The sequence below is a fragment of the Sceloporus occidentalis genome, unplaced genomic scaffold (assembly GCF_023333645.1).
Source record: "Sceloporus occidentalis isolate IW3139 unplaced genomic scaffold, rSceOcc1.0.p SCAF_1, whole genome shotgun sequence".
NCBI lineage: Eukaryota > Metazoa > Chordata > Lepidosauria > Squamata > Phrynosomatidae > Sceloporus > Sceloporus occidentalis.
The window spans coordinates 172,092,720-172,569,518 of record NW_028316981.1 but is presented as its reverse complement, the minus strand read 5'-3'; the positions used below and the strand labels follow the sequence as shown (position 1 = coordinate 172,569,518).

Below are 476,799 nucleotides of genomic sequence, written 5' to 3'. Positions count from 1 at the left end.
GTGAATCTCAAATGAAATATTACAACACTATAAAAATAAGCACGTCATGCTTTTCTATGATACCAGCAAGTTTGCCCTTGCATGTGGTTATGGCTGACACACTTTAAATTTCCAGAGTGTTTGGAGCTACTTTTTTAAAATTTAAAGTTAAACATGGAGAGAAGAGGCTTAAAAATTCATGTTTTAAGTTATAATTTATCATGTCGGGGTTGTTTATTTGGCTTTTTATACCACCTTGAAATCCAAATAGGATAATGTATGGATGTGCTTGTGCCTTCAAGTTGCCTGTTGATTTATGGTGACCCCAAGAATTTCATAGGGTTTTCTTAGGCAAGGAGTACTCACAGGTTATTTTGTCAGTTCCTTCCTCGGAAATATAGCCTACAGCATCTGGTATTTATTGACAATCTCCCATCCAAGTAATAACCAGGGCTGACTCTGCATAGCTTCCAAAATCAGACAGGATCTGGTGCCTAGAGTATTTAGGATAAAGACTTTAATGTAAAGATTTTAATGTAAAGTCTCTGTAAAGGGCATGGGGCCACATAGTACATACAAGTGCATACATATATGTCGCTATAGCATCTATCAGGGGCTTAAAAAAACTAGGTGGGAAGTGAGCTAATGTGATTATGTTATTTCCAGTAGGTCTTGAATTCCCATTGCTATGAGCCGTGCCAGAAATTAAAATGACAGCTTCCATATCCAGCTTTCTGGCACTGATCAGAGCATCACTGATGCTGCTGCCACCACCAAATAGGCCACAGACATCAGAGGGGCACATTATCCTAAGGACACTTGGCTGAAGGCCCCCCTTGAATTTGGAGTCAGTCCTTTTGGGTGGAAAGCCACTAGGTATAATGTGTGTGTGTGTCCCTGCTCTCTCTGATTGGCTGAAAACTGTGAGTGTGTGACACTCCAAAGGATTGGTTGCTCTCTCTGTAGCCAGCCTCGCTCTCAGAGTCAGGGCTGGAGCTGAAATGGACAAAAGTCACCAAAAATGCACTGAAATAGAGCCAGGCACCAAAATCACACGGAAAGCTCTGAAAAGTCCCCGTTTTCGTGTGAAACTGTGTTTCTTCCTCTGTGTGTGTGTGTGAGAGAGAGAGAGAGAGAGAGGGGGAGCATTTTAATTCCCATGACTCCATGCTATGGAATTCTGGGAATTGTAGTTTTGTGAGACATTTAGCCTTCTCTCTTAGAGTGCTCTGGTGCTACAACAAGCTATAGTTCCTAGAATTCCATAGCACTGAGCCAGTTAAAGTGTTGTCAAACTGGATTATTTCTGCAGTGCAGATGTAGCCAGACACAGAGAGAAAAAGAGAGAGAGAGAGAACCACACAAAGAGATAGAATATTATTGTATATACTCATGTATATGTCTGGATATTTTAGTCAAAAAATTGGCCTCCCAAAACAGAGATGACTTATCCAGGGTCAATGTAAGTACTGTACTTTAATTCTTATATAAAAAAGGAACCATCCTCTGTAAAAGGCAAGAATATAATCTGTCCTGAAAGCATTAACCCCCCTCTGCTCTCTTATCCATCCCAGCTTTAGTGTGAGCAAAAACAGTTATGCCCGATGGAATTTTGTAAGACGTTTGGCATCATTTTCCTTTGCTTCATCATTTAAATCTTTTATTTCATGTCCCTAAATTTTACCCCCGACTTATCCATATAGGTCACTCATCAAAATCCCCAATTTTGCCCCCCAAATCTGTCCTCGATTTATATATGAAGTCAACTTATAGTTGAGTATATACTGTTGTTGTTGTTGTTGCTGTGTTTCCAACTTATAATGACCCTAAGGGTATCATGGAGTTTTCTTGGCAAAATTTGTTCAGAGGAGGTTTGCCATTGCCTTTCCCTGTGGCTGAGAAGTGTGACTTGCCCATGGTCACCCAGTGGGTTTCATGGATGAGCAGGGAATTGAACCCTGGTCTCCAGATTTGTAGTCCTCAACACTCAAACCACTATGCCACACTTGACCATCCCAACTTTAACTGCCATGGCTCCATGGTATGGAATCCTGGGAATTGTAGTTTGTTGTGGCACCAGAGCTCTCTGACAGAGAAGGCTAAATTTCTCACAAATGTCCGTTGCCACCCACAGCTGGGGCAGGAGGGCTCAAGCTTCACCCCCTAGTTATGGGTCCACATCTGAGATGGCTTTTAAGATAGGCTGAAAAATAATGCAAACATACATATATTGTAAAACACATGCCACATATTAAAAACACCCTAATAAAACCCTGCTATAGGGTCACCTTAGGGTCTCCATAAATCAGAAATGACTTGAAGGCACACAACAACAACAACAACAACAAATATAATTAGCAGCTACACTGATCAGAGCAGAAACAAAAGAAGAAACTCAACAGAGCAAGTAAAAAGCCCTCTCAGAGAAAGACAAAGCCAGGAAGGAAGGAAGGAAGTATGTATGTATATCTATACTGTTTGATGATACAGAGAAAAGGCCCTACATGTCTCACTCCACCCCCCCCCCCCCATATTTCAAATTCACATCTATCTGAATTTATGTGGATCCGCATTTATGTGGATTTATATAAACCAGGATCAAGATGGAAGAAATCCTTAAAATATTTTAGAGACAATAGTGTTTGTTACATATTGCAAGGCTTTGTGGACAGTCCTTCAGCATTGCTACTCTTTAGAGCAGCTGACAAGACTATTATGTTTACATCATTAATGCAACATAAAAACTGCACATACTGAAAATATAAAAGGCTCCAGGTCAGTTGGCTATCAATATTTTTTTTAAAAAAATAATAATTAATAATAAATACTATTTCCCAATATATTTCTTTTCCATTTCCCCTTATCTAAAGGTGTAAATCTTCATTACATAAGCCTGTGGAGTTTGAAGAAAGAATTATCGGATAAAGGAGTGTCACAAAAATAAGGAAATATAAAAAGAATAAGAAATTAATTGGAGTATGGTTGGTCAAAGGAAGCAGAATGTGAGGATTGGGTATGAAAATAGTATTGTTGTTATTGTTGTTTGCAGCTGATCTTTTTCCCAGACTGGGCCATAAAAGAAAATATATATGAATATGACCCAAGACAAAAGACTTCTATGTACATAAATTGCTCACTGCTGTTGTGTGCCTTCAAGTTGTGGCCACTCTAACACGGGGCTTTCTTGGCAAGATTTGTTCAGAGGACTTTTGTCATTGCCTTCCCCTGAGGCTGAGAGAATGTGACTTGCCTAAAGTCACGCAGCGGGTTTCATGGCCAAGCTGGTAATCGAACATTGGTCCCCAGAGTTATAGTCCAACACTCAAACCACTATGCCACACTGGCTCTCATATTAATTTAAGTGTCTAACTGTACCTTTAGAAATAATTGCTAATTTTTAATTTGAACTATAACATATCTCACCATATCTGGGGAGACTGTGACCAGTAGGCAACAAGTGCTCTTATTGGCATTTTCAGGGCAACTTCAAGGCTCTTCTTGTTCTCTCTTTTCAGGGTTATCTTTAAAATAGGGCTTGGACAGGCAGTCCTTCAAAGAGAGGAAACTTTCAAATACAGGACTATCTTCTGAAAACTGGACACATGGTCACTCCATCCTTCAGATAACCAAGATCCAGGCCATAGCAGTTTGGAGGTAAGTATCAGCCCTTATAGCTAAAAACTATTTAATATTTTTGTCAGAACTAGTGAACTGTGTGATCCTAGCTGGAGAAATAACCAGTTAGCTTCAAATGCCAGAACTAGTATTTCAGATTGGGATACACAAGAGCCAATTAAGTTGCTGCAAAATTGGAATTTTATCCTATATGTGTCCAGTTAGCATCCTGGCAGGGTTTTTTTTTTTTAATAAACTGCCATTTCTGAACACCTGTGAGAAACATCTTCACAAAGAATGCATTACAATATCAGTATTCAGTGAATTACCATAGCCAGCTAATTCCTTGCCAGGAAAATTTCATTGATGTTAAACCAGCTTAAGCTAAGAAAATGCTCAAGGGGTATTGGTGTCATCGGTACATCCAGGTATAGTGCCAAATCTAGGAATGTTCTCATAATGTGTTTCTGAACTTCCCAAAACAACATAGTCCCATCACACATATGTCAGGCATATTTCCAACCAGAACAACAGTCTCCTAAGTTCAACCAGTTCAAAACGTTTTGCTGTGATGAAATTTTATGACCTAATTAAGCACCATTATGTATGATTTCCTCCAGCTCCTTAGGATTTGATGGAGAGATAGAATTAAGTTTCATAAACAAAAAGATGGGTTCAAACAGGTTCGTACATAAATGAGAGTCAGCATGGTGTAGCAGTTTGAGCATTGGACTACAACTCTGGAAATCAGATTGAAATGCTCTAGGACTGAAATGCTAGACAGTGAATTTGAGAGTAGGTACTACTGAAGAAAGTCAAGGAAGAAAGTGCAAAGGTAGCTTTACAGCTGAACATTAAGAAAACAAAAATAATGACCACAGGTGGTTTACATAACTTCAGATGATGAAGATACTGAAATAGTTCAAGATTTTCCATACCTTCATTCAGTCATTAATCAGAATGGAAACTGCAGCCAAAAGGACTAGGATTTGGATGGGCAGCTATAAAGGAACCAGACAAAATCCTGAAGTTTAAAGATATATAATTGAATACTAAAGTTAGAATTGTCCATAACATTGTATTTCCCATTTCTATGTATAGTTGTGAAAGCTGGACAGTGAAGGAAGACGACAGGAATAAAATCAACTCATTTAAAATGTGGTGCTGGAGGAGAGTTCTGTGAATATCCTGCGAGAAAGACAAATAAATGGGTCTTAGAGCAAATCAAGCCTGAATTCTCCCTAGAAACCAAGATGACTAAGGATTTTATCACACAATCTTTGTTCTTGCCACAGTCATGTTAATGAAAGGAAGTGCATACATGCCGTTTAGGGAGCACTCTGTACAGCACATCCCTTCATTAGCATGACCAGGTGGTTGGTTGCCCCTCATGCTCTCTTCCACCCTCTTCCTTAAGCCCACCTCACTGCCCTATGCCCTATTCAGCATGCCTTTTGTGTGCATGCATGTGTGTGTACACACATGTGTGCTATAAACATAATGCAGGAGTTATACTAAAGTGGTTTGACCAAAAAAGTAGGAAAAAAGCTGTTCTGGAATAGTGAAGAGAAGGGGGTCACAGGAGAGGAGGACACAATGGCACCGTGTGACTGTGCAATCCTAGAACTTCAACAGGAATAATTTACTGCATCTGAGGACTAGCGCTATACCAGTGTGATTGGGAGCTTATTGGTGGGTTTTTCCATCAATGGCAAGGTGCAGGCTAATCACACTTCCAAGACAAGGCAGTGATGGAAGGGAGACAGTGTTGTGCAATAGGTATTGCCAAAGGCACCATTACCAACTTCCATGGAAGTTTAAAAGCTGCATGTGATAAAGTCCTAAGTTGAGACTGGACATATCTTGAGAAGACATGACTCATTAGAAGGGACAATGATGCTCAGCAAGGTAGAAGGCAGCAGGAAAAGAGGAAGACCACATTCTAAATGGATAGAGCCAATCACGTTTGCAAGGCATGAGCAGGAATGTTGATGACAGGATGACTTAGAGGACTCTCATTCATAGGGTTGCCATAAGTCAAAGTCAGTGTGACAGCAGTTAACAACAAAAAAACATGTAAAGTATTGATTCCCCCAGTAGACACTTGAATGAACACTGAGTAGGCTTGCAGTTGTTTATGTACTTTAAAATATTATACTTAATAATTATAACATTAAAAAGACTAAAGCAACACAATCAGAAAAGCACTTGGACAAATGTAAGTTTGAAAGGTATCTGTCACAACAAGAGTATAGAACATGTACCCTCCAGAGGTTGTTCAACTGAAATTTCCATAAACTGCCAGCATGATGAATATTAAGGTCACTGGAAACCAACAAGATATGAAGGGTCACATGTTTCCCATCCTTGCTTTTTAATATCCAGGGTCAGCACAATCCAGTACAACAATTGCATTAAAACAACAGAAGTAGATGCATGTTTCCTGTTATTTTCTATTGATGAGAATAGTTGTGTAACCTCTAACATTCCACAAACCCACAATATTGTGCAAGATATGTGCCAAGCAAGCTAATCTCACCCTCCTAGATCTCAAGCAAGATGTTATTTTCAATAAACCAATTCACATGCCAAGGTATAATTAATAGCTGTTTAATGAGTGGAATTAGTTTTGCTCGCCAGCTTTGGGAAGCCAATATTCTTGCTGAAACTAAAAAACAGGGACAGAGCTTGGAAAGGTTACTTTTTTGGATGACAGCTCCCAAGATCCTTAGTTGGCAATAAGGATTGCAGGGAGTTGTAGTCCCATAAATTATTTTTCCAAGCTCTGCACTAGCAGAGCAATCCTATGGGGTCACATGAGGAGAAAATATGTGATGGAACAACCACTACTATACAAATCTTTTTGTATACAAAACTTTTGTTTTGCCATTTCATATCAGCCCATTTCTGGGTAGAACGTGAATGTTTATCTTCCCAATCTTTGGGCTGTAAGGATTGTTCACAAAAAATGAGAGGTTTCCAAGAGCATGTGTATGCTGTCCCTCTGTTAGATTCCACATTACAGGAGTCCAGTTTAGTAGTGCATGAACATCCATGTATCTCACAGATTTTTGCAAAGCAGTGTTGAAATGAAGAAAAATCTCTAACCAAAAGGAAGCTTCCACAGAAGGAGATAAGGTTTAAGCTTCTTTATTTCTCAGCCTCCCTATTTCTCAGCCTCCCTATTTCAGATCATTCTCATTTATCAGTGCTTCATATTTGTCTGCATCTATGAGAGAGGGGAGGGGAGGTTGTGGAGTAAATAATGCAAAGTGGAGAAGTGTAACCATCTGTTGTGAGGCAATATGTGTTACACACTATTTTCTTCTTGCCCAAATGCTGTCTAGAATTGTTGCTGACTATGTATCTTCAGTTGATGTAATGCTGAAAGGTATTCAAGTTCATTCCTTCAGAAAGCAACTGTATACTCAGATTCAACCAGCAGTTAATAAACTCTTAAGCTGCTTGGGCCAATATCTACAAGATCATGCTAACCATGGCAAAGCTATATGTTTTTGGTTCTTGGCACATTAATCGCTTGTTTATGATAACTAATAGAGTGGTAACTGAGTGCATCTGTGGGTCTTTCTGACAACATGCTTTTTTGTTGTTAACTGCCCTCGAGTCAATCTCGACCTATGGAAGAGCCATCTCCAAGACCCCCTTTCCTCTAGTGCTCTGCATAATTCCTGCAAGCCCATACCTGTGGCCTCTTTAATAGAGTCCATCCATCTAGCATGCAGCCTTCCTCTCTTTCTACTTCCCTACACCTTTCCGAGCATTATTGTTTTTTCCAATGAGTCCTTCTCATCATGTGTCCGAAGTAAGACAGCCTCAGTTTTGTCATCTAGGCTTCAAAGGAGATTTCTGGCTTGATCTGCTCTAGGACATATTAGTTTGTCCCTTTTGCTCCTCAACACTCTTCTCCAGCACAACAGCTCAAATGCATTACTTTTCTTCCTACCTTCTTTCTTAACTGTCCAGCTCTCATATCCCTACATGGTAACAGGGAATACTGTACAATGGCTTATATGATTCAAACTTTTGTGCTCAGTTGTATATCTTTGCATTTTAGAATCCTTTCTAGTTCTTTCATAGATTCCCCATTATTAATCTTCCTCTGATTTCCTGACTGCAGTCCCCATTACTATCAATGTTTGATCCCAGGTATGGGAATTCCTTTACTATTTCTATTTCTTCATTGTCTAAGCTGAACTTGTACAGGAGTCCTTTCCACATGCCTTCAGGTCTGTGTGAGAAGTCAGAATGTCACTTAAGGGTCCTTTGACCTTTCCAGGTTCATGCTCATTGTCCCTCTGCAACTGCTATTATAATAAAATATAACAAAATATTTGGAGACCAAAATAATGCAGGGTGTGGTAACAGAACAGTGTGCCTTATATAAAAAGCAGTAGATGAAAATAGTAGTGGCACTACAGGAACAATGATACTTGAGTGGTAAGGGGAGATAATAATATAGTTATTATAAGTAGTAGTAGTAGTTTCGGATTCAAGGCAGCTTTCATCTGATAAAAAACACACTGTTAAAGTCACGGAATAAAAATGTTACAAGATAATTAAACTACAAAATTAAAACCAGTTAAAACAAAGGCCTTTCCAGGGGAAAAACATACACACTCACACACACACACACACCCAAACAGCAGAAAGTCCAGTACATTGTTTAGATGAGAATGGACCTGTACAGTCAGTCCTCAAAAGCCTGGGGAAAAAGTCTTTACCTGTCTGCAGGATGAAAGTAGAGGTGGTGTCAGTCTAACTTCTCTGGGAAAGGAGTTCCAGAGCTTAGGGGCGGCCACTAATAAGTCCCTTTTTCATGTTCCCACCAAATGTACTTGGTGGGACAGAGCAGAGCAAATCTCAAAACACAGGCAAGTTCATAAGAGAGAATTTTTGTTGTTTTGTGTCTTCAAGTCTTCCAACTTATAGGGACCCTAAGGCAAACCTATCATATATTTTCTTGGCAAGTTTCCTAAGAAGGATTTTGCCATTGCCATCCCTTGAGGCTGCGAGAGCATGAATTGCCCAAGGTCACCCAGTGGGCTTCCATGGCCGAGCTGGAATTTGAACCCTGGTCTCCCAGCGTCCTAGCCCAACATTCAAACTACTACACCATGATGGCATGTAAGGGAGATTACAATCCTTCAAATTACCTGGACCTGAGCAAAATAGGGCTTTACAGAAAAGAGCCTATGCTGCTCCTCAGAAGCTTCCTGGAAGCCTACCTTTGGATCATGAGAGGTTCTATATGAAAGACAGGGGTGTATCAGAAAATTACAGTCAGCCTTCCACATTTGCAAATTTGGCACGCATGGTTTTGTTTATTCACGAGGCCATGGCTGCATGTGCATGAACTACTCCTCTTCCTGCCTCCTGGGCTTCCCCCATCCTTTTAACTGGCTTCTGCATGGGGTGTTATTTGTGGTCTTTCCACATTTGCAGGGGTCTTGTTCCCCTAACCCCCGCAAATGTTTAGGGCTGACTGTAATTCCCTTTGCCCTTCTCACAGAACCGGTCTCTCAAGGCTCACAGCCAGGCTTCCAGAAAGGTTTCAAATGACAGAGCCAACAGCAAAACTGTGAGGCACTTCAGTTGTTTTTGCCTTGCTGTTGCTGCTCCTGTTCCCTGCCTCCCCTTTTCCAAACTGTCTAATTAAAAATAATAATTGAAAGCCGCTCTGATAGCCTTTAGGGCTGAAGAGCAGGGTATAGATACCATAATAAATAAATAAATAAATAAACAAACAAACAAACAAACAAACCTAAGCCAGAAGTGTTCAATTCAGGTTTGCATTCATTGATTCAGTATGTTAAGAATGAAAATTGAGAGAATTTCAGTTATATATTTATCTATGACTCAAGATTAAAAAATAAAAACAGAGCAGAAGGGTTATTGTAAATGCAGTCTGAAAGGGAATTATTAATTTAGGCCCCATACAGACAGGCCAAAATAAAGCTGCTTCAGGTCACTTTGGAGGTATGCTGTTTAAATGACACATCCTTCTTAAGAGGCCAGAAGCTGTGCCAAAGCTGCACTCATGTCCTTAGGACTGAAGCGTGGCTTTGGCGTGGCTTCCGGACTCTTAGGACACATGCGTCATTTATGTAAACAGCATACCTCCAAAGTGACCTGAAGCAGCTTTGTTTTGTCCTGTCTGTATTGGGCCTTGGATATTCTAAATATTCCCATCATTTGCTATGATGATGTTATAATTAGTCAGTCATTACGGTTGGCATCACCCAGTACAGTAACTTATAGTATCACCCCCTTCATTGACCTTCTCCCATACTACACTATGTAGAATTCTTAGTAAATTTTTTTGTACTAATGTTACTCATAAATCATAATCAGTATAAGTGAATGTAATGGCAATAGCTGTGACATAAACATCTAGCAAAATTAAAATCATACCTTTACATTACAATATCATATGCACAGCCTAAATGTGTTTAAATGTATGCTATTTCAGGTTGTTAAAGTGAAAATTTGGTATGGTGTGATGTTTTTAAAGATTTTTAAAATTAAATTTTTATATATATTTTTGTAAAAAATGAAATTGTTCATTTTAATAAACAATTTCAATTTTTACAATATATATATATATATATATATATATATAATTTTTAAAAAATAAAGTTTAAAATTTAATTTTTTTAAAACCTAGAGGGCTCTCTTTTTTCTTCCTACCGAGCCTCATCCCACTAACTCACACCATCTCTTCAGCATTTTAAATGGGCACAAGTGAGTGTCAAAAGTGTTTGGGGAGCAGTAATGTCACCTGGTGTGGTTCACACTCCATGCATCCCTCTAGTGATGCCCTTGTACAGTAATGAGAATTATGGTAAGAGGCTTGAAAAAGAATTAATTTATGGGAAGTGAGAGACTCTATTGTTGAATTAAATGCTCAGCTGGTAGGAAAGGGTCTTATTTTCATTTGAAATAATGTCTTAACATTTAATAAATAAAGCTCTTTTTTCTTAAAGCCAAACTGGAGATGACATCTCAATACCTGCAGTGAGTGATCATGCTGCCACCTCCCACCAAACATAGCAGAATGTCAGTCCAGGTTGAGGATATACCTGAATTAACCATGTACAAAAGAAAACAGCCCCTGCACTGAGACAACAGAATCAAACTATGGTATATCCATATTACATGTTTATAACAGTTTGACAGAACCTACCTGGGACTGGTAGTTTGGTGAGGTACTTAGAATTCTCTAATGCAACCCTCTGAACAGCAGCACAGACGTCTCTCAGGCAGAGAATGCTGCCTCCCCAAACTATAAATCCCAGAATTCCATAGGATGGAGCCATGGTAGCTAAAGTGGTGTCAAACTGTTATAATTGGGTACGCTGGGTATATCCTATATCTTCACTCTACGCTGTCATTTGCAAAACACAACCTGCCCAACTGAAACATGTGTCTACATCCATTCCACTGTATATCCCTTTGTGGTACATCAGTGATAGAGACAGTTATTTTTAGACTTTAATTTTAGTCCAGTTAAAGCAGTACTTCTTTTTTTTCTTTCTTTCTTTTTAGAATATCTTTATTGATTTTTAGAATGTACAATATCACTTTCAAAGTGTGACCACAACAAATAAACAAATTCCTTATACACTGTATCTTTGGTGATGTCTTCTTCCATTTTTTACCTCCTCTCTTCTTAAAAGAATAAACAATCCTGGCGTTGCTTTTCTGATTTTCATTGATTCTTGCCTATAGATAATACACAATTTAAACCAATACCAAATAAGTAAACCCAGCCTGTATAAAGACACAAAAATTCCAATAAAGAAACGCTAACTGAAATTGTATATTGCTTTTTTTTTTCCTTCACAGATATCTGACCACCTAACCGTGTTTAAATCCTAGAGATCCCTTATCTTTATTCACAATTCCATGAAGCCTTATTTTTACATTTAAATAGTCCAATTTAGCAGATTTGTGTCTAAATCCCACCTTGCTTGCAGGAATACCATCACTTGTGTCCATTCCTTATCCATTTTTTCTTTCCTTTTATTATCCAACTTATATGAAAGCAAGTCCATTTGCCTAATATTCATTAATTTACCTAGCCATTCCTCAATTTGTATCTTACTTTCGTCTTTCCAATGTTTAGCTACTACTGTTCTCGCCAGTGTAACCATATACAGTAAAATTTTCCACACCCTTCTTTCATCCTCCGTATTTAAAAAATAGGTCATATTCAAAAGATAAATTTCTGGTTTTTTCTTAAAACTAATTCCTAATATTTTTTGTATCACATCATGCACTTCATTCCAGTATTCCTTAATTTTCCCACATTTCCACCACATATGAACTGTCGTACCTTTCTCTTTATGGCATCTCCAGCAGCTATCCGACTCTTTATTAAACATCTTCTTGAGTCTGGCTGGGGTGTAATACCACCTGTTACTAACTTTCAAGAAATTCTCTTTTAAATTCTGGCTACAGGTAAACGATTTTGTTCTCTTCCAAGCTAATTCCCAAGCGTCCAGTGGTATTCCTCTACCGAAATCCTTCGCCCACTCTACCATAAATTGTTTGATCGGTTCTTTTTCATACTCCAGTTCTCTGAATAGGTTATAATATTTAGAAATCTTCCCGCTACTGTCATCAAAGATTATTTTGTCTAACTCAGTTGGCTTTAGTTCCAAACCTGGATTTTTACTATCTTCTAGAAATCTTCTCTTTATCTGATAGTATGTATACCAGTTTACATTTATACCCTCATCTATCATTTCCTCTCTAGTTTTTATTCGCAGGTTTTTAGTTTGCGTGGTTTTTATTAACTCCTCATATCTTATCCATTCTGTTCCTACATCCCACCTATTCGCATACGCTTCTTGCGTAGACACCCAGCCAGGAATCCTGAGATAAAATTTATCACGTACAATCTTCCAAACTACCAATAAAGCTTTCCTGATGGGGTTATTTGCGAAAGCTTTATGCACATCTGCTTTCCTGTACCATAGGTAGCCGTGCCAGCCGTACCTTAGATCTTCCCCTTCTATATTTAATATATATCTGTCCTTTAATTTTATCCAATCTTCCACCCACGTCATTATGCAAGCCCATCTGTATGTTTTGAAATCTGGTAATGCACAACCTCCCCTTAGCTTACTTTCTTTTAAATTATTCCATCTGATTCTTGCCTTGCCCCCTTTCCATACAAATTTCCTCATATCCCTATTCCACTGTTCCATTATTTTATTACCAATATTTATTGGGAGATTAGAGAATAAAAATATTAGCTTCGGAAGAATGGACATCTTAACCACATTTATTATGCCAAGAAGGGATATTTTTAAATTAGCCCAGTTTTCCATCTTCTTTTTCAGATTATTCCAAGTCATTTTATAATTATTCTAATAAAGATTCGTGTTGTTATTAGAAATAATTATACCCAGGTATTTCACTTTATTTATTACTTCGCAGCCCGTTTTTCCTTTCAAAGCCTCCTTTTCCTCCTTCCTTAAATTTTTAGGAATAATTACCGATTTCCCTTTATTTATTTTAAAGCCTGACATCTTCCCAAACATATTCAATTCAGCCCATACTGCTTCAATGTTGTTTATTGGGTCCTCCACTATTAATACCAGGTCATCGGCATATGCTTGTAGTTTATACTCTATTCCTTTCACTTTAAGGCCTTTGATTTTCGGATTCTTTCTAACATTATTTAACAGAAATTGTAATAAAAATATAAACAACAATGGGGACAGCGGGCAGCCTTGTCTTGTTCCCCTTGCTATCTCAAATTCTTGTGTTAACTCTCCATTTATGACTATTCGGGCCGATTGTCTCTTATATATTTCCTGTATGCTTTTAGCAAATTTTTCCCCTGTATCCATTATCCCAAGTAGTTTTAACATAAAATTCCAACTAACACAATCAAAGGCTTTTTCCGCATCAACAAAAATTATTGCAGCCTTCCTCTCATTGTGTCTATTATAGTAATCTAGTACATTTATTATATTTCTAATATTATTTTTTATTTTCCTTCCAGGCAGAAGGCCGTTTTGGTCCTTTTTTGTTATTTCCACTAGGATTTCCTTTAATCTTTTAGCCATAATATGTGCATATATTTTATAATCATTATTCATCAGTGCAATTGGTCTGTAATTACTCCTGAGTTGTTCATCTTTGCCCTCCTTAGGAATCAGGGTAAGGATTGTCCTACCCCATGACTCAGGCTTCCCTTCCATGTGAATTAAATTAAATACCTTATGTAAAGCACCCAGCAGTTCTGTTATAAATGTTTTATAATATTTAGCTGTCAGTCCATCTTCCCCTGGGGCTTTCAAATTTTTGAGGTTCCCAATGGCCTCCCTTATTTCTTCAGTTGTGATCTCCGCATTTAGCTTTCCTTTTTGTTCCGTGTTTAATTTAATTTCTCAAATAGTGGGGCACGCCCCCCAGGGGGGGCGCGAGGCTCCATAAAGGGGGGCTCGTTTGACCTCGGCAAATACTATTTACAGTCGCATGGGGGGCACAAAATGTTTTCTTCTTCCTAGGGGGGGCATGACAGAAAATAATTGAGAAGCACTGAGTTAAAGAGTTTGTTGAAGATAGAAAACATCTCAGAGAGTCAAGTCCTAGTCATTTGGTTCCCTCTTGTTTAAGGTTCCCCTGTTGCAGCTAAAATGGGTATGGTTTTTTGTGAGTTTTTCGGGCAGAGGACAGGATCAAGATTCAAAATGACCTGAACAGACTAGAAAACTGGGCCAAAGCTAACAAAATGAAATTCAACACGGAGAAATGTAAGGTACTGCACTTAGGGTGGAAAAACGAAAAGCACAGATATAGGATGGAGGACACCTGGCTGAATGAAACTACGTGTGAAAGGGATCTAGGAGTCCAAGTAGACCATAAATTGAACATGAGTCAAGAATGCGATGTGGCAGCTAACAAGGCCAATGCGATTTTAGGCTGCATCAATAGAAGTATAGTATCTAGATCAAGGGAAGTCATAGTGCCACTATATTCTGCTCTGGTCAGGCCCCACCTGGAATATTGTGTCCAGTTCTGGGCACCACAATTAAAAAAGGACACTGAGAAACTAGAGCGTGTCCAAAGGAGAGTAACTAAAATGGTGAAACATCTGGAAACCATGCCCTACAAGGAACGACTTAGAGAGCTGGGAATGTTTAGCCTGGAGAAGAGAAGGTTAAGAGGTGATATGATAGCCCTGTTTAAGTATTTGAAGGGATGTCATATTGAGGAGGGACCAAGCTTGTTTTCTGCTGCTCCAGAGACTAGGACCCGTAGCAATGGATGCAAACTGCAGGAAAAGAGATTCCACTTCAACATTAGGAGGAACTTCCTGACAGTAAGGGCTGTTCGACAGTGGAACAAACTCCCTCAAAGTGTAGTGGAGTCTCCTTCCTTGGAGGTCTTCAAGCAGAGGCTGGATGGCCATCTGTCGGGGATGCTTTGATTGTGATTTCCTGCATGGCAGGGAGTTGGACTGGATGGCCCTTGGGGTCTCTTCCAACTCTATGATTCTATGATTCTATGATTCTATGTGGCCATGTTCTAGAAGATTTTCTTCCTGATGTTAAAATGGGTATCTTCAAATCTACTAAACATATTTAGGAGTAGCCATGTTAGCCATGCAACAAAATACAGCTAAATACAAAAGCCACAAAGCAATTAAACCTGTATTTGGCCAACTCTACAGCATAAAATATATTAGGTAGCTGAATCTCAAAGGAAGTTACTTTTCTGTTGCTAATGGAGTTGAAATTTTATCACCTGTATTTTATTGCCCTTTGGGCTTAGTCCTCACATGGGCAAGAAGGGAAGAATGAAGCTTCAAAAACTTGTGTATTTTATGATATGGATGGAGTTGGCTAAATAAAGATATTGCAGCTTGTAGAATCTGGCTTTTGTTGTATTTTGCTGCATAGCCAACATGGCTACCCCTGAATAGTTTTACAGGCCAATGCTGTCCTTCTGGCTCCTGCTTTTTGACATGTTCAAACCATCAGTACAATGTCCTGCTTGCCAGTAATTATGTCCATGAGCTGTTTAGTGCTAGATTTGTACTCCTGGGGTCACATGGTTTCAGGAGCATCTTTTTGATCACTCCCAATACTACCCTTTCTTCAGGTAAACTATCTGCAATAGTCTGGCTGATGAAAAAGAGACTTTAAGTGGATTGGTGCTGTTTTTTTTCAGGGAGGAAAAAACTGTTTAACTAGGTGTTAGTGCAACTATCTTTTAATCCATTAATTTTCTGATCACACTTGGGCACTATAGCTTTTTGTCTTTATCTGCTTTTTGCTGTTCCATAAGCCAGTTTGAATCCCAGTTCTGGGAGAAAGGTGGAGCATAAGCCGAAAGGAGGAATTAATCAATAAGTAACATTAAACTCTCCAGTAAGCAAGACTGAATATACTCTTGTGACCTTTAATAGCTTAGATTCCACTTTCTCATTACACAGTTTGTTGGATACTAATGCAGATTCATGTAAATATTTATAGTATTTCTTTCAATTTATTTGTTCTGTTTATATCCTATATTTCTCACACAAAATGGGACTCGTTTAAACAGTCCAAATATAGTTGAAAACATACAAAAATAAATAAATGAAAGCATTAAAAATCAAAATATAATTTTAAAAACCTCCTGCCTTTCTGCAGCACATGATGTAAATTGCCAAGGCCTGTTTGAATAGGTCTTTGCCTCTGTCAGAAACACCAAAGAGAGAGAGCCAAGCTAGGCCCTGTCTGCTTGGGCTAAATAAAATAACCACCCCCTATTCCCATGGAAAAGAGTCCTGAAGATGCAGAGGATAATCTCCGGTTCTGGTGCAAACAGACTGGACAATGTCTAGCCATTTTAGTACCAAACTCCCATATAACAGTCTAAAATCGATTTTAAAAATCTCACCTTTTGCTCCAGATCTTCCTGGAAGAGCCATAGCTCTCAATTGCAATGTAAAGCATCTGTTTGCAATGATCCCACTGTGCCATCTGGCACCACTGCCATTGCTCTGTGTTGCTCACTTTGAGGTCCGAATGAGGCATCCAGCCATGTGATTGATGCTGGGCACCTTGTTCTGACCTCAGAGCAAGCGACGTGTGGTAGTGATACTGCCGGTGAGTAAAAAAGCAGAACTCATGTGCAAACTTCCACCCAGCACCACAATGAAGTGCTTATGTAACAGGATGTTGTGACAGCTGCAAGGCCAGAATACCAGGCTGCTCCTGGAGTTTTCTGGCCAGTGCAGACACTACTTTAGATTATCACATGGAGGATAAGGAACGGAACGAAGCGGATCGCTTCCATCCTTATGCCAACCTTATCTCACGATTGTGTGGAAGATTATCACACACTTCACGCTTATCCTATCATTATCCCATCAACGAAGTAGAATTGTCCCATCATTTTTCAATAATGTAGGTTTCTGTTTATGAAAAATGATGGGGCAATTCTACTTCATTGACAGGATAATGACAGGATAAGCGTGATGTATGTCATAATCTTCTGTGCAATTGTGTGATAAGGACAGCATAAAGATGGGAGCAATCCACTTTGCTCCCATCCTTATCCTCTGTGTGATAATCCCCATTGTTTCCTGCAGCAGAACATGCCAGAACCTAGATGCAGCTCCAAGAAGCTGTCACATGAAATTGCCCATTATTCTGAATTATTTAAACTAATGTTACCTCTTCTTTTGGCAGTATGATCTGCAGGTTATAGCAGTGTTGAAGACCAATGTTATCGTAAAATAATGGATAACAAAACAGAAGCCACAGGCAAAGGACAAATTTGTGTAGCAAAAATTAAAAAGATAGATCTTATTAAATGCCAGATAAAGGGGACAGGTAACAGTTTTTATTTGAAATCCACATGCTAGGTACCTAGTGAGCAGATATCAGCTCCACTTTCAGTATTGTACCACTGTGCAGCATCGATTTTATTTCCCTGTTCTCTAGTCTTTGCATAACATGAGTAAGGATAACAAAAAAAAGAAGATATCCACCAATGAAAGAGAACACAAAAGACAAAAAGTAGACAAGTGTGCCTAAAATTTGTATGTGCTAATTTATATGTATAATTTTATGTATAATTTATAATTTATATGTATCGGTAGAAGTGTAGAAATAATTACTAGCATTTCAAATTTCACAGATGGGAAGCATATTTATTTCCCATCCAATAAATTGTTCAATTTATTTACACCATACCTGTCCACAAAGGCATCACTAGAGGATGCAGTGGGTGGGTGCGGGCTGCACCAGGTGACATCTCTAGGGTACAGTGAAACCACTGTGTTACCCAAAATACTGAGGTCCCGAGAGGGCACCCACAAATTAATATGTTTATAGGGAAATTTTAATAATAGCTAAAATGAAATAATAATCTGGCCAGGGCAACAGCAGCCTTAGGAACCAACCCAACTATACCAGGTTTGAATCACTCAGGCCTCCAGAAGTAAATCCAAATAGGTTTTTGTATCTTTATTAGGGGGATAATCAACACACATGCACACAACACATACACTCACATGCACACACAAAGAAAGATAAACACACATCACATTATTCCTAGTGGCTTCCCACCTGGAAGAATTGTCTTTAGCTTCAAGGGGGGCTTCAGCCAAGTATCCTTAGGAGAGGTGGATTAGTTTAAGGCCTTGTTAATGAAGATATAAATAAATAAATAAATAAATAAATAAATAAATAAATAAATAAATCTTTATTTATATACCGCTTTTCCAAAATGATCAAAGCGGTTCACAACAAATATCAAATAGCCATTACAAAACAGAATGAAATAGAATAACATAGACATATTTAAAAACATCATATAAAAAGTCCTGAGTATCTTAATCAAATATACAGTTGGCCCTCCTTATCCATGGATTTTTTATCTACGGATTCAAGCATCTACGGTTTGAAAATATTCAAAAAATTATGAATTATAAATAGCAAATTCTGATTTTGCCATTTTATAAAAGGGACACCATTTTGCTATGTCACTGTATTTAATGGTATTTGAATATCCATGGATTTTGTTATCCACGGGGGGTCCTGGAACCAAACCCCAACAGATAACAAGGGTCTACTGTATTACCAACTGTAGATCATGGTTCGAATCAATGGTAGTCCAGAACAGAGGAAAGCTCAATAGCCGTCACAGCAAGTGGGGGTGGCAAGCATATCGAGGAACCTAGTCTAGTCAAACTGGCAGAGTGCCAGTCTGCTTGTAAATTAGACCAGAGAACTGCTGATTCACTACCTGTATTTATACTCAGAACCTTGTCTTGGGGGCAGAAAAGCAAGGCATGAAAGGATTAGATTCTTGCAAACTGGTTTCCCAGGAAAAAGGATGATCTGGAGTAGAAGCAGATGGTCGGGTGATTGGTGTGAATGTGTAGGACAAAAGAATTTGCATACCTTGCTGGAAAGTTCCTGTCCCAGGTAATCACAATCCCTCACCTTCTTTGGCCAGAATCCCCTCCCCACTTTCTAGAGACAAAAGGGTGATGCTGGGGCTTTGGGAAATCCCATCATGGTGGGTGCCTTCCTTGCTCTCTTGCCAGCTCAAGCTGGTTTTCCAACTGTAAAGATGTCAGGCGTCCACCTACCCTGGCATCTCTTTTAATATTTTCTTAAATAGGTATGGTGATCAGGAGCCTGGTCTTGGGTAACAATTGCTCCCCAAACATCTGATTTTGGGGAGAAATGAGCTGTGGTGCTTTCCTGTGTTCCCTTAAAATGCTGAAGAAATGGTGTGAGTTGGGCAAAGCTCAGTGGGAAGAGAAAGGAGAGGCCCCAAGTTTTTTTTTAATTCATTAAAAAAAATATTTCATTCTTTTAAATTTTTCTATAAAAACATCAGATCTTACCAAATTTTCACTTTAACTACATGAAACTATGTACATTTAGGCTGGGCGCATGCTATTGTAATTTAAATGTATAATTTTAATTTTGCTAGTGGTTTATATCACAAGTATTGCTATTACAGTCAGTGATATACAGGAAGTACTATTTATGAGTAACATCAGTACAAAAATATTACTAAGGTATCTGTATGGTGTGATATGGGAGGAGGTCAATGTGGGGGTGGCACCATGAGTTACCATACCAGGTGACGCCAACCCTAGTGACGCCACTGCTTGTCCAAATCAGTTCTTCTTCAGTTTACTCCCAATTAATTTCCCATTCAGATCATGCTCTAAAGCCAGTTCTTCACTTAATTACCTCCATTCATCAATTATAATTACTCCATCTAAATTTATATTAAAAATAAATCGAGTGTGTAATTCTGTTTCATGTGCATTCATGAACCAAGGAACCCAGGCAGCCATTATTTTTCTGTACAATGTCCCAGGGACAGGCATATCAGTTTATCATCATTTACTGTCATGGATCAGCCAAGGTCAACTGAGAGGGTTTGGTTTCAATAGGCAAACAACCTAAACTGCAGGCTTCCCTTTAGATTAATTCCACAAGAAAAAACAAAAATAAGAAAGATAAATTCTGAAATACTAAACTATCTGGCACTATTGAGAACAACAGGCAATCCTGTATCATCTGCTACGTTTCCTTTAAATAGCAACACCTCTGCAGGCGACTATGGCCCATGTTTTCCTCCACTGTTTTCATTTAGGTTTCTGATTCTGTATTTGCTGAAAGACAATGTACAAAATTGTGAGTTTTGCAAATGCAAAGAACCAAACGCATACAACAATAAAACAGAAAAATAGCCATTGTCCTAAGTTTCAGTTTTCTCAGAACTGCCTTCCTCTGCAGACAAACTGACAGTATATTGGGCTGAAGCTCGTGGACAATTCGGCCTCCAACTTTAAATCTTAACATTGATTTTTTTGTATATAACGCTACATACAAAATCTAATTAACTCTTCAAGGTTGAGGGAAGATAATTGAAATGAAGATAATTCAATAAGAACCCTCTGTTTCCCCTATGTTGTCACAAGTTCTGTCTGAAGCATTCCCAAAACTTTATTTGCAAAACAATCTAACAAACAGCTAACTTAACTCTAATAGTGCTTGAATTATCTGATTTTCCATCACATTTGCCATATGCTCCCTGAGAAGTTTTTGTTTGTTTTTAGTTTTTATTACCGTATCTTTTGTTATAGAGTCTAACACTCTAACCACTACACCATGCTGACTCTCTTGTTGTCTCTGCTAATCAAAATATCCTAGTGTTTCAGCCTTGTGAGTCACACAGCCCATCGCCCACACTTCCCCACCTCCACCCTTAACAGATTGGTAACAAATTACTGTATATTACAAGATAAAAGCTCCCTAAAATAACATTATTTTTTAAAAAAAACCTTCACGGGCATCTTTGCTCACAGCTGGGTTTTTAAAAACTCATTTGTGTCTGTTCTTAGCATGTTTAGGATCATGACACATTAAAGGAAGCAACTCTTTTTTTGGCAGTGGGTTGGCAGAGGGAGAAGTGGTTGATTTTCCTGATTCTCTCTCTACTAGCCAGTTAGATGTCAGTCAACACTCGAGTTATCTGAGATTCTACATGCCATTATACAGTACTTCAAGACTCACTCCGCCTTTACTTCCAGTTATGGAATTGACCAACTGACATCTCTTTCACAAGGCTCAGTGAGAGAGGGGGGCAGCAACAGTGCTATCACCAGTCTGGACAAAATGGGGTGGGGGGGTGGGGTTGGGGACAAAGAAATCCTCCACAAAGTTTTGAAAACCTCACCAAGCTCATGGAGATTGTAGCGACTGACCACAACTGAAGGTGTGGGGAGTGCAAGACATTTTCCACCAGCTCTTCCTGCTGCATTCAAGTCTTTATGGACACCAAGGGTGCATCTATACTATGGAAATGCAGCGTGCATGCACCATACATGGACTTGCTGTACGTGGATTTGAATTTATGCATATGGCAAGCCCGGGATGACAAAATGACAAGCATGTCTCCATAGAAACCAATGAGATTTCAGTGTACATGTTCTTTCCAATATGTGGGGTGGGGTGGGTCCAGAATGGATCCCCCGTGTATAGGATACATAATGCAGGTTGACACCACTTTAACTGCCATGGCTCCATCTTACAAAATCCTGGGATGTGTAGTTTGTGAGGCACCAGCACTCTGGAAGAGAAGGCTTTGCACACAAAAAAAAAAAAAAAAAAACCACGTTGTAAAACTACAACTTCTAAGTCCATAGGATGGAGCTACAGAACTTGAAGTGGTGTCAAATTGCATTATTTCTTCAGTGTATAAGCACCCTAAGTCAGCAACCATACCTTCTCTTTAAAACTATCATTGTAACAATAATGAGATTTGTGGGATGAAAAGAAACCTTTGATCAAGTGAGTTGTCATCAATGCTTGGATGAGTGCTTTGCCTTTCATATTATTGGATGAGGGCTTGAGGATTACTGCTAAAAAGTTTTAAGACTGTAGAATTAAGTCAGAAACTTTAATACATTTATGAATAAGAAGAAAATATATTTTGTGGATAGAGCACATAGTAACATAGAATTATCAACTAAAGTTGGACTATTGGTGGGTTTTACAAATACCTTATAAGTAAAAATGGACTTTAAAAGTTAGGCTGGTTTATTTTGAGAAAACAGAATTGTTTTGGCTGGAAGGGGCTCCTCACTGAAAACAGCCTAAGTAACATGATGGCCTATTCATAGGGCTGTGTTGCAGTTACATTATATCAAAGCAGTTGCTATAGAGAGAAAGAGCGATGCTTCACATGCTTCAAAAGCTGGTTTAATAGAAGAAGTAGCAGAACAGAAGAATAGAACCTCAGGAAGAAAATCCTGATTCAGTTATATGGCATGAGATTTTCAGGAACATAAACTGATTATAATTGTAAGAAATATACAATGAGATTTAGACTGAAATTTGATTGGAAGAGAAGACCAATGATGGGGAAACAGAATTTTCAAAGGACGAAATAAATAAATCAAAGAGCCTTGGAACAGAAGAACAATGGGGAATCATAGTTTTTTGTGGGTTTTTCGGGCTATGTGGCCATGTCCTAGAAGAGTTTCTTCCTGACGTTTTGCCAGCAACATGGCCACATAGCCCGAACCCCCCCCCAAAAAAAAAAACAAAAAAAAAACCTATGGATGCCAGCTATGAAAGCCTTCATGGGGAATCAGCTTGGAATGTGAGAGAAATCATTGTGGCCAAAGCAGAGTCATTAATCGTAGCCAGTCCAAAGATCAGGAAAACATGAATGCCAAAATACTTCCAGTCAACAGGAAAGGATGGTTGCAAGCAACAGAGATGTTACAGATCTGCTGGGAGATTTATGGGCAGCTGTCTCAAAAACACCAGGTGCCTAATCAATCAGCATCTCTTATTTAAATGAGAATAGCAATCTCTCCCTATCTTTTCATCATTCCACAAAGTATGCTGGCATGTCCTCAATATCTTCCACCTCTGGCTGGTGAGCAGGGCCCCCCACTGCCTCAGCATTCAGCGCCCCTGAGTCAGAGAGACCACCATCGTCAGGAACTGTAAATTCCTGGATATCTGTCTCCTCCTAGATCGTCTGACTCCAGAGAGAGTGTTCTAACAAGGGTCTCCACTCAGTGGGATTGTTGTTTGGATTTCTTTGATCCCATAGTCTAGCAACAACATGCTGAATTGGAAGTGCAGGAAGTTAGCAGTATGACTGTGGCCCTTCCTAGCCTGAACTCAGTGTCTATGCCCCATAGATCTACAAGTGGTATGATGTGCATACATGCAAAGCTTTTACTTACACAGGCAACTCTCTCAACTTCACTGGAGGTAATCTGAATACTTTCAACAAAATGGAAATTCATAGACTGTTAGAGCTGGAAGGGATCACAAGGGCCAACTAGTCCCCTCACCATTCAGAAATACACAACTAAAGTGCTCCTGAAAGATGCCCATCCAACCTCTATTTAAATGTCTCCAAAGAAGAAGAATTTACCACCCTTCAAGCCAATCCATTCCACTACCAAAAAGCACTTACAGTCACGAAGAACAGGTTGCTCACCTGTAACTGTGTTTCTTCGAGTGGTCATCTGCGAATTCACACAAATGGGTTTATTCTGCGCCTGCGCAGCAATCCTCGGAAACTTCTAGAATCTCCAGGCAGAAAGCAATGTATCTTTTTGCAACTTTTTGGCGGTAGCCCCGCCCACCCATATATAAGGCCCCTAGTGGCCCGCTCATCTTCAGTTCCGAATGAGCCGCTAATCAGCGCAGCAACAAGCATTGTCAAATGAGCAGACACTGAGGGGATGGATGGGCGGGTTTGTGTGAATTCGCAGATGACCACTCGAAGAAACACAGTTACAGGTGAGCAACCTGTTCTTCTTCTTCGTGGTCTCTGCGAATCACACAAATGGGTTTAGACTAGCGAGCTGTAGTCTGTGGAGGAGGGAGTGTCAATAGTAAACAGTCAAATGACAATAAATATATAAACCAAGTACCTGAGTGATTTATTTACAGTACACAGGTTAGTGCATGGCAGACAGTAACACTGCCCTCCCAAAGGCTGCATCATGCCTGGCCCTTGCATCCAGCCTGTAATGTCTAATAAATGTCAATGGCTGGGACCAGACAGCTGCCTTACACACATCCTCAAGGGGAATCCCCGTCAAAAAGGCTGAGGATGCGGCTACCGCCCTAGTTGCATGGGCTCTAACCCGACCTGGTAGAGGCTTCCCGGCCAGTTCATAGCAGAGGTGGATGGTGTTGGCCACCCACTTGGAGAACCTCTGCGGTGACACCGGCAGCCCCTTTTTGGCTTCGGAGTAACATACAAAAAGTCTCTCCGAACGCCTGGAAACAGCAGTCCTGTCCAAATAGAACGCCAGCGCCCTGCGGACATCCAGGGCATGGAGCTGGCGCTCAGAGTCCGTGGTCGGATTGGGAGCCAGAGTCGGCAAAACAATGTCCTGGTTGATATGAAAGGCAGACACCACCTTAGGCAAGAAAGTGATGTCTGTCCGGAGCACCACCTTGTCCTTATGGAAACGGAGGAAGGGTTGGTCCATCCTCAGGGCACACAGTTCACCAGCTCGGCGGGCTGATGTGATAGCTACCAAGAAGGCTGTCTTCCAAGTCAGGAGTCTCAGGTCCGTGGTAGCTAAGGGCTCAAAGGGCTTGGATACCAAATGTGCCAGGACGGTGTCTAGACTCCACTGCGGTGTAGGGTCTAGAATAGGTGGATGCAAATTGTTGAATCCCTTAAGGAACCTCTTTATGAGAGGATCCCCAAACAGAGAAGGTTTGTCCCGAAACAGGTAGTGAGATGAAATGGCTGACAGGTAGCACTTGATAGAACTCAAGGAGAGACCTGCGCTTAATAAAGTCATGAGGAATTCCAGGACTACAGGGATGGAGACACGGGATGGTGGAATGTCCTTTGCTTGTAGAAAGGTTAGGAACCTATCCCATTTGTAGGCATAGGACCTCTGTGTGGACGGTCTTTGTGCTGCCTTAATGATGTCCTGTACACCGGATGGAAGTGTCCTCAGGATCGAATCCTCCATGCTACCAATGGGAGAAATTGCATCTCGGGATGGTGGACTTGCCCGTCGTGGAGAGATAGCAGGTCGGGCCGGTATTCCAAACGGAGATGGTCTTGCGCTCGTTGTAGGAGCGGAGCAAACCAAGGCTGCCTGGGCCACCACGGGGTTATCAGGATTGCGTCCGTGTGGTCTGCCAACATTTTCAAGAGAACCCGTGTGATCAGAGGAAACGGGGGGAAGGCATACAAGAGGCCCTGAGTCCAGTTGAGCTGGAAGGCGTCCCCTTCTGACCTTGGCTCTCTGTACCGTGAACAAAATCTTGCAGTGTGGGCGTTCAGCCGGGAGGCGAACAGGTCGAGGAGGGGGGTTCCCCAACGATTGAAGAGTCGGGACACCACCTCTGGATGCAGTCTCCACTCGTGGCAAGTGGAGGGTGACCTGCTGAGATGGTCTGCAAGGTCGTTCTGGTCGCCGGGCAGATGGATGCATTGCAGCAGAATCTTGTGTGCTATGCACCATTCCCAAATGCAGATGGTGACTGACAGCAGCGTCCTCGACCTTGTACCGCCTTGCTTGTTGAGGTAGTACATGACGGTGGTGTTGTCGGTGAGAAGAAGTACCACCTTGGTCGCGAGGACCGACTGAAAGGCTCTGAGTGCTTTCTCCACGGCAAGCATTTCCAGGACGTTGATGTGGAGAGTAGCTTCCGCTGGTGACCATTTGTCCTTTATTGTAAGGTCCAGTGTGTGGGCGCCCCATCCTTGCAGGGAGGAGTCCGTAGTCAGGGAGAGATCTGGTTGAGGGGGTAGAAATGGCATCCCCACACAGACGTTGTCGGACTGGAGCCACCATCGCAGAGACCTTTGTACAGTCCTCGGGATGGTGAGTAACTTGGTAGCTGTGTCTCGGACGGGGTCGAACACGGAAAGGAACCAAGATTGAATGGGTCTGAGGCGCAGTCTGGCCCACGGTGTGACGAAAGTGGTGGAGGCTAGGTGTCCCATGGCGACTTGTACTGCACGGGCCTGAAGCCGCCTTCGGCGGAGGCAAGGCTGCAGTGATGCACAGAGGGTTTGGAACCTTGTCTCTGGAAGGAATGCCCTCATCTGTACAGAGTCCAGTGTTGTTCCTATAAAGTCTATTCGATTGGTAGGAGTCAAGTTGGACTTGTCGAAGTTGACTTGTAGTCCCAGTGCTTGCAGCAGGGATAGGGTGAATTCGAGTTGCTCGAGCAGGGTGTCCTTGGAGGGCGCTGTGAAGAGCCAGTCGTCCAGGTATGGGAAAACTGTGATCCCTCTTTGACGTAGGTACGCCACCACAGGTGCCATGCATTTGGTGAAGACCCTGGGAGCTGTGGAAAGGCCGAAGGGAAGGACTCGGTACCGGTAGGCCTGCTGGCCGACGGCGAAGGCGAGGAACCTTCGGTGGTCCTCCAGGATCGCAATGTGGAAATAGGCGTCCCTCAAGTCCAAAGTCACGAACCAGTAGTCTTCCTGCAGGAGTGGTAAAATAGAAGCAAGGGTTACCATCCTGAACCTTTTGTAAATAATGAATTTATTAAGGGCCCGTAGATCCATTATTGGTCTGAGGCCAGAGTCCCTCTTCGGTACGGTGAAGCATCTAGAGAAAAAACAGCGCTTGAAATCAGAGGGGGAGACAGGTTCAATAGCGCCTTTGTCCAAAAGAGTGCGCACTTCGTCAAGAAGGGTGTCCGAGGGGAGGGTGGAAACAAAAGCTCCAGTTGGTGGGAGCTGGGAAAACTCTAGGGCATAGCCCCTGCGGACGATGTTAAGTGCCCAAGAGTCACTGGTAATGGCGGCCCAGGTGTCAAAGAAGGGGCTCAGCCTATTGGAGGTGACGAGGTGCCCCGGAACCCATCAGAATCTCTTCTTGCCCCGGACGTCCTTCTTCCTATAGCCCTGTTGGTATCTGGGCTGGGAAGATTGACGCCTGTCTGTTGGAGGAGCAGGTGATCGGGAGGATCGGCCTTGAGGCTGGGTGTCCTGATGGTAGGGACGGTCCTGTGGTTGGAAGCGGTAGTGGCCGCCTGGATGCCAGGGGCGCTGACTAGTGTACCTCTGTCGGGGGGACTTGGATGTGGAGGATGACATACCGTGCTTTTTGGCGGCAGTCTTCATCCTATAACGGAAACTGAGTTTCTCATCCGTGTCCCGGTGAAACAAGCCCGAGTTGTCAAAGGGCATGTCTTCTATGGCTGCCTTCGCTTGTGGAGTGAGGTCTGAAGACCGGAGCCACGCGTAGCGCCGGAGGGCTATAGAGCCGGAGAGGACCTTAGACGCACAGTCCATCGAGTGCCTCGCGGAAATGATCTGCTGTCCGCCTTTCAGGTGGATCTCATTCCTCAGTGCAGACATCATCCACCTCCTATCATCCGGCAGGGGCGATGGTGGGGTCCATCTTTTCTACGAGGTACTGCACGTAGGCTCCCATGCAGGCCGTGTAGTTAGCCACCTTCAAATCCAGGGCCGCTGAGGCGTAAAACCTTTTAGCTAGCCCATCCAGTTTTTTGCTGTCCTTGTCAACTGGAGAAGACGAGGACTTTGGGACGAAGATGGATTGGGCTCCTTCCACGATAGCCGAATTGAGCTTGGGGTGGTTGGAGAGCCAAGAAGGCGCCGAAGGAGTGACCCGATAGAGGTTTTCAATCCTACGGGACGTCGACGGGATGGTGGCCGGTGCGTCCCAGGAGCGCTTGGCAATTTTCTCTAATGATGGGAGATATGCCAAGGCTGGTGGAGCTGGGGCAGAACCGTGGATCCTCCTCTCCACCGGGTTGAGGGCGTCGTCCTCTGGATGGGCGACTTCCAATTTAAGGGCATCCGCCATCCGGATAACCCTGTCAGCAAAGGACCTGACGTCGTCCATGGAGACGGGACCGCAGGTCCCTCCGGGACGAATGGAGCCTCATCATCGTCGGAGGGTGACGCAGAGCGTGGGGATCTCGATCTGGATCTTGATGGAGATCTGCTACGGTGCCTGGGCGACAAGTCGGTAGTGGCCAAGTCATCAGTGTGGCGACGGTCCTGTGAGTAGTCCCGGATGTTGCGCCGTAGGCGGGATGGATCTACCGGGATAAGATATTGCCCGGTACGGTGGTCGAAGACGAGATCCGGGAAGGCATCAAACAGATCCTGGTCTCGTTCCATGGAGTCTGGACGGTCCGGATCCAAGGCGGCATCCGCCTCAGCCCCTAGTGCGGCCCGATCCTTCCTCGGGGGGGAGCGGGGACGCTCTCTGTCCCGTATGGCGGGACGTGGTCTTACCACAGGAGAGGGAGAACGGGGTCTGGCTCTCTGTGGGGATAGGGGAGCATCGGAGTCGTGGAGCTCCCCTTCAGACTCAGAACCCAAGTCCACGATCTGCAGGGCGTCCGCCGGTGCAGAGAGGTGGCTTGCAAGGAGGACCCTGGGCTCCAAGGGTACAATCTGGGAAGACGCCGGTACCGGAGTTGGGGTCTTCGCCGGCTCGGCTACTGGGGATGTAGACGGTGCTGGCCTCGACTCAGGTGGAGGCACTGAGACCGTACTTGGAGGGCCCTTGCGACGGCTCTTGGCTGGCGGAGATGAAGAACGGGCCCGTTTCTTCTCGTGGTCGGAGCGTTTGTCCCCTCTCCTCTTAGAGGCTCTGGGAGCGTCCACATCTCCAGAGGCTCCAGAACCACTGGGCTGGCTCAAAACCTTCTCGTAGAGCGCAGCCTTAAGTGTCCGGTCCCTGTTCTTCAGGGCCTGGGCCGACATAGCTTTACAGTGGGGGCAGTTGCCAGGAATGTGGGACTCCCCCAGACAAAGGACACATTTTTCATGGCCATCGGCATTAGGGATTTTCACCCCGCACTTAGTGCACTGCTTGAACGAGGCCATGGTAATCAAGTCCGTTACCGGTCCGAGGTCAAGCTGTAAGATCACGTAGAAGACAGGCCGATAGGGAAAGTCCGAAGAATGGTCAAGTGAAAGTCCGAAGGTCAAATGCCAGAGATTCAAATCGAAAGAACAACAAGATGCAAGCGAAGTTCCTCGAGCTGCTTAGCGCGGCGGAATGAAGGAACTGAAGAGGAGCGGGCCACTAGGGGCTACCGCCAAAAAGTTGCAAAAAGATACATTGCTTTCTGCCTGGAGATTCTAGAAGTTTCCGAGGATTGCTGCGCAGGCGCAGAATAAACCCATTTGTGTGATTTGCAGAGACCACGAAGAAGAAGTTCTTATTAATATTTAGATGGATCTCTTTTGAATTCAGTGGTATTTGTTCCATTCTGTGGAGCAACAGAATACAAACTCATTCCATCTGCTATATGCCATCCCTACAGATATTTAAAGATCGCTATTATGTCCTCTCTCACCATTCTCTTCTCCATGCTAAACATACCCACTCCCTAATTTGTTCCTCATAAGACTGTGTTTCTAGGCCTTTGACAATCTTGGCTTTCCTTCTCTAAACATGTTCCAGCTTGACAACGTCCTTCTGGAATTGTGGTGCCCTGAAATGGGCACAAAATTCTAGGTGAAGCCTGATGAAAGCAGAATAGAATAGCACAAATACTTCTTTTGATTCTGGACAGTATACTCTTTTTGATGCAGCTATTTGGTTGCTTTTTTTAATGCTACATTATTAATAATAATATTTATTTATCCCACCTCTCCAATTGGATCGAGGCAGCTTACAACAGTAAACCAGCATTAAAATGCATTAAAACATTACATTCATGTTTAGCCTATGGTCTGTTAAGATCCCCTTAATCTTTTTAACATGTACTGTTTTCAAGCTAAGTATCACCCATTCTATATTTATGCATTTCATTTTTCCTGCCAAGATGCAATTATTCCTGTTGGCATTCATTGTGTTCATTTGGCTCATCTTTCCAATCTGTCAAGGTTATTTTGAATTCTGATTTTATCTTCTGGAGTATCAGTAAGCTCACCTCCTCCAACTTGGTATCAACTGCAAATCTGATAAACATGTCTTCTATTCCATCATCTAAGTCATTTATAAAAATGTTGAACAACACTAGGTCCAGGACAGATCCCTGAGACAAATCTCTGATTCAGTGGTTCACAAACAGTTGGGCAGAACCCACAGGGGGGTGCGAGTGTTGCTCAAGGGGGTTTGTGTGCAAGACTTGGAGGCCCTGATCCCTCCTCCTCTTCCTTCTCCTGCTCCTCCCTTTCCCAAACATTTTATTTGTAGAATTTATGCATGCTTTGAGTTAAATAGTGAATGTACTTAAATAAAATGGTTCTAGTTTGAACAATGTTATTTCTTTATAAAATGTTAAAATATGACTATACATGAAGGTGCAAATGAAAATATTCACACTAAAGAAACAATATAGTTTGATTCATATACTGCATCAAGTGGAGGAGCGTGATTTCCACATGTAAATGTAAAGGGGGTAAAAAGTCTGAGTACCACTTCTCTAATAACATCTCACCAGGATTTATTTATTTATTTAGAGTATTTATACCCTGCTCTTCAGCCAAAAGGCTATCAGAGCAGCTTACATTTTTAAAAATTAGATATTTCCCTGCCCTCAGGCTTACAATCTAAAGAGACAAGACACAAAAGGAGAAGGGAATGGCAGTGGGGAAGGGGGAAAGTCCAGCGGATCTTCTCTCCCTCTGATGCTTGGACGGCAGATAGACTGGAGAGAGGGCCCTTCTTCTTTTTCAGGTGAGCAGTCTCTGCATTTGGTCAATGAACTAATTACAAATTCACCTAAAAGTAGCACAGCCTAGGTCACAGTTTGCCACATTGCCTGCAAGAATATAATGGAAGACAGTGGTTAAAGCTTTCCTGAAATCAAGGTATACTACATCCACATTATCCCTCTAATCTACCATGCTTGTAACTGTATATAAAAAGGGTATAATATTAATTTGGCATGACGTCTTTTTGAGAAACCTGTGTTGGCTCTTAGTAAGCACAGCATTCTTTTCTAAGAAGTAGAGTTCTTGAATGGAAAGGCAGCTCATGCAAGTGTGGGAGCTTGGCCTTTAATGCGGGTGGTTCAAGCCAGGTGTTGTATGTACAGCAAACTACCATCACACTTTATTAGCTCTGGATAACTGGCATAATTCCACTGGCACCTGTTATCAGCACTTGATCATTGACAGAATTTCTACAGGCCTAGTAAAGGTTTGCCTTCCTTTTCTTGATTATACTTCATCATAACACAATGACAAAGTGAGCTTTCTCACTGGGCAGGGTTTTTCCTTTCCACTTTTACTTTCTAGTCTTGCAAAGAGAAATAACCTGGATCTGAGCCATACAAAATTAAATGATATTTCCCATCTCGCTAAGTAAGTGAGAAGGAATAATTCCCTCATTTCACCCTGATCCTCCTAGAGGACCTGAGTGCACGGGGAGGATTATATGGAAGGAGGCGGTCCCAAAGATAGGTTGGATCCAAGCCATCTAGGGCTTTAAAGGTGATAACCAACATCTTGTATTGCGCCCAGAAACTAATGAGAAGCCAGTGGAGTGAACTTAAGATTGGTGTTGTATGGTCTCTTCTGGATGTGACAGAAACTAATCTGGCTGCCATGTTCTGTACCAAACTGAAGTTTCCAGAGCAAGCACAAGGGTAGCCCCATGTAGACTGCATTACAGAAATCCAGACGGGAGGTTACCAGGGCATGTATCACGGTCTCAAGGTCCTTGACTTCCAGGAAAGGGCAGAGCTGGCGTATCAGCTGAAGCTGATAACAAGCACTCTTGACTGTCGCATTTACCTGATTCATCATCAGGAGCAACAGATCCAGGAGCACCCCCAGACTGTGAACACAGTCCTTGGATGAGAGTGTGACACCATCTATGACTGGGGGTTGTATCCCAATACCTGGGCTTGGGGCCACAACCGTGAGTACCTCCATTTTCCCTGGGTTCAGCTTCAATTTGTTTTCCCTCATCCAGTCCACTGCTTTAAGACAATCAGTGAGAAGAGAAACAGCATCTGAAGTCAGAGCTGAAGACCGAGACACAGAGAAATATACAGTATCTGGGTGTACTGATAATACCCCACCCCATGCCTCCAGATGATCTCTCCCAGCGGCTTCATATATATATTTAATAGCATCGGGGACAGGATGGTGCCTTGTGAGATGCCACAATTAAGCTCTTTCCTTGCCAAGCAACTGTCCCTGAGCATCATCCTCTGAGATCTGCTCAAGAAGAAGGAGCGGAACCACTGTAACGCAGTGCCTCCAATTCCTAACCTTCTCAGGCAATCCAAGAGGATGCCATAATCTATTGTGTCAAAAGCTGCTGAGAGGTCCAGTAGTACCAACAGGGTCACACTACCCGTCGATGCCCAGACTACATATGACTACATATGCTTCTATATAGTATCACATGCAGAGATGACGTAAGTACAGGAGGCACCTCACTGCAGACATTGGCGGAATACAGACCGATGGAGCCCCAGCGGACAAACTGCACGGCTTTGTCGCAGATCCAAAAGAACCTGCGAAAAGCGAGTTCTTCTTGTGGCGCCTTTGTGACACCGCAATGTGCCAACGGCGCACATGCAGTGTCACAAAGGCGCCGGGACATGCAGACACTAAGTGTCAGTCGTGTCAAAATGGCAGCGCCCCTGTGTACAGGGCGCTGCCATTTTGACGTCCCCGTCACGTGCTAGAGGCGAGGCCAATATGGACGGTGCATCCTCAGCCAACCCCTAGCACGTGACGGGGGTGCCGCAAAGGCCCGTATAAATTGGGCCATTATTTCTTCAGTTCATGGAGCGCTATGCAGCTGGGGACAGCAGAAACTGTGAGGATGTGAATCTGGCCCAGGTTCTAGTCTTTTAACCTAAAGAATGTGTCTAAGATGATGAAAAATATCCCGAAAATTTGATTGCCACTTTGGGTAGCTCCTTTAAATTTTGAACTAAACCCCAGAATTCATCACTCTACTGCCAATGGAGCCACCAGGTACTGCTGGTTAGTGATAGTAATGCAGTTGAGAAGATGCAGTTTAACTAGCAGTGGTTCTCAACTTCAGGTCCCCAGATGTTATTGGATGAGAAATCCTAGCCAGCATGGTCCATGGTTAGGGATTCTGGACAATGTAGTCTAGCTACATCTGGTATCCACAAGTTTTGGACCCACTATGTTAGGATACTGGTCCTTGCATGATTCTACCTACCAGAGTTCCAGTCCATAGCAACAGCACTGACCACTTATGCATAGAGATGGTCTCTATGGGACGGATTCTGTTCTAGCACAGACCCTGTATTTCTGAAAGATCCTAGCTCAGGAATTTGGTATGTGTAGCCCTGGAGAGTGTTTGGCCCACAGGACCCATCAGCCCTAGGCAACATGGAGGAGTATGGAAGCTATACTCAGAACAATACCTGGAAGTTTGAAAATACCACATCCCTTTCTTAGAAGGATAGTTGTGTAACAAATGCAGCTGTATTACATCGGATGCAGGGAAAGGTAAACCTGTTATTCTGCATCTTATAGGTGAATTTTAAAGGCAGGGGAGCTCATCTAGGATCATTAAGTTGGCAGTGCTTTCCACCCTCACTCCATCACTAATGTTGTTCAGTAAAAACTTCAACTATTTCAGCTCTGTCTTCGTGGTTAGTTAGCAGATAGGGAAGTTCCCCTTGCTCTGCGTATGACTCAACTTCAGGAAGGAAATCTGAAAATGAATAGGGGGCATTGTGGCATGTTTGCAGGTTCCCTCAGGGATTCTGTAAACACACTGCCTCACCCCACCACATTTCAGGGTGTGCAGACTTGAGCACTGGCAAAAGTGAGCTAGAGAGTCCTCACTACTCTTATTCTTTTTCCTTTCTCCTCAGTGGGATGATGTAGGCAGTTGTACTGCATGGCAGGACCCAGAAAGTTAACTCAGGGACTGTGCACACCAGCATCTTTGGCTGGTTTGGGGGCAGAGTCAGGGTGTAGCATCTACATGACACACTCCTGGCTCTGTCCCCAGGTTGGTGTCTGCATGACCAGCACCAAACGAGCACCGTAAAGCTGAGCCCACACAATGCGGCACCAAAGGAGCACTGTAAAGCCATGGCGCCGCGGCTATCGTACCTTTTGCAGAGAGCAAAAAGGAGCAGCTTTTTGCAGCTCCTTTTTGAGCCTTTCAAAGGCCATATTGGGGCAACTGCGTGTGGTTGCCACAAGCTCAATCTGGTTGTAAAAGGGGTGGCTCAATTAACCAAGTGCACATGGGCGTGGGTGGCCAGTCCCAATGGCGTCATTAGGTTTAGTGTCACCCAGTACAGTGACTCATAGTGTCAGACACCCCATTGACCTCCACCCATAGTACACCATACAGAATACGTAGTAATTTCTTTTGTACTAATGTTACTCATCAGTCATTATCCCTGTATATTACTGAGTCCAATGGTAATAGTTGTGGCATTAACAACTAGCGAAATTAAATTACAATATCATATTTACAGTGTAAATGCATTTACATATACATAGTTTCATGTGGCTGCAATGAAAATTTGGTAAAATGCAATGTTTTTTAAAAAAAAGTTTTTTAAAATTTTAATATTTTTTTAAATTAAAAATTAAAAAACTGGGGCTTCTTTCTCCTCCCACTGAGCCTCACTCCATTCACACCATCTCTTCAGCATTAGGGAGACAGGCGAAAGCCACAACCTGTTTCTGCCAGAATACAAACATCTGACGGCCACTGGTGTCACCCCTTTTAGGGTGTCACCTGCTGAGGTCCGCACCCCACTAGTGAGTTTGAAAAGCAATTAGCTATACGGCATAATTGCCACACCAATTTTGTTAATTGTTATTACCATTAAATTGGAAATACTTTGCTTTTTTGTTTCTCAGAAACAACTATAATAATTATTTTGACTTATTTTTTAATAAACAGCACCTCAGTGAGTGCTACAGTGCACTGGCCTATGGTACAAAACACACACTCCTTCACTCTCATCATCCCAGCACCCATAACAGACTACAAGGCACCAGTGATAAGGCATAGCACCCGCAAGCACCTAGACTACCCTTCACCATTTAATGATGCTAACTTCCTGTTAACTATAAAAGTAACTAAAAAGTTATCTATACTGTAAAAAAAAAAAGAAATGTTATCGCTTGTTAAGTTGCATTCCAATGTCATGTAGGACTTTATCACACGGAGGCAAATTGCTTGAATCCCGTGCAGAAACAGAATTTTAAAATTCGGAAAACACCTGCAAATGCAAAATGTTTTCAGACACATTTGCCTGAAAGAGAAATAATGTGAAAATAACCCTAATGGAAAGTCGACAAAAACTACTCCTTTTTACTTTTGGAATTTCCTGAAAGTAAAAAGGACTCATTTTTGTCGAATTTCCGTTCAGGTTATTTTTGTGTTATTTCTCTTTTGGGCAAACATTGTTTGAAAAACATCCCACATTTGCAGTTTTTTTCCCCTACTTTTAAATCTAGTTTTTGCCTGGGATTCGTCCCGTGTGATAAAGTCCTTAGTTAAGTTTTTATAATAGCACGGGTGCAAATAGGTTGTTGTTGTTGTGCACCGTCAACTCAATTTATGGCAACCCCAAGATGAACCCATCACAGAGTTTTCTTGGCAACATTTACTCAGGGATAAATGTTTGCCATTGCCTTCCTTGGAGGCTGAGAGAGTGTGACTTGCTGGATGTTGCCAAGTAGGTTTTCACGGATGAGTAGGGATTCTAATCTCAGCCTCCCCGACTCTTAAGCCACTGCATCACATCACTCTCCCTTGAATAGAAGGAGGAATATTTTTGGAACTGTGCTAGGGCTCCAGCCACTTTGATCCATCCTTGTTGGAGGGGTGGAATGTTGCCCTTTGCCTAATGCAGCAAATTGTCCTGGGGATGGTCCTGGGAAAAGTGGACAAATGTCTCAGGGTATCTGATATTCTTCTGAATTCCTTTTTAGGCTAAGGACAGGACAAAATAAGAAAAACAAATTCAGAAACTGCTATTCCTAATCTTGGCCTGTTTTCTTTGGTACCAAGTGTTTCTTTAAGGCATTTTTTTTTAAAGGGGGAGAAAAATAAGGTACAATAACACCACCATTCAAAAGCCCCTTGTTTGGTTGTTTGTATAGCCCAGCCCTCTCCAATTTAATGTCCTCCAGATATTTTGGACTATTAATCTCATCAGGCCCAGCCTGCAAAGCCAATGGTTTGGTGCGATGACAGTAGAAATGCAGACCAAGGGGAACTGATGGTACAGATTGTGGATTATGATTTACATCTTAATTGAGAATGCTTGGCTTGTTTGCACCTTCGCTGAAAAGTGTTTGCACCTTCTCTGAAAAGTCTGCTTTTGGTTGAGATATGGCAATTATATGATCAGGAGCCATTTGCAACTGTCTTTCTCCATCTTTGTTGTTGTTGTTGTTGTTGCACACCAAGTTGTATTATGTTTTAACTATAGGGAGAGGGGGATGCAAAATGAAGGCCTTGCCTCGCCAATAAGTGTTATATCATCCCTGAAATTTTCCTCTGGTACCCAAATTTCTAGTGTTTCAATAGCCTGAAATGTCACTTTAGCCTTTAGAAATCCAGTTTAGACATCCAAAGAAAAGGGGGAGGCAAAGTTAACCCAGGCAATGTGAAAACAGCACATGTAAGAATTCTAGGTGTGAAAAGTGTTCAGTGTCTCATTCTGCAGTATTAGGAATTAAAGAAATTCAAGGAAAATTTCATAGAGGAAAGGAATTCTTATGGAGGGGGGGTCCTCGTTTTGCCCCAACCCTAGTTACGCCCCTGATGTATTCTATTTAACATGTTATTTTCAAATGTCTGAAGAATTTCTGGTTTTGTTTTTATAGGAGAAATGGAGCTTCTCCACCTTCTACTTTTAATTAGTCTTGGCCTGGATTGGTCCCAATTGTAGGTCTAATTATGTCTGCAGGCTGAATGTTCCCCTCTTAAGACAGAGAACTGATATACCTTCAAATGGTGGGCTGCATGTTCTAAAATAAGATATATGGCCACAATAAGAAGAGTGTAACCACCTAGAAGAACTTCTCTCTCGTTACTACTTGTCTACCCCATTTCATGCTTACAGTGGCGGTTTACAAATACAAATATGATACGGATTCAGATACCCAGTTACATTCTACTCCATGCTACTGTAGGAGTTCAACTTGTACCTAAATCTTGTAGAAATAAACCATAATATGATGTTTCCTATGGATATATATGTATATATAGGTTTTGTTTTGTTACTGGATTTTATTGTGGTTTTTCCTTCCTGGAGTTGTAATGGCTTTTGGAATTTCTGAATTTCTGGGCCTAGGTAATGTCTATTTACTTAGACCATCCATAGTGGAATTGAGTTGTATTTAGACTCCAAATGAATACATTTTTCAGTTGAAGAAAGCACACCCTCCAACATTTCACAGGACAATGTGGTCAGGTCAAATTCTTAATTAGGAAGAACACAAAAATTAGGAAAAGCTGCAGCAATTTGCTTTTGCTTGAGTCTATGGGGAAGGGCAAGATTTCACCTGTGCTCTGCTGGCCTCCTCCTGATTTAACTGAGTGCAAATGACTTTTGCACTTTGAACTCAGTTTATTGCAGCTGAAGTATACTGAGGACAAAGTAAGAGGAGAATTGGGACTATTTCGGTCTAATTCGGACACTGGGGTAGGTGGGTGTAAGAATGACATGGAGATAGCACACTCTCCTCCAAGAGCTCCATGATGCCTGGAGCCATGCACCAACTCCCAGCTAGATGATCAGCATAGGCCCACTGAGAGACAAAGGAAAATTAACCTTCAAACCAAAGATCTGATCCTTCAAGGCCTCCCATTTTATGATATTGCCATATACTTTCAAACTGACATGCTACTGCAATCAGGTACCAAAAGTCTGTGTTTGTGCATCGTTCCTTTAGCATCCTACCAATGTAGATGTTGCTAAAAAAATATCCAGCGAGACAGAGAACAAAGAAACAAAGGGTATTTGGGCAAGTGTAAAAACACTTCGTAAAAAAGGAGTTTAATTATCAGAGGTTTTGTTAACTAAGTTATGCCTTCATAGGCTACAGCACCTGGCATTCTAGCACCTGTCTGGATCCGGTTGAGCTTCTGAGATCAGGTAGGGTCTAGTGTGTTCACTGTATTTAGGCTGAGCTAGGAACTGTCATAGCCAAGAAGCATAAAAGGCTTCAGATACTCTCAGTTAGAATGGTTCCTAATTTATTAGACTGGTTGGAGCAGAGCAGTGGTTCTCAGACTGTGAAGCGAGACCCATGACAGGGGGATAATAGCTGGTCAAGGGCAAGTGCAAAAAAGTGAGCCTGCAAGTACAGCAATGTGAAAAACAAGGGCAAGCCTCTGTGTGTGTGAGTGTGCATTGGTGAGGACTGAATGATCCCCACAAAGGTGAGGCTGAGCATCTCCCACCCCCACCCCTTACACCTTGATCCCACCTCGGACATAGCAAAATTCAGCTTTCCTTTTTTATGCTTTTCCCGCTCTGCTTTTCTGATGTTTCCTTTCTTTCATTGGCACAGTAGGCACATGCCCCTTAGCAACCATGAGGTAAGCAAAAGTCAGCCTGCACAGTTTGAGGGAGAAGGAAGGAGAAAAACAAGGCTGCCGAAAAGGCCTTACAGCCACCTCTCCACATTCCCCCATTATGCCTTTCTCCAACCTCAGATGTAGCAAAAATCAGGTTATTTTTTACACAATTCCCACTCAACTTCTCTATACGTTTTGTCCTTGGTGCAGCAGATGCAAGCTCCTTACCGACCAGAAGACAGTTTCTTTGGTGTGAGGGAGGGAAGTGGAGAGAGTAGGTCACACAGTAGTTAAATGCCTACTGCAGCTATAAGGTTGTGAGTTTGATCCCAGGCAGGGCTCCAGGGTCCACTCAGCCTTCCATCCTTTCGTATGTTGGTAAAATGAGTACCCAGCTTTTGGGGGGCAATTGACTTACATATTGTAAACCATTTAGGGAGTGCTGCTTCACTGATAAATAATATAGAAATGTACTTGCTATTGCTACTTGCTGGTAGGTAGAGAGCACAAGAGATTAGTGTTAAGGCAGAGGGCACAGAGAGTACATGAGGCCTGTGTGAAAGAGAGAGATGTTAATGATAGAATGCTATTTGTGAAGTGAACAAAAATATGGACACTATGCAAACAAAATATTTTTATACATATACTACATCAGGGGGTGGGGCGGGTTGAAGTCTGCAGAAAATTGGAAAAGGGGTTACCAGGGTTAAAAAAAATCTGTGAACCACTGGAGTAGAGGGTTTAGTAAGTATTCTTACAGGACCTGATCTGAGGGCTCCCACTGCTGGCCTGAATGTTGCAGCACTCATAAGAGGAAAGTCTGCCTGTCCCTCGCTAACAATAACTCATGATTTAATGAGGCTTTTAAAAGCCCATTTTGATTTGAGACTTTATAAATCTTGTTATTTCACTGATCAGACAAAAGAGAATTTCACCAAGTTAGCTGATAAGCCAGAAGGGAATTTCTTGTGGCCTGCATCTAGCTCATGGGTCAGAGGTTCTTTATCTCTGCAATATAGTGCAGTAGATATTTATAAATATGTAACAAAACTAGAGTTTAGATGAATTTTAGCACTTGAGGCAATGACTCTGAAGACAGAAACTGACTCTTTGAGACAAAAAGTAAGTAAGCTAGTTATCCAACCCTCCTTAGCAATACCTCCATGCTAAAGTTATTTTCATATGAGCCTTAAAAACAGCTTTTGCTTCACTTCAGATGTTAATATGAATAACATGAGAAGGTTAAGGCAGTTTAAACCTCACCCCTGGAAAAATATCTAAGGCAGGAGCTCTAGATGTGCTTATCTTGGTGGAGCGCATAATAAATCTTGTCTCTTTGAGTCTAGGCCAGAGGACATTGGCTGGTTGGAAAGAAGCAATCAAAATATTTTGCAAATTGCTAGGGAGATTACAATATGAGACATAACGATAAAAACTAAAACACTGGAAGAGAGAGGAGCTTCAACAATTATGATGTTAGAAGAAAACTATTTGTATTTACTACCCTGATAATATAGTCACCTAGAGCAAAAGGATCCTATGTACATGAAGTAAAAAATTAAATAAGTTTACATGTATTGCTTTGGAACAGGGACCAATCAGGGACGTAGCCAGGATTTTAGGAAGGGGGGGGGGTCCAGACTAGGCTTGCCATATCCCACCTGGGGGCGGGACTTTCCCGGTTTGGGGCGGGGCCACACAGTCCTGCCCCAGTTTAGCCCCTCCCCCAGGACCTCCCCCCCAGCAAGGCCCTGGAGGCAGCTCCACCCCTCCCCATGGCTGTGTGCCACCCTCCCCGCCTCCCTGCCTGACTTAGCCTAGAGAGCAGGTCTTCAAGACATCTGCCACTCAGAGCTATTGCCAGCCCACTTGGTATATATACCCTGCAAGAGGCATTACTTTCAGGTTACAGTGAGCAAAGAAAAAAAGGCCATCAATCGTTCCTGTTTCACTGGGAGTCTAAATGCCTCATCTTTTAAATGTCTACCGCGTCAGTATTCTTGTAATTCTTTGTCACAGGATCATTTTTGAGGCCCTAAACACCTTTACTTGTAATATGGACATTTCTCCCAAAGCTGACCAATGAGAAAGAAGCAATCAGCCCTCCACTTGGGTTGGTTTTCAATGGCTTGGTGAAGGAAGAGATTTTGCCTTGCTGGTAAATAGGAAGGGCTTTGGGGTAGCAAAAGGCTGCAGAAATAGTTTGACCCCCCCTTAAACATCCATGGCTCAGTGCTATGGGATTCTGGGAATTGTAGTTTCTTGTGGCACCAGAGCTCTTTTGACAAAAGGAAGCTGAATGGTCCACAGAGGAGGCGGGGGCAGAGCCTCTTGCCAGCAGTCTTCGGTGGAAGAGAGGAGGCTGATGGTCCTGGCCACTTCCCTTGGCTCCCTCCCTCCTCCTCCTCCTCCTCCTCCTCTCAGAGTAGTCACAGCCAAGATGAGCTTCTCATTCACTCTCCCTGGCTTTTCTCTCCCCCCCCTGCACTTTGAGACCCCTTTCACTGCCAAAGCTCAATGCCACAATAAACTACAATTCCCAGGATTCCATAGCACTGAGCCCTGGCAGTCCAAGCAGTGTGTTTTGGACACAGAGATCCTCCAAATGAATCCAGTCCCTAGCTTTTATATCTCTCACACACACTGCAGGAATAATAACCCACTTTCAGACTGCTTTAACTCAGTGCTAGGGAATCCTGGGAATGCTAGTGTTTGGGAGACATTGAGACTTCTCTGTCAGTGATGGCTCTGAGGCCACAATAGACTACAATTCCCAGGATTCCCCAGCACTGAGCAGTCTCAAACTGGACCATTTCCTCAGTGTGGATGCACCTGGGGAGGAATTCTGGGCACTGCAGTTCAACTACGTTTGGAGGGTTATGGGACTCCCTGTCAGAGATAGCTCTGGGGCCACAATGTACTACAATTCCCAGCATTCCCCAGCACTAACCCAGGACAGTTAAGTCACTCTCGAAATGGATTATTTCCTCAGTGTGGATGCAGCTTTGGTGAGGAACTCTGGGCATTTCAGTCCAGCATTGTTTTATTTCTGCAGTGTATTTTGGACCAGAGACAAGGTGACCAGGCATCCTCCTCCTTTTCCAGGACATGTCCTCTTCTGTCAAATTTCAAAATGTCCTCCATTTGGATCATGGCTAAGAAGCATGGATTTATAATTACATGGGTGTTTTTAGCTTTTATTTTTGGCCATGTCCTACATTTTTTTGCTTGGGTGCCCTACATTTTGGGGTGAGGGCATTGGTCACCTTGGTCAGAGAGCTTTCCAGGGGTTAACTGCCATTCTGCTGTGGTCCTGGAACAAACCACCATTCCCAGAATTCCATAGCATTCAGGTAAGACAGTTAAAGTGGTCTCAAACCAGATTATTTCTCCAGTGTAGATGCAGCCCAAGCCTTTTGCCTCTCTTATGCCTGAGATTTCAAAGCCCAGCCTTGGCACCACAACAAACTACAAATCCCAGGATTCCATAGGATGGAGTGATGAGAGTGAAAGCAGTGTGGCAGCAGCCTAAATGTGCTTAATGCAGTTCTTAACATGGTGCACCTCTTGCCTACAGAGTCTCACAAGACTTTTTTGTTGAACAACTTGTACCCATTAACTCCATTTCATGTCTCCTTTATTTAGTGGGGAGGAATACGGACAAAACAAGTCAAAATGAAGAAAAACCAAAGTCCCTTGACCAAAGGGTTTGTTTGTGGAATAAGCCTCTGAAATATGCAAGAGGCAATGTTAAAAGAAAGCCATGTTCAATGCTCAAATGTGCTGTTTGGAATGGGGAGAGGGGGGTGGCCAGAAAGGGAAGTACATTTCCGTGATCTGTCTACGAATAATGTCAAAATGTCCTCCATTTTGATCATGCCTAAGAAACATGCATTTATATGAACATTTCTAAAAAAGCCTCATTTTTTTTGCGTGTCCTCCATTTTTATAAAATGTGTCCTACATTTGAAAATGTTGTCCTGCATTTGTCCTACATTTGTCCCGATTTGGAGGTCCTCACTTATGGCAACCCTAGTCCAGACTAAGTGCCACCATTATAATGGGGCTTGGGTGCGGCAGTGCAGCAGCACACACCATTCATTTTTCTAATGGAAGGGGGGGGGGGTCTAGCTACGTCCCTGAACAATGTAATGCTTATGTCAGAGTTATTATTATATATTAAAACATAAAACTAAGTTAGCCTCTCATTGACCAGTTGACAAACCAGTATATTTTATTACACTATAGATTTACAATTTCTTGTAATTGTGAGTACAGTAATAAAAGACTTCAAAAGATTAAAATATAATTCTTCCACTACAAATAATTTTATTTCTATATGCCAATTTGATAACTTTAACTTCTTTTCCTATAATGAAGTTGTGATACATTTAATGTGCTTACCTCTTTTAGTTTGCTGTCGGAACTTATTTTCTTTCTGATCACAAACACATCCATCTTGAACACTCAATATAAAAACTGTTAAACTATTTTAATATCACATAGCTCAGAAAAACATACGATGTGGTTATGCAACAAACATGGCAGGTCAGCAATAATGCACTGGATATCATTAAAACATAAACTAGACAGTCCAACAGGCCAAGGGATGAAGAGGGGAAAGATGTATGTCCTCCAGTGGAATTCCTGGCTGCAGTGTATGTTTGTACCATACAGTTCCCAGAATTCCCTAGCACTGAGCCAGGGCAGTCTGAAAGCAGTCTCAAATTAGATTATTGCTGCAGGTTGGCTTAATAAAGTTACTGCAAAAGTATGGGTTTTGGAATTTGTCATGTAAGACCCACAAGGTAAAAATTTGTTGTAGTGGTTTGAGTGTTGGACTATGACTCTGAAGTCTGGAGACCAGGGTTTGATTTCTAGCTCAGCCATGAAACCCAAGAGTTTATCGCATAGGGGTTAAACCGTTCCCCAGCGCGTTCTAACGGGGGCGAGCGGGGGCGCGCACGGAACGCGATGGGCACCGGATGGGGCCCAAAACGCGACTTTATCGCACGGGGGGCCGCCGCCGCGCGTTCCCATCGCGTCCCAATTCGGTTCCAGAGGGTGCCGTTTCTGGGGACGCTTTGAAACAGTTCCCAGAAATGGCGCCCTCTGGAACCGAATTGGGACGCGATGGGAACGCGCGGCGGCGGCAGCCCCCCGTGCGATAAAGTCGCGTTTTGGGCCCCATCCGGTGCCCATCGCGTTCCGTGCGCGCCCCCGCTCGCTCCCGTTAGAACGCGCTGGGGAGCAGTTTAACCCCCATGCGATAAACTTACCAGTGTGTGACCTTGAGGAGTAAGTCACACTCTCTGAGCTTCAGAGGAAGGCAATGGCACAACTCTTCTGAACAAATCTTGCCAAGAAAACCCCAGGATAGGTTCATCTTAGGGTTGCCATAAGTTGGAAAGGGCTTGAAGGCACAAACAACAACAACAACAACCACCCAGATCACAATGCACTGTAATGGAACTATATTCTGTTTTAACTTTAGCAGTGGCAACACTGTGAGCAACTACACTGTAGACATAATGCAGTTTGACGCCACTTTTAACTTCCATGGCTACAAAAAAAACAACAACCCAAACCCCTGGGATTTGTAGTTTTATGAGGCACCAGCACTCTTTTACAAAGAAAAAAAATGCTTGTAAAAATACAAATCCCAGGATTCCACAGAATTGAGCTACAATACTTAAAGTGGTGTCAAAGTGTATTATATCAACAGTGTAGATTCCCCCATGCTATAGAATTCTGGGCTTTGCAGTTTGGTGAGAGGGGCATTTGGAAAGCTCAGCCAGAGATAGAGAGATGGGGGAGGTCACTGAACTACAGCACCCATAATCCCACAGCACGTTGCCATGGCAATCACTCAATAACAGTGTGATAAACTACTCAAGTTGTAGTGAGTGGCTATTGATGAAGGAAAGGGGTGACCTTTGCCAAGCGCAGCCTTTTCATTGGTGCTTTCCTTCCTCGCACTGACGGGCGCTCTGTCCAATCACAGGCAGGAGCGCAAGGGACTCAGGCAGGTAGGCATTTCCATAAGAAACTGACTGCCGTCACTCTCTTCTCATATCCAAACAGAGCCCCTGCCAGAGCCATCCTCTTTTAAAGTGCCTTGATTCACACACACGCCCTCCCTCCCTCCCTTCCTCCCCTTTTCCCTCTAGTCTCCATCGGAGTCTGTGCTTTTGATGGAGGGGAGGAGGAGGGGGAGGAAGGAGCTTGAAAATCCCCAGTCCTGATGGGGGGGTCTGGACCCCCAAAACCCCTCCCTTGACTACGTCCTTGGACCAATGTATAAAGGGTTAATTGTGAAGAGGAAAAAATGTATGCCCTGATAATTTAAATCAATAGTCAGATGCTTTATGACCAGAAGGGGAACACATTGCAAGATTAAGTACAAATAAAAAGGCAATGGAAATAATATACTGAAGAGCTATATAAAAGAGATGAATGAATGATAGAATCATTCAAGGAAGAAGCATTTAAAGCTGCACTCACAGTTTTTAAAAGTGAAGTGGAAGCTCCACTCAAAGCACCCCAAACACCAGGAATAGATGGCATACCAATAAAGCTGTTTCAAGCAACTGAGACAGAATCCACTCAAATTCTGGCAACAAATATGGAAAACAAAATATTGTCCCATAGATTGGAAAGGCTCAAAATACATTCCAGTCCCCAAGAAAGGGGACAGCAGGGAGTGCAGTGACCACCAAACCATTAATCTCCCAGCAAAACAAAGTGCTGTTTAAAATTTTGCCATATATGCAGAAAGAAATGCTAAATATCCAAGATGTATTCAGGAGAGGAAGAGGCACTAGGGATCATATTACAAGCATAGATAATGGATAATGAAGCATACAAAAAGACCCAGAAAAAAAATCGGTCTGTGGTTCATAGATTATTGGAAAACCTTTGACTGTATAGATTATTAAATGTTAAATAGATGTGCCACACCATTAGATTCTCCCATTATGTAATCTATACTTTGGATGAGAGTTTCCCATCAGGACTCTCATCCAAGGGAGAAACTGAATGGTTTCCAATTGGTAGGGGTGTCATGGTTTCCATTTGGCAAGAGTATGTTTTATCACCCTCTCTTTTTAATTTGTACACTGAATGTATCATAGGAGTTTATTACATGGGACAGATTCTTTGCAGAAACTGAATTTAAACTGGAAAAAACCCACAAAAGCTGATAGATTTTCAGACAACGTTGGGAGTTAACCCGAACAGAAAGTGGACAAAATCCACAAAAGCAGGTTGATTTTCACATGATGTAAGGGTTAATGAGCATTAACATGACATTAACCCAAATGGAAAGTAGAGAAAACCCACTCCTTTTTACTTTCAGAAAATCCCAAAAGTAAAAAGGAGCAGGCTTTGTCGACCTTCTGTTCCAGTTAATGCCACATTATTGCTTATTAACCCTGACAGTTCTGAAAATCAACCTGCTTTTGCAAGTTTTCCCCTGATTTTTAAATCCCGTTTCTGCACGGGATCTGTCCTGTGTGATCAGCTACATACATAAAGTAGGATTAGACTCAAAGGAAGGAGACATGAACATTTTAAGATACACAGATGACACCATACTACTGGCAGAAACTAGCAAAGACTTGCAGTGATTAGTAAAGAACATCAAGGAAGAAAGGGCAAATGCAGATTTACAGTTCAAAATTAACAAAACAAAACGACCACAGATGATTTACATAAATTGAAATTAAATGATGAAGACATTGAACTACTGTACTTCAAGATTTTTCATACTTGGTTCAGTCATTAATCAGATTGAATACTGCAGTCAAAAAATCATTAGAAGACCAGGACTTATAAGTGCAACAATGAATGAACCAGACAAAATCCTGAAGTGTCAAGATATATTATTGAATACTAAAGTTAGGACTGTCCATACCATCATATTTTGCATTTCTATACACTATATGGTTTTGAAATCTGGATAGCAAAGAAAGCTGATAGGAAGAAAATCAGCTCATTTAAAATTTGGTGCTAGAGAAGAGTTCTATGGATATGTTGAACTGCTAAAAAGACCAATAAATGGATCCAACCCTCTCTGAACATATCTTGCCAAGACAAAAAGGGGGAAATGCCAGAAGTAAACATATTACTACTACAGTACTAGCAAGCAGACATGGTCCCAAATGTCTACAGGCTAGTCCAGAAATGGTTGTGAGTGTGGTATTGCATCTAGCAAACTACTGCAACAACACCAAAATTTATTCTCTTTTTAGTCTTCTTCCTTGCCTGCTTTTATCTGCAGCTGCCATCACTCCAATAACTGGCTGGGACTGATGGGAGTACAACATCTAGAGAGCCAAAGGTTCCCCATTCCTACCATAAAGAGTGGTGGAAACAGGAAAACCAAATAAAATAGTGTCAGGAGAAACAACTATGTTAATCTATTTCAGCCAACATAATATCCTCTATCATTTTACAATCTAAGGCTGTGCTCCTTGTGTTACTGATCAGCAGTCGTGAAATTGTCCATCTTTCTTTCCTGAACAGGTTTGCTTGGGTAATAGCAAAGGCAGGAAAATAATGCGGGAAAACAATTTATGCAATTTATGATTAAGGCAAATTGTTCAATAAATCCTCATTAGGAAGCAGCCTAGCACATTTATAACAGCATACACTTTTGTAAATTAGTGCTCTTTTACTCAAATGCAAATTGTCTTATCTTCACTTGGTGGATATATAAATGGGTGTAACAAGGAAACAAATCGTAGTGACAAATGCAAAACGCACAAGTTGACAATTGATGATCAGTCCCTTGTGAATGGTTGCTGTTTTTTTAGTTATTTTTCCTTCATTGGCTAAATTTTCTTTGGCTTCCAGTACCTCTGTGACTGCCAATTTGCAACTGTTCTGATACGAGCAAAATCCAATTCCTGGAGGAACTCCTAGACCTTTCTTCTTCTTCCCCCTCTTCCTCCCCCTCCTCACCAGAAGAAAGAAATGTCACCTGGAACTGGTTCCATAGGGTTTCTGCAGCCCCTAAGAGCCAATTTTGGAGGCACATGTGAGATTGTAGAGAGGTAAGGACATTATCGTCACTGATTCCATTCATTTCCACTGTTCATCCAATTGAAATTCATCACTCGATCCTGCTCTATGTATTTATACCTTTTTATATGTTATAAAGTTTTAAACTATAAATTGTTTTGCATTCGTTTTTAAAGGCAAAGTACTCGTGAGTAAAGGGGAGGTCTACTCGTGAGTAAGGGGGAATCCACTTGCAGGTAAGAGAGAGTGTCTGCTTCCACATAAAGGAGGGGATCTCATTGTGACTAAGGGGGAGGCTGCTATGCTGCCTCTTGTGCAATCCTGAGAAGTGCAGTTCAGGGAAGGGCATTCAGAATTTTCAGCCAAAGAGCTCTTAGGTCTCACTAAGGACCACATTCATAAGCAGAGCAGTGGAGGTTAGGGTGTCTTGGAGATGTCTCATCCACAGGGTCGCCATGAGTTGAGATCGACTCAAGAGCAGTTAACAACAACAACAACCATAACAGTAAAAGTGGAATATTAGTGCTACAACCGTGTAGTGCGGAAGTAAGACATCAGACTACTGGAAATCCTGTTCTGGCTCTTTTGATCTTTACCCCACCACATTTAACTTTGTACTCTCTTCTGGCCCTAGACAAGGCCTACCTACCTACAGTCATTATTACTTTTATCTACTCATTCTTGACTACGGCATCAATCAACAAATTTCCACTTGTTCCTGGACGTTCAATGGAATTTCTGTTTGGTGTCTTTATACTGCCACATCGTGGTATCATCATGGATCTGCATCTTAGCTTGTAGTGTAGAACATTGGAGACAACTTCAAAATATATAACATTGCTAAGGAAAAAAGTGACTACAGGTTGAGCAAAAGTAACAAGCACACACTCAAACACAGGCAATTTATGTGAGACATTATTCTGTTGTATTGGCAATAAGCAAAGCAGATGAACCTGTCCCATGCAAATTCCAGCTTCATGTGAAAAATGATGGAAGGTTACTACAAAGAGACCAAGACCACAGCTAAGAAAAAGCTTGTACTGTATAAATGCAACCTTCTTTGAGTGTGCACTTCTGACTCTCAGAACATGTTACTTGTATTTTCCATTTGTGATTGATTTTGTATTTGTATTGGTAATTATTGAGAGATTTTTTAAAATATATTTGTTTTCTCATGACAGGAACATCCAGAGGAAGCTTAACAGTACAATTGCACTATCCTGCTCCCTGCTCATTGATTTTTATTGCCGGGGGGGGGGGGGGGGAGTAGCCACACAACATGTTCCTACCACTTCTTTGGTTTTGTGTCACCAGTGTTGAAGTTAGGGGTCAAGCAGAATAGCAGCCTCTGTCTGCTCCAGCCCTAGTCACTCGTCATTCAGCATGAGACTACCGTGACCAGACACCACAGTTCCAAATGGACAGCTGGCAAGGAGCACTTCATGTGTGTGTGTTCCGTTTGCCTTTGGTCCCAGGGGCCGCCTTAGGCAGCCGCGGTGCAACTTTGCCCCAATTTGGGGGCATGCATAATCTGAACGCCACACCCCCAGATTGGCCTGAGGCTGTGCATTTAGCCCATGTGTTTCAGTCCTAAGGTTAAGAGGCCAATTCAATCTGGCTTCTGTATTTGGAATGGGTGTGTGTGTGAGAGAGAGAGAGAGGATTCCATCTTGTCTGTTTTCTCAAGTAGCAAAACGTCTTGGAACAACTGCATCACATCCTTATTTTCTCTCTGCTCCTCAGCTTTTCTCATAACTTACTTTCCTTAAATCCTTGGTACCCAAAGTGGGCAGTATGCCTCCCCCCCCCCCCCGGAAGGGGGCAACAAGGAGAAAGAATGTCAGGGGGTTTTCAGTCAAAGTATTGGTGCACAAGAAAGACAAGGAGAATCAACAGCTTTTAGGACCATGGGTGAGGATGAGGAATTAGAGCAGATGTTAGCAGGGAAGAAGCAGCAGCAAAAAGGACTATTTCATATCTGGGACTGTGCTTTAGCTGTGTGAGTTTTGCTAGGTCTTGGCTAGTAGGTTGGAGCTGCACTGAGGCTCCTGCTTTCTTTCATCAGACAGGCTGTGAGAAGAGGTAATAGAAGAAACAATGTTTTTCTACCAAAAAAAAAAGAGTTTAATTGTGGTATCCCTCAAAATGCCATCCTATCCCCGATGCTATTCAATATATACATGAAGCTGCTGGGAGAGATTATCTGGAGGCATGGGGCGAGGTGTTATCAGTATGCTGATGACACCCAGATATACTTCTCCATGTCTCAGTCTTCAGCTTTGGCTTCAGATGGCGTCTCTCCTCTCAATGATTGTCTTAAAGCAGTAATGGACTGGATGAGGGAAAACAGATTAAAACTGAATCCAGACAAAACGGAGCTACTTAAAGTAGAGGCCCCAAACCCAGATATTGGGATACAACCTATAGTCCTGGATGGGGTCACACACTCCTCAAAGGACTGTGTTCACAGTCTAGGGGTGCTCCTAGATCCATTGCTCCAGATGACAAATCAGGTAAATGTGACGGTCAGAAGCGCCTGTTAATCAGCTCCAACTGATACGCCAGTTGCACCCTTTCCTGGACGCTAGGGACTTGAAATTGTGGTGCATATGCTTGTAACCTCCTGTCTTGATTTCTGCAATGAGTTCTACATAGGGCTACCCTTATACTTAGTTTGGAAACTTCAATTAGTACAGAAGATAGCAGCCAGGTTGGTCTCAGGTACAACCAGAAGAGACCATATAACACTTAATTGGCTGCCCATTAGTTTCCAGGTCCAATACAAGGTGTTGGTTAGTACCTTGGTTATTACCGGGTCCGTCCTATCTTCGGGACTGCCTCATTCCGTATAATCTGCGTCAAGCGCTCAGGTCTTCTGGAAGAATTTGCTGCAACCCATAAAACTAGGTTGTCTGCTACCACCCAGAGGACCTTTTCAGCAACCGCTCCCAGATTATGGAATGGCCTGCCAGATGAGATTTGTCACATTACCACCTTAAACAGCTTCAAAAAAGCTGTTAAGATGGATCTCTTCCAGCAGATCTTTCCTGAATAGATACTCAGTCACCAACAAAGCCTAACCTGCTATACCCGGCCAGACCCTGACTTCTGCTGTTGTTATTATTGTTCTGTTACTATTATTTTGTTTATTATTCTTTAAGTTATGTTTTAAATTGTAAACAGTTTAGTTCTATTTTAAGGGGGGGCGGGACTCTGGAATGTGGGGATGTATGCTTTAATGCTGTAAGCCGCCCCAATTGTGCTTGGAACAGCAATTGCCATTTTCTTCTGTACTGGTGCGGCCATGTGGATTTTGGCATCTGTGGGGGGGGGGGTCCAGAACTGAGGGCCTACTGTAATGAAAATTTAAAAAAATTTAAAAACTCTCTACTGTCTCATGTCCATTTTTCCATATTGTCTGTGTGAATTGCTATTATATATCTGTGATTGCATTCTGCATATAAAACCCTCTTAATTCACTTCAAAACCTGTAGTTCTCCTTAGTCATTACTGATATAAACAGTTGCAAATGCTCCTAAGGTTACCTCTTTGCAAAAGCTAATTTCCCTGACACTTAAAATTTCCCTGACATAGTTGCAGGGGGGGGGGGGGGGAACGGGACTCCCAGTCGCCCACCTTTCTTTGAGTAATGACCCTAGATCCCAGGAAGGTTTATTTTACTGCTGCAATGCAGTTTAAATTTTACTGTCCTTTGTCTAAGTCCCCAATGGTCAAGAGAGTCATTGCCTCTGCCTACATTGAGATCCCACCACAGCGGAGACAACATCTATACAGAATGTAGGCATGTGGCTCCAACAATGTCACTTTTCTTTCTCCTGTATAATTTTTCAGCGTCTTTCGCCTGATGAAGAAGCCAGTGGAGTTTCAAAAGCTTGATTATGAACTTTATCACACACAGCTTTTAAACTACAATTAAATTTAGAAAACCGCATCTTTGGCAACACTTTATTACATGACATCGCCCCCAACACATCACTGCTGTGCCTCCGAAGCATAGTTAGAGTGCACATTTTCACTGATGGGGAAAACAGTCAATGAGCTCCTAATTGCTCTGCGTGCCATTAGTCCTCAAGTGTGATACGTTCCTCCCACAACAGTTCCAAGATTATGCCATCAAATGGTGTCAGTATCTTCCTTTCTTCCTCCTACCTCCCCCTTGCTATTTCCAAACAAGCTAGTTTTCTTTATTTATTTTCACTTTTCTTTCATCTTTGCTTCACTGAGATACAAAACACACTGAAGAAATAATCCGCTTTGAGACCGTATTAACTGCCCTGGCTCAATGCTAGGGACTTCTCAGAACTGTACTTTTGTGAGACATTTAGCCTTCTCTCTCAGAGAGCTCTAATGCCACAATAAACTGCAGTTCCCAAGATTCCTTAGCACTGATCCAGAGCAGTTAAAGCAGTCTCAGACTGCATTATTTCTGCAGTATGTTTTGGACCTAAATCATCTTGTCATAATTCCAGAATTGCATTACAAATAAATATAAGCCCTGCAAGGCATGCTGGGTAGAGCATAGGGCAGGGAGAAATAGTTAATGGGGAGTGGGTAACACAATGCAAGGGACTGTCAATGGCAGAAACAGCCCCTGTTGCGCTGGTGAAGGGATATGCAATAAGGAAAGCTCCCAAACCAGTTAGTATCCATTTCTTTTCACTAATGCTATGGCAGTGAAAACAAGGCTTGTGTGATAAAGTCCTGTGTGTTTGGTGCATTTGGGCTGGCCAATATAAGTTATCATTCCTTTGTGGATTTTTAATTAACTACTCGGTGATAGAAAAAAATATTCTCTGTCTTTACTCAAGGGCCCTTTATTCCTACTCTGTCTGTAGCAAGGTTTAAGACCTGTCATTGGAACTGAATGTCAGAGGCTTGGTCCGGATTAATCCCTATTCTGATATCCCTTTATCCCCATCACCTATCTGCCAGTACCATCTCTGCCATCTCTAAATCTGGAGTAAGGTTTCTTTCAGGCCTCCCTTTCCTCTTGCCCTTTTCTTTTCTTAGTGCTATGTCTAGATCTCCTAGATCTAAGGGCCTGGCCTCTCCCCTCTGGGCATAGGGTAATGGGGGAAATCACAAGATGAAATAGCAGTCTTGAAAATAAATTTGTAGTTAAAAATTAAAAATAAAAGCTGCAAGCAGCTTCAAAGTGGCTGCAGAAGACTCTGAAAATTGTTCCATCTGTCCAGCTCCTTCCTCACCTCTGCCCTCTTCCAAAGTTTTATTAATTGCAGCCACCATCAGAGCTCAGCCAAAAGCAGCAGCCAGTGTAGGGAGATACTGAGCTACCAAAGTATTCAATGCCTGAGGAATTGCTGGATATGGTACTGTAGGATTGCTGCTTTGTGGCTTTCTCTTTCTTATTGTTAGTCCCTACCTATATGTTTGAAGCCACAGTAAAAACTCCAGACTGGGCCAGGAAGTACATGCATTGTTTCACTGTTAGCAAAAAGTGTGGTGTGAATGTCTTCTGCTGTTTGGGGACTTGTTTCTGCTCTCTGATAATTCTTGATTTTATTTGTCTTTTTCCCTTGCCCACTAAACCCTGACTAAATGTCTTCTCCTTTCCTTTTTTCTTGTCCTCTTACTTCTTCTATCCCACTCCCACAACTCCTGCTTATATTCATCTTTTCCTTTGTTTCCCATTTCCCCTCTATCTTGTCCCCTTTCTCTCCACCTTACTCCTGACTAAATATCTTCTCCCTTCCATCTCCATCTCTTTCTTCTTTTCCCATTCCTCGCATCTTCTAGATGAACTTGTCCTCACATCTCCTAGATGCACTAGCCTCCTCCCACTTTTCTTATTCCTAGAGAATCTTAAGAGTTGAAAGATGCTCCAAGGGCCATCTACTTCATCCCTCTAGCATGCAGGAATACACAACTGAAGCATTCCTGAAAGATACTCCTCCAACCTCTGTTTAAAGCCCTCCAGAGATGGACAGTTCAACCCCCACCCCCCCATGCAGTCTTTTCCACTGTCAAATAGTTTTTACATGAAAGAAGTTCTTCCTAATGATTAGATGAAATCTCTTTTTGTGTTCTAGTCTCTAGAGCAGCAGAAAACAAGCTTTTCTACCACTTCTGCATGACATTCCTTCAGATATTTGAAGTTGGCTATCATGTCACCATTCAGTTTTCTCTTCTCCAGGCTAAACGTATCCAGCTCCCTAGGTCATTCTTCATAAGACTTGGTTTCTAAACCTTTGATCATCTTGCTCACTCTTCTCTGGGCACATTCCAACTTGTCAATATCCTTCTTGAACTGTAGTGTCTAGAATGGGACACAATATTCAAGGTGAGACTAGAGTGACACTAATACTTTCCTTGAATGGACATTATTCTCCTGTTGATGCAGTTACTCTGCTAATTTAAAGCTAGACCCTAACAGGCTTGGCTTTGATATTTTTGATGTTTAAAATATTTTTGTTTCCTTATCAAAGGCTGAAGTCTTAGGAAACATAAATTACCCTACATGTTCTTTATATCTTTTGTCATATGCCCCTAAGTTTTACCCCCAGTTTATCCATGGGTCATATCAAAATCCATATTTTTGGCCCCAAAAGATGCCTTTGATTTATACACAAGTATATATGGTATGTTTTACTTGTGGTCTATGCAGACTCCCTAGATCCTTTTCACGTTGCATAGGGAGGAGCTGGGCAATCCTGGTTTGTACCAGCCAATTATAGCTCAGGGAATGCTGTGAAGAGGGGCCTGCAGGAAATAAATTATGAAAAACATAGGACATTATCACACAAGGACAACTGGAAGTATAAATAGTGATTATCCCACAAAAATGATGCATTCACGATTAAGATTTTCACACGACATCGCAATTAAAGTGCCATTATCCCAGGAATATCCCATGAAAATTGCACAATAGCGATAAAGGTTTTCACATGACGTTGCGACTAAAAGCCATTAAAGTGCCATTATCCTGGGAATAACCAGGCAATAAACAACAACAAATAATTCACAGGAAAATCCCATGAATGATTTGTTGCTGTTTATTACCTGGTTATTCCCAGGATAATGGCACTTTAATCATGATGTCGTGTGAAAATCTTAATTGTGTTTTTATTGCGATTGCACAATTTTCACTGAAAAATCACAGTTTAAACTACCAATTTTCTCCTGTGTGATAAAATCCTAAGGCTTGTCCCTGATAGAAGGCAGATAGGGCAAAGATGGCATAAAGACAGGGGAAAGATGTAATAAAGATAGGACAGTCAGCAGGGGTGGTGAGTTGGAAAACTAAATATGGTTCAGGGGTTAGTGTGTTATCTAAATGTGTCTTAAATAAACTTTTTTTTTACAACTCTGTCTGTTCATGTTACGAAGTGTGAATATTCTGGTCTTACTTGCCATAGAACTTGAGGGGAAGGGTGACAAAGTGCGTGACAGGAGCCCAAGGGTTGGAATTACAGTGCACCCTTGCTATCCTCAGGGGATCCATTCTGGACTGTGGACAGTAAAGAATGCAGGACTTTAAGTCCTGTTCTTCTCAATGGGTGCGTGCCCCTGCTTTGCGGTGCCATGTGCACACGCACCCATTCAGAAAGCTGGGGGTTGCTCAAACCATGGCTAGCAAGCCTGTGCTTGGTGCAGAAGCATTGTATGTGGCCAGCCTGGAGAGGAGATCCTCTCACACATTTACTGCTTTTAAGCCAGGTGTCACCCATCCTATATTTGTGCATTTCATTTTTTCTGCTAAGATGTCATATCTTACATTTCTCCCTGCTGAAATTACTCTTGTTGATTTTGACTTAACTCTCCAATTTGTCAAGGTTATTTTGAATTCTGATTCTGTCCTCTTCAGTATCCACTACCCTGCCCGAGTTTATTGTCATTTGCAAATTTGATAAGTAAGCCTACTATTCCACCACCAACTATTCCAAGATGTTGAATAGTGCTGGGCCCAGGACAGAACCCTATGACACCCCACTAGTCACTTCTCCTTAGGTTAAAAAGGAGGCCTTGCTGAGCACTCTCTCTGGGTTTGGTTGGTCAAACCAATTGCAAATCCACCTAACAGTATCACTGTCTGTCACAGTTAAACAGCTTGCCTGCAAAAACATAATGCAAGACCTCATCAACAGCCTTTCTGAACTTGATATACTAAATCCACTGCATTTCCTTGCTCTACCAAGCTTATAACTCTATCCAAAAAAGATATAAGATCAGTTTGGCATGACTTGCTGTTAAGAAACAAAACAATATACCCATTCTCTTTCCTTCCTATAGTCATCATTAAAGAATCATAACAAATTAGTTACTATGATCATATTATATTTATTTATATCTCACTTTTTTCAGCCCTGAGTGTCAAGGAAGTTTAGAAAAAATAGAATATATACAGGTAAAAGATCACATTGGTTAAACATGCAAAAATTAAAATCTAATTATCAATACGTATAGTTGAAGCTACTGAAAAGCACATCCATCAAAAAGCAACCATTTCAGACAATATAGCACAAAACCCTTTTTGCCAAAAAAAGTAATCCCTTTCTCCTTCTCTCCCCAGCCACTGAAAACATTTGAACTATGATGGGGATGTGTTAGGATTTTGCATCTTAAAGTTTTAATCACATTAAATTTAATAGAGTTTACTAGGAGCCTTGGATGCCTCTGATTTGGCAGCCCTAGCCACGTCTTCCCTTTGTTCTTTGTCATATTGCTTATCATTTCTCTCTCTCTCTCTCTCTCTCTCTCTCTCTCTCTCTCTCTCTCTCTCTGTATTTGAATGAGTGTGTGCATTTGTGTGAGATTGGGATCATGTATGGCTCTTGTAAGAACCAGCCCAGACATGGCATCTTAAACACACGGAACACAATAACTAGTGTTTGGATTCTGTTGAATTGCTCCTACTTAGATCATAAATATTTTCCTTTAGCACTTGAGATTAGTAGCCATATTTTAAAAAAAAAAGTGGGAAGTAAGTGTCAATTGATACATCACCCATGTACCCATGGGAGATGGGACATTTATCCAAGGATGGCTAAATGAAAGGCAGAAGGAAGGTTTTATATCCAAGGATGCAAAAAATCCCAGGTTCTATTCATAACAACACCTATTAAAAGTGCTATGCAGCAAGTGCTGGAAAAGACCTCTGCTGGAGCAAGACTCAGTCAGGTCTCTGCTCAACACCAGGTGACAGAGGATGGGAAGGAACAAACTCTTTCTACATGATGAAGGAAAGATATTAATGATTTGGTGGGAGGGAAACTGACGGCACTGTAGAGAGCCTGACTGAGTATGGGAAGCATCTGGATCAGGTCTCCAAACTAGGGCAGTGTCAAGCTGTGGAGAGCTGTGCTAACAGTTTTCCAGCTGCAACAGAGAAATGGTCAGCATGCAGCTCTCTTGATTTGGCCATTCCCCAAATACCTTGCTTGTAGGAGTCTGTCTTTCTCACCATTTCATCTTCATTCTAGGAAAACAACTGAACCATCTTAATTTCTATGTATCAAGCTGCTGTTGGGGGTAGGGGGTTAGGAGCAGATCCTAGCTTTCAAAAAAGAGAAAAAGAAAAATTACAGTCCTAATCACAATGGCTGAATGCACCTTTAATGTCCATTTTTTCAGGTACCAACGGCAGTCCGTCCAGTGCTATGAAAATGCTATAACCTTGCAACAGAATTTCAGCCTCAAGGGAAGTCATCTGGGCTTGTCTGCTGCAAAAAGGGGAACAGCTGCACCTTAACTACACTAAATAGTGATAATAATTTGTGTGGTAAATTGGCTGAAATCCAATTAATGGGTGTACCAGACTGTAAAATCAACTCCACCCACAACCTTACTGCCATCTTTGTAGTGACCATCAGAGGGTGCCAGTGTTGTATTTTCTTTGTAGTCATTATTCTTCTAGGATATAAATTACTCTTCGTTCTCACTTTTCTCTTTACAGAGACCCAGAGGATCTTAATAAACCCTTTGTGTATATGTACAGCAGAATAGATCTATATTGGCTAAAGTGAGCAGATTGGTTTTAAGAGTGTTCTTGTTACTATACTGCTGTGGAGAAGCCAGATCTATAATAAACAAGACTGTAGGAAGTTGCTTTACACCAAATCGGATTACCCAGTGTGGTGCAGTGGTCTGAACTAGGGACTCATTCACACTATGAAATAACCCGGGGTGGAGCCCGAGTTATTTTGTTGGAGTTCATATAGACACTGACTGCAATCGATGGAGTTTGCAGGGGGTGCAAAAATACCCATTTAACATCGTTCATTTGGCACTGGTCCCTCACCTTTTCCTTTTTTTGGTCCCACAGTGATCCGGATCTTTGGAAGTGAGAATACATTATCGATTGATGTGGATCATGTGAACCATTTCCTCCTCCTCCTTCTCCCAGTTGCCTCTGACTGCCACTGCTTCTGCCATTACCCCCCTCTTCTGCCTCCCTCTGGTCTTCCTCCTTCAAAAAGACAGCATGGTGCAGTGGTTTGAATGTCGTCGAGCTATGACTCTGGAGACCAGGGTTGAATCCTGGCTTGGCCATGTAAACCCAGTGGGTGGATGATCTTGTGCAAGTCAGAAAGACAGTGTGGTGCAATGGTTTGAATGTCGAGCTGTGACTCTGGAGATCAGGGTTTGAATCTCTGCTCAACCATGGAAACCCACCGGGTGACCTTGTGCAAGTCATACTCTCTCAGCTTCAGAGGAAGGCAAAGGCAACCCTCCTCTAAACACATCTTGCCAATAAAACCTCTTGATAGAGTCACCATAAGTCAGAAATGACTTGAAGATACACAACAACAACAACAACAAGCCCACTATTGACTGTAATACTGAGTGGGCAACATCCAGCCTTAAATCCACAGAAACCACACCATGCCACATTTGGGGATTTGGTTTCTGATATTTGGAAGTACATCAGTTAAAAAATAATTTTGTGTGCCTCCAAGTTGTTTCTGGCTTATGGCAACCCTAAGGTGACCCTTAAAAGTGCCATGTTGTGCGGTGCTACTTTGCATGCCCTGCTTAGAAGTAGATATTCACTCCCAGAATAACCCAGCCACTTCCAATGCAGAAATGTTGCAATTGTGCCTGAGTCATTGTTGCAGGACACAACTTCTTCCAAGCACATGCAGAAGAGCAGAAGAATTACCCAATCCCTGTTGCCTCTTTGTGTGAGTCACAGATATGGGTGCGTATGAGTGTATGTGCCTCCAGAGTAATATCACCTTCTGAAACACAAGGTCTCTGAAGGTAAGTAATTCTTAAGTCTTGTTGTTGTGTACCTTCAAGTCATTTCTTAGTTATGGTGACCCTAACATGACCCTATCTTGGAGTTTTTTGGAGCTGAGTGTGTGCAACTCGCCCAAAGTCACCCAGAGGGTTTCCATGGCTAAGCAGAGAACTGAACCCTGATCTCCAGAGCCTAGTCTAACAATTGCTCAAACCACTACACCACGGTGGCTCTCAGTTCTTAATCTTAGTCATTTTTAACTTTTGGGTACAGCTTCTATTACTGATTGGAGTGGAGAGTATACCTCTCCTATAAGAATTGTGGGAAACATCCAAGCCTTAGTTCCATTGTTTTGAGTCTGAGTTCTCCAAACCCCCAGCTAACATGGACACTAGCCATGCTGGCTGGAAAACTCTGGGAGCTACCATTAAAAAAGTGAATTTTTCAAGACCTGTAAATGGTTACCATTGAGCCTCCCTCTTTTTCTTTTCTGAAAAAAGGGTCAAGAAGAGACTCAAGGCAATTGGACTTGATGTAGGAGGGGAAAGATGAAAGCAAGTATAGATCTTTTTAGTAAATTATTTCAAAAGGAATTGTGCAAGAGGCAAAACAGAATTTAAGAGGCCCAGACAGAATATACAAATCAAGTCCAGCTATGCTCCTGCACCACCCTCACCCCGACTACCGCCCAAAGAAAATAATGGCAATCTTCATTTTTCAGCTTAGATTGCATGAAATGAAGTGCCTGGGTGGGGAGGATTGGCAAGGGGAGTCCAGGCCCCAGCCATGCACTGCATTCCTTTCGTTGCACTTCACACATTTAACAGCCAGCGTTAATCACTCTCTGGCTTTATGAGAAGCAGATGTGTCTCTGCAACTGAAAGCAGAGTCTCTGCACTCCCTGCCCCTTCTCTGGGCTTCCCTCTTCTTTGTTCCATGATTCTGTTTGGAGGACAAATCTCTGGCATGGACAAAATCCCACAGCCTACCCTTACTGACCCTCCAGCTGCAGCAGAGCCACCAAGGGCCAAATTCTGGGCATAATCCACATTTTAATCAGTGTATGCTGAGAATTCTCTACAGGCTCTTCAGCTGACCCTTCAGCATCCCAGCATGCTTGATTTTTATTTTCATTGTACTTTATTATAGGTATTCCTGCTTTCTCCCAAGGGGCCTTCCAGCTCATATTAAAACAAAAACAGACAAAAATGGTATGCTAACTCTGAACATTGTTTTAAAAAATAAACAATTTGAAACAGTATTAATTCAAAACAGTTTAAAGTAATTTAACACATAACAATGACGATAAAGCACAGCACACAGACCCCGTTAAAAAGCTCTTCTGTCATGACCAGTAAGGAGGATAGAGACAGTGCCTACCTAGCCTTCTGCCAGAGAGATTTTTCAATCTTGGGAGCAGCTACCAAGAAGCCCCTCTCACATGACTTTACCAAATGTGCCTGTGATCAACCCATCATCAAAGATCTGACTTACTCCAGGTGTTTCTTCACTTCAAGTATTGATTTTCAAAAACACCTGAATAGCACTGACTATCCCTGTCTCCAAAACCTTCAGGAAAAAAGTGACTCTGCTGCTGCATCCGCACTGAAGAAATAATCCAGGTTGACACCCCTTTAAATGCCATGGCTCAATGCTATAGAATCCCAGGGTTTGTAATTTGTTGTGGCACCAGAGCTCTCTGACAAGAGAAAGTTAAATGTCTTACAAAACTACAATTTCCAGAATTCCAAAGTATTGAGACATGGCAAGTTCAAGGGGTGTCAACCTGGATTATTTTTGCAGTGATGATGCAGTGTGCCTTGTGTGAGAAATACATACAAACAAGAACTGAACAAGCCTTCCAGAGGAAAGTAAAAATAAGTTATCTCTCCGTATGGGCAGGTCCATGTATGGGGAAGCAATCCTGCTAGTTGCCTGCCCCATAGCAATGTAAGGCTTTAAAGCAAGGATAGCACAAGTACTTTGAAACATAGGCGCCAGACGTGGTGGTGCAGTGTGGGCACTTCAAAAGAAGCAGGATATGTTCTCTTCAGTTGGTCTCAGTTAGAAATGGTTATATTTGGGAACAAGCTGAATTATCTAAGCAATTTTCAAAAAGCAGGCTCTAGCTGTTTAGCACTTTGCAGAAATTTATTCCTGGGCTCCTCTTCAGAGGAGTCCTGTATTTTAAAGTGTAACTATCATTCAAGGAAGAAACATGATAGCATGTGGCTTTTAGGCCCTATTAGTGTGATAAGATTTTCCCCATCATACACAATGGAGGGGGCAGGATGTTCACTTTGCTGAGTTTCTTCCTCAATAGAAAAGAAAAACAAACAAGCAAACATCTACTCAAGTTGATTTAATGGAAGACAGTTTCTACAGCTACCAGTCCAAAAAAAAAAGGTATCATATTTTTCCCTTCGAAAACAGAAGAAGGAAGGAAGGAAGGTGTTTGCCACAGGTAAGCAGGTCAACCTCTCCAGGTAAAGACAGTAGTCTAAGATCAATCATAAAGGCTCTTTCCATCCCTGAGTAAGAAACAATCTCCAGGGTTCAAGGTACTCTTTTAGCAATCCTCAAACAAGTTCTTCTTAACTGAAGTACTGTTACCTAAAATGCCAGGGTCTCAAGAGGGCACCCAAAATCAATATTTAATAGAGGAATTTTATTAGCTCAATTACAGCAGCCAAGGACTTGGCCAGCTGAAAGCATGGATCAAGGCTGTGTATGCCAGTTCTGAGAAACAGAACTCCAGAATGCAAGGTCCAAAGGTAGTTCTACAATGAGGCCTCTTTATCTGTGGACTTGCCACCCGTGGATTTGAGCATCTGTGGATGGCCAGCCCCCAGTTGTCCCCAATGGCTGTGCGGGCACACAGCTGCGCCACCACTAGGGACAGCCCCTGTTGTCCTGTGATGGCAGGCACATGCAGCCACGCCACCATTGGGGACAGTGGGACTTGAGCATCCATGGATTTTGGTTTCTGCAGAGGGATCAGAGATGGATCCCCCATGGATTCCAAGTTCTCACTATATTTGTAAAACTGAATCACCATTCACACTCACAGAAAAGCATGCTCACACACACCCTCACAAGAACTAACAATATATAGTGGGACCTTGTTATCCGCTGGGGTTTGGTTCCAGGATCCCCCGTGGATAGCAAAATCCATGGCTGCTCAAGTCCCATTAAATATAATGGCAGAGCAAAATGTTGTCCCTTATATAAAATGGAAAATCAAGGTTTGCTATTTGGAATTTATACTTATTTAAAAAAATATTTTCAAGCTGTGGATGCTTGAATCTGTGGATTAAAAAATCCGTGAATAAGGAGGGTCGACTGTGAAAGGTGGTAACAGATAGCAACTTTAAGCATTGCAGAAGGCAATACTGTACTGGTTCCAAAACCTAAGTTTCCAGTTGGGGGATTTTGTGAAATTAAATAGTTTGGCAGGTGCTAGCAGTGCTGAGGGGTCAAGCGTGATACTGACAGAGTGTCTATCTAAATCCCAGCAAGAGCGAACTGCGAATGCCTTAGCAGGCATATTTACAGGGCAAAATGTATCCTGGGGCACATTTTGGGATTAAAATGAAGTTTCCAGGAAAGAAGAATGAGAAGGGAATTTGTAAACGACTGGACAATCAGTGCAGATGTCACTAGACAATGTAGTATCTCCTCAGTATCCTTGGATTTATGTTCATTTGTTAGCACAAGGTCTATCACCCACCATCACTCATATCAGTGAAGGGATTATGCAGATTCTGATCTTGATTGATTTATTCTGGCCATGTGTTCTTGAGTTTCCCCCATGCTGAACCAGTTGAATCTCCTCATATGGTCATAGATGTCCTTATGTGGAATGGCTAGTTTCCTGCCCTGGGAGTGCCTTCTCAGATACATGCCTAAGACATCCCTTTTGTTATGATCCTTTCACCTTGAGGTGTCAGGGCTTGAATTTGGGATATTCTGCATAGTATCGTCCTTCCTAGGAAAGCAATTCCATGCACATTTTAACTCAGAAATAAGTGTTAGTCTTAACTTTTAAAATATTAGGATTACCATATATACCCATCCATAAATCTAAAAAATTATGCTAATTTTACGGGTCACTGTGGAAATATGATAGCAGCTCTTTCAGATTTCCCCATGTGGTGCAGAGTGGAGTTTAGCAAGAATGAGCCAAGTAGAAAGAATCCTCGGTGACTGATTGATATTGCTGTTTATGTAATAGTCCCTCTCCCACCAATGCATTTGGCTGAAATGAAAGCTGAAACGAGGAAGAAAAGGCTTAATGAGAGTCTCTTGCCATACGCACACATACACACACTGAAGGAGCCTCCAATTTTTAGCCTCAACCTATCCACAGATCATGGCAAAATCTGTAATTTTGGCCCCAAAACCTGACCTCCAACTTATACATGAGGTCAACTTATAGTGGAGTATATATAGTAGGTTGCTAGAAGGAGAATCACTTCCCATATTTACCTACCCACATCCTATGGGAATAATCTGAAACTGTCCTGTAAGTGCTCTGTGTGTGTGTGTGTGTGTGTGTGTGTGTGTGTGTGTGTGTGAGAGTGCAAATTTATATCCCACTTTTCTCCTAATGTGGGACCCAAAGTGACTCACAACAAAGTTTAAAACATAATACAGCTAAAAACAAAACAAAACTATAATTATAATTAAAGTAGGTTAAAAAATCAATTAAATATGCTGTCCTGTTTAAAAAAAAATAAAGAACAGTGTAAAAGCAGTTAAAGCACAACAATGAGAATATAATCACAGCACTCACATTAAATTAACCTTCTGTAACAGCAATCAATAGCTAAAACCCTATCAAAACAAATAGGTGTTTGCCGGCTAATGGAAGGAGAGCACAAAGGGGTAGTTTCCTGTGGAACAGAATTCCAGGGTTAGAGAGCAGCTATCAAGGAGGACCTCTCTCATATATCTCTACCAAATGTGCTTGCGATGGTCATGGGACCAAGGGTCATGGGACCCTTCCCTGAAGAATTTACCAAAAAACCCAAAACCCCAACAACATTTATTTCTTACCAGCCTTTTCCCATGGATAAAGCGGGGCACAACAACAATTAACAGATACACCACATCAGTTAATACACATCAATTAAAATACATATCAATTGAAAAGGATATGCATACCATTTAAAAGTACAAGATATACACATATTAAAACAGGCCAGCAAGTCATCCTCTTAACAAATAGCCCTTCTCAGGTCTTGCAAACTCAGGGCCATGGACTTCCTTGATTAAGGAGCAAAACAGACTGCCCCAAAGTGGCAGCTTTAAGTTGCCTTTCCGAAGGCGGACTGGGGCTGTGGCAACCACATGCTGAAGCCCCAGTCTGCCTTTTTGCCAGCTCCTTTTTGTGGTGGCAAAAAGCCTGCTTTTCCTCCCTGCTGTGGCCAGAAGCTGGCTTTAAGGCGCTCTGGCGGCATGCGGCTTATAAACACCGTGCTGCTAGAGTGCCTGTAAGCCAGCCCATGTCTGGACAGCCAGCTGGCTTGAAGCCGGCTTCTGAGCATCTTGGAAACATGTGTCATTTGTTCACCATGCCCCCAAGCTGGTTGGAAGCCAGCTTTTTATGCCGGTCTGTTCCAGCCCAAAGTCTATCCATCTGTAATAGAGGCACATTACAGACCGCCTGAAAGCGGCGGTCTGCCTCCGCCGCCATTAGCGGCACTGAGGAGCCCCAGCAGCCAAACCGCGAGGCTCCCCAGAGCCACACTAATGACGCATACCAATGGCACACTTGCGATGTCATTAGCGCCATGTGACGTGTGGACGCTAAGTGTCCACTATGTCAAGATGGCGGCGCCCGTGTAGAACGGGCTCTGCCATTTTGTACATCTCCAGGACGTACTAGGGTTAGGGGCGTGCGTAAAGCATGCCCTTTCCTAACCCTAGTACATCCTGGGGGCGTACTTTACGCCTGTGCAGAATGGGCCAGAGTTTCCCTCTTTTGTTACTGCCTTCCACTTTGCTAGGCATAACTGTCTTTTATAGTATGTCATGTCTTCTCATGATACATCCAAAGTACCACAGTTTCTACGGACAGTTCAGAACTGATTTGTTCTAGGCCCATTTATTTGTCATTTTGCAACTCCATCAGCAGAACTCTCCTTCCGCAGCCACTTTTCAGATGAGTTGATTCTCTTCCTTTCAGCTGTCTTCACTGTCCAGATTTCATGGCCATACATAGAAATCAGAAGTATGATGGCAATGGACAATACTGACTTTAGTATTCAGTTATATATCTTTACACTTGAGGATCTTGCTTCATAGGTGCCCTTCCAAGTCCTACTCTTTCTCCCGACTTCCTGGTTACTGTCTCCACTCTGATTTATGACTGAGCTAAGGTATGGAAAATCTTTAACTCAGTGTCTTCATGGTCAATTTTAAAATTATGTAAATAACCTATAGCCATTATCTTTGTTTTCTTAATGTTCAACTATAACCCTCCCTTTTTTCACCTTCTTCCTTAACTTTCTTCAATTGTAGTGCCATGTCAGGGAACCTACAACACCACACCTATTCTTGTGAACTTGACAGCTTCAGACTCTTCAAACCGCCCTTTCTCTGGATAGAAAAGTGCAAAAGATAGAGGCAACTAAGCTTTTAAATATGTTGCAGGCCCCCCTTCACAGTATAACATAAAATTTACATTTTTTTCTGAACCAGAAAAGGGCTTGCAGACACTACAGACAGAGAGTTTTTACTGTTCATTCAGCAATGAGTGTCTCCCAAGGCAGAAATTAGGTTCCTAGTCCCCATTACAGTTGTCCATGCCTGTTGTAGGGCAATGGCCCAGAGCCTGGAAATTTTATTTTTAAGACCTGAACTCCTCAAAGCTTCAGCATCTGTAGAACAATTTTTTTAAAACAAAATTGGTGTGCTGTATTTTTTTACTGTCATTATTTTGTTTGAATGCCCTATATTATTATAAATGAATGCTTTTAATCTCATTGTTTAACTGTTTTTCAACTTTGTATAATGCCTTGTTCTAACTGTAGTCTATTTTAACTCAAATTGTGAGGCATCGTGGGGGCCCATATTGGGGGACAGACAGGATATAATTAAATAAAATAATAAATAGAAATAAATATAATATTTGAAACCTCTGCAATGGATGGGGCATTGGACGGGAGTCCCTTAGGATGACTTTCTGAATCCTTCCTTTCTAAGAAAGGCTGAAGCTACCCTAATGCCATGTCCCCAAGATCCATCCTTCTGAGCCAATCCAGATGCATACCATCATCATCAACAATCTATGAAACTGTGGACTGAGCATCCAGGAGAACCAGTAGGGATGTGCTCTGCCTGTCCAGTTCTCAGTAGAGACATTTCAGTTCCAAAACCAGACCTAAGGCAGGATTTAATGAATCTAGACCAGCCTTTCCCCACCTTTTTACCATGGATGAACCCTCAACATAATTTTCAGATCTCAGGGAAAGCCTGCATGAAAACAATTATATCTACATTTATTTATTTTTTCCAGTTATGATCTCTCATGGAAACCTGGTTATGAAATCCTGATCCGGACATTCTGTTTCGTTCTGAAAAACCTGACTCTGTGAACCAACTGTGTGCTCAGGCATCTTACCCAGGGATGGAATATTAGAGACAGACCAGAAATTCTGCAGTAGAGAGGGGCAAAGGGCCATTTCAGACATGTGGAAATTTACTCACAAAGTGCCTTGGTAATTGGTCACAGTGGGCTACCAAGCAGTTATGTCACCGACAGTTAGCAGCTTATTCTTTACTTTGTCATCCAAGCGTTCAGTCCAAATCAGTGAACACCCAAAAAGTGATTGATGGCTTCTCTACAATGGTTCAAATGAGAACATCTTACAAAGTATTAGAACAGCTTATCTAGATGTTACACATACAGATATGTATTTAAAGTCTGACAGCTGATTTTCAGAAGGCAAAGTTGATTCAGGAAGAGGCTAGTTTTCAGCAGACGTGAAGCAAGGAGTGCTTAATTATTTCCCTACTAGATTTTTGTTCTGCTGCAATTCCCAGGGCCTGCGCTACAGCAAGATAAAGGAACCAGCAAGATAAAGACACCAGGACTGGTGTCTCAACAGTGTGACAAGTCTTTTAAAAGTGTTGGATACCTGACATGATAGGGAAGCTGCTGCCACTTGGATGGCATTTTCAGCCACAAGATGTTTTGGAGCAAAACGGTAAACTACCTTGGCAAAGCTGTTTCCTGTTTCCAGTATATTGTTCACACATCTCACAAGGATATGACAGGAAACCTAGGAGTGAAAATCAGCCGTGAGACTGGGTTTAAATAATAAAAAAGCCAGGGAGAAAGAATGAGCATATCTTTGCACTCAATACACATGCAAATCACTCCTGCATTCCCAGGCTCACATAGTGTGTATACACACACACACACACACACACACAAAACTTTTTCCAGGCAACCATTCTCTGAAGATGCCAGCCACAGATGCTGGTGAAATGTCAGGAAGAAACTCTTCTAGAACATGGCTACATAGGCTGAAAAACCCACAAAAAACTATGGATGCTGGCCATGAAAGCCTTCGACTTCACATTGCACTCAATTACTTGTAACTCAAGAAAGGGGAAAGGAGTGGAGGGGGCAGAATCATGCTCATCTCAGTAAACTGCTGCAGTCTCTCTTAGCTTGTCTGTTCTTCCTCTTTCATAACTTTTGATATCTCCACCACATTCTGATGTTGCTTTGGCACATGTGTTCCAGTTTTCATTTATTAAATGTCAGAGGGTATGTGTTTTGAACTGGACATCTTTATTACCTGAACATGTGTAAACAATGTTGTTCCTTTGTTTTGAATTATTGGAATGGAGTGGGTTAAAAACAGACACTGATGCATGCATAAAAAAAAATATTGGCCATATACCAGGAAAGCAAGCTTATGATCAACCCTGATGTCAAGAGAAAGAGGATGGAGGAATTACCTTTCCATGGTGAAACACTATGATCCTTATATAATATTGGCTATGTTTAACACCAAAAAAAGGGACAAATCTTGTCAAAGATTAACTTAGACAGTTAAAATGGATGTTCTGGGGGTATATTTACTTTTCTGTGGGCTTATTCTCCCTGACAGTGCTCAGGGTATAGTTTCACCAGCCATCAGTCTGTATGTGGAAACTCCTTTGTGACTGCAGTTACTCCATCCTGTTCTAGAGCTATTGCAGAAGGAGCAGTGAGTTCTGTTCCTCCATGTTTTCATCACACAGGTTGTCTATGGTCACCTACACATGACAGATATAAACCTGTTATTTATTTGTTTTGTTAGACTCTTTGGATCCAACTTGGGTCAGGGGCTATCTGATCCCTTCAGCACTCTACCCACTGCTTCTAAGCAACAGTTACATGTAGTATGACCATCTGTATTTACTTTGAGAATTGGAAATAAAGATTTTCTTTAGAGCAATATTAAAAGTTTTTTGCCATCTTCTTTTTAATGATGAGGATTTTTAAGGCAACAAGTAATGCAAAAAAAAAAAAAATTCCTTTAAAAAAATCTGCAATGTTAACCATAGCATGTAAGTTTGTTGTTGTGTGCCTTCAAGTTGTTTCTGAATTACGACAACCCTGAGGTGAGCCTGTCATAGGGTTTTCTTGGCAAGATTTGTTCAGAGGGTGGTTGCCTTTGCCTTCCTCTGAGGCTGAGAGTATGTGACTTGCCCAAGGTAACACAGTACGTTTCCTTAGCCAAGGAGGATTTGAATCTTGGTCTCCAGGGTCACAGTCAAATGCTCAAATCACTACACCACACTGGCTCTTAATACATATTACTTTAGGATACAACAAATTTCAAAATCCACACAAAAGTGATACCTTCTTCAGGACAACTAAAAAGCACGAAACACACCTTGCAAGCTTTCGAAGCTCCACTGGCTTCTTCAGCAGGAAAAGGTATAAAAATTATACAGGAGAAGACACAAAATGATGTTTGAGTCACAGGCCTACATCTTGTCTAAAGATGTTGCTTTTTTGTCAGTTAAGACGCTCTGCAGGGATATCAATGTAGGCAGCAGCCACTTTCCTATTTGGCTCTGTAGGAACTGGGAAGTAAAGAGCCATACAATTGATATAGATTGTATATTATTTATATATAGTTGTTAATGTTTTTAACTTTTGAAATTGTCAGTTTTTTTAAAAAAACTTTATATTTACACATTTTAATGCTTTTGTACTGTTTTAAATTTGTTGGAAGGCACCTTTATTTCCTATCAAAGGTGAAATATAAATAAATATAATAATTAAAAATAATAAAAACACCAACAAAAACAGCAATAACATCTAAGCAATAAAATTTTGACTTTATCAGACACGGAAAAAAGTAACGTCCCTTGAGATCCAGGCTGTTTCTGTGTTGTGTGAGGCTGTCCACCCCTTTCTAAGGCAGAGACTATTGCATTTCTCAAGAAGCATCTGATTGTTGCATCTGGAAAAATGCTTAGTTGCTGTATCGGTAAAACTTGCCAAATGTAGCCCCAGTGAAAAAGATTTACCTTTCTTGGAGGCAGAAATCTTGAAGGGTTATATCCCTGTTGTGGCTAGATTCAGTATCCTCAAATCCAGAAAACATATTCAAGGAGAGTTGTGTAGGTAAAATACAGCAAAATACAACAAATTTCAAAATCCACAAAACAGCAGTATCTTTATTGGGTCAACTAAAAAGCATGAAATACATCATTTTGAAGCTTACTGGCTTTTTAGCGAGAAGGTGATAGTTATGAGTGATATTTGAATAGTAACTTTCTAAGCTCTAAATCTAGTGACTCCTTTCAGTATAATTCACTGCACTGTAAACAAACAGAAATAAAACAAACACGGAACTTATCCTTTGCAGTATCTGTAGCCCTAATACTACTCACATTTACTACTGACAAAGACAGGACAACAGCTGAACAAATAATAATTGCCAGAAAGGTCTTATATAAAATATTCATAGTTACTTCAAGGGGATAAATAAAATTTATTAGGAGAATAAAACTGAAAGGATAGATAAACACTAGGCTTGGGAAGGAATGTATTTATCACTGTCGTTGTCCACCCTTTCTCCAAAGAGTCCAGAGAAACACATACAAACCTCTCTGAGGTGGCAGAGCCAACCCTACCATTCGAAAGGGTGAGGTGGCCACCTTAGGCAACAACTTTGGGGTGTCACAGAAAAAACAGCAAATTATTTGTTATTTAATTTGTTATTATTGTTTTCCTAGGGTGAAGAGAGATGTTTGCTTGGGTTTTCTAGTTCACATGCGTAACATAATATGGGTGGCTTTGTGTCCATAGCAATTTGACTGTGTGTGTGTTGTTGTTGTTGTTAACTACCTTTGAGTTGACTTTGATTTATGGCAAGCCCATGAGTGAAACCCCTCCAAGACCCTCAACTGCTCTGCCCAGGTCCTGGAGACTCAAGGCCTTGGCCTCCTTGATTGAACCTATCCATCTGGCATGTGGTCTTCTTCTCTTCCCACTGCTCTCCACCTTTCCTAGCATTATTGTCTTTTCTAGTAAGTCATGCCTTGGCGTGTTGTGGCTGAAGTACAGCAACCTCAGTGAAGAGCTCAGGCTTGATCTGTTCTAGAACCCATTTGTTTGTCTTCTTGGCCATCCATAATATCCTCGGCAATTTTCTCCAGCACCTCCTCTCAAATCAGCTGATTTTCTATCAGCTTTCTTCACTGTACATCTCTACACATGGTGACTGGAAATACTATGGCTCGGATTATCCTGACTTTAGTGTTCAGTTTTACATCTTTGCACCTAAGGATCTTGTCTAGTTCTTTCGTAGCTGCCCTCCCCATTCCTAGTCTTCTTCTGATTTCTTAACTGCAGTCCTCGATCTCATCAGTTATTGATTCAGAGTATGAGAAGACTTGAACTATTTCAATATCCTCATCCTCTAGATGGAATTCATGCAGATACTATGTTTTTGTTTTTTTAACATTCAACAGTAAACCTGCCTTAGAACTTTCTTCTTTGGCTTTCTTTAGCTATTGTTCCAAGTCTCTGTGTGGGTGGGTGAAGAGGACACAGTTTGTGAAGTCGAAGGCTTTCATGGCCGGCATCCATAGTTTTTTGTGGTTTTTTGGACTATGTGGCCATGTTCTAGAAGAGTTTCTTCTCTGAAGATGCCAGCCACAGATGCTGGTGAAACGTCAGGAAGAAACTCTGCTAGAACATGTTCACATAGCCTGAAAAACCCACAAAAAACTAAAGACAGTTTGTTGCTCTGCCTCAGGCAGCAAAATCTCTTTAACTGGCTGTGTGAGATGGGTTCAGTTAAGAACATTTGAATTGCCTGAGGTTATCCAGTGATGTGTGAGACTAAAGAGAGTGAGCTGAATTCTCATTATCAAAAGTAAGGACTACATTCTGTCCCTTATATCAAAATACGTCTAAGAAACTGACAATAAAGAAAGGCTGTTCAAGGCATAATGCAGTTAATAGGCTATTCATCAGTAAAACACCGGTTCCTCTCATTAGGAAGCACTGAAAAGGTACAAGGGTTCTTTTTTTAAAACTAATACAACTACAAATAATTGGACGTACTTGTGATTAAAGATTGGGAAAGGATCCTGACTATGGAATGGAGTATTACTGTATAATGTTATAGAACACGGTGTTCTAATTATGCTGCTAAAATACTCTTGGTAGAAACAGCCACAGAATCAGTTTACTAATATGGCCTACTTCAGAAGACAGTTCACAACAGAGGAAATAATCAGAGTGCAACAAGATAAGAATATTCAGTGATGGGTGAGTATGGTGTGATGGTGTTCATTATGTGAAAATTGGCTTGCAAATACGTATCAGTTTAATTCCCACCACCACCTGTGTAATGTTGAAGGGCATGTGCTTATTAGGAAGTTATTCCCATTTAACCTCTGTCCAACAATAGGACTCACATCTGAGTAAAACCATGCATGTACATCAGATACTGCTGAATCTGACGGAAGGCACAGGCACCAGTGTGGCACAGAGATTAGAGTGGACCAGGGAGAAATGAATTAAAATCCCCACTCAGTTCAGTGAGAGGCCTTGACCAAATAAGTGACTCCACGGATGATTTATATCATGTATGGGTTATGAGGTAGAAACATAGCTCTGGAGCTTTAGCACTAAAGGTGACATCCTCACATAGGCATTACTTTTTTTCAAAGAAAAAACGGAGTGGATACAGGGAGACCTCAGCAAAACTTAAGTGGGGAAAGCTGGGGTAACATTTTGCGTTTTCTCTGAAGTTCTCTTTCTTTCCCCCTTCACAATTGATCACTACTATCCTGTCTGAAAGAAGAATGGGACATAAGACTCCTTGTATTTTTCATACTTCCATTGGTCTGAGCATAATACAGTTTTAGGACATGAGCCCTGAAACAGAAGACTGGCCGTGTGGGGATGAGGATGAGAAAGACTTTTCCTTTGGTGACAAACCATTTTTGACCTAATAATTTGTATATTTATTACTTAATTTGAGATCTAAAGGGCTGTTACATTTCCACCTTTAATATTACCATAGGTACGTTGGATTAAGCATAATACATCCTGCTGTGATTAGCATCTATAGATCTTTTGCGTTTCAACAGTTTATTATTAGTCTACTGGCTACTTGTATTAAAGCTGCAACTTTGAGCACAGTGAGCTAGGAGTAAACTCCATTGCACACAATGCGGTTTACTTCTGGAATCACATGGATAGTATTAGTTTGTATGTGAAGACAAAGTCATTCACGGCTGGCATCCATACATTTTGGGGAAGTTATGTGGCCATGTTCTGGAAGAGTTTCTTCCTGACGTTTTGCCAGCATTTGTAGTGAAGATGACAGCCACAGCTGATGGCAAAATCTTAGGCATAAACTCTTCCAGAACACAGCCACATAGCCCGAAAAACCCACAAAAAACTATTTGTTTGTATGTTACTAAAACAATATTTGCATTTCTATTGAGAAGTAATTATATCTTCCAGTAGAGTGGAATCCAACTGAAAAAGTTCTGTGTAACCTGCACACATTTTAATTATAAGCCAGTGACCTGTTAAAAGGCATCTTCTCATTCACCTTTTTAGAATACAAAAGCTACAGCTCTGTATGCTATGATGGGTTATATAGGATAGAGAAGAGTGGTTCTTACCCTTTTCTTCACCAAGGAAACCCTTTAAATACCACTTGTTGCCACAGACCCGAGGGGGGACAGGATGGGACAACCTCATGTAGATGCAAAGGGGGGTCCGAAGGGTATAATGTTTGTGTACTACTGAATTAGACCATTTGTTAAACCTTGCCTCAGTGGTGCTAGAAGGGGAAGGAAGACTTTTCTCCTGCTTCTTCCTACAAGCAGACTGAATGGCAACAGCCAAGCGCAACCAAAGAGGTGGGATGAGCAGCCTTCAAGCCTTCATGAACCCCACACCTGTGAGAACATTGTGCCCTCCTTGGGGTACACAGACCACACAGGTTAAGAACCAGTGGGCTAGAACATCTGGCTGACTAAGCATCTCCCTCACCTGATATGCAAGCAAATGAATCTAGCAAAAAGGGCAAGAAAAGATATTGGTGATACTGATGATTTATTTTGCTTGAATGCACCAACTCTAAAGCTCACCAGCCCCTACTGTTCATAGCACGGCTCTATCTTAACAGATACAGAGTCAATTGTGTTCCATCCAGTCCCACTCACTTCCCCAGAATCAATGCCTGGCGTTGTGCTATAGTTACCTACATCCCACTCCTCCCACGAAGTGAAGGCAGCTGTAGCTTGTGAGTCAGTGCAATGTGTTTCTAGACAACCAAAGCCTTTCCAAGCCACCAGTTATTGATGCTCACTGTGAATATTCCTGAGCATGTGTTTCTTTCTCTCTTTCTTCCTCGTGCTGATGCGAGCGCATACCTAGAATGAACATCTGGCCCCCCATTTCGAACATCTGGCACGTTTTAATCCTCAGAGAAGTAATCACCCTTTGATGCTGTTTGCATTTCAGAGTTAATCAGCCTCTCATTCACAATTTGCCTGCTTTGTGAGCCTCCTACTCACTGCAGGATTTCCTTTTTGCCTCACAGAAGCTGTGATGCCATTGTGCCTAGACCTGCACTATCAGGATTTGATGTCAGAAGAAATTATGCCATACCATTCCTTTAATTTCTGCAGCAGCTCTGTATGTGTGTACATTTCATATGTTATGTATGTATACAAATAATCCCAAATTTCTGTTTATAGAAACAGATATGCCTTTGTCCATATTGAACATAATTGTCTGATCTAGTATATTTAGAGCAATTAGTGAGCATATACGATGTTTGCATGCAAGACAGGCTTTCAAAAAGATTGCAAAGTCCTTGCTATTAGAAGGCCTGATCACTCTCTTTGACTCCTCTGCCATCCATGATTTCTCTGTTTGACCTCTCTTCTCTCTGTCATACACACCTCCTCCTCTGCACAGAAGCTGGCTGCCAGGTAGGCAGCCAGGCAGAATGATGCTGGCTTGTGAGCATCACAGGGGTGTGCGTCATGCGTACGCCAGGTCCCCAAGCTGGCCTTTTATGCTGGTCTGTACTCCCACTTTGTCAACTTGTAGGTCCTTTTTTTTAACAAAACACAGAATGCATGTGTAGCATTAAAAGAACAAGGTCTGCAAATTGAAACTGGAGACAGTTTGACTACCATGAATAACAACTGCAAAATAATGAATAAATATTATGCAAAGGAAAAATTAAAAAAGTACAATTGCTGTATCAACAAAGAAGAAAAATATGAAAGACCCTATTAAGTGAATGGATATGTACCTTTAACAGGTCTCCTATCACAACAGCCCTCCACTTCATTACTTTAAAAGTTAAAGCTGTGGAGATATGTTGACGTTATAAGATGGCTCTCAAGTTTTTGTGGTGTGCCTTCAAGGTGTTTCTAATTATTTTTATTTTATTATTAATTTATTTTTCTTTTCTTTTTCTTTTTAGTTTCATTTTTAATTTTTATTGTTATTTTTCCTATTTTTATTTTAATTTTTATTTTATTTTTGTTTTTATTCTTATATACAATTTGAATTTAATATCATTTCTATTTTCTTTTTCTTTTAATTTTCTTTTTATATTTATTTTCAATGTAATTTTAATATTTCTTATTTTTATTTTATTGTTAATTTATTTCTATTTTTATAAATAATTATTTTTATTTTTATTTTTATTCTTATATTTTATTTTTATTTTTATATTTAATTTTTATTTCTATTATTGTCATCATTTATTTTTTAATTTTAATCTTAAGGATAATTTAATTTTAAATTAAAAAAACTATTCTTATTTTTATTTTTACTTTTATATTATTTTTAATTTAGGTTTAATTTTAAGTATTATTTTGGTTTTTATTTTAATTAAATTTTAATTATATTGCATTTTAAAGTTAAAGTATTTTTATTTTTTAATTTTATTTTTATCCTTATGTACAATTTATTTTAATTTTCTTTTCATTTTCATTTTCATTTTAAACACATTCTTATTTTATTTTACTTTTACATTCTATTGTATTTTTATTTTTTTCTATTTTAAACTTTTTATTTTTTCTATTTTCTATTTTCATTTCATTTAATTTTATTTTTATCATAAATTTTAATTTTAATTTCATTTGATTTATACTTTTATTTTATTTATTATTTTTATTTTATTTAAATATTTTATTTTAAATTTTTGAAATTTTTATTATTTTTTCCTTTCCTTTCCTTTTTCCTTTTCCTTTTTATGTTATTTTTATGTTTTTTATTTATTTTAACTTTTTATTGTTATTGTTATTTCTATCTATTGTTATTATTTATTTTTATTTTTATTCTTATTTTCAAATTAATTTTAATTTAAATTTTGAATTTCAATTTTTACTTTTACTTTTGCAGTTTCACATTAAAATTAATTTTCATCTTAATTTCCTTTCCTTTCGTTTTTCTTTTTATTCTTATTCTTAATTTTATTTATTTTCATTTTCTTTTTCTTTTCCTTTTTAATGTATTTTTCTTTTTATTTATTTATTATTTTTAATTTATCTTTATTTTTATTTTTATCTTTAATTTAATTTTTAATTTTTAATTTTAATTTTTACTTTATTTTTAGTTTTAAGTTTAACTTTAATCTTATTTATTTATATTTTAATTTGAATTAATTTTAATTTTGATTTAATTTATTTTCAATTTAAATTATAATTATATTTTTATTTTATTATTACTGTCATCATTATTATTATATTTATTTATACCCTGCTCATTCTCCAAAATTTATTTATATCCCCCCCTTTCCCCAAAACTGGGACTCAGGGTTCACAACATTTAAAAAAACAAAAAACAGTACAATTAAAAGCATACAAAAATAATATATTGAAATAGGATTAAATTATTCTAATTTTATAACAAATTGCATATTAAAAGAATAAAATACATTAAAAAAGATAAAGGGCTGGGTATGGACCAGGATGAGGCGTCCAGTGACTCCGCCGATGTAGTCATACTGGATCAGCTCCAATCTGTGAGTACTGATGACGTGGACAAGCTGCTTGGTAAGATGAGGAAGACAACTTGCCCTCTTGACCCTTGCCCATCATGGCTGGCCGTCCAGGGGGGTGATGCATTGATGAGATTCCTCACGGATATCATCGGTGCATCCTTCAGGGAAGGACATGTTCCATCTTGTTTAAAGGAAGCGGCAGTTAGGCCGCTCCTGAAAAAACCTTCCCTGGACCCCCTGGATATGAAGAATTATAGGCCGGTGTCATTGCTGCCATTTTTGAGCAAGGTGATCGAGAGGGCGGTTGCCCTTCAGCTCCAAGCTGTCTTGGATAAAGCCGATTATCTAGACCCATTTCAAACTGGCTTTAGGACAGGCTTTGGGGTTGAGACTGCCATGGTTGCCTTGACTGACGATCTGCGTCTGAGCATTGACAGGGGGAGTGTGACCCTGTTGGTGCTCTTAGACCTCTCAGCGGCTTTTGATACTATAGATCACGGCATCCTCTTGGACCGCCTGAAGGGGTTAGGTATCGGGGGCACTGCTTTGCAGTGGTTCCGGTCCTTCCTCTCGGGCAGGTCTCAGAAGGTGCTACTCGGGGACTGTAGCTCCAGTAAGAGGTACCTCACTTGTGGGGTTCCTCAGGGGGCTATTTTGTCCCCGATGTTATTTAACATCTATATGAAGCCGCTGGGTGAGATAATACGGAGTTATGGTGCTGGGTGTTATCAGTACGCTGATGACACCCAGATCTATTTCTCCGTATCTCGTTCGTCGGCCTCGAATTCCGATGGCATCTCTTCTCTCAATGAATGTCTTCAGGCGGTAATGGGCTGGATGAGGAAAAACAGATTGAAACTGAATCCAGACAAGACGGAGGTGCTCATGGTAGCGGCCCCGAAACCAAGAATTGGGTTGCAACCTCCAGTCTTGGATGGGGTCACACTCTTCTCCAGCGACTGTGTTCGCAGTCTGGGGGTGCTCCTTGACTCGCCGCTCCTGATGACAAATCAGGTAAATGCGACGGTCAGGAGTGCCTGTTATCAGCTTCGGCTGATACGCCAGCTGCGCCCTTTTCTGGAAGTAAGGGATCTCGAGACGGTTGTGCACGCGCTGGTAACCTCACGCCTTGACTTCTGTAATGCACTCTACATGGGGCTACCCCTGTGCTTGACTCGGAAATTACAGCTGGTTCAAAACATGGCAGCCAGGCTTGTGTCAGGTACATCTAGGAGGGACCACATTACTCCGGTTTTGAGGTCCCTCCACTGGCTGCCTATCAGCTTCCGGGCCCAGTACAAGGTGTTGGTTATCACCTTTAAAGCCCTAAATGGCTTGGGTCCAAGCTATCTTAGGGACCGCCTCCTCCCGTACAATCCTCCCCGCGCTCTCCGCTCCTCTGGGAGGAACTTACTGCAGCCTCTAAAATCTAGGCTTGCAGCGACCTCCCAGAGGGCGTTCTCTGCTGTCGCCCCCAAACTCTGGAACGACCTGCCAGATGAGATCCGTCAGATAACATCATTAGACAGCTTTAAAAAAGCAGTCAAGACGGATCTCTTCCGGCAGGCCTTTCCAGATTAACCATCCCGGCCCAGGTTCCCAGGTTCCCTGATTCCCTCATTCCTCCCGTGGCCCCATCTTAGTGATGGTTGAGGATCAACAGAGGGATATCAGGGTTTTTAGTTTTAATTGCTGTTTTTATGCTTGATATTGTGTTTTTAATATGTTATACTATTTAATACTGTCTTAAGGGGGGGAGGGATAAAGGGTTTTTAATTGTCATATTTTATATTTTACTGTTGTTAACCGCCCGGATTGGTTTGCCAGAGGGCGGTATACAAATAATAATAATAATAATAATAATAATAATAATAATAATAATAATTATGAAAAGACACATGCCCCTATGATGCTCAGAAGCTAGCTTGTTGTTGCCCAGCTGCCTAACTTTCATGTTCTTTCTCAGTCATAACTTTTGCCATCTTACCCACACTCTTGATCTTGTTTGGCCACAGATATCCCACTTTTCATCTGTGAAATGTTACAGGGTATGCTCTTTAGCAGGGACTGAGCACCTCCAATGGCATCACTAGGGTTGGCGTCACCCAGTGTAGTAACTCATTGGCCTCCTCCTATTTCACACCATACAGAATCCTTGGTAATACTTTTTTTGCACTAATGTTACTCATAAATCATAATTTCCATATACCACTGAATATAATGCTAATACTGTAGACCTGCCCCTTATGCAAGGGATCTGTTCCAGACCCTCCCACGTAAGGAGAATTGAGCATATGCTCAAATCCCATTCAGAATAATGAGGGGACTCCTGCTTTTGTTTTGATTAGGGCTTGCCTTCCGCATAAGCTCAAGTCTGCGGAAGGCAAGCCCGCGTAATGGGCAGGCCAGCTGTAGTTGTGACATAAACAACTAGCAAAATTAAAATTATAACTTCAAATTACAATATCATATGCAGAACCTACATGTATTTACATATACATGGTGAAGACTTGGTTAAAATGTGATGTTTTTAATTAAAAAAAAATGAATGAATTTTAATTTTGGGGCCTCTCTTTTCCCATCCCACTTAGCTTTACCCCACTCCCACCATCTCTTAAAGCATTTTAAAGGGAAGCAGATGAATGCCATAGCCTGTTTCTGTTAAAAGGTAGGTATTTGAGGAACAGTGGTGTCACCTCTGGATGTAGAATCATAGAATCATAGAGCTGGAAGAGACCACAAGGGCCATCCAGTCCAACCCCCTGCCGTGCAGGAACTCTCAATCAAAGCATCCCTGACAGATGGCCATCCAGCCTCTGTTTAAAAGCCTACAAGGAGGGAGACTCCACTACACTCCGAGGGAGTGTGTTCCACTGTCGAACAGCCCTCACTGTCAGGAAGTTCCTCCTAATGTTGAGGTGGAATCTCTTTTCCTGCAGTTTACATCCATTGTTCCACGTGCTGGTCTCTGGAACAGCAGAAAACAAGCTTGCTCCCTCCTCAATATGACATCCCTTCAAGTATTTAAACAGGGCTATCATATCACCTCTTAATCTTCTTTTCTTCAGGCTAAACATCCCCAGCTCCCCAAGTCATTCCTCATAGGACATAGTTTCCAGACCCTTCCCCATTTTAGTCACCCGCCTTTGGACACGCTCCAGTTTCTCAATGTCCTTTTTGAATTGTGGTGTCCAGAACTGGACACAATATTCCAGGTGGGGCCTGACCAAAGCAGAATAGAGTGGCACTATTACTTCCCTTGATCTAGACACTATACTTTTATTGATGCAACCTCAAGTTGCATTGGCCTTTTTAGTTCATTCTGTTTATTTCCCATGCTCTGTGCATTAGGGTAGAGACATCTTAAACCATGGGTCCCCCCTACTTGCTGCCTGTGCAAGTTCTTTTGCCTCCCACTGTTGGGTCCTTGCACTGTTTGCCTTGTTCCCTCTGTGTCTGTTTGACTATTATCTCCAGCCCCTTTGCTCCCTTCCCCACATAACTCAGTTTAAAGCCCTCCTGATCAAATTTTTGAGACTGTTGGCAAAAATGTTTTTGCCAACTGGCGTGAGATGCAACCCATCCCTTGCCAGAAGTCCCTCTTCATGGAACCGCAGCCCATCGTCCAAGAATCCAAACTGTTCTTGTCGGCACCATCTTGGTGCAGCCTGCATCCCCCATACCCCCCTAGTGATGCCACTGAGTCCCCCCAGCCTAGCCTAGGATGGCTTAAGCCCACGATCCCCACCTTCCAGGATGGATGTCTGCTCACACTTGCCCTGATGGCTGGAGATGGGTGGGGGGAAATCACATTTTGCATAAGGTTGGAATGGGACACTGCAACTTTGTGGTTTCTTTTGCTTGTTAGATTTTTTTCTCAAGGGAAAAAAATGCAGCTGTTTTAAAGTTAGGATGTTTACAGGATGATATGTCGAGAAGAATCTGGAATCCTTTAGAGTTCTCATCCTTTGTGTTAACAATTTTTTCCTGTACATGGTCAGGAAATGTTCCTGGTTTTTATGAATGGTTACTTGGTGAAGCATCGCAAGGGTTGATCTGTAATGTCTCCAGATTCCTGTTACTGATTTCATGGGTGTGACCCACAGTCCTTGGAGGAAAGATAGCCATTCTGCTATAAACATGACATCAGCATCCTTAGCACTGCTGCAAGAACTGAAACAGCTGCCCCCTGGAAAGTGGAAGATTTAACTCTTGAAAAATGGTGGACTAGAGATTAGAATACATGGTTACTTGAAAAACTGTCCAACGCCATCAGTTCTTATAATGGACCAAAGAAATTCCATGCCTTTCATGAGGACTGGTCAACTCTTATTATGTTACTGCTACCTCCCATTTGTTCAAACCACTGCCAGGAACTGTCCCTTTGGGATTGAACCCAAACCCATCATGAAAGGCTCCCAGTGAACGTTTATGTTCATCCTAATAGTGCCACACCATCTAGATAACTAGCCTAAAGGAATTGTCTGTTAAGCATCCTTTATATGTGTTTTTCTGTTAACATTTGAATATTTTGTTGTTGAGTTAGTATTCTTTGTGAACTAGAAATATAAATCAAGGGTATAAAGCCCATGATTCCATAGGATGCAACCATGGCCATTACAGTACGATCATAGCGCTACAACTGTTCAGTGAGAAAGGTCCTCAAGCAGATAAACAGTGACAAGAGTTTGGAGATGCAGGGGATTAGGGGAATCTTCCGCCTGTCTTCTGCTGTCCCTCTGGATTGTTGTATGGTTTAGGCCTAGAGGGAGGAAAGGACAAAAACTGGAAAGCACGTATTCACAGTGGAAGAGATAAAGGAAACACCGTGCTATTGATGGTCCACAAACTTTATTATCTTAAAAAGTCCCTGAAGAAGGCCAATTTGTGACAAGGCTGAAACACATTAGGCTTTTAAAGATAATAAAGTTTGTAGACCATTAATAGCACGTGGGACTTCGTTTCCTTTATATCTTCCACTAGAGGGAGGAAAGCAAATAGGTAGGTGTAATTTTGTTGCAGGGACCAAGTGTTCAGACTATCTTGTTGACAGGCCCTGCTCCTTGAAAAATAACTCCACCCAGTAATGGAGTCAGTGTCATGTGTATGTATAATCACAAGTTGTGTGTGTATATATTTATATGTGTGTGTGTGTTTTATAAACATGGAACAACTTCTTATCTCACTACCAGGTTACTTTATACAGTTGAGTTTCTGAGTAAACAAGATGCTCCAGTAGCAGGTGTGTAACTTACTTCCTACAAAGTTTCCAAAATACAGCACTTAGGAAAGTTCAGGTTTTTGGACTAAAAATCCTACAATTTCTCAGCCATGGTGGCCACTGATCATGTTGGCTGCGGGATTCTGGGAGCTGCAGTTCCAAAACAAGAGCAGCTTTTGAGAGCTCTGCCCAAGTCATAGAAACTTGAACCTCTAATCTGACAAAATACAGATAGGAACCCTGCAGGCATCTATCCCTGGTGCCGTTTCTCTATTCCTTCAAATGCCTGATGAATACATGTGGCCTTCACCTATAAAATCCTGGACTTCCAGACAGAATGAATTTTCTGGGTATGGACTGTATATTTTAATTTTGTAAGCTGCCTCGATTGCATTTTGTAGAGAGGCGGGATATAAATAAATTTTATTATTATTATTATTATTATTATTATTATTAATATCAGGGGCAGAATATGGGATCATTACATTTTGGATTACGGTTTGCCAGCAAGGGAGATGTAATCTAAAATATAACTTTTCCAAGCCCCAATCAAGTGTTACATTTAGAAAACAGGAAAGCATCAGCAATTACATTTACAAATACATCTGTCTAATCCTGCATGTTTAAATAATATTTCTATCATCTATATGTCAGGATGATTTAAGATAAAATTATACCCTTCTTTCATATTTAAACAGCACATGTTGTTTGCTTACCTTAGTTCTTCTATGCACAAGCTGTTTTATTTTCTCCACATTTTTTATCCTGGCTGTAAGTACAAGAACTTATCCCATGGCTTCCTGTAGTTATTCTTCTCTACTCTCCAAGGAATTGTTTATTTTCTGACAAGAGTCCCCTAAATTAAGCCCATCAGATTATGATCTTTTATAAATCTTGTCCACGAGGAGAAATGCAGGCAGCTCTGAGAGCACCGAACATCTTCATTCAGGGCAATGCAATGATGGAATTATTTCCTCTGAGAAGGAACAGAGTGCACAGGATTTTCCTTTGCATTTTGTCTACTCCTGCATGTTTAAATGATATTTCTATCATCTATATGTCAGGATGTAAGAAGTCTGCCATCTTGGAATGCTTTACAACACGAATGGCTAAACTAATGGAGGATGGGGCCACCCATGGCTACTAGTCACAATGGCTACATATCACCTCCCATTTTAGAGGTTGTATGCCTTTGTGTATCAGAAGTCGGGGAATGTGAGAATGTGTGTATGTGTACGTATTCAGTGTCCAAATTAAGTTAATAAATACTGTATTTTTAAATTATCAAATGTATAAACAACAATGAAAACTAACAGGATAAGTAAGTTTTCAAATTTTCTATTCATTCATTCATGTTTGCATCCTGTCTTTCTAGTAAAAGGACCAATGTGGCATTCATAATTCTCTCCCTGTCCTATTTTATTCTCCCAGTAACCCTGCAAAGAAGGTCCGGCTGAGTAATTGCAACTGGTCCAAAGCAATGTAATGAGTGGCTGAGGATCTGAAACTGTCCCTTCCCACTCTTAGTCCAATATACATAGTGAGAAATAATGCAGTTCTTTTCTCCTGATCATGGAAAGTGTGGCTCCTAATTTTGAATCTCCAGATGATGTTAGATTACTGCTCCCTTCATCCCCAGCCAGAAAAACCAGTGCCCAAGGATGACCAGAGTCATCAGTTACAGTTCAGTAATATTGGAGACCTAAGGTTGAGACACCATGGTGTATGGTTTGAACATTGGATTATGACTCTGGAGAGCAGGGTTCAAATTCCAGCTCGGCCATGTACACCGACTGGGTGACCTTGGGCAAGTCACACTCTCTCAGCCTCAGGGGATGGCAATGGCAAACCCGCTTTGAAGAAACTTGCAAAGGAAATCCCATGATAGGTTTGCTTTAGGGTTGCCATAAGTCAGAAATGACTTGAAAGTACACAACAGCAAGAAAGTTGAGAATCACCACCTAATGGGAAGAATATGTGACTGGGCTTGTTATACCTGCAGGGAATTTGCAGACTGATTGAAAGGTTCCAGATTTTGTTCCTGTTCTTATTTTATAATAGTTTAAAATACATCAACCTGGGAACTGGTATAAAAAAAAATTGACTGACAGAAAATATTCTGGGATTAACAAATCTCTAAACTAAAATGAGAAAGAACAGTAACATAATCTGGAGCTTTCTAATCTTTTTAATCAGTCTGGATTCACCCTATAAAGTAGATGGGCAGAAGGAAGAGGTACACAGTATATACACAACAATAAATTGACCTCATATATAAGTCAAGGGCAGTTTTTGGGGCAAAACTGATGGCTTTTAATATGATCCGTGAATAAGTCGAGGCTACCTAGGGACCTGTAACAAAGGATCTAAAGGATGAAGCAATGGAAAACAATGCCAAAGAACTTGCAAACTTTTACAATGCATAACTGTATATATTTATACTAAAGGCTGGATGGATGATAAAAGAGAGGGTCAGTGTTTCAGGACAGATTACACTCTTGCCTTTTACCAGAGGATGGTTCCTTTTTTAAAACAAAAGTACAGTACTTACATTAACCTGTGGATAAATTGACTTAGGTTTCTTGGGTCAATTTTTTGACTAAAATTTCTAGACTTATACATGAGTACATACAGTATATTGAAAGAATAACTTTTGAGAAGCCAGAGCAAGCAGGGGCTAGGATCCATAAGGGGATGACATTAGTGTCTGAAGTGAAAAGTAAAATGAACCCTGGCCCTAACATAAGGCAGTGCAAAGAGGTTAACTTAGGCAGCTGATTTCAGTTACCATGAAATGTCAGGAAATCATTAGCTATTAAATTTATTATTACATTTTCTCTTGATGAGGGGAAGAGACACTTTGGGGGTTTGCTGACTCCGTTTACAAATAGTAAGCAGCCCCAAGTATTGTACATCAAGTTTTGGGGGTGTGGGCAGCCAGAATTTATTGTTTGACCTCAGGAAGCAAAATCCCTTGCACTGTCCCTTTCTCCAGTTTTTAAGAGCACATAGATGGTGTGTAGCGGCAGGAGAAAATATAATAATAACAACAACAACAACAATAATAATATCCCATCCCCCCCTCCAGAACTGAGACTCAGTTCTGCACTAACACACACCCTTGGAAATTTGCCATCTGATGTGACATTCATTTCACTTCATGGCTAGGAACAGGACAGAAATACCACTAACACTTTCGTTTCTGGGTTATGGAGCAGAGGGGTCAACTGTTAATTATTAATCTAAGACAGACCTCTATTGGCAAACTCCTTGGGATTTATCGGAACTCATCGAAGAAGCTTGTTTTCAACATCAGGCTCAATAGTGAAACATGCCAGATGACGCTAATGGATGATCGTAATAAGAATGTTTTTCCTTCACCAAGGGGAGGGTGAAGCACATGGTTATTTAAAAAGTCATGCGTTTAATTCCCAGCATCTCCAGTTTGGATTGGGAAAGATCTCTGTCACAGCCATTCACTGCAGAACAGGGATGGACAACTTGAAGCATTCCAGTTCTTGCTGTTCCCATCAGTCCAAGGTAGCACAGCCAGTGCTAAAGAATCATGACAGCTGCAGTACAGCAACAAATCTGATGCACTGTTCACCATTGCTTTAGATAATACTGTATATTTGCCCTTGGTATCTCCTGTGGTCTGGTTCCAGGACCCGCCATGGATGCCAAAATCCATGGATGCTCAAGTCCCATTATATACAATGGGGTAGTAAAATGGTGTCTCTTATATGAAATAACAAAATCAAAGTTTGCTTTTTGGAATTATTGTTTTTGGAATATTTTCAAGCCATGGACGGTAATCCATGGATGCAGAATGAGTGGATCTGTGAAAGCCCACCAGGCGAGTCACACTCCCTCAGCCTCAGAAGATGGCAGTGGCAAACTGCCTCGGAAGAAACTTGCCAAGAAAACCCCTTCATAGGTTCTCTTTAAAGTCAGCATAAGTCAGAAACAACTTGAAGGTAAACACAACCTCCAACACCAAGGGAGTCCTTGGCAAGATATGTTCAGAGGGGGATTTGCCACTGACTTTGGTTGAAAAGACACTGCAAAAATAATCCAGCTTTCACTGCCCTGGCTCAATGCTCGTGGATTTTGGGAACTGTAGTTTTGTGAGACATTTAGCCTTCTCTGTCTGAGAAGTCTAGTGCTTAGGAAAAGCATTCAATAGGAAGATGCTGTTGTAAAGGAATATCTCCAGAGAACACCTGGAAGACAAGAGGGACATCACAGGGTCAACTGTAGTAGAAGCCTCCCATTGTCTCAGAAATGGAGCTGGAGCTGATTTTCATAGTCTGGTGGGACCCAGGTGGTTCTTTCTTTGGCATCTAATAAGAGCAGTGGCTCCCGGCCTTTCCTGTGCTGCACACCTCTAGGAAATGTTTGATTAATGTTTGCATCGCCTACAAAAGTAATATCACATTTGAAGATGAAAACGTTGACTTTCTAATTTTTCAGGCACAAATTGAACCACATACAATCCATTTCTGTTGTCAGAGGTGGCTCCTTTTGCTAGAACAGGTGACCTTTTCAACGCCCCACACCCTTTCCTTCTTCTTCTTTTTCAAAATTGGGGGGATGGGAAGCTTGTAGGTGTGTAAGGAAGGCAGATCTTCCCCAACACAGGCAGCCAGGTCAGGTCTTTGGAAATGCATTAGGCGGCTGCCTTACTGAGAGTCTCAATTTTGGAAGAGGAGTGGCTGCATCCACATGCAGCGTATTGCAATTGAGACCCCCCTCCCCGGCTGCAAGTGCATGTCTTTCCCTTTGTGCAAGAGGAAGGAGATGCTCCTTGCCATTTGGATAATGCAGCCCTTGGTTTTAATTCTGATGGGTTTTGTGCCTTTGGAACAGGAATCTCAAGGGATAGAGGAGTTGGCAAGCCAGACACCCCTTTGACCCTATTAATCTACAGTTATCTTGTTTCTTTTCTTCTTGGTATTATTATAGGGTGGCTTGAGGTCCTCCTTTTCCCAAGACATGTCCTCCATTCCAGCCTTCTGTCCAGGAAGAATCCCAAAGGGTCCTGCATTTTGAGCATGACAAGCTTTGAGAATATGTTACATTTTTCTTGAATGTTCCCCAATTCAAGGTACTTGTCCTCCACTGCGGTGAAAACAGGGCAACCCTGGGTCCTCCTTTTTCTAGGACATGTCCTCCATTTCAACCTTCTGTCCAGGAGGAATTTGAAAATGTCCTCCATGTTGGGCATGACTTAATAAGCATACATTTATATTGAGTGTTCATAGCTTTGATTTGGCAATGTCCTATATTTTCCTGAATGTCCTACATTTAGTGGTGCCTTGCCTGCCTTTGCGATTAGGACATCTGGTCACCCAGGGCCAGAGGTCCTCCTTTTCCAGGACATATCCTATGTTTCAGCCTTCTGTCCAGGAGGAGTCCCAAAATGTCCTCCCCTTTTGAGCAGGACTAAGAAGCGTGCATTGATATTTCTATGGCTGTGCTGAGTTTTTCCTTTGGTCATGTCCTCAATTTTTCTTGAATACCCTACATTTCCCCCTGCCTTGTCCTCTTTTGTGGTGAGGATCTCTGGTCACCCTGCGCGATGGAGGAGTCACACAAGAATTACGACACTGTTGCAAAATAGAAGCTCAGAGCAATCATAGAAAGGTAAATGCATGCTTCTCAGTCATACTCTAAATGGAAGGCACTTTGAAATTCCTCCTGGACAGAAGGTGGATATGTCCTGGCAAAAGAGGACCTCAGGTTTAAATGTCCTGGGAAAGGAGGACATTTGGTTAAAATGTCCTGGAAAAGGAGGACCTCTGGTTGAAATGTCCTGGAAAAGGAGGACCTCTAATGAAATGTCCTGGAAAAAGAGGACCTCTGGTTGAATTGTCCTGGAAAAGGAGGACCTCTAATGAAATGTCCTGGAAAAAGAGGACCTCTGGTTGAAATGTCCTGGAAAAGGAGGACCTCTGGTTGAAAAGTCCTGGAAAAGGAGGACCTCTAATGAAATGTCCTGGAAAAAGAGGACCTCTGGTTGAAATGTCCTGGAAAAGGAGGACCTCTGGTTAAGATGTCCTGGAAAAGGAGGACTTCTGGTTGAAATGTCCTGGAAAAGGAGGACCTTTTGTCCCCCCTGGTTGAGATGTCCTGGAAAAGGAGGACGTCTAGTCAGCCCTGGTAAGCATGCAAGAGAGAGAGAGAGAGAGAGAGAGAGAGAGAGAAAAAGAACCCTGCTGCTCTCCCAAGGTAGATGCAAGAGGGTCCCCGCGCATGCGCTCTCTCTCCCTTGCCGCGGCGCCCCCTCCCTCCTCCTTCCCTGCCTTTCCCTGGGAGCCCATGACGTCAGACCAGGCAGGAGGCGGCGCGAGCTCCACCAGGCGGCCGAGGCTTTTTCTGCTGCTGCTGCTTTCTGCATGCAGACTAGGGAGGCAAGCAGGCAGGCAGGGGAGCCCACTCTTGCACAAAGCGCATCCTCTCCGCTGCACCACCTGGGAGGGAGGGGGGTGAAAAACAGAATAGCTGGGGCTGCTCCCTTCCCTCTCTTCTTTTCTTCTTCCTTTCTTCCTTTGGATCCATAAGAAGCCCTCTTTCTTTCCTTCTTCCCTGCTGTCCCTCCCCTCCATGCACCATCATCCTTCATGGCCATGAGCCTTCTTGCAAGGACCCTGGCTTCTCTCTAATCCCTTGCACCAAGGGCTGGGGAAGGGGGGGTGTTCCTCTTGCTGCTACGCCCCCATCTCTCTCCTCTTTCCCCCTTTTCCTCCCTTTCTTCTCTCCTCCTGCATGCAAGCTCCTTTTCTGGCTCTCTCTCTTTCTCCCCTCCCCAGCCCCTTTTTCCTTTTTCCCTTTTAGAGAGGAGGAGGAGGAGGAGGAGGAGGGAAGAGAGGGGCTTTTCCTCCCCCCCTCCAAGCCCTCTTTCTGTGGATGGGGAAAGGATTGAGAAGGAAGGAGTGAAGGAGAAGGAGGTGCTGCTGGTGGAAGAGGAGGACAAGGCAGCTGTGCCTGCTGCACCTCTTTGCCTAGAGAGAGATCTGCTCTTTTCCCTTCATTTTTCCATTTTTGCACAAGCCATGGTGGCCCCCAGGGCAGGCAGGAGGGGGGCCTTGCTGCTCTTGGTAGGATTTCTGCACACAGTAGTAAGGATCGCCCCTGGTTTTGCCCTTGAAGGTGAGTTATTGGAAACCTTTTCTCTCTTCTCTCTCTTTCCCCCCTTCCTTTCCCTTCCATGCCTCCTTCTCCTCTCATGGAATTATAGTAGAGATCAGCCTGATGGTCAGGTTGTCTTCTTGCAGCTCTCCCTCTATGGTTTTTTTCCTCTCTTTCTTTGGTGGCTTGCAGCAAAAGGAAAAGAAAAAAAGGGGGGAATGGTGTATGTGTGTGTTTTGGTGGGGAGATGAATCCATCAGATGCTGAGCAGTTTGGAAACAAAGCTGCATTAAAATATTCCAGAGCCACAGGGAGGAGGAGGAGGAGGAGTGCATAGAGAGAGATGGGAGTGTTGCATATTTTGCATTTACTCCCCTGCATGGTGTATTATTATTATTGTTGTTGTTTACTGCCTGCTCATGCCAAGAAAATGCTATATGCATTTTTTTTTGTTCCCTTTGCCCAAGAGAGAATGGTGTGTGAATGTGAAGATGTTTGTGTAAAGGATCAGTGTGGTCAGTTGTTTTGGATGGGTGGGGATCCAGGCTGTAAAATCACTGTCAGGTTCTGAAAAGGAAATCTGGAATGAGAAAGCTGGGTGCAACAGTCAATGGAGGGGACATTGTGGAAGTCTGCCAGCCACAATGTGCCTTAAAAACATAGCTGCATCCACAATGCAATCCTATACATGTCTGCTTAGAGGAAAGCCGGGTTGAGTTTAGTGGGACTTGCTCCCAGGTAAGTGTGTCTATAGGATTGCAATAGCCACAGTCCAATCCTATACATGTTTACTTGGAAGAAAGCCCAGTTGAATTCAATGGGACTTACTTCCAGGGAAGTGTGTCTATGGGATTGAGCAGCCACAATGCAATCCTATACATATTTACTTAGAAGAAAGCCGAGTTGAGTTTAGTGGGACTTGCTCCCAGGTAAGTGTGTCTATAGGATTGCAATAGCCACAGTCCAATCCTATACATGTTTACTTGGAAGAAAGCCCAGTTGACTTCAGTGGGACTTATTCCCAGCTAAGTGTGTCTATAGGATTGCAGCAGTCACAATGCAATCCTGTACATATTTACTTAGAAGAAAGCCCAGTTGAGTTCAGTGGGTCTTGCTCCCAGGTAAGTGGGTCTATGGGATTCCAGCTTATGGAAGTCTTGAAGATCGTCATGGTTTCTCCAGACCTTCTAGGTTTTTGGTTTTTTGAGATTTTCTTTTTTAAAAATGCATCTCCTGATTTTACGTGGGCACTTTTCACATTTCCCTGTGTTGCCATGGTGTGCCAAGCAGTGGAAGTAGTTGCTCCTGTTGCACCCAGCTTCCTTTTCCTTTCCGGTTCCAATCAATAAATCATTTGTTCAGGTTTCTCGGCTCCCAGCCTGCTTCCTTGACAATGATGGTTGTGGCCTTCCCAACCACATTCCCCCAAGGAGACCCCTACCTCTCGCTGGCAAGAGACCAAAAGCCATCAAAGGAGGGATTGCAAACCCTCTAAGAAATGAAATATGTGAATTTCTGAAATATGTAGATTTCTGGGATTGGGGGTGCGATGACAAGGTGGGCAAGAATTCATGTTTCATCTACCATCCTAGAGCTGGAGACGTCTAGCTTGAGGTGTGAAGCAATTTAAAGGCTGTGGGATCTGAGCTGTAAAGTGCTTCTGTAAGACAAATGGGCCCCAGTGCCGCCTCATTCCCTCCCCACCAGTCAAAAGGAGAGGCTGCACTGCGCCCTGGATGCCATGACGTAGCAGAGACCAGAGACAGCAAGGTAGAGTTCAGAGGTATTTTTTTGCAAGATGAAAAGATCATGCATCCGAACAACCTCCCCCCCTTTGTTTTTGAGGATGAGGAAGAGTCCGTGGAGGTGTGAGGAATCTTTTAGTTATTGCAGCAAGAACAACAACCACAGCAAAAAGCTTGTGGATTATCAGCGGGGGTTGAGGAATGTGCATATTTACTCTGCTGATGACATGTGGAACTTAAGCATGAAGAAAGGGAGAACAGGCACAGAGTATGCCTGTCCTGTATTAAACTGGAGTGATGTCTACCAACTGGATTTTGGGTGTATTTTTTTTGTACCCAGTCCTACACAACAATATTGGGCAAGGAGAGGGTTCATGTTCATTTTTTTTCTCTGATAAACCTATACACACACTTTACATCACCACTGGATTTTCCCCTGTTTGCCACTGACTGTTAAAAGCTGTCAGGATGTCACTGTACCTGAATGGGCTCTTGTGACATTGGCAATTAAACCCCTCTTCCCAAAAATTAAAAAAATGAGAGAAAGAGAAGCTTTCCTTCAGAGTGTTTGCTAGGATTTCTCACTTTTTTATGCGTGAGTCATAAGGTATTTCTTCCAGGCTCTGTTTTTTGAGGCATGGAGCGTTCCACTTTGGCCCTGGATGCCTGTGTTGAAGAACAGGAGTTGCTTGCTTTCTTTAAAAGAGTAGGACATATGCCCTTTACATGGTTTTCTCTGTACTGTTTGGATGTAAATGTTTTGAAGTAGTGACTCCCTAGAGATTAATCAGAGTTAGCTCATTTCACTGAAGAGGAGACAGTTGACTTCTGAAATGCGTAAGCATTGTGGAACAGTGGTGGGAATAACAGGTCTGTGGGAAAGGGGTGGAAAAGGTGATACTGCACAGTGACTTGCACAGAGCATGAAGGCATTTATACAAACTTCAGGGCAACTTGTGAATGAGCCATGATTGAGTAATCTATCATTACTGCATGGATTCTAAAACTCAGCAGTTTTATTTTAAAGTCTGTTTGCTCCTTGGTTTCCTCCTTTGCTTGCAAAGATCAGCATTTCTTCCTTACCATCATCACTCCTTCAGGTCTTCTGTAAACTGGTGGCCTACTCTGCCTTTGGGTGGTATCCATCGTTAGTTTAGGCCTTAATTTTGCAAAGCAGTTAGTCCTGGCACTAATGTTTCTCATCTCTGGCTGTCGCAGACCTCAGTTATGCAGCATATCAGACATGTTCTGAGGAAGCAACAGATGTGCAGAGATTATGACAGAGGGCCATGAGGCCAGAAAGAGTGCAACTCCCAGACATATTTGAGTGCTCCCTTACTTTAGAAATTAACCACTGTAGTCAGTTTCCCCTTTTGGGAAGGGCTCTTTCAAATGTTTGCAAATTTATGGTCATTGTCCTGCCTTCCACAATCCAAGCATACATCTTACTCTTGGCTTTCAAGTGCTGGTCATCCAGGAACCCTTTCTTGCGGCTTTGGCTCTTTTTCACACCCTTCTGGTTTAATCTTAACAGGCCTGCAGCATTTAGATTTCTGCCCTTCCTCATTTTGCCTTCAGTGCTGTTCTGTTTTCCCAGATTTTGTTCGCTGGGATCTCAGCTTATCTGTGTGTAGTTTTTCACTTGTCCTATTTGCCTGGCTGCTTTCAAGAAGGACTCTGTGCTTCCTTTTTGGCTTGCTTTTTAGCTTTCCTTGCTCTGTGGCTGATGGATTGAGACACTGCTTCGCCAGTATGTCCATAAGAGTATCTGTTCCTGAATAAGGCAGAACGTCTTGTAGCTATGCACAAAACATTCCTGTTACAGAGGAAGATCCAGAATTGAAATGAATGTGTAATATAATAGAACCATAATGAGCAGCCATTGTGCAGCGCAGGAAATGGCAAAGTGGCACAGGAATACAGTGGGGTTATGACTTGTAAGAAGGCTCAGATGTTACTGACTACAGGCTTTTACGTCTTAGCTAGCTACTGGGGACGTGAAAAGCATATATCTAGGGTGGGGAGAACTGGTTTAAAGATATCTGGCTAAGATTCATTGTGGGATGGTAGCAGAAACTGCTTTGGAAAGTAGGGCAACCATATGTATGTAAAGGGCTCTTGTAGCACCTTTGAGACTAACTGAAAGAGAGAAGTTGATAGCATGAGCTCTCTTAGACTTGGGTTTACTTCTTCAGATTCGTGGGTTAGAATGGAAAGTACAGGGGCAGACCTGTTTAGCAGTCTCTCTGTGAGAATGTCCACAGGAATGCAAAATTTGTGCATGTCAGGATGAAGTGTTAAGTTCAGTTTTAATTATGGTCCTTGGGTGAAAAGGCAGGAGGAAGGATGTTATCTAAAGCTAAGGTTAGTAGATAACCATATGAATGAGTATTGGGATGTAGTGGGGGGGGGCATCAAGTAGTTACTAACCTCCTGGCAAAAGTTCAGTGCCATACCTAGTGTTAACAACAGCCACCATAGTTTAGTGGGAGCTTCTCCTGCACAAGCTGCATTGATACAAATGGGGCTGCACCAACAGAGGCTCTGTTCTCTTTCAGTGTGGCTTATGAAAGGGGTGGAAAAGGTGGTATTGGATGGTGCCTTCCACAGAGCATGAAGGCATTTATAGAATAAACCTGTTGGTCCCCCCCCCCCCCCCACTGGATTGAAAACCTACATGTCATCATTGCCTTTCTATTTGTTAGTTTATTTTTTATAATATGGCAAATAAATAAATAAATAAATAAATAGCGGTGACTCTGTACTGAATCAGGCCAGTGATTCATCCAGTTTGGTGAGGGCTGCTTTTGAAGGCAGCAGCTGTCCAGGGTATCAGTCAGGTTTTTCCCAGTTCTAAAATTTGAGACCCTTTAACATGAACCATACCTGGGATTTTATAGATGGAGAGCATGTGTCATCTTGAAACTGGGTTGGCATTTTTCATTGGCTTGTGCAACCTCACAAACAAGCAGCTGATCTCTTTTCGTTTCTCCTCTTCTGGCTCCGCCATCGGGTAAGCTTTTATAATTGCTTTGTAGACAGTGCCTAAGATTCATTCATATAAAAATACCCACAACAGATCCATCAGTGTTGAGCAAAGCACTGGGTCATGAGGTATATAATGTTGTGCCACTGTTGCTCAGGCATTAATTAGGCTGAAACTTCTGGAGCCCTTTGTAAAAAGTTGCTGAATCGACATGTTCTGGAAACAGAAAAGGAGAACCTGAGTTTCTTAGAATTCAGATATGGAAGCTGGAGCCTTAAGTCACACAGGTCCAAAATGCACTGAAGAAATAATCCAGTTTGAGACAGCTTTAACTGCCCTGGCTCAGCGCTAGGAAATCCTGGGAATTACATTTTATTGTGGCACCAGAGCTCTCTTAACAGAGAAAGCTAAATGTCTCACAAACTATAGTTCCCAGAATTACCTAGCACTGAACAGGGGAATTAAAGTGGTCTCAACCTGGATTATTTCTGCAGTGTGCTTTGGACCAGAAATGACATACAGTGCATCTTTAGTAGCCCAAAGCAGACAATCCTTAACTTAGCCCAGCTTTGAAAAGGTGTGAGACTGATCCCAAGCACATCAACATGTTTGTTTGTTTCAGAGTCATTTACTTGCAAGCAAGCTTTATAAAGCTGAAGTCTTAAGGGCTACCTTGTCACCTAAAAATCCAGTGTATGGTTTCTCACAGTTCAAATTGGAGAGTTCCAGAATCCCTCAGCTAGTGTGGATGGTGGGTTGACAGTCTGGATGGTTCAGGAAGTAGCTGATTGCATTCTTACGAAATTACTATTGAGCAGTGGTTTCCAGCTTTTGCTTGTCCATTTGTTTTGGACTTCAGATCCCAGAAGCCACAGCCAATTTGGCCAACAGTCAGGAAAAATGGGAGCTGAACTCTAAAATATATGGAGGACCAAAGACTGGAAACCACTGCCATAGAGTGTATACCATGCTCCTTTCTAGCATAAGGTAGGCAGTTTTTCCAATGGGGTTTATTTTATATTTTGAAAGGGGAAAAAAAGCCAGAAGACTTTATTTGCAAGATGATTTATTTGTTGAGCTGTTGCTTTAAGCCTTTGGTTTATGCTCTTTAGACTTCATTGCTACAGACTCAAGAATGGAATTGCACTTGACTGGAAGCCAGAAGAAAAGAGAGCCTTCTGTGAATACTCAGGCCTAGTTTAAAAGTATATTTCTGTCCTCCTTTCCTTTTTCTTCAGCTGAAGAAGTATAAACTAGTCTGACGGCTGGTTATAGTTGCTGCCGCCCTAAATCTTATATAACATGACTGGGTAGGTGTGAGGGGGTGTGTGGATTATTATATATGTGAACCAGGCAACATTATGGTGTGCTGCGTGTAAGTACTTGCCAGTCTTCCATGACTGTGTCTCTACACTGTAGAAGAGGGCAGAACTGGCTTGTTGATCTATACCATACAAGCCATGTAAAGTAACCAAATTAAAGTCATCAGAATGCTTTCTTTAAATTAGGCTTTTCTGGTCACTATCGAAAAATAATTGGCACAGATTTTGGGGAGGAATGCCTGGGTTCCCCCATGAGCTGAAATTTGTTCATGTGGCTCATATGCTACTTGTTGTACGCCCCTGATCAATAGGAATATTTTAAGACAAATACAGCATGCCTGTGCCATATGCAGGCACACCATACGCAGCTTTCAGCTTATGCTGAAAGCTGCATGCCGGAGGAGGCAATGGTGTGTGCACCGCACCGTGAGCACAAACCCCATCAATGGGGCTCCAGCATATGCGGTATTTCCCTTACACAGGGGGGGGGAGAGCACTCTGGAATGGATCCCTGCATAAGGGAAGGGCGCACTGTATACTGAACTGGTGGTCTGAAACCTTGCATGGTTCGGTACTGACTCTTCCACAATTTATGTAGCTCTTATATTAGGGATAGACATTTAATAATATTAACTGACAACAAAAAATCATCCTAAATAACCAGAAAATTGAAATAAGTCAAAGAGTTCCTAAACCTTGGTTCAAATATTAATTAGAATGGCGATTGCAGTCAAGAAATCAGAAGGAGACTAGGAATGGGAAGGAGAGCTATGAAAGAACTGGACAAGATCCTGAAGTGTAAAGATATTTAGAATTGTCTTAAATTGTCGTATTCCCCATCACCATGTACGGGTGTGAGAGCTGGACAGTGAAGAAGGCTGATGGAAAGAAAATCAACTTGTGAGAAGTGCTGCTCAAAAAGAGTACTGAGGATACTGTGGGTGGCTAAGAAGATGAACAAAGCAGTCTCAGAACAGATTAAGCCTGAATTCTCCCTGGAGGCCAAGATGATCAAATTGAAGCTATTGTACTTTGGCCACACAACGAGAAGAAACTAATCATTAGAAAAAAGACAGTAGTGTTAGGAATGGTAGAAGACAGTAGAATGAGAGGAGGACCCTGTGTCAGATGGTTAGACTTGATCAGGGAGGCCACAGACCTGAGCCTGAAGGACTTGAGCAGAGCAGTGGAGGACAGGGGTCTTGGAGATGCCTCATATAGGGTCGCCATGAGTCAAAGTCAATGAGTTCAGTTAGTAACAACACTTAACAGCAGGGAGGCTCAAACAGTTTCTGGGCCCTTCCTGTCTGGGAACTGAGCATAGGTTTTGATCTCTGGGATCTCCATCTCCTCAGCATGTGAAGCATCTCAGTGGCTTGGCGAAAGAAACACCAGAGGTAGTGATAATCCTTTTTCCTGGATGCACCACCTCAGACTCTGGGCAGGGGCAAGGGTGGCATGCCTCCTTGCTCCCCACCTTTTCTTTCTTTGTTTCTTTCTTCCCTTCTTTTTGTGTGACATATAGTTCCCACCACCATCACATTCAGTGAAACAGTCCAGGAGAAGGTTTATCATTTTGTCTGCTGTATGTGTGAAATTAGGTCTGAGGCAGGCAAACACTTTACCTTTCAGCTACCTTGCTCTCTGTTGTTATCCACTAGAACGTGTGTGTCCATGCATGCATTCCAGTCACTTGTTGACCTTTGTGATCCCATGAATTTCATAGTGTTTTCTTAGGCAAGGAATACTCAGAAGTGGTTTACTATTGTCTTTTTCTGAAATATAGCCTACAGTACCTCGTCTCCTTTGATGATATCCTATCCAGGTACTAACCAGGGCAGACTGCTTTGGTTCCAAAATTAGATGGTGCCCTCAGGATATTTAGGTCCTAGGTACTACTACAGATGCTGTATCTGTATCAGAATGTATTTATTATATTGTTTTAATGGCTTTCCTCCAAGGAGTGAAAGGCAACATGTATGCTGGTCTTTTCCCTTTTTATTTCCAAAACCCTTGAAGTACAGGAGGCTGCCAAAGAGACTGACTGGTCACTCATTAGCTTTGTGGCTAAGGAAGGATTCAGCATTGGCCCAGTTGGATTCTGATGCTGACTGCTACTTTCTTTTCCCTGTATCTACTCACACTAATGGGTAGTTAAGGTGAATGGGGAAGAATTCTTCCAGAAACCCTGTTGCTGTTTGTGTTGATAGGAAAGAAGCTAAAGAACAATTGGCTCATGTTTCAATTGAAGTATGAGCGACATATTGGATGGAACCAAAGTTGTTGGTCCTGTAGACCTTGCTGAGTTCCAAATATGGGTCTTGTAAAAATGAATTGTTGAGAGTGATGGCGAGCATCTGACCTTCCAAATGTCATTGGACTTTAGTTCCTCTCATGATTCATCTTTGGTTATGGTGTTTAGGAAGTTGATTGGAGTGGAAGTCCAGCAACATCAGAAGAACCACAGTTTCACTGTTCCTGGATTACAGTTCTACATGGTCCATTTAAGAATGCTGGATCCAGTTGCCTTGCTTTGCTCTGTGATCCACTGTGGTACATTGGTTAGTAATGGTCACTTCAGAGGAAAGAAATAGGAATAAAGAAACCTTAAAGTTTAATTATTGATTCCTTAAATATTTTTCTTTCTGCACTATTATTCGCTTCCGGGCGCAATATAAGGTGTTGGTGATGACCTATAAAGCCCTAAATGGCTTGGGCCCAGGATACCTGAAGGACCGCTTCTCCCCGTACATTCCGCCCCGCACCCTCAGAACATCTGGGCAGCAACTACTTAGGGTTCCCGGGGCGAGGTTTGTCTCCACTACCAGGAGGACATTTTCCATCGCCGCCCCGGCCCTTTGGAACACGCTGCCCACAGAGCTCCGCTCAGCTACCTCCCTGGCCCAATTCAGATGGGATCTTAAGACCTTCCTGTTCAGGACTGCATTCCCTGAATAAGGTCCTATAGGCCTCCCCCGCCGCACTGGCAACGGGACTGGCTAACCTGGGGCCTTTTGTTTTTATGTTTTCTGTAATATTGTAATTGTTGTATGGTGTATGATTTTAATGTTTATTCTCTATTGTATTTTAACTACTGTAAACCGCCCTGATCTGATGGAAGGGCGGTATATAAATAAAAATTTTATTATTTTATTATTATTATTTATTATGGCATTCCACCACCTCTTCTTGTTGCTTTTGCTCTTGGATACAGAGTTGTTGTGTACCTCTGAGTTGTTTCTGACCTATGGCAACCCTAAGGTGTTGAACCCTAGTTTCCCAGAGTCCCTAGTCCAACACAAGACCTTAGAGTAAGACACAGTGTTAGAGGCTGAGGTGTTTTAGCAAGAAGGGCAGACAGTTAACTATGTGTGCCATTTGAAGTAGGAATAAAATGTGTGCATGTTGCTTTTTGTTCTTTCCTCTCCCCTTTTGGAGGGATCCCATTAGGGATCTGGAGCATAATAATCCTCTACAGCTTTAGGCGGTTAGGTTATGTGACTTCAATGTTGGGACTGCAACTCCCACCAGCCCTAGCCAAGGGGTAGTAGTCCAACAACTCATGAAGGCCCATTGACCATTTTTTAAAAAAATAAGTAAGGATGGTAAAATTGTGTTTTGGGTGTCATACACTGGCACACCAGTATATTTGTTCAGGTACTAAAATTGGATGGCTTGTGGCAGCCTGTTCTGAATGCTCTTGGTATTTGACAGTGAGTCTTCTCCTTCTCCCAGCATTGTGCTTTGAGAATTGTTGTATATTTAATAGATTCCCAGATGAGGTGGTATTAGCTGGGTTGACTCATCCCACATACCCATATAACTGCTGCCATGTGGAATGTGTTTATCTGGTTAGACTAGGTGATGAGCCCTCTCCTCCTGTAATTCTGGCATTGAGAGAAGGCATTTTAAACTAACTAGTGTCTGTCCAAATGGACATCCAGACTTGGCTTTTGAATACTCAGTTGAGACAAATGGACATGCTTAATTTAATCAGTGAACTGCATGATGCCCACACCTTTTCTTATTCCCTTTGCAAATTGCTTCAAACCTAATATAAAAACATTGTTCAAATAGATACCTTTTGTGATCCTTGATCAGTTGTATTTTTAACCTATTTTACTAAGCTTTCATGAGAATTTTAGGTTTTTCGTCTTTTTAATTCAGGTATTTTCTGGTGGTGGGATTGCTAATAAAAATAACTTGGGTACTGATGTGTGTAAATGTATTTTTAGCTTTGCATTGACTTTCTCCTTTTAAAATAAAATAGTGTATGCTGTGTGCCTTCAAGTTGTTTCCAACTTATGGTGACCTTACCATTGTTTTTTTTTTTGCAAGATTTGTTCATATATATGAAACATCAGTGAATTTCGTGTTCAGACTTGGGTCCCATCTTCAAGATATCTCATTATTTATTTGCAGATATTCCAATATCCAAAAACAAAACAATAGAAAATACCTCTGGTCCCAAGCATTTCGGATGAGGGGTACACAACCTGTATTTGTCAAGTAGCAATGAATTATTATCCAGAAAAAAGGAAATAAAAGTAATTTAGCCCTTATGATTTTCTTTTGTAATATCTTCAGTAAGCTTAAATGCAGTGTCCCAAAATGCCCTCCCCTTTGGGCAATTTATCCACATGTGAATTAGCGTACCTTGCTCTCTGCATCTTCTCCAGCAAATCTTTCATCTCTCCACAAAAGGGAAAGTTTGGAAGGTCAGTAGTGCTACCTATATATAATCTTACAAACACTTTGCTTCATCTTTGTGGCTATTGAACAAAATGGTGGGTTAGTCCATAGCTTTGCTCAAATCTCAAACTGGATAACTACATTTAGATCTATGCCCCAGGAATTCTTATCTGGAGTCATACCCATTTTACCTTCTTTAACTAATGAATTATAAGTTCAAACCCCTCATTGCTAGTTGGGGAATTGTACAGTTCAACTGAAATTCTGATAATTTCTTCGGAGGTCCCTGAAATTTGGACCAGTCATTTGTTTTTTAAGGGAAGAAGTACTGGTAACCCCTGTAACATTCGACCCTGTAACATTTTCCTCAAAAAAGCTTGACCTCAATTGGAAGATTACGGCCTGAACATTTTGCTGGAATTTCACAGTCAATCTTTAGCGGAAACTAGCCTGCCTGGCTTTTAGAATGCAATCATGAGTTGAACGGCTTAAAAGAAAAGCATGTTTTATTTCATTTTCTCTGAATTGTACTATTAATTAATAAGTAACAGCCTTCTGCACACTAAACAGTGTTCGTTGATTATGTGAATGAGCTACCAGTTCCAGGATTTCAATGCTCCAGTTGCCCTCGTATGTGGAATAGTTGTTTATGTTTTTGCAAAATGCAGGAAAGGAAACTGGAAGCTTACTGGAAATTGAAAACAGGTTATATATATATATATATATATATATAGAGAGAGAGAGAGAGAGAGAGAGAGAGAGAGAGTGCAGTAAAAGGTACTGCTTGTGTATTTGTCCTTATCTTTTTCAGAGACTGTGCAAGACATTACAATGCCTGAGAGCCAGAATCCAAACATTGGCCCCTATGGTAGTAAACATTTAATAATAGGTTAAACAATTGATAATTGGCTGCCTTTTAATTGTATCCCTAGATCTGCCTACTGAGAATATTTACTTCACCTCTGCTTAATAGCAGAGCCTGGCCTATTCTCTGTAAATAAAAGGATTAGTCTTAATAATAATAAATACTAGTGAAAATGAAAAAAGGCAGGGAAGTATCAGGAATATGTGTAGAGGAGGTTGTATGGATATTTTAGGATTATAATTTAAGCCCTAATTTTGGAGAAAGAGTGGGATGTGAATAAAGCTTAGTACAGCCATGAAGGAAGAATAACCTCTGAACTTGTTTAGAAATGGTAAGATACTACATCTGCTTAGGCATGATAGAAGTGTGAAATATTTTGTAACGGTACAAACATAAATCAGATAATGAGATGTGAGGACACATGAGTTCAGTGTTTCTTCAGGCTATAGTTTCCTGCGTATGTTGTGAGATCTGTGAATGAAAGTACTGGTAGATGTTCATTGCAGGATCATCCTGCAAGACTGAACGTTAGTGTGAATGTGTGTACCTGTGTCATGTTGATGTTAGCTTAAAGGGTGAGCAAACTTTGTTGTTGTTGTGTGCTTTCAAGTCATTTCTGACTTGTGGTGACCCTAAAGCGAGTCCTATCATGGGCTTTTCTTGGCAGAATTTGTTCAGAGGGGGTTTGCCTTTGCCTTTTTCTGAGGCTAAGAGAGTGTGACTTGTCCAAGGTCACCTGGTGGACTTGACCCATGGAGATTGGAATCCTGGTCTCCAGAGTTGTAGTCCAACACTCAACCAAACCAGCTCACCACCCCCCAAAATCCAGAAGCCCTTCAAATTTGAAGGCCTTTGGTGCAATCTGTTTAGCCTAAGGCCTTAGCATTGAAACTGGAAGCATATTTACACTGCAAATACATAAAGGTTTGATATGGCTTCTCCCAAACACTCTTGAGTTGTGGTTTTGGTGAAGATTCTGAGGATCTTTGCTCCCCTTTCCCTTATAAACTTCAATCCCCAGGATTCCCACGGAAGAGCAAATAACTATGAAATGAGTAAGCCGGTAAAGAGTTCTGATGGCCTTGGATTGCTCTGCTCCTGCTTGCTAACTGACACACAAGCATGCACATCCTTCTTCCCTGCAATGAAATCTTTCTCTAATTGAAAGCCTTCTTTTCTCATGCAGGAAGCTTTCATTTGCTGCAGAAAGATGGCTGGATTCATTCCCTGCTTAGGCTGCCTTATACTGCTTGGGGTGGGTAGATGGTTAGCACAGAGCTGAGAGACAGGTAAAAAAAGACTGCTTCCTCATGAAAGAGAAATCTCTTTCCTCATCCTAATTGAATGTTTGTGCTACATGCACAAGATTGCACAGTCATGCTACATAGAAATTCATCTGAAACAACAATTGTCTCCTGATTTCAGATTAGAATTCCTCTATTAGCCTGCATTCGGTTATTCCCCCCCCCCCCTTCCCCCAGCTTTTAGAGCCTTATCACACAAGAAAACAAAGCAGAAACAGAGCTGGAGAGTAGTGGCTTTCTCTGTATCCTCCTGATGACATTAAAATAAAAGCATGTTGTTTTTTGTCGAAAATGTAGAAAAAAGATGTTTTTTTGCAACTGTCTCCTGCAGGAAGAGAACTGAAGTGCTACAACATCATGCAATAAGGCACTGAGAAAGCCACTATTCTCTGGCTCTGTTTTGACTTTGTTTTTCGTGCCAAAAGGTTTCGTCTTTCTCTCCTTTTCAGCATAAAATGGGGTCTTAAGATGGAAACAGCTTACGTTCAGTATCCTGGAGCATATACCCCTAGAAACACATCCCCAGCATCATTTTCGCATTGCCATGGAATGTTTCACTAGGAGACAGGGATCTATAGTTATTTCGTAGTGCCTCAAGATGGTGGTCCTGGAAGCTATGGTCAAAAGACTAAGATTGGTAGTATTTTCTCCCAGCACCGCATGAGAGATTCACTTTAGGGTTGTCATAGGTTGGAAACAACTTGAAAACATGCAACAATAACACAGCGTCATGGTCTGGGCTCAAGTGACCAGTGGATACCATCTATGATTCAAAGTCCATCCCGGTTTTCTTCGTGAGCAAAGTGGTTCCCAATAAATGTCAGGTATCAAAGTACAGAGGTTTAATTGAAACATTTACAAAAATCCCAACATAGTTAAAAAGGCAACATTTTAATGATTGTAGCATACTGTATATACTGTCTGATGGAATCATTGCTGTCCACACTTCCATAACCTCTGACACAAACGAAAGACCAAAACAGTTGGTAGCCTAGCCCTTGCTTCTGTTCTTGCTACTATTACAATCACTGTTACTCATGCTGTACTTCAAGGAGACCCAGCAGCCTAGTCTAACTACAGTGTTGGATCCTCATAAAATAGGAATGATTTAGGCTAGGTGGTTCACGGCTGAATAGCTCCCCCATCTCCTTCAGGAGAGGATCTGGCAGCCTCAAAGGGGAGATGCTTGGGACATGGAAATAATAGGAAATTCTCCTCTTTGATATACTAGATTTTGTGTCTTCTTGCTCCAGGCTTAAATAAAGTTCTGAGGCAGAGATTTCTCTAGATAAATGGATTAGAGTACAACTATACTACTAAAAAGCCTGAATCTTCATTGGGTATTAAAAAAAACTGTTGTTGTATTTCAATCTGTTGTCAAGAAATAATAATGATGATAATAACACCACCACCAGTACCAACAATAATAATGTGCCTTCAAGTCTAAGGTGAACCTATCACAAGATTTTCTTGGCAAAATTTGTTCAGACAGCATTTGCAATTGTCTTCCTCTGAAGCTGAGAAAGTGTGATTTGTCCAAGGCTACCCAGTGGGTTTCCTGGACTAAGTAATGATTTTGAGCCCTGGTCTCCTGGAGCTCTAGGCTAGTACTCAAACCACTATACCACTCTGGCTTTAGTGGAATTACTGTTAAATATGTGGTTTCCAGGAGTGTCTCACTTTCTTTGTCTCATTTATTCTCTCAAAAGCTCCATGAGGTCAGTCACTACTTTTTATAGTTACACCAACGGTGCTAACTTTCCAGAGTCAGTACCTAGCTAGGTAATTCTTAGGCCTCCAGTGGGAAAATATAACTTCAGGCTTGAATGATCTGTTGGTCTTTTTGAAAACAAATACAAAAACTTGAGTTCTAACACTGGAACCAGGTGTGAATAAGTGGCTCAGGTGAGAAGCCATATGCTGCAAAGTAAGTAACTGGCTGGCACTTCTGAGCAGACAGGCAGCCCAGGAACGTGTTAGTAGTACCAGAGCCAACCTCACAAGACCATTCATACACAGTTCCAATCCTGGTTCTTCCTCCCCACAAGCATTCTTTTTCAGCTGTCTAATTCAGAGGTGTGTCTGGGGAGTTTTAAAGTTGCGGCTGTCAGATGACCGATAAGAAGCCTGTGGTTATTTACTGCAGTCTGCTAGGAGTTACCCAGTCTATGTTTTGCCCACCCCTGAAGTACGGTGGGCCCTTGTTTTCTGCTGGGCTTTGGTTCCAGGACCCCCAAGGATAACCAGATCTGTGGATGCTCAAGACCCATTAAATATAATGGCATAGTAAAATAATGTCCCTAGGGCGCTGTAGAGACGGGCCCTATGGGGCGCCGTCGTTACGTGTGAGGGGCGGCGCTTCCAGACGCGACTCGCCCCTCGCACGTGATGAGGGCGTCAAAATGGCGGCGCCCTGTACATATGGGTGCCACCATTTTTACATGACAGACACATAGTATCCACACATCCTGGCGCCTTTGTGACACCGCAAGCCCACCATTGGCGCTTTGCGGTGTCACAAAGGCGCCCCAAGAAGAACCCGCTTTTTGTGGGTTCTTTTTACTCTATGACGGAGCCGCGTGGTTTGTCCACTGTGGCTCCCTTGCTGAGCAAACCAGGGCAGCGGGAGACCACCTTTTTTGGGTGGCCTGTATCCCGCCTTAGATAAAATGGCAAAATGAAGTTTTCCTTTTTGGAATTTATTCATTTTAAAAAAATATTTTAAAACTGTGGATACTGATAGTACAGTCAGCCCTTCTTATACACGGATTTTTTATACATGGATTCAAGCATACACGGTTTGAAAATGTTCCAAAAAAGTATAAATTTACCTTGATTTTCCACTTTTTATAAGGGACACCATTTTGCTATGTCATTATAGTTAATGGGACTTGAGCATACACGGATTTTGTTATACACGGGGGATCTTGGAACCAAACCCCAGCGTATAAGAAGGGTCCACTGTATTCTATTTCTTTGAAAGTGAGCTGCCTTTGGCTCTTCTGATGTTACTGAACTGCAGCTCCCATTATGCCTCACTTTTTTCTGTCCTGTATACCACTGATGAGAATTTCAGTCCCAACAACTTTTGGAATTGCTTATAGGTAGTTCTCTCCTGAATAAGTTGCCCACCCTTGTGTTTGCTGGTCAGGTGGAGAGCAAAAGGCTCTTACTTAATATTGCTGGAAAGGAGTGTTCCAAAGGGAAATGTGTTCCTTTTATGTAATGGTCTGCTGCTGCCCCTTATTCATATCCTGGAAAAGAGGTGTATTTTATAATGGACGTTACACAACATGGAGACTTAGATGTTCCTCTGTCTGTCTGTCTGTCTGTCTGTCTGTCTGTCTGTCTGTCTGTCTCTCTCTCTCTCTCTCTCTCTATATTGGTAGAAAGATAGATGATAGATTAGATATCTACCAAACAGTACAAATTAATAACAATTCAAAAGCTTTAAAAAGTGTAAATATATGCAATGGAAGTCATGCTTGCTTGTGTTTCTGCCAACTTCATTCAAGCCAGAATACATTGTTTGGTCTGAGGTTCTTGTCTTGATGAATTTGAGGGGGAGAATAGTATCAGCAGGAAGAACTTCATTCTATGGTAATTCAGGATGCAGTGTATAGATTTCTGGCACAAATGTCTGGGTTTAAGGGGTGAAATTCCTTTTAAAGAATTTCCCATATCTCTGGGCTTCACATGGAACAATTTGGACCAAATATATTTGAGGAGACCTTTAATTTTAAGAAGGCATGTGCTGTGCCAAAGTGTGCATCTGAAATAAAATGACGTGCCATGTTTTATTGTTGGGGAGGTACTATGACTTTGGAATAGTGCTGCCATTCAGTAAAACAATAGGCAGTTTTATTACTGATTTTTTGACAGGAGACATGGCAAAAGATTTTGAACCATTTCTAGCAGAAAGTTATCAAACTTTTTGTAGCAGTAGCTGTATGTGGGAGGATTTGCTTTCCCTTTAGTAACCCCTTTGCTTCTGCATTATAACATGTTTGCAGATACCATGCATAGGGGAGTTTGCAGATGCCATGCTGGAAAACAATTGGTCCATTTTATGACCAGATAGCATATGCAACAAATGCTGGATCCTGCATACCCTCAGGTTCGTTTAACATTATGTACAAGATAGAATCTATTATACTTGCCACATCACACTGGAGACTCATGTTCAATTTGTGGTGTACTAGATCTCCTAGATCTCTTTCACCTGTATTGTTGTCAAGCCAGGTGTCCCACATCCTATGTTTGTGCATTTCATTTTTCTCCCTAAGTGTCATACTGTACATTTCTCCTTACTTCATGGTATTACTCAATGGGCCTCTCATCCATGCTCAAAATGGAGGATGTTTTTAAATTCCTCCTAGACAGAAGGTTGAAATGTAGGGCATGTCCTGGACAAAGAAGACATCTGGTCACCCTGGGAACAGCAAAACAGCAGACCCAATTCTATCCATGCCTCCACCCAAACAACATATAGAGGACTATCATGCTTCCATTTCATGTGTATGGCTCAGGTCCAGGCCATTTGAAAGACTGTATGTCCCATTATGAGCCCATTACAGCTCAAACATCTGGAGATCCTCTATCCAACCAGCTCATTTTATGGAAACTCAAGCTCATTTTATGGAAACAAGTGAAAGGACATGTCTTGGTAGTTGCTTCCATACTTTGGAACTCCCTCCATAAAGAGACTAGGAGGACTCTTGCTCTCCTTCCTCCAACAAGAAAATATGTAATTTTTTTAAAAAAAATATTTTATATTTATAATATAAAAAGTAAAGTTCTGCCAGTTTTTAAGCCCTTTCTCACTATTATTGCTTATGTCATGCATTAAGCAAGGCACAGGGAGGCTGCAGTTCTGCTGAGCACGATGACCTGCTGTTTCTGTATTCCCGAATACTAATTCAAAATATGTATTTTGAAGCAATTAACAAACAGGATTGGAAAAATATATCATAAACAAAGTTTTTGACCTCTGCCTTCTTCAGTTCCTAAGATGCACATTAGGGATGCATCTGTACTATAGAAAAAAAGCAGTCTGAAACCACTCCAACCTCCATGGCACAGTGCCATGGAATTTAATTTGTAGTTTGGTGGGGCACCAGAGCTTTGTGACAGGGAAAGATAAATATCTCACAAAACTACAAATCTCGGAAATCCATAGCACAGAGTCATGGCAGCCAACGTGTTGTCAAATTGCTTTATTTTTGCAATGTGGATACGCTCTAGGTAACAATGTAGATCACTATGTTCCCACCATTGTTTAATGGGCAATGACAGTCCTGTTTTGTGGTAGAATTCACAAAGACCTATAACATTGTCACCTGGACCTTTGGAAAGAATGAACTGTCATGTTGGTGTGCTATGCTGGCTGAGGAGGAAGAAGCCTGTGAGCACAGGGGACATGGGGAAAGTCAGGCACTGGAGAAACGGACCGCACACAGCCAGCAGATTTGGCCTGCCTTTCCACAGCACCACTGTGTGATACTGGAAAAAGTGCAGCTGCTAGCATCGTACACCAAAATGTCTTTGGTCACTGTCTCCACATCTACTTGGAGCTACTTGCCATGCATAGTTTTCCTCCCTATAAGCAAAAAACAGCTGGGATTCAAATTGGCCCAAGGAAACAACTTTTTTGGGATTTTAAAAACTTTTTTTCTTTGTTCCAGACTGCACAGTATTGAGACAAAGATGGTCTTTTGTAGTTTTTTTGTCGGGGCAGGCCAAGGGGGAAGGACAAACTAATACAGTGAAAATGAAATGATGTGTTCAGATTGTCAGTAGGTTGGCCCCATTCAGAGGAAATTGAATCCATTCGTGGAAACTTTGGAATTCATTGCAATCAGGCAATTCAACTGTACAAAAAGTCTCTATTCTGCTTTATTTTTTATTTTTTTCTGATGATAATATTACTTCTGTTTTACCTTGTGTTTTCTGAGGCTGGCTGTTTAGATGGAAAAGACTTGTTTTTGCACAAACGCTTCTTTGTCCATTTTTATACTTCGCAATACTTGGAATTCTAACTGGAGTTACAGAAGGGAGAAACAGACTTTTACAGTGCAAGTTGTTTATCCTGGCCCTTAAGGGTTAATGTGCAATGATTGTTCTATAATACACAGTCACCATTATTTTGCAACCACAGGTAGGTTGATCAAATAATGGCAGAAAGAGTATTGAACCCTGAGTTGGCCTTCAGAGTTAATTTTTGTTTTGTTAAATAGCTTTATTACAGTTATAGTCCAGCCTCTATGGTTGAAAAGTAAAGAATTGCACAGTGAGCAGATACAATAAACAGGTGCCTTTATAGAAAGAGTATGGGTATGTGCGGAAAAACTTGGAATTCTAAAATGGCAAAGGGTTAACCCCCCTTTGTATACCAGACACCATGGAGTGGGCCAGTCCGCCATCACCCTGCCATATATTTTTCTTTAATAACTCATGGATGGTCAGACTATGAAATGTCTCTCTGTTGTACTGATTTCAATTTTGAATACCTTTCTGATTAGAAAGGCAAGATAGTGAGTAAATCAAAAAATAAAGTTTATCTATTGAACTTTGTGGCTGTGTGCAGATTTGAACCTAGGTGTCTTCCTTAAGCCAGTGTTGTACACTGGCTTTGAAAATGTTAAGCATAAAATGCAGTTTGACGCCTAGATATCAGGGACTTAACTGTCAAGATCCTGTAACACTGTGATTTTTGAAGGATGTTGTGTTTGAAAACTCATGCCCTCCTTCCTTTGGAAATTCTCACAAAATTCAACCATTCTTCACACACCTTGTTAAATGAACATGACACTGGATGAAACGATCATTGATCAGATCCAGCAGAGCTTTTCTTAGGCTAGGATTCTTAACTGTAGTTATGTAAAGGGGAGAATGCTACAGATATATATGGGAGTGTTTTGGACAACGCAGATAAAATAATTGAATACCATTTTTTAACAGTCATGGTGCCATTCTACAGAATCATGGTTGAGACAGAGTACACTATAATTCTCTGCAGCAGAGAATTTAAAAACCTCGCCAAGCTACAAATCCCAGTATTTCTTTCTTCCAACTTTTCTATATGTTGGGATTTTGATACTACGGAGGGCCACTCCATCAAGGGATTTATCCCTGTGTGCAATCTGAACTGTACGATCCAGGCATTACTTGATTTAGTATCTCTTTTTAGTGGCACTCAGGTCACAGAAACTCTGAACCTGAAGCCACAGCTTTGGAAATATTGCCTCAGTCATAAAACCCCTTTTCCTGTGATTTTAACTGTTCTACCCTGAATGTACTGACTTGTTAAAGGAACAGAACAAATTGTGCAAGGAAGCAAAAAGAATAATTCCACAGCTAGTAACTGGGTTGTAATAGTGAATCCCTTTCCCCCACTCCTTTTTGGGATGACTTAGCTAAATTTCAACCTTTTCCCAGAGATAACAGTCATTATTTTAAAAAACCACAGTAAGAGATTGCAAAAGAATCTGAATTGTTACCCATTTGTCTGTTTAAAAGAGACAATGATTTTGAACAATAATAAAGGCACGTTAAAGACCGCCCCTTTGGGGCGGCCTGTAGGCGCTCCTTTCCCCGGTGTATTGGGGCCTCAGCTGCCACAACGGCAGCCTCCGAGGCCCCGATCCGCTGCTTTCCGGGCCGTGAGGAAGGGGCAAAGGGCTGCTTCCCCGTGGCCTGTAAAGGGGTGGCCCCGAGGACACCTGATGGCGGTGGGGAGGAGAAGAAAGGGGCCCCTTTCTCCTCTGCGAAACGGAGCTCCTTCCGGGGCCGCGGAAAGGGTGCACTAAGTGTCCTCGCGCGGCCCCACTACGTAACAACAGCACCGCCTCGTTTGGAGGCGGCGTGGTCGTGACGTAGTCACGGCAGTGGCCATGTGGAACAGTTGCCGCCATTTTGTATGTACTGAGCATGTACTAGGGTTGGGGGGGTGCGGAAGTGCCGCCGCTTCCTAACCCTAGTACGTGCTCAGCACGTACTTTAAGGCCCGTCTGTAATGGGCCAAAGTTTCCCAGTGGGGTTTTTTTTTTTTTTGAGTGGGTGAAAGAGACAACTTTTTCTGGCCTAAAATGTTGGCATCTTTACTTCTTCTTGTATGGATCAGTACTCCCTGCTCAGTGTATCTCTTATCTTCTACGCCTCTATTTATGTAGGTCTAGTAGGAGTCCTTTAGGATTATATTATCTGTTCCTCTGGATTTTAACTTTTTATCTTGATACTCCATGGGCAGAGATATATTGTCTACTAATCTCATTTTGAGCATCAATAAAACACACGCCATCAAGAAAACTCATTTGGCCGACAGTGAACTAACAGCATCTTGTGGCATATTCAGGAACAATAGGTTTATTAAGCATAAACCTTAATTGAAATTAGCCCTAAAAACTCATTATATAGTAAATGATTAGCACATAAATCCTGTTTGTGTCTGTTCAAAAATAAATCCCATTGAGTTCAATGGCACTTATTCTCAAGTGAGTGCATGTAACATAATGGAAGTTAGTTAAATTGGACTTGTAAAAAGCTATCTGTCTTTGGCAAGGAAGAAATGCTTCTAGACAACCAAAAAAGGAAGCCTGCTGTTCCTTCCACCACAGTTTAGTCGTTGATGAGCCACAGATAACAAATAAGGATATAGAATCATAGAATGTTTAGAGTTGGGAGAAAGCTTGAGGCCATGTAGTCCAACTCTCGACTCATTTGCAAGAATCTGACTCATTTTTCACCTGCAATGGAGAAGAGCCCACCACTTCTGGGTCTATCTATTCCATTGTCAGACAGCTTTTACTGTGAGGACCACTTGGGTAGGGTTGCCAGAGTGGAAACTGGAGAAAGGTCCTGTAATTTTAATGATTGCTTACTTGTACATATAGAGAACCAGTGTGGTGTAGTGGTTTGAGTTATGGGCTTATGGCTCAGGAAACCAGGGTTCGAATCCCTGCTCAACCATGGAAACCCACTGGGTGACCTTGGGTAAGTCATGCTCTCTCAACCTCAGAAGGAGGAAAGGCAAACCACCTCTTGAACATACCTTGCTAAGCAAATCTTGTCATAGGTTTTCCTTAGGGTCACCATAAGTCTTGCACAACATAAAGGCACACAACAGTTGTGACAAGAAACATTTGCTATTTTAGGGGAGGGTAGGAACTATTGGGATATGAGGTTTTTGTATGTATTCTTTTAACTGTAAGCTGCCTTGATTTTCATGGACCGAGAGGTGGGATATAAATAAAGCTTTAATTATTATTATTATTATTATTATTATTATTATTGCTGAAATGCCCTCTTTTACACAACTGTTAAAGATACGGGAGTCCTGTCCCTTATTTCACTGGGCAACCCTACCCACAGGTGTTCCAAAACCGGTAAGTAATTTCCCATAATTAACTAGCTAATACATTTTAAAATTACTTATTTATTGGCACTGATTGAAAAGTCACAAAGAAGTGAGCAAGCTTTTGAACTCATCAGAGCTCTTAATCAGGCAATATCATTTATTGAGTGGAAAGGCAAAATGTATTGTGGTCAGATAGGAGAGAGAAACCAATTCCACGCGCCCTCAAATGCAGACTTTAATGGTCTTTATTTACAGTATTTATACCTCACCCTTCAGCCCTAAAAAAGGCTTTGAGAGCGGCTTACAATTATTATTATTTTTAATTAGACAGTTCCCTACCCTCAGGCTTTGGTTACACTGAACTAGATGCTAAAACAAATGTCAAATTAGACACAGAGTTAGAGGAAGAGAAGAAATTGACATCTTCCTTTTGAGAAGTCAAAATAAATAACTATGGAGGGAGTTACTAGAAAATAGTGTAATGCTGGATGGGCACCAGGAAGGAGATGCAATAAACTAGGCAAAAGAGGCCTCATCAGGCTGGGTATAACCTAGTATTATAACTTGTGTCAACAGCTGAAGGTATTTTGTGGTGCTACAATGCTTAACCCATAAATTGCTTGGGTGAATTGGTTGGAACACTTCTGAGCTACTGAAATGGTATATCTTTAATGCAAGTGCTTACTGGAAATTGCAGAGGACAAGTGCTGTTTTTGTGCATGGATTCCGCCTCTTGGCAAACAATTATGGGAGGGATAACCTCTTTTGAGACGCCTGCTAAAGTCCCTATCTTCAACTCGACCCCCGAAGGAAACAAATGATGCACTGATGTATTTGCTTTGCTTCATAACTATTGTTTTCACTTTCATACAGAAATGTAATCAGTTTTAGTCAATTTATCAACAGATTTGTTCTCTTAATGGCAGCCCACATTTACATATACCCTGTACATAAATTCATCCAATGTCCACAGTATATTTCAATTATATCTCTTAACAGCAATTGTAATGATGATGATGATGATAACATCCCTCTCAGTTGCATCAGTTACAGTACAATAGTTACAATAATACAATACAGACAGTTACAACAACAACAATACATCCCGCTTACATATTTCTTACTGGAATAACATTCTATTTTATCTTCTCATAATTGTTTGTTTCCTTTACCTTCTGTTCTATACTCTACCCCTTTATCGTCTATCTTCTTTCCCTTTCTCTTCATATCCTCCTATATAGTTTCTCTCACCCTCTCACTTACTTCACTATCCATATCTTACGTTCTTGATATCCTGCAAGATGAATGTAGAGCTGATAAAGATTCCTAGACAAAAGTAAGTGGACATAAACTAGGATGGACAGAATGCTTTAGTCAGTAAAACAATCCTGTATTGATAAGCACAAGAAGACTATCTACGCTGATCAATAGCCTCCTTCTCTCTCTTGCTACTATAGATCCCTTGTAAGAAGGGGAGTACTTCTTGCAACAAGATGAGAGATCAGCCTGTCTTCCATAGTCCTGCTGTTTGCTGGCTCAAATGACATCCTGTTTATCTTAGTATTTCCTGTTGTATCTACTCAAATACTGGAGTCTGGAGCGGATGGGAATGGGAAATAAACCATAAGGGACTGGGGGATTGCTTGCAAATTTTAAAATGTTATTTCCTAATGCTTGTTCTTTTTTTTTCTTTTTCTTTTAGTAATGTAAAAATACAGTAACAGAAAAACCTACTTAGCTGCGGAAAATGCAAAGCAATTGCAATTAACCAATGGGGCTGGACTGTGATTTTTCTTCTTTGTACAGTTTTCAAACGATTAGCTGCTAAATTAAGAGGTTGTGTTGTGTATCATAGGAACAGGTTGGGTGATGTGTGATAGAGGGCCTTTCCACCTTTTATTAAACAAAATGTAAGCAGGGAGTAATTGTGTAGATTCTGAGCACCATGAGACTTCAATTCTGTTTTAGAAGCACTGCACTTCCCCCATAGTTGAATAAAAAAATTGGTTGTTGGAAAATGTCATTCTTCTTGTGTCTAGTGAATCAGTTGTTATTGTGAGTGCTGTGTAAAATGTGGGTTGTGCAAGTTTGCAAATAACCACTCAAAGAAGAGCTAGTCTGTGGTGAATAAGATATCTGTTCCAAGTAGGGTTGCCATATCCCGCCCCCCGGCGGGACAATCCCGGTTTGGGCGGTGCCATCCCGGTCCCGGTCCGGTTTGGCGCCCAAACCGGGACGGCCCCGCCCACCGCGGCCACCTCCGCCGCGGCGGCGGCTCCAAGGCCTTTCTGAGGCCTGGGACGGAAAAGGAGGGCAGCGAGGCCTGAGGCGGAGGAGGCTGCAGGGAGGCGGCGCCTCTTGGGCGCAGCCGCGCCAACCTCCCCGCCTCCCTGCAGCCTCCTCCCTCCTTCCTGGCCTCCGCGGGGGCCAAGAAGGAGGCGAAGCCCCGGCCATCACCGCCGGCCTCCTCCCCTCCTTGCTGGTCCCTGCGGGGGCCAAGAAGGAGGCGAGGCCGGGGCGATCGCCGCCGGCCTCCTCCCCTCCTTCTTGGTCCCTGCGGGGGCCAAGAAGGAGGCGAGGCCGGGGCGATCGCCGCCGGCCTCCTCCCCTCCTTCCTGGTCCCTGAGGGTCCCAGGAACGAGGCGAGGCCCCGATCCTGGCCTCCACTCGTGGCGGGGCCCAGGCGGGGAGGGAAAGCCTCCTTAAGTGGAGGCTTTCCCTTGCCACTTGGCCTCCGCTCCCCGCTGCGATCGCGGTAAAATGTAGGACAGAATTTTCAAATGTAGGACACACTTTTTGTGTGTCCTACATTTGAAAATTTTGTCCTACATTTTCCCCCGCTTTCGAGGTCCGGCACTATGGCAACCCTAGTTCCAAGTGACTAGCAATAATGTTCCTGTCATTTAGAAGATACACAGTTACTCATTAGAAACATCCATGTACATGCATACCTCAGTTAACAGTTTTGCATTTTTGTTGTTGTTGAAAACAAGTTGAACTGTTCTTCTAATTTTTTTTAATAGGAACTATGAATTTTCCATGTTATTTCTGCCTTTGGTACCAAATCTTTTAAGAAGCAGACGTATTACTTTATTTGTTTACTAATAGTTATTGCTATTAATACTAAGGAACAGACCTGCTTTGTTAACGGAGGTGTACTGTAAGTTTGCAAAAGTCGCATTTGCTCTTTACACTGGGGTGGGCAAAGGTTGGCCCTCCTGATGTTGCTGGACTGCATTTCCCAACATTCTTCACCACTGGCTATGCTGGCAGGGGCTGATGGGAGTTGCAGACTATCAGTATCTGGAGAACTGCATTTTGTCCACAAAGTTTGCATACCTCCAAAATTTTGTTCTGTTCCATATTTGTGCAAATCATTGTGGCTCTTGAATTGTTTAAAAAACTAAGGATGAGACTAATAGTAGTAGCAGAAATCCTCTTACTACAGGTGCCATTCAGAATTCTGATTTAACTAATTCTTGGAACTGCAGTTTTGTGAGACACTTAGGCCCGTTACAGACCGCCCAAAAGGGGCGGTCTTGGGCCGCTGCCGGTTGCAGCGTGGAGGAGTTGCAGCAGCCAAACCGTGCAACTCCTCCGCGCTGCAAAGAAGGAGCGTGAAAATCGCGCTCCTTCCGGCAACCCGGAAGAGATGCCGCAAGTGCCAAAGCGCACACTCGCGGTGTCACTTCTGGGCCGCGACATGCGGACGCAGAGTGTCTGCTACGTCAAAATGGCGGCGGCCGTGTGGAACGGCTGCCGCCATTTGTTATGGACTCTGTCTGGAAGAGATGCCCCTTTTTCAAAATGGGACGTCTTAAGGACGTCCCTTATCTCGGTGTGTAACGCGCCTTAGTCTTCTCTGTCAGAGAGCTCCAGTGCCTTAATAAACTACAGTTCCCAGGATTCGCTAGCACTGAGCCAGGGCAGTTAAAGCAGTCCCAAAGTGGATTATTTCTGCAGTGTGTTTTGGCCCTAATTTGATTTAATGGAGTTCTAAAGCACCGCAAATGAAAGTTTAAAATATTATTTATTGGTACTTTCAAAATGATTTATTTATATCTGGTCATTCTCCCAATATGGGTCCCAGGGTGTTTCACAATTTGAGTAGATTTAAAATACGGTTGAAAATAATAGACAGTAAATTTTTAAAAATCTCAGTGAAAGAGATGATCATATTAAAAATATTAATTTAAAACAGTTTTCAAAAGGCTGTTAAAATACAGCTAATGATAAAAAACACATACAACAAATCCCAATTAAAAGGATGTCTGCAACAGTTAACATCTTAAAAGACCTAGTTAAACAAATACAGTACAGCTTTTAAAAAGGGGGGTGTTTGTGCTGTCTCTTGGGCTGTTGGCTGGTTCTTAAAATAGGTGTGCCCACTGCTAAAATCTTGCCCTGAGCTGAGCTTGACAGAAGCCTGAATATATGTGTGGGTTCAGCAGTGTTACAGCCCATGTCTTCTCTATGCTGATCTTCAGCATTGGTATTAAGAAATGCACAGTCCCATTATGTACTACAGAAACGAGTAACTTTCCATACAAAATGAGAAGCATTCTCTTTTTTAAAAAAAAAAAAATTGGCAAAACTAACACCTTTTTTGTTTTGATGGATATTGAGAACTATGAATTGGGAAGGCAACTGCCAGAACAGTAAGGAGGTGAGGAAGAGGAAGTTGAGAACCTTGTTTTGGTTCTTGGGAATCCATTAAGAAATAGGCAGCTAAAAACTTACATTTGTACTTGTATTGCGCCTGTGCATAGGGGAAGAAAAGTTACTTTTTGGATTGTAACTGCCATATCCTCCCACAGTCGGAGTGGGAGTGGGAACCCTTCCCAGCAATGGAGGAAATAAAATACTTTTCTTGCTGGGAATCCTTCCTAACTTATTCCAGGAAGATCCGCAGACAAGAACTGGAAAGAAAAGTTTCTTCCTTTCTCGACTTCAGTCGCTGAACAAACCTATAGAACCAAATCCATTGGGAAGGGAGAACCTCCTTAAATCTGTGCTTACATAAATGCAGTCTTCCTGGCAGTCCTGAAATGTCCAGAAGCATGCTTGCTTAAGCTGCATTTATTAATCTTTCTCCAAAAGCACTAAGAGGGGAGAGAAATGTTCTCTGTCCTCCCTTTCCTACAAATTAAGCAGTATTTTCCAGCCTTCAAAGCTTGAGCCTGGTGCCCCGTCATAAGCCAATACTTGTTACCAGCTGTGTAAAAACAAAGCTCCACCCTAACAGGAATGTGATTTTGGCTTCTCTGTATACGTTCTTCCCCTTTCCAGCTCATGTTCTCTCTCTCTTTCTCTCATATTCTCTTCTTAAACTCTGATGGTGCTGGGCTAGAAATGCCCGCTCTCTTTTGTGTTTAACTACTCCAGTCTTGTTGCTTTGTGGTATGGCCTTGTGACTAGGGGTGCAGTTTGCTGAACCCCTTAACCTCTTGTGATCCTGCTAAAATAATAGTAATACAAAGAGTATCATAGGATCGTTCCTCTTTCTGCTCTCCCTTCTCAGTTTCCCATGTGGAACTGCTGCACATGATGGGTAGAGTTGAGAAAGTTACTGTTTTGCATTGAAATGCAACAAAATGCTCAGGTGCTGGCAAAATGTTGGAGAGTGTGTTAAGGAAGATCAAAGAAGAAAGTGCAAAGGTAGGCTTACTGTTGAACATAAAGAAAACAAAAATAATGACCATGGAGGACTTACACAAATTCAAAGACAATGAGGAAATAGAAATAGTAAAAGAGTTCTCATATCTGGGATCAAACATTGATAGGAACGGGGACTGCGGTGAGGAAATGAGAAGAAGGTTAAGAATGGGGAGAACACCTGTAAACTAGAAAAGGTCCTGAAATGCAAAGATATACAACTCAGCACAAAAGTTAGAATCATACAAGCCATAGTTTCCCCTGTTACTATGTATGGATGTGAGAGCTGGATAGTTAAGAAAAAAGATAGGAGGAAGAGCAACTCATTTGTGATGTGCTGGAGGATGCTGTGGACAACCAAAAAGACAAACAAATGGGTCCTAGAGCAGATTAAGCCAGAAATCTCCCTGGAAGCCAAGATGACTAAACTAAGGCTGTCATACTTTGGAGACATCATGAGAAGGCATGAATCAGTGGAAAAAACAATAATGCTAGGAAAGGTCGAGGCAAGTAGAAAGAGAGGAAGGCTGTATGCTAGATGGATCATGAGTATGAGTTTGCAGGAGTTGGGCAAAGCAGTGTAGGACAGGGAGTCTTAGAGATGTCTCATTAGCATGTTTGCCATGGGTCAAAGATCGATGCGAAGGCAGTTTACAACAAATATTATGGCTCATACGAAAGAGAGTTGGGAAGTAGAATCCAGAATATCCCTCAGCCCCTTCAGTTCACTTTGGACTTTGTGTGTCTTTTATTGAAGAAAGCTATTTTGGTTTTCCTTTGGAGCACTAGGCTCAGGGGTATCAAATTGTGGCTACAGGATTTTTATGCAGCTCTGACTTTCCTAGAAACTTTCAGGAGCAGTGGTTCTCCTTTTAAATAGATGGACGTGTGAAAAGGAGTTCAACTTGCCTTACTTGTCTTTTAACTTTAAACCACTGCTTTTATTCATGGTTTTTGTGTTACTGCACCTTTAGGAAAACGTGAACTGTGAAAAGGGCGAGAAAAGACTGAACTCAGAGTACTGGGTTTTTCTGAAAAATGTGGCGGCTCTCATAGGCCTCTGCTGAGATGTTGGGTGTGTTGTTCTTGATAAAGTTGGATTTTCATGAATACTTATAGACTCTAGCGTAACATTACTCCTCACTCCTCCCTGCACTGTTTTAACATTTAAAACAAAACAAAACAAAACCAACCCTTGTTCTTTAAACTAGAAGTTGACTGGAATTTTTTAAAAACATTTTTGGAAGTTTGTGTAGTCCTTGGAAATCAACCAGAGTTGCACCCCCAACTGATCTAAGCCTGTCTCTTTTTCTGAGCCCATAACAGTGACAGCTAATATTCAGTTTCCAAGGGATGTCCCTGAGGAAATTAACATTGTGGTATGGCAGTTGAAAACAGTGTTGGAAGCAAAGATTTTCCTGTCCATTCCCTACCTGGTTGCAGCAATAGCAGTTTTTGGGGAGTTGGCTGTATAAAAGCCACAACTATGTTTATGATCGTGGAGGAAGATGGGAAGACACTCTGTGTGTGTCTCTTTCAGATTTTGGAAAGGTAACACTTGTGGATTACAAAGCGAATTCCCTCAGAACCACTGGCTGGCTATGCTGGCTGGGAGGATGGTCCTGTAAACTGTACTCCAAAAATTAACTTTTTAAAGGTCTGTCCTGTTCTGTACAGAGTGACCATGCCTAGCACACATTTTTGAGTATAACCCACTGTCCACTTCAAGGTTTACTGAGTGTCTAGATTAACAACCACAGCAACTATTCGTTCTGTTCTGAACATAACATTAATTCTATTATGTACAGTACTGTAGTCAAAATCAGTCTAGACATGGTGCAGTCAGAAGGAAACGTATCCTCATGAATCAACTTGAGGAGAGAAGATGTTCTGTTCTGCACTGGCTCATCCGCATTTTGGATAATGACTGTATGCAGTATACAGTGGGCGTTTGGTATCTGTTGGGGTTTGGGTCCAGGACCCCCCACCAGTGGATACCAACATTTGTGGATGCTCAAGTCCCATTATATACAGTGGGGTAGTAAAATTGTGTCCCTTATATAAGATGACAAAATCAAGATTTGCTTTTTGCTCTCTCTCTCTTTTTTTAAAAATTGTAAACCATGGATGGTTGTCTCAATGGATGCAAAATTTGTGGATACGGAGGGCAGACTGTACTGTGTTTCTCAGGCTTTCTGATACGAGGGACCAGCAATTGATTTTTTAAAAATCACCATGCCAGGCATTGGCACTAGATTTGTGTTCATTGGGTAAAATAGTTTCTTTGCCCTGAAACTTGCCAGTGGTTGGCAGTGGTCTGGGGTGCATCACTTTTAGTAGCAATGCAGTAAGGAAGCAGTGAGGAAGAAGGAGTGTGCAGTTTGAGCCTCCCTTAATATGGAATTCAAAAATTCAAAGTATTCCAAAATCCAGAATTGTCCACATGAGTGGCTGAGATAGTGACACCTTTGTTTTCTAATGATTCACTGTTTACAAACTTTGTTTCATGAACAAAATTATTTAAAAATATTGTGTATAAAATTACCTTCAGACTATGTGTATAAGGTGTATAGGAAACATAAAGGAATTTTATTTTTAGACTTGGGCCCCATATCCAAGATATCTCTTTATGTAGGGTTGCCCCTCCTAACTCGCGGATCTCACATCAGCAACCTTGATTATGCATGGAGGGGTGACCACCCTTAATTCTAATGGCATGTGCGCCTGGGCCACGCACACATGTTTGCACCCTATTCAAGCCTATGAGGCTTGAATATGTGTGAGCCTCCGTTTTCACAGGGTGTGTTTGTCCAAAATGGATCCCCATGCAAATGGAGGGCCAACTGTACATGTAAATATTCTGAAATCCAAAAAAAAGCTGAAATCCAAAACACTTCAGGTCTAAAGCATTTCAGATAAGAGAAACTAAATTTGTACCTTCCCCTTTTCTCTTCAGTCCTGGCTCCTTCTGGCAGAGAAAGGGACTCCTACATAAGTGTGCAGGAGAAAAGCTGAACCTCACAGACCTGCTATCAGAGGTCTAACATAATGCCCCACTGTGCAGTGGCTTCTTGTATCTTTTGCATTTTGAGTAGGGAGAGAATTGAACATTGTGAGTGGAGGAACATCTTCATGACAGGACTTCTTTCTGCTCCCTGCAACATCCTATAGCCATGCCAGAGTCTGCTTCAAAGAATCTCTCAGCCCTTGAGAGCAGATTTTGAAATTGCTAAGTGCGGATGGGGATTGTGAGGGTTGCATGTGGGAGGAAGAATCACCCTTACACAGTTCTGCTTGATCAAAGCAGCTGTCAAGTGGAAAGGCCTCAGTGGATTCCACTCATCATCCTGAACTCATGCGAATAAACCCTTAAATTAATTGATCGATCAGAAATGATGAGCCAGATGAATAACCCCTGAAATTAGCCAGGAGCTAGGCACATTGCCTTGATGATTTAAAGTGGGCAAGGGTTATATACACTATGCAAATATAGCACTATGATTTCAGTTTTAACTGTCATAGCAACATCCTAACAAGGAAGGGCCTTTACAGTTCTCTAGAAGCACGGGAACGTCTCTAGTGTCTCTGGTCAAACTACAAACTCCAGCATCCCATAGGATTGAACCATTGCAGTTAAAATGGAAAAAATGGAGTTCTAACTGTGAATAGACCCCAGGGAATCAGGATTCCAGGGTTTTACTTCTGAGGGTGCTTCCAGATGTCAAAAGACACTGCACAGCTTTTCCATGTTTTCTACCACTTATTTGTATAAGGAGAGGAAGAAGCTGGAAGAAGCTGGGGAGGGGGCTCAGCGAGGTGACACATGGAAGATATTATTATCTGGACCCCTGATCAGATTCTGTGAATGAGGCAGGATAGGTAATTGCAGAGTAAAAGTCTTCTAATCTTCTCTGTATCGTTCCAGTTTTAGTATATGTGCTGCCGAAGCGAGCCGTACTAAAAGTGCACTTATTTCATCTCTTGTTTCGCAGAAAGTGCAAGCCTAGTTAAATCTCCTTCCTCTAGAATCTATGTGAACCATGTGGGGTTGCTTGGCATGCTGTTCAGTGTGCAGCATGGAGGACATGTACATAATGCTTCTAAGCAAGAAAAGTACAGAGCTGTTTATTTGCTCTTCTCAACCTCTGCCTTTCCCTCTCCTGGCTTCTAAAATGGCTGTCTTGAGCTCTGACAAATATGAAGAAACCATACTGGGAAAGAAAGATATGAAGATTTCTTTAAGACAGGAATTGCCAACTAGCAGCCTGTGAACCAGATCATAATGTCTGTACCAAATTATCCTCCCACCCCCTGAGCTCTAAGGTGCCGAAAGATTCAGTCCTTTAATGTTATAGCCTTCATTTGAAATTTGTATGCTGTGTTTATGCAAAAGGTATGTTGCTTGTTTAATTTACAAAGTCCCCAATCTCTCTTTTTAAATTTTACCAAGTCCTCTTTTGTTTGTTGTTGTGTCCCTTTAAGTCGTTTCCGACTTGTGACAACACTGTCATGGTGTTTTCTTGGCAAGTTTCTTTAGGGGAAGTTTGCCATTGCCATCTTCTGAGGCTGGGAGAGTGTGACTTGCCCAAGGCCACCCAGTGGGTTTAGCAGAGCAATATGTATCAATATACAGCCTTCCCTTTGTTCTTGCAGTTTTTAAACTTGCACCCCTCACTTATGCGTGAGGGACGAACGGAGGGGGAAACCGGCACACACCAGTGCACTCCTGCGGCCGTGTACCTATATTCAAGCCAATGGGGCTTGAATATAAGTGCACGGGTATGGGAGTACGTGGGCATGCGCCTCGGGCAGGTGCCCCATTGTTTCCCCCTCCATTTGTCTCTTATGCATAAGCGAGGGATGTGAGTTTAAAAACCAATGAGGTTTGAATATAAGTGAAATTCTGTTTTTGCAAGGGGGTCCAGAACAGATCCCTGCGAAAAAGGAGGGACAACTGTATATTAAGATCAGCCAAAATAGCATCATCAAAAAGAGTGCAAATTCTGGAGAACTAATTTTGATTGATGCTTATCATGTATGTGTTGCACTATTATGGATTTATTTTTCATTTCATTGATCTGGTTTTCATCTCATGGCTATCTTGTTTGTTTTTGTTTTAATTTGAGTTTTATTTAATAATTAGTTCGGCCATTTCCTGTAGAAAAAAATTCTGCCATGTCAAAGTATATTTTTCCTTTACGCAGTTGTTCGTGTGTGTGTGTGGGTTTTGGAGGTTGTTCACATAATCATGCTTTCCCCACCTCACAAGCTTTTTGGACTTGCTAATGTTTATTACAAATTTCTAGAATTCTCCAATTTATTGTATGCAATTCCCCCCCCCTCTAACTTTTATGAGAGGCACTTTGTAGACCCCCAAAGTGCTGATAAATTAGTTTATAAACAAATAAAATAATGCCGACTGTGAGTATTTTCAGTGAGTCAGGATACTCACATGGAGTTTCTGTTCATTTTTGTTTTTCATGGCAGGGAGTAAGGGTTATATGTTTAGCAACTGATGAACAACTTACCAAGCCCTGGAGGCAGAATGTTCACTCTAAATGTTGTGAAACCGCCTTAATTACATTTAAAACCATCTCTCATGCCAGTTTTTGCATCCTCTGAAGCCAATAAGCCAAATTAACATGGTGCTTATTCTTTCCTTTCATGCACTGAGAGTGCTTTAAGGTTGGGATTTTTATCCTTACAGTTGCCCATTCGAATGAGCTAGATAGTGTTGCCTTCCATTTGTAACCCTCCCATCTTTTCCTGCTGCCTCTTCAGCCTTTTTTTAATCATCAGAGAAAATCTGTTTAAAAAGAAAAGACAGGAAAATTGTACAATGCTTTTTGATTTGTAATGCTACCAGGGCTGGAATTACTCTATGTTCCTTTTTCATTTTTGACATATTAACTTCAGGGTGTATCCACACTACACAATTATGGTGCTTCGATACCATTCTAAATTGCCATGGCTTCATCCTATAGTTTCCTCAGTATTGGAGTTTGGTGAGATCCAGTAAATTTTCTGCTAAGGAATCCAGTGTACTGCTTTTTAAGATATATAATGTAGGAGATTGGCAATTCCCCTCCCTACCCATGTGCCAGGGACCAGTACCCTATCTGTGCCCATTGGTTACAATTATTCCTTTCATTCCTGGAGGTTCTCTAGGGACTGGCAGCTGATGGCTCATGGAGGGGAAGTAGTTCATGCACTTTCACTTTGAATAACATTGCTTTAGTGTACTCCCCCTGAACTTCTCCTTGAGAGCTTTCCAGCAGGAAATTCTGTATACCTTCCCAGACTACAGATCCCAGGATTTCACACGATAGAACTGTGGCAGTTAAAGTGTTTTGGAACTGCTATAAACTGGTAGTCAGAATGCACTCTAGCTAAGGTTTGCTTTCCAAAAAAGGGATTTCCTGTGTAATAGTCATAGAGTGTTTGCTCTCATTTTATAGGAGGGCTACACAAAGGGTGCTTTTAGATAAGGCTTCTGATGTATGATGACACTGTTCGTGGAAGTTCATTGGATGCCTAGATGCCACTATCTTCAATATAGGGCCTTGTGGCTTGATGTAGAATAGGAGTAGACCTACATCTCAGTGCAAGGTACTATGTGGCTGCAAATGGGAAAATAAAATTTTATTCCCTTCTTTTGCTGTTTTTGTTCCCAGTTATCTCATAGTGATTTTGGGAAGTAGACACTGATCTTTCTGTCTCCATCACTCACCCCCCCAGGTCTATAACATCTCAAGCAAGCAAGAGACAAAAATGATGACTAACAATGTGACTTTTCTTCCCTCTTCTTTGCCTGATTAAGAGATCCAGTGGACTTTGAAAGCTGGCATAGAGGAATCAAAACAATGTGTACAGTACTAAGTTCTATCTCTCTCTCAGCTATGCTCTAAACCTTACAGCTAAATAGTTTTTTTTTCCCCTTGCAACTGCATTTCTTAATTCTGCTTCTATCAGACTTGTACCTGGCTGCATCCTGCAGTTTATTACTATTACAAGTGAAAAAAGCACCTGCTCCCCCGCTCCCCCAACTCAGTCTGCTTATTGTTATTTGGCTGCATTGTTGGAAGATGAGTTAATTTTCCCCACAATCCACTGAAAGATGGATACAGAGTCATTTGCAGACCAGATGTATGATTCTTGCCTCTACTGTCTGAGTTGCCTTTTACAGCTATTTATATCTAATACACCTTGGCAGAGCACTCAGTGCAATGGCAAATATTTTCTGCATTACAGTTCAGCCAAACATCTTGTTTTTGTTCCATTCTACCTTTGAAAAAATATATATATAAAGAAGCGAGGGAACAAATTGATGAACCTGATTCCCAGTGTCTTTTTTCACTGAATAAGGAGTTGTTTTCCAATGTTCTTGGCTATTCCTATTCTAAATATAGAATACAATCTAATTCTACTTCTTTCTTTTTTTTTTGTTTGCAAACTCAAGAGCAGTAGCAGATAGGTTGCCATTTTGCAAACACTCGTATCATTTAAAAACCCGGAAGTCATATGCTTTAACTGGTTAAAATGTTTGGAGGCATAGGCATTTCCGTAGTGGATGTCCCAGTTTAAGTCTCTGGGATCTCTAGGTAAGACTGAGAACTACCTCTTCCTGAAATCCTGGAGAGCACTGTGAGTCTAAGGGTTGACAACCTCACTTTAAGCAACATTTGGAAAAGTTGCCAAAGAGTATCTCTGTTTGGCTTGGCACTTGATGGAGATCGAGGCTGTTTTGACCAAGGCCAGAATCATCCCTGTTCTAGCCTACAGCGCTTGGTTTTCATGAGACCATGCTGGAGTGATCTACTACTAATATTTCTCTTCAAATGTGTCTGTTAAACTGGAACACTTTTCAGATGTCCAGCCTAGACCTATGCTTTGATCATTAAATGGTTCACCAAGGCACATTCTCATATACCAACATAACACACACAGAATTTTTAAGTGTTGTATGGAAAAGAAGGTTGGAGAACTGCTGGTGTAGACAGTGCTGAGCTAAATAGAGCAAGGGGATATAAGTGGCTTCCTGTGGTCCTCCATTTCTGTCTTTTATTTGGTTCAAGGGTTGTGTGCAGCCAAAGGGGAAGCTAGTTGAGTTGAAAGTTGACTTTCCCAGACAAATCAATTAGTGCAGCTAAGTGATGCCACTGTTACAATTAAACAAAAGTGACAACTTCTATGCCCAATTATTATTCTCTCGATCAGATAAGATTTGTTGGAAAGCCTACATGCATGCTGTGGTTAAGTAGTTGTTCATTTAAAAGACATGCTCCTTGGGGCCAGTGTGGGAGGCCCCAGAGGCAGTTATCCTTAGGTATTTGTACCTCCATGCTAATATTAAATTTTTTTGGAAGAAAAGTGCTTATGTGCATGTTAAGGTCCACTGTGAATGTTTTGTCCACTCATTTTCCTGGTGGGTGATAATAAAGGAACCAAAGAATTGAGTTACTGTATATACTTGGCTACAGGTGACTTCTTGTATATGTTAAGAGCAGGTTTTGGGGCCAGAATTATGGATTTTGATACGACTTGTGGATAAGTTGAATGTAAAACATAGGGAAACATAAAAAGGTTTTAAAGGGTGAAGCATAGGAAAACAATACCAAAAAAACTTGCAAAATTCCAGCAGGCGTGCATACTAAAGGCTGCTTAGCTGACAAAATAGAGAGGGATCAGTGCTTCCAGGACAGATTACACTCTTGCCTTTCACCACTTTATTTTGTATATAAGAGTTAAAGTACTTATATTGTCCCATGGATAAGTTAACTTAGCTTTTTTGGGTCAATTTTTGACTAAAATTTCTAGACTTAGATATGAGTAAATATAGTAACTAACAGGGCTGCAGTTCTAATGCACATTTACATGGAAATAAGTTCCCATTGAACACATTTGCATTTCTTTCTGAATATATATATACACACACACACACTCGTCTCTCCACATTCGCTGGGGTTAGGGGCACAGGACCCCCAAGAATGTGGAAAAACCGCTCTCCAGGAATCTCTAGGTCCTTCAGTGCAAATCTGTGGTCAACATCTGCCAGACGTTGACCATAGAAATGCATTGGAGGAGCTACAAATGCCTGTGGAGTGTTCTCTCTAGGAATCTCTAGGTCCTTAAGTGTGATGTTTGGTTAAAGTTGATGCTAGAGTTGCTCTGGCGGACCTAGATATTCCTAAAGAGAACATATTAATAAGATCCACAAATAATCAAATCCGCAAAAGTCAAAACTGCAAATGTAGAGGGACGAGTATTCTTAGAATTGTACTGTAAGTATGTGGAATTTCTCACACTGATAATGTGGACGTTGTGATGAGGGAATATGATCACTGTGTGATTGTGACTTGTGTGGGTCTGAGGAAGGTACTAGATTTAGCCCTTCAGATGGTTTGGCTTACAACTCACGTCAGCCCCATCCAGTATGCCCAGTGGTAATAGACTGTGGGAGTCATAGTCCAAAAAACCTGAAGGGCCAAAGGTTTCTTACCTTTGTTATAGTGTACCTTCAAGTCATTTCCAACTTATGGCAGCGTTAAGGAGAACTTATCCTGGGGTTTTCTGAGGCTGAGAGTGTGTGACTCACCCAAGGTCACCCAGTGGCTTCCCATGGCTGAGCAGGGAATCGAATCTTGGTCTCCAGAGTCCAGGCCTAAACCACTACAACACACTAGTTTCTTGGTGTAGGGTTAATGTTGCTGACTAGAAAATGCTTGCCTTGAAAGGTAAACGTTATTGCCTTTATGGAGAACCAACTTCTTTCTCTGGACTAAAAAATCTGGGTGAGAGAAGAGTATGAGGGAGCTAGTATGACTTCGTAAAAACTCCACTGAGCTATAAGGTTCACTGAGTGACTCTGAGCAACTCCAAATCTCTTAGCATAACCTGCTCGACAGGGTTGTTGATAGAGTGGTGCCTGATTTGTGGGAGGGGAGGAGCACTATTGATGCAATCTTATGTTCCTTGGAGGAAAGGTGGCATATGAGCACAGAACTCTGTGTGTGCACCCCAGTGATGTATTCACGTCTTTTAGGTCAAGTTTCAAACACCTATCTTCAAGTCTCAGGTCTTGCAAGATACTTTCAAGTCTACCTCATGTTGAGTCTCAAGTCTGGGAGTCAAATTATAACAGGAAAAGAAAAAAGGAGAGGTGCATTTCTTGGAGGGAACAGCAAATTCATTAGGCACTGGGCTCAAAGAGGGGCTTGAGATCTGCCTGGCAGCCTATGGATATCAGAGGAGCTTTCTAAAGCCTTACAAAAGGATCCCTCTGCCTCAAGCTCATTGCCTAATGCATTTGCTGTTTTCTTCTGAGAAATGCACACCACACTGTGGGGGCAGGTTTGCCTACTGCTCAAAGTCAGACACTAAAAATATACCAGTCTCAAGTCAAGTCAAGTCAGCGTACCATTTTTGCCATGTCAAATCCAAGTCAAGTCATTGAAGCGACTTGAGTCTGACCTGAGCTCAAGTCAATTGACTTGCGTCTACATCACTGGTGCACCCAAGGGCACACAGCATTCATTGCTTAACGTGGTGGATTCCTTTCTGTGAGGCAATGAGCAGAATTATCCATTCCTTTTAGTTTGGGAGGTTACCTTGAATACAGTAAGGCTGACAAATGTACCAGCCTGCTAAGTCAACTTTATTTAAAAGGAATTCTACTGGTGTAGGGAAACAGCAGTAGATGAAATTTGTCTAAAACATACTGAATAGCAGCAGCTCTGGCTTTTGCACGCTACACACTTTTGTTTTTCCGTGCTAGATTTGGGCTCCCTTGTTTTGTTATGGCCTGCTAGGAAAATTGTTGTTTTTAATGTGTCCAAGAGCTTTTTGAAATCCATCAATCTAGTCCATTTACTTAATACCATGCAGAGCTTTGTTCCCTTAGTGCCATTTTAGACATCTGAGATTGGCGGAGTGAATAACGAGTTTGGATAATGGATTTGAACAGCAGCTTATTGTGTCTGGTAGAACAGTCAAACAAGTGTATCTTTTGCCGCTTTTCATTTGGTGCAACAATTCTCTCTTATGATTAGCAGTGCCTAATGAAGCTCTACTGATTATAAAGATGAATAAATCAAAGTCAGGGCTCCTGTGCCTCTGAAGAACTACTCCATTTTGTGGTTGTTATTCTAGCTGCATGTTTTCCTGTGCATATAGCCAAGGCTTTAAAAAGTACTAGGCTTCCAGGGAACTCGATTGATTGGTACTTTAGGTTCTTTGATGGGTTACTCAACAAAAATAGATATAGATGTGGAGATATTCTCTTTTCCTTGTGTTGGTTTAAAAGAGAACGAGATGAATGTGAAGAGTATGTTTGAGTTAAATGTTCAGTCAAAAGCTTCAGCATTACTTCAAGCTTTATTGGTTACATGAGAATCCTAGAGGATATTAGCTGGTTTTTGGCTATCTTGAGAAAAGTCTGGTTTAAGTCTATTGAGAGGCCATTGTTAGCCTGTACCTGCCATTGGTTACAGCTAGAAGTAGCCGCTATTAATATATCTGGAAGAAGGTATCTTGGTGAATACAAAAATGTAATGGCAGCAGCAGTGGGCTTGTTTTCTGTCACTGAATTGGAAGTCTTGATGTGGCTTGCCATAGTCTCTGTTGTGTTTTGCACAGTTTTAGAAGGGGATCAGATAGTGACACATATCCAGTTGACCCTTCGTATGCACAGATTCTGCATCCACTGATTTAACCATCCATGGCTTGAAAATATATATATTTTAAAAAAGCAAAAAAGCAAACCTTGATTTTGCCTTTGCCTATCAGGGACACCATTTTACTGTGCCATTGTATATAATGGCACTTGAGCATCCACAGATTTTGGTATGCATGGGGGGTCCTGCAACCAAACCCCAGTAGATACCAAGGACTCTGTATATATTCCTTTCAGTAGTAGAGACAGCATGCCTTGCTGCATACTGATTGCTCAAGATCATGAGTGTGAGGGTGCTGTTGCACTCATGTCCTGCTGGTGGGCATCCCATAACCACCTGGGATTGGTCACTCTGGGAACAGAATGATAGACTAGACATGTAGGCTTTTGGTCTGATCCGGCTGAACTCTTCTTATGCTACCTGACATCTCAGTGTGGTGTAGTTAGGGTTGCTATAACTGTCTACTATTACCAGGGACAAAATGTAGGACAAATTCAAGACCAAACTCCATTTTTCTTAAATGTCCTACATTTTGGGCTAAGTTTTGTCCTGCAGTTGTCCTACAGTTTGGTCTAGAACAGGGGTAGGCAACCTTTTTGAGCCGGGGGCCGGGTTGCTGTCCCTCAGACAACTGGGGGGCCGAAGACGGGGGGTGGAGCTTCCACCCCCAGGGGCAGAGCTTCCACCCCCAGGGACCAGGCCACCTCCTCTTTGCCGGCCCCTGATGGGGCCCCAGGCCCTGTCAGAGGCCGTGAAAGAGCCGGTGGGGACTGCCAGCGCTGGAGGCCTCCTCGTCTTTGCTGGCCCCTGACGCCAGGGGCCCACTGCCGCTGTTGGAGCCCTCCTGGAGGGCCCCTGCAACGGCAACTGGCCTCCCAGGGGCCCGCTGCTGCCGTCGGAGCCCTCCTGGAGGCCCCAGCGAAGGCAACGGGCCTCCCAGGGGCCCGCTGCCGCCGTCAGACCCCTCCTGGAGGACCCCACGAAGGCAGTGGGCCTCTGGGAGGCCCGCTGCCACCGTCAAAGCCCTCCTGGAGGGCCCAGCGACGGCAACTGGCCTCCCAGGGGCCCGCTGCCGCCGTCGGAGCCCTCCTGGAGGGCCCCAGCGACAGCAGCGGGCCTCCCACAGCTCTGGTGCGGCTCCTGGAGCCCCGTTTTAGGGCTCTGGCTGCCGCAGCGGGCCTCCCAGAGGCCCGGTGTGGCTGCTGGAGCCCCGTTTCAGGGTTCCGGAGGCTGCAGCGGGCCTCCCAGAGGCCCGGTGCGGCTGCTGGAGCCCCGTTTCAGGGCTCCGGAGGCCGCAGCGGGCCTCTTCGTGGCCGCCGCCATTTTGAAGGACAAAATGGCAGCCGAAGCCGCCGAAATCGGCGCCGATTTCGGCGGCAGGAGGGACCAGGGGCCGGCGGAAAGGCACCCGCGGGCCGGATCTGGCCTGCGGGCCGGAGGTTGCCGACCCCTGGTCTAGAATTTGTTCCACATTTTGTCCCTGGTAATAGTGGACAATTATGGCAACCCTACGGTGTAGTACTTTTGAGTGTTGGATTAGGGCTCTAGGAGACCTGGATTTGAATCCCTGCTCAGCCATGGAAAGGGTGACTTTGGACAAGTCACGTTCTCTCAGCCTCAGAAGAAGGCAAAGGCAAACCTGCTCTGAACAAATCTTGCCAAGAAAACTCCATAATAGGTTCCCATTAGGGCTTGCAGGCACACAGCAAGAACAACCTTGTATCTTAAGTCAGGCCTTAAATGTACTGGATTAAATCACTTGAAGTAGCAGAAGCACTCAAGAGTTCTCTAACCCTCCTCCACCTCCCAGATTCTTCCTGCCTTTCTGATAGTATTTGAGGTCTCGGTGGTCAAGAGCTTTTGTAATGTTAAAGAGAACATCTTACCTTCCTCCCCCCCCCTCCCCATATGGCAAAGGTGTCCATGCTGAGTAACAGAGAGCAGCAAACAAGGCAGCTGAGCTCTCTGCTAGGAAAATGGCTATCTCCTTAGCACCTGCCCTTTCCATTAAGAGCTTTGAACCAGAGCAGTGGGCTTGCAATGGAGTAGAGCATACCATTTGCAATGTTTTCTTTAAAGTGACTTTTAAGAGTAGAAGAGAGAGGCAGGAGGCTAGAGAGCATTTTTATGGAGTGGTAAATATGCTTGTTAAACTCAATAGGAAATGAAAAGAGCTAATTCTCTCACCCTGTTGTAGCAATAGTAGTTTGTTACTACATTTTGTGCTAAAACTCAGTATGCTTTACAAAATTCTCTATGTGTAACTTTGGACTTGTGGAAAAACATGTAGGTAACACTGGGCTTCTGCAAACAGTTAAAGAAAAACAAATGTTGACTTTTGGACTCCTGTCAGTTTGGAAACACCTCCCTCAATTCAATATTCTTTTTCCTTTTGGACAGAACTCCTGCCTTGGGAACCCTACCCAGTGGCTCCCAGTATCATGCAAACTCATTTTCTTTTGTTTTGCCTTACTTTTTATTGTTTGGAAAAGGAAGTGTTCTCTTTTAAATTGTTTCCTGAGGTGATGGCTATTCCAAAGGTTTTGTGATCCTGCTGCAGGATGCGAAACTTGTGAAGTGCTTCCTTATTGGAGGCAGGCACCTCCATCCCACTTACCTCCCATGCTATCTTGTATGGCAAACTGTTAACAGTTGTATTATTGTTCTCACCATCTGCTTTGATGGCAGCCTGTTATTTCTTATGACTTGGGTGTGGTTAAAATCTCTTCTTGTGTTTCTTGTACCCTCATAGCTTAGAGGTGTATGCCTCGAGAGTGTGATCTCACTTAGTAAGTTTCACTTTTTTGGAGGGAGGTGTGTCCAAATCAGAGCCCGAAACCTGTTCCATTTTCCCCTTCTAAGACATGCAGCAACTTCATGGGGGAATTTAAATAGCAGAAAAAGGTCTGGAAGGGAAAAAAACCCCACACCATCTAGGGCTATGGCACTCATTTGAATGTCTCCTTCTGCTCTCCCAATAAATGCTCTACAGTTTCTAAAATTGCAGAAGATTCTGCTTATGAATATTCTGCATTATATCTATCCTTAGTCACCTCTCCAGGGTGGACTGCTGTGGCCATCCTGGTGTTTTTGAACTATAGTTCCCATGTTCCCTTACTGTTGGCTGTGCTGCTTGGGACTAGAGTGGGTTTAAACCCCCAAACATATGGAGGGCCACAGTGGACCATCCTTGCCTTTGTGTGTATGTGTGTGTCTGCCTTTATGTCATGTGTCAAATTTATGGCGACCCCATGAATTTCCTAGTGTTTTCTTAGCCAACTGGTTTTGCCGTTCCTTCTTCTGAAATGTAGTGGAATAATTTATTTGAGCCTACTTTGTCTATTTTTGTATGTGGGATGCAGTTTTCAGCTGTAGAGCTAAACATTTCTTGAACATCTGAAGGTCCCTTGTATGGGCTTGGGACCATTGGGCAATCTGTCCCAATACTGTATTTTGACTGCCAGCAGTTTATCCCGGGTTTCAAAGAGGAAGCATTCCCAGAATACTTGGAAATGGTAGGGATTGAGTGTGAGGCCTTCTGCATGCATAGCATGTGATCTACCATTGATCTGTGATCCCTCCATGAATGCTTACTGTGCTGTGTACGTTATCTAAAGCATTTCATGCTTCTATCTTAATCCCCACTTTCTCTGTGACTTAATCCCCACTTTCCGTGTGATTTAGGACATCTGTGGTACAGAGTGGTCATCTTTTGTTGTATATTATATCCCTATCTCAGTTCTGATTTACACTGTGTAATGGACAAGTATTATGTGGCTACAGAAAGTTGTTGGGTTTTGGGTTGGGGTTTTTTTGTGTGTGTGGAGAGTATTCTGGTGTTTTTCTTTAAAAATTTGAAAAGTTGCTTTAAAAAGTAATCAACTATAGTTTCAATCCACCCCAAGAATAGTAAGTTACCTTTTTAGTTATGTTTGAAAAATGGCTGTTTACTTTCCAGTTTTTTAAAAATAACTGAAGTAGTGACTTTTTAGCTAATGCATTTCTAAAATATGAGTGCTACAAGTGGTAGCCTGTGATACAAAACATATACTCTTCCTGTCCTCCCAGTCATCATCTCACTACCTATAGCAGAACCTGAGACAGTGACATCAGAGCAAGCACTTAAACTGTGTTGTATTCTTTTTTTAAACCACTGAACGAAGGTACACTTCTGTAAATATAAAACTAATGTAAATTTGACCATTACATTGTAAAAGGACTGAAGTCACAGTCACAATCTTTGTTAATGGTGAGTGTGATGTAGAACTTAATTCCCAGTAATTTAACTTCTTCCAAAGCCTTGTCCCCCACCCCATAGTACATGTTAGTGAAGCAGCAATTCTGCATAGTCACTGGAACCCTTTGCCTTAAGGGTCAGCAGCCTGGTCTCCAGATGTTTGAGTCTACATTGTCCATTATCCCTGATCACTGGCTATGTTGTTTGGGGGTTCATGTCATTCAGAACATCTATAGGGCTTCTCTAGATTGCCTTCTATGGTTACCTACCCGTCTCCTTTTCCCTTCCTCTTTTTTGCATTTGCCTCAGTTAAAAACAAAACTTATAACAATTTTTCCTTGAAACAATTCTGATCCATGGAATCCTACTTGTTCCTATTCAGTGCTTCAGACTTCTGTGATTGGTCTATTATGCATGCCATTGCATGAAATTTGTAACAGAGAATAAATACAAACTAAACAAGCAAACTTCCTGCACTAAGATCAAATTTAAGCCTAGGTTTCTCCAGTAAGCTGTTCTATTTTGGTCAAGCAGGTAATTGGTCTCCCAGCAAAACAGAGCTAGCATGAATGCCAAGAAGGATAGGGTAATGTCTGACTTCTGTGTTCCAGACCAGACATAACTGTACCAGATCTCTCTTTAATCATTTTTACCAGTTATAAGTGGATGGGACACTTCATGGTGCCAACTTTTTTCCCCCAAATGGCTGCTAAATGGAGTTTTGGAACAAAATAGAAGTTTATTTTCCCCACTCAGTGCCTTGCTCCTTGTTTATGGAAACAAGATGACTTTGCTGGTGTTTTTTTTTTTTTTAATTGATGCATCAAGCTTCATTCCTCTGGATACTTTTGGACATGCTCAAGTCTTCACAAGATAAACTTACAGGTCAGGTTCATCTGGCACACATTTCTTATAAATCAAGAACTGAGGCTGACACTTAAGTGAAAAGCCTTTGAAGTGGTGGGCTAGATAGAGGGCAAATAGAGAGAAATGTACTTCTTTTAAACATTAGTCTGTTCCACTCTCGTAGACTCAGTCTATGAAATCTTATGCTACTACTCTCTTCAGTTAGTCTCAAAAGTGATAAAAGATCCTGTTGCATACAGATTTTCTAGACCAACATGGCTAGGTCTTTGCATTTTATATCCATGTTATGTATCCTGTTGTAAGTAAATAGTTATTTAAGATTTGGAGGATTTCTGTAGGCCAATGAAGGCCTGCCTCCCAGAGCTTGTGAGAGGGTTGAGTTATTCCCCCAGACTGGTTGCAGCTTTATGCTTTTGAGTGGTTTCAGCTGGGGACTGTATTTGATACTAACGTGGATGGTACTACAGGGCCACAAAACTAGATGCCAATTGTGTCCCCATATCTTTTCTGGGAACAATATTGCAGCGGCCAATAACATTACCCGCAATATCAGAGGAACATTTACTTGTTCTTCTTTCAGTGTGATGTATGCCAGCAATGCCACTCTACACAATCCCCTGGCTTAGAGAACATTTTCTTTGTGAACGAAGACTGGCCAGGTAATTGGTTCAATACACCTTAGCTGGGTGACCTTTTTGCTCCTTAGATGAGACCTGAGACTTGAAATCCACATTTCAAGACATGTGCCTGTCACCAACACATTTTATGGTGTGGGGTGGTGGTGGTTAAAATGGCTGACATAGTAATCGGCTACAGAAGCTGGGAACCTATTTCCCTTGGAACAGATAGATACATTTGATTGTTATGCTTATTTTGGGCGAGGTTCCATCTGTTTGATTGTAGGGTTGTTGTGGGGGCAGTCAGAGGAAGGTGACTGAAGTTATAAAAAGTTTGGAATGCAAGAACAATGAATAAAGAAGAAGAAATGTGTGGGCATGTTCATACCTGAGAAGAGAACTGAGAGAGTGAGAGAGAAAGAGAGAGAGGCAGGGAGCAGGGTCCTCCCCCCCCCCCTTTCAAATGGGCTTAGTCTACAGGAAGGAAGATTGAAGTTAAGTATTAGGGGAAGCCTTTTTGACTATGAGATTATGCATGGGAGCATGTTCCCAAGGTTGGTTTTAAAGGCTTTAACAATTGAAGGGTTTAAAGAGAAGCTGGAGAAATATCTGCCTGGGATGATTAAGGTATTGCTAATCCATCCTTAGTGCAGCAGGAGCAAGCAACTAGAATGCAGGTTTCCAGACATTGCCCTAGTCAGAACCTAGACAGAGCCGTGTCATTAAAAATTAATGACACAAGGGTGAGCCTTCCAAGATTTCAAGAAAGACAGAACGATCAGTTGCTGACACTTTCTCTTCATCCATGTTCGGTGAATTGGTAGGCCAAACCTCTTGTTCACATAATGTAGGCTGCACGATTTGAAAGTGACTTTCTTTGGAAGCTGTGTAGTCTGACAAGGTGAAGCCAGCCATGTTGAAGTGCACTTGCATGTCAGACTGTCAGATAGACATTGAGAGATGGTTCCTGTCCTGTGTCTTCAATATACCTCGGTATAACAGGAACTTTTGATACAGGGGTATCCTGCAAGAATGAGAAAAACTGAGTTGGCTGAAATTCCCTTCCACAGCTATCAAAGAAGAGTGTGGAAATGTTTCATTTTTAATGGCCTCAATTTTAATTGGAAGTAACAGTGAGAATGGAGCATTTGAATCAGTTGTTGAATGTTGAGTCAACATTAATGCAAATCCCATTGATGCAGTGAATCTACTCTAGTTGGGACTAACAGTAGGAGTCAGGCCTGATACTTTCTGGGAGCTCTAGTCATCAAAGGTACTGCACACAAACGGTATGATAGTTATAGAGGGCCTAGCCTGCACTGCATATAGTTCTCCTGTGTGCAAGTATTGTGTACATTTATGGTGTATGTAATGAATTTCACATCTCCCAAATAGGTAAAATGTCCTAAAGCCCTCAATCATTCCTCTTGGTTTTGATGCCTAACAATACAAAACAATGTTTTGGCATAGATGAATCTTTGCAGGTGGCAAGAATTCAGTGAGATTTTTTTTGCAAGAAAATGATATAGTTGTATCTGTAAAATCAAAGCAGAAGTATGTCGAGATCAGTAGTCCACTGAACTGATGAAAAAAGGCTTTGGAGACAATACCATGTACAGCCAGAGGGAATCTGAAAAACAGGATAGTTCGTCCTTTTAAAAAAGACAAGGTCCTTTTTACTTTGATGCATTTTGGGGAAATTTTCATAGCTGTGTTGGTATTACTTCGTTATTCCACACATCCGGGGTGCCTGACCGATTTCAACTTTATGGATACATAGCCTGACATAAGGTTTCTAATTAAGAAGAAAAATGATTCTGAAGGGAGTTGGGTAAGGTGGGGGAAAGAGCACAACAAGAAAAAGTGACCCTATTATTTCTTCAGTAGAAGACTCCATCAAAGCAAAACCTCCCAATTCCCCGCGTGCGGAGTGGGTGCTGCAGCCTAGACCTACACCGCCCAAAGGGAGAGACCCGAACGCTTGGAACCGGCTGAAGGACCAGTCTTTTGGTAGGAAAAAAACAACATATTTTGCACGGATGACCAGTTATGGTCAACAGAGCAGAATGACTGCCACATTGTGTTCTTTCTGTTTCTTTTCTCTCTTTCTCCTGTCTCCCACTTCCACAACGGATTACCCTTACTGTGTATGTGTGTAGGGAGAAAGTGTCACTTTGTGCTGTGAAGAACAAGATGGGTAAGGGCTTGAGAACTAAGATCATTCTGCCCAGCTTTGTGTTACTTAACACAATGTATAATTGTCTTCATATGCAGTGACTCCATTTCTTTCCACCTTCCTGTTTATGTGAGTAGTTATGGGGGGGGGGGTGTGGCAGGTGAGGGTTACCCCTGCAGATACTTTGGAGGTCTTGTGGGATATATATATATATATATATATATATATATATATATATATTTTCCATCTTCCTACAATGATGATGGAGTGTCTCTGGTGGCTTGGGGATTTTGGACATTATAGTCAAAAACAGTGACTTTCTCAGGCTCTCTCTAAACCTATGAAGCCTTGCTGTGTATGGAGATGAAAGCGCAGTGAAAAGACTTAGAGACACTTATTTTTCATTCTCAAAAGAGAAAGAGGGAGAGCATTTGTTATTCTCCTTCATCCCCTGCTCTGGATGCACAGCCCCTCTGAGAGAGAGCTTTATTAATCAGAAATGCCTACCACTTCCTTGCTTTCTCACTTTGCTGCTGCCAGAAGCTGGTGGCGTTGGAGCACAGTGACTGAGCTTTTCAAAAAGCTGTGTCTGGGTTTATTCAGTTTGTAAATGGGAGAGTTGTTCTAAATGCTAGAGCATTTTGGTCCTTGTCCCCCCCCCCCCCTCGTCTCCATGGCAGAGCATAAGATCTAGAAGGGTTAGCCAGCATTTGAAAAAAAAAATCCATAAAAAATATGCAACAGCCACACAAAATTTCTTTAAAGGAAAACTATGGATTTTTTTGGGGTTGTGCTTATTGATCATTTGTTTTTTAATTTTTTTTTTAAATAAATGGTTCCTCTCTTGTGGTTTGTTTTGTCATATTTCTTCTGAATCCAGCTCTGGCGGAACTGTAATGTTATTATTATTCCATGTAATAAGTTACCTGTCTTCTACATGTGTCAAGATGTCTTTGAATCTGTACCAGATATGTTTTTTTAAACTGTGTAATATATAGTGACCCTGTTCAGTACTGATGCTGTGATGAGGAGATGCGTTCCCTTTTTTTTGAGAAAGCCAGCAAGAAAATATTATGACTTGAGCCTTAATTCAGACCACTTTAGAAAGCTCTGGAGAGCTACAAGTGGAATAGCTGGCTTAATTTTTAACTCTGCTTCCACAGTCCACCTTTACACACTCAGATAAAGTGACAAGACTGAGTGAAGTTGTTATGGTTCTTAAGTATGACAGTTCTCTGCTTTTACAGAGCAGGGTTTGGTGTGATTTTCCATAATGTGCTGTGAAACCAGAGGCTGTTTCTCATCTTGCCTTGAAGTATATAGGTATGTTTTCAGGAGCCCTTAGAAGAGGAAAAGTGATGCTGTCTTCTGGATGTTGTCTTGGTATAGTCATCTTTTCCCCAAGCAACTCCTTCCCCGCATAAAAGCTGCTGAAGGTTAGGGTTCCACTCTTGATCTTTGACAACATTTAACTCAGGACAGGGAGACTCATGGCCAGCTCTAGATCTTCATCATTACACTAATAGTCATAAGCCAAGCTGCCATCTTTCTTAGAGCCCATTCACACTGTAGTTCAAAGTACACAATTAGATCATTATGATCCCAGTTTAACTGCTGTGGTTGCATTCTGTGGAATCCTGGGGTGCCTCTGTCTTGGATCCTAGACATGGTAGAGCTGTGCCTGTGTCTTCTCTCCCCTTCAGGCCAGAGTGGTAGCAGTTAAAGTGAAGGGAGAGCCTTTCATCTGCCTCTGGGCTAGGCATGGTGGAGCTTCAGAGTCATACCCGTGTTAGTCTGGAAAATCAGTATGCAAAGGGGTCTTGTAACACCTTTGAGACTGAAAGAAAGACGTTGGCAGCATGTATTTTGATAGACTTGAGTATATTTCCTCAGTTGCAGGTCATGCATCTGAGAAAGTAGACATGTCTGCAAAAGTTCATGCTACCAGTGTCTTTCTTTCAGTTAGTCTCAAAGGTGCTACAAGATCTCTTTGCATATTGTTATAACTGTGTAGTTTGAAGGGGTTCCTTGTCTCAGTTCCCTGGATGTTGTGAGGGGAATAGCAGTGACCAGCGGTATAATTGTAAGGGGTAAAATAAGGCAAAGGAATAGTAGTAGTCTTCCTGATACAGTCAAGAATGGAAGTAAGAAAAGCCCTCCCATTTGGCAACATCAGATATAGGTAACTGTAGATAGAATAATCTTCTTTTACTTAATTGAGTCTACTTGTATCTGCACAAATGACAGAATTCCTGTGTTGACAGTAAAAGGTTTCAAGTAAGAGAGTTCATCAGAGTTTAGGCATATACTAAAGATTAGAAAACAAAGAATGTCCTTCTTTTAAGATGCGACTCTGGGGATGGGGTAGTGGGAATCCTCCCCTTTCACCCTGAGCACTCTGGTTCATAGTATTCTCTTAGCTTTCTAGAGCAACCTGCCTTTGCTTCAAACCAGGGCATATGAACCTGGCATAACATAAGATGATCCCCATTGGCTTGACAGTGTTTGATGCAAACCAGCCATAATGGTCTCTGTTTGTTCTGACTTTGAATGAAGCTGTGTAAAGTGTTCAGATGAAGTAGCAATTTGTTCCAGAGCCACATGCATGTGTGTTTGTGGCCAAAGAAACATGGTCAATGCATGGCTTTGGTAAAAAAATGTGCAGCCACCTGTTTTGGGGTAAACCAAATCCACTTTTGGAGTGAATACTTTGTGGTCAAGGCCACTGAGGAAATATTAAAGTCTAGCGGAGAGAGAGAAGCTTCTAACTACTGAGTGGCATCCATACTTCTTCTTAGCATCTTGGCATCCCATTCAGCTGTTCTTCCTCTATCCGAATTGATCTGGGTTGCAGAGACCATCTTCGTTTTATTATGCAATTGGTGTAGCGGATGAGGCCAGATCTGCTTCAGCAGCAGCAACAAACCATGGCATTGTGCAGCAGTCCTCAGACACATAATAATTCCTCCTTCCTCTCTATTGCAGGACTTTGCAGTTTGGGTGGCAGTTTTGGCTTTTATACACTGTTGGTCTGTTTACCAGGCTTTCTTGGCCCCATGATTTTATCCCAAGTGTCAGCCTTTGCATCTGAAATACCTAACTCTGCTTCAGCTGCTGCATAAGAATGACCCTCTCATGGTCTGCTCTTGGATAAAGAGACATTGAACCAGGGACAATTTATGTGGCTTGAAAACAGAAACAGTGGTAGAATTTAAAATGTAGGAAGCCACAGCATGAGACATGGGAGGGAGGATACCCTGAGAGATCTTAAGTGGAACACTTTCTCTGTTTCAGATGTTGTTGGCATCCAGTCAGAGCAGCAGACGAGATTCATAGTTCAACTTCAGATTTTGTTTATACTGAAGAAATATGGACTGTTTGGTCATCCTAATTTCTTCTTCTTTCAGCCCCCATTTTGTGCAGATGCCATGTTAGTACTCTTTACTAGAGACTGCCATAAAGAGACCAGCTTCTCAGTTTAGCAGTGCCCTATACCCTCAGTACTCTTTTTATGATGGCTTAGGTAGAATTTATTGTAATGGTTTTCCATGTTTATGTAGGATTCTTCTTCTTCTTTAGATTTATATCCCACCTTTCTGCCAAAAAAAAGCACTCCAGGAAGCTAACATGAGTAAAATTCAGAGGAAAGCAAATACAATTAAAATATAGTGCCTAAAGGCCTTAGCCAGGATATGCCTAGAGTTCTGCAAACATCTTATAAATTATAGCCCCGTTCCAAGTGGCGTAGCTACTTTTGGAGAGGAACCGTTATGTTATTTAGTAGGGAAGGCACTCATTTCTTTGTCTTTCCATTCTCCCATCTCCATTATTGGAGCAGAGAGAAATATAGATCAGAATACGGACCCTTCTGTATGCTTAATGACTGTAACTATAACAATTTATATTAACGTATATACTCATGTACAAGTTGTCCTCATATATATGTTGAGGGCAGGTTTTGGGGAGAATATTATGGATTTTGATATGACCCTTGGCTAACTTGAGAGTAAAACCTAGGGACATGTAACAAAGGATTATTATTATTATCATTATTATTATTATTATCATCATCATCATCATCATCATTATTAACCTTTATTTATAAAGGTTTACACAGCGCTGTACATACAATCTTTTAATTAGGCGGTTCCCTGCCCTTAGGCTTACAATCTAAAAAGACAAGACACAAAAGGAGAAGGGAGTGGTGGAGGGGAAGGGGATGAGGACCAGCAGTTCTTCTCTACCTCCGAGGCCTGGATCAGGGGAGATGGACTGGAGGGAGAGCTTGGCTTCTTAATGGATGGTTAATCTTCTTCCAGGGAGGCTTGTTGGAGTTAGCCTGCCTCTCTAGTAGGATAATACCTATAAAATACATAGCAATACAGGAAATGATTCAATAAAACAGACAACAAAAGAACATCAAATAGCAAGTGACAATTATGCAATGCCTGGGAACGCTTCTCTGAACAGGATGGTCTTCAGCTCCGTTTTGAAGCTGGTTAAAGAAGTGATGGCTCTTGCTCGTGGGAGAAGAAGGTTCCAGGAGTGAGGGGCAGCAAGTGAAAAGGGGCGAATCCGAGATGGGGCAGAGGAAATCCTGGGCTGGGACAGCAGACCTTGACTACCAGAACGGAGGGCCCTAGTGGGAAGGTGAGGAGAAATAAGGTCTGATAAGTAAGGAGGGGCCAGCCCATGGAGGGCTTTAAGCGTCGACAGCAGGAGCTTATACTGAATGTGGAAAGGGAGGGGGAGCCAGTGAAGGGATGCCAACACAGGAGAGATGTGGTCAGAGCGGTGGGTGGATGTGATGTAAAGATGTAAAGATGAAGCAAAAAAAAAAGGTACCAAACAACTTACAAAATACTGGCCGGCATAACTGTTTGTGCTCACTCTAAAGGCTGGATGGATGAGGAGAGAACTATGGTAAATAGTGTCTGTATGAAATGTGGGGAAAGTGACCAGGTGCGAATGGGCCCCAAAAATGAACACATGTTAAAAAGGATGAAAATTCAAAACAAAGAAAATGGCGACTACATTACCAGTAATTACAGCCTTTAATGTGACAACACTTTGCCTGATTTTAACCCAGAAAAGCTGACAAACATGTACAAATATCTTACTCAAATCTTTCAAAACCCGATTCTTCATTGTTGGAACAACATCATTGGAATCCCATTCTCTGAGCAGAGTAGTGAAAAGCAAGATCTTAGTTCACCCTGGGAGATCCCCTCTACTCTCTTGGTGCTCCTTTGAGGAGAAGTGCCAAGGAACCATCGCTGCTGCCATATTCCCACCCAGGCATTTGTAAAGGCCAGAAGCAGCACTGCAGTGGAGAGAATAGATTGTCAGTGTTTCTTTTAGGTGCTTCCAGGACAGACTGAGCTCTTGCCTTTTGCCACTCTACTTAGAGAAAGGGATGGTTCCATTATTATTATTATTATTATTATTATTATTATTAGAGTTAAGGGACAGTACTTAAATTGAACTGTGGACAAGTTGACCCAGTTTTTTTTTGTGTTGATCTTTGACTATAAAATTGCTAGACTTATACATGAATAAAAACAGTATATAAAACTATTACACACATGCTCTATGGATACAATATATATCATACTTATTTTATGTTACAATAGCAATGGCAAGTACATTTCTATACTGCTTATCAGTGAACTAGCACTGCCTAAACGGTTTACAATGTGAAAGCCAATTGCCCTCAACAAGCTGAGTACTCATTTTACTGATTTGCGAAAGGAGAGAAGGCTGACTGGACCTTGGAGCCCTCCTCTAGGATTGAATTTACAAGGTTGTGGCTGCAGTTTCAGTATTTAACCACTGCACCACCAAGGCTTCTTATAATACTATATTATATATAATAATATGGTAATATAATATATCCTCATCAAACTGCCTTAATTCCCAAGAAATTGGCTGTAGTGCTAACCCGTGTGTGTGTGTGTGTGTGTGTGAGTGAGTGAGTGAGGTTGTGGCTAGCTTTAACTTTAGCTACCACATTTTGGAAGTTGCTTTTAAGAAGAATAAATATAATCTGCTGAAACTGTCCATAACTGAGCAGTAATGGGAGGATGATCTGGGATCCAGCCTCTTTTTTTGATAGCTTTGGCATATCTGTATTAATTTTTCTCAAGAGTAATGCAGTGAAAGGAAGATGTTTTGGGGCCCAAAGGATATTGTTCTCTCTGCTTATTTAGGCATGGCCTCAGCATGTGAGTCCCATACAGAATAATGGCATGCACCCATGACGCATGCACCCATTTTAAAGATAGCAGCTCGTACCTCCTGTGAAAAGCAGACTCCAAGTCAGCACATATGGAGGGATGACTGTATACTTATGAAGGAGTAAATCAGATGAGATGGAATCCTTTCAGAAGTGGAAAAGAAGGCTTCCCTTCTTGATATCCAGCATTTCCAGTCAGCTGTGTTGGTTCTAGGCATACTCCTGGAATTGTGCAGTCCTCACATGTTGTTGGGCTTTAATTTCCATCATCTCTAGTTGGCATAGCCAAAGTAAGGAATACTACGAGTTACAGATGAACAGCATCTTGAGAGGCACACAATCCTCCATCCCAGGAGATAATACAGTCAGCTCTCCGTTTTTGTGGAGGATCCATTCCAGACACACACACCCCTGCGAAAACAAAAACTCAACAATATTCAAGGCCCATTGGCTTGAATGGTGGCCCTTGAGCATGCATGGTCACGCACCGTGGGCACACACCCCATTTAGTCCCCCTCCATTTGCCCCCCGTGGATACGCAAGGGATGCTGATTTCAAATCCCTGAAAACAGAAGGGCTACTGTAATAGTGAAATGATGACAACACTGGTGTCAAGCACTCAGTATTTGATGCCTAAGAATGACCTTGTTCTTTTTCTCACTGTGAATAGTAGGAAAGTTGTTTGTTTTTTTAAAGTCAGTTTTCCAGGAAGAGGATTAAGAAGCCTGGTCAGTCATTATAAAGCAGTTTAAAGAAAGTCTTGACAAGGCGTAAGCAGAAATGTGAAAGTTGAAGAAGTATTTTCTAGTCCAGGAGCCACTATGATAAAGTGGCTGGATAGACTGGGTGGATTAGAATTAAGGAATCATTTCTCATAAATCAATGATTAAGGGCAAGATTTGATTCTAGATCATTAAGAGTCTGTTAATCAAGATTAGCAACTAGCAGTAAGAGGCAGCGGTACAGTAGAGGGAGGCCCAGGAATGCAACTCCTTTTCTGTGTGTGTGTGTGTGTTTGTGGAAACAGTGCGTTCTGGGTAATGTAGTCAGTGGTAGCAATCTTCACTCCCATTTTGCAGTGTGTTCTCCACTGACTACATTACCCAGAGTGTACTGCAAAATGAGAGTGAGGATCGCTACCACTGACTACATTATCCAGTGAACCGCTTCCACACATACAAACAAAAGGAGCTGTGTTCTTGGGCCTCTGTCTCTACTGCACTGGGGTTTTGTCCGCGTGCCCTCAGAGATGGCTTTGTGTGCCAGAGATAGCACACATGCCACAGGTTGGTTCTAGGTTCTCCAGCACATCTCTATAGTCATCTTCTGGCAGAGTTGTGCAGGAGGACTAGAGATTGCTAGAGAGAACATATTAGTCAAAACTCCAAATGTGTAGGGCCCAACTGTATAGCAAGTTGAAAATTTACTAAAGGGAAGGGCTGTGGGTCAGGGGCAAAGCACTGCTCAAGGTGTCAGTTTGCATAGTTGCAATAAATATATAGCAAGTAGGAAATTTACTAAAGGGAAGGGCTGTAGGTCAGTGGCAAAGCACTGGCTTTGCATGGAGGTTAATTTTTGGTGTCTCCAGGAGCAAGCCTGAGGAAGAGCTTTGTCTTAAACTTTGGAGAGTACCTGCCAGTCCCTGTCGACTTTACTGAGCTAGATGGAGCAGTGGCTTGGAACAGTTTAAGACAGATTCCTATGTCCCTGTACATAAACTTGAGAACTAGTTAAGTGTCACCTTTCTCACCAGAGTGACAGAATATTGTAATTTTAAGAGGGATCTAGGGACCTCTGTCAGCATTCTGCAAACCAGGGAGCCCTGGGAATGTATGTTCTGAAAGTGGTGAAAAACTGGTTCAGACATCATGACTGCCTTGCAGTGTTGCTACATTTCAGGATCAAGACAATCTGACAGTACATTTGGATTGAGATGGGAGGAGCACACATGCAGTGAAAAGGCAGGTAAATGATCCTGCTTAAACCCCACCTGGAGAGGGAAGGTTCTGAACAGTTTAATATTCTCCATGCTGGTATTTTGCAAATTAAGTTGGCCATTTCATGTTTTTCCTCAGTTTTCCTCCTCATCTCACGCCACCCCACCTTTTTACTTATGACGTTGCAACAGCACCTTGTTCTAGTATTGGGTTGTGAACTCACAGAATATAATAGGTTGTTGTTTATTGAACTGGATTCTTTAACTCAAACCAACAATGACTCCCTGGGGTTTCAGATGGGTCTTTGTGAACACTATCTGAAAATGTTGGGAATTGGATTTGGGGCCTCTGTGTGCAGAGAACGTGTTCTGCCATTGATCTATGTCTGCATGTATAGACTGCAAGAAATGGTCCCTTGCCTTGATGAGTTGGGCAGGGTTGGAGATTAAAAAGATAAAGCCAGAGAAATGCTGCTACCTTCCTTTCACTGATGGAACTGAATTTGAAAGTCTCGATGGCAGAAAAAGAGATAAAGTGACAAACTGCAGATTAAACAAAACCTTTGCTGCAGCGTACTAAAGATTTAAACCTTGATGTTTTGCATTTTTAAAAGACAGTTCTCAATGTGCTCTCATAGTTTTGGCTTACCTTCTCCATGGATGGGGAAACCAGTTTCACTTTCCTGCCCTAGCACATGCTTTGTATTATTATTATTATTATTATTATTATTATTATTAAGCTTTATTTATAAAGCGCTGTAAATTTACACAGCGCTGTACTGTACATACAATCTTATTAATTGGACGGTTCCCTGCCCTCAGGCTTACAATCTAAAAAGACACGACACAGAAGGAGAAGGGAGTGGTGGTGGGGAAGGGACTTGTCTAGTAAGATAATACATATATTTGTATCAATTATAGTGCTGCAGCAAAACTTCCATCAGGTTCATCATGCAAAGTAAAGTATGAGGTTTTAGAGGTAGCTATATTGTCTCCAAATATTTGTTTCCATCCTTCCATTCATGAAACTGGTTGGGTTCCATTTCCTTCATTTTTGGACTTAACCAGATTTCAAGATTGCCTAATCCTATTACACTTTAGCTTCCACTTTTCCCTCTCTTCTTGTGAAATGTCCTGTGTGACCTTGGAGCGGTTGCTTGCTTAGTTTCAGCCTCTGCACCCTCCAATTCCTGTTCAGAACAAGTAGCCTTTTCTGTTCTTTCTTAAGGCATTTTGCTACAAACTCATAAGGCTATTAGAATTAAAATGAAGAGGGTTGGGAGAAGACTGAGCTATACATTAGCTCTTTCTGAATCTGTGATGCTATCTGGATGCAGAACTGGGAAGAATTAGGAAAAGGGGTAGGCAGGGGAATAAAGCTTAATGTAACAACTACTTATAGATGTTAATTTGGGCTGGAATTCAGTATGGGACTTACATCTTCATAAGTGGACTTAGGTATGTGGGAAACAGAATTGAGCAGGCTTGCAGGTTCAGGTTAATTAGGCCTGTGTGGTTCTGTAGGCCAGTGATGGCGAACCTTTTAGAGACCGAGTGCCCAAACTGCAACCCCAAACCCACTTATTTATGGCAAAGTGCCACGTACCTCTGGCTTTCTAGTAATGAACTCTGGCGAACGCAACGGCACGAGTGCCCACCGAAAGGGCTCTGAGTGCCCTCTTTAGCATGCATGCCATAGGTTCACTACCACTGCTGTAGGCCATACAGTAGGCCCTTCATATCTGCAGGCTTCAGATCTGACAATTTGACTGCCCGCAGATCACCATAGCCCATATTATTCAATGGCAGAAACATGAAGTGCATGTTCATGTTGCTGTCATTGACTAATATGGGACATGATTGTCTGTGTTTTTTGGTTGTCTGTGGGGTGGCCCAGAACCAAACACCTGCCGATACTGAGGGCCCAGGGCCCATTGTATTTCAGAGGCAGGAACTAGCAAAGCCACCTGTGAGGTTTCCTTGCTTAAGAAAACCCTATGAAATTCATGAGGTTGTAACAAGTTGACAGGTGACGTGAAGGCATGTGTACACATATGTGCATGCGCGCGCGCACACACACACAGACAGATAATGACAGGCCAACCCCAATTTCCAGTATCAGGAAATTCAGTCAAAATTTTGGCCGCGTTAATGTTTGGCAGAGCTGGGTGTGTGTGGAGAGAGCTGTGAGAGTGGCAATATAATTTTGATATTGATGGCATTGTAGTTTAGTAGTGCTAGGCTGCTTATCTTGCAATTATAAAATTCAGGCTGATTAAGAATACGAAATATCTTTTACTTGCCTATAGGCAAATCCAAAGCTTCAGTAACACTGATCTGTCTGTCAGTCCGTGTATCTCTCTATCTCTATTTATTTATCTAAGTCATTGCAAGATCCAGCTCTGCCAAGTCATTGGCTCAGCAAAGTCACTGAACGTCCTTGAGCAAATCACTGTTTTCAGTCCTTACTGATGAAATAAAAATGCTCTCAATCTTATCTAGCACACATGAATATTAATACGTTAGGAACGTATGTTGCTTTATACATATTTACTGATTCAAAATAAATGCTCCCTATTAATTCCTCCTGGTTACAGAAGAAAGCTATTAAGAAGGCTGTCAATTGGTCTTTTTATCCGTGTCCTTTGGCTGTGGACTTCAGCCCACTGTTTTCTTCAGCAAACAAAAAACCTTGAAAGAAGTCTTATGGTTGTGTGTGTGCATGAGCGTGTGTGTGAGAGAGAAAGAGCACAGAGGGGGAGGAAAGAAGAGGAAGTGAAGGCATGCATACATGTGGAGGAGATGTTGGTTTTATCAGGATTTGTATTCTCTTGGGGATAGAGAGAGTAGAGCACAGTGTTCTTTTTGGGATAAATTACAAAGGGCTTCCTCACCACATTCCTCCCAGATTTGTAACCTTTTAAAGGAAGAAAGGAACAGTGTTGGGTGGGGGGGGGCATCAGACCCAAACTATGCAAGATGCTTACGGGCACTTTTCTTACATACCGTCAGTCAGTAGGATGTCCTACCCAGAGTGAAAACTTTGGACTCTTAACACTTTGGAGAGGGCTACTTTGTATTCAGTACTGCCTTCTATTGAAGCATCCAGGGCATGGGAACTTGGGAATAGGTGGAAAGGTTAAAAAAACACACCTTTCTCCAACTGGCGCCCTTCAGATATATTTTATTATAGCTCCCACAGTCCCCTCACCATTAGCTATGTTTTCTGTTGCTGGTTGGAGTTGTCATCTGCAGGATTTCACATTGGAGAATATGGCTCAATGAGCTTCATTAGTTTAGTTCAGTTCATGACTGCTTGCCCCTCTTTTCCTTTAATTCTATAATTCATGGCTTCCTAAACTAGTGTTTCCTGTGTTGTCCATATGAAGAAATTGTTTTGAGCGGATCACTTAAAACCAGGATTTTAAGGTTCGAATATTACAGAAAACTGCCATTTTAAGAAGCCATTTTAGTGAAGCATTAAGTCATGAAAGAGATGGAAAGAGGCACATAGTAGGTTCCCTGTTAAATAAACATAAGATTTGGGCTGACAGTCTATTCAGAAGTCTGAAGCAGGCTTCTTGGTCATGCAGCTCCTGTGCTGTTCCATAGCTTAAGACTTGGGAGATTCATGTTCTTGACATCTCCGTTTTAGCCATCTCTCATACACATATGCACAAACCATTTTTTTGGTTTTTGTTTGGCAACCTTAGTGATATATAACCAGTGTTGTACATCTGTGTGGCTGTGCAGCTAAGACCACAACAGAAATCATAATACTAGATTAGTTAGCAAGTACCTTCAGATGTTGGGCACCTCCCAGAATGCAGAAACATTACTTTTGGGGGGCTATGTTAACTGGGGCTTTCAGGGAGTTGTGGTCCAAAGAGGTAGCTTTTCCCAACTTTCTGGACACCTCCTACCCATTTTGGCTTTCTTTTTCTAGCTTATTTTTGATGAGTTTCCAATCATTATGGAATCAAGTGGTTTAAGTTTGTTGAAGAAACTGATGTGTATGTACAACTGCATATTGCAAGGCCAAGAGTACTCAGATGGATATTTTGGAAGTGAGAGTATAGGATAGTCAAATATTTATTTATTCGTTTGGCTGTTTTATTTTCTTTGAAATAACATTTGCCAAAGACAATGTATGACTACCTGGCTCTTTATCTTTTCTTTGGTGTTTTCATTACCTTCACAAAGGTGGCAGATACAGTGGAATGCTATAGAACTGAATAACTTACTGCTCTAACTCTGGGGCACATGCTGCCCTAGTATGAGCCATGCCGGCTCATTTTACAAGGCTGCCAAATCAGCTTTCCTGCCAGATGCTGAGCAGAAGAAAGTTGTTTGTGTTAAAAATCAGAGTTACAGCAGACCTATATTTAACATTTTTGATGGATTTTTCACTGGGAGTTGCTGCCTCTCCCATTGTACTTCCTAGCAGCAAGATTTCTCCTTTTTTCCTGGTGGAAAGTAGACAAGTTAACAGGATAATTCAATGTGCATGTGAAATTAGAGCTTGGAACAATGACTCTTTTTTAGATTGTAGCTCTTAGAATCCCTCCAGCCAGCATGACCAGTGTAGTTCTGGGTATTGTAGTCCAAAAATAACATTTCCAATCCAAACTGTACTGATGGAATCCTGTGTTATTTCACAAGCCTCCAAAATCTCTCTCTCTCTCTCTCTATCCCCTAACCCTGATGAAGACACAGTACATCTTTTTTTTTTACATGTATGACTAGATTAAGAGTAGTTGCGATGACTATACATTACTGTATCAGAAGTAATACACCTCTGTCTACATGAACAGCAGGGTGCTGTTGCAATAGTTCTGAGAGTTTCCTGTTTGTCACTGTGAGTTTTTGGTCTAATGTAGGAAAATTGTCAAGTTCTTATGGGTTTTCAACACTATGGCTGCCCCAAGGGATCAGAAGTGTGCTTGGTTGTAGATCAGCCCTTCTCAACCTGGTAGTTTCCAGATGCGTTGGACTGCTACTTCTTCCCCACTCAGCCAGCATAACAAGAAATTGTTTTGGGATGATGGGAGTTGTAGTCCATTATATCTGCAGGGGTTGGGGTAGGCTGTTGTTGACAATCTTATCTTATGGGTGAGGAGTTGCCAATGTGGATATTTGTGTGCTTGGAATGTGCAAATGTTCCCAAGTATTACTTCTGAGGATCCAGGCAATGTTTTAAAGATTAGTGGCTCCTTTGCTCTCAGACCAACTTTTCCAAACCAGACTCTGAAAATGCATTGCTCACAAGACGGTTCCTCTTCCTGCCCTCCCCATCTCTCTTCCATTTATGAAGGGACTTGTGGATTGTGGCTTTGGGCAAACAGAGCATGAGATAATAACTGTTTTGGATTACAATCCCCAGAATTGGAGCTCACTGTGTTGGCGAAGGGGGTTTGAGGAATTGTAGTCCAAAAAGTAACTTTTCTGTTATGGCTTTGTTTTTGGGAGTGTCAGGGGCATCTCTTTTGGGTTGATGCCTGCAGAGTTCCTAACAATTCATTGTATATCTGTCCTTCAGTGAAACTTTGGCATCTCCCAAAGGTCTCCCTCCTTTTTTACAAAAAGTATTTACTTTGAGAGACCTCTTTAATAAAAATAGTGTTTTAATTGTTTTTAAAATTTACTGTTTGATTGTGGTTTTTTTTAAAAAAATATTGTTTTTGAGCCATCTTGGCTCTAGTTTGGGAGAAAGACGTCGTATAAATAAAATAAATAATAAAAAAGGCCCTCTCCTAAACTCCAAATCCCAGGATACCATGAGAAGCGTGGTGGCAGTCATAGTGCTAAAATAGTGTAGTGTGAAAGGGCCCTTGATTTCACTGGCATAACTGTTCTTTCCTGTTCTTCTTTGTCATTGAACTGCTCCTTACTCTTTACACATCCAGACTGTGGAGAATGGTCAAGACTTTGGGACAATGAAAGGAGGGAAAGGTCTGATTCTTGCTCTTGGGGAAAAATATGTACAGAAGGCAGCACCAAGATAATTGGTGCAACAGCAAATATCTAGCTCTGCTGAATGATAGCTTTAACATTCAAGATGTGATCTGATGGCGCAAAAGGGACAGCCCCCAAAAACAGTTCAGGGAGCTGTGAGTGCAGAGAGAGATTGTGAGGTATAACTATGTGGCTGGCATAGTGTGGCTTGTTTCAATGCAGAAAGTGGCCCTATCATCATTGTTGCTGTCAACATCACCATTAGATGTCTAATACTTGAATGAAGTGAAATACTTGAATGAAGTGAATGGGGGCTTTGCTTGGAGCTGTTCCAAAAAGCAATGGCAGCTATGTGAAACTGGTGTGTATTGGTGACACATATCTATTTGCAGTGGGGTATCTTTTTGTTGTCTACGGATGTGGAAATTCCTTCCCTCCTCTATGAATCTACTTGTTGTATCCTTTGAACCACCTTTCCCCAACCTGATGCCATCTAGGTGTGCTGGATTGCCACTTCCATCATCCCCAGCCAGCATAATTATTGCCAGCCAGCCTAGCTTGGGATGATGGGAGTTGGGGCCTTAGACAAGTGGAGAATACTGTATTTGCAGCGACTCATGTTAACTTCTCTCTTTCCAGAGTCTTAAGAACTCCACCTTGTTCAAATAGTGGACTTGTTTGTAATGATGGGATTTTCTGCCAAGGGCCCTAGCCTCGGTCTCTAGCCATCGGTCCTTTAATCAGTTCTTGCTATGGGGCTGGTCTCCCCACCCTCCAGTTAATCAGGTTTGCTCCCAAGGGCCAGCATCAGTTCCCTGACTGCATCCTCGAGCCCTGCCCAGTGACTCAGCCGCTGTGAGATGAATTGCCTATTAATCCACAGCGTTGAAATTGCTTTATTGCATGATGCAAGCATGTCCCCGGAGGAAGCTTAATCTGCGTCTGGACTGTGAGCCATAAATAATAGGAGGCTGGTGCAGTAAAGTATGGCGTGTGAGTTTGCTTTTAACTGCTGATACACTATAAATGTTGCTTCCTATTGCTGCTCTAAAGACCCACAGCCCTGTCTGATAAGGTCTAAGGAGACAGACAGAGCATGCTTATCTTTTTGTATAAACTTGAATTAGTTCCTTTCCCCCTTTCCTCTACTTCTTGTTGGAGTAATACTTGACTTCTCAGTTGTGAGATCAGGATGCCAGAATAATATTGATGTGGGCCAAAATCACAATGTAAACTATTTATTTATTTATTTCATTTATATGCCGCCTTTCTCCCCAGAGAACTGATAAAGCCTTAGCATCACCACCACTTCATTGTGGGTTGGTTTATTAAGATTGGTCAATAGGGTACAGATGGCATGGAGTATCGGAGAACCATTGCTGTATAGAGTCCATGACATGTTACAAAGAGTGGGCTTTTCAAGCTGAGAGTGATCATAGTGGCTGAGGATTCTGGGAGTTTTATTTCCAAAAAGCAACCTCTCCAAGTTGTCTTGTTTAGTCATAGGAACATAGGAAGCTACTTTATACTAGTGGCCTTTTGACACAATACAATTTTTATTGCTGATTCCACTTCTTCTTTTAGAACTTCTTTTTCTAGAATGCTTGCAAACAAGCTACTAAAATGTAGGCTAGACAATGCAACTGTTAGGTGGATTTGTAATTGGCTGACCGGCCAAACCCAGAGGGTCCTTAGCAATGGCTCCTCTTCATGCTAGAGAGAAGTGACCAGTGGGGTCTGAAAGGGTTCTGTCTTGGGCCCAGTGCTATTCAACATCTTTAACAATGACTTGCATGAAGGAATAGAGGGCATGCTTATTAAATTTGCAGATGACACCAAATTAGGAGGAGTAGCTAATACCCCAGAGGACAGGATCAAAATTTGAAATGACCTTAAATTGGTTAGAAAATTGGGCCAAAACTAACAAAATGAACTTCAACAGGAAGAAATGTAAGATACTGCACTTAGGTAGAAAAAAATGAAATGCATAGATATAGGCTGGGGGATACCTGGCCTAAGGAGACTATCTGTGAAAGGGATCTAGGAGTCCTAGTAGAGCATAAGTTGAACATGAATCAACAGTGTGATGCGGCAGCTAAAAAGGCCAATGCTATTTTAGGCTGCATCAATTGAAGTATAGTGTCTAGATCAAGGGAAGTAATAGTGCCTCTCTATTCTGCCTTGGTGAGGTCTCACCTGGAATATTGTGTCCAGTTCTGGGCACCACAATTCAAAAAGGTTGTTGACAAACTGGAGCGTGTCTAATGGTGAAGGGCCTGAAAACTATGCCTTATGAGGAAGGACTTAGGGAGCTGGCTATGTTTAGCCTAGAAAAGAGATGCTTAAGAGGTGATATAATAGCCCTGTTTAAGCATTTGAAGGGATGCCATATTGAGGAGGGGGCAGGCTTGTTTTCTGTTGCTCCAGAGAACATGACCCGGAACAATGGATGCAAGCTACAGGAAAAAGATTCCACCTTAACATTAGGAGGAACTTCCTGAAAGTAAGAGATGTTTGACAGTGAAATACACTCCCTCGGAGAGTGGTGGAGTCTCCTTCTTTGGATGTCGTTAAACAGAGGCTGAATCTGTTGGGGATAATTTGACTGCATAGCAGGGGGTTGGACTGGATGGCCCTTGTGGTCTCTTCCAGTTCTATGATTTTTTGATTCTAACTGCTTTGACAAGAAATGGCTCTCTACCATCTCAGGCAAAGGTTTTGCCTGATAGCCTAGCTAGTTCTCTTTCTCCAAACCTCACTTTACAGGGAGTTGCTTGGGACTGAACCTGGGAGTGGTGAGCTCTGATCATCTTCTTCTGGGCAACAGAATAAGACTCTATGAGAAGAAGATTCCTGGATTGAGATGGAAGAATGCAGAAATGGCAAAATGCATGGTATTGTTTCAGATGACACATAGGGATATTTCCCCCATTGAGGCACTAGTACCATATATGTGCCATGTTAGTACCATTTTTGCATGGTTTTCTGGAAACTCAGCATGGATCAGCAGCTGACAGTTTACAGAGACCCACAATATTTGAGTAGCACTCAAAAACAAAGCAAAACAGCCTCAAAGTTCTGGAAATAACATGACAGCCATCTTATAAATATCTGAAGGGTGGTCATATAGATGATGGAAAAAGCATGTTTTTTATGCTCCAGAGAATAGGACACAAACCAATAGATTTAAATGACAATTTCCCCTAAACAATAGGAAGACCTGACAGTGGAATACGGACTGCCTGTCGTGTGTGTGTGCGGACTCTCCATCTTTGGAGGTCTTTAAGCAAAGGTTGGATGAGCATATTCCAGGAATGCTATAGTGGTGTATTCGTGCATGGCAGAAGTGGTTTGGATTAGATGGTCCTTGTGGTCCCTTCCAACTCTAGGAGTCTATGCATCACTTACCTGAGTCACATTCTCTTGTCCCAAAAACTCACCAAAGAGGATTCAAAAGCCGAACTCTCCTCCTTGTTTCCAAAACCTACACACAAGGACTTGCTAAACCATCCTACCTTATTTTCCTGCTTTTTCCTGCTTTGATTGTAATGGAAAACTCTGGTTTAATCCAAATCAGGATTGTCATGCTGAATCTGGCCTGTGATGTTGGGGGAGGGAGGGGGGAGGGGAGGATGGAAAGAAGGGGTGGGTGAGTATCCATGGCAGATGGCTATGCGTCTGTTTATAAATTTTTGGACAATTGTCCTAGTGCAACTGTATATCCACCATTATGTGCAATTTCTTAGCCAAATAACTAGTCAGATGTTACATGTATTTATCCGTGATCTGCATACTTAAGCTCCACTGGTTTTATCTTACAGGAAGAGTTGGGTAAGCCCCACTAGTTTTATCTTACAGGAAGAGTTGGGGTTTAGTGGGCTAACTTTGTCCTATTGTATTGAGCTAGATAAGTTCAAGCAGGTATCTGGTGGTGAAGAAGGGTTCAGTGACCTTCTGACATTTTCAGTGCTGGTCTCTTCTCCTTTGCTATCACTTCACTCTGTGTTCCAGAGTTGAGCCTTGGCATTGGAAACCAGCTCTGTTGCTAAGATCAGTTGAGCCTTGGCTCAAACAGAACCTTGATGATAGCGCTCGCCTTGGGCTCTTTGGTTTGGGTGGAAAAGCAATCTGTGTCAGCTTTGCAGATAACTACAGATTAAGTCCATAAATAGCTGCATCTTCATCATTCAGTCAACTGATAAGCTGTAAGCAAAAGGAACTGGAATATTCATTGCAAGCAAACTGACACTCTTCACTACTGATTAAATGTTGACGTGCTTTTTCTTTCAAAGAGGGAAGGATATATATCTTCTAGAACAGCCTTCTATAACCTGGCACTGTCCAAGCAAGGACAGTTATAATGCCTGTTATTCCCAGCAAACAACAGCCAGCTTGCTGAGTGGAGATGATGGGACTTGTGGTCTTAACATGACTTGGGGTGCCTAGGGGGTGGTGGTCGGGAAATCTGTTCAAGAAGTTTGGGCTTGGAAGAACCATCTCTTAGATTCTATTCTTCAATTGGTAGTTTTGAGCATTTTAAAGCATTTTGCATAATTTAGTTTAGTAATCCTTAAAATGTAACGTTAAGACAGGTTACCTATGGCTGTTTCCATGGATGCAGATTGGGAGGACAGAGGCTGAGGCATGAGGGTGGTGGTAGTGGGGTGTTGTGCAAAGGCCAAAAAGTAAGCAAAGGTCAGATTTGGACTGTGGACCACTTGTCCACATAGCCATTAAATTTCTTTACTTCATTTAATTTGGTGAAAAGACTGATTGCCGCAGTGAAAAATTCATCTTTGAACGTCATTAGGCTTTTAATACATCTGTCCTTCAGGAGTGCATCTTCTCATTATGTGTCTCTTTTAAACTCTCTCTTTTTTTCTATGTGCATTTTTCATCTGTTAGGACAATGGATCTAGAAATAGAATCCAGGAGTTTGCTCCTGCTGTTATTCGCTGAAGCTCTATAGAAAGGACTACCTGAATAGTGACTGGCTACAGAAAGAAAAAAAAGAATCCTGTGATTCTGGTTCCTAGTTGGCTTTGCTCTAATTTGCTACTCCAAGAAATATATATATATATATTTTGTAGTAGGTGTCTATGCTTCTCCGGCTAGGAAAAGCTAGGAATCGACATGACAGACCTGTGTGTGTTTATTCAGGAAAAAGTCCTATGGATTAAAATGGCCCATGGAAGTGCATCTTAATTTCACTTTAAACTCTTGAAACTTCCCATTTTTGCTCCAGCTGGTAGCCTCCTATCTTCTTCCAGAACTGTAAAGCCCTCTGAAGAGGCTTCCAGTCCTCATTGTTTCAAGCTTGTTAACTGACTATATCATTCATATCCTTGGTGAATCAATAATATTTCATCTGGCACTCTTGCTTCACTTCAGAGACAGTGGTAATAATGACTGATTAATGGAGGCATTCTAGAAGAACGACTGATTGTACCTGTGACGGCTGAATTTCTGTTTCAGGGGTGAAGAGAGCCAAAATGGACTGGAACACTTTGTAGGGAGTTTTCTAATTTATTATTTTTTATTTTTAACTAGTTAGCGTTCAAGAACAGATAAAACTAAATTACTCATCTGGTGCATGGTAGCATGGGGATAGAAGAAAGGGCAACCCTTAGTCTTTTGGATTTATTTAATTTGCAAATGAGCTGTAAAATGTATGCTTGCTTATGGAATGCCTTTTGGCTAGATGTAGCCTCTGCTATGCTGGCTGTGCGATGGCATTCTCCTTGCAGCTTCTCCAGTCTGCGCTGACAAGGCAGCAGTAGTTTCCTATGGCTGTTCCCCCTCCCACCCATCCTTCCCAAGAGCCATCTGGCAGAGGAGTTGGTCTGGACACTGCTGGGTTGGAATTTTCTCTCTCCTCTTGCTGCTGCCTCCTCTCCACTGGGATATTTCTTTAGAGCATTGATTCCAGTTTGAAAATGCAAGTTTGATGTGTTCAGTACAGCACTGAAGCAGGAGGAGGTGAACATGGGCACATTCCTCTCAGAGTAGGTCCAGACTTCCTGGTGGGTATTAGTCTCTGAATTGCCTCCTGTGAGGAAGTCAGATGGCTGCAGATGTCTCTTCTATCTGGAGATGAAAGAAATGCTGAGAAGCACCATCTTGATTTCCCACCCTTACACTATGGTGCTTGGGCAGAGGCAATCCCCTTTGCACCTCTCCTTCTGCCTACTAAATGACATGAAGGGCAAACCTTACAAAAACACTGCTGTAGGTCTCTTTTGCGGTGGCCCTACTTATGTATTGTCTATATGCCTGTCATTCTGCAACTCTCATCATCCTTAGCCAGTAGAGCTAGTGCTGAAGGATGATGGGAGCTGCAGTCCAACATCGCGAGCCACAAATTGACCATCCCTGCATAGTGGTGGTGGTTTCAGAACTGTCTTCCCATGAGCTCATCCAGTAGTGCTTTTCTGGAATCATTTAGGCAGAGGCCAGGAGGCATGTAAGTGGGCATCAGCTGAATGAGTATTTCTTATGTAACTGCTGCCCAGCCAGCATTGAGGTAATGATCTGACTGGAAGAACCCACGCACTTTCCACACCAAAAGGCCATAGAAGCAAACTAGGAAAATATGGGCTTCATTACTTCTAGCGCAGCATGTAAAGCAGAGCTGGGCAGTGTATTACCCTCCAGATGTTGTTGGACAGCATTTCCCAGCAGCAGTAGCCAAGATAGGTCATGGTGATGGCTGGAAGTTGCACACTAACAATATATCTATGGGGCTACATAGTTCCCCATCTTGAAATGTATCTGGGTGATAACTGGTAATAGGCAATCCATGTGTGCCTGGAAGCTGTAATGGAATGGATGAGGGCGAACAATTTGAAGCTTAATCCAGACAAGACAGAGGCATTCCTGGGTAGCCATAAAACAGATTATGGAAACAAGAATTCAGCCTATGTTGAATGATGTTAAACTCCCCCTTAAGGCACAAGTCTCCAGTTGGGGTGTACTCCTGGATTCAGCTCTGATCTTCGATGCTTAGGTTTCTGCAGTGGCCAGCAGTGCATTTGCACAGTTAAAGCCTGTACACCAGTTGGGCCCGTTTGCTAAACATCTGACTTGCCTGCAGCAACACATGCCTTGACTGCATCCTGATTGGATTACTGTAACACACTCTATGTGGGGCTGCCTTTGAAGAATGTTCAGAAACTTCAGTTGCTCCAAAGGACTGCAACCAGTTGGTTAACTGGAGTAGGTTAGAGGGAGCACACCACTCCCATGTTGCAACAGCTTCACTGGCTGCCAGTATGTTTTCAAATGCTGGTTTTGACCTATAAAGCCCAGTATGGCTCAGACCCAGGCCATTTGGGAGACCTTATCTTCCCATGTGAGCCAGCCTGAACTTCTCTCTGTCGCACCACCTTCACATACAAGGTTGATAGGAACCTGGGAGAAGGTATCTGGATGGTCCCACATTTTGGAACCCGCTCCCTAAGAGAGTTAGGATGGCTCCTTTATTTTCATTTCAGTGACAGGTGGAGACCTTTCTCTTCCTGCAAGCTTTTGGATACTGATGGAACCCTCTGTTTTTAATCTGTTTTGAAGTAAGATTTTAATTGGTTTTAATTCTGTTATTTAATCTTGATTTTGTATGTTTCTTTAAACCAGTGGTTCCCAACCTGTGGGTCTGGACCCCTTTGGTGGTTGAATGACCCTTTTACAGGGGTCGCCAAAGACCATCAGAAAACACATATTTCCGATGTTAGCAATGAAAATAATTGTATGGTTGGGGGTCACCACAACATGAGGAACTGTATTAAAGGGTCACGGCATTGAGAAGGTTGGGGACCACTGCTTTAAACTATATGTGGTTTCTTGAATTCTGGCTTTTTGTAAGCCAACTTTTTACCCAGTCTGGAAGAAAGAGATGGATGGATCCTAAATAAACTTTTTCTAGCATGGTGCTGACTGACAATCCTTCTCACCTGATTACCCTACACAGCCTATTACTATCTTGCTTCCAGGTTCCATGTATGGTGTGAGCAATGACATGGGCAGAAGGCTTCAGGTCTGCTTCAAAATGTCAAGAGATTCCTCTACTTCCTGTCCCATTTGCTCCCAAATTGGACAGAGGAATTCCTTGACTGCATCCATACTGCAGAAATACTCTGGTTTGACATGGCTTTCACTGCCATGGCTCAGTGCCATGGAATTCTGGAAACTGTAGTTTGTTGTGGCACAACTGGAGTGTGTTTAGTATGAATGTTTAGACTGTGCCTTGGATTTAAAAGTAATCCTGAGCTACACCAGGTTGGTTGAGAACAGCTTTGTTAGATGTCTGAGTGAAGGTGGCACCTCTCCAATGTGAACTGAATGTGAGTATTTCTGAGCAATTTGGTTTCATAGGCATACAAAGACATAAGACAGTGGGCCTTCAAAAAGAGACAGATTTCTCCCTGACCTCTGCAAGTAAGAAAAACGCTAGGCTAGAGAGACAGAGAGTGCAGGGTGTCGAGTTTGTGGCAGAGAATTGCAATACCAGTGCTCCTTAGTTCCTGGACTTTGGAGGAAGAACGTTTACGTAATATATTGCAAGTCTGATCCACTGGGCAGTGATTTTATTTTTGTTTTGTTTTTTGTGCCCCCCCCCCCCCCCCCCAGCTGTGTCTGCAATGAGCAGGATTGTTTAAACTGGTGAAGTCCATAGGACCTGGGGGAGAGTGGATATTGTGTACTTGCTTGAAATATGAGGGTGTTTTTTATTTCTGTATTTGAATTACATCTTGCCTTTCTGCTAAAAACTGGGACCCAGGGTTTTCTGTCTCGGTGACTGCCTATTTCATACAGATAAGCCACCCTTTATGGTGTTGCATATCCCGGGTTTTCGTGCCATCTACAGCCACACTTTCTCATTACTCATAACTCACTCACCCATTGAAGTAGGCTTCTGAAAGCTGGTATGTTTTTTGCCTTAGGAGTAACCTGTGACCCATACCCTTTTTGTATACATTATACTCCCCTTTGGGTATGATACGTGGAATGTATCAAATACTCCTCTTCCCCATTTAGAACACACCATATCTTTGTGCTTATCCTTTTGAAAGTCTGCAAGTTTCCTAATGCTTCCCCTCCACCATTCCAGCAGAGGGGATATCTCTGTTCTGCATGTTATTTTCATTACAGTTGGTCACAAAAATCTTAGAGGGATGGACATGTCCTTTATTCTAGAGGGCTAAACATATCTCAAACTGTGAAGCCTGATGCTTCATAAACTTGTTGTGTCTATTGTTATGAAAACTGATGGGCTTGATTCCTCCCAGAAGGCAAAGGTATCTTGGCAGATTTCATCCAGTTCTGCCAAGAAATAATAATAATAATTGAAAAAACACTGTAAGTTCCTTAAAAAAAATTCCATTCCAAAGGCATGCGGCACACACCCCATTCATGCTTCTTCAATCATTTACAGATGTAATTACCTCCTGTTGTTATGTGCTGTTAAGTCAACTCTGATTCACAGTGACCCTATCGTAGAGTTTTCTTGGCAAAAAGTAACTTTTCCAAGCTCTAGTCATATGAGAGGCATTCAAAGGAAGGAAAATGTACATGAAAAGAATTCACAATAGGACGTACAAGTTAAAACACCAGGGCCATCTATCTGTTGTTGTTGTTAACAGCCCTCAAGTCGACCCTGTATAAGAGACAACTCCAAGACCCCCTATCCTCCACTGCTCTGCTTAGGTCCTGCAAATTAAGGCCTGTGGTCTTCCTGATTGAGTCTATCCATCTGGTGTGCAGTCTTCCTCTCTTTCTGTTACCTTCTATCTTTCCTAGCATTGTCATCTTTTCTAGTGAGTTATGCATTCTCATGATGTGGCCAAAGTACAACAGCCTCAATTTGATCATCATGGCCCGTTACAAACAGGCCAGAAAGTACGCGCGGAGTGCGTACTAGGGTTAGAAAGGGGCGGTTCTTCTGCACCCCCCTAACCCTAGTGTGCGCTCTGCGTGCACAAAATGGCGGCGGCCGTTCCACACGGCCGCCGCCATGACAACGTCACGACCGTGCCGCCTCTATACGGGCGCTTAGTGCACCCTTAGCACGGAGCAGGAAGGAGCTCCGTTTCGGAGCTCCTTCCTGGTTTGGTCCGCTGGGCACAGCCTTCACACGGCTGCGCCCAGCGGACCAAATGAGAAAGGGGCCAAGTGGCTGCTTTCTCCTCCTCCCCGCCGCCGCGGGGTGTCCTTGGGGCTTGAAGCCCCAAGGACACCCCTTTCCAGGCTGCGGGGAAGCAGCCTTTTGCCGCTTCCCCACAGCCCGGAAAGCGGCGGATCGGGGCCTCAGCATCTGCTGGTCTGGCCGCTGAGGCCCCGATACCCTGGGGAAAGGGGCGGGTACAGGCCGCCGCTTTTCGGCGGTCTGTAACCCGCCCTTGCCTTCTAGGAAAAGTTCAGGTGTGATCTGTTCAGCGACCTTTTTGTTTGTTTTTGGCTGTCCATGGTATCCTCAGGAATATTTTCCACCACCAGATCTCAAGTGAGTTGATTTTCTCTCGAGCCACTTTTTTTACTGTTCACCTCTCACATCTGTACATGATGATGGGAAATACAAAATTTTGGATGATTCTAACTTTAGTGCTCTATTGTATATCTTTACATTTTAGAATCTTATCTAGTATTTTTGTAGCTGCTCTTTCCATTCCTAGTCTTCTTCTGATTTCTTGACCCTCCTTAGCAGGCTGACCTTGCTTAGCTTCTAAGATTGGATGGGATCTGGTGCCTTTAGGGTATGTAGGCCCTAAGAGCCTAAATAAAAAGGATCTTTGGATCTGGTAGAAGAAACATAAGAGATCATACTCTGTTACTGCATTTATGTATGGTTCTTTTTAACATAGCCATATAGATTTCCAGCATTTTGGCAAAGTAGTAGCTGTAGAATGGACATTCTGCTAGAGTTATTTCCATTGTGACTTGAGCTTTTTTGCAATTGGATGTGTACCAGCTTGTGATACAAAAATGTTAACACAGCTTACTGCTAAAGTGGTGTCAGTTTGGTTTTCTTGTCTTGGGGACAAATGGCTCAGTCTAGCCGGTAACTGGTCTACTCCATTAATTGACAGTTAGACTCCAGTGAGAACGCACTGCCGCCAGCTCACAGAATATTATAGTGTAGGAATTTGAGTGGATTGGATGGATGCCATGTGAAGTGGACTCACAGCACACTTCTGCCTCCATTAATTGACTGTGCTGGGTTGAATTTAAAAGGCCCTGACATTTTGTCTTGCTCCCTGTCTTCCCACAGGGCAAAGTCCCAAGAAATAGCACTCCAGGTTGCTACCACCAGGCAAGCCATATTTGTGATTGCCCATCAAGAAGAGCTACGTGAATCACGAGGGGTTTACTGCTTGGACTACTGGGTCTGAGAGCCCTACCACCAGCGCCCCGTCTGCATTGCAGTTGTGGCTGTAATCATGCTGCAGTTACAGCTTGTTCACTGCTATTTTTCAGGGAAATGCTTGCTTGATCAGCATTTCAGTGGGATCAAGAGCAGGGCTGGGGGAAATTAACAGCCCTTCTGATGCTGTTGGACTGTAAATCTCATCCTCCTCCCCCACAATTAGCTATACTGCTTAGACTGACTAGTGGGATTGTAGGGCAGAAATTTCTGGAGGGTCAAATGTCCCCCAGCCCTGGCATAAAGATATGCCAGATGGGTAGACTCAATCAGAGGGTTAAGGGCATAAATCTACAGGAATTTCACAGAGTAGTGGAGGCTAGGGGGCTTGGAGATGTCTCAATCAACAGGATCACCATGAGTTGGGGTTGACTCAAGTGCAGTTAACAACAACAAACATAAGGCCTGTAAAAGATTTAAACACTATGAAGGAACCAAGTCCTGTCTGATTTTGGAAGTTAAGTAGGATCAGGTCTGGTTTATACTTGGATGGGGGACCTCTAATATCAGGTGCTGTGGGTTATAGTTCAGAGGAAGGAACCGGCAAGACCCCCTCTTGAGTATCCAATTCATGGGGTCAACGTAACTGAACAGGGGAATTGAGTGCCTACACATCTATAAAGGAGTTGATGCCCTTTTTGCTGACAAAAGACTGGCTGAAAAATTGTGGGTTTCCTAAGGCTATATAGTGAATTCATGACAGAGCTAGGTGGGCATTTAAGTTGAAGATTTCTTGATTCATAGCCAGTGTGGTTTTGTGATTTGAGTGTTGGACTGCAACTCTGGGGCTCAAAGTTCGGAACCTGGTTTGGTCATGAAACCCACTGGGTGGCCTTGGGCAAGTCACACCCTCTCAGCCTTGGGGAAGGCAATGGCAAAGCTTCTCTGAACAAATCTTGCCAAGAAACCTCCATGATAGGTTCTACTTAGGGTTGCCATAAGTAGGAAATGACTTGAAGGATCACAACATCAACAACAAAAGCTGTGGACTGTGACTCTGGAGACCAGGGTTCAAATTCTTGCTCAGATATGGAAACCTACTTGGCGACCTTGGGCAAGTCACACTCCTTCAGCCTCAAAGGAGGGCAAAGGAACTTTGCCAAGAAAACCCTGTGGCAGGATCGCCATAAGTAAGAAATGACTTGAAGACATGCGACAACAAAGAAAAGAGGGTAGTGGCGTGAAAAGGATATGTTTGGATATTTGTGGTTCTAGCCTCTTTCTTAGCAGGCACCAGCCTTGTCCTGCTAATCAGCTCATCCTCCAGTTACCTAAAAGGGGATGTAGCACTTGACCGAAAACAGTTGACTATTTTGGTTTAGTTGCTGCAGTGCCATTGACTGAAAAACCCTAAAGAGTGAGTGCAAATGGATCCTCCTTGTTCACTCACAGAGCTTGGGAGAAGTTACTTTTTTGTGACTAGAGCTCCAAAAATCTCCCAGGCAGCCTGGCTTTTCTCTTTCATTCAGCACTCTGGGTCAAAGGAAGGAAAAGAAATTTGTGGTTTAGGCTTGCTGGAGGCAGAGAAAGAAGGAGCAGGCTCCAGAAGGGAGAGAGGGGGAGTTTCTCATCTGTGAATAACACATTTTAAAACTTGTAATTGGGAATTAGAGAAGGGAATCACTAATATGATTTGCCCACTCTGAAGTTCTCACCAACCATGGCGTCTTCCTGACTGGTCCTCCCCACTCTCCCTGAGCTCGACTTGCACACCAGCTTCCTCCTTTGCCCACTGTGGCGGGATGTCTGTGTTTATGTTTAGGCTCTATGTTGGTTGCAACTGCAGTACGCAGGGTGTAATTTTTTAAAAAGCAGCCTTTTCTGTGTTCTTTTTTTATACAAGAGGTTGAAGACTGGTTTCTGATACTTTAAGTTGGAAGTATCAGCACTTTTTGTTGTGCCCTAAAAAAAAGAAGAGGAAATAAAAAATGGCATTTAAAAATAGGATTTGTAAGAATCTCTTGTGGTTTTCAAAGAATGCTGTTGGTAAATGTATGTTCTGAGTCAAACTGACTTTTAGAAAGTGTATTTTTGTTACAGTAGAAACAGTTAAAAAAAGATGATAGTTTGCATTCAAAGAAAGAAGGTACAGGAAATGTAATTCTTACATTAATCATTGAAGACAAGCATAGAAGATTGAAAACACCTTTGACACAACTTGGTGAGTTCAAGGGTGCTCTTCAGTCACAAAGGGGTGGAACAGACGGGAAGGAAAAAGTGGCTTGATTCTGCTTTTTCCAAAAGTGGGTCGAAACCCTGCTGCCTGCACAGTCCGCTCACAAGGCAGGCTGAATATGCACTGTATTAAGCTGTGCTGCTGGGTGATTTTTTTTGTTGCCTTCCCATCATATGTGCGCACCATTGCACAAACACACCACCTGTGACATCCAGTTGTTCCCATGTTTGCCCAGATACCATTCCATTGGATGCCCGCTCCTTTGATCAGCTACACAGTCACATGTACAATGCTCCACTGGTACACGGCATCTGTGCATCGGTGTGCGAGTGATACAGTTGCAAAGCACAATCATGGAGAATCCCCTGTATATGTCCCCTTCATCCCCTCACCCCATTCCCACTGTTGGATTGTCTGGTTTATTTATATTGTACTTACATCCATTCAAGTTGTCACACTTTCATTTCTTTGCTTTGCCCCGCACTCATGTCAGAGTATTTATAAGCAGCTGCAAAGACACCCATTTTCTTCCTTGAGTCAGGCTATTCAGACTTGTGTTTTGCTCTAGTTTTTAGCTGCAGAGCGTGACGTCAGGCTGGTTTCCAGCTGCTTTCGAGGTGAGCATTGTCTAAATGCTTTGCATTCAAAGTGGCTTGAAACCGCTTTATTTAGCCCATCTTTTTCATTTATTGGGAGGAGGGTTCAGCCATAGTCAGCTCCACTTGTAACTCCCTCCCTTTCTTCCATATTTTTTTCTTTGCACAGAGATTTGCTGAAGAGAGAAAGAGAGAACAGACGCAAAATACTTTCAGATTGGTAGTGACAGGAGCCCTTTGGCTAGAAGCATCCTCAGGAGTGTGATTAGTGTAATTGTTGGTGGGGTGGAGTTTAGAACCAAGGGACATAAATGGTCTCTGAGAAATGTATTTGAAGGTCTGGCTTCAAGAACCTTTTGAATTAGGATTTTTATACCTGCCTGTGGAAGTCTTTGTTGCGGCTTCGTTTTGTGCTCCCAGTGGGACAGTTGGCAACCAGGAACAAGGTCTTTTCAGTCGTGGTGCCCCTGAAAGTGACACTACTTCCCCAGAGCTGTTTCCCTGATATTCATCCTTCATTTTGCAGAATTTCTTTTCTCCGTTAAGCTTTTGCTGATGAACACCGTGTCTGCACTGCGTAAGTAATCCAGGTTGACAACACTTTAACTGCCATGATTCAGTGATATGGAGTTCTGGGATTTGAAGTATGTTGGGGCACCAGAGCTCTCTTGACTGAGAAGGCTAAATATTTCACAAAATGACATTTCCCAGAATTCCCTAGCGTTGAGCCATGGCAGTTAAAATGGTGTCAACTTGGATTATTTCTGAAATTGGGAATGCAGACAAAGTTGCATAAATTCTAAGTCTTAGGTTGTTCCTTCACTCATGTTTTATTTTAACTTGATTCAAATTTGATATCTCAACCATTTGCTGGTGGTATTTTTATTGTTTTGAGCTTTTTTTTCTTAAGAGGCTTATGTACTGGGATGGCATGCAGAAAATAATCAAATATGGAAGTTATTTAATATGGAAGCTTGGAGCATGGCGGTTTTGTTTAAAAGAACGAGTGTAAGAGTTTAGAGCAGTGTGTGTGTAAATGTATGAATGTGGAAGAGAGAAACAGGGAATATAACACAGATTCCAATATTAACCTAAAATGTACACGGTGGATTTTTGCAGGCTGAGCATGGTGTATTTTTGCAGGCTTCTCAAGATATGTCACTCATTCTACGTTTTTTCCTATCTAGATCCTATTATAAAACAGGTTCATACTGTCTTCCTTTGCTACCTGTTGTTTTTTTTACCCAGAGATAACCAAGACTTCTTTAATTGGGATTTTAATTTCTTTCCCTTCTCCCCTTTTTATTTCTACAGCATTAGCTGAGGAGGTTGATCTCTATGTTGCACCACTTCCAAAGATTGGGGAACAAGCCCTGGAGAGCTCTACCTCACAAATATTGTGTAAGATTCTTGCTACTGCCCTTCTTTTTCTCAGGTTTATGCCCCTTAATTCAAGTGATGTGACAGTATTGTTTGGTTCTGTTAGTTCTTAAGTTGTTTGATGATCACCTTGATCTTAAGATGGTGAGGTTGTGCTACAGCTTATATTACAGACTATTCCTGAGTAGTTTTATATGGAAATAGGCCAAAAGTGAGATGGCATAACCTTTAGCAAAGGGTGAAATCTTTGGTGTTTGCCTTGGATTCACTTGGAATTTTTTTGAAATCCTTTGTAAGAAAATACACAGAAAAGAAAAACCCCAGAGAGCTTTTTCCAAGCTCACCTGAGGATTTGGAAACTTTGAGTGTATCCATGCAACAGAATTATAGCTGCTTAATCCCATTTTAGGTTACATTTTGTGGAAACATATTACAGTATTTGGAGTTCGGAGGAGGAAGTTAGAATTCCCTCCTAAAGAGTGCCTTTAGTACACATGTACCTGAACTACGGTGCTACAGATCTTTTAAAAGAGAATTCTACATACCCTTCACTCAGTTACAACTCCCTGTAGAAATAATCTGTTTCGACACCAATTTAACGGCCATTGCTATTGCATTCTGGGCAAAAAACTACAGTTCCCAGAATTCCATAGCATTCAGCTATGGCCGTTAACGTGGTGTAGATGCAGTCCCAGGTTCCATAGGAGGGAACCATGACATTTAAAGTGGAATGAAAGTGTTAGAATTATGTAGTGTGTCAGGCCCCAGAGTGACATCTCAGAGGGCAGGGTAGCGATGAGCAAAGGAGGAGAGACACTCCCACTTCACCCCTTGACATAGTCCCCCAATCTTGCTACTCCAGCTACTAGTTACTGGTAAGGAAAGAGGGAGAATCTGCTTGTAGAGAGAGGACTGGAGGTGATGGTAATGTTAGATTTTGGGGCAGGGCAGGCAGCAGAGATGAGCATTTGAGGAGTTGGGATTTTCTCCAGTTTGGATTTTGATTTGAGCACGATATGACCTTGGAGGCTTGTGAAGCTCATCTCTTGTTTTGAGATGGCTTTTGTGAGCTCTTGAGTTATGTTTCCAGGTCTAGGCTTCTTCACTGGCATCTCTAGTGTGAATGCACCTCTACTGCAAGGAACCCTAAATCTTCATATTCTTTATTCACTGTGTATGACTGCTTCACTTACAGTTTAAAATATTCCTGGTGTGTTATGGATCAGACAGTGGTCTTGACAAAATCTGAAATCCTTCTACTTTTACAATACTTTTGCTGAGTTTATAAATGCTGCTTTCGTAAGATACATTTTAAATAGGTTCTGTTTCAAAACGGGAAAAAATATTTGGGGCTGAATGTTTTCCCAGTAGTGCCAAGATATTTTAGTAAAATAATAGAAAGAACTAGACCACCAATAAATAGATAGATCTTGCCATGCAGTTGATCTGCATTGATAACAGTGGTTTTAAAAACCTGTTCAGAAACAATCTGGTTTGAGGGGTGAGCTGTGAAGTAATTGATGGCAGCATTTTATTTAGGTGTGTTAGAACAACCACAACAATACAAGGTTGCAAAGAGTTTGTTTAAAAAAAAGAGTTTGAAAAAAAAAAAGCCGCTGCAAACTCAGGAAATGGAATATGAAATGTCAAGGTCTGTGTAATCTTTGGTAAAGTGATGCATACTGGGACTAGAACTGTCCAACTTCACATATGCTGGTGAGATCTGAACAGCTGGTGCTGTTACTGATCAGGAAAGAGATGGTGGGGTTGTGGTGGACAGCTTAATGGAAATGTCAGCCTACTGTGCAGCTGCTATGTAGGGAAAATCCATGCTGGCCATAACTAGAAGAGGGGAATTGAAAATAAAATTGCCACTATCAAACCTTATGGGAATGTGTTGGGTGACCACAAATGGGTTAATGTGTACAGTTGCGGTTATCATAGCTGAAATATTGTAGAGCAGGCACAGATTCACAGAAAGTCAACCAAACTGGACCAGTTCCCATATGAGGGAAGGCTACAATGTTTGCAGGTATTTAAATTAGGTAAAGGGAAGATAAGAAATGTTAGATGAAAATAAAACAGGATGGGAAACTGCACACCATGTTTGCCCTCTAGATCCCTCTTGTAGTCACAGAGGCCAAAAATGTTACAGATGGTACAACTACCCCCCAGACTGGAAGTGGCCAAAAGACATAGAATCAAAGTGGGAAGGGATCCCAAGAGCCATGTAGTCCAACCCTTTGCCATGTAGAAAACTGTTGCTAAGGCACCTAATACAGGCCTGCATAACATATGGCCCAGGGGCTGCATGTGGCCCGCCAAAGGACTTCCGGTGGCCTGTGAGGATGAGGAACAGCTTTAGTGCTCATTCACTACTTGGCCTCCTGAGGAGAGGATCAGGTGGAGGAGAAGGAGGAAGAGCAAATATTCACCCTGCAAGGCTTCTCCGATGCTCGATGCTCGGCTTTCTCCAGAGAGAAGGCTGGGTGAAGGAGGAGGAGGATGGACAAGCACTTGCTCTGCGAGTCTCCTCCACTGCCTGGTTTTCCCTTAAGGAGAAGGCCACGCGGCGGTGGCGGCAGAGGACAGGGGAACACTTGCCCAGCATGGCTCCTCTGCTGTTCAGCTTTCTCCTAAGGAGAAGGCTGAGGGGAAGAGGAGGATGGGCAGACATTCATCCTGCAAAGCTCCTCTTCTACCTGGCTTTCTCCTGAGAAGGCCAGAGAATGTAAGAGGAAGAAATTCGATCATTCACCCCTCAAATCTCCTCCATCTGAGGAGAAGGATGGGCAAGTCTCCCGCACTGCTTGGCTTTTTCCTGAGGAGAGAGCCAGGCATGGGAGGAGGAAGAGGAGGACAGAATTAATAGTTATTATTTATTAATTAATATTTAATTTTTAAAACCTACCCGAAGAAGTTTCGACTATTTTAATTGGCCCCTACCTGCTGCCAAGTTCTGCAAGTCTGGCATAATAGGTCTGACATAAGGTCTGAACTTCCTGACAGTAAGGGCTGTTTGACAGTGGAACACGTTGTAGTGGAGTCTCCTTCCCTGGAGATCTTTAAGCAGAGGCTTGATGGCCATCTGTCAGGGATGCTTTGATTGAGAGTTCATGCATGGCAGGGGATTGGACTGGATGGCCCTTGTGGTCTCTTCCAGCTCTATGATTCTAATAGGTGGCCATCTAATCTCTATTTTAAAAACTTCCATGAAGGAGAATCTTCCACCTTCCAAGGTCATCTATTGTACTATTGAACATCTCTTACCACTAGGAAGATCCTTCTAATATTTAGTTGGAATCTCCCCGTTCCCAGTTTTGAAAATCTCCAGTTTCCAGTTTTGGATTTGAAAGAAACACTTTGTTGTTGTTATTTTGGTTTTTGGTTAAATAGTGCAGGAGCACCCAGCAGTTTCTTTAAAGCCTGGATTGCCACCTCTGGGAGCATTAAGGAAAATAGTTCACCTTTTTGATTATCTGGGGCACTTGAATGGGTTGGGAAAAAGAACATTCTTGGGGGCAGCTTGTGGCCTCATAGACTTACTTTGCCCAAGCCTGGTGCAAAATGGTGCATGGTAGAGAGGCCTTTGTTCTCCTTATGTTCTTAAGTGATGGTATATATGATGCCCTTGCTTTGCACTTGCCTGCAGTCTCTATTTTCACTATGTCCCAGGGGAGTTCATCTCTGGTTTTCTGCCTGAAAAGGGTTGTCTTTGATGCATTGCTACTACCCTCTGTGTGCAGGAAAGTTGTTGAGGCTACTGTCTTTGCTCTCCTGATACTATTTGTCCTAATTCTGTGTGAGCCCTCCACATTTGCTGAAGTTAGGGCACAGCACCCCCATGAAAGTGGAAAAACTGCAATAATAATAATAATAATAATAATAATAATAATAATAATAATACTATTACTTCCATCGGAAGTTGATCATAGAATCATGCTGGAGGACCTACAAATGGCTAGAGAAGTATTCTCTCTAGAAATCTCTTGGTTTTCAGCATGGCTCTGTGGTCAACTTCTACCAGAGGTTGACCATAGAGTCATGCTGGAGGACCTAGAGATTCCTAGAGAGAACGTATTCATCAAAACTGTGAATAATCAAATCCTCAAAAGTCAAAGCTGCAAATGTTGAGGGCTGACTGTCTGTGAACCAGGAACCGCTTAGACACTGCTTAGGTGGTATGAAGCGGTATATAAATGAAGCTTGGGTTTTTTTTTTTTTTTTTTTTGGAAAAGATAGTAATGTGAATAGCAAACCATGGATGAAGATTTTGGCTTGTCTGGTGATAAACATGCTAGAGTCACTGGTTCACACAAAATGATAAACCAAGGTCTGTAGTTTGTTGAACTATTCCTGCTTTCATGGGGAGGCAGGTGGGAGCACTAGGGCAGCATGCTTGAGCACAGTAAGCCAAGGTTCCCTGTATATGCATCCAAAGAAGGCCAGTAGGTTTTGACAAGCCTATTACATTATTGTATGTCTCCCCCCCCCCCTTTTTTTTTAAAGGTATAGTAATGTTTTAAAATTGTTTCATGAAGAATAATGACATCTATAATTTTTTTTCTATAGATCTCATACATCATAGAGTATTTTTAAAACCCTGGCTTTTGGGTTGTTTGTCCATCACTGGTGTTTCTTCTGAGTTTGTATATACGATCATCTGTTTTGATTGGCCTTTGGATGGTGAAGATCAGCAAATGTCACCCAAGTTAAGTTGGGTGTTGACTGGGAAAATTGAAATTGAGAGCTGTAAGAACATGTGACATATCTATGGTTATGAATAAATATTTTGAACTGGTAGTTTTTTGGGTTTTTTTTTAAAGTACTGGTGCAGTGGTATGCAACTGGTCCTCTCCACCCTTCATGCTAGTGGACTGAAACTTCCATAATCCCTCAGTATTGACTGTGCTGGCTGGGGCTGTTGGGAGCTGCAATGTAACAATGGCTGGTGAGCCAGACAGACTTTCTCATTTCTATATTGGTGTTCAGGCTTGCTGCTTAATCTCTGATTCATAATGTGTGCAGCTGACCGGCATTACTAGGCAGAGATTTTTATGCCGTGTTTCAGGATGTGGTTTAAAGGACTAATTCAGCACTTTTAAACGACAAAACAGGAAGTGCTGGAAGATTCTTTGCAAAAAAAGAAGGTCCTACCAGTGCAAAAAGGAGGAAGAACAGCATGATTAGAATTTGGTCTCATCATATTGAGCAGATGCATATATATAGAGAGAGATCCTTGCAAGCCATTCCCTTTTCCCACAGGATACCTCCTTAGTCATATGAATTAAGTTAAAATGAAATTTCAGTTTTTGTAGCGATACCGCATTGTGCTTTATCAAGGGATGACGACTGATAATAACTCTTCATTCAGGAGGAGCAAAGTAGTATTCTCTTTCCTCCTAGAGTATCTCTGGAAAGCAGATGAGTGCTTCCTCCATAAGAAGCATCTTCTGATGGCAGCTGCCTCTTGTGAATGTAATGTGTGTGTAAATGCAGTGAGGGTTGGTGAGGAATTGCAAGAAATCTTGGCAGAAATCAATTCATGATTGCCATATATGACTCCACAGAACTCAATTTCCTTATGGGAAAAAGAAGGCAACTTAATGACCTACATAAAGTGTAATGCTTCTTTGATCATAGCAGTGCCATAATTCTGGAGTTGGTGTTGGATTAATTGCTAGGGAAGTATCAGATAATTGAACAGTTCATACATTCAACATGATTTGAGTTATTAGAATCTAGGCTCAGGCTTGGCTGTTTCTCCGTTCTCCTTTTCTCATTCTACTGTTCTCATTGTCTCTTTTGTAAAGAGAAGGTAGCTTTTACTGCAGAACATATAGCTGTTTGAATGAGTTGACATTCCCCCCCCCCCCCCAATAGTACTATCAGGCAGTACATAATTCAGCAGCGACACAGAGCATGTGTGAAAAGAGCCAAAAAACCCCTTCCTTTCTTGTAAGGTTCTTGGCTGGATAGAGGCTTCTAGTGTGGTGCTGATTAAGAAGATGAGAGCATCTTTACTGGATGAACCCAGAGACTTAATAAGTCCAGGATCTTCTTTTCTATGGTGGCCAACCAAATGTCTCTGGGAAACTGCCAAGCAGGGTGTGGAGAACCACACTGCTCCTGATGCCTGAGTAAATATGTATCCATCCTGACTAGAATCCATTGATGACTAGAATCCATCCTCCCTAAGTGTACTTCATCCACTTTTAAAGTCGTCCATGTTGAAGCCAAGTACAATAGCATTCCATGCATTTCAGCCAAAGCGTAAGAATTTCCTCTTAGGAAATTAATCAGCTTCCAGAGGATTACTGTAGCATCCAGGATTGTGATATCCATATTGAGTCTTTAAACCATGTTGTCCTCTGGGTGGGGCCACCATCTCTGTTGATAAGAAATTTCAGCCGTTTCCCATGTTCATGATTAGCTGGATTGGGAGAATATTGCACTTTTTTAAGGTACTGTCAGAATCAGATTTTATAGATCAGTGTAGTCAACCTGGTGCTTTCAAGATATTTAATCTGTAGTTTCCATACACTCTAGCTAGTGTGGCCAGTGGTTGGATCATGGGAGTTACAGTCCAAAGCATCTATCTGACTGTTTGATATACAGGCAGAATCTCCCTTATCCAAAATACTGGGGACCACACATATTTGGTTTTAGGATTTTTTCAGATTTAAGAATATTTGCATATACATAATGAGGTATCTTGGAGATGAGATCCAAGTCTACACATGAAATTTGTTTTATGTTTTATATGCACTTTATAAACATAGCCTGATGGTAATTTTATACATAAGATTTTTAATAGTTTGTGTACATTTAACCACCAGAAACCAAAAGTGCCACTATCTCAGCCACCTATGTGGACAGTTTTGGGTTTTGGGTATTTTAGATTTCAGAAGCCCAGATAACGGATACTCAACCTGTTTCCTCAATCTGTATACTCAACCGGCTGTATACTCAACCTTACCTAAAATTGGTCTTAAAGCAGCTTCATACATCTGGAGAGCACAGGATTGCCTCACTCTATTCTAGGTGCTAACCCTTTAGAGGTATTCAGAGAAAGTCAGCCCAATTCCATAGCACCTCTCCTGTGGTTCCAGTTTCACATTAGCTACATCTGTGCACTTTGTTTAGCATGGGATGTCTCATTAAACAGTTAAGCACTACAGTTGGCATAATTTGGTGCATAAACATTTACAGAAGGATAAGAATTAAGTGTGTTTCCAGAGATACGATTAAATCTGGATTGGAAAAATCTGGCCCCTTGGATGTTTGAATAGAACTCCTGTCATCCCTGACAGTTGTCCATGGGATTGATGGGAGTTGGAGTCTAACAGTAGCTGGAGAGCCACAGATTTCCCTTTCCAGGTGTAAGTAGATACCCCTATCCTTTTCCTTTTCAGCTCACATTATTGAAAATGACTAACATTATCTTGCCTTCAGTAGCTCTATTTCATGAACACATTGATTTATTTATCTGCAGTTATATGTAGTGCTTTACCTTCTGCTTTCAATATTTTATGCAGAACAATTTCTTGTTTTCAGTACTTTTGGCACTGCATAGAGTTGTGGTGGCTTAGAAGCACTAGAATAACTGGAATGCTTGCTGGGGAGTAGTGTGAATGTTGCGGGGGAGAGTAGAGATGGAGAAGGTATATATTTTATAAAAAGATAAATATTTACTTTGTAAGTGACCCTCTCCTCCCTCCACCCTTCACCAAACTGAAATAAATTATGCACACCAAATACCTGTGGTATTTGCAACTGGATCTAAAACAGAGTAGCTGACAGACATGCCCTTCATGAAACCAGAAACCCAGATTGGAGCAATACTCCTTTAAAGCATTCTGTAGTAGAAAGCGCAAGCACTGAAAGGATTGCAAAAACACGATTGAGCAATTAGAAACCTCTATCATCACATCTTAAAAAAGAGTTCCCTTTTCATAGTTGTACTTTTTTTTAAAATGTAGCTTGCAGATTTGTAGGCTTTCATTTTTGCTTTTTTCATCTTTCTGAGATGCTACATTCAGGAAGAGAAAGAAAAATCCTGTGGTAGGTTTGCCTCAGGGTCACCATAAGTTGGAAATGACTTGAAAGCACACACACAATAATAATAATAATAATAATAATAATAATAATAATAATAATAATAGGTTTTATTTATATACCGCCCAATCACTGGGAATCCGAACGGTTTACAATAGAGGGGATAACAGACAGTTCCCTGCCCACAGGCTTACAATCTAAAAGACACGACACAAAAGGAGAAGGGAATGGTGAGGGGGGGAGGGAATCAGGTCCAGCATTCTTCTCTCCCTCTGAGGCCTGGACCAAGGCAGGTGGACAATAACAACAACAACATACAGTATAAAAAGAGGCAGACAGCTAAGTCCAGTGTTGGTCACAGCTAGAATAGATACGTTGAAATGAAGGGGACTTGCTAGTCACCACTTATGCAACCCTATTGATTCCAGTGGCTCTGCAGTTGTTTGGATAAACATTGAATGTTGTCCATAATTTGAAATTGTGAAGAAAACCTGGCTAAATAGTGTAGGACACTTTGCCCTGTACTCATATGGAAATTCTCCATAAATTGCCTTGCACAAATATTCACACACACACGTTTCCACATTTTTTATATTTTGTTTTAACCTGGAATTGAAATTGATTTAATTGGCATTGTCACCACTTCATGTACACCATCAAGATCTTAGTTTTATTGGGGCAAAACAATTGAACGAATTTAGCAAATTGGTTGCATAGGTATTTATCGCCCCCTGAGTATTAATACCTGGTAGAAGTATCTTTGGCTTCAAGACTTCCTGGATAAGTGATGACGTTTTACATCTGAATACCGGTATATTTATTCTATTTATGTATATTATTGTCGTCAGGTAAGGCAAGGTGAACATTGCAATCCTTCACTTGCATTGATAGTGTTCTCAGGGCAATGAATACTGTTGGCTTTGCTCACAAATAATGTTTTATGGCAAGGTCAAAAAGTTTAATTTTTATTTCATCAGGCAAGAGAACCTTTTCATGCATATTTGCTGTGCTTTCCATTTGCAAACTCCAAATGAGCTTTCTTTCTGTTGCTCTTCCATAAAGCCCAGCTTTGTGGAGGCTCTCGGTGTCCCATGAATCTCAGCTGCAGATCTCTCCAGCTCTTTCCAATTTATCATTGGCTTCTTGGTTGCTTTTCTGACAAGTGTTCCTCTTAGCATTCACTGAATTTTGATGGATGGCCTTCTTTAGGCAGAGTCAGGATTGAACCATATTTTTTTTTCATTTTGCAATAATATATTTAATGGAGCTTCAGGGGGATGTTCATAGTTCAAGATATTTTTTAATAATCCAACTTTCATTGGCGCTTCTGCACAACTTTATCCCACACTTGCTTGGATAGTTCCATTATAGTTCCATGATGCTGTTGGCTTAGACATGCTTTTCAAAAAATGTTGGAACCTTCTAGTAACAGGGGTATGTAATCTCAGCTCATGTGACATGCAAGAATTATACACAGCTGGATTCCATTCATCTGCTATGTGATTTCTGGAAGCAGTGGGTTGCACCAGAGTTTCGTTAACATGTGTGTGTGCCTTTAACTCGCCTGTTGACATATGGCGACCGTGTGAGTTAGGCAAGAAATAATGTGAGGTGTTTTTTTTGCCAGTTTCCTTCTTTGAAATGTAGCCTACAGCCCCTGATATTCTGTCTGACTTTATAAGCTAAGCAGGATCAGCTCTGGTTAGTATTGGATGGGAGACCACCAACAAATACCAGGTGCTTTAACACCATACAGCAAGAAAGGGTGATTACTTTGGCAACCAGGAGGTGCCACTTTGATTTTGTTTACTTCATTTTTGTGATCCAGGAAAACTATTTTCCACCATCACAGTGTTAAATATCTTGTATATATCAAATGGTAACAATGACAGTTAAACCCATTTCAGTTCCAGTTTGTAGCACAAATGCTCAAAAAGTCAAAAGAGATAAATACTTCTGCAAGGCATTTTATGCAGGTTGAGTCTCTCTTATCTGAAATGCTTGGGACCAGAAGTGTTTTGGAGTTCAGATTTGTTTGGACTTTGGAATATTTGCATAATATATTGGGCTATATCTTAGCGATAAGATCCAGGTCTAAATGTTGGCCTCACCTTCAGTTTTATCATAGTAACAGTATACTGTAGCTGTTAGTACTTAGAGAGCCATGATATAGTACTGTAAAGGAGAAATATGATTCCCAATCTCTAGGCTAAAGTGGTTTGGTTCCAGGATGGATGTAACATAATTGTTCTGAATATATACTTGGGTTCTCACTTAAATAAATGGGTTGTGTTGCCTGAATTTGCTGACACTTTGGGTACTAGAAGCTGCTTTGGAAAATGGACAATGTTGGCAGTGCAACTTCAGGACTTGGATATGTTTGTTTGTTTGTTTGAATTAAGGTTCTGGTTTCCAAGTCTCAGCTTGGGTTTGCAGAACCCAGCCTGTTGAGACAGAATGGAGGGAGTGATGATGGGAGAAAGAAAGGGATGTGCAGTAGCTCCAAACAACTGTGTGCGATTTTTGGACTCGATTCCTTTCTCTATAGCAAAATGTGGAAGCACATTTTAGGATACTTCCAGGCTCTGACTATTCAGTCCCTCTCTGTCATGCATAGATTTTTATGGGGTGTTCCTATACATCATTTTTCTCCACTGCTTTTTCTGATTTATCTTATTAGGGGAAAAAGCTTTTGTTGAAACTGTGGAAGGAGGAAAAAGTAGAATTGGTTCATAACTGTTTTGTGATTGGGAGTGTCAGAAACTGTCTGTCTGGAAGCATCCTTTGTCATTCCGGTTTCTTAGTAGTAAAATGATAATTTAATATCTTTGTCCTGAATTGTGAAGATCAGTCTCAAAGTGATAAGGGTATGACAGTAGAGAAGATGTAGCAGTAAAACTGAATTTATTTTCCTGTTTCAAGGTTAGAAATGGAGTTATATTCCTCCTCCTACAGGTTCAGTTATAACCTACAAATGAACTAGAATAGAAGAAAAATCCATGAAATAATAAAAAATGCCTACAGTGTTTTCTGACACTAAACTAAAGAAGCAGTAGTTTATGGAATTGCACAGAATGGTAGTTAGGCTTCTCATTTGAAGATCAAGAGGCTTGAATCCATGAGTATTTAAAAGCTATTAAGAGGCGGATTTGAGAAAAATAAATAGAGGAATCTCATCTCCAGCTTCAGCCATACCTAGAGTCGGTTAAACTGCCTCTGCATCTTTCTGGCTTTCATACCCGTGAGACGTGACTGCAATAATACTGATTTTCCTTAGCAGTTCAGTCACATTTCCACTTGATGTGCATTTCAGCTGGTCTCTTGAAAAGCACAGATACAATTATTATAAAGGCTAACCCAGAAGTGTACAGGTACTTTAATTCAACCATTTAATATTTTTCCAGTAATATTTGTCAGTACTTCTTCCTAGACTTCTTATATCACTATCTACATTAATTTATTCATTCCATCTCCCCAAAGCTTGGAGCCTTTGGTTTTTACTGTCTTCCGCCAGCTCTGGCAATCATGTTGTCTAAACAAGAATGGTGGGGGTTGTTGTCTAGTCATATCTGAAAAGCACCAGGTTGGGAAAGGCTGACTTTTATTTTCCTAGATACAGATGGCCTAGTCCTTTGGCATGGGGTGGATCAGTGTCTGCAACAAAAATTAGGTATGGATATGAAAAATGACATAACACTGAACCTTGTATTTCAACCAAAAGAAGTCCCATCCGCCTGCCTCCTTTTGTGCTTAAATTCAACAGCCTTCTAAGACAATTGTTAGTATAACTCCCTACATCTGACATACACAAAGAAACTTCCAACATTTGTTTGGACACTTAGTTCAAATTTCTGCTTAATTGTAAAGCTTGTTAAGGTGAACTTGGCACATTATCTTAAAGCCCAGGGTTGTTGTGAATATCACATTATGCATCATGCTCCTTAGAAAGAAGACTAGACAAATATAAATGGGGGGAAGAGGGAGAATAGGAAAAGGAAGACAGTGGATGGCTTTATGGACTAATTATTCCTTCATATATATTATGTCAGGAAGATATTAAATCCAACTGTTAGTCCTATAGATCCCTAGGATATATAACTCAGATGGAGCAGATGTTATAATTTCACAACCTTGTGTTCTGATGGGGGTTATTCGTCTTAACAATCCTACCTGTTTAGAATCATGGATGCCTTTTCTGCAACCCCCAGTTGATGGGATTGTAAAATAAAAGCACAGTGTAAAATAAAAAACCAGAAAGATCAAAGATATTTCCACTCTGGCATAGTGTACAGCCTATAATTGCTGCTATTTGTTAATTCACATTGTCAACTTTTTGTTAAGTTGACAATACATAATCAATTTTTACTTATACTATCCTAACATTTCCATCCCCTACCCATTGCGTTCCATTTTTTGGAAGGAACAGAACAGCAGATACAATCTATGCTGCTTGGTTGCTTTAAGGTATAGTTTTGGCATGGGCTATGACATTTGAAGCCCTTAATATCACACCTCATGTTTGATCTACTGCTTTTTGTTCTCTATCATTTTTGCATAATCCATTTTAAAAATTCTTTGTTTTCTTTAGGGGTTGGCAAAACCTCTTGTTAGCCAGAATTAAGCCATTTGGGAGCATTTTGTTCAAAATTAGCATGCTTTTTGGATTCCTGCTGGAATTGTCTCTCCATTGAATTGTCTGCTTTTAGCAATGGTACAGAAAGGGCTGCCAAATCTCCTCACCCCAAAGCACTGCTGACCAAGGAGGGCACCACAGTGGATGCTCTTCAATGCCCTGCTAAAACCTCCTTGCATGGCAAATGCATGAGGTATAGGTAGCGGGGTAACAAAGGCACTAAGGGTGGTAGCAAGAGTCCTCCTGCTTAAGGTAGAATAACTTGTGTCTTGGCTTAGTGCTGTTTTTACAGACATTTCACAATTAGTGAAATGAAGCTTGATAGTTGCAAAGGAAAGGGCAATGTCAGAAGAATGATGACCACTCTAGGTAAAGTTTCATTCTTGCCACTCAATGCTATGACCACCTTGTGTGGGCTGCCTGAAAATGCCCAAGCCCTGTGTGACGTGTCAGATATGGCTGGGCTAATAAGATGTACACTCATCTGAGCTTCCTTCCAGCCCTCTCCTCTTATAGTGCCAATACTCTTAAGAAAGCAAGAAAGGATCGATAATGGCAATACATTCTTGTACTTAAAAAGGAGTGATCCTTGATGGAAAAAAGGATCTCAGAGCCCACTGCAGATTGAAAATATTACTGTTATGAATGTGTAGAATGTCCTTAATCTTTCTGGCACTTCATGGAATACAGGAAGACAGGTGCCTGCCCCTAGAAGCTTTCAGTGTAATGCGAGTCAAGGGGAAGACAACAGAGGAAGGGAGGCGAAGTTGAGGCCAGTATAAACGTGCAGTTGTTTCAGTTATATGTATGAGAGCTTAGCTATAGGATTAGCATACTTTACTTGGCCGAGCTCATCATAGAATGCAATGGTGCATTGACTTCTGAAAGAAATATTAGCATTTTCCTGTTGGGGAATAGGCAGTTCTACCAAATCTCCTGGAAAAGTATTAGGGTGGGAGTGTTCAAGAAAATAAGAGGTATTATGGCACAGGTGTTGTGGGAGGCATTTCCAGCCAAAGGAAGACTTACATTGTTTTAACATATGAGTGGCCACATTAATTCTTTGGCCTGCTCAGTGGGCTGACATGGATAGATTTGCAGGTTCAGTTCACTATTACTTTATTGTGTTCCCATAATGTGTGCCAGCAATTATCAATACAGATGGACTTTTTAAAAGCTACCGTGACAATGAGAGGTGTGTAAACACAAAATACAGTAATCCCTTTCTATCTGTGTGCTGATATAAACCGTATAAATGGAAATTAGCAAAATGGTAATTGACAGAAGCAAAGATATTTGAGGTCTGCTGCCCCATTATTCATTTTCAGCAACTAGAAGTTTAGGATGGGCTGGGAGAATATGAGAAACCTAAGGTTTTCATTTTGCCCACTAAAGAATTGAAAATATTTCAGTGCTGGTGAATGCTAATGCCCAGAAATTAAATATTGGTTGCTAAAATGTTGGTGCTTGGTTTAGGATTTTGAAATGTTATTCCAGACTTAGCTAAACTACCCCTCCACCAGACTTTTACACAAACCCATTTGGGCCCCATCCCTGATAAACAGAGCATTTGTCATTTCCTGCATAATTCAGATGACAGAAACACTCTTAGACTGATGTAGTTTTCAGTTCATTTTTCTGTAAACTTGGATAGAAGTTGGTATAAGATCTAAGCCTTTGCTATTTGAGAAAGGCATTTCTGGAGGGCTTTGTTTTTTAAGCAGGGTCATATGAACTCACATAATAAGAAAAAGAGAGGGGGAGTGGAGGGACTCCATAATTAATACCGTATGGATTTATTCTTCTCTAGGAACATCTGTTTTGCAAATCAACCTCATTCCTATCCATATTTATTACCAGTGCTGTTTCCTCTGCAAAAAACGCATTTCCCCGCCCTCTGGCAGGGGCACCCCTTTAAGCCTGGCATGTGCAGCAGAGGGAAGGGGAGATAAAAGCAGTTGATGTGACGCTTACTTCTGTATCTGCATGACTGGGGGTTTGGTGTCATTTGGCTGTGTCACCTTCAGGGATAGCCTCTTCCTCTTAGACAGCCCATCCGATGCTAGCTGCCTGTTAGGATGGGGAGGAGAGTGAGACAGGGATAGACTGGAGCATAGACATCTTGGCTTTTCTGCTATGCTCTGCCTTTAGGGAACACTAAAGAAGGGTAAGATCCAGGAAAATGTGCTGCTTTCGTGCTGCTTCTGGGAACATCTGTTCTGCAAATCAACCTCATTCCTATCCCAGTATATTGCCAGGGCTGTTTCCTTTGCAAAAGTCAGAGCCAAACATCTTCCCTTGACTTTCTGTCAAAGGAAGGTGAGAGGGAGAGACTGAAAGAGAAATTGGAACCAGACAAATCAGTTACTTGGTTCCTTATCTGATCTTACAAAAGCTTCTATCTGAAGTTGGTCCCATCGATGGGGGAGAATACATGCCATGTCTGTACTATTTAGGCCCTGAATATCTCAGCTGGGTACCCTTCAAACACATAAGCACTTGTTTTCATAATATCTGACTGTTTAAGGCAATTTACTGTCTGCTTGAGGTGAGACTGCTCATTCCTTGTGGTGCCGTTTTAAAATTTCAAGCATCACTCTAAATGCTTAGGGCAGGAAATGAGGCAGCATTTTTTTTTAAAAAATGTTTACACTGGAATTTCCCATGTGTTCTAATGAAGTGAAACACATACCTCCAAATCACAACTCTTTAAAAGATTCTCCCCATATGCCTGAATTGCATCGTAAACATGCAGAAAAATGTATCTTGGGTAGATGCACTGTATTTATTTTCCTATGATGTGTTGGCTGGACAAGGTACAAATGTAGTAACCTGAAGAAAGCATCCCAGTTACAACTATGCAACTGTTACCTTCTTTTATGGGTTGGAGTAGCATTAAAAACCCCACACCTGCTATAGCTCTCCTGTTTGGGGACCCCTGTAGTCTCCTATACACCGGATTAATCAGCCTAATGTTTTCTTACCTTTAGCTACATCAAAGTGCTCCAAATTGTTCCTTGGTCCCCAAAGAGCCCTTTAAGAAAACGCTCTGTTCCCATATCATGGTCTGTTCAGGTTCTATGGAAATCCTGAATTACTTTGTATGAGCACTGTGTTAGACACTGGGTCCATAACAAGCTTAGTCTGTGGTTCATTTAACATGGTGTTCAAACCTAGCAACAGTCTTCTGGTTTCTTCCCCAGTAAGCCACAAAAACAATTGAGTTTGGCTTGTTTCTCTGGCTCATTTGAGGGGGCAAAGGAAAGAACAAGCCAAAGTGCCAGCTGCTGCCAGATCCACATATCATGGTTAACAAACCATGGACCAGTGATCTGGCTGGCAACATAGTGAGTTCCTCATTTGTGTCATGGAAGCCATGGCTTAATTGCAGATCAGCCATTATTCTGGCTCCCCGTCAGTCCTGCTTTGAAGCAAGAGCAACTGTACCCAGTGGTAACAGTTTTTGGTCTACCAGATGTTTTGAACCAGTTCTCAGGAGCCCCAGTAAGCATGGCTCAACAGTAAAGGATTGTGGTAGTTATAGTCTCAAACATTTGGAGGACTATAGATTGAGAGCCACTGGGCTAAACAAAGTTTTGTTTATTGTAATGGCAGAACACTTAAGTGTGGCTCCTGCTGGCACTAGGAAGTCCTGGCTTTTTGGATATACAGTAATTATAGATTCCGGTTCCTTCTGCACTGACATTTCTTCCTTCTTTAGAGCAGTACTTGAAAACATGCACCAGTGCCTTTTCTGGTGCATGTGTATGATGGCAAGCCAAGGCAAGTTTTGAACAATTGTTTGGTGACTGTGGTTATAATGGGATGGGAGGAGGGGGCAAACATGGAGATGAAAGCAGTGCTCAGTTGATAACTCAACAGATATGGTGAGTTATTCTAAACTCAACAGATACACTTTTCAGAGATAACTCAAAAATTTAAAAAACACAACAGATTTAATTTCATGCATTATTAAAAATAATCTATTTAATAATGATTGCCCCGACCGCAAGAACACAGATGGATAATATAGGCAATCTACTAACATACAGTATGTATAGTAAATGTTAGTACACAGTAAAGTTTGCATCTCGCTTCCACTGGAGGTTATTGATCTGTTACCTCTGGAGATTCTCAGTAGCAATGCAGCACTTCTCCAAGGTATTTTGTTTGTTTAGAATATTTCTGTCCTCTTGCTCTACCAAGAGCATTCAATGAAGCTAACAAAACAATATATTAAAAATATGGCAGTCAGTGGGGCCCAAAGCAGTGTGGAAGGCCATGAAGTGAAATGGGGATGGTGGTTGTGGTAATTTTTCTGCTGCTTCTTCAAAAAATCAACCATCTTGAACCAGATTGAGACATATGTGTGTTTCTGGAGGGGGAGCTTTGCTGAACTGACCAGGTCCTTATGACAGCCTGACAGATCTTGTGTTGTGGAATCTATTCCCTCTCCCAGGCTGAGGGCATTAGTTAAGAAGTGACCTCTGTCCTTCCCCAGAACAGCCTGTATTCTGACTGATTCATGATAGATTTATGCCAGTAGAGTATTCTGTAGACAGATAGGAGATTGGAGTGGACAGGCCCCTCCTCAATAGAATTCCTTACTGATACTGGAGGTGAAAACCCCATTTTATTTTAACCTTTCTACATGGCTGTTTGAGGTTGCTAAGATTGTTCTGCAAAATGCTAGATGAAACCATAGCAGAGCCAGGTCCTAAAAAGGTCCATTGTATGCTGTCTTTCCCACAAATTCTTGGCCAAATAAAAATTTGCCACCAAGTGGAGACAGGGAAAGGCTTCAAGTCAAACATGTGTCAAAGGCTGGTCCTGGGAAATACCAGAGTTCCTGGCCTGAGTTGATCGGACATCAGGCCCATGCAGCCAACTAATCATACAGAAGAAAGTTTTCCATTTGGACTGCAGGGCTATTCAGAGTCTATAGAAAGTGAATTGTGGGGAACCATGGAATCTATGACACTTGACCATCTTATGATCATGTTTGGGCCCAATCTATAAAACTTGGTAGGTAAGTGGCTGGAGGATGAGTTAAATCACTGCTTTAGCCATACAGGTAAGGCAGTAGTTTCCTCATGAGCCTGAGCAAAAGGAAAAAATGATCCAGTTTGCCCAATTTTCTCTCATGGCGGGGAATGAGAAATGCAGTTGTAGATATACCGTATGTTCAAAGAGCGAGTTCAGACAATACATCAGCTGTCATGCTCATGCAAACATTTGCTTCTGTGAGTGGTCCACTTGTGTGAATAAATTGGAGAGAGGGCCTTGCATGAGATTATTATTCCTGTTCAGTTATTGGGAAACTCTGAGACCAACTAAGTAAGCCGTCTATGGGATTTTGAGAGCTGTAGTCCAAAAATAATAAAAAAAATGTCCATGCTCTGGAGAGCAAAGGTAAGCTGCAAATCAAGGTAAATAAATCAAGATAAATCATCAGGCAAGATGATCCTTAATCCTTTCCCTTTGGTAGTCCTCACCCCCCACTCCCCAGTTCAAGCATTCCTTCCACAAGCGAAGTTTCTAGAAATTATTTGTAGAAGACTGTCTATATAAAAAAAGATGTAAGGGTATTTGTATCTTTTCTCCCAGGGATGAAGAAAATAGCCTGGGGAGGGTATATTTGAGCTGGAAAACTTCCAGATAAGAAATGGTTAAGCTGTCCATCCTTCCTTTGCCCCAACACTTAGCCTGTCCAGCCTAATTCAACTTGCAAAAACAAAAAAAGTAGAGAGGTCACAGAAGGAGAAAAACTTTATGTAGCCTAAACCTTGGAATATTGAGACCATGAAGAAGAAATTATATTTCTAAAACTAAAAGAGGAGCTGCCTCCAAGGAGACCAGTTTTGTACGTAAATTATTTTGTGAGTGAGCTGGCTATGATGTTGTCTGAAGCAGCCTCTAAAATCTGCTGGATCAAAGGCACAAGGTATCATTTTTCCAATGCTTACCAATTCATGCCCCATCTGCCAGTACATAACAAACATCCTGTTCTGTTTTTCTTGGTTTGATTTGTTTGCATCGCTTCAGAAACTCATGACCAGTAGGTTTATGAAAATTGACTTTGTGGCCAGATCCCAGGGGCCACATAACCCAAAGCTCCACAAGGAGCTGCTTTGAAAAGACCTCAGCACATTCTTTGGGGCAGCATGCTTCCATCTTTTTCAAGTCTGCATCTCAGACAACTGTGGTTGCGTACGGTTCATATTTTGGCTGCATTTTTGGGGTGATCTCACAAGCCTGGTTCCTCAGCAACATAGTGGTGTTATGTTTTTAAAGAAGGGCAGCAAGACATTTTTGAACCTACGCCAGATCAATGGATGCCCTGTTTACACATGCACTAACATCTGTCTTCTTCCAGTGCTTGAATGCTTTACCTGAAGTCTTCTGGAATCAGACTTGCTGCTAAGATGATCTGCCCCTGCTGTTTGCTTCAGGCTTTTGGCACATTATTTTATTTTATTTTGTGGAAAGGAAAAGAGGAATTCAGGACCCTTGGGTTCATCTAACAGTGCTTTTGAGTTTTCTCATTGGAAGTGGTCTTCTCTGCAGCCTGAAAAAAACAACAAACACAAAACAGACTGTGCTCATAACTTGGCTCAAAGAGAGAGAGAGAGAGAGAGAGAGAGAGAAAATCTTTTCTGTCAAAATAGCTGCCTGGTTGTTGTTGTTTTTTTTTAGCAAGTTGGCACTTGAACTTCCCGAATACTGAAGAAGGGAGCATTTGCACAAGGAAGGCTTTGCAGCTGTATCATTCCCTGGCGACCTGAAGTGGACTTTATATCCAGAATGAAGGGCTCTTTCTTCCCAAAGTGAGAAATCTTCTAATTCTGCAGAGTGGACTGCTTTGCCTGGTGCATCTGTGTTCACTTAAACTTTAAAAAAGCAGCAAAAGAAAAAAAAAAAGACCCGTCCAAACTCTTGTTTTTAAAAACCACAGATCCCTATTTCTCAACATCTTGGGAAATTTGACACAGTGTATTGTTACTTTATATTTATCTGGAGTCTTGCATAATTTGTGAAAAAGTAAATCTGTTTGTCTCAATCATCCCAGCAAGCCACAAGGGATGGAATTGAAATGGCTGGAAGAGCATCTAGGAAGTGTATTTCAAATTCCAAAGGGCCAATCTAAATTTTTTATGAGTCCAAGTTACATTTCTAAAGAAAAATCCCTAACCGAAATGAATATTTCAAATCCTTAGGCACTGCAACAAATTTATTGACCCCAGAGAATTTTCCAGTCATAAGAATAGCCCCTGGCCTGTGTTCAGTTCATTGGAGCTTGAATGAAGAAGAGCCACCTCTGCATCTGAGAAAGCAGACCAAATCTAAAAAAGCTCCTGCCACAATGTAGTTGCAGAGGTGCTGCAGGTGCCCTTTGAGTACTGGGCTAGATGGACAAATGGTCAAATGTAGTATAGGGTAGTATCCAATGTTTCTGAGGATTTAGTTATTAGGAAAAGCAGCTTGCTTTTGAAACCTTCGGTGAGCCCAGAACTGATGCTGAATCTGCATTCAGTCTGCTAGTCTGTATCTCTCTGCCATCGAAATGGTGAAACTGGAGGATAGAGAGGTTCACATCACATATGAAGGACTTACTGTGATTTCTCTATTTTACATTTTCTTTATCCTTGTTCTGCTGAGCCTTCCAGAACTTGGAAACACAGGAGACAATGTTGTGGTGTAAAATATCAGTTCCTGGGATTGGCAGGCAATATGCCTTTGGATAAACCAGACTTGGAGTAAATACATTTAGCCTGGTGTTCTGCTCTGCCTGTTTAACAAAATAGTATTTCATGCTTACTTCAGGCTGGGGAATGTGTGGTCCTCCAGATGCTGTTTAACTGCAGCTTTTTCATTGGCTGATTCTCTGATAAGAGGTGATGGGGACTACAGTCAAAAAACATTGGGAGAGCCACATGTTTCCCAGCGCTGGTCTTGTGCACCTCAGGTACAACAGTTGGCTTTAGGGACCCTGGATTGGAGATCACATACTCTGGGTTGGGGAATCCCATGGACCTAGGGGGATCTATGGCACATTATCTAGATAGTTGTGAAAATACACTATGGGAGTGGTAGATCTCAGATGATGTAAGAGAAGAGTAAACATAATATGAAAAGGAACATCAGAGTGCTTCATTGTCTATAGATTGCTTCCTCTCAAATTTGAGGATAAGTTTCTGCAGATATTTATGAGAGGTCATTGTGCAGTGATGATCTGTGGACTGGGAAGAGTAAGGTTTTTCAGGCCAGTTGATGTGCTACAGAAACAGTAATGTGGTACAGGTCTCCTGGTACTTTGCCACTTCATAGTGCAGGTGCAGGGTTGGCTGGGTTGTCCCATAAGATATCTGTTTATTCTCCTAATAAATTTCTGATAAAAGCAAGTTGTATTACTCCGACCATTTTCTTCCTTTTGTTCTTACTCATATTCACACGCGCGCACGCACACACACACACACACACACACACAATCCCCCCCCCCCCCATATTTTAACCCTCAGAAAAGTAAAACCATACAGTTCCATGGTCTGGCTTCTAATCATCATTGCCTTTCTTAGCATGATCAGGTTGGGGAGTAATTGTAGGGTATGATTGGAACAAATTTCATCTAGGATCTGGGGCTTTCTTTGCCACAGCACTTATCTTTGAAATGACAGCTGTAGTACAAGGAATCCTAGAGGCCGCACGGAAAGTGTCATAACTCTGCTGTGTTGGGGAAATGACATCATAGATTTTTTACAAGCTCACTTGCTCTACATCATACCGTTATTCTCGGCCTCCTCTGTTGCTTTTAAAGATAGGCTGTTCACTGGTTTCAGTGCTGGACCTGAGCTCTGGGAGAGCAGTATTCAAATCCCAGCTCAGCCACTGGGTTACCTGGGGTAAGCAACACTTTTCCAGCCTCACAAGAAGGCTATAATAAACCTTCTATGAATAAAACCTGACAAGAAAACCCCATGATAAAGCCATTGTAAATCAATGTCAATTTGAAGCCTCATAACAACATAACATCCTTGCTATTTTCTGTGTCTTACTAAAAAAGATACAGAGTTTAGGATCTGGTGTTAAAAAGTGATTGCCAGTCCTGGTGCATTGACTTATTGGTCATTTTAATCCCTCTGCTGTATATTTTGGCTTTATTTAGGTCCTGAATGTCTCCCATAGGACCAGCACTTGACAAGGTTTCTTTTTTGAACTACAACTCCAAATTTCCCACTAGCATGACCAATGGCTATATTGGCTGGGTGATTTCATGATGTTGTAGCCTCCCAAAGGTGCAGAAGTGAGATGGGCACAGTGAGGGACTGTAGCTCATTACAAGAGCCCATACTTCACTGGGAGAAGGTCACAGGTTCAGGTCTTCCTATTTCCATTGCAAAAAGGGATCAAGGATTAGGGTGATGAGGAAGATGAAGGCCTGAACCCCCAGAGAGCCTCTCTCACACAGTCCACTGCAGATAAATGACCTGACCTGGCCAAAGATAGCTTTCTGCTTCCCTATCTAAGGGGCTGAGCAAACACAGGGCTTCTGGAAGAACCATCTCGAGGACAGTGAAAGGGAACTTGCAGTGAAAGGGAAGTTATAGCAAGGCAGAAGGAGGGTGTGCTGTTGCTGTGGCTGGGGTTGAGCTGGAGGCTGGTCCCTATGGCACTGTTCAGCAGGAGGTCATGCTTCGTCAATTTTGAGGCCTTGGAGGATATCATTCAGTGACAGGCTCTGTAAATCCACGACAAGGCTTGGGTTTCTCCGAAAGCATTTTGACAGGCTCATTGGGGTGAGATTAATTGGGGGGGATGAGAAGCCTTCCCAAGCGGAGGAGGCAGGCAATGGGGGTGGGGGGAGGTTGGCGAGAAGGAGGGGGAGTGGAATGCCTTTTGTGTCTGAGTGGCAGGTCCCAGGGGTCAGCCATGGGGATGGTTTAACAAGAATATCCAATTATAATAACAGATAAGCTAGAGCTTTGGCAGTGCTATAACTCCCTTGAGCTGATCGGCAGCTGCTGGGGACACTGTAGGCCCTGGTTCAAATCCCCTACTTTGCTACAAACTCCTTGGGTAATTCACTAAAGAGTGGTTTGTGTAAGGATTTCCTTGACAGTCGTTTTTTGTATGGGTGGAAACTTTTTATATTCACTTTGCAGCTTGGTTAAGCTGAACTAGCTGAAAGACCCAGGACTCAGTAACACCCATATTCTAAGCCCTTGTAATCTGAAGATGAGGGCTTGATTTTCAGTGTGTGTGTGTGTGTGTGTGTGTGTCTTGAAACTGCACAAAAAGAAAAGCCCCTGGAAACCACACATTTTCTGCAACGATATGAAGGAATTACTTCCAATCTGCTCTCCTGCGCTTCAGTACTCTAGAGTAGACATGCAGGAGAAGCAATTCCTGTTAAGTAGAAAGCCCACCCTCCAATTCTCTTGAATGCTGTGATAACTTATTTTGAGTTGCAGGTTTTATTGCTCTTCTGCAACATAGTTCCCCGTAATCAGTGTTAATGGCATTGACTTCTTGGCCTGTGTTGGCTATTTATTTTGCACATGTATGATTGGACAAAGCTCCAAGGCATTGAAGATGGGCAGCAATTAGCAGATAGCAGCTGTGTCATGCAGAATGTCTTCCTTGAAAAATCGACCTCTGGCAGCAGGAGATGTGGTCTGAATTAATGCCTTGCTTACCAAGCCGGGTTACAAATGTCATAAAAAGATTTGCATGCTTTTTGCAATAATACCTTCCATTACCTTGTCCTATATCCTAGATTCCTTTCTCTAGTTTTAATACTTGAATAAGGTTGACTCTACCCCTGCTTGGGGACAGTTGTATAATTTGTTCTGTAAATATTAGAGCATTTGATCTTGTGTTAGAATATGATGTACCAGATGCTACGCACAAACTAGAGGTGAGATTGTGAGCTTCCAATGGTTTGCTCTGGCTGGCTAGCCAGAGACCTCTGGCAACTCACAGCATTTGCTGCTGTTTGTCCTCAGCACTTTGTACACTGAAAACATACTGTCTAAATACAGTATGTTCATTTAGCTACCATGGCCAGTAGCATAGTGTGGAAACATTACTTTTTTGAAGTGCAACTTTCATGGCTATTGGCCATGGTGGTTGGGAGATTCTGGGAGCAGTAGTCCAAACAAGTAACACTTCCAAGCTTGACTTTCACCAGTAGCCTTTGATATTCTGTCTGTATAAAGACTTTTGCCCATGTGTGTACATTCCACTGTCTGTTTGCCATACCATGGAAGTGATGCTTATTGCATTGGGGAGAGAGTATTCTTTCTGTGATATGTTAGTCTTACTTTTAGACAAGGTTGTAATATTTACACAGATGCCAGTTGACTCCTGAGAGTGGTACCAGCTATGCCAATTGGCAGATGATAGATGGCTAGATAGATAGATAGATAGATAGATAGATAGATAGATAGATAGGATGCACATCTGTGTTTATGTGTGAGTGGTTTGTATTCAGTACATACTAGAAGAAGAAAAATTTACAGCGCTTTATAAATAAAGGTTAATAATAATAATAAGAAAAAAATGAGCCTGGCAACTAGCATCCATGTTTCTGGTTGTAGTTCCTAGGAAGCAGATTAATTAATAGGTTGATTGCGTTTATATCCCCTTTTTTGTTGTTGCAAAGAGCAGAAGATGGTGCATGCCATTCTTTTCCTCTTATCTTCATAGCAGTGTAGTAGTTTACATTGAGAGGTGGTGATTGGCTTATGGTTACAGCTGGTGTTTTTTCCTTCTTCTGAGTTGGGATTTGAACCGGAGTCTCTCCAGTCATAGTCCATCACAATGGTCCCGTACAGACAGGCCAAAATAAAGCTGCTTCGGGTCACTTTGGAGGTATGCTGTTTCAATGACGCATGTGTCCTAAGAGTCCAGAAGCTGCACCAAAGCTGGGTTTAGCCCTTGGAATTGGATCATGGCTTTGGCACAGCTTCTGGACTCTTAGGATGCATGCATCATTGAAACAGCATACCTCCAAAGTGATCCAAAGCAGTTTTATTTTGGCCTGTCTGTATGGGGCCTATAATTGCAAGATAAACCCTGGTTTCTGATCTCTCCTCCTCTTGTGTAGGATCAGGCTGCTGCCATGTTATTCTCTTCTTCCCTTCTTTGTTCCTTTCTTAGATTGTTATCTGTCCTCTCTTTCAGGCCATTTTAATACTGTTAAAGTGTAAACTGTATTTCCCCTGTGAAATCACCCCCCTAAATTGGGACACAATATTATTAATTTTCTCCCTGAATTTTCCCACCCAAATTGGGACACAAAGTGCCTTACAACTTAAGAGAATAATAATAATAATTAATAATAATAATAATAATAATAATAATAATCGAGCATTAAAATAGAATTAAGCTAGTACAGTATTAAAACACAACATTCATTAAAAGAATAAAACACAATTAAAATATAGAAGTGCTTTTAAAAAGTACATATTACAAGTAAACATACTAAACTATTAAAACAATACATCTAAAACTATATGCAGACCCAGCACCACTCAACATTAAGAGACCAACCTCAACTGTTTGTAAAGACCTGGTAGCACAAAGATGTTTTAACTTCCCTCTGGAAAGACGGTAAGGATGGGGTCATCCGGGCCTCTCTGGGTAGGACACCTCAAAGTCTGGGAGCAGTCACCTAGAATGTCCTATTTCTTATTCCCACCAAACAAGCCTGAGAAGGTGGTGGGACAGAGAGGAGAGCCTCTCTAGATGATCTTAAAACTCCAGTGGGCTCATACAGGTAGGCACAGTCCTTCAAATAACTTGGACCCAAGCAGTATAAGGCTTACAGGTCAAAACTGGCACTTTGAACTGTGCCCTGAAACAAACTTGCTGCCAGTGGAGCCATTGCAACAGGGGAGTTGTATGCTGTGTGTAGCCAGCCCCACTTAACAAGCTGGCTGCAGCTCTTTAAGCCATCTGAAGTTTCTGAGCAGTTTTCAAAGCCAGCCCCACGTAGAGCGCATTACAGTAAATCCAAACGAGATGTAATCAAGTCATGTACCACTGTGGCTAATAATAAAATACAAAAATCAAAGGATTTTAATCACTTGCCTCTCCTTTTCCTGAGAACCTCTCAAGCTTCTTCTTGGTCCTAGTGAGAGCTTTCCTTCTCCTCATTGAAATAGTGAAAGGTTTCCTTGGGATCTGGGAGAGTAGGTGCTAAATCCCGTTTCTTGTCCACAGTATTCCCAGACCCCATCAGAGGGTAACTACTGCTAAACATATATATGTTAAAATAAGTGTTCTAATGTCACATATAATTTGGTCTTTAGCCTCTGCGTTTTTGTTGTTGATTTAAAAACTCCTTTTGTGTTTTAGCCTGTCAAGTCTTCTGAGGGGTGAAACAGATGTGCAAAACAAAACAGCTTCTAGATCAGTGGTTCCCAACCTGTGGGTTGGGACCCCATTGGAGGTCAAATGACCCTTTAGGCAACCATAGGGGTTGCCTAAGACCATCAGAAAATACATATTTGCATATAGCAATGAAAATAATTTTATGGCTGGGGGTCACCACAACATGAGGAACTATAATAAAGGGTTGCACCATTAGGAAGGGTGAAAACCACTGTTCTAGATGCTTTGAAGGTGTGTGTGGGGGGCTGTTATATGATGCACACCTGCTAAGTGGGTGGAAACCGAAATGAAGCCATGCTCCAGGGATAAAACCCGGAGCAAAAAGAAGCTGGGATACTCCATCATAGGCTGGAAAATGTGCATCTTCGCATCTGCTTATAAATAGCCTGGTGCCAGTGTAGGGCTGCAGCAAAGCAAAAATGTGAAAATGACAACTCCAATGGATGTAATCACACCATACATAAACCAGACAGTCCAATAGGGGGACATTATGGGGGAGGGCTCCATGATTGTTCTTTGCCAGTGTTTCACTGGGCACACCGATGCCCTGTACAGGTGGAGCATTGCTCGTGCAACTGTGTGGCCATTTAAAGGAGTGGCCATGCAATGGGATGGCATCTGGGCAGATGTGGGAGGTACTTGGAGATCAAAAGTGGTGTATTTGTGTGATGGTATGCATGCATGGTGGGGAGGCAACAGAAAAATTACCCAGTGGTGTTGCTTGATGCTGTGCTGTGTGGTCTGCCTGTGAGTATTCAGCCCACCTTGGGAGCAGGCCATGTGGACAGTGGGGTTTCGATCTGCTTTTTCCTGCCTGTCTGCTACGGCCCTGAATGTCTTAAAGAATATTCTGGTTGAATTAAGGAATTAAATAACAAACAAACAAACAAACAACAAATTTTAAAACACTCAATATTATTTTTGAAAGAGGAAGAAATGACAGCCTGCAGAGTTCCTTTGGAAAGGCCTAATAGGCCTGCCTTTCTATCAGTTTTTGCTCACTACTAAGACATTCCTTACTCAGTTTTTGTGCCCAGAAGTAGGTTACGATTCTGAAGAGACTTCTCAGATTTGTAACTACTATTTTCAACATTAGAGGGAGCTGGCTCTGTCCAAGTGCCCTGGATTCTCTGCCACCATGGACCACAGAGGTATCAAAGAATGGACATTTTTGAAGATGTTCATGATGAGAATGGAGGTTTCCTAAAGCTATGCTATTCCACAGCAGCTACATATCTAAACATGGGATAATTTTACCACCTTCTCTATGGTGGATAAGATTTTAACTGAACAAACATAGAACTGGATTTAAACATTTCTATAAGCTGTTTGGATCTAAATTGTACTTCTGTAGAGAGGGCTAGATTTGATGTTCATTCTATGATTTGTTTGCAGCTACCAATTAATTAGGTTTTGTTTGTTTTTTATCCAATGCGGATTTGCTACATTTTCTTATTAAAAACCTTTTCCCTTAGTGTTCGTGTTTTGTTTGTGCCTTTATTGCCTAGTGTATAAATACAGTTTGAAAAATGCTGCAGGGTCCCAAGAGTTAAATTACTCAAGTTAAATGGTCTTTAGAATTTGCTTGGCACCCTGGTTTTTGGCTCCTGCTTTGCTCTAATTAATACCTTGCATATTAATCCTACTCTTTCCTGAAGTGTTGTGAATATAGATGAGTGCTGGGTCAGAGCCAGAGTAATTTTGCTTTTAAAGTAGCTAGCCTTTGAGATTTTATTTCCAATGATATGTCTTACCGAAGAAGCTAACCCTTATTTTTCCTTTTCCCCCCTTTCTTTTTCTAGCACCGAAGACATGTAGCCCGAAACAGTTTGCATGTAAAGATCAGATCACATGCATATCCAAGGGCTGGAGATGCGATGGAGAGAAGGATTGTCCAGATGGTTCTGATGAATCGCCAGATATATGTATGTATCCCCTTCCTTCTCTTAGTAATTGGTTTCCATATGCTGTCTAGCAGTATAGTGACATAGGCTTTTCTGTCCATTTTCTTTTGTGCGTTCCATACATTTCATTTTCTCTCTGTTCCGGAACCCCGCATAAAAGAAATAGCCTGTATGCTCGAGCCCCATTACAAGCACATGCACCATTGTTTCTTCTGGCGCACTGCGCCACTTGTTCCATATGACACGGGCGCACTGTATCCTTACAATAATTCTGTGTGGTAGATGAGATAGTGACTGGCCCAGGATCACACATTCAGCTTCAGGGCTGAGTGTAGATTTGAACTTGTGTCTTTCTAGTCCTAGTTCAGTTCCCTAAGCAGAACTACACCACACTGACTCTCACCCTCTGGAAGATACCATTCACTGCTCATGATCCCATGCAAATTCTGTGAGATACTTTGAAGTAACATTTACAGCATTTTTGCATATGTTCATAAAAAGTTAGCATGTATCTGCATTTGTCTGCTACCTACCCACACTTCTGCTCTGGTTGTTTGGCTCCTTACAGTGAACTTCTGAGATTTTTAAATCTCAAATTAAATATAGAAACCACTACCCTGCACATGGAAATTAACATATCAGGGAGAAAGGATCTAGTTTACCCTCTCTCTTTCCATCTGCAAGAGGCTTGGCTACAGAGAAGCATTTTTCCCTGAACTAGTTCTTCATTTCCTTTAAAAATTAAACCTTTCTCCCAGGTTTTTTAAAAATAATATTTGATTAATATTATCATGTGGCAGGTGAGTGACAAATGATTTGTTACAGAATCTGAATATACTGCTTAAGGTAATGTACTTTCTATTACTAATAAATTAATATGAAGGAAAAACTGACTGTTAAGAGAGGTGTAGTCATGATTAGTCATCAGCCTCACACCTACACTTATCAGTTTTACATAAAGCATAGATTCTTATCAGTCATCATATTGTTGCTCATGCCTTTACTCTTATTAGGTTGACTTTTCCTCCATTGTCATCTTGTCTCCTGGTAGAATTATTTGAAATCTCCCAGAAAAATGTCAGAAATATGTTTGTGTGGATGTTCAGATCCTTTTTACCTCCCAGAAAAGCCTTAGTTCCAGCCTTCAACCCACTTATCCCCAAAAGCTACTATTATAATCAGTAGGAGAGCTTCAAGATCAGGAGGGTATAGGTTATTCGCTGCTCCACAGAAAGAAATGCGTGGAGTGTAATGGAAATGGCGAAAATGAAAAGTCATGGTTTTTGTGAGTGGGAAGAAGCTTGTCGTAGGTCAGATTGGACCTATGTATTTATTCTGTAATTTGGGTATTTTGGGCTTTGCCTTCAAGTGTGTAACTTTACTTGTTCTGTTGGAGTATGCACAGATCATAGCTTTTGAGAGCCATGAAGGAATGTTGTAGAGCTGTCATTTCCCATGGCACACAAATTCAATTATAAACTTTGTGGGTTTTTAGCAAACTGGCTTTGAGTTTTGTAGTCTTTTTAAATGGAAACTTGGGAAAGCTGAAAGAGGTTCCCAGAATCAAGAGCAGATTAGAGCTTGGAAAAATTACTTTTTGGACTACATCTTCTAGAATTCTCCAGCATACTGGCTGAGGACTCCTGGGAGTTGCAGTCCAAAAAAGTAAACTGTTTAAAGCACTGCAAGTACCCAGCTGATACCTAGAGCATTATATGTGTGATTCAGGTTTTAGTCTATGGCAGAAAGTATTTGTGACCTAGATATAAATCCCATCTTAACCGCATAAGTAGCTTTAACATTCAGAAAATGGAGTATTATTGTTTATACAATGGAGCAACATTTTTTGCATACCGTACATTGAATAAGAATGTGCTTAGTCTTTATAATTCTAGCAACATTAAATTACCCATAAAACCATGGTCCTTCTCTACATTTGTTCTGTATTTACTATACTCATGTGACATTAATTACAGTGGAAATGTGATGAATTAACTGGGATTTAATACTATTTGGAGATTCTTTCACTATGGAAGGGTTTCAAAACTGGTCTCATACATAGTTTAATTTTTTTGCTAAGGTTGTTGTTATAATAACAAAAAGATTTCAAAAGATGTGATAAGTAGTGATGTTGCTTACTATAATATTAGGTATTTGAAGTAATAAGTCACAGCCAGTGAAGCCATTCCACCAATGTAAAAGGGGGGGGGGGGGACTTATGGCTGTCCAGATGTTGTCAGACTGCCATTCATTGAAGATTTTCACACGGCATCGTTATATCGTTCCTTTATCGTCCCAAAGTATAGTGAAATCGTCATAACAGAGCTGACCTGCTCTGATTAAAGAGATTTATCCATCTCTGTAGCAGTGGTTTCTTCATAGATTAAAGCTCTTCCCCCCTTCTGTCCCCCATTTGAATCAACAAAGAGCAACCTACAAAATGAATATGGCTTTTTTGAAGGGAACCATCAATCAGGAACTGTCTAGAACTTGAAAGTTTACTACTTGGAGTCCAGGAGTTGTGATTCTTGGCTAGAACTTGCTGGAGTCAAATCACTCACAAACACCCTTCCTTAACAACTCCTTCCAGAAACATTTTAATGAACAGACTCTAGAGGTACAGCAAGGGAGCCATCTGTGTAGAGTAGGCTTGGCATTGAATTTCAGAGTCAAGCCTCAGGGCAGAAACTGATAAAGACTCCCAACCCAATGAAGTTTTGGAGTCAGGGCCTCTGTTGTTGTGTGCCTTCAAGTTGTTTTGACTTATGTCAACCCTAAGGTGAACTTATCATGGGGCTTTTTTCCAAGATTTGTTCAGAGGGTGTTTGGCTGAGAGAATGTGACTTGCCCAAGGTCACCCTGTGGGTTTCCATTACAGAGCAGGGATTAGAACCTTTGTCTCCCGAGTCATAGTTCAATACGCAAACCACTACACCGCACCAGCTATCTCATGGCTTCCATACCTTGTATGAATTGGCTTCTCTGCTTGTCCTTTGCTTACTTGCATACTTTTGCTCACTTCTATTCAAGCCCCTTCAGTCCTTCCCAAACATTCCTGAGTGTGTGGAGAAGAAAACTCAGACCTTGGCCAGACTATATGTAAGGTAGCTCTTTTATATTCCATGCATCAAAGGAACTGCCTTATACTGAGTCATCCATTTAGCTTACCATTTCCAGTTCTATAATATCTTAAGACGGATATCTTTCCCAGCTGTTAGCTTGCAATCCTTAATGGGAGATGTCAATAATAGAAGCAGAGGAAGTGTATCTATGCAACCCTGTCATTTTGCTATCCCCACCCCCAAACCAATTAACAAGTTTACCCAATCTGATGTCCTCCACATGTGTTGAACTGCAGTTTCCACCAGCCATTCTGGCTGTGGATGATGGGAGTGAATGCAAATGTAAAAATAAATCAAGGTGGCCTTCAGGTGCCAAAATTCATCCCTACAAGTATTCTTTATATAGTCAACACATCATGGAAAGACACATTAGTCCTTTTTACTTACATTCTTATATTTTCTTTTGATAGTCTTAACAATTTTTAGGGCAGGATTTGATGGCCATATTGCCTGGCATTACTTGCCTTTGTGAGAACACTGTGCAGGAAGTTTCTGAAAAATTAGGAGATTTGCAAAGATGTTGTAAGATACAGACAAGTTAAATTAGAAGATTAGTTTTCACCAGAATCATAGAATAGTTATTAAAAAACTACAACATTAATAATTCACCTAGAACACATATTGCAGACTGGAGGAGAGACATAATCTGCTAGAACTTTTACAAAACTCATTTCTTCTGTGGGAAAAATGTACCTTTTAATCTTAAATTTAAATCATTTATGGCAATCATATACTGTTATCTGAATATTTTTACAAGTATTCAAAAATCACATGATGCATGAAATTAATGATTTTGCTAGTAATGTTGAGCAGCACTTTAAGGCAAACAATGAAAAACACTTTTTTCTTGTATGCCTTTAAATAATTTAAGTCTATCACAGGGTTTTCTTGGTGAGATTTGTTCAGAGGGCGTTTGCCATTGCTTTCCTTTGAGCGCAGAGATCACCTGATGGGTCCTGCAAACAGACAATTAGACCACATTAGCTCTCAGTCTCTGATGTACTTAAACTTGCTTAATAAATGTTCTCAAGGCACCAGCTCCTGTTTGATCTTGGAAGCTAATCAGGGTCCACCTTGGCTAGTATTTGGATGAGAGACCATCAACAAATGCAAGGTGCTGTAGGCTGTCTTCCAGAGGAAGAAACTAGTAAAACCACTTCTGAGTATTCCTTGCCTAAGAAAACCTTGTGAAATTCATAGGGCTGCAGTAAATTGACAGACTACTTGAAGGCACATACACAAGTGAATGAAAGATTTGCTAAAGGAAAATAAGGAGACTACAGAGAAGTTGAATGACTTCTTTGTGTTTTCTTCAGTGTGTATGGTAGATATTTATGCCTGACATTTTCAACACGAGAGTTAGAGGAGCTTAAGCAAATATTTAAGACATGAGATTATGTTCCAAGCCTTATTGATACGTTAAAAATTAACAGATCACTAGGTCTGGATGGCATCCATCCAAAAATTGTTAAAGAACACACAAATGAAACTGCTGATCTGACCTAGAAGAGGAAGAAGCAACTTGTCTCTTGGATTAACCTCCACATCAAAGGATTGGAAAATAGCCATTATTAACACCATTTTTAGAAAAAGTGGTCCATGGAATATTTAGAGAATCACAGGCCAGTTTGCCTGTGCATGACTCATAATGTTAGTTTCAGGTAAGTTGGTGGAAATCACAATTAAAGATAATCATGAACAGCAGCATCATCTACTGGACATAATTTACTCCCCCACTGCCATCCCCTTGTATCTTTTTAGACTGTAAGCCTGAGGGCAGAGAACGATCAAATTAACAATTGTAAACTTCTCATGTAAAGCACTGGTGGCACTATATAAATAAATGATGATAATTATAAAAAATTACAAGCTTATTGAAGAATTCCATGTTAGAAACCTGTATTGTTTCTTCCCTTGGAGTACTACATACAGTTCTGGTTGCTATATTTAACAGTATTGTAGAGGATATTGCTGTAAAAATGTGAAAAAGGCGATTAAAATGTCCTGGAGGCCACAGTAATAGCACTATTAAGGAGTCTTGTAATATTTGAGGCTTACATTTAGCAATTCAAACAAAGGCAGAGGGCATGATGCAGAGTAGGGTAGTTCCTAAGGCCATTTTTGTGGGCACCCTGGGGTTACTTTATTTTATTTTTTTGTCTTTGTATAGAGGTAAAAATTATGGACAGTGTGGAGACAGTGGATAAGGAAACATTTTCCTCTGTCTCATAATAAAAAAATTCAGGTTCATCCATTGGTGCTGAGCAGGGAGAGATAAAAGGAAGTACTTCCTCACACCATTCCAAATGGTGGAATTTGCTCCCACAGGATGTACTTAGCTATTGATTTAGATAGCTTTAAAAAGAGATTAGTCACATTCATAGAGGATAAGGCTATCTGGCTGCTAGTCAGTGATGGCTTTCTCCAATAACACATTATGATGCTGGATACCAGTGTTGAGCCAGCGTGGCATAGTGGTTTGAGTGTTGGACTGTGACTCTGGAGACCAGGGTTCGATTCCCACCTTGGCCATGGAAACCCACTGGATGACTTTGAGCAAGTCACAGTCCTTTAGCCTCAGGGGAAGACAATTGCAAACTTCCTCTGAACAAATCTTGCTAAGAAAACCCCATGATGGGTTTTCCTTAGGGTTGTCATACGTTGGAAACGACTTAAAGGCACACAACAAAGAACATAACTAGTGGTGAGAGAAAGACAGCAAAGCGGCTTGTTGCCTCCTTGACCTGCTTCTGGGCATCCCAGAGGCATTTTGCTGGCCACTGTAGGAAACAGGGTGCTGGCTGTCACAGCTCTTCGACTGATCCAATAAGATCCTTTTTACATTTATATTCTAAGTTATGTTTAAGGAGAAGCATCCCTGAAGAAATAGGAGCAAAGCCATTTCTCCTGTTTTGCCCTGGAGCAGTTAATTCCTGATTGTGATAAGAAAGGAGAGTGTCTTTTTCTGGGCTTGGTGACAGATTTCTCCAGAGCATCCTTTCAGTGCTAGATACCTAGCAGAGGCCAGCAGTTAAGTGGTTTTTGTGCATGTATGGCTCTACTTTTGGTTATCTGTGCTTATGAAGACGTAGAGGCTGTTGTTTGTCAAGACAATGACGAAGTCCAACAGATCTCAGTTTAACCACTAAACTGAAGAACTAAAGCACCAGTACAGATCCAAGTGCAGGCAGTGACCTTAAAGTCTTCTGTTTACATGTGAGAGTCTTCTGTTTACATGTGAGAGTTAATGTGGGGATGCTGCGGGAGATCATAGCAGCTTCTGCTGTGATTAGGGAAGGAAATATAGTTTATAATTTTTCTAGTCAGAAATTTAGCAGGTATTATTTAAGTTTCCACTTGAACATGTTATGCCAGTCACTTGAGTAGACTACTTGCCCAAGCAGTTATTGACTAGAGGGTAAGATGGCTACAATAATGACTATACTTTATCAGGCATTGTAAACTTTGGCAAAACCAGAATTCAGTTTATGCTCTTGATATACTACATGTTTTGTTTGTTTCCTTAATTTGACAGGTGGGGAAAATGAGATTTTAGTATTTATAATAAATCCATATTATTCTCAAATATTGAGTTCATTCCAGAGATGAGGCTTGAACTAGATATTTCCACCTAATGCTCTTAGCAACTGTGGTTTACCATCTCAGAAATCATTTTGATTTATTATCACAACAATATTTTGATTTTCGGGAGGGGGGTTATTTAAGTTTTAAACATCACAAAAATCATTTCATCTGTAAGGAATCCCAGGGTAGTATTCTTTTTAATGACAAAACTTAAAATTACAAGAACAGATATAAAACCTATGTGACCAGCAAAATTAACATTCTGATCAATATGATTTCAGTTTAGACTTAGCTTAAAATTGAATCCGGGAAAACAGAAATGTTATTGCTATTGTTTTTAAAATGGCATTGAAAATGAGGCAAAATGGGCACCATTCCTCCTTTAGGAATGCATTCTAGTTTAAGGAAGCCATCACATATAAGGCCCTCTCTTTACTAAATGCATAATGGATTTCATACCCTAAACAACAGTTGGATTTTTGCCCATTGGCTTTTGGTTAATCTCCTTTTTGCCCAACACTACTTTAGATCTGTAGTGTTCTAGATTAGGAGTGGACAGATGTCAGACATGTCATATCTACTGTGTCCTTTATATAGATTCCAATACTTATGAATCCATGAATAAGAGTCATTCAAATAGAATTAAAGAATAGGGTTGTTAGAATCCAAGGACGGAAGGCACTTTCTGAGGACAGGAATTTGTTTTTCAATATTAGAGCCGAACTGATGTCACCACTTTTTGACACAAAAATCCACTTGTCATCCCTTCCTGCAGTCTTTATTCATTTCAGTAGCCTAACTTAGAGGGAAGAAAGGTAATGTTGTGGTTTCTATTGTTAGACCATTGAGAGTTGTTAAGCCTCGCTACTGCAAATCTTACAGAGATCTGCTAGGAGGTCCCAACGTTTGCTTGCCTTCCACAGCTCTGCATATGTCTTTTCAGCCAAGGGTGGATTATGGCCTTTCCTCAGTCATGAAAATAATTATGGTTTATTTTAAAAAGACAACTTTTCAATACCTCCTACCCCCTTGGTATCTTTGTTTGGAATGATAAATGGAAAGTTTGGAATTGTAGACTTTCAGGTTTACTGATATACCTAATTCTCAACAAGAAAGACCAGTCTTGCAAAAGGTATTGGTCAAACTCTGGAAGGTATTGGTCATGACCCTATTGGTCATACTTAAGCAATGGTCAGTTAGTTTCTTAGGTTTGGGGTTTCTTTTCTTTTTGTGTTTTGGTGGTTAAAGTAACTACTATATGGTTTATGGCCTGTGCACATCGCCTTATAATCTCTGCAGAGGTAGAATGAATTTTGTGAGGATTCAGACTTGATAGCTATCATAGCACTTTTCATAATACATCTTAGCCTGTTCATTGGGGAAACACAGTTACCAATGTCCTGGAAAGCTGGATCTGAGAACACCTGCCCGCCAAGGTTGACAGCAATGGGCTAGAGAGACCTTTTGTTATGATTTCAGGGATTTTCAGAAGTCATGTTAGGAATTCCTTTAACCCCCAAAACAGACTTGTAGTTTACCTTCAAGATGTTTCTGACCATCTCATGAGTTTTCTTGGCAAGATTTGTTCAAAAGAGGTTTGCCATTGCCTTCCCTAGAGGCTGAGAACATGTGATTTCCCAAGGTTACCCAGTGGGTTTCATGGCTGAGCAGGGAAATGAACCCTGGTCTACAGAGTCACAGTCCAGCACTCAAACCACTACAACACATTGGCTCTCAGAGTAAAACAGAGTAGAAGTGCTTTGAAAATAACAAACAGGCCATGTTCTTATCTACTGCCAAATTACAGATGCACAATGTAAGATAAATAATTATTAAAAATTGTCCACATGTGTGGTACTTCTTTCACATGATAAAAATGACATTTCCAAATCATATCCCCATTTATTGTCCCTTACAAATTTTACATGTGCAGAAGACTGATGTACAGAAGCTGGGGTTTAGGGAATGGTGGTGGTGGGGAGCCTCTTGGCATAACTAAAAATCATCAGCAGAATTAATCTTGTTTCCTAATGCTGGGGCTCTTAAGGGATTCACTGAGGATGCTTGCAAGAACAAATCCTCTAGCCCTGGTCTTCATAATGCTGTCTTCTCCTCTTGCCAGGAAGATAAGAAGGCGTCGTCAGGTCCGGTGCCGTAATGGCGTGAGAAAGGGACGGCTAACAGACCTAGAAGATAGCAGGCTTCTCAATCTCATGCTTGTGCTGACAGGAAAGATCTGCCTCAGACAGGATCCAGAGATAAAGAAAAGGGGTGGGAGGGATTTGGGGGGTGTCACTGTTCATATCCACATAGGTTAGGTTGATGGAGTCAAACTGACAAGCATTTGTATGCAAACCGCAGGAAATCCCAGTGCTACTTTGTGGCGTGGAGCCTGTGGTTGGAGGAAACTTAACAATGCTAACTTAAACGTCTTCTGGATTGTTCCCTCTGACTTTCAAAAGCATAAACTGATTCAAGTGAGGCATTAATTCTTAATCAGGTTATGGCTTGCTGGATAACATGTGTGATGACCCCTGTAGTAATGAAGCCACAGTCTTATCTATAATTCTAGCGAAAGCTTGACAGGTATTTGGCTTGCAAGTGAGCCTAACCATATGGGCATAGACTGACATCTAGCAACAATGTGGGCATTTCTCTAGTTCCTCAGCAGCACCTTAGCACCAGCCATCCCAACATGCCACCTCAAAAGCGAGAGAAAGAGGGAGAACTGAAGGAAGTTCTGCAAAGAAATCAGCTCCATCCAGCCCCTCTTTTCTTTGAAATGTTCTGTAGATACTATGGGCCTCTAAAATGAGAGGAAATTAAGTCTGAACTGTCTGTAGAGGTCAAGATGACTAAACTGAGGTTGTCATACTTTGGACATATTCTGAGATGATATTATACATTGGAAAAGATGCTTGGTAAAGTGGAAGGCAGTAGGAAAAGTAGGAGACTGCACTACAGGTGGATTGATTCAATCAAGGAAGCCATGGTCCTCAGTTTGCAAGTCCTGTGCAGGGCAATTGATGACCAGGGATCTTGGAAGTCTCTCATTCATGGACTTGTCATGGGTAGAGGTTGACTTGATAGCAAACAAAACAACAATACCAAATGCATCTGAAGAAGTAGACTTTAGTCTACAAAAGCTCATGCAGCCAATTTCTTTATTTCAGTTAGTCTCAAAGTTGCTACAAGATCTCTCTACAACTGATCTTGCAGACTAACACGGCTATATCTTCAAAAATAACAATAGCATGTTTTCCCCCCTTTCCCCTCTCAATTGCTTTTCATTTTGTGTGGCATCTTTTATATTGTAATTGTCTTGTTTATTAATGACCTTGTGTACACTTTTTAAAAATGGGGCCTTTTTTGGCTAAAGGGTGGAATATAAATGCTCTAAATAATTCACACAAATAAATAGTGAATAAGTAAATGTTTTTAGGTGACATAGGCCTCCCTTTTGCCATCCCTTATGGCTTGTGATGGGCAGATTATCTCTACTCACTGTCAGTTGTGTCTTAATTGACATTACATTACATCCTGTTGAAGCATCAGTATGTGCCCAAACTGTACAAACACATTCTTTTTTAATGTGTTTTTCCAAAAATGTGTAAGCACAAAAAAGCAGCTTTAGTGAAAAAACACAGCTGTGTTCCAATCCTTGTATTAGTTGAGGAAATGTGAAGCAAGTTGGTTTACATAAAAATGTGGACCAAACAAAACTCTCAAGCGTCCCTAGCTGTTGCTTAGCTTGCCTAAAAACAAAACTGAATTATTATTCCGAGCCAGCAGTGGACTTGCTAGAAATAGCATGGTGTTCTGAGTAAAGAAGTGGCAGAAGGGCTGCGTAATTGCAGTAACAGAATGTGGAGCTGAGTTTGACCATCTCTGCATATTATATGGCAAAAGGCTCAGAATCTGCATGGAGGGTGGATAAGGCATCCAAGATGCCTTGTGGCCCACACACTGGACTGTTCTGGGCCACACTAGCCAGTGATAAGGAGTCAGTTTGCCATAATTTTGAGTACCTACATCTAAGGTGTAGCTACAGAATAGTTTGACATTCCCTAGAGATCCAGTTCTGAGTTGATGGATCAACAGCATGAACTCCATCCATCAGTTTGTTCTCAGATACTAAGACAGACTCTGTAGCCCAGATACTAACACTAACAGAGACTTTGGCAAAGTCCTTCCTTCATTATTCATTTAGCTTCAAGACCCAAGAAGATATTTGTTCAACCCTGTCTTCCTAGTGGGGTGATCATAGAATCGTAGAGTTGGAAGAGACCACAAGGGCCATCCAGTCCAACCCCCTGCCATGTAGGAAATCTCAATCAAAGTATCCCCGACAGACGGCCATCCAGCCTCTGTTTAAAGACCTCTAAGGAAGGAAACTCCACTACACTCCAAGGGAATGTGTCCCACTGTTGAACAGCCTTTACTGTCAAGAAGTTCCTCCTAATGTTGAAGTGGAATCTCTTTCCCTGTAGCTTGCATCCATTGTTCCGGGTCCTGTTCTCCGGAGCAGCAGAAAACAAGCTTGCTCCCTCCTCAATATGACATTCCTTCAGATATTTAAACAGGGATATCGTGTCACTTCTTAACCTTCTTTTCTCCAGGCTAAACATCCCCAGCTCCCTCAGTTGTTCTTCATTGGGCATGGTTTCCAGACCCTTCACCATTTTAGTCACCCTCCTTTGGACACGCTCCAGCTTCTCAGTGTCCTTTTTGAATTGTGGTGCCCAGAACTGGACACAATATTCCAGGTGGGGCCTGACCAGAACAGAATAAAGTGGCACTATTACTTCTCTTGATCTAGACCCTATACTTTTATTGATGCAGCCTAAAATCGCATTGGCCTTTTTAGCTGCCGCATCACACTGTTGACTCATGTTCAACTTGTGGTCTACTTGGACTCCTAGATCCCTTTCACATGTAGTTTCATTCAGCCAGGTGTCCCCCATCCTATATCTGTGCATTTTATTTTTCCACCCTAAATGCAGTACCTTACATTTCTCTGTGTTGAATTTCATTTTGTTAGCTTTGGCCCAGTTTTCTAGTGTATTCAGATCATTTTGAATTTTGATCCTGCCCTCTGGAGTATTATCAATTCCTCCTAATTTGGTGTCATCTGCAAATTTGATAAGTATGCCCCCAATTCTTTCATCCAAGTCATTGATAAAGATGTTGAACAGTTCTGGGCCCAGGACAGAGCCCTGTGGGACCCCACTGGTCACTTCTCTCCAGGATGAAAAGGAGCCATTGTTGAGCACCCTTTGGGTTCGGCCAGTCAACCAATTACAAATCCATGGGACAGTTGTGCCTACTTGAGGGATCATCCCTAATGCATCTCCCTTATGTCCACCTCTGGATTTCAGAATGGAAGAAGAGCAGCTCAGATGTTCACTCAGCCCAGAGTGAGGTTCAGAAGTGCTTGGCTCACTGCTGTGGTCTGGTAGGATTGACAGTAGTGTAATATGTTCTCAATCCAATGAACCCCACAGCTGAAAAGTAAGGAAGAAATAAAAGAACACCGGAACAGTCACAGAAGCAAGAGATTGCACAGTAGTAACTTTTTGGTGGGGATTACTAACACTTAATGGTAAAGATTTATAAAATAATGCATGGTTTGAAGAAAGTGTTTGGAGAGAACTGTTTCTTCTCTGCTCAGTTCAAGAACTCTTAAGTAACCCACTGAAGCTGATAGGCAGTATATTCAGGACAGATAAAAGAAAATATTTCTGAACACAACATATTTAACATACGGAATTAACTAGCACAAGATGTGGTGATGTCCTCTCTCTGAGATGGAGAAATGCACAGACTAGAGATCAATAGAATGCCTTGTGTCTTTTTTTAGAAAATATATATCTCGTAAATTGAAGATGTGTTGCTGCTGCAGCTGCTGCTGATCATAGTTGTATGGGGATTCCCTGATAGGAATATTTTCTCTCTTGCACCCTCAATTCTGCCCAGTTTTTTCTATTCTGCACTTTTCTGCCAGTAATGATAAAATCCTCTGACAGTAACAATTTGCTGATTAAAGAATGTGTTGCAGCTGTGTCTACATCTTGGGGAATTTTTTTACAAAAATTATTACTCTATAAATTGCTTTCTAGACAGCATGACCAGTGTTATCCCATTTGGCTTTACAGTCGGCCTTCCTTATTTGCGGCTTTGACATTTGTGGATTTGATTATTCACAGATATTTAATAATAGAACCTCTAGGTCTTCCAGACCTCTGTGGTCAACATCCACCAGAAGTTGTGCTGAAAGACCTAGAAATTCCTAGAGAGAATAAATTCTGTAGGCATTTGTCGGTCTTCCAGTGAAAGTCTATGATCATCTTTTGTCAGATGTTGACCATAGAGTTGCGCAGGAAGACCAAGAGATTCTTAGAAAGGTGTTCTGTTAGGTAAAAAAAGTGGCTTTTGATTTGCAGTATTTCCACTTTTACAGGGGCCCTGTGAATGTGAAGAACCCATGGTATATTATGTTGCAGGTGGCAAAGAAAGGGAGATGTTTGAGGTTGTTGTCAAAAAAATGTAACCTTCCCATGTCCTGGTTCTGCAAATACAGGATTTAACATTTCTGTACCTAACTACAGTATTTATTTCCATACTTACTTACTTCATTTAGTGAAGTAATTAAACTTTAAGTCAGGATCTTAATATATAAAACCCATGTGCAGTACAATCTCTGACTTAGGTAACTAAAACAGTTTGAACATCTATTTACAATTCAGCTCGGTCCAAAGTACTGTACACTTTTTATCTTGTTTACATGTTTAGCTTTAAACTATTTAATTTTTTAAAAATTATTAAGAAATTTAATAGGTTTTAAGGATGTTTTAATTATTTTTATTATTTTAACTTGTTTCCATTTGTTCAAACTGTTTAAACTGATACTATTGTAAAATATTAATTATACAAAATCTCCATCCAAATACACTTCCTGCTCCTTTATCTTGGATTTCAGCATATTTCCCCATATCTTCAGAGATCAGATAGGACCTTTTATTGCAGCATGCTTGGTCCTGCCAAGGGACAAAAAGAAAGAGTAAGAGGTGTTAAGCAAGCTATTACAAGTTTTCTAGCACACAGAAATGACAAATACGGTAGTCAAAATTGTATAACCTGCACACTGAGATTTTGTTTTTGTTTTAAAACAATGTCTGTCTTGTTTTTTGGCTGGCACCAAAGATCAGTCATTAAATTGCTGCAGCTTGATGGTTATAACTAGCAGTTAAAGTTTGGAAACTGGTTTAATGCATGAATCCCTTCTTCCAGTTTTTTTGTGCTTCTGCCAACTTGGTCGCAAGAATATAACCTCTGTATTTTTGTATGTACTGTGATCAGCACCTTCATTTTAAGGATGCCCTGAGAGTTCATGAGGCATGACTGAGTTTAGCCTCAATAAGATTAAGAATGGGAAGGGCAGCTATGAAAGAGCTAGATAGTATCTTAAAGTGTAAAGATATACAGCTGAACATTAAAATGAGGATTGTCCAAGGCATTGTATTTCTCAGCACCATGTACAGGTGTGGGAGCTGGACAATAAAGAAAACAGATTGGAAAAAAATCCACTCATTTGAGATGTGGTGCTGAATGCTGAGGACACTGTGGATGGTCAAAGGACAAACAAATGGCTCCTAGAACAAATCAAGCCTGATCTCTCCTTGGAAGCCAAGATAATTTAATTGAGGCTGTCATACTTCGGCCACATAATTAGAAATCACGACTCATTTGAAAAGACTGTAGAAGGTAGAAGGCAGGAGAAAGAGAGGAAGACTGTATGTCAAATGGATAGACTCAATTAGGGAGGTCATGGGCCTGAATCTGTAGGAGCAGAGAGGTTGAGAATAGGGAGACATGGAGATGTCTCATTCACAGGGTCGCCATGAGTTGAAGCCAACTCAAAGGCTGTTAACAACAAACAACAACAAGCAGTTGATACAGGCACTATACAGACAAAGCTTTATTAACAAGCATCCTTGTTCATGTGTATAAAAACTCAGATGTACTCATATATACCATGCAAACACTGAAGTGTAGATGTCTTTTGCATAGATCTGATGCACACACTATAACCTGTCAAATAAATTATACATGGTAGCTTGACAAAACAAACAAACAGCTTCATTTATATACTGCTTCATACCGAACTAGTAGTGTCTAAACAGTTTACATTGTAAGCTAGTTGTCCCAACAATCTGGGTACTCATTTTAGTGACCTCGGAAGGATGCAAGCCTGAGTCAAGCTTGAGCCTTGGCTAGTATTGAACTCGCAACCTTATGGTTTTGAGTGAGTGGCTGCAGTACAGGCATTTAACCACTGCACCACCAGGGCTCCTTGACAGAATGGTGAAGCTATCTTGAGGATATTAACAATTTAAGCATGGAATTTTTAGTTTAACAGATAACTTTGCAGAAATAAAATGTTAAATTAGTAGTACTAGAATTGGACCAGCAGACTATTCCCCATAATAGTGATAAAGCAAGGAGATACTAAGAGATTAAGCTCTTGATTCCCAACAAAGAAGTAGTGAGGATGTAATGATGAATGGTTTATAGGTTACACACAATCAGGGCATATAAAATATAAGTGGCAAAGGGTGGGCCATAGGAATAAGTATATGGATTGAGTGAGTTCAGGAAAAGAGAATAAAATCATAGTGACAGGAGCTCACCTCATCATGCGGCACCTGGGCCTTGAACTGCTGATCTTGCATTCAGCGGAGTCAGTGGTCTTAACCACTTGAGCCACTGCATGCATACGCACACACACACACACACACACACACACACACACCCTTATCTGACATCATCACAGAGACGAATTTAAATGCTATTTTGTGGAAATGTTTTGTGACACTTGCCATGGGTAAAACTGGGTTGTAAATACAATGGATCCTTCCTACCCATGAGCGCCAAAGCTGTTTAGCTCCCTAGCCTCTCTGTCTAGACCTTCTTATCTCCTCAGCCGTGGCCTTCTCAGTTTTATTTGTCTTTGGGTTCTAGCCAAATCAATTAGAGGGCATATATTTATGGCCAAAAGAACAGCTACTTTTAAAGTGGTTTTCTGAGGTTAAAAATTCCTGTCTAATGCAGCCCTTTGGGGTATACCACAAGCTTGTCACATGAAATAAATTAGCTCATTTATTAGCGTCTTAAAGAAATAAAGTAGCTTGTTAATGACGCTTACCCCAGTCATGATTAAGCAGTTGATGGGGGGGCAGGGGAAGCTGTTTATACATGGCAAAGCACTTTTGCTGATGGGTTGGGTCATTGTGTGGTGCCCCCTCCCTCCTCCTGGGCAGTAAAGGAATCAGGCTTAATTAGCCCTTAATGTCAAGCTGCCCAGGGGAATTTTGTGCTTCCCTTTAAGAAGAAACTATAGGTTGATAGCACCAAGGGGAAAATACCCAGGTGGATTCCAGTCCACTTGTAAGGTAGAAGCCCAAATGAAGAATTGTCAGTGATAAGAGCACAGTGATAAAATTGGCCTTTTTTCCAGGGCTCCCATATTAGCATTTTGGGCTGAATGTTAATTTAGAATAGTCTAGTGCTGCATCTGTTGTAGCTTACTGTGTGTTTTTGATAATAGCCAGTACATATGACTGCCTTGCCCAGAAGTGCCATTGATATTTTTGCCCATACTGCAAATAAATGTTGGGTAAGATATCTCTTATTTTCTTATGTGCCTAAACATCATCCCACACTGTATTTCTTAGATCACAAATTCTATTATTTACTGTGACCTTAGTGCTCATTGTATCTTCTTCTATGACCATTGTGCTTCTTCCTGTATTCCAGGTCCACAAAGCAAAGTGTCAAGATGTCAACCCAATGAGCACAACTGTCTGGGCACAGACCTTTGCATTCCCATGGCCAAGCTGTGCAACGGTGAACGTGACTGTGTGGATGATTCAGATGAAGGGTCCCACTGCCGAGGTAAGCTTCCCTCCAGCCTAGCCTGGGTCTGTGCAGCTTTTGATATTGGAAGAGCCTAGGGTGCCAGTGAAAACCATAATACAGGATGTCCACAAATTATCTTTACAATTTCAGTTCTATATACAATTGAAATTGCAAAGATAATTTTGGATATCTTATAAATGAGAGGCAAAGAGAAGAGCTTGGAAGCATTAGTGTCAATCCAAATCATTGGAGTTGTTTTACAAAAATTATGAAATTAATTTGTAGGCACAGCATGTTGCTTTTAAGGGGAAAAAAACATGTTGTTGTTTTGTTGTTGTTATATTCATTTTTATCTCCATGATGAGACTCAAGGCGGCTAGCAGATATTTAAAAAATACAAATTAAAAACAATACAAAAGCATTAATAAAAGTATAAATTTACCATTTAAAAACAGTTCAACAATTTATAAAGTTAAAACACTAAACATTAAAATATTAAATTTTATTATTTTAATGTTTAGTGTTTTAACTTTATAAATCTCCCATTAGTTGTTCCCACCAAAGAAGCCTGAGAAGTTGGTGAGACAGAGCTCTCAAGTGCTCATAAAGGGAGATAGGATCCTTCTAATAACCCACGTGGGATCGAGCCTATAGGGCTTTATAGGTCAAAACCAACACTGAATTGTGCCCAGCAGTGTACCAACAGCCAATGGAGCTGTTGAAATGGGAGTTGTGTGCTCCCTGTAGTTAACAACCTGGCTGCAGCTTTTTGGGTAAACAGAGGTTTCTGAGCACTTTTCAAAGGCAGCCCCACACAAAGCACATTATAGTAATCCAAACGGGATGAAACCAAGGTATGTACCACCATGGCCAGGTCTGGCTTCTCCAGGAATGGGCATAAAGTTGGCGCACAATCCTTAACTGTGCAAAAGCTCTCCTGGTCATTGCTGAAACCTTGGCCTTCAGGCTCAGTTAAATCCAGGAGCCACCCCCCCCCCCCAAATGTGAACCTTTGTTTTCAGGGAGAGTTTAATTACATCTAACACTGGCGGGATCCCTATTCTCTGTTCTGCTTTTTGACTGACTAGGAGCACCTCTGTCATATCTGGATTAAGCTTTGATTTGTTTGCCCTCATCCAGTCCATTACAGCTGAGCTGCCAGGCACTGGTTTAGCACAGAAACAGCTTCCTTGGAATTAGGTGAAAAGGAATAATAGGGTGACACTTGATCCCAAAACTCCACACAACCTCTCCTGGTGGTTTAATATATATGCTAAATAGTACAGGGGACAAGACTAAATCCTGAGGGACTTCACAGGTCATTGGTCAAGGAGTTGAGCAGGAACATGGAACCACAGTAGAACACTACCTCCAAGCCCCATCCCAGGGAGTTGACTCGGAAATATACCATGGCTGATGGCATCAAAAGCCACTAAGAGGTTCTGTAGAACCAACAGGCACACTCCTTCTGTACAGTTCCCTGCATAGGTCTTCTACCAAGGCAATCAAAGCTTTCTCTGTCCCTAACCAGGTCTGAAACCAGACTGAAATGGATCTAGATAATCTGCCTCATCCAAGAAGCTCTGGAGTTGAGAAGCCACCGCACACTCCAGTACCTTTTCCAAATAACTAAAAATGGCCACCCCATTACAAAATAAAAATGGAAATGTGAAACATTAATTATTACCCCTCCTCATTAAAAAATGACCTGATATATCATAAAATTATCTAACAAATTGGGGACAAGGCATGCATTTTAAATTAATTATTTCTTACCTCAAACAAAAAGAATGCAGGTGGGACTTTGTGACTGGGGAGCTAAATCCTGGAACACCTTGATGCTGAAGAGAACTGACTGAAATTTCAACATTACAGCAAAAGAGTTGATGCAATCTTGGCTGTGTTGTTCATAAGGGAATAATGAATAAGAATTGTGGTTGTCATTAGTGGAATAGCAAGTGATTACAGGAGAATAATGAACAGGAACCAGATATATTGACAGATGTACAGTGAGAAGAGGTGGAGAAAGATTTTAATCAGCTCTCTGCACTTAGACTTTTTTTTAATTAGAGCATGAAGTCATACTTTTATGGCTTGCAAAACAATATAGTGAATGACTCATATTAATATTTTACATCTAACCTACATTTTCTTTTAGCTTTTGTTATAGCCTTAAAAATCTAGTAAATGAATAACAGCATAGCAGTTAGCTTTCATACATGGGATGGTACATCATGTGAAGCTATTGCACCTTTTAATGGTTTGGCTGCCATTTCTCTTCTGCAAAACAGTGCTGGAAAGGGTCACATAGAAGCAGGAATGTTGGGTGTTTCTCTGAGAGAGAGAGCTGTCTACCTTTAGATTTTTAATATCTAAAGATATTAAGAATATATTTCATGTGTAATTTTGAAATGTGCTGCTTTAATCTGTATCAGGTCTTTCAAAAATTGTAAGCACTTGGACTGCTGTCATTGCAGCTTTTATCATCTACTGCTTTTTGAGTATGATAATATTTAGTGCATGTTTTCAATTGTAAGGATGTTAGTTAATTGTTCCTAGCAACCTTGGGTTCCCTGCCAAAAAAAGGTGTGATATAAATATTGTAAAATAAACATTTTCTTTAAAATGTTCTTGCCTGCCAAGTTGCCCATAAAGTCATCTCTCCTTTTACCTCCAGAATTAGGCTTTTGTTTGACATGGAAACTGGGCTAGGAACCTTAGAAAGGTCCTAAGGCTGTTTCTATAAAGAAGGTGGCTACACAGCCATTGAAGGGAAGGAGATGGAAAGCATCAGAAGAACAAAATCAGGGAGAAGAATGGTTAAGTGTGTGTGTGTGTGTGTACATAGACATTGGAGAGCCTACTGCTTCTCTCATGGCATTCTGCTGTGTGGAGGAGAAGCAATTGCTGTGGCTTAAAAAGCTGAGTTGACCAGATAATGGCAATTCTGGCCAAAGTTTCATGTGTCTATACTGGCTCTGTTGTGACTGGAATTGGTGTGTCCTTGAATGGGACTGTGATATTCTCTATTTGCCCTTTCTTTTTTTATATAACCGTGTGCATCTTGCAAATGATTTGTTGCTGAATAAAACATAAATGCAGTTGACCAGGGAGCAAAGGGAAAGAAAATAACACAAGCAAAGGAACACTGAGGCTATCCAAAATTTAACAAAGGGACAGAAGCTGGAGAAGGTCAGCAGACATTGCATGTAATTAAGGGCACAGACACTTCCCTCTTGTGTAAAAAAGTGTGTTAATTCTTCCTTCTGTATAGGTGACTGGTGTTGTCCCTTTTGAAAAGACACAGAAAAGTGGATAGAAGGGCTTTGAGAATTATCTGACTGCTGGGATGGGAGTGGGGAAGCCTCTTACAGTGAAGAAGCTTGAAATGAGTATGCCCAAATGCTTTTACAGGAGGAGGGATTGACTATTAGCTTTTTACTTTAGCAGTTTAATCATAAAAACAGTTAGATGGTAAAGCTGGACACATTCCTGGTAGAAATAAAAGACTGACATTTCACAAGCAGCTTTGCTGTGCTAACTTAGTTCTATGCATGCATACTCAATAGAGAGTGCAGTGGAACCAAATGAGACTGTGTAGGATTTAAGCTTTGGATTGTTAGATAGTGGCTTGCATTGGCATGGTGCTGACAGAGTTAGGCATTCAGGAGAAATAAATATTCAAAAGGAAAAGTTCCCTCCCCCTCCCGTTTAGTTTCCCTGCAGGCTTCTAAATAGCCACATTGTCCTCTAGAGGCTTTAGGACTTTTGGGAGGTTTCATTCAGGAATACATCAAAGAGGCTTGTTTCATTTTAACCCTGCTCTATAATCCTGTTGGAAAACTCTCCCTTGGCAGAGTCAGGTACTGGAGGGTTTTAGGTGGCTGTCCCATGAGCAGATTACTCACCTGCGGACATCTGTCCTGAAGTGAACTTGGGAGGAGAGTCTTCACATTGTGAGGGTGGGGAAACAGCACAATGCATGCCAAACTGGCCCTGTGCTTACAGTGGTGCAGGATCTGTATGATCTGACATGATAGTATATAGAGCACTATGCCACCCTGAACCTTGAAGCTCTGCTTTTGGAGTAAGTGCATGATTCTTTGGGTACAACCTGTCTAAAAACTGAGTATGACACTATAAAATGTGTGTAGTGATCCCTTCTGGGTGTAGTAATCAATCTGGCTGCCATATTCTGAACCAGTTGGAGTTTCCAGACTTGGTACAAAGGTAGCATGATGTATATAGCACATTGCATAAGCCAAGGCTTGAGGTTACTAACTTGTGCAGTGCCATCTTTAAGTCCTCTGATTCTAGGAAGGGGTGCAGTTGGCATTATCAGTTGAAGCTGATAACAGACACTTCTGACCATCACATCTATGTGAGCTGACATTTGGAGAGACGGATCCTGGAGTGTTCCCAAAACTGTGATCACTCCCAGATAGTGAACACAGTCTTTCAGGGGAAGTGTGACCTCATCAAGAACTGATTTACACACCTCCAAACCCAAATTAGGCCCCTTAATTTTAAGCACCTCTGTCTTGTCTAGAGATGTGAAGGCCTTCATATCTTTAGTATTGTTTGGATTCATTATCAATTTGTTTCTCTTCTTTCAACCCATTACCTCTACCAAGTATTCATACAGAGGAGACATATTACCTTTAGCTAAAGCTGTTTTTGAAGGTATGGAGAAGTATATTTGAGTGTCATCATCGTTTGACAGCATGCCGCCCCATGCCTCTGGATGAGCTCTGCTAACAGTTTATGTAGATGTTGAATAGCATTGGGGACAGAATAACACCGTGTAATATGCTATATAGCAGCTCCTCTTTTGAGGAGTAGTTATCCCCAAGCAGCACCATCTGGAAACTGCCTGAAAGGTAAGACCAGAACCACTGTAATACAGTGTCTCCGATTCCCAGCCCTCCCAGGAATTCCAGTAGTATATCATGTTTGATGATATTGAATGCCATTGAGAGGCCCAAGACTACCAATAGGAATGCAGTCCCTCTGTCACTGTTAAGATGGAGTGACCATAGCAGTCCCAATTCCATATCCTGTTCTGATGTGGGTTTGAAATGGGTTGAGGACTTGTGTGTCAACCAAGACCTCCTAGAGCTGGAAGGCAAAAGGGAGTTGGAAGGCCCACAAAAGGAAGATTTTGATACTGGTCTGTCATTATTAAGATCAAGAGAATCCAGGGTGGGCATTTTCAGTAATGGTTTAACCACTGCCTCTTTTAAATAGGATAAAAAGATCCCCTTTCTGAGGGATGCATTAATTATATGTTGCATCTCTAAATCTAATTGCATCTCCTCCCTGAATGACCTCCTGACTTGGACTGGATGGCCCTTGTGGTCTCTTCCAACTCTATGGTACTGTGATCAGCTAAGCGGGACAAGGATCAAGAAAACAAGTTATCTTCCTTACTTGCCCCAGCAGTTTGTCTACATCAACAGTACTCACCAGTTGAGACTGATCCAGTGTAATCTCACTCAGTTTTTTTTTGTGGGTTTTTCAGGCTATGTAGCCATGTTCTAGCAGAGTTTCTTTCTGACGTTTTGCCAGCATCTGTGGCTGGCATCTTCAGAGAATGTTTTGTATGGAAAAATTGAGTGTTGCTGGACACTTCATTATTGACTTCCACTCCAGTGATGGAATTTAGTCAGCTCTTATGCGAGATATTTAATCTGCAATATGATTATTGAAAGTATCACAATGAGCTACTGAAGGCAGTAAGGTCAGGTTCAGGGGGAGTGTCTGAGTTAGACCTCTCACCACACTGAACAGCTCAGCTAGATGTGAATTCGTAGACACAACACATGCATAAAAGAATGTTGCAGATATTGCTTCTTTATTCCTACAAAATGTTCTCTATATTGCATCACATGTTCTCTATATTGTGTCACATAGACATTGTTTTTCCTGCCATCTGTGCTCTAATCATCATCCTTCCTGTTTCAGCTCCGTGGGGGACTCTTTCTCAAGGAGATAGTTTGCAAACAGGTCAGATAGGACTCTTGGGGTGATCATGTCACTAGTCCTGGTTAGATTTTGGTTCCATTTATCAACCAGGACTTCAACAGAGTCATTGGTGATGCCAGTTGTATAACTGTCCAAGGCATCCTGGAATCTCAAGAGATCCATTAGCTTTTGAGAGCGGACCAATTTATCAGGTCTTCCGCCCTGCAGAGGTGAGTTGTAGTTGTCATGCTAGCCCTGACCAGAAAATAATAATATTAATAACAGCAATGGCTATCATTATTATTATTATTTCTTACCCGCCTCTCCCAACAATTAACCGACACACCATATCAGTTAAAACAGATCAGTTAAAATACACATCAGTTTAAAAGGACAAATAGGATATACACATACTAAAACAGTCCACATTTAAAATTGATCATTTATGTCCATCTGTCCTTGACAACTCAGAGGTATTAATTATGTTCTGTATGTTCCAAGCTGAAAACCGCATTAAGAGTGACTGGCCAGATGTGTAGGTCCTGAAACCAACTGAGATAGGCCCATGTTTGTCATGGATACCATCATCTCCCAAATTACGCCTGACAAGTCCCCAATGGTATGTTGAAGTCTCCCAGAAGTAAAAGTCTGGGGGACTCCAACAACAGCTCTGAGACCAGTTCATTGAATTTGACCAGGAAGTCTGATAGGCAGTGGGGGTAGCAGGTACACTAACAGAATACCTAGTCTGTCCTTGGTTTTCAGGCTGGGGTATAAACATTTAATGTGGCTCATCTCTCTGGTAGGTACTTTAATCAGGTTGAGATGGTCTGACCATAGCTAACCATCCCCTGCCCACTTTCTCTCACCTGCTCACTAACACATTACCCAGCTGGGAGAGCCTGTGCCACTGTCAGCTCCCATCTAGGTCTTTGTAAAACATGCCAGGTCAGCCTTCACATCCCTTAGGAGACCATAGGTGATATGTGCTTTATTTTTAATTGACATGACATTCCATAAGAGCAAGGTGAGTTTTTGCATGTGGTTTGGCTCTGGAAGGTGAGATAGACATTAAACATCTCTCTCTCTCTCTCCTTCCTCCATAAGAGCACATGACCCTGCCATCGTCATGCTTTCCTCTCCCTATACAGCCATTTCCATTTTTAAAATCAGGAAAGCGAAACACTCTAAAACAACATTTAAAACAAGGATCTTTCCAACAGAATCATAACTTTTGCTTGAGCAATCTGTGCTGTCACAGAGCTTGTTAATATTTCTTTTTGGACTAGAAATCCCAATGGAGGATTTGGAGAGTTCTGATGAAACAAAGTAATTTATAAACTCATAAGTATCAGGCATTGGCTTTCTGGATAAAACCAGAATCTTTGGGGTATATTGGTGTTGGCTCTGGTCATCCAGAAGTCCTAGTAAGCCAGATCTTCTTCCTCTGCCCTTGTCAAAAACACTGTAGGTCCTAAAGTGGCTTTCAGTGCAGCCATCTGTTAGGCCAGAAATCATGGCAGCAGCTATTCAGTCAGGCTGAGTCAAAGAAGAGTAGGGTGGCAGGGTCACCATTATAGATTATAAACCTGAGAGGAGAGAATGTTTCATTATGATTTTTTGTTAAGTTGCTCTTGGAATTTTTTTGGGCTGGAGGACAGAATAAAACTGTTCCAGACAAATAAACAACCCCTCTTGCGACATATGAAGCTCCTGGCCAGAACGGCCTATTGAGTGCCATGGCTGGCAAGCCTGGGCTTGTTCTCTGCTGCTTTCAGCTTAATGTAATTTATAAAGCTAGGCTCCTACTTTTACTTTTCAGCTTCTTGCCTAAACTCTGAACAGTATTATTAGACTATGACTTCAATGTTGAATGTGTGATCCTATGAACATGCAACATTTGTGTTATATTTGTGTGTGGAGCCCAAACCAGGAAACTACAGAATGCCTCTCTATCCCTTTGGCTACCGAGGTGAGGAAAAGTTAGGGCTAGGGAAGCAGAAGAATTATGGCAAGTAGGGCTTGCTTTCACCTGGAAAGCGGAGGATGGCAATGGCAGCCCACCTCTGAAGAAACATGCCAAGAAAACCCTATGATAGGTTTGCCTTAGAGTTGCCATAAGTCTAAAATGACTTGGAGGCACACAACAGCAACAGCCCCTCTGCATGTATGGGCATGCTAGACTTCAGCTGAACACACATGAAATTCACTGACAAACCAGGAAAACCCTTAAAATAAGTCTGAAACGTTTGTTTATACAAGGTGGAGGGAGAGGGTTTCCTCATGAATTTGAGTGGCATACTGTTGCAAGCCGTGGAATGCAAGCTCTTGTACTTGTTTAATAGGGCGTTTTAGTGATTTGGCCCTTTGATTTTGGCATCATTGTTTTGGGAGGAGTGTTGGAGTCCTCCATCAAAAATGGCCATGCTCTGTTGTGTAAGGCTCACAGGTCATTTATTTCACACTCCTAATCTTGAGTATCAGTGATGGAACAGTGGCATAGAAATGGGAGACAGATATATGGAACAGTCAGTGAGGATACAGAAGTTGTCCACTGCTAGTTGGATGCATCGAATGCAGTATTCTCAGGAGTATCTAGGTTGCATGCTTACACAGCTGCTGAACAATCTTCTGGACAGATATCGGATGGGCATGCATTTTAAGAAATTGGGGGCCATGTTCACCCACCTCAAAAATTTAGAATCATCAACATGTGGCAAGGGATGGTGTGGCACCAAGACATAGTGTCCTTAATCCATTTTAATCAGGATTATCTGTGGAAAGTGAAATGCAGGAAACTTTACACTAGCCACGCTGAGTCAAGCCAGATTTTGAGAGTGTGCCAGTGACTTTGAAAGGCATTACCTCCACATCTGCACTGGGCCAGTGGGAAAGAGAAAATGACTGGGACACCACCAAATCATGTGGTTTCAGGGCCTCAATGTTTATTGCATACCTACCAAATCCATGCTTTCTGTATCTGTAGTGCTGTAAAATCAACCCATACCCAAGTAAGCCTTGATGATTGACTAAAGGGCAGATCTGGTTCTTCTTTTCAGGAGTTCTGATAGGAAATGTTTCTTAGCACTAGTTTGTGGATTTTGGTTTCACTTAATGCTCATGACTGAAGAAGAAGGAATCACATTTATAGCTCTGTGTGCCTAGTGGTTTTCTGCTAGACTGCAGTAATATCTAAGAACATGGTGATGAGCATAAGCTTCATTTTTGTGGGGGATCTCAGCTTTCATGTGTGTTTATTTTCAAGCATCTCAATAAGAGCATTTTTCACATATTTTATGCCTGTAAAAATATGTCTTGACAGTGTTTACCTGCTGTAATCTAAGACAGAGATGTCGTGGGAGCAGATTTTCAATGGTTGGTGTGTATGATGGTTGTAGTATCCTTGCCTTTCTCTGAGTGATCATAGACAGAGTTAATTATATAAAACCAGAGCTTATGTAAATCTACTCAGTAGGTTTAATTTAATTTTTTTTAACTTTTCTTGTGTGCTGATTTTGATTTTCCCCTATAAATAATTTAGGGTGGATTACCCAGCAATTTTGTTAGTGGCTCTAGGAGGACTAGGCTGTCACCTTGGGTGTGATACTTCTGTGCTGCTATCCTGTTGAGAAAATGGATGCTAGAATAATCTATATGACAAGGGCATGTGTTACTTCTGTACATAGTGCTTGCCATATTGTATAGCAGAGAAACCTATGCACATCCAGATATTATTAGATTGCAGTCCCCATAATCCCTGGCCATTGGTCATGCTCTTTGCACAGGAGGGCCAAAGATTCCCATTATTGCTGTGAAGTAGCACACAGATGTAAGCAGCACACTAAATGTTATCTAAGAAGTAAATCTCTTTCCGCCTCACCTTTTAAACATTTGTGGTCAGTAATTTTTCATGTTTACAGTCATTAAAATAAGAAAGAGAAAAGGGAGAGAAACAAGGTAAATGGGAAGTACAGTTCACATGGCAGTGGGGTATGTTTGACTAGATTATCACTTTCAAGATAATATGCTGGGAGGGTCATGAGTTCCTCATCTTTTGTTCTGGGTTGGGACATGCAGCAGGGGATCTTGTACTGTACATAGTCATTTATATGCTTTGGGTACAAATATGCATGTTAGCCATATAGATGTGCAGGTTATATTACTGTTAGTACAAGTGCACAAACTACCCTTTTTTTGTAGCCTGTATGTTCCCTGTTCCCCAAATGTATTTATTTTCATCTGAAAAACAACAACATGTTTTATTATGTATGGAAGGCCTCTAGAATCAGCATTTTTGTGATTTTGATCAGAAGCATCAATATTCTTGTAACCACTTACAGAGAGATGGATGCTGATCCCAGGGTATTTAAATGTAAACAGCATTATACTGGAAAATTGCTTTGGGATGTGGGCAGTCTATTCTAAGATATGTCTGTCTTGTGCAAGGTGTGGCATTGCCCTGAGCTTTTCTACAGACCCATTGAGGGAACAGCCAGACAACCAAGGCTCTGAATGGGCACCAAATAGAGAGAGAGAGAGAGAGAGAGAGAGAGAGAGAGTTTCTTATCTCTCAAAGATGAGTCTTTAAAACTGAGCTGAGAAGATGGTGGGAAGCTCATGTGTGGAATCTAGGCTTAATGCTTAGAGAAGTTGTACAGAACCAGATTCAGTGTTCATTTCTAAAGAAGGTTGCAATCAGGTGGAATAATATTGTCTGGCCAAGGATTCCACCATTCACCCTCAAGCTATCACTTTAAATGTCTCTGCTGCTGGCTTGACATTTCAATTTAACCCATATTTTTATCTGGGCAGTAGAATCCCCCATCCCACTGACTGGTGATGCTGATTCCTGAAAGTCTTCATAAGGCTTTACACACACACACACACACACACACACACACACACACACACACACAGAGTTGCTGATGTTATAGAGTCAGGGGAAAAAGTGGAATGTCCCATAACTTAACCCTGAAGAATTGGTAATCAGGTAACCTCTCTCCTTCTGCTGGCTGGTAAAGACCTTTTTATTTGAACAGTCCTTTGACAATTGAGTAGCTATGAAGAAATTCTTGGGTGTGTGTGCCAAACTTTCATTGTTATCACTTTATTTTTTAAATGATTTTATATTGCTTGTGAAGTTGAAGGCTTTCACAGCTGGCATCCATAGTTTTTGTGGGTTTTTTGGGCTATGAGGCTGTGTTGTAGAACAATTTATTCCTGATGTTTTGCCAGCAGTTGTGGCTGGCAGCTTCAGAGAATGCTGGCATAGAAGAGAGTGGGGTATATATACTATTGGTTGAGAGGAAGCGCTTCCTTTCAACTCACAGTATATATACCCCACTCTCTTCCATGCCAGCATTCTCTGAAGATGCCAACCACAGATACTGGTAAAATGTCAGGAATAAACTCTTCTACAACACGGCCTCATAGCCTGAAAAACCCACAAAAAACTACTATTTTTCATTTCATACTATTTTGATTGTGTTGGTGTTTTAAGAGGTTAGTTTATTTAATGGCTTTAAACTGTAGGATTTAGCTCATATGCCTTGTTTTAATTCATGTTATGGACCACTGTGGGTCTCATTTGGGAGAACAGGGTGATATAAATAAGTAAAGAAAGACACCAGTTCTGCTGGAGAGCCACTTTGGAAGGGAAGGTCGTAGTAATAGGCTAAGGAGCCATTCCCTCCAATTGGCTGCCTGTTAGTCCTATTGTTAGTCCCACAGACTAATGCCACACTTCTTCTGAGAACCTGGGAAACCCACCTTTTTGGACAAGCACTCCTATAATCCTCTAACCAGCATGGTAATAGGGGATTCTGGGAATTAGTAGGCAGAAAATTAGCTTTTCTAGACCCTTCTCTGTTTCTTTTTCTTTGATGGTAAGCAGGGAGAGACAGGAAGGAACCTTCTGAAGATCCTTTTTGGCCCAGGTGCCTTTGGCAGGCCCTGGGCTGCTTCTTAAAGGACATTCACAAAATACCTCTTGGCTGAGGATGTGTAGCCAAATCCGCCACCCTGTACTCTTGAGCGCTCAGGTGTCTTGACAAGCCCAGGAGGTGGATTAATTCTATTCTGTATATCAGTGAGGAATTGGAAGCTAAATTCTGTCTGACAGATTGACTTTCACATTCTTCAAAGGGGGTGTAGCTGAGAACAGCTTTGCTGTAAAAGCAAACCACCTTTGTAATCGTAAATAGTGACTTTAAACCTTTGGGTGGGGAGCTGAACCTGCATTAATGTTAAATATCCTGTCCAACTGCTTCTTACAAGTCTGAGTGTCACCAAGATAATCCCAGGAAAAGAGGAAGCCTTGCTTCCCACTGTCAGAGAATTAATAATAGAGCTCAAGTACAGATAATAGAGTATTTTGGTGATAGAAGACATGGCCCAGCTGCCTTGAACAAGGTGTGAGGTTTGGTCCATGTAATGCTTTTTGTACATGCAAAAAGTTGCTTAAAGAGCATGAGAGAAATTGTGCAAACCAGTCTGCGTGCTCCATCAGAATGGATATCTCCCCTCCCTTGCAGTCTCTAGCTAACCCAGCCTTCCCCAACCTGGTGCCTTCTCACACTTTTGGACTATGATCTTCATCATCCCTAGCCATCATTAAGAAGACAAGCTAAGCTGATGTGACAGAAGAAGATGATAATGGCCACTCAGAACCAATTCTACAGTTTAAAGACAACCACCACCACTTCACAGCAGTTTTAGCGGCAGTTCCCTATTGGCGGCAGTTCATGATATCGCTCTTTACCTTATCATGGGCCGCATGTGTGTGCATTTCACTTAAAGTCCTCCTGTGAACTGCTAGTCAGTACTGGCAGCCTCTGTTATTCAGAGCCCTAGGGATTATTTAAAACCTATTCTCTTACTTTGTGTATCAAGGTTTAAGTTCAGGCACTGCTGCCATATCTCAGGAAAGCTGATAACACAGCTCAGAAATTGCCTTTTTTGATCTGCATCTCTCACAGACCCTACCCATGGCCCTTGATATCAGGGAAATTCACAAATTTTAGTCCAAAAAAGTACTTTGCCAGGCTGTGATGGATTTTGCAATTCAGGAAATCTAGGTCTTTGTCCTCATTGCCTAGCTTTGAAAACACTGCCCTTTCGAGAAGTATTTTGTAATAGTTTTTTAAAAGTATGTTCAGCAAATTGGTGTTAGGACATAAAATGTAGCAACTGGGTTTTTTTTATAGTGTGTTATGTTTTTAAAGACAGAATTTAGGGGAATTAAAATCCTTAATAGTTTGCTACTCATGGAATCTTGAAACAAACTTCAATACAGTTTGGGGATCTGAGTGTAAGTAGGTCAGTGCTTCTCAGGCTGTCTCATATCTCTTTTAAATACCAGTTAACAAAAATCTTTGCATCAATTATGTTAGAGAGATTAAATAAATTATTTTTTAAAATAAATTTTATTTTATTTCTTTATTAAAAGAAAATACATTGCAATCAAAGAAATACAGCATCGTTAATTCTTGATACACTGAATTGTTTGACTTCCTTTCTTGTATATTGTACCATACAGATTTTCTACATAAAACTTCATTATCCCATTTTTCTGTCTGACCACTTGCTTGTCTTGTCCTATACACTACCTTACATCTATACTTCATATTCAAGAAGTATATATTTTTCTATCCATCTCTTATCATTTTGTGATCAGTACTTTGTGATCTTCACTGGTTTCTTGACTCATTTGTTCTGTTCATTGTCTATCCATCCTTGGGTGAACTTACATCCTTACTTACATAGAGAGATTAAATAAGCTATTGAAAGAACTAGTTCATGAAGAGCAGTCTGGTTTCCTTCCTGGAGGAAAATTAAGTGAAAAATATGAGAATGGTACTTTACGTGACTGAATGTTACAAAACACACAGTGATGATTTTTGTCAATGCCAAAAAAGCATTTGGCAAGGCTAAATTGGATTTTTTTATTTGAAGTCTTAAAGAAAATGAAATAAGGAAAGGCTTGGATAACTTGGATTCAACAGATTTATAAGAAACAATCTGTTCATTAATCATATAATCAGTAACAATTAATGAAGAAAAAAACCTAGATTTTTGAGATAATCAAGAGGACAAGGCAAGGATGTCCTTTACTGCATCTACTTTTCCTGGTATTTATTGGAATTCTAAATAGAAAAATTCAAAATGATCCTGATAAACAAGGAATTAAGATTTTTTTGTCTTAAAATAAATGTAGATAAAATAACAACGTTCACAAAAATATGACTAAAGAAGAAGAACAAGAATTAATTAATAATTAGGCTTTAGAATTGGAAATAAAATCTTAGAAAAACAGTTGATGCCAGCCACAGATGCTGGTGAAACGTCAGGAATAAACTCTTATAGAACATGACCACATAGCCCGAAAAACCCACAAAAAACTATAGTTTCAGACTTATTTGATAATTAAAAAAACTTGAGAAGAAATAAAAAGAGACTTGGAAAAATGGAAGACATTAAAATTATTCTTATTGGAAATGATTTCCACAGTTAAGATGATGATTTTACGCAAAATGATATTTTTATTACAAACTCTACCTAGGATAAACCATTTTTCCCCAATAAGTTCTTTCTAAATTCATTTGGATGGGAAGAAACCCAGAGTTTGATGGAAGACACTCCAGGATTCAAGAGATAGAGGAGAGGAGGGCTTGGCCTTCTCGATTTAAAATTATACCACAAAGCATGTAGACTTACAAGGGTAGTGGATTGATTAAGTCTGAAAAAAGAAAGTTTGCTTAATCTGGAAAGTTCCCAACTTCAAATTTGGTTGGCATGCATATGTGTAGCATGATAAATACAAAATAGATAAAATCTTTAAAAAAAACACATTAGAGTACATTAGAAGAACATTACTAAGAATATGGTTGAAAAATAAAAGGAGAGTCTGCAAGAAAACTCTACTTTGGATATCATCTCATGAAGGACTTTATGGTAGATGGAGAAAAACAAACAAAATATGTTTTCAATAGAGATATTATTACAAGTCATAGAAAGTAACCTAAATTTAAAACAAGAGAAAAATTATTAGAGGAAGGGATTGACTATCACTGGTTTCTCTATCGTCATTTACATGAATGATATAAAATGGATAAAAAATTGAAGGCTTTGAATTAGAGAAATCAGAACTAGAGAATATGATGTTTGAAAAAGACAATCACAAAATTGCAAAATTTTATAAAATATTACTGAAATGGAGTCAGAACAAGAGACAGTTAAAGATGTGATGATAAAATGGGCACAAAATATTGGATATCCTGTTAACCTCAAAAACTGGGGAAAATAATGGGGAAAAGTACTAAACTCACATTATGTTACGACCTTAGAGAAAATGATTATAAATGATATTTAGATGGCATCCCTTGACTGTGAAGCTAAGAACATAACTGAGTAAAGAGAGAGGCCAAATGCTCTGCATATTGGTTTAGCAGTGATTGTCTGAGTCTGTTTGGATTTCTCTTTGGAAATCATGGTAGAATTCCTTATTGATGTTTGATGGGAACAATGTTAAAAACCCATGGAGTGCTTGGTCCAGTATCTTTTCTTCACCTCACAGCAAGGCTGTGTAGTGTAGATACCACAGATGAGCAAAGTGCAACTCATAGACCACATGTATTCCCATAGTTGTTTTTGGTAGCACCTTAAAAAAACAAAACTTTCCTCCTTTTGGAGGGGGGGACAAATACCCTTCTCCCTGGTATGGGACAGCAATGGTCTGAAGCCTCTACAGATTGACAGTGACTTTTTTCCTATGTTGTTGTTCCCCTAAAGTTGCTTTAGGTTCTTCTTCTTTTTAAGGGAAACATTTTACAGGATTTTTGGGAGGTGGGGAAGGCTCTTTTTATCTCTAAATAAGCTGGATGGGACAAAACATACAATTCTGTCAGTAAAGACAGTTATTGGGAAGTGTTGGTGTAGCCTCCTACCCCCCAAGCTCTGGTGGTTGGGGAAATATACAGCCTTTGGATCTCTGATGTATATTCTGATTCTGTGGGAGTCTAGAATATGGTAGAAGACACAGAATTCAGCTGTTTGAGAAGTTCTGTTTCTAAAATAAAGTGAGCTTCTAGGCTTTAAGGCCAAGAAAACTGTATTGGAAATGTCTTGGCAGCGCTTGCTGAAATCTCAGAAACCAGGAGCTCTTTCATGCTACCTAATTATAGTGCTATGCTTTTGCTTTGGAAGTCATGGCTGCCTTTTGTGAAACACAGAGACTTGTAGTTTGGTCAGTAGCACAAAAGGAACTCCCTGGCAGAGGATCCTAAATGACCTTCCCTAAACTTCAAATCCCAGGAAGTCTATGGGATGCAACTATGAAGGGGAATCATAGTGTTGGGCAGTGTGAAAGGATTCCAGATTGATGTCTCATTAAATTTTTCATTGATTTGGGGTGGGTTGTGATAAGGCAGGACCTCAGTGATCTTGCCCTTCTTATGATTAGCAATACCAGAGTAAATTATGCGAAATGGAAAAGATGGTATAATGTATGCAAAACAAAATAAACATGTGCAAACATGTTCAGCTTTTAAAGTTGGAATCACTGAATTTGAATTGCCTAGAATCTAGGCCCTAGATGGTTGATGATGATGATGGTAGTGGTGGTGATGGTTTAGGATGGGTTACACGTAGCCTTCATGACCAGATGGTGGGAATAATTGTGCAAGAATTAAAACTGTAATTTGAACAGGGGAGATAACAGTCATTGTAGATATGTTGCAGTGAGTAGTGGTGGGTGGGTGGAATCCTCTATTAAAAGAAGGTTGTGTTAGCCCCTCAGTTACAAATGGAGGAAGACAACCAAGCAGGCAAACCAGAGTTTTAAGGAGTCCAACCTGATCTGTTCACTGTCTCTTCCATAGGACTCTGAACTGGAGCAGTGAGGTGTGGGTTCTCCAAGCTAATTGCCCCCAACAAGCTGGGTACTCATTTTAGCCACCTCCTCAGAAGGATGCCAGGCTGAGTCAAGCTTGAGCCCTTTTCGCTGGTATTGGACTCGTATGGTTTTGAGTATGTGGCTGCAGTACAAGCATTTAACTACTGCGCCACCAGGGCTAACAAATTTTGGAGGAGCCCACTTTACTTGCACCACAGCCTCTGTTATTGGAAGCATTTTTGTTCTCTGCAGCATTTTAAGCAGTGAAAAACTAAGGCAGCAGTAACACTTTTGTGGCTGTTGACAGAAACTTGACAGAGCCTTTTTTGTCTTCAGGGCAGGAGTTGTGGAAAAAAAGAACGATGTTTATGCCTGGCTTATTATGTTTTCCTAGACCTGCGTGATGCTGGCTGCCTTCCCCATTCTTTTAAAGTCCTCTGGTGTTTACCAGAACTTGAAAAAGTTACTTTTTTTTTGGCTGTGACTATCAGAACTTGCCAGTTGTTCTGCAAGAGACTAGACTAAATGCTGATCTCATGCCCTGAGGCTTATGGCACTGTTTAAATAGGAAGCAAAGGTAGTTACTGAAAAATATCAAGGCAATTTGGAAAAGTACTTCAAGATTTTGGCTGGATTGTAACTGTATTCAGTGCCTGGGGAATCTGGTCTTCCATCTGTCCCTTTCCCTCCCAGTTTTTTATATTCCGTCCTCTTAAAAGAAACTGAAGGCTCCCTCCTTTTCAGATGTATTCAACTTTTTTCTATCACATAGTTTTAACCTTAGTTTGCTTTCTCTTAGTCATAATTAAGCCATGGTTAACAACTTGAACAACCCAAATCCATGGTTTGAGAAATAATGTGTATACTTGTGTATAAGCCTAGAAATTTAGATTAAAAAATTGGTCCAAAAATCTGAGTCAACTTATCCATGGGTCAATGTAAGTACTGTATTTTAACACTCTCTCTCTCTCTCTATATATATATATATATATATACACACACACACACACACACACACACATATATATATATGTGGTGAAAGGCAAGAGTTTAATCCGCCCTGGAAGCATTGATCCACCTCTACTCTCTCATCCATCCAGCCTTTAGCACAAATAGTTATGCCTGCTGCAATTTTGTTAAGTTCTTTGCCATAGTTTTCCTTTGTTTCAACCTTTAGATCCTTTATTACATGTCCCTTAGTTTTAACCTTGACTTATCCATGGTCATATCAAAATCCATAATTGTGGCCCCAAAACCTGCTCTCGACTTATATATGAGGTCGACTTATAGTTGAGTATATACGGTAGTTAAATATTGCAGGTGTGCTCACATGTCACAAGAAACTATAGTTTATTTAAATCTGCTTGTTCTGCTGCCTAAACCTGCTTCTGGTAACAAGCCTTATTTTGTTAACCATCTTATTCTGACATTAAAACTTATTGCTATTTACCTATTCCCGGCTTATTTGTTCAGCTGACAGGAGCTGACAAAAGAAGCAGGAGAAAAACAAAAACCAGAAATGGGGAAGATGAGCAGTGTGTCCCTGGTGATGTGCTGTGCATTTTGTGGTGTAAGCCACAGACCATGATTTGTGGTATAAGCCACATACCATAGCTTATCATGGTATGAGAAAATAACCTTTGTTTCTACCAAAGAAGAGTTATCTTTGGCTCTTGGCTTCTGGATCTCAAAATATACTGGGGAAAAAGAGGTGCCACCTAGATATGTTGCATGAAGTGGTTACAGTCCAGGCACATTTTTAAAAATCGTGTGATGACTTCTTCTCTGCATTCAACATTATTTTAAGTACTTACAGAACTAATTCATGCAAATTACTGCTATTGAAAGGTAGGATAAAATTATTTTAAAGACAAACATTTCTGCCAGAAGGCTACCTAATTGCTGTAGAAAACATAGGGCTTGTCTGGGACACCTCGGCAGGAGAAAGAATGGCTGCCTTGTGTAGGGGTTGGGGTCTTTTAAGCTGCTTAGTTCCCGGTCCCTTTAGCTGTTTGACTTGAAATGTAGCACAGAAGGGTAAAGAGCTATTGGTCCTTTGGCATCACGGTACAAACAGTAGCAGCCTGTCTCTAAATCCTCCTTCTTATACAACGAGTACAGGCTTTAATCAGGTACATGGCCATAATGGCTTGTTTACAAGGAATTACTAAATGTATTTGGAGGAGGAGGAGACGGATGTTTTGAAAGATATTAATTTCAGATTCTTATCCCTTCTCTAAAATGCAGTAAAATTGAGTCAATGCAGTTGCAGTTCATAATATTAGTTCCTTACCTGGTATTTCCAGTTGGGAGTATCTCTTTAAAGAAATCACAGATTATAATTTTATTTCTTCCTCTTAGTTTTTTTTGGGGGGTGGGGTGGGGGGTAGGGGAATGTTTGCTGTGAAAGTCCCCTCAGAACTCAAAATTGGGAATCATATAGTCCTCCAGATGTTGTTGCAACCCAGAGAAACCTCACCATTGGTTATGCTGGCTGGAGGTGCTGGGAGTTGCTAGCATCTAGAGGGCCACATGATTTCTACCCCTGTTCTAAAGTCAGCTATCAGTCTGGGCCAAACTATTGTGCTTAGTGCCATGTTTTCATTTATTGTTTATTGCTTGTTATGTGGCTTCAAGTAATTTCTGACTTACACTGATGGACACTGGCACTGGGTTTTCTTGGCAGAATTTACTCTGAGAGAGACTGACTTGCCCAAGGTCCCCCAATGGGTTTTCATGTCCAAGCGGGGATTCAAACTGTTGTCTCCTAGTGTCCCAGTCAAACAATCAAATCACTACACTAAACCAGTTCTCTTTGTTTTTGCTGGTTGCTTAAATATGGCATGTCGGGAAGAGGCCTTCCTGCCTTCTTTCCTTCCTTTCCTTCTTTTTGTTTTTGAGTACTCTTTATGGCCCTTGAAGAGTTGTAGAGACCAAAAATTGGCTTCCAGACCTGCCATTGTGGACCACTCTTGCTCCAAATGTATGTGAGGTGCCCTGAGCTCAGTGAAGGATTCTCCTTGGCCACCATGGCCAGCTGTTGTTAGCTCTTTTGTTCTTCCCAAACAACCTCTAGATGTTTGTAAGATGGATAAGCCATGTGTTTTGAGCAAGTCTGGGGGCATGAGGCCATTTTCATATGCTGTAGTTAGATATGGCTTGTTCATGAGATTTATGCTCTCCTTTCTGGACCTATAGAAGAGAAGGTGCCTATCATCCAGAAAACAGCTACCTAGTTGCTTCCATTTTCTTCCTCTGGCTAAAGCTATCCCTAATGGTAGTCCAATCCATATAGTTAGGCTTCTTTCATTATCCTCCACCCACTACGTTGTTTCAGATCTTGATTATCTCTTTCCCCCTCTCTTCACGGCAGTTTTGAGAGAACATCAGATACATCTTTTTTGTTTCAGTGATACAAGTATTGGTTCTGGGAAAAACTGAATTGGAACATGGCAGTTTTAAACCTCTTTCTTCCAAAAAGCAGGTCCTCATACTGCACATAAACAAGCTGTTGTTTTCCAGATGGATTCATTGTCTGGATGAATGTGGTCATCTCATTGGCAAAGGCATACCTTTGTGTTCATTCCTATGACCAGAACATGAGGCTAAAGGCTGCCAGAGATTGTGAAATGATGAGCCTCTTGTTTGGCTTTGAATACAGCTTTTTGGACTGAGTATAAAAGGGGAGGGTGCATTAGGAGATGATCTAAGGGTCAGCCACAGTTTATTTAGCAATAGAGAGCTTGAGGAGTTCTGGGAACTCAAAATAACAGTTTCTGGAAACTTAGATTGGGAAGGTATGGTTCAGCATTTACTCAAAAGATTTTAGGTGCCAGAGCTTGGAGTTTACTTTTCCTACCTTGCAACTTCCTGAAGCCCACAGCCAGCATGGCCATGTTCCTATGAACAGGGGATGTCGGAGCATTCATTTTCTCAAAGGATGCCACTCCTTAAGTCTCCCTGCTTGTTCCTCCATTCCAATAAGAGCTATCTTCCCCCTTTTTACATATAATTGTTGAGTTTTATAATACACGTTCAAGCTAATTTCAAATTGCTCCATGCTGCTATAGATCTGATGAAAGCTATGATCTATGAACCTGAGGAGAGTGTGACTTTAATAGAAATAGTGTCAGCATTAAGAGGCAAGGTATTACTTCTAACAGATAGCCAATTTGTCTCTTGATCTGTCTACTCTATTCTGAAAAAACAGATGGGCTGAAAGCTTAGTTTGCTGCACCAAGCAGTCTCAGGCTCTAGTCTAAAGACAGCAACACGTAACCTAATAAGTACTCCACAGTTGTGGGGTGCATTTACACAGGAGTACCTGGGGCATCTCATATTGTAAAAAATAAAAACAAGGAAACCCATATCTGGGAAGATGAGACTGAGATAATACATGTGAGAGATATTCCTTTCTCTCTTCCTGCTTTTGAAAGCCGTGTTCTTTTCTTTACAAGTTAAAATAGTCAGAAAACTGTTTGCTACACATTAATTAACATTGCTAGAAATACCAAGGCCCAGATAAAATTGTCCCCAAACAAGAACTGGATGAAGGGATTTCAAAAGGAGTTTGTGAAGTGGCATGGGGAGAGGTAACTCTTCAAGTAAAATAGAATGAAAATCTCTCTGAGATAGTGGAAAGGTCTTCTTGTTGTTAGATGCCTTCATGTCAACTCAGATTTATTATGGGGTTTTCTTGGCAAGATTTATTCAGAGGGAGGTTCACATTGCCTCCATCAGAGGCTGCATCCACACTGCAGAAATAATGCAGTTTGACATCACCTCAATGAAATGGAGTTCTAGGATTTGGAATTTGTTGTGGCACCAGAGCTCTCTGACAGAGAAGGCTAAATATCTCACGAAACTACATAGAATTCCATATTGTTGAGCCATGGATGTTAAAGTGGCATAAAACTGCATTACATCTGCTTGTGGATACAACTTGAGAGACTATGGCGGGGTACAGACGGGCAGGGGAAGACGTCTTGGAGGTGTATTCTGCTGAATACGGAGCCTCCAGACCGCCCGCCCCGGGGGCGTGGCTCAGGTGTATGGGGCTTCCACATGGGGGGCAGTGAAGACGCCTCACCTGGGGCCGCCTCGGAGGACGCTGCAAAGAGAGAGGCAGCTTCTGCACGGGCGGCCAAAAACGGGCCTTTTTTTTCTTTTGCTGGCTGGCGGATGCACAGCTGCGCAGCTGCGGCGCTCAGCACCGGCGGCACAAAGCCTATGTGCACATTTAAAGCGCCCAGGCCCCTTTAAACTTTTTCCCTCGCCCTGCCCAAGAACAATGGTGGTCTCCTGCCAGCTGGTGATCAGCTGGTGTTGGCATCTTTGTCCGCTTGCACGTTGGTAGTGTCACCGGCATCATGGATGCCTCCTCTCCTTTGGTCCCCACGCTCTTGCTGAATCTGCAATGCACAGCCACAGCTGTCGCCGCTGCCACTGCTGTCCCCCTGCCATCCCCCATCACCTCCCTTGTACATATGTAAATATTTAAAGTTTTAGGGGTTTTTTATTGTTAGGTGAAAATGGCACAGGAATGTGTGTAGGGGCTCACTTTAAAGTCCAAACTTTCCCCAATTCTAGCAGCGCATGCATACATGTTGCTCTAGGGTTAGGGTTAGGGTTACGAGCATTAAAATAGAGTGCAGCTGTGCTGCAGCTTCCACATCTGCATGGCATCTGACGCTCTAATTAGAGCCTCGGTGCAAACTGCGCATGTTCCAGGACCCCGACTCATTATGCGACGCAGCAGACACGGAGCTTTTAAATGGGCAACTTAAATTAGCGGCGTAACAATTCTGGCGTACCGGTGCAGCAGCTTATAGACGGAGATGCGCAGCTGCGCAGTATATAGAAAAGAAGCGGGGAAAAGCAGCACCTTTTTAATGCCGCTTCTTCCCGCTTGGGGCATGCTGGCGGTGTGTTCATGGCGACATTCAGGTAAGGGCCGTCTGAAGGCTATACTTTCATGATGTCATGAACACACCCCTTTTTGCCCGTCTGTATCCCGCCTATGGCTTGCCCAGGGTCACCCAGTGGGTGTCCATGGCTGAACAGGGGTTTGAGCTATTATCTCCCAGAGTCCTCTTACAACACTCCAACCACTATATGCTGTCTCTCATAATACAAAGTGCTTTATATCTGGCTTTTCAATATCGAAAACATGCTGCAGAGCAAGGGCTGTGGACATAATTACAGGAATGCCTCAGTTAACAAAGCTTCTGACAAAGAAGCTCCTTTTAACAAAGCTTTTTTATTCTTGCCTAGCCACCCTTTTCTTCCTAATCCTCTGTCTAGGACCTAGGTTGGAAGTATTTTAGCACCGTCAGCATGGAGAGGATGATGGAAAGTTGGAGAAGCATAGACTTCCATTGATAGGCTGCAGCAGTGTGTCTGCAGTAAACAGTAAAGCTTGAGGTGAGAAAGAGTAGGATTGTACTCTAGTTGATCCCACTGTAACTGTGTATGTCTGTCCACAACAGGCAATGTAAACAGCAGCTGCCTCCAGAATCCCTTACAGAGTCTGTGTGAACAGCAAAACAGGGAAGGGAAAAAAAAAAAAAAGGAAAGCAGATAAGTCTGCTTTGCCCAAGCACGTTTTAAAAAAAGCACATATCTGGCCACCAAAATGGAAATCATAAGAAAAGTGTAGGATAATGAAACAAAAAGTCATTCATGTATGCATTTTTGACAGAAGCCTGAAGCAGTTCAAAGGTTCAAGAAGGTTTAAAATATGCTTGTTTGCTTATATAGGGCTTACTTGCCCTGATTGTTTCAATTCATTTGTGCTTATAGATGGTTATGAAACATGCTAGATCAGTCCTCTATTTTGGGCTGCAGGAACCTGTCCTTATTCTCTCCATGTTATTTCTGCCTCTGGTATCAAATTTTCTGTTAAAGAGGTAATGGCTAGGAACACATCTACTTAGTCAGCTGAGGTATATACCTGTCTGTTTCTTTGCAAGATTAAAAGCTAATGACCATATTCTTGGGTTGAAATGATACATAATTAATAATTATTATTAATAGTTTCCAATAATACTAACCAGAAAATGAACTACTGGCACATTGTCATCTTTAATGCTGAATCTGAAGCCAGTTACAGTATTTTCCCACGTAGTCGAAGGCACATCAAAAATGCCTTTTTAATTTACTGTGTTTGTTATGAGAGTCATAAAAAAAGATTTCAGTGGAGATTTCAGGGCCGCACAGACTAGTAGTCATGGTATTAAACAAGAAGTCCCATGGCACCATTTTCTGAAATTGCCCCTCTGAGAAGGACTGGACTATCATGAAACAGTCTGTTGCAGAGCCATGTCTCAGAAGGTTACTAGGATGAAAGGTAGGTATCAAAAGCAGGAAAGACATCAGAACCGACAGAGATGTCCACACTGTTCAGTCCCTTACATAGTTCTTCTGCTAAAGTGACCAGGGCAATCTCTGCTTTGAATTCTTATAGAGGCCTACCTCATGTCTCAAGACCTGCTGCTATGAATCATATATTCTCATAAGTGCCCCTGTTAAAGGAAAGGAAGTTTTGCCTGAGGCAATGTCTGCATTGTTCTCTTCTTGCTCTTATGAAATCAAAAGCTGGAGGAAAGCATAGTTATTAACTATTAAGCGTTATGCACTGCCTTGAAAGCCAAAGGCCGCATGGCACAGGATGGGCCATCGACTGGTCATCCGTTCTTCCTCTCCCAAGGGCTGGCAAAAGCCATTCGCAGCTGCTCTGGGCTGCACTTTGAAATCCTCCTCTTAGGAACCACAAGTTGGTGTGGTAGATCCCATGGGGCAAAAGCTTTATTGATTTGCAGCAAAATGCACAAGGGTGGCAGTGAAGACATGTCTTGGCAAGAGCTTGACTGGTGCCTGATGTCTGTAGGCAATCTCTGCAAATAGTTCTCTCCCATTCCCTCTGGACTTTGTATGCTCAGCAAACAAAACTTTCCTAAGGCTGTTTGCTCAGAGCTTATAAAAACTCCTGCCATTGTCACTGAGGATAAGGCGAAGTAACTCTTTTCCAAATAGCAGTAGTGATGGGCTGAGTTTAATAAATGTTATTTATCATGTGTAATTCCATTAGTGTCAAGTGAATAGCAAGGCAGGCTGCTGCCAAAATACTGGGAATGGCACATTCCCACGTGCATGGGCTAAAAGGCGATTTGCTTGAAGAAGATGTTTTTGTTTTGTTTTGTTATTTATTTCACTCTTTGAACAGATTTCTTTTTATAACCCAACTCCAAGATTTATTTACTTTGCATGTATGCATGCAAATTCCTTATCCACAGATTCAACCATTCAAAAAAAGCAAACCTTGATTTTGTCATTTTATATAAGGGACACCATTTCTAGGCCATTATATTTAATGGGATTTGAGCATCCATGGATTTTGGTATTCATGGAAGGTCCTGGAACCAAGCTCCAGCAAATACCGAGGGCCACTGTATTACATTTTTATTTTGCATTTCCACCAAAGAGATTATGGAAGTTTATGACTTCTCCTGCTTCCTTCTGCCCCTCCTCCCTGTTTTATCTTCATGATCACCCTGTTCAGATTAGTCCGAGAAGGAATGACTGTCCATCCTATCCACCACCACTCAGTGACCTTCATGGCTTAATGGGAGAGAATGCACTTGTTTCAGCTTGACTGTGGTGTGGGGCAGATCCAGAGAGAGGAACTAACTAGTTAAAATAAATTAAACTATCAACATTAATTCCAGAATTAAGTTATTTATTAAGATATTAATTAATTAAATGTGTGAGAGTGCTAAGGGGACAACAAATTTAATATTTCCCAGCTGGTTCTTTACCCAAAGACTATTCCTCTTGGATTTTTGCAAAAGAACTATTTTCATTTTTGATAGTTCCTCAGGGTTGAGGAATTACAGTGTTTAGGTCACAAGAACTCAGCTATTAATTTTAGTTCATGATTGGAATCTGATAGTTAGGTTAATTCCAGTATTAAAAAGTTTTAAAACAGCAAGTAGTAAGAAAGATGTGGTCTTCTTTGCATCCAGACAGTCCTTCTATGTTGTACACCAATTCTACTCAAACTGGTGGTCCATGGACCAGTGCCAGTCTCTAACCCATTGGCTGTTGGGCCATGAAGCATTTTCAGGAATGAAAGAAACAGTTGTAGGCAATTGACACAAATTGGTACCAATCCCTGACATTCTGCTTGGGGAAAATGCTGGTTTCCCACATCAGACATCTTAAGATACACTGTTTTATACCAAACATTGCAGAAAGACTCCTTGTCTGTCCTGGGAAACTGAATTTGGAAGCTCTCTGCTCTGGAATGTTTGTTGGAAATAAACATTTGGAAATAGTACATGTGGAGAGTTAGCATGGTGAAGTGGTTTGGAAGTGCAACTATGGCTCTGGAGACCAGGATTTGAATCCTTGCTCAGCCATGAAAGCCCACTGAATGCTCGTGAGCATTCACACTCTCTCAGTTTGAGAGGAAGGCAAAGTCGAATCCCCTCTGAACAAATCTTGCTAAGATGACCCCGTGATAGGTTTGCCTTATGTCGGAAATTACTCGAAATTACAACAAGGGAGAATTAATGAGATGAGATTACAAGGGAAGGAGAAAAAGGAAAGCAAGAGAAGGGCTTTAGATGGGTTGGATGGGTTGTCAAAACAGTGACAAGTGAGAATTGGCACACAATCATGGATGGCATTTTTCACCTTCCATCTGATAAAGATTTTATTTGCAGGCATTTAACTTAAATTTAAATGACAGTTTAACATAGATAATCTAAAGGACCATCTAAAGGGTAATTAACTATTGCCTCCTAACTTTCCTATCTCTGTCCTGAGCTGTGAATCACATTGACTGGGTCATGATGGCTGATCTAGTAATTTTCAGAGGGGGCATTGTCATCCTGGAATGAAGGTGGGTTTCTTGTCTAACTTGGTTCAGAGCTCTATGGATGTACTGTCCTGGTGTAGCTATACTCGCAAGGCAGCAAGCAGAAGAAGGCTAGCCGGGAGACAACAGCTACAAAAGAAATACTTCATATTTACTGTATTTACTGATAGTTATTTTTGAAAACTGCCCATGCAGTCTGTACAATTAGGCCTTGTCAGCTAACCCTGCTCAGCTCAGTATCTACAAGGCCCCAGATAAGACACCTTCAGCTAGGAGGCACCAGTTGTAAGCTAAAGGTTGAAAGGCCACATGCTCAAATGGAAATAGAAACTGTTCCACCCCACCCTGAGTCCTGGTAGCTTCTCCCATTTCTCTGGGTCAAAGCCCAGTCATACCCTCCCTCTCGCTTTTCTGCCAAACTAGAGCAAATCAAGCCTGAATTCTTTTCCAGAATCCAGAATGTGCAAACTGAGACAATTGTGCTTTGTACATAAGAAGAAAATATAAATTATAATGCTTGGTAATATGCCAGGCAGTAGGAAAAGAGGAGAATTCATTACTGATGGATAGACCTAAGGAAGCCGCAACCTTAAATTTGCAGAGTGTCTTGGAGGTCTCTCATTCATAGGCTTGGCCATAAGTCAAAGCCAGCTTTATGAAAATTAACAACAGCAACGAAGAAGGCTTCTGGTGGTAGGGGTCATAACCAGTCTGTATGGGTCAAGAGCATCCTTGGCTGCTGACCTATTTTTATTGACCAGAATTGTTCATTGCCAGTAGCACAAAATGATCAACTGAGGACACTTAAGAAATAAAGCTCTTGCCTTCCATTAAATAGCCTTAGACACATTGTGCCTCTTGAATTCAGGAAAGAATCCCTGAAGAATTTCTGGGAATAATTTCTATTGCATTAGAGCGGGGATAGGCAAGATGCATCCCTCCTTATGTTGTTGAACTGCAGCTCCCATCATCCTTCACCATTGACTATGCTGACTGGTGGACGGAAATTGCAGTCAGGCAACATCTAGAGGACAATACTATTTGCTTCTGTTTTATGGGTTCTACACTTGCCTTCCCCCGAGTGGTGCCCACCAGATACTTTGGATTACAATCCCTACCATCCCAGTTATCATGCTGGGTGAGGGTGATGGGAATTGAAGTCCACCATAGCTGGAAGACATTAGGACATTAGGTTAGGAATAAAACTTCTCCAGAGTGCCTCAGATTTCAGCCCCATCCTGGGTAAGCCAGAAGTCTCTGCTAGAGTGAGTTAGAAACAGGATGTAAAGGGGAAGAAGACAAGAGTAGAGGGAAGAAAAATGCAAACACACAAATTTGGGAGAGCAGGTAGAATTTTGGCAGAACAGAGGGGCCCTGTTGATCCCAGACAAGATCCTGTTGACTGAAGAAAACTGTCATGTCTTGTCTTCTCCTTTAATCAAGGTGCCAGGTAGAGTGGCTGTTCTGGCCCTGGCAAGGAGGGACCAAACAGTATTTGCTATCTATAAGAGAGATGGTCTCTCTTCTTCTCCTTTTGTCTATTGCCAGGTGATGGAGCAGCCACTGATAATGTGATCATGATGGCCTGGTGAACAGGCGATATATCATGACCTCAGAGAGAGGTTGAGTTCAGTCAGAAGTCAGCTTGAATATAGAAGAAAGTGTCATGTATAAACTTGCCCTGAGGCACTTACCATGGTGAATTACATTTTGAAATTATTCCAAACCAATTTATTGTAAATAATAAATATGTATGGGAGCACTCAGTTTCAGAATGTTGAAATGGCAGTGGTGGCATCCAGTTGGAAAAATGGGCTAGAGAGAGAGAGAAAGAGAGAAAGAGAGAAAGAGAGAGAGGAAGGGGAGGGAGGGAAGGAAAAACAAAGAACTATTTGTCGATTAAAATAGACTGTACTTGCACACAATAAGTGTCCCTTTTAGTCACAAAAGCTGCAGTGCTGGCCCCTTTGTGTGTTAATTGGAGCCACAGAAGCTTATCTTATTGCTGCTTTATTGGAGTGAATAGCATTCCCAGCGAGATGGTACATTTCTCACACACACACACACACACACACACACTGAACTGAGTCAGTGTGGGTGTGACTAGGAAATGCGAGATTGTCCTGTCTCAAATAACCAAAAATACATCCATCCTGATATTTAAACAATTATAAGATGGCTTTAGAAGACATGTAATGCCCATGAATCATTGTAAATTCCTGAGTTTTTCTGCTAATAATAAGCTCAGTCCTACCTAAAACAACAATTGTGTAGCAGTCTTAGGAATGTGGGTCCCACATCTTTACTGGTTCATTGCTTTAATGGTCTGTCTTTTAATTGGTTACCATGTCACACCAGTGTTTCCCCCCTTGGGAAGTCTCTGGTTGCATGTTAATTAATTCTGGGAATTCAGTATAGAAATCTCAAAATGAAAATAAACTTGTCTTAAATTGATTGCATTTGGTTTGGCCTAGGGAAGACCTACAGGTGGGAGAGGACAAGAGAATATTTCCCCTTCTCTAGAGCCAGCTTGGTGTAGTGGTTTGAGCACTGAACTGTGACTCTGGAGAGCAGGGTTCAGTTCCCGTTGGCCATGACTGAGTGACCTTGAGCAAGTCATATTCTCAGGGGAAGGCAATGGCAAACCTCTTCTGAACAAATCTTGCCAAGAAAACTCCATGATGAGTTTGCCTTAGGGTTGCCCTCAATCAGAAATGACTTGAAGGCACATAACACACACACAGAACATCAAGGATATCCACCAAAATGAAAAAAATTGACCAAAGAACTAAAGGATGTCTTTGAAAGGAATCAGTTCAGTCCCAGTGCATCTTCTTACTGTCTGTGAGACAGAAAACATGTGAAAGCCAAAGAAAGAATCTTGGGAGAGAACAGCAGGATTTAGTGGAGTATGAGCAAGTTCAGTCTTTTTCAGCCTGTTGGCTTCCAGGTGTGCCAGACTTGGTATGTATGGTCTGATGTGACATTCTTAATTGTGGAGAAAAATGTTTCAACATACACTTTCAATAAGACATGTGTGTTCTATCATTATCCCTATCTTTCTTGCTGGAATCAGTACAATATTATACGGATATTCTAGGCATGACATTGCATCCTGTAGCTATCATGGCTGTTAATTACTACGGGAATAAATAGTTTCTCCAGTTGCTTTCTTTGCCGGAATGGAGAAACCATCCGTTCTTCTGCTCACTAACGAGGGTTGCCATTAATTGGCCTTGGTGGAATCTTGGATAATTATGGATGATTGGAGAAATGAAAAGAAATCTCTGTTATGGAGAGTTCATTACTGGCCGTAGTTTATCTCCTCTTTGTATAGGAGGAAATGTGAGGCAGATGGAAATGTTATTAACATTTATTGCAGCCATCAATAGCAATTAAACCATGGACAAGAAACCTTGCTGGAAGTCCTCTCTCCTTCAAGTGCCCCAAGTGGTGAATCTTTTTTATGGGGGGGGGGGGGGGCAGGCTGTGAAGTTACTTCAGTGCTCAAAGTTTTCTCACATTTTTTTCTGTCTTTCTTTGGTCGTACTTTATTGAAATGAATAAATCACTGACCGTTTCTTCCATTGTGGCTTCCAGAAGAGGCCTGAGTTGTTAAGAAAAGAGAATAGGTAGCCATGCCGTTCCTAAAAAATGTGGGTAGTGACAGCAGTGGGTAGAATGCATTGTAGTGACTTACTGTAATGGCAATGCCTGAGAAACCCATAAGGCAAAAATAGAGGGACCCTACAGATGTTTTGGGCTTCACTTTCCAGAACCCCAAGACAGTTTCATTAGTGGTTAGTGATCATGAGAGCTTTAATCTGTAACAGCTGGAGAACTACAAGTTCCCCACCTCTGATGAAAGGCAAATCTGTCCTCTGTTGCTGAATTACGACTGCTTTACTGCCATGACTTTGAGAACTAAGATGTATGGAATGGTAATCAACAGTGTATGGGGAATCGGCCAGCCGTCTCCTGGGAGAGTTCAGTCTACAAAAGATGCTCCTCTTCCTAAAAGCTAAATAGGTCAGTAACACTGCTTGGTGGAGTCATCAGTGCCTTCATGAGATCAGTAGAGATCAGACCAATAGTCACCTTTACCGTAGACCTGTATGTATGCCTTGCATCTTACTGCTAAAGAAAGGCACAAAATTGTCATGTTTTAAGAGGTTTGGAAATAATGGCTGGAAGGTGAAAGGGGAAATTATAGAGATCAGCAGAAACCTTCACAACTATGTTTCATGCACAATCCAGCCATTTGTGGAGCATCACTGTTTTGAAATATTGTTTCATCCCTATTGTAGACCAATAGTTCCAAAGCCTTCCAAAGCTTTTAACTAAGAGAGTTGTCCCCAGTCTAGTTGGTATAAATTTATGCCCTGATCCTTGCCCCTTTCAGTGGCCCTCAGAACCTTTCTTTTCCTATTTCTTCATTGTTTTCATTGGATACTACCAGATTCTGGAAGTGAAAGTGACTTTTTGCTTTTGTTTGTTTGTTTGAATAGACAGGTCAGGTGCTTATAGGTATCTTCTGGAAGTAATGATGTCAGGGGCCATTTCAGTGATGACATATAATATAAATAAATATTTAGGTAATATATTGGCTATTGTTCATTTGATGGGGAAAATCTATGATGGTAAGAGACTTCTGTAAACTGCAGCATTCTTTTGTTTTCTGTGCAACCCAGAAACCAGTGCTGCCTAATTCTGCAAGAACCAGTGGACTGAGTTAACTTGAACAGTTATGGTATTGCTCTAGTTAGTTGTATATTTGTCTCTACACTTTTTGCTAGACCAGTTCATAATACTGTACTGGGATAATAATTGTGGATCTTATGCTCTTACATATGATAGGAGATTTGTAATTTAGCTAGCATCATCTTGCGATAGAACTAATTGTTTCCCACTCATTGGTTTGAACACTGGACTATAATTCTGGAGATCAGGGTTCAGATTCTTTCTTGGCCATAGAAACCGGCTGAAGAAGTCATACTTTTTCAGCCTCAGAGGAATACAAAGTTAAAGGCAACCCGCTTGAACAAATCTTACCAAGAAAACCATGTGATAGGTTTGCCTTAGGGCGTCATGAGTGGGAAACAACTTGAAAGCATACAACAAAAATAGAAAAATCTTATTGAGAGTTTCACACTTTCACTTCCGGAATCTGGCACACTTGCATGCCCATTTCTTAGTGCATCTCACAGTATAAGTTTGAACCAACATACAAGTAAAAACTAGTGTTATGAGAGATGGGAGAATACAGATAGATTAGTATTAAAGGATTTTGCACAAAAGATGTTTAACCACCAACTGCTCACTTGCCTGTTCACAGAATGGGAACTGCTGAACTGTGCAATTTACTGACTAGGAGCTAGAGTGTGTTCATCATGTCATTTTCCCTCTCTTAAGCAGTTATTATCTGAAGTATTTGTATCAAAACTGCCTTAGAGACACAAGACTCCTCTGACCTATACCTACTAGACACACATGTTGTTAAAATTTATATATACAGTGGGTCCTTGGTATCCAGTGGGCTACAATTTGGTTCCAGGACTCCCCATGGATATCAAAATCCATGGATGCTCAAGTCCCTTTATATATAAGGGAGGATTAAAATGGTGTCCCTTATATAAAATGGCAAAATCAAGGTTTGATTTTTGGAAGGTTTTTTTTTAGGGGGAGGGGGGTGAGATGGAGGAGTATTTTCAAGCTGTGGATTGTTGAATCCATGGATGCAGAATCTGTGGATATGGAGGGCTGACTGTACATAACAAAAAGTCATAAGATTTTTTTTCACATTGAAGAACAGAATGTGTACTATTGCTTTTTGCAAGACTGTTTGTCCCATGCATGAATGTTAATGCAAAAGAGAAATTCAGTACAAATAGGTCGATAGCCTAGATTTAACCCAAACCACCTTCCCCACTACCTGCCTGATTTCATTTCAACCCACTCCTTTCTATTTTTTTCTTTTTAGAGCTTTTGAAAAACTGTACAGAACTGGGTTGCCAGCACCATTGTGTCCCGACTCTGAATGGTCCGATGTGCTATTGCAACAGTTCCTTCCAGCTGGCTGAAGATGGGAAAAGCTGCAAAGGTAGGTGACAATATGTAATATAGAAGAGACGTTGCAGAGGGCAGGCAATTCTAGAGCAACCGCTGGTGGGAGGAGAGAGAAAACACAATTATACTGCATCCAGTGGTGGCTGGTGGCTTATTTGTCAGTGTGAAGCAGTGAACACACACTGGGTTTTAGCCTGAACTTCACAAAGAGCTGTATAAGGTGCTGGAACATCCTGCACCTTCTGCCACTGCCACCCAATAGGTCCAGCATCTCAGACAACTCCTTTGAAATAAAGCCAAACAGCCACCAGCCTTCACCGTTGGTACAGTCTGGTAGTTTGGTTTTTTTTTCATGCATGTTCATCCCCCATCATGATTCTTGTCAGTAGGATTTGTTGTAAAATTGTTGGGGCTTTTAAAATGACTGTGGCCAGGCTTTTACCCATGGGGAGAAATAGAGGTGGTGTCAATCTTGAGAGATTCCATAAAGTAATGAGCTAGTGTGGTGAGTTTTCATCTACAAATTATGAATTCTGGATTTATGTACTCCAGAGTAGTTGGGAGTCTTTTGTTCTCTATGGGTGGTGTCAAACTTTTCATTAGACAGGCTTTGTGACTGTCACCCTAATTAACTGTAGCAATTGTATGTTTTTTCCTTCTCAAAGAACTTTTTAATTGACACAGAAAGAAATATGGGGCTGGGTTCAAAAGGGACTCTTAAAATGTGTTCTGTTAATAGGTCTCACCAAAACTAAATGAAATTGATGGGAGTTGCACAGGAGTAGCTCATGTTTGTTTCAGATTTGCCTGCATAGGAGGAGTACATCCCTGTGGATTGTGATCTTGGATTGGAGCACTCCACCCTCAACAGTGTTTTACTTGGGGGCAGATTATTAGTAATGAGATAGTGTTTGGGTGATTTCATATCTTGCTCTTATTTTGAAGGTTATTTTGCAACATTAATTCCTTAGAAATGTTATTACTAGTATTCTACTATAAAATTTATTCTCTAGATATGTTTCCATGGCGATTAATTTTTTCTCCTTTGCTTCCCTTCTCAAACAGATTTTGATGAGTGTACTGTTTATGGAACCTGTAGTCAAACCTGTACCAACCATGATGGGTCGTATACATGCAGCTGTGTGGAGGGGTATCTTCTCCAGCCTGATCACAAATCCTGCAAAGCAAAGAATGGTAAGATATTGGTTCTTACTCTCAGCCCTGTCCTTTTCAATCCTGTGGGGATTTGGTACAAAGCACCTCTATTTCTCTTACTATATTTTTTAATTGGCAGAACCTGGTTTGGTACTTACTTCAACTCTTGGAGATATAGATGGTCTGCCTGCTATCAGAGCTTGGAAAAGTTCCTTTTTTGGTATCCAGAACTTGCAACCAGTACAAGCACTGCCTGGGATATTTTGAGACTCCCCTCCCCCCAACAAAGCCAAATGTTTAATCTCTTCTTCGCTTTGTATTTCTTTCATGTTGGATTGTTGTAAAGAAGATTGCCAGCTTGGTTAGCTGAGACTTTCTGGAATGCCACTGAGGGTAGTGGAATCTCCTTCCTTGGAGGTCTTTAAGCAGAGGCTAGATGGCCATCTATTGGGGATGCTTTGATTGGATTTCCTGCATGGCAGGGGGTTGGACTGGATGGCCCTTGTGGTCTCTTCCAACTCTATGATTCTGTGATTCCACAACTCTTCATCTGACTCCACTGAACAAAGTTACCTTGCTAGTGATGATCCCAATTGGTAGAGTCTTGCAGCTTTTGCACAGCAGAAGCACATTAATGCTTTTATAGTTTTTGATGTCCAGCGGAGCAAACTGCTCCACTGAACAATCTGTCTCCTCTTCCTTCCTATCCTTAAATGTCTCTCCATGCTTTTTTGTTGGTCTTTTTTATATCAGTACTACAGACAGAGAAATTCCTACACCGTGTACCTTTTTGCATGTTGTTACTCTGAGGTCTCCTTTGCAGCTGCATTTGATGGATCTCATCCTAAAATGTGTAACTTTCCTAAGAAATTCATGTATCTTTGCACCTAAGCCTTACTTCTCTGTTCTTGTTTTCCCCTCAGAACCAGTAGAGCGCCCTCCCATCCTACTCATCGCTAACTCACAGAATATCATGGCTACATACCTGAATGGTGGTCCTGTCCCTAACATCACTCCTACCAGCACTAAACAGACCACGGCCATGGACTTCAACTACATTGAGGACACGGTCTGCTGGGTTCATGTTGGTGACAGTTCCTCCCAAACTATCTTGAAATGTGCCAAGATCCCTAATCTGAAGGGCTTTGTGCAAGAGCGGACCATCAACATCTCTCTCAGTTTGCATCGTAAGTAGCTGCTAGTTTTATTCCTTTTCTAGTGAACAGGCTCCTCCCTCATGGAAGTCTTCCATTCCCCCAGATGGCCATGTGGAGGTAACTTCAGTGGAAAATATACATAGTTGAGTCCTCCCCTCCTTCTGAATGGTCTGAATCATAAAAAAAGAAAAGGAAAAAGAAAAGGAGAATGATGTCCAGAGCAATCTTAAGGAAGTCATCCAGAATTGGGAATGATGAGAGGCTATTTCATTTCCTGAGGCCATGATGGAAGTTGCTCTCCCTTGGTATTTACCTCCTCCTTTTTTCTGCTGGGACTCAGAGATAAATATGTGACAAATAACAAGATACCACGATTTAGTTCTTCATTTCCCCCTCTGTCTCTTCCTTTCTTTACCTTGCTGGCCTTTTGTGCACCCCTCTCTGCAGTCTTTAAGGCATAATAAAATTATGTTACATTCACTCCCTTTGTAGTATAACTGGTGTTAAACATGGCCTTTTTTAATGGTATGTGTGGCATTGCTACTTAGTGTGTTTTATACTGCAAGCAGCATAATAGAGGCTCCTGATATGTTATTTCTAAAATTGCAGCTGTAATGGTAACAAAACTACTTTGGGGTTTGGTCTTGGAACTGTATTTTTAATTCTTTTCTTTTGAAAGGTAATATTTGGCTCTGCCTCCCACCCCTTTTTTCCCCCTTTTTTCTTTTGCATTCTCACCCACTGGTTTCAATGGGAGGGAAAATCTCCATGGCAAGACCAGGTCAGACATAGTTTCCGCATATTTCAGAGCTGTGTCCAGAGAGTGGGAAGATTTAGATCTGGGAATGTCAAGCCTCCCTCCCTCATCTTCCCCAGCATATCCCTTTATAATTGCCTTTTTACTCCTCATCACTACTGGAATACCTGCACTCATGTCAAAGCATCCTCGATGGTGGCCATTTTTGCTACTAGCCGGGGTGTGCGTGTCTTGTGGTGAATTTTCCACTCTTTTAAGTCAATGTGGGAAGTAAAATCTGCAGCATTTTATGCCTCTTGGGACATCCCCATGGAATTGTATCCTTAACTGAAAAACACTTGTACCTGTAGTGAACAAAAATTCATTTGTAGCCAAAAAGATATGGTTTATTTTATTTCCAGTAAAATTTGGTGAAACAGAGTTTGGTGAAACAAAGTGGAAAAGAATAATTTTCAGTGGGCATAAATGAAATTATTAATTTTGTGTCCTGTTTTGAGATGGGACTATTAGTCTTCTTTGTACAAATTGGAAATAGCTGGATGGGAGACTGAAGGATTTGCTTGGTCATGAAGGGAATGCTGTGGCTCAATGGAAAATTGCCTCTTGAGCAAACAAATCTGATGGTTAGATATATGTGCCTGTCTAGCACTCCTTGAAGATTATTTCCTGTCTCTTCGTTTATGGCAGCTTGGAAAAGTAATGCCTCATAGAACATTGTACATTGAAACACTAAAACCTTTAAAAACTCATCTAAGGCATTTTATCATTTATTTTACAATTTTTAAGGTTATCTTTAAAATCAGGGGAGAGAGAAGGAGGGGTTATAGCTCAGTGATAGTATGCTTACTTCATATGCAAGAGTTTCTGCATCTCCATTGTCAGTCAGTTGATATGATTTTGTTATCTACTACACAGAGAAGCTTGCGTAGATTACTGTCAGGAGAGCAATTTAGTAATCATCAGCAAAAGATCAAAAGTTGTAATCTTTGGCAATAAAAAGTAATGATACACATGTCTTTTACATTCTGATGAAACAGAACAGGTGACTTCTTATACTTATTTGGACATAATTTTTTATTTATTTTGTGAGGTCTTGGACTCCTCAAATAAAGAGAAGTGAGCTGAAAGCAATTGGTTTTGTGCCCAATCTTTAAGCAGGCTTTTGAACTATACTTACCAAGGTTCGTTACATCCATCTTGAATATTTATAAGGAAAAGCTGTAGTTTGTATTAACTTTGGGGGCAGAAATCTGGGGCTTCACCAGCCAGCCCTCCACTTTTGTGGGGATTAGGGCACATGACCCCTGCGAAAGTGGAAAAACCACAACTAAGTGGGGGAAGATGGGAGGGACATGTGTATGCTCTTCTTCTCCCTCCTATGTGTGCACAACCCTCCCACCTTCCCCTGTGCTTTAGCCAGCTTTCCTTTAGCTTTAACTGGTTAAGGGAAACTTCCCTGAGCAAGCTAAAGCATGGGGGGGGGGGGGAGATACGCATTTCCCTGAGGGGAAAAGCCTGGGAGGGGTACTTGCACACGGGGACAAATTCGCAAATAATCAAGTCTGAAAAAGTTTAACCCGTGAAAGTCAAGGGCCAACTGTAATAAGAAAACTGAAAGAACAATTTTCTTCATTTAATATTAGGTGTATCAAGAATCTGCTGAGCTCATATAATGAGATCTGAATTTGGAATAACAGCTGTTTCAGATCTGATACATCTCCAATTATTCCATTGTTGGAGTAAACTGGGTGAAATCGGTAAAGACAGGGTCACTAAGAAATGCTTAAATTAGCAAATAATCAAAACGTCAGAAAAATATTAGCTTTCTAACTTTTCTAAAATGCTGTCAAATTATGGCTTTAGTGTGGAGGCCTTGGGTGTTTGCAGGACTAATATTTAAAAAAGTTTCTAAACAAAGGGTGTATATCTGAGCACAACACAGATACATCAGCATTGTCAAATACAAGATGTATGAGATGGCTAGCAAAAGTAAAAAATAAATTTCAGGATGAAAAATATTTGCCCTTCCCAAGGAAATGTAAACAATGTATGGCTTTTACTCATTTTCTCTTCAAACAGATGGACACAGTGATGCAATAAGATTCCGGGCCATCCCAGTTTCAGAAAGTCTCTGTATGTAGGGCAACTGAAGAAGATCTGGCCCATTACCCACTTGAACATTGGTTGTATTCCAGTCGTAGAGGACATTATTTATCTCCTTTTTAAAGGCATGAGGGCCACTGAAGAGTTGACAATAAATGATTTTTTTTCTGTAAGGCTCTAACCATCTAATCACACAGAAGATTGCTCTCTATGCAGTTAAAGCAGCCACTTTAAGGAAAAAAAAGGAACAGAAAAATGCCTAATGAAAGTAGCACTACAATAGGTTCCTTTTCCTATTCTTTCAAATTTATTACACACAATATATGTATTCAGTTTTTATTGCCTGTTCTTGATACAGTCTGTTGACTTATTCAATAAACTTTTTAACTTACATTGTCAGTCAGTGTTAGTTGCCCTGGACTAATGATATGATTCAGAATAAGGCAGCTTCCTATGCGCCTTAACATGGAGTCTTTCCACAGATCCCTTCCAGGTGGACTTATTTTTGGTGCATTTATCCACCATAGCACCTGTCACAGATCTAGGCTGATCTGCTTAAGGTTTTGCTTTGTTTGCTTTTCTTTTCTTTTCCTGAACCTAGTTGTAAATAAAGACAGCATATAGATTAAGGATTAGGGGAGAAGAAAGCACACAACTGACCTGCAGGTAGGGTTGCCATAACCCGGTTGCAACCGGGTTTTCCCCGGTTTTGGCTGCACCTGCCCGGTCACGGCATGGGTGCAGCCAAAAACTGGGAAAAGCCCGGTTGCAGCAGGGTTGCTGGGCAACCCTGGGGCCTCGCTGCCCTCCTCCTCCTCCCCCGCGCATGGTCGCGCGGAGGAAAAGGAGGGCAGCGAGGCCTGAGGCGGAGGAGGCTGCAGGGAGGTGGTGCCTCTTGGGCGCAGCCGCGCTAACCTCCCCACCTCCCTGCAGCCTCCTCGCCTCCTTCCTGGCCTCCGCTGGGGCCAGGAACGAGGCAAGGCTGCGGCGCTCGCTGGCGGGCTCCTCGCCTCCTTCCTGGCTTCCGCTGGGGCCAGGAACGAGGCGAGGCCGCGGCGCTCGCCGGGGGGCTCCTCGCCTCCTTCCTGGCCTCCGTGGGGGCCAGGAACGAGGCGAGGCCGCGGCGCTCGCCGGGGGGCTCCTCGCCTCCTTCCTGGCCTCCGTGGGGGCCAGGAACGAGGCGAGGCCGTGGCGCTCGCCGGGGGGCTCCTCGCCTCCTTCCTGGCCTCCGTGGGGGCCAGGAACGAGGCGAGGCCGTGGCGCTCGCCGGGGGGCTCCTCGCCTCCTTCCTGGTCCCTGCGGGGGCCAGGAACTAGGCGAGGCCCCGATCCTGGCCTCCGATCGCGGCGGGGCCCAGGTGGGGAGGGAAAGCCTCCTTAAGTGGAGGCTTTCCCTCGCCGCTTGGCCTCCTCTCCCCGCCGCGATTGCGAGGTAAAATGTGGGACATAATTTTCAAATGTAGGACACATTTTTGTGTGTCCTACATTTGAAAATTTTGTCCTACATTTTTCCTGGTTTGGAGGTCCGGCACTATGGCAACCCTACCTGCAGGGCAGAGCAGTCAGCAGTATTTCCCTGACTTATTAATGCATTAACCACCCCTCTTTTCATCCCTAGAACCATGATGAGGGAACTTCATTTGTTTAAATTGGGAAGGAACAGGTATTGACTAAATTCCCTAGCCATTGCTGAATGAGTGCACCTGTTTTCCCTTTGCCTCTTCTTAAATAAACCATGGAGATTGAATAAATGATCTGATTAAAGATAAAGGTTTAGAGAAAAATCATATTAAATAATAATAAATCATTGAAAAGCAAGCAACCAAATTTGTTCTCTAAATAACCTCAACCGGACAGTAGAAAGAGATGTTACGTGAAAGACATAGGGCTCAAAAATGTCTAAGATGACAAAAGGCTGTGGAGGCAGGTGACAAGGCTGAGGAAGCAGGTGAGAGAAAGCATACAGGAATGAAAAGTACATCTTCCATCGCTTGGGGGGATGCGGGAGCCAGCAGAGGAAAGAACAGAATTTACTAATCCAGTGCGATCATAGGAGAAATGGCATCCTAGCATGAAGGCTGGGAATGTATGACTTGTGAGTTGTTGATGCTTCCCAACAATCCTGATACTGTATATGTGAATAGGGGCAGGGGTTTCCTTTTTTGTGTTAGCATCCAGAAACCATTAGGTGAAATCTTGTTTTATGGATGTGACAGAATATCTTCTCTAATATGATGGCTAGGTTGTTTGTCCAGCTGCAGTGGATAGTTTTTTGATGGAGAGCAGTTTTCAAGTTGGCTTTCTTGAGGTTTGGGCCTGAGTCCTTCAGGTTGAGTTCAGTCCACTGCTCACTTGGATTGTTTTCCCAGGTGGAGCTGATCATGTAATGCCACCCTGTGAGAGAGTCTGGCTAGACCAGCTATTCCAGACAAATCGCTTTCAGAACCTTTATATTTTAAAATGCATATCAGTGTGGAGGCATACATTTACAAGACTACACCTTCCTTCCTACACTTGTGGCCCTCTGGATGTTATTGATCTGCAATTCCCACTATTACTCAACATTGACTATGCTGGCTACAGCTACTTGGAGTTGTTATTCTCCAGCATCTGAAAGGCCTCATGCTTCCCGTTGTTGCTGTACACACTTATCTGATAGTAAGTCTCACTGAATTCAGTGGGGCCTACTGAGTAAACATACATAGAAGTTGTGGGCAACTACTAGAGTCTTGAGAAGGAGCTATTTGTTGTACTGTCCTTTATGCTTTTCCCCCTTCTGTATATTGGAGAAGGCAAGAGATAATGTTCTTCCACCAGCTGCTCACACACTGCTAAAGGGAAGTACCTACTTGACCTTTTGAGGTGGTGAGGTGCCCCCCAACTCAGACCATTGGGAACCACTATCAATGCTGGTATTAATTCCCAAATATACTCATAGCACCTCATACAGCTGTAAGCTGCACAAAAATGAGAATGCTTCATCTATTCTGAGTCCCCCTGTCTCGCCCCACTCCAAAGCAACAGATATTTAGAAATGGGCTCAAATTCAGAAACTTTGGGAAACAGCACCCTAAATTGTTTGTTATCTTTGTTCTGGAAATCCATGACAAGCCAAAGCCTTTAATCTAGGAAATTAACTTACTTTCTAGGCATTAATCTAGGCATTAAGATAAGGGATTTGAGTGTGTTCTCAATAGTACATATGGGAATGTTTTTCTGAATGGAAGATTCCCTGGTTTCTTATGGTGGTTAGCGTTTGGGGATTGTGCTTTATGTGGGCTTGTGTTTGTGTTTCCTCTCTCATGGAAATATCATGTTTAGCACCGTTTTGGTAGGAACCCAGAATCTCTTTTTTTGCTACGCAGTTTGTCTGTCCCTTTTTCTGTTTTCCCCATCTCCTCTTGTTTTTGTTTCCTCCTCCAGTAATCTGTCATTTCAGATAAACCACATGTTGCAATCTGGGATTGCTCAAGCAGTTTGCGTGCATTGTTGCTGTCTTGGTCATTATTTATTTATTTATTTATTTACTCATTCATTCTTTTTTAGTTCTGTGTAACTATTAGGCAGATTGTCTCATTTTTTTCAGACTGGAATAGTAGATTAATAACTCCCCTCCCCTCTTTTTAATCTAAGCCATCTGGTAGGCCGGATGATTCATGCAAAGCAAGCAGCATAGATTGTGCTTGCATTCACTGTTGGGCTCCTGTGTGGTAAGGAAGTGATACTGGGTGTCTGTGGCTTGATTCTACTTCCCTCCTCCATGGCAGATGAGGAAAGACCTAATCAGCAGTGGAAATGTGATGGTGCCAACAACTGTTGATTAAATATTTTGAATTGGCACATGTGTTGTGTTTAACGATGCCCCTTAAACCTCTACAGACCCATTCCATCACATCTCTACTCAACTTTTAGAAACCAATCACAGTTATAGTTCAAAGCCTGTAGTAAAATAACATTACAGTCACAATTTTTTTAAAAGTAACTTTTTGGTTCCCATTTCTCAAGTTACTGTGGGTTATTTTATTCTGTGTTTGGAATACTAGAAGCCAGTGGCCATGGTGAAAAACATGCTCTCCTTTGATCCACGTCACCATTAGCCCAGTACTCACTGCAAGAGTGTGATGTGGTGGCATGAGGCACAGCTATGGGTGGCCACATAAAAAGGAGGACAGAATTCCTGTACCTTTTCATCACTGTGTAGAAGAGGGGATATCAATTAAAGGTACAACAGCCCTGTCTTTCAAGAGCACTTCAACCATGTTATTCATCCTCTATCATTTAGTAAAGCCACATCCCTGTAACTATAAAAGTAACTACCATTATATCTCAAAAGAGTTATTATTCCTTGTTGTACTGCAGTCATAACATGGTGTGGTTATACCTTCATTATTAGGGAAAAGAAATTCTTTACAAATTAGCAGTGTATTTACAGATATTAGTAGTTAGTTATTTCCAAGCTCTCTTTCTACTCCTGCTCTTAACCACATGCTGAGAAACTGATGGATGCTCAGATACTCTCAGGATAGGTGAATTCTGATTATGGCATCCCACTCCTTCAATTTCTATATTGGTTCCCTGTCAGTTGGAAGACCCCCTGAGAATCCTGTGTATGTTGCTATGTGCTTCTTTGAGGAAGGGTGTGATATGAATTTAATAGCTAAATGAAACTTGAAGCCGAAAGCCTTGCAGCAGGACTGGAAGGGGAGGCTAAACATCTAATCTACTTCTCTTCTCTTTCCATTCCATGGAAGTTTAATCCATTATTTAGGTTGCCTTTCCCTGTTGTCACTTTCAGGCTCATGAGGTTCTGTTCTTGGAATAATTTTTGCATGTCTTGTTATCTTTTAAATCCTTCCTGAACCACAATAAACATGGGCAAGAGTGTCACTATGTAGCATGCTAGATACTGGAGACTATAAGTAAACAGAGCTACTGGTTAGTCCCCTGCTGATTCACTACTCCAGAGGTATAGCAGGATCAGTACAGAGGGAGTAGTAGCTGCTGTTCTGATGAAGCACCAGTGATAATTGTTTCAAACTTTCATGGCAATAGGGACCTCATCTATGAGATAATTTCCCATCTAGCTTCTAGAGTTTTCACCTCTAGTTTGCTTGAGGAGATTTTCCAACTCAGTGAACAATGAGAACTTGCTTCTTTGAATCAAGGTTGGCCCAGGTTTTCAAAGATGTAACTGTGTTGGTCTCTTGCAGCATGAAAAGGAAGAAGAAAGGGGGAAGAAAAAAAGAAAGGAAGATGGCAGTTTCTTTAAGACTAACTGGTTTTTATGTTTTCATGAGCTTTCATGAAATGCACTGTGGAGTGGTATTAAGGATGTAATAGGATCCAGAAAGATACAAATCATGACCCTTGCACTAAATTTTCAAAAAGCTCCATAAGGCCATATAGGTTTTTCCTGTTCTTTATAGTGGTCAGTTAATGTTGATTTGTGAAAGCAATAAATCTACTTACCAAAGGTCAGTTTCTATGGGTTCAAAACCATTCTCTGAAAAGATTCTTTTTCTTAACAGTAGTGTGGACTCTTGTATTAATATATATAGAATGCCATGAAGCCATTGTCTTTGTTCATACCTTTGCTAATAAAACGGATTTGTAAAATATACAGCTGGCTCTCCACACTTGTGGCTTTGATTTTTGTGGCTTTGATTATTTGCAGTTTCATTACTATGTTCTGCCTAGGAATCTCTAGGTCCTCCAATACAACTGTGCCAGAGGTTGACCATAGAGTTGTGCTGGAGAACCTAGAAGTTCCTAGAGAAAACACTTCTCTAGGCAGTTGTAACATTCATGGGGGTCCATCACCCCAAACCTGATTGAATGTGGAAGGACTACTGTAATTCAGTTCAGTTGTTTATCTTTCTTGTCTTTCTTTGTATATTCCTTGTTCAAGGGCTTAAACATTTAAACCTAGTATTGCATGACCCAGAGGTTTGAAATGTTTTGCAACTGGGTATTTTTGGGTATTGCCACTTCTAATGTCTGATTTGTGGCAATTTATCTTCTTGCATAGAAGCTGTCCTGTTTGGTCAATGTAAATCAGGGGTAGGCAATCTTTTTGAGCTGGGGGCCGGGTTGCTGTCCCTCAGACAACTGGGGGGCCGAAGCCAAAAAATAAATAATTAAATATATTTTTTTAGAAAAATTAAATATATAAATAAACCAGGACAAATGTAGGGCAAAATTTTCAAATGGAAGATACTTTTTTTAAAAAAATGGAGGACACGTGAAAAAATTTGCTGATTTTTTAAAAAATGTTAATATAAATGCATGTTTCTGAGGCTTCTATAGACAATTGCCCCCCAATGGCCCCGGTGGCAATCGGCGGCAGGACCAGGCTGGGGCCGGTCCCAAGGCCTCGCCGGGCCGCATCCGGCCCGCGGGCCGCAGGTTGCCTACCCCTGATGTAAATTGTAGAAGGGCATTGCTAACATACGATGACATACAGTATATCACATTGGAGGAAGAACAAGTCAATGTACCTGTGATGTTGTGGCTGATTTTATTGGGCCCTGTAATATTGCTCCCAGAGTAGATGTGGGGACAGAGTTGGCATCTGGGTTTGTGACAAGATCTTCTCCCTATATTACCATCTATGTTATGTATCCTGTTGTAAGTGAATAGATCTTTTAAGATTTGGAGGCTGTTTGTAGGCTAATAAAAACCCGCCTCCCAGAGCTTGTGAGAGGGGCTGTGCAACTTTACAAAATTGGTTGTAGCTTGTTGATTATATGTTTCAGTGGGTTTGCTCAAGATTTTACTGCCTGAGGTGGAGCAGCAACTGGCACCACCTCCTTCCCTTTCAAGAAGAATAGATGAATAATTTAAAAAAATCAAGGGTAACAAATGGAATGACTAAAATTCGCTGACCTTTCAAGACATTAGAGGTCTTCTGCCTAAGTCAGCTGCCCCATTTAGCTTCATGGCAGGGCCACCCTGGAGTTAATGGAACCTGTGGAACTTGTATATTCAATGACAGTATACCTTTGACTACAAGTCACCATGCATGGATATGAGAGATGGACAGTGAAGAAAGCAGCTAAGAAGAAAATCAACTCATTTGAGATGTGGTGCTGGAAAATAATGCTAAGGATGCTGTGGATGGCCAAAAAGACAAACACATGGGCCTCTGAACAGATCAAGCCTGACCTCTCTCAGAAGCCAGGATGATGAAACCGAGACTGTCATACTTTGGCCACATCATGAGAAGGCACAAATCATCAGAAAAGGCAATAATGCTAGGGAATGTGGAAGGAAGTAGAATGAGAGGAAGACCACATGCCAGATGGCTGGACTCAATCAGGGAGGTCACAGGCCTGAATTTGCAGGACCTAAGCAGAGCAATAGATGGAGATGTCTCATCCACAGGGTTGTCACATCCATCCCAGTTCTGGGTTTCTGTGATTTGTAACTTTACCCAGTTCGGAATGTGTCACTATGCCTGTCTGGTGACTACAAGAGCAGGTTTCTTTTTGACCTGCTACCCTTTTGAAAGTGCCCTCTCGATTTGTTTTTGCAAAGTAAAACAGGCTGAGTAGTCCAAATGAATTGATATTAAACTGAAGATTGCCCTTTAAAGGCAGACCTACCCCAGTCTTGTAAAGTGTCCTGGGCCCCCCATCTGAACAGCAAAGGGAGCGTAGGGTGTGGGAACCACCCTTCTCCTGTGGCAAAACTCCCAGCAGCTGATGTCCTTTCAGTTTGGCTAATGTTACAGAATCATAAGAAAATTGATGAAATAATACACACACAGACACATGTGCGTGCATGCGTGCGCGCGTGCACACACACACACACACACACACACACACTTGTCCCTCCATATTCCCTAGGGTTAGGGGCAGAAGACCCCTCTGAATATGGAAAACCATGTTTTTACCTGAGAGGACACTTCTCTAGGAACCTATAGGTCCTCCAGTGCAACTCTGTGGTCAATGTCTGACAGACACCAACCATAGAACTGCACTGGAGGAGCTACAAAGGCCTAGTAGAGTATTCTCCATAGGAATATCTAGGTCTTTCAGTGCAACTTTTAGTTAAAGTTGACCATAGAGTTGCACTGGAGGACCTAGTTATTTCTAGAGAGAACATATTAATCAAATCCGTGAATAATCAAATCTGCAACTATCAAATCTGCAAATATGGAGGGATGAGTGTATATATCCTTGAATTCATTATGGAACAAGCTTTCAGGTGGTCTTTGGAAGGTTCAAAATGTTTTTGTCTGTTTATGATAGTTTTAATTTACCTGGAAGCTTCATGTCACATGTGCATTTTATTAGTTTGGGATTAATAAATGTTGCTGAAACATGTTGAGCTGTTATCTTTTTTATTTTTTGAGGTGTAGGAACCTATCCTTGTTCTTGCCATGTTATTCCTGCCTTTAGTACCATATTTTCTATTAAAGAAGTAATGCCTGGCAACATATCTACTTTGTTAACTGAGGCATATACCTGTATTTGATGTCAAACTATTTCTCTAGAGATTGTTGGGGGCAAACTCACATTTGCAGTAGTAGGAATGCTGCCATCACTTTAAGATTGACCTCATATTTGCCCAGTGGTTCTTAAGGTACTGTGTGCATCATTATAAGACTGTATAGCAAGATTTGAATCTGACTGTTCCTGGTCTTAAAAGGTATGCTCTGAAATTAACTATTGTTAGTTACTTTCAATTGCTTCTTTGTCGCGTCTCTTCATCTGACCGTCTGTCCATCTGTCTTCCTTCCTTCCTTCCTTCCTTCCTTCCTTCCTTCCTTCCTTCACAAGCTCACGTCAAGATTTTCTTTCCACCACTGCAAGGGGCTGCCTCTTTCTCCTTTCTGCCATATGCCAGGGAAAAATACTCTGAATCTTTTGGAACTGGAAAGGGACATAGGAATGGCATACCTCCAGCCCCTTCCCTTTGATCTCAGGCACTCAGTCCACTGAGTAGAGAGGAAAGGCTATCACTTGGCAATGCTGTATAAGTTGCAGATGACCCAGGATAAATATAAATGTGTCCTTGAGGTGATTAATATCCTTCTGTGCTTGGTATAAGTGGAACATCTGTTGGGCTGTTCCATTGAATTGTGATGCCAAAACGCGTTGAAAGTTTTTAAAGTCTGGAGTGAAGACCTACAATAGAGTTGTAGAATATTTGGCCCCTGTAATTATGTTTTGTGGCCCCTGAGGCCCTTTGGAAAACCCCCAAGTCTTCAGACTGAAGCTGTCTCAAAAAACATGGTAGTTTGGGTCTCCTTCCTTCACATTGCTTCACTCAGCTGTCATGACTGGGAAGTTGGCTGGGTTTATTTGGCTGAATCCTTAAATTGGGAGTGTGGATATATAACCTCTGGTCATGCAGGAAAGAAAGCTTTGGATGGTGTTGGGAGGGGCGGCCTCCCTGGTTCACAGTGGCTGAGTCTATAAGGAAGGTACTGGTGAAGAAATAACTGGAGTGTGCCAATAAAAATCTTACTTAATACTTATTTATTCGGAGCATTGATTGTTGACAGCGATTTGAAGTTCTCAAAATAGCTTACAGCATATTTTAAAATGAAAGTCAGTGTGATGTAGTGATTTGAGTGTTGGGCTAAAACTCTGAAAATAAGGATTTGATTCCCCTCTTGGTCATGAAATCCCATTGAGTGACCTCAGATGAATGACCTCAGCCACACACTCTCAGCCCCAGAAAGATGCATGATAGGGTCTCCATAAGTCGGAAACAACTTGAAGGCACAAAATAACAACAACAACATATTTTAAAATGTCTAAAAATAGATAAGAGTTACTCAGGAGGGGCAAAGGTGTAGATCAGGGGTCGGCAACCTCCGGCCCGCGGGCCGGATCCGGCCCCCGGGCGCCTTTCCGCCGGCCCCCGGTCCCTCCTGCTGCCGAAATCGCCGCCGATTTCGGCCGCTTTCGCCGCCATTTTGTCCTTCAAAATGGCGGCGCCCATTAAGAGGCCCACTGCGGCCTCCGGAGCCCTGAAACGGGGCTTCAGGGGCTGCACTGGGCCTCTGGGACGCCCGCTGTGGCCTCCGGAGCCCTGCAACGGGGCTTCAGGGGCCGCACCGGGCCTCTGGGAGGCCCGCTGCGGCCTCCGGAACCCTGCAACGGGGCTTCAGGGACCGCACCGGGCCTCTGGGATGCCCGCTGCGGCCTCCGGGGCCCTGGAACGGGGCTCCAGGGGCCGCACTGGGCCTCTGGGAGGCCAGTTGCCGTCGCTGGGGCCCTCCAGGAGGGCTCCGACGGCGGCAGCGGGCCCCTGGGAGGCCAATTGCCGTCGCTGGGGCCCTCCAGGAGGGCTCCGGTGGCGGCAGCGGGCCCCTGGGAGGCCAGTTGCTGTCCCTTGGGCCCTCCAGGAGGGCTCCTGCGATGGCAGCGGGCCTCCCAGAGGCCCGTTGCCTTTGCTGGGGTCCTCCAGGAGGGCTCCGGTGGCGGCAGCGGGCATCCCAGAGGCCCGTTGCCTTCGCTGGGGTCCTCCAGGAGGGCTCCGGCGGCGGCAGTGGGCCCCTGGTGTCAGGGGCCAGCAAAGACGGGGAGGTCTCCAGCGCTGGCGGTCCCCGCCAGCTCTTTCCTGGCCTCTGACAGGGCCTGGGGCCCCGTCAGGGGCCGGCAAAGAGGAGGTGGCCTGGCCCCTGGGGGTGGAAGCTCCACCCCCGGCATGCGGCCCCGCCCCCGGGGGTGGAAGCTCCACCCCCCGGCTTCGGCCCCCCAGTTGTCTGAGGGACACCAACCCGGCCCCCGGCTGAAAAAGGTTGCCTACCCCTGGTGTAGATAATCCACTCTTCAACCTGCAATGTTGGTTTATTATGATTGTTTTTAGCATCTCCCCCCTCTTTTCTAAAACACACAGTAATGGATCCAGCATAGTACCTGTACCCCTAATTTAGACACAGCACCATTTCTGCTTGCTTACATCCAAAGAGCTTGGGAACCATGAAGCTATTGTGATGGCTTTGCAGGTACTGTAGTCTTGTACTTTGAGCTGAAAAATCAGAGGGCATGGTAAGGATTTGATCATCATTTCTACTCTAGGTCTTAGCAGACAAATTAACCTGATATCCCTGCCTTGGCTCCTGTGAGTTCTGTGTGGATAAAAATGTGGTATGCATTCAGACACCACCCTAACCAATGTAGTTGTGTGAATGCTTCAGTATTAAGCTGCTCACGCATAGTGTTGTCTTTTTAGGGTGTTTTTCTTCTTCTTCTTTGTCCAACGGCAAAGCCAATCAGTATTTGCTCTACTTGATGAGTTGGCTCTTTTAAAATGGCACCTGTATACAGCTGGATGTGTGCACCTCATGTTGCAGGCCAGAAATAGTTCCCTCCTCCACAGCTCTTCCCTACTGTAAGATTGCATTAACTGTGTATCAGTTGCATATTTTAAAATCTTTGGCTGCTTGTGTTCAGATTTTTCCCCCCATGGAACTGGCACGTGTATGACTCCACTTGTATACTCTTGACTTTTCTGCCCTTGAGGCACATTCTATTTCACTGCTGCTTCCTTATAATGCTGGCCGTAGCAAAGTAAAGCACCTGTGCCTTCCTCATTTCACACTGCTTAGATTGAGGGAAGCACTCTTGTGACCATGAATGAGTGTTACAGGCAGATCTCAGTGCACTGTGCTTAAAAACAAAACAAATAAAATATTGCACTACAAAAAAGATGCTTTCTCCTAAATAAATGAGGCAAATTCAACAGGTAATCACACTGAATTCCTGCTCTCCCTCCTCCTGGACCATCAAAATTCCTTCTTAGTAATCCCCACTATGTGAAATTCACTAGACATTGCCTGCAGTTTTACAGCTTTACGACCTGTAAACTTGTTGTTCTCAAGTGACACCTGAGATGCTGAGGATGCTGAAGTCTGCACTTGGGAAATTCCTAGTGTGCTTTCATGTGCAGTTGTGGAGTTGCAGCACACCTTGGGAGTTTGTTTGCTTATTACATTAATTAACGACCTCTCCTCCAAGGGACTTAGGGACGCATACCTGTTTTATCCCCATTGCAGTCTTGAGCATGGGCTAAGTTGTAGAGATAGTGAGTGGCCTCTAATCACCATAAAGTGAGCGTTCTGGCTGGATGTGAAAATGAATCCAAGCTTCTTCGTTCTAACATTGACATTGTAGCCCACTTCACCATGCTGGTTTCACATGTCACAGTTCTGGTTCCTTTGGCACAGGTGACAAAAGAAGGGATGTGCCAAAGGCTGTGAATAGCAATAGCAAGTACATTTCTATACCACTAATCAGTAAACCAGACTCCCTAAGTGGTTTACAATGTGAAAGCCAATTGCACCCAACAAGCTAGTACTCATTTTACCGACCTACAAAAGGCTTGAAGGCTGAGTGGACCCTGGAGCCCTGTCTGGGATCGAACTGACAACCTTGTGGCAGCAGTGCCAGCAACTCAGTGACAGAGTTCATAGGTTTTGCCCTTATATTTTCACAAATGATGAGGAGCCCTGTGCATGGCTCTTAGAGTCTTTGTTGTGGATTTGGCTGTTGAGGAATGTGTGCATTCAGGAAACTAGCTTAAAGGTAGCTTTGAGATGCCAAGCTGCAGTAGTGCCTAGGGAACTGCAGCCTTTTAATTATGGTTAACGGGGATTAGAATTTTGCTAATAATAACCTTCTACCCCTGCTTCTTTCCCTCATTCAAGTATTAACAAGAGATGTGCCCAGCATCAGGTGGTGTATTAATCAGAAGTTGGGAGGCTGAGAGGTGAAATGAAAGGCTGTGTGCAGCTTGAGATGTACTGTGCTTCTCTAAAAACAGCAGGAACTTTTAAAGGAATGTCTGCACCACTAGATTTGTGATAAAAAATAATCCTGATTATTTCCAGCAGAGTTTGGATGGGGGCTTCTCCTGGCTACAGGAGGTCATTCAAGGTTGTACCCACTGTGCGGATAAGGATCACTGGCTTTTGTAACAACTTTTCCCCCCAGTTGCAAGGCTTGTTGTTTCTTAAAATGAAGGAAAATAAGAGTGGGAAGAAGTTACTAAATGATTTACATAGCAGCCAGATCTCTGTTGAGTCATTTTGTATATCAATCTAATACTTGGTTACCAAGGTCTTTTCATTAAAAAAAATTGGAAAAAAGTCTAATTTCTGAATGGCAGTCAGTTGTCCTGGATGGCCCTTGTGGTCTCTTCCAACTTGATGATTCTATGAAACTGATTTTATTGAATCTTGAATTTGGAGGAAGGTCCTAAGGTCTCTTGGGAGCTGTAAAAATATCCCCCTGGTGAGGGGTGCACATGCCCACCCTAGTCTGTATTGTTTAGTAGTGGCTCTCCAGGATTTCAGACTCCTCTTTACCAGCCTTACCTATAAATGCTGGGAATTAGAGCTATCTGCATACACAGCCTGAGCTCTGCCCCTGAGATATTGCCCTTGGCTGTTGAAACTTGCTTTTATTGCAAAAGTTCCCATCCATTTCCAAAATGACACTCTCCCACAATCCACCAAGGAGTTAAATCCTAGACTTTTGTTGGCAGGAAAATACTCTACAGTGGCACAAACCCTAGATTAAAATTAATCTTTGGCCCTGCCTGCATAAGACAAACAGCATCGCTTGTTGCAGTAGGAGAAAGTTACAAGTTGCTTGACTCTGGAGCACTGGGTTGAGTTCTTAACCTAGAATTATGCAGAATGTCAGTCTAAATAATCCATACGGGCTGTCCTGGTCTTGAATTCTGTGGAGCGTACAGTAAGGCCTTGTTTGTGTTAGAGATTTCACCTGGGTGGTTCGTTTTAATCATTCACACCCACACATGAACTGACTGAGCAAGCATTCCTTTAGCAGCAATCTTTAACTTGGTTATCCCTAAAGAGGCACAGGGAACTAAAAGTATCATAGAATCTTAGAGCTGGAAGGGTCTGTAAGTGCCATCATGGCTAACCCCCCACCATGCAGGAATACACAACTAAAGCACTCTCAAAAATGTCCTTCCAACCTCTTTTTAAAGACCTCCAGTGTTGGAGAGTCCACCACCTCCAAGCCAGTCTATTCAAGTGACAAATATCTCTTAATCATTAAGACATTCTTTCTAATGTTTAGGTGGAATGAGGAATCTCTTTTCTTGTAATTGAACCCACTGGTTCTTGTCCTGGCCATCTTCTACATGTAATCCCTTTATATATAAAAAATAGCTATCATGTCACCTCTCTTCTCTTCTCTTCTCTTCTCTTCTCTTCTCTTCTCTTCTCTTCTCTTCTCTTCTCTTCTCCAAGCTTAAGATTGTCCCGACTGACTCTTGTGGCTCACTATTCCTGCCTTTTTCTAAAAGGTGGTGCTTCACGGTGCACATATGCTGACTGAAAGTTTTAGGATGCTACATGTATGGTTCCCGTATTTGTTTATGAGTTATTTGGAGTTATATGATAGCTTTCTTTAACTAGGTCTGGAGGGAGGGCAAAAGTGTAGTCCATGAGACACATGGCTCTCGTGGCTATTTTCTGCCACATTGATTCTCTTTCCTTGGATGTGCAGCTGTAGAAAGAAATAATAATAAAAACCTTAATTTTCCTGTTCAGGGAATTACCTCTTCCCACAAATAGGGGTAGTCACACCCAATATTCTTTATTATTGTTTTCCCAGAACATGACTTGGGCAGGCCATTGCATCTTTCTGGTACTTTCCATATAGTGGATACATGGGTCAGGAACCTAGGCAGTGATGGAGAAAGTATTCAGGTGGGCTATAACTTAATGGGAATTGAAAAGGGTAAGTGAACCAGTGGTGAGAACCAGGGAAGATATAAAGATCTTCCACCTGTCCTATCCAGTACAACCTAGTCATCGTCCTGGCTAGAATTTGTACTTTGGATATAGCTGCTGAGAGTCTAGGAGTTATAATCCCCCCCCCCCCCAAAAAAAAACTTTTCAAATTCTAATCGTGTTATGCCCATGTGGTTAGCTGCCTATAGACCACCATTAGCACTCATTTCTTTTGTTTTCACTTGGGAGTATCTTCTTCAAGATGCTTTTTTGGGGGAAGAGATAGGCATAGGGTGCTTCTAAAGTGCTCGGCCTCCTTACTTAGTTTGCTGCTCCCTTTGAATAGTCAGGATTTTTATTGGTGACTCTGAATCTGTCTTGGCTTCATTGGTACTTGGAAAGGTTTAGTGGTTTTCAGGCTATTGGATTCCCCCCAAATTAAAAGCAGTAATTTTTCATCTGTGTTTCTGGCTATAGCCTCGGACAAGGGAGTGCCATGAGGCAGAATGGTTTTTACTGGAAGCCTATGAAGGCGAAAGAGGAAAACCTGGCATCCATTTTCCAGTTAACATCTCTATGTTTTGAACCTCTGATCTTATTCTGTAAGTTTCACTGATTTCAGCAAGCTTCCTCCAAAATACATATGTACTGAATCTGCAGTGTTATGCTGAGATGTTGGAATCTTACGCTACAGTAAGAATAAATATTACTTGAGTTCAAGATTCACAACTTCCTCCCCTGCTTTTTGGTTCCTTCCTCTCTTTCTCTTCATCTGACATCAGTCTGGGAATCTCATTACAGCAAGAAAGCTTTGAGGTGAACTAGTTTTATTTCCAGATCCAAATCCAGAGGAATCTCCTCTTTTTTCTCACCATGTGCTCAAGTACTGAAGCATAGTCCTGTGGGTGATGAAAGGGTCTCTAGTTCATTTCACCTCTGATTTTGTGTTCCCTGTGTGTATGTATGTGTTGATCTTTGAATTCCCTTTGAATCTGGATTCCTAACAAAGTTACTTTGGACCCGTACAGACAGGCCAAAATAAAGCTGCTTTGGGTCTCTTTGGAGATATGCTGTTCAAATGATGCATGCATCCTCAGAGTCCGGAAACCGCACCAGAGCCATGTTCCAGTCCTTAGGACTGGAGCATGGCTTTGGCACAGCTTCCGGACTCTTCGGCTGCATGCATCATTTAAACAGCATATCTCCAAAGAGACCCAAAGCAGCTTTATTTTGGCCTGTCTGTATGGGGCCTTTGTGAAGCGTTTCACTTAATGTGCAGCAAGGTTGTGCGTACCTGTCTTTGTCATCCTTTTATAAACTGAGAGAATGTGAAATATACATCCCAGTAAATGAATATTACATTATTTCTTCTTTTGCCCAAACTCTGCTTTTCAAATAATTAGACCTTTAGGAATAAGATCTGGGAAAAGCATTCTGAAGACCGTGGTTAAGTAGATTCTGAGATCAAAGTGAGGAAATAACAAGAAGCTACTTGGGTACTACTCCCCTCACTCTCACTCCTACATTGCTGTGTCCTTCCTGGACTCCAGATTTTCACTAGGTATGGCTGCCCACATGTTTTGGAGTGTTTCCATATCCATGTGATCAAGAGACATTCTTTTTTTAATATTAAATAAGAAGAGGAAAAAAGGAGGCTGTCTCACTGCCAGATCCTGTACCTAAAATACCATATTTCACATGGAATCCATCCAGCTGATACAGTTAGTACTTTCCTGTCTGCTGTCCCTTACCTTCCTTTTGTTGTTGTGTGCCTTCAAGCCATTTCTGACTTTTGGTGACTCATAAGGCAACCCTATCACAGGGTTTTCTTGGCAAAAATTGTTCAGAATGAGTTTGCCCTTATTTTCCTCTGAGGCTGAAAGAGTGTGATGCACCCAAGGTCACCCACGGTGTTTCAATGGCCTCGTGAGGATTTGAACCCGGGCTCCAGAGTCCTAGTCCAACACCTTTGCTGGCTCTTACGAAGTGACAATTTCCTCCGGTTGTTGGTAAAACTACCTGTTTGCATTTTCCAGAGCAAAGTAGAGCATCTCTAGCTTAGCTTTAGAGGTACAACTTAGAGAGGTATATATGAAAGCTTTCACTGGGCAGCCTCCTTTGAATGGTTAATTTACCTATATTGTTAGAGGCATTGTATGATGGTTCGTATCCAGCTCTGCCAGCCTGCTGCTGTTAGGATTAAATCTCTTGATTTAAAGAGCCTTTAGAAGCCTTGATGGCCTTATATAAAGTAATTACGTTGCCTCTTAAAATTTATTTCATTTTATATTGTTTGTGATAAACATACTAGATTGATCGGTGCCTTTGGAATTTGTCTCTAAGGCACTCTATCTATGTCTACCGTTGAAGATACTTTGAAGGCCATAACCAAACCTCATTTATGGTGAACTGCCTTTGTGCGGGACTACTTGCCAGAAGCATATTCAGCTGGTACTCCTGGATTAGCACCAGTTGCCTTTTGGATCTCTTTCTGAAAGAGCTGGCACTTGACCTATAAAGCTCAAAACTACTTGAATCTTGCATGTCTCAGGGCTTTTCTTTGCACAGTCATTTTCTCAGGATACAAGATGACAACTTTTGTTGCTATGAGAATGTATTTTCGTTCCCCTGATTCAAACGTCTTCTGAACATCTGTCTTGTTAGTGAAAGCATTGTAATTGCACAGGTGTTCCAGATGTTGAATGGATAGTGCATACCTAGGTACTGGTGAAGAGCAACATACAGATAATATTGGCATAGTTTTAAAAAACTTTTTAAAAGCTGTTAAAAATTTCTGATTTGTGATATGATAGCCCTGTTTAAGTATTTGAAGGGGGTGTCACATTGAGGATAGAGCAAGCTTGTTTTCTGCTGCTCAAGAGAATAGGACACGGAACAATGGATGCAAACTACAAGAAAAGAGATTCCACTTCAACATTAGGAGGAACTTCCTGACAGTAAGAGATGTTTGACAGTGAAATAGGCTGCCTGGGAGTGTGGTGGAGTCTTTTTCTTTCGAGGTTTTTAAACAGAAGCTGGATGGCCATCTGTCATGGGTGTTTGGATTATATATTCTGCATGGTAGGAGGTTGGGCTGGATGACCCTTGGGGGTGTCTTCCAACTCTATGATTTTGTGATTCAATGCATTTCTACTGACTCCAACTCCATCCAAAATTGCTTCTGACTCTGACTCCTGGACTCCAACTGTAACTCCACAGCCCAGCCTCCAGTTGAGCCAAATTATTAGCTGCTGATGCTAGATGTGAGTTAAGAGTGGAAATGTTGATTGCTTCTTTGTTTACCAAGTTCTGTAATTTTCCTCAGCAGCAGCAGCCTTCTCTCCTGGTACTGCATGCAGGCTGCTGCGGGCTGCTTTGTGCGCAGTGAGTGGTGAGATGTCAAAAGAGTTGTTCTTGGTGGGTAATCTCTAGTTTTAGGATTTTTCCTACAGGACTGATTGTATACCAGAAGCAGCTACACTAAATGGTTAGCTGAGTGGTGGTTTATTTGGCTTATGACCACCAATGGGATATTTTATTAGTGTTCTTGTTTGTTTTGTTCAGATGGTTGCTGTTATGTGCCTTTAAGTCAACTCTTACTTATGACAACCTTATCAGGTTTTCTCAGCAAGATTTTTTTCAGAAGAGGTTTGCTGTTGTCTACAGCACCTGGTTGGTCTCCCTTCCAGATACTAACCAGGCCTGACCTTGCTTAGCTTCCCAATACTCCAGATACTATAGACTTTTCAAATTTTCCATTGTCAGGGAATGAACTTTCATGCCCCCCTCTCTGACTTGCAGACAATATTACACATATATTATAGTCTGAGGATTACTCACTTCACGTGGGACATTGAGCAACCTTCTGGGACTCATTGGTGCCCAGAGCTTGTAACCTTTGCTTTGCCAGCAGCAGGGGACTGAACCTCCTAGAATCCCCCCAACCAAGATGGTGGTAGTCATAGTGACTGAGGGATTTGGGGGGATGCAATCCACAGAAGTCACCTTTCCAGGATCTTCTGGTACCCTTCTTGAATCCAGAGTGTGGCCTTGAAATACACCCTGTGCTGCCCCTCTGTGGCTGCAGATTGCATACTCAGCAGTAGTGAGTGTCCTCTCCTTTCTGCAGTTACTGATAAAATTGAGGAATCTCTTCTGATTTTTTTATTTGGTTGTGAAAGCTGGACAGTGAAGAATGCTGACAGGAAGAAAAAACTCATATGAAATATGGCACTGGAGAAGAGTTCTTTGGATACCATTTACTGCTAAAAAGACAAATAAATTAGTCCATCAGGCACCAGCGTGGAGTAGCGGGTTGAGCATTGAACTGTGGCTCTGGAGACCAAGGTTCAAGTCCTGGCTCGGCCATATAAACCCACTAAGTGATCTTGGGCAAATCACAGTCTCTCAGCCTCAAGCAATGGCAAACACCTTCTGAAGAAATTTGCAAAGAAGATCCCATGATGGAGTTGTCATAAGTCGGAAATGATTTGAAGGCACACAGCGACAACAACAACAAGAAGAGCGTATTAGGCCTGAACTCTCACTAGAACCAAAGATGACTAAAGGAGGCTACTGTGCTTTAGACACATAAGATGACATGATTCCTTGAAAAATGCTTAATAAATGGAAAGCAGTAGGAAAAGAGGGAGGCCACACTACTGTTGGATTGAATCAATCTACCTGGGTTTGGAAGACCTGAAGGAAGGCACTTCATAACCGAGGATCTTTGAGATCTCATCTATAAAGATGCCGGATGTTGAAGTTGACATAGTGGCAAATGACACCAACAGCAAATTAAGGAATTGCAGATAAATGTCTGCAGAAGCTGTAGGCTGTCCCTGTGCACAGTTTCTAAAACCACAGCTTTAAGTCATCCAGAGTTCATGAGAGATAGGATAGAGGGGGACAGCCAGAGGGGATGGCTGCAGTAACTCTGGCTGCTTCCAAGAGAAACGTCTATTATGCAGTTGCACCCTGCCTTGTTTGTGGAATTTCACAGCAGACTCCAGACACTGTCAGTTTCCAGTTGTTGCTCTCTCACATTTTCCTACAACTTTTTCCATATTTTTTTTCTTATCACATTGTGGAAAGTTCAAATAGCTTTAAATGTCTCTTGATTGGTAGTACCAGAAGTCCTTCATTTGGAAGCAATATTGTGTTGTTCTCCTTATATCCATATCCACATTCTTTATCCTAGGATTCAAGCATCCACAGCTTGAAAATATTCCGAAACGATATAAATCAAAAGACACTTTAATTTTGTCGTTTTGAGTAAGGGACACCATTTTACTATGCCATTATATATAATGGGACTTGAGCGTCTACAGACTTTGGTATCCAGAGGAGGTCCTGGAACCAAACCTCAACAGATACCAAGGGGCCATTGCAGTGGTTTTCTGGAAGGACTACGTGACAGCCCAGTAACTGAGCCACTTCAACAAATCTGATTTAGTTTGCCCCATTCCCTGCTGGTGCTTTTAACTTAAAAACCCAAACAACATGAAAGAGATTTCATTTTGGATCTCATGCATCATGTATTTAAGAATATTAGTAGGGAATGTCACCATGCTTCCTTCTTTTTGCTTTCATTATCTTGCATAATGCATTGGTTTTAGTCAAAAACATTTTTGATAGCAAACTGGGGAAAAAATGTCTGCTCACATTCAAGGATGGAAAGAAGCCTTTTATTACCCTCTCTTTTCCTTCTCCCCTTCCCTCTTATATGAAATCCCTCCCCTGTTTTTGCCTATCTTTGCTTGGCTTTGATCTCAGTCACCTTGCTGGAATGGAGCCTGCCTCTTGAATCAAGTCCTTTACAAACAAAACAAAAACAAGTGGCTTCTGAGCTTGGGGGATCTTTCAAATTACTTATGAGCTCCTAGTTGTAATTATGAGCCCATCACAGCAGGTTTGGGACTTGGAAACTTTAGGAGTGGGATTTCAGAAACAATCAGTTTTGTAGCATCTGCCCTCTCCCTTCTAAAAATCAGCAGTCAAACCCTCATTTGCTTCACTGGATGTAGTTTGGAAGTTCAGCTTAGAACTGGTGTTGATGGTGGAGAATTACTGTTTTGCAGAGCACTTTGTTTCATTAGAGAACCAAGTCTTGTCATTTTAACAGGTGAAGGCTGCTGTGGCTGGCGACAAAAGAGATGGGAATGAAACTCACATTGCTGTACATCATGCAAGAGATGCTAAAATAAGATGGAAAGTAAAGTGGCTATGAAGGATGTGTGCGTGTCTGTGTGCACGCACGTGTGTTTATAGCTGTGCAGGTTGTAAGGGGCATTCTATGTCACATTGTATCATGCATGGAAGGGAAACTACTGATACCTGGTGTCAAAATCTTTCTTCTTGTAATCTCTAGAAGGACTTCTCTGCAGTGACAGGCTGGAGCTCTGTGTGAGGCAAGAAAATAGTTTGCAGCCTTCTAATTCCTTTGGAGGGGAAGGAGCATGGAAGAGAAAAGAAAGCCTATGTAAATCTTTACAATGAAGCACTATGTTGTTCTTTGATTATTGTTTTTTAAAATGCTTTTTAAAAAATCTTTTGTATTAAGTTCTCCAAAAATTTAAAAAAATAACAAATGTTACACAGCACACAGAACATTTAACAAATGTACACAAATCAACTAACAAGTACATTGCGTGCTTTCTAACAAAATTCATAGGAGCCTTTGCATACATAGTACAGACTCACACATGCTTTCACACACATCCTTTGAAGGGCATATTTGCATTTTATAGGGGAAGAGTAAGGCCCATAGACATAGAAAGTAGACTTGCTCAGTATCTCAGCAGGAGTCTGTGGCAGAGCTTAGATGTTAGCAGCAAGCTTCTTGTTATGTGTTCTCATTTGCCTTTATTCACTCTTGCCCCCTTCCAGTTCCTTGTTTTCACTGGGGACTGGAAGTAACAAGTTCCAAGACTTGCAACAAGCTCCAAGACTCGCTAAAAACAATTCACAAAGACATTAATGAGCAATGGCATCTATATTTACTTAAGGTGAGAATTAACAGAGTAGGTCTGAGCCTGCAAAAGATACATATTAACTACAGGCATAAACTGGTTTAAGTCATTCTGTCACTGAAGATAACCTTGGTGACTGTAATTTAAGAGGTAAGGGGCTAGGGATTCCTAACAGAATTGTCAGCACTCACCTTCTCCCCCAAATTATGGTTCACATCTTTGTTGGGGGTGAAGCTAGGGCAGTTAAAAAGAGATAGCACGTGCACACACGTGTGTGTGTGTGTGTGTATATATATATATATATATATGTGTGTGTGTGTGTGTATATATATATATATATATATAGAGAGAGAGAGAGAGAGAGAGAGAGAGAGATATTAGATACTCCCCAAATAGTTTGTATGAGAATCACCAGCTGTCCACATGCAATTCCCAGTAGGCTTTCCCCACCACCAGACCTGCTAAGGTTGAGATGCCTATTTAGAAAGCTTTTGCACATGTGCATGTACACAACCTTTGTGTATACCTCAGCAGTGTGTCTCAGGTAAACAGTTGGAAAATAATGACTTAGGACTCTTCCATACAAGCCCCCTTCTCATAGCAATCATGCTACTAAAAACATGGGAACATACTGATCTCAAGGCAGCCATCATTACATCTCCTGTCATTTGTGCAACCAGGGCTACTGCCCCTATCACACTCTCTTACTGACTTTCCCTAAACTCTGCCTCCCTGCCTTATGCCCTACTTAGCATGCTTTTAGGGGTTTTGACCCCCCCCTTTTTTTTTTAGTGCAGTTCCAGAGCTCTGGTACTGTGATTGAAATCAAAAGAAAGAAAAGATATTGAAAAAACATTAAAAGTACTAAAGGTAATCTGGCATAGCAAGTGGGAGAAGGGACAGAGGGAAGAGGGGACACTGATACCAGATGACTTGTAGTCACACCACTGCCTCAGGAACAACATTTTGCACCTGGGTACTTGTGCACTTGCCACATAATTGATGGATTTCCCCTTTGAATGGAAGGGACAGGTCAGGGATGGCATAACTATGGTCAGAGGTGTCATCATATGATGACTATGTCCAATGCCACTTCTTTCCTGGTGTAATCAAGGTTTAAAATCCCCATGTAGTCCTTAAAGAATTCTGGTTCAGTACCCATGGCAGGGCCCCATGCTGGGCATGCCCCCTTACAGAATGTTTTGAAATTGAATTGTAATCTTGATCTAAATCTCTTGTTTATGAATGTGGTTTCTCCTCTAATTCTGTGGTCCATTGACAATGCCTGCATTGATCTGGAACCAGGTTACCTTCAGCTCTGGTCAAACAAACAATTTCAGAAGGAAATCGGCTTTCAGGTTCTTAGGGCTCTAAACACTCATAGCTTAGCAGGAGGCTGGATTCTTAGACTTCTAATAGTTTAATGCCTTTCTCTGTGCAGCATGCTTTCCTTCCATACCTCATGTGATTGCCTCTTAACTCCATCCTTTATATGAGCAGTTTGTTTTCAGTTATATCAGAAGGGGTGAAAAGTGGATAACAACGAGTTGATGTTTAAGGCAACTCTGGATGGCACAGAAAGAGAAGTGGAATTCTAGATCTGTTGGGTTGGGACACATGGACCTCTCACCCCAAGAGCCTCACCTGCTTTCAGGTGATTGAGGCTAACCTGGGTGCTTCACAAGAAACCATCTTGAGAAATCATACTGTCATTCCTAGAGTTTGGCTTGTACCTTCTTGCCAGCCAGAATATTAGACACTTATTAAGTCTTCCCATGGGTATGGACCATTTTGAACATACAATAAAAGAGCACATCTATTCCCTATGCATTGTTTTAACATGATGTCTAAACTGGGTTTTTTGTTCTTTAACAACTCAGAAATCCCATGTTATGATTCTGGTTTGTTCGAACAGGAACAAGCTATTGTCTCTGGTTTGATTGTCACACAAATCATGCTGGAAGGAAAAGTCTCTTATTTGTCCTCCTCCTCCTCGCAGAAGCAGCTCAATGGGAACGAATGACTAGTGTGTACCCAGCACACTGATTCCTCATAGTAAGCATGCCTCCCTCCCTCAATCTAAATCTATTTTTTAAATTCTAAATCTACCTGAATATGAAGTTCAAATATGTCTGATGAGTAATAAAAAAATTATATTCATAGTTGTCTGTTCCTGTCCTGGGAAATCTAATTGTGCAGAATAGCACATCCCTTCTTTTTTTGCTTGTTCAGGGATTTAGAATGAAACTGAGATTGAAGGCTGATTGAGATTGAGGAGTGAGAGTGAGCAATTTTCTTTACATTCTGCAAACCTAGATAAGTAATTAGCTGTGGAAATATTTAAGTATTTCCTCTTGGGAAAATTATTTGTGAGCAGAAATCCAGAGGTTTGGCATACATTTTCTTCAGTAAATCTGCATTGCACATTCAGCAATTTGGATACTTTCCCATCAACCTGATTGCACCATTGGCTCTGCCTTCCTTCGTTTTGTGTGATGCAGGCCCTCAGTTGCAGTACTGCTTCTCATTAGGTTTGGCTATATTCCCATCTAGCTCAACTTTTTTTTAAGTGTTTCATTTGGTTTGTCTTTGCTTTATTTGCAAAACATCTAGAATATTTAGCTGGGTTGAAACAGTATCTTTTAGAGGATTGTGCAGTGTGTAGAAACCAGTATAAATCACCAAGGGCTACTACATAATTTAACATCCTAAGAACAATGAAGACGGAAAGCTGGGTTTTCAGCAGTACTAATTCATCAACACCAGTTTCACATATTGTGAAACCATTGAAGCAGTGTGATGGATATCATCCGTGGGTTAGAGTTAATGTAGAGGTTGTGTTTACATGGCCCCCTAAAAGGGGCAGAATTAATTTCTTAGTTTATTTTAAAAATTCCAGTCTGCAATGTTCCAAATGCTTGTATTAGGTAGTATCATTTAATGTATCATTTGCTGTTTCTCTCTGCTTCTCATTTAAGAACTTGTTGCTGTAGAAAATATGTGCAAATATGTAGAACATTACTGTGAAAATATTTAATATTTGAGTTAGCCTGTGTAGATTAATACATTGACAAATATCATGAATAAGATTCTCTACACTGTCACAGAATAGCGTTGAATGAAAATCGCAAAAATATCAGGATGACTAGTAAAACTGTAAAGGTTCCCCCTGCCCCGTTATTAGGCAAAATACCCTTTTAATCCAGATGCTATTCAGCCATTTAATGGTGTGACCTGATTTGTTGTCCACTATTTGATGTGAGCCCTCTTACCCAGAGATGTGTAAACCAAACTGACTGAACACTGGTGAACATACACTGTGATGAGACAACCACTCAGATGCCAGCTCTAGTTCATCTGACCATTGGTTGTCAGTAGTCTTTAAAAATAGTTGCCTTTGTAGAAGCTGTTTGCACGATTTTAATTTGTATATATGATTTGCAAGGGATAGAAAGACCCTTTTTAAAAAATTGAGCTCTCTCTCTCCCTTCCAAAATGCTGGATGGTGTGTACTTGCATTTTGTTTCCCAAATATTTACTGCAAGGAGCTCTGTAAATGTTTTTTGCACCATGCAACTGATCAGCAGCTTTGGAGTAAAAAAGGAATGGTTTTATCCAAAACATATGGTTTGGATGATTTGCTTCAGCAATCTGGTTTGTTTTAGTAAAGCTATTTCATAGTAAGCACAGCACATGGGAAAGTATACATGTGAGACAAAAGGCTGATAGACTAATTTCCTTGGCACATCAGCTTTCCATGTTTAGGGGCCATTTTCTAACAAGTGAGATCTATGCATTTTGAGGGCACTTTAGGATGGGACAAAAGCCATGATACTTACTCTGGTCCATCCCACTCATTGCTCTTATGTGTATTCAAGCCCTTTCCAGCTTACTATGACCCTAAGGTGAATCTCACACACATATGCAAATTGAATTGTTTGTGATGTTGTGGTTATCACAGCACAGGTTCCCAGATGCCTCCATTGGAATGTCATCTCTTACTTTGTGTTAGCCCCTCCCCCCAAGGTGTCTGGGAAAAATCCACAGTGACTTCTCTGTTCTTTTCATTTTATTTTCCTGCTGTTGTTTTGTGACATTACAAGTGGGTGGGAACAGAGCAGGAAGAATATCAAGAGTAGAATGGAAGACAGAAGCAACAACACTCTTGCTCTTGCTTGATTGTGCTTCCAAATTCTAAAAGCAAGAAATCTCGCTACTCTTAAAATGTCTTCCCAAGTGGTAAGACAAGCAGCATCTTTCCAACAGAGGATGTCTGAAAGGCTCAAATTCACCCACAGCCCAACCACAAATCCCAAACCCTTCTGGTGCCAATATAAAAGAAAGCTATTAAACTCAGAACACATTATAGTTTGTGTGTGTGTGTGTGTGTGTGAATCAAATTCAGTTTCTTTCCATCCTCTGTATATCTTGCTTTACTCTTTCAGCCAAGACATGATTTGAATTAAGTCAACAATGAAATAGGGTATTTGGTAATTTCATCTACTGTGTATTTCTTTTAACTCTTATTAGACCTCTGCAAATCTCATATACTATTTCTAAGCGTATTTCTCAGAGAAACTAGGTATGTGGAATGAGAAAAAGAGAGGAGACGCAAAAGAAGAGAGGTAATTGAATAAACATGTTGGCTGTATGCTTGTCCCTCTACATTCGCTGGGGTTAGGGGCACAGGACCCCCGTAATGTGGAAAAGCCATAAATAACAAAAACACTAGTTTTTTACCTGAGAGAACAGCTGTCTAGGAATCTCTAGGTCCACAGGTGCGACTCTTTTTTTTGTTTGTTTGTTTTGTTTTTTAATTTATTTATTTATTTATTTATTTGTAACTGGGTTATTTTATTGGTAGAATGAAATTGATACATGTTATTATAATAAATTGATAAAATATTGATTAAATTCACCTTACAATAATATATAAAAAAGACTTTTACATTATATTCCCCATACATATAATATATCCCTTTATATACCATTCTTTACTACTTTATCTAACTTTAATTCATATTTCTTTTCATCATATATTTTTCATAATTCCCCCCTTCCCCCAAGTGCTCCCCATCCCCTGAGCCTATCTTCTTATTACTCTATCTCCAGAATTGTAACTCTTCCTCTGGTGGTAAAACACCTCCTTCTTTTCCTAAAACTTTTTGTACAAATGTTTCCCATATTGCTTCGAAATCATTTCTCTTGATTATTCCTCTTCTAAACTTAATTTCACTAGTTAACTTATCATTAATTGCTATTTGCCAAATCTCTCTATACCAATCTTGTATTTGTAAATCTCCCTGGTCTTTCCACTTTTTTGCTATCATTAATCTCGCCGCTGTTAATAAATTTGTAATTAGATCCTTTATAACTTGGGTGCAGTTAATTTTATCATATAAAGATAATAACGCTATCTTTGGACTAAATTCTAAATCAATTTTTGTTATTTCTTTTATCTCCTCAAATACAATTTGCCAAAATTTCCTTACGGTTCTGCAACCCCACCACATATGCATATAAGTGCCTATCTCTTGACACCCTCTCCAACATAACCTTGAATAATTCTTATTTATATGACTTAACCTTACAGGCGTTAAATACCATTTCCAAATTATTTTGTAATAGTTCTCTTTTATTCGTATAGAATAAAATTTTAAATGGCGTTGATTCCAAATTTTCCCCCATTTGTGGTCATTTATTTTTTGTACTAAATCATCCTCCCATGTTGTCTTTAAATAATCTTCTTTCTCATTATATTTTAATAATAATTTATATATTTCACTTGTGACCCCTTTCAAAGTTTCATTCGCCTCTATACTTTCTCTTTGCCTAATCAACTGTTCAAATTTTGTATATTCTCTAATCTCTCCTATATTTTTCTCATACTTCTTTGTCCATTGTTCCAACTGAATACAATTATACCAAGTTAATTTTGATCCTTGCAATTTCTCCTTTATTTTCCCTTTCTCCCTCATAGTCTTCATCCATTCTTTTATCCTATATATTTCTTGACCTTTTACTAATTTCCCTACTTCTTCCTTTAAATTTACTGGAAAATTTTTTAGCATTATAACTGGTGTTAAAGGTGAAATAGCTGGCATTAGTTTTTCTTTATTTTTTTTTCCAAATTTCTAATATATTCTTTAAAAAGGGGTTTTCTATTTCCTTCATTTCTTTCATAGTAAGTTCTTTAAAAAATATATTTTCCAATTTTTCCTCTATTCCTGTTGTTTCCATCTCTAACCAATCTAATTCCCCTTTCTCTATGATTCCATCTATAATATATCTTATTTGGTTTGCATTATAGTACAATTTTAAATTTGGGAGACCCAAACCTCCTTCTTTTTGGGGTTTATACCAATATCTTTTATTAATCCTTGCTTTTTTATTCCCATTACAATAGTTATTCACTAATACTTGCCAATTTTTAATTTCAACCTCTGATATTTGTATTGGCAACATCCTAAACAAAAAATTAATCTTAGGCAGAATTTTCATTTTTATTAATGCGATTCTACCGAACCATGATAATTTTATATTTTTATATTCTTCTAATTTCCTTTTAATTTCTATTCTTAATTTTTTATAGTTCTGATTCTCTAATTTGTGTAGATTTTTTGTAATTTTTATTCCTAGATATTTAATTGTATCTTTTACCTTTATATCTGTCTTTCCATCCTTTACAAATTCCTGTTCTTCCGTTTTTGGATAATTGAACAACATTAGCTCTGATTTATTCCAATTGACTCTTAGTCCTGTCATTTGTCCAAACTCCTTTAAATGGTTTTTCACATTATTCATTTTTTCCAAGGGGTCTCTAATTGTTAATAGAGTATCATCTGCAAATAAACTTATCTTATTCAATTTTCTCATCCCAATTCCTTCCAGATCACAGGTGCGACTCTATGGTCAACATCTGCCAGACATTGACCATAGAATTGCGCTGAAGGAGCTACAGATGCCTAGTGCCGTGTTCTCTGTATGAATCTCTAGGTCCTTCAGTGCAACTTTTGATTAAAGTTGACCATAGAGTTGCGCCGGCGGATCTAGATATTCCTAGAGAGAACATATTAATAAAATGTGTGAATTTGTACTATGGACCTATATCGTTTAACAGTTGCCTCCTCTTCCCAGGGAACCTAGAACTCTAATTCTGTGTGTGCAGCTAGGAGCTACTAACAGACTTCTTTCTCAGCTGCAGTTCAAAGGTGACGCTATGGCAACTAAACTGGTATAAAGCTGATAAAAGAGTTATAATCTAGAAGAAGATAAACACTCAGTGTATATATGTATACATGTGTGTATTTATATTGGGGGTTCATACAACACAATGAGAGAGGTGGCACAGTGTAGTAATTAGAGTATTTGGTTAGGACTCTGGGATACCAAGGCTTGAATCCACACTTGAGCATGGAAACCCACTGGATGACCTTGGGCTGTTCACACTCACAGGACATCAGTGACAGACTTTCTCTATATAAATCTTGCCAAGTAAACCCTTAGGATAGAGTTGCCTTAAGTCAGAGACAACTGGAAGGTGCATATCATCCCCATCGTCACCACCACCATAGCTAACAATACATGCTCAAAAGCTCCCTAGTTCCTCACCTGAGGCATGAGCTCATTAGGAAGTCTTATGCAAACCTCTTTCTCACAGCCATTCATTGACAATGCGAAGATAAAAATACAGTACTGACCTTTCTTACAGTGCTGTTCTAAGAATTACCAAGAAGAAACATGACTTTAAAATTCCTGTAAAAATATTAGCTATCCTAATAAGTAATTCAGATGGTGACAGAAATGGCAGCCAGTAAGAAGAAAGAAAAAACGTTTTGAGGCAAGTACAGGATTTCGCCAAAGTACCAATAAATGATTTGATGGAAAAAAGACACTCAAGTGGGAATTCCACTTATCAAAGGATTACTGATTATGTTCATTGGCTGCTGAATGTAAAGTCTCTCTTGGAGAAAAAAATGGAAAACATGGAGGAAGGGATTCAACATTGCAATTTTCTGTTGTCATTCCGTCTTGCTATTACTGTTAGAAAAATATTGCCTTTCCCTGGGTCTTCTTGGCACCATTTTTAGTTGCTTCAGGGGCCAAGCAGAATGGCCTTGCATGCCTTGTGATGCTTTTCTTCTCAGTGATTAGCAGAGGAAAGCATAGCAGCCAAAACGGAATCCCTCAACTATTTGCATTACAGCTCCTTCCACAGCTTTCTGATAAGTAGATACCTGTATTTCTTGAATCAAAAATATGAGGGCACAATGGAAAACATTTTTTTTCCTGAGGACTAGCCTTCTAGCTGGTGGATCACATCAAATAACAGAGTCAAGTGAACATACTTCTTCTATCTTAAAACACAGCTGTGCAACCCTGTAGATGGGTTCTCTAATACAACACAGGCATTGTGGATAGATACAAAATGTCTACCTGTTTATTTCTCTTCTTCTGCCTGTGGCTGCATGAAAGCCTGGGTGGATCTATGTCCACAAGGAGGAGTTTGCAAACAGCAGGGTTGCCTAAATGGATTATTTCTTATTATAGGTTGTTTCTCTCCGCCTCAGTTCCTCCCTCCCTTTCCTCCCATTAATATGTCCTTCTTCTGCCTATGAGAGTTTGACTGCAGTTGCTTCTGCACTGCAGAAATAGTGCGATTGGGGACCACTTTAACTGAGATGTTTAGCCTTCTCTACTAAAGAGTGTAGGTTCATCACAAAATTACAAATACCAGAATTCCATAGCATTGAGCCATGGCAGTTAAAGTGGTGTCAAACTGCATTATTTCTGAAGTGGAGATGCAGCCTGAGTTCCATGGCAAAATATTTGAGAGAAGGATTCTTCCTTTAATCCCAGTTTGGGGGGTGGGAGAGAAGTCAATAAATTAAGCAAGGATCTGTTGAGATAGAATCATAGAGTTGGAAGAGACTTCAAGGGCCATTCAGTCCAACCCTCTGCTGCACAAGAATACACAATCAAAGCATCCCCAACAAATGGCCATCCAGCCTCTGTTTAAAACCCTCCAAAGAAAGAGACTCTGAGGCAGCATATTTCACTATCAAACAGCTCTCAGTGTTTGGCAGTTTCTCCTAATATTGAGGTGAAATCTCTTTTCCTGTAGCTTGCCTCCATTGTTCCATGTTCTATTCTGTGGAGCAGCAGAAAACAAGCTTGCTGCATCTACAGTATGACATCCCCTTCAAATATTTAAACAGGGCTATAGGAAGGGAAAGACACAACTAGTTTCCCATTATCCCTTCCTTTCATCTCAGAAGAGTGACCTTTTGACTCTTGAGTTGAAGCCTTCCATCGCTCTGTTGAATTTTCCTGAAACAGTTATTTGTTTATCCATTCATACACACAAGCAGTATAGCAGATCAGTAAGGCCAGCAGGCTACAGTGAAATTCATGTAGCAGAACTTGGGCCACACTATCTGCCTGAGGCAGTCCTTTCCCTATACATGGGTTTCATTCCAGTTATGGCAAAGCCCTCTAATTGACTTATCCAGATTTCCCATGTAGTGGCCTTTAGTTTCTGGATTCATTGTGCTGCTGCACACCTAAAAGAGAACATACCTAATTCCTCCCAGAATTAAACAAGTGGCGATGTGGCTCTACGTTCCAAGGATGCTGAGTATGGACTTTTAATTTCTGTGGCAGTGACTCAGGACTAGGAGCTTGGCAAAGAGCCAGCTGTCAAGTCCTGGTCCAGTGGACTGTGTTAGATTTTGTATTATGCAAATACATGATACATGGGGGAGTGGGAAGAGAGAGAGGGAGAAGTGGGAATTATTTCAGTTACATCACTAGAGATGCAACTGCCTTGTTAGACAGCTGTCAAAATCTCTAGGTTCTAGGAAAGTTGAAAGCTAAAGTCTGTCCAGTCCTATTGAGAGCTTTACATTAACTTGCAAAATTGAGTGGGTGAGTTTGTATGATTGCATAATCCCTTTCCCCCAGAAGACTGAATTACTTTTGCTGAAAAGTACTTGGGCTTACTATACCCACCCCCTCTGGTTCCATGGCACCCCCCCCCCCCCCAAATATGGTGTCTTTTAGAATAGCTGGCAATGCTCTCTACCTTGGCTGACCCCGCCACAGCACCTTTGTAGACAAAGAAAAGGAGCAATTTTTTCTGTGTCTATGTTTCAGACCACCACCGCCACCCCCACCCCCTCACACTTCTTAAAATGCAAGAGAGAACAAAATTCCTTTGGTAATTGAAATCATTTCGTGCACATTGCTTAATGCGCACTCTGCCACATGTTTTGCTATAAAAAGAGGCTGTACTCTTCTCTCTCCCTCCCTCTCATCCCCACAAGCTTGTGGTAGGATTGTTATTGCCACAGGTTAGTTAGCCTTTCTTCTGGGAAGCTTGGCATGGATACTGGGGGCCAGGGTAAGGGAGTGGAAATTTGGAAGTTATGCTGAACTGGTTGGCTTTTGTGCAACTTAAAAACTTTGTAAACCTGAGAAATCACTACTCAGTGTAGATTTATCCAGCTTTTTTTTAAACACATGTGCGCGCACAAACAACATTATTAAGCATTCCCTTTGCCATTGCTCTGCCCCCTGAAAGAGATCCAGCATTGTCTAGTGGTTTGAATTGGCAACCTGGGTTTAATTCCCCTCTCAGCTATGTAAACTCACTGGGTGACCATGGGCAAGTCACACTGTTTCCGCCTCAGAGGAAGGCAGTGGAAAAGCCCCTCTGAACAAATTTTGCCAAGAAAATCCCATGATAGGTTCTCCTTAGGGGCACCTTAAGTGGGAAATTACTTGAAGGCACCAAGTAGCAGCACCCAGCCTCTCTCTCTGTGTGTGTTTACAGATGTGTAGATATGCAAACACAAGTGTATCTTTACAAAGTGTGTGTGTGTGTGTGTAGGAGGTGGACAAAGTAGGAAAAGAATTACTGTAGGGGGGGGGGACTCCATTTATAAAGACTCAAGGCTAAGTTTTTTGGATGTGTACCATGGGACTGGAGTAGAAATTTGCCCTATTCCTGCCATATCTCTGTCACTTGTCTTGCCCCATTTCCCTTCAAAGCAGTAGCTTTAGGGCCCTCTTTTAAAAAGACAAAATATGGATAAAGGTAGGAATAGGCTGTGATTGCTGGAGGACAAGATCTTAGGATCATAGAATCATAGAGTTGGAAGAGACCGCACGGGCCATCCAGTCCAACCCCCTGCCAGGCAGGAAATCCAAATCAAAACATCCCCAGCAGATGGCCATCCAGCCTCTGTTTAAAGACCTCCAAGGAGGGAGACTCCACTACACTCCAAGGGAGTGTGTTCCACTGTCGGACAGCCCTTAGTGTCAGGAAGTTCTTCCTAATATTGAGGTGGAATCTCTTTTCCTGTAGCTTGCATCTATTGTTCTGGGCCCTAGTCTCTGGAGCAGCAGAAAATAAGCTTCCTCCCTCCTCAATGTATGTGTGGACCTTGACTGCTGCCACATCAGTGGCCTGCTCAATGCTTTCCTGTTCCTTTTAAGGACAGGTTGCTAGTACTCTTTCGCTACTTAACCATTTCTTTCCTTAATTGTTGTAACCTATATTTTTCGAAAAGCATGAGTTTTGCCAGTTCAAATTTATGGTCCTGCTACCCTTAGTGACCAATTGGATGCCACTAGGTACATCAGAAACAGGGTTTGAAGGCATCCTAGTTCCTGCCAGGCACCCATGTAGATACTGCTCATATTCAAGGGTATTTTTTTTTCAATGCAAGGAGGTTTTCTTTGATAATTCATAGCCATTGATCAGAACCGCCTCCATTTACTGTACTTGCCTCAGTCCATTTGAGAGTCAGCAGATTTCCTGGCAACTGTTGTTTCATGTGACAAACATTCCTGTTCTCTCCCCCTTCCCCTTTCTTGTGTTTCTTTTCCTTTCTCTGCAAGAGTAGCCCTGCTTGGCATTACTTAATAATGGTAACTGCAGTTGTTTTGTGAGAACAATTACAACTTTAGAGGCAATTTCCCAGTCTTGCTCTGTGTAAGCCAAAAATGGAAGACCTTTTGGACCATGGGATACTGAAAACTGAGACAGAGCCGAGGATTTTTTACAGTTCCAAGAGCTATCTGTTTCAGGGGAATTCTGAGAGTTGTGGTCAAAATTCCAGTTCTAAACCCACCCCATTTGCCCATGAATGTATGCAGTCTTCTCCCAATCCGGTGCATTCAGATGTGAATGATGGGAGTTGTAGTCCAAAACATTTTGAGGATATGCAAGTGGAGAAGAGAAAACCTATGGAATAATCCTCTTCTGGAATTTTCAGTGCCATTGTTAAACTGATGACCCAGCTACTTTCTTTTTTTCTTTCATAAAAAGGCATCTTCAGCAGGCATATGTTGTCATGACTATGCTGTCACCACGGCTTTTCCTAAAGAGTCCTTGACGAGCAGCCAGGCATCTGACCCTAGGCTCATGCATTCCTTTTACTGTTATAGCCACTATCAGAACCCCCCTTTCTGAGCTTGTCCTGATAAATACACATATTTAACCTTCTCAGTTAAGGCAAATGTGGTCTGTCAAAATGCTTGGCAGTAAAGTCTTTTGCTTTGACAGAGCTCTGCTTGTTCTAAGTGAGGGACTAGGAAGGGAACTGGAATTCTTTAAGATTATGGCATTATGTAAATGTATCCAAAGGATCATTCCTTTAAAGAAAAGAGAAAGGAAATGTAGACCCTTGGGACTGCATTCCTGGCAAGGTTTCATTCCTGTTCTCAGAAGCGTTTTTGAACTCAGACATACTGCAGTCATCAGCACTGTCCTTTCCAGTTGTTCTTCCCTTGAAACTATTTCCCAGATCAAAACTTTTGACTGCTATTTGCCCTACAGCACAAATCTTGGCTATGAATTGACTGCCTAATGTTTATTTTCTGGATGCATTGACATTCTTCTTTTCTCTCGTCCTTTCCGCAATTCTGCTCACAGCCTCTGATCTGGTTTCTGCGGGTGTGTGGAAGGTTAAGAATGAGTTAGGTTAGCATGAACTTGGAACCAGCTGTTCTTGGTTTTGTTCTTCCCCCATTTCCCTCACCCCACTTGGTGTCCCAGTTTTCAGAGCAGCAACTTAGCTTGTTTTCCTGTTACATGGCCAGCATTTAATCCCCAAGGCTGAGCCTTTTCCAAATCCTCCCATAAAGAATTTTAGCCTAAAGGGAGTTATTCAGCAATTGACTATGAGTTACTTAGAAAAACTGTGGCATAACTTTTCTTAAGAGATTTGCATGAAAAGGCTTTGATAGATAGGTATCTGTTTCAGGGAACTGTGGAATAAAGTGTCCTGCTTCTTGAACAGTAAATAGAGCTATAAGATTTTGCACAAAAGGGAGATAGCATCATGTGATAGGGAGCACCAAAGGCACTATTATCAAACTTTTATGGCTGTTTAAAAGCTCTGTGTGATAAAGTCATTTGTTTTGCTGTTCACATGTGCTTCATAAGGGATACCGGAGGCAGCTTTTCTTTCTTTTGCCTGCTTTGGGCAGGATCACCTGGTTACAGCAGGATCAGCTAGAGGTGAAAACCAAGTTAGACTCTCTGAACTCCTTGGAGGAAAGGGTAGGATAAGGATTGTGGCTTGATGGTAGATTGCCTGCCTTTCGTACTAGAGCTCCCAGTTTTAACCTCTTAAATGTCCAGATAAGAGTGGAAGACACACCTGTCTTCAATCTTGGAGAATCTCTGAGCTAAGATGGATCAGTGATCCAGCTATAAGTCTCTTCACAGCTTCCCTCACCATTTCCTAGGCCAGCTTGGAGAGATGGGAGTTACAGTTCAACAATAACTGGAGGGAAGCATTCTGTCCATTCTTGTTATAGACTTTGGAGAATCGGCAGCTGAAATGGATATGGCCTGATGGTCTAATGCTTTGTGATACATGTTCAGACTGAGTTCCTAGAGGAGTATATGGATTATCTTTGGTGTGCTGTATGTCTGTACTTGCAAAAATATTAAGATGTTACCATTTACACATTAGTCACCCAGTGTGATTTGTTAAGTGCTTGAGGACCAAAAACAACATAACATAAGGTTGGGGTGGCTTTGCTTTTTTAAAAATATGGATTTTAAAACAATCACATGATTTTTTAAAAGGCTTTTTTGGGGGATTTTCCTTTCGCTAAATCTGCTTTGACACTGACCCACTGAATTCAGAGGGACTTTTTCCCAAACAGAAGAACACAAGAATGCTGTTCTAGTTACTTTCCTAAATGGTTTACATGAACATCCATTAGAATCAACCTCTATGCTAATTCCATTCATAACTTATTGTACACAGCACTCAATGACATTAAATTGTTCTTATTATCTCTGCTAAATGGTACTAAATGCATTTGAAAAGATATCTGAAGTTAGATTTGTTGCATGAGAGGAACACAAAAGAATACCTAACTGAAAATGAAGTTGAAAGTTAAGAAATAACCTGTAGGGCCCTTTAGGAGGCAAGGAAAATACTGTATAGCAATGAGTAACAGGAAAACATTTGAATCAAATATGTGGCAAGTCTCCCAGCAACTGGGATTCATTCTACCAGTTCTTAATGTAGGCCAAGGCTACATTAAGAGCAATTTTAAAAAAAGAAGAAAGAAAGAATGCTTGACACTGGAAAGCTAGCATGTCAAGTAGAAGTCCCAGGGCAAAACCTGGTTCCTGGACCCTCTGCCTTGATGCTTGGCCTTCTTTCGAGATATAATAAAACTGAAGCCTTGAAAATACTGTTACAGTACGTATAAAAGGTGCCCTGCTGTATCTGACTTTTTCAAGGACATGAGCTGAGTAGTAATCATTTGTGTATCCCAATATGTATATTAAGCATACTCAAACATTTTCTTGTCTTTATGAGAAAGGGTGTCTCTAGTCAACAATGATCACATTATTTTTTCTGCACTTCCCCTACCTTGGAGTCAATTTTTTTTATTAACACAGAACAATTCCCAAATATCAATTCAGAAATATGCAAAATCATTTTTTTTCCTTAGCTGGGAGAAAACATTTGAGATTCTTTGTTCTTGGATGCGAGAACAAAATAAGTGAAGATTTACATCCCTGACTCCCAATAACTGGTACTTCACGCCTCCCGCATTAAACGTTTTCTGCATGGCTATATGACTAGTAACCACTGACACCTTGATCCTTCATGTCTGTTAACATGTAAGATGATATAATGGTGTAAGGACGACTCCTTCATCTTATTTTGCTGTCTGCATTGAAGAGTGCTGATCTTTCCTCCCAAGGACAGAAAATTTCTCACATGAAATATGAATAGAGATATGCGGGGAAGGGGGATATGTCTTCCCCCCACCATTCCCCACAGGGAACTTGATGCATTGATGCAGCTTGCATAATCATTGCTTATGAAATGTGATTTTGTTCATTTAGGTGTCAAGATTAAGGTTTTAATAGTTAAATATTTTTAAATAGTCCCAGTAGTTCAGTTACCACCACCGTCACCCCATGTACCAAGCTTTGGCAAATATGTTTGAGGGCAATTTCTCTGAAGCAACTGGTTGACTTCGTGGAGTAAGTGTATGTGGCTATAACCAGGGGCATACAGTGATAAGAGGGATACAATTGATCTGTCAGGGAGAAGCACCTAAATAACTGTGACAACCTATCTGGAGTATTTTAAAATTCCAAAGCTATCTTTTCTAGGGAAAAGTTTAGTTTCTTACTGAAGCAAATGACAAAGTTGTTAAACGTAGATATAAATGAAGGTGAGATTCATCTCTAAACCTAGATTAAAACAAGCAAGCAAGCAAGCAAGCAAAGTTTTTTGTGGGTTTTTCAGGCTATGTGGCCATGTTCACATAGCTCCAAAACCCACAAAAAACTATGGATGCCAGCCATGAAAGCCTTCGACTTCACGAACAAACAAAGCCTTGGCAACAGAACTCCAATGTCTGTCCCAAGCTATATGTCCATGGGGCTGTCCTAATCTGTGGTGTTGGGATGGCAATAAGGCAACCAGGTGCGTGAACACTTCCATTTTAGTTGGGAAAAAGGCACGGACAATGAAGCAGTCTGCCTTGGGTCCCATTGTCACTTTTTCTTCATGTCAGTGCCTGTCTTTCTGTTTCCAGACAGAAGCGAGACCCAGAACCCCCCTGAGGAGTTCAAAATGAATATGGTGCATGGCAGACTGACAGCTGGCTGTATATACTGCACACACTAAACAGGAAAGGGGTCATTATCTTGCTTGAGGGGAAAAGAAACAGCAAAAAAGATGAATTGTAGCCTGAACAGGTGCTGCTGATGATGATTAGAGAACATGATGCTGGGTGCACCTGAGATCAAGTTCCTCAAGGGAGCAGAAAACAGTGGTTGCTGCAGGAGATGAGGACAAGGTTTCAAAGAGTGTTGAGACCCCTTCTGCTGTAGTAGAGCCTTCTCTTCCCTTCCAGTAATCCAGTAATCCTGGTTGCTTTAGGAACATGTGAAGGAATTATGCCCTTCAGAATGCATAAAGGACATTTATTTCACCACTGGGCACCTGCACAACCTCCCACACTTATGGGATTCAGGAGCAGAGTATTGCTTCTAGGTGAAAGGATTTTAATTAAACTTGAACTTTGACACCTTAAGTTACCTGGTTTTTAGAGATTAGTATTAACTTTACTTTTAAAACACAAATTATATGCTTATGAGTGGCATGCATTGTGGCATTTTAAAATAATGTGAAAACTTGTTTCTTTCCTTTTTCCTCCTTTTCCATTCTATGCTTCAAGATATTTCTTCCATTCTTCATGGAAACAATGCAGCCTGGAAACATTATTATTATTATTTAACTATAGTTTTCAGAATCTCCTACCATCTTTTTCAGGTCCTGGAAATTACTTAGTTGAACCCATTGTGTTCAGTAATGTACTATATTGTACAAAGCAGACAGGGGTTATTACCATATGGGGACACAATATTTGGCTTCAGGCTATAATGGGAAACCACACAAACAGAATAGATTCCAGTGTTAACTAAAAATATGCCAACAAATACGGAAAACAAGCCAACAGATTGGAAATGATCAATATACATCCCCATCCATTAAAAAAAGGAGACACAAAAGACTGCAGCAATTATAGGACCACAGCATTAATTTTCCATGCAAGCAAAATTATGCTCAAAATTCTATAGCATAGAGTCCAATCATATACGGAGAGAGAATTGCCAGATGTCCAAGCAGGGTTCAGGAAGTGAAGAGGCACTAGGGACCAAATTGCAAACATAGGATGGATAATGGAGTGAGGCATTGGAACATTCGAAGATGTTAGTTTTCATGTCTCCAAGATAGTTTTTATGACTGAGCAGAATTCAAACCCTAGTCTCCCAGGGTTCTGGCCCAGCACTCAAACCACTGTACCATGCTGCTAGTTGGCATGATGGTAGCTGTAATTGTTTAGCAACAGGTTCCTCACTTCTGCTTTTTGTGTTGTTGTGCTCCTTCAATTCATTTCCAACCTATGGTGCTCCAAGGAAAACCTATGATAGGATTTTCTTGGCAGAATTTGTTCAGAGGTGTTTGCCTTGGCCTTCCTCTGACGCTGAGAGAATGTTACTTGCCCAAGGTCGTCCAGTGGGTTTCCATGGCTGAGGGTGGAATTGAACTTTGGTGGGCAAGCCACACTTTTTCAGCCTCAAGGGATGGCAAAGGCAAACTCTCTCTGAATAAACTTGCCAAGAAAACCCCATGATAGGATCACTTTAGGGTCACCATGTTGGAAATTACTTGAAAGCACAAAACAACAGTTCCCAGAATCATAATCCAACACTCAAACCAATATAACATGCTGGCTTTATATGTCTGCAGATTTATTTGATCTGTAATAACAACATAATTTGCATCCAAATTGTTTACAGTTGCTTTACGGATATTAAGTTCTCTTCTTTTAATTGATGGATGCCCTAGAGAGTCTTTGTGCCTGTAGAAGAAAATCAGAGGGTAACTATCAATAATAATTGAATAAAAGATTGAAAGTCAGTCAAAAATTTCAGGTCTTCATCTCTTTGTCTTGACGTTACGATGTTTTATGCTAGCTTCTAGAAAATCTGACATCTTTGTTTAGCAACACATTGGACTGGCACTGAAGATTCTGATGTTTTCTTCATTTTTGGAGAAAATGTTTTAATTGTTTTAACCCTTGCCTTTGGTTTAGAGGCACAGTCAGCACTTTTTTCGCCAGATGACCAGGAAAGAGTTTGTATCATCACTTTTAAAAGTTCAGCAGTTTCTTGTCTCTTCTCTCTTTCACTGACACAGACAAACACCTGTATGCAAAAGGGCCAGGTTACCTTAGTGGTAAGAACATGCGTACACTAAGGCTGTGAACAGCTAGAATGAAATTAACTGTAATTTATGTTTACATATCTAGCATCAGGATGTGGCTGGGAATTAAAACAAAACAATATCAGAAATCCAACATTCTTTGTGCTCAGATGTGTGTTGATTTTGTATAGATACCACCCAGTGTAAAGTGCTATGTGATCCAGTGGATAGCTCTGGCATAGTTTGACTTCATGGTGTGGGGGTCTAGCCTTCTGCAAAGCCCCAGTTTCATGAATAGTACTTTGCTACTGTCAGTAAGACACTTTGACAGCCTGCCTTTCCTTCTGTGTAGTCCCTTTCTGGTATGCAGTAGAAGCAGCTAAACTCGCCTGAGTGCAACTTGGGCCCAGGATTTCCAAATTTTCAAGTTCTCTCTGCATTGCAGCGCTCCCCCCCACCCCTGAAGGAAATGATCTTTGTGATTGAGTCTAGGAATAGAAAGGAGGGGAAAAGAGATACAGTGTTGGTATTGCATTAAAGGTTAAAAATAGGTCTTGCTATCCTAGCTTCCACTGAGCTCAAGGCAATATCTTGGCTTAACTTGGGCCTATGAATGAGAGCTGGAAATAATAATATAAGATGGAATTCTGAACCAGGAAGAAGGAGGAAAGGAATAGGAATAGGAAAGAAAGAGAGAAAACAACCCAGCAATTTGGAAAACAAAAGACTTTGAGAGAAGCATAATGTGTTCCAGCTGCAAAAATACAGACTGGAAGGAGAGAAGGGAGGGGACTGGATGTGTCATATCTGTTGCAGTTGCCGCCTACTCCTACTCCTCCATTCTATCACATGCTGTATTTTACAAGTATACTGTATCTAGATTTAGTTATTTTGGCAATTCATAATCCTAGAAGGAACTGGGGGCAGACTTTTTGGGGCTGGTTGCAGTGAGCAGTTCTATGGTTGGAGAGTAAATAGGTTACTGAATGCAGTCCCTGAGTTTGTTTTACATTCCAATCAATAGAGGAATAAAGCTGTCCTTTATGATATGTGATTTATGAAAAAAGAGCCTGGCATGTTTGTGCTTTATTCATTTTACAGGTGAAAGCTTATTGCTTATTAGCATCTAGAGAAACTCTTTGCCCCTTAAAAATGAAAGTTTTTCTTGATAAAGGGTGGCAATGTTGTTGTTGTGTCTCCAAGTTTTTTTTAATTATGGCAACGCTAATGTGATACAATGTTAATTTCTATGTTGTTGTCATTGTGAAGAGGATAAGAGGATACTTGGAACAGACAAGTAGCGGTGGAGGAAAAGGCTGAATGATGTTGAGTTCCTTCATTTGCTGTTTGAATTTCAAGATGTATTTTCTGTGTAAGCTTCTAATTTAACTGTTTGAGACTGACCTTATTAACAAATCAAAACAGCAGCTACTGAGGCAGCAGATGCCTCCAAAACATTTGCAGGTAGGAAGCAGATAATGAATTTACATAATGTGGAGCTGAAACGTTCTGTGCATTTCACTCTGAATACCTGTTCTTCATTCTAAATATATAATGCAACACCAAGTCCAAAAGCTGAAAAAAGCATAGTTCTGCTGTGGAGGTTGTTCACTATGGTAATAGATTTTGTCAGTGATGGCAACAACTAAAACAGCAATCTTGTGGCACCTAAGCTTTGGGGGGACCAGAGGCCACTTTGCTAAAGCCATGTGCTTATGACAAAGAAAAAGCATTATTTGCCAAGGTGCCCTAAGGCTCTTAGATGGTTTTGCTGCAGTAGGCAAACTAGAAAGTGGAACAATAACTAACTTCATCTCCTTCATGCTCTTTTATTTACTGTTCCTTTTTAATGGTTTACTTTTAACTGTTTTTAACTTTCATTGGTAGTTTAATTGTATTTTAAACTTTTTAATGATGTAAACCTTTTAGCTTTATCTTTTTCAACTTATGTAAGTCCCTTTGAGTCCCAAATTGGGGGGAAAGCGGGACATATACGATGGTGGTGATGTTGATGATTATGATGACAATTATGATATGAATTCCTGGGAGTATATGAATCATAGGATCACATTTTGCAGCTTGTTGCATAGAAAATGAAGGATCAGCAGTGTTCCTATCTCTTGACTGAAGAATGAGCCTTTGCTTTTCTTAAGATGTCCAGAGCAGGGGAAAGCTTTTATTTTCTCTCATACACTCACAGTCGTGTGATTCCACCAAATACTGTCATAGCCTAACTAGTTTAGTTGAGATTTTGCTTAAGTAAGTAGAGTGAAATAGATGGGTGATCTGGAGCTCTGAAAGAAACAAATTGTGTCTCTACTTTAAGAGATAGCAGTTCTTTAAGTGGCTGCTTGTTTACCTGTACATGGAGAGAAATGTAGTGTTCACTTTTGAAGATGACTTTGTGTTGCTGCTGCCACCATTCAAATAGAAGTACCTTTTTTCTGTGCTGAGAGTATCAAAGGGCTCTGGAGTTACTCAGAGTAGTTTAATTTGCATGAAGGGAGAAGCTAGCTGCTTTTAGGTACCTAACAATAAGGCAGAATTAATTAAGTGCTTCTTCATGCTGCCCAGTGACTCCTGTTGCACATGGAAGTGGCTAAACAGGACATGGTTTACTTCTGGTGATAGCTGAACTCTGGCTTGTATCTCCCACATGAAGCCAAAGAAACCAACAACAAATCATGGGGTATTTCTCTGGCTGTAGGAGACAGACAAGCCAGAGTATTCACTTGCAGCAAGAACTATTGGGCAGTGTGCTTATCATTACATCTAAACAAAATAATTGGTTCACAACTGTGATATCATGAAGAATTCCCATCCCTGGCATACGAAGAATTTTTTATGTATGTATGTATGTTATTCTGGGGGTAAATGAAAGGTGAATGAATTTTCAAACAAATACTATATGCCACTTGAGGCAGACAGCATATCTGATGCACAAAGGGGGAAAAGTCCGAAGGTGAATGTGTATTTTATACTCTGGCAAGAAACTGCTAATCTCAAATTCAGCTGGCTTACATCTGCAAGGCTACAGCTGTCTTCACCCCATATTCACTGGCTAACTGCATTGCCTATACAGAGGTTAATTGTAGGGTGGACAATATCAGAATCAGAAGAAAGCAAAGGCAAAGTTGCCCCTACCATTGGTGCCATGTCACATGGGAGGAATTTCTCTTAATTTCGAATGAAAAAGAAATTGGGGCCAGAACCCATTCACGTGAATTTGCTAGTTCAGCAAATTTATGTGAATTCGAATTGCGTTCGAACTGACTTCCCATTGCCTGAAAATAGCTTGCCATTGCCTGAAATTGTGTGTGATCACCTCTCACGCAATAACACGAAACCCCCATGATTGCGTTCGGACTGACTTCCTATTGCTCGAAATTGCGTGTGGAGTCTATCACGCAAAGCTTTACTATATGGCAAAAGCATTGCTTTAGGAGGGGGAATAACTTTGTTGGTTCGGTAGAACTGGTAGCTGAGATTGGAGTGGTGGGCTGGAGGAGACAATTACATTTTATTTATGAGGGAAAAACTACAGATGAGAAGATGTGATATACCTCCAGCCAGGGTACCCTTACTGTAGATGAAGTTGTAGAAATGAATAATGTAAGGACTAAAACAGTGTTTTATAACTGCTATACAAATTAGAGGAGGGGTTAAGACATTATTTTATAATTCATTTGCCTTTCTTTCTTTCTTTCTTTCTTTCTTTCTTGGATCTCCTCTTGGAACACTCAAAAGCAATCTTGTGACTCTGACTCAACAGAAGGATTGCAGCCAAGTTCTGTTTCATTTTTCTATAGCTTCTACAGGTCATTTCTTTTCTATACAGGAACCTGCCTGGTATTTGTTTCTCCATTTTGCGCAAGATATGAATGAATCAGGGACAGGGAGGATCAGGACAGATTCTTGTTTTTATCTCTCTTGTTTTTAAAACTATTATAAAAATGCAGATTCGCTCTTGAGATCTGAGACGTTGGGGCTGACAATATAGTACCAGAATGTTTCCAAAGAGGATGACACAGCTAAAGAGCTGACCAGATGTTAAAGGAAAAGCGCAACCCCTCCTTCCCTCCTCGCTCCCCCTCTTTGAGAGACAGAGATCTGTCACGAAATGCTTTGTCACGAACTTTGCCCTGGATCCACCACCGCAGCTGCCTGCCTGTGGGGGTTTGATGTCCCACTTGGGCCACAAGCATAGCAAAGCGGTTTAAGGGCATCTCACTAAACGGATAAATGTGCCTCTCTTCAATTATTTTAACACTTAGCTCCTTAAAGCAGCTTCAGATCAAAGATGCTGGCTCTTGAGGCAAAGTAGCTTGAAATTAGGATTCACAGCTAGATTAGCAATGGTCTTCATCTAGACTGGCAGATTTATCACTGGTGTTTATTTATTTGCTGTCCTGGAGAACAGGCCTGTCCAATGGACCTAAGCCCAGAGTTGTGCAGGGTAAGCGTGGGATACTAAGTAGATGTTATGGAGGTTCTAACTGAGATGACCAGCCATTTATTTTGCAGGGTGCTTCAGAGTTAAAAGAGCAAGGGCTATAGATGTCCTGCTTTGTAGGCCTTGCAATTCAGATAAAGGCTGGAATCTGGTTGGTATACTGTGGTAATGCAGCAGTCAGTTCCATGAGTGTCATATATGATTGACTATAAGTCGATCTCATGTATAAGTAGAGGTCCATCTTTGAGGCCAAAATTATGTGTATTGGTATGATTGGTGGATAGGTTGAGGGTCAGACTTCAGGAGGCAGCCTGGCTAAGGACAGGCTGCAGGGCGATAGGTTGTCCTTCCCAGCCTCTCCCCAGCTGGGCATTCTCCTACAGAGGCAGCCTTGCTGGGGAGAGGCTCAGGTCAAGTACCATATTGACCCATGTGTAAGTCGACCCAATTTTTCAGGTCAATTTTTTGACCTACATTTCTCGACTTATACATATGAGTATATACAGTACTTGTATTTTTATCTGGATTGCACACCTGCTGTTGGGAGTCAAACAGGGTCAGCCCTGGTTAGTACTTGGATGGGAGACCACCAACAAAGACCAGGTGCTGTAGGCTGTATTTCAGAGGAAGGAACTGGCAAAACCACATTTGAGTATTCCCTGCCTAAAAAAGCCCTATGAAATTCATGAGGTCGCCGTAAGTCGACAGGTGAGTTGAAGGCACACATACATACACACACACACACATGTACTGCAGCCACAGTGAAAGCAAGGAAAGGTCATAATTGGAAGAAGATGACTAGTCTCCATAGAGGCCCTTCAAGAAAAGGTACAGTGGACCCTTGTTATACGCTGGGGTTTGGTTCCAAGATCCCCCGTGTATAACAAAATCCGTGTATGCTCAAGTCCCGTTAAATATAATGACATAGCAAAATGGCGTCCCTAATAAAAAATGGAACATCAAGGTAAATTTATACTTTTTTGGGACATTTTCAAACCGTGTATGCTTAAATCCGTGTATAAAAAATCCGTGTATAAGAAGGGCCGACTGTACTTTGGAAGCCTGGCCTGGACAACTGCCTTTCTAAACAATCGTTCCATAGTACCTCCCACTCCCAGGAAAACCAGTCATTAGAGCAGGCCATCATGTTCTCCCATCAATGATGGCAACTTCTTTGCCTTACTTCCTTCATGGCTGCTGCATCTTTGGCTTCCCCCCCAGTCACCTTTGAGCCACCAATGCCCACTATACTTACACTAACCCAACACTACACCCAGCAGGAATGTAACCAAATAATAATTAGGTTATCTTAAAAAAGCAAGCCTTTCTACACTAAGCACAAACATTTTTTGCTACTCTGATTGTCTGTATTACTCTGGTGTCTCTGTATAGTTTCCATTTCTTCTTTTTTAATTCATGTGTGTCTATCCTGTTGAGGGCAAAGGTGGAGAACTGTCTGTTCTGCAGATGTTCTTGGACCTCAGTCCTCTGAAGCCCCAGCCAGCAGGGTCAGTGATTAATGGACTTTGAGAATTGTAGTCTGAAATGCTAGAAGGCCAAAGATTCCCCATCCCTAGTGTGTGACCACTGTCTACTATACTCCCCATGTGTACTGTCCTGGTTGCATCTGCACCTCTCCCAGAGGGCTATTTCATAATTCCTAATGATGTACAAAGGGATCCTGCAGCACCTTTGAGACTAAAGAAGTTGATAGCGCGAGCTTTCATATTGAACCTACTTCGAAGTAGGCTCAAGTTACGAAAGCTCATGCTACCAACATTTTTTGCTCAGTCTCAAAGGTATTAGAATCATAGAATCATAGAGTTGGAAGAGACCACAAGGGCCATCCAGTCCAACCCCATTCTGCCATGCAGGAAATCACAATAAAAGCATCCCCGACAGATGGCCATCCAGCCTCTGTTTAAAGACCTCCAAGAAAGGGGACTCCACTACGCTCCAGGGGAGTTTGTTCCACTGTCGAATAGTCCTTACTGTCAGGAAGTTCCTTCTAATGTTGAGATGGAATCTCTTTTCCTGTAGCTTGCATCCATTCATCTGGGTCCTAGTCTCTGGAGCAGCAGAAAACAAGCTTGCTCCCTCCTCAATATGACAACCCTTCAAGTATTTAAACAGGGCTATCATATCACCTCTTAACCTTATTTTCTCCCCGCTAAACATTCCCAGCTCCCTAAGTCGTTCCTCGTAGGGCATGGTTTCCAGACCCTTCACAATTTTAGTTGCTCTCCTTTGGACATACTCCAGTTTCTCCACATCCTTTTTAAATTGTGGTGCCCAGAACTAGACTCAATATTCCAGGTGGTGCCTGACCAGAGCAGAACAGAGTGGCACTATTACTTCCCTCGATCTAGACCAGGGGTAGGCAACCTTTTTGAGCCGGGGGCTGGGTTGCTGTCCCTCAGACAACTGGGGGGTCGAACTCAAAATGGCGCCTGGAGCGGCGTGGAAGCTTCGGCGGGGGTAGGGTTGCCATACATCAGGACGTCCAAACCGGGACAAATGTAGGACAACATTTTCAAATGTAGGACACTTTTCTTTTACATGGAGGAACCCCCCCCCCCCACTCCTTCCCAGCCTCTGTGGAGGCCGAGGCCCCCTCAGAGGCCGGGAAGGAGCCCACGGGGCTGCCCGCACAGGCGCCCTCCTCCTCTTTCCCAGCCTCTGAGGGGACCGAGGCCCCCTCAGAGGCCAGGAAGGAGCCCGCGGGGCACGCACGATCGCAAGCGGCCTCCTTCCCCTTCCTGGCCTCTAAGGGGGGCGAGGCCTCCTTAAAGGCCAGGAAGGAGCCTGCGGGGCGCACGTGATTGCGAGCAGCCTCCTCCTCCTTCCCTGCCTCTAAGGAGGCCGAGGACTCCTTAGAGGCCAGGAAGGAGCCTGCGGGGCGCGCCCGATTGCGAGCGGCCTCCTTCTCCTTCCCGGCCTTTATTTATAAAGCGCTGTAAATTTACACAGTGCTGTACATACAATCTTTTAATTAGGCGGTTCCCTGCCCTCAGGCTTACAATCTAAAAAGACATGGCACAAAAGGAGAAGGGAGTGGTGGAGGGGAAGGGGATGAGGGCCAGCAGTTGTAATGAATACATCCTTCAGAAGCTTAGCATCCAATTAAATTTAGTCAGAAGGTGGGCTACTGATGCCCTCTGCTCTGATGCTTTGCAACTTTTCCGTTACTCCAAGAATTGTCTTCACAAATTGGTTCTGAGTGTCTTATCTCTTTTGGAAATTGGGTGTTGCAATTTATGTCTGGCGATCCCAGTTTTTAAAACACAAGACATTACATTGTTTTTACATCTGAGTGGAGAAATTTGTTCTCTTCTTGATTATTAATAAAGAGCAGATTTCTCAATCAGTAAATTTTTACTTTGAGCAGAAGTGGTGCTTACTCATTAGATATACATTCTTGAAGGATGGGGACTGGCTTGACTTGCTCACTATCATTCTCTCCCTTGGTACAAAGCCTTGTGCTTTGGAGAGTCAGAGACAGTTCTTATTCTCATTATTACACAATGCTGGAACAGGGATATGGATATGGTAAAGGCAAAGCAACAGAAACTGCACCAAGACATTGCTGTCTCAGCATCATCAAATCTGTGTGTGTAAAAGGCTCCTTCCTCTAGCAGATATACTAGCAACTCTGTAGGCCTGTCTATCATTCAGGTTCATTCAAAGATGGATTATGTACACTGTTGGAAACAAGCTAATCATGATAAATTCAGTGATCCACTCAGTAGTTAGTGATGAGTGAGGATTACATTAATTCTTTAAAAATCAGAATTTACAAAACAAACACAGAATTCAAATGTGGGAGAGGGGGTGAAATCAAGAGATTTGCCCATCTCATAGAGATAGATAAGAATTTAGTATCGGGTTTTTGTGTTTGTTTATTTGTTTGTGTTTTTGTTTTAAATAAGAATATGAATGTTCAAATCTAAGGGCCAGTGAAACAGGTGGATTTGCCAGTCTATTTCTGCTACAATTGTCTTCCATGTTCAGGCCCATGATGTGCAGGACCTTTGCAGTTTGTCCTTCATCTTGGATTTTACAAGATAATGTCCACTTGGGTTTAAAAAACAGGAAAGTCTTCTCTCTCTCTCTCTCTCTCTCTTTCCATATATATATATATATACACACACACACACACACACACACACACACACACACATTATGAACTGTTTTAACCCTTTAAATCTGTTTTTTAGTTTGTGAATTAATATGTTTTAGCCTTATAAAATTATTTTAATTATTTATTCTCTTTTAAATTTATTTGACTAGTTTTATTGTATGCTGTCTTGAGATCTTTAGTTAAAGAATGAGATATAAATATGTAAAGAAACAAATAAGGAAGGGAGGAAGGACAGGAAAAGTAAATATAAGAAAAGGGATATGGCGCCCAGGGTGATCACCTTTCTTGGATATTTCACTTTCAGGTAACCTTTACAAAAGCTTATGGGAGATAAAAGGGGAATTTAAAACTTTGTAACTGAAAAACTTTTGTACTGTTGCAGTTGGATATGGCAAGTGTGGCTGAAAATGTCACCAGGAATATAGGTTTCATATTGACTGGCTTTTTCCTGCCCTTTGCACCTTGTTGTAGTAGCTCAGAGGCGATGCTAATGAACCTGTGCCTCTATGCAGAGTAAGTGTGCATATGTTTACTATAGAGACTCTCTCAGTTGATTGTGAGCTCCTGGAACACACAGTGGAACTGATGCCCATCCTGCTTTTGCTGTTGTAGCCTACACAGAGATGGGAGATAACCAAGATTTATGTGGCCCAACCCTGATGTTTGAGTCCTTGATTCCAGAGTTGAAGATGGTTTCAGGAGGGAAGTGATACTATAATTTTGGCTGTTTCACATTTCCTGGGAGTCAGTCTAGATCAGCAGATTAGGGTTTGGTTCCTCTCTCCCTTTTTATGTTTGTTTTGAGCTTTTTTGATACTGATCTTCTTACCTCAGTTTTCATCAGGCACATGTGGCGTTGAGTACAACTAAACTCTTACTGACCTTCCCCAAATTCTTTCCCCTCCTTAATTGCAGCTGATGTGGCTATTTGCTGCCACCACTAAATAGATGAAATTGTGTGTCTAATGTGGCAGCAATTTTCAGTTGCTTAATTTTTGTCCCACCCAGTCATAGCATTAAAAAAAGAGAGATGAGGCAAAAGTGTTGCCTGGCATATAAGATGAGGACCTGAACTTTTACAATAGGTAGATAGGAGATTGTGGCTATGTCTAGACTGGTGACTCCCAAACTTCGGTGCTCCACGTGTTTTGGATTTCAACTTCCAGAAGCCCCAGACAGCTTGGCTGAAAGTCAAGAATTCTGGGAGCTCAAGTCCAAAACACCTGGAGGACCAAAGTTTGGGAATCACTGATCAAGACCAAGGGAGGGCAACAAGTCCCCTGTTTCTGATTTTTGGCTAAATGTAGTGAACAATCTGCCCTTGCCCCCATTTTTTTGGGAACCCCTGTTACATAGCCCTGCAGGTACCACTGCTAAAATCTCACAAATCTGAACCTTCCGGTGCTATATTCCTCAGTGAAATCAAAATACCCCGCTTTCTGTGGGTTCCAGACACTCTGCTGTGTTGTTTCCAGAGAACTTTAGGGTGGTGGAAGATTGCCAAGCACCTTCCTTGCACCATGTAGTCACTACAGGAAATACGACAGCTACTTTGGTGTGACCATTTCAATTTTAATAATGACAACAGACCATTCAGTAGCAATGGAAGCCTGTAAGGATCCTAGGACATCTTCTAGGCATCTGGCCAATGTCTTTGCATGTGTTTTGAGAAATATGTCACACTGTGTTAAATTGGGTGCATTCCCACACTAGGTGATTACATGTAAAATTGCAATCCCTTTCCAAAGGCAAGAATGGAGCACAGTTTTTGTGCCTTGCTCTCCATTTCCTGATATTTTTCTCTATCTGCCTTCTACATTGGGGTAGGCAGGCTTTAGGTTTGCTGGAAACTTCATTTTTTTATTTGAACCTCAAATTCCTTCATCAAGGCCTAATTGCAAAATGGTGGCAGAAAATGATATTCTTTATGGTAATATTCTTTATGGCTTTGCGCTTAGATATAAGGACTCAGATGAATTCTGAGTAGGTCTTTAGCTGAAAAAATTGTTGTCAGGACCAGAATTGAGCTCATATTCATTTTCCACATAAATTCATTCTTAGTTCTCTTTCCTTCAAACTTTCTTGAGTTCAGCAAACTAATTTTAACATGTACATATATTGGTAGGGAGAGAATCTTTGCTGCTAGTTTTGCTGAACTATTGAGAATGCAAATCACTTTATCTACCAAGAGACTCTGATCTGCCTGCAATGTTAGACTGAGTAGTTCAAGAAATAGTTTATGTAACTGAAATTTTAAAATATTTGCATGCATATATATATATATATATATATATATATATAATCTTTCAAGAAATCATTAATTTTTATCTCCTTGCTTGGACATCAAGGGACTTTAAAATCATATTATAATCAGGAAGAACTAGTTTCATGTATTTATGCATTCAGATTAATTTTATTCATCTATCCATCTATTTAGTTAGCTAGCTAGCTGCCTTTCCACCATCTCAAGGGAGTTTACAAATGTAAAAAAAATTAAACAATTTTAAATAAATAGAAATATTGGAGGATAATAAATACCAGTCCCATTGGGTCTTTTATTTCATCTCCTTCATTATAGGGATGGATTTCTTTTAGTCAGTAAAATAGCAGCACCATACATGGTGCCTGTGCAAGGATACTTTATGCAAAAGCCTAGGGCTTACAAATTTGATCTCCTATAGATAAGATAAATAGCAAGATTTTCTTACTATGGCAAAATTAACACACATTATTAAAGTGTTTTGGGGGGGGGAGCAACAGTAGAATAGTTTTTTTTTTAAATATAATAAAGTAGTATTTCATTTTGCAGGATTAATACACACTTGAATAAACTTTTTTGTTAATGTCATTTAACTACATAAAGTTAATCTGTGTCATAAAGTTTATATATGTATTTTTGTGTTTTCATTTTGGAGACGTGTAAGGATAGGATAGCTTAGAAGTAGCCACGAAGTGAAAGTGGATGTTAATTATTTCTGCTTATTGGAATATGTACTGCAACTTTCAACATGATTTTTTTTCACCAAAAGTTCAGGTTTTAATTTTTTAAAAAATGTTAAATCATTTCTAGAGAAACTTAATATTATCTTGCTTCACTTATCTTTCACTGTGGTGTAACAGCTTGGGAAAACAGACCTCTTATGCTTAATAATCTTTTATTACTGTGGCGTAAGTAGCAAAAATATATGTGGTATGGAAGGGAGGAGGTGATGGAATCAAGGCACAAATGCTTACTCACAGCAGATAAACTATGATCTAGCAAGCTTGGAGCTGATTCTGCAAACCAGGACAGGCACTGGCACTGGCACTATCTTCAGTGGGTTCATCCCACTTCCCAGTCCTGTCCCCCTTTCCCAGTGCTGATAGACTGTTGGCTTGCTAACAGGTCATCTGGTATGTAGCACTAAACTGTAGAGGCCTAATGCTCCTAGGAGCCCATTGCTGCCAAGAATGCAGCAAAAGGAAAACACAGTGTAAAGAATAGAGATTCGAAAACTGTTTTCAGGAGAGGCACAGGGCCGGTGAGGGAGCCTAATTGAAGGCAGCAGTCAGTTCCAGGAGAACAGAGCAGCACAGAAGGATGAAAGAAGAATAAGCCTCTAAATATCTCAGTGGGAAAGCAGTCTTCTGCCTGATGCTCTATTCTTAGTAATACAAAACAGGGCCTTTGGGAAGAGAAGGGTTGGTTAGGGATGGTTCCTTGAGTGGTAAGTAATCTAGAAAGGGAGCCATGTGATGGATCAAAATGTGGCATGAGTATAGGAAAGGGAGAGCAGAGGACTGAGCATTAGTAATGAACAAAATACTCATTTTAGAATAAAAGAATCTGCTTACTGCTTCAGATGTGCAGGCATTTCTGTGCTACGAATCTCCTCAACAAGGGACCACTTTGCTAGTATGGGTTGATGCAAATGAATAAGAAAAACTAAAATACCAAATACCATAATGTGCCTGACTTTCAAAAACTATTTAATTTATCATAAAGTTACATATCTTCTGACATATGAAACAATTATTTGGAAGCACCATTGCTTGATTTTTCTGAGCATGTTAGTCTGCTTTACTCATTTGTGTGTTCTATTTCTTTCATAAGATGGCTCTAGAAGCTTTGCTTAAATTGAATCTTGGAGCTCTGGACTTTTCAGAAAGCCAGCTAAATATTTTTATGAACAAACAATTAAATATTTTTGATAGGGTCACTGGGTTTACACAGAGCAGACACTGGTACAGAATGGAAAGTTCCAGCATGATTAGAAGTTGGCTTGTTTCATGTGAACAATAGCTACCATTAACCACATTTTATCAGGTTCACTGACACAGTGAGATGTGGCCAAATAAAAAACAGGAGTGAAACCTTCCAAACCCTCCTTCAAAGGAGAAAATGGGAGCTCACAGACCCAGGACTTAACATGTTGTTTGGGTAATATTAAACTAAGATTTAGCATGACATCTGCATCCACTTATATATTTGTCTGATGGAAGCATTGTATTTTATTGATTTCTCATTTTAATGAAATTATTAAAGGTATAGGATGTTGCAACTCCTAACACAGTTTAGGGAACTTTATTATGATCAAGGCCCACCATTTTGTTTCTGTAAAATGTATTTCTGATGAAGACACTTGAGCTGGATGACAAACTGGGAACTGAAACAACTGAGAAGAAGCTTCCTATTGTTGGGATGCACCATTTCAAACTGCAGATGAGAGAATAAATGTCTGTGAATTCCCTCACATATCATATACACAATACAGATAAGACTGGTACCTGATATAAACTCTGTACTATCTTTCTTCTTGATACATGCTTATAGAAGGGCTCTTATTCTTCCTGCCTCCTTTCTCTGGCATTCTGAAATGGATGTCTCTATAACACTGGTTAGTTGGAACTCTTGGATTTGTGGTAAGAATGGTTCTCTGATCAAAAATCTTCACAGATCCACTGACAATTTTCTGTAATTCAGCCCTTTTTCTGAGATACATGTTGATCATATGTAGATAGAAGACTCATTTTAGTGTTTGGTTGAGCTGGGCTGTGTGTGTTTGTTTTTTAAAAGTATTTCTTTGTCGTCTCCCAGTCCACAAGGGCTCCTGAGGTGATAAACAAATAAAAACTAATTAAAACAAATCAGTATCTTGGCTCTGACATTTAGGGCTCTGTGGGTCAACACTAGCACCTTGAATTCATCTCAGAATCAAATTGGAATCCGACTTAGTTGTTGCAGGCCCGGTGTTATATGGTGTCTGCAGTGCACACCTGCCACCAATCTGGTTGCTGCATTTTGCACTAGCTGCAGCTTCTGAACACTTTCCAAGGGCAGTTCCATGTAGAGCACATTACCATATAATTGGGAGGTAACTAAGGCATTGACAACTGCGGCCAGATCTGCCTTCCCCAAGAAAGGGCACAGTTGGTGCACCAGCTGAAGCTGGGCAAAGATGTTCCTGGCTATCACAGCAACCTGGCTTTCCAGGAGCGTTGCAGGTTCCAAGAGCACCCCCAAGCTATGATCTTTCAGAGGGAGAGCAACTGTATGTAGAACAGGCTGTGGTCCTAATCCCAGGTTAGTTTTCCCGATGACCAACAGCACTTTCATCTTGTCTGGATTCACCCACATCTATTCCTTTACTGCATCCAGATGATGATTCAGTACTACCAGCATACTGATTAACCCAACCCCAAAGCTATGGACAGCTTCTCCCAGTGGCTTCATTTAGATGTTGAAAAGTATAGAGGACAGTACTGACCCCTGTGGAACTGCACAGGCTAATGGCCAAAAGGCTGAACAGCAGTCCCCGAGCACCACCTTTGGAAATGTTCAGCCAAGAAAGATCAGAACTACTGCAAAACAATGCTCCCTAGTCCCATATCAGCCAGATGACGCAAAAGGATACCATGGTCAGTGATATCAAATGCTACTGAAAGATCCATGGGGACCAATAGGGGTTCACTCCCCCTGCCCAACTCTCAGTGTAGGTCATGCACCAAGACTGTTTACCTGTCCCATAACCAGGCATTAACCTAGACTGGAATGGGTTGAGGTAATCTGTTTCATCCAGGAGAGCCTGGAGTTGTGTTGCCATCACTTACTCTAGGATCTTACTTACAAATGGTAGATTCAAGACTGGTCGATAGTTATCTAGGGAGGTGGGGTCAATTGATTTTTTTTTTTCATCAAAGGTCTTAAAATTGCTTCTTTTAGAGCAGTTGAAGCATAGCCTTCTTTCAAAGAAGCATTTAGAACCTCCACTACCCAACTTGCTAGTCCTCGTCTGACAGCTGTAATTAGTTAGGATGGACATGGGTCTGACAGAAAAGTGGTTGTCCTCACGTCTGCAGGCAACCTGTCCACCTCATCATATTGAACAATCTGACACTCATCCATCAAAATCAAGTATGTGTCTCACCTCCCCAAACTCTACCCTCAATGTTGAGTCCAAGTCAGAATTAATCTGCAATTAATTTTCTCCAGAAAGTATTTAGCAAATCCATAGCAGTGCTTTTCTGAGGGCTGCTCCTTAGCACTCTGAAGTCTAGGATGTAATAGCCCAGAACAGCTGGATGAGATTGAGCTGGTGTAACAAAGGCAGCAAAGAATCATTACTTTGCTGTCCTCATTGCTGTAAAGTAGGTTTTAAAATGAGGCTTAACCTGTGCTTGATCAGATTACTCCTGAGTCTTTCTGCACTGCATTTCCCAAATAGTCTTGACAGAATCAAATGAAAAGTTAAGGATTCCCAAAGTGTACTCCCTGTGGCTTTTCAAAAAAGCCCATCAAAAGTCTGAACTCATTTTTCTCATACATCAGATGTATTTCTTATTTATCTATTGAATTAATCAAATCATGTGGCATACATGTCAGTTCCAGAATGATAGCATTTCCAAGGGTGGTAATTTCTAAAGTGGTCATGATCAACAGTTAACACTTTGTCTCCCTTTGTTTTCCTCTGTTAGATGTGGAGCAAATGGCTATCGACTGGCTTACTGGTAACTTCTACTTTGTGGATGATATTGATGACCGGATATTTGTCTGCAACAGGAATGGGGTCACCTGTGTTACTTTACTTGACCTGGAGCTGTACAACCCCAAAGGCATTGCACTGGACCCAACCATGGGGTGAGAATTCATATGTGTGTGCTTTATGTATGTTTGGAGGCAGAAAGAAATTATTGCAGTTGATGCTTCGTGATTTAAATGCAGAACTTAAGAGTAGCAGAGCCTGGAATTTTGAAGGTATTTTATGTGCTCAGCATACCTGGGCAACCAAGATCTTTCTCTTCCCCCTAATTTTTTCTGCCATTTTAAAGAGGACTACTGGGTGAATTTAAGACAGCCTCCCCTAACCAGCCACAACCCCACCATCCCCAGTTGGAAATAGTAAGCAGGCGATTGGAGGACAATAGGGTTTTGGGGTTTGTTTGTTTTTACAAATGCAGAGCGGTGTTGGAGGTTATTGTAGCATTAGGATGCAATATGCTCTTATTTGAATACACTTTTGCTAGAATTGAAGAGATTATGCTGAGCCTTATCTAGGAGGAGCTATCTGTGGTTGCAAAATGAACTCTGATTGCTAACTCATAGGCATTGCTACAGAGCATAAATTGAGCAAGAGGGCCCAAAACAATGTCATCTTCATGGCAAGGAAGTTGTGAGTGGATTCTAATCATATCCTTTCTCCCAGAGTTTTATTTTTCAAAATTCCAATTCCCAGAATCCCCAAGAAGGCATGGCCACCTGACTGGAGCATTCTGGGATTTGTAGTCCATTCAAAAATAATTTTCCTGTGTGAATGAATATATGATAATATTCTGAGGGAAAATGTGTAGATGAAATTCTGTGTAACACTTTTACCTTCCGAAGTATTTCCCCCCTTTCTTTGGAGTTAAACCTTTCTAGTGAGAGCTGGGTCATAGAAGATGTTTCCAATACAGTGGTACCCCGGGATACGAATGCGCCGCCTTACAAAATTCCCGGGTTACGAAAAAAAATTATTTAAAAAAACTGTTCCGCGTTACGAAAGTTTTTTCGGGTTACGAAAAAACTTTTGGTGCTTTTCGGCGCTATTTCGCACCAAATCGCGGCTTTTCCCCATTAGCGCCTATGGCAATTCGGCTTGCGAAAGCCTTCCGGGTTACGAAAGCGGCAGCGGAACGAATTAATTTCGTAACCCGGGGGACCACTGTATGCATCTGCAGTGGTGTCACTAGGGTTGTTGTCACCTGGTGCAGTAACTCACAGTGTCACACCCCATTGACCACCTCCTATAACACATGATACAGAATCCTTAGTAATGTTTTTTGTGTGAATGTTACTCATAAAAGCATAATTCCCATACATCATTGAATCTAATGATAATAGATTGTTGTGACATAAACAACTAGCAAAATTAAAATTTTACCTTTAAATTACAATATCGTAAACACAGCCTAAATGTATTTACATATGTGTAAATTCATGGGATTTAAATGAAAAATTGGCAAAATGTGATATTTTTAAATAAAATTTTAAAATAATGAAATTTGTAATTTGTAATTTTTTAAATTAAACATTTTTAAAAATTTAAAAATTTGATTTTTGTTTAAAAAAATCTGGGCCCTTTCCTTTTTCCTTTCACTGAGCCTCACTCCAGTCACACCATCTCTTACAGCATTTAAAGTAAAAACAGGCAAATGCCACAGCGAGTTTCTGCCAAGCCTCAGTTATTTCAGAAGTAGTGGTGTCACACACACCCTTAGGTTGTCACCTGGTGTGGTCCGCACCCCTAGTGATGCATTGTGCCTCTGGCAGCTTCCCAGTGTCCCAGTGAGACTTTGCTATACCTAGTTTGGAGCTGTTCTTTTTACACTATAGTGGCAGGAAAAGCTGGTAATCTTATGGTCCTGTTCAGTGATGACTCTTTTTTTACTGGGAATGTAGGACATTTTGTTTTGTTTTGCTTTGTTTGTTTTGTCCCATGCAAAAACTAGGGATCCAGGCATCTGGGTAAATATGACTCTTCCCTGGATGCACTGCAGCTGTGAGTGACCGCTGTGGCTGAATCCAACTGGGCCCTTCCATTTGGCTTTATTTCTCCCATGCCTCTGAGGGAATGTTAGTCTGGGTAGAGCCTTCCACAGATGGGAATTACTGTAGAATCACTATGCTTCATATCCTCACTTTTATAGGAGGAACTACACAGTAATATCATCTAATTGTAATAGTCCTCCTATGTGTTCCTCAGCATATTTGTTTCAGCCACTTGGCGTCTCATTTAGGAGAAAGGCTGGATATAAAATTGAGGATGAGGATGCATGGCTCAGAATAAAACTAGAATTCACTTAGACACTTGTGGCAAGCTTCCCCATCATAAAATAAACAAAGAGAGAGTAACTAAATAAATAAAAATAAAGTAAGCTTACCTGTGGGTTTCATATGTTGAATTTATAAAATTTGTATTAGAACACATGATCTCACTACATTTGGGATTGTTGCATCCAAAACTATTACTAGAGTTTAATCTTTGTAAGCCGCCCCGATTGCATCTTGTAGAGTGGTGGGATATAAATAAATTTGATGATGATGATGATGATGATGATGATGATGATGATGATGATGATGATGATGATGAAAGGGTTATCAGAGGTTTATATTTCAGCCAGGTGAAAATATTAGTTAACTTTACTGAAGTCCTGCCCAGAAGAGGCGTTAATTAGGGATTTCAAACTGTGAAGCTGCACTGCATAGAATGTGAATTTACGATTTAATAGATGCAAATTGGGATTTCCTCAGTGTTTTGAAGATGCGATAATTTCCAGGAAGGAGCCTGGAGCAATAAGTAATGCACTTTTCATGCCTGACCATCCCTTCTAAATTATCACTGTGCTCTCTGAATGATGAGGCAAGTGACTGTCGATAGAAAATCTAACCAGCTGAGCAACAGACCATATGAAATGGCAGGTGCTTCTTCTCTTTCTTTCTACTCCTTCTGAATCAGCACCCAATTCAAGAGTTTAGATGAGTTACTAATTAAGAGTGTGGCAGTTACTTGAGAGTGAATGCCAATTTTGTGTTCTGGGAGCTATGGCATTTCTTCTCATTTAAAGCAGGGGTTGGTAGATGAGGGAATTGATGGATTATGGGATTGATCTTGAGTATCTCCTTGCCACATCTGTGGGATTAGGTCAAAGCAGAGATAGGCAATGCATGTGATGATCCCATCATTTGTTTATGTAGCCCCTAACAAACTTTGCTGTGCTGCCAGATTTTGACTTTGTGACAGGAACAAAATAAAATAAAAAGACACATTTTTTGGAAAAAGGAATATGTGTGGAGACTGCCCACATCTTAAGAACAAAGTGTGCAGTTCTCCCCACATTTTGCTTGTTGCTGTTAAGAAGAATCTCCTCTTAACAACCAGATTTGTAGAGATGCAGTTACTCTTTTAGGCAAGTTGTGCATGCACCTTATTTTAAGATAAATGCCCATAATCTTTACTCTAAAAATTAGTTGCACGTTAAGAAGGGGAGTTGTGGGGGGCCTGACATATTCAAGGTAGAACCTCTGGATTAGATACTTAAAGATCTTGCAGATATTTTTGGTGCATTTGCACCATGTCTGTGTCAGAGCTGCTAGATAAACTGTCAAATATTTTTGTGCCTAATAGTATAAGCCCAGACATGTCTTGATCATAAAGAGGTTCAAAGCCCAAAACCTCAGGCACACTCAGTCTCTCTTGTGGGACACCTCACTGTAATTTGGAGTGTGCATGTGGCCAATGGCTCATGGATAGGACATTGTCAGTGGCAGTGGACATTTGATTGCCAGCCTGGAAGTGAGGTGGCCTGGTGGTGTTGAGGAGAGGATCAGGCTGCCAATTATAAGGGTAAAAGGGCTCAGCCCCTTACACAGCATGTCCTGGACTGCTCTTTACATGCATGCCGATTGACATGTGTCCCCATGAGTCTGCCTCCTTGTGACTCACTGATCAGTATGAACTATATATATATATATATATATAGAGAGAGAGAGAGAGAGAGAGAGAGAGAGAGAGAGAGAGAGGAGAGACCTGAAGCTCTGTGCATCTGAGAAAGTGGACTGTGGCCCATGGACAGTGGTCTCCTTGCACTGAGGAGGTAGGCTGTGGCCCATGAAAGTGCATGCCATTATTAAATCAGTTAGTCTTAAAGGCACTGTGTGGCTCTCTGTTATTTTGTACATACGGCACAGCTAGACCTCCAAAACGTCCTGGTCTGTGTCAGTGTAGGTTGTTGTTCTACCCTTTGGGCAGAAATTGGACCACAGAGTATTTAACACAATGGTGGCATTAATTAAATGCTAAATACTACTTGCAGTAGCAGCAGTAGTGCAACCGTAAGAGCTGTAGAATTCTGAATGATCAAGTGACTGAGCATGTGTTGTTAGATTGGGAGAGCTGGTTTTAAGCCTTATTGTTGCTCAGTTAGTTGCTACATGTATAATATGTGTTCTTCTTCAATTCCAAGCAGCATTGAGAGAGGGCTGATTGGTTAGAGAGAATCTAAGGGGGAAGGGTAGGTGGCTTAACCATTCCCCTGACTGTTGATTTCCTCTTGAAACACAACGTGCTCCCCTGAATTGCTTTTCTTCCTTTGGCAGAGCTACAGATGGATATTTTACTTACTGTTTTACACAAAGAACTCCCCCACTGCATATCTGAAACTGTGCACTGGAGGATTGGTTTGGGAGGACATTTCAGATATGGCAGTGGTTGAAAGACTGTCATCCTGCTGTTCTTCTGACCTAAACCATCCCTCCCTTGGGAATGATTTGTAGGAAAGCAAGGGGCTTTCAGAACTTTCTTGACATGTGCTAGCATCCGGCTTCTTTCCTTAGATGTTTTGCTGGTGCTTTGTAAGTCACTCAACAGCTGGGTCCAAAATCTATTTACTCAGAAGTACCTCACACTGATTTACCATGGGACTGATTTTCAAGTATTATCAACTCAAGGTTTCAGCCTAGTTCTCTGTACAGCAAAGATAATGGGTATTTGCATCAAATAAGGAGTCATGGGGCTCTTGTTTCATTGGCCCACTTCATTGATCTTTCATAGTGGCAAGCTTGAGATCCAATGATCTAGGTATTTTTTGCAATGACCAATGCAGAGAAATAGAAGACAGTAATAAAAAGGGAAGAATGAGAGACCTCTACCAAAAAAATCAGATAAATTAATGCCAAGTTCTAAACCAAGGGCAGGGATGCTCTATAGAGAAAAAAGAGCATAATACAGGAATAAGAAGAAATAAAAAGATGCTAGAGGCAATGCACATAAGAGTTATACAAAAATGAGGGAGTGAATGACATATGGAATGAGGAGCAATATGAAAATGAATCCCAGATTCTAAGAAATGAAGTGGATTGTTCAAGAAAGGAAATGGGAGAAAAAATAAATCATCAGGAACAGATGATATCCCAGTTGAACTGCTACAGTGCACACAGGCAGATGGAACTTTAGTGCTAACAAATATAGAAAACAAAGAGGTGGCCAAAAGATGATACATACCAATCCACAAGAAAGGAAATACAAAAGACTACAGCAACTATAGGACAATACTGTAGCACTAATATCACATGCAAGCAAAATAATGCTCAAAATTCTGCATCATAGATGGAGAGAGAAATTCCAGAGGTGCACGCAGGATTCAGAAAAGGAAGGGGGATTAGGGACCACATTGCAAACATACAATGGCTAATGAAGCTCACCAAAGAATTCCAAAAATAGAATGAGCATCTGTTTCATAGAGTAAAGCAAAGCATTCAATTTGTGTAGATCATGAAAAACTATGGAACACACTCAAAGACATGGGAGTGCCACCACATCTGATAGTCCTGATTAGGAATCTGTATCAATGACAAGAGGCCACTGTCAGAACAGAATTTGTGGAAACAGAGTGGTTCCCAAAAGGCAAAGGGGGTCAAGCAAGGCTGCATACTATGACCCTACTTGTTTAACTTATATACTGAAAACATCATAAGAAAAGCAGAATTAGAATCAGAAAAAGGAGGACTTAAGATCGAAGGAAGCAAAACTAACAACTTAAGATATGCGAACAACACTATAATATTTACAGAAGGCATTAAGGAATTGTAACAGTAAATAAGGTAGGTCAAAGATGAAAATGCAAAGGCAGATCTGATGCTGAGCATAAAAAACAAAACAAAAATAATGACCACAAAAGAAATTCACAAATTCAATTTAGACAATGAGGAAATTGAAATAGTTAAAGAATTCCCATATCTAGGATCAAATACTGACCAGAACAAAGACTGCAGTCAAGAAATAAGAAGAAGGCTAGGAATGGGAAGAGCAGCTATGAAAGAACTGGAAAAGATACTGGACAAGTAAAGACACACAACTGAGCACTAAAGTCAGAATTGTTGAAGCTAACATCTTTTATGTTTTATTTCCTTTGAGTTTATATTTTTTTGAGTTTATGATCTATGTAAATGGAATGTATATTTGAAAAAAAAGTCAGAATTGTTCAAACCATTGTATTCCCATTTACCATGTATGAATGTGAGAGCTGGATGGTGTATGAAGCAGACAGAAAGAACATCAACTCATTCGAAATGTGGGGCTAGAGAAGAGTACTTAGGATACCCATGGACAGTGAAGAAGAAAGATGGGTTCTTGAACCGATTAGACCAGAGCTCTCCTTGGAAGCCAAGATGATCACGTTGATATTATCGTTCTTTGGCCACATAATGAGAAGTCACGGATCACCAGAAAAAGCATTAATGCTTGGAAAAGCACAGGGTAGAAGAAAAAGAGAAACACCACAGACCAGATGGATAGATTTGATCAGGGGGGTTATGGTCAAAGGCTTGCAGGATCTGGACAAGGCAGATTCTTGGAGATGTCTCATCCACAGGGTCTCCTTAAGTCGGAGTCGACTCGAGGACAGCTAACAACAACGACAGGTACGGGGTTGTACTGGATGACCCTTGTGGTCTCTTCCAACTGTGATTCTGTGATTCAGCTGTGTGCAGTTAAACTACTGTCCTGAGATTCTTGCACTGTTCCCCAAGAAACTGGCTTTTAGTCCTAACCCAAGTGTTTTGTAGCATTTTGTACCAGTTTAACAGCTCCTTAAACATTCGAGCCTTTTGAATGCTGTGTTCATTCCTTCTCTGTGTAGATGAAAGATAGTGGTGTCTGGAAATGGCTCTTATGTGGATATACATACCATACCATAGACCGCCATCTAGTGTTGGCATTCGTTTTCTGACAGGTGTCATAACACACACTCCTTTCCATGAGGATTAGCCAAAACAAAATGCAAAAAAACATGCTGTTCTAACGATGTTTATATAGGTGTGGATGATCCCTAATGGATTACTAGAAAGTGGGGAAAGTTTCCCCCCACACCTCATTTCCTTCACTCAGGCATATTTATAGGTGGCGCAGTGGTTAAATGCCTGTACTGCAGCCATTCACTCAAGACCACAAGGTTGCGAGTTCAAGACCAGCAAAAGGGCCCAAGCTCGACTCAGGCTTGCATCCTTCCGAGGAGGGAGCTAAAATGAGTACCCAGACTGTTGGGGGCAAATTAGCTTACTTGCTAATTAGCTTACTTGCTGTTCACCGCTATGATCTTTGGAATAGCGGTATATAAATAAAACAAATTATTATTATTATTATTAATTAAAAACTGTACTTGACTGCAGGGGTGGGGAAAGGCTTAACTATTCCTGGTGTCTACCTGTACCTATCTTGAACTAAAGCCAACTAGATTAGACTCATTGAACCTATAGAATTTACATAAGTTTTATTTACCATTTAACAAATGGGTTTGTTTTACTTGGGAGTAGCAGTTGGATTTATAACATTTTCAACACTAATTTATGATGATCAAATAGTGGAGCAGACATAAACCTGGATGAGCAGCAAACTGAGGTGCAACAAGAAAAATGCACTGCTTTGTTCACCTGCTCTATTACAAGGACTCTCAACCAACTCCTGTAAACTAACAATATAATCCTGTACATGCCCATCCATTGATTTCACTGGGAATTACTTACAGTCAGTAAGTATAAGCCTAAAATACCCAGAAGCAAGGGATCAGTGGCCAGGCCTTTGGGGATAAGTGAATTTTTCAGCTGTGTCCACGCACACATCTCATATGAAGCTGCAGCCCCAGGATGGGACTTCCATCTAAGTAAATGGGTATTAAACTGAGCTGCATAACTTTCAAAGCCATAAAGACACAGAGAAAAAAACCCACATTTTTTAAGAAAAGCATATAACCCGTTTGTTATGGATTCAAAGCTCAGTTATTTATTGAATTTAGAAATCAGGATTCTAGCAAAACAGTTCTTACCTGTTTTATCATTCTCTGCTAGATGGATGGGCCTAGAGACACTTTACCACCCCTTTCTCAGTGTTCCAAATAGTTGACAGAGCTGGACAGCTACCTATAGATATCACTGAAGACTCATACTGGGAATAAGGCAATGAAAACACAAAGTATGAGTTCTTTGAAGGTGCCTGAAAGTGATTGTTGCCTGAAAGTACATTCAGCCAATGAATGTATGCTGTATAGATTACATGCCCTGTTAAGCTAGCTGTCCTTTATGGCCTGACCCTACCCATGTTTAAGAAAAAGTCAGTTCACTGAAGCTTACTCTCAAGCAGTCCAATGGATCTTACAGGTAGCAGTGCATAGGAAGTGCATAGGGCTTCCTTTTTAATGTATATGTGTGTGCTTTACTACATACCCAATGTACGAGAAACTGTATTTTGGATTAGGGATCCTCGGTATCCAGGATAGAGCTAGATATTATAAACCAAAGTTTATCTGCAAGGTGGTTTTCAGAGCTAGAAAAACAAGCCAGTGTGTGATCAAAGGAGGGATTTTTAACAATATGCATGAAACAAGTCCTTTGGAAATAAAGCACAATTTCCTTAGTATTAATGTGAACATGATATTGCAGCTGTCCCTGGTGACCACATTCCGGAGTCATACATTCTAATTAAGCAGAGCAGACCAATAAGGTCAGTGAATTCCTTACATCGCATGCACATCTATTTTGTATAATAATGTTCTCCACTTTTTCAAGGGCATCTGTCTACCTACTTTGTCCCTCTGAACTGTTTGTCAGTGCACACAAGAGAGGAACCATCTGGAACGTAATAGGCAGAGTGAACAGTACAGGGAATCGTTTCACCTGTAGGAGAGAGGACCTAAAAAACCAGAAACCCCTTCTCCTATATGAACTTCCCACGGCTTAGAAATAACAGTTGGTTACCATTGTGTGTCTTCAAGTCATTTCTGATCCATGTGGTGACTCTAAAGCTCATCATGGTGTTTTCTTGACAATATTACCTCAGAGGAAGTTTTCCATTGCCTTTCTCTGAGACTGAGAGTGTGACTTGCCTATAGTCACCAGATGGGTTTCCATGGCTGAGCAGGGAGGGATTTGAACCCTGTTCTTCCGGAGTCCTGATCCAACATTCAGACCACTGCAAAATATGTATCTCAGTTGCTTACTCAATAACATTAACTTATCATTGATCCCTTCAGGCGCCAATAACCAAGGTAGAACTAAGTTACATTATTATTGTAACTTATCATGGGATAACTTTTTCTTTTGCAGTGTGACTTTATCCTTAAAGTTGCTACTATAATTATTTTTTATTTATGGTCTTGTAGCTTCTGAAAGTAGTGCAAGAGGAGCATTACACATTTCAAATGTTGGTTTATGCTGTGCATCATGGTACTGTAGTCACTTATTTTTGAAAAATAAATAAAATAAGCTATTTTGATTATTTTAGAGAAACATGAAGAATTAGTTTTAAAACCTGTTAACTATGGACTTTTTCACATGGGGACCTTTGTGCTTCCATCCTGAAAATGGTTAAAGTGTTGGCATCCCGGAAAAGCAAGCAAATTTGATAATGCTTATCACACACAGAGCACAACAAGGGGTTAAAAGCACATTACTTAGGCAAGAAAGTGGGTAGGAAGTTAATTTGGGTTTCAGACAGATGAGGATAAATCCTGTTGCTAGCTTGGAAATAACTTTTTTTGCGCATGCTCCAAACTGTCATTTCCGCAAGTGCATACACACACATGCTCCAGAGAGGGAAGGGAAACCGGGGAAGGTAAATACTCTTTGCCCCAGAAGCTGTTTCAGAGGAAGGAAGACTAAGGTTTCCCTTTGCAAACTTCCATAATACCACACACAAACACATACACACACACTAGAGAGAAAGAGGAGGTGTCTGGTCCATAAACTTGCCTGGTTTCAGTGAGGGCTAAAACTCCCAGATGCCCTCCTTTTCCAGGACATATCATCCATTTCTCCCTCCAGTAAAGGAGGAATTCCAAAACGTCTTCTCTCTTGCTCTTCCACTAGCTGATCCCTGCTATAGGAGGAGGACACCAGCTGTGTGAGGGAAAGAGGTGTGTATGTATCCCTTTAAGAACAAGGCTGCTTCCCTCTCTTTTGCACAGCAAGGAACCACGGGAAATCTGGGAACAGGAAGAATCAGGGGCATGGTTTTCAGACTGCTGCAATTATGTGAAGAAAGCGAATTCGTGTATGAACTGGAAATGAAAACACAGTATTTTTGCGAAAATGCTTATTCCCTGATTCACCTCACTTTCTGTCTAGATTCTCACCAGTTTGTGCACAGTGTTGTCTGAAAAGCAACAGCGCAATTGTCTCTAATGCCCTGGATGACCTAGCATTGTGACCAGTTTAACCTTCCAGTTTTCCCTGTGTGAAAAAGTCGTATAAAATAATGAATGACTCTGGGTGTCTTTGGAACAATAACTGTAACTAGTTAGTTTTGAAAAGCAATTTTCCAGACTGTGGAACTGCCTTGATAGCTAATATTGATCGCCCCTCTTTGTGAGCATGGTGCAGTGGTCTGAGTGTTCCTTTTCTTCCCTTTCATAAGAAATAGCCACTTTCCACTTGTATTTGGAGAGCTCCTAATCTATTCCTTCTTTCTCTTGCAGGAAAGTTTTCTTCACTGACTATGGACAAATACCAAAGGTGGAGCGCTGTGACATGGATGGACAGAACCGCACAAAGTTAGTTGACACCAAGATTGTCTTCCCACATGGCATTACCTTAGATTTGGTCAACCGGCTAGTATATTGGGCTGATGCCTACCTTGACTACATTGAAGTGGTGGATTATGAAGGAAAGAATCGACACACCATTATCCAGGGCATTCTGGTGAGTGCTGTGTGTGAGTGTTCCCTGCAGACAAGTCAAAGTGTCCTTTGAAACAATTGAGTCAGTATGCCCAGATCCTATTCTTTCTGCTGCATCTTTGAAAATTTAAGTATCACAGAAAGTTGTGGTTTCACTTTATCTGATGGGTGTGCAAATATAGCATCTTAAATTATAGTATGACTTGTAGTTTTCTGAAAGACTTGGACCTAGAGGGAGATGGACTGTCTAACATAGCTAGATTGTGAAGCTTCTTCAGAAGTAGATGAGTGTGTCTGTCTGTTGCCTGCCTACCTGTCTCTCTCTTCCTCTCCCCCCCTTTTTTCTCCTTTCTCTCTATTGTGGCACAGTTGATGAAGAGGTGGGCTTGTTTGTGAACTATCCAAAGTTCAAGTTCTTGCTTATGAGGGCTATGATATGTAGGCTGCTATAAGATGTACATGCAGGAAGCTGCAGCAGTGTCAGTATTTAGTGTACTGTAGAAACATTTATTCCATAGAAACAAGGGATATAGAGATCACAAGTAATCCAGAGAATAAAAACAGTCATTAAGAGATTTGAATGCCAAAATGTCTGCTCTTTTTCCACTCCTTTCTGTTGTTGAAGAAACATAATCTGAACTATAGCGTGTCATAAGCAGAAACAAAAGTTAAGAGCAAAAGAGCAGAATTTTTGGATGATGCAGGAAAGCAAGCCATGCCAAATTGCAGAGCTAAGCAAGAAACCTTCAGTTGCATTGGGCAATCTCTTCTGTAAATATTAATGTTTGTCCCTTCTAGATAGAGCATCTCTATGGCCTGACTGTCTTTGAGAATTACCTCTATGCTACCAACTCGGACAATGCTAATACTCAGCAGAAAACCAGTGTCATCCGAGTCAATCGATTTAACAGCAGTGACTTCCAAGTGGTAACCCGGGTGGATAAGGGTGGAGCTCTCCATATCTACCACCAGCGAAGGCAACCCGAGGGTAAGTAGAGAAGGGCAAAAATGCAGAATGGGCAGATGGCTGGAGGAAACAGGTTGGGACTTGAGGCATATGAGAAACAATACGAATGCCCCAAAGAACACTTTGCTTTGATTGTGTGTAGCATATTGATGTTTGATGGTGGAGATCTGTGTGTTCACAGATGTTTAAGGTTGGTTTCTGAAATAAGGTAGAGGTTCTGCTGTCTTCAAGTATGGTGAAATAACACATACATATCTAACAGTGCAATGCAGATTTATGGCCATTCATGTCCACAAAAGCACATAGATACAGATGCCATTGAAAGATCTCTGCATCCCATTTTAACATGGCAGCAGAAGGCTTAGTCCATTTTTTGTATCCCATTCATTGCTGCAGTATCTAATCTTCTGTCACAACTATTATCAGTTTTACATCAGGCTGGGTAATCAGCTTATTCTTCTGTACCAGGACCATTTAGCTCACATGGATTGGTTAAGCCATTTTACTTGCATCATCCTAGTTATCACATATCTCTTGTCTCTGTGTTTTGTGGCCCACTTACTATCACCCTCATAGCGTCACTCTGACTAGACAGTTTTGCTTTCTCTTTCACCTTCAATCTCTGTCTTTCTTTATCAGATAACAAGAGATTGATTGGTCCTTCCATCCCCTGCTGTATTTGATTGTATAAGTAGTCTATCTTCAATAGAGCCCTACAGAATATTAGTATGGGGAAAGTCTTGCCATCTTGCAATCCTCCTTGGACCATCTTTTCAAGGGTGAATAACAAAATTCTGGATTATGGCTAAAATGTGCAAATGGATTCAGGATCATTTTTAAACAACAAACTAGGTGCACTTTCCCATTCTGCAATACCTATTTGCAGGCAACTGCATATAGCTAATGATGGCTTCAGATGTGATGTATTCACTTAGATGTTTCCTTTGTTTGAAAAGTAGGGGTAGCCGAGTGGTATAATCTACTCAGATATCAACTGTGCTGAGATGATTATCTATGCAGAATTGCTTAATTTGATTCAAGAAGAGACTCTTGCTAGATTTCTTATAATATCACCTTTGATGCTGTACTGTATAGTAGATATGAAAAGAAACTTTGGCGGGTTACAGACCGCCATTTAGGACGCACTCCGCACGTCCTAGGGTTAGAAAGGGGCGTGCTAGGGTTAGGAAGGGTTGCCCCTTCCTAACCGGCCCCGTTCCCAACACGCGCGGAGCGCATCCTAAATGGCAGCGCCCATCCACATGGGCGCTGCCATTTTTACGTGTTGGACGTACAGCGTCCAGACGTGGCGCGCCGGAAGTGACGCCCCGAGTGTGTGCCTCGCGCTTCGCGGCGCCACTTCCGGGGGCCAAAAAGGAGCGCCATTTTGGCACTCCTTTTTCGCTGCGGCTGGAAGCCTCACGGTCTGGCCGCTGGGGCTTCCCGCTGCAGCTAATGGTGGCAGCGGCAGACTGCCCGCTTTAGGGCGGTCTGTAACGCACCTTTGTTGGACTTGATCGGCTTGAAGAAGGTAGCATTTCTGCCCCAAGACTTGTTGCAAGGAAATCTGTGTATCAGGCTTAAAGGGTGTGCATGAGAAAATGTGTACAAAATCATGTGAATATTTTGGAATGCAGTTGGCTAAAATGAACATCACTGAAAAAAATACACAGAAACATGCTTTAGTTAGTGGAGCAAAGTTGCATAAGTTACCTAAATTACATACATAAATGCACAGTGTAGGAAAATTACATTGGATATATGCACATATTTCAGTATGGGAAGAAAATGCAATCTTTCAACCCACTATGACAGAGGAATGAGAAGAAAATGTGAGTATTTGGAGAAATTCAGCAAAATCAAGACTGAGAAATTGTCTTATTCCTCATCAAGCAAGTGTACAGTTCTTATTCCCATCAATATAATACCATCGAGATAGAGGAACTTGCTTCCTATATGTTTATTGCACATTATCCCACACTATAAAAATGTCTTGCAGATATACTGAAAAAATAGTTAAATGTTCTGTTTCTTAGAATGTAGCTTCCTTGCTTTTTAACAGTGGACTCAGGATGGCAAGTGAACCTGCCACATTTTTAATAGGATTACCATTTTGTTTCAAATGTTTTGGTTTTTGATTCCAATTCCTTATTTGAGGGTCTCCCCCCCCCCCCCCCCCACAGCTCCAGTGGCTGTGGTTAAACAGTGAAAATGAATATAACACAGCTGGGGAAAAACCCATATTCCACAGTTCTTGTACAAAATTGAGTTCAGAGTAGGATAGAGCATGAAACAACAGTAGAGTATGTCAAATGTAGCATTCTTACATGCACGAATATTGTATAGGTTTACATCAGTTAATGATGTAGGTGTGTTCCTGGGCTTTACTTCTGTAACAGAAATGTTGGTATTAGAGGCAGAAATCACATGAAAAGGATAGATGTAGGTTCCTACAGCACAAAAAAGAAGAGCAGTTCATCATATTTCAGCAAATTTTTTATTCAAAATATACTCACCTGAAATTTAACAGCCATGTCAGGTAAACCTTGCATAAGTACCGTTGGCCCTTCTTCTACATAGATATTTATACACAGATTCAAGCATACACGGTTTGAAAATGTTCAAAAAAAGTATAAATTTCAAATATCAAACCTTGATTTTCCATTTTTTATAAGGGACACCTTTTTGCTATGTCATTATATTTAACGGGACTTGAGCATCCATGGATTTTGTTATCCACGGGGGATCTTGGAACCAAACCCCAGCGTATAACAGGGGTCCACTGTAAAATACTTTTCGATCTTCGAGAGATTACTTGAAAGCTTCTTCCAGAATACATCCCTGGATATTTTTATTTCAACTGCCTCCACTTTGCTAAGGATTTCCATGTTGGTGGCAAAACTTACATGCTCTTCAACAGAGTAACAGAGACAGGCTGATCCCCCTCCATTTTTTTCCTGTAATTCTGGAGGCAGCTGTCTGTCAGGCCTGTTACATGTAAGCACACACACTATAGTAAGATCACCTGCAGTAGAATTTTTTTCTTCCCATTCTTTCCCAGCTCAATGTTAAATTGCATTGTTTACAGCAGACACACTGCTGCAACTCAATACTGAACATCTGTCTTTCTTGCTGGGCTCCCATAAACAGCCTTTGTAAAAAGGAGCATTCAGAGGCTTTGCTAACTGAAGCATGCCTGTAGTTAGTTGTTGTTATGTGCCTGCATGTCAGTGCCAGGGAGTTTCTTTGCAAGATTTATTCAAAGGAGGATTGGCATTGAGGCTGTGAGTGTGTGACTTCCCAAGGCTACCCAGAGAACTTCCATGGCTGAATGGAAATTCTAACCTTATTCTCCCAGAGTCCTAGTCCAAAACTGAAACCACTATACCACACTGGGTGGTTAGGTCATTCGATTTCCATATATTTAGTTCAGTATTAGTTTATTTACTTATTTAGTTTGCTGCATATATAAACACAGGAAGCTGTGGCTGGCTACATTTTCTCATGCTCACATAGTATGTGTAAAATCCCATTTGTGCTGTCCCTTGTGTGTTATGGATTTGGGGGCTCACTGTAGAGCTTTCCTCCCTTTATCTTAACTATGTGTGTATCTGTACCTGATAACATGAAATTGACATGGTGAGGGGGGCCTCAACCCATGATAGTTCATGCCACTGGGAAGCTACAATGCTAAGCACATTTACTATGAAACAAGCCCATTTCAAACAACAGAACTTAATGTTGAATGAATATGTATATGATTGCATTATAAATATGTTAGCCTTTAAGGTGCCAGCAGTTCTCTGTCTTCATTTTGTTATAACAAACTAGTACAGCTACTCCTCTGGCCTTTGTAACTCTTGAATGCTGAGTAATGGGGCCGTCTTTTACAATTCCACAGGACAGACCTTTAGGACTTGAAAAATAGGTCTCTTCTTGTTCTGGTTTCACAAGAAAGCTCTGAAGGCTGTCAGTGGCTGGTGGTGTTCCTGCTGCTTCCCACCAGGTGCATCAAGAATGTAGCTAATTAACTTGGATCTTTAAGGGTCACTTTGCATTTATTTTCCCCTAGATTCAGAAGGCTGTTAGCGTAGCGTAGTGAGCATTTCTGATAGTGTTGGCAAGCCACAGCAGTCGCAGCAATACATCATACAGCCTTTTAGATCTGAGTGGCACGTTTGCAGGAGGAAGAGGAGGGTAAGAATGTACTTCTCAAGCTTATATTTCAGTCCAGTGATGATGGGTTTTTTAATTCGACACCTAAAACCAGGTTGGAGAAGGCCCTAGAGTGACATTTTGCTGTTGGAAATGGTATTCAGCTCCTTCTCCCAAAGTATCCCCAGTTTATTACAGATCTGAGGCAGAGACTTCTGCATACATCTCTCCTCACACCTTTCAGAAAGAATGTGATAATAACAATTCAGCGAACTATTTGCTGTCCTTTATGATATCTTTAACCTATGGCCTGAGGCAGCCACAATACTGTGCCTAGCAGATGGAATGAAAAATGTTATTTCACACAAGGGCTGTAATTCTTCACTTAATTTTCCTCTCAAAGGAAGCAGTTGGTAATTTTCTTTCCCTGTTGCATGAAAGTCTTTGAAAACTATGCAGTTTTCTAAGCGTATTTGGTGTTTGATACTTATTCTATGCAAAATTTGTGCATGCTTGTTTTGTGCAGAAAATCTGGTCAGAAAATATTGTTTTCTGTGCAAAACAATCATGTGTGAAGTTTCCATAGACTGTGTCAGCAATTCAGGATTCTTCTTATCTGGGTTTCTCAACATTGCAACAACATTCTCAGCCATTAAAAAAAAAATTCAAATGTTCTTTCAATCCCAACTTCAGATTAAGAATGTGTAGAAGGTTGTACTTACTTTTCCAAGTGCCTCAATGTGTATTTCCATCTTTGCACCTAATGTGCAATCTGCTCCATTGTACTTAGGGCCCCCTTTTTTCAGTTCCCCATGCAAAATCCCTTTCCATTCTTGTCCACACCATGCATCCCCAGAGACACAAATGTCTCCTCATGGCCTGCCATTTGCACTTTCTACTCTTTGTCTAATCATCACCATGATATAAATCTTTGTCCTGAAAAATGCATTTGTATCCCTCCTGAACAATTGACCCTTCAGAAAGTTATTAGGTGACAGCTACAACTCAGAAAGTCTATGGATGAAATGTAACATCTGCCATAAACCTCTTAGGTGCTCCCAATTGCCCCATCTGCAATATGAAGATAAGAGCATTTACCTATTTGACAGGATTTTTTTTAAATGACAAAAGATAACACATATGAAATATTTTGGACACTTTAAAAGGCTAAGCAAATGCATTTTTTTAAATTTGCCAACTCTATGTCCTACCTCTTAACTGGTTTGTTTAAGGAAATGTTTACCCTGCCATTTTGTGGCCGATGTGTGTCTTTTTCATGACCGTACTTTGCATTGCTCAGTGGATAAGCCATTTTATTATTTTAAGCATTCACATCCAACCCTTCAGCCAAAATATTTCCCTTAGTGGTTTACAGATTGTTAATTTGACAGTTCCCTGCCCTCAAGTTTAATCTAAAAAGCCATGAAACACAAGGAAAAGGGGATGACAGTGGAGAGAGGATTAAGTCCAGCAAATGTTTGCGGCTTTTCTCCATCTCAGAGCCCAGATCAATAGGAGTTGCTTTTCCCCACTCTGTCCAGTGGCTCCTGCTTGCCAGTTGCCACTCCAGAGTCTCTTTTTCCATTACAAGTCAGTCTCCACTAGTAAAAGTAAGACAAAATCTTAAAGAATGCTGGCATCTGAATGAACCTTAAGACATCCTGTACATTAAATTTTTTAACATGCACTGAGTAATGTAAATTGTGAACCTGACAAACAGGTGTTTAAAAATAACATTGATCATACAGGTGCAGCAATTAGAGCTGGTTTAGGCTGTTGCTTTCTACAGACCCTGCTCTTTATTTTGTAATATGCAAAATGGCTCTTGGGGGTCCCTCTTATTATACCACATAGGTGAACAAAATGTGCCCCCCTTCTCACAGTTTTTGCAGCCACAATTTCCCTGGGTTGTCCTCTTTCTTTCTTTCTTTCTTTCTTTCTTTCTTTCTTTCTTTCTTTTTGTCCCCTCTAAAATGGCAATAGCCTATCTTGGAAACCTCCAGTGCCAATTCACATTTTAATGAGATCACATCTCACATCCATCCTTGGCACTGTTCAACATTAAAAAAGAAAACCAAAACTGGACTTCTTGCAGCTTCTTCTTCTTCTTTTATTATTGTTGTCTGGCACTTTTGCCAATCCGCTCAATTTCCAGAAGCCACTGGAGTACTTGGGTTACCAGGGTGAAAACTGGAGATGGCGTTTGTCCCTTTAACATCTGTCTAAAAGAGTGAATTTTAGGTGTTATCCAGCAACGTAACAAGAAGCACTTGTTGGAATTCCTTCTTCTACACAGTCACGAAGGATAAAGGAGCCCTTTCCAGTTTTCAGTGTGGCAACCATACTGAGTACTATTCAGACCAGAGTGCCATTTCAAATTTCCCAGTTTCTGTTTTCATATCTTTATAATTCAGCCACTTTGTTCACAGATTCACTGCTTTGTAAAGTAGCTATTGGGGATGAGTAAATCCTAGCCCCACTGCTGCCTCCATAAATGACACCCCTGGATCAGCTCTCTCCCGTTCCTTTTGTAGATGGTTCTCTTGTGCTATCATAATTGTCTGCCCTGATTTCTAAGTAGAGCTTTGTGTCTTACTTTTAATTAAAAGCTAAGTCACTAAAAATCACTGCCGGGGTGCCCAACATTTGCGTTGTGGTTATTTCTGACCCTAAAGTTAATCACTTGCCCCTCTGCTAAAATGTGATACATCAACTGAGCCCCAAATGGGTATTCTGATCATTATATTATCTCTCAGCAGCTCTCACAGAGAAAGAGAGAGAAAGGAAAGGATGGAGCAAGGGAAGAGAGCAAACTTGAAAGCTGTCCCCAGAGAAGACTGTGTGGTATATGATTGATTGATTAATTACTGCCTTACAGAAAAAGGAAGAATTAAGCAGATGTGGCAGCTTAAAATATTAATGGCTTTCTCTAAGGACTGTTGATGCTGCTTCCTCAGAGCACAGAGATATTAGACTAGGTCACAGTGCTCCCAGGAAAATCATTGTACTGTGGCTGAAAGGTGCCCACCACCCAAGCTGGGTGTGAGGTTCATTTGTTCCTTTCCCCATCAATCATTATCACTCCATTCCTTAAAAAAAACACCCCTCCCCAGTCCTTGCAGTTAATAGCTTGCAAGCTGAAAATCCTCTTAAGAGTCTTTGGTGTGCTGCTTAGGATTCTCTGAACCTGTAATACCAATCAGCCATCCCATATCCTCAGGGATGGCTACCACTCAATGGTTTCTCTCTCTCTTTCCCCCTCCATCCCTCCTTGACATGGGTTTTCTCTGGCTGTGACATGATAACTGAGTGAAAGGCTGCTTTGGATGTCACCCATAAGTGCCCCCCCCCCAAAAAAAAGAGCAAGCATATGTGATTCTCTTGTCCTCTTTGTGGAGTAGTAACCCAAGCAGCATCTTGTGCAGCAATCCACAGGAATATGTGCTGCAAGAACATGTATCTCACCATAGTCAGCCAGTTGTTCCTAAGGGCCTGGACAGTGGATGGCCAAGTCCACTTGTGCAGTTGCTTTTTGGCCCACCTAATTAACATCCACATGCCCTTCAATCTTGAGCAGGTTAGCATTGCCTACTGTCAACTGTTTTAGCTGCTTGCTAGGTGGTATTTAACTGATAAGGAGAGGATTTTACTGTTGAACTAAGAAAAACAAGATACGCCATTTCCCCCCCTAATTCACTCAGTAATATAAAAACAAAAACCCAAGCCTTCCTGCTTCTTACACACCAAACACATTGCAGGTTAATACCTGTGGCCCAATAAACAGATCTTCCTACTTAATATAGAAATGTCTTGTCTCCCACTCTTCATTTCACATGCATTGCTCACACACTATTGTGAATTACCCAATATCTCATAAAGCAATGCGTTCTACAGTTGGTCCTTCACATTTATGGCTTTGGCTTTTATGGATGTGATTATTTGTGGATTTGATTTATTTGTTCTCTCTAGAAATCTTGGTCCTCCAGCATGACTCTCCTGTCAACCTCTGCCAAAATCATGCTGGAGGACCTAGACATTTCTAGAGAAAACACCTCTCTAGGCATTTGTAGGTCCTCCAGTGCAATTTCACCATTCGGAGCCTTCTAGATCAGTGGTCTTCAAACTGTGCTCTTTAAGGAATTTTGGAATTCATCTCCCAGATTCCCAGACTATTGGGCATGATGGCCAAGTTTTCTGGGAGATGAAGTCCAACGTCTCTTAAAGGGCACAGTTTGGGGACTACTGTTCTAGATTATAGTAGAAGCATTTTGGCAGTTCTTTCTGGTAAAGTAAGATAAAATTTATCCTACATTATCTGGAGAAAGACAGGCAGAATTATGACCACCTACACTTCCCGGGGTTGTTCATGGAGCTTATAGTTTCCACCTATATCCATGGAACAGAAAGTAGTCGGGTGCATTGTTGAAATCATGGGTAGCAGAGAGGAGAGAGATAGTGGCGGCTGATGACTTTCATGTTTGAGAGCTGGGTGGGAATCTGCTTTAAACTTTAAATGAACCATCCAAGGTGCTGACCTCTACTCCCAAGATACAGTCAACACTTGGCTATTTCCTTTAAAATTCACATTAAAACTCAGAGAAAATTCATCAGTCCACCCACATGAAAGCCACCAGCCACTACTGGGATGAGAGCTTTCTGCATACTGAGTGAAAAAGCCACTGTTTGAAAACCACTAAATCTGCATATTTTAACTTTGGTTTTATCTCTCAGACTACCTCCATTGCTTCAAGCTGTACCGTAACTTGCCATAAGAGACTAAATGAAATGCAAATTCTCCACCATTACCACTTAAAATAATAAATACAGAAATCTATTTCTGGCTCTACTCTCTAGTTTAGGAAAGTATGTGTATTTGTGTGTGTGTTTTGAATCACATGTTGGTAACCTATTGTCTGGCCCAGTGGCTATGAGAATATCTGATCCTGGTTTATCCTCATCTGCCTTACAAGAGGAGGGGCCTCAGTGAGAGACAGGCTCAGTTTCCAGGCCTGCTAAGACTACCAAAACTACTAGTACAGAGCTATTGGCTAAAATTCTGTCCCCTCCTTGGCCATCTTTACAGAGAACACCAGATATGTCCTGCTAGAGTCCACTTGCCACTAAGAAGTCTAGAGTTGATGCAATTGCCTCATCTCCTAAGACTTAGTATCTCCTGCCAAGTGTAGGGATGCTGCATCTGGTTTATGGCATAAACTTTATGGATAGCATAGCTGTTTGTGGCCTTGGTGTGTTAATGTCACTATACTTAAAAGTCACTATACTTAGCAAATGAACAAACAGTACTCCATTTGCAAAAAAGAAATTCCAAACCAGTTCAGAAAAGGAGCATCAGTCTTTTTTAATCTTCCAAGTAACTGCTTGCAAGTTGCTGCTCCTGAAAACACTTTGAAAACTTTGATGATTGCAGTATGCAGAGGACAGAATTTTGTCTGGCACTGCTTCTTGGATCTTACATTGCTGCTCTGAGAACAACATTGCTGTCTCTGTCTTCTGGGCTCAGTTGAAAATGCTGGCAATTATTTTTAAGACTGTAAATCACTTGGAGCACAAGTAATTGGAGGAACACCTCCACCAGTACCAAACAGTACAATGTACTAGATGAGGTTTTAAAAACTTTGACTCTTAAATGCATTTTATTTGATTATTGTTTTTCATATATTGTCATATAATTTATTCTGTTTGACTTTGTAAACCATTTTGAAATCTTTTAAATAAGCCCAAGAAATAACATGTGTATGTTGTGTGTTGTGTGCCTTCAAATCATTTCCAACATATGGAAATATGTCATGGGGTTTTCTTGGCAAGATTTGTTCAGAGGAAGTTTGCAATTGCCTTCCCCTGAGGCTGAGAGCATGTGACTTGTCAAAGGTCACCCAGTGGGTTTCACGGCTGAGCAGGAATTGAACCTTGGTCTCCAGAGTCCAATGCTCAAGTCACTACACCATACTGGTTCTCTACAGCTGCTCAATAAAACAGCTGCTCAGATGATAATTAGGCAGCAGCTTCTGCAAGGGTAGCTGGAATAACTTCAGTTAAGAGTAACATTTTGTCTAATTGAAACAACTTCCAACTGAAGTCAACTTTGCTTGTGATAAAGAAGTGACTTCGTGTGCTTGACAAAGAGTTTCTAACATAAGGGAGCAATTGTAGAGACCTCTGGCTGTAGGTCAGACTGTAGTCAGCATGATTACAACGAATGGATAGAATTCTAGATCTGAAAATAGGGTGGTGGTGCTTTGTTTTTAAAGCAGCTGTAGTACATGGGCACTGTGCATTAACTCACATGCACTACTACATGGTTGTGGGGCAGCTACTGAGGGCTTCTCCTTTGCATGTCCTCAAGAGAGTGCTTGTGGTTGCTCTTAAATGTCACAGTGGAACAGAAGAGATGTAACTGTGTTGTAATAAGCCATATGGGGTTTGTCTTTGGTTGCAGTGAGGAGTCATGCCTGTGAGCCAGACCAATTTGGCAAGCCTGGTGGCTGCTCTGACATCTGTCTCCTTGGAAACAGCCACAAGACTCGGACGTGCCGTTGCCGATCAGGATTCAGCCTAGGCAGTGATGGGAAGTCTTGCAAGAGTAAGTGACATGTGGATGTGGTGGGTGTTGTGTAGCGGGAAAGCAACTGAACTGAAGAGAATCTGCCTTGACCTTGCAGTTTAGAGCCAGTTCTTCCATGTAACACTTTGCTTTAAAAGCTGGCTCTGCCAGTTTTTATTTTGAATCAGTGCAAATTGCATGAAAGAGATTGGGTCATTTGCATGTCTTGCTGACAAGCAGAGAACATTATGGTGGCATAGTGTGGAAAGGGGGTGATGATAGGTGAACATGTAGGGAGCAGAGAAGCTGGGGGGGGGGACAGCAGAGGGGAGAGCCGAATATTTATGACAGGTTTCTGTGGAACAGGTGTTTTAACAAAGACTGGCTGACTGTTGAACCCAGTTTCATTTCATCCTGTGCTATGGTTTCTCAGCATTTTATACAGTTGCCCATCCATATCCATCAATTCTTTATCCATGAATTCAACTATCCATAGCTTGAAAATATTCCAAAAGGATACAAATTCCAAAAAGCAAACCTTGATTTTGCCATTTTATATAAGGCACACTATTTTATTTCACCATTGTATATAATAGGACTTGGGCATCCATTCATTTTGGTATCCATGGGGGGATCTGGACCCAAACCCCAGCAGATACCAAGGCCCCACTGTATAGGTGAAAATAGGCTGGGCCTGTGAGGTTGCACCATATTTATTATCTCAGGTTTTGCCCACTTTTTCCTGAACAGTGAGAATTAACCCACCAGTGATGACCTGTGTGGGAAGAAAATCCCCCTCCCTTCCAAATTGGCAGGAAGGAAGAAGATTACAAAGGGGAATTCTAGGGTGACAACAGAGTACCTAGGTCTTTTTTTCCTCGTGGAATTGTCAGCATAGAAGGATTATCCTCTCTATCTTTCTACCCTCGATGAGAATGACTACAAGAGGTTATGGTTAGTGACTCTCCCCTTTTGAGGAAACTCATGCTTTCAAATCCTCATGTTTAAAGAATCCAAGAGGAGCAGCTGCTTTCCTGAAACCCTGCTGTGTGTCAGTTTGCTATAAAGTAAGCACCCAGTACCCTTTCTGGGTCTGAATGGAAGGAAACTGAAACAGCCATGGTCAGGGAAGAGTGAAGCCAACCCCCTGCTAGATTTCTCAGAACACTAGAACACCAGATTACACTATGTGATGGATACACGGCATGAGCCAAATCCTTTGTGGATGTAAAACACTTGGTCAGAGTCAGACTTGTGGTTAATTTTTAAGCCAGGGAAAATCCTTGCACAACAGGAAGAATGAATTGCCAATGTATCCCATTAGTCACCAAATAGCTGCCTTATTTATTCATTTATTTAGTTCATTTGGGGGGGAAGTGCCACCAGAAGTTTTTGATGCCCTGGTTTCTTTCATTTAATTTGATAGATACTGATCATGCCCAAGGGACTGAGAGCCAAGCCATTGGCTGGTTTTCCTTGGGCACTGACATACATTCACACTGCTTTCTTTTCTAAATTGGAAGTGCTATAAAATCAGTGCTAATTTAGCAGGGCGTGACATAATAAAAAGGCAGTTGCACAAACAAATTAAGCTTAGAAGTCAGGGGCAAATATTTAGCAACTGGAGTGAATTAATACCCAGTAACTCATAGAGTTCTAGACAGGAACTTGCTGATGTATGGCTCAAGCTTTGGTTCTCCAGATGATTTAGACTTCAGCTCCCATAATTCCTGACTGTTGGCCAAGTTGATTGGGTCTTCTGGGAGCAGAAGTCCAAAACAAATGGGTTACTAAAGGTCAGGAACCTCTGCCATAGAAGATGATCAAAGCAGTGGAGGTATAAGGATATTATTTTTTATTTTGTGTGCTTTCTAGTCCCTGCATCCTGGAGACAGTGCTTTTTTTCCTTTTCTTCCTTATGCCAATGTAATCACATTAGGTTTGTGGTTACTTGTGATGGCAGATTTCCCTTGGTATTGGTGGGGTAGAGTACAGTATATGGAGTTGGAACCAGAGTTCAGCTGAGCTCACTAATTTTGGTTTGTCTCCATCTTCTGTCATTGTAACAAACTCTTAAAAGGTTGCAGTATAAAACACCGCTAGAGTAACAGCAGGCCAAAGCACAAATTATACAGTCCACTTAGCATGTGCACATGAAGGCAAGACTCTCCAAATGTTGTTGGACTGCAACTCTGATCAGCATTGTTAATGGTTAGGGCTGACCGAATTTGGAGGGACCTGTGTTTCCTACCTCTGGACTAAATTGTAAAGCAAGGCTGGGTAACTGTTAGTTGCAGAATGCACTGGGACCCCTCAAGGGACTTTGAAAGGCTTCACTTCCCACTGCCCCCTCCTGCAAGTTTTAAACTTGTTGGCTGCCCCACCCCCAAAACACTGACTCAGAATTTGTCTTTGAGGGTGTTTTGGAGGTTTCTTTTAAAAAAATAATAATTGTGGGACTTGGGGATATATACAGCCTGCTGGCTATTCTTTCCCCATCTCTCTTGTAGAAATTGCTTATCTTTTTTGCTTTTTGGTTTTACGTGTGTTACTATAGATGGGATCTAGTTTCCCATATGGAGGCTTATTTCAGAGGGCTTGACTCATGAGAAGGAACACTGTCAGTGGCTACTGGGTTAAAATGGCTCTGTGTTGCCTCTTGATTTAATAATAGTATGCCACTAAATATCAGTTGCTGGAGAGAAACTGAAAGAGAAGAACTGTTACCTTCTTGTCTTGCTTGTAGGTCTTCCCAAAGACAACAGTGGAAGAGATGATGCTGGACTGGATGGGCCATTGGTTTAATCCTAGAAGGGTTCTTCCTAAATTCTTATGGCTTTTAGTTTGGTCCTTGTGGGAAAAAAGGAAGGCCTACCTTTCTGATGAGCTTGAATAGAAGTCAATGCTAGCTTATGTTTCTTGTTCCTGTATCTCTCTTGTTGTTTTGCAGAGCCAGAACATGAACTCTTCCTTGTTTATGGCAAAGGTCGGCCAGGCATTATCCGTGGGATGGATATGGGGGCCAAAGTGCCTGATGAACATATGATCCCCATTGAAAACCTGATGAATCCCAGAGCACTGGACTTCCATGCGGAGACTGGCTTCATTTACTTTGCTGATACCACCAGCTACGTTATTGGGAGACAGAAGATTGATGGAACTGACAGGGAGACAATCTTGAAAGATGGTATGTGCCCTGCCTTGTCTCTTGGCAAAGGCCAGCATCAGTGTGTTAAGTACTGGTGTGGTTTCCAGTACAGGGGGACATGGCAGAGAGTACACTGTTCAAGTCCTCACTTACTTAGAAGTGAATGAAACTAGGATTTTGGTGTGGAACAGTTCAGAAAGTAGACCAGCCAGTAAATCCCCAAATGAGGTTGATTTTGACATTTTTATGCTTGTTAGATTTCCTATAAATTGCCTATGGGTATGAACCTAAATGCTGTGTTCTGCTGTTGACTGTGTTCTGCTTCTGTTGTCCATCAAGCCCCATGCCCTGTCTGTTTCAGTAGAAATCAGGCAGTGGAGCGCATGGCACCATTCATATGGTCCTGTCACTTTAGCTTGAGTCTTCCGTGTTTGATGTGTCCCCATCTGCCTGGTCTGTGCTGAGCGCGTTTGTTGATTTAACTCCTTCCAGGCATTCACAATGTGGAAGGCATCGCTGTGGACTGGATGGGAAACAACCTCTACTGGACTGACGATGGGCCCAAGAAGACCATCAGTGTTGCCCGGCTAGAGAAAGCAGCCCAGACCCGGAAAACATTGATTGAAGGGAAGATGACTCACCCTCGAGCCATTGTGGTGGATCCTTTGAATGGGTGGGTGTGGTGACTCTTTCCAGAAAGTACCAGGGAGTCCTGTTTTGGCAGCTGTTGAGTTGGGGATATTGAGATGTAAAAGCAAAAAGTGAACCAGCAAAGCATCTGTTATTCGAGGGTTATATTTTCGAGGGCTAGGACTTCTCTCTCCCAGTCTCCTGTAAGATATATGTTTCTGGTTCTTTCTCCAAGCACAGCTCCTACTTTCATTCCTTCATGCCATGCATCCATATACTTACTTATTATACCTATATCCTTAGTCCTCAGTACAGTAGGGTTTTTTTTTAAGACACCACACATTAGAATTTAAAAATAGTTTTAAAAATCTTTAATGTGGAAACAACATGGAGTAGAACAAGAACAAAGAAGATAAGCAGCTATCTTGGTGGCTTATTTAAGGTTTGAGAAAATCAGTTCATTGGCTGCCAAAATGAAATTAGAATAGGTAGGAAAGAAGTGTCCCAGAGGAAAGCATTTGTAGTTGTTTAGAAAACTCTCTTCCCGAGTATCCCTACTTCCTTCAGAGAGTGGAGTCAATCTGAGAAGATGTTCCAGTGATAGTCCCACTCTTCTGCTGATTGATGCAGGTCTGGTTAGACTTCCAAACAAGGTAACATGGCTAATCTTCGACTGCATACTAGTGCAACAAAGATAGTTTGTCACAGTTCTCCTTGACAGGGTATGATTACCTGCTGCCATAACCCCTCCCTTCAGATAAAGGGTGTGTACTAGGGATTACAAAGGAAGTAGACCCAGAAGAAATAGTCTTGAAGAGATTGCATGTGGTCACTGTGAGTGTAGTGGGGGATAGGGATGGGCAGTCAATTTGCCCAGCCATGGTAAAGCAAGATTTTTCATAAATGGACTTTACGTTTGCTAACTCACTTTCTTAAACTATGAATCAAATTAGATTTAAGAGAAAGTGACTGTCATTTCACATTAGAAAGCATAGCTTGGGTAAGTTTCCTGAGTTTTTGGTAAGTTCTTCAGAAATATTTTATGAGTAAATTGAAGGTGAATGGAAGAAAGATAACAGTTTTGAAGAATATGTGCATGAGAATTTTGGTGCAAGAGAAAAGATTAATTTCCTTGCAGATAAGCTGATGCGAAAAGGGATTCCATTTAATTGGAGAAATCCAGAAGGATTGGGTTTTATATTTAAAAACCAAAGATGTCAGCTGGATTTGATTGAGAAAACGGGGGAGTTTTTGAAATAAAAAAAAACCAAGTCAATCTGGGGATCAGAGGAATAGAAAATGAAAGATGTGGCTCAGGGATAGTCCCAAATAAAGCTGCTTCTAACTGCTTTGAAGCTTGGCTGTTTAGATGACACACAAGGTGAAACAGAGTGGAAAGCGAAATGAAGCCATGCTCTGGGTCTAAAAACCAGAGTGAATAGAAGCTTGGATACTCAGACTGAGGGTGGAAAATGTGCCTCATTGCACCAGCATATAACAGCCCAGTGCCAGTAAGGGACTGTGGCAATTCAAAAACACAATAATCAATAATGTAATAGATATAATTACAATATGCACAAAACAGGCAGTCCAACAGGGGGACATGGGATAAAGGGGCATGTATTGGGGGGGGGGGGTCCATAATTGTTCTTTGTCAATGTATCAGTGTGACTGTGTCATATGGGCAGGCGTCGAATAGAATGGCAACTGCGTGGGAAGAGAGAGGTAATTGGAGGTTGCAGGCAGTGTGTTTGTACAATGATGCAGATGCATGGTGGGGAGGTGACAAAAAATAGCTATGCAGCATGGCTTGATGCTGTGTGGTGTGGAGTTTGACCCAACTTGCAGCAGGCCGTGTGGACGATGCGTTTTTAGAAAACCCAGGACCGAGCCGTTTTTTCCTGCCCATCTGCTCTGGCCTAAAGAAACATGGAGAAGGCCAGCTGCAATAGAAACAAACCTCATTGGATATAGAAGATCGGGATTCACAATCAAGACCACACTTCCACAGGTGGGATGTATCTGAATAGCTGAACTGACCATGGATTACAAATGTCTTACCCAGAACGTTAATGGAGCTAATACTCTACAGAAGGATAGAAAGCTATTTCATCATTTGAATAAATTTCAACAGGCTATACTTTGTCTATCCAGAGATGCATATTTATTTATTTTTTAAAAAGGATATTAAATATTTGATATGTAAAAACTGAGGGAAGGATTTTTCTCTGCAGGTCAGAAGAAAAAAACAGGGTAGTTTTATATATAAATCCTTTCCTGGGCCCAGAATTGGTTTTGGCTGATAATAATAGTAGGCATGTAGGAATCTAGATTGTATTACAGGGGTAATACAAGATCCTAGTGGAGAGTATATGCTCCAAGTGAAGATAAAGCTGCTTTTTATGTGGAGCTCATGGACAAAGTGATGGGTCTGTTTTATAATAATTGGTGTTTATATGGGATTGTAATGGGATAGTCTCTCCTGAAAAGGATGGAACATCTGAAAAACCAAGACATCTCAAGGCAAATTGCCAAAAATGTTCTTTAAATTATTAGAACATTTGGAGTTGGTAGATAGATGGAGGTATAAAAATGGAGACTTTGGGGATTATACTTATTTTTCTGAAAAGCCTAGGCCTTTTTCGAGAATTGGTATGACTTAGATGTTGAAAACTCTAATTACTAGAGAGAGCAAGAGAGAGAGAGAGAAACCCTGATATATTATCAAGAAGTCACAACCCATGACATTAGTTCTTAAAAGTTTTTGCTCTGTTTTGCAGAACAGAAAGATAGTTGAGAATTGTAAGAACAAACTGAAGGAATTTTTCAAAACAATTTGGATAAAAGCACTAATAATTAAAGTGTGTAAAACAAAAGAACGTTGAATTTGCAGATAAACCCGAAAGGTTGTTTACATAGATACCAGACAAGAATGACGTGATAATCGACAATAAGAAGATGCAAAAGGCTTGTTATTGATTTAATTCTTCTTTATATAAATGGCAAGAAATTTCTTCAGAGAAGTTGACCAAACTGAATTTGCCAAAGAATACAGATGATTTGAGATGAAGTATAAATGCTCCTGTAACCATAACAGAAATTTGTGATGCTGTTAAGAAGACTACAGTGGTACCCCGGGATACGAATGCGCCAGGATACGAAATTTCCGGGTTACGAAATAAATTTACTTAAAAAAACTGTTCCGCGTTACGAAAGTTTTTTCGGGTTACGAAAAAACTTTTGGTGCTTTTCGGCGCGATTTCGCACCAAAAAGCGGCTTTCGCTATTAGCGCCTATGGGCATTTCGGCTAGCGAAAGTTTCCGGGTTACGAAAAGGGCAGCGGAACGAATTAATTTCGTAACCCGGGGGACCACTGTATTAGGAAGACACCTGGACCAGATGGGTTGTTAACATCTTGTTATAAATGTTTTGAGGCGGAGCCTTTGCTCCCACTACAGAAGACAGTGACTTTCATCTTGCAAACCAGAAAGTTTGTTGATTGTTGGAAAGAGCTATATAGCATTGATTCCAAAGAAGACCAGGGTTTTACTTTGACAAAAAATGTATAGACCAATATCACTTTTGAATAATAAATTATTTACATTGATCTTGTCCAAGAGATTCAAAATTATTCTCCAGGACTTTATTTATCATGAGCAATGTGGAATTTTACCAAAAAGGCAATTAAGAAACAACACCAGAAATGTATTAAACATACGGGAATATTTAGAATAACATAATGAGAAGCAAGCTACATGTTTTTTTGGTTGTCGAAAAGGCCTTTGACAATCTGAATTGGATTTTTTTATTTAGAATTTTGGAAGAAATGGCTTTTGTAGATAGTTTTATTAAATGGGTCCTACTGACTTTGTTGCGTGCAACTTTTGATGAAGGGTTTTGGTATTCAAGGCTTTCGTATCACAGCTATTTGGAATAAAAGCAATACAATTTTATTTGCCTAAAAATATGGTTCTAAACAATGTAAATATGAGTTTGAATTTCAGTTTTGTTTAAATTATTAGGTGATTGGTAAAATGTATAAAATCTTGTTGAAATTTGATAGAGAAGATGAACAAGTGAAGGATTGTATTATAAAATGAGCTAGTAATTTTAGTTAAAATATACAAATGAAATAATGTGAAAACATGTGGGTAAAAGGATTGAAATTTACCTCATGCTGTGTATGACTCTTGTGAAATTGTCTAAAGTGTACAAGGGAACTTCTAATGTTTTCTGGAAATATGAAAAGGAAGAAAGAACATTTTACCCCATGGGGTGGACTTGTAAATCAGCTGAAAGGTACCAGGCCCAGATACAATTAAAACCTGAGCTTTTTCCTCTGGGACTGATGGACGATCAACTGGAAAGAAACTATGGAAGAATACTACAATATATGAGCAAAGCAGTGAGGCTATTATACTTTCACAATTAGAAGAGTGACATATTACCTACAAAAGAAGAATGGTTCTTCGTTGTGGTCTCTGTGAAACACACAAATGGGTTTTCCTGTGCCTGCACAGACCATATTCAGAACTTTCTAGAGCGATTAGAAGCCTTTTGGTGGTAGCCCTGCACACTCTCCAACTGCCTTATTGGCTCTCTTCCACTGAAACCCTCAGTTCCTTTTTGTCCGCTGCAGCAGCACCAGCATCTTCAGAGTTTCATTTTCCTGCCAGACTTTAAATTCACCTAATGACAGGATCAGCCTGTGTTTTGGTGGTTATTTCTTCATTCTTTTCCATTCTTCGTTAGTATTTTAAGAGGAATGTCACAATTTATGATAAAATAACAGACTTAAATGGCAGCTCGCCTCGCTGTTTGTACTTGGCAAAGGCCCATTGCATTACTGAGGCAAGGGTAACAGCTCTACTGTATGAGCTCAGCCTATCTGAGGCTTTCGGGCAATTGGGAAATGGTCTACTTTGGACATATCGTCAGCTTCTTGTTCCCTGCCCTACCTCGATTGGCCCTCAGGCGGTCTTATATGACACCTACCCTGTGGCCCTGGTGGCACAGTGGTTAACTGCCTATACAGCAGCCACTCACACACAAACCACAAGGTTGCGAGTTCAATACCAGCCAGCCCTCACTCCCTCTGGGGGCAATGTAAGGAATTTCAGTCACTCGGATTGGGGACTTTTTGTCCCATGTACTACCATGATACCATATGTCAGTTATTAACATCCCTTACTCCTTGAGAGGTATTTTGTCAGTGCCGAGGGTTGAAACTGATCGGGACACTCATATGATTCGAAACCTTGCGTTTGAGCCTCCATTTCAAGGATCCATCCAACCCAGGTTGACGTTTTGATGTTTTGGAACAAACATACCTGTCCCGTGTTTCCGTACTGATTGTTATCATTGTGCCCTGGTTCCTTTGGCTGTCTTGTCTCAAGACGTCATTCTGGTGAAGTGGCTATGTTTCTAGTCGCCAACTGCAGTCCTGAAAAGACTCTGTGCATTTCTGCATTCTGCATTCTTCCTATGCTCCGAGGCTGGGAGTTCCTTCCAAAAAAGGGAAGCCTGTACTCTCCCGAGTCACTATGCCCTGACAGCACACTTGCTCTGGGATGTTCAATAGTGCCACTACAGTTACCTGCTCCCTTGCATTCCAATTGGCCCCTCTGCATTGTTTTTGGCAACGTGTGATCTTTGTTACAGTGCTTCCCTTGCAAGCAGACTGTTTCTTTTTGTTTGGGCTTCTTTGACTCACCACTAGCCCATTGAGCCTAATATATAGAGCAGGATGATGTCCCTCACACATGAAGTCATATTTCATGCTTCATTTTCACTTCCCGTATCTATATAATAGGGGTTTTGTATGGCACGTTTGTATGGTCTCTAAAACTCTTATGCTCATGCTGGCCACGATGCAGTGGTTTCAAGCTACACCTATGGATATTCCACCTGAACATTAGGAGGAACTTCCTGATAGCAAGACCTGTTTGACAGTGCAACACACCTTTTCCCAGTGTGGTGGTGCCTCTCTCTTTTTTGAAATATTTGGGTTGAGGCTGTATGACTTTCTGTCGGGTTGCTTGGTGTTCAGTTTCTGCGTGGCAAGGAGTTGGACTTCATGGCCTTGAGGTCTCCTCCAACTCTGTGATTCTTTATTTCTTTTATTCAATTATTCATGCATGATCTGGTTAGCACTTTATTACTCCTGGTATATTGTTTGTTTATCCTGTCGGATCACATGTACAGCTTTACTTAGGAAATACTCTTCATTGCACGTACCTCTGTATTGTGTTTGCTCCTGTTGCTCACACATTCTTATTTTCAGGGTGTCACAGATGCCTTCTTCATTTCCCCTACTGACAGCACTGGTCATTCCAGCATGTCGTTGTAAGGTGAGTCCTTTTCCAGATCAATACTGTTTAAACTCTCTTTAGATGGGATGGACTGTCCACACCTTCAGCTGCTCACTTTTCTGGTGCAGACAGTTTCTCTCTGTTTTCTTTGCTGGTGTTGCTTAGCCACATTATTGCTGGGCTTAGATTTTGTTTGCTTCATTCTCTATACTAAAAGGACATTTAGCCCGTGGTGTTCTTTTGTTTCCAAATGATCTACTTGTTGATGCCACACTATCTCATATAATGACTTCCAGTGGTTTTATCATCTGACTGCCCCTATCCTACATTGAAGATCCCTTCATAGACATATCTTCATTTTTTCAAGGACTTACTGAGCCCTTTTTCACTTACTGAAGCCATGATTTACACAGTTTCACATTTGCTGCAGGTATCTTTTGCTCTTCAGGTTGTGGTGCATTTTTTCTGTGGTGCGTTTGTATACCATACCTTCTTGTATTTTCTGCTAGTTCAATAACTGCTTCCAGTTAATATCTTCTTCTGCCTTCATGTCACATACCTGCAGGATATCTTTCTGTTGGAGATTGCCATTGCCACCAAACCTGTGTCCTCTGCTTGTCTATGCCAGAGGTTTATTTTCTTGATGGTCTTGTTTCTGCCCATCTCTGTCACCCCTGGTGGCACAGAAGTTAGATCCTAGTACTGCAGTCACACAGTTATAAGTTCACACGGTTGTAAGTTCAATCCTAGACTTACACCTTGCAAACTGTGTAGAGGCTTCCCAGGTCGCTACTAAACAGTATAAAATGTAAATGCTATTGTTCTTGCCCTTGCTATTCCAGTACTTAGTGACTGTCTTAGTGTTGTTGGGTGCTAACCTCCAGAATTATTCTTCTGTCACTCATCTACGGAGTAGAGTTGGCCAGTACTTCCCAAGTGTCTTTGTCGCTGGGGTTTAGCAACTGTCTGTGCAACATACGATTTAGCAGGCAAGCCTGTTTTTCTGCCAGTGTGAATGCTTCTTTAGCTAGATTGGTTGTTGTTTCCACTGCATCTCTGTATTGTATTTTTCTGCTTGACTTCTGTAGAGTTGCCACATCATCGAGACCATTCGTTCGTATGTCTACATGTCCTTTGGCCCAGGTTCACAAATGGTGATTCTGTTTGGGAGCAATGTGCCTTTCTTGTATGGCATGACACTCCCTGTTCCTTGGGCTACAGCTTGCTAGTCTAACCCATTTGTGTGATTCAGAGACCACAACGAAGAAGGAAAGGTTGCTTACCTGTAACTGTAGTTCTTCAAGTAGTCATCTGTGAATTCACACAAACCCGTTCATCCTCCTCACGTCATGCCCTGCCTCTCCTTAGATCCTGGACTGCTGCTTTTGGCGTCCATGGAACTGAGGGATTAGGCAGGAGGAGAGCCAGTAAGGCAGCTGGAGAGTGGGCAGGGCTCATGCCAAAACACTATTATAATAGCTCTAGAAAGTTCCAAATACGCTCTGTGCAGGTGCAGGATAACCCATTTGAGCGAAGAACTACAATTACAGGTAAGCAATCTGTCCTTGCTTAAAATGAATGAATTAGCAGAGATGGCTAATTTGTCAACTTTGATTAGAGAAAAGTCATTGGTAATAATCCTTTGAAAAATTGGAAACCTACTAATCTTCTTGGGAAACAATGAGAGTAGTGAGCATTGGTTTTGATCATTAATGAATTAATCATACAGATGAAATGTAGCATGTTAATTAATAAAGGAAGAGCTAGACATTTAAGAATGATCATAGAACCACAGAAACTTATTGGGTGATCTTGAGCAAGTCACACACTCTCAGCCTTAGGGGAAGGCAATGGCAAAGTTCCTCTGAACAAATCTTGCCAAGAAAACCCTATGATAGAGTTGCCTTAGGGTTGCTGTAAGTCAGAAACTACTTGAAAGCACCCAACAACAGCAACAACAACAACAACAACAACAACAACATGTCTGTAATGTCTAGTCTTTTTTTTTAAATTTGGCTTTAGTTCTAAGTATGTGTTTTAAAAATAAAAATATTTTGAAATGGGTACTGTTGTCCAAAACATAAGATGCAGGCCATGTAGGGACTTAAACCCCCGGCTCTTTGAGTTCAGTTCAGGAATGGATTGCGGTTCTGCTTTCTGCATTACCTCAGGTGAGATACTGTAGAATACATTTCTTTGCTCTCTTCTTTTTTATATCCCCTTCGTGCTTCAAATTGTGTCTGTCACTTGTTTGCACAGTTTCACTGATCCTCTTGCATGGCTTGTGAACCAGAGAATTTCCACTCAGCTAGCAGGAAATGTTTGCCTCCTGCATTGGCTCACTGGGAATTTCAGCCCAAAAGCCCCTCACTCCTCTTTTCACTCTGGTGTCTCTGGGGCTTCAGTCCCTGTAGGTTTGAAAGGCATGTCATGCTCTTAGGAGTCAGTCAGGCCCAGCAGGAAATGAAACTGCAATGCGCACTCACTCATGATTTCTCATGAAAAGTAGAGTTCATCTCCATTGCAGGAGCTATTTTTTCCTTGTCCTCATTGACTCTTCTTTTGTGCTGGGGTATTGCAACATTCCATCTGTTCTTCATCTCATTCTCTGCAAGACAAATGTTCAAGAGTCTTCTTCATTCATTTCCAGATAATAATGTGGTCACAGAAATCATTTGCAGTGCCATCTTACATGCTAGCTTGCCAGTATCTGTTTTCTCTTTGTGTAGTGCTTCTCAAGGAAGCACAGAACCAAATGTCTGCTGTGGAATGAATTAGCCATGCTGTGGTTGGTTAATGTCAGAAAAAACTGATCATGTCCTGGGCTTAAGCATGTTTCTGACACCATCCTGTTCCTGCAGTGGTGAAGGAGGCAGAAGTTCTTGTCATCTGTGCTGGAGCTTGGAAACAATACTTTTGGGGGAGGTGGTATTCCAGCTCAGCAAATTTTTCATCCAGTAACTTTCCATCTCTTCTCTGGACCCATAGTTAATTTTCTTTTAATGAGTGCCGTCTGAGTTGATAACTAGACTCTTGGCTCTGACCTCTTGGTTGCTCCTTCTGCTATGCTTGTAGGGCAAGGCCTGGTTCCCACTCAGGCCAGTACTGTCAGCGATGGCTATTGGCTTAAATATCAGTCGGGTGGTATATCCACTTTAGGTTTTAATCTGGACATCATCTTAAATAGCTGTTTATTTTAAAAAAAAATTAAATTAACACACAGTTTTAAAGGCATAAAACTACATAGAAGGGAGCAGACATTACAAAGAAGAAACAATACATCACACTCAAAACTAAACTAATCTAATATAATTTAAATAAAACCGCACAACTAACACAATACACCAAAAATATTGCTTCTTTAAAGTTTAGACTAAAACCTCGAACAGATTTATGGACATTGGCACTATCACTGAGTTCTGAACCCCCTCCTTCTCTTAGAAACTCCTCTTTGCCATGAAGCCCACTGTAGAAATGAGGAGGATTAGGAAAACTGGTATGTAAGAGCCATTTTAGGTATTTGTGTATATGTTTGTGTGTTAATAGAGTCTCAGCAAAATTTAGATGCTCCATCCTTGAATATGTTCAACAGTAAATTGTAAGGGAATTGGAAAGCAGCATATTTCAAGAGCATTTGTTATGACTGCCTGTTAAGACTTCAAGCTACCTATAGCAATTTTGGCATTTTGGAAAAGGAAGATTCAACCTGTAGTAATATAGATTGAGTCTTCCTTTTCTGGAATGCCAAAATCTGAAATACTCCAAGAAATGGAAAAAGGGGGAAAATCACAAAAAAGGAATTCAAAGAAATAGCAGGCATGTGCAGGGGTAAAGTCAGAAAAGCTAAAGCGCAGAATGAACTCAGGCTTGCTAGAGAGGTTAAGAACAACAAAAAGGGCTTTTTTGGATATGTCCGCAGCAAAAGGAAGAAGAAGGAAACGATAGGGCCACTGCATGGAGAAGATGGCAAAATGCTAACAGAAGACAGAGAAAAGGCAGAATTACTCAACACCTTCTTTGCCTCAGTCTTCTCAGAAAAGGAAAAGGGTGCTCAACCTGAAGATAATGGAGCAGAGGACAGAACAGGGGAATTTCAGCACAGAATAAGTAAAGAGATAGTAGATTAACCTTGTTAATCTAAATGAATATAAGTCTCCAGGACCAGATGAACTACATCCAAGAGTATTAAAAGAACTGGCAAATTTAATATCGGAGCCATTGGCAATAATCTTTGAGAACTCCTGGAGAACAGGAGAAGTCCCAGCAGACTGGAGGAGGGCAAACGTTGTCCCCATCTTCAAAAAGGGGAATAAAGAGGATCCCAACAATTATCGTCCAGTCAGTCTGACATCAATACCAGGAAAGATTCTAGAGCAGATCATTAAACAGAGAGTCTGTGAACATCTAGAAAGCAATGCCATAATCACAAAAACTCAACATGGGTTTAAGTCATGCCAGACAAATCTGATCTCTTTCTTTGATAAAATTACCAGCTTGGTAGATGAAGGGAATGCTGTGGATATAGTATATCTTGATTTCAGTAAGGCCTTTGACAAGGTTTCCCATGACATTCTTGCAAACAAGCTTGTAAAATGTGGGCTAGACAAAGGAACTGTTAAATGGATCTGTAATTGGTTGACCGGCCGAACCCAAAGGGTGCTCAACAATGGCTCTTTTTCCTCCTGGAGGGAAGTGACCAGTGGGGTCCCACAGGGCTCTGTCCTGGGCCCAGTGTTATTCAACATCTTTATCAATGACCTGGATGACAGAATTGGGAGCACACTTATCAAATTTGCAGATGACACCAAATTAGGAGGAATAGTTAATACTCCAGAGGACAGGACCAACATTCAGAATGATCTGGATAGACTGGAAAGCTGGGCCAAAGCTAACAAAATGAAATTCAACACAGAGAAATGTAAGGTACTGCACTTAGGGCAGAAAAATGAAATGCACAGATATAGGATGGGAGACACATTGCCTAATGAAAGTACATGTGAAAGAGATCTAGGAGTCCAAGTAGACCATAAGTTGAACAAGAGTCAACAGTGTGATGCAGCAGCTAAAAAGGCCAATGCAATTCTAGGCTGCATCAATAAAAGTATAGTGTCTAGATCAAGAGAAGTAATAGTGCCACTGTATTCTGCTTTGGTCAGGCCCCACCTGGAATATTGTGTCCAGTTCTGGGCACCACAATTCAAAAAGGACATTGAAAAACTGGAGCGTGTCCAAAGGAGGGCGACTAAAATGGTGAAAGGTCTGGAGACCTTGCCCTATGAGGAACGACTCAGGGAGCTGGGGATGTTTAGCCTGGAGAAGAGAAGGTTAAGAGGTGATATGATAGCCCTGTTTAAATATTTGAAAGGATGTCATATTGAGGAGGGAGCAAGCTTGTTTTTTGCTGCTCCAGAGAACAGGACCCAGAACAATGGATGCAAGCTACAGGAAAAGAGATTCCACCCGAACATTAGGAAGAACTTCCTGACAGTAAGGACTGTTTGACAGTGGAACAAACTCCCCTGGAGTGTAGTGCTCTTTCCTTGGAGGTCTTTAAGCAGAGGCTAGATGGCCATCTGTTGGGGATGCTTTGATTTGGATTTCCTGCATGGCAGGGGGTTGGACTGGATGGCCCTTGTGGTCTCTTCCAACTCTATGATTCTATGATTCCAAGGCCCCAAACATTTTTCATGGGTGGCTGAGATCATGACACCTTTAATTTCTGGTAGTTCATTGAACACAAACTTTGCTTCGTGCATAACGTTATTTTAAAACATTGTATAAAATTACCTGTGGGCTATGTGTTTAAAGTGTCTATTAAACATTAATGAATCTTGTTTAGACTTTGGTCTCATCTCCAAGATATCAAAAAAAAAAAAATAAAATCTAAAATCCAAAACACCTGGTCTCAAACACTTCAATATAAGGGAGGTGCAAGCTGTATTATCAATACAGACTAAATATCATGTTACTTTTCAGACTACATCTTTGGCTGGGATTTTGGGAGTTGATGCCCCCCTAAAAGTAACTTTTTCAAGCTCTGCCAAGTAATGATCTCTTTTAGAATGAAAATGTACCTTTGCTGTGCATGATGTGATCCAAACACTAATGTCTCGGGCCAGTGAATTTTGTATCAGATATAGTCTGCAAACACTTTCCAAGGAAAGTTCCAAGGAGAGGAAATTGTAGTAATCTAGTCTGGATGTGATCAAGACATGTATATTTGGAACCAGATGTTTCAAAAACCCTGAACATTTTTTTCATTTGCTGTTTTTTGTGGCTAACAGACTACTTTTATGGAAAACAGGAGCTCATGCTAGGAATGTTAATGAAGTACTGTACTACAGAGATTGTGTGTGTGTGTGTGTGTGCGCGCGTGCATGTTAAGGAAAAAGCAACATGGGATATACAGTGATTGAAATAAAACATGTATGTGAGAGTCAGAGTGACTCAGCAGAAGCAAATCAGAGCCACACAGGTGTAGAAGGTAATACAATTAACAAGTCCTGAATGCCAAGGACAGAAGTGCAAAGTGGATAATTGAACACACCTGAGAATTGTTAAGTGGTCAAGGCAGAGATGATGAAATCATCAATTCTGGGTAGAAACAAGAGAACCAATGAGAGTGGATGTACATGCCCACTGGGTGGATACTGACAAGAGTGGGTGGTATGATCCAAGGACTATAATAATGACTATGAATCCCAGTGTGTTTTGTGGGTAGTAGTTGGGTAGTATTGGAGTATTGTTGTGTTGGATAGTTTAGCTGTATATAGTGGAATAAAGTAGATCTTTTATATAAGACTACTGAGTTGTCTGGTGTCTTGACTGAAGATACAAGAGTCAGCTGAATCCTGAAGAAGTGTGAAGACTTCTATGGAAGCAAGAGTGAGAAGGCTTGGAGAGTTTGTCAGGGTCTTCAGCCTATTCTCTGTAACACTGCTGCTTTAGAGCTAAGCTTTATCCACTGGCCAAAACTGGTCAGCGCCGGTGCGCAACAAGGTGGTGAGTTCGAGCCAGAGGTGAAGAGCTACAACTCCCATCATCCCTGACAGTGCATACATGCATGTGTGTGTTTAAAATATATGATTATATATAACAAATAAAAAGAGGGACATGAAAAGAATCAGGACTTAGACATTATCTTCACTTTACATTTTTCTTTGGTTATGTAACTGAATGTAAAGCATATTTCATGTTTTGTATTACATTACGAGGTCATACTCATTTACAACAAATATTCATTTACAACCAACTAATATTGTTGTTGTTTTTTTGAAATAAAATTTCAGTTTCTATTCTGATTAGCAGATTCTGTAGTAGTGACAGGAAATGGGAACTATGACAAATCTTACTGTCATGTGGAGTGCTCCTGTTCAGGATTCCAGTTAGCTAGCATTCACTGGTCCAGGTTATTCCATTCCATACCACCCAGTTTTCTGCCTAATCCAACCCCAACCAGCAGTCACCATATGTGACTAACAAATATATGTAGTCTTTCTCCCATTCTTGGCAAGTTTTTTTTACCATAAATACAGCTGTGGGGTCATCACCAACTTACTGCTATCCCTTTTTGCATTTAGATAGATCTTTTTTTTAGCAACATCATAAAAGAATGCTGGAGAATCCTTTTGCTATTAGGAGCATATTCCATGCTTTGTTGTGAGACTGCATACCTTTAAGCTTCTGTTTATATGCTAGTCTACCTTTATTTCTGCTCATAATGAATGCCTTAATGGTGATTTCAAACAACTAGGTTGAATATACTTGTCGCTGCTTTGCTACTACTAGCTTTTCTGTCTTGGAGACAAAGCAAAATGGAATAGCAGTAGATTAATATCCAATTAAGTAACTATGTGAACATAACATACAAATGAAATATTTTTAATAGAAGAACTAATGTGGAAAACAATGATTGATCTTTTCAAAAGTGCCTCACATGGGAGAGTGCTAATTGACATTCTAAAATACATCCATTGTTTTTATGAGTTTCCCCCCCTTAAAACCATGTATTTAAGTAAACAATAGCTGAACAGTTGGGTTTCATGAGTAAGAGAATAATTAAAACTGAAGCTATGTGTTCTCTTGCTCCTAGGTTGATGTATTGGACTGACTGGGAGGAAGACCCAAAGGATAGCAAAAGGGGGAAGATTGAAAGGGCTTGGATGGATGGCTCTCACCGTAATGTCTTCATCACCTCCAAGACTGTCCTGTGGCCCAATGGGCTGAGCCTGGACATTCCAGCTAAGGTGCTGTACTGGGTGGATGCCTTTTATGATCGGATTGAAATGGTTATGCTGGATGGTACAGAACGCAAGGTCAGTATCAGTTGTTTCTCTGTCTATTGCATTGGGATGCATGTGTGCCCTTCCATTACCATGAGCAACCTACATCTGCCATCCTACCCCCATTCCCAGCCACACAATTTAATGCTAGGCTTATGCTCCTGGTTGCTCTTTGTCTTGGTGGGTGTAATGACTCCATTCATGTCTCTTCTTTTTGTGTCCTGGGGACTGAGCCCAAATAGGAGTAACATTTATTTGACTTAAGGCTTTGTCAGATGTGTACCTATGTATCTGACAATTCCTATAACCCTGCAGATACAGTACAGAGGGACAGGACTGAGGGGGATGAAGTGAAGAGTAGAGCAGGGACAAGTATAGGAAGTTGTCTTAAGGGTTGGAGATGTGTTCTTAAACAATGAATGTATAATGAGAAGGGAGATCCTCAGGCTCTGGGGCCACATCTGGCCCTCTTGAGCAGTGAGGGGTTTCAGCTAAAATACATTAGTGCTTTTGTTCTCTGGGCCATCTATCACTGGGATGCAGTGCGCAAACACTAATAGAGTTCTGTGAATTTCCCCCTTAAGCTGAAAGCTGTCCCTTAACCTCAATGTGCAGCCTCCAAAGAAAGAAAAGGTGGCTGGAGCTGGAAATGCCTTGGCATGGATGGGACATGGAACTTATCCTGAACAATGTTTAAATATTTTATTATTATTTTATTTTATTTATAGTATTTATACCCCGCTCTTCAGCCAAAAGGCTATCAGAGCAGCTTACATTATTTTAAATTAGACATGTTTGGAGTATCCTAAGTGGCGATGGTGAATGGTTAAGGAAGCTACAGCTTAATTTTCTGTAAGGATTGGGCAACATATGGCCTTCTATATTTTACACAACTGCAACTCTGCTCTTTGTTAGACTGCATAGTCAAGGAATGGGAGATGATGGGAATTTCAGACCATTGAGGACCACACTTTTCCCCACCATATCTGAATAGGGTGCCTTCAAAACTAGCATAGCCCCTATCATCATATTGAAAGTAACAGTGGCCCTTGTGGGGCAAAAACCTCAACCTAACTAGCCACATGGTTGCCAGTTTGAAAGCTGATGAACATGTAATTTTATATGCACAGAAACAAAATTTATTTTGCATTTATGCATCTCATACCTGAAAAGAGTCCTTAGAGAAGCTAAAGACTAGCAGAATGATTTGGTTGTGAATTGACAGCTAGTTAGTCCCTATGAGTAGGTCACAGTATCTCAAAAGACCCTCCTTTGTATATATATGTCTCTCTTCACCATGCAGATAGTGTATGATGGCAACGAGCTGAATCATGCTTTTGGACTGTGCCACTATAGCAACTTTCTCTTCTGGACTGAGTACCGGAGTGGGAGCATTTATCGCCTTGACCAGAACTCCAAGGTTGTTACACTTTTGCGCAATGAACGTCCACCAATCTTTGAGATCCGCATGTATGATGCTCAGCAGCAGCAAGGTGTGTAGCTATATGGACACAAGGATGTTTCTTGAAACTCAGTTAATATTCAGCTTACTATCAGATTATATTTTGTAATGACAGTATTAGGGATCAGAGCTGCAGTGAACAAGGCAGAAAGCTACACTGTCACTTTACTAGGCAAGGCACGGGATGTTGTGACCAGCAAACAGACTTATGATGCATAAAGTACTCTTGATTTTCTATGAGCAAAGGCAGAACACAGTTTTACATATCAGGGTCTTGTTAAAGTTACTTTAACAATGTGTACAGTGACATCTTCTCCTGTATCACAATCTCAGTGTGCTGATAGATTCCAATGAGGATGGATAGTTTGAGAAGGCCTTGAATTCAGTCTCAATGGGATACATGCTTGGAGAGCAGTCCAGCTTAGTTTTCTCTGCTGAGGAGGCTTTGGTATATTTCTTTTAGTACAAAGCAAAGCCTTCCAAGCCCTTTCTTTCTTTCTTCTCCACATCCAATATTTCTCCATGTGAACCTGTTTCAACTCCTATCATTCCTTTTCCTATTCAATTTGTTTTTCAGTTGGCTCCAACAGCTGCCGAGTGAACAATGGAGGCTGCAGCAGCCTTTGCCTGGCCATCCCTAATGGCAGGCAGTGTGCTTGTGCAGAAGACCAGATTTTGGGCCCAGACTCTGTCACCTGTCAAGGTAGCTACCTGTTTAACAGTGTGTAAGAGTCAAATATGAGAGACAGAGTCTTACACGGAATTCTACGGCTTTGAAGATGTGTACCAATCTACTCTCTGCACCACGCCATGGTTTAGATTTTGATTGTGTGTTCACACATACCCACACCCATGCAGAGATCCTATTCATTTTTTTAAAAAAATAAAATACAGTCAGCTTTCTGTATCCATGGATTTTTTTATCCACTGCTTCAACCATCCACAGCTTGAAAATATTAAAAAATAATCTAAATTCCAAAAAGTAAACCTTGTTTTTGCCATTTTCTATAAGGGACATCATTTCACTGTGCCATCGCAAGAATTGCATCAGGTTCACTTTGGCCTTGAGTATGTCGCTTTACAGTGTGTGGAACTGTAGTAAACTAGAATAAGAGAACATCATCAACCTCACTCTAAAAACATTCTGGGAGAGGGAGGGAGGAGTCTCTTCACTTGTTCTCTAGGAAAGTGTTGCTCATTTAAAAATTCCTCACACTCAACTCTCTTCTCTCCCCATCTTCTTTTCTTGGCTAGTCAACCCATCATACAGCCCACCACCACAATGCCAACATGGGGAATTTGCTTGCAAGAACAACCGCTGTATACAGGAGCGCTGGAAGTGTGATGGTGACAATGACTGCCTGGACAACAGCGATGAGGCACCTGAGCTCTGCCGTGCGTATTTTCTCTCAAAACACTAGACTAGTTCCACCCTCTCATATGGCAGATGAGACATTGGCCTTGGCCATGTCTGTTCACCATATAGAATGAGGGTGCCTTGCTTCAGGTGAATTAATGATGAGAAATCCAGAGCATTTTCAAATGCTAGAAGACTCTGTATTGGAAGATCGAGACTGGAGCTAAGGTGTGAGAGACGTTCTTCTTGGACTATATATTCACCTCTCATAGGTTGCATATTCAATTTTGTATTTATAGAAAGAGGATGGAGATCTGGAAGCCTGAACAAATTGAGCCCAGGGTTCCACATTTTGTCCTATGCGAGTGGACAATATTGTACTTAGGACTCCTGCTGACTCCAGGCTCTGGCATTTCCCCAAATTTTTTTTTATTTTTTTTTATTATTATTATTATTTTTTGCCAAAAAAGACTTTGGGAATATCTAACATCCTTTGTAGGTCTGTACAATGCTGTTTCAGGGGACCCCCTCCCTGAAATAGCCAGTTACCTGTTGGGGTGTCCTGAAGAGTGACCAGAAGTGATACATCATTACTTCGAATCATTCAGCATGACAGCTGTGGGGATGCGATGGAGTTCTGGGGCAGCCAAAAATGTGATATAAATTGTTAGGCTCTAGTGCATGCCCATGGCCCTGGTTTTCAGGGTAGATTCAGGGTAGGCACAGAACCTCTAGTCTGATATGTGTTGTAACATCCTGGAAATTGAGTTGATAATTAAAAAGAAGGAAGTTGCTAGGCTTTTTGGTTGCAGAACATTGGAACATTCTCGTACCCTTTCTCTCCTCCTATCATATTTCCCATTTTCTGGAAAATTAGCTACAACCACCATGTTAAATTATTTAGAAAATTGAACAGCTCAAATAGCAGAGCATATGCCTTGCAGGAAGACGGTGGCACACTCCTTCCCTGTCATCTCCAGTCCCCAAGATCAGATAGGAGGTTAACAGGAAAGATTACTTCTGTGAAATCCTAGAGAGCCTCTGCCAAATCAGAACTGGTCGTCCTATGTTAGATGGACTAATAATCTGACACATTATGATCCAGCTTTCCATGAAGCCATATTAGCTGCAGATCATTATGTTTATCTTACAGGATTTGGTTTTTATGGTTGTTTGAAACTACTTTGGTATAGAATACAAACTGACTTGACTTTCACCACTGAATTAAGAATTTTACATTCCTAAACTCATGCAACTTGCTTTGTCAAAAGGGTTGTTTCAGATTTTTGCTGTGCATCGTTGTTATTAATTATCATGAAGTTGATAATTAATTATCATGAAGTTGACTTATGGTGACCCTGTGAATGAGAGACCTCCAAGAGACTATGCAGGTCGTAGCATTGCTACTCATAGGGTTTCTCATGTCACATAGCTTTTGCTGAAAAATCAGACTAAGGGCTAAACAGACTGCCCCTTTGGAGCAGCGTCCTGGTGACCTGTACCCCACCAGATCAGGGCCATGGCAACTACACACCGTGGCCCCAATCTGGTGGCTCCAAAAGAAGCAGCAAAATGCTGCTCCTTTTGGAGCCGGAAAAAAGATGCCTTTGCTGCTGCAGCGGCACTTTTCAACACTTCTTTTGGTGTGTGTCATCTGGACATTGTGCCAAAGGAGTGCCATGACACCGCCCACTGTGCAGTTGGGCAGGTGGCATGATGGCAGCTTGGGGGTGGAGTCAGGGCGTGCATTGTGTCACTGCTATGCCCCCACTCCAACCTGTTCAGCCCCAAAATGTGCCAAAAACCTGCTGGGCTGCAGCAATAATGGGATATGACTCTGACAGAAGAATATCTCAGAGACAATGACAGTAGCATCATAGCTAACACTTATTAGTACTGCCCAGAAAAAACTCTATGATGGGACAATCCAAAATAAAGCAATGCACGTAGGAGAGAAAAATGCTTTGTTCTAAAAAAAATTCTAAAGTTCCTTTTCCTCTCTTTGTTATTTTTCAGATCAACACACATGCCCTTCAGACCGTTTCAAATGTGAGAACAATCGCTGCATCCCCAATCGCTGGTTGTGTGATGGAGACAATGACTGTGGGAACAATGAAGATGAGTCTAACTCGACCTGCTCAGGTGAGGATTCCTTGTATTTCTGTTTCTCTGTCTGCTTACCGTATCTTTATCCTACAAATGATTTTAGCCTTCCAAGGGGCTCATCTGCCACCTGAGGAGGTTGCTTCATTTTTCCTAACAGTGGGACCTGTCTGGTAGAGTAATACGCCTTTAACTTTTCTGGTCTGAGCTCTGATCATTCAGAATCTTTGCAAGGTGAATGCCGGTCTTGTCATTGCCTCCTTAGCTGCTGGTTGGGGCAGTGAGAGGGATACATTCTATTTTTGAAGTCAGTAATACCCTAAACATCAGTTTATTTCCAAGTGCCAGTGTGATGTAGTGGTTTGCGTGTTGGTCTATAACTCTGAAGACCAAAGTTAATTCCCAGCTTGGTTAGTAAAACCCACTGTGTGACCTTGGGCAAGTCACATGCTCTCAGCCTTAGGGGATGATGATGGCAAACCTCCTCTGAACAAATCTTGCCAAGAAACTCCATAATAGATTTGCCTTAGAATCACCATAAGTCAGAAACTTCTTAAAGACATACACCAACAACCAGTATTCTGCATCTGTATGAGTCTGTATAGTTCCATTAGTTTATTAATCCAAGCAAGTGTCCATACTTGCTATTAACTTTGCTTCTGTTGTTAATTGCTGTTTACCCAGCTCGTACCTGCCCTACCAACCAGTTCTCCTGTGCCAGTGGCCGCTGTATACCAATCTCCTGGACGTGTGACTTGGATGATGATTGTGGGGACCGCTCTGATGAATCAGCCTCATGTGGTAAGTATGAACCAGTCCATTTCAGCCACAGATACTTTTCTGAAATAATGTAAAAACATATATCAGTGATGGTGAACCTTTTAGAGGCCAAGTGCCCAAACTGCAACCCAGAACCCACTTATTTATTGCAAAGTGCCATGTCCCTCTGGCTTTCTAGTAACAAACTCTGGCAAACTCTGTGCTGGGGCAACGGCACATGTGCCCACAGAGAGGGTTCTGAGTGCCACCTCTGGCACGCGTGCCATAGGTTCGCCATCGCTGTCATATATGTACCCACAACAGCCAGAGTTGTTTCAGTATCCATAGTAGCATGTGCTGTCATAACAGGTGGAGAAAATATAGCCATATGGCCTGGAGGAGTTGCTAAATCCCACACATTGGTGTACCCTTCATGTTTTGGATGTTGTGCAATAGCAGATGTGATGTTTGCTATTAAGTGTGCACTCAACAGTCAAGGATGTAAAGATTCATGAATTTCATTTTTACAGGCAAGAATGAATAATTTGTCATTTTTCTACCTGCTATTTGAAAGTCTCTAAAAATTGTGATGTTCTCAAGGATGATTGAGAAAAAAAAAGTTTTTGTGTGTGCAGAAGCATTTTTTGTTTTTAGAAATTTGAGGAGGGAGCTGTGCAGAAGAACCAAGCACATTTTCCAAAAATAACAAGTTATTTGTTGGAATGATTTTTCTCCTCCAATGTTCTCCTTGTCAGATTTCCTGACAATTAGAGCCCTCCTTGTTGTTGCTCATTCAAATATTATTTTAGATATTTCTTCAGTGCCTACGCAAGAGAACAATGTATCCTATTCTGAGTCTCTTAAGTTTGTACCTGAAGGATTTGCATTTGCTTCATTCAAACATCATGTTTTTATGGGGGTGCTATAGTCTTAGGTCAGAGATGGGGAAAATGGGACACATGAGTCACATGTAGTCTGTTGTTGTGGCTCCCACAGCCTCCCCATCCCAGTTTTGTTTTGGGAAGTTGTTTTTTTTTAATCAAAATCTTTAAGTATGTGGGAGAGCAATTTAACCATGTCATCCCCTCCACCCAAGAACCAGGCTGTTGTAGGTATACAGAAGGTTCTTTTCACTCAAAACCTGAAATAGGTGCCAAGATCCTGATTTGTAAAAAAGTCCCATCTTGGGAAGAAAGAAAGAGAATGAGTGAGTGAGGAGAGGGAAGGCTGTGTGTCTGAGGTAGTGGGAGGGAATAGAATGATTGGCTCCTGCCATGCCCGTTCTCAAAATATGGCTGCCAAGCTCTGACCACCTGCTGTGAGGAGAAGCCCCGGTGTACAGAAGGACTGTCCACCTCCCCACTTAGAGCAACTGCAGCCATTTCTGCTAGATTCACTGAGTATCCTTGATGTGGAAGCTAGCCCTTGTTAGCTCTGTGCTTGTTTTCCCTTTGCAGCCTACCCAACGTGCTTCCCTCTGACCCAGTTTACTTGTCACAATGGCCGCTGCATCAACATCAACTGGAGATGTGACAATGGTAAGTGCCACCTGGTTGAATGATAATTCATCAATGCTGGCTGGAGTATTGAGGTCAGAAGCAAGGGGAGGCTGGTTGTGCTGGGGAATGGGGGTATTGAGGGGGAAGGCTGGCATGGACTTCTTTGTCTGTATCTGCCATCTCTGCATGATCCTATTTTCTTTGCTTTCATCTGCTTTCTGTTCAATCCATTTGTACACAAGAGTACCGTATTTTCCGGCGTATAAGACGCCCGGGCATATAAGATGCCCCTCAACTTTTCCAGTTAAAATATAGAGTTTGGGATATACTCACCGTATAAGACTACCCCTCTTCCAATGCACACCAAATAAAAATTAAAAAAACATCAGATTTGATTTCAATGTGCTAATTTTAATTCAAATGCTTATGACATGCAGGTGCTTAGCATGAAACCATGCTGTATACAAAGCCTGCTTGGAGTGTTCAGCTCTCCCTGCCTGCCCAGTCCTCCCTGTCTCCAAGACTATCAGAGCAGTAGCTGCTTTCATACGATCGCTGCATACAGCAGGGATGCATCCACGGTCGTTTTGGAGCTCCCCCCACCATATGGGGTGACCACAGATTCTCCAGTCTGGCTCGGAAGTTTCAGCACCTGCCCTATAAGATGACACCTGGCGTATTAGACGACCCCCAACTTTTGAGAAGATTTTCCTGGGTTAAAAAGTAGTCTTATATGCCAGAAAATACAGTATTTGCCTTGTTTCTCGTGGTTATCTTTCCCCCCTGTAAAGTTTCAGGAGACCTCTTTTGTTCGTCTACGGGGGCAAATGCAGAGGGGTTGTGGAGGCAATAGTCTTGGCCTTGGGTAAAATCTTATTGTCCTGGCCTTGCAACCAAGTGAAACTTTACAAATGCTTCCCATATTCTCAGTCTTTGGTTCCATGGAATGTGCAAGATTTCCACCAAATCTTTTAATTGTGAACCAATGAAGCTTTAGCAGGCATAGGCTTTGAATCAAGTCTATCTTGGGGCCTCGTATTATTCACATTGCATAATTTTTGACAGCTCTGTTCCAAAGTTTGCAGGACTTCCAAAAGGTTCCCTTTCCCAAAACTGCCAAAGACAGAACCAGGATGTTGGGAAATGGGATGAGTTTGGACCCGTTCTTTCAGGAGATTTAGCAATCTCTTTCAGCAGGTCTTTAGTGAATGGATTTTGTTTCACACACAGAACTGAAGGATCATTACATTCCTCAGAATCAGATGGTAAAACTCTGCCTGGATTGTACCAAAGTTTGTTTTAAAGACAAAAAGATTCTTTTAAGAAGCAAACCTTATTTTTTTGTGCAAAATTGCCATATTACAGCTTTGTGGCACAGTGTGTACTTCTAAAACAGAGGAAGGATTTTGTATCCCAGACCAAAGAAGTTGCCCCTTCACGGTATTAATTGGTCAGAACACTGGAAGGAAGAAGCAACAGGTTCTGTTCATACTGAATGTTGATTGTATGTTTTCCTTTACATTTTGCAAGTAAAAAGCTTCCTTACCTTATGTGGGGGTCTGGTTGTAACATTAAGGCTTAAGCACAATTTAGCAAAAGCATGGGCTATGAATTTGGCTTGTTTAACAAACTAGAGCTTATTTTAAACTACCATTCCAGATTTTTACATAACAGTAAGCCATAGGGAAATGAAACTCCTATGGCTTATTTTTCCTCTGTGTTGTATGCAATAGGAGTTCTCATGCCTGAGATATTGTTCAGGCTAGCAGAGACTTGTATGTAATACTGAATCAAGGTTTAGTGTTAATCGTGAAGAGGCCCATAGTTAACTATATGTGAGGTTACTGAAACCAGTGGCTTGGTGTAGCCTTACTTGATTTTTTTTTTAAATGGAAGGTTATTATATAGGAAAGGGGCCTAAAAGGCAGTCCAGAATTACACTTTCCCTATGATGTCGTGATCACTTTGTCCTTGGTGAGGACAGAATGGATGAACTGTATCTGCTGCTTCTGATGCCCTCTTATGTGATTTGATACAACTCTCTTGCCACTCTCCCCTCTATCTTACCCCCTTTCTTCCATAATCCATCTTTAGCATGCCTGTTCAGCTTCATTTTCATATTTCCTTTTCCTTTTTCATGTTTTGGTTAGGATTATGCATGTCAGTATGTGTGTGTATGTGTGTGTTCACTGTGCCCACTCTCCTGTCTTCTCTGGTTGGTTTCTGTGTTTCAGAAAAGGATTGTGGGGATGGCTCTGACGAAAAGAATTGTCCAAAACCTACCGGTTAGTGCATAGATCAACATGCACCTCAGCTCCCCCTCCCCTTTCTGTTCCCTAAAATGCCTGACACTTTTCTGCATGATTCCAGTAACTGAAGGAAAGTGCCAGAAACTGTAAACATGACCACTTCTCCTATCCCTGGGTGTTTCTGCAGGGTTTTTCTAGGGTAGATGAGATACTCAGTTGTTTTGGTTTTAGTGAGACTTTGATAAATATCATTGGATGTACTATTTTTAAAGAAGAGGCCAGTACTACTTGTTCTCCCCATTCTCTATTGTTACTACTTTTCTAGCTCAAGCTGTACAGGTATTCTTGACTCAGCAGTGGTGTTTCTGCAGCCCAGTCCTATGGCAGCAATCCCACTTTTCTTGGCAGTAATCCTACTTTCTTCAGTGATGCTTATTTCTAAGCAAAGGGGTCTTGTAGCATGTTTGAGATTAACTGAAAGAACAAAGTTGTAGATGCTTTTGTGGACTTGATCAATTTCTTCAGATGCATCTGAAGAGGTAGACTAAGTCTGTGAAAGCTTATGATATAACTTCTTTCTCTCATTTAGTCTCAAAGGTACTACAAGATCTCTTGGGATACTGGTATCCCAGACTAACGTGGCTATGTCTCTGGATCATATTTCTAAGCAAGTGTGCATGTGAACAGCCTCCACAGATTCTTGAGGCAAGTCTTGGAAGGTTAGGGTAGGCATGGCATAGCATCTGTTCCATGTGGTGGGTTACATCTTTTGGGCAGGGGTTGCTTCCCTTAGAATCCAAGACACTTGCTTAGAAATGATGCAGTTGGTTTTGTAAGAATTACTTGCAAGCGAGTGTACCAACATTAAGAATCAAAACTGGTATGGCTCTCCTTTTGCTACTTTTGTGTGAAAACGGGTAGCAATCTGATTAGTACATATGTAGGCACATTAAGCCAGTTGCTCCTTTAGACATCTCCCAGGGGTGCCTCAGAGATTTTTCAGAGGTAGCTCAGCCCTAAGTTCCACAACAGTTCAGATGCACTTGTATGGTTTCATTTTGGCATTAGGGGTGGCTGAAGGCAATTATCTACCTGTGACAAAAGGACAAGGTGGTATATCTTCTCCATTCCATGTATTGAATCTAACTAGACTGGCAATTAAATTTTACATCAACACTGCTGACCGGACAACATCTTCCACTAGATAAACAGGTCAGTTTAAGAAGTTCACACTCTTTTCCAAGTGAAGGAAAGGCCAGGGGGCTCGGGAGAAATGGCTGAATGACAGTCACTATTGACTCCTTTCATTATTTAGAAATAGATGAATTATTACAAATTTTAAAAGGAGGTCCCACATTCTGAATTAGGTCTGGTCAGAACTACGTACACATACATAAGCACATGCACATGGTTGCACATGGACATTCATTTGGTGGCCAGAGAATGCAGAGATGTCACACATCCTAAAGCCAACAGTATGATATCTGCCCTCTCACTTCATCCATTCCTACTCCCTCCGTGGTGCATGAGGTGATCTATGCCATTTCTGTGTTTTCATTTTTCATTATTATTGCTGTTGATGTTGTTATTGTTGTTATTAACTCTTTAGCTGCTTTGCTGTTATCATGAGCCCCTGGGACAATGTGGGGAGGGGGAGAGCATGTTTGGCTAGAGCATGCATGGGATAAAAGGGTGCTATTAAAGCATAGTTACTGGGACATCTGGAATCCTTCTGTTTAGACATTGAGTGTAATTGCAGAAATATTTAAGACATTGCACCTGCTTATCAGCAAGATATAACTGTATATAACTCTGAAATGGTTTAGAGGGATGTGAGGGAAGGGTAGCATCTGCTCTGGCAGACTCAGTGCTGTCTAACCCCCACCTCCATTCCTCCTGCTTCCAGACAATGACTGTGGGGACAACAGCGATGAGGCTGGCTGCAGCCATTCCTGCTCCAGCAACCAGTTCAAATGCAACAGTGGGCGCTGCATTCCTGTGCATTGGACCTGTGATGGTGATAATGACTGCGGGGACTACAGTGATGAGACCCATGCCAACTGCACCAACCAGGGTGAGGAGTGCATGGGAGATATGAGCCAGGCAGTGCATTTTTGTTCAAGTTCTACACAGGGAAAACTTAATATTCTGGGTTCAAAATAAACAAAACTATCATGAGTTGCAGAAGCCTGCTGATTATTGCACACAGGTATTTAATTTGCATATGTTTTTCTTTTCCCTCTTGAGTGCAGTAACTGAGAGCTTTTCTTCTTAACTTGAAATGTACGTGACATGAAACTTCCATGACTTTCTGCATGGAAAAGTGGAAGCAGTTAGGATTATTCTAAGGCTAGGAAACCATGAAGAGAAGGTTTTTAAAAAAATGCTATTGTTGTTTGGCTAACACAGGCACAATGAACTTACATTTCAAATACATTGCAATTAGGAGGGAGCAAACTACCCAGCCATTATGATGATCAATAAATTGATGTGATTTTTAAAATTAGCACTTTTAAAGAGGGATTTGGATAGATTATTTTCAAGCTCTGTGCCATTCTTGTATCAATCCTAAGATTTTTTTTCAAGTAACCCAAAACAGGGGGGAAACAATAACAAATTACTTTTTCAGAATTTAAAGTAATTTGGAATTACTTTCTAAATTCTGTAATGAGTAAAGCAAATTACTTTTAAAGCAAACTACATTTGATACTACAGAAGCAAACTAATTTTAAAAACTGACTTTCCAAGCTTCGTTTCAACCTGTCTTGAAAGTGGTCAATGTGTACACAGTCTGATGCCAGGGTTAAAAGCAAAAGAGATTAATATGAGTAGTGAAGGTACTTTTTAAATATATTGCCTCCTACCACTCTTTCTGGTTAACTGAGGCATGGAAATTCAATAAGGACAAATGGTGAAGCCTCTGACAATCCATTTGGATCTTCTGGAGCTTCTTCTCTCTGCCATGTCATGCTAACTTCCATTATTGTCCACCTACTTATATCAAAGTGCTGTTCAGACTTTGGTCATTACCTCTGAACCTTTGACATAATTTCTCTGTTATTCCGTTTCCCAGCTACACGCCCACCTGGAGGCTGCCACACAGATGAATTCCAGTGCCGCTTGGATGCCCTTTGCATTCCCATGCGCTGGCATTGTGATGGTGACACTGACTGCATGGACTCCAGTGATGAGAAGAACTGTGAGGGGGTCACCCATGTCTGCGATCCCAATGTCAAATTTGGCTGCAAGGATTCTGGTCAGTATCTTTCATTGTATTGCAGGTGTGGGGTTCTGTGGGACCATCCAGATAGATGTCAAGGTTGAGATGCAGTGTTCAGATGCAGCCTTTGGTATGAGACAGTAAGAGTATATCCTTCTTGGTTCTGCTAGTTGAGCATAGCATTCTTCTGGGTGTCCTAGAGACCATTTTACAGTTGGTCCAGGCCTTTCTCAAGGCTCAGTTTCAGAAAGTGATTTTTGTTTGATTCTTTTGGCTTTTGGTGTATGGTGTTCTACTAGGGTCGTTGTGCATTCCTTGTGTTTAAAGAGATAGCTGTGTTAGTCTGTTTCAACATCAAAAAGCACAAAGGAATCTAGTAGCACCTTTGAGGCTAACTGGAAAGATGAAATTTGTAGCACAAGGTTTTGTGGACTGAATCTCAAAGATGCTAACTAGACTCCTTTTTGTTTCCCCTGCCCCCAAGTATAATTTAACGTTACATGGGAGAGATGATTTGGGAATTTATGGTGCATTGTCATCAATGCTGAGATGACACACAGCTCCAGTTCCCCTTTTCATCCAATATTAGGTCAGCTTTGATCCTTCAAAGTGTTAGGAGGACAACATGCTCTCTCGATCCCTGTCCCTCATGGCTGGCGGCCCGGGGGGGGGGGATGTGGTGCTAACTATGTTGCACCGCATAATTAATACATCTTTAAGAGAGGGACAATTTCCATCTAAATTAAAATTAGCAGTGGTTAAACCCCTGCTTAAAAAACCCTCTCTAGACCCCCTGACTTATAACAACTACCGGCCTATATCGCTGCTGCCGTTTTTGGGGAAGGTGATCGAGAGAGCGGTTGCCTTCCAGCTTCAATCGATCTTGGATGAAACGGATTTTCTGGACCCGTTTCAAACTGGCTTCCGGGCGGGCTATGGAGTTGAGACTGCCATGGTCGCCTTAGTTGATTATCTCCGTCTGGGCATGGACAGGGGAAGCGTGTCCCTGTTAGTGCTTTTGGACATCTCAGCGGCCTTCGATACCATTGACCATGGTATCCTTCTGGAACGCCTGAGGGAGTTAGGTATTGGGGGCACTGCGCTCCAGTGGTTCCGTTCCTACCTCTCGGGTAGATTCCAGATGGTGCAGCTGGGGGACTGTTGCTCCGATAAGAGGGCGCTTACATCTGGCGTCCCTCAAGGAGCGATTCTGTCCCCCATGCTATTTAACATTTACATGAAACCGCTGGGAGAGATCATCGGAGACATGGGGCGCGGTGTTATCAGTACGCTGATGACAGCCAAATATGTTTCTCTGTGTCCCCGACTGATGCAGTAACTAGGGTTGGCATCTCTCCTCTAAATGCCTGCTTGGAGTCGGTAATGGGCTGGATGAGGGAAAACAAACTCAGTGTGAATCCAGAGAAAATGGAAGTACTGGTGATAGGTTCCCTGGGTCTGGGTGGTGAGATTTGCCACCCGGTCCTGAACAGGGTCACGCTCCCCTTGAAGGACTCGGTTCACAGCTTGGAAGTGCTCCTGGACTCGTTGCTCCAGCTGTCATCTCAGGTGGATGCGACGGTCAGGAGCGCTTGTTATCAGCTTTGGCTGATATGCCAGCTGTGTCCCTACCTGGACCGGAGAGACCTTGAAACTGTAGTACATGCTCTGGTAATCTCTTGATTGGATTTCTGCAACGCGCTCTACATGGGGCAACCTTTGTACCAAACCTGGAAGCTACAGTTAGTGCAGAATATGGCAGCGAGAGTGGTCATTGGTTGTTCCAGGTCTGACCATATAACACCCATCTTGAAAGATCTTCATTGGCTGCCTATTCGCTTCCGGGCTCAATACAAGGTGTTGGTAATGACCTATAAAGCCCTAAATGGCTGGGGCCCAGGGTACTTGGAGGACCGCCTCTCCCCATATAATCCACCCCGCACACTCAGATCAACAGGGAATAAATTGTTGGAGGTCCCTGCAACACGCTATGCGAGGACCTCACACAGGGCATTCTCTATCGTGGCCCCTAGATCTTGGAATAGTCTCCCAGATGAGCTCCGCTCCACCACTTCCTTAGCTCTTTTTAAAAAGAATCTGAAGACGTATTTCTTCTCCCAAGCCTTCCCACCGTGAAAAATCTTTTCCCCTTACCCCTTTTCAGTGATAACCCTGGAATGTATATATTGACTTCCCCTTCTATCTGGCCCTTTTGTTGTTATTATTATTATGCTGTTTTTAATGCTGTTTTTAATTGATTTTATTGGAATGTTCTTATACATAATTGTTCGCCGCTTTGATCAAATTTTGGAAAAGCGGGTTACAAATAAACTATATTATTATTATTATTATTATTATTATTATTATTATTATTATTATTTCTAAGGGAGCAGTGGGCTAAATGAGAGCTAATAAACTGAGACTTAATCTAGCCAAGACAGAGATGGCACTGGTTGGGGGACAGGCAGATTCTGATTTTAGTTCACAGTTTAGAGCATGCTCTGGACTCAGCCCTTCACTTGGAAGCTCAGGTGGTATCTGTAACCAAAAATGCCATTACTCATCTTTGGCTGGTGTGCCATTTGTGAACATTCTTTGCAATGTCAGACCCGACCATAGTGTCATGTACATTAATTATATCTGTTCTGGATTATTTAGCATATTCTGTGTGGGATTTCAGAAACAATTATTGGCCCAGCATGCCCCAGGAAGAATGTTAATGGGCACTCACTTAGAAGGTCATATTGTAACTGTTCTGCAAGGGCCACACCACCTATCAGCTTTTACTCAATTATTCATAATGTTAGTGTTGATCTTCAGAATCACAAATGACATCACTGTGAGATAACTCAAGAGACTGGCTTCTTCCATACTGGTCTGCCCTTGTGTGCAGATCTGCCACAGAAGGCCATTTCTGTGACATTCTGGAACATAATTGATGGGAAGCACAGAGTGCGAGAAAAGGCCTTTTCTGTGACTGTATCTGAATTATGTAACTCCGCCCTGGGAGATCTGTCTAGTACACTTTCTTCCATTGTTCTTCTATTGTTTTTGCAAGATGGTAGAACATGTCCTGTTTGGGCAAGCATTTTTTTAGCAGATATACAAGCTTCTATCTAATATCACTATTTTATCTGTTGCACTTTTTAAAAATGGTATTACTTTTTAAGATTTAACTTTAAAACAATTTTAAAACAGTGAATTGTATTCAACTGTATTGTCTGTTTAATGCTTTTAAACATTTTTATTAAGTATTGTTTTAGCTTTATTTTTTATTTAACCTACACTGCAAACTGCCTTGATTCTCATTATTTTATTGCTTTTTATAGTGGTCATTATATCTACCCTCAGCAGTGTGTAAGCACCTAAAAGCTAATATGTTACTTTTTGTATGTACCTCCTGTATGAACAAGTAGATAAAATACTTTAGTTTATCTCTTCCTTTTCACCTTAATCCTACTCTGCCAGTTAAATTGACAGCTTCCTGATTCCCCATAGAAACTGGACTGGAAAAATTCTGTAACTTTGTTCCATTATACAGTGGTACCCCGGGTTACGAAATTAATTCGTTCCGCCGCCGCTTTCGTAACCCGGAAACTTTCGCTAGCCGAATAGCCCATAGGCGCTAATAGCGAAAGCCGCGATTTCGTGTGAAATCGCGCCGAAAAGCACCAAAATTTTTTTTCGTAAGCCGAAAAAAAAAACGTAACCCGGAACAGTTTTTTTCTTTGGAATTTTTTCGTATCCCGGGAATTTCGTAAGGCGGTGCTTTCGTATCCCGGGGTACCACTGTAATATTTATGAACATTCTGTGCCATGACACTTTCTCAGCCAGTTAGTGTCAGGAGTTTCATCATCATGAGCATGATGCAGTTTAGATGCCCAGTTTATGTTGCTGTGTGTTCTGTGTTGTAGTAATTATTTTTCCAAATTCTCCCTGGGTTTTGTTTTGTTTTTGTTTTACTTTCTTATACTGTATTCATATCTCCTTGTAGCCCGGTGTATCAGCAAAGCATGGGTATGTGATGGGGACAATGATTGTGAAGACAACTCAGATGAGGAGAACTGTGAGTCATTGGTATGCAAACCACCCTCACACACCTGTGCCAACAATACATCCATCTGCCTTCCTCCTGAGAAGCTGTGTGATGGCAACGACGACTGTGGGGATGGATCTGATGAAGGAAAGCTATGTGGTGAGTGTGAGAAGGACAACTGATTGCCCTGGAATAATCCCTTATCATGTCTTTTCCCTAGGACAGGGGAAGGAAACTTTAGGCCCTTGGGTTTCCTTAAACGGCCATGTTCTCTACCCCATGACATCATCATCTGGTGGCCTTCAAGTTTTTTTATGGGCCATTCACACACACAAACGCACAATTTTGAAAGGCTGAACTGTCGCCCACAAGGCTTAATTCCTGGCAGTAAGCAGTTTAAGCTAAATTGTGCTGGTAATATTGGTCACACACCATTTTGCGTTTGATGTTGCCTGTCACTGGAATGTGGCCCCTGAGCACTTCTCTGAAACTAAACTTTGCCCTTGTGGTGAAAAACATTTCCCCACCCTTGATCTAGAGCAAAGATGTGGAAAGGAAAACTCCCCAGAGCGATCTCAAAAACATTCAAAAATGTTTAATGGCCCATAGACTGTCAGGAAATCTGTGTATGGACTTCATGGAGTTCCTTAACCAAATCAAGTTGTATTTTTACCTACAGTTTCTTTCCTGTCATTTTGAATATTTCATTTAAGTACATGGGGGGGGGGGGTGTTCCCATCATTTTATTAAGATTGACAAAGTCGTTCATAACCCTTCCCCAATTTAAAAACATCTGGCTTATCTATAGTGCAGTACTGAAGACCATGGTTATGAAGCAGTATGCCTCCCAGTTGTTTAACAGTCAGCAACTCACTAGGTGGATCTAGGCAAGCTGTTATTTTCTAAACTTTACCTACCCATCATCCACATAGGAAATATTAGCACTTGCTCATATCTTACAGAGATGTGTTAAATATTGCTGGGAATTATGTATGTGAACTCTTTTCTTTGAATGCTATGTCATCCTCACTCTGGACTCCTTTATATTAAAAGCCTCCCTATGTGTCATCCTGTGCATCCATCAAACTGGGCACTGAAATGGGTAAAGTGAGTTAAATAGGTCTACTGGGGAGATTCCTATTTTATATGCTCCCAATCTCAGCAAAATAACTTGGGTCAGCCCTTTGTGGAGTGGCAGGAGATGCTCATTTGAGGAATCCAAACCTTTGTGTTGCTAATAATTTTGAGAAGGAAAGTTGAGTTTCTCTGTTAGACAGGAGACTGGACATTCTAATACAAAGATTCTCCCTGGGTGTTATATATATATATATATATATATGTGTGTGTGTGTGTGTGTGTGTGTGTGTGTGTGTGTTCATGTGTGCTTCTAAGCAACATGAGCTTGTAACAAAATTTCTTCCAGTGACTGTTTATGTTTCTGATCTACAGATCTGTGTTCTCTGAACAATGGAGGTTGCAGCCACAACTGCACAGTGGCGCCAGGTGAAGGCATTGCATGTTCCTGCCCTCTGGGTATGGAGCTGGGTAGTGACAACAAGACCTGCCAGATCCAGAGCTATTGTGCCAAGCATCTCAAGTGCAGCCAGAAGTGTGAGCAGGACAAATACAATGTGAAGTGCTCTTGCTACGAAGGATGGATGCTGGAGTCTGATGGGGAGAGTTGTCGCAGCACAGGTATGTATATAGTGGAAGTTACAAGTGGGCAGCATCAGCTATCCTGTTGGGCAGGACGAGGCTTTTGGATCTATTTAGGGATATATATCAGATGAAGGAAACCAGATTGTCATTGGTGAAGAACATGAGTGTTCAGTCAAGAGAAGGGATTGGTCTAGTGCAGAAAGAAGGAATGTGTAGGTCTCCAAATGGACTACAGTTCCCAGTATCTTTGCCCTAGTCCAGACAGGCAGAAAAGGACGCCCTCGTCACATGCGAGGGGTGTCTCAGGGCGGCACTTATAGATGCCCCTGGCATGTGATGAGGGCATCAAAATGGTGGCATCCTGTATAGATGGGCGCTGCCATTATGACATGTCGGATGCATAGCATCTGCACGTCACGGCACCTTTACGTAATGGCGCCTCAAGAAGGCTGTGGCTTTTCCACGGACCAAAACTAGGCACCGGGAGACTGTCCTTTTTGGGCAGTCTGTACCCCGCCTTTCATTACTAGCTGTATTGCCTTGGGCTTACAGAAGTAATGTTTTAGGAACTCCCAGGTGGCCACATATTCCCTATCCCTCTTCTAGATCCTGCACACATCTTGAAGTGTAAATAAAAGTACATTCAGGGGTCTTTCAATATTTATTAACTACTCTAAACATGTTGGAGTAGTAATAAATGTACATTCAGGGATCTTGTAGTATAAAGAGCAACAGTCAGGAGAGGCAGACAGCTCCCTTTGGAATACGTCCTTGTGAGACAAATATTTTGAACCCTATAGTTTTATATGTTAAAGCATCTACCGTATATACTTGACAATAAGTCGACCTTGTGTGTAAGTCAAGGTCAACTTTTTGGCCCAGTATTGAGGATTTTTATATGATCCGTGGATAAGTCAAGAGTCAGCCTTGAGGGAGCAGGGCAGGGGAGAGGTTGCAGGGCAATTGGTTGCCCTACCCATCCACTCCCCATTTGGGCTTTCCTCCACAGTGCTAACTGAGCTAGGGAGAGGTTGCAGGGCAGTGGGGTGCCCTTCCCAGCCTCTCCCCAGCTGGGCTGTCTCTTACAGAGGCAGCCCAGCTGGGGGAGAAGCTGGATAGCACTGTATTGACCTGTGTATAAGTTGACCCAGGTTTTTTGGGTCAATTTTTGACTTAATTTTCTCAACTTATAGATGAGTATATACGGTACTTAAAACATCTTAAATGTCCACCACTAAAAGGTAACATTGTTATGGGTTGATTTTTAGTATTAGCTTATAGATTTGTTGATGGTGACTGAAATATTTAATACATCACAGCTAACAAGGGAATTTATCCCATCTTGGAATCCCTTGTTAATACAGAATGAGGCAAGGGATGGCAAGATCTCACCACTTATTTTTGAAGAATCAAGAGGATTCATTTAACCGACCTGATCCTTGGATATGGAGGAGTTATCTCAGCTTTACTACTTCAGCTACTCCCCCATTCAGTTTTTTAAAAAGAGTCCAGTAACATTTAGCAATATATTATTATTATTATTATTATCATCATCATTCATCTGGAAATGCTCCCACTTCTTTTGTTAGATTTGTACCCCCACCTCTTTTCTAGTATGAGATATTCTTTTTCACTCTTTTTCATCTCAGAATAATTTGCTGCTGCTCTTTGTGAGTTGCTAATGAATGCTCCACTTCCAGGCTTAACATATTTTCCTATAGTGTTTCTTGTGAAGTCTGAAAGGGCATTACAGAGAACTTGGGTGTTCCCACGTAAGTTGCCTCACTCACATAAGAGGCTGGGATTGTCAAAATTCAGGAAATTACTTTTTTGGACAAACGCCTAGAATCCTCTGCCCAACTTGGCCACTGGACTGCTGGCTATGTGATTCTGACAGCCGTGGTCCGAAGAGTGCTGATGCTTGCAATGACTCTTCCACTCTTCTTTCTGGATTTCAAATTAAATACTTTCAAATCAGCAGATGAAGCACCTATTAGCTGGTACAGTGTTCTTTGTGAGACTTGTTCATGCATTATGTGGAAAATAAAGGACTGATACGGTACGCTTTAATAAAGACACTCTTTTAGAAAAACTGAGAAACTGAATACTACTCAATGACTCTGTCTAGAATGGAGCTCAAATTGCAAGAGCATTTCCTGAACCATAGCACATAGAAAAGCTCGTCAAGAATGTTCTTTCATAAGGAGAAAAAAATGGGCAGAAGAGAATGTGGAGTTCCCTACCCCTTAGAGCCACATTTGTGGAATTCTCCCTGTAGCATAAACGTTTCTGCCCTTTCCAGCAGGCAGGCCTAGCCAGCCCTTCCATAAGAGAAACAACCCTAAGTATCTGACTCACAACACTGGGACTTGTGTTGGTCCTGAAAAACTCTTAAATCCAGGTGGAGAGGAATCCCTGAAACCTATTTGATATGCAGGAAGGGTAGCAGGTCTGTCCAAGGTTCATGTCTTTTTGAGAAACTAAATGGAAAAGCTGAGCAAAAGCAGAGGGAGGGGGAGTCCACAGTTCATGTTCTCTGTCAGCCAAGAAACACAGCAGTGTTCCTGTCCTTTAGGGACTTGTCCTCATTCTGCAGGGTTGCAGTTGGCAGTCGCAAGAAAGGCTGCTCTGTTCCCAGTACACCAGAGAGGAATAGAATTGGGAATATGAAGGGTATGGAGAACTTTTTTAAAAATGCATTTTCTTTAATTACAGCAACCTTTTTTTTTTCAATGTCATGAAAAATGGGAAGGTTGAGTAGATCCTGCCAGTTTGGAAAATGTACTTTTTTTGGACTCTAACTCTACCAGTTTGGATTAGTCTGGACAGTCAGTTTTGGTAATTGGAGTCCAAAAATTAACTTTTCCGAGCCCTTGGCCTCACCGTGTTAATGCTCTGGGCATTTGCCTGTTGGAAACTTCATTCGCACATCACCTGGGATAGCAAAGCTCTGTCCATGTCTTTTTTTAACATTAATGATGATAAATAATGTCACGATGATTTAAAATGATGAATGAGATAATGATTACAGTATCAGCCCAACATATGGAAACTGTTAGGTCTGAGCAGAAGATGGACAATGTCCAGGGATGCAAGAGCCTATCTCTTGATTTCAAACCTTTCCTTGTGTTTGCTTTTGAAATGTGATCAAGTACCTGTATTTGAATTGTGTGTGAAAACATAATAGCACCAATAATTCATAACATCCTCTCAATTTTCAGATCCTTTTAAGCCTTTCATCATTTTCTCCAACCGCCATGAGATCCGGCGCATTGATCTGAACAAGGGAGATTACAGTGTCTTAGTGCCAGGCCTACGGAACACCATTGCTTTGGACTTCCATCTGAATCAGAGCTCTCTCTATTGGACTGATGTGGTAGAGGACAAGATATACCGGGGAAAGTTACATGAGAATGGAGGTAAAAGAAGTCCCAAAATGCAAAAATATAATAATTGAAAAATGTACAGGATCTCTCATCATCTCATTTAGTAGAATATTTTGAAATTCTTAAGGGTGGAAATGAAATGAGAGAGATTTAATTCAGTTCATCTTTATTGCAGTCATAGACCAACGCAGAAATAAGAGATGGCTTACCTTCCTAGCCCTATGTGAATTGCAATTCTCCAGACATTCATTTTTTTAAAAATTGCAACAAAAGAAATTAATATATTGAAGCTATGATTCTGTGTTGTTGTTTCTTTAGGGAAAATAGTTTATTTGGGGAGGATGACATTTTGACTGAAGAACAAGCAAGGGGAGAGAAGGTTCTGCTCTCCCCATGGACTGTTTTAATGTTTCAAAACCCCCACATTTTTGTCTCCCCACTCCTCATTACCCTATGTATGTCTGTGAAGGTAAACGTGTGCCTGGAATCAAGTTGATTGTGATGGCAGTGGGCTTTTTTGGAAGAGTATTTGCAACAGAAAATCTAAAGGAAGTGAAATAATTTCAAAGTTTCCTCAGTGCTGCCTGTCACTTCTCTGCTCCATCGCACTTAAACGCTGCTTCTCTTTAAAGAAAACCAGATATTAAAGGTTTCACAGTTTCATACTGTTTTAATGTAGACTGTTTTAGATTTGTTAGCCGCCTTGAGTCCCTGTACTGGGAGGAAGGCGGAGTAGAAATAAATGGACTAATAATAATAACAATAATAATAATACCTTAATTTAAGGAAGCTAGGATTTCTTAAGAAAAGAACTTAGAAAATATTTCAGTTTCTCGTTATGGTGAAAAGCATCAGCAACTCTGAGGCCAAAAGTTCAGCTTGCCAAATTTTCTGGGAACATTAAGGAATAAGATATGCTGCTGAATTCATTCTAAGGCGTGATGCAGAATGATGCAAGGTACTTTCATTTTTGCTTTTGTACCATCTGTTCCTGTTTTACTTAATGCTAGACTCCAGTATTGCATACAGGCACACACCTCTCAGAAGTGTTTGGCCATGCCTTCCAACACAGCCATGAAGGATCAAAACACAATTCTTGTACAAGCTTGGGCTTCTAGCATGTGTGACCCTGAAAGAATATGGACAAATCCAAGAGTCTGGTTTCTAATTCAGATAAAAGAAAGCTTGGGTACGTAACAATCCACAATCAGGAACAAAAATTGTGGCAGCGCAAGACCTTATTTCAGCCAGGGTCTCTAAGAACAAGGAGACCATGGCAGAAGACTTGTGGGTAAACCTGTCAAAAATATTGTGAACCTAATAGGATTACTCTTTCTAGAAATCTATGGCCACATGAATGAGTCCAAGAAGATCTTTATTGCTAATATTTCTGCCTCATTATGGTTTTGGTTTCCTCCAACTATGTCCTAGCACCCTAGAGTCACTCAAGGTCTCCAGTTATCCAGAACTAGTGCCTTTTGGAGGCATTAATCGAGTTAGGCTCCACTCTTTGTTGATGCAGCTGCCAGGCTGTAATTACTATTAGGAAAGCTCCAGGAATGCTAATTAACTCCCACATAATGATTCACATTGAAGAGAAAGAAGGTATTAACAGAGGACTGAATGCTGCTGCTACTGCTTCTGAGGCTGGTAATGACAGAAGCAAGGGGAGGGGGAGCAGCCATAGAGGTGGTTCTTTCCTTCCATACGCCCTTTTTCATTCATCCCAAAAGTTCTTTATCTTTTGTTCTGTTGGGTATGATTATTTCAAATACTGTCAAAGACCAACAGAGAAAGAGGATAAATATTCCAAAAGGAATGGTAGAATCCCTTCAGCCTTTCCTATAGACTAGAAATTTGAAAGCCAAGGAAGGGATCCAACAATATTATTGCTGGGCTAGTGACCCTGGGAGATATTTGAGAATTCACAGCCATTAGCAAAATACTCTTGGATTTGATCAGGACAGCAAGAAGGGATATGGTGACAGCAGAAGGGAAATCAGCAGCCTGTCACTGCTTTCTTCTCAGGAAGCTGGGAAAGTTGTCTCCCATAGCATCTTCTTCAGTGTGTCTCTGAGACCTTGTTATTGATCCCTACTCATGGTGGTGACATTGTAGATGAGACATCTCCAAGATTCCCATCCTCTGCTGTTCTGCTCTGCTTAGTTCCTGTAAATTCATGCTAGTGAGCTCTTTAACAGAGTCCATCCATCTAGCCTGTGGTCTTCATCTCTTTCTACTTCCTTCTACCTTTCCTAGCATTATTGTCTTTTCCAGTGAGTCATTCCTTCTCATGACGTGACCAAAGTACGACAATCTCAGCTTTATCATCTTGGCTTCCAGGTAGATTTCAGGTTTAATATCTTCTAGGACCCATTTGTTTGTCTTTTTGGCTGTCCACAGTATCCTCTGCACTCTTTCTTTTCCAGCACCGCATCTTGAATTAATTGATTTTCTTCTTACCTACTTTTTTCACTGTTCAACTCTTGCATCCATACATGGTAATAGGGAAAACAATGACTTGTATGATTCTAACTTTTGTGCTCACTGGTATATCTTTACATTTTAGGTTCTTTCCTAGGTTTTTTTTTATAACTGCTGTCCCCCATTCCCAGTAGCTTTCTTGACACTTCTTTCTAGAAAACTCAGGGGTAAAAGGTCTCTCTTTCATAGGGTTCCCAGTTAAGAGAGCCAGGTTCCACAAGATAAAAGGGTTTCAATTAAGAGAGCCTTGTATTTAGTAACACTTGCCTGCCTTGTTTCAGGTTAATGTCTCATTGAATTGGATTGCAGCTGAAGGACTGCTGCGTCTCCAGTTAACTGTCTGCCAATTCCTATGCGCAGATTAGAAATGCTAATCTAATTGCCCCAAGAGTATTTGTTCCTCATCAGTGGGGATCAGTCTGTTACTTATTCAGTTATTTGGGTTTCCAGAGCATTACAAGAAGCTTCCTGTTGGAGGTAAAACTTCAACAGTTGTTCACAAAAGGGTATTTTGATACTCCCTGAGCTTGCAAGCCTCTGTTCAGACATACAAAAAACCAGAAATTAACCTATTGTAGAAGCATATCCATTACTACTGTAACACAGTAAAGAATTACTGTATATACTCATGCATAAGTCCAGAAATTTTAGTCAAAAGTTGACCCAAAAAACCTGAGTCAGCTTAACCACAGGTCAATGTAAATACTGTGCTTTAACTCTTATCAAAAAAGGGACCATTCTCTGGTGAAAGGCAAAAGTGTAATCTGTCTAATCCCCCCCTCATCCATCCAGCCTTTAGTATGAGCAAAAACAGCAATGCCTGCTGGAATTTTGTAAGTTCTTTGGCATCATTTCCCTTTGCTTCCTCCTTTACATCATCTGTTACGTGCCCTTATGTTTTACCCTCGACTTATCCATGGATCGTATCAAAATTCATAATTTTGGCCCCAAAACCTGTCCTCAACTTATATATTAGGTCGACTTAAAGTTGAGTAAATACGGTATGTGGTAGGAGACACTCAGGCCCAGTAATGAATTAATATCTTGGAGGGTGGTATTGATTCCAACAGGTCTGTAGATCCATATCAGTCAGTTGATCAGGGTGGTATTCAAATGTTTGAGTAGGGTGTGCCTCAGTGCATGTGTCCATAATAGGATTTGCCTCAGTAACAAGCAGGAGATGAACAAAGAAGTGAAACAGGCATACTTTCTTATAAATTAAAGCAAAAGTGGGCAAAATGCAACTCTCCAGAGGTTGTTAGACAGTATCTTCTGTTAAACTTTAGCCCAGTGGTTAAGAATTGTGGGAGTTGTAGTCTAGCAACACCTGAAGGCTTACACACAGCCTCCATCTCTGAACTTCAAATAACTTTTATAATTATTTGGATAGGAAAGAGTGGGTACAAGAGATGGGACAGCAAGATACACATCTGAACTTACTTGAATGAAGTTCCGGTGAAGCCATAGCAACTGACAGTTGAAAATAGCTGTATGGTAGACTGAGGGCCCCACCAATGGCACTACCTTTCCATTATAGTGGAATTGCATGCTTCTTTGATGCAAGAGGCAATGCTGATGGTAAGGTCTCCCATGTCAGACATGTCAGGAAAAAGCAACATGGGATATATAGTCACAAGAAATATAATATGTATATGAATGTATTTGAAAGTAACATGACACAGCAAAAGCTATTGAAATGGCACATAGGTGTTGCATATAATGTAATTAGAAGTTCCTAAAAGCCAAGGACATATGTGGCAAGGACAAAGTGAAAAGGTGCAAATTGATATCACCTGAAAGTCATTGAGTGGACAGCAATGTATGATGCAATGTGAGGTAAAGATTGAGCCAAGTATGATATGTCAATCATAATGTATGTACACGCCCAGGAGGTGGCTACTGTATAATGAATAGAGAGACAAATGCCTATATAAGCAATAATGTATGGCAATACTTTTTGTGGGTATTGAGGAGTATAGTTGTGTGGGTATTGAGGAGTATAGTAGTGTGAGTTTTGTGAGTAGTGAATTGTTTTGTGCATAGTGTATATATTAGAATAAAAGTAGATCTTTTATAGAAGACTACTGTGTTGACTGGTGTCTTGAGAGCTGCACAAGAACCAGCAGACTCCAGAGAAGATTGGAAAACATCTTCAGCCAATTCTCAGAGCTACTGGTCAAACTGGTTGTTCTTCCGCTGACCAGGGGGGTGAGAGTGAAAGCCAGGAGAAGAGCTGCAACTCCCATCATCCCTAACAAGACAGACCTTTGTTGAGCCGGGCTAAATGGCCCAAACAGTTACTGGGCGGCAGCAGCAATAGAGCGGTGACATTGGTAGACAATCTCTCAGAAATAATGACGGTGCCACCATAACTAACTCTTGTTAGTATTGTGCAGAAGGAGGCATGGTAAATCCCTTTTGACTGTCCTGTACCATGAAAACCCTATGATGAGATGGTCGAAACTGAAATAAGAGATAGTGACAGAAGATGAAACTCCCAGGTCAGATGGCACCCAACATCCCTGTAGAATGTAAAGATTATATAAAAATAGATTTGCACTATTAAACCTAATTGACCAGGAGCCAGAAGAACTCTGGACTGAAGCCAAAGACTTTGTCAGGGACAAATGCAAAAAGACACTATTTGCATTCAAAAAGAAAGAGAAGCCTCAGTATATGACAGATGAAACAAAAAGAGAAGAACAAGAGACCTCTTCAACAAGATCCAAGAAATCAAAGGGAAATTTAAGCCAAGAAGGCAGATGCTCTGTAAACAGCAGAGGGACACAATATTCAGTGGACCCTTGTTATATGCTGGGGTTTCATTCCAAAATCCCCCATGGATAACAAAATCCGTGGATGCTCAAGTCCCATTAAATATAATGACATTGCAAAATGGTGTCCCTTATTAAAATTGGAAAATCAAGGTTTGATATTTGAAATTTTTACTTTCTTGGAATATTTTCAAACCATGGATGCTTGAATCTATGTATCAAAAACCATGTATAAGAATGGCCGACTGTATTTATTTATTTATTTATTTATTTATTTATTTATATCCTGCCCTTCAGCCCTAATGGCTCTCAGCATGGCTTACAATATTATTTTTAATCAGACAGTTCCCTGCCCTCAGGCTTACAATCTAAAAGACATGAAACAAAAGGAGAAGGGAATGATGGAGGGAAAGGGGATGAGGTCCAGTGGTTCTTTTCTCCCTCTAAGGCCTGGACCAAGGCAGATGGTTTGAAGGGAGGGCTCTTCCTTCTTCCAGGCTAGTCCTGATATTGTTGTATGACCAAGTAGAAATAAAAAAACTGAAACTATACACTAAAGAACTATATAAAACAGATGAACGGATGACATATTCATTAAAGGAAGAATCAGTTGAAGATAAACCCATGATTTTAGAAAATGAAGCAGAAGCTGTACTCAGAGCACTTGAGAGAAATAAATCACCATGAACAGATGGCATATCAATTGAGCTGCTATAGAGACAGAATATACAGTTGGCACTCCATATCCACAGATTCTTTATCTACTGATTCAGCCATCCACAGCTTGAAAATACTTTTTAAAATGTATAAATTCCAAATAGCAAATCTTAATTGTTTTATATCAGGAACACAATTTTACGGCACTATTGTATTTAATGGGGCTTGAGCGTCCATGGAATTTGGTATCAGTAGGGGTTCTGTACTCTAGTTATAGCTAAAATCTGTCAACAAAAATTAAAAACAAAATAATGGTCCACAAACTGGAAACACTCAAAATGCATTACTAGGATATTAAATACTAGGATACAGTACTAAAATTAGGATTGTCCATGCCATCCTATTTCAAATGTTAATGTATAGTTGTGAAACCTGGATAATGAGGAAAGCCGATAGGAAGAAAATCAACTAATTTGAAATGTAATGCTGGATGAGAGTTGTACAGATAGTGTGGACTGCTATAAAGACAAATAAATGGTTTCTAGAGCAAATCAAAGAGCCAGTGTGATGTAGTGTTTTGAGTGTTGGACTACAACTCTGGAGATCAGGGTTTGATTCCCTGCTCAGTCATGGAAATTCAGTGTGTGATCTTGGGTGAATCACACTCTCTCGTGCCCCCAAAACCCCCCATGATAAGGTCTCCATAAGTCAGAAATGACTTGAAGGCACAAAACAAACGCAACAAGAGCAAATCAAACCTGAATTCTGCAGAAGTCAAGATAACTAAACAGAGATGATCATACTTCGGACATAGTATGAGAAGACGTGATTCACTGGAAAAGACAGTAATGCTAAGCAGGGTAGAAGACAGCAGGAAAAGTGCAAGATTGCATTCCAGGTGGATAGACTCAATCGAGGAAGCCATGGCTGCTCTGAGTCTGCAAGACTAGAGCAGGATGTCATAAGTCAAAGTCAACTTGACCAGAAATTAATAACAACAACAATAGTGTTACTTTTCAAAAATGTGATGATTACCATGTACAGTGGTACCCCGGGTTACGAAAGTAATTCGTTCCGCCGCCGCTTTCGTAACCCGGAAACTTTCGCTAGCCGAAAAAGCCCATAGGCTTTAATAGCGAAAGCCGCGATTTCGTGCGAAATCGCGCCGAAAAGCACCAAAATTTCTTTCGCAACCCGGAATAACCTTCGTAACCCGGAAACAATTAATTAAGTGAATTTCTTTCGTAACCCGGAAATTTCGTAAGGCGGCGCATTCGTATCCCGGGGTACCACTGTATTCATTATCACTAAAATGTTGAGAGGGAGGGTGGAGGTTGGTCAAAGTTGGGGCAATTTTTGTATTTATAAGCAGAAAATGTACTGTGTTGACTATGAATAACAAGTAATAAACAGGTCACTGTTATTTTTCACACACAAAAAAAAGAATTACATTCCCGTAAGTAATGCATTCCTTTTTAAAAGTAAAGTTCCAAGCTCTACCACACGTTACAGTATTCATTATAGTCCCTGATAAGAGGTTAGGTGGGTGGGAAGATAGTACAGGAGCTGTCCTGCAGCAGCACCCTGATTGAGAAACCTCTTCCCTTAAGAAAGGTGCTAGCACTAGCACCATCTGCCTTAGTTTCAGAGAGAAGTTAAAATGTTTTTTGTTTTAATTTATTTTGTGTGGCTATGTGAAAGGTTTTAATTATGGTTGTTTTTAATAGAATGGTTCTATTCACAGTTCATTGTTCAGTTTTAATATTTTGTTTTGGTGTGTTACCCTGAACCACGCTTCTTAAATCTGAAGGGCAGTAGATAAAAAAAGGTAACTCAATAGACTATCTCTGCCACAGCACTGCTGTACAGCATCCAGGGAAAGAATACTTCCCTAACATGTTTTGTGTTCAGTTTCATTTGCCTGTATAAATAGGAGAACTATATCACAAATAATAGAAAGGCATTGAGAATTGTGCAGGTTTAGGAATATTCATCTCTGATTTCTTTTCCTGAGAATCAATCTCTTTTTTCCTTCCTTTTTACTTTTTCTTACTTGATACAGGTGAAATAATGTGAATCAAAATGTAAAAGACATTGCTAGAGGATAATGCTTCTATATCCTGCATAGCCTCCAGTAATACTCCCTTATTAATATCTCAGTGATTGTTCTTTTGTCTTCCTGTGCCAGCCTACTGACATTACATTGTATCTTGGCCTGTCCATATTAAGGTCATCATCACAAGGCAGATTCTGGACTTGGGTTGAATTATACGGAGTTAGCAAAATAAGCAAATTTGAGTGGAAGAAAGTAAGAGAGTGTGGGAAACAGGACATGTACAGCATGTGGGAAAGGAGTGTGAGGATGATTGGCAGAGGAATCAATTCTGGGAAGAGTTATAAATGAGAGAGAAATACATGGGAAATGACTGTTGTACTTAGATCTGAGACCACTGATTTTTTTCTTTTGAACTGGGAAGGATTTTGAATGCTCATTGCCTTGAGGCTGAACACAAATCTTGTTCATACATTACTCTCCAAAGATAATACTTTCACACCCCCATGGTTACCCAGTCAAATAGTTTTTGCAGGTTTTTGAAATAATAGCAGAACTTCCAGAATCAATTTAATGAAGGCAAAAGAAGGAAGAAAGTACACATCATAAGCAGCAATCCCATATTCACATGGCCTTAAGTGCTTGAGTCTAAATCCAGTTGTTAGGTCCAACTAAAATAAATTCATTAATTGCTGAAGAGTAAGTAAACACTTGTTTCATTTTGGATTGTCGTTTCATTTGGATTTTGTCATCATAGAGTTTTCAATGTAAAACACGTGTTGTCTTACTCTTAATGAATTTAGTGAAAGACTTCCTGTACCTTGACTCAGTCATTAATGAAAATGTCTGCATTTAAGAAATCAGAAGAAGACTAGGACTTGGTAGGGCAACTATGAAGGAACTAGACAAGATCCTCAATTGTCTGTGTCATTGTATTTCCAATTCTTATCTGTGGTTGTGAAAGGTGGACAGTGAAGAAAGCTGAGAGGAAGAGAATAACCTCATTTGAGATGTGCTGGAGGAGAGTTCAGCAGATACCCTGGACTTACCCCCCCCCCCCCCCAAAAAAAAAAAAAGACAAATATATTGGTCCTAGAGCAAACCAAGCCTGAATTCTCTTTAAAAGCCAAGATGACTAAACTGAGACTTTTGTACTTTGGACATATCATGAGAAGACACCACTCACCAGAAAAGAGAATGATACTTGGCAAGGTGCAAGCTAGTAGGAAAAGAAGAAGACCCCCAATTATAGATGGATAGACTCAGTCAAGGAAGTCATGGCCTCGAGTTTGCAAGAGCTGAGCAGGGCTATGACAGGGTGACATGGAGGGACACGCCGCCCCGCATGCTCCTGCACGGCTCTACACAGGTTTGAGCGGATACTCAAATCCGCGTACAGCATGTGTGCATATGATGCGGGCGCACTGTAAAACTAAGCACATATAACTGCACAAACTACATAAACTTTGACATTTGTTGACAAAGCATTAATCAACCAGGATTTATCTGAATACTATGGTTCTGGAAGAGAACCAGTATTTATGTTAGGGTTGACAATTGCACCAGAAGTGAAGTAACATCAATTCTCGTTGAGTTTTTAAACCTAAAATTCAAAGGTTTTTAGCTTGAAAATCAAAGTTTTTCTTGTGTTTGGGGTGTTGTGATCTGGAGGAATGCCAAGCAGCTTGGCAGTGCGGACATACTTATCCCACCACAATTTATGTGATTTAGATTGTCAGATGCCACCAATATTTTGTACAATGTGTGTATATCTCCTTGATCTGCTCCGTTCCCTCCTTCTTCTCCCACAGCCCTGACCAGCTTTGAAGTGGTGATCCAGTATGGGCTAGCCACTCCTGAGGGACTTGCTGTGGACTGGATTGCTGGCAACATCTACTGGGTCGAGAGCAACCTGGACCAGATTGAAGTGGCCAAACTAGATGGGACCATGCGGAGCACCTTGCTGGCTGGAGACATTGAGCACCCTCGTGCTATCGCCCTGGACCCAAGATGCGGGTATGGTGTAAAGCAGAAAGGAGCCAAGGAGCACAGTTAACATCCTGAGAACAGCAGCAGGGCTGATGCTACTCCTTTCTTTAGGTCCCTGGGTTTGAGTTTCTGCCATAGCTTGCCCTTGTGGCCTTTGTGACATTCATTGTTAGACCTTTGTCGCATGTTCACTGGCTTCTTTAGGAGGAAGCAGAGAGCTGAAGGAATAATAATGAAATTCAGTCACCCCTCCACATTTGTGGCTTTGACTTTTGCAGATTTGATTATTCACGGATTTGATTAATATTTTTTGTCTTTAGAGTCACACTGGAGGACCTAGCAATTCCTAGAGAAAACACTTTTCTAAGCATTTCTAGGTCCTCCAGCATGATTCTGTGGTCAACCGCTAGCAGATGTTGACCATAGAATTGTATTGGAGGACTTAGAGATTCCTAGAGAGGTGGTTCTCTCAGGTTAAAAAATAGTGGGGTTTTTTATTTGTGGTTTTCCACAAGCATAGGGGTCCTGTTCCCCTAACCTCAGCAAATGTCAAGGGCCCACTGTATTTGAATACTGAAATAATTTAGGGGACAGCTGTGCACATCCTGCACTCTGATCCAAATATTGCAAAATGACATTTTAGTAATGGGAGCTGAATTCAGCATCTTGTCCATAATATCCACTGCTAGACTCTGAATGTGTTTGAGCTTTTTTTTAAAAAAAAAGGGAACTAGGTTTCTGGCTCTTAAGGCCCCAAAGACACATTTCAAAATGGTATGTGTAGTGCCTGGTGAAACCTTAGCTGCCAAAAGGGTTCTGAATCAGAGCTCCTTTATGACTCAATGCACATTTGTGTCTCCTAACATCAGGAAGCAGATTGGGTGTTCCCTGCAGTGTGTGTTCCTGCTAGAAGTTGCTTGTTTATAAAAAAACATTTACCAGAAAAGAGCAAGAGAAAGTGGGAGACCTTTTGCAACCTTCCCCAGGTTGATTCTATTCTGTACAGGGGGAACAATTGCTCTCTTTGTCAGAAGCAGATATCTAGAATATCCTCTCAGCAGTTTTCTAAACTTGGCCCTTCTGATGGGAAAAAGTGTTTGTGTGTGTGTGTTGGGGGGGGGGGTATTAACATTATACATAAAGATTGTGTGAAGACTGTAAAGATAAGCCATGCCCTTTCTGATAACCTCCCTGCAGGAGCACATCATGCTGTTTTCTTTGTTCATATAAAGACAGCTCTAGATACAAGAACTAATATCTGAGGATTGATACTTAATCTTCTGACAAAGGATTAGCATCCGAAGTTGTGAATGCTGTTAAGAGCTAAGGTGTTGCAGAATTTCAAAAGGCATTCAGGGTCTCTCGCCACTTGAATGCCTTTTCCTTCTTTTTTGTTCTTCCCAGGATCCTCTTCTGGACAGACTGGGATGCCAGCCTCCCCCGTATTGAAGCAGCCTCCATGAGTGGTGAGGGCCGTCGTGTCATCCATAAGGAAACCGGCTCAGGTGGCTGGCCTAATGGTCTCACTGTGGACTACCTAGAGAAACGCATCCTTTGGATTGATGCTAGGTGTGTGATACATTTGCTTCAAATATTTTTGGGGGAGTGATGGCTGTGATGGTTGGATTTTGTTGTAGTTACTAGTGATTTTGATTTGTCCTGTCCCTAGGAAGCCAGTCAAACTGGTTACCGGTTTAATCACATTCTGTACCACAGTTTCCATGGACAGCTGCTGCTCCAATACATTTTCTCCCCCTTGGTTTATTTATTTATTATTATACTTATTTAGAGTATTTGTACCCCTCTCTTCAGCCACAAAGGCTTTCAGAGCATCTTACAGATTGCTAATTTAAATAATTTGTATTAGTCTCATGGGTGATTCCACTCAATCAGGGGTCAGACAGATGCCACAATGTTATCTAGTCAATTAGATAAATAACGGTATTGGTGAGGGCACTTGAGACTGTGGGAGGATATTCATCTATTTAATTTAAACTCCAGCTTTCTCCAACATGAGACTCAAAGTGGTGTACGCTATAACATGGGTGGGCAAAGTGCACCCATAGGCCACATACAGCCCCAGGGCCATTTTAATAATAAATAAATAATTAAAATTATTTATATTTTCTCGCTGCTCCCAGATGGATTGATAATAAATAATAAATATTTTTTTTATTTCTATCCCGCTTTTTGCCAGGCAATCAAAGCGGCGTACAACAAGTTAAAATACAACCATATATACATAGTACCCCCCTTAAGGCGGGATTACAACCCGATAAGATATACAAATCACACCAATAAAATACAATAGCAATTTTCTTTTAAAACAGATTCTTTCAAAAAGTGGGTTAAAATGGTGTGTGCAATACCTAATAGAAACAAAGAAGCCAAATGGGCCCCCCGAATTAGAGCTTTAGAGCAAGATAAAAATGCTCAGAAATCCCCAAAAATGATCTCGAGGTTATAGAAGGCATTCCCAACACATTTGGAACACCCCTGGGCCTCCCAGGTGTCAAGTTTTGCAAAGAATTATTATTATTATTTTGCCTCAAAATGCCCTCTAGGAGTGCAGGAAGATGCCTCAAACATGGCTTCAATTGTCCCAGAGGGTGTTTGGGGCTAACAACACAACAAAAAATGTTTGTTTATTTATTTATTTGTGGGAGCAAGTGCAGTGGAGGATGCAGCCCTCTGAGCTCTCCTGGAGACCTACTGTGGTCCCCCAGTTTTCTACAGTTGCCCATCCTGCACTTAAAACAAAGTACAGCTAAAACAGTTTATAGTTCAAATGTTTTCTTAAAAAAACAAACAGTCAAATTAAAAACACAAATTTAAAACTGTTTTAAGGCATTTAAAACATAGTAGTGAATAAAAAAAATACATCACACTCCACTAATAGTATCTTCTGTAAGAGCAGAAAGAGGGGCAGCCTAGTCTTCTGTGGGATGGCATTCCACCTCCTGGATGCAGCCATTGAAAAGGCTTTCTCTGTTGTTTTCACCAAACCTGCCTGAGACAGTAGTGGGACTGGGAGAAAGCCCTCCTCCAACGATCTTAAAATTCAAGAAGGCCATGCAGAAAGTTATGGCCTTTCAGATTGTCTGGGTATAAATTGTATAAGGCCTTATAGGTCACAGCAGGCATGTCGAACATGCTTGTAAACTGACCAATAGCCAATTCAGCATCAGAACAATCTAAACAAGCAAGCATTTTCACAACATAGTTACCAATAAAGTGGGAGCATTTTTTCCTGCTAAAAACATGCTTAATCAGAATAGTTTTGCCTCACCTGGCTGTTTCAGTATTTTGAGCACAGAAGGATATAATAATAATGAAAGAATACGTGAATACTTGAATTTAAACATTCTGAGGTACTGAAATACAGCTACCAGAAATGTTTTAAATACCCCTGCCATGCCATATACAGTCCCTCAAGTGTGCCTGTCACATGTGTTCAGTTACTTTGTTGGATAATAATTACTCTTTTTCTGTGTGTAATAGAACCCCTGGGCTTTTATTGCCTTGGGTGAGCTGTAATTAGTTAGTTTAGTTAATATATTGCTTCACACAATTGGAAGCAAACCCAGAGAGAAAGAAAATAAATAAAATACAAAAAACATATATAATAGCATATTCATTAAAATATACTATAGGTGTCTATCCAAAAGATCGTCTAAAGCTAACCAGCATAGGAGTGGAGAGCAGCAATTACCATCAAGGCAGTTAAAGCTGCCCAGATGCCTCAGAAAATATAAACAGGTTTATCTGGCACTGAATAGGTAACAAAACATCATGTAAGCTTCTGTGGGGGAAACTTTTCATAGTCAAGGGGCTAATACAGATAAACCCCACTGTCACCTTCCAGAAACATGCAATAAAATTTCCACTTTTGTCTTTCATGCTAATTACCTGCATAGTTGCTATCTTATATATGCAGTTATATGTGCACATGTATGACTGATAACGTATTTGGCTAGTGCACTAAATTGCTTCCTTAGTGTACAGGTTGCTCAATAAATCCCCATGTTGTGTGTGTGTGTGTATTTAACAAACTTTCGAGCAATGTAATATGAGTATGTCAACTTTCTGCCTGAAATGGCAACCAGGAGTGCTTATCCTTGAACAAATCTACTTGTAAGCAGATAATGCTTGCCTCTATCTCCCCTTTCTTATATCCCTTCACCCTAAAAACCCATCCTTGCTTCCTAACTACTTCACCATATCTACCATTGCATTGTTGCTCTTTTCTGGTTGGTGAGGACAAGAATCCACAAAGATTAGATTACTGCTCTCTCACATGAATAGACACAGACCTTGTGACTTGCTTTTGTTGTATTTATTTCCTGGCCAAGGCAATAGGCTTGTTCATGTGTCCCATTCTTCCACAGGTCGGATGCTATCTATTCTGCCCTCTATGATGGCACGGGTCATATTGAGGTGCTGCGAGGACATGAGTATTTGTCACATCCCTTTGCTGTCACCCTTTATGGGGGTGAGGTGTACTGGACTGACTGGCGCACAAATACCCTGGCCAAGGCCAACAAATGGACAGGTCACAATGTCACCGTTGTGCAAAGAACCAACACTCAGCCCTTTGACTTGCAGGTCTATCATCCTTCCCGCCAGCCACAAGGTGAGATGTGACAAAGGAGAAAACAGGGTGAGGAAGAAGCCATGGGGAATTTTCTGAAAACAGAGGGCAGGCTGTAGTTTGCTTCATTCACAGCTACAGTTCAGGTTTCAGTGTGCAGACTGGGGGCCTATTTCAAGCTGTGAGAGGGCTGATGCAAGAAGGCACTGCAACAGTGAGGTCTCCTGATGCTTAAATGATAGGACTATAGGAAGCTGCTTGTACCTGGGCAGATGATAAGATTATCTAGTCTAGTATTGTCTCTTCTAATTGACAGTATCTATCCAGGGTGTCAGCAAAGGTCTTCCCTATCCTTTGCTACTTACTTTTTCTTAAAACACAGTATGAAAGAGATGAAGATATCCAGATATGTAAAAAAATTGGTTTTGCTCCCAAAGGTAGACCAGTTGCTTTTGGGCAGAAAATGTTTGTTCGGGATTGCAGACTTTTCAAAAAAACAAAACAAAATAAAAACTCCTTGATTACCAAATCATGCATATAGCAACTGTTAGTTTCCAAAGAAAGAGGTTAAACATCATATAATTGCAAAAAATATATTTGTTTCCCTCAAGACCATCTTAATCATAGAGACTTGTCAAACAAAACACAGGAAGTGTGTGAAAAGCTGAGCTGTAAAGTTGAGGAGCCCTAAAATAAGGGCCTTAACTGGAGTTCATTCCTGTGCTTTAGACTTCAAACTTTCACACACTTCCTATGTTTTATTTCTGTCATCAGGTTGCCATGATTCAGACAGCCTTAACGCACAAAAGTCTGTAAGAGCATAATGAGTATCATGCTTTACATCCTCTTGTCAATATAGTCTTTCAGGTTTTTTTCCCCCTTTTTGAAATTGAGATGCTAGGGACTGATCAAGGGACTTTCGCATGCAAGCATGTGCTATACCAGTGAACTGTAGTTCACATGGTGACCCATTTGATCACTTTTGCTTTTGCCTGTAGATGTAAGTGGGTGCTCTAGTTAGGCTTGCAATAGATGGAAGAGTGTGAGCAAATGGAAAACTGGAGCTAGAGGTTACAGCTATGAAATTCCTTGGGGTTGCTGGGTTGCTAAATGTTGGCATACTGTTGGTTAGTCCTAACTAGAGTTGACCCATTCAGTCAACGGTTGAACAGTGAGTCACCACATAGGTAAATCTCACTGTTCTGGTAAGTCTGCTCTAGTTAAGATTAACAACAGCTTTTAGATCAAGGTTTCTTAATTTGAGTAGATGCTCTGAATTGCACCATCATTTATTCTGGGATCCTTCGCCATTTTGGGATTTGACCTTGGCATTTGGTGCATTTCTGATGGGCTAGTCCCTGTTGAACTGTTGTGTGGTAGATAAACCCAGGACTTTGTGTGGTACAGAGATAATAAATCAACTTTGTGTGTTCAAGTCTAATAGCTAAAACCCATGCAAGCCTTTGTTGGTTAACTTAAAGAGAAGGAAGAGCAATAAGAATGAGAATGTTTATATAATGCTATCAGTCTATACAGCATTTAACAGTTAAAGATAAATGTATAACTAGTTCAGACCCTGCCCTAAGGACTTAGACGTTTTGTGTTGACATTGGTAAGATGAGTGAAGGGAGGCAAATGTAAAAGGGAATTAAAGTTGCAGCTGTGTGTACTTAGGCTTTCTTACAGTTAAGCAATTAAAAAAGACAGCCAAAACATTTGACGATTATAATACACACAAGTTGCTTTTGCAAACTATAGGGTTGGCTTTCTCCATTATTCCATAGTGTCAATGTACCAGTCTTGTATTCCCAGTGGATCTGATGGACACAGCTTGAGAGAGCAGAAATCCAGTCTTACAGTGGCACACTAATCAGAAATCCAGATCTCCTTTCCCAAGTTGGGTTATGTGCCTCATGCCCTGAATTTTCCCAGACTGAACCCTGCCTAATCCTCTCTTTAGGATAGGATAGAATGTAAGACAAGAGAACCACTTAACCTTGTGCCACTTTATTCATTATTCCAGTTCCCAATCCTTGTGAGGCCAATGGAGGAAAGGGTCTTTGCTCTCATCTCTGCCTCATCAACTTCAACAGCACCTATTCCTGTGCCTGTCCCCACCTCATGAAGCTGGACAAGGACAACATCACATGTTATGGTAAGTAAAAGGCAGAGGTTTTGTTGCTCTTTCAGTCCCAGTGTATATCTGTGGAGAAATCTAAAAAAAGCCCCATCCTAAAGGTAATGGAATTTGAGACAACAATTCTGTAAAATATATTATCTTGGGTTATGCATGTCTCTGCTCCTGTTATTCCCATGTCCTCTGCACTGCAGACAGGTATGAGTTCCAGCTTCATTCTGAGCATAAGCTCCACAGGTCTAGACTCTGAAGGATCAGATGTCATGGGGAATCCTGATTAGCTAAAAAAAAAAAAAAAAAGAGTTTCCATTCTCTCCCTTCCAGTTGTGCAAGAGGAGGAGAGGGGAGGGGAGGATCACTAGAACATGAGGCTTATTCATCTAATACTAACCTAGTGCTTTCCAGACATGTCAGAATACAACTCCTATCATCCTTGTTTGCCATGCTATCATGGGAGGGTGATGGATTGGAGAAAGATATGCAAAACTATAATTTAGAATTGCTGGCTTTAAGAACTAGGAACTTCTTAGACTAAAGGTGCAATGTTGGAGTGCCTGGGGGACAGTTTTTGCTCCCACTTAAGGCCTTACCACCCCCTGCCAAGATGCGGCCAGAATCCCTTTTGAATGCCACTCCTCTCTCCCCTTATATCCTTGTAAAAGTAATGGAGGAGCATGTACAATTTCAAGGTGCCTGCTTGCTTGCTTGCTTATTTATTTATTTATTCGGTGCGCTTGCATTCCAAGGTAAATTCCAGAAAGGACAACTCACCTCTCCATGCAAGTTACATTAAATTATGATTCTTGGCTTTCATTAGGATAGGGATGGGCAGCTGCAAAAGTTTCTGCGGTGTTCCCCACCTCCTCCAGTCAAATGCACCATTGTGACCATTAGTGACATCATGCCACTTACAGCTTTGTCTTCAGCTCATCTTCCACCAATTTTTAAACTCTTAATTTTTGTGTCTGTTTGATGGTCATCTAGGAGTCAGGCTGTGTGGGCATAAAACTGCTACATTCTGCAGTAGTTTTTCACTGTTTTGGGATGAAATAATATTTTTCATCCCAATAATATTTTTTAAAAATTGTGGCGGGTAACTGGGGACTTCAAGCGTCTCACAGATAGGGCTTCAAAACAATGTTCTGGGAGCTGCAAGCAGTCTGTGGGCTACAGTAGCCCCACTATTGCATTAGCCTTTGAGAGGTTATCAGAGAAAATAGCAGTTACGTATCTATTGTTTCATGTTTATAATCCAGTTAAAATGATGTGGAATCAAAATGTAATTAAAACATACAGAAACCATTTTCCATTACAAGGTAATCCCTATGGAAAGCTGGAATGCATTAAAATGAAATATAAGAAATGGTCCTAAAAATATGTCTCTCTTGTTGGTTCTTACAAGTACAGTGTAGGTGGTGGGGAATCATGGGACAGATTGTTTTTGCACCTCTAACTGAGGAATGCTGTGATGTGTCAGAATGCCTTTCAAGTTCCTTTTTTCCCCTGACACTGTACAGATATACTTAGGACATACCATATGCTACAAATATAAATTAGTTTCCTGCCTGTTGCACTGCTATGGCTCCACAACCAAGGAAACATGGGAACCATAGGTCTTTGAGGAGGTCATCGTGTTTTAAAGAAAGATAATGCCTGTGCAAAAACTACAGTACCCAAGAGTCTTTGGGGGACACAGAAGTTAAACTAGATTGAAACCAGTTTCAGCCTATGAAATGTGAGGTGCACAACCACTTTGCATTTATCTTGTGGTTGCTTGGGACAGTTAGCCATATTTGACAGATAACTAGCTTAGGAGCTTGTAGTCTGCTGACCTCAAATGGAGTAAGTTCTTATCATGCGTACTTGACTTTTGTCTCCTTCTCCAGAGTTTAAGAAGTTCTTGCTCTATGCCCGCCAAATGGAGATCCGAGGGGTTGATATTGACAACCCATATTACAACTACATCAACTCCTTCACTGTGCCTGACATTGACAATGTCACTGTGGTTGACTATGATGCCATGGAGCAGAGGATCTATTGGTCAGATGTGCGCACTCAAACCATCAAGCGGGCGTTCATCAATGGAACAGGCGTAGAAACGGTTGTCTCTGCAGGTACTCCTTTGTCTCCCTCTGTCGTCTCTTCCTCTTAACTTTTCCACACTTTATGCTGTATTTTGACATGGCTCTGTTTTTATGTGGATAGCTGTTGTTGTTGTTGTTGTTGTTGTGCCTTCCATTTGTTTCCAACTTGTGGTGACCCTCAGGTGAACCTACAATGGCAAGATTTGTTCAGAGGAGGTTTGCCCTTGCCTTCCTCTGAGGCTGAGAAAATGTGACTTGCTCAAGGTCACCCAGTGGGTTTCATGGCCAAGTGGGGAACAATTTTATTTAGTTTGTTATTTTGCTTTTATACCAAAGTTGAGGAGAGTTGTGGCCCTCCAGATATTGCTAAATCAATTGTCCCCAAACTTTGTTTCCCTACATGTTTTGGACTTCAGCTCCCAAAATTCCTGATTTTTGGCCAAAGCAGGCTGGGGTCTCTGGGAGTTCAAGTCCAAAACACCTGGAAGACCAAAATTTGGGAACCATTGTTCTATAAGCTAGAACTAATATCTTTCTTCACTATTGGCCAGGCTGTCTGGGGCTGGTGGGTATTGGTTTCAGCAACATCTGGAGAGATGAAAGTCCCCCAGTATGCTTTTATCTCTTGTGCTAAATGAAACTGAAGTTCTTTCAGCTGAATACAGTTTGGAATTATAACCTCTTCCCAGCTCTGCTATAGAAGCATCTTCCTTCTTTGTCTCTCTCTGGGCTTTACCGTTGACTTCCCTAATTTGATAGATTTCCCCCTCCCCTTGCATTGTTTTCCAGACTTACCCAATGCCCATGGCCTAGCTGTTGACTGGGTTTCAAGGAATCTTTTCTGGACAAGCTATGATGCTAACAAGAAGCAAATCAATGTGGCACGGCTAGATGGCTCATTTAAGAATGCTGTGATTCAGGGATTAGACAAACCTCATTGCCTAGTTGTACATCCTCTCAAAGGGTGAGTCTGGGAAAGCTACGCCAGTTGAGTTTGTTTTATTTTCGTCTCACCCTTTTCCCAGTAGAGAACTCAAGGGGGTTTACAATGTAGATTAACACAAAATATACCTTTAACCATTTGTAATACCATTTTTAAAAAGTTAGAGAATAGCGATGGACTTTGAATGGCTGTGAGGAGGAGATAAGAAGCTTCCACTTTCCTTTTCAGTTAACCATATTTTAACATTATATCTGGACCCTATATTGCATTTCACCTTTATGTTTTACTGAAATAAGCCACGTTGATAAATCATAAAAATAACCGCAGTTTGTCCCAGTAATCATGTGTTTGCTTGAATGAGAACATTGCAAAAGTTTCCCAGTGTGTAAGTTTCTTTGTATTTTTTTCATGATTTTTTCAGCCCTCAACCTTCAAAATAGTGGTGGAACTAGAGCATGGTAATCAAGTATACTATAGTTTATCTTATCTTAGAGGACACACAGTATCTGAATATTGTCTGAGAACAGAACACAGCTTCCTAACTACAAAGAAAAAGATCTGTTGATATTTTTGTTTACTATAGTTGTAAGGGCCCAGAAGATTTATTTTTCAACCACAGCTACAATCCACCTGTTTTAAAAATATTTGCTGGTATGGAGTCTCCTTGGAAAGGTAGCATATTGTCACATGTTGTCCTTCACACCTTTAGAGGGCATGTGAAGGCTTGTGATTGAGCCCTTATTTCTTGGTGCCGTTAAGAAAAGGAAAGTTTGGATGTGGCAGCTTTACCAGGACACTGTTCTGGAATGAACTGAATGAAGCCCAGGGGGCATTCCTAAGTGGATTTGCTTCACTCCTAAACCCTTCAACCAGCTTTAAAACATCAGGGAGAGCTGTTGTCTTCCTCTGCCCCCAGTCTGCATTAACCTGACCGTAATGGCAGTAATCATCTTAAAAGGGCTCAAGTAAAAAAAATTGACTGCTTTTAGTGTTACAAATCCTCTTTCTGAACAACGGGAAGAATTTGCCTGAATCTAAAGGAGGAAACCTGTGACATAAAGGAAAAGTTAATCTGAAGTGTTTGAGAACCTATAGAACTTGAGAAAGTTACTTTTTTGGAGCACAGCTCCTAGAGTTCCCTGGCCATAGGCCATCCAAACTAGGGAATTATGGGTGTTGTAGTTGAAATATAAATTTTCTAGGCTCTGAGAATATTGTGTGATTGTGTGTGTACATACATGTACATGCTAACTGTTTTAGGACAGATTGTTTGACAAGGGAGACCTTTGTTGAGTTGTCAGGACACTAGTTCTCTGGACATAGCGCTAAAAGAAAATTCAAAGTAATGGGGTTTTTTGCATTTATGTTGAACCATTTTCCCCCATGGAATGGAGGGGTGCATGCATTGGTGTGCTTAATCCTTACCAACCTTGCTGCAATCATTTTTCTCTTTTCTCTTTCCAATTGTCTCTGTCACACAGAAAGCTCTACTGGACAGATGGGGATAACATCAGCATTGCTAATATGGATGGCAGCAACCGAAGTCTGCTCTTCACTAACCAAAAAGGACCTGTTGGTATGTAGTCAACACCATCTGCCTGTGTCCACCATTATCCTTACCCACTTGGGAAGAAGCCAGATCCTAGTTTCCCACTATTTCTCTGTATTTGGTGGAGGCATAACCCATCACTCTTGCCACTTTTATCCATGTTGCTGTTCTTCCAAATGCTACAGCTCCTGGTTCAGGCACGAGTCCAGGATTGTTTCTGATGCTTTGAATGGCCTCATGCCAGACCGACATAGCTCACTGCATCCATTGCCTGGTGCTTCTGAGAAGGCTTTAATATCCTCAGACAGTTGATAATCTTATTCCATAATCATCCCTTCCTCATATTTCACCTGTAAAATACACAGTGTTGGTGGGCTACTTAATGCAATTAACTTTATATCCATTTCCATTTCCAGGGCACCTAGTAGTAAAGCATACTACAAGCAGAAAGGTATACTCATATTTAAAAAGGTTTCTAGCTTTTGTCCCTCTTTTTTCATGAAAGAAAGGATATGCTCCTGCAGACATGAGAAACACAAAATACAGCAGTGAAATACAAAATACTTGTTTAACTTATACCCAAAGGCTTTTCTTTACATAAGACTTCAACCAATAAATCTCTTGTAGTCCTGAAGACTGAACTATCTATCTAAATTCTATAGCTGTTGTTTTCCATCTCTCCACAAGGAATTCCACAGACAGATAGATCTAGTTAGAATTTAGGCATAATTTTATTGATCATGCCTATTTATTGATAATCCGTTATCATGAGAACATCCTATAGACAGCCCATCACCATCACAGGCTGACAATATGACATGGCAGTCTGTGGTAAGCAAGAATTGCTTCCAGGTGATACAACAGGAATTAATTTTTTTTGTAGCTGGGAAAGTGTTTTGTCTGTGGGCTACTACCATATTAGGTTTTATGCACTTAAATGTCATAAAGGCACCAGATCCTATCTTGGAAGCTTAGCAGGATCAGTGATGGTTTGTACTTGGATGGGACGCTGCCAAGGAATACCAGGTTCTATAGGGAATATTTCATAGGAAGGAACTGGCAAAACCACCTCTGGATATTCCTTGCCTAAGAAAACCCTGTGAAATTCATGGGGTCACCATAGGTTGACAGGTAACTTGAAAGCACATACTTTTTTTGCAGTGTCATGATTAGTGCTGGCATTGTGTCATGGCCTAGGGTCTAGGATAAGTTGACTCTAAAATAACAGGTTGTACCAAGGGGGCTGTAACATCCGTAAAGATGAATTGTAGCATGTTTAGGTACTGGGGTGGTCAGTGGATAGGATGAGACAACATGATCAACTGATTCACCTCCTTTTGTTCTGGCTGTAATGACAGCAGAGGTGTGTTGTAAAATACATCCAGGTGCACCCAGTGAACATGATGTCTAATACCTAGATGGCTCTGACCTGCACTACTTGGAAAAACAACTGTACAGACACCAGTATTCAAACCAATAGTGACAGAGCACAAATGCAGCCACGATTTTGCCTTCACAGTCCAGAATATAACAAGCACTAAGTTCGTACTGCTGTACCCACTCCAATGGTTCTTTTGTTCCAGGGCTCTCCATTGATTACCAGGAAAGCAGACTCTACTGGATCAGCTCTGGCAATGGTACCATCAACAGGTGCAACTTGGATGGCAGTGGCTTGGAGGTGATAGAGACCATGAAGAACCAGTTGCGCAAGGCCACAGCATTGGCAATCATGGGTAAGAAGCAATGCCCAGGGCAGGCAGCTAGCTTTACAGCTAGTCTTTTCAACAACTTTAATTGCCTTCCTCTGAAATTGAGAGTGTGTGACTTGCCTAAGGTCACCCAGTACATGGCACTTCCCTTTAGCTGTCACCTGTTTACTGATTATATTTTCTTTATACCATTTGTATGCCATACAATTAGCAGTGTCCTCTGGGCAGTTAGCAAAGTTAAAAATCAACCACAATCCAAAGCTAAATAAATAAAAATATTAAGCCTATCAACATTCAGAGAACAGGTCTTTTTTAAAAAAAAAAACAAAACAAAACATTGAACAGGTCTAAAAATACCCAGGGAACTATTGTTTAATAAAACATTGGTTAATAAAATCTTCACCAGATGTTGTTTTCAACAGCTGTTGTGCCCATAATGAGGGTGCCAAGTGACACTTGAATAAAGCATTTCACAAATAGGGAGCTGGTTCTGCCAAAAGCCATTTCATTGGGCCCCCCATGGTTTTGTCTAATCTGTTTTTTAATCCAGTGCAGTAGTGGAAGAGAGCCAGCATAGTGTAATGTTTTGAGTGTTCATCTAGGACATGGATGACCAGCACTCATATTTCTATTCAGACATGGAAAGTCACACTCTCTTAGCCTCAGAGAAAGGCAATGGCAAACTTCCTGTGAACAAATCCTGTGAAGAAAACCTTGTGGTAGGTTTGCCATGGGGTACCCATAAATTGAAAACAACTTGAAGGCAGATAACAACAGCATAACAGGAGTGGGAAGAGTGGAAAGAGCGACCAAGGAGATTCAACTGTAACTGACTGTAAAACATCAATTAGAATAAGCATAAGTTATTACCTTTGGGCCAAGCCTGTATCTGTGCTGTTGGGAAAATAACACACTTTGGCCTGAATCATGTTGCTACCCACAACCAGAGTGGAAGCATTGAACCAGTGGGATTTACCTAAGTGTTGACTCACTATTCAAGCATTGATTCAATGGGTCTGCTCTTGCTGAGGCTACATAAAAGTTTAAGTTCTTTGTTCATAGGAGTGCTATGACACTCTGAGATAATTGCCCTTCCCAATGCTGTTTCTCAGCTGTTTATTCATAGGTGACTGCACATTTCAATTCCACTTGGACATTTCTCTGTCTCTCCCAGGTGATAAGTTGTGGTGGGCTGACCAAGCCTCAGAAAAAATGGGCACATGCAACAAGAAGGATGGGACAGAAGCAGTTGTGCTACGTAACAGCACCACACTAGTTATGCACATGAAGATCTATAATGAGACCATTCAGCAACATGGTGAGTTCTTGGAGGATATCGGTTATAATAGACAGGTGGACTGTGCTTGGTACAAAGGGAGGGTGTGGAGAAACATCACTGCAAACAGGGTATTGTTTAACTCAGAATAATTTAACTCTGGTGGGATGTAGTGGTTCAAGTGGTTAAGACGCTGACTCTGTTGACTGCAAGATCGGATGTCTGAGGCCTGGATTCCACATGATGGGGTGAGCTCCCATCACTAGTCCCAGCTTCTGCCAACCTAGCAGTTTGAAAGCATGCAAATGCAAGTAGGTATATAGGTACCATTCCAGTGGGAAGGTAAACAGCATTCTGTGCAATCATGCTGGCCACATGATCAAGAGTAGTCTCTGACAATGCTGGCCCTTCGGCTTAGTAATGGAGATGAGCACCACCCCCTATGGTTGGACATGACTTGATAACTTTGTCAATGGGGAATACCTTTCCCTTTTACCTTTTAATTTAAGTCTGAGATCAGGAAGTACAGAATCATTGGTGCAGTACCCTTAAGTTACAGGTGGTTATCATTATGTAGATGGGGTTATGTTGCCCCTGAATTAACCATGATTAACTATCTGCTGCCACCATTGTATTTCAGAACCACATCAACCGGTGGAAAATACTCAGTTTTCCTTTAAAACATGACATAAGGTTTCTATGTACATTATTTTAAAATGATGGTGTACCCTCCTCGTTATTAAAAGAGAGGCAGGAGGATGTGTGGTCCACAAGATATGTGATTCTCATTCTTTAAGCCCACACGGTATGGAAAAGAAAATACCAGCCTGCTAGCAGAGTCCTAGGAGGCCAGCCTTTGGAGCTTGGTGGTGACTGTACCACATGAGGCTCACTGTCCACCTTGCCTGTCCTCCTGACTCTTCCACAGAGGCAGCCTCTATTCCATACTCTGCCCATTTGGTTGTGAACTGAGATGACTATGCATGTGATAACAGAATGAAACTGAACTTGGACACTGTCTGATTCTGTGTTGGTTTCTTGATTTATTTGATTTCTTGATTGATACAGGTACCAACCCTTGCAGTGTGAACAATGGTGATTGCTCACAGCTCTGCCTTCCAACTTCAGAAACAACACGCTCCTGCATGTGCACAGCTGGCTATAGCCTGAAGAGTGGGCAGCAGTCCTGTGAAGGTGAACAATTGTCTGTGGGGAAAAACTATGCAACGGTTTGCCTCATTCCTGGGGTCTTTGTTGTTCTGCATATCTGAGTGATGTGTCACAGCTTAACACTTTGACTGTCAAAAGTTCAGAGCAGTAGGGCACTTAAGCTACAAATGCTCTGATTTTGCCGTGGTTTATTTATGGCACTACACATAGATAATGTGATGACTAAACTATTCTGAATACCATATAGGCTTGGCAGGGTACTGTGGCCAGTCCTGTATATGAAGCAGTTTTTCAGAGGGATAGCTATTATGTTGTGTTACAACAGCAACAACAGAATAACAGGTGTCGACCAGGAAAAGCCTGTGGTCTAAGCAGGATGTCCCTTCACCCTGAAATTGCAGGGGAATATATCCCTCCCCCGCACCCACATACCCTGCTTTGAACCATAAGTAGTGAAAAGTATGATAAGATACCTGGGTTTTTTTATATGACATATGTTTCTCAAGAAATACTTTATCCCAACACAATGGGGAAAAGAACTTAGATATACACTGTAAAAGAGTCAAACCGTCTGTGTGCTAGCTGAATTTAGCATTCTATTGTAAGATTTATGGAAATAATCCTAATGTGCAAGGTGTTTTAAAAATATTAAAAGTACCATATAAATTTACAATAGCATTATTTAAAATGGTATATAATATTGACACTGCCTTATGATCAGTCAGACCACTGAACCATTGCATCCCAGATTATTTGATCAAATTAGTAGAAACTCACCAAAGTTTCATGCAGCTACCCTGCCCTCAGCTTCTTTTAGAAGTGCTTGAATCTAGGACATGAAAATCGTGGGTTCAGCTACTCACCTACAGCCATCCCTCCCTTTTGTTTATTATGAACTTAGTCAAGCTCAAACCGTTGATCTATCTAGCCCTGTATTGTCTATTGCAGATTTCCCCAACCTGTCCTACAACTCCCTTCATTACTGAACATAGAGAGAGCACAGTGTCTGGGGTTGATTGAACTGGTAGGCCAACAGTATCATGAGGAATCTAGGTTGTAGAAAGCTGGCCAACTCTGTCCAGCAGTAACTCTCATAGTTCTGTTTTAGAACTTTTTGTTGCCAGAAAAACTTTGATTTCGTATGCTGGGGATGGATACTAAGATCACCAGCATATAAAGCAGAGATGGGCAATGTTTGGTTTCCAGTTTCTATCAGTCCCTTCCACTACCAGCCACTTTAGCCAGTGGTGAGGAAAGTGGGAGTAGTAGTTGACTAAGTGCTAGAAGGACTATGTGTCTCTCACTCCCAGTGTAATACATGTGTTCTGTCACTGGGTTTTGTCCCCTCCTATGTGGTTGTGCTCACACTCAGTGACTATGTATTTTTCTCTGTGCAGGTGTTGGCTCTTTCCTCCTGTACTCAGTGCACGAGGGTATCCGAGGCATTCCATTGGATCCCAATGACAAGTCTGATGCCCTAGTCCCAGTCTCTGGAACTTCATTAGCTGTTGGCATTGATTTCCACGCTGGTAGGTGACAAACACATGGAATTGGTTATAATCCCCTTGGACCTTTCAGAGGGAAAGGAATAGAAGGATAGCTCCCTGGGGATGGGGCAAATGGGTGATTTATAAAAATTATGTATGTTGCTTGTTGCTGGAGAGGGACTATTGTCTTCCTCTCACATTTACATAGCATCACTCTAAGCCTTTCCCCCACTTTTTCTTTTCTTCTTTCAGCTAATGATACCATCTATTGGGTGGACATGGGCCTGAGCACCATCAGTCGGGCCAAACGGGACCAGACATGGCGAGAAGATGTAGTAACCAATGGGATTGGCCGGGTGGAAGGAATTGCAGTAGACTGGATTGCAGGTACAGTCAGAGATGGAACTGCAGCTGTTCAGAAGTGGAACTGGAGAATTAGAGTGGAAGGGATGCCAGTGCCTTGCAGAGACAGGAGAGGGAAACATGACTAAATAATCAATTGTACTCATCTTTCCCTTCAGGAAACATCTATTGGACAGACCAGGGTTTTGATGTCATTGAAGTGGCCAGGCTCAATGGTTCCTTCCGCCATGTAGTGATCTCACAGGGACTGGACAAGCCACGCGCCATCACTGTACACCCTGAGAAAGGGTAAGGTTCAGCTGTGTAGGGTGGGGCTTCAAAACTACAGAAAAAAGGGGCCAAAATAGGAGCCATCTATTCTCTGTGAAGCTATTGGTGGCTTGTGTAATGGAGCTGTGGAAAGACAAGCACCCAGAATATTGTTATCAGATACTGCAGGGATGTTTACGTTCATTTAGTCTGTTGCAGGATCCAAAGGGAGGGTGTAGTCACTACCCAGGTCTTACCGGAGCTTCCTTCTGTAGACCATGGCTTGAATCTAGTTATGACTCCCACCTAGAATAAATTCACAGATTTAGTTGCAGTGTGATAAATCAGCACTTATTTAAATCCTGTTTTTGCAATGGCCTGGGACTAGCAATTGAATTTTTTTAGGCACATGTTTCTTCTGGTGTATACCTTCAGGGTTCAGTGATGTAAAATAGGTGGAGGAAACTGAATTGATTCTGGAGACTAGGTTGATTCCAGACCAGTCCGGAGGGCCAGATGACATCGGTGAAGACATATCCATAGAAATACACACACATATACAATACTGTGTGGTCCATTTTGCCTTTCTCCAAGCAGACTGAGACATTAATCTCCACACCTCTCTGCATACAGAAAAACATTCAGCTGATTTCATTCCCCTTCCACTTTCCTTATTTACAGTGCTAACTGAACTGCAGTTTTGTGGTCATGGTTCACTGGCTCTCCCACTGCCTATCCTTCTGAGGGGGCAAAGTTTGAGGAAATGGCCTACCTTGTTTGCCCATGCCCCATAGGCTCCTCGTTCCTCTTCAAAAATGTCAAGAAATCAGCTGATCATCACAGGGTCTTTGCACTCCCTATCCTAGCCACATGATGACTTTCTACTGAATGAATGTTTTCAACTGATTCCATGATGAGAACTTTGCAGTTTGAAATGGTACAAAGCAATATGAAAGTTCAGTTGGCATTGTTCGGTCTGTGACAGCCCATTCCTATTGCTTGAGACTGTGCTCATGAAGCCACAAACATGAAAACGCACTGAAATATAGTGCCAGCACCAAAGAGGTCAGAGTTCAGATTTCCATGCATTGATTACACTCATTGGGTGACACTGGGCCAGAACTGTTCTTCAGCATAAGCCACCTTTCAGGCTTATTGTGGGGATAGCAGGATAAAAAGGTAAATAATGATGATAGCATGCAGGCTGAAGAGTTTGGCTAAAGATGTGATCCACTGGCCTTTCTCATTTCCTTCAGGTATCTTTTTTGGACAGAGTGGGGCCAGTACCCTCGGATCGAACGTTCCCGACTGGATGGGACAGAACGTGTGGTCCTTGTCAATGTCAGCATCAGTTGGCCCAATGGCATCTCGGTTGACTATGAGGTATGGCGCAGAGGTGGGAAGTGATAGAAATAGCAAGGGGTGGGGGGCAAAAGCACATGTGAACCAAAAAGGCACAGCTTGAAAGTACACCAGTTCCATGCTGCACAGGTACTTTATTTATTTATGCCTACCCAAGAATGGTTCATGTTTCATTGCATCTCTAAAAATGGCAGCAAAAATACAAGTCTGGGGACAGAGCTGTGTAACTGTCCTTTGTTCTGGTGGAAAGGGTTTCTGTCCAACTTCCTTCCACAAGATCCTGCTTTTGGCTGTTATAACTATGTGAACATGGAGAGAAATGAACTGTGAGGTCAAATAGTGTGAGGTACTGCCCAGTGGAAGTACTGCAGAAGAATCCCATATTCCAGGAAATGTACTTTAAATAGCTTTTCCATGATCTCCATGGACTCACACTTGTTAACTGGCTCCTGAGATACTCAGTTAAGGAGTACTCAACAGCTCTGGTAGGGCAGACAGCAGCTCTCAATGGATTTATGGCAGTAAAATAAGGAAACAGGTAAAAAAGATTGAGATACCTGATTACTGTGTATGTGAGTGTGTGTTTTGTTATTTGTTTATTACAGTATTTATGTCCCGTCCTTTATAATGGGGTCCCAGGGCAACATACAATAGAACAATTTAAAACACTTCTAGATTAAACCATAAATTATTTAAACAAGTCACTAGCATATTAAATGAGACAGAAGTTAAAACAGGTTTAAAAGTTATGTATACATAATTTTTGAAGTAATCATCCCCTTTTTGAAGAAAGTAAAGCCCAGAAAGGCTTTAATAAAATGCCATATTTTAATGCTGGGAAGAAACTAATATTGGTGCCAGCCAGACTTTCAGGGGGTCTGTCCTCATCATCACCTTGAATTTAATCTAGAAGCAAATTGGCAGCCAATGCTGCTCATTTAAGACAGGTGTGATATGTTGCCTGTATGATATTCCTGTCAGCAGTCTTTCTGTTATCTTTTGCACTAGCTGTAGTTCCTGAGTCATCTTCAAACGCAGCACCATATAGTGTCCATTGCAGTGATCTAATGAGAAAGTATCCAGCAAGTGGAGTACTGTGGCTTACTCCTGTCCAGAAAAAATAGAACTGGCACACCAGTCAGAGCTGGTCTTAAGCACTCAGATGTGTAGTTACTATATGGGTTCTCTACCTCAGGAGTCAGACACTCTCTCATTCTTCTGCTGGGGTACAATTTGAATTTGTGCTTTGGATCCTGAGGTATATTACCTAAAGATAGCATGTCACCTTGAACTCCTTCTCACTGTCTCATGCACTTTCTCCCTTTGCACTCTCTCTCTCTTTAGGAGGGGAAGCTTTACTGGTGTGATGCCCGGACAGATAAGATAGAACGCATAGACCTGGAAACTGGTGACAAAAGGGAGGTGGTCCTGAACAATAACAACATGGACATGTTTTCTGTATCAGTCTTTGAAGATTACATCTACTGGAGTGACAGGTCTGTATCCTATGTTTCCAGCAAGAGCAAGCGGCTATAATATAGAAATACTAAGATAATGCTTGAAAAGGTTTTGCAGTCACTGTTTTGCTTATTCCTTTTTTCCTCCCACGCTAAGTTTTGCTCATCCTGGCTGGATATTCCGTGTTCTTAATTGAGTCCTATTTACATATGAAAATATGCTGTTTGTTATTGTGTGCCTTCAAGTCATTTCCAACTTATGGCGACCCTAAAGTGAATTTATCATGGGAATTTTTTTTGGCACAATTTGTTCAGAGGAGTTTTGCCATATCCCTCCCCTGAGGCTGAAAGCATGTGGCTCATCCAAGGCTGCCCAGTGAGTTTCATGGCTGAGCTGGGAATTGAATCCAGGTCTCCAGAGTTGTAGTCCTACACTCAAACCACTATGCCACTCATACATACATACATACATACATACATAAACAAATATATTTTATATCTTTTGAAAGCACCACATCCATGAATTCTCATGTGCTTAATTCTGAAAATTTTTTGCTTGTTATGGATGCACATGTATGTAATTCTAGATGTTTTAATCAAGCAACAAATGTGATCTTGGAAAATCTGTAACACAAATAGCAACTTTCTTGAGCCTAGAAGTCAATTTTATTCCTTCTAAGACCTATCATGGTGCTGTAGCTCCCTGACTGTCCCATTAAAATTAATGCTACTGAATTTTGACAATTGTCAGATTTAAATGCTTGCTTTAAATCTGGCAGCGCACTGCTGCAAGTGATTTACATCAAGCAAAATGGTTGGTTTACATAATATTCAGCAGCACAGATGTTGGTGCTGAATTTCAGTGATGTGGCTTTTGAGGGTGCCTTGGATGGCATAATAACAATCTTGTGATCTCACGCATCTTACATATCACTCATTTATTTTCTACAATAATAAATAAGACTGTGTGTGTGACTGACCATTGGAGCCATAGCTCAAGGATTATGAGCTGCAACTTGGCTTGTCTACTGAGAATCCCCCATGGTCTGTACCTGGTAATTACTGGGTTTTTTTTTTTTAAAAAAATAAACTTTTTTGAAGGATGCATTACTATCTTTGATCACTTGGTGGCATATTTCTCTAACTAGCACATAACTGTGCAGTTGAGATAATTTCATATCATGTAGGAATAGTATAAGGAACACAGGGAGAGGGCTATCCCTCTTCTCTGTTTTGGGACAGCCTCCACTCACAAGAGGGAAGTGGGCAGACCTCTCTCACATAGGTTTGTCAGGGGGAGGCACTATCTGAAGATTGCAGTTTATCACACTAGGACTTCTTATCTGTGTGAAGCTGGAAACTTTGGCTGCTCCATAATACACGAGTATGAAATAACATAAGTGTTTGAACATCCAGACAATTAAGAGGGAATGCCTATGAAAAGTGTTATTCTTCAGTGTCATAGATTATTGCTTCCTGATTGTGCTTAGCCTTGTAGCATCTGCTAGTGCTCTGCAGAATGTGACACACTTACACAATTATCTGTGTCTCTTTTTAGGACTCATGCAAATGGATCCATTAAGAGAGGCAGCAAGGACAATGCTTCAGAAATTGTGCCTCTGCGCACAGGAATTGGGGTGCAGCTGAAGGACATCAAGGTCTTCAACAGAGCCAGGCAGAAGGGTAAGTGAAGAGGGATCAGCCTGCACACCAGAGGTAGAGATGCAATTTGCTATCTGAGATAAAGGCTTCTTTCCACCTGTGGTTAGACTAGCCATACTCATAGAAGTAGGCAGTAAATTAATGTAATGCTAATGGATCTCACTCCACCTGCATTCCTTGTCCAGGTACCAATGTTTGTGCTCAGAACAATGGTGGATGTCAACAATTGTGCCTGTACCGAGGAGGAGGCCAACGGACATGCGCATGTGCACATGGCATGCTCGCTGAGGATAGTGTGAGTTGTCGTGACTACGATGGATACCTGCTCTACTCAGAACGAACCATTCTCAAGAGTATCCACTTGTCAGATGAGAACAACCTAAATGCACCCATACAGCCTTTTGAAGATAGTGAGCACATGAAAAATGTCATTGCCTTGGCCTTTGACTATCGCCACGGCAGCAAGGGCAGCAACCGCATCTTTTATAGTGATATTCATTTTGGCAACATCCAGCAAATCAACGATGATGGATCTGGACGCAGAACCATAGTCGAGAGTGAGTACTTTGGATGCCTTCTCTCCTGATTCTTTCTTCTTAAACTAATCTGCTCTGGGCAATGTGTGAAAGATAATATCCCAATTTCATAGGCTCTGTTGGGTGTAGTTTTCGTCCAGGTTCTATCCACAAAATGCTGCACTTAGTTGTTATAGCTCTCTTTAGGAAGAGATTGGTTTGACTACCAAGAGAGAATGGTAACTGTTCATTAGGGAAGAGAATCTCCGAGGCTTAAGATATTAGGACAACAGTGGAAATGGCCATAGCTTGAAAAATTTACTTGTTTGGCTTGCAACTACCAGAATTTTTCATTCAGCAGGTTTATTTGCTCTGGTATTCTGGAAGTTCTAGTCCAAAAATACAGGTTTTCTAAGCTCTAGAAAAGACTTCAAAGCATTGTTGACTGGGTATGGAAAGAAGCATGAGGTTCACTAGTATGTTTCGCTGCTTTTATACCATTGATTTGGTAAAAGTGCATGTACAAGACATACACAGATGTGAATATTTAGCATGAAAAAACCTTGTTTAAAGATGGTGGTATTTGTTTGCTGTTTGCTCCAGCCATGGCATAAGTTTTTACTTCCCTTCCTCATTCTCCTGTTGTTGGAAAATCCTGATGAGAATATTACACCAAATAAAAATGTTCACAGTTCAAGACTTATTCTATGCCAAATACATATGTATGGTGATTTTTCACAGGAAGCAACATTTTCTTGACAGGAAACAACATCTTCTGCACAAAAAATAATAGAAATAATATTCTGTCTTTCCAACAGCCGTTAACAGAGTCACATCATTCAGGCAATTCCATTAGATGTTATAAGGTTTCTAATGCACATGTGCACAATTCACAATGATATGTCTGTAGCACTTCTGGACTTAAGAGAACAGTTTGTTTCACGGATATAGTGTATGGATGGGAAGAAGCAGACTCACACTTAAAGCTGTGAGCTGTAAAATGTAGAGTTGAATCTTCCTGGCCCACTACTTTTCTAAGGAGCCTGAAAGACTATGCCCTAAATCTGATTGTTAATCGCACATAGACATATTGAGTCCATTGAAACTTGATAAATCTATGGATATGCTATCTGCTTTGGTCAGTTCCACTGAGTCAGTACGTCTGTTCTAGTTAGAACTATCCATTGGATTTAGGCTCATTAGTACAATGCAAGTGTTTGTGTCCCACTGCTTCCCAAGCCTGCTTGTTAGATGACTTTTTAAAAATTTTTTTAATGATATGGTAGAAATATTTGATTAACAGGCTTATTTTCCATATGCACATTCAGATTGTCCTTGGTTTTCTAAACGTGGATGTTTAATCCCAATCCAAAATAGACTTCCCTTTCTGTGCCTTATTTCATTCTTGATGGGGCTTGGGAAGGGGAATATGAGTCACACCTTTTTCTATGTTCAAATCTCACTAAAAGTAGAAAATGTAACATTAAGGATGTCACAGCAGATACGAGATTGATGCTTTCTTGCATGTCCTAAAAAGCAGTGTCATGGCTCAGTTATCTTCTTCCCTGACCCAGTCACTGTGGTGTTGGAGCAGGGTACATGTTCCTGTGCCATCATACAGTGCCTGAAGACCTTTTCTCCAGCCACTGCCAGATTTCTCCCTGTCATTCACAGACTTCCCTTAAGGAGCTAATACTGTATAGACCAAATTCATTTTTTTCTGACATGACAACTTTGTATGTGTGCCTTACTTCACCACACTAGAAAATTGGGCACTGCTTGAAATAATGTTCAACACGTTCTCCTTCAGGCATCTGCATGGCAGGTGGCAGTAGTGTGGGATTCTCTGGAGAGCTGTATATTAAAGTCACTACTCAGTCCATTCTAGTCTTCCATCTTTCCCTTCCCGCTTTCCCCCCTTGCCTTTGGACTTGTGTATGTAAATTAGAATTACAGCAGTGAGTTTAATGAGATTTTAAACTGTTCTGTGCTCAAGGGCATTGCTGCTTATGTTCCTGTTTGGATTGCTAATGCATGTGGCTGGGCCATGTGTCCCTTTCCCTCCCCAATTCTGGAGTGATGGGAAAGGAGATTGTGCCGATACCCTATAAGCCTCATTCACTCTTAGAACTGTGACTTGGGGCATACTATCAGCAGGGCAAAGTTTTTCATTTGGAGAGAAACAAATTAGTTTCCTTCTCTTTATGAACTTGTGTGAGGAAGTTAAGTCACACAAATGCAGACATGCCCATGTCAGGCAGTGGAAGAAAAGTCCCCATGCTTTCTTCTGGGGGTTAAGAAAGATGGGATTTTCTGCCCCTGAAATAGGCTGGAAGTTTTGTGTCCCGTGAAAGCTGCCTGCTGTGGACTGACCCTGTGTGAGGGAATCTGGGGATTGTAGCCTGAAAAGTAACTTCTCCAAGCTTTTGCTTTGGGGAATTGACTATGAGAGATTTTGTCATGGCATGCCATAGGCTTGGATGGGGCGATAACATGGGAAAATCCTCCATTCCTTCACAGTGCTTAGAAATCATTTGTAACATCTGACCACAGTATGCCCTTGCCCAGTGAAGCTCACAACATATATAATGAACTGTGACTGTGACACCTGATGGACTCAGGAACCCAACAATAAGCTTTATTCGGAAGCCAAAACTGATCACATGATCCTTAGGAATGACTTTTGTACCAATATTACTCATAAATCGTAATCCCCATATATCACTGCCTGTAATGACAATAGTTGTTAAATAAACAACTAGCAAAATTATTATTTATTAAAATTATATCTTTAAATTACAGTAGCCTACACACATGCTAAATGTATATACATGTATATTGTTTCCTGTGGTTAAAGTTTAAATTTGGTAAGATGTGATTTTTTAAAAAAAAGGCTTTTTAAAAATTAAATGTAAGAACACTTTTACATATTTTTTAAAAAAATTAATTTTAAAAAAACCTGGGGCCTTTCATTTCTCTTCCCATCAAGCCTTGCCCCACTCACACAATCTCTTCAGCATTTTAAAGGGACGCAGGCAAACAGCACAACATATTTCTATCCAAAGGCAGATGTTTGGGGAGCAGTGGTGTCACTCCCTTAAGGTATTACCTGGTATGGCCCACACATCACTCACTCCCCTATTGATGCCCCTTCCCCACACCACTTTTACAGGAGAAACAGCATATATGAACTTAGGCTTCAGCATTAATTTTTGTTGTAGTTGTTATTTGTACAATCTCTTCTGTTTCCTTTGTGCTTCGTGCATCACTGTTTTAGCATTGGTTTATACATTTGTTACCTTTATGTCCTGCTTTTCTTTAACAGAGTGGTGTCTGTGGTTTCTAGGTGATCTCCTATCCAGGCACGGCACTGAACTTATATAACTCAGCAAGGTTGCTGTAACATGTCCTTTTATACATGGCCATCCCGCTCAAATGTCAGTGAAAGCAGCAGTGTTTGGAAGCATTCAAAGGCATTAAAGTTGAATGGGAGGGAGTAGTAGCAAAAAACAAAAACAAAACCCCAAGAGATTTATTACACATATGTATGTGTGGATGGATATCAACAGTGATTGAGTGCTGTTATTAATCTGCTTTTCAGTGTGAGAATGTCTGTGTGATCACCCAGAAACTGTTTTTAATAGCCACTGTTAAAGGCTTCTGAATAATTGCCTTCTTTCTGCCGTGGCTAATTATAATCCCCCACTCACTTACTCAACAGTCAGGCATGTTATAGTGCATCTGCCAACTGAAACTTTACTCTTTATCTAGTGAGGTGGACAGTAGCCCATAAAAGATGATGCCAGATAAAAAGTGGTTAAGGTGTTCTCAATGCCACAAGACTTATATAAGATGTTTCTCTTACATAAGCCTGAAGCCAGACCTTAAGCACTCAGAAGAAATGCCATAGAAGGAAATATACCAACCTGCAGTTCCTTTCTGGGCATGGCAGCAAGAGAACTTGGGAAAGTTACCTTTTTGGACTATGAGCTCCAGGACTGGAGTGTGGCTTTGGCATGGCTTCTGGCCTCTTAGAACGCATGCATCATTTAAACAGCATACCTCCAAAGTGTCCCGAAGCAGCTTTATTTTGGCCTGTTTGTATGGCCCTTTGACTGGCAGAGATTCTTCCAGAACTTGAGGCAGGACTTTTCCAGCCCCACCTGGAAATTGGTAGAAATTTCAATGGTAGAAATAGATCCCCACACCTTTGGGATGCAAACCATGTGCTCTGCCATTGAGGTACTACCATCTTCCTGATGCAGTGACTCTTTCTAATAACATGTGTGGATGAGGTCTGTCTCAGACCAGGGCATGTGTGAATTGCTGAAAATAGCCAGGAGTATTTGTACAGTACAGTGAAGTAATTTGTCACAGGATGCCTAGGCACTTGTGGCAGAACTTGGACTTTAAAAAATACTTTTAAAAAGCCACATCCACTTTGGGCACTTTTCAATTACCTAAGGTAAAAGTGATTTAAAAAATCTCCTTGCTTTGATGTAGTGTAGACGACTTAATTAAGAAACATTGCCAAGAGACAGCAGAAAAACTCTGGGTGATCTTTAATTGCAAATGTTAAAGAGAAAGATTCCCAAACACAGACACACACACACGGATGCGCACACAACAAGTAATTCCCTTGTGTTGAAAACATCCATGGCTGAATCAATACAGTCAATTAGTAGTGTTCTGTTCATGGCAGCTAGTTTATTAGGCCATTTGTCAGAAATGCAAATATTGGCTGTGTTAGTATAGTCAGACATTTGCTCCTGTGTTGTCCAACTGTGAACAGTTGAAAATGGGCATACTGAAGTGGCACCTATAACATTTTTAGATCAGCATGGCTAGTTCACTTATTCCATAAAACGAGGTCATAAGCATATGGGCCAACAAATTTTGTTGGCTTGCCAGATTTTTATTTGAGTGCCCTACCTGGCAGAGCCAGTGAAAAGGAATGCAGAATGCTGGGAGTTGCAGTCCAAAAACATCTGGAGGGCTGTATTATTTTCAGCCCGTTTTAAACCTTTGACTTTACAGATGCTCCTGGATTCCTGTCCCTTTCAGCTGCAACCAGCCTGGGTAATGGTGAAGGCCTGATGAGAGTTTGAGTTCAGCATCAGGAGGGGCAAACATTAGCCACTATGGTTTATAAATGCATTTTTGTTATTTTCTGGGGCAGGCTGTGAAAAACTTATCCTATATATTTCCAGAACGACTTGCTTGCACCCAGGAAAAAATGGCAATGGAGGTAATCACTTGATTGATTACCCATGCCACCACCAGCTCATTTCCCTTTTTGTTGCCCACATCCCTAAAATAATTTTACAAGTGCTTGTGGTTATTATTATTTTTGCCAAGGTGTAAGATGAAGTGAAAAATTCATTTGTCACTTTTAGAAAGATACAGAAGTGGAGAGACAGGTCTGATGGCTGATGAGGTGTTCAGCAATCTGAAATATACTTAACTCTGTAATACAAGCTTTCTGTGTTAGACGTAGTTGTAAACGTGTACAGCTTTGTGTACTGGAATTAACGCAGTGTTGTTGTTTTTTTTCCTCTCTGAATTTTGTTGTTGACTAATAGGGGGTAGGAAAGCCAGACTTTTTCACAGAGCCTTTTGTTTCCTTCTCCAGAAACCATGCTATTGGAAGCATGAATTCTGGCAATTTCATCGTGTTCTCATGCCTTATGCATAAGAGCAGGAGTCACCCACAAAGCAATCTTTCTGTTTTGTCCCTTACATTCACAGGGAAGGTCAGCTTGGAGTCTCTAATAAAAGTTCACATTTGTTCCTGAACACTAGAAATTCTTATTTAGTGCAGAAAGAGCAGCCAGTAAATCATTTGTGTGAAGGCTCAGGAGAATACGCATAGTATTAATTGGATAAGCTGGCAAAGAACCTTGCAAAATTGTAGTAAACCAGGTAGCACAGGCAAAGAACAGGCAAACTAAAGGCCACTGCCTACATTCAGGAAAATTAGATGATGGGAGCTTTCTGGATTGTAGCACTTGAGGGTGAATTTGGGAACCTGTACTTAAAATGCTTCTCATAACACCCCACCCTTACTAGAATCTACTGTGTGTAGAAAATGAGCATATCATAAGCAAATGTTGGCTCAGCTTTCTTCCCCATATACTTTTTAAATTTAGCAAACTATTCACAGATAGGATAATTCTCCCTCTCAAACAACTTGAAATGGTACAGTCAAGAGAAATCTTCAACACTTGATCCAGTTGATTGTAGAAACTGGCCCTGAGAAAAGAAGAGATATAGGACATGAAATGGAGGAGGATGGCACAAAGAGGGCAATCTCGAAAGAAAGAAAGAAAGAAAGAAAGAAAGAAAGAAAGAAAGAAAGAAAGAAAGTGGTGTGAGCCAAAAATTATTGAGGTCAAAAGTCTCATCTAGCATTTTTCCCCAGAAAGTCTGAGGAATCTGGGGCCAAAGAGACATCTGGAGCCAAAATAATTTAATCTGTGCTCATTGATAGTTGACGAATCAAGAAAAGCATAGGAGCAATTGCTTGGCAGACTGGGACAGGGAGTGGGCACAGTGTTAACATCTGACTCCTGAAGGTTACAGGAAACAGAATGTGTAAAGAAACAAATGTGTTTGCTGAAGTTCATACTCCCTTCTGTTCTCAACAGATGTTGGCTCCGTTGAAGGTCTGGCCTACCACCGAGGCTGGGACACTTTGTACTGGACAAGCTACACAACATCCACTATTACCCGGCACACTGTGAACCAGACCCGCGAGGGAGCTTTTGAGAGAGAGACCGTCATCACCATGTCTGGGGACGACCATCCTCGAGCTTTTGTGCTGGATGAGTGCCAGTTGTAGGTTCCAATGTGCAAAACTTTGGAATCATTAAGGATGATGTTTATTAATTAATTAATCCAGATAATTTTTGAAATGTTTTATAGCCTCAAGGCTCTTGCAGCAGTTTACAATATTTAAACATTAATCAGTTTAAAACCGTAATTAAGCTTTTAAAATCTACAGCCTCATTAACCAAACTAGTAAGTTAAAACACCAGAATATTAATTAAGATAGCCAATTCTATGCCCACCTGAAGAAAAAATGCTTGACTTTATTTCTTCTCAATGAATCAGCTAGTGGCATTTCATGGGAAGGAAACTGTGAGGTAATGGGTACACGCACAGGGAGTGTTCAATTTGTATACATTTCCATGGACTAAGTAAGACCTTGTCTGAGGATTATATTATGTGTGACAAAAAGTGACATTTGTTAGGATATAATGTTAAACTATGGTTTAGTTTATGAATGAGCCTGGGCATTCGTTCCTTTCCTTTCTTCCTCTAGCATAGCCATGAGGAGATTGAAAGCTTTTACATCCATTTTTAACTAACCACAATTTAGTGTTCTAGGTTGAGTCTCCTTATCCAGAATTCTGAAATCCAAAATTGTCTACATGGATGGCTGAGATAGTGACACCATTGCTTTCTGATGGTTCAGTGACAACAAACTGTTTCATGCACAGAATTATTAAAACATTGTGTGTAGGCCATGTGTAATAAAGATGTATATAAAACATAAATGGATTTCATGTTTGGAGTTGGATCTCCATCTCCAAGATTTCTTATTATGTATATGCAAATATTTCAAAATCTGGAAAACTCTGAAATCCAAAACACTTCTGGAGACTCAACCTGTATAACTGAGCCCAAATAAGCTGTGATTCGTTGTCACATTTGGGACCAACAGTAGATTTTGAATATTCTTTGAAGGTAGCCCTGATTAAAGCTCAATACAGTGGAGCAGTCTGGAGTTTATGTATCATGACAGCCAGATTCCTGTTCTCCATGATAGGATGCAGCTTGTGCACCAGCCAGAGCTGGTAGATGAAGAGAGAGCACTCTGTTAATGTCTCTGCCTTTGTTAATGTAGTTAACAACAACTTTTCTTATACATAATCCTGAGTGGGAATGCTTAGAACCCTTAAGGGGACTGGGAGTCTTACAGCCCACAAGACAGGGGGGCTTGGGGAGGTACATTAGCTAATTGCTATGAATAGAGTTTCATATAAAATCTCAGAGCCATGAGTGACCAAGCTGATTGAAAGAGGCAGGGAGGTCTGGAGCCCATAGCTTTCCTCCATTAAATCCTTTTCTGTTTCCCCTTCAGCTTGATGTTTTGGACCAACTGGAATGAACAGCACCCTAGCATCATGCGGGCTACCCTGTCAGGTGCTAATATGATCACCATCATCGACAAAGACATTCGTACACCCAATGGCCTGGCTATTGACCACAAGGCAGAAAAAATCTACTTCTCTGATGCTACACTGGACAAAATAGAGCGGTGTGAATATGATGGCTCCAAACGACATGTACGTCCCACCAACCTATTAATAGGGCAGAATTGGGCAGGAGGAGAGGCTCCAAAGCATTGGCTCTCAAACTTACATTCCCTTATGATTTGGACTACACTTCTCAGAATCCACAGCCAATAATCAGGGATTCTGTGAGTTTTGATTACTCTTCTGGGGAACAAGTTTTGCTACTATGAATCCTCCAGAGTTAACTCAAGTCTTGCCATTTGTTTATGGTGCTGGGCAAACCATTACTCAAAATGTGGGAAGTGCCATGAGAAAAGAAAGTATTATGAGATGTCCAGACCCAAATCCAGCAATTTTGACTAGAGAGAGTAATTTTTCAAAAGGTTGGATGTGGTTTAAAAGAAGACAAATGAGTGTAGGAAGTTAGGAATGTGTAGGTTTTCTGGTCTCTGTATTCTGAGTTTCATAAAAGAGTTGTATCTGTTGAACATTCATAAAGGAGTTGTAGCTGCATTTAGCAGGCTGCATTTAGCAAATGATTTAGGTTTTAGTGTTTCATTTTTTCATTTATATTTGGTGAAAGAGAGGAACAGGATAGGAAAGTTCCATGTTGGATTTTGCCTTATAGAGCATTGCATAAATACACGTTTATCAAGGTCACTTTTGGTGCTTATGCATAACCTGCAAGAGTGAAAGATAGTAAACAAAGCCACTTGATCCAGCAACAGGAATAGTAGCCAGTTAGCTCTGTGTGCCTGCACAGAAATGGCATGGCTAGATAGTTCTTTTGATTTTTGACATTAGCAAAAACTATCTTCAAAAAAGTAAAGATGCTGAATCTGTGGACCTCCAGATGGTGTTGGGCTACACCCATTCACCAGTTCAGGCTGAGGCTGAGGGTAGTTGAGAGCCATAGATCCCCAGTCTTGCAGTATGGGGTAGCTTCTAATCCCTTCAGAAGAATTAGGAAACAAAGCAAAGAAAACCTAACAGTAATTGTGAAGTTGAAGGCTTTCACGGCCAGAATCCATCATTTTTTGTGGGGGTTTTGGGCTATGTGGCCATGTTCTGGAAGTGTTTGTTGCTGACATTTTGCTAGCATCTGTGGCTGGCATCTTCAGAAGATGCCAGCCACAGATGCTGGCAAAACATCAAGAATAAACTCTTCCATAACACGGCCACATAGCCCCCAAACCCCACAAAAAACTATTAACAGTAATTATTTGGACAAGAGCTCATAGCACAAGAATCCTGCCAAAAGAATCTGTTTACCATTGTTATTGATATGGTAGAGCTGTATATTTAAAGTTTTAATATTCTACTTAGCATTACATTGAAAAGAGCTACATTGAGACATCCTTTAGATCTCATCTCAGAGCTTAGAAGTATTATTTTTTGGACTGTTGCTTCCAGAACACCCCCTCCCCCCCCCAAAAAAAAAAAAAAAAAACCAGCAGAGACACAGCATTGTAATCCAAAAGTAATGCTTCTGAGCTCTGGTTCTGAGATTGCATGAATATTTGATCAGTAGTTGTAACAGCGGCTTCTCTCCTCCTTGCTAAGACTGTGATAAATTCCCTACAGATGGTCCTGCAGGCTGAACCAGTGCATCCCTTTGGATTGGCTGTCTATGGAGACTACATCTTCTGGACAGATTGGGTGCGTCGTGCTGTGCAGCGTGCTGACAAATACGTGGGCTCTGGCATGAAGCACCTGCGTATTGACATCCCGCAGCAACCTATGGGCATTATCGCAGTGGCCAATGACACCAATAGCTGTAAGGAGAACCTCTTGTTTGTTCCAACCCCTCAAGCAACCATTCCTTAATCAGGGTGGGAATCCAAACTTACCCTGCCAGTCCTGTGATCCTTGCAGGATTTTAAGTTGCTCTTCTGTCTAACCATTGAGAAAGTGGCCCATCCTTTCCCATTGGCCATCAAAACATTTGTTACTACCTGTTACTACCCTGCTCAGCTTACTGTATCATCTACCCCATGTTTCTTGCTAGCACACAGCCCCTTATAAAGGATAACTTCATTTGAGCAAATGGAGCACATTGCTGCCCTCCTTGAAAATATATGACAGGCATTTCTTTGGCCCATTTTTATCTGGCTGGTTCATGCTCAGAAGCATGGGGATCCATAAATATGGGTGAAAATATTTTTCTGGAGGCAGTCTTTGCATGCATTGCCTGTCAGACCAAATGTTCATCTTGCATAGTGCCAGAGAGCATGTGGTCTCCCAGATGTTATTGGACTAAAGCTCCATTCACTGTGCTGTGCCAGCTAAGAATTACTGGTGTTTCCATAATAACATCATTTGGAGGGCCACATATTCCCTGTTTTTAACCTAACCCAATACTTTGCTTCTAAAAGTCCCCTTCCAAGAATTTATACAAGCAAGGCACAAATAGTGCCATCTTTTGGTATTGTTCTTCCCTGTTCCAGCTCTCATAATTAGGTCATGTAGCTTCTAAAGAAGGGGATTTCATTCATAGCATCATAGTGTTGGAGACCACAAAGGCCATCCAATCCAACCTCCTGCCATGCAGGAACACAGAATCAAAGTACCCCCCCCCAACAGCCATCACAAATAACAACCACTGTTAAGTGTATCTTACCCATGAGTTTAATCTTTCTTATGTTAGCAGCTCTCCCCACAAGTTGTTGTTACTATGATTTAAAAAACAAAAATGCTTTTATGCCTTGAGCTGTAAGATGGTATTAAGTGTTGAGAAAAGGAAAAAGTACAGTATAGTGTGAAAAAACCTTGAACTGTTGCTTCCTTTTTTCTTTATGCTCATGGTATGAGGTCAGTTTCTACAATGAATCTCTTCATTGCCTTCTACATCTCAAGCTAGGCACTTCATGTTTCTTCTCCTCTTCCACCCAGGTGAGCTCTCTCTCTGCAGAGTGAACAATGGTGGTTGTCAGGACCTGTGCCTCCTTTCAGCCAAGGGTGAAATTAGTTGTTCTTGCCGTGGTGAAAGGATACTTCAGGAGGATCTAACCTGCAGAGGTGAGAACCCACAAGGATATGATGGTACATAGGGATGGGATTCAGGCATGTGGATTAGGGTGTGTGAGACACACAGCAGAAGAAAATTTGTCTCTGTGTAGTGTGTGCATGCATGCATGCACGCACATGTGTACATGCGAATTCTGTTATATTCCCAGATATTTTTAGCCAGGGTGTTACACATCAACTTCTTATTACAACGTGTAGACTAGAAAGGTATGAAATGTATGAAAGTACTATCACAAACACAGCAGTGTCAGAATAGATGCAAGGCGGTGCCATGAACATTAATTGATGATCACAAAGTGCTGCTTGAACTGTTAAGGGAAAAGCAACATGGGATATACAGTGAAAGAAATAAAACATGTATGTGAGAGTCAGGATGACTCAGCAAGAGCAATTAGAAGCCACACAGGTGTAAAAGGTAATGTAATTAGCAAGTCCTAAATGCCAAGGACAGAAATGTAAAGTGGATAATTGAACACACCTGAGAATTGTTAAGTGGACAAGGTGAGATGATGAAATCATTAATTGTGGGATGAACCAAGAGAACCAATGAAAGTGGTTGTACACGCCCACTGGGTGGAAACTGACAAGAGTGGGTGGTGTTTTCCAATGACTATAATAATGGCTATGAATCCCAATGTATTTTGTGGGTAGTAGTGGATAGTTGTGGAGGATTGGAGGAATATTGGAGTTGTGTTGGATAGTTTTGGAGCTGTACATAGTAGAATAAAGTAGATCTTTTTTATAAGACTACTGAGTTGTCCGGTGTCTTGGGTGAAGATACAAGAGCCAGCTGGATCCTGAAGAAGTGGGAAGACTTCTGTGGAAGTAAGAGTGAGAAGGCTTGGAGAGTTTGTCAGGGTCTTCAGCTTATTCTCTGTAACTCTGCTGCTTTAGAGCAAAGCTTTAACCACTGGCCAAAACTGGTCAGCGCCGGTGCGTAACAAGGTGGTGAGTTCGAGCCAGAGGTGAAGAGCTACAACTCCCATCATCCCTGACATGAACTGGCTGTCAAAAGAGAGAAGATGAAGTTAATAATACCTATAAGTAACCTTTGGAGTAGCAGGCCAAGGAAATTGTAACTCCTTCAGAGTATACTTCTGTAGGCAGAAGTGCAGTCTGTACCAGAACTGTACCTGTACCAGAACTGACCTGCTGTTTAAATCAGCCTTCCTCAGCTTTATGGCCTTTGGATGAGCTGGACATGCCAGCTGGGAATGATGGGAGTTGATGTCCAATCTTTCTGGGGGGGAAGGCTGGGTTGCAGCACTGAGACTCAGATTGGGAAGATGCAGATGCAAATCCTTCCTGAGCTATGAAGCTCGTTGGGTGACTTTAGAACCGTCACAGTCTCTTTGCCTGCCTTCCATTGTGATACTCATATGGGTGTGGGTTATTATGTGGGTAGTCTGGACAATTATTTGAAAGAGAGGGAATGCAGAAATCTCAAAGAACTCTACCAAGAATGTGACCTACATGGCAAGTCATTGTAGATGCCCATAGTAGTGCTTTCTCTGGATGTGGTGCTCTTTGTTTTTGCCTTTAGGTTTATATGCTTGCCTTATTTGTCTTCCAATTCCATAACTTTGTCCTGATCCCTCCTACCTTTTCCCCACACTTTAGAAGGTGAGGTTTTATCACTCACTGTTGTCTGCTCACCCTTTCCCAGGTGCAGTAGCAAAACTGGGAGAAGTTTTGCAGCACATGTGAAATGGGCTGTTAATCCTGGTATGCATGCTTACATGTGTTCCTACTGTCCCTTGCTTAGCTCCCAACTCCACCTGTAATGTGCACAATGAGTTTGAGTGCGGAAATGGTGACTGCATTAACTTCAGCCAGACCTGCGATGGCGTGGCTCACTGCAAGGACAAGTCAGATGAGAAACAATCCTACTGCAGTAAGGTTCCTTCTTTTGCTCCTCTACATTCCTGTTTCCTCTCTCACCTCATATTCTCCTAGAAATGTTAGTTAACCTTGCATTTGTGGAAATAATATAATGCCTTGTCATAAGGGGCTAAAGTACCAATTCTTCTGTATTCCCTGCTGGGAGGGAATCAGTGTGGTGGATAACAAAGGACAGTGGATTGGCTGGAAAGCTGCCTTTAATGTGTCCTATGTAAAAAAAGGAACTTTGAAAGTCTAGTCCCCAGTCAGGTTCCTTTGCTTTTCTGTAAGCATCTGCTTGCTTTAAAAAATATGTATACAATTGGTCCTCCATGTTTGAAGCTTAGACTTTGTTGGATTTGATTATTTGTGGATTTGATTAATATGTCCTCTCTAGGAATCTCTAGGTCCTCCAGCACAGCTCTGGCAGAAGCTGAGCATAGAGTTGTGCCAGAGGATCTAGAGATTACTAAAGAAAACACTTCTCTAAGCATGTGTAGATCCTCCAGCATCAGCCTATGTCAGATGTTGACAATAGAATTGTGCTGGAGGGCCTAGAGATGTTCTCTCAGGTAATAAAAATTAGTGGTTTTTCTATTTGTGTTTTTTTCACTTTCATGGGGTCCTGTGCCCCTAACATCAGCAAATGTGAAAGCGCCTCTATATATGAAGAAGGTGCAACAGTCTCATTCACCACAGCAAAAAGCAGGATCTAAGAGGAGGGGGGATGAAACTTTGTCCTTATCCAGAGCCGAACTATTGTTAAAGAACTGGATTTGTTTTGGCTGAGTGATAGGGATGCAAATCTTTACAATGTTGTTATCACACACAAGAATTATCACCCTTCTTGCATGTCCTTTTGGTTTGCTTTCTTTTAGCTGTATAGCATCTTAGGCTGTAGAAGTTTGTTTGTTTGTTTTTTGTCCCCGATTGATGAATTTTGCCAGCTATATTCCAGGAAAGTAACTTTTTCAAGCTCAGCGTTCAAGGCTATAACCATCCTCACTCCATGTCCCCACCTGGCAATTGCCATTTGGATGAATATCCTCTATTTATTTATTTATTTATTTATTTAGGTATTTATATCCCGCCCTTCAGCCCTAATGGCTCTCAGGGCGGCTTACAATATTATTTTTAATCAGACAGTTCCCTGCCCTCAGGCTTATAATCTAAAAGACACGAAACAAAGGGAGAAGGGAATGATGGAGGGAAAGGGGATGAGGTCCAGTGGTTCTTCTCTCTCTCTAAGGCCTGGACCAAGGCAGATGGATTGGAGGGAGGGCTCTTCCTTCTTCCAGGCTAGTCCTGATGGAACTGGACTTGCCTGGTGAACTCCCTCTCAGAGTTCATAGTGCAAAAATGCTTGCTTTCTTGGTACCTCCACAGCCTATGTGGGACTGTACCCAATTGAGTTGGTGGAAATAAGGGCTGTTGTACACTTCACAGCAGCCAGAGATTCCTCCTATACAAATGAAACTTTGGGGCATGGGTAAGCTTGGAGTCTGAATTAAGCCTTCTGAGAAGAAACGTTCCTGGATGGCATTCCACCCCTTCTCTCACTCACATGCATATACACACTTAACCATTTTGTGTTGCAGACAGCCGCAAGTGTAAGAAAGGCTATCTGCATTGCACCAACAAACGCTGTGTGCCCATCAAGGATTGGTGTAATGGTATAGACAACTGCGGGGACAATTCAGATGAAGTACCTTGCAACAGTAAGTACTAAGAACTGGGAAACCACTTGGGGAGCCATTACTTCTTTTTTTAATTATGTTTACTCTATTTTGGTATTTGTAGCTGCTACTGCTGCACTTGGCATTTGCACAAACATAAGCTTTTGGGGCTGCACCCTTGCAGTTTGAGTTTTTGACTTCTCTGCTACATTGGCATTTTTGTTTGTTTGTTTGTTTGTTTGTTATGTAGTAAGGAGGTATAAATGCTTCTGCAGACCAGGATGTTGTTTTTACTTCATCCAGTACTAAAGAAATCCAGTGCAGATATAACCATGGCTAGTGTGAACCTTTGTTATATTAATCCTGAATAATGTACAAGAGAATCATGGTTTCATTTGACAAATGTTGTCTTTAGAGGCTGTGTACAGAGAAACAGCAACCAAGGCCTGCTGTCCAAAGGTAGCTGATTCTGAGTGCCAGGGTATAGTGGTTTCTAGAGTGTCAAACAGCTGGTCAGTCTTGTGCCTGTCAGTCTTTCTCAGACAAACCTTCATTCCAGGTCTGGTGCGACAGTTTTAAATGAAAATAGGTAGGGACCATGTAGATGATGCTGAGCTCCTTGGAACAGCAGCAGAATATGAAATGAATATACTGTAATAGTAACAGTGGGCCTCTCTGGCCTGTCATTCCAGAGACAACCTGTGCTGCTGCAGAGTTCCGGTGTCGGGATGGGACCTGCATTAGTAATTCAAGTCACTGCAACCAGCAAATTGACTGTGAGGATGCCTCTGATGAGATGAACTGCAGTGAGTATTGTGAAATATTATGTGTGAAGTGGCTTGAGGGCTGAATCTCCATGTCCACTCCACATCCCCAAATACAATGTGTTTTATTTTTATGCTCATCTGACACACCCCTGCATTATTCATTGTTATGTCAGCTGTATTGCAGTTGACCAGGATGAACTCTAGGCTGCCATGCTTTAAGAAAAAGGGCCTTTTCACATCCAAACTCCATCTCCCAAAATATTCCCTCCTTGGCAAAAACAGACAGAAACATACAGAAGCAGGTGCTTTTCTGTGTGCTCAGTGATGCTGGGAATGAGTTGGAAAAAGAAGGAAAGAACCAGGTGAAAGTGAATGTTTAGCAGAACAGGCATGGAACTCTGCAAGAAAGGACAGTGGCAAATGCTCTTGCCCTGGGATGGCAACAAATATTTTTTCTCTATATCCAAATATATTTCCTGTCATCACATAAAAGAGCATCCACCTGTCTTTTCTTAACTGAGGTGATATTTTTTACTCTTAATGGGCTCTTTCACCTAGTTCTCTGCTTTCTGATATATGAGAGCTAGTGTGGTGTAGTGGGTAGGGATGTTAGGAATTCCAGGTTCAAGTCTCCACAGAGCCATGAAATTCATTATGCAATCCTGGACCAGTCCTACTTTCTCTAAACTCATCTACCTCTCAAGGTTTTTGTGAAGATAAAGAATATGAGTGGGAACAGAGCCATTTTGACCTGATTGGAGGGAAGATGGGATATAAATATAATGAAGAAACAAGTACAGTTTGCCCCTCCTTTCTCGCAGACTCAAGATCCACATTCTTGATTATTCATAGAGGGGCAACCTCCGTTGTTCTCAATGGGGTGTGTTCCCACGGCGTGCACCCTACGCATGCTCGCAGGCATGCACCCCATACAAAAAAGGAGGGCTGACTAATAACAAATCACCGTGCAAGAAGAGACGAGCCATCTATGTTTCATCTACCCTAACATTAAGGACCCTGAAGCTTAGTGTGAAATAAAAGAAATATTACGGTGTAGGTGTGGCAAAAGAAACCAAAACGTAACTGGAAAAATTAAGCTTGCCCACACTGTGTTTAAATACAGTTTGCAATTCCATTGTCTGTTGGATTGTGGAGTTACTGTTTATCATTGATTTCTTCCTCCCTGTGCCTTCAGTGTCATCATCACAGTTGCGGGGGACAGCCAGGAAGGGAAACAAAAATACTTAAGAATTTTTTTAACTCTGGTTGTGGTGCAGTTGACTGTCAGGAAAGAGTCACCATTGCTCAGAAAACAAGATCCCATCCCTGAACCCTAAGGGGTGAAGCAAAAAGGAGGAGTGGAAAACTGTTGAAGAGGAAATAAAAAACAGTTGCCCAGAGATGTAGCTGTTCATTGTTCTAGCAGGAATCAGGAATGTGTGTGTGTCTTTCTTAATAAAATGGTCGACTCTGCTTCAGATTTTAATCCAGAAAAGGCTGTGACCCAGATTCAGAAGCCTGGAAAACACTGTTAAATATACCAAATTTGACATACCTGCCATATAACCGGTTTATTAAGTTTCATGCAATTTGAGTAACCAAACTTTTTGTTTCTCTTTTGATAGCTGCCACCGACTGCAGCAGCTTTTTCAGACTGGGCATAAAAGGTACCACCTTCCAGAAGTGTGAGCATACATCAATGTGCTATGCTCCATCCTGGGTGTGTGATGGGAGCAATGACTGCGGGGACTACTCAGATGAGCAGGACTGTCCAGGTACGTTCTCCAGCTGACATTGGCACTTATGAACTTTCAAGGACAGGTAAACATTAGACACTGTCAGGATGGAAGGGATGGCTCAAGGAGAGAGAGGCTTTATCTTTTATGAGGTGAAGGAGGCATCCACCTTTGGTTAACATCTTCTGATCTTTTCTGTCCTACCGACTTTCCTTTCAAGGAAGCTGGGTAAGGAGGAAGATAGTGATTTTATACTGAAAAGGAAAGTACAGCCTTCTCCATCCTTCACTGTCTCCCCCATTACCTTTGAGACAGACTGGACAGCATGCTTTATTCCATTATGATCGACCAGCACATTTACCTAATCTCTAGAGACCTCTCAATTTCCTCTTTGCCACAAATGTTGTGTCGGACAGATTCTCTTTTGTAGTGGCACCAAAGTTATGGAATGTTAGAAAGTTCACTTATCTGCCCCCATCTTTATATATCAGAGTTTGGCCAAGAAAATTTCAGAGGACTGCTAGGATTGCCAGGGCAATTACACGATTTTCATCTGTACAGTCATCCCTTCCAATTCATGGGAGATCCGTTCTGGGGGGAAAAAAACACGAATTGGGAAAATCGCCAATTTTGGAGTCCCATTGATTACAATGGGGGCGCACTCAGATGCGCACGCCATTATGTCCTTCCCGGCTTGTCATCTGTGAAAAACCGAGGGATGCGAACGGCAAGACTGAGAATCGGGAGGGACGACTGTAATTTGTTTTAATGATTAATGTATTTAATATTTATTTATTACTGCATTAGTATAGATTTGTTCTAAGCCACTTTATGAATCTATAATGTAGAAAAGACTCTCCCCATCCCCACACCCCCCTAAAAAAAATTCTACTGAGGCATCCCGAGCCTTGGGAGTGCCTGAAATAACTCTTTGTATTCAGGATCCAGCTGGCAATAAGAACATATATATGGAGCTTCTGGTACCTTTGTATATAATATTGGTCTTTCTCCATTTCCAGAAAAAGAATATTTCTGAGTATTATCAATATTATTTTGCTTTTTCTTGTCTTCTTTAGGTGTGAGAAAATCCAAGTGCCCAGCCAACTACTTTGCTTGTCCAAGTGGAAGATGCATCCCTATGACGTGGACATGCGATAAAGAGAATGACTGTGAAAATGGCGAGGATGAGACACACTGCAGTAAGTACTGCACCCAAATTGGGATAGACAAACAGTTTGCTCAACAGCACACAATTTTCTCATAGCAGTTTATTTGAATGATATTATAATTTATTCTGCAAAACAGCTGGTGTTTTGGAACTGCCTTCCATCAGTCCTCAGCACTGTTTTGTTGTAACAGAGTCCAATTTCTATTTCCAGATAAATTCTGCTTCCCTGTGAAATTTGAGTGCAACAATCATCGCTGTATCTCCAAGCAGTGGGTGTGTGATGGTGCAGATGACTGTGGGGATGGCTCTGATGAAGATCACCGCTGTCGTACGTCTTTGCACTTCATTTAGAAAAGAGAAAGACAGGGGATGAGTGTGTACCTTGGAGAACAATTGAAACCAGATGAAATACATCTTGGACATGGGTTATAGCAGGAGGAGAATGGAATGTCTGGCTGCAGACTTGAGATGACAAATGGGGCTACTGATACTTTGAGAAGATGGAAGAGCATTCTGGCTCATCTTTACTAAGTTATAGAAGGGGGTAAAAAATTTGTCTTGTCCAGTCCTTTGGAACAAGGCAAGGATATATTTCTACTATCCTCTTCATTCCAAAAATCAATGCACAGTGCGCCCGTGTCATACGCAGCTCCCAGCATACGCTGGAAGCCGCACCGGAAAAAAGCCTCATGCGCCCTGGAAGAAGTAATGGGGCATGCAACTGGTGCAGCACCGTGCAGTGAGCATGAGCCCAATTACTTCCAATGGGGCTCAAGCTTACGCGTTTTTTCTTTTACTTGGGGGGGTGAGGGGGTCCAGAATGGATCCCCTGTGTAAAGAAAGGGCACACTATATGTAGTCTTAACCATAAGAGCTGATGAATTACAAAAGGAAGGGAAGGAAAAGGGAATTAGGCATGTAGATACCAGAAGCAAAAGCAAGCTTACCAGACAAATAGTTTGAGATAATGTCTACAGATGATCCAAGCTGTAGTGGGTCATTGAAGACAAAAAGTAATTAGCTAGTATGTCCTGGGGTTGATTTCTTTCCTGAGCCCACTTCTAGTAACAACTGCTTACTGTCGTAGTCCAAAGAAAGTATACAGGTCAAACTTGTATCACCATGCAGTTCCAAGTTGTTACAGTTGAGGTTGCTCCAGAAGGGTGCTCTCCCCAGCTCAGGTAGGGAGATGGGTTCTTGCATGGCATAACAACAGAGGGTGGAATTGAGAGTTTCGTTATTTCAATAGCAGCTTCAATAAAGCAACAAGAATGAGAAAGCTGATGGAAAGCTATTGACAGAGTGAGGATTGTAATGAGAAAAGCAACAACAGACCTCACCTTTACTCAGTCTGAATTTGCCTTTTGAGTCTCTAAATCAATAGTAGGAAAATAGTCGGGGCCAGGGGCCAGTTTCACCTCAGGCCTGCTCCACAGGCTGCACCTGTAGAGTAAGCATAAATACCTTAACTTTCCTCTGTAGTCCCACACAAAATGGTGACGGGAAGTAATGTAGCATCACTTCCTGTTGCCACTTTGAGAGGGAATGCAGAGGAAAGCAGACAAATTTGGGGTTAGGATAGGGTTCTGGAGTGCTTGTGGGGATGGGTGGGACTCTTTTTGCCTGTTTTCATACATTTCGTGGGTGTTATGCATGTTTTGGGGACAAAAATGGTCTAAAAACTATGCCAATTTTTTTTTAAAAAAATGGGCAATTGAGAGGTGCTAGGGGACTGGTGAGGGGCTTCATGGGCCACAAAAGAGGAGTCCAGGAGCTCCATGTGATCCACAGACTACACTTTGCCTCTCCTGCTCTAAAGGATGATCAGTCAGTAGTATCTCCCTGTTCTTTGTTTTGATAGTAACTTTTCTCCTCTAGGTCACACCACTTGTGCTGCAGGTTCCTTCCAGTGCCCAAACAGCTATATGTGTGTGCCGCACCGCTGGCTGTGCGATGGGGACAAAGACTGTGCTGATGGGGCTGATGAAAGTGTGGCGGCTGGCTGCTGTAAGTTGCTGCTGCTGCTGCATTTTCCCATTGTTTAGCTCCTGGTCCTTCTAGATTGTAGGATGTCTTCTTGATGGCCTCTTCCACTGATCAATTGTCATTTGTGATATATGGTTTTAGTATACAACAACACATGTCAAGAACGCGAGTTCATGTGCAACAACCGGCAGTGTATCCCCAAACATTTTGTGTGCGACCATGACGATGACTGTGGTGATGGTTCTGATGAGTCTCAAGACTGTGGTGAGTGCTGACCTAAAGGCAGGGTTTGTACATAAGAGAAGGCATTCTGTACACCAAATACACTTGAGTCTGAAGCTTCAAAGTTATAATAGCAATTTCAGAAAAGGTGGCAACATTGCTGGGAAAACATGTTCAAAAGTTTTGCTTTTTTGAAAATAAAGTTATGTAGGTCATTGTTTCCCTAGCTATTTGCTAACGTATTCTTTTTTTTTTAATCTGTTAGTCACATGGGTGATTCTAGCCAACTGGTAATCACATAATGAATAGGTGATGTCACAGTGCCTATTGGTGAGCACATAGTGAATCAATGATTTTCTTCTTCGTGCTCTCTGCAAATCACACAAATGGGTAAATGTGCACCTGTGCAGCAAAGTTCGGAAAGTTCTAGAATCTCCAGGCAGAACTTAGTTTGCAACTATTTGGCGGTAACTCCACCCACCCTATATATTGTGCCTTGTTGAATTTGACCCATTGAACGACTACTCTTTTGGATTGACCTTCCTACTTTGTTAACCAGTTTGTGTTTTTTATTTCCCCTAAAATGGTCTCCTTTAAACTTTGTGCCAAGTGCGGGGTCAAGATCCCAATTTCTGATGGACACAACTAGTGTGTCCTCTGCCTCAGCGAGGCCCACAACGCCAAAGCCTGCCCCACATGTAGAGCCATGACCATTCAGGCTCTGAAGAATAGGGACCAAAAGTATAAGGCTTCCCTTTACGAGAGGGCTCTTAGCCGGCTACGGCTTCTGCTGCTTACTTACAAGGGGAACACTCTGAGAAATCTACTGATTCCCATAAAGATCAACCTGCAAAATCTGCTGAAAAGGGAGCGGACAAGGTCCCCAAAGACAATCCCCCTAAGTCAGGCAAAGATCAGGGCGAAGAATCCAAAAAGGCCGTTAAAAGAAAGCATGCTGACAAGCATGATAGGTCTTCATGATAGGGATGGTACAGGTTGGTTGGGGGAAACTATTTTGTGTTATTTTTCTCATTTTTTTAAACATGTTTTGACCTTTTGTGAGGTGTGCAGTTAAAATGCAGTCTAAGGATTAAGTGTAACAGTTTGCTTTTATTTGCCACTGCTCCTATAATGTTGATGGGAGTTTGATTTGCATTGTTTATTCCTAAACTATGAGAAAGCTTTACCCACTTAGATTCTGTCTTTCAAAATGTTCTAAGGACTAGACTGCATGCCATGTTACCTGCAAAGCATGCAGTTTAAAGTCTCTTAAGGTGACCCTGTACCAGATTAGAACCACCATATGCAAGAGGTTGAGGTTTAACACACTCACACACCTGTTTTTAAAAACCTAAATCCCCCTTCCTTCCAACACAGGAGCTAAAAAAAAGATGGAGTTTATGTACACTGTATTATTGGAGCCTGTCATGGGGTAAGAGAAGATGTAGTTCAGCTTAGCCTTGCCTTTATATGTACCTTCTTTCTTGTCTCTCCTCAGAATACACAACATGTGGGCCCAGTGAATTCCGCTGTGCCAATGGCCGCTGCCTAAGCAACAAGTTATGGGAATGTGATGGAGAGTTTGACTGCCATGACCATTCTGATGAAGCCCCTAAGAATCCACGCTGTTCCAGCCCTGGTGAGTGCTGTGATGGGAAAGGAGGCTGAGTGGTATATGTGACTCCTTGTGCTGATTTTATCTTATTAGATGGGAAGGCCGGCAGCTGGACAGATATGCTTACCGCACCTGCCTTTAACTAAATCTTCCTGTGCGCCCATCTAGCCTCTCAAGATATTTTGTGAGAAGCCTGTTGTGGGTCCTTCAGAGAAACCTAAGAATCTGAACTTTGAAAAAAAGTCCTATTCTAGTTATGTCTTGCACTGTAATTGAGAAGTGTCCCCTCTCCACAGATGAGGTGAAGTTCATCACTGTCAATCCATCATAAGACTAGGACAGTGTCCCAAAACCACAAGAAATCTGTGCAGAGCCAGTAACTCAGGCACGTGTATTATCATCCAAATACTGCACAGCAAGGTTTTTAAAAAATGCTTTTCTCCCAGAACTAGGATCAGCAAAATTAAAACAAATACAAGTAGAATATATAGGCACAGTTAGGAACATTTTTAAAAGGTTATCAGGTTTTGTAAGTTAAACTGTAATACCAATCAGTTTAAAATCCCTTTTGTCCGTAGTTGCTCAGTTGCTGAAAGCTTTCAGGAGCAAAAGGCTTTGAAAGTAAACAGTGGGGTGGGGCCACCTATCCTCCCTTTGAACAGTTATTTTGCAGCCTAGGAGCAGCCACCTTTGATCCTAAGGCAAACCTATCACAGGGTTTAATTGGCAAGATTTGTTCAGAGGAGAGTTGCCTTTGCCTTCTTCTGAGGCTGAGAAAATGTTACTTGCCCAAAGTCACCCAGTAAATTTCTATGGTCCAATGGAGAGATTCAAACCCTGGCCTCCAGGGTCCATTGCCCAAGCCACTATATACCATGCTGGCTTTCAGTGGTATTTGCCTGATATTGTTGCTGTCTTCTTTTAAGTGATGGTTAAAAATGTCTGAATTTGGAATCTGTGTTGACAAAAAAGCAGGTTACTAATCTTTTATTTAATAATTAAATAAAGTAGTCCTAAAACATTAGAAACAAGGCATCATCTACCCAACATTTTCTGTACTGAGGAAAGACAAAAGAAAGAAGTAACAGAAGTTCAGAAAAAAGCCCCTGTTCCCAGTTTGGGTGATGCTCCACATTTGTCAAATAAACCACCTGAATGTTATGAATGATACAGATTGAAGGCTAGAACCATTCAGAACTCTGGTTTATGCTTTCTGTTTGATTGACTCCATTGGCTACTGGTGGAGTTTGGGGCTGAATTATTAATTAATCATGGGATTTTGATGTTATTGATTAATGAACCAATAAACTTTTTTTAATTGTCTTCTATATGATTGCTACAGATAGTGAGATAGCAGCAGGAGGATTATTCTAGTGAACATCTTTGCATGTTATGTCTTTGGGAAAGCATTAGGCAAATAATGTGACCATGGTGGCAGACAGACCAATCATATGTCAAGCACTTGTGTGTGCAACAGCCTTGATGGGCTGGTGCTTGTGGTGCATGTATGCACAAGGAGAATCTGGGCTGGAAGGAAAGAGAAGGAAGAGAATGTGTCATTACTTTGAAGTAATATTTGGCATCTTTTTCCTCACCACCATTGCAGAGAGCAAGTGTAATGACACTTTTTTCCTGTGCCACAACAACCAATGCATCTCGAATCACCTGCTTTGTGACAACAACAATGACTGCGGTGACGGCTCCGACGAGCTCAACTGTTTCATCAACGAGTGCCTCAACAAGAAACTAAGTGGCTGCTCCCAGGAGTGTGAGGACCTCAAGATTGGTTACAAGGTTGGGCCTGGCAGTTTCTTTTCCTCAGCTGGTAAAGTTGTCTGGCTGAGCCAAAGTGGTCTTGGTTGTGTGATAGCATTTCCTTAGAGAACCATTAAGACCATCTTTCCTGTCCCTGTGGCAGAAAGCTTCCCTTGCAGCCTTTATGGCCATAGGATGACACAATATTCGTGCCAGTCAATACACATCAGGTCAAGTGAGGTGTGAACTTTGGAAGGTACAACTAAAGAGAAACAACACTTGCCAGTAGATGAGTTTGATCATTATATTTTTGCCACCATGGAGGCATCATGTGAAGGAAGAGCATAGTATACTTTCCAAGCAGTCTTTGACATTTAAATAAATCATGGATTAAAACTCAGAGTCTTCTATACCTCTTTTGTTTTGTTTTTCAGTAGAACCCTATAATCCATCAGTTGGAGGCTGGTGCAAAAAGCATACAGTTAGAATCAGTGAATTCTTAGACCAGGAATTGGTCAAAATTTTAATAGATTTTACAATCTTTCCTTCTAAAGATTCACTCCTGATTAAGCTAAGCTTGCTTTATTCCAGCAGTATAATTTAGGGCTTGTGATAGTTAGTGCTAAATAGTGAGTCAGGGGTCCTTTCGGATCTACTGCAAACATACCAGTAGATCTAGATCTACCTTTTGCTCACCCTGCCATCTGTAGGCTGAAGGGGAAGCATTGATAGGAAGGTTCCCAGTGTATTCTCTACTGTACGCAAGAGTGTAGTTATTTGCTCAAGGCACTGCCTGTAAACCTGTAATGATTTTCTGCTGCCCCCTGCAGTGCAGATGTCGCCCTGGATTCCGGCTGAAGGATGATGGGAAGACTTGTATTGACATTGATGAGTGCACCACAACCTACCCCTGCAGCCAGATATGCATAAACACCCATGGTAGCTACAAGTGTCTGTGTGTGGATGGCTACATTCTGAAGCCTGATAACCCAACAAGTTGCAAAGCTGTCACAGGTAATGTTGAAACACTGCTGTGAACTTCCTAGAGATAAGTGTAAAGCGTAAAGATCCTGTCATTCATTAGGTTGAACAAATAAAAGCTTTAGGATAGCTTTCAACCTGGTCACCTCATGATGTGTTTGACTGCAAGTCCCAGAATCTTTCTATCAGTTGTACTGTACTGGCTAAGACATTTCCTAGCAAATAAGGGCTGAACATCTTGGGAGTTTGGGTTATGCTCCTTCCAGTCACTCCAGATAGGTAGGAAAAAGAAAGACCTTCCAGTGTCCTTACATGGGTGGAGCTAACCCCAGAAGGCAATTTTTTTCCTGCCTACTGCTCCAATAGGACATGTTCATTGTTGCTCTGCTTCATTGTCGCCACAGCTGCTCCAGCCCTTTGTACTGAATTTCCCTTTCCTTTCTTCCTTTCTCTCTTCCTATTGCTTTGTTAAAAAAAACACCATACTGTTTTTGGAGCTCTGTGCTTTAATTTGTAGACTCCAGAATCCCCAGTTTCTATCCCCCACTTCTTCCCCTCCCTCTTTCACTTCCTTGGGAGTGCAAAGGACCATTTAATACGAAAAGAGCTCCTTGAATGAGGAGAGGTTCTCCACTTTGCTGATGATTCCCCTTCCCCTCTGAACCTGCCCCCTCCCTCACATGGGAGGGACACAGGAGATGCCTTCAGAGGGCTTTAGACATTACAGTCCAACACATCTGGAGAACAATAGGTTGGGGAAGACTGCTTCAAGTTTTGGAGGCATTAGTCTGTCGCTCAGAGTGAGAAACACCTAAAAAGTGTTTCAGTCCTTTTCCCTTCTCAGTCTATTTGTCCCAAATAATTTGTGGGAAGGATGTGAAATTAGGAACCTGTTAATCATATGAGCACAGGGAATCTCTAGTACTGACAGCTTTTTGCCCTTCAAGGGCTCACTGCACCTTTATTCAATAAATCCCTTGCTTCCTTTCATAGAGGAAGAGCCTTTCCTGATCTTTGCAAATCGTTACTACCTAAGAAAGCTTAGTCTGGATGGTTCCAACTACACGTTGCTGAAACAGGTAATGATCACGATAGGAGCTGCTGCTAGTTAACATAACCAGTTCTGAACTAGATGGATTTATTTTTTGACACAGTTGTAGCTTGTTTTGTTCAAAAAAGAAAGAAGGAAAGAAACTTGTGGTAGAGTCAACAATGTGTTCAGTTGCAGTTCAATGAGTAGGGAGGGGAACATAACTCAATACAGGAAAATCAAGCAATTCTGCTTTGGAACGAGGGATAATTTTCTGGAACACAGTTTTGTAGAATACATTTAGCATAGGCTACTCCTGACTGTGATAGTGCCCAATAGTGTACTGTTATCATAGTAATGTTTGCAATAGTGGAAGTCATAATAACACTGTATTCACATTTGCCCAGTATTTTCAAATGTTCCATGTACTTCACATATATTATGTAATCGTAATTCTTATAACAATAATATAAAGCCAAATCTCAAAGCAACAGCAACTACAAAAATGAAAGCGAGCAAAAGCCCATTTCTGGTTTTGAAAAGTAAGTAGCAGTCCACTTCTGGTTTTTTAACATTACTGTGCCAGGGGACCTGCAGTCTATTTAAAAGGTGTGCTGTCAGTCCCAGAGGCTTCCAGGACAGTTTGTTCACCCTATTTTGTTCAGAAAATAGGCAGTGTAAGGAGTCTGGAAAGGGTGAGGTCCACACAAGGATCCTTGTGGGCCACAGGTGGCTCCTGGGCCAAACTTTGCCCAACCTTACATGCCAGAGATCTCTTAGTGAGTTGATGGCAGGTATGAGATTTCAACTAGAGACTTAATCATTCATACTTTATTCACTTTGCATCTCTGCACTACAACTGTTCAGATGACATGTGTGCATTTACAGCGCTATAGAAATAAACTATAATAATAATAATAATAATAATAATAATAATAATATGAGGTAATACTTGTATTTCTCTGTCGGTGGGCTTAGGGCCTGAATAATGCTGTGGCTTTGGACTTTGACTACCGGGAGCAAATGATCTACTGGACAGATGTCACCACGCAGGGCAGTATGATCCGCCGCATGCACATCAATGGTAGCAATGTGCAGGTATGTATTTAGCATTGTTGGGACTGTGTTTCCATTGAGTGTGAGTCAGAGTTCCTTTCCCTATGGTTAGGATTAGGTCACACATGTCCAAGCAGTTTTTGCAGAGCCTTTTCTAGATGTAGGCAGGTTTTGCTTTCTTAAACTTTCCCTCTTGCAACACCAAAACTAGGCCCAGACTAAGACCAAACCCAAGCCTAGGTCAGTTTCATCCTGTATGTCTTCTAAAGAAGCCCATGTCTAAGCAGCATTTCCTTCAGCCAGATCCTACTTCCTTGTTTTATTTGATTTTGTGCCATTTTTCCTTCACCATCTTCCAGGTTCTGCACCGCACTGGGCTGAGCAATCCTGATGGGCTGGCTGTGGACTGGGTGGGTGGGAATCTGTACTGGTGTGACAAAGGACGGGACACCATTGAAGTCTCAAAACTCAACGGGGCCTACCGCACTGTCTTGGTGAATACAGGGCTACGGGAGCCCCGAGCCTTGGTAGTGGATGTACAGCATGGGTAAGTCTGTTGAGAGGGGTCTGGGCAGATCCCAGGTTTCAGCCAGTTGACGTATTGCCTAAGCTATATTTATTTTACAGCCATATACATTTTATACCCTGTATAATGCAAGGATGAATGATATTATGTATTCAATTCTTTCTTTTAAAATCCTGTTCCCTTTCAGTTTAAGTATTAAAATTGTCAAGAGTGGAAAGAACCTTAGTGTTAGGAAACCAGTATTCATTCTTTCTTTCTTTCTTTCTTTCTTTCTTTCCTTCCTTCCTTCCTTCCTTCCTTCCTTCATTGGTTTATTGATTTATTGCATTTATATTTAATCTTTTTCCCAAAATAGGATCCAAGGAGGCTTACAATAGTCTAAAAGTTAAAACATTGATTTAAACCGTTAAAAGAGAATTAAGTACTGTAATATTAAAAGTGTATTTAGAAGAGTTAAAACCACTTAAAACATGCTTACAACATAGTTTCATTAAAAGATTAAAAATTTTAAAAGTACAGAACACCACATTGCACGCATGCAGCGCACACACACATGCACACATGCCAAAATACACACACTACAACTCAATGATTAAAATTCAGAAGGCCTGTCTAAAGCAGAATGTCTTCACCTGCTGGAGGAAAGGCAGCATTAGATAGTCATTAGGAGAAGAAAATTTGTTCTCAGGGAGAGGATAGGATTCTGGATCAAGGGAACTCTTGGTTTCTGTTACCAACTGCTAGAAGAGGTGTCCAGTAAACCCATTATTGAGGTTAAACTAGATCGCTTTGAGTTTGTGAGTACCAATGACGTGGACAAGATCCTTGCAAATGAGAAGAAGATGACATGTCCCCTTGATCCCTGCCCATTGTGGCTGGCCATCCAGGGGGGTTATGCCTTGATGGCATTTCTTAGAGATGTCATCAATGCATCCCTTAGGGAAGGTTGTGTTCCAGCTTGCTTAAAGGAGGCGGTTGTTAGACCGCTCCTGAAAAAACCTTCCCTGGACCCCCTGGATATGAAGAACTACAGGTCTGTATCCCATCTGCCATTTTTGCGCAAGGTGATCGAAAGGGCTGTTGCCCTTCAACTCCAAGTCATCTTGGATGAAACCGATTATCTAGATCCATTTTAAAGCGGTTTCAGGACAGGATATGGGGTGAAGATTGCCATGGTTCCTCTGGCTGACGATCTTCGTCTAGGCATTGACAGAGGAAGTGTGACCCTGTTGGTGCTTCTAGACCTCTCAGCGGCCTTCGATACAATAGATCATGACATCCTCTTGGAACGTCTGGGAGAGCTAGGAATCAGTGGAACTGCACTCCAGTGGTGCCGGTCCTTCCTCTCTGGTAGATTCCAGAGGGTGATGCTCGGGGACAGTCGCTCCTCGAAAACGGCGCTTAAATGTGGCATCCCTCAAGGTGCCATACTGTCCCCGAGGCTAGTCAATATTTATATGAAGCCGCTGGGAGAAATCATTCACAGACATGGGCAGGGTGTTATCAGTACACTGATGACACTCAAATATACTTCTCCAAGTCCCAAGCAGCAGCTACGATGACAGATGGCATTTCTCCTCTCAGTCAGTGTCTTGAGGCGGTAATGGGCTGGATGAGGAAAAACAAACTCAAGCTGAATCCAGACAAAACGGAGGTACTTACAGTACGGCCCCCCAAACTGGGTATAGGGTTGCAACCTCCAGTCCTAGATGGGGACATGCTCCCCACCAAAGGACTGTGCTCGCAGTCTGAGGGTGCTAGATCCGTCGCTTCACATGATGAACCAAGTGAATGCGACGGTCAGGAGCACCTGTTAGCAGCTCCAGCTGATATGCCAGCTGTGCCCTTTCCTGGAAGTACAGGACCTAGAAACTGTAGTGCATTCACTGGTAACTTCATGACTTGATTTTTGTAATGGGCCCTACATGGGGCTACTCTTGTGCCTAGTCCGGAAACTTCAGCTAGTGCAAAATATAGCAGCCAGGCTGGTCGCTGGAAAAACTAGGAGTGACCGATTAACACCTGTCCTAAAATCTCTTCAGTGGCTGCCTATTAGTTTCCGGCCTCAATACAAGGTGTTGGTTATAACCTTTAAAGCCCTACATGGCTTGGGTCCAACCTATTTGAGGGATCACCTGCTCCCATATAATCTGCCCCGCACCCTCAGGTCCTCTGGGAGGAATCTATTGCGGCCTTTAAAAACCAGACTAACTGCTACCTCCCAGAGGGCCTTCTCTGCAATTGCTCCCAGACTATGGAACGGCCTGCCAGACAAGATCTGTCAAATTGCCAGCTTAGACAGCTTTAAAAAAGCTGTCAAGATGGATCTCTTCCGGCAGGCTTTTCCTAAAAGTGTCCGGCCACAGAATGATCGCCCCTCACATCATGTATTAGCCCACCACTCTGTCCTCATTATATTTTTATTGTGTTATTAATAGATATTTTAATCTCCAATTTTAATTGTATCATGTTTAATCCTGTTTTCAGGGGGGAATTTGGGACATAATGTTGAATGTGGATATTTTAATGTGTTGTGAGCAGCTTCAATTGTCTTGTCACAGAAAAGCAGGATAAAAATAAAAGTTTTATTTCTTTATTTATTAAGACAATAAAGAAGTGCTTGAATTACAAGTGACTAGAGGACACTAGCCTTTTGTGCCTTTTTGTGAGAGTCCCTTGTCCTCTTTTTTCAAAAGGCTAGCAGGGTGGACGTGCCTGATTTCACTGCAGCCTTTAGCATTTGTTTCAATTTGCAGCAGCAGAGGCAGATATGGGACATCAGATCCCCTATTTTATTTCCTCATGATCTCCCTCCCTCACTACTCAGTGGTTTCCTAGATGATCACTGGTGAACAACCAAGTGAAGAATCAGGTGAGGAAGGGACTGCTTCTTTGGGAACTGCCAGTTCAGGGCCTCTATGGATGCTGGCTGAGGCAACTGCCAAGAGAGTGTATTCCTGTTGGCATTCTCACTGGAAGCTACCACATAAGCAGGTTCCAATGCTTTCAGTCAACAGCTGCTAGTAAAGCCATCTTTCCTTGCACTTCGCTTTTTCAGATGGTGGTGAGGCTTCTTCAGGGTCTTACTGGCTGAATGAGGAGTCTCTGTGATGCAGAAATTGCCTTTAGGCTGTACTTCCTTGTTTCTGGGTTATATAGACCCAAAAAGTCCAAAATGCCAAAATAATAGTAATTTTAAAAAATCCAAAATGCCAAACATTTCTGGTCCAAGCCATTTCAGATAAGGGATGCTCAACCTGTATAATACTCCTAATATTTTTCCCTAAAATAAACAGCACAAATTACAGTTACTCACAAATTGTCTTCTGAAAGTAGCAAACAACACAAAATATTTAAGGTTAAACAGATCATTAAACTTGTTGAAATTAACATGATTGCAATAAAACTATAACCAGTTACATATATAATTTTTTTTTATTACGGTAGTTAAAGCCAGCTTTTTTATTTGTACCATGAATTGTACCATGAATCATCCAGGCTGGCAAAGCCTACTGTCACAATTCATTCTTTGCCTTTCCTGTCCAAACTGGGATGAACTGGTGGACCTTGGGAAGGTATCAGACTGTCATAACTGTTCCTAGATTTGGCACCCATATCTCATTCATAGAATATTTCAGGTTAAAGTGTTTCATAATTTGGGTTGTGATCTCAACTGCTGCCATGGGTTTATGTCTTTTGTCTTGCCTCTTTTCCCCCAGGTACTTGTACTGGACAGACTGGGGTGACCATTCCCTGATTGGCAAGATAGGTATGGATGGCACCAACCGGAGTGTCATTGTGGATACCAGGATCACCTGGCCCAATGGCCTCACCCTGGACTACATCAACAGTCGCATATATTGGGCTGATGCCCGGGAAGATTACATTGAGTTTGCCAGCCTGGATGGCTCTAATCGGCACATAGGTAAGGAAGCTGTAGCAACTGTGGGCAGTGTGACCAGGAATATATGCAGCCTGTATATCTTGAAGTAGAGCCAGAGCTTCAAGGTAAACACTGAGGGGGAAGAGAGGTGGAGTTTATCTCCCATGACTTCCAGTTTTTCCCTGCAAATGCTCTTTCTGCAAGTCTGATCTTCCCTAACTGACCCCATTGAGCTGGCTCAGGGAGAAAAGTGGCCTGGGTTGGTATTTGTAGGGGAGGATTAGCAATTATTTCATGGTTAAGCATCCTTCTCCCACTAACTAGGGCAGTCACATCTCCATCCCTTTCTTTTACATGTTGAAGGAAACTAGGGGTCAAAAAAATATCCAGACATGTTGTTGAAAAACATGTTTTTGAGTGTTCAGAAACTCTGATGAGAAGAATCCTGGACTGGTGAGAATCTTTACATTTGGGAGTAATGCTGCACAAAATTCACACATGGTTGTTTTGCACAGAAGACAGCATTCTCTGCATAGGAAACAGCATTTTCTGTGCAGTAAATGATATTTCAATGGAGAAATAGTATTTCCTGTGCAGAAAAAGCTGTTTTCTTTGCAGAAAATGCTTAATTAGGGACTTATTCTGCACAAAATTTGCACGTGGGTGATTTGCACTGAAAATGCTATTTCCTGCCCAAAACAGCTAGCTACATACACATTTTGCATAGAATTGTTCCTGAATTTCAAAGAGACTTTGAAAACTGGATAGTTTTTAAGACTATTGCAACAGGAATAAAATTGCTAAAATTAATTGTTGTTTCTTTCAAGAAAAACCTTAGTGAGAAAGTCCAGATTATCTGACCAAGTTATGATACTAAAACAGATTCATGATGTTATACTGTAATATCAAGGTTATGCAAGTTAATTATTAGCTCTTAATGAATGAGGTGTATTGGTTCCCAACTGCTATCTAGGGGAATCTTAGCTGGTGATCTTAAAAAAATCTACCTAATTCAAATCACTAAATATGTTGGAAGAGATTATTGGAAGTCTTGTCAGCTGCACTTTTTTATCTGCATAACTGTTTAAGATTAAAATATGTGGAACAATTTCTGCAAAGAAAGGAATTGCTGATTTAATCACTAGAAATCAAATTCTTCCTAGCATATGGGAAAATGTGTGTAACTGAGAGACTTTCTTCTTTTGCTTATTTAGTGGCACATACATGCCAGTTCTTTATTAATCTAGGCACATGATTGATGGTTTTTATGTTAATTAATCTACCTGAGTTATACTTTGTACATTTGTATTTTTCCATTTTTGTAACCTGGTTGGGGGTTGAGAAATGAATAAATGGAACTAAGGATTCCGCATGGTAATCACAATAATGATGGATGTGGTAGCTAGAAGAAGAGCTGCATTTCCTCCATCCTGACCTTGGAATATGAAAAAGAGGGTTGTCTAATACAGCATATCTTTGACAGAGAACACAATCACTTTTTAAGTCTGGGACTGAGCCAAATTTTTGGAAGTTTGGTCTGGAATTCTTTGAAGATCTTTGGAAACCAAAAATACTTTCTGTCATTCACATTTCATGGCCTTGGAGGCAAATTTTGGATATTGAACACTCCAGCTCTCTGTCCAGCTCTTACTATAGCTGTCCACAATCTTTAAATCTCAATAATGCTGCTACAAGCATCTCTCCATAGTTTCATTCTAAGGGGCATTCTGAAGAATTTAAGATGGTGGATGGGAGCAATAAGGAATGGTGAGAAGTGCCTCTTAGTCAAAATGTTCACCCACACCTGATGTGTCTACACATACCCAAAAGTTCTTTCCCACTGCTACAAATACATTTGCCTTCCTGAAACCTGGATATATAGAATAGCAGATCCAGAGCTGGAGTCAGGCATGTCCTTGGCTTTGGATTCCCCAGCCCTTCCCATTTCCATAGTCTGGATTTTCACAGGGTTCCCAAGTCTCTGCCACACTGAGAGAATATTTTTTTTTCTCCTCCCACTCTAGTTCTGAGCCAGGACATTCCCCACATCTTTGCCCTGACACTCTTTGAGGATTACATTTATTGGACTGACTGGGAAACCAAATCCATCAGCCGAGCCCACAAGACCACAGGTGCAAACAAGTCTGTGCTGATCAGCACCTTACACCGGCCTATGGACATCCACATCTTCCATGCCTTCAGGCAGCCAGATGGTGAGTACCATGCTGTTAATATTTTACATTTGGAGAGGGCATCCTTGCAGATAGACTGGGCTTCTGGAATCCTTGGGAGAATTCAAGGTATAGATGTCAGCATAAATATCTCCCAGGACAGAATGGGGAAATATCCTTTAGAGCAGGGTAAGTCAAGTTTGTTATGGGAAAAACAAGGGGCAAAGCGCTTGCATTACTCAGACTGAAAGGCCCAAATATCATCAGAGAGTTTTTAAAGAGGACAGGCCTGATCATATGATATTGAAAAGACTTATTTACTGATCTGGAAAGTTACTTTATAAGTGAGATCACTGCCTGCTTTCCTTTGGGCTGTTGGCTTGGGGCTTTGCTGTGAGTGTGCTGAGAATGTGATACTAAAGAGAACATGAGCCTCTTTTTTCATATGGAGAATTTCTGAAAATGGCAGATCTTATTTTACATGCACACATCTCAAATATAACTATCTTCTTCATGGTGTCTGTGACTTGCACAAATGGGGTTATCTTGCATCTGCACAGTGCAAACCCAACCATGTGAGTTCACAGATGGCCACTTAAAGAACTACAGTTACAGATATTCAACCTGACCTTCCTTATCCAAGTATGTATGTAGCCAATGGGACATCCAGGAATATTTCCTGGACCAGGTCTTTTAGGGTCTAAACAAAGTACCCTGTGATGTCCATCCCTATTATAGTGGATTGCACAGAGAATACCCATGGAACACTTTCTGTTCCATGAATATATTACAGTAACATTCTGAACCACCAGAGATGTCATTTGCGTACACATGTTGCAGAACCTTAGCCCTGAAGACCTTTAGAGCAGATGGATGCCTGCCTTTAGTGTAGAAGAAATGGACAATTACCATGCTGCTATTTGCAGTGTTCTGAATGTGCTGTCCAGGTACTTAAAGCATTGAATGTAATTCCTAAGTACAGTGGTACCTCGGGATACGAAATACCCAGGTTACGAAATTTTCGGGATACGAAAAAATCCCATAGGGAATTATTGTTCCGGGTTACGAATGTTTTTTCGGGTTACGAAAAAACGTTTGGTGCTTTTTTCGGCTTTTTCGCACCAAATCGCGGCTTTTCCCCATTAGCGCCTATGGGTTTTTCGGCTTACGAAGCCTTTCGGGTTACGAAAGCGGCCGCGGAACGAATTACTTTCGTAACCCGAGGCACCACTGTATCTAAATTGCCTTACTTGCTCTAGTTCATGGCCAGCGATCTTCCAGCTGAATATGGAGGATTTCTTAGAAAAAACACATTATTTTAGCTTTATTGTAATTAATATATAACTGGTCATTTCCACAATTCTCAGTGAAAGCTCTCACTGCTCATGATAGTCCCACCTTAGAGAAAGATAACAGTGCATCATTATCAGCATATAAAAGTAAAGGGATGCTGACTGAGGCTAATGTTGGGGGTTGAAAAGTGTCTGAGGCGATCGCTGAAGAGAGGTCACTAAGATATAAATTAAAGAGGGTGGGTACAAGAATGCACCCCTGCCATACACATGGAAAGAGGCATTGGTACAGCACAGGAGTGAGCTATAAGTGCATCCTATACTGTTTTGACAAAGAAGGCAGAAATGGTTACTGTTTGTTGTAATCTGCATCTGTACCCCCTTTTCTTTTCCTTTTTGTCTCTTAGTCGCCAACCATCCCTGTAAAGTCAACAATGGTGGTTGCAGCAACTTATGCCTGCTGTCACCAGGAGGTGGTTTCAAATGTGCCTGCCCTACCAACTTTTATCTTGGTGGTGATGGCAGGACCTGCATCTCCAACTGCACAGCCAGCCAGGTAACTTAAGAAAATGCATGTAGAGATGCCCTAGCAAGCACTTCCATTCAGTGGCTTATTGAGGGACTCTCACCATCTTGTAGCACAGGACTGGGGAACCTCTGGCCTGCCAGTTAGATTCCAGTTCCCCATTTGCTTCCTCCACTCTGGCCAGGGGTGAGAATAATGTGATTTAGTAACATGTGAAGGGCCAGCTGTTTCCTACTCCTGCTATATTAGGATCTGAGGATGAGAGCCAAACCCTCAGAATCAGAAGAACCTCATGAAGCTGCAATGTTGGACTATTCAAATCCCAGGTAGCCAAAGAAAATGTGGCTAGAAAATGAATGTGCCCACTCTTGTTATTTACATAACTAATTTCGGTTCATGTGAAAGCACTAGGCACAGGAGACAGAACAAGGGTGGTGGTTTGTCCAGCTGGAACTGAGAAAGGGATAAGGGGAAATTTAAGCCTAAAGGGAGGGGCTTTCTTCTGCCCCATTATTCATGACTTGCCTCAGCTTTATGGCCCTTTCTCTCTGACCATAGTTTGTGTGTAAGAATGACAAGTGCATCCCTTTCTGGTGGAAATGCGACACAGAAGACGATTGCGGGGATCGTTCAGATGAGCCTGAGAACTGCCGTGAGTAAACAGCTGGGAAGAGGCTCCTGGGTGGGTATAAGGTGACAGAACATACAGGCCAACATTATACCTGGTTCAACTGTCTGCATGCTAAGTTGACCATGTCAACAATATATACCTTAGCTTTTGTTTCAGTGAGGCCACTCCATGCTGAAAGTAACAGTTTCCTGCTGAAAATAATTCCTCCCCCTGCTCTATGGAGTTTCATCCTTGCTAGGACATAACCAAGAATGAGAATTGTCCAGACCAAATTTAAATTGGAAAAATCAGGTTTTTGCCAAACAGAACAATACTTCATTTGGTCTCTGCCTCTAGTTTTTTTCTAGAATTTCTTCTGATTCAAAACACACACTGTACTATACTGTACTATACTAGAATTCAGAGACATGGCCGTATTAGTCTGGAACATCTGTATACAAAGAGGTTTTGTAGCACTTTGAGATTAACGGGCAAAAGATGTTACAGCATAAGCTTTCATAAATTTAGTCTACTTCCTCAGATGCACATCTATGAAAGTTTATCTACAGCAGCTTTTGCCCAGTTAGTCTCAAAGGTGATACAAGATCCTTTCATATCCTATATATAGTAGAACTGTAGAACATATCAATAGGAGGATTTGGTATCAAGTAGAGTTGTATGAAAGCCAGCATGGTGTGGTTTGACTATGACTCTGGAGACCAGGGCTCGAATCCCTACTGAGGCATGGAAACCCACTGGGTAACTTTGGGTAAGCCACAGTCTCTCAGCCTCAGAAGATGGCAATGGCAAACCCCCTCTGAAGAAACTTGCCAAAAAAAAAATCTGTAATAGGTTCACCTTGGAGTCGCCATAAGTCAGAAAGAGTTGTATGGGAAAGTTGTTGGCCCAGCAAAAGAGAGAGAGAATTTTGTTCCCTAGAATACAGTTTGGCAAGGGGCCTCTGCATCATAGAAAAAACATAGAAGACTGACCTATGCCAGATTTTACCTTCAGACGTTCTAGTTCAGTATGGCCTAATGAATGGCAGTAACCCCCAGGCTTTTCTTAGACATTTGTTACTTTATCTTTTACCTCAAGATGCTGGGGACTGAACCTAGTATTTTATTCACAGAAAGCATGCAGTCTGTTATGGAGATACTGTCCCTAAGACTCCTATCCCAAAGCATCATTTTTTTCCCCTACAGCTGAATTCAAGTGTCGCCCAGGTCAGTTCCAGTGCTCGACAGGAATCTGCACCAACCCAGCCTTCATCTGTGATGGGGACAATGACTGTCAGGACAACTCAGACGAGGCCAACTGTGGTAAGTATTCTATGTGGTCACACTTACCAGATCTTTTAAACTATGTCTATGTTTATATACGTACATATTTGCTTCCTGTAGCACAGTCTTGTATAGATGATGTTCATGGTGACTAAAAACATGTCAGAGGAAGATATTAAAATACATGATACCCCAAAAAATAAAAATAGGAGATATTAAGAATTAAACAGTGTAAGGCACAGCAGAGGAACAGATGTCCTGGAATGGATTTGGTGTTGTTGAGATGTTCTGTGTTGATTTCTCAGAGACAACCTGAGAGTTCGGCAAAAGGTATCCAGATCCAGATCCCCTCCTCAATGCCCTTTCAGCCAGTGGAATCACTAGGATTGGTGTCACACACACACACCCATTGACCCATGCCACAACATACAGAATCCTCAGTAATGTTTAACTAATCCAGGGTAGCCGTGTTGGCCATATAACAAAATTTGGGCGGGATACAGACGGGCAAAAGGGGGTGTATTCATGACGTCATGAAGGTAGAGCCTTCAGACGGGCCTTACCTGAATGCCGCCATGAACACGCCCCCCGCACGCCCCAAGCGGGAAGAGGCGGCATTAAAAAGGTGCTGCTTTTCTCCGCTTCTTTTCCGTTTGATGCGCAGCTCCGTTTGTAAGCTGCTGCACCGGTACGCCAGAATTGCTACGCCGCTAATTTAAGTTGCCCATTTAAAAGCTCCATGTCTGCTGCGTCGCATAATGAGTCGGGGTCCTGGAACATGCGCAGTTTGCAGTCAGGCTTTAATTGCAGCGTCAGCTGCCATGCAGGTGTGGAAGCTGCAGCACAGCTGCAGTGCATTTTAAGACTCGTAACCCTAACCCTAACCCTAACCCTAACCCTAGAGCAACATGTACGCATGCGCTGCTTGGAAAGTTTGGACTTTAAAGTGAGCCCCTACACACATTCCTGTGCCATTTTCACCTAACAATAAAAACCCCTAAAACTGTAAATATTTACATATGTACAAGGGAGGTGATGGGGGATGGCAGGGGGACAGCGGTGGCAGCGGCGACAGCTGTGGCTGTGCATTGCAGATTCAGCAGGAGCGCGGGGACCAAAGGAGAGGAGGCATCCATGATGCTGGTGACACTCGCAAAGTGCAAGCGGGCAAGGATGCCAACACCAGCTGATCACCAGCTGGCAGGAGACCACCATTGTTCTTGGGCAGAGCGGGGAAAAAAGTTTTAAAGGGGCTTGGGCACTTTAAATGTGCCCATAGGCTTTCTGCCGCCGCTGCTTAGTGCTGCAGCTGCGCAGCTGCGCATCCGCCAGCCGGCAAAGGAAAAAAAAAAGCCCCATTTTTGGCCGCCCGTGAGGAAGCTGCCTCTCTCTTTGCAGCGTCCTCCGAGGTGGCGGTTTGGAAACTGCGGGTCAGAAACGGCCCCAGGTGAGGCGTCTTCACTGCCCCCCATGTGGAAGCCCCGTCTCCTGAGCCACGCCCCCGGGGTGGGCAGTCTGGAGGCTCCGTACTCAGCAGAATACACCTCCAAGACGTCTTCCCCTGCCCGTTTGTATCCCGCCTTGGTATCATCCAAAATCCACAAAACAGTGATACCTTTGTTGGGCCAGCCAAAATGCACATTCCATAAATTGTAATTCCTGTGTATCACTCAAATGTAATGGCAATAGTTGTGACACAAACAACTAGCAAAATTAAAATTATACTTTTAAATTACAATATCATATGCACAGCCTAAATGTACTGACATGTAAATAGTTAAAGTGAAAATTTGGAAAAATGTAATTTTTTAAATAAAAGAATTTTAAAAAATATATTTTAAAAAAGTTAAAAATAAAATTTTAAAATTTATTTTTTAAAAAAACCTGGGACCTCCACTTTCTCTTCCCACTGAACCTTGTCCCACTCAAAACCATCTCTTTAGAGTATCAAAGGGATGCAAGTGAACACCACCTCCTGTTTCTGCCAAAAGGCAGGTGTTTGGGAAGCAGTGATGTCATTCCCCCTTTAGGGTGTCACTTGATGCAGTCTGCATCTCCCTCGTGGCACCCCCTGCTCCCAGCACCACTAACAATATGCCCTCCCTTGGATGATGTGTTAGCAGTCCAAGAGAATCAGAACAAGGACTTCCCCTTTCTTCCTTTTCTTATGTGAATAGTGTCAGTATATAAAGCCTAGGAGATCATGGAAAAGGAAATTTTTTCTCTGCTTATTTACTCACTTGCCTACTCACAATAAATCTTGTGAGACTCCCAGGCACAGAAAAAAAAAACAGTATCTGAAATTTTAAAAAAAAGAGCTGGTTCCTCTCCCTTTTAAAGCTATTTTCATTGCTGCCTTCCCTCTAATAGAAGTGCATGTCTGCCTGCCCAGCCAATTCAAATGCACCAACACCAATCGTTGTATCCCTGGCATCTTCCGCTGTAACGGACAGGACAACTGTGGTGACGGAGAAGATGAGAAGGACTGTCGTAAGTTATGCTAAGAGCAGAAGCAGAGACGTCAATGTAGATGTCATTGTATGACCAATACAGTTGCCCATTAATGTAGTCAGCTCTTATCTGTGAGCCTTTAAATAATTTCAGCTTTGATTATTCTTCCCAGAACAAGAAAGTTTGTAGGAAAATGTGGGATTTTACAACCTGCAAATGCTATTTTGTTAAAGAAAAAAAAAAGTTCGTAGCTTGCATCATTCATTTTGTATCTTCTAATCATGGTGAAGGAATAAAGAACTTCAGGATACTAAGCCCCTGATCCTTGGAAAACCTGTTCATTCTTTTCTCTGTCACCTGAGATTTCAGTAGGCACTGCCTGAACAACTGAAAAGCTGAGGATTCTGAGGATGTAGAATTGTATATCCAGTATGGATTTCTGCATTCGAGTAACAGAATCACAGTACTGGCACTACCATATAGCCATTGTCCAGCTATATATCAGCAAGCCTTCATTATGGGTGGACTTCGACTTGTTTTGCACTAGACCCTAGAATTGTCTCTTGACTCCTCTGTCTCTTTCAGCGGAAGTGACCTGTGCTCCAAACCAATTCCAGTGTGCCATCACGAAACGTTGTATTCCACGAGTGTGGGTGTGTGATCGTGACAACGACTGTGTGGATGGATCTGATGAGCCTGCCAACTGCAGTAAGGAACTTCATGTGCATTACGGGATAGGGCTCAAAGGTCTTTGTAATTAGAAGGGGAAAACAGGTTAACATTCCTGAGGGCATGCAGTGTTTAACTAAGAAAAGCCTCACTTTTCCTTTGTGCTTTAAAGAAGATAAAATTGGTTCTTGAATTTGCTTCCTCTTCAACAAATTTGCAGAAGATATCAAAACATGCTGTTAGGAAATAAACACATAATGAGAGTTCATATAGTTTATGTTACATCAGAATCTTATGCACACATCATTTTAGCAGCATGAATCTGGTCCCTCTTGCTCCACATCAAGTTCAAATCTAGAGGTATGGAAGTGTGCTTAGTCCACTTCCGCTCTGATAGCCTTTAGGGCTGAAAGGCGGGGTATAAACACCATAAATGAATAAGTAAATAAATCTCATTCTGACTTGTCTAGGACTTGATTTGTCCTCAGGCATTTGAGTAAGTCTTTTTAAAATTTTACTCAAAGAAAACTCCAAATTCCACACACAATAAATATTGATACAAATATTTTCTGTTGTTCTTAAATTGAGTAAATAAGCATGTTTTTCACTTTCTGCAAAAAGGGAGAGGGGTCTGGGGAGAGAAAGGTGCATAGCTGCTGGAGTGGGAAAAGTACAATGTAAAGCAGGGTACATATAGCAGGGATGCACACAGTACATGCCGAATCCAATTTCTTGTGTCCCAAAATTGGCCAGTTGTGCTCCCCAGAAGTACGTGATTGGCCATTTCAAGCCATTCTGTGTGAACTGTTTTAGGCCCAGGTTTTTTTTCTTCAAAACCAGGAATGACTAGAAAAAGACAGATGCCACTCTAGTAACAATTATCTTCCTCAATCATTCAAACATTTTTTTTTTCTTTCTACTCTCCTAGCACAAATGAGATGTGGTTTGGATGAATTCCGGTGCAAAGATTCAGGTCGGTGCATCCCAGCACGCTGGAAATGTGATGGGGAGGATGACTGTGGGGATGGCTCAGATGAACCCAAAGAAGAATGTGGTAAGTTGATAAAGCAGCCAGATAGGTTAGTTGAGCTAAGATAGATCAGGATGGTTAGCTTGGCCAGTTTTCCATAGATCCTTGCCTGAGAGGGTCAAGTTGTGGAATGTTTAAAAGATTCCTGAAAAGAATCTGAACTGTCATATTGCAAAGGAAAGCACCATTCTTTGTACTGATGTATGTACGTTTAAATTAAGGCATGGAGAGAAATTTGTGTGGTTCACAATTTCATGCAAATTGGCCCGTGCCCAAATTACTGAAAGCTGAACCAAAATTATTCTTTGGATATTCACATACCCTGAACTTTGCAATGCAGTTGTCTAGTTTTGGTGTGTGTTTTTTTAACTTTTAACTTTAACTGTTTTTAACTTATGTTTTAATACTAGCATTATTTAATTATATTTTAACTTTTGTAATTATTATTTTAGTTTTATCTTTTTAAGTTATTGTAAGCCACCTTGAATCCCATTTTGGGAGAAAATAAATAAATTTTAATGCAAACAATAATAATAATAATAAATATTTATTTATATCCCATCCCCCCTCTTCCGATTGAGGATCGAGGCGGATAACAACAAAGTAAATACAATATACAACAATAAAAACAACAAGCCCCACAAAACCTCAGCCCAACCCTCCCTCCCAACTATAAAATTAAACAGTAAAAAATGTTTAAAAAGTACATAACAATACATCAAAGTTAAAAACAAATCACAAATAATAAAAATAATAAAAGGGGGATTCAAAAGGGGGTTCTGGACATTATCAGTCGGGGAAGGCCTGCCAGAAGAGAAAGGTTTTAGTCGCCTTTTTAAAAGCCTCGAGTTAGGATAATTGGCGAATCTCTTCCGGCAGGTCATTCCAAGTTTTTGGAGCGGTGACAGAGAAGGACCTCTGGGAGGTCACCGCCAGTCTGGTCTCTCTAGATTGTAAAAGGTTTTTCCTGGAGGATCGGAGTGTACGGGAAGGATTGTACGGGAGGAGGCATTCCTTCAAGTAGACTGGACTCGGGCCATGTAGGGCTTTATAGACAATATGCATGTGAGTGAAAAAAGCATATTAAAATGCACTTACATTAAGGGAAATAGCTTGCAGAAATGTAAGATTTAGGGAAATGGTGTACAGAATGCATGTATAAGAGAAATGCATATAAACATTCCTTCATGTTATTGTGCCAACTTTTTAAAAGACCATAAACAGAGATTGAAATGGGAAGAAACAAATGTAATTCTGGAAAAACGAGAAATGATGCAAAACCAACATTGAAAGATTTGTTTATATCTAGTCAAGATAGGCTATCCAAAGGCTGAAAGGTCTGATAATCTAATCACCCAGTTAGTCATTTGAGGATCAATGAGATCTTAGTTCTTCCTCTTTTTTCCATGTCAAAAAAGATGCCACTTAGATGATGGTGTTAATTTGCTCTCCTTTCCCCTTTTCCACATTGCATTCTTTGTTTTCAGATGAGCGAACTTGTGAGCCCTATCAGTTCCGCTGCAAGAACAACCGTTGTGTACCAGGCCGCTGGCAGTGTGACTATGACAACGACTGTGGAGATAACTCTGATGAGGAGAGCTGTAGTATGTGCTCTTTTTCACCCCTATACTAGATAGCAGAATGTTTGCATGTGAAACTGAGGAGGAAGAGATGGTCTCTTGCCTTTTCCTATCCTAATCAGGCTGAGCTGGGCAGAAGAAGTGAAATGAGCACTGCTTGAGAGCGAAGGGTGGCAAGGAACACAACAAAAACTGGGCATTCCTTTGCTGTTGAGAAGTGCCTCATGTACCTCTGAGTATGCAAGATAGGAAATGATCTTGAGACTGGAATATGTTAAAGCAAAGAAATGGTTGGGTTTTTTCTCCAGAGTGTTTTGCAATGTGGTATAATTTTGAAAGGGAGAATTTCAGGATTCCCACCAGAATGTTTTGCAAGATGTACTCCCCAAAGTTGCCTAAGTTATTGACTGTTTCCCTTCCTTTCCTTTTGTGCCAGTTCCTATACCCATTTCAGCCTGTTATAGATGTGGGGAAAATCTGGCTTCTGTAGACCTTCCACCCACACCAGCCCATGCAAATGCAAGTGTAAGGAAAGACTAGCACAGGATTCAACCCAGATCAGCTTTTAGCACACCACCCTGCATTTACCATCTAATAGTTGAGAAAACAGAGGTTATCTTGTCCTTACAGACAAGGAGGCTAGTTCTTTTATGGATAAATTTGTGTTGAGCTGTACTAGTAGGCATCTTCTCCACCAACACCGTTATATTTAATTCTTCTCAGCCCACATGATTGATACTGTCTTAAATCTACTTTCCGCTTCCCATGTCTGAATCACTGGAGAGAAGAGTGTAGGCAACTTATTCATTTTGGACAATAGCTCCCAGAATCCATTAGCCAGAATAACCATTAACTTGAGGGGTTCTGAGAGTTGCAGTCCAAAGCTGGGATAAAAAGGGAGAGATGTATAAAAGGTGCCTTGACTTTGCCATCTGGAAGCACAAAGTGCATTCAAAAATTCAACTTTTCACAGATGAGCTTTGTTCCCATTGATGGCTAGAATCATAGAGTTGGAAGAGACCGCAAGGGCCATCCAGTCCAACCCCCTGCCATGCAGGAAATCACAATCAAAGCATTCCCGACAGATGGCCATCCAGCCTCTGTTTAAAGATCTCTAAGGAGGGAGACTCCACTACACTCCGAGGGAGTGTGTTCCACTGTTGAACAGCCCTTACTGTCAGGAAGTTCCTCCTAATGTTGAGGTGGAATCTCTTTTCCTGTAGCTTGCATCCATTGCTCCAGGTCCTAGTCTCTGGAGCAGCAGAAAACAAGCTTGCTCCCTCCTCAATATGACATCCCTTCAAATATTTAAACATGTTAAATCTTAACCTTCTCTTCTCCAGGCTAAACATCCCCAGCTCCCTAAGTCGTTCCTCATAGGGCATGGTTTCCAGACCTTTCACCATTTTAGTCACCCTCCTTTGGACATGCTCCAGTTTCTCAATGTCCTTTTTTAATTGTGGTTCCCAGAACTGGACACAGTATTCCAGGTGGGTCCGGACCAGAGCAGAATAGAGTGGCACTATTACTTCCCTTGATCTAGACACTATATTTCTATTGATGCAGCCTAAAATCACATTGGCCTTGTTAGCTGCCGCATCACACTGTTGACTCATGTTCAATTTGTGTTCTACTTGGACTCCTAGATCCCTTTCACATGTAATCTCATTCAGCCAGGTGTCCCCCATCCTATATCTGTGCAGTTAATTTTTCTGCCCTAAGTGCAATACCTTCCATTTCTCCATGTTGAAATTCATTTTGTTAGCTTTGGCCCAGCTTTCTAATCTATTAAGGTCATTTTGAATTTTGATCCTGTCCTCTGGAGTATTAGCTATTCCTCCTAATTTGGTGCCATCTGCAAATTTGATAAGTATGCCCCCAATTCTTTCATCCAAGTCATTGGTAAATATGTTGAATAACACTGGGCCCAGGACAGAGCCCTGTGGGACCCCACTGGTCACTTCTCTCCAGGATGAAAAGGAGCCATTGTTGAGCACCCTTTGGGTTTGGCCAGTCAACCAATTACAAATCCAGGTAACAGTTCCTTTGTCTAGCCCACATTTTACAAGCTTGTTTTCAAGAATCTCATGGGGAATTCTGTCAAAAGCCTTACTGAAATCAAGATATACTATATCCACAGCATTCCCTTCATCTACCAAGCTGGTAATTTTATTGAAAAAAGAGATTACATTTGTTTGGCATGACTTCTTTCTCTGGAACCCATGTTGACTTTTTGTGATTATGGCTTTCTAGATGTTCACATACTCTCTTTTTAATGATCTGCTCCAGAATCTTTCCTGGTATTGATGTCAGACTAACTGGACAATAATTGTTGGGATCCTCTTTATTCCCCTTTTTGAAGATAGGGACAATATTTGCCTTCCTCCAGTCTGCTGGGACTTCTCCTGTTCTCCAGGAGTTCTCAAAGATTATTGCCAATGGCTCCGATATTACATTAGCCAGTTCTTTTAATACCCTTGAATGTAGTTCATCTGGTCCTGGAGACTTATATTCGTTTAGATTAACCAGATATTCCTGTACTATCTCTTTACTTATTTTGTGCTGAAATTCCCCTATTCTGTCCTCTGCTCCATTATCCTCCGGTTAAGTACCCTTTTCTTTTTCTGAGAAGACTGAAACAAAAAAGGTGTTGAGTAATTCTGCCTTTTCTCTGTCCCCTGTTAGCATTTATCATCTTCTCCACATAGTGGCCCTACCATTTCCTCCTTCTTCCTTTTGCTGTGGACATACCTAAAAAAGCCCTTTTTGTTGTTCTTAACCTCTCTAGCAAGCCTGAGTTCATTCTGTGCTTTAGCTTTTCTGACTTTAGAAGCAGTGGCTTTGCTGCCATTACTGGGTATTACTTGTTCAGGATGAAAAGAGACAAATGGTTATACCTCAAAATGATTGTCTGGCCTGTTACGGAATAATTGCAGTAATCCTGTGGGAGATTGTGGCGTGCATTTTGTTTCCAGTGTAAACCTCACAAGAAGCCGTTACATATAAGTCAGGCTAGGCTTTGAGAAATAATTTTAAAGTTTTAAGATGGATGCCACCCTTCCCACCTCTTTTTCCCCTGTCTCCCTCCCCCTCCCCACACTGGTAGAATCTAAAACGTAACACTCTTTTGGATTGTTTTTTTGTTGTTATTTTTTTGCCATGTCGTGTAATTTGAGTTTGTGCCATTTCATCTCATCTTATGTTTTTCTCCATTTTCACACTGTCGTATCGGGGCTTGCAGAGGTAGGTTTCTGTCAAAAATATTTCTTTTCCTTCTCCTTTAAAGCCTTGATTGTGGTGAAAGGGGTGGGGATTTTATTTGCATTCCAAAGTATTTGCCCCTGACCCACCCCTCCCTCCTCCCAAGGTACTGAATGGAGCAGGTTTCTGTGTTTGATGCTTGTTTGGCTCCCAGAGATCCAACCCTCTTCCCATTCCCTTTTGCAGGACAAACCAGATTGAATTATGACTTCCTCCATCACTGTGGGATAGGTCTAACAGTACATTCAGTTTCTCCTTAGCAAATCTTCCATTGCCAATGGGCACCAAGTCGAGTTGCCCCTAACAAACCTTGGAGAGCATCAGGATGTTGTGAACCTTCACTGCCACAAAACAAAGGGCAATAGAGTTAGGGAGAGGGCTGTATCACTCATGGTTTAACTGTGGATGGTCACAAGTTTAATCTCCACATGCAGCTCAGGAAGACCTTTGTTTGAAACTAAGCATACTGTGAGACCAGTGGTCTCTATAACTTCCTGTTTTTATAAGAAGCTAAATACCAAAAATATAGATGTTGGGGGAACTTGTGTTGTGTGTTTTCCTTCTCCTGTCTCAGCTCCATGCAGTACATCAGCATCTTCATGTGGAAGTTTCCCATGCCCTCATAGCAGCATGAAACCAGCAGCATGATGATCACATATAAAAATGTCTAGATCAAGAATGAACAGAAAGTAGATAGATCCACTGGGGGACTAACTGCCAATTTTTTGTGGCAATGTTTTCTGACTCCATGCACAGAGAGACTCCTAACTGCTACATTTAGTTTGCTCAAGTGAAAAAACTTTGGAGAGATGGGAAACCAAGAGCAGGTTTTTTTGTGTGAAAATGTGAGTTTAGTTTTAATACAGAGAACAAATGCTTAAGTTGAGGATATACTGAACACATTATCTTGAATTGCTGAATATTAAGTGTGTTCATGCCCCACACATCCTGCAGTTGAGTTGGAAAACGAAGCCTGAAGTCTGCCACCTTCCAGTTGATCAGCATTGCTGGCTGGGAGATTATGAACGTTGTGTTTCATCACATCTGGAAGGCACCAGAATTACAGAATTACACATTACAGGGAAAGCGAGACAAGGAGACACATAGCGGGTGACATTTTCTGGTGCAGCTTTGTGTTTGACCTTCTAGTTCTTGCTGGAGATAATAACCTCTAGGTGGTCTAAATAAAACCTCAGACCCTTGCTCCCAGACTTCAGGAATGTTTCTTTTTGGGGGTTGTAACATCTTCCATAATGTCCCAGCCAACACAGACATTAGCTGGAGGATTCTGGGAGTTGTAATCCAATGAAGTAGTATTCTCAAGGTGTGTTTATTCCTTCCCCTGCTGCTCAGCATTGCAGAATTTATATGGAGTGTGTAGGGATGTTAGTGATTTGTCCCTTTAGCTATCAAACAGAACAGCCTCAGATGAACCCACAGTCAAGACAGTGTAGTTAGTACAGCCTAACAAACACTACTGATGTAGATAGTATAGTTTGAGACAGCTAGAGACGTCAATGTACCACTTCTTCTCTGCACCCCTACCTGTTTTCCTCTTTGGCTTTTCCTGTGTTCTCTTCCTTGTTGTGTTGAAGCTTTGTTGGACTCATAGTTCTACTTGTGCCCGCCCAGTGATGTACTGGGAATATGCAACCACACTTAATCCCTGAATTATACAGTATCCCCCTTCTTTGCTCACTGAGACTTTTTAGCTCATCTGTCCTATGCTTCCTCTCTTGTCTACAGAACCGAGACCTTGCTCAGAAAGCGAGTTCTCCTGTGCTAATGGACGCTGCATTGCAGGCCGTTGGAAATGTGATGGGGACCATGACTGTGCTGATGGCTCTGATGAGGTAATGGATATTTCAATTTGTTTTCAGGCCTGGTTATAAGATGGAGATGACTTTGGTCACCTTGGTGGGTCACCTCTGCAGGAACTAGATAAGGGACAGTTGGTACCTATTGGTTCTACTGGACCTCTCAGTGACTTTTAGTACCATTGACTATGGTATTCTTTTCACTTACCCTCTAGGATGGTCTTGGAGGCACAGGGGTCCCATTCCTTCTTGTAGGAGTAAATTCAGAAGGTGATGCTGGGGAATTCCAGTTTGACACCTTGGCTTTTGCCTTGTGGTTTTCCTCAGAGTTTACTTCTGTTGACCAAGGTGTTTAACAGATACATGGAATTTTTGAGAGAGGTTATTGGGAGTTTGGTTCCACTAGTATGCTGTTGATATCCAAATCTTCTTTCAGTCTAATTCCAAGCAGGTTGTTCAGAGGCTAAAACAGTGTGTGCTAAAGAATTGAATGAAGGTGAATAAACTGAAGTTTAATCTAGACAAAAAAGAGGTGTTCTTGGTCAGCCAAAAGGGTGCTCAGGGAATAGGGATAGAGGTTCTGCTGGATGGGGTTACACACCGAAGATGCAAGCTCACAGTTTGCGCGTACTTCAGGATTCATCTATGAGATACGATGCCCATTTTGTTGCCATCATTCAACTGTGTATTTGCACAGTTAAAATTGGTGTTTGTTGTTGGCCAAAGGTCAAAGTTTTCTTCTTAGAGAAGAAGCCTGCCCAGCCTTTAGTAACCTCCCTTTTTCTTCCCTTCTCCCTTTCCCCCTTTACAGAAAGAATGCAAGCCACGCTGTGACCAAGACCAGTTCCACTGCAAGAGTGGCCACTGCATTCCACTGCGATGGCGCTGTGATGCTGATGCAGATTGCATGGATGGCAGCGATGAGGAGGACTGTGACACCAGGGGTAAGGTTCCTCACGCATCCTCTTTTCCTTGGAAGGAAGTGGTTCACTACAGTATGTGCCAAACTGAGTGTGAGGCATCAGTGCTGAGAAAACGGGAAGAAAAATGATGGCCTGCCTATGAGTACAGACCTTCTGCTGTCCTGAAAATAATAACCTTTCAACAGTTCTTTGCAAATAGGTTCAGAGCTGAATCCATGCTTGACAGAGCACAAAACTAGGTGTTCCCTATTGAACTCCCTCTTCTGTCAGTTGGTCACAGGAATTTTACCTGTATGTGATGGCAATGCTGCAAGCAGAAGTGAGCAATGGCCCTGTGATCACATTTGCAACAGTTTTTCATTGTGATGTTAGGTATGAAACACTGAAAAAGATGGCTTGACTGGAATTTTTAAAAGAAAAATATAAAGCAGCGGATCCCAACCTTTGTTGGGCCGCGACCCCCTTTGGGGACGAAAGTCCCGCCCGCGGCCTCCCTGATCGGTTGGGAGACCAGGAGGGGGCGGGACTTTCGGCTGCTTACAAGTCCCAGCGGGCTTTGCGACCGGAAGTCCCGCCCCTTCCTGGCCTACCAACCAATTAAGGAGGCCGCCGAGGGAAAAGGGGCAGGACTTCGGGTTGCAAAGCCCACTAGGGCTTGCAGTCCCGTCCTCTTCTCCCCGTGGGTGCCTGCACGCGCAGGAAGGAAGGGAGAGGAGGAGGGACCCCCATCCCTTCCTCCCCATGGGTGCCTGCACCCGCGGGAAGGAAGGGAAAGGAGGAGGGACCCCCGTCCCTTCCTCCCTGTGGGTGCCTGCACCCACGGGAAGGAAGGGAGAGGAGGAGGGACCCCCCGTCCCTTCCTCCCTGTGGGTGCCTGCATCTGCGGGAAGGAAGGGAGAGGAGGAGGCAGCCCCACCTCCATTCCCTTCCTCCTTGCACGTGCCTGCGCCAGCGCGGGCACTCGCAGGGAGAAGGGAAAGGAGGGAGCCCCACCCCCTTCCCTGCGCAATGCCTGCTCCAGCAGTGGCACCTGCGTGGAGAAGGGGAGGGGGGAGGTGGGGGGTTCCCAACCTGGCGACCCCCAGATTGGGAACCCCCGATGTAAAGGGACAAAAGTTTGCTAGGCTCAACCCAGAAACTGCCCAAGGATGCCTGGTGCTATTACTGGCCTGGTTGAAGGAAATGCACGCAGGGTGCTAGGATGTAAAGAGTACTGCCAAATATTCTTTCAGACAAGAGAAGGCATCAACACATACAGACACTTTATGGAAAACATGGTCAACTATCATGAGATTTTCACATTTCACGACTTTTTTCTTTTGCTCAAAAACACTTTTTTTCATCCTCAAGCAAAATGTTCACCAAAAAGTCCTGAAATTAGAAAAAATATTGGAAATGTTCAAGACCTCTCATAATCTCACCCAGCATGGAGGAAACATTTGACATTCTTTGCTCTTGCGTGCAAGAAAGAGATAAGAGAAGATTTACATTCCTGCAAATCTCTAGGTGTGAGACTGATCATTGCCTATGATTTTAAGGCTGTTGATCTGGAGCACAGCACAAAATGAGGCTCTCAGTTAATGCAGTCCACAGTCTCAGTATGAGGACACCTAGTCAGTTGGTTGTTGGGCTCTTGAGAATTTTAGTTCATAAAAGGCATGTTTTCCAAGTTTTGCTCTCATATAGCTGATATATTATCACCCCATTCATTATTTTGCAGTGCGGACCTGTCCTCTGGATGAGTTCCAATGCAATAACACCTTGTGCAAGCCATTGGCCTGGAAGTGTGACGGTGAGGACGACTGTGGGGACAACTCTGATGAGAACCATGAGGAATGCTGTGAGTGTTTTGGCCTCCTTTTTCCACCCTCTCTTGCATGCTCACAATTACAAATACACGTAATTTTAATAAATAGTTAATTTCAATAAACTCACATCCAGCTCTCTATTTTGTGTGGACCCCCAGCTAGCACACCCACTGCCATACCTGTGGCTGTTGCCTAATAATTGTCCCTGGGTTGCTGGACTTGAATTAGCTCATCTGTTATATAGTTCTTAAAAAGTCCATTTCAAATCCTACATGAGGATCTCTATATAGAAGATATATGTATATATTTCTTTATTTATATCCCACCTTTCTCTCAAGACTCAAGGCGGTTAACAAATTTTAAACAGTACAAGTTAAAGACAAGAGAACCAGCAGGTCATAGTGGTTTGAGTGTCGGACTGTGACTCTGGAAACCAGGGTTTGACTCCCAGCTTGGTCATGAAACCAACTGGGTGACTTTGGACAAGTCACATGCTCTCAGCCTCAGGGGAAGCCAGTGGAAAACCTGCTCTGAACAACTCTTGCCAAGAAAACCCCAGGATAGGGTTGCCTTAGGCTTGCCATAACTCGGAAATGACTTGAAGGCATGCAACAACAAGAACAGCAACAACAAGTAAAAAACAATATAAAAGCATTAAAATGTAGTTTTAAAGTTTAAAAACAATTGAACAATTTAAAAAGTTAAATACATTGCACATTAAAAATATTAAAATGTATTAAAAATTATATACAAAACTTGACATCTGAATTGCACAACATTTAAAAACTCAACCCACACTAGTTAGATACCCTTCATTAAATGCAGGGCAGGCCCAAAACAGTTTGCTGCCTGAAGTGGAGCAGCAAATTGTAACCTCTTTTTAACCAGTTCATAGAGCAAAGTGGGAGAAGATTGTAAAAGTGTCCCTTTTGCCAAGTTGGAAAAATCCATTTTGCAAAAGGAACATTTTTACCACCTTCTCCCATGTTTTTACCACTGGAAGAGAATGAAAGTGCTTTGACATCATGCAGAAACAGAAAGAGAAACATGCTTCTCTCCATTTGCCTGCCAGGTTTCATTTAATGCAATAAGACTCTGAACTAAGCAGAACAGTGATCTGACTCAATGTGCAGCAGCTGCATACATTAAAATAATATAAAGTATAGACATAGTTCTTGATAATGCACAGTAATGTGCACAAGAAAAAATTTTTGAGGTCACTCAGCATGATGCCTTATAGCAGACCAGCAAATCCTTCCCTGTTACCATTCCCCAAAGCTAGGATTCAAGAAATGGAGACATGCAGGATATAACCATGAGAGAGGGAACACACATGGCCTATGTTATTAGCCACCTCCCTTGGGTCATAATCACCTTATGCCTTTGTAAGTTTCTCTGACATTCTGACCATTTGTTTCTCTTTGCTGGTACAGTGAAATTCCAGTGTCCCCCCAACAGACCATTCCGCTGCAAGAATGACCGTGTGTGTCTGTGGATTGGCCGCCAGTGTGATGGGATTGACAACTGTGGTGATGGTACTGATGAGCAATTCTGTGGTGAGTGTCCCTTCCCCCTCATCCTCCCCCACCTCACTAATTTTGCCAAAGCTTTACAAGCTACTCCCCCAAGATCCTCTTCTCTCACACAGGCCTCCCCATTGCTCTTCAAATCGTTGGTTGGTAGTGCTGTATAGCTTGTTAATGAGAGTGGAGGCCAGCAGTTAAACCTAAATCTCTTTTCCATACTACTTTGAGTGTTAAGGCACATGCCTTTTGTGGATTAAAATCAGAGTCACTCTTTCCTCTTACTGTCCCAGTAGTTTACAGAATGACCCACAGTTCAAAGAGACTATATCCTGCCTTTGTGCATGAATCTCTGCCCTAAGTTTGCTTCTTGACAAAAGAAGTAAGCTCAAAAGAGTGATTCATGTATGGATGCAACAGGCAGGAAGATCTTTGTGTGGCTGGGGTCACTCTGTTCGGTCTTAGAATTTGGGATGATTCAATAATATAGTCACATCTACAGTGGTACCCCGGGATACGAATTGATCGCGTTACGAAATTTCCGGGGTACGAAAAAGTTAGATTGGAAAAAACTGTTCCGGGTAACGAAAGATTTTTCGGGTTACGAAATTCATTTCGGCGCGTTTCGGCGTGAAATTCAAATGCGAAGCGTGGCTAGCGGCTTTCCAGCGCTAACGGAAAGCCTTTTCGGGTTGCGAAATGTATCGGGTTACGAACGGCGCCGCGGAACGAATTAATTTCGTAACCCGAGGTAGCACTGTACTGTGGAGATACATCCTTTTTCCAGTTACTTTTCTGCTCTTTGAAAAAGAGGAAGAAGGGAAGGGGGATTTTGACTTTATAGCACATTCCCTGTGGCTTCTCACTGCCATCTCCACACTTTTGCAGATTCACCAACTGTCAGGAGCTGCAGCCATGAGAAGAATGAATTCCACTGTTTGAATGGGAAATGCATCAGTGCGGAGCTTCAGTGCAACTTCTTTGATGACTGTGGAGATGGATCTGATGAGTATAAGTGCTTGACAGGTGAGGGATGAATCACTCAAGTACAGATAAATTTGGGGTAGAAGCAAAGGCTGGCATTTGTGGTACAGGTGGTACAAGAGGAAGGGAGTTTTATAAGCCAAGTGTAATAATTATATGTGCTTTGGGAGATCATGCACATATTCTCTATTCACATCTCCAGCTGTTCACCCTTTGGTGTCAGCTGATGTAGTATTTGTCTATTTCCTTTTTTCTGCTGGCAGATCCCAAGACCTATGGCTGTCACACCAATGTGACCATGTGTGGTGATGATGCCAAATGTATCCAGACCAACACATCTGTGTACTGCACCTGCCCCAGCGGCTTCCAGAAAGTGCCAGACAAGAATTCCTGCCAAGGTACTGGGCCAAGAGATGGGTCATGCCAAGGGTTTATATCTGAAAGTTACTGGAAATAAAAAGAAAGAAACTTAGAAAATATGCTGTAAGCCTAATAGAAGCATACAGGGTGTGAGGTAGCAGCACCTATGCCAGTGTTGCCCAAGAATGGAGGGTGATGTAAAGAAGACCTTTTGAGAAATGTCACTACCTTTTATGCAAAAACCTTTTGCTCCCTTCATTATTCCTCAGCCACCTAAAAGCAGAAAGGAACCTGCAAAATTAGCTTGAAATTTTGTTTCAGTCGCAACTTTGCTGGCAGGGTCTGGTGTAGCTAGAAGCAGCTCTGGACACACCCAAGATCTTCTTGCTGCTTGTATTCTGATGATTGGTCAATGCTGCAGACATCAATGTTATTGTGTGTTTGCTATCAGAACAAAGGCCACAATAAAGATCCTTCTTGCTGCCCCCTGCCTTCCCAGCTTGGGGAGGGACAGATAGTAGGTGAGTTGGGGAGCAGGCACAAGAGTAGTCTTTGAGTGAATTTTGAAGGTGGAGGGATGAGAAAGGGACTTGGGGAGGATTTCCTTTTTAGGGTTTTGGAAACGTGTTCAAAAGTAGAAAAGTGTTCAAGTATTCTTTCTTTCCCTGCTTCAAACTCAAAACAAAATGAGCAAAGTAAAAGGAGGGGAGAAAAAAGATCTAGGGGGCTTCTCTAGGGAGGATATTGAGCAAGAGCCAGCCAGAATCTAGTATTCTGTTTACAGACATGCTCATGAACTTTTAAATGGATTCTTCTCATTTAATTTAGTTTTTCATATATATCACCTCTCAAGGAATTCTACCGAAAATGTTTTCTTGCAGGAAAACCATTTATATCAGAATTTTCACTACCTTTATACATAATATAAGCCCAGAATCTATTTCCTGAGAATTTAATATTCAGGTATTTATTCAGACAGGCTTTTGAAACGGAAAGATTTTAGAGAACCTTGTGGGGGTGTTGTACTGTTTTAATGTTTATGGGTTTTAAGAGCTTTTAACTTTTAATTTTTTTATAATTTTTAACAGTTGTGACAAGTAATAATTTTTAAACAAGTTACCTGTTTTAATACTGTTTTTAATATTGTTTTAATATTTAATATAGTATGATTATGTTTAAATGGTCATTTTTGTATGTTTTTAATTGTATTGTGCTTTTAAATTGTAAGCTGCTTTGAATGCAATTTTGGGAAGAAAGTGGGATATAAATAAATAGAAGAAGAAGAAATAATAATAATAATAATAATAATAATAATAATAATAATTAATAGTCTTAGTGAGATCTCATCATTGTATAAGTAGGACCAGGCAGTGGTATCACTAGGATTGTGCCACCCAATATGGTAATTCATGGTGCACGCCCCTTGACCTCCTCCTATACCACACCATTTTAAAAATTAATTTTAAAAAATTAATTAAATTGTAAAATTTAATTTTTTTAAGAACCTGGGGCGTTTCTCCTCCCACTGAGCCTTACTCCACTCACATCATCCCACAGACAAAAGCCACAGACCTGGCAAAAGACATGTGTTTGGGCAGCAGTGGTGTCACAGTTCCCTTGGGGTGTCACCTGGTATGGCCCACACCATGCCCCAGGAATAGGATTGTCTTCTCAGGATGCATTTCATTTGCTCTCCAGGCTTTATAATGTAGAATCTCACCTGTCATTTTATGTCTCAAATCACTCCAGCAGTATTGCTTACTCTTTGAGATCAAGGAGAGAACACACACACACTCATTTTTCTTTCTAAACTACCTACTTCATCTTACTGGACATTCAAATATCTTGTATTTTTATGAAGAAAAAATTAGTCATTTCACAGGTAAAAGGCAAGAGGAATATCACACATTATCCAGTAGGTCACTGTAGCAGCTACATGTGAAACTGGTGCCAGAAATACTGGTGCTGTATTTCTGGGGCATGTTCAAACCATATCATGGATTTTACCATTGACTACTACAGTTGCTTAAGAAAGCCAGATCAGAGACAGGATAGGAGTCTTGTGGGAAAACATCTTTCTTCAATGTTGTCTCCAGATCCCTGAGATGCTACAGTCTACAATAAAGCTTCTGACATTGGCATCCAGTAACCTTGTTTTGGTCTTTTTCCTGTTCTGTTCAGATATCAATGAATGCCTGAAGTTTGGGGTTTGCAGTCAGCTGTGCAACAACACAAAAGGCTCATATATGTGTACTTGTGCCAAGAACTTCATGAAAACCCACCAGATGTGCAAGGCGGAAGGTACCAGCAGCTTAGCTAGAAGGAATTTTTTTCTCAGAGACAATGTAGTTTGTGTTGTATGTCTATATACATCTATGCATGCTTAACAGTCCCATGGTAATGCACTTCTTCTTGGGATGCCGGGCAATTTCCTGCATTGCTCCTATAGGACATCATTTCTAGTTTATCAGAAAATATACCTCCTCTTCCAGGGTGGAAATGCTACATTTTTGCAGGTATACTGTCTGGGGAATTCTGATAGTTGTAGTCCAAAAAATTAACTTTTCCTATGGCTCCCAATGAGGCTCTCTCCAAGCACCAAAACTCACTGATTTCAGTGAGAGGAAACAATAAATGTTTTTGGTTGTCTTATGGCCACTAGGTATCCTTGTATCACCTGTGGCCTGATAAATAGGCAGCTAAGAGCTAAAATTCATTAAAATACATGCAGTTTCTAACTGGTTATGATTATCCAAGCTTGTTGTGTCTTCCATTCCCATCATAAACTGTTGGGCTTGTAACAACCCTGGGAATCTCTTGGAACTGATCCACTCAGATCTCAGTCAAACAAACTTCAGGGACTGCCAAAATGAAACAAAGCCATATGTGTCACAAGATGATGTAGAATTCACAGACACAGCCATGTTAGTCTGGAATATTGGATGGCAAAGGGGTCATGAGACTGAGCAAAAGAAGTTTTAGCGTAAGCATTGGTTGACTTGGTCTACTTCCTCAGATGCTAGATGACATAGATTATTAGTGATGCACAGTGGAATGACAAATGTAAATCATAAGTTATAAAAGCAAAAAAAGCTCACATGCCCCTCAACTGGAACCTAACATTTCACATAAATGATATTCCAATGGGATATTACCATAAAAATCAGCCACAATTCTAAAACTGGTGCGACACTTCCTTTTCTCTGGGCAAGACTAAAGAGGTCCATTTGTGCGTAACTCTTAAAGAGCCTCTCTCCATGTTCCAAAAACTGTGAGACGCCTCAGGCTGGGAGATCCACCACCTTCCATATAAAATAAAGCCTCATCCTTTTCCAGTATGTGTGGAGGAGTGGTAGTGTTGGGGGCAATCTTACATTCTTCTCAGTAGACAGTGAGTGACATCTCGTTCTTGAAAAGGCAAGAGAAGCTAGTATGGCCAAGCAGCTGCAGGTGCCTTTCTCGCTGGAGTTATAATTGGTTAGTGTCAAGCAGCTGCAGAATAGCCTCTGAAAAGACTGCCCACTGTGTTTGCATATACATGCCACTGTGTGCTAAGAATGCTGCATAGGACATGTCAGTAGTGCAGTGTGAACTCTCTCCAGTGCTAAGCATAATATAACTCTCCATGCTTCTTCCGAGCTGTGCTGTAGCATTTTGTACAGTGCCCAGTTCCCCATGACATGTTACATCAGGGCCATGCTCCCTACGCGCCCTAAGAATGACACACCCTCTTTTTCATATATGTGGTATGTGAAGATGCAGCAGTTTCTTAAGATGGCCATCTGTCAGGGATGCTTTGATTTTGAGTTCCTGCATGGCAGGGGGTTGGACAGAATGGCCCTTGTGGTCTCTTCCAACTTGTACTTCATGATTCTGTGCACCTCTTCTGCCGAGCTTTAGGTCCTTTCTGTTGCTGGTTAAAAAGACCTTCATAGCATGAATGACTTTCCTACTGGCATGATTGGATTACCTTTTGTAGCAGAGACAAGGACCCTGTATCCTTCCCAGTACTTTGGGTCAACTTCCATAAGCATTGGCCAAGGGTAGGGATTGGCAGAACTGTAATCCAGAACATTTCAAGGGACAAAGGTTTCCCAACTTTGTTTTATAGTTTTAATAGTATTATTTTATTGGTATTTGTATTTTGTATGTTTACTTGTCTTTGTAAACTGTTTTGTGTTTTTCATGGAGATCAGTATATATATTTAAGAAGGGAGGGAGAGAGGACAGACAGACAGTGTTGTCATCATACAAGAGTCTTGGGTCTAAGGCCATACAAAAGATGTGCATAGATCTATCCACTGTTGACTATGGAGCTTCATTCTATCTCCCAAGATCATATGAATTCTGGATTGCAGTCCTGGCATGTAGAAACAAACATCTCAGGTTAAAATTCCACATGAATGAAGACCAGTCACATAGGCTACTTATTTCTATCTGCATTGTTTCCTGCTCTAGCTTATTTGCTTTGGGGAAGACAGATTGGCTTTGGCCCCATGATGATTTATTCAAGGTTTTTTTGACCTTCCTTTCCTTTCCAGGTTCTGAATACCAGATACTTTACATTGCTGATGACAACAAGATCCGCAGCATGTACCACTTCAACCCCAACTCGGCTTATGAACCTGCCTTCCAAGGGGATGAAAGTGTCCGCATTGCTGCCATGGATCTGTATGTCAAGGGCAACAAGATCTATTGGACCAACTGGCACACGGGGCACATCTCTTGCCGAGAACTGCCATCCTCTGTTGGCTCTAGTCCTTCCAATCGTAACCGGAGACAGAGCGATGGCGCTGTCACACACTTAAATGTACGTAGCCAGGCTTTCATGGGGAAGCATAGGGAGGTGCCAAGGTGAAAAACTGGAACCCAGAAGTGTAGTTAGGAAGACCCCGTGGTTAAATTGTTGATGCTCATGGTGTATTTACTCTCACAGATCTCAGGGCTGAAGATGCCACGGGGCATTGCCGTAGACTGGGTTGCTGGGAACATTTATTGGACAGACTCGGGGCGTGATGTCATTGAAGTTGCACAGATGAAAGGCGAGAACCGTAAGACACTGATCTCGGGCATGATTGATGAGCCACATGCCATTGTAGTGGATCCACTCCGAGGGTAAGATGGGCTCCTCTACTATTTTACTGCCCAACTTGCTTTGCCCCTCGCATCTCCAGAGTTGCCTTACAGAATATCTCTCTCTTTATAGTACCATGTACTGGTCTGACTGGGGGAATCATCCTAAGATTGAGACAGCCGCAATGGATGGGACCCTGAGGGAGACCCTTGTACAGGACAATATCCAGTGGCCCACAGGTGAGTTGAGTGATTTTTGCCTTTACTCTTTAGCAGGCATTAATCACACTTTGGGCTACACCTTTTTTGTATTGGTGTACAAATACTGTGATGAGAATAAATGATGCAGATTCCCTATATGTAAGATTATATGAAATTGTCAAATGCTGAACATGGACCATCTAATATGGTCTTTTCCAGACTTCCCCAATCTAGTGCTCCTCAGATGTTTTAGACCATATCTCCCATTAGCTTCAACTGATATGGCAAGAGATTATGGGAATCGATGTCCAATACTCCTGGAGGGCATCAGGTTGTGAAAAGTTGGTCTTCTTCATGATCTATGCCTCACAGAAATGGGTTTTTGCACCTGTGCAGAGAACACCTACAGAACATTCTAGAGCTGAACTGGAACACCCCATCCACACCGTCTATCGCATATGTCCCAGCCCACCAAGCTACCGTCGCCTCAATTTCTTTCTGTCTGCCAACAATTTATTTTTCTTGCTTTCCTCTTCATTCACTTTTTTTCGCAGTCTTACTATAAAATGCAGGGAAAAGGCTTTTGTTTGTCGATTCTTCTCCTTCACCCATCCACCCCTGTGTATTCAGTATTCTTTTGCATTTCTATGGCATCAACTTCTCTTTTTAAATGCTGCTCCTTTTGAGATCGGAAAGTCTCTCCCTCTCTCTGTAACTTGCACTCCGAGTGTCTTTTCTACTTGAGAGAAGGACATATTGTGGAGCATTCCTCCATCTGCAGGGGATTCATGGCCCAAGCCCTCAGGACAGAGCCCAAAGCCTGAAAATTTATTGCTGGGAACTGAAAGCTTCTGACGTGACATGGTATCCCCCTGCCAGGTAAGACCACTCCAGTATCAACGGTTCCCCCAGTTCTGACTATAGAATCGACATCAGTACCAAGCTGTGTACTGACTGATGCCTCTTCAGTATTGATGCTGACTCCTTAATGTTGATACCGATATTCCTGGCAAGAAGACCAGGCCTAGTCAGAAGAGACTACTTTTGGCAGAGCGACACTCCAATCCCCATGGTGACTTGAATGTCCAGGCAGTGAAGGACAAAAAGAAAAAAAATCAAAGCTTCCTAATGCTTAAACAGTCCCAGCCACAACACAGGATGCTGGAGTCACATTGGTATCATCAGCTCCTGCTTTGCAGGTAGGTGTGCTGTCTCCCTCGGACATGCTGCCTCATCTTGCTGCTGCCACCACTCCTCCAGACACTCCAATGGATAAGAGCTCAAACCGGCATACTCCAGTGGACCTGAATCATCTTGTTCTGTCTTCAAGACCAAGGTGTCTGTCTTCTCAATACCTATAGGATAGGTCCCCTTTTGCAAGGGAGCAGCTGTACACTTCTTCAATCTGAGGCTTTTCTTATAATGATGACTCCCCATACACCTCAATGTTGTACCTTGATTGATACCACCACAAGCACCCTATGTCCTACCGCTCCTACTTCCCCTTTTATCAGGGCCAATAGCATTGGAGAGAATACACATCTTCTCATCATTCTCTATATCAGTATAGAAGCCAATCCCAGTCACCAACTCACGGAAGGATAGTCGCCTCAGCACCTCCTCTTGGTACCAAGGGCATTTTCCACCTTCTCTCTTTCTGAGGCTGCCTCTAACTTCCAAACTCCCTCCACTCCCACCTCTACGCATCACTGCCACCTCTTCTCAACCTCCACCGTCTCCACCATTGACCTGTTTCCCGTCAGTATTAGTTGCCTTGGTATCAGCATTGATGTCAGCTCCTTAAATATCAACTGTTGTTACTCTGGCCGTGTCAACACCAGCACCAAATATTCATGTTCCATCAGTCTTGCAGGCTCCACACCTTCTTGGGTCTACCACATCTGCAACCTCTCCTTCCTGTGCTGTGACCCATGGACAGGCAACCACCGGTGAGACACTATGACTCAGGGGCTTCCTCACTTCAGTCCCTCTCCCCATTGCACTCTTCTCCATCAGGCGCTATTGAAGACTCGTGACCATTGTCTCCTGAGTATATGAAGACAAGTGACCCAATGAAGAGTTGAGGATGTCCCCTTTGATGGTGACAAACTCTGGACAAACGTTCCAAAGGCCCTCACACAACCCTCCCTACCTTCCTTTTTTCAGCTCTCTGTTGTGTATGGTGGATTTCCGAACTGAGATGGTAGCTTGGTGGGCTGGGAATGTGCGCTAGATGGTAAGGGCAGGGTGTTTCCGTCAAGCTACTGAGCTCTAGATTGTTTTGTGGGTGTTCTCTGTGCAGTCATGAAAACCCATTTGTGTGAGGGCACAGATGACCATTGAAGAACCACCATTGCAGGTAAACAACCTGTTCATCTGTGACTAGCAGCTGTTCTCCTGGATCTCATGCACAGGAGGGACCTTTTCTTTTTATCTGAACTCCTCCTGGCTGGGACTCCCATTCTTCCATTTCAGAATAGTCACACAACTAAAAGCTTGAAAAAATGTTGGCAAGCTGAAAGGGAGGATGAGAAGGGACCTGGGGAATGAAGTAGGTGAATGGAGAAGGATAAATGGAGAAGGTGGGGAAAATTGGAGGAGTTCTGAGGAAGAAGATGAGCTCAGTGGGTACATCAAAACCCACTCTTGGCCTCTGGAAATCCTGCTAAGGTAGGAAATACAGGTTGTGTGATCTTTGGCTGACCAATACCAGTAAGGAGGGCTACGAAATCAGTATCCACATTCCCTTGACCTGGTCATGATATTCACATAGAAAAATGGTCCAGTGAGGATCCTACTTTCCTGAGAAACAGCCATCGTCTCTGTAACGGATGACATTTCATACATAGTCACATATGGCGTTTATAGCATGTGTTCTGGGAGCCAAGATTACTCATTAGAGATTGGGATGTGCTTGATTATTAGTGTTTTTACACCCTTAGTTGTTGAAAGTTATATGTATTGTTTACCTGCAGGACTGGCTGTTGATTATCACAATGAGCGGTTGTACTGGGCTGATGCCAAACTTTCTGTCATTGGCAGCATTAGACTCAATGGCACTGATCCAGTGGTGGCCATTGACAGCAAGAAAGGTAAAAATAATTTAAATTTGAGGATGTGTGTGTCTGGGGTGGAAGAGGTCTGTGATTGTTTCAACATCCTAAGGACTTCTTTACTTTTGCTTTCCCTGGTGTTCCTCAGGCACTTCTTTCCTACTGCCAAAGGGGATATGCACCATAGTCATTATTAGTCAGGGGCATTTGGTGTCTCTCATGACGTTTGAGCAGGGAGTCTGCACTGGACTTTAACCTGAACTTTAAAGGTGCTTTCCAAACTAAAAACTCAGAGAGGATTCATCACCCCTCTGGCCTGGAAGCCACCTACCACTGCTGTTAGTTCAGGAAAACAAGTAGAATCAGCTGCACTGGATCAGATCAGCAACTGCAATGATTGCCCTCTCCTTGTAGGTTGCCACTTCTTCTTAAGTTGGCTCCCACTTTCATAGTGGCATTCTCAGTTGGGTGCTCTGTCTGGATGCAGTCTAAGAATATGCTGTTGTCGCTGTCGTGTGCCTTTAAGTCATTTCTGACTTATGGCAAGCCTAAGGCAAACCTGCCAGTTTTCTGAGTGTGAGACTGTGTGAGAGTTGCCCAAGGTCACCCACTGGATTTCCATGGTTGAATAGGGAATCAAACCCTGATCTACAGAGTCATCATCCAACACTCGAACCACCACACCACTCTGGCTCCCATTGAATTTCCTCTTCTGTCACAGAACATGCAGTATTTATATCTACTGTTTCCACAGCACTCCATATTTCCTGCTTCTCTACAGAACCAGACACTCCCATCTAGTGTCCACTCATCCCAATAAAAATCCAGACACACAACACATTTAGCTGACCTTTGTTCTGTCTGCTATCCAAAACACTGTGTCCATTAAGCACAGCCTGTTTGTAACACTTGTTTCATTTTTTTTTCTCACCACAGGGCTTAGCCACCCCTTCAGCATTGACATTTTTGAGGACTATATCTATGGTGTCACCTACATCAACAACCGCATCTTCAAGATCCACAAATTTGGACATGGCACTGTAACCAACCTTACAGCTGGGCTGAACCATGCCACTGATGTGGTACTCTACCACCAGTACAAACAGCCAGATGGTTGGTACTGCCTGTTGGAATACCAAACCTTAGAGAGTGGCTACCATATTTCTTCTGTGATAGCATTTAAATAACCTATAGTAGATTTGAAGAGTTTTATGGAGACAAGATAAGAAGGGGAAAAAAGCAGGATACTGACTGTAGTTAAGGAAGCTTGTGCATGATTGGGCATGATGCCTAACTTTAACAAATCTTTATTTATGATTGTCTAGCAGATAAGAAGCCATCATTCAAAAAGGTGGCACAAGCCATGCTTTATGCTGTCTATGGTTTGATGAAATGTCTGAAATGACAACCCAGTGATGTTATAGCTCTGTTTCTTGAGACAGCTGCACCATAAAAATAAAAGGGCATGAAAACAAGATGGCAAACAGTTTTGAACTGTGCTGTGCCTGTAACATTTGGAAGCTCAATCTATGGTTTGGATTCTAGGTTATGGTTAATGCCATGGCTTGGTAAGATACCTGCTTGAGTTCTCAAATATTTTAACAGGCTTCTGTATATTGGCTGGGAGGGTGAAACAAGAAAACATTGGTTGCATTACATTTAGGCAAAGAACTGGGAATGTTTTTGGATTCTTTAAAATTTGTTTGACGCTGCAATAGGATACACTTGCTTAGGGAGGTAGCAGAATATCTTTGATTGAAGTATTTCCAGAAACAGTTAGTGAGGCAGGTGTCAGGAATGTCTGAGGAATCCAAGTATATGGTATGGTTATCAGTTAGATAACCCACTGTACTTCTGTTCTCTGCATTAATATTTAATTATAATTATTTGTTCAATAGCATAATTTCACCTAAATGGGATCTCAGTCCAAAGTTGATAGATCAGTTAAGGCACAATGTTAATTAGGTGAAGGACTGTAGATGTTCACAGTTTGATCCAAAAGGATAGTGGTGGCTAGCTGGTGGAGAAAGTATGGCTATCATGTATACTGAACCAGAGAAATTCCAGATGGATAGTGGAGACCTCATTCAGGAACCAAGTGGAAAGAAGGCAAGGTTTGAGAATGCGAGAACTGCTTGTCTAAATCCTCAGACAGTCTCTCTCTTGGGGTCAGTGTGCCTGTTGAGCAGTAGGAGAGGGACAGGTTTTTCCCAGAGGCTTCATTGAGTTCTGTTTTCTTGGCGTCTTTCCTCTTCAGTGGCCAACCCATGTGACAGAAAGAAGTGTGAATGGCTCTGCCTCCTGAGCCCCAGTGGCCCTGTGTGCACTTGCCCCAATGGCAAAAGGCTGGACAATGGCACCTGTGTGACCGTCCCTCCACCTACTCTCTCACCTCTTGGTAAGCACATTCCTTACTCTTCCTCTAAACTTCTCCCAAAAAGACACACTGACTTAAGCACATCTGCCTTCCTTATGAATGATATTTTGCAGTGCTTGGTACAATTTCTTTTTTGGACCAAGACTGCCAGAATCCTCCAGCCAGCATGTAAGATTTGCAGTCTCATTTTCTTCTGTTTTTAGTTCCAGATACTGACACGTGTGAACTGGTGTGCCTCAATGGTGGCAGCTGCTTCCTAAATGCCCGCAAGCAGCCCAAATGCCGATGCCAACCACGCTACAGTGGAGACAAGTGTCAGAACGACCAGTGCTCCGACTACTGCCAGAATGGGGGCACTTGTACTGCTTCACTATCAGGTGAGGGGGTGCAGTTGGTGGCAGAGGAAAGAACTTGGATGATGTGGTAATAGTATTCAGAATGGGAAACAGGGAGGATGGGAGTCCTCATGGTCATTTGCATAAGACACTGGAGTTGATTATTCACCTTCAAATCCTAAGAATGATCTACCAATGTTGCAGTAACCTTCTGCTCTTCTCAAGTGAAAACCCAAAATTGTTTTTTCCCACTAGAAACAAGACAGCAGTTTCCAACTGATGCTGGTTGAATACCAGGAAAAGATTGATTCTACATTAAATAAATAAATAAATCCTACTTTCGGAACCATAGATTTAGACATTTCTGCTTTGCAGTTAAATCCTCATACCCCTAAAAAAGATATTGATGCTCGGACCAGGAAACAATTAGATAGCTGGTTCCAGGGAGGAACTATGTACATTCAACTGGTGTAAGGTTTTGTCCAAAGATTTCATTGTTCTGTACTTGCAGTGTCTCTGATTGAACCTTGATCTCTGTGAAAATGGGGTTGTACTGGTCCAGTGTGCATATAACCACTCTGCTTTCCCCCCACCTACCCCAGGGGTACCAACTTGCCGCTGCCCCAATGGCTTCACTGGCTCTCAGTGCAATAAGCAGTCATGCGCAGACTACTGCCTCAACAATGGTAGTTGCACCGTCAACAGGGGCAACCAGCCCAACTGCCGCTGCCCCCCTGAATTCATCGGTGACAAGTGCCAGTTCCGTAAGCACCTCTTGCCTTTCTTGATCTTACAGCAAATGCTGAACTGAGGAAAGGGTGGGGGTGTTCAACCGTGAATTCTTTCAGTGTGGGGTTGTTATGACTTCTTGGTGCTCAGAGCCAAATGCTGCTATCCTGTTATGGCCCTTTGTCCACAAAAATCATCATTGAAGGTCCTTTGAATCCCCTTTCCACTCCTGCTGAGCTCAATGGGACCCCTTGAGACCACCTTTTTCCAATAGCTGCCACCACCTGATGAATTACCTGATCCTCCCCCTTAGCAACACACCAGGACTTTGCTAAGCAATCTATAGGTACTTTCCCTTGCCAACTTAGGCAAGAATTAGCCAACCCAAAGGTACATGAAAAAATAGTATGAGAGAGGAAAGGTACTTTAAAGAAAAGCTTTATCCTAACTAAGGAATTCTAGAGCAAAGGATATTGTTATATGTAGGATCCCTTATCCTATAGGCACAGAGAATGTACATTACAGAATACAGTCATTTCAACCAATCCAATAAAATAACCATCGTGAAGTCGAAGGCTTTCATGGCTGGCATCCATAGTTTTTTGTGGGTTTTTCGGGCTATGTGGCCATGTTCTAGAAGAATTACTTCCTGACGTTTTGCCAGCATCTGTGGCTAGCATCTTGAAGATGCCAGCCACAGATGCTGGTGATACGTCAGGAAGAAACTTTTCTAGAACATGGCCACATAGCCCGAAAAACCCACAAAAAACAATCCTTACATCACTAACTAGTACATGTTCCTAATATTACCTACAGTTCAGATGGGATTTGTAGTCCTTGATGTTTCTGGAAACTGGGTGCCTGGACTCTCTTGTCCAGCTCTACCAGTTCCTCACGATCTGCCTCAGCGCAGACAGCCGCCAAAGGCAGACAAAGGAGGGCTCAAACGTCATGTTGCAAGGAGGCCATTTAAAAAACCTTTCCTCAGAAGCATCTCGAGGATTCACGCTTGCCATCTCATCAGCTGTGATGTAAACCTTCATTAGAATGCACCTCTCCTCAGCATTTAACCCTTTGCTGCCTGGGAAGAAGTCCTCTGAGAAATGGAGGACCCCATTTATCACAGGGATATTCTTTAAATCTCTAGTCTTCACTTTAGATTCTAGAGGAGGTGTGGACCATGTAAGGATTCTGACTGTTACCTACATATTTCCTGTTGCTTCTTTGAGACTTGCCTAGTTTCAATTTACCTTGTTTATTCTCAGTTCTTAGGGTGAGATATGGGAATACAGTGACCAGAGAGAGGCCTGTGATCTGGGAAATGGGAGTGCTTCATGCTGCCGTGGAGTGAGGCACACCCCATTTAGACAGTGAGATGCCCATCCACACACAGTCCTAGTCCTCAGTACTATGCCTATATTCCCATTCTGTTTGGCAGCCATTTCACATAACTGTTAAGTGTTTCAGTATTCAGTACTTTCCTAAATTATGATGTATTTTTCATAAAAACTAACTAAGCATAATAGACTGTCCAGGAGAGTTGAAAAGGAATGCTAGGTGTGATGGCAGTGACATGCTTATGAATGTTGGGATAAGATTGAACATCTGGTCCAGGGCCAGACCTGCTGTTAGGAATTAATCCTTCACCCCATACTTCCATTTTTTCCTGTGTCTTTCAGGCCTGTGCCCAGGTTACTGTGAGAATGGTGGTGTGTGCCACCTGACAACTTCAGGAGCTCGCCAGTGCCGATGCCCATCAAATTACTATGGTGACCATTGCCAGCATAACAAATGTGACCGGTGTCTCAAGGGCAACTGTTCTGTCGACAAACAGACTGGCAACGTCACTTGTATGTAAGTGCCCAGAGTTCTTGGAGTGGGGAGAGGTCTGGCTTGGTGCTGAGCAGTGAGAGCCAAGGGCATTTTGGGTCTCCTGCACATTCAAGAGACTGGAGAGGGACTGTACAAGCAAGGGGGACTGGACAGCCTTCAAGGGAGGAAAGTTAATGGCTACCAAGTGACTGCTTAAAGAGCAAGAATATTAGATTTCTTGGGGGCTGTGGCTGGACATAACTGTTGCTGGACATACAGAGCTTGGAAGAAATGCATTAAAAGTAATAATGTTACCTTATGACATGTTACTTTTGGGATTAATGAATGTGTAATGTTTCTATTTTCATAAAGATAAGACAATAACTTGTAATATTGGCTGGGAGTTTTGGTATTATGAATAAAGTTTAATTTTTATTGCTAGATGTTCTGGGAAGGCATTCTCTAATTTTTTAGGTTGCTTGATTTTTTAAAAATAATGTAAATGTCACTGCATTATTGACAAACTAGCGGTGGCTTAATTGGGTAGTAATTCATTTTTTTTAAAGTAATGCATTAGCTTTAAAGAACAAAGTTCCAAGCTATGTATACATCTCTTCTATTAGTTATCAAGCCAAAGACAGCCCTTGCAACTCCATGGTGCATTTCACTTGATCTTCAAGACCAGGTCTTTTAGCTTAGGTAGCCGTGTAAGAGCAGCAAAAGAAAAAAAAAATTACTTACAAAACAGAGAAGGTGTGGCCTGAGTTTATAGGAGGAAATAGTTTGGCAGACAAAGACTCACACCAGGAGATGACAGGACAAGGATTCCTGTGAATCTGAAGCCAGGTGTGGGTGAGTGGCTTCAGAAGATAGCAGGGAACATCTTAACTCAAGAATCTCAGCCAGAGCAGTTACTTGTCACAACCCAGGTTGTATCTCTGTGTATTTCAATATGTATGGTTTCATTTGAGACAGAATTTATTAATATATGGAAATTGGTGTTCCATTTTTATTATTATAAGCCCGCCTTGATCCGTAGGGAGAAGTGGGAAATATAAATAAACTATTATTATTATTATTATTATTATTATTATTATTATTATTATTATTATTTACAGCGTCACTCTAACCTTCATTCAAGGAGCTCAGAGCACCACCAAGCCCCTTTATCTATATAACAATTTGTGCAGTAGGGCTAGGCTAAGAGATAGTGACTAAGCCAGCATCACTCAGTGAGTATCATGGCTGAGCAAGGATTCAGTCTTTGGTCCGCCTGGTACACCAGTCTACTCCCACTTGGTGATCTCCAAATGTACTGTACTGCAGGTCTGTCAGCTGACTGAGATTGTAAACACCATTATGGTGAGGGCGCAAAGTTGTGAAAGGCTGCACTATACTTTATCTGTTCTGTACACCTGACCTCAGGCTTAGAACATGTAAGGCAATAAGTAAAGAAACACTTAGGACATTCCCAGGGCACAGCTTGATTGGTTAGTCTGGAATTAGACTGGATAGGAAGCTGCCACTCTGTAGGTGGATGTGACTTTTTGGACCTCTTACTTGTTTTGCACTGACCTCACATTTCTTCTGCACTTGCAGCTGCCCTGATGGCAGGACAGCCCCCAGCTGTTTGACTTGCAATGACTACTGCTTGAATGGAGGCACATGTACAATGAACACCGAAACCTTGATGCCAGAATGCCAGTGAGTCAGAACGAAAATTGGGTTGAAGGGGGACATAGCATGCCTGTTTGTCTAGAATGAGAGCAGAGATAAACTCTCTACAGTGTTTCCCATGGTGCAGAGGGAGGGCAGGGAAATCACTCATTTCACATGTTATCCTGACCCATATATTCCTTAATCCAGAGGGTATGGAGCATTTGGCCTTCTCACTATTGATGAATTACTATTCCCATTTTGTTACCCAGGGTCACTAGAGCTTATGGGAATTTGGAGTTCAACAACATCTGGAGAGTCACAGGTTGCCTTGTCTTGGCCTGTTCACCTCCATTCTAGGATTTTCACAGACCATTTCTTTTAATCACATTATCTGGCCTTTTGCACAGTTTGTGCAGTCTGCAAGCCATTGTCCTACTTTGCCCAACCATTGCAGTGCTGTTATCGTCTGTGTTTCCTGTATGGACTGTTCATGAGAAGGATGTCTCAACAACTCTAGATGATGGCAGAACTCATTATGTTTACATGAACACTCCCTTCCTGCCACCTTTGCTGGTGTCAAATACCCAAATGGCTTCCCAGCTTTCCCGGATTTAATCCAGATGGTCTGATGTCCTGCTTAGCAGTATTCCTCTTCCCCACACTACCTAATCAGATGTCCACTGCCCTGAAAGAGCCTTCCATAGCATATCCCCACACTCACAATGTCCTGGTTGTAGATATAATGCTTGCCCTTTTGCTTCTCACTCTCTAGGTGCACATTGGAAATGACAGGGGAGCAGTGTGAGAAGTCAGTGGAGAGTGAGCAGCAGAACAATCGTACGTAAATTGGGGAGATGTAGAAACTGACATGGGGTGTGTAGCTACCTGTTTGCAGGTGAGGGAGGGTGGAAGAGCTGGAGAGATCAGGTTGTACCTGTTTCTACATGAAACAGAGGAATGTATCTCAGGAAATGTGGCTCTTGAAGAGGAAATTTCCAACAGTATATGGGGAATCCACTACAACATGTGTGCAAAATGTGTGGTCCTCCAGACTGTGATTGCTGTTGCACTGCAGCTGTGGGCAATTTTTGTAGACCAGCACTTCTGCCTTCTCTTGTAGGAACAGTGTCCATTGTCATTCCAATCCTCTTACTGCTGCTTGTGATATTGGTGGCTGGTGCTGTGGTTTGGTACAAAAAACGAATCAAAGGGTAAGTAAGGCACTGAGAAACTAAAATTGTGGCCAGTCCATGAAGTGGTGGATATAATTGATTGGGGCAGGGTGGCCTCAATTCATGGGTCCAAGAGCAGTCAGAGCTCCAGCCCAAACAGGGGTGAAGCAGATCAGCACCAGGCTCATATTTTCTGCCACAGTTCAGTGGAAGCATATGGTGAAATATTCAAACCAGAGCTTAGGAAGGTTACTCTTTGGACTACAACTCCCACAATTCCCCAGCCAGTAGGGCCAGTGGACATCTGGATGTTGAATTCTGGAAGCTGTAGTCCCAACTATAAATTGCCGATGCTCTGATTCGAATAAGAGACTAGCTAATTCTACAAACAATTGTAAGGTTATTCAAACTGGATGTTCATAGGATTTCTAATGATACATCGTTCCATGTTTTCAATGCAGACTCTGCTAGTGAGATGCATGCTAAGTGAAACGTAGCTTGGTCGGCAATACAATTTGCCATACATTTGATTCCTTTGCTCATATGACAAACATCTGCTCCTATTACATACTGTAGCTGCCATCAACTAAGTCAGACCACCGATCCATTTCACTATTGTCTGCTCTGACTGGCAGTTGCTGTCTTGTCACATATACAAGTAATAAGGGATGCATTAATCCTTCAGACTTGAGGATAGGACTATAATGGAAACTTGAGCTTTTAAAACATGAACAAGGACAGAGGAAGGTTCTTAAATGACCTATGCCACCAGGTCTTCTGTTCAAATATGCGAATACACACACACACACACACACACACACACACACACATCTGTTGGGGGGTGGAGCAGGGTTAGTTGTGGAAGAGAAGCAACAGATGCAGACAAGAGTAATCACTTCACTTTCCTGCAGTGTGCACCTCCAATGCATTTGCATTTGGCAAACGAAAGGCACTCACTTTGGAGTTTGGCATTCCATCCTAATTATGCAGTCTCTCTAGCTCTCACCTCTTTGTTTAACATTATACTGCAGTGCACTAAATACAGTGCCCACCTATCTGGCATTTGACTTCTTCTCATCTCTATTCTTTGCCACTCCCAGGGCCAAAGGTTTCCAACACCAACGTATGACCAATGGTGCCATGAATGTTGAGATCGGCAACCCTACCTACAAGATGTACGAGGGGGACCCCGATGCTGATGATGTTGGGGAGCTGCTAGATGCCGACTTCGCCCTTGATCCTGACAAGGTTTGGAAGAGGGAGTGGGGAGACTAACTAATACACAAGGGCTGCCTGAGGTTGTTTTGAAGAAAGACTTTGAGTAATGATAAGGAGGAAGGAAACTCACAAAGGTGTATGGTTGGGTTTTTAAGTCAAGGGTTTAATAGCATGCATGGAAGAAACAATAGATTGGTAAATGTAATGGCAGAGTCCAAGAAAAGGCCTGGTGAAAATGAGGGAGGGATGGCATAGTTAATTCTCCTTTGTTTGGAAAGCGAAGCACTTTTAACTGAGCCATGGGCTGTCAGAAGACGTGTGTGTGTGTGTATTCATTTTCTTATATCCCAGCCATTTGGGCAGCTAACAGCAAATTTATCAAAGTTATTAATATCAAAGACAATTTTACCTGGCTGCAAAAGAAAAGTACACTCCCCCCCCCCCCACACACACACAAAGGTGTTGCTCTTGAAAGATTTTTTTGTAATTTGATGAAGTTATATCACTGCAGAGCACCTTTTAATTTTACATAGCTGTAGACTTCTAGTTAACAGTGGTACTGGTGCAGATGTAACACTCAACGGTGGTGAAACCTGACAAGTGACTGGAGAATAGGGTGTGGGAGGCTGGATGGCCAAAAAGGCCTGTGCTTCATTCCTGATCTCTGAACCATATCAAAGAGTTTGGCTGCGCTATATCTCCACCAGGCTGAAATGTAGTAATACATTTTCTTTCTTGAAATGGCTTTGAAAAATTAATTCATCGAGAATGTCACCATGGAAACAAAAAATGGAACCACCATTATAGTCAGACTATGCTGACAAATTCCATGGACAAACAGAAGGAGGAGTGGCCATCACCTCCATGCTTTCTATTTGATCTTCTTCTGGTTGCTATCAGAGAGAGAACATGGAGTGAGACAGATATTGTTACTGATCTAGTAAGGGAGTTCTTCTGTTCATCCATGATGGGTAAAGGGATAGCACTGATGAAATTGTCTTCAACACTGAACACAATTTATGAAAACTAAATAAGGATGGCCATATGTTCACCCAGCATAGCATCACAGCAAGATTATCAACCCTTGCACACCAGCAGGTCTGTTATTAAGAGGTTGCATGCCTCCTTCATATAGGAGACAGAAGCACAAACATGATGTAGCACCAAAGGCTTTGAAACATTCAGAAGTTTATTGCACTGGCCCTGAACCGGGCCCAGTGCGTTCTAAAACGTGCACGGGTGCGCACGGAACGGGATAGGGCCAAGAACCCAATTTTATTGCACGCTGGAACACCGCCTTTGCCGCTGGGCGTTCCAATTGCATCCCCGTTCCATTCCAGAGGGTGCCATTTCTGAGAACGCTTTAGAACAGTTCTCAGGAATGGCACCCTCTGGATCAGAACGGGGACACAGTTGGAACGTCTGGCGGCAAAGGCGACATTCCAGCGTGCGATAAAATGGGGTTCTTGGCCCCATCTCGTTCCGTGCCACCCGCGCTTGTGCACGTTTTAGAACGCACTGGGCCTGTTTCAGGGCAATAAACTCTTTAATCATATATCTTTGTTCTAAAACTGATGACCCATTAATACAGTGGGTCCTTGTGGATACCAAAATCCATAGGTGTTTAAGCCCCATTATATACAGTGGTGTAGCAAAATGGGGTCCCTTGTAAAAATCAAGGTTTGTGTTTCGAAATTAGATGATAGATAGATAGATAGATAGATAGATAGATAGATAGATAGGGAATATATTTCAAACTATGAATAGCTGAATCTGTGGATATGGAAGGCCAAGTGTACAAAGAACAAGACCATCTGTAGTGTATGTCCAGCACTCTGGATACTGTAGGGATCCTGTGCAGATCCTGGAACCCTACTGTATTAAGTTCTTATAACCTGCTAAATTCTGGACTAGCTGCAGACTCCAGACTTCAAAAGTAGCTTTGTGCAGAGTACAATACATTATTCTATTCTCAGGGTTATGCAGGTTGCTAGGTATCACTCTGATAGGGTGTAGCTGATGAAATTGTTCTGGTGGCACTTGCCACGTCATGGAAAGTATGGAACAATGAAGTGCGGGATAATGTTGGTTTTGGGGCAGAGTGAAGAGAACAGAGATGGAGAGGATAGGTAAAGGGCTGGGAGAATCTCCACAGAAGCCAGCTCTGCTTTCATCCCAAACCCTTCCCTCATGTGCTTTTTCTCTTTTTCTTCTTCCCTTCTAGCCCACAAATTTCACAAATCCAGTGTATGCCACACTCTACATGGGCGCCCACAACAGCCGCAACTCACTAGCCAGCACAGATGAAAAGCGGGAGCTGCTGTCAAGAGGAGCAGATGATGATCTTGGCACCCCCCTGGCATAGGGAATGGAGGAATGGGCCAGCAGCCCAGAGACCAGACAGAAAGAGACAAGATGGGTCAGGGAGGGCAAAGGGGTGGGCTTGGAAGCAAGAGATACTGTATAAATGTACAAATGAAGGATTATTACTTTTATATGTGAGCAGTATTATTACCTGTATATTCCCTTTCATCTACCAGCCGCTGAATCTCTGTCACTGGACTTTGGGGTGGACGGAGTTAAAGGCACCATTGGGAGGTGGGGGAGAAACTAAGAAGACCCTCATTTGGGTTGAAGGGCTCCACAGTCTTCTCTGGCTGCGTCCTTTTTCTTGCTGCACAAATCAACCCACTTTTGCTTCCCGTGCAGGCGTCTGTAGGTTGCCAGCCTGTCTAAATGCTTGGAATAAATTCCATACCCTTCTCAGAGTGCTACTGATGAACAAAATGGAGGGGGGCTTGGGGCAAACCCCCTCCTACTGAGAACATGAGACAAAGTCAGTTGAGGGCATGTCAGGAAAGAAAAATGGAGGTATCCAATCCAGGATTGGAAACAGGGAAGAATCAGCATCTTCCTTCTCAGGCATGTGAAAAAGATGCTTGTCTGACAGAATATGGACCACAATATAATGCCAGTCTGACAATATTTTAATGTAGTTTAGTTAAACAAAAGTCACCCCGTAATGTACACCAGTTATTCTTAAATATTGATATATTGGGATCATACTTTCAGTTTTGTTTGTTCTTTCCAGAACACCATATTTTCATACATTACAGCTTCTGGAAAAGTCATGAATTAAAGCTTTACTCCTTCCACATTCTGATCCAGTTGAGGTTGAAGAGAGAGATTTTGTTAGAAAAGTGCAACCACCACCCATCCACCCTTATTAACATACTTCTGGCTTTCTTTATTAATTCCTCAGATATTTAGCCCCAAAATGAATTCCTCACCTCTTGCTGCTTCAGATTTTGTATTGGGCAAAATCTAGTTTTACTTTTGGACATTTTTGAAATCCATGTGAAATATTTCACTTAGTTTTGCCAAAATGCTTTTTAAATATTTTCCATAAGGAACCCTCAAACTTTGCTTCTAGTGTTGTTCCAAGTCTAGGAAAAAGGCCTGGAATAACAGTGCCTTCAGCGGCAAACTTGTGAATGGTGCGCATTATGTACAGACCTAGCAGTAGCTTACCACAGCTAACAATGCTGCTCCTTTTTGTTCTGTGTGAAATTTAGTATATTTTTATTAGAATGCAGATGGAGCAGAGTTTTAATGTTACTGTTTTATGGTCACTGTTTCCTTTTTTTAAAAAAACGTTCAGCATTTTATTCCTGTTATTTTTTTCATAACCTCCAGACAATCTGAAAGTATACTGCAGGGTAAGGACATAAATAGTTTTGAATTTTCTCATCCTCAACAAGAAAAAGGACTCTTGACTCACTGAGATATCTCATCAAAAAGAATGGCCAATCATGGTTCAGCTTTCTTTCATTTCAGGACATTTCATGGAAAATTTGTTTGTGCAAAAACTGACTTTGTTTAGAATGTTTGGTACAGAAAACATTGTTTGTGTCCTGCAAAAGCCCAGTGTTTTCAAAGTAAAACTTTGAGGAGGGGGCACAAAGACATTTTTTGGCACAAATGGATATTTTTACAAATAATCTGGAAGTGCAATAATTGCTATCATCATGGCAAAAAATGCCCCAGTATTCTCATAATCTCATTCAGAGATTATTTGTTTAATTCTGCATTCTCGCATGCAAGAATGAAATAAAATGAAGACTCACCCCCCTGTTGCAGGGCACAGTAATCTGTGGGCTACAGTTTAAGAACCACTGGTGTACTCTTCTGCCCACATCCCATCAAGCGCACACCGCCTTCTTCCAGCAACCTTCAGCACGTCTTGCCAGCGATAGCTGTTTCTTTCACAACATCCAGCCAGCTGCATTGTCATTTTGCAGCGCCTTAACCATTTTTTCCCACCTACAAGGTTCTAACCTACTTTTATCCCACCAGCCTTCTCAAGCATCCTCTTCCTCTCCCCTTCCTCTCCCCTTCACACTCATCTTATTTCTGAAAGCATTCATTTCCAGAAATCATCATTATCCTTTGGAGGGGAGCATATTACTTTAACTGTATCTCACTTTATTTTAGCACCTGCATCTGAGATTAAACAGAGTTTACAAGTTGTAAATTACAACAATTGTCCAGCCTCTGACCCTTCTTCTGACCCCCCACCCACTCTCCCTCCCTCCATGGCTACAATTTGCATCATCCTTTTCTGGAAAGAGGTTCAATGTTGTTTCAACTTTTGTTTCTCTCCAACATGCTTTTTTAAAAGATGAAAAACAGATCAAAAATAAATAAATAAAGATGAACTAGCTTTTATAGTAGAAATTACACGCATGTGGGGGGAGGGAGAGGGAAGGAGGTCTCCTCAGCCTTTTTTTTTCCTGGGAGTTGGGGGAGCCAAAATGTTTTAATAATTTTTGCCGGATTACTTTACAACTAAAAACAAAAACAAAAAAAGTTTAAAAAAACAGATATTGTTATAAATAAAATTTTTAAAAACTAACCAATTTATTTTACCATTTCTGCTTCTTTAATTTGGGGTAGCTGAGGGAAGCTGTGAATTACTGAACAACCAATGCTGTGATAGTCAAACAACAGGGTACATCTTGCCTAGTGTAGGTGGAAACTTTATGAGCTGAGTCTGGACCAGGTAGACAATCTCTTCCAGATCTAATGACTTTACAGTGTAAAGTTTACACCCTACGTTGATATGGCTTTGGCTTTGGTATTTCTCTGAGGCAGGCTGTCTTTCCCACTGGGTCTTCCTGGTGCAGGTCTAGATACAGTGGACCCTTGTTATCCGCTGGGGTTTGATTCCAAGATCTCTGTGGATAACAAAATCTGTGGATACTCAAGTCCCATTAAATATAATGACATAGCAAAATGGTGTCCCTTATAAAAATGGAAAAATCAAGGTTTGATATTTGAAATTTATACTTTTTTTGAACATTTTCAAAACGTGGATGCTTCAATCCATGTATAAAAAATCTCTATAAGAAATGCCAACTGTACTCTCCACTCCCCTGTTCCTTTTCAGGAACACCCCAGGGAAGCATTGGTGGTAGCCCTCTGCCTTACTGCTTACAGGAATGGGGTTGAGTATGTTTTCTATAAATCTCAAGAGATTCACAGTTCAAAAGCACTAACTGCCCACCACCATGTCTGCCATGCTCTACAACTTTTTTTGGAAAGACAAACAAATGTTAGCCTTGCAGTTGTATTCTAGCTGCCATCATTAAGAGTACTTTTTTAGGAATGGGGTTCTTAAAGTTACTAATGTAATTAGGGTCCCCCCCCCCCCATTTCAATATCTTGATTTCTGC

The 476,799-nt window shown here is 41.6% G+C and overlaps 1 protein-coding gene across 6 annotated transcripts; it reads left to right on the top strand.

Moving 5' to 3' along the window:
• Window positions 1-88,009: 88,009 nt before the first annotated feature.
• On the top strand, window positions 88,010-475,979 carry LRP1 (LDL receptor related protein 1). Of its 6 annotated transcripts, none has more exons than XM_089482373.1 (91): window positions 88,010-88,748; window positions 135,932-136,054; window positions 165,849-165,935; window positions 193,803-193,925; window positions 210,428-210,565; window positions 243,245-243,364; window positions 244,396-244,524; window positions 245,409-245,672; window positions 304,012-304,174; window positions 315,040-315,262; window positions 316,039-316,228; window positions 326,820-326,963; window positions 329,875-330,111; window positions 330,565-330,745; window positions 345,107-345,329; window positions 346,600-346,789; window positions 347,336-347,461; window positions 348,013-348,153; window positions 350,132-350,257; window positions 350,903-351,019; window positions 352,435-352,515; window positions 356,632-356,799; window positions 357,799-357,981; window positions 361,941-362,141; window positions 363,432-363,677; window positions 366,863-367,060; window positions 376,807-377,011; window positions 378,389-378,553; window positions 381,373-381,617; window positions 383,599-383,730; window positions 385,599-385,826; window positions 386,586-386,760; window positions 388,221-388,315; window positions 389,872-390,021; window positions 391,172-391,315; window positions 392,342-392,467; window positions 393,841-393,972; window positions 394,183-394,317; window positions 394,452-394,581; window positions 395,799-395,925; window positions 397,249-397,400; window positions 398,920-399,044; window positions 399,209-399,580; window positions 406,186-406,375; window positions 407,685-407,889; window positions 409,423-409,615; window positions 410,731-410,856; window positions 412,631-412,759; window positions 414,345-414,464; window positions 415,115-415,228; window positions 416,815-416,964; window positions 418,002-418,124; window positions 418,305-418,421; window positions 419,972-420,100; window positions 420,221-420,343; window positions 421,800-421,940; window positions 423,523-423,710; window positions 424,502-424,685; window positions 425,646-425,731; window positions 426,661-426,780; window positions 427,098-427,285; window positions 430,984-431,189; window positions 433,172-433,360; window positions 435,018-435,166; window positions 435,695-435,788; window positions 436,952-437,068; window positions 439,400-439,519; window positions 440,066-440,188; window positions 441,078-441,203; window positions 442,667-442,783; window positions 447,767-447,873; window positions 448,649-448,781; window positions 450,481-450,600; window positions 452,002-452,124; window positions 452,980-453,117; window positions 453,339-453,473; window positions 455,617-455,736; window positions 457,977-458,245; window positions 458,372-458,550; window positions 458,642-458,748; window positions 461,685-461,801; window positions 462,699-462,875; window positions 464,020-464,160; window positions 464,343-464,516; window positions 465,077-465,238; window positions 466,883-467,057; window positions 468,615-468,719; window positions 469,447-469,511; window positions 469,795-469,885; window positions 470,947-471,094; window positions 473,289-475,979. In XM_089482373.1, exons 1-91 carry the CDS (start codon window positions 88,652-88,654, stop codon window positions 473,427-473,429), a joined length of 13,851 nt encoding a protein of 4,616 aa, XP_089338499.1. In that variant the 5' UTR covers window positions 88,010-88,651; the 3' UTR covers window positions 473,430-475,979. The 6 variants fall into 6 exon arrangements, with proteins under 6 accessions (XP_089338499.1, XP_089338498.1, XP_089338505.1 ...); XM_089482372.1 differs by having other exon boundaries at window positions 135,929-136,054; XM_089482379.1 differs by lacking the exon at window positions 135,932-136,054.
• The last annotated feature ends 820 nt before the right edge of the window (window positions 475,980-476,799 follow it).

What these genes read in the sequence shown, in the direction of transcription:
- LRP1 (XM_089482372.1), top strand. Translation starts at nt 88,652, where the DNA reads ATGGTGGCCCCCAGGGCAGGCAGGAGGGGGGCCTTGCTGCTCTTGGTA. An exon ending in AGACTCTGTCACCTGTCAAG is followed by an intron (nt 347,462 to 348,012) that starts GTAGCTACCTGT and finishes TTTCTTGGCTAG; the next exon opens with TCAACCCATCATACAGCCCA. An exon ending in TGATGAATCAGCCTCATGTG is followed by an intron (nt 351,020 to 352,434) that starts GTAAGTATGAAC and finishes TTCCCTTTGCAG; the next exon opens with CCTACCCAACGTGCTTCCCT.